Source organism: Hypanus sabinus, chromosome 15 (genome assembly GCF_030144855.1).
Source record: "Hypanus sabinus isolate sHypSab1 chromosome 15, sHypSab1.hap1, whole genome shotgun sequence".
Lineage (NCBI taxonomy): Eukaryota > Metazoa > Chordata > Chondrichthyes > Myliobatiformes > Dasyatidae > Hypanus > Hypanus sabinus.
Genome location: NC_082720.1, coordinates 8,844,412 through 9,421,127, shown reverse-complemented (window position 1 = coordinate 9,421,127; position 576,716 = coordinate 8,844,412). Strand labels below are relative to the sequence as shown.

General features: G+C 41.8%; 1 protein-coding gene across 5 annotated transcripts; it reads right to left on the bottom strand.

The window, feature by feature from the left end:
* Positions 1 to 97,291: 97,291 nt before the first annotated feature.
* On the bottom strand, positions 97,292 to 565,924 carry ebf1a (EBF transcription factor 1a). 5 transcript variants are annotated; one of them, XM_059989982.1, is made up of 17 exons: positions 565,824 to 565,924; positions 564,938 to 565,173; positions 564,180 to 564,336; positions 563,694 to 563,757; positions 563,018 to 563,073; positions 558,644 to 558,717; positions 546,093 to 546,161; positions 341,882 to 341,963; positions 325,142 to 325,283; positions 283,776 to 283,906; positions 265,269 to 265,395; positions 191,511 to 191,599; positions 131,919 to 131,984; positions 130,685 to 130,862; positions 124,888 to 125,067; positions 111,806 to 112,000; positions 97,292 to 100,369 (listed from the first exon to the last, which is right to left on the bottom strand). In XM_059989982.1, exons 2-17 carry the CDS (start codon positions 565,069 to 565,071, stop codon positions 100,338 to 100,340), a joined length of 1,776 nt encoding a protein of 591 aa, XP_059845965.1. In that variant the 5' UTR covers positions 565,072 to 565,173; positions 565,824 to 565,924; the 3' UTR covers positions 97,292 to 100,337. The 5 variants fall into 5 exon arrangements, with proteins under 5 accessions (XP_059845965.1, XP_059845966.1, XP_059845967.1 ...); XM_059989983.1 differs by lacking the exon at positions 565,824 to 565,924 and having other exon boundaries at positions 111,806 to 111,997; positions 564,938 to 565,773; XM_059989984.1 differs by lacking the exon at positions 565,824 to 565,924 and having other exon boundaries at positions 325,166 to 325,283; positions 564,938 to 565,770.
* Between the last annotated feature and the right edge of the window lie 10,792 nt (positions 565,925 to 576,716).

Genomic DNA, 576,716 nt, shown 5'->3' with positions numbered 1-576,716 from the left:
GTGTGATCTTTTACAGCTGCCTCAGAGGGCAAGTGAGGTTATAGAACATTACAGCACAGGAATAGGCACTTTAGCCATGTTGCACTGGGCTAATTATAAACTCATGGCTCCTCTGACAATGTAGCACTTCTGCAAGACTGTTATCTACCAAAACTCCATGGATTCTGTGGAGGTCCAGAGAACTGGAAAATTAGAAATGTAAAGGCACTATTCAAGAAAAAAGGGAGTGGAATAGCAGTAAAGAAAAGGCTCCTGCCTAATGCCTATCATTTGGAAAATGTGGGAATCTATTAGGAAGAACTTTTTCTGAAAAAACACTGATAATCCACAAGGTGAACAAGATAGTACAACTGGGACACAAGAGACTGCAGATGGTGGAATCTGTAGCAAGAAGTAATCTAATGGAGGAATCCAAAAGGGCATGCAGTATCTGTAAGAAGAAAGATATTGTCAACACTTTGTCAAAACTCTGCATTAGGACTGAGAGAGGAGAGCTGAAATGGCCACAGTCCGATACAATCATTCAGCAATTAGTGCAGCTGACACACAGCCCCAGAAATCAGGGTCAAATCTGACCTCCAGAGTTGTTTGTGTGGCGATTGAATCTATGAGCTACAGCTGGGTACTCTGCATTCCTCCCACATCATAAAGTTGTGCTGGTTGGTAGGTTACTTGGCTACTGTGAACTATTCCAAGGGTAAGAGTTTGGTAGCTTAAGGAGAGGGAATTGATAGGTGTGTGTGTGTGAGTGAGAGAGTAATAAGTGGTCAAATGGAATTGATAGGTGTGTGTGTGTGAGTGAGAGAGTAATAAGTGGTCAAATGGAATTGATAGGTGTGTGTGTGTGAGTGAGAGAGTAATAAGTGGTCAAATGGAATTGATGGGAGTGCACTGAAAGCCAGTGCAAATTTGATGGTCTAAATGGCCTTTTCTGTATTATGAGGAAACATAAAATAAGTCGCATGGTTTTATGTAAGAAAGAATGTGTTCGACAACTTTTCAAAAGTTCTTTGTAGATGGCGTAAAGATGGTAGATAAACATATGCCAATTGAGTAGATGTAACATATGCCAATTTCCAAGAGGCATTCCATAAGATGTTACAGTAAGCGATAAAATGCATAGTTCTGTGCAAAATAAACAGACATGCTATTTGACTGCTAGAGAGAAAAATTGCAATGTGTAGATCATTTGCAAATTAGCTGAGTTGTGGGAGAACTCAAAGAGTCTGCAGAGGGTATATGCAAATTAAATAAGTGAGCTAGAAGTCAGCACATGTAACACAATGTCGAAAAATGTGAGGTTACCCACTTTGTAAAGGAGAATGAAGACCATTATTACTTAAGTAGAATGAAACAACAAAATTTGCAAAATAACGGGTTTGGGAGTCCTGATGTGCAAAGCATGAAGATACATGCAGTTACAGCAGATCATTAGGAAGGTGAATGGAATTTATTGTAAGGGGTATGAATTACTGAATAACACAATATCCTTGCAACTTTACAGGAAAGTGCTGGGAGAAACATCAAAGTTATAGGTACAGTTTACATCTTCATACTTAAAGAATGACGTATAAGGGTGGTTATGTTTTTGAAACATTCTTCCACAATGTGAAGCCATGCAATATATGCATCTGTCAAGAAAGAAAGTAAATATTGTATTTAATAATTTATCATTTTCTACTTAAAGTCAATAAGATATAATTTATTCTGTACCTTAAAATTTTGGGTGATAAATGCTAAAACAGTGATTTCCTGTCACCTGAACAGCTGCAATAAGGGGAGTCAGGGATGGCCATCTGTATTTTACAGGAGTCCGATGGAGGGGGAAGGGTAAGGTACTCGGCTGAACTTCACTAAAGGCCACAGGGCGAAGTTGAATGTCAGAGATCTTGGGATGGAAATATTAACATGCACAGAGAGATTGAGAGGATTAGACCTATACTTACTTGAGTATAGAAGAATGAAGGATGATCATATTGAAACATATAAGGTTCTAGGAGGAATGCAAAGGCAGTGTTTCCCCAAGTGGGGTTACCTAAAACTTGGGGATAGCTTCAGAATAAGAGTCCATCCATCTTAGATGGAGCTGGTGAAGAATTTCTTCTCTCTGAATCTTTAAAATTAGAACATAAAACACAGAACACTGTAGCATGAGGAACAGGCCATTCTGCCCATTATGTTGTGCTAAAGCAATTAAGCTGGGAATTAAAAATCTACGAATATACTCTGTTCTACCTAAGCAATTTCATGTCCCTCTGTTTTCTGTATGTTCATGTGCCTAACTAAGACGTTCATAAAAGCTTCTATTTTTATTTACCTCCACCACCACCCTGGCAGTACATTCCAGGCACCCACCACTTGTCCCACACATCTCTTTTAAATCTATCTCCTCTCACTTTAAACACATGTCCTCTGGTATTAGACTTCTCAACACTTGTACGAAAAAAATCTGATTGTCCACTCCATCGATGCCTCTCTTAACCTCTATCAGATCTTCTGTTGGCCTCTGCTGCTCCAGAGAAAACAACCAAAGTTTTTTTCCAACATCTTCTTATAGAACATCTCCTATAATCTTGGCAGCATCCTAGTATACTTCTTCTGAACCCTCCCCAAATCCTCCTTTCTCTAATTGGCTCAACTAAAACAGCCTTCCGTTGTGATAGATATTCACTCTCCACCCGAAAGGCTTATTGTTAACCTTGGCTTCCTAGCACAGCTACATGAGCTTTCCAAAAGGTCAGAGTTGTTCGTGACAAAGTTAAACTTCTCACCAATATTCCTTGCTCAGCTTATTGTTTAAACAAGAACCAGTCTTCCATTCTTAATGTAAATTGCAAGCAATAATCAGCCTAAAGTTAAAAGGATGTTCCACAAACAAACAGCATTGTTTATAGAGCACAGTAGGTGACTGGCTGTCAAGTGTTATGGTAACCATAAGACATTCTGATCTGCATTAGCTTAGTGCAAGACAATGGGGGTTATCTTACAACAACACACACAAAATGCTGATGGAACACAGCAGGCCAGGCAGCATCTATAGGGAGAAGCGCTGTCGACGTTTCAGACCGAGACCCTTCGTCAGGGGGTTATCTTAACTGGCTTACATCAAACCGGACAACTACAGCTAAGTTACTTGCATCATTATGATTGAGATCAAGGAAGGTTCCAGACCCAACTTATGTTGTGACTTAGCACATCAATCATTGGGATAATTGTGTAATCAAGAGATTCCACCCTCGTCATACTTGGGTGTCTGTTTCTGTCCCCAGAAGCTTTTAGACCATCTGTGTGAATCACTTTGTCCCAGCAAAGGTATCTGAAAAACATCACATGCAGATAACGTCAACGAGAAGCAAAATGGTATAAATGATAGAAAGTATTGGGGATTGTTAGGAGTGATGAGAAGAATGACTGAAAGACAGAGCAACGTCAAGAAGAACTAGAATTCATTCCTCAACCTTCGATTTCTGTGATGAATGACTAGTTTGTCTGCAAATCGTTGTTACATTCTTTTAGTTCATAAAAATCTGGTAAGAATTTGAAAATCCTTTTTAGTTTATAGCTCTTTTGGATTTCAGAAATCTTTTATAAATCAGAAACTCTGTGAATTTTAAATGTGTGTTAAGAAGTAGTTGTCTAAATGTTGAAGTACATCATTAAAAATAAAACAAACTGTGCTTAAGCTACTTCATTATCTCCTCTTTGGTGGGGACCCACCACTGAAGCCATGAGTATTGGAAGTTAGACATCACCACAGAGACTAGATGGGGAAGTAAGCTAGACTTTGGAGAGTAAGTGGATGCAGTGTAACCTCTCTATTGTGAAGACTACCCGTAGGTATCTATGTCAGATAGGATTTAAGGTCTCTTTTGAGCTTAGGCCTTTTACAGATGGTGAGCCCAATACCATCATACAATGAAAAGTTGCCTAAGAATAGTTTCCTAGCCCCATCATCTTATTTTCACTATGCATGTCCAGTCCCTATACACCTCCACCCCTGCCAGGAACACCTCAAAGCTTTCCATTTTTTTCTGGACATCAGACCCAACCAGTTCCCCTCCACCACCACGCTCCACCTGGCAGAACTTGTCCTCACTCTCAAAAATTTCTTCTTTGGCTCTTCCAATTCCTTCAAACAAAAAGAGTAGCCATGGGTACTTGCATAGGTCCCAGCTATGCCTGCCTATTTGTCAACTACGTTGAACGGTCTATGTTCCAAGCCCACACTGGTGACCGTCCCGCACTTTTCCTACACTACATCGACGACTGCATTAGTGATGCTTCCTGCACCCATGTGGAGCTCGTCAACTTTATCAACTTTGCCTCCATCTTTCACTCTGTCCTCAAATTTGCCTGGTCGAGTTCTGGCACCTCCTTCCCCTTCCTCAATCTCACTGTCTATCTCCAGAGACAGTTTATCCTCTGATGTTTATTATAGACCCACTGACTCTCACAGCTACCTGGACTATGCCTCTTCCCACCCTGTTACCTGTAAAAACGCCAACCCTTTGCTCAATTCCTCTGTCTCCACCACATCTGCTCTCAGGATGAGGCTTTTTATTCTAGAACAAAGAAAGTATCTTCCCTTTTCAAAGGAAGGGCTTCCCTTCCTCCACCATCAATGCTGCCCATAACCGCATCTCTTCCATTTCACACATGTCTGCTCTTACCCCATTGTCCCATCACTCTATCAGGGACAGGGTTCTTCTTGTTCTCACCTACCACCTCACCAGAAAATAATTCTCTGAAACTCCTGTTGTCTCCAACATGATCTCACCACCAGGTATATCCTCCCCTCCCCTCATCCCCACTTTCTGTTTTCTGCAGGGATCTCCCTTGTCCATTCGTCCCCCTCCACTGATCTCCCTCCTGGCACTTACCCTTGCAAGCAGAACCAGTGCCACACCTCCTCCCTCACTACCAAATCAGGAGCCCTAAACAGTCCTTCCAGATGAGTTGACACTTCACCTGTGAGTCTGTTGGTGTCGTCTACTGTATCTGATGCTCCCGGTGTGGCCTCCTGTATATCAGTAAGACCTAACATAGATTGGGAGACCGCTTCTCTGAGCACCTACACTCTACCTACCAGAAAACGTGGGATCTCCCAGAGGCCACCCATTTTAATTCCACTTCCCATTCCCATTCAGATATGTCCATCTATGGCCTTGTTGACTGTTGTGATGAGGCCACCTTCAGGTTGGAGGAGCAACACCTTATATTCAGCTTAAGTGGCCTCCAGCCTGATGGCATGAACATATATTTCTCAAACTTCTGGTGTTGCCTCCACCCCTCTTCTCCTTCACCATTCCCTTCACCTTTTACCTCTCTCGCCTTAGCCCCCTCTAGTGCTGCTCCCTCCTTTTCTTTCTTCCATGGCCTTCTGTCTCTTTCACCAATCAACTTCCCAGCTCTATACTTCATTCCACCTCCTTCAGTTTTCACCTCTCCCCACCTTTAAAGTCTTCTCCTTAGCTTTTTTCTCCAGTCCTGCCAAAGAGTTTCGGCCCAAAACGTCAATTTACTCTTTTCTATAGATGCTGCCTAGCCTGCTGAGTACCTCCAACATTTTGTGTGTGTTGCTAAAAAAGGTTTGACACTTTGTTAATCTTGTTGCAACCTTGTTTTTCTTGTGCACTGATTGTGTGAGCAGAAGACTTAAACTAAAAAGATCTGAGGAAAGAAGATTGCATTATGGAATGGATTAAAATAATGAGTGGTTAGCTATTTGCCTTTTGCTCAGATAATTATGGGTCCAAATTCTTCACTGCCCTTTATGGCAAGTTGCATGGAAGTGATTGTTTGTGCATTTGATTAATAATTTCCCTTCTGGATTGAATGGCCAAGATTCAGATTGTGTGAAATACAATAATGCAACTTAATTCCTTTATATTTATGAATAAGGGAAACTTAAACCACTGTCCTTTGAAGAGTGAATAATGGGAGGGCTGCAGTATATTGGGTGGGTGAAATACTGTAATGAGGATAATAAAAAATAGAGTCATGTGCAGCCAAAGTGACATTGAAATCCTGTGTCTGCAGTAAATTTGAAAACGGGTGATATCAGTGTCCAGTGAAATGTTTTCCATAAGAATATTGGCTGGCTAAACTTCAACAAGATCATATGGATGAACTTTCATTTTTTCCAAAGTTTAGAAGATCAATGGATTTTGGAATTGTGTAATTAAAATTAATCCTTGCAAGACAGTTCAAAACTCATGACATATTCAGAATGTTGTAATCTACCTCAGCAATTCGTGTCAACCGAATGAGTTTCAGAGGCATAGAAAATGTGCAGACATGGTATGCTTAGGGCAATTGACAGGGGAAGAATTTCGAGGCAAAAGCAAAACTGCAGAAGCGTCCTTGATCTAAAACATTAACTTTGTTTTTCCTTCCACAGATACTGCCTTACCCTTTGAGAGCTTCCAACATTTTCTGTTTGTGTTTCTCATATCCAGAGTCTGCATACTTCTTTTGATTTTCATGGATTTTAACAAAATATTTTAACTCTCTGGTTTGACACTCACCCCAGATTTGGGTCAGTCCTTGCCAGGTAAATAAAAAGGTGTTTGAAGTGATGAAGATGTTTTGAGAGGTTGATTGTGACTAGTAGTCTTGTAGCCTTGTAGCTCCCTGCCAGAACAAGGAACTGGCCCTGCTACAATTTTCCTACTGCCACAACAGACCTGCAGCGGACAAAGTCTCACTGGCCCTTCACTCTGCTTCCAAGCATCTAGAGAACATGGAAAACCTATATCTGGCTGCTATTTATTGATTACAACTCAGCATTCAACACAATCCTTTCCTCAACATTAATCACCAAGCTTCAAAACCTAGGCTGCTATATCTCCCTCTGCAATTGCACCTCAGTTTCTTTATTGGGAGAGGCAGTCAATGTGGATCTGTAAAAACATCTCATAATAATCATCACAGATGCACTACAAGGCTACGTGCTTAGCCCATTGCTCTATTCTCTTTCTAAACTCATGACAACTTAAATGCCATCCGTAAATTCACAGGTGACACCACTTTTGATGGTAAATGCTCAGATGGCAAAGAGGAGCTGTACAGAAGTAAGATAGGTGTACCGATGGTTAAGTGGTGTCACAAGAACAATGTCAGCAAGACCAAAGATGTCGGGAGAACACATATCAGTCCTCATTGAGGAGTCAATCATGGAAAAGGTGCACAGCTTCAAGTTCCTGGGTGGCAACATCCCAGAATATCTTTTCTGGCCCCAACACTTCGATGCATTCATGAAGAAGGCACACCAGTGGCTCTAATTCATCAGGAGTTTGAGCTGATTTGGCCGGTCATCAAACACTCTTGCAAATTTCAATAAATGGATGCCAGAGAGCATTTGGAGAGTTTGTCTCATTACCTGCTCCACAGAACAGGATCGTAACGTGCAGGGAGTGGAAGTGTAGGGACATTATGTTGCCAGAATGAATTAGGTTTGATGAGTATTTGATTATTAACTAGTTTGGCACAATATGATGGTAGAAGGGCCTGTTCCTGTGTTGTGCTGCTCTATGGTATATGTACAATGTTTTAGCCACAGATGTTGTTTGATCTGCTGAGTATTTCCAGATCTGGCTGTATTTTATTAAATAATAATATATTTACTCCTGTTAAGTCCTTCAGAGCACCTCTTTGTCCTTTGCACTCAGCCTCTTTATTGATGTTGTTGAGGGTAATTTCCATATCCTCACAATAAGTCTTCTTCATTTTTAACTAAAGATATCAAACCATAATTATGATGGCAACACAACTAATTTCTTCCAGATGTGAACACAAAAGAAGGGTCAAATCTGACACCAATATGGTAAATCAATTAATGTGGCTGAAATTAAAAATGATCATCTGGATACTTAAGGATTCTAGAGGTCATCTGAAGTCAGATATATAACATTTAGGGGCCTGTTTAAAGCAGAAAGCAAAGGAATAACAGGATCCATGTTCCGGGAGTCACTCCAACACAATTCATTTAATGAGTGATGGCATTTTGTCGGTGACATATGTTTTTATGTCTCACCAGAGATTAGAAATGACAAGCAAACCTTGTTCCAGTCATCGCTGCAGAATGATCACTGGTTTGCTGGCAAAATAACTAAGTGAACATTTCATGATTTAGCCTCTGATCATCAAGGAGTCTGCAAATCCCTGCAAAGGATATTCCAAATAACACAACAGCCACTGTGTTTCTGTGTGTGTGTGTGTGTGTGTGTGTGTGTGTGTGTGTGTGAGTGAGTGTGAGTGTGTGTGTGTGATAAATCAGCTGAGGTTCTAGTGTGTGTGAGTATCTGTGTGTGAGTGAGTGAGTGTGTATGTGTGTGTGAGTGTGTGTATGATAAATCAGTAGGGGTTCTAGTGTGCGTGTGTGTGTCCATTTGTATGAGTATGTGAGTGTGTGTGTGATAGATCAGATGAGGTTCTAGTTTGTGTGTGTGTAACTGTATGTGTGTGTATGTGTGTGTGCATGTGTGTGTGATAGATCAGATGAGGTTCCAGTTTGTGTGTGTAACTGTATGTGTGTGTGTGATAGATTAGCTAAGTTTCTAGTGTGAATGTGTGTATGTGTGTGAGTGTGTTTGTGAGAGTGTATGTATCTGTGTGTAAGTAGGAGTGTGTGTTTAAGTGTGTGTGTGAGTATGTGTGTGAATATGTGTGTGTTGGAGAGAATGTGTGAGTGTGTATGTAGGGGTGTATGAGATAGATGAGATGAGGTTCTAGTGTCTGTATGTAACTGTGCAAGTGAATGTGTGTGGTGTGTGTGTGGTTACGCACATATTTATGTGTTGTGAGAAAGTGTGCATGCATGTGTTTGTGTTTGTGCTGTGAAAGTGTGCACGCATGAGTTTGCATGGATGAATGCACGTGCTGTGTCTGCATGAGTTTGAGGGTCTGTGTTATACATGTATGTGCATGCAAGTGTACATGTATGTTGTTCAACTGTGTTTCTGTACTGTATATTGTTGTGACTGTAAATCAACTCACCAAGCTGGTGATATAGAAGTCTTTATTCATTATAACGAGCTGGCATTCTTTAGCTACATATTGCTTATTTATTGAGATACTCACGAAAAGGCCCTTTCAGTCCTTCAAACTGCACCACTAACAATCCCCCATTTTAATGTTAGCCAGATCATGGGTCAAGTTACAATGACCAATCAACCTACCAACCAGTAGGTCTTTGGACTGCGGGATAAAACTGAAGCGATCATTGGGAGAACGTAAAAATTCCTCACAGGCAGCGGCGGGAATTGAATCAATCTCGTTAATACGGTAATGTTTTGTGCTGTCCTCTGTACTACCATGTCGGCCTCATGGAGATACTCTTAGTAGCAGCTCACAAGCACAAATTATATCACATTTTGACCTTTTACCCTTAAGATCAAAGGTAACAGCAGGTGAATCAATAGTTACAAAGGTGTGATGAGTGTGTGTATATGTGTGAGTGTGAGTGTGTGGGCATGTTTGTGCTTATGTGAGTGCATGCATGTGTATGTGTGTGTGTAAGCCTGTGTGTGTTTATTTCTTGTGTATGCTTACACATGTACACAAATGAATGTGCACGACATAATATTAATGGTGTTGCAGTTCACTGTAACAATGCTTAGATATTGAGTTCATATCCTGGTGCACAAGTTCCTCTTGTGTCTCAACCTTCCTTGTGCACAGAGGTTTCTTCTGTGAAGATTTATACGATCCTTCCTGTGTGTGCATGGGTTTCGTGCAAGTGCTCCAGTTTCCTCCCACAGTCCGAAGATGTACAGTTAGGAGGTTAATCGGTCATTGTAAATTATCCCATGATTAGGCTCAGGTTAAATTGGTAGGTTGCTAGGAGGCTCGGCTGGAAGGGCCAGAAGGGCTTTCTCCGTACTATATCTCTAAATAAAGAAATAAATACAATTTAGTGAAATCACTGCCTCTGTCGCTTAGATGGTGTCAATAACAATTTGCAAACTCTAGCTAAAGAGTTGGTAATTTATTTGCAGAGCACCAAGACCACAGGGTTTGGAGTTATTGAAAGCATTTCCACCCTGTTTCTGTTGTTTGTTGACAGACTGATTTCCCTATGGGCTGCTTCCATCTGTGTTCATCCCGTTCAATATCCTGTGTCTCTTTCTTCTTCCCTCATTTTTTTTCCTCAGACTCCCATTAGCTGCTGCTCTATACTGGCTGTAAAGATGTTGGTGCTGCTGTCAATCACTCAGCAGCTTATAGAAACCCTTGGCTTCTGATCCTCCCCTTGGGAATCCCCAATAAGTAATTCTAGGGGTTCTCTTCAAAGGATTATTTATTTTCCTTGTCTCTGAGGCAAGTCCTTTGGCATATTATCTTCCGAAGTCTCCCAGGACTACATCCAGTCAACATTAAACAACAGTCAGCAAAGGAAGTGAACTGCCTCGATAATGTACACCTTAGAATAATATTCAAAGGTCATTCTTTTAAAGGAGAGACTTCCCAAAACAGGCACTGGGATTAATCTTACCTTGTGGGCTTTGTAGGAAAGTGAGGAGAAATAAGAACAGGTAGAGTTACACTGGAGTTCTTCAGTTGGAATATTGAGAACTTCTCAGGGAGATGTATTTGCAATCAGAAGTCTTAGGGGCTGTGTTTCAACCAAATTGCTTGCGGGTTTTGACCCCAAGATTTCTGGTGTCTGAGTAGCTGATTTTTTGGGGGTGGGGCAGCAAGAAGGTGGAAGTATGTACTGCAGGGAAGCCAGCGGGTGAATCTTGTTCAAGCCTCTCAGGTATTAAATACCCTTCGAACACTCATTCCTGTCCTCATTGAACCAAGTCCACATGAAAAGCTCAGCTTCCAAGCAGCTCCAGCAGACCACATCTTGACCCATTCTGAGTAGATTTCATGATGTGAAAGATGATGAGACTAGCTAACGGCCCAGGTGGGGACCCAAACTGGGTGTATTATCTACTCCAAGATATCTACTTACTTTATAGAAAGTAAAATTATTCCTTTTGCCATCACAGTCTCCTCAGCACATTAGTACCATGTTTATGGAACAAACATCTTTAAAAACAAATCATAGTCATAGAATTAAACAGCACAGAAACAAACTGATGAACCCAACTTGTCCATGCCAACCAAGATGCTCATTGAAACTCATCCCAATTTACCCATATCCCTCTGAACATTTCCTGTCAGATATTTTTAAAATGTTGTTATTGTACCTGCCTCAACAACATCCTCTCACAACTCATTCCACATTCTCTGGGTGAAAAAGTTACCCCTCAGGTCTCTTTTATATCTTTCCTCTCTCACCTTAATTTTATTCCTTCTGTTTTTTTTTGTTTTGTTTTGTTTCCTTTTGGAAAAAGACGATGTGCATTCAGCCTGTCTACTACCTTCATGATTTTATACACTTCTATATGGTCATCTTTCATCTCTTATGTTCCAAAGAATAAAATGCTAGCTTAACCAACCTCATGACTCCAGCCCCTGAGTACTGGCGACATTCTCAAAAATGTTGTACAAGTGTGCATTTGGTCTGATCTTGATTTGGAGCACACTCTATCTTGTATAGTTTAGAGTGAGTGCCATCAACACAAAGAAGCCCACAGGCTTGACAATTGCACATTCCTCCCACGTTCTCACCCCATAGATTCAAGTGATTCCACTTGTGGAATTTGGCAATTTTTGCCTAAGTCCTCCTCCTCCAGAAACTCTCCCCCCGGGCCTAACTTGGGGATAAGGAAAAAAGAGGAGTGAAGGAGTGATCATTTTGAACTTACCGTGCCTTTCAGATAGATAGTACCTGATCACCAGGTTAGCCCTATCAATAACCTTTAATACCTTTGACTAGCAAACATCTTTTTCTTGTTTAAATGCAACTGCACTTTTGGGGGAAGAGAGATCTATCCTTCCTCCATTCTTTGGACAAATGAATGCCCGTTGAAACTTTTTGTAATAAGCCCTGGCTCATAAACTATTCACATCACCAAAACCTGGTCTCCCACCCCTACATAAATGCCTTATATTTAACTGTTTCATAGTTCTGTATTGTACTTCTTAGCCCAAAGGTAGCTCTTTCCTTAATCAGTCTTCTCCACCATGACCCAGCTCTCTTTTGTGTACATCCAGTCCTATCAGCCAATCACCATCAATGACCTTTCTTCCCGTGAATGTGCAGTTTTCTCTGGTATCTTCCTGTGACCAATGATGGACCTCTTCAATTTATCACCATTCTCCAAAGGCTATCACCTGGCATCACCATCAGAAAACACAGTGTCAGTCTCAATATGAGTGCTGATAACAGCAGTCTCTGCATTACTGCCCTTTTACACCTCTTCCCTAAAAGACTAACTTGTCAGAGAGAATGTCCAGTGTCCATTGCATCTATTTCCTCTTACTAGTAATTAGAAAGTGAAGCTATCATCCCTGTTTCCCTGATCATTGACTCCATTCCACACTCCAACAATGCAATGGATTGGAATTTGAATGCAATAACCTTGATACTGTGTCAGTAGCCGTGCCTTTAGCTACCTCAGTCCCAAGACCCAACTTCTTACCATCATTAAGACTTTCCATCAAACTTTGCTTTTTTCATTATCTCTAGAGCATCTCAATGTATCTTTCCTCTATTTGTCAATGCTCCTGTTAGGTACACGTGGAGGTTATGGCTGCATTTAAGGTACAGAGTAAATGTGTCTGGTGGTTGACATTGCAGCACGCTAACAAATCTGCAGCTTAAATTTTGGGCTTGCATCTCTGACGTGTGACTTGAGACTGCTGGCTCTAAAAGAACATACAGGTGGAACAAATAAAAATAACGAAAAACTGAATCCAACTTCAGTAAAAGCAGGTGACAGACTGGAGATAGCTTGCAGAATCTAGGTTACATTAATTGATATTTTCAATTCATTTATCTCTGGTTCAAGTGCTCCGTGTATAAGAGTGTGGGACAGTTTTAAATTGCATGCTTCTCCATACAGGCAGAAAGCGATCCACACATTTCTCATTCTGCAGGCATTCGCAAAGGTCTGCTTGACCTTGGCTATGTGTGAGGATAAAACTTTGTCTGCTTGCCCTCCTTTCGAACATGGCTGCTAGAAACATTCTCCTTCTCTATTAAGGCAAGACTTGACAAAAGCCACAGTGCCAAACGTTTCAAATGAGCTGACTGGTCCTACTTGGGTGGAGTTTGTACCTATCAACAGACATCATCCCTGTACTCAGCACCTTCAGAACTAAATAACTGCTGTCCCGTGGCCCTAAGAAGTGCTTTGGATGGCTAATAATGGCACATATCAAAAACTCCATTCCTGCCACATTGGACACTCACCAATATGCTTAACAACAGAACCACTCTACAACAGATGGCATAGGATGGGAACCAGGATGATAAAGCTGAGGATGAGCCAGCAGGTTTACAAGTTAATGATGGGTGTAATATGAATGTAAGGATCCACAAGCCAATGACTGGGTACAAATGCAGACAGAGCAAAGAGTTAAATTGCACCACAGAGGTAAAATTCAAAAGGATGAAGAATACAGGACTGAAGGTGCTGTATTTAAGTAAGCACAGCATTTGGAATAAAGTGGACAGTGTTGCATGCATCACAGAGTTGAGGCTGAAAGAAGGCCATAGTTGGGAGCTTATATCAAAGGATATACTTTGTATTGAAAGGACAGGCAGGAAGGCATAGGTGGTGGTGTGGCTTTGTTGGTAAGAGATGGAATTAGATCTTTAGAAAGAGGTGACGTAGGCTCAGAGAATATCAAATCTTTGTGGGTGCAGTTAAGAAAATGCAAGGGTATAAAAACCATTTTGGGAATCATATATAGGCCCCCAAATAGTAACCAAGATGTGAAGTAGAGATAGCAAAGGGAGCTGGAAAAGGCATGTAATAAGTATAATATCACAATTCTAATGGGGGACTTCAATGTGTGGGGGATGGAAAAATCTGGTTGTTCTTGAATCACAATACAGGGAATTGTTGAATGCCTATGAGATGGCTTTTTAGAGTTGCTTGTGCTTAAGCCTACTCAGGGAAAGGCTTTCTTAGATTTTGTGTTGTGTAATAACCCAGATCTTATTAGAAAGCTGAATGTGAACGAACCCTTAGGAGGCAGTGATCATAATATGATTGAATTTATACTGCAATTTGAGAGGGAGAAGAATAAGTCACATGTATCAGTATGCAACGGAGTAAAGGAAATTACAGAAGCATGAGAGAGGACCTTGCCCAGGTGGATTGAAGAAGGAAATTGGCAGAGATGATGGCAGAGCAGAGATGGCTGAGGTTTCTGGGAATAGTTTGCAAGGTGCAAGATAACAACAGCAGAAAGCCGTTGATTAGACAATCAAGATTTGAATAGCTCAGGCTCAGCAGAAAGCAGCTGATTGGGCAATCGAGGTCAGGTGACCAAGCAGTTTGAAAAGCTCAAACAAATAAATAGAGGGGTAGCTCAAGCAGAGCGGCCTGTGGGAAGCGGCCAGTGAGTGAGTGGGCCAGTGAAGGAGTGGAGATTTGAGGCTTTGACTTAAGAGGTGGAGAATGAGTTTGTTCGCAATTAGTCTTTGCAATGCCTCCTGAGACGGTGATGTGCCTCTCCTGTGAGATGTGGCAATCTTGGGGGAACTCCCCTCTCCCGCAGAGTCACATCTGCCAGAAGTGCTTGCGGCTGGGCGATCTGGAAGACCATGTGAGGTATCTGGAGCAGCAGCTGGATGACCTTCGACTCATAAGGGAGAATGAGGCAGTCAAAGATGAGAGCTACAGGGAGGTAGTCACACCTAGGCTGCCGGAAGCAGGTCGTGGGTGACAGTCCGGGGGGGGAGGAGTGAAGGTGAATAGACGGGTAGTGCAGAGCACCCTTGTAGCCATTCCCCAGAATAATAAGTTCACTGTCCTGGATGCTGTTGGCGAGGATGACCGACCAGGTGTGAGCCATGGTGACAGGGCCTCTGGCACTGAGTCTGACCCTGTGGTGCAGAAGGATGGGATGGAGAAGAGGAGAGCTGTCGTCATTGGAGACTCTATAGTCAGGGGAGCAGACAGGAGATTTTGTGGACGTGAGAAGGAGACCTGCATGGTTTGTTGCCTCCCGGGTGCCAGGGTCCGGGATGTCTCTGACCGGGTGCATGACATACTGCTATGAGAAGGAAAGCGACCAGAAGTCATGATACATGTTGTTACCAACGACATCGGCAGGAAGAGGGATGAGGTCCTGAAGTGTGAGTTTCGGGAACTAGGCAGAAAGCTGAAGAACAGGACCTCAAGGATGGCGTTCTCAGGATTGCTGCCAGTGCTACGTTTACGATTTACATCAACGATTTAGATGAAGGCATTGAGAATAACATCAGTAAATTTGCTGATGAAACTAAGCTGGATGGCAGTGTGACATGTGATGAGGATGTTAGGAGAATTCAGGATGACTTGGATAGGCTGAGTGAGTGGGCAGATACTTGGCAGATGACGTTTAATGTGAATAAGTGTGAGGTTATCCACTTTGGGAGTAAGAACAGGAAGGCAGATTATTATCTGAATGGTGTAAAGTTAGGTAAGGGAGAAATACAAAGAGATCTAGGACTCCTTGTTCATCAGTCACTGAAGGTGAATGAGCAAGTGCAGCAGGCAGTGAAGAAGGCTAATGGAATGTTGGCCTTTATTACAAAGGGAATTGAGTACAAAAGCAAGGAAATCCTCTTGCATTTGTACAGGGCCCTGGTGAGACCACACCTGGAGTATTGTGTACAGTTTTGGTCTCCAGGGTTAAGGAAGGACATCCTGGCTGTAGAGGAAGTGCAGCGTAGATTCACAAGGTTAATTCCTGGGATGTCAGGACTGTCTTACACAGAGAGGTTAGAGAGACTGGGCTTGTACATGCTGGAATTAAGGAGATAGAGAGGGAATCTGATTGCAACATATAAGATTATTAAGGGATTGGACAAGGTAGAGGCAGGAAATATGTTCCAGACGCTGGGAGAGTCCAGTACCAGAGGGCATGGTTTGAGAATAAGGGGTAGGTCATTTAGGACAGAGTTAAGGAAAAACTTCTTCTCCCAGAGAGTTGTGGGGGTCTGGAATGCACTGCCTCAGAAGGCAGTGGAGGCCAATTCTCTGGATGCTTTCAAGAAGGAGCTAGATAGGTATCTTATGGATAGGGGAATCAAGGGATATGGGGACAAGTCAGGAACCGGGTATTGATAGTAGATGATCAGCCATGATCTCAAAATGGTGGTGCAGGCTCGAAGGGCCGAATGGTCTACTTCTGCACCTATTGTCTGGTCTATTGTCTATGTGATAGTGATGGTAAGAATTGGAGGAGATGGCAGTTGAATGCGTGGCTGAGGAGTTGGTGCAGGAGGCAGGGTTTTAGATTTTTTAACTTCCCTAATTGATGCACCATCAATAACTCACACTGAGACGTAAGGCGAGATATCGGCTTTTATTGACTGGAAGAAGGAACCAGGAGTGAGTGTCTATCATACAATGTCTTGGAGACTGAGGCCGAGCGTCAGGCCGCAGATCTCCTTTATACAGGGGCCTGTGAGAGGAGCCACAGGAGCAGTCAGCAGGGGCGTGTCCCGACAGGCACATAGTTCACCACACTAATATTGATTGTCACTTGTTTAGTTCCAAGGGTTTAGATGGGGCAGAGTTTGTTAAGTGTGTCCAGGATGGATTCCTGTCACAATAGTTGACAAGCCGACTAGGGGGAATGCTATACTAGATCTAGTATTAGGTAACGAACCAGGTCAGGTCACAGATCTGTCAGTGGGTGAGCATCTGGGGGACAGTGATCACCGCTCCCTGGCTTTTAGCATTATCATGGAAAAGGAGAGGACAGGAACATTTTTAATTGGGGAAGGGCAAATTATGAGGCTATAAGGCTGGAACTTGTGGGTGTGTATTGGGATGATGTTTTCGCAGGGAAATATACTATAGACATGTGGTCAATGTTTAAGGATCTTTTGCAAGATGTTAGGGATAAATTTGTCCCGGTGAAGAAGATAAAGAATGGTAGGATGAAGGAACCATGGGTGACAAGTGAAGTGGAAAATCTAGTCAGGTGGAAGAAGGCAGCATACATGAGGTTTAGGAAGCAAGGATCAGATGGGTCTATTGAGGAATATAAGGTAGCAAGAAAGGAGCTTATGAAGGGCCTGAGAAGAGCAAAAAGGAAGCATGAGAAGGACTTGGTGAGTAGAGTAAAGGAAAACCCCAAGGCATTCTTCAAAGATGTGAAGAACAAAAGGATGACAGGAGTAAAGGTAGGACCGATTAGAGATAAATGTGGGAAGATGTGCCTGGAGACTGTGGAAGTGAGCAAGGTCCTCAATGAATACTTCTCTTCAGTATTCACCAATGAGCGGGAACTTGATGATGGTGAGGACAATATGAGTGAGGTTGATGTTCTGGAGCACGTTGATATTAAGGGAGAGGAGGTGTTGGAGTTGTTAAAATACATTAGGACGGATAAGTCCCCGGGGCCTGATGGAATATTCCCCAGGCTGCTCCACGAGGTGAGAGAAGAGATTGCTGAGCCTCTGACTAGGATCTTTATGTCCCCATTGTCCACAGGAATGGTACCAGAGGATTGGAGAGAGGCGAATGTTGTCCCCTTGTTCAAAAAAGGTAGTAGGGATAGTCCGGGTAATTATAGACCAGTGAGCCTTATGTCTGTGGTGGGAAAGCTGTTGGAAAAGATTCTTAGAGATAGGATCTATGGGCATTTAGAGAATCATGGTCTGATCAGGCACATTCTGCATGGCTTTGTGAAGGATAGATCGTGCCTAACAAGCCTGATAGAGTTCTTTGAGGAGGTGACCAGGCATATAGATGAGGGTAGTGCAATGGATGTGATCTACATGGATTTTAGTAAGGCATTTGACAAGGTTCCATGTGGTAGGCTTATTCAGAAAGTCAGAAGGCATAGGATCCAGGGAAGTTTGGCCAGGTGGATTCAGAATTGGCTTGCGTGCAGAAGGCAAGAGGGTCATGGTGAAGGGAGTACATTCAGATTGAAGGGTTTTGACTAGTGGTGTCCCACAAGGATCTGTTCTGGGACCTCTACTTTTTGTGATTTTTATTAACAACCTGGATGTGGGGGTAGAAGGGTGGGTTGGCCAGTTTGCAGACGACACAAAGGTTAGTGGTGTTGTAGGTAGTGGAGAGGATTGTCGAAGATTGCAGAGAGACATTGATAGGATGCAGAAGTGGGCTGAGCAGTAGTAGATGGAGTTCAACCCAGAGAAGTGTGAGGTGGTACACTTTGGAATGACAAACTCCAAGGCAGAGTACAAAGTAAATGGCAGGATACTTGGTAGTGTGGAGGAGCAGAGGGATCTGGGGGTACATGTCCACAGATTCCTGAAAATTGCCTCACAGGTAGATAGGGTAGTTAAGAAAGCTTATGGGGTGTTAGCTTTAATAAGTCAAGGGATAGAGTTTAAGAGATGCAATGTAATGATGCAGCTCTATAAAACTCTAGTTAGGCCACACTTAGAGTACTGTGTCCAGTTCTGGTTGCCTCACCATAGGAAGGATGTGGAAGCATTGGAAAGGGCACAGAGGAGATTTACCAGGATGCTGCCTGGTTTAGAGAGCATGGATTATGATCAGAGATTAAGGGAGCTAGGGCTTTACTCTTTGGAGAGAAGGAGGATGAGAGGAGACATGATAGAGGTGTACAAGATAGTAAGAGAAATAGACAGAGTGGACAGCCAGCGCCTCTTCCCCAGGGCACCACTGCTCAGTATAAGAGGACATGGCTTTAGGTTAAGGGGAGGAAAGTTCAAGGGGGATTTTAGAGGAAGGTTTCTCACTCAGAGAGTGGTTGTTGCATGGAATGCACTGCCTGAGTCTGTGGTGGAGGCCGACACACTAGTGATGTTTAAGAGACTACTAGACAGGTATATGGAGGAATTTAAGGTGGGGGGGGGGGTTATATGGGAGGGTCAGCACAACATTGTGGGCTGAAGGGCCTGTAATGTGCTGTACTATTCTATGTTCTATATGTCCCACAGAAGAAGAAGTTCTCATATGACAGGGGTAGGCAACCATGGCTGACACAGGAAGTTAAGGACTGCATAAAAGTCAAGGCAAGGGCGTTTAAGATAGAAAAACAGAGTGAGAAGTTGGATGATTGGGAAGCTTTTAAAATCCAACAAAAGGCAACTAAAAAAACTATTAGAAGGGAAAAGATGAAATATGAGGGCAAACTAGCCAATCATATAAAGCAGGATATTAAAAAAATTTAGTTATATAAAGAATAAAAGGGAAGTAAGGGATGATACTGGTGAGGTAGTAATGGAAGATAAAGAATGGGTACTTTGCATCAATCTTCACTGTGGAAGATAATAGCACTATGCCAGAGGTTCAGGGAGTAGGAGTGAGTGCCATTGCTATTACAAAAGGAAAAGTGCAAGACAAATTGAAAGGTCTTAAGGTGGATAAGTCACATGGGCTAGAGGGACTACATCCCAGAATTCTGAGAGAGGCTGCTGAAGAGATGACGGATGCATTGGTCATGATCTTTCAAGAATCACTTGATTCTGGCATGGTCCCAGAGGATTGGAAGATAGCAAATGTCACTCCTTAAGAGAGAGGAAGGCAAAAGAAAGGAAACTATCGGTCAGTTAGCCGAACCTCAGTGGTTGCATAAGTGTTGGAGTCTATTATTAAGGAGGAGGTTTCAAGGTACATGGAGACTAAAGATAAATTAAGTCGAAGTCAGCATAGTTTCTGCAAAGGGAAATCTTGCCTGACAGATCTGTTAAAACCCTTCGAGAAAGTAACAAGCAAAGTGGACAAAGGAGAGGCAGTGGATGTCATTAAGTTGGGTTTTCAGAAGGCATTTGATAAGGTGCCACACATGAGGTGTTGCTTAACAAGATAATATCCTATGGCATTACAGAAAAGATACTGACATGGATAGAGAAAGTGCACACAGACAGGAGGTCGTGAGGTAGAATAGAGGGTACTTTTTATGGTTGGCTACCAATGTCTAGTGGTATTCCTCAGAGGTCAGTATTGGGACCATTACTTTTCACATTGTTTGTCAATAATTTGGATACTGGAATTGATGGCTTTGTGGCAAATCCAAAGATAGGTGTAGAGGTAGGTAGTACTGAGAAAGCAATAAAATGGCAGCAGGACTTAGGCAAACTGGAAGAATGAGCAAAAAAGTGGCAGATGGAATACAGTGTTTAGAAATGTATGGTAATGCATTTTGCTAAAAAGGAACAATAGTGTGGACTATTAACTAAATGCAGAGAAGGTTCAAACATCAGAGGTGCAGAGGAGCTTAGGAGTCCTCATGCAAGTCTCCCAGGAGGTTAACTTACAAGTTGAGTCTGTGGTGAAGAAGGCAAATGCAATGTTGGCATTTACTTAAAGGGGAATAGAATATAAACACAAGCAGATAATTCTGAGGCTTTATAAGATACTAGTCAGGCAACACTTGGAGTATTGTCAACAGTTTTTGGCCCCATATCTCAGAAAGGATGCGTTGTCATTGGAGAGAGTCCAGAGGAGGTTCACGAGGATGATTCTGGGAATAAAGGGGTTAACATATGAGGAGCATTTGACAGCTTTGAGCCTATGCTCACTGAAATTTAGAAGAATTTGGAGGGATCTCATTGAAACCTACTGAATGTTGAAAGGACTAGCTAGGGTAGATGTGGAGGGGATATTTCCTGTGGTCGGGCTACCCAGAACTACAGGGCACAGCCTCAAAATTGAGGGGCAACACTTTAGAGATATAGGGAGAATTTTTTTTAACCAGAGAGTAGTGAATCTGTGAAATGCCTGCCCCCCCAAAGACTGCGGTGGAGGTATATTTAAGGGAACAGTTGCTAGTTTCCTGATCGATCAGGGCATCAAAGGATATGGCGAGAAGGCAAGTGTATAGGGTTAAGTGGCCGAGATCAGCCATGATGGAATGACAGAGCAGACTCGATGGGCTGAATAGCCTATTTCTGCTCCTATGTCGTGAGGTCTTATTGTATCTGTCATCTGCCTGGCCCTGACACACCTAGAAAACAAGGACATGTGTCAGAATACTGTTTCTGGATTTCAGTTTGGCATTCAACACTATTGTCTCACGGACCTTGATGAAAAGAATCCTACTCCTTGGTCTAAATACACCACTGTCAGGTTGGACTTCCTAACGAACAGACCTCAGATAGTCAGGAAGCACAAACAGCTCCTCCTTCTCCATCACCTTCAACGTGGGTCCCCCACCCCATCCAGGGGTAATGTGCTGAGCCCACTCACACATGACCACATGGCCAAACACCCTAGCGATCAAATTGTCAAGTTTGCTATTGACACAACAGTGACGGGGCTCATCATCAACAATGATGAGATGGGCTACAGAGAGGAAGTGGAAGAGTTCAAAGCCTGGTGCCGGGGAAATAACCTCTTGCTTGATATTAGCAAGACAAAGGAGGTGGGTAGCTACCTCAGGAGAACTTGCAGCAGTCACAACACTCTTCACATCGGCGGCACCGCAGTGAAAACTGCAAGCAGTTTCACACTCCTGCGAGTGCATATCACACACAACATCTCATGGTCCAAGAACACTCACCAATGCCTCTACTTTCTGAGTAGGCTGAAGAGAGCTGGACATTGCATATCTATACTCTCGTCATTCTACAGATGTGCGATAGAATTCATCCTGACAAGCTGCGTCACTGCTTGGTATGGAAACTGCATTGTGATGGGCAGGAAGGCTCTACAGTAGGTCATCAAAGCTGCCTAATGCAGCACTGGCACCAGACTCCCTGTCATCAGGGATATACACCTCCACCCATTAACTCCACCACTACTTTGTGACTTCCTGTCAGTCACCTTATGTACAGCCCAGTGTCATGTTATGGACATAGAATCAATCTATGTATACAAGCTATGTTATATAGTTATTTTTATATCATTTTTGCATTCTTCATCTTATTGTGTTTTATTTTGTGCTGTATTGGATCTGGAGTAATAATTATTTCATTCTCCTTTACACTTGTGTACTGGAAATGACAAGCAACCTTAAAGCTTGAATGTTGAATCTTGGTCTTGAAGAACAAGTTAAGTCTCGAGGTAGAGGAGGGTGGCCTGGGATTGCTTTGCTGATTCTACCAAGCAAATAGCATGATTTTCTGCAGGCAGCATTGATGGTCTGATGCAGTTCAAGCTGTCTGTAATTGGGAGCCCTTGATCACAAGTACACAGTAAAGTGGATTAGCTGAGCAGCCTGATAGGGCCCAAGTTTAAGTGGTCTTGATTTTCAACACCACTTTGCCCAGACACTCAAAGACTATGCTGGTGCGCTGAAAACAATGACGACTTTCTTCATCAATCCCTATGTTCACTGAGGTGTGACTTCCAAGATGGAAGATCTTGATTGCTTTGTGGTGTTTCAGCCGTCAGCCCAGCCCACCGGGATTAAGTGTTGGCTTTGGGGCCCGACCCAACCAAAGCCTGGGCCCCCGGCAGTTGGAAGTGGCAGCGGAGCCTCCCCCGTCACTCGGCCCGACCTGGAGCACCAGAAGACGCGACTTGCCGATCAATCCCCGCGGGATGTGTCCACCAACCTCAAAGAGCTGCCAACAACACACTGCATCGATGGAAACCTGGAAAGATGCGCTATTTACCGAGGAAGCGTGGGAAAAGAGCTGGGCTGCTGGTCAGATTGAAGCGGAAGGGCTTTAGGATCCCTCTGCCCACCATCCTACCAGCTAATGTGCAAGCCATAGAGAACAAAGTGGATGATCTTAAAGGGAGACTCACCTACTGCAGGGAGATGCAGAACTGCTGTGTATTCTGTTTCACAGAGACCTGGCTCTTCCCTGCCACCCCCAACTGTGCCATCCAACCAGAGGGATTTTCCATCCATCGGATGGACCGCACGGCGTCTTCAGGCAAGACGAAGGGAGGTGATGTCAGCCTACTGATCAACACTGCGTGGTGCTCGGACACACTGGCACTGACAAGCTCCTGCAGTCCAGACCTGGAACATCTGTCGGTGAAGTGTCGTCCCTATTATCTGCCACGGGAATTCACCTCAGTCATACTGACAGCGGTCTACATTTCCCCCCCAGGCGGACGTGGAGTGTGCTGTGAATACACTGTATGCCAACATCAGTGAACTTGAGACCAGGTATCCAGAGGCTTTGCTCATTACAGCCGGGGACCTTAACCAGGCCAACCTCAGAAAAGTGGTGCCAAAGTTATACCAACATGTCTCCTGCTCCACTAGAAGCCCAAATATACTTGACCACTGCTACACAGCAGTCAAGGATGCCGACCGTTCCGTCCAATGACTTCACTTTGGAAAATCGGACCATCAGGCCGTCCTCCTCCTCCCGGCTTACAAACAGAAACTGAAGCGGGAGGTCATGGTGTCAAAAGTGGTGTTGCATTGGACAGAGGAAACGGATGAGGTCCTCCGTGACTGCTTTGAATCGGTGGACTGGTTAGTATTCAAGGACTCGACAGCTAACCTCGATGAATATGCCTCAGCTGTCACGGACTTTATCTGGAAATGCACAGAGGACTGTGTGTCTTGCAAAATTTTACGGGTATTCCCTAACCAGAAACCTTGGATGAATTATGACGTCCAGTCCCTTTTGAAGGCTAGAGCTGCGGCTTTTAGGTCCTGGCATACCAGTCGCTACACGGAATCCAGGCATGACCTCCGGAATGCCACTAAGGGCACCAAGAGGCAATATCGAGCCAAGTTGGAAGCCCAGGCTAACCAGAGGGATGCCAGTAGACTATGGCAGGGTCTAAATGAGATCACTGGGCGCAAAGAAAAGGCTGGGAATATCAATAACTGTAGCACTTCTCTTCCTGATGAACTTAACATATTCTATGCAAGAGTCGAACAGAAGAGGTACATCCAGCCCCCTCCGGATAAACTGGACCTAGTGGCATTGAGATTCATCGTCACCGAGGAAGATGTTAGAAGAGCCTTCCTGAAGCTAAGTCCAAGGAAGGCGATGGGCCAAGATGTCATCCCCGGATGGGTTCTCCGGGCCTGTGCAAGCGAGCTAGCTGGAGTGTTTGCTGATATCTTCAATTGCTCCCTGCTTCAGGCTAAGATCCCCTCGTGTTTTAAGAAGGCAACAATATTCCTGGTGCTGAAGAAAAGCAAGGTGGTATGCCTGAATGACTATCAACCTGTGGCTCTGACATCGATTGCTATGAAGTGCTTCGAGCGATTGGTTATGGCACACATCAACCATAACCTGCCGGTCAACCTCGATGCTTTGCAATTCGCCAACCGGAGCAACAGGTCAATGGCAGACGCCATCTCTCTGGCACTACATTCCTCCTTAGAACACCTGGAGAATAAAGACGCATATGTAAGGCCCCTTTTCATTGTCTACAGCTCTGCCTTTAATGCCATCATTCCAAATAAACTGATTCTTAAGCTCCAGAACCTGGGTCTTAGCACTCAGATCTGCAGCTGGACCTTCAACTTCCTCACAGACAGGACCCAGGCTGTAAAAATAGGGGACAAGCTCTCCTCTACAATCACTCTGAGCACCGGTGCCCCACAAGGCTGTGTACTCAGCCCCCTGCTGTACTCACTGAACACTCATGATTGTGTTGCCGAGTTTCCATCAAATTCAATATATAAGTTTGCTGATGACACTACAATTGTAGGCCTTATCTTGTGTAATGACGAGTCAGAGTATAGAGAGGAAATTAAGAACCTGGTGGCATGGTGCGAAGACAATAATCTATTCCTCAATGTCAGCAAGACAAAGGAATTTGTTGTTGACTTCAGAAGGAGTAGCGGACCACATGACCCCATCTACATCGGTGGTGCACAGGTGGAACAGGTCAAAAGCTTTAAGTTCCTCGGGGTGAATATCACGAATGACCTGACTTCGTCTAACCAAGCAGAGTCCACTGCGAAGAAGGCCCACCAGTGCCTTTATTTACTGAGAAAGCCGAAGAAATTTGGCCTGTCTCCTAAAACCCTCACTAATTTTTATACTTGCACCGTAGAAAGCATTCTTCTCAGGTGCATCACAACCTGGTATGGAAGTTGTCCTGTCCAAGACTAGAAGAAGCTGCAGAAGATCGTGAACATAGCCCAGCACATCATACAAACCAATCTTCCATTCTTGGACTCACTTTACACCACATGCTGTCTGAGTAGCGCTGCCAGGATAATAAAAGTAAGGTGACATTGTGCAACTGTGGCAGGTTGGTAGTACACCTTTGCTTTCACAACAGCAGGTGTAAAGTCCACACAGTGAATGAGTCAATAACCACTTGGAGCTCAGTCTCAAAGTGTGCACACAGACAAAGATCATTAGAGATTGCCAAGCAGAATGGTGGATCCTGCTGCTGGAGTAGAGATAATGAAGGATGAAAGACTGACTACAATCCTGTTGACTCAAAGAAGATTTGGAAGATATTAAATAAGTATAATCATTGCTTTTCTGCTGCCACACTCTCCAAACCTATCCAAGTCCATCCTACAAACAGCCAGGATATCAAGTCTTAACCAATCCCAAGCTTGCATTGACCATACCCACACAAAATGCTGCTCACCACATTTCAGGGAGGGCTGGAGTACAACTGGGAGGAACTAGTCCTGAATGCTCAGACCACGTAGGAATCTGAAGGTTTATGTTATAGAAACAGTAACTAAGGAATCAGATTCATCCACACTAATACAATTCACTTACATTATGTCATAATTATCTATATATACTGTATCCTCTCTGCATCTGTCAAAAAAAAAACGGCTTAGCTGCCTTTGAAAGCCATTCATCTCTGACTGAAGAGCCCAAACAATCACTGGGGACCTGAGTCACCCCAACCACAATCTATCCCAGCTGGGAAACAGTACCGCAGCATAAAAGCCAGGACCAACAGACTCCAGGACAGCTTCTTCCATCAGGCCATCAGACTGATTGACTCATGCTGATCTGAGTGTAATTCTATGTTACATTGACTGTTCTATTTATTATAAATTACTATGATTGTACATTGCGCATTTAGGCAGAGGCATAACGTAAAGATTTTTACTCCTCATGTATGTGAAGGATGTAAGAAAGAAAGTCAATTCAACTCAATTCACAGCCGCCCATGACACATTCTGGTGATTCCCTATTCTCTGATAATCAATGGATCAGCATCCAGTGTCAGAGCAACACCCTAGCATTCAATATGAAGGAATGGTTCAGTTGTATTTCTGCTGTTGATATTATTTTTTGCTCCTGCCAACAGCAGTAAGCTATTAAGTGAGACCAAGCCTTTGTTTCCATAGCTTCCATATTTCCTTCTTCTCAGTCCTGGGAAAAATCTAATTACCCCTCTACCCCACCCCAACCTCGAGGAAAACAGCAACAGGCACAAATGTGCCAGTCAGTCTGACTCATCCTTTAACAGAAGCCATTGCTGAGTAGGTAAATAGTTTCCAAGACACATGAGCGCAAGACGATGGAGCCAATTAGTCATTTGTCTATTTTTCTGTTCCATTAGAAGCCAGCCTGTGAGCTGAGCTAGCTCCCTTGGGTTGGTGTCTTAGATTCTCCGGCTTAACCTAAAGCCTTTCCCTTTGAAACGTTCAGCTGATGCAGTAAAGTCGACTTGGGATTCTGTGATCCCCTACTATTCCATTAGCTAATTGAAACCTTAAATCCCCACTATCCCTATGTTTGTTCTATTTGAGGCTGTCAGATGCACCTGCTATGTAACTGAATTGAGCTCTAGACCTCCAGAATAGCATGAAGTGCTTAATGCTTTTGAGAATCCACGTTGCCCATGGAAAACTAGCATCTTTCCGGCCCAGAGGGAGGTGCTGGAGTTTCACAAGTAACTATCAAGGATGACAAGTGATCTGAGTTCATGTTTAGTCAAGTTCTCCACAGTCATAGCATCAGGCTGGGAGTATTTTTACTATATACATTTTTCAGGTTCATACAGGGATTTATTCCCCCTTTCCAATTACCCTCAAACTGGACAGCTTGTTGAACCACTTATTCCTCTCAAAGTTCAATGGTGAACTAGATTGGCTTTTAGAAAAATCCAGTCCTTTTATAATCACTGATACCAAAACCTGTTGTCCCTGCTGTCAAGGTCCAGGTTACAAACTGAGTTTCAATTCCACATTTAGTATACAGTTAAAGTCAGGATCCTTAACTGTATTGATGTACAGCAGGATATCTGGGTCCAAGTACATATTTTCATGCAGTCGATAAGCTATTAAAGCCACAAGGCCTTTATTGATTGAAGCACTCAGCAGACGAGGGGAGATCTCATTGAAACCAAGGCCTCGATAGAGTAGATTTGGAGAGGATGTTTCCTTAGGCGGGGGAGTCTGACCAGAGGCGATGGTCTCATTTAGAATGGAAATGATGAGGAACTTTGTTAGCCAGAGAGTGGTGAATCTGTGGAAATCATTGCCACAGGTGGCTGTGGAGGCCAGATCATTGGAATATTTAAGGCAGAGGTTGATAGTCAGGGCATGAAAGGATATCAAGTCAGTCACTTTTTATTGTCATTTTGACCATAACTGCTGGTACAGTACACAGCAAAAACGAGACATTTTTCAGGACCATGGTGTTACATGAAACAGTACGAAATTATGTAAAAAACAACACAGAAAAAAATACACTAACTACAGACCTACCTAGGACTGCATAAAGTGCACAGAGCAGTGCAGGCATTATAATAAATAATAAACCAGACAATAGGGCAGTAAGTTGGTGTCAGTCCAGGCTCTGGGTATTCAGGAGTCTGATAGCTTGGGGGAAGAAACTGTTACTTAGTCTGGTCGTGAGAGCCCAACTGCTACAGTGCCTTTTCCCAGATGGCAGGAGGGAGAAGAGTTTGTATGAGGGGTGTGTGGGGCCCTTCATAATGCTGTTTGATATGAGGAGAAGGCAGGAGATTGGGGCTAAGGGAATGAATCAGCCATGATGAAATGATTGGATAGACCCGATGGGCCAAATGGCCCAATTCTGCTCCTATATTTTGTGGTCTTATGATCTAAGAATCAGGAAGTCACGTTGTAGCTACATTCTGGTCAGGGAGAGTAGACAATAAGAATCTTTCTCCCAGGATAGAAACGTCAAATACTGAAGGACATTCAGCTAAGGTGTGAGAGTTTTTAAAGGAGGTAGTTGGGGCACGTTTTTACACAGTGGTAGTTGGGGACCTGGAACGGGCTTCCAGAGATAGTGGTGGTTGTAGATACAAGAGTGGCATTTAAGAGGCTGTCAGATAAACATGTGAATATCCAGAGAGTAAAGAGGTAGGGATCATATGGAGACAAAAGCATATTATCTTAATTCAGCATTGTGTCCAGCACAGACATTATGGGCCAAAGAGCCTATCCATATGCTGTATTGTTCTATGTTTTATATTCTATGTTTTATTTCCAAATCTCTAGAAAGAATTGGCTTCTGAATTATAAACCTAACAGATCAAATGCTTCACTGTCATGCCTCCCCTTTAATCTGCTAGTTGTGAAGCCTGGTAACAGAGTAACTGTGGCAGTGCCAATCTTCATGTTGTGGATCCTTGTCAGTGCCATTGATTAAACTTGATGGAGGGTCTTTAATATTATTGACCCAATCATACCCAATCATGCATTATGCTTAAAATAGATCAATCCTCCTGCCTCCCCACCCCATTGCACCCCACCCACACTTTAATTGAAAATTAACACCTCTAACAGCCCCACTTCTGATGAAAGAACATCAAGCTGAATTGTTCATCTGTTTCACTCTTCGCAGCTACTGCCTGATTTGCTGAGTGTTTAAATAAGGCTGACCTGCTTTCCATGATCCACTCCTGGCAGCAATGACCCAGCAATACAGGCAACTGGTAACAGGGACCATGCAGGCCTGAATGCAGCAGTCAAAAAAAACACCTTTTTATTACTGTAGAAACAATGCTGGAAGCTTATTGGAAGCTACAGCTTTGTGTGGCTGTCAACAGCAGTCCTCACTGAGGGAGGCCTTCTCTAAAGCAAAATTTACCCAATGAAAATTGTTATTAAAAGGCTCATTTTCTGATGTTCCTATTTTGATCACCTTGAGCACTTGGCATGAAAATGGACTTTGTAATTTTTCTTCTAATTGTGTTCTTTCTTGTAAATGTTGTGCTCAAATTACATTTAATTTATGTTGTACTTGTGAATGCTACTTATAAGACTTTACGTGCCTGTAATGCTGCTGCAAGGTTTTCATTACCCCCTTTGCATACATGAACTTGTGCATATAACAATAAACTCAACTTTTCTACTTGGATTGTCCTCATCAACACAAAGTATTGGCAACTAATGGCAAATCTTGGACAATGTTGCGTTTTTCAATGTTATGCTGTAGAGTTGGAGTGATTTATATTGTCCAATACATCAGCAGAAATAGGGTCATTATGGTGGGCCTTTCTTCCCAGTCCCACTGATGATTTGTTTCTCTTACCTGCTTATTGCCCTAAAAGAGTTGAAGGAGCTGGGAGCACATATCAGGATCATAGCACCCAAAACAAGAAAGGATAATAATCTCAATAAATTCTATCCTGTGCTGCTACCTTTTGAGTTTATTCATTCCATTTCTTTATTTAGAGATACTGTCTGGAACAGGCCCTTCCTGCCCAATGAACTCTACAGCCCCCGATTTAACCCTGGCCTAATCACAGGACAATTTACAATGACCAACCAACCTATTAATTGGTATGCCTTTTGAATGTGGGAGGAAACTGGAGCACCCAGAGGAAATCCACATGTTCACAGGAGGATCCACAATCTCCATGCAAAATTGAACTATGAACTCCGATGCCCCGAGCTGTAATAGCATCTCACTAGCTGCTACGCTAATATTTGCATATGATTATCTTCTGCAGACAGTCAGGTCATTTTAATGACATGTACACATGTGCAACAATATCTCTTATGCTGTAATAATTTCTTAGCAGATCGTTGTCTGGGTGACTAGACTATAATTCCCTAGTTTCACCCTCTTGCCTTTCTTAAATAGTGAAGTGACATTTGTAATCACCTACTGTAATACATTTTGTCAATGGATTTTTAGACATTCCAAGGCACTCAATCTGCTCCTTGATCACTGTGAGTTTTTACAGGATAATACAGTTTATTTGCGCCATTACTATATCCTTTTCTCCCTCCTACTTTACAGTATATCACTGTTTTCTCTTTACCTATCACATAAAACGTTCCTTCCCATTATCAGCCTGCTCTTCTATCCGGATGCAACATTTTGGTCTGGGGACTATTCTGCCTAAAACCAGAAATATAGCTGAAAGTTGTAAATACAGCAGACAAACTAGCCTCTTTTCCATTTACTCTGCCTGTGCTTCCTGCGGCCTTGGGAAAACTGCCAGCAGAATCAAAGACCCCTCCCACCCTGGTCATTCTCTCCTCTCCACTCATCCATATGGGTAGATGATACATAAACCTGAAACCATGCACTTTCAGGCTCAAGGATTGCCTCTATCTCCTGTTATAAGTCCCTCAGTGGAACTTCTTGTTTGATAAACATAAGCTCTTGAAGTTCCTTGCACCTCATGGTCTGCCTACACTGCACTTTCTCTGTAACTGTACCACTATAATCTCCATTCTTTTCTTGTTTTTTCCTTAGCATGACCTTAAGTACTTATTTTTTGAAATGCCTGAATGGCATGCATAACAATGCTTTTCCCTATGCCTCAATACATGTGCCAATAATATGTCAAATACTGTAGCTATTACTTACATTGCCTCTTCATTTATTTCAAACACCCTGAACAAAGCAAGTTGCAAGCTCTGGTTAAGTCCTGCTTCAATATGCAAGTAGGCAATGTTTCCAAGCTTTGTATGCAGAGGTGGATTGTGCAGAACCAGTGTTAAAGTATACATTGCTGTTGTCTAACATTACTGCTGGTGGCCTCAGTACAAATGTGCATGGGGAACCAGAGCAAATTCCATGGAGTGTTGTGCCAGTATCAGCCTTCTTATTCATATGTTTAGTTGTGTAGAACAAATTCATTGAGCTGGAATAGGTTTTCTAAGTTATGAAGTTTGACAGAAGCAATCTTCTTTAAAAAAGAACCATTGTCTTGGGTTAAAATCACTCTAGTTGTTGCATTACGTTTGTACGGTCATGCATTATATGTCACTTCTGTGTGTCCCCAGGGCTGAAGAGGCTAGCACGAGAAGGAATAATTTTAAGGTGCTTGGAAGTAGGTATCGAGGAGATTTCAGGGGTAAGTTTTTTACGCAGAGTGGTGAGTGCTCGGAATGGGCTGCCGGTGGTGATGGTGGAGTCAGATACGATAGGGTCTTTTAAGAAACTCCTGGATGGATACATGGAGCTTAGAAAAATAGAGGGCTATGGCTAAAGCCGAGGTAATATCTAAGGTAAGGACATGTTTAGCACAGCATTGTGGGCCAAAGGGCCTGTATTGTGCTGTACGTTTTCTGTGTTACTAAGTTTCTATTGTACACAGTTCACCTATTGGTGGATTAGCGTTGTCACGCAGTATCTGGTCAACTGGGAAAGATCTTGGGTGCCTCTCGGTTTCACCTTAGATCCATTGCTCATTGAGGAGTTCCATCAGACCCATTTGGATCATCCTGGGCCATTAATTGTTGGCTGTAGTTTGGGGGGAGGGGTGGCACGTCCTGTCAGACCTGTACAGACAGGCACCTCCCAGCCTCCACTCAACCAAAAGGAGTCACCGATTATTCATTTCCAACTCACCACCTGCAGCCTGCTTAAACCCAGCTCTCACACATAATCCTTGTTCACTCATCAAAACAGCCAGCCTCAGCCAGTTGTTTGTAGCCTTCAGTTACCTTGTTCCCTGTGGTGTTTAGTATTGGTTCTCTTGTGTTTTGTGGCCCCATAGCTTGATATTTTGCAGCTTATCATTAAAGGTATCTCTGTCCACTAAATCACCTCTGTATCTCTGCTTTTAGGTCAAGCCTCCTCTACATTATCTGACACTGATGTTACCAAGATAGTTCCACTATGACTGCATTGTGGCACTTTAAACTCCAATTTACACCAACAAGATTCTAAATGAAGGTTGCAGGAATAGGACTACTGAACATATGTTCAGTACATATTCGGCACAGCATTGTGGGCCGAAGGGCTTGTATTGTGCTGTAGGTTTTCTATGTACCTCTGATACCATGCCAAGATCTGTACTCTAATGTGGAATACAAATCAAAATGCCCAGTCCATTTTGCAAAGGAAGAAATTTAATCTCGAACTCATAGACTCACATAATATTTTCAGTACAATACAATGCCATTTAACTCATTGTGTATGGATTGGCTCTCAGTCAGAGCAATTCACCTGATCATTTCTGCAAACTATCCTAGAAACTTAAAACCACACAGTACCTATCTAATTTGTTGATCATGGTAATTATGATTAATAAGGAAAACCATTTATTGTGTACATCAAACATATGTTGTTTTTACATGAGGTAGTTGTAAGTAGTTAAAAAATATGCATAAATATATATATATATTTAACTAAATATAACACGGTAGGTTTTATTGGGTTTTTTTTGCTGTGGTCTCAGCAATGTAAAGTGGATCAAAGCATTATAAAAATAGGATCTCATACACAGCATCTGTACTCATGCACATGAAAGATACAGAAAAAAAGATGAACATTGGATTAATCACAAACAATGGAATTGCTATTTTTTTTTGGAATCACATTTAGTTTCAGTGCTGCTTTACCCATCTACACAATGTGCACTGTCAAGCTACTGAGCTATGTTATTTTGGTGTCAATGTCTTTGTGCCAGAAAGCCAGTTATAATCCAATTAATAAAATGCCCTTTGTGGGGTACTTTTAACTCTGGGTCATTTTCCTCTCTCACCAAGGAGAGGAGACCATTGGTGGGTTTATTGTGAGTGTGAATACCTCTTGAACACAACACAGGAAGCTTCAGAGATCTTTTGCTGCAAGCTTCTTCTGGACAAATGGGAAGAAGGGGTGTGTTCCAAGACCCAATCAATGGGATATGCCAGCCATCGGGCATAAATTTAAAGCAATTTGCTAAAGCATCATTGAGGAACTGAGAAGAATTAATTCTGCTCTGGAATTTACTGCTTTCTACAATGCTGCAAACAGATTACCAGTAACTTTCTAAAGGGAACCAGGAATACATTTGAAAGGGAAAGAATTTTGGATGAATTGGAATCAGAATCAGAATTGGATCATATTTGTTACTGCTGACTTACATGATGTGAATTTTGCTGCTTTGTGATAGCATTGCAGTGCAAAGGCATACAGAATACTATAAATTACATCGCAACTAAATCGTGCAAAATGAAAGGAGTATTCAAGGGCTCAAGGAGCATTCAGAAATCTGATAGTGGAGGGGAAGAAGCTGTTCCTAAGTAATTGATTGTTGGTCTTCCAGCTCCTGCACCTTCTTGCCAATGGTAGTAACAAGAACAGGATCTGCCCCAGGTGTTGATGGATGCAGCTTTCTTGAGACACCACATCTTGATGTCTCTTGAAGGTGTCTTGATGGGGGAGAAGATTGTGCTCTTGCAGATGCTTGTTGTGTGAAATGTGCTTCTGATGTATTTGACTTTGTCCACTAGTCTCCGCAGCTTCTTCTGCAGAGAATAAGTAGGAAATTAAAGTCTTGTGATGGTCAAACTTCACAGGTGATCCACCCTTCGATGTGACAAATCGAGAGATGTTGCAGTAAGTGCCACTCTTACCCGCCACAGTGAGACAGGGCACGAGAGCGCACCTTATTTGTAACTGAATGCAAGTTGAAGGTTTGTTGAAAGTTTAGCGTCTGCTTTGTCTATAAATAAATAAACCACCCTGAGGTGACAACCCAATACACATCCTTCGAGTGTCATCTGTTGGCCTGCTACTAGGCTCTGAGTCAGTTGTGCTGCGGCCACACCTCCTTCTCATGCGCCGAGTACAATCTGACAATGTGACTACAGTGTGGGCTGTGCCCAGCAGTCTTCTATTGTCAAGTGGAAGTGGTACATGGCAGACCAAGCAGAGAAGGGTTCTGATAGGGTGAGCCACTCCATAATCAGATCAAGACTCTCCCTGATAACAACCACTGATGATGGTCCCACCATTGACCCCTCGCCCATGCAGTGGCCACATCATACATTTGCTCTGCACTAATGCTTTGGACTGTTGGATCTGCACGAGGGCCCCAGGGGTGTTGCCATTACTGATTCCTTTAATGAAGAAGAACAGGACTGTCAATGTAGCTTGTCCATCTGCTTCAGTTTTGGCATTCTGTTTTGGGGGAAGCTGGGATGGAGTAGTCCATTCCAGCCAATCTCACCTCATCGTTTGAGAATGGCCTTGAAGAATGAGTCTTCAAGCAGCAAGTCTGGTTTACTGAAGGCTCCAGCCATTTGCAGAGCAGTAAACAGCAGTGGAGGGCTGTTGCACCCCACTCTGTGTAAGGGAGGGCCAATTGACCCAAGACCCTCTGGGAGGTGACAGTGCCTGTAAGGATGTACACCAATGCCTTGGCTGTGGTGTGGGTGCCTCATTACCAGGTGCAGAACTAGGAGGTGCACAGCTGACCCCTCTGGGGGCACTTTATTAGGAACACATCAAAGACTACCATGTAGATGCTACAATTCTCAGGATACTGAGGAGCCCATACATAATGCTGCTGTCAATTGAACAGCACAGATTATGATAGCCACAGGGTTTCCACAGGAGGATTGCAGGTGCCCGGTGATATGAGCACACAGAAGAGCAGGCATCTTGAGAGATGGAGCAAGGAAATGGACTGAAGCTCGAGGGTGGCATTGGAATTTGACGAGGTTAGGGCGGCAGGTGTGAGCTGCCCTACCTGACAGCAGGTTAAACCCAGGGGTGGCCAGCAGGTCTTTCAGGACACATCTGAAGGGGTAGGGTGGCTGGTCAAATATGGCGCATCGATTATGCCACCAGAGAACAAGAAACAGTATGTGCTCACAATGCTGGATATTTCACAATTCTGGGATCCTGATGGTGACACCATGCAGACCAGGAAAGCACAATAAAAAGTCTCTAGCACTTGTCATCCCTGGGAGATCCAATCAGACAATGGCTGGCTCACACCTTGCAGGAGTGAGTTGCATATCACCAACCATGCCGATAGTTACGAGACAACAGAACTCAGAGGAAGGCAGAGAGACAGCAAGAGGAAAGAGTGAACAAATACAGTTGTCCCTGATGACCACACCTGCAAAAGGTGCGTCCAGCTGCAGCTCCTATCAGACCGAGTTAGGGAGTTGGAGCAGGAGCTGGATGAACTACGGATCATTCGGGAGGTGGAGGCAGAGATAGATAGGAGTTATCAGGAGGTAGTCACACCAAAAAACCAAGAAGTAGGCAGATGGGTGACGGTCCAGAGAGGCAGGGGGAGCAGGCAGAGAGAGCAGAGCACCCCTGCGGCCATTCCCATTAACAATAAGTATACCGTACTGGATACTGTTGATGGGGATGAGTTGTAGTGGTCCTGCCTCTGGCACAGAGGTTGAACCCTCAACTAGAAAGGGGAGGAGGGAAGAGAAGAGAGCGATAGTTTTAGGGGACTCTATAGTTAGGGGGGCAGATAGGAGATTTTGTGGGGCAGATCGGGAGTCTCGGATGGTATGTTGCCTCCCTGGTGCCAGGGTCCGGGACATCTCAGATCGGGTGCAGGCTATTCTTGAGAGTGAGGGCATGAACCCAGATGTAGTGGTCCATGAAGGGACCAATGATGTAGGTAAGGTGAGTGAGGGGGTCCTGCTTAGAGAGTTCAGGGAGTTAGGAGTGAAGCTGAAAGGCAGGACCTCCAGGGTGACAATCTCGGGATTGCTACCTGTGCCACGTGCGAGTGAGGCGAAGAATAGAATGATTATGCACATTAATACGAGGCTGAGAGCATGGTGCAGGAAGGAAGGGTTCAGGTTTTTGGATAATTGGTCTTTGTTCCAGGGACATTGGGATCTGTTTCGAAGGGATGGTCTACATCTGAACCGGAGGGGTACTAACATTCTTGCAGGAGTATTTGCCAGTGCTGCTCAGGGGGGTTTAAACTAGATGTGCAGGGGGCAGGGATCCAGATCCAGAGGGTTGGTCAGAAGGTGCATGGGGTTAAATGTGTACAAGGTTTGGGTGATCTTGAGAAGGTCATCAAAATTCAGGGTGCAATTTGCCTGATGGAAGTTCAAGGAGCTGGGTTAGGTACAGTAGGCAGTGTTTTAAGCAAAGAGAGGAGGAATGGGCTAAGAATTCTATACTTGAATGCGCGTAGTGTCAGAAATAAGACAGATGAGCTTGAAGCTCAGATGAAAATGGGGAACTACGATATTGTTGGGATAACGGAGACATGGCTGCAAGGGGATCAGGCCTGGGAATTGAGTGTACCAGGGTATACGTGCTATCGTAGAGACAGAAATATGGGAAGAGGGGGTGGGGTGGCCCTGTTGGTGAGGAATGAGATTCAGTCCTTAGCAAGAGGTGACTTGGGAACAGGGGAAGTAGAGTCTGTGTGGATTGAGCTGAGGAACAGTAAGGGTAAAAAGACCCTAATGGGTGTTGTGTACAGGCCCCCAAACAGTAGCGTGGATATTGGGTACAAGTTGATTAGGGAGTTAACATTGGCATGTGCTAAAGGTAATGCAATCGTTATGGGAGATTTCAACATGCAGGTGGACTGGGAGAATCAGGTAGGTGCTGGACCCCAGGATAGGGAGTTTGTGGAGTGTCTAAGGGATGTATTTTTGTAACAGCTTGTGCTTGAGCCAACCAGGAACGAGGCTATTTTGGACTTGGTGATGTGTAATGAACAGGAATTGATAAGTGATCTTGAAGTAAAGGAGCCATTAGGAAGTAGTGATCATAACATGATAAGTTTTTATCTACAATTTGAGAGGGATAGGGGCAGATCAGAGGTGTCAGTGTTGCAATTAAATAAAGGAGACTACGGAGCCATGAGGGATGAGCTGGCCAAAGTTAAATGGGCGGATGCCCTGGCAGGAAAGACAGTGGATCAGCAGTGGCAGATATTCTTGGGCATAATACAAAAGATGCAAATGCAGTTCATTCCAATGAGAAGGAAGGATTCAAAGAGGGGGAAGGGGCCACAGTGGTTGACAAAGGAAGTCAGAGATTGTATAGCATTAAAGAAAAAGAAGTATGACAGGGCTAAGATGAGTGGGAATACAGATGATTGGGAAAGTTTTAAGGAACAGCAGATCTTAACTAAAAAAGCAATACGCAGAGAAAAAATCAGGTATGAGCTCAGTCTAGCCAGGAATATAAAAGGGGATAGCAAAAGCTTTTTTAGCTATGTGAAGAGAAAGAAGATAGTTAAGAACAATGTTGGCCCCTTGAAGAATGAATTGGGAGAAATTGTTATGGGAAACAGGGAAATGGCAACAGAATTTAATGCATACTTTAGATCTGTCTTCACCAGGGAGGGCACAAGCAATCTCCCAGATGTATGGATGGGCCAGGGTCATAAGATATCAGAGGAATTGAGACAGATTGACATTAGGAAAGAAACTGTGATGAGTAGACTGGTAGGACTGAAGGTTAATAAATCCCCGGGTCCAGATGGTCTGCATCCGAGGGTTCTAAAAGAGGTGGCTCAGGAAATTGCGGATGCATTGGTAATCATTTTCCAATGTTCCTTAGATTCAGGATCAGTTCCTGAAGATTGGAGAGTGGCTAATGTTGTCCCACTTTTCAAGAAGGGAGGGAAGGAGAAAACGGAGAACTATCGCCCTGTTAGCCTAACGTCAGTCGTGGGGAAGATGTTTGAGTCCATTATTAAGGACGAAATAGTGGCACATCTAGATGGCAGAAATAGGATTAGGCCGAGCCAGCATGGATTTACCAAGGGCAAATCATGCTTGACTAATCTGTTGGAGTTTTTTGAGGGTGTAACAAGGATGTTAGATGAGGGTAAGCCAGTAGATGTTGTGTACCTAGATTTTCAGAAGGCATTCGATAAGGTGCCACATAGGAGATTGGTGAGTAAAATCAGAGCTCATGGCATTGGGGCAGGGTTTCAACATGGATAGAAAACTGGTTGGCAGATAGAAAGCAAAGGGTAGCAGTGAATGGGTGTTTCTCGGACTGGCTGGAGGTGACTAGTGGGGTACCACAGGGCTCTGTATTGGGACCGCAGCTCTTTATGATTTATGTCAATGATTTAGATGAGGGCATTGAAAACTATATCAGCAAGTTTGCTGATGATACTAAACTGGGTGGCAGTGTGACATGCGAAGAGGACATTAGGAGAATACAGGGAGACTTGGATAGGCTGAGTGAGTGGGCAGATACTTGGCAGATGTCATTCAATGTGAATAAATGTGAAGTTATCCACTTTGGAAGCTGGAACAAGAGGGCAGAGTATTGTCTGAACGGTGTCGAGTTAGGTAAGGGAGAAATGCAAAGAGACCTAGGAGTCCTAGTTCACCAGTCAATGAACGTGAATGAGCAAGTGCAACAGGCAGTGAAGAGGGCAAATGGAATGTTGGCCTTTGTTACAAGGGGAATTGAATACAAGAGCACGGATGTTCTTTTGCATTTGTACAGGGCCCTGGTGAGACCACACCTGGAATATTGTGTACAGTTTTGGTCTCCAGGTTTAAGGAAGGACATTCTGGCAATTGAGGAAGTGCAGCGTAGATTCACTAGGTTGATTCCTGGGATGGCAGGGCTGTCTTACGCAGAGAGATTGGAGAGATTGGGCTTGTACATGCTGGAATTGAGGAGATTGAGAGGGGATCTGATTGAAATGTTTAAGATAATTAAAGGATTTGATAGGATTGAGGCAGGAAATATGTTCCAGATGTTGGGAGAGTCCAGTACCAGAGGGCATGGATTAAGAATAAAAGGTCAGTTATTTAAAACAGAGTTGAGGAAGAGCTTCTTCTCCCAGAGAGTTGTGGAGGTGTGGAATGCACTGCCTCGGAAGACGGTGGAGGCCAATTCTCTGGATGCTTTCAAGAAGGAGCTGGATAGATATCTGATGGATAGGGGAATCAAGGGATATGGGGACAAGGCAGGGACTGGGTATTGATAGTGAATGATCAGCCATGATCTCAGTATGGCGGTGCAGACTCGAGGGGCCGAATGGTCTACTTCTGCACCTATTGTCTATTGTCTATTGTCTAAATACAAAGAAGGCAGTTGCAGATGCTATTAAAGGATGCATGAGTTACAGTGCACAATACACAGTGAGAGATGCACAACTAGCAAAACTAAAGTAAAAATAACATGACAACAGCCTGAGTCGGGAAAGTTGACAAATTTGATAGTGCTAATGAGGACTGGGAATTGTATATCAAGAGGGTAGAGAACTATATTGTAAGGCTTTTGGGGTGGATGAGGTACAGAAAGTCTCCACACTTCTTAGTTTAATGGATGCTAGAACATAGTCCCTTATGCAACTTAGTAACTCCTGAAAAGCCAGGAAGCAAGACATTTAAAGAAAGTGTTGCAATTTTGCAAAATCACAAGTCCAAAACTGAGAGACTTAGATTTCACAAAAGGAACCAGTCAAAGGATGAAAGCATTTCTGAATATATTACAGAACTAAGCAAACTTTCCCAATACAGTGATTTTAGAGATGGACTTTCTGATGCATTAAGGGGCAGGTCTGTTGTGGCATGTATAGTCACAGCATTCAAAAGGGACTACCATATATTTCGGAGTATAAGCCGACCCAGAGTATAAGAGAACCCCCCATTTTCAAAGTTAAAAAAGTGACTTTTTCATGCTACCTTTGTATAAACCAACCCTTTTTCTAGAGATTTTTGATTTAACCAGAAAAGATCACAAGATCTCACATGCCAGTACTTAGCTTTGCCAGGTCCGGACCCTGGAAATTTCGTGAACCAGTACCTGCTAAGAAAACAGGCCTACATGCATTATAAATGAATTCTTAATAAATAAATCAGAGAGGGAAATTTTGGATTAGGTCTCAAATGGTTAAAAAAAATCCTCTGAAATGTAACCCTCGTGAAACCATTTAGCACTCATTGTAATCTCGTTAAGACATAACACGGGGTGGCGGGATCAGTATGTGTACTCAGTACTGAGTTTGCGACCACCATGTACAAAAGATTAAAACAAATGCGATATGATGCTAGCTTCAAGCTGAAGGTTGTTGATTTTGCTAAAGGAATGAATAATCCTGCAGCTGCTAAGAAGTTTAGTGTAAATGAGAAACAAGTGAGAGAGTGGAGAAAAGCAGAGGACACGCTGAGGGAAATGCCAAAGACAAAATGTGCAAACCACGGGAAAGCATGCCAGTGGCCGGAACTGGAAGAAAAAGTTTTAGAGTGGGTGAATCACCAGTGAATGTCTGGATACATCGTTACCAGAGAAATGATTCGAATTCAAGCGTTGAAATTGGCCAAAAAACACCATGAGGTCAGCGAAAATTTCAAAGTTACGTAAAGTTGGAGCACCGATTAATGACTAGACGTGATCCTGTGTTGAGACAAAAAACAAAGATTGCTCAGAAAATCCCCGCGGGATGTTGTTGTTTACGTTCAAGAATGCTGCTGGATGGACGAAGCGGGTTGCTTGAAGAGGGTTAAAGAGGTGTGGCATCGACGTCACGAAGGTTTTGGGAAGAAAACGTCACTATTTGTCTGGGACATGTTCAAAGCGCACTTGTCAAGTGAGACAAAAGCAGCATTGAAAGCTGAAGATACGGACATTGAAGTCATCCCCAGTGGTTTGACATCCATGCTCCAGCCACGAGATGTGAGTTTAAACAAACCATTCAAAGAATTCATGTGTCGACAGTGGAACGAATTTGACTCAAAAACAGCCAATAAATACAATCTGTCTTCCATGTATTCGTTTTTCCGAAGTTGGCACCCTCTGTATAAGCTGACCCCCTAATTTTAGGACCAAAATTTAGGGCCAGATTCTCAGCTTATACACAGGAATTTACGGTATTCATAAGCAGGAGAAAATCTTCAGATGCTGGAAATCCAAACAACACACACCAAATGCTAAAGGAACTCAGCAGGCTGGGCAACATCTATGAAAAAGAGTAAAAAGTTGACGTTTTGGACTGAGACCCTTCATCAGAACAAAAAAGCGGCTACTGTCAGAAAGAGACCTAACCTTGGAATGGGCAGTGACCATTCCAAAATCTGTAGCAAAGGATATGGCAGAACCACAGAAAAAGAGTTTAGAATGTGAAACGCACAAAATGTCCCTAAATGGTGCAAAAAAACAAAAATGTTATGGATGTATCAGATTTTCTCATGGTGCAAATAACTGTTGGTTCAAATATGCTAATGAGAAGGTTTTTGAGAATGGTATTGGTAAACTCAAAGGCATGATGGCCAGAATTGAACTGGATGAAGCAGCAACACCAAAATTCCATAAAACGCATTCAGTTCCTTACACATTACGTTCTAATGTGGATGCTGAACTTCGAGCTTGGAGGTCTCTGATATTCTGTCTGGAGTTGAGTGGAGTTATTGGACTATGCCCATTGTCCCAGTGATCAAGAGCAGGCCGAATGGTTTGCATATGCAAGGACTTCAAAGTGAGCATCAACCTTGTTCTGTGTACTGTGCAGTATCCTCTGCTGCGTATAGAAGACATTTTTGCATTTTTGGCAAGTGGGGAAAGGTTTTCAAAGATTGACTTGTCACAAGCCTATCTGTAAATGGAGAATGAGGAGTTAAACAGGAAGTTCCTCACTATCAACACTCACATGAGTCTGTTACAGTATAATTGTCCTGTCTTTGGCATCAAATCAGCTCCAGCAATTTAGCAAAGAGCAATGGGCCAATTGCTCCAAGATATTCCAGGAACAAAATGTTACCTTGCTGACATCATTGTGACTGACAAGAATGATGAAGAGACCCTCCAGAACCTTGGTAAAGTAGCTACCAGGCTGAGAGTACGAGGGGTGATTAATATGTTCGAGGCCTAAGGTTGTAGGAGTCAATTTTAGAAAACCTTGCACATTTATTTTTCAACGTAGTCCCCTCCTACATTTACACACTTAGTCCAGTGGTCATGGAGCATATGGATATTGGACCTCCAGAAAGTGTCCACAGCAGGGGTGTTTGATAAGTTCGTGGCCTAAGGGAGAAGGAGATGAGTTATACAGCTCTCGCTACGTGCACATGCAGGTCAACTCTTTGAATGATTATGCAGAAAGTTTGAAGTTAGTAACTCATCTCCTTCTAACTTAGGCCACAAATTTATCAATCACCCCTGATGAGTTATTAACTGATGAGTTATTAACTTCAAACTTTCTGCATAATCACTGAAAGAGTTGAACTGCATGTGTGTGTAAAGAGAGCTGTATAATTCATCTCCTTATACCTTAGGCCATGAACTTATCAATCACCTCGTTGTGGACTCTTCCTGGAGGTCCAAGATCTGTCTGCTCCACAACCACTGGACTAAGTGTGTAAAAGTAGGAGGGGACTATGTTGAAAAATAAATGTGCTAGGTTTTTTAAAACTGACTCCTCCTAACTTGGACCTCGAGCTTTTCAACCAGCCCTCGCATGTGGTCTGTGTGCAAAGAGAGAGGAATGTGAGTTTTTTCAAGGAAGAAATCTCATGTTGTGGACATGTCATTGACAAGCCTGGCTTACACAAGTCACAAGAGCAGACTGAAGCAGAGCTACAGGCACCCAAGCTGGAAAATGTGACACAACTCAGGTCATTTTTTGACCTTGTAAACTACCACCACTAGTTTCTCCCAAACATTGCTACAGTGCTGCACCCACAGGAGCAAAGTGAAAATGGTCAGAATGATAGAAACATAGAAAACCTACAGCACAATACAAGCCCTTTCGCCCACAAAGCTGTGCTGAACATGCCCTAGAACTACCTAGGCTTACCCATAGCCCTCCATTTTTCTAAGCTTCTCCATCCAGAAGTCTCTTAAAAGACCCTATCATTTCCGCCTCCACCAGCACCGCAGGCAGCCCATTCCACGCACATGTGAAAGAGCATACAAGGAAAGAGACTAATAACATCAGATGAACTGTTTTCCCATTATGACCCATCTCTACCTCTCGGATTGGTGTTCCCTTATAGCATTGATGCTGTTTTGTCGCACACTATGAATGATGGATCTGAACGTCCAGTTGCATTTGCTTCAAGATCACTGACCAGCACAGAATGCAACTGCGCCCAGATCAACCAGGAGGCCCTTCATCTAATATGAGGAGTAAAGAAATTCCACCACTACCTCTATGGACAAAAGTATACCCTAATGACAGACCACCAGCTCCTTGTGTCCAGCTTCAATCCCAGAAAGGGAATCCCAGTGATGTCTGCTACCAGGGTGCAATGTTGGGCCCTTTTCTTAGGAGCCCATTCTGTGACATAGAGTTCAAGGGCACGAAACAACACAGCGGTGCTAAATGGCTTGCCACACCTCCACTGTTGACTACTGAAGAAAAAAAAAGACTTCATTCTGTGACTCAGCAGAAGTGTTCCACATCGTATTAGTGACCAGCTACCAGTAACAAATTCTGAAATACAGATAGAAATAAGGAATGACCGGATGTTGTCAGTAGTTGAGGACATCATGATGCAAGACTGACCAGCTCATGGTAATCCTAGCTTCCAGAGTTCTCAATGAGATGAGACCAACTGTCTGTGTGTCAAAGAATGCTGATGTGTGAATCTCAGGTTGTGGTTCCCTCTAAACTGTGTACTAGAGTGTTAGAGAAACTGCATGAAGGACCCCTGGGTACAGTCAAGATGAAGAGTCTCTCCCAGAGCTACGTGTGGTAGTCAGGAATAGATAAACAGATTGAATACTTGGCCAAAAGCTTTTCAGAATGCCACAAAGTTCAAAATACACCCCCACAGGCACCGTAACACCTGTGGGAGCGGCCATCTTCACCATGGCAAAGAGTGCGTATTGACTTTGCTGGGCCATTCATGGACTCCATGTTCCTGATTGCTGTGGATGCTCATTTGAAGTGGCCAGAGGTTATACCAATGAAGTCAACCACATCAGAAAATATTATTTCCACTCAGAGGACTATCTTCTCTATAAATAGCTTACTAGAATAAATTGTGAGTGACCATGGACCACAATACACATCAGTAGAATTTCAACTGTTCATGAAGGAAAATGGTATCAGGCATTTCAAGTGAACTCCTCACCACCCAGTATCGAATGAGTTAGCTGAAAGGTTTATGGAAATCTTCAAGAAGTCCATTAAAGTGATGGACAAGGAGGACATCTCTCTGCAGCACAAGGTGGACAACTTCCTTGTTGTGTATTAGAACTCTGTTTATGCAACAACAAATCAAACACCTGCAATACTGTTCATGAACAGGAATCTGAGATTCACATAGAACTCCTGAAACCAGACTTCTGGAGGGAAGTGCAGAATAAACAGTTTTGCCAGTTGCCAAGTAAATCAGCAAGGTGCTTCAAGGTTGGACAGGAAGTCCTAGAATGTGATTACAGAAAAGGCAAATGGACACCAGGTAGGATAGCCACAAGAACTAGACCACTGATAAACACAGTGGATGTTGGAGATCAGACATGGAGACATCATGTGAACCAGATACTGGATGTTCAATTGAAGAACACACCTGAGTCAACTGCATCCAACAAGATGGACATATTATAATCATCAGACTTACCTCTCAGTGAAGATCATGTCACTAACTGCAACGTGACACCTGCAACGGAGAAAGTTGTCTTTGATAAAACACCAGCCAAACCTGATGCCACTCCACATGTCCAGAGGTGCTATCCTGAAAGAAACAGAGCGCCACTCAAAAGACTGAATTTTTAGTATAGCATCATTATGGACTGTTATTTAAAAAGAGAAAAATCAAGAAAACAGTATTATTGTGAAAGCATGTTTCTTTGAATATGGTCTGTTAAAGGGAAATTGAATGTTTAGTTACATATACAGTTTTGTGTTACATTAATCTAAAGGAGGAGGAAGTGTAATGTATGGATCTATTTCTTTTAGCACAATGACTCCCTTTAGCACTAATTATTGACTGAGAACTGAAATCATTGCAATGATGTGCAATGATTTGTTGCTCCCTCTGAAAAGTGAATACACGTGTTAACTTCTCCTCCAAGTGCATGCCTTTACTTATTTGATATGTAGTGGTACAGGTGCAGCAAGAGTGTCAGTTGTGGAACCACATTCTGGGCTATTCAGATGCTTGCCTTGCAAAATCAGATGGCCTTGAACTACTTCTGGAGAAAGATGGTACCTGCACTGTGATTGGCCAGGAGTGCTAAACCTACATCCCCGACAAGTCTGACAACACTACTCATCAGGCTGGGTATATCCAGCAGCCAATAAGTAAGATCAGGAAAGTCAGGGTCCAGATCCTTAACTAATATGACCTGATATAAGTTGGTGGCCTTGCGTGGCTTTGGAGTGTTAGTGGGTCACTGCAGTATACTGGGTAACAATTGGTGAGCTGATAATCTGGGGTATCATAGTGTTAAGTGGGGCATCTGTGGGGGCTATACAAGCCCATGGGCTGAGTGTCACATCATTGCATGATTCAGGGAGTAGAATGTTTCAGGAAATGTTAATCTTATCTGTTCTTTGAAAGCTGCTGCTCCATGCTAGCTAGGGATTGGCCTGTTTAAGGTGCTTGGCGGCCCTTCCACTGGCTGTCATATGACTAAATATGATACAGTGCCGGTAAAGTATAAACCTAGCACACAGAAAGCACCTGCCTGATCTCTTATCTCTCTGTGTCACTTCGGAATGGGACACAACCAGTGCTGCGGGAACAGTGCAAGTGTAGTGCAGTGAGCGAGTGTGCAAGTGCACACTTCTGATATGTATTTGTAGGTGTGACTTGAAGGGTGTATTCAATGTTCAGTGTCTGTCTTTTCCTGTAAATAAATAGTTAACTACCTAGCAGTAGTGAGTGTTCTGTCCCTACTCACTGAACCCATGAACTTGATTTCACACAACAAGGGGGTTATTCACATACATACCCTTCACTCTATCTAGACAAATTGTTTCATCCTGCACTACATTACAGAATACACAAGAAACTATGTGCTGGACTTGACCTCTCAAGCCAGCTCTGCCATTCAATATGGCCATGGCATTCAGTTCCTCTTCTGCCCCAAGACCACATAGTCCTCAATTCCTTGATCTTTCAAAGCTTATCAACTTCTTTAAAATCCCCCAGTGATCTCATGTCCACAATCCTCAATGAGAAGAAATTCCTATGTACCACAGTTATAAATAACTGCTCCTTTTTCTCATCAGCATGTTCTTTCAATTAACTTATGGAAACATCTCAGCATCTACACAGTCACATCCCCTTTGGATTTTGTATATTTCAAAGTTCACTCCCACCCCCCTCAAATTCTTCTAAGTTGCGAAGAATGCAGATGAAACTTTGTAATAGGAGAATGCTCTCATCTCGAGAGTAAAGGAAGAGGAAGCACAGAAAATCCTTTTAGACAGACATTTCACTCTCTAATTAGTCACTAATGCAGCAAGCAGATTTCAAAGCCTTGACTGGAGGTTTCAGTCTAAACACTGCCCTTGGCATGTGGATTATTGCCATATCTCAGGAGCCATATCTAAATGAGAGCAGATATAATTGATATCATGATGAATATACCAATGCTTTCATTGTATCTTTGGGTGTCTGAGGAAAAGAATGTACATTCTAAGTTTACTCGGCACTCAAGATACATTTCATTAATTCAATGGGTCTATTCTATGCATGTTCTATTGTATAGAGTCATAGAGAGGTACAACATGGAAACATTCTTTCAGCCCACTGGCTCTATGCTAACTATTTATTATTGAGATACAGTGTGGAATAGGCCTTTCTGGCTCTTTGAGCTGTGCCACCCAGCGATCCTCCAATTTAATCTGAGCCTAATCATGGGGACACTTTACGATGACCAGTTGGGACGTCTTTGGACTGTGGGAGGAAACCCGAGCACCCGGAGGAAACCCATACAGTCACAGGGAGAACATACAAACTCCTTACAGACAGTGGCAAGAATTGAACCTGGGTTGCCTGTACTGTAAAGCATTGTACTAGCCATCGCGCTACTGTGCCACCCCATCAACTATCAATCACCCATTTCCACTGATATAGCTGTTTTTTAATTCTCTGCACATTTTCATATAACAACTACAGCATGGAAACAGGCCATCTTGGCCCTTCTGGTCCGTGCCGAACGCTTACTCTCACCTAGTCCCACTGACCCGCACTGAGCCCATAACCCTCCATTCCTTTCCTGTCCATATACCTATCCAATTTTACTTTATATGACAATATCAAACTTGCCTCTACCACTTCTACTGGAAGGTCATTCCACACAGCTACCACTCTCTGAGTAAAGAAGTTCCCCCTCGTGTTACCCCTAAACTTTTGCCCCCAACTCTCAACTCATGTCCTCTTGTTTGAATCTCCCCTACTTTCAATGGAAAAAGCCTATCCACGTCAACTCTATCTATCCCCCTCATAATTTTAAATACCTCTATCAAGTCCCCCCTCAACCTTCTACTCTCCGAGGAGTAAAGACCTAACTTGTTCAACCTTTCCTATCAACTCCCTTTCAGATACTCCACCACTCCCCTCTCCACCAGGAACAATATGCACTGGCAGTTTAGTCTACAAGCCCATACATCTTTGGAATACTGAGGAAACCATAAGACCACAAAGCATCGGTGTAGAATTACACCACATGGCCCATTGAGTCTCCTCCATCATTGATGATTTGTTACCTTTCTGAACCCCATTCTCCTGCCTTCTCACCATAACCTTTGATTCCCTGACTAATCCAGAAACTATCAACCTCCACTTTAAATATTATCAGTGACTTGGCCTGCACAGCCATCTGTGGCAATGAATTCCACAGGTTCACCAGCCTCTGGCTAAAGAACTCTCTCTTCATCTCTGTACTAAATGGACATCCCTCTATTTAAGTTTGTAGACTCACTCATTATTAAGAAACATCCTCTCCATATCCACACTGTCTAGAACTTTCACTATTCCTCTAAACACCAGTAAGTACAGACCCAAAGCTATCAAATGCTACTCAAACATTAACCCTTTCATTCCCGGAAACATTCTTGTGAACCTCAGCTGGACTCTCTCCAGTACCAGCACATCTTTTCTTAGATAAGGGGCCCAAAGCTGCTCACAGTTCTCCAAGTCCAGTTTGACCAATGCCACATGGTTACAGGGAGAATAAGCAAATACCACACACTGCACCTGTGAGGCAGTAGCTGGCCAACAAGTCACCTGTTCTGTGTATATTCGGGATACAAAATTGTCTTGGTCTGCTGAAAGGAAGCAGGCATTGTTCATAAGACTGGTGACTTTTGGCTAGTGGTGTTTCATAGGGATCAGTGCTGGACCCCCCCCCCCCATTGTTTAGCATATGTATTAATAACTTGGATGAGAATGTAGACATGATTAGTAAATTTGCAAATATTGGTGTCTAGTGGACTGCCTGAGGTTACAACAGAATATTGATCAACTGAGTAGGTACACAAAGGGATTGCATGGAATGCAACTCTGACAAGTGCTCGGTGGCACAGTTTAGGAAGTTAAACTAGGGCAGGACGTACACAGTGAATGTCAGCGTCCTGATGTTGAAGAGACAGACCCAGCAGTACAAGTAAATAGCTCTAGGTAGTAGGCAGGGTGATGAAGAAGGTTTATGACATGCTTGCCCAACAGCCCTGGCATTGTGTACAAGAGTAAGGATATCACATTCGAGTTGTACAAAACATTGCTGGAAACATATTGAGTGTATTGTAGCTAGGTTTAGATGTCACAAAATAGGAAGTTTATGATTAAGCAAGTAAAGATTCACAAGTACTGGACTCCATCAGGACTGGAGTGTTTAAGTTTTAAAGAGAGACTGGACAAGGCTGTGCTGGCTTTTCCTGGAGCATAGGAATTTTTCTGGAGTGGTGACTCGATAGAGGTTTAACAATTATGAGGGACGTAGGTAAGGTATTTGGTCAGTCTTTATCCCAATATAGAGGGCTATAAAACTAGAAAGCATAGGTATAAGATGAGATGCTACAGCAGATCTGAGCAGTTAGGATTAGGGCTTTTCATACAGAGGATGGAGAGTATGTAATATGGGCTACCAGAGGAGTTGACAGAGGAAAGTAGAATAAAAGATTTTAAAAAGCATTTCATTAGATAAAAAAGCTTTAGAGGGATGTGGGCCAAATGAAGGAAATGGGACCAAGAGGCTACACAGTTGAATAAAGTGGATAAGAAGGGCTACGGAATGCCTGGTTTTATTAGTCAAGCCATTGACTTCCAACATCAAGAGGATATGCTGCAACTTTATAAAACTCTGGTTATGTCATATCTGGGATATTGTATATAGTTGTGGACAACCCACAATAGGAAGTATGTTGAGTCTTTGGAGAGGGTGCAGAGAAGATTTACCTGGATGCTGCCTGGTTTAGAAGGCATGTGTTATCATGAGAGGCAGGATAAACTTGGCTTTCTCTAGAGCAGTGGAGGCTGAGGGGAGATCTGATAGAGGTTTACAAGATTTTGAGAGGTATTGATAGAGTGCACAGAGAGTATCTGTTTCCCAAGGTTGAAATGTCTAATACCAGAAGGCATTCATTGAAGGTGAGAGGGGTAGGATCAAGGGGGTTGGGAGGAGTAGGTTTTTTACTCAGAGAGTCACGGATGCCTGGAATGCACTGCCTGGAATGGTGGTAGAGGCAAATACATTTAAGGCTTCTAAGAAATGTTTGGATAAACACATAGATATAAGAAGGATGGAGATTTAAGTCAGTTAGAAGAGTGGGCTGAAAGATGGCAGATGGAGTTTAATGCTGATAAGTGTGAGATGCTACATTTTGGTAGGAATAATACAAATAGGACATACATGGTAAATGGTAGACATTGAAGAAGCAGTAGAACAGAGTGACTAGGAATAATGGTGCATAGTTCCCTGAAGGTGGAATCTCATGTGGATAGGGTGGTGAAGAAAGCTTTTGGTATGCTGGCCTTTATAAATCAGAGCATTGAGTATAGGAGTTGGGATGTAATGTTAAAATTGTACAAGGCATTGGTAAGGCCGAATTTGGAGTATTCTGTACAGTTCTGGTCACCGAATTATAGGAAAGATATCAACAAAATAGAGAGAGTACAGAGAAGATTTACTAGAACGTTACCTGGGTTTCAGCACCTAAATTACAGGGAAAGGTTGAACAAGTTAGGTCTTCATTCTTAGGAGCGTAGAAGGTTGAGGGGGGACTTGATAGAGATATTTAAAATTATGAGGGGGATAGATAGAGTTGACATGGATAGGCTTTTTCAATTGAGAGTAGGGGAGATTCAAACAAGAGGACATGAGTTGAGAGTTAGGGGGCAAAAGTTTAAGGGTAACATGAGGGGGAATTTCTTTACTCAGAGAGTGATAGCTGTGTGGAATGAGCTTCCAGTAGAAGTGGTAGAGGCAGGTTCGGTATTGTCATTTAAAGTAAAATTGGATAGGTATATGGACAGGAAAGGAATGAAGGGTTATGGGCTGAGTGCGGGTCAGTGGGACTAGGTGAGAGTAAGTGTTCGGCACGGACCAGAAGGGCCAAGATGGCCTGTTTCCGTGCTGTAATTGTTATATGTTTATATAGAAGGATATGGGCCTGGTGTAGGTAGGAGGGATTAGTGTTTGGGTGTTTTTGATGCGTTTTTTAGATTGCTCAGCACAACATTGTGGGCTGAATGGCCTGTTCCTGTGCGCTACTGTCCTATCTTCTAAATAGACACTTTGGTCAGCATGCACAAAATTGCATTGAAAGACCTCTTTCCATGCCATGTAACTCTATGAATGTGTTTCTGTAGAACATCCCAGAAACATTGAAGACAGAATTTCAAAGAGTTTTTAAATTTGGAAAATACAAATGGACAGGTGATACGGAGACAACTGAGTGTCTAGCTCTTTAAGAGACTGGATGTGTAACTCTTTCTCAGAAGGACCTGTTACACCACAGTAGGGACCACACAGTGCATCATGGGCAGACTGACATTCAATGCCTTAATCAGACTTGCACTTACCTACTTTAATGCATGGATGTGAATAATGAAAAACTAGATAGACACATTAAGAAGAAAATACAAGAAGAGTGTGCTGATAGGACTAAACTGAGGATATGTTGATAAGATTATATTCAGGAATTGCTGAGAGGACTAAAAAGAGCTTATACTGATAGGGTTAAGGATAGTTTGATAATATTATATCAAGGATCAGTCGATAGGGTTACATCAGGGCTAAATGATAGGATTACTCTGAGGATATGCTGATTGAATTACATTATGAATGCACCGATAGGATTACACTGAGGATATGCAGTTAGAGATACATTAAGGAAAGCCTGATAAAATTACACTAAAGTTATGATAACGTGATTACACTGAGGATTAGCTGATAGAGATACTGAGAATATGGTGACAGCGTAATGGGGCATAGGTTGAAGGCCTTGTGGATCTCAGACTGATAACACCAGAGGTCAGGATTGAACCTGGGTTTCTGGTGCTGTAAACTGTGCAGCTCCATTTTGGTAGATGATAATAGTGGGAGCTTAAAATCTACAGCCTTAATGTTTCTGGATGGAAATTTGTCAGGCCACATGCTACAGAAGTTCCAAGATTATATTCTTCCAGGGTTGCTGGTTCATCATTAATACAATTTTGACATATAAATATTGAATGCAATAAATTGAAATGCTTTAGCTTGTTTGGAAAGAAATCACAAGGTACCCCAGTCTCTTTAAGAAGAACAATATTTGTGTGAATGCAAGTTTATTTTTCCTTTCTTAGAAACACTGAGAAACACAAAGAGGGCAGTTTGCCATGTTGAACGTATAGGGTGCAGGCTAATGCAGGAACTCCAAGTGTGTTCAAGATAAATGAGGTGGTGGGGTCAAACCCCCAAAGCTGAAATAATAGGATGTGGAGATTTCACGGAACATAGGAGGAGAAACATGCAAAACTTTATGTGATCCAGTTATAGGCAACACTTTTGCATGAAAGTGTGTTTTTTGCATTGATATTTGCATATCTAAAGGAGCCATTTATGAAATTATATGATGACATGCTTTATGTGATTGTGGTGAACTACATATACCTGTCTGGACACCTACACATATACCCTGCTGACTGCTCCTGTGGCTCCTCCCACAGACCCCGGTATAAAGGCGATTGGAGGCACAGCCCCTTCCACATGTTGTGTGGTGGTCACTTGCTACTTGTTCTTTCTTCCAGCCAATAAAAGCCTATATCTCACCTCACGTCTCCGAGAGTTATTGATGGTGCATCAGTGATCAATGTAAGTTTTAGCAGACCAGGATTCATTCTTCCAATGTGTTCATATTCCCAAGGATAGAAGATAAAAATGAGAGCCTGGCTCCAAGCATCCTACTAAATGCTGAAAAAACATCTGAAACAAGATGGTATTCCCTACTTGCCCTCTTTTTTAAAATATTATTTATTTATTAAATTTTAGAAATTACAAAGAATAAATGTGGTAATAATATAGTAAGAAAAATAATATTAACTCTCCCCCCTCCCCTTAACCCTCCCCCCTTAACCCTTATCTAAAGAAAGAAAAAAAAAAGGAAAGAAGAGAAAGATTGCCTGGATATCGGAGGATCCCCACATGCTCCATGGAGTTCAAAATAATTTTAATATTTATTTTTACTTTCCCCAATTACTATAATTTTATCTTCAAAGGACCTATGTATTTAATCCTATTTTTTGTAAGTATGGGAACCAAAATTTCAAAAATATATCATATTCATTTCTTAGATTATACGTAATTTTTTCAAGTGGAATACAACTATGTATTTCATTATTCCAACGATCCATAGTTAAATATAAATCAGATTTCCAAGTAACTGCGATAACTTTTTTGGCTACTGCCAATGCAATTTTTATAAATTTTTTTCTGATACTTATTCAATTTAAATTTCATTATTGTCCCTTCAATATCTCCTAATAAAAATAATAGTGGACTATGTGGGAGTTGTACTCCAATAATTTGTTCCAATAAAAGTCTTAAATTTATCCAAAATGGTTGAATTTTAAAATAAGACCAAGTAGAATGTAAAAAAGTACCAATTTCTTGATTACATCGAAAACATTGGTCAGACATATTTGAATTTAATCTATTTATTTTCTGGGGTGATATATAATTGATGTAAAAATTATATTGTATTAATCTAAGTCGAACATTTATTGTATTTCTCATACTATCAGAACATAATCTTGACCAGTTTTTTCCATCAAATTTAACATTCAGATCAGATTCCCATTTTTGTCTTGATTTATGAATTCCTAATTTAATTGTCTGCTTTTGAATCAAATTATACATACAAGATATAATTTTTTTAATTTTTCCTTTCTGAATTAATATTTCTATTTCACTAGGTTTTGGCATCAACATTGTTTGTCCCAACTTTTCTCATAAATAGGCTTTTAATTGAAAATAACAGAAAAGAGTGTTATTTGATATTTTATATTTATTTTATAATTGATCAAACGACATCAATATACCTCCTTCAAAACAATCAGCTATATATTTAATCCCCTTTTGAAACCAATTATGTAAAAGTTTATTATCCATTGTAAAAGGAATAAGCCTATTTTGAATTAAAGTTCTGTTTGCTAATAAAGATTTCTTTATCTCATCGTCCATATTTACCTTATTCCATAAATCGATCAAGTGTCTTAATATAGGAGATACTTTTTTTTCCCGTATCCATTGGATTCCCATTTATATATAAAATCTTCTGGTATATTTTCTCCTATCTTATCTAATTCTATTCTAATCCATGCTGGTTTTTCTTCATCAAAAAAAGACACAATAAATCTAAGTTGATTTGCTTTATAATAATTCTTAAAATTTGGAAGTTGTAACCCTCCTAAATCAAATTTACATGTCAATTTTTCCAATGATATTCTTGACATCTTTCCTTTCCAAAGAAATTTCCTTACATATTTATTCAGTTCTTGAAAAAACTTCTGAGGTAATTGTATTGGTAAAGTTACTTGCCCTCTAAGCTAAAAAATAGACTTAGCATTTTATAGTCCCAAAGAAGGACATTCAGAAGAAGAAATTATCTGAAAGATCTCTCCAATTAATCTCATCATCACCCATCGCAATCCCATAATCCCGTCATGCTGAAGATATCACTTAGTGAGCCATATCTCAAATAACGATGAGTCGAACTACAGATAGGAAATAGAGAATTTAGTCACATCCTGTCATGGCAACAGCCTTTTCTTCAATGTCAACAATGCCTATTTCCTCGTGATGAAATAGAAGTTTAGCATCTCCTATTAGTCCCATATGAAATGTATGGCCAAATTCTGCTTGTAACTCCATCTACAAGTTTGCAGAAGATATCACTGTAGTGGGACGTATCTCATATAATTGACACTTAGGAAACATTTTATCTTGATTGCAGGCAATTGCTTTGCATGTGACTGAGAGAAATTGTAAACAATTGTAGGCTCAGTTCAGCACTCATGGGAGCTAGTTTCCCCTGTCTGGACTCAGTCTATATTTCTCACTGCCTCAATAAAGCACCCCTTGAGTTCTTTTTACAACCCTAGCTACCAGTGATGCCACTACCATGGAATTACGGATATATATTCCCAGATCTCTTTGTTCTACTGCACTCCTCAAAGCCAAATCATTCACAGTGTAACTTCTACCTTGGTTTGATCTCCCAAAGTGCAACACCCCATATTTGCCTGCATTAAATACCATTTACCATTTTTCAGTCCATTTGTCCAGTTGGTCCATATTCCACTATAAGCTTTAATAGCATTCCTTGCTGTTTACCATGCCCCCCAGTCTTGGTATCATTCATAAATTTGCTGATACAACTGACAACATTATCATCCAGATCATTGAAACAGATGACAAACAACAATGGACCCAGCACTGATCCTTGCAGCACACCACTAGTCAACAGGCCACTATTTAGAAAGCCATCTACTACCACTCTCTGGTTTCTTCCACAAAGCTAATGTCAAATCCAATTTACTATTTCAGCTTGAATGCTAAGCGACTAAAACTTCTGGAGCAGCTTTCCATGTGGGACTTTGTCAAAGGCCTTGCTAAAATCCACAAGAACAACATCCACTGCCTTTCTTCAAAAAATTCTACAAGATTGGTTATACACAACCTACCATGCACAAAGCTATGTTGACTATCCCTAACCAAACCTGTCTATCCAAATTATCATATATCATGTCCCTTGAAATACTTTTCTATAATTCACCCAGTTCTGAAATAAACCTCACTGGCCGATAATTTCCCAGCTTATTCTTAGAGGCTTTCTTGAACAATGGAACAATATGCTTCAGTTCTCTGGTGTCTCACCCATGACTAAGAACATTTTATGTACCTCTGCCAGGAGCCCCTGAAATTTCTTTGCTGGCCTCTGCAAGGTTCAAGGGAACACTTTGTCAGCTCCTGTGGACTAATCCATCATAATTTGCCTCAAAAGAGTAAGCACCTCCTCTTCTGTAGTCTGTATAGAGTCCATGTTCTCAGTACTGTTTTACCTCAGCTCCCTGACTCAGTGTCCTTTTCCAAGGTGAATACAGATGCAAGAAATCCATTTAAGATCCCCCCCCCCCCAACATCTCTTTTGGCTCCTCACGTAGATGACCACGCTGATATCCAAATAGGCCAATTTTGTCCCTTGCTATTCTTTTGCTGTTAATATTTCTACAGAAGCCCTTGGAATTCTCCTTCTCCTAGTATGCATCAGAATGGGGGAAAAATAATCAAATTTACTTTGATCGTGGAATAATATCTGACTGTCTCTCAGAAAAGACTGTTCTCCTGGGATTTTCACGCAAAACAGTCTCCAAGTTTTACAGGGAATAGTGTGAGTAACAAAAAAAAATCCAATGAATAGCAATTCTACGGGTGAAACGCCTTGTTAATGAGAAAGGTCACAGGAGAATGGCCAGACTGGTTCAAGCTAACAGGAAGGTGACAGTAACTCAAGTAATCATGCCTTACAACAATGGTGTGCAGAAGGGCATCTCTGAATGCACAACACATTGAAACTTGAAGTAGATGGGCTTTAGCCCCTCCTTCAAACTTAATCCTTCCTGCCTTACAGACTTTTTTCTTCTTTAGTAGAGATGTAATCATTTTTGAAAGTTACTGTTCAATCTCCTTCCAGCATTCCTCTCAGGCAGCGGAGTTATAGCTTGTTCAAACATTCTGGCTAATATCCATTTGGCAAGAATACTGAAAATATTGTATCAAAGGGGATTTTGTGCTTTTAGCATAATTTATTAGCAATTGATGATTCAAAGGCTCATTCTGAGTTTAGGTAATTCATAAGGAGGGTTTCTTCTGGCATATTATCCATGGTCTCAAATTCAGTTACCAATATGAATAGAGGGATATTGGGGTCCAGGTACATGGACAGATTGTCCCAGTCCCATCAGGAAGGTGGTTAAATAGCATCCGAGCCAGACTCAAAAACAATTACTTTCCTCGGCTGTAAGGCTGTTTGACACCTTCACCCACTAACACAGCCCTCCACACCCCCCACAACACTACTTTATCATTTCTTGTCAGTCACCGTGGTACAGACGTTCTTGTGCATAGTGTCACTTTATAGACATACAATCAAACATAAGCAATCTAAAGTATTAGTATTTGTATTTGTTCTGCTTTTTTATTGTTGTGTTCTTTATCTTTTTGTGTTTTTTGGTGCTGTATCAGATCCAGAGTAACAACTAAGGTGTATGGTGAGGGGTGAAAGTTAAAAAGGAGACATGTGAAACAAGTCTTTCATACAGAGACTAGAATGCGTTGCCAGTGATGGTAATAAAGACAGAGAACACAGGATCTTTTAGGAGACTCTTAGATACCACTGCACATGAAGACTAGGGAAGGATATGGCCAATGTACAGTGTAGAGGGATTAGAAGAATTGGGAGTCAATGGTTTAATAAGTTCAACACAACACTGTGGACAGAAAAGCATGTGCTGTAGTGTTATATGTTCTGTGTTCTATTTCCAGTTAGAATGAATATAGAACAACAAAGTTTGCTGAAACGTTAGTCCTTACACCTCAAGCCTTCCTGTTTCCTATTCCAAACCCTGAATTCTGTCTCACATATTCCATCTTCAAACTTGAGCAGGGAGTATTGAATTATTTATTACATGGATGAAGGCATAAATTTTTCCACAAGTATTGCTGTACATATTACAAGTAAAGAACACCTTTGGAAAAAGGAATGTGCACTGGAGATTGGAACAAGTTTGGCCGCAATACATTTCTTATTTGGTAAAGGTCTTCTCACAAATAAACTGACAAGGTGTCTAGATGTTCATACTGATGAGCTAAAGAGCAAGTGTCAGAGCATCCAGGCTGAACACGAAAAACTAAAGCACCAGACACCCACCAAATGCAGAAAACTAAACTAAAGGGCTCCCACTGAAGCTAATAAGTTTTGTTTAATGGATCAATGTAAAATATCTTCTATGAAACTCTGCAATGTGACATTTTATAATAGTTATTTCAGCTGCATTCATTTTGCTTTAGATCATAAAACCTTAAGACATAGGAGCAGAGCTAGGCCATTTGGTTCATTGAGTCTGTTTCATCATTCAATCATGGCCAATAGTCTTTTCAAATCCCCTCTCCTGCCTCTTCTCCATTATTCTTAAGCCCCTTACCAATCACAAATCTATCAATCTCTGCCTTAAGGACACTCAATGACCTGGCAATGGATTCCACAGATTTCTCACTCTCTGTATGAAGAACTTGTCAGATATACAGAAGCAAAGTGAAAAACATTGTTTTACATGACATCCATGGAGATCACCTCATTACAACATGTATTGAGGTAATGAAAGGAAAAACAATAATAGAATGCAGAATAAAGAGTCACAGATATAGAATGAGTTCAGTGCAGTCAGACAATCTCACAACCAGGTAGTTCGTGAGGTCAAGAGTCCACCTTATTGCATTTAGGGACCATTTATTGTAGCAGGATAGAAGATGCCCTTGAGCCTGGTGGTAGGTACTTTCGGCTGTTGTACCCTATGATTGACAGAAAGGAGAAGAATTTAGAATATCTGTAATGTGTGGAGTCTTTCATGATATCACTTGGGCTATAGACTGTCCCATTAATTAAAACATCCTCCCCACTTCATCCAGTTACTTGTAAGAGTCATACAGCTATAGAACACTAGAGCGCAGAAACAAGCCCTTTGCCCCGTCTAGTCCATGCCAAACTAGTCCCATCGACCTGCACCCAGAACATAGTCCTCCATAGCCCTTTCATCCATGTACCTATCCAACTTTCATTTGAATATTGACAATGAACCAGCATCCACTGCTTCTGCTGCCAGCTCATTCCACAGTCCCACCACACTCTGAGTGAAGAAGTTCTCCCTCTTGTTCTCCTTAAACATTTCTCTTTCGACCCTTCACCTAGCCTCAGTGCAAAACACCTGCTTGCATTTACCTTATCTATACTCCTCATCATTTTGTGTCCCTCTGTCAAATCTCCCCTCATATGCTCTCCAGGGAATAAAGCCCTAACCTATTCAACCTTTCCCTATAACTTGGGTCTTCAGGTACTGGCACTGTCCTTGCAAATTTTTTCTGCACTATTTCTGTTTTCTTTACATTCTTCCTGTAGGTAGGTGACCAAAATGACAACAATACTCCTAATTAGGTCTCATCAATGTCTTATACAATTTCAACATAACATCCTAACTCCTGTACACAGTACTTTGCTTTATGAAGGACAATATGCTGAAAGCTTTCTTTATGATCCTATCTATCTGTGATGCAACTTTGAAGGAATATTGGATCTATTTAACCGGATCCCTTTGTTCTACTGCACTCCTCAGTGTCCTACTGCTCACCGTACACTGTAGATCCTACCCTGGTTGGTCTTCTCAAAGCACAACACTTCACATTTATCTGCATTGAATACCATCTGATGTATCTTCTCCAAATGGTCCAGATCCTGTTACATGCTTTGATAATCTTTCTTGCTGTCCACTAAGCTCCATATCTTGGTGTCATCCACAAATTTACTGATCCAGTTAACCACATTATCATCTAGATCATTGATATAGATGACAAACAATAATGGATCCAGCACTGATCTCTGTGGCACACCATGAGCCACAAGCCTCCAGTCAGAGAGACAACTCTATTAACACTCTTTGGCTTCTCCCATAAAGCCAATATCTAATTCTATTTACTACCTCAGCCCGAATGCCATGTGACTGAACCTTCTTGGCCAACCTCCCAGAGGGATCTTGTCAAAGGCCTTGTCAAAGTCCATATAGACACACCTATAGTCTGCTATGATAAAGAAAATTTAGAAAAGCAATTAATAAAAACAGTAATGATGGTAGGGTTCTCTATGAATAAAAAGCAAAGTTGAGCATGTTATTTCAGCAGAACTCTTCAGTGAGATTTGGAAACACTTTCCCATCCAGGTATTCTGATCAAGATGCTTGTCTGAAAGATCCTTCAGAGAATTGTTATAGAAATACATTAAAAATTATTTTGCCAGAAGTTTGAATCATTTTCTTACATTTCTATATTTTGTCATATGATACAAGTTTGCAGTTTTTAAAAACTTATATAAAGAAAGCCTAGAATGTTCCACAAAGTAAAAATTAAAGAGATTCAGGATTATGAATGGCTTTACAAAGCAATTCAGTGGAAGATTTAAAGGCTAATAGATGAGGATTTAAGATAGTTATCTGAAGAACCAATGAGATAAGTGGAAATGTTTATTCAGACACTGCTAACATAGAGATAATAGGCCAAATGGCCTCTGCTCTGCTCTGCTCTGGTGCAGTCGGAACAATCTGGAGCTGAACACGTTCAAGACAAAGGAGATAATAGTGGATTTCAGGAGACATCCCCCCGTTATGTCCCCCCTCACAGTCCGCGGCAGCCCTGTGTCCACCGTGGAGAACTTCAGGTTCCTGGGAACCACCATCTCTCAGGATCTGAAATGGGAGCAGAATATCAGCTCCATCCTGAAGAAGGCCCAGCAGTGGATGTACTTCCTGCGGCTCTTGAGGAAATATGGTCTGCCTCAGGAATTGCTGCTGCAGTTCTACACTGCAGTCATTGAGTCTGTCCTGTGCACCTCCATCACTGTGTGGTTTGGAGCCGCCACCAAGCAGGATAGAACCAGACTACAGCACACAGTGAGGACTGCCGAGCGCGTCATTGGAGCCTCCCTGCCCTCTATTGTGGACCTGTACTCTTCCAGGTTGAAGAAGGGGGTGGGGAACATCATAAAGGATTCCTTCCATCCTGCGCACAGACTGTTTGAACTGCTTCCATCTGGTAGGCGCTTCAGATCCCTCCAGACTAAGACTAATAGGCACTGGAGAAGTTTTTCCCCTACTGCGGTCACTTTGCTGAACAGTTAACTGCCGGTTAACTGTCGGCTAACTATTACTTGGATTGCACTACTTGTATGTATAATCTATATTTTCATTTATATTTATCATTATTATTGTTATGAGCAGAGAGACAACATCTGCCGGAAGTAAATTCCTTGTATGTGCACAGGTACTTGGCGATTAAAGTCTGATTCTGATTCTGATTACCTCATGATGGAAGTGATTTGCAGTGCTGAAAAGAAATATGTGGTTTTAAACACCTCTGCTATGAGGAAAAGTTTCATGCTACCTACTCTGTCTATGTCCCACATAATGCTGCATCCTTCAGGGTTTGAGAAGCCAAGAACTGCATAATCCAACCAGCCTCTGAGTTGCCCTCATATCCATGGTACTTCAAGGAGTATTCCTATTCAACTTCTAGCCAATGATGGGCTGATCCATTCCCCCCTCCCAAAATGTCAGTAATAAGGCAACTGATGAACATGATGTAATTGAATATTAGACTGGATAAAAAGCTTGCAGCAATCTGTTGAAGAGCTCAGCTGGTTGAGTGTCACCTTTGAGAAGAAAGGGGTTGATGATGTATCAGGACTGAGACTGCAAACCAGAATCTGAAGCAAGTTTAATATCACTGGCATATGTCATGAAATTTCTTGTTTTCAATACATAGTAATAAAAACTATAAATTACAATAAGTATGTATATTAAATAAGTAGTGCAAAGAGAGAGCATGCAAAATACGGAGGAAGAGTTCATGGATGGTGGAAGGGAGGAAGCTGCTCCTGAGACATTGAGTGTGTATCTTCAGACTCCTGTACATCCTCCTTGAAGGTAGCATTGAGAAGAGAACATGTTCTGGATGAGGGATGTCCTTAATGATAGAGGCAATCAATTTGAGACATTGCCTTTTGAATGTGTCCTGGATGTTGCGGACGCTAGAGCCCATGATGGAACTGGCTAAGTTAGCAGCTTTCTGCAGCATTTTCTGATCCTGTGCTGTGGCCCCTCCATGCCAAACAGTGATGCAATCAGTTAGAATGCACTCCACAGTGCATCTGTAGAAATCTGTGAGTGTCTTTGGTGACATACCAATTCTGCTCAAGTTCTTAATGTAATATAGCTGTTTTTATGCCTTCTTTGTAATTGCATCAATATGTTGAGCCCAGGATAGATCTTCAGAGATAATAACTTTCAGGAACTTGAAACTGCTCACCCTTTCCACTTCTGATCTCTTGATTAAAGGTGAGTTGGTCAGTGTAAAGAAGGGAAGGGGAGAGAAGGTGACTGATGATGCAGGAGGAGTGTAACATAACAGACAAATAGGAGAGGCAAACTGAGATGGAGAGTTTTGTGAGATCCTTGCTCACTGCTCCTCCTCTTGGTATCTCTAGCTCTTCAACCACATTCTTACCAGCGCTGGCAGTGCTATGTGTTCCAGAAATGGTTCGATCTCCAGCCATGCTTACAGTTAATGAGACCCAGAAGGTAGAAGAAAGAAAAGGAAATGGCCAGGTTGACAGGTTGGCAGGTATTCTTCATGATACTACTAGCCTTCCTGAAGACGGGCAGGATGGAAGGAAGTGACAAGCCTGTGATAGACTGTTCACTGAAACTGATTGAAGACTTACTCCATTTACTTTTTAAACATACTCTGCTCCACACGAGAGGGTAATGAGAGGTTGCTTCGATTAGTCAACAACTTTCTGTCCTGTGGCCACCAGGATTAGAACTTCTGGCTAAATACTAATCTTTCTTATTCTCCAGGTATTTTCATTTTCCTGTGTTCCCAGTGTTAACAGAGACCATAAAACAAAGAACATTACAGCATATCACAGACCACAATGTTGTACTGTCCTTTTAACCTACTTTAAGATCAATCTAACCCTTCCCTGTGACATAGCCCTCCATTTTTCTATCATCCATGTGCCTCTATCTAAGAGTTTCTTAAATGCCCCTAATGGATCTGCCTCTACCACCAGCCCTGGTATTTATTTTTGGCATGTTTGGTTTTCATTAAATATTTTCACCAATTTCACTTGGATTTTTCATTTTCTCCCCAAACAACCCCCTCCCATACACTTTATGTTCCACTGTTTCCCCAAGGGATAATTTTAAAATATTACTCAGCTTAGCCCTTTGGTTTTACCTTTCAAATGGTCGCCTTCTGAAAGACAATTCACATGTGTGCTGCATTACTTAATTTTGAGTATACCACATTGATTATTTATTTTTGATTTATATTGATGGATAAAGCTAGATTTTTTTGGCATGCAAAGCGAGGCCTCATTATGTTAATACGGTTCATTGAGCCTGGGCAATGAAGTAAGCCACAACTCTACCTCCCTCAGGGACTGTTGCACAGGGCAATGCTTACAGTGTTGGGAATGGACTCTTGCTCATACAACACATCAGCACATTTTCCAATTCGCCTCTCACTCACCACAAACCATATGAAGAACCATAAAAAGTAGTCAGTTTTAAAAATAGAGATAAATTATACACTTTTATTCTTTTGCACTAAAGACACAATACTTTTGTTTAATTTATTCAGTACCCAAGATCTGGACATAACTGGCAAAGCCATCATAGATTTTCCATCCACATTTAAAAGTCAATGTCATTGATTCAGGGGTAAGGAGAGCAGATTGTCTCTCTTGGATTAGATTTGTGAATCTGACGGGTTTGATGACTTTGGTGCTCAACTGGTCAAACAGGAAAGAGAAGCAGAGCTTATGTTAAACACAAGATATATTGATGAGATTAGAGCAGTGGATGTTGACTACATGGATTTTAGAAAGGTGTTTGACAAAGTCCTTCATGGGAGGCAAATCCTGAAGATTAATACGCATGGAGTCTGTGGCAAATTGGTTGTTTGGATTCAGAACTATCTTGCACATAGAAGACAGGGGGTAGTGGTTGAAGGGACTTAGTTGAGCTGGAGGTGTGTAATTAGTGATGTTCCACGGGGATCTGTGGTGGGATCTGCTGTTTGTGATGTGTGTAAATGACCCGGCTGAAAATGTAGATGGGTTGGTAAGTTTATGGATCATACCAAGATAAGTAGAGTTGTGGATCATGTAGAAGACTGGCAAAGAATACAGCGCAATATACTGCAGGCCAGTTGCAGATATAGGCAGAGAAGTGCCTGATGGAGTTTATCCCAGATAAATGTGAGGTGTTGCACCTTGGTAGGAAAAATGCAAAGAGCTTTACCAAGATGCTGCCATATGCTACCATGAGAGGCTGGATAAACTTGGGTTGTTTTCTCTGGAGCGTCGGATGCTGAGGGAAGATCTGATAGAGATTTACAAGATTTTAAGAGGCAGAGATAGTGTGGACAGAGAGTATCAGTTTCCCAGGGCTGAAATGTCTAATACCAGAGGGCATGCTTTAGAGGTGAGATGGGATAGGTTCAAGGGGGATGCGAGGGGTAAGGTTTTTACTCATAGAGTCATTGGTGCCTGGAATGTGCTGCCTGGTGTGGTGGTAGATGCAAATACATTAGAGGCTTTTAAGAGACGTTTGGATAGGCCCAAGGACATAAGGAAGATTGAAGGATATGGACATGGTGTAGGTAGGAGGGATTGGTGCTTGGGTTTTTTTGATTTGCTTTATAGTTAGTTTAGCACAACATTATATGTTGAATGGCCTGTTCCTGTGCTGTACTGTCTATGTTCTATGTTCTGAGAAATCCTGCAGATGCTGGACATCCACGGCTACACACACAAAATGCTGGAGGAGCTCAGCAGATCAAGCAGCATCGATGGGAATGAATAAATGGGCAGTGTTTTGGGCAGAAACCTTCATCAGAACTGGAAAGGAAGTGGAACAATGTCAGAATAAAAAGGTGGGGGGAGGGGAAGGAGGACAATCCAAAAGATGATAGGTGAATCCAGGTGAAGGGAGGTGAAGAAAGAGTCTGGGAGTTGATGGGTGAATAAGGCAAATGGCTGTAGAAGAAGGAATCTGATAGGAGAGGAGAGTGGACCAAGTGAGAAAGAGAAGGAGGAAGGACAGCAGAGGTAGGTAATAGACAGGTGAGTAGAAGAGGTAAGAGGTCAGAGTGAGGAATAGAAGAAGAGGGAAGAGGAAAGGTAAAAAAACTGAATTTTACCAGAAGGAGAAATTGATATTCATGCCATCAGGTTGGAGGCTACCTATGCAAAATATGAAGTGCTGCTCCTTCACCCTGAGAGTGACCTCAACACGACAGAAGAGGAGGTCATGGACTGACATACTTGAACAGGAATGGGGATAGGAATTAAAATCGGTGGCCACCGGAAAATTCTGCTTTTTGAGGTTGGAGCTAAGGTGGTCCACAAAACCATCCCTCAATTTATGTTAGACAATAGACAATAGGTGCAGAAGTAGACCATTCGGCCCTTTGAACCTGCACCGCCATTTTGAGATCATGGCTGATCAACTACTATCAATACCCAGTTCCTGCCTTGTCCCCATATCCCCTGATTCCACTATCCATAAGATACCTATCTAGCTCCTTCTTGAAAGCATCCAGAGAATTGGCCTCCACTACCTTCTGAGGCAGAGCATTCCAGACCCCCACAACTCTCTGGGAGAAGAAGTTTTTCCTTAACTCTGTCCTAAATGACCTACCCCTTATTCACAAACCATGCCCTCTGGTACTGGACTCTCACAGCATCTGGAACATATTTCCTGCCTCTATCTTGTCCAATCCCTTAATAATCTTATATGTTTCAATCAGATCCCCTCTCAATCTCCTTAATTCCAGCGCGTACAAGCCCAGTCTCTCTAACCTCTCTGCGTAAGACAGTCCAGACATCCCAGGAATTAACCTCGTGAATCTACGCTGCACTTCCTCTACAGCCAGGAAGTCCTTCCTTAACCCTGGAGACCAAAACTGTACACAATACTCCAGGTGCGGTCTCACCAGGGCCCTGTACAAATGCAAGAGGATTTCCTTGCTCTTGTACTCAATTCCCTTTGTAACAAAGGCCAACATTCCATTAGCCTTCTTCATTGCCTGCTGCACTTGCTATTTCACCTTCAGTGACTGATGAACAAGGACTCCTAGATCTCTTTGTATTTCTCCCTTACCTAACTCTACACCATTCAGATAATAATCTGCCTTCCTGTTCTTACTCCCAAAGTGGATAACCTCACACTTATTCACATTAAACGTCATCTGCCAAGTATCTGCCCACTCACTCAGCCTATCCAAGTCACCCTGAATTCTCCTAACATCCTCATCACATGTCACACTGCCACCCAGCTTAGTATCATCAGCAAATTTGCTGATGTTATTTTCAATGCCTTCATCCAAATCGTTGACGTAAATTGTAAACAGCTGTGGTCCCAATACCAAGCACTGTGGCACCCCGCTAGTCACCACCTGAAACACCCATTCACCACTACCCTTTGCTTTCTATCTGCCAACCAGTTTTCTATCCATGCCAATGTCTTCACCCCGATGCCCTGAGCTTTGATTTTACCCACCAATCTCCTATGTGGGACCTTATCAAATGCCTTCTGAAAATCGAGGTACACTACATCCACTGGATCTCCCCCATCTAACTTCCTGGTTACATCCTCGAAAAACTCCAACAGGTTAGTCAAGCATGATTTACCCTTGGTAAATCCATGCTGGCTTGGCCCGATCCTATCACTGCTATCTAGATATGCCACTATTTCATCTTTAATAATGGACTCTAGCATCTTCCCCACCACCGATGTTAGGCTGACAGGTCGATAGTTCTGTTTTCTCCCTCCCTCCTTCCTCAAAAAGTGGGATAACATTAGCCATTCTCCAATCCTCAGGAACTGATCCTGAATCTAAGGAACATTGCAAAATGATTACCAATGCATCCGCAATTTCCAGGGCCACCTCCTTTAGTACCCTAGGATGCAGACTATCTGGGCCTGGGGATTTGTTAGCCTTCAGTCCCATCAGTCTTCTCATCACTGTTTCCTTCCTAATGTCAATCTGTTTCATTTCCTCTGTTACCCTATGTCCTTGGCCCATCCATACATCTGGGAGATTACTTGTGTCTTCCTTAGTGAAAACAGATCTAAAGTACTCATTAAATTCTTCTGCCATTTCTCTGTTTCCCATAACAATTTCACCCAATTCATTCTTCAAGGGCCCAACATTGTTCTTAACTATCTTCTTTCTCTTCACATACCTAAAAAAGCTTTTGCTATCTTCCTTTATATTCCTGGCCAGCTTGCGTTCGTACCTCATTTTTTCTCCCCGTATTGTCTTTTTAGTTAAGTTCTGTTGTTCCTTAAAAACTTCCCAATCATCTTTTCTCTCACTCACCTTACCTCTGTCATACTTCCTTTTTTTTAATGCTATGCAATCTCTGACTTCCTTTGTCAACCACTGTGGCTCCTTTCCCCCCTTTGAACCCTTCCTTCTCTGGGGGATGAACTGATTTTGCACCTTGTGCATTATTCCCAAGAATACCTGCCATTGCTGTCCCACTGTCTTTTCTGCTAGGGCAGGCTATCCTTCCAGTCAACTTTGGCCAGCTCCTCCCTCATGGCTCCATAGTTTCTCCTGTTCAACTGCAACACTGACACCTCCGAGCTGCCCTTATCCTTCTCAAATTGCAGATAAAAACATCATATTATGATCACTACCTCCCAATGGCTCCTTTACTGCAAGATCGCTTATCAAATCCTGTTCATTACATAACACTAAATCCAGAATAGTCTTGTCCCTGGTCGGCTCTCGTACAAGCTGTTCCAAGAATGCATCCTGTAGGCACTCTACAAACTCCCTATCCTGTGGTCCAGCACCAACCTGATTCTCCCAGTTCACCTGCATGTTGAAATCCCCCATAACTACTGTGACATTACCCCTGCCACATGCCAATGTTAACTCCCTATTCAACTTGCACCCAATATCCTTGCTACTGTTTGGTGGCCTGTAGACAATACCCATTTGGGTCCTTTTGCCCTTACTGTTCCTCAGTTCTATCCACACAGACTCTACTTCTTCTGACCCTATGTCCCCCCTTGCAAAGGACTGAATATCATTCCTCACCAACAAGGCCACCCCACCCCCTCTGCCCACATTTCTGTCCCTACGATAGCTCGTATACCCTTGTACATTCATTTCCCGGGTCTTATCTCCCTGCAGCCATGTCTCCGTTATCCCAACAACATCATAGGTGTTACTGCTGTAGAGGAAGCCACCTCAGGAGCATTGGATACTGTAGACCATCCCAAAAGATTTGGAGGTGAAGTATTGCCTCACCCCTGAAGGACTATTTGAGGCGTTGCGGTGAGCGAGGAGGTGAATGGGTAGGTTTAGCATTTCTGTCACTTGCAAGCATACAAGCTAGGAGAGAATCACAGAGGGAGCGATTCCCGAGGAAAATGGAGAGTGGAGCAAAGATAAAGATGTGTCTGGTTGTCAAATCACATTGAAGATGGCGCAAGTTGTGTAAAATGATGTGTTGGATGCAAAGGCTCATGGGATGGTAGGTGAGGACCAGAAGAACTCAATCCTTGATAAAGCAGTGTGAAGATGGGGTGAGCATTGATGTCTGGAAAATGGAGGAGATGCAGGTGAGGGCAACATCAATGATTGAGGAAGAAGGAGGACATCTCTGAAGTTCTGGAAAGGAAAACCTCAATGGAGACAAAGGAACTGAGAAAAGGGAATGGCATTTTTACACAAGACAGGATTGGAAGAGGTGTAGTTAAGTTACCTGTGGGAAATGGTAGGCTTATTAAAGATATCGGTAGATAGCTTGGCTTCAGAGATGGAGACAGAGAGATCAAGAAAGTGAATAGAGTTGTCAGAAATGAATCAAAGCCAGGATGGAATTTGGAGTTGCGGATTTCAGGCTGAAGATCCTTCACAGACTTGCAAGCAATCAGGCTTTGCAGAAATTTGAGGGTTCATTGAGAATCGTGGTGTCTAATGTCAACATTAGGATTACTCCTGGATACCTGATTTAGCAGAGCTTTGTATTAACATTAGTTGCCACTCATGGCTATTTGATGAGTAATCCAGGAAGGCTGAGATCTAATCCCACCATGATACTTCGAGAATTTGAATTCCAGTTTGTAAAATAACATGAAAACATAGTACTGTAGTGAAGAGGGAGACCAAATTGTTGTCAGATTGCTGTAAAATGATTTATTAATTCTGCTTCAAAAGGAATAGTATCATTCCTTTCTGACTTTCCATGTGGGTACCCCTAATTCTTCACTCACATAGCTGGTATTTAGTAGCCTAACAAAGTGCCTTAGCAGAGGATTTGGATGTATGCTGATCACCATAGTACCCTCGTGGGCAACATCCACTCTAGCAAATCAAGCTCCTCCTTCAACACTGCTTAATGTTACACCTATGACTCAAAAACCGGTTGAACATAGTTAATTTCAACAAAGTTGATTTCTGATTGCTTTGGGATTATATATACATGAACAGGAACATATAAAATAGAAGCAGAGGTGGTTATTTAGTCCTGTGCCAATCAATGGAATAAACAATGATCGTTAACTTCAGAGACACTTTCTGTAAGCCCATTCCCTCGAATCCACTGAAGTCCAAAAATCTAACTTCGAGGGGTGATTGATATGTTTGTGGCCTAAGGTAGAAGGAGTCAATTTTAGAAAGCCTAGCACATTTATTTTTCAACATAGTCCCCTCCTACATTTACACACTTAGTCCAGCGGTCATGGAGCATACGGATCTTGGAAGTTTAGAAAGTGTACACAGACGGGTAATTGATAAAGTCATGGCCTAAGGTAGAAAGAGATGAGTTATACAGCTCTTGTTATATGCACATGCAGGTCAACTCTTTGAGTGATTATGCAGAAAGTTTGAAGTTAATAACTCATCTCCTACCTTAGGCCATGGACTTATCAATCATCCCTGTTGAGTTATTAGCTTCAAACTTTCAAACAGTTGAACTGCGTGTGCATGTAAAGAGAGCTGTATATCTCATCTCCTTCTTCCCTAGGCCACAAACATATAAATCACCCCTGCTGTGGACACTTTCTAGAGGTCCAAGATCAGCATGCTCCATGACCGCTGGACTAAGTGTGTAAATGTAGGAGGGGACTATGTTGAAAAATAAGCATGCTAGGTTTTCTAAAACTGACTACTTCTACCTTAAGCCATGAACTTATCAATCACCTCGCATATAACTATCTTGTATTCAGTAACTGAGTATATCCAACCCGCATGGGTAGAGAATTCCAAAGATTATCATTGTTTGGGTGAAAAAAATCATCTCATCCTTTTCCTTTTATAAGGCTGTAACCATTGGATTTAGATACGTCATGGAACAAAATGTCAGCTCTGTATTTACACTGCCATGAACGTTTTAGATACATACTCATCTGTGCAGGTGCAAAAGTACCCACCTCTCAATCAGGACAACTGTTTGTAGCACAATTAAGCAAATGAGCAGAGAAGTAGAGAATTGAGAATAAACCAAGAGGCTAGATTCACTCATTAATATCTACAGAAGCCATGCACCAAACACTGCTAATGGAAACTGGAAGAAGGTATAGTAAAATGACAGCATTGTTCTCTGTTATTGAAAAGCATTTAGACATGATTCGTAACTCTCCATGGTGTAAAATTACATTGTACTTCATCTAAAATCTGCCATTCACCCACTTGCTTGCTTTTTTAGGAAGGCAAGATTATACAGTCTGAACTCCTTGCTGAGGGTTCAAAAAGACAGGAGAAATACCTTTATATTTTGGAGCAACACACAAAATGCCAGAGGAAATCAGCAAGAAAGGCAGTATCTATGGAAAAGAGTAAACAGTCGACGTTCCAGGCTGAGAGTCTTCATGAAACATCGACTGTTTGTTCACTTCCATGGATGCTGCCTAACCTTTTCCCCAGCATTTTGTGTGAGTTACTTTTGATTTCCAGTGTCTGCAGACTTTCTCATGTTTTTAATATTGTGGGTTTGTTAGAGAGGCACTCAACATCATGTAACTTAATGATGTACATGAAAATTCTTTTGACTTTATTTGATCAAACATCTTTTATTGCACCTATGCATTTATGTACTTGTACATACGACAATAAACTGGATATCGTCTTTTGACTTTAACTCAGTCGATATTTGCACCCTGGGGAAACATCTCAAGATGTCTGACTCACATTTCTGACAAATTGCTTGTTCACTAGGCCCATGAGGAACTTTTGCATTTTGCCACATTGAGCTAGATTGACAAACAAAATCAATGATCAATCATTGCAGGAATTCTGCAATTGGGTTAGTAGCCTAAAGTCCAGCATAGTTTCTCTGGATTGGTTGCTGGGTAAAGTTGAACAAAGTTTAGAACAACTTGAATTTTATTTCACACAAGAATCTAGAATACATGGAGGGATGATAAGTGGATAGTGAGAAGCTGGAGAGAGTGGAAGTAGCACTTGAAAATGGTTTGACCAATCAGAATGAGGGTGAGGCGAAATGCATTTCTGACGCTCAGGCAATGAAGAGTTTTGGGGATTGAGCAGAAAATGGAAGTGATAAAGGATTAATGGTGATGGAGCAGGCTTCAGTGGTCACATGGTCCACTCCTATACATTTGCTCACAATAATTAATTCACATCTTTTCTGGTGTTTGAGTAAATAAGAAGAATAGCACTGTTAATTTTGATATAAGGGTTAACATGTATTTGACAGTGATTAATAATTTAACATAATCTTATCTGTGTCACATGTACATAACTAGCACTTGTTAGGAGATATAGGACAGTGATTAATGGCAGATCGCCCCAGAAAAGGGCTCACAACTTGTGCAGAAGTACTTTCAGGCATATGAGTTCCTCTTTCCCTAGTTCACAATATTAGGAAATTTCTTCAAACACCAAGGCATCATTTTCTGTTACAAAATTGAACGTCAACTTGTGTTCAGGGTAGATTAGTGATGGGCTGTCACTATATGGACACTAGAAAATGCCTGACCCAATATAACCCACATCTCTCTCCTTTCTTTCCAGTATTGTCTTGTTGTTAGATGAGGAAATGATGGAAATGAAATGAAAACCAAAACTGCTAGAGGTAGTTATCAGGTCAATAACATTTGTGTAGAGAAACACAATTTGCATTTCAAGCCAGGGACACTTCATGTGAACTGACAAAGAGACAGACTTGGGAAGAGGGAAGTGCCTAAATGCAGTGACACTTTGGTTCTGAGAAAAGTAGCAATGTCGATATACATTTCAAAGGCTGGTACATTTAATTTTAATTAGCTTCAGGGAGATTGAAAATCTAGTTGAATGGTGCCACAACAATCTCTCACTCAACATCAACAAAACTAAAGAATTGATTATTAACTTCAGGAGGAAGAAACAGGAGGTCCATGAGCCTGTCCATATTAGAGGATGAGAGAGAAGAGGGACTTTACATTCCTTAGCATTATCATTTCAGAGGATCTCTCCTGTGATCAGCATGTAAGTGCCATTACGAAGAAGGCACAGCAGTGCCTCTACTTCCTTAGAAGTTTGCTCAGATTCAGGATGTCACCTAAAACTTTGACAAACTTCAACTGAAGCACAATGGAGAGTATCCTGACTGAATGCATCGTGGTCTGGTATGGAAACACCAATACCCAAGAACAGAAAAGGCTAAAGAAAATGGTGGATACAGACCAGCCTCTTCCTACAAAAAGCGCTGCCGCAAGAAAGCAGCATCCATCATCAAGGATTTCCACCATCCAGCCATGCTCTCTTCTTGCTGCTGTCATCAGGAAGGACGTACAGGAGTGTTAGGTCACATGCCACGAGGTTCAGGAAGTTATTACCCTTCAATCATCAGGCTCCTGTACCACCGTGGATAACTTCACTTACCTCAACAATGCACTATTCCACAACCTATGGACTTCTTTTCAAGGATTCTATAACTCATATTCTTAGTTTTATTTATTTGCTAATTGATTTATTACAATTGTTATTTGTTTTCTGTGCACTTGCGCAGTTTGCCTTCTTTTGCACATTAGCTGTGCACAGTTTTTCATTAATTCTGTTGTATTTCTTTGTTTTACTGTGAATGCCTGCAAGAAAATCCATCTCTGTGCACCTCTTAAAGATACCTTGACAGTAAATTTACTTCGAACTTTAATTCATTTTTGGTAATAAAGCCTAATTGAACTTTAATTCTGGTTTGATGAATTAGAAAGAAAGAATTTACATTTTCAATGTGTCTCAAAGAAATTGACAGAAGGAAGTACAAATGTGGTTACTGTTCAGCATAGGGAAAGCTACATCCACGGTGCAGAGCAAGGGAAATATCACCATTGTCTCCTTTATTTGTGAAGGCCATTCTGGAAGCATCCCAAAGCAGAAAATTGTGGCTGTGTGTCTAGGACAAACTTTCCAAGGCTTTACACCAAAAGGCAGAGAAACTGCTCTAATAGCAGGTGAATTCTGCACCCATTTCCATAGATTAATAGAGTTATACAGCACACAAACTGGCCCTTCAGCCCAACTTGTCCATGCTAAGCAAAATGCTTATCTAAGCTGCAGGCATTTGGTCCAAATCGCTCTAATCCTTTCCTGTTCATGTACCTCTTAAAATGTTTCTTTAAAATGTGGTAATTCTACCAAAATCTACCATTTCCTCTGCCAGCTTGTTCCATGTACCCACCACTCCCCATGTGAAAATGCTGGCCCTCAGGTCCTCTTTAAATCTTCCCCTCTCACCTTAAACCTATGCCCTTTAGCTTTAGCCTTGCCTACCTTGGGAAAAGACTGTGGCCATTTATTTTATCGATGCTCCTCATGATTTTGTATACTTCTTTAAGGTCACACCTCACCCTCCTGCTCTCTGGGGAGAAACTATCACCAGCCAATCTAGTCCCTTCTGATAACTCAGGCCCTCCAGTCCCAAAAACATCCTGGTAAAACTTTTCTGCACCCTTTTCCCGCAACATCCTTTTTATTGCTCATTGACTATGTTCCAAGTGCACTCACATTGGTGTCTTCTGCTGATGTACTTAATACTCTGATTAATGAAGATAAGTGTCCCAACGGCTTTCCTTATCACTCTGCATTGCCCCTTTCAGGAAACTTGTACCCATGCACTGTGCTCTCTGTTCTACAATGTGCTTCAGCAACCAATCCATTTATTGTATCAGACTTGTCCTGGTTTGACTTCCCTAAGAGTAACACGTCACGCTATCCAAGTTAAATTCCACTCCTGATTTCCCAGTGGATCTAGATATTTTTGAAATGTTAGGTAACATTCTTCGCAGAATCAAAGTAAAAGGTCAGCTGTTCAGGGTTGAGCTGAAAAGAAATATCTTCATCCAGAAGAGAAAGACTATTTGGTGCTTTCCATTATGGAGGGCTGTAAGTGCTTTGGTACCAGCTGAACTCATTGGAAGGTTCAATAGGATATACATTGCAAAGGGAATAAGGTAAAATGGATCACTGAGTGTTGAGGTGAAAGGTCATTCTGAACGGTGACTTAGATGTGAGGAGCCACATATCCTTTCCTTGCCACTATTCTTATGTGCTTTATGTTCTAACCTCTTCTACAAAGGAGGGCACATCGGACGCTCATCAATACTCCCCCAAGTATCGCATTAAGTATGGGAAAAGACCTCAATCTCCTCCTCTAGGGAAATAGAACATCACCAGTTTATTCATAGAACTGTCAGGGTCCGGTCCGGAATCCGCGTTCTGGGTCTCGATCCGGTCCGAGGGCTCCGGACTCCGGGACCTGCAGTTGTCCCTCCCGTCACCCATGAACTAGTTAGGACCCTCCTGGCTCAAGGAGGCAATCCTGTGACTCATTGAGCTGCAGGTGCTTATAAGGGGCCTTGGGACTGGGACCAGGTGGGTGGTCGTTTTGTTCTGTTTCCTGTTCACCGCCAGCTCCGAACTCTTCTCTGCATTCTGTTATCCTGCCCGGGCTCAGATCCACTCCTCATCATGCTTCTCTGGCCCGTACCAGTACTGCCAGGTTGGTCCTCTCCCCCACCTTTCTTCCCATGCGCTGGTCCCGCTTCTCCGCTCGTTTGTTTTGTTCGTGTGGTCGTACTGTCTGCCGGCCTTTCCCGATTTTCCTGTGTTACGAATGTGCCACAACTCTGAGGGGCCGAAGGGTACAAAGCAGCCCCCTCCTTTTTGAGAATCGCAAGATCACTATTAATTCGGGTCTGGGACCCAGGAAATGAGAGAGAGAGACACCCAGAATCCTCAAGGTTTGGAATGTGTCCTGGGCCTCCGAAAGACAAAGCCACGGTTAAAGGCCATTATCTCTTGGATACAGAATTGTGTATTGAGTACTGTACTATTCATTGAAGCCCGCAGGCAACGACCAGAGTGGGCTGGTTGAGGGATTGCATCATCCCAACCTGATTGACATCTGAGATCCCGTGAGTAAGGATAACAGAGGGTCTGGGGAACAACTCCTTCAGACCAGGAGAAACGCTAGAAATCCCGTGACAGCGTTTAATAGCGACAGCCGGTGGGGACTCGTGTGTGTGTCCATCCTTGCCCGGATGACGAGTTTTCCACGGAACGGCTTAGCTAAAGGACCGACTACAAAAACGGAACTCTCGAAGGATCGAAATCATAAAAAGGAAAAGCTGGCAAGTTTAAAACATCTGTCTCTCTCCAACAAAAGGCTGCAGCCTGAATGAACTAGTGACTTTTATATTTCCATCGGACAATACATTATCCCCTAGACAACGATAGAGCTTATTTCTTATTGATTATTATTATACCCACACTTTTAGAGTTAGTATTGATGACATGTATTATCTGTATGTTTGCATTGATATTATTTTTGTGTATTTTTACCAATAAATACTGTTGAAAATAGTACCATCAGACTTCAACGGACCTCTCTATCTTTGCTGGTAAGTGGCCCAGTTACGGGGTACGTAACACCTGCTATCATGACTGTTGTTTTGGTCACCCTATACCTATGTCCGTTCCTGCCCAGTGGTGGTTCTGCCCATTCCTATCCCTTGCCTCCATCAGGCAGACACAGCTGGTCTGCCGCTGCCCGGCGGTGGTTCTGCCCGTTCCTATCCCTTCCCTCTGTCAGGCAGACCCAGCCGGTCTGCTGCTGCCCGGCGGGGGTTCTGCCCCGACCTCCTCTTCTGCCCGAACCCTGGGATTGTGCCCCACACACACCTAGAGGTTTGCGTCGTGCCCAGGCCTCCGGTGTTTCCACCTGGGAGGCGGCCCTACCCGGGATATATGCGGCCTGCCCAGGGAGGGCTCTCCGTCAGCCTATCTAGCCACCTACACCTGCCTGCCTCCTTACCTGAACCCCGGGGACCTGCCTGCCTGCCTGAACCCCCGGGAGCCTGTCTACCTGAACTCGAACTCCAGGAGCCCACTCCACTCTGCCTGCCTGGACTCAGGAGCCCGCTCCACTCTACAGGCCTGGACTCCAGGAGCCCACTCCGTTCTGCGGGCCTGGACTCCAGGAGCCCACTCCGCTCTGTCTGCCTGGACTCCAGGAGCCCACTCCACTCTGCAGGCCTGGACTCCAGGAGCCCACTCCACTCTGCAGGCCTGGACTCCAGGAGCCCACTCCACTCTGCAGGCCTGGACTCCAGGAGCCCACTCCACTCTGCAGGCCTGGACTCCAGGAGCCCACTCTGCTCTGCCTGCCTGGACTCCAGGAGCCCGCTCCGCTCTGCAGGCCTGGACTCCAGGAGCCCGCTCCACTCTGCAGGCCTGGACTCCAGGAGCCCGCTCCGCTCTGCCTGCCTGGACTCCAGGAGCCCGCTCCGCTCTGCCTGCCTGGACTCCAGGAGCCCACTCCGTTCTGCGGGCCCGGACTCCAGGAGCCCACTCCGCTCTGTCTGCCTGGACTCCAGGAGCCCACTCCACTCTGCAGCCCTGGACTCCAGGAGCCCGCTCCGCTCTGCAGGCCTGGACTCCAGGAGCCCGCTCCGCTCTGCAGGCCTGGACTCCAGGAGCCCACTCCGCTCTGCAGGCCTGGACTCCAGGAGCCCGCTCCGCTCTGCAGGCCTGGACTCCAGGAGCCCGCTCCGCTCTGCAGGCCTGGACTCCAGGAGCCCGCTCCGCTCTGCCTGCCTGGACTCCAGGAGCCCGCTCCGTTCTGCCTGCCTGGACTCCAGGAGCCCGCTCCGCTCTGCCTGCCTGGACTCCAGGAGCCCACTCCGTTCTGCAGGCCTGGACTCCAGGAGCCCACTCCGCTCTGTCTGCCTGGACTCCAGAAGCCCGCTCCGCTTTGCGGGCCTGAACTCCGGGAGCCCGCTCCGCTCTGCCTGCCTGGACTCCAGGAGCCCACTCTATTCTGCGGGCCTGGACTCCAGGAGCCCACTCCGCTCTGTCTGCCTGGACTCCAGGAGCCCACTCCACTCTGCAGCCCTGGACTCCAGGAGCCCGCTCCGCTCTGCAGGCCTGGACTCCAGGAGCCCGCTCCGCTCTGCAGGCCTGGACTCCAGGAGCCCGCTCCGCTCTGCAGGCCTGGACTCCAGGAGCCCACTCCGCTCTGCAGGCCTGGACTCCAGGAGCCCGCTCCGCTCTGCAGGCCTGGACTACAGGAGCCCGCTCCGCTCTGCAGGCCTGGACTCCAGGAGCCCGCTCCGCTCTGCAGGCCTGGACTCCAGGAGCCCGCTCCGCTCTGCCTGCCTGGACTCCAGGAGCCCGCTCCGTTCTGCCTGCCTGGACTCCAGGAGCCCGCTCCGCTCTGCCTGCCTGGACTCCAGGAGCCCACTCCGTTCTGCGGGCCTGGACTCCAGGAGCCCACTCCGCTCTGTCTGCCTGGACTCCAGGAGCCCGCTCCGCTTTGCGGGCCTGAACTCCGGGAGCCCGCTCCACTCTGCCTGCCTGACACTCTATCGACCTGAACTCCAGCTCTACCCTTAAATGCCATGGCATCCCCATCCTGTCCTCCCCCTAGTACTTCAGTGTCTGCGTCCTGCGTTTGGGTCCATCCGGCCACATTCCTGACAAGAACATAGAATAGAACAGCCCTTCAGCCCACAATGTTGTGGCGACCCTCAAACACTGCTTCCCATATAACCCCCCACCTTAAATTCCTCCAGATACCTGTCCAGTAGTCTCTTAAACTTCACTAGTGTGTCTGCCTCCACCACTGACTCAGTCAATGCATTCCACGCAACAATCACTCTCTGAGTGAAAAAACTTCCCTCTACTATCCCCCTTGAACTTCCCTCCCCTTACCTTAAAGCCATGTCCTCTTGTACTGAGCAGTGGTGCCCTGGGGAAGAGGCGCTGGCTGTCCACTCAGTCTATTCCTCTTAATAACTTGTACACCTCGATCAGGTCTCCTCTCATCCTCCTTCTCTCCAAAGAGTAAAGCCCTAGCTCCCTTAATATCTGATCGTAATCCATAATCTTTAAACCAGGCAGCATCCTAGTAAATCTGCTCTGTACCCTTTCCAATGCTTCCACATCCTTCTTATAGTGAGGCAACCAGAACTGGAAAGATTGGTTTCCAGTTCATCTAAACACTCACCCAATTCAAACACCATAAAATGAACTGTATTGCAGGAAGGCCCAGAACTGTTACTGTTTTTTTTCAGTAATGAACCAGCAACATAAAATGAGACATTTTGGAACTTTCCAGCTAGGTCAATTGTTAATGGAAGCTGTATAAATTAGTTATTGAATATCCTTCAATCAAAATGGTTTAACTTGAAATTTCAACTTGGCAATTGAATCAGCAGAGAAGCCATTTCATTGTTCATGACACACAACTGAGAAATTAAGATTAATATTTAGATAAATAAGTTCTTGAAGAGTTATACTGTATGTGGATAGTTTTCACTGAAAAGAGGTTCATAAGGCTGATTCTGGGAATGAAAGAGTTATCATATAGGTTCCCTGTAGCTTGATAGCTCTGGATCTGTACTCGCGGGTATTTAGAAGGATGAGAAGGGATCTCACTGAAACCTTCCAAATGTTGAAAGGCCTAGACAGAGTAGATGTGGAAAGGGTTGTTCCCATGGTGGGGGAGTCCAGGACAAGAGGGCACTGCTACAGGATAGAGGGTGTCCCTTTAAAACAGAGATGCAGAGAAATTTCTTTAGCCAAAGGGTGGTGAATTTATGGAATTTGTTACTACAGGCAGCTGTGGAGGCCAGGCTGTTGGGCAATAAGGCAGTGCTTGATATGTTTATGACTGGACACAGCATCAAAAGTTATGGGGAGAAGGCCGGGGAGTGGGGCTGAGGAAGGGAAGAAAGGATCAGCTATGACTGAATGGTGGAGCAGACTTGATGGGCCAAAATGTCCTAACTCTGGCCCTATTTCTTATGGTCTTATAAAACACTGCTTACTAGTCACAGGAAATGTGAAGATTTTAGGAAGAGAAATGATCGATGATTTGCACCCTACTTCCCTCTGCCTTGTGGCATTGGCGATATCATGAGCACTACAGCAAGATATTATTCTGTCTTTCTAGAAAAACTCCTTTTCTGTGCTTTTACAAGAAGCTGCAGAAAGAGCAAATTTTGAAAGCTTTCCCTCTACAAACAGTCGTTTACACCCTCCCTTCTCAAAACATAATTTGACCCTATCAAACTGTTTGCTTGATTTGTTTAATGTCTGTCACTCTGAACCATTTCATTTGGAGGAATTTCAGCAAATTCCATTTCTTAATTTTGATAACTTCCTTTTGATCCAATGGGAACAGGACCAACTTCATCCAGTTACCAGAACTTGCGCCATCCATACTTGCCTCAAGGACATTAATCTGATACAGTGGATGTATTATTTCATATAAGGATAACTGGAAAAGTTTGCAACATTTCCTTCAGCTATATTAATGATTTGAACATAAATACTTTTCTTATATAATATAAACTGATTTGAAATCTCTGGTTGGTACAGAGTGGTGTTGCATAGACTGAGGTAATAATTTGGGCCTTGATTAGAATCAATGAGTCTATAGCACAAATACAAACCCTTTGGCCAATAATGTCAATGCCAACCATCAAGTATCTATCTATACTAAGCTAAAATATTAGCACTTGATCTATAGACCTCTATGCATTGGTGACTCAAATGTTGAAAGTGTTTATCATTGCTGTATTCTCAGAGAAAGTGTTCCTGATTGCAAACACCTGCTGGATGATAAAAAGGTTTTTCCTCAGCATCCCTCTAATCCTTCCGCTCCCCTATTTAATACCATCCACTTACATTGTTGTGATATGACAACAATGAATTTAAGAATTGAGACAGGTTTTTTTATGAACAAATAAAACTTTTATTAAATACTGCTCAATAAGAAATGAAAAGTAAACAGATGACTAACTTAAACTGGAAGTTAACTGCTATATGGTAACTTGAACAGTTCTTAAAGCGATAAATGCAAACACAGTTCTTAAAAGTGGTAAATGCAAAAGTCCAAAGGATATACACAGTCAATTAGGAGAGACTTTCCTGAAGTAACAAATTCCTCGACGACGTGATGTTACTGCTGAACCCAGCTGAAATATTCCTTACCCGAAGGATTTACGATGATTTCCTTGGTGAATAACCCTGCTCCAGCCCTTTCTGCTCTTATAGCAGGGACCATTTCGGATGCAGGTTACTAATACTTTCTGAATGAGGATTCAATAAGTTCGATCCTGTATTACCAATGACAACACCAACTTTACTCGATCCTTTAGGTCTCCGTACTTCAATAAATTCTTCACTCTCCGACTAGATGAAACTGGCAGCATTTGGCGTGACTGCTGGCCATAACCTTTAAAACTTAAGACAGAAAGTAAAACTCCACTTTAAAACAAAACTGCGTCATGACACGAATACACAGCATAACGGAATCACTGACGAATTAAACCACGAACTGACCTGCACCACCGCAGGGCTTTCCCCTTTTATACCTGTTGAAACAGGCCATCACATGAACTATCACTGGCGGGAAAATTACATCACCCCACCATCACAAGACCATTACATCATGCTCAGCAGAGACTCAATTACATCATGGTCATGTGACAGTCGCAAGATACCCACAGGGTATGTAACAACAGATATCTTCATTATGTGCAAAAGTTCTTCAAATCCACTATTTCTATACCACACACAATTAAATACACCCAATATACATTCCCAACATCCTCCTCTTCTCAAACTCCACACCCCATCAAACTTCCAAGTCATCAGACACCCTCACCAAATCCAAAAATCACAATAATGGTTGTAGCGTGAAGAGGATCCAGGTTTCTTAATTATTCAACAAACAACTACCACTGTGGAATGAGAATTTTAACACATTTTAAGCAAGTTTCATCTTTGCAAAATTATTAATAGAATGGGTTTCAGTTGTGCATTCCCCTCTCCATTACCACTACCAATGGAACAGGCTCAACCTGTGTATATCCCCCTTTCCCATACCCACCACCAAAGAAAAACATTCCACTTGTGCATACTCTCTCCCATTTCCTCCAACAATGGAGCAGGTTCCACCTATGGAATGTTCTCACCCATTTCCAACACCAATGGAACAGGTTCAATTTGTGCATTTCTCTCTCCCATTTCCTCCACCAATGGAATATGTTCCATTTGTGCATTCCCCTGTCACATTTCCAGCAGCAATGTAACATGCTCCCCCTGTGCATTCCTCTCTCCCATTTCCAATACCAATGCAACACGTTCCACTTGTGCATTCCTCTCTCCCAGTTCCCAACAACAATGGGAAAGGTTTCACTAGTGCATTCCACTCTCCCGTATCCAAACACTAATGGAATGGGTTCCACTGGGGGAATCTCACCAATATCTCAATATTCAATAGTCTCAATATCACCAAGACCAAGGAGATGGTGGTGGAATTTAGGAGACCTAGGCCTCATATGGAGCCAGTGATCATTAATGGAGAACGTGTGGAGCAGGTTATGACCTACAAGTATCTGGGAGTGCAGTTAGACGAGAAGCTAGACTGGACTGCCAACACAGATGCCCTGTGCAGGACAGCACAGAGTCGACTGTACTTCGTCAGAAGGCTGGCGTCATTCAATGTTTGTAGTGAGATGCTGAAGATGTTCTATTGGTCAGTTGTGGAGAGCGCCCTCTTCTTTGCGGTGGCGTGCTGGGGAGGCAGCGTTAAGAAGAGGGATGCCTCACGTCTTAATAAGCTGGTAAGGAAGGCGAGCTCTGTTGCGGGCACAGAATTGGAGACTATGACATCGGCGGCAGAGCGGAGGGTGCTGAGTAGGCTACCGTCAATCATGGAAAACCCTGAACATCCTCTGCACAGCACCATCCAGAGACAGAGAAGCAGCTTCAGCGGCAGGTTGCTGTCAATGCAATGCTCCTCAGACAGGATGAAGAGATCATTACTCCCCAACGCCATTCGGCTCTACAATTCAACCACCAGGGGCAAGTCATGTTAAAGTGCCGGGGTTAGGACTGAGCTTAAGTTACCACTCAATGCACTTTAGTAAACAATTTAAGAACTTTTTAAAAGCTATTTATTAATGCTTTTTGGGAGGGTGATTTTAGATGCATATCATATTTATACTGAGTTAATACTGTAGGTAATTAGTTTTGCTACAATAAGTGTATGGGACCCTGGAAAAATGTTTGAATTTCCCCTTGGGGATGAATAAAGTATCTATCTATCTATCTATCTTCTCCAGCATTTCCAACACCGCTGAAACATGTTCCACTTGTGCATTCCTCTCTCCCATTTCCAACACCAATGGAACAGGTTCCACATGTGCATTGCGCACTCCCATTTTCAATGTCATTTGAACATTTTCCACTAGTGCATTCTCTCTCCCAATTCCAGCACCAGTGGAACAGATTTTAGTAGTGCATTCCTCGCTCCCGTTTCCAACACCAATGGAAAACATCTCACCTGTGCATTCCCCTCTTCCATTTCTCACCACCAATGCAACAGGTTCCATTTCTGCATTCCTCTCTCCCATTTCAGATACCAATTGAAAACTCTCCACTTGTGCATTCCACTCCCCCATTTCCAATCCCAATGGAATAGGTTCCACTCGTGCATTCCTCTCCCCATTTCCACTACCAATGGAACACCGTCCATTTGTGTGCACCACTCTCCCATTTCCACCATGACCAGAACAGTTTCCACTTGTGCATTCTCTCTCCCAATTTCACCACCAATGGAACACATTCCACCTGTGCATTCCTCTCCCCATTTCCAATACCAATGGAACACATTCCATTTGTGTGTACCACTCTCCCATTTCCAACACAATCGGAATAGGTTCCACCTGTGCAATCCCCTCTCACATTTCAAACAACATTGGAACAGTTTCCAGTTGTGCATTCCTCTCTCCCATTTCCACCAACAATGGAACAGGTTAAACTTTTACATTCTCTCTCCCATTTCCAACACCAAGGGAACATGTTCCACTTCTACATTCCTCTCTCCCATTTCTATCACCAATGGAAAAGGTTCCACTTGTGCGTTCCTCTCTCCCATTTCCCAACACTAATGGAATAGGTTCCACTGGGGCAATTTTCTTCCCCATTTCAACCACCACTGAAACATGTTCCACTCGTGAATTTTCTCTCCCATTTACAACACTAATAAAACAGGTTTCAGTGCAATCCCCTCTCCCATTTCCAACACCAGTGGAAAACGTTTCACCTGTGCATTCCATCTTCCATTTACACTCCCAATGGAACAGGTTCCACTTGTGCATTCTTCTCCCCATTTCCTCTACCAATGGAACATATTCCATTTGTGTGAACCACTCTCCCATTTCCACCATGACCAGAATAGGTTCCACGTGTGCATTTTCTCTCCCATTTACAACACCAATACAATAGGTTTCCACTTGTGCATTCCACACTCCCATTTCCAATCCCACAGGAACAAGTTCCACTTCTGCAGACTCTCTCCCAATTCCAACACCAATGGAACACATTCCAGTTGTGCATTGTTCTCTCGCATTTTAGATACCAACTGAAAACTCTCCACTTGTGCATTCCACTCTCCCATTTCCAATCCCAATAGAACAGGTTCCAATTCTGCCTTCCTCTCTACCATTTCCAACACCAATGGAACATGTTCCACTTGTATATTCCCCTCTCCCATTTCCAACAACATTGGAGCATTTTTCACTTGTGCATTCCCCTCTACCATTTACAATACCATTGGAATACATTCCACCTGTGCATTCAACTCTCACATTTCAGACACCAGTGAAATAGGTTCCAGTTGTGCATTTTCTCTCCCGTTTCCAACACCAATGGAAAACATTTCACCTGTACATTCTGCTCTCTCATTTCCAATTCCAATGGAACAGGTTCCACTTGTGCATTCCTCTCTCCCATTTCCCAACATCAACGTAAAAGGATCCACATTTGCAATCCACTCTCACATTTCCCAACACTAATTTAACACATTCCTTTTGTGCATTTCTCTCTCCTATTTACAACACAGATGAAACACAATTCACTTGTTTTCTTTTCTCCCATTTCCAACAACAATGAAAAATTTCCCGCTTGCGCATTCCCCTCTACCATTTCCAATACCATTGGAACACGTACTACCTGTGCATTCTACTCTCACACTTCAGACACCATTGGAACAGATTCCTGGTGTGCATTCCTATCTGCCAATTCCCAACAGCAATGGAACAGGTTCCACTTGTGCATTCTCTCTCTCATTTCCAATACCAATGGAACAAATACCATGGGAACACGTACCACCTTTGCGTTCCACTCTCACTTCTCAGACGCCATTGGAACAAGTTCCTCTTATGCAATCCCCTCTCCCATTTCCCAACAGCAATGCAAAAGGATCCACATGTGTATTTCAGTCTTCCGTTTCCAACACTAATTGACAGTTTCCTCTCTGCGGCTACCAGTCCAATGGAACAGGTGCCACTAGAGTATTCCCCTCTCCTATTTCCCACCACAAATGCAACAGATTCCATTTGTGCATTGCTCATCCCCATTTCCAACACTAATGCAACAGGTTACACTTGTACGTTCCTCTCTCCCATTTCCAACAAAAAGAGAAAAGGATCCACATGTTCATTCCAATCTCCCATTTCCCAAGATTAACTGAACACCATCTAGTTCTTCATGCCTCTCACTCATTTCCAACACCAATGAAACAGGCTCCACTAGAGTATTCCCCTCTCCCATTTCCACCACCAATGCAACAGCTTCCGCATCTGCATTCCCCTCTCCCATTTAAAACACCAGTGGCACAGGTTCCACTTCTGCATTCCACTCTCCCATTTCCCAACATCAATGGAATAGGATCCACATTTACTTTCCACTCTCCCATTTCCCAACACTAATTTAACACATTCCTTTTGTGCATTCCTCTCTCCTATTTACAACACCAATGGAACACGTTTCACTTATGTTTTCCGCTCTCCCATTTCCAACAACAATGGAACATTTTCCACTTGTGCATTCCCCTCTCCCATTTCTAATCATTGGAACAGGTTCCTGTTGTGCATTCCACTCTCCCATTTCCAACAATATTGTAGCATTTTTCACTTGTGCATTTCCCTCTACCATTTACAATACCATTGGAACATGGACCACCTGGGCATTCCACTCTCACATTTCAGACACCATTAGAACAAGTTCCTCTTGTGCATTCCTCTGTCCCATTTCCAACACCAATGCAAAAGGTTCCACTTGGCCATTTCTCTCCCCGAGTTCCCAAAAACAAAGGAAAATGATCCACATGTGTATTCCACTATCCCATTTTCCAAGACTAACTGAACACCTTCCAGTTGTACATTCCTCTCATTCACTTCCAACACCAAAGGAACAGGTTCCACATGTGTATTCCACTCTCCCGTTTCCAACACTAATTGAACAGTTTCCACTTGCACATTCTTCTCTCCCGCTACAAACTCCAATGGAACAAGTTCCGCTAGAGTATTACCCTCTCCCATTTTCACCACCAATGCAACAGCTTCCACATCTGCATTCCCCTCTCCCAATTCCAATACCATTGGAACACATCAACATCTGCATTCCCCTCTCCCATTTAAAACACCAGTGGAACAGGTTCCACGTGCATTCCCCTCTCCCATTTCCCACCACAAATGCAACAGGTACCACATCTGCATTCCTCTCTCCCATTTCCTAACACCAATGGAAAAGGATCCTCAAGTGCTTTCCACTCTTCCATTTCCCAATACTAATAGAACACGTTCCACTTGTGCATTCCCCTCTCCCATTTCCAATACCATCGGAACACATCAACAATGGACAAGGATCGACATGTGGATTCCATTCTCCCATTTCCCAAGACTAACTGAACATCTTCCAGTTATGCATTCCACTCATTCATTTCCAACACCAAAGGAACATGTTCCACTTGTGCAATTCTTTCTCCCATTTCCCGGCATCAATGGAACAGGTTCCAACTGTGCATTTCTCTCTTCAATTTCCACCATCAATCGCACATATTCTACCTGTGCATTCGTGTCCCATTTCCCAACACAAATGGAAAAGATCCACATGTGCATTCCACTCTCCCGTTTCCAACACTAATTGAACAGTTTCCACTTGTGCATTCCTCTCTGCCGCTACAAACTCCAATGCAACAACTTCCACATCTGCACTCACCACTCCCACTTCCAATATCATTGGAACACATCCACCTCTGCATTTCCCATCACTAATAGAACATGTTCCACTTGTGCATTCCCCTCTGCCATTTCCCACCACAAATGCAACAGATTCCACTAGTGCATTCCTCTCTCCCATTTCCCAACAATACAAAGGAGATGCAGCTCCAGGTGAAGCACAGACAAAATAAATAAAAAACAAAAACAGAAAGGCTGCCAGACAATTTACCAGATTACACAAATATACTTTCAAAAAAAAGTTGAAACAATAGTGATATCACGGATGCAATGTAAAATAAAATGAATTAAGGAATCCGGTTAGGCACCACACCCGCTCATGAGACTAGACAGCTCAAGATCACTATGTTATGTATGTGAGGTAATATGACACTGAGCCAAGAATGGTCACCATATTCTTCCAAACACATTCTGTGTATTGGGTTTGTGCAGACGCAGTCTTTCCATTTTATAATAGCCAACCTCTCCTTGAGCCAGTGTGCAAAGGTAGGTCGAGTAGTAGACTTCCAGGTCAGAAGAATACGTTTCTTACCCACCACCATTCCTAGATGCAGAGCAATCTGCATGTCGTGCGGCAGCTCAAGAATCACTGCAGAACAACCAAAGATGGCGAGGTCAGGATTGGGCTGAATGACTCTAGAATAGGCTTTTGAGAGCCACTCAAAAATTGCAGTCCAAAAGTTGTATAATGTAGGGCAAAACCAGAGATGTGCTAGTGAGCCCTCAGCAGAGCGGCACCTGTCGCAATCAGGAGACACAGATGGGAAGATGCGATTCAGTTTTGTTTTTGAATAATGCAATCTATGCATCACCTTGTACTGGATTAACCTGTAGCATGAATTAATAGAACAACAGTGAACCCAGGACATTGCCTCCTCCCAACGCTCCGCTGATATCTCTGAGTTCAAGACCCTAGACCAGGCTTCCCTAATAAAATCTGTAGAAGCCAAAGGAGTAAAACAACTCACAAATTTTGATATTAACTGTTTGGAGTCTGGAGGGAGCAAGAGGTTTTCAAGAAAAAAAGTTGTCCCCGACCAAACGTGACAAGTGGTGGAAATAGCCTCGAAGTGTGGGCATTTTTCGTTAACGTAGAGTCTAACTTGGAGATAGCGAAAAAAATGTGAATTTGGAAGGTTGAACTTAGTGCTTAATTGTGTGAATGATGCAAATTGGTCATCAATGTACAGATCTGAGAAAGTTTTGATACCCCTCTCTCTCCAGACTGCAAACACCCCATCTAATTGTCCAGGCTTAAATGAGTGATTTTGACAAATGGGAGCGTGTATGGAAACACTGGGAATTTGGTGAGCCACTTTTATCTGATTTAACATTCATAAAGAACTCTTTAAGGTAAAGTTTTGTTGGATTGGCTTGTCTGTTGAGGCATAAGTGGAAAGCAGAAGAGCAGGAAGTGAAGAATATTTAACAACAGATGCTTCCAGCTGTAGCCTTGAAGGTTTTTCTTTGGTCACAGCACCTCCATATTTCCAGTGTGCAACAGCCCTGGAGTTAGCTGCCCAATAGTAATGTTTGAAAATTGGCAGACCAAGACCGCCCTTCTTAAGAGGTTTGTGTAGGTGAGCCTTAGGTATCCTGTGTGATTTATAGCCCCACACAAAGGGTAATATGATAGAGTCAAGTTTCTTAAAAAAGGATGCATTTAAGTATATAGGCAGGTTTTGGAAAAGATATAGAAATCTGTCCAATCATGGATAAGGGCAGTATCAAACCAGGACTCGATGTTTGTTCTGAGTTTTTCTAAGGATTCTGTAAAGTTAAATTTGAAAAGATTCTTTGGGTTCTTAGTCAGTTTAATCCCCAAATAGGTGAAACAGTCCTTCTCTACTCTAAAAGACAGCTTTTTCAGGAAGTCTTCAGTAAATTGATCCACTAAGCGCATGAATTCACTCTTTCCCCAATTTACGGTATAGCCAGAAATACTCCCGAAGGAATTTATATTTTCTAGTAGGATGGGGATAGAGATTGCTGGGTCGGCTAGACAAACAAGGAGGTCGTCTGCGTACAGGGTCACACGGGTCTCAATATTCCCCAACTTAATATCTATAATGTATGGGTGGCCCCTAATGCCAATTGCCAGGGGCTCCAGCGCTATGTTAAACAGCAGGGGGGGGACAATGGGTCTCCTTGGCGAACACCACATTGCAGGGAGAACGGATTGGATTTATCCCCATTTGTGCGAATGAAGGATTTTGGATTGGTATATAATATTATAACCCATTCTATAAAAGCGTCACCGAAACCAAACTTCTTGAGTGTTGCAATTAGATAAGGCCACTCTATCATATCGAATGCCTTGTGGGCATCTAGAGGCAGTATAGCAGCTCTATCATCTTTCCCAAAATCAGCATACAAAATATTGAGAATTTTGCGGACATTACAAAAGGAGTACCTGCCCGGGATAAATCCCGTTTGGTCCGGGTGAATGATATTTACTATATGCTTACCGAGCTGATTCGTTAGCACTTCTGTAATTATTTTCAGATCATAATTTAGTAGTGCAATGGGCCTATAGCTTCCAGGGTCTGTTTCGTCTTTATCTTTTTTTAATAAAACACAGATATTTGCTTCATTGAGAGAGGGTGGGAGCCTCTTGCTTTTAACAGTATCCCAAACCATTATCAGCAAAGTTGGTGTAAGGACATCTCGGAAGGCCTTGTAAAACTCTGGCCCGAACCCGTCCAGACCAGCTGCCTTACCAGTGGGAAATGCTTTGATGACATCCTGTAACTCTGATACCAAAAAATCCAAATCCTCCCTGAAAGCTGCATCTAATTGTGGGAAGTAAAGCGGATCAAAAAACTTATCAGAATCTTCCTGTGTAGCTGTTGATTTGGAAGTGTAAATTTCTGAATAGAACTCACTAAATCGTTTGTTAATATCCTTTAAGTCCGTGAGCATCAGGCCGGATTTGGACTTTATTTTGTAAATGGCTCATTTTGCTTGTTCTCCTTTTAACTGCCTTGCCAATAAATTCTGTGGTTTGTCACCCAACTCAAAATGTCGCTCTTTAAGTTTAAGTAGTATGTTTTCAATTTGTTCCCCTAGAATGGAGTTGTATTCGTATTTTAATTTGAGAATGTTATTATAATCTGACTGGAGCAAAGGGTTTTTGCAAGCCTGTTCAGCCACTAGTAATTCTTTCTCAATCACTTCCAATCCACCTTGTTTAGCCCTTTTCAGTGTTGCTTCATAAGAAATAAATTGTCCTCTGATATACGCTTTAAGTGTTTCCCAGGGTGTTGAGTCATTCACCTCGCCATTGTCGTTGATCTCAAGGAACTGCAAGATGTGCATCGTAATATATTCTTTAAATACCTCTGGCTTTGGAAGTAAAAGGTGCCCTGAGTTTCCTATGCTGAGTGGCTTTAACGTGAGTTTCCTGTAAGAATATAATGTCAGATTTCAGTGACATCAAATGTTCAAAAACTTTACCTCACTTTATTGAGTGACCATTGCACTCTCCCATTTCCCAAGACTAACTGAACACCTTCTACTTGTGCATTCCTCTCTCAAATTTCCAACACCAAAGGAACAAGTTACCCTTGTGCATTCTCTCTCCCATTTCCAACACCAATGAAACAGGTTCCTCTTGTGCATTCCTCTCTCCCATTACCCAACATCAACAGAACAGGTTCCACCTGTACATTCCTCTCTTCCATTTCCACCACCCATTGAGCAAATTCCACTTGTGCATTCGTCTCCCATTTCACAACAACAATGGAAAATAATTCACTAGTGCATCCAACTCTCCTGTTTCCCAAAACTAATGGAATGGGTTCCACTGGGGCAATCTTCTCCTCCATCTCCAACACCACTGAAACATGTTCCACTTGTGGTTTCCCCTCTCCCATTTCCAACAACAAAGGGACAGGTTCCACCAGTGCTTTCCTCTCTCCCATTTCCAACATCAATGGAACATATTCCACTTGTGCATTCCTCTCCCCATTTCCACTACCAATAGAACTCATTTCATTTGTGTGTACCAGTCTCCCATTTCTACCACAACCAGAACAGGTTCCACTTACCCATTTTCTCTCCCATTTACAACACCAATAAAACAGGTTTCCACTTGTGCATTCCTCTCCCCATTTCCACTACCAATGGAACACATTCCATTTGTGTGATCCACTCTCCCATTTCCACCATGACCAGAAGAGGTTCCACTTGCCCATTACACCGCCAATTACTCCCACTTACACCACCAATAAAACAGGTTTCCACTTGTGCATTCCCTTCTCCCATTTCAGGCACCAGTAGAACAGGTTCTGGTTGTGCATTCCTCTCTCTCGATTCCAACACCAAGGGAAAACGTTTCACCTTTGCATTCCCTTTTCCCATTTCCAACAACAATAGAACATGTTCCAGTTGTGCATTCCTCTCTCCCATTTTTCATCACCAATGGAACAGGTTCCACTTGTGCATTCCTCTCTACCATTTCCAACACTAGTGGAAAAGATTCCACTATTGCAAATCTCTCTCCCATTTCCAACACTAATGGAACAGGTTCCACTCGTGCATTCCACTTTCCCATTTCCCAACACTAATTTAACTCATTCCACTTGTGTTTTCCCCCTCCCATTTCCACCACCAATGGAACAGCTTCCACATCTGCATTCCCCTCTCCCAATTCCAACACCAGTGGAACAGGTTCCAGTTGTGCATTCCCCTCTCCGATTTCCAACACCAATGAAACAGCTTTCCACTTGTGTATTTGTCTCCCATTTCATGACACCAATGGAAAAGGATTCACTAGTGCATTCAACTCTCCCGTTTCCCAACACTAATGAAGTAGGTTCCACTGGGGCAATCTTCTCCCCCCCCCGTTTCCAACACCACTGAAACATGTTCCACTTGTGCATTCCTCTCTCCCATTTCCAATGCCAATGAAATAGGTTCTACTTGTGGTTTCCCCTCTCCCATTTCCAACAACAAAGGGACAGGTTCCACCAGTGCTTTCCTCTCTCCCATTTCCAACACCAATGGAACATATTCCACTTGTGCATTCCTCTCCCCATTTCCACTACCAATAGAACTCATTTCATTTGTGTGTACCACTCTCCCATTTCTACCACAACCAGAACAGGTTCCACTTACCCATTTTCTCTCCCATTTACAACACCAATAAAACAGGTTTCCACTTGTGCATTCCCCTCTCCCAATTCCAACACCAGTGGAACAGGTTCCATTTGATCATTCCTCTCTCCTGTTTCCAATACCAATAGAACAGGTTCCATTTGTGCATTCCTCTCTCCCATTTCCAACACCCATTGAACACAATCTATGTATGCATTCATCTCCCATTTCCCAACACCAGTGGAGAAGGATCCACTTGTGCACTCCACTCTCCCATTTCCCAACACGAATGGAATAGGTTCTACTGGGGCAATCCTCTCTTCCATTTCCAACATCACTGGACATATTCCACTTGTGCAATCTTCACTCCCATTTCCAACACCAATAGAAAAGTTTCCACTTGTGCATTCCGCTCTTTCATTTTCACCATACATTGAACACGTTCCACTCATGCATTCCTCTGTCCCATTTCCCAACATCAATTGAACAAATTCCACTTATGCATTCCTCTCTCCCATTTCCACTACCAACGGAACACATTCCATTTGTGCGTTCCCCTCTCCCATTTGTACCACCACTGGAACAGGTTCCACATGCGCATTTTCTCTCCTATTTACAACATCAATGAAACACGTTTCCAGTTGTGCATTTCCCTTTCCTATTTCCAACACTAGTGGGACAGGCTCCAGTTGTGCATTCCTCTGTCCTATTTCCAACATCAATGTAATATGTTCCACTTGTGCATTCTTCTCTCCCATTTCTAACACCAATGGAACATATTCCACATGTGCATTCCTCTCTTCCATTTCCACCACCAAAGGAGCAGGTTCCATTTCTAGAATCCTCATCCCATTTCCAACACCAATGTAACAGGTTCCACTTGTGCAATACTATCTCTCATTTTCAACACCAGTGGAACAGTCCCCACTTTGCTTTCCTCTCTCCCATTTCCAATACCTATAGAACATGTTCCAATTGGGCATTCCTCTCTCACGTTTCCACCAGCAATGGAACACAACCCACTGTTGCATTCCTCCCTTCCATTTCCACCACCTAAGGATCAGGTTCCTCTTGTACAATACTCTCTCCCATTTCCAACACCAATGGAGCAGGTTCTACTTGTACATTCCCCTCTCCCATTTCGAACACCAATGGAACAAGCTCCACTTTGCTTTCCTCTCTCTCATTTCCAACACCGATGTAACATGTTCCAATTGGGCATTCCTCTCTCACATTTCCACCAGCATTGGAAAAGGTACCACTTATGCATCACTCTCTCTCATTTCCAACACCAATGGAAGAGATTCGACTAGTGTATTTCTCTCTCCCATTTCCGACACCAATAGAACAGTTTCCACTTGTGCATTCCACTCTCCCATTTCCAATGAAAATACAGCAGGTTCGAATTGTAAATGCCACTCCCTCATTTCCAGCACTGATGTAGCATGTTCCACTTCTGCATTCTGCTCACCCATTTCCACCAGCAATGGAAGAGATTCAACTTATGCATTTCTCTCTCCTATTTCCAACACCAGTGGAACAGTTTCCACTTGTCCATTCTTCCCTTACATTTCAACCACCACTGGAAAAGGTTCCCCTTCTGCATTCCTCTGTCCCATTTCCACCACCAAAGGATCAGGTTCCACTTTTACAATCTTATTTCCCATTTCCAGCACCAATGCAATAGGTTCCACTTGTGCATTCCTATCTCCGATTTCCACACCAGTGGAACAGGTTCCACTTATGCATCCCTCTCTTCCATTTGCACCACCAATGGAATAGGTTCCACATGTGCATTCCCCCCTAACATTTCCAATACCAATGTAACATATTCCACTTGTACATTCCTCTCCCATTTTCCAACCCCTAGGGAACAGGATCCATGTGTGCATTCTTCTCTCCCAATTCGCAACACCAATGGAAAAGGATGCACTTGTGCACTCCACTCTCCTAAAACCCAACACTAATGGAAAAGGTTCCACTTGTGGATTTCTCTCTCTAATTTCCACCACCAGCAGTAGCTTACATTTGTGCCTTCTCTCTCCCATTTCCAATGAAACATGATCCACTTATGCAATCCTCTCTCCCATTTCCAATGCCAATGGTGCAGTTTCCACTTGTGAATTCCTCTCTTCAATTTCACAATACTAATGGAACAGGTTCCACTTATTCATTCCTGTCTTCCATTTCCTCCACCAATGGAATAGGTTCCATGCGTACATTCCCCCCTCCCATTCCAATACCAATGGAACATGTTCCACTTTTGCATTCCTCTCTCCCTTTTCCAACACTAATGGAACAGGATCAACTTCTGCATTCCTCTCTCCCAATTTTTAACACCAATAGAAAAGGATGCACTTGTGCATTCCATTCTCCAATTTCCCAACACTAATGGAACCGGTTCTACTTGTGCATTCCTCTCTTCCATTTCCACCACCAATGTAATAGATTCCACTTGTGTAATCCTCTCTCCCATTTCCAACACCAATAGCTCAGTTTCCCCGGGTATTCTCACTCCCATTTATAACACCAAATGTACAGGTTCCACTTCTCCATTCATCTCTCCCATTTCCACACTAATGGAACAGGTTACACTTGAGCATTGCACTATTCCATTTCCTCCATCAAAGGAAGAGTTCCCATATGTACAATCCCCTCTCCCATTCCAACACCAATGGAACACATTCCACTTGTGCATTCCTCTCTTACATTTCCACCACCAATGGAACGGGTTGAGTTGTGCATCCCCCCTACATTTTGATCTCCAATGTAACATGTTCAACTTGTGCAGTCCATTCTTCAGTTTCCACCAGCAATGGAACCTGTTCTAATGCTGAACTCCTGTCTCCCATTTCCTACATCCATGGAAAATGTTGCACTTGTTCACTTCCTCTCCTAATTCCAACACCAATGGAACAGGGTGCACTTGTGCATGCTCTCTCCCCTTTCCAACACCAATGGAAGGGGTTCGAATTATGTATTTCTCTCTCCAATTTCCAACACCAATGGAACAATTTCCACTTCTGCATTGTTGTTTTCCATTTCCACCACCAACTAAACACATTACACTTTTGCATTCCTCTCCCATTTCCAACACCAAGGGAACAGGATCCACTTGTGCATTCCTCTCTCCTATTTCCCAACACTAAAGGAACAGGTTCCACTTGTGGATATCTCTCTCCAATTTTTTCACCACCAAAGGAGTATGTTACACTTGTGCATTCCCCTCTTCAATTTCCCACTACTAATAGAACAGATTAAACTTGTTCATTCCTCTCTCTCCTTTCCAAAACCAATGGAAGAGGTTCAACTTGTGCATTTCTCTCTCCCATTTCCACCACCAATGGAACAGTTTCCAGTTGTGCATCCCTTCTCACATTTCGATCACCAATATAACATGTTCGACTGGTGCAGTCCACTCTTCCTTTTCCACCAGCAATGGAATCCGTTCTACAGCTGAATTCCTCTCTCGCATTTCCTACATCGATGGAACATGTTGCACTGGTTCACTCCCTCTTCCATTTCCACCACCAATTAAACAGGTTCCACTTGTGCAATCCCCTCTCACATTTCCAATATCAATTGAACAGGGTCCACTTGTGCATTCCTCTCCCATTTCCACACCAATGGAAAAGAGTCCACTTGTGCATTGCTCTCTCCCCTTTCCAACACCAAAGGAATAGGTTCCACTTGTTCATTCCTCCCTTCCATTTCTACCATCAATTGAACACATTCCACTTGTGCCTTCCTCTCTCATTTCCCAAAACTAATTGAACAGGATCCACTTCTGCATTGCTCTCTCCCAATTCCCAACGTCAATGGAAAAGGATGCACTTGTGAATTCCATTCTCCCATTTCCCAACAATAATGGAACAGTTTCTACTTGTGCATTCCTCACTTCCATTTCCACCACCAATGTAACAGATTCCACATGTGGAATCCTCTCTCCCATTTCCAACACCAATGGATCAGTTTCCCCTGTGCACTCTCACTCCCATTTCCAACACAAAATGTACAGGTTCCATTTAAGCGTTCCAGTCTCCCATTTTTCAGCACCAATGAAACAGTTTCCACTTTTGCATTCCTCTCTCCCATTTTGAACACTAACACAACAGATTCAACTTGTGCATCCCTCTCTCCCCTTTCCAACACCAATAGAAGAGTCTTGACTTGTGCATTTCTCTCTCCCATTTCCAACAGCGATGGAAGAGGTTCTACTTTTGCATTTCTCTCTTTTATTTCCATCGTCAATTGAACGCATTCCACTTGTGCATTCCTCTCCCATTTCACAACACTAATGGAACACATTCCACGTGCATTCCTCTCTCCCATTTCCCAACACCAGTGGAGCAGCTTCCACTTGTGTATTCCCCTCTCTGATTTCCAACACCAGTGGAAGAGGTTCCACTTGTGCATTCCACTGTCCCATTTCCAACACCAATGGAACAGTTTTTACTTTTGCATTCCTCGCTCCCATTTACAGCATCAATGGAACAGGTTACACTTGTGCATTCCCCTCTCCCATTTCCAACACCAATTGTCATATACAGGGCCAGAAATTGAAATTTGGCAGTTGAATTTCCTGCCAAAATATTTTTTGTTTCCACATATCCTTTAAGATGCAGTTTACATCCATTTCTTTGAGCATGTTTTTCCTCTGCCCATCCATTTTGGCCTATAAAATGGGTGGCATCATTGACAGTGAAGGTTTTCAGAAATTTCTGGGGAATCTCAATCAGTTGGGTAATTGTGCCAAGGAACGGGAGGCAGAATTTAATTCAGGTAAGAATGACGTGTTGCGTTTTAGAAAGTCAAATCAAAATAGGAGTTTCAAAGTGAAAGGTTGAGCCTCAGTGAGTGTTGTTGAGCAGCTGGCCTTTTGAGGAGAGGTTCATGATACCTTGATAGCAGAGTCACAGGGAAACTGGTTGCCAGCAGAGGCTTTTCATCATTCGATGCACTGTGTAGAAGTTGAGATTTTATGCTGCTGAGGCCACATATGGCATTTTATAGTTCCATTTTGGTCTCATTTTGGATTTATTTTATGGGAAAGAGAGCAGGAAAGATTTACACAGATGTTACTAGGACTCAAGGGTCTTAATAATATGGAGTTGTTGGAAAGACTTGTAATTTTTTCCTGGAATCCTAGGAGAATGAAAGGTGATCTTATGAAGGTGTATAAAATTGTGAAAGACATAGATAAGGTGAATGCTCTGTTTCTTTTCCCCAGGATTGTGCAAACAAAAACTAGGGGGCACAAGTTTAATATGTGAGTAGAAAGATAGGATGAGGTGAGACAGCTACATTGGCAATTTCTAACTGAAAGTTGAACAGGTACAGGGATAGGAAAAATTCAATGGGCTATGGGCCAAATATGGACAAATAGGACTAGCATCAATGAGTAACTTGGTTGACATAGACTAATTGGGCTGAGGTCTGTTTCTTTGTTGAATGACTTTATGACTCAGTTGAACTTATTTGCCACACTCAGTTTTGGAACAATGAGTGTGGCATTTGTCCTGTATCAAATGAGCATGTGTTGTAGCAGTGGCTGCGGACCAGAGGAATGTCAACTAGGTAGAGATTAATACTGATTAAATCTACAGGAATGGGCTGCCGACAAACGGTGGTGGAGACGGATACGATAGGGTCTTTTAAGAGACTTTTGGATAGGTACATGGAGCTTAGTAAAATAGAGGGCTATAGGTAAGCCTAGTAATTTCTAAGGTAGGGACATGTTCGGCTCAACTTTGTGGGCCGAAGGGCCTGTATTGTGCTGTTGGTTTTCTATGTTTCTAGTAATAAACATCTCCTGTCACATAAAGATTTGTTGATAATGCAAAAATCAAGATATTAAGTTGTAAGCAGCTTTTGACTATTGACATTGTGTTGGGGGAGAAGAAGCTTAACTCTACATCTATACAAAGAGCATTGACCTGAGACTACCCTCAGAAAGCTGCTCATCTTGGCCATTTCTTCAGCCAGGGAACGGTGAACATGGAATGTTCTAATATAGAACATATATTATGCTGAAAGCTGAAACAGGCCAGAAGGGCTGAACTTTTTTTTCTGCTATTTTCTATGCTTCTAATGATCTAACACTTATGAATGCAAGAGCCAATCAGTTGTGGAACCATTCCACTTGATCACAGCTGCTCTGCTCTTTAAACTCATTCAGATATAACAAGGGTTTCTGAAGTGCGAAAACCTCTCCTATCTTTTCCAAGTTATAGTCTTGATGCAAGAAAATAATAAAAAACTGAAGACAGACACCAGGTTCACAGACAAGAAGTAACTTTAATTAAATATTATGTAAGTTGAAAAGTTTTTTTACAGCTCAAATTTCTGCAAAAAATTTATAACAATCTCTACAGTAGTTTGTCTAACCATTTATCTGTACAGTGTGTCCAACAGTTCACATAAACGAAGTGGAAGGCAATCAGTTCAAATGAGATACAGCTGATGTTGGCATCTGGGAGGCATTGCTTCACATTTCAATCACGAGAATTTTTTCTCGTTTCAATATTCAAGTCTTAAGTCTATCATCGACTGTTTTGTGTATAGTCCATCGCCAGCATGCCACCTACTAGTTGATATCAAGCACCCATGTACTGGTTCAGCCTAGGAGGCTGAAGAAAAGCTAGGACAAGGACTTGGTCAAAAAAATGACAAATCTTTTCCATATCCCAAGCATCAGCTTTTGTTTCTTTCTCATTCCTCCCTATGAAAATCATCAAATTTCTTCTCTTTTTTGTTTTTATTTTTCACGTTGGAAGTGAGACTCAAAATGTCCTTGTAAAGCCACTGAAATATTAGACTGGGAGCATTGCAGCACTGTCACATCATGTGTGCATCATATGGCAACGAAAGAGGTACATCTTATAAGATAACAGAACACTTAACATTGTGCTTTTTTAAGTATATGATTTCACCTTGTTTATGGACAATTTAGGTACAGGGTACAATGTTTGACTGAAATGAATATGCTTTGCATTGTTAAGGCATCCAAACTGCTGGTTTATAAATTTTGCTTAATGTCAAGATAAAAGGATCGAGAGAGAAAGAGAGAGAGATATAGACAGAGAGAGAAAGAGAGATAGAAAGGGAGAAAGCAAAAACTAGCAAGTGATATAAGAATGTATTTCACTAAATTTATTTTAAATGATTTTTATGTCTTCCCTATTTTAATACAATAAAGAAGTGACCATCGCCCAATGTGGAGAGGGTACCCCATGCATAATAATAAATTTAATTTCTAAAACTTCTATAAGCTGTGGAAAAACAAAATTTACCTTCTTAAATCTACAGAACTAAATGCTATTGAATAAGATGCTGCTTTTTGCAACACTTTTTAAAATTCTTGACAATTCAGTTCAACTGACAAAAAAAATATAAAAATAGACGATGGCTTTTTTTCACTTGACACTTGAAACAAAAAAGGGAAGCATGATTCAAACCAATACTTAGCACAATATCGACTTAATTGGAAAATGTAATAATGATATATTATATATATTGCAAACAAAAGCTTTAAAATTACATTTAAACAATTTCTTACTCTGGTACAATTTTAAATGGCTTGCTGTGTTGACACCTCCCATGTATTAGCATACTTACATGTTAAAATGAGTCCAGAGTATAAACAAATAGGAAAAAAGAATACAACCCAAACAAAGCAATGTACAAATTTCCAAAGATAAATACATTATTTATAAGCATATTTTACAAAACAAAACACAAATGTCATCTTTAAACTGATGCATGTTTAATTTTGCAAGGATGTGCAAGCAAAATAAAATGGATAGTAGTGAACTCCTTGCAATAACAAAAAATAGGCCGCAAAAAATAAGTTTATGCAATAAAATTCCTTGTTAATATTGAAAATTGCATTTAAGACATTGAAATGTATAAATATTTAAACAACAATTTTGGCAAAGGAAAAAATACACAAAAAATCTACAATATTTATAACTACATACAAACACAATACAGTGGAAAATTATTGGATAATGCATTATCAGAACTCTGATGGTTCCTTGATAAAGTCCATTAAGAGCATTCTCAATACCGTGCTAATAAAATTGTAATTTAAAAAAAAAATCTACCCCTTTGCGTTTGTCCCCACGCAGCACTGGTATTTAATTCTGTCTACTTTCCACTCCTGTAAATACAGCAGCCAAAACTATATTGTGTTTTGCAAAGTCCTTCACAATGTACAAACACTTGTTAGTGAATTGCTGGTTGTAAAATATGTAGTCCTGATATATTTATTTATCTTCTGAGACAAGGCCATTGGACCGGGCTGATTGGACATTGGCTTGGGACTGCAGCGACCAGCTGGCACTATCATTGGCGACACAAAGAGGAAAGCACTAAAATTGTTTTAAGGTACCAGCTGGTGTCATTCCTCCAACCTCCCTAACCCTGCAGAGTCAGACGTGAATGACCACAGCCATTCTGCCCTGCCACTACGTCCTTTACAAAATAAGCCACGGTCCCAAGTATATATCATAGCAGCTCACTGCTTTATACATGATTCCTGCTTCTATTTGATTCTGCACAGTCCACTAAGCAGTTCATCACTTCAAACATCATTGCTAGTATCTGTAGGGTTGCTGCATGTTAGTCCTATGTCTTGTTCTGTTTTTTATACATCTACAATCTCAACCAGCCTACAAGCAGAGTATAGTCTCCTATGAAACAGTTTTAGCACTGTGACAGCTGATGGTGAAACTGGATACAGCAACATCCAGATTCAATCGAGTTACAGTTTAAAAACCCCACTGTCAAATCTACAGGTTGGAACCAACTACCACACTCTAAACTCTCTACATTTCCCCACCTAATCATTACCACTACTCATTTCATCTCTCTTCACACACTTTTTTGTTTCTCTCAGTCAAATTTGATTTTCTTTATAAATTAAACATCACATTCTGTTACAGAGTTCCTTCCAGATATTCCAAAACTGACTCTAAAAGCAATTAATGTTCTGTTAAAATGAATAAATTGGGTTTTAGGTGTTTGGAAAAAGTTAACATTTACCAAAGTAGAACAAACAATTTTGCTTTGTTTACATCACTCAAATGTCGGGGACCGGTGTAAATAATGTGTAAGTTGTCACCGTGCATTCAATTCATCACAATTGGCAAGGTTGAAGGTTTAAAGAGTGTTATTTGAGATCGTTTAACTCTACACAATCGTTCTCTGAAAGGCCTGAGTTAAATGTTCCATTCATCTGTGGGACTTGCATCTCCTTACGAAACACAATATTCATTGTAATTGTCAGCATATAGATGCAGTCTTCAAGGCATGGGATTTACCTACATTGGAGGGACTATCATACCGGAAATAGCTGTAAAACAGAAATGAGAAAAGGAAACTTTTATTGGAAAGAGTAACACATTGATGGAAATAGAAGCTAGCTTTCTCACATTGATTCACTTTTTTTTGCTGCTTCTGTGCCTCCCACACTCTCTGAAATTCTTGGGCACTTCACTTAAACAGAGCATATTGGAAATATCTGGCAGGTCAGGTAACATTCATGAAGATAAAAACAAAGATAATATTTTAAGTTGATAGCCTTTTATCAAATTTTTCATTTATCCTATTCCTCTTCCCCACCGGTGCTATTGAGTATTTCCAACGTTTGTCAAATTTATTTTGGACTTCCAGCCTTTGCAATATTTTGCTTTTAGACACCAGGTTCACAAGTAGTTGTTCCAATTCCACAAAACAAAGTAAAGGTTTACTGCCAGCCCATTCAACTGTGGGGCCCTGTTTCAGGAGTTCAAACCTGCTGCACTCAGGTGTCCAAATCTGTGAATTATTTCAAAAACAATATTAGGTTAATGTCAGGCATAAATGTCGTAGCAATATTCCACAAACAGCAATAATACAAAGTGAGCTTCCACTTTGCTATTCTATTATGATGGTTATATCCGACCGAGAGAGGGTTAGCTAGGGTACCAGGAGAGAGAGCTCTGTGCAGTTGAAGTGATAGCATATATATATGCTGCTCATTTCACAGTGGAACTAAATGGAAAGTTGATATATTCATACACAACAGGTTTAAACACAAAGCACTTAAATTCCTATTGGGGATTCAACTCCACAAACAAAAGAAAACTCGCATGAATTGGCGAGAATGTTTATAAATTAATTTTAATGCAAACTATCGCAAAGATATTACCCTGAGTTTTAAAGGCAGAAAAGTTTTGCAAACTCTGCAACATCAAAAGATCAGTTTTACACATACCAATTACAATCCAGTCATGCAAAATTTTCAGAAGATACAGAATAGAAATGTATTCATTTCTACACCTGATAAATCTGTGATATTGTGACATGGACACATTTTAGCACTGATACTCAACATGCATATGTTTCAATGTGATGTGATCAGCTCATTCCACAGAGAATGAATTTCTACCCCAACAGATTATTAAACAATTATATTTTCCTCATTTATTTATAATGTTTGAATTTTTCCCTTATTCGTGTGAGAACACTTCAATCTTTGATTCACAATTCATAAGGGTTGATTAAAAGTTATGATCCAGAAATTCAATGCTGTATTGGGTCCCCAAACTTGGCATTGCTTATGCAGTTACCATGTAAACTCTCAGGAGTGTCAAACTCCATTCATTCCTTACCATTCTGCATCATTAACAAAAACAAAAAAAGGAGGATGGATTCCAATGGGGCTGATTGGGAGAAAGGCCCATTGATTAGTGCTGGAGAGTTTTGGTTGTGATGCCTAATTGTTAGAGTAGTTGTCAAACTGGGCCACAGTGAGATCCAAGGGGGGCTGACAGCTGTGGACTGTGAGATGCAGAGGAGCATGTCAGTGCAAATAGTTAATAAATGATAAAGAAAATTCCTGTGTCAGGGGTATTTAAAGAGGAGACAGATAAATATTTGGGATAGAATCTAGGGCAGATCAACCATAAACATAATGAATGACAGGGACAGGTTTGTAGGGTTGAATGGACTAAGCTTTCTCATAACTTACTGTGCTTTTTGCACTTTTGTGACTCAGTCTGATGTGAGGATAAATCTTTTTTGCAAAGCTTAAGGTGTGAATAGTCCCCTGGTCCCTTTCCCAATAGCCTACCTGCTTGTGAGCTCAATTCAAAATGAAGCGCAAGTGAACTTATTTACATAAATACTTTTTTTTGCCTATAATTCAATATCACCTCAGAAGTTCCCTGATGAAATAACACACACACACACAATGGTTCACTACTCAGTTTGCTGCATCAATTGGCTTCAATCGAAGCATCTGCTGCAACAGCTTATTATCATAGAACATAGAAAGTTACAAAATAGGAACAGGCCCTTCAGCCCACAATGTCTGTGCTAATCATGATGTTGAACTAAATTAAATCTCTTCTGCTAGTCCATGATCCATATCCTTCCATCATCTGTAAATTCAGGTACCTATCTATAATCTTAAATGTTACTATCATATCTACCTGACAGCCCATTCTAGACACCCACCACTCACTGCATGAAAAAACTTATTCTGCACATCTCATTTAAACTCTTTCCATCTCACCTTCTTTACGTGTTCTCTAGTACCTAATATTTCAACCCTTGGACAAAGACTCTGACTCTCTACCCTACCTACGCCTCTCAGAATGTCATGAACTTTTGTCAGTCCCCCTCAGCCTTTGCCATTCCTGCACAAGTTTGTCCAACTTTTTCTTATAGCACATGTCCTCAAATCCAGCTACTGCACCCTCCCCAAAGGCTCTGCATCCTTTCTGTATCATGGTGACCAGAATTCCACACAGAGAGAGGAAATGAGTGGCACGCTTACGATGGGAAACTTGGAGAGAAAAAGTGACACAAAGTGATCAGCATCACAACTGGAAACAAAAGCATATAGACCTGCCAATGTATGACAAATCATGACAGCTTCTCATTCCCACTCTTTAATCTTTCTTAAGTCCAAATGAGCAACAGAATGTTTGCCACAGCTAATCAGATCCAATGATTAATCGAGTGAAAGATTTTATCCCCTCCCTGAAGAGAAGAGGATGGAGTGTGTGTGTGTGTGTTTGTGTGTGTTCACAAGGGAGTGTGTGTGGGAAATGAACCCAATAATAATCTCCAATCCAGACTCCTGAGGGATTTGAGCCCAGTTTTTGCTGAGGAACTGAGTGCAAAGCTAGGGCTTCTAAAGGCTTCTAAAGTTCCACAGGTGGCTTCCAGCGGCCTCCTCTACTTTGTGTGTGGCTGCAGTTCCTTCCTCCTCCCTTCCCTTCTGGCATCTGATTACTGTTTATCAGCACAGCACTATCAGAACCTGCCATCTCACTGCACTGGTGGCCCTCAATGCAGAAAGACCACCCTCTCTCACTTCTTACTTAGTAAAACAAAATCCAGAAATGGCAGCAGAATGATTCTGAGAAGGCCAGTATACACTTGCCTTCTTAATCATAAAATTATTAAAATTGCAAAAGGATGTTGGGGAAGTTTAAAAAATATTTCTGGGTTCCCCAGGTGTAATTACTAACAGCTCTGGGAGGTGCAAATTGATAGAATGTCACAGAGTCACAGAGGCACACAGTATTAGAGACAAGCCATTCAGCCCAACTTCCTTCTCACCTTAAACCCTATGCTCTTTAGTTCTTGATTCCCTAACCCTGTGAAAAAAGACTGCGCACATTCACTGTCATAATTTTATTCTCCTGCATTCCAGTGGTAACAACATCCCACCATGCTCATGCTCTCTCCATAACAGTCTGACTAGTCCCAGCGACATCCTCACAGATCTCCTGGACATGCTTTCCAGCTTATTGGCACCTTTCCTATAAAAGATGACCAAAACTGAACACAATATTCCAAATGTGACCTTACCGCTGCCTTGTACAACCACAATGGAATATTTGAATACAATACCCTGCCTAATGAAGGCGAACATGCCAAAAACCTTCTTCACTACTCCATCTACCTGTGATGCCATGTTCAGACAACCAAGTACTTATACACCTTGGCCACTCTGTTTGCCAGGGCCCTACTGCTCACTGTGAATGTCCTTACCTTCCCATAATGCAATAGTCACACTTACCTAAATTAAACTCTATTTGCCATTCCTTTTTTTTCAATATTTTTATTAGTTCCTACATAGAAGAATGCAGAGTACAAGAAAGTGTACATAAAAGGTCAAAAAAGATTTTTTAAAACTATCAATTACATCTTATCTCTTCATAATAACAATCTCATTACTCTGTATTCATGTAGACCACATCTATTGTTCTTATCAAAGACCTTACTGAAGTCCTGATAGACCACATCTATTACTCTGCCAGCATTTACCTTCTGGATTACTTCTTCAAAAAATATGGTTAAATTTGTGAGTCATGATCACCCACACACAAAGCAACGCTGACCGTCCCTATTCAAGCTCTGTCTTTTCAAAAGCTTGTGTATGCTATTCTTCATAATCCCCTTCAGTAACTTACCTCTCATAGATGCAAGGCTTACTGGTGTATAGTTCCCAGGATTTTCTTTACAAACCTTCTGAAATAAATGCACATTACCCTACATCCAGTCTTCAACCATTTGTTGCCCAGATTGTTTTTAGGTTTAGGATTTGTATCTGGGTTCATTTTGTTTGGCTTCTCTGTATTCCCTTTCCTGGGAAAAATACTCTATCTGTCCTGTCTATGATGCTCATGATTTTATAAATCTCTATAAGATCACCCCTCATCCCAGGGAAAACAGTCCCAGCCCACTCAGTTTCTTCTACTCATCTAAGGCTTCCAGTCCTCCCAACATCCTTCCGAATCCTTAATATTTTTATGATTAAAAAAAACAATTTGTAGAAGATTTAAGAATCAAAGCAAAACTGTCTTACAAGTCTTCAGGTATGGTGAAATCACACTTTGAGTACAGTGAGTGATTTTGGTCCCCCTGTCTGAGACAGGATGTTTTTACTATGAAAGGGGCTTAGTGACGATTCAGCAGACTGATTCCTGGCTTGGCAGGATTAGCATGTGAGGAGAGACTGAGTCATTTAGGCTAATATTCATTGCAGTGTAAGAATAAGAGTGGATCTCTGACTGGACAGGTAGGGTCGGGGTCCAGGGCAGGGGCCACAGCATAAGGATGAACAGTAAGCCAGTTAAGACTAAGATGAGTATAAAGGTCTACTTCTATGGATTGTAACTTGTAGAATTCTCCGCTAAAAAAGTTTGAAGCCAAATCATTAAATATATTAAAGAAGGGATTTTTTTTTCCTTGGGCTTAGAGTGATGGATAGATATGGGGAGAAAGGAGAAACTGGTGACTGAAACTAGATGATCAGCCACGAACATCTTGAATGATGGAAGATGTTGTAAGGGCCAAAAGGTGTACTCCTGCTTCTCTTGAACAAGGTGTTGGAGAGTTAGTGCACTGTGTGCAGGTCTGGTTACTCAATGATAGGACGAATTTCAAGAAGTTGGAAAAGGTTTCGGAAGGCTTTTCAAAGGATGGAGCTGGTACTGAAGGGCTGGAGTTACGAGGAGAGACTGGATAGGCTGGGATTCGTTTCCCTGGAGTATGGGAGGCTGATGGCTGACTTTACGGAGGTATGTATGAGGAACATTGATAGGGTCACAGTCTCTTTCCCAAGGTAGAGAGCATATATTCACGGACAGAGGGGATTTACAAAAGACTTGAGGGGCAACTTTTCGACAGCAGAAATGATAGACATGAGGAACGAACTGGCAGAGGAAGTACACAAGTACAATTACAACATTTAAAGAAATTTAGATAGGTACAGGAACAGAAAGGGTTTTCAGGAATATTGGCCAAACAATAATGTATGGCTTTCTATAATGTAAAATTTCCTTTCTTCTCTATCCATGCTCCAAAGAATGTTTGCTCTGTCATGGCAGAGACTTGACAGAATCAGCAGTAAGTCTTGTTACATAATTGTTTTTAAAATCCAAACTCTCATTGCTGCAACACAAGTGAATGAATGCGTGGTCAATGCATTATTGAATAGCAATGGGAAATCCCATTAATCTCCTAAGTAAAACTTATCCCTCAGGCAGCAACAAAAGTAAATATAATCTGGGCGATTGTTGTGTCCTCAGCACTAACATGAGTTTTGCATGGGACTAATCGACTGTCAGTATGTGTCCTAAAGGAAGATAAGTGATTCTGTAACTTGTGAAGTGGGAATGAAGAATCCATAAATCTCCGAAGGTAGGATGAGAGATTCCCTATCTTTGGAAGGAGGGTGAGGGATTCTTGTTCCTTCCTTATGATATGAAATGCTGGGACAGAGCTAAATAAAGTTCAACAATTGCAACAAATATAATGTAGTAACATATGGTTGAAGAGATCTAAAGTCCTATTTTTGGAAAATTAATGATACGGTGAAGGAAATTTACTAGTTTTGTAAGATTGTATTGAACTCTCTTGTTGGGTGTCAAAGGCAAACTACAAATTGCAAAGTAATTTATTAACCACAGAACTGAAAAAATGCAACGGGAAAACTGGGGGCAAGAATGTCTTAATTACTGACAACAGACAAGGAGGGGGGAAGGCTAGACTGCATGTAGTCTGTGGGTTAATTAATGAGTGTTGCCACCCAGTTTCGCTCTCATGGAGCTCGTGTTACCACTGCTCCTGGTCAGGTCGCACACTGAGTTCTCCCAGCCTGACAGTGATGTCCCACAGATGGACAGCATCAGTAAAATTCCTGACAATATTCTTCTTCTGCTTTATCCTAAATGACCCACTCTCCACCCCTCCCACTTCCACACATCCGGTTCTGTGTGGTATCTTTGATCTGGGATTATTAGAGGGAAAGTTAGCAAGGAGATTTTTATCAGAGAATTCCTGTGGGCTTTCCTTGGTTGAGAGGAAAATAATTTCAATTCCCATCAAGATCTCTCCTGGCCCACACGCAAAGGTGGCCTGAACAAAGCTTTCACGCTCTTTTGTTTTGCCTGCATGCTGACAATTTTTAATGTAATTGTTTCCGACTATCGGATGCTAATTTGGCCAGGAGTTCATTAAAAAGAACAATTTTGTTTTATTAGTTCAACATTCTGCCCATGTAGTCCTCAGCAGTCACTCCCACCCCATCTACTCTGGCAAATCTGCTTTCTCCATCTGGATGTCCATAGCTTTTGGTGCCACTAACAAATCTGTTATATGGGAGCTTCGACATTCTCTGACAACCCCCCACCCCCAGCAATACTGTAGACATTAAAACTATCTGCAATCCTACCTTCATCCATTACTGTTGCCTACCAATTATAGAGGCCAACTTGGTTGCTTTTGATTTCCACCTTGACTATGAAAGCTGAAGGTCGTTGTAGTTGAAGAGTGCTGGGGTTTTAGGGATGCCACCTTTCAGACATTGTGTTAAACACTGATAGTGCTCACAGTTTCAGGGGAGAAACAAATCCCTGGCACTACTAGTAGACAAGCAGGAGGGTATCCCCACAGTCCTGTTTCTCTGTTCCTGTTGGATGACTCATGCCTGCCTATTCTCAGGATCGGGTATGGTTTGCTTCCACTCTGGTCCTGCTCATTCTGAGGGGGCTGATGGGGAAACTGCTGAACTGGGCTGTGTTGCTTGACAGGATGGGACGGTAGACAATTTGTAAAGTGGAGTACTCCTTCTGTCATTTACACTGGGACTAGGTGTGCTTCCATTGTCTGGTCTTAAGGTTCTCTGTACCAACTTGAAGCCTCTTCCTCACCTCGAGTGGGTCATGTGCCAGTCAGTGGGAATGCCACACTGCTCTGAGCCAGACTTCAGAACTTCCCCCTCTGAGTCCGGTATTCTTTCCCATGGCAGAGCCAGGAAGAATATGTCTGGTTTTGAAGACTGCTGTCAAGCATGTGATCAATGTGGCCTGTTCCAATCACTGACTGAATGAGATGAGCCGATGGAAATTTTGGACAAGGAGATTTTTTTTAATGAGGTGCAGGAGACTTAAACAAGGATGTCAATATTAGTGTGTTCATTGTGCCAATGGATTTGTAAGATTTTACAGAGACAGGTTTGCTGGTATGAAGAGGTTCACCAGAAAGCATGCCAACTGGTTTGAGGAGAGTTACCAGGAGACTACTACCATCCCTCGAGGGAAAAGAAGCAGCTTTACAAGTTTGTGAAGGCAGAGAACCAGCATAAGGTCTGTGATCTAAATAAACGGTGGATGGACAAAGGATAGGAAGTCCAATAACTTGGTGATAGCCAGTGACAAGTACAGACTCTTCATCACTGACAGGGATATCAATAGCCAAACACTCAATGGTGCACCTCAATAAGAGCCAAGAGTGGAGGTAACCCATTGAGGTCAGCACCACCTAGAAAGCATTCAAATCTTCTTAAACGGAATGCATTTCTGATTCCATTTCACTGCAAATACTCCAGCCTGGCTTGGCCAACACCCCACCAACAAGAAGCCTTAACAAAGTCACAAGAGCAGATCAGATTGACCCTAAAGAAGCACTTCACAAATTCACAATCTCATTCTCCCTTCCAGGAAAAGAATGAAGTGGCAGTGAGCCTCTGAGACACTGTGAAACAGCTCCATTTCTATTGTTGATAGTTTTTTCCCTTTTCAAGGTTCTTTTAAAAACCCTGACCTGGAGTTACACACTGACTTTGATTCTTTGCGGAAATAGGACCAGTTCTTTGGGCCTCACAACCATCCGCTTTTCAATATGCCAAGGACATGGCCTGGAAGACTAGTGCATCTTCACGGTGCCAGATTTCCGTGGCTCTGGAGGCAGGCAGATTCAGGACTGGTGCCGCCACCTAATGTGTCGTGGGAGATGGAAGATCAAAAGCAGTGAACTGCTTGCTGGTTGTGTGCCCAGAGACTTGAGTTCTTTGGACACAAAGCCTGAAAGAAGCGATGCAACAGACTTTTAACACCATAAATCAACAAGTTGTTTGTTATATCTCACCTCTCGCTGTGAAACGGGGACACCCCTTTTTCCCTTTCTAAGGAGAGAGAGAGCCTGTGGTATGTCAAATACCAGGTGAATGAGTAGTCTTTGTGATTCTGCAAGTGAATAAAGATGCCTTACTGCATGATTGAGAGCTCAGTGGGGGGGTGCTGATGCTTTTTGTTGGTGGGGAGGGTCGTTGCTTTGCTGCTGCTTGTTCGTGGGAGGGGCGGAGCTGGGGGAGGCTCTAGGGTTCTAACATTTAACTGTCAACCTTCAGAGTACTCCTCTGTTTATGTGGATGTTTCTGAAGAATTATATTGCATACATTTCTCTGACATTAAATGTACCTATTGATTTTGACCATATTCAAGAAGGGGGACAAATCTGATTTCAGTAAGTACAGGAGGATTTCCCTGCTGCTGTCACAGGGAAATACACTGCTAGGATCCTCCTCAACTATCTCCTCCCAGTCATGCTCCCCAGATCATTAAGCGAGTTCTGCCCATTCAGAAGCTTAGCAGATATGATCTTCACAACGCATCAATTCCAGAAGAAGTGCACACAACCATTATGTAGGTCTTTCTGATCTTACAAAGCTTTTGGATTCATCAGTCAATGGGAAATGTGGAACAGCCTTCTTCATCCTCATGTTTGCTTCATGGTGGAATCATTTTGACCTTAACCAATGTGTTCACTGCAAATCTATTTTCAGTGCAGGCTGCTCTCTAGCAAGACTGCAAAATCACCTTGCACCACAGGTAATATAAATGGTGCACCATTATACCTTTTTAAAGCAACCATTATTAGTATTTGGCATCAATCAGGTTTGGATAGACCTCAACACCACCAACTCATGGAAGCAGCAAACCAGTTCTCCAGTTTTTGCCCCAAGATCATTTACTTAGGACCTACAACATAGAGCAGTACACACAGGAACAGACCCTTTGTGCCAACTAGGATATTGATCATATCCCATCTGTTTGCACACAGTCTGTATTTCTCTATTCCTTGCCTGTTCACGTGCTGTCCTACTGCCTCTTATATCAGCTTCCACCACTTCCCCTGACAGTGTATTCCACCTATGTAAATCTTCTTTATACATTCTTCTCCTCTCATCTTCTATGCATGCTCTCTAATATCTGACATTTCCACCGTAGGAAAAAATCTCTTTATTGTCTATATGATCTGTGCCTTTTAAAATTTTATATACTTCTATCAGGTAGAATACCTGATATACTTCTATATATACTTCTTTTACTTCTCTTCAACCTCTACAGCTCCAGGGAAAAAAAAAGTTCAGCTTGCTCTGGAATAAACTGGCAGACCCATTCACAACCTCATAAGTCCTCAGCAAACTGATAATTAATCAAGCCTTGGGGGAAGGGTGCTATCCAATCATGAAGTACAGTGTGCATTTAAGTCTGAAACTCCTGTCATCTGACTTGTACACAATTTTATAACAGGATAGGGCTAACAGAGAGCAGCAATCAATGAACAATTCCAAGATGACATGAGCCTTAGCATTCTGGTTTGTAACTCTGTATTGCTGATCCAATTGTTGGAAATGCTCACAAAGGTCGTTCTGAGACATCACCAGAAGAAAACTCATTGGTGCAAAGAGGGCCCTGGTGGGGAGAGGTGGGAGCTTTGAAGTGAAGATAAGGTGTTTAGTTCTGCTGGTCACCTTAACTCCCACCAGGAGAGTCTTGGTAGAGAGGCAAAGCTTTGCTGCAATTGGCTTTATTTTCCAAAAATTGCTCATAAAATTATACAAATCCTGTTTGAAAAGAGCATGGATAGAGTTTAGCAAAGAGCATCATTTAGCAAAATATGCTACATGCAATTGCAAAATAATATACCGTCATGAAATGAGGTCATTACTCAGTTCCAGGTGTGATGGAAAACAGAGGGTGATTGGCAATGACTCTGCAGTAGAGCATTTAATATAGTCCACAAGAGATTGGTCTAATAGTGGGGAGGGAGGTAGGAGAAAGGTGGGGGGGAGCTCGGGAACTTGGGAGGAAGTAGAGATAGAGATTATGTTAGAGACATCTAATGAAAAGAGATACAGTTTATTCATTAATTTGATTGAAACAAGTAAAACAACTGAGAGTGTACACATTGACAAGACACTAGTTTGGTTTTACTGCACTGTGTTAGTTTTTATGTTCAGGGTGCAAGTTTTTCTCCTTCCTTAGATCACTTTTTAAAGATTCTCTTTGCAAAATGTCTTGGAAGGGATAGTGTCAGTAACAAAATGATGGCATATGGACCATTCCAATCAACAGTTTTGGTCAAACTTCAAGGAAGAGCTGGAGACCTGAAGATCTGCATTTAACTCTTACGCTGCTAAACAAATAGGAGCTCTACAAAATTGGCAATACAATGCAACAAATAATCTCGCAGGGTCAGCATGATAATTAGACTAAACCAGATTTGCCTTCATCTGAATGATCAGTTAGTTAACCTTTGCCTTTGAAACTTAATCCGCACTGGCTGACATTGGAGAAACATTCTTCAGTAACACACTGAAAAAACAACTTGATGGCTCAGTGCATTTAGAAAGAGAATAGCCAGTGAGTAAGACACTTCAAATGATTTCTAACACTACAGTTAGTTGCAGTGAAGCCCATTGTGGATCCAAACTACAATAGTGGGCAGTTTAATCGAACGATGAGAGAGCTCCAATATCATATGACGGGGCAATCATAACATCAATTTATACGTATATAATGACTTTCAATAGAATTTAAAGTCTCCAGTAATTGTTTCTTTCTGTGTACTATAATTTATCAATTTTCAGCCTAAGTGCAGTGAATGCAACCAGCCTAAGCCTGTTATGTGTGTGTGTGTGTGTGTGTGTGTGTGTGCTCACCTTGGAGACTGTTAGCGTTGGCGCTGGTGCAGGTCGGGGGAGGGGAGGTCTGTGGCCTCACCACCGGAGCGAAGGCGCTTTTTTGTTTCACGGCAGACACCATATTGGCTGGCGAGAAGGAGAATATGCCAGAGGTACTGCTACAATTTGAAGGAAGGCTGGTGGAGGAGGCCATAGTAGGACTGGACGGTACTACTGCAACAAGAAAGGAGGAAATATGTCAACCATTTTGGGTGCCATATATATATGTATATACATATATATTCTCAAATAATATATATATATATTTGTACAATTCATCAACCATTTTCAGGATGGTTAATCAATGATGGTGCAAGACGTTTTAAGAATCATTTTAAGATGTTAAGAAAGAAAAAAATTGTGAGCACAGCTGGGTAGCAGTAATGATACAATTGAGTGGCTTGCTTGGCTGTATAGTGTCAACCACATTATGGGGTCTCGAATCACATATTGGCCAGATTGGGTAAGGATAGGCATGTATATTCATGAAGAATATGGGATTTTCAAACATCCTGTAGTTATTTTTATTATTCCTGTGGTTATCATTATAAATCGATGTTGCTTCCAAATTAAAGAATATTAAGTGGATCTTAAATCCTGTGATGGGACTTGAGCTCAGAGTTCCAGAGTGGTAGCTCAGCCCTCTAGATTAGATTGCTAGCCCAGTAACTTAACCACAGTGCCACTATTGTACCCTGATATCCCTATCTATCCGTTGGGCCACTTACCTGACAACATTGGCACAAACCTTAACTTTGAACAGTGCCATCTTTTAAAGGAGTGTATTTGTGTCAGAGCCATGGCAAATTTAGGGTTCTGCAACTCAAAAGAAGCAGAAAACAAAAGTAAAGGATGAATCTTGTCACAAGGTAAGGGGCCAGTCATTTAACACTGAGGTGCAGAATCATTTCTTGCCAGAGAATGGTGAATCTTTGCTATGCTCTCCACCAAAGGGTTGTGGAAGCTGAGTTGTTAGAAGTACTTAAGGTGAAAGTAGGCAGATTTTTAAAAGACGGAGGGATTATTGATGAGGGGGAACTTGTACAGAGGAGGAGTTGCGACAAGTATTGATTAGCCATGATCATACTGAACTGAGGGGCAAACTTGAGAGATATAGTGCCCTACTCCTGCTCCTGCTTTCTTCTGTTCTAAGTTTACTTTACAGATCTGTCATGAAACTTGGGAGAATAACTGGAGAAGTCTGGGGAATGGGTGGGCAGGGCTGGTCAAAGTCACTTGTGGTTGAATAATTTCATCTCACATCATGGTGTCGTTACCTCAGGTGAATCAGCTACTTAGTTTGTCTTTGTTTCCACAGTAACAGTGTAGATCTTTTCCTTTAAGGACCAAGGGACTGCTTCATCCTGCTCCTTATGCCCCTTCTACTCCCTTGTACAAATGCCCAATGCAAGTACTTGGTATTCAGGCTAAACATCAGGGCAAGAATAAAAGCAATCAACTGATGAAAATTAGAGGTACGCAACCACTGAGAGGTAAATATCTTTAGCTAAGGTCACTTCATCTCCTTGTAATGCAAACTGAGAACAAGTTGTTTCATCATTACTCATGCAATTAGATTATTGATTTAATTAAGAATGACACCTTTAAATTACAGAACCAGATTGAAACAATGTCTGATGGAATAAGTCCACTATTAGTGGCCCTGGTCTCTCACCAACTCGCCTTTTGTTTAAAGAAACATAGTTTCCTTTCAGGCATCTTATGAGAGAGCGGTTTCTGGATTTCCAACAACTGACTGCAGATCCTATTGTAAAGTACAATCGAGCCCATGTAAAAATAGAAGTAAGGTTTGTATGATAGAAATCAGCTGCTGTTTTGATGTTTGGTCATTATAGGCTCATTGTGAAACTGAAGCCTCGAGACACACCAAGCTGATTCATGAAGGATTAAAGAAGTATTAGGTTCCATATTGGCCTTCATCTATGGTACTTTACATTTCCTTTGAGATTAATTAACAATGGTGTCAAGATGTTCAGAATGAAGCAGAATCTTTGTTTCATAAATTTGAAAGAACACAAGCGGAAGAACTAGAATAATTGTGCCTGTTTTTGAACTAAACTAGCTCATGTGTTTTTTTTAAAGTAAAGTCATTAACTATTTCTTTGAAATGGGAAATTGGGGGTTAACAGAGTTCTACACACAGTGCAGTATGCTGGAAAGACAAGACACAAAATAAGGAAACATCAAAGCTAACAATGAAATTAAACAACAACAGTATCTGTGTGTTAGGTTAACAATGAGCTACATTCCTGTACAATGAGGAATCCCACCCTCAAGACAGCTGTTCCTCAAATGGAGCACAAGGGGTTTTCTTTGATCACCATCCCCAAAGTACCGACTTAAGAGTCGTCTGGGAAAGTAACTCCATTTAAAACAAAGCCTCAGCATGCTTTAGAGGCTATAATGATAAGCTGGCATTTGCTGCCTCTCTCAGGATAACTATGTGTGTTTCATTATGTTGTTTCAGTCTTTATTGGTAAACCACTTATTATTTTCCTCTCAATCTTTTTCAAGCAAGCATCCATACTATACTAAGTTATTTGATGATGTCCTTCTATCTCAACTACTTCTGCATCCTTCTTTTCTGTCTTAGAGACATTATGCTTTGGCTGTCCAATATCTCATGCCAGTCTATACAGTCTTCAGGTGATATTTATTCTTGTAATTATCAGCGAAGAGAGGGAACACTGATCATTCACTGGGGCACTGAAGCTAATTGTCACAGCCCACTCACTGCCTTGTCTGAGATGAACAAGCTCACCCTGGAATGGGAACTGAATATCTTCACTGACCTATCATTCCATTACTACAGAATCCAGCTTAATCTTCCTCATGTTTGCCCTTGATTTCCAAATTATTTGAGTTAATATTGATATCAAACATTAATAGAAACAAAGAAAAAGTGGAACAGCAGTAGGATATTCAGCTCTTCAATCCTGCTCTGCTATTCAACGCAATCAATCCTGATCTTGTATCTCAATACTATATTCTTGTTCCCTTTGATGTCTTCTTTGCCTAAAAATCTATTTATCTCCTTCTTAGACATATTCAGCAAGTTGGCTTCTTTTGTAGACATTAACATAGGTCTACAACACTCTGATTAAAGAAATTTCTTCTCATCTTAGCCCTAAACATGCTCCTGTTTATATCAACAGTGCTGAGATGGTGAGGGTTAAGAACTTCAAGTTCCTGGAAGTAAACATTACCCATAGCATGTATTGGTCCAACCAAATTGATGCCACTGCTAAGAAGACTCACCAGTGCCTCTAATTCTTCAGGAGACTGAAGAGATTTGGTATGTTCCCTTTGACCTTCACCAATTTTTATTGGTGCATCAAAGAAAGTATCCTGTCCGGATGTATCACAGTTTGGTAGGGCAACTGCTGTGCCCATGACCACAAGAAATTGCAGAGAGTCATGGACATGGTTCAACACATCACAGAAACCAGCCTCTCCTCCATGGACTCTGCCTAGAATTCTTGCCGTCACAATACAGCAGGTGGCATAATTGAGGACCCCATCCACCTTGGGGATTCTCTCTTTCCCTCCTCCCAAAAGTCAAAGGATTCAAAAGCTTGAAAGGGCATGCCACCAGGTTCAAGGGCAGCCCCTCTCCTATTATTGTACTACAGTTAGAGTGGACAATCAAAATCCCAATCTACATTGTTATGGCTTTGCATCTTACGGTCTACCTGCTCTACACATTCTCTATACCTATAACACTTTATGCTGCATTCTGTTATTGTTTTGCCTCAATGCATTATGGTAATGAAATGATCTGGAATGACTGTATGCACTGTATCCTAGTACAGTAATAAACTAATTTGCCAATTTACCAAATGTCTTAGCCCTGCCATGTAAGCTAAGCTACAATCCTGGTTTTAGATAGACACCTAGGGGTAGAATCTTCCCTACAGCCAGTCATCTGAGCCTGTCACACTGGAGCTATATTCCACATCTGGAAGTGAGTCACTTGATCACAAATCACAACAAGAAGCACAAATGCTGATAGAAAGGCTGACAGAAAGATCAATGATAAAGAAATGGATCTAAGAAAAAGTCTTTTCTGGCCTTTTACATGAGAAGAGTTGCTTTGCATCTACTACATTAGATGTTCTCCGGGGTTAGCCTGCAGTAACATAACCTTGAAGCTCAATGAGCTTCACCTCATACAGGAGAATGAGGAGGTGATAGACAAGAACTACAGGGAGATTGTCACCCCTAAGTTGCAAGAATTGGCATCTGGGTGACTGTTGGTAGAGGGAAAAGAAATAGGTGGCCAGTGCGGAGTACACCTGCGGCCATTCCATGTAATGATAAGTATACTGCTTTGGATACTGTTGGAGGGGGTCAACCTACTGGGGAGGAGACTCAGCAAACAGGTCTCTGACACTGAGTTTGGCTCCGTGACTCAGAAGGGAAGAAGGGAAAACAGACAAGGTAGTGATTGGGGATTAATTGGTTAGGGGAACAGAAAGGAAGTTCTGTGGACAAGAACAAGATTCACGGAGATGGTTTGTTATCTCCCGGGTGCCAGGGTGAGGGACATCTCATATCATGTCCACAGCGTTCCTAAGTAGGAGGGTGAGCAACCAGAGGTCATGGTCCATGTCAGTACCAATGACATGGGTAGAATGGGTGACGAGGTCCTGCAGTTCAGGGAGTTAGGTGCTAAGTTAAATGGAAAGGCCTTCGGGGTTCTGATCTCAGGATTGCTACCCGTGTGATGTGCTAGTGAGACCAAAAATAGGAAGATTATACAGCTTTAACATGCATCCAAGGACCTGGTGTAGGAGAAAGGGCTTCAGATTTTTGGATGATTGTTCTCTCTTCCAGGGAAGGAGCGACCGGTACAGAATGGGCAGTTTGCACCTGAACTGGAGAGGTACTAATATCCCAGTGGAAAGGTTTTCTAATGCTGCACGGTGGGGTTTACAGGATTAACCAGAGCAGACAGTGGAGTGGTTGTGGAGAAAGATGCTGTTAAACCTCCATACAAGGTCAGGAATGAAAAGGTTGAACATGGTGGGACAAATATTCTGAGCTGCATGTACTTCAATACAAGGAGTATTGTAGGAAAGATTGGATGAGCTTAGGGTATAGATCAGCATGTGGAATTATGACATTGTAGCCATTAGGGAGACTTGGTTGCACAAAGGACAGGACTGGCAGCTCAATGTTCAGGGATTCTGTTGTTTTAGATGCAACAGAGTGGGGGAGGATTAAAGGGGGAGGGTCAGCATTACTAGTCAGGGAAAATGTTATGCAAGTGATTAGTCAGGACAGACTGAAGAGTCCATCTAGTGAGGCTTTATGGGTAGAACTGAGGAAGAAGAAAGATATGACCATATCAAAGGGATTATATTATAGACCATCCAACAATCCACAGGATTTAGAGGAGTTAATTTGTAGAGAGATCGCAGACTGTTGCACGAAACATAAGATTGTGATAGTAGGTGATAACTTTCCACATATTGATTAGAACTCCCATATTATAAAAGGGCTGGATGGGAAAGAGTTTGTCAAATGTTTTCAGTACATATGTCCCAAACAGAGAGAGTGCAATACTAGATTTCCAGCTAGGGAATGGAACAGGGCAGGTTTATGTAGGGTAATACTTTGTGTCAAGTGATCATAATTCCATTAGTTTCAAGGAAATTGTGGAAAAGATAGGTCTGTTCTTCGGGTTGAGATTCTAAATTGGAGAACGGTCAGTTTTGGTGGTATCAGAAATGATCTGGCAAGTGTGGGTTGGAATAGGTTGTTTTCTGGCAAAGACTTAGTAAATGGGAGTACTTCAAAAGTGAAATTTTGAGAGAACAGCATTTACATGTTCCTGTCAGAATAAAAGGCCCTGGTTAAGAGAAAGGAGGTGCATAGTAGGTATTGGCAAGCAGGCACAAATGAGGTACTTGAGGAGTACAAGAAATGCCAAGAGAACTCTTAAGAAGGAAATCAGAAGGGCTAAAAGAAGGCATGAATATGAAGGAGAAGACAAGGATAGCAAGAGCCAACATTGATCCTGTGGAAGATCAGAAAGGTAATCTATGCATGGAGCTAAAAGGGAAGGGAGAAATCTTTGAATGGATTTATTTGAATATGTATTTACTTAGGAGATGGATACAGAGTCTATTGATATGAAGAAATGTAGCAATAAGGTCATGGACCCTATACAGATTAGAGGAAGAAATCATGGCTCTCTTGAGGAAAATTAGTATGGATAAATCCCCAGGGCCTGACAAGGTATTCCCTTGGAACTTGTGGGAGGCTACTCCAGAAATTGCAGGCATCCTAGCAGAGATATTTAAAACACCCTTAGCCACGGGTGAGGTGCCACAGGATTGTAAGAGAGCTAGTATTGTCTCTTTGTTTATTAAAGACTCTAAGAATAAGCCAGAAAATTATAGGCCAGTAAGTCTGACATCAGTAGTGGGAAAGTTATTGGAAGGTATTCTAAGAAACTGGATATATAACTATTTGGATGGACAGAGACTGAATAGGGACAGTTAACTTGGCTTTATCTGCTGCAAGTCATGTCTAACCAATCTTATAGAGATTCTCAAGGAAGTTTTCAGGAAAACTGATGAAGGCAAGGCCGTGGATGTGATCTACATGGACTTTAGCAAGGTCTTTGACAAGATCCCACATGGTAGGTTGGTCAAGAAGGTTCAGTCACTTGGCATTCAAGATGAGATAGCAAATTGGATGAGACATCAGTTTTGCAGAGGAAGGCAGAGAGTGGTAGTAAATGGTTCATTCTCTGAGGGAGGCCTGTGACCAGTGGTGTGCCACAGGGATTTGACCATAAGTCCATAATACCATAAGGAATAGGAGAGGAATTAGGCCATTTGGCCCAAAGATTCTACTCTACCATTTCTTCAGGGCTAATCTAGTTTTCCTCTCAACCCCAATCTCTTGTTTTTTCCAAATCCCTTCATGCCCTGACCAATTAAGAACCTATCAACCTCTGCCTTAAATATAAACATAAATACTTGGCCTCTACACCTACCTGTGACATATTTATTCTACAGATACACTACTCTCTGGCTGAAGAAATTCCTCCTAATCACCATTCTAAAAGGACACTCCTCTATTCTGAGAATGTATCCTCTGGACTTAGACTCTCCCATCATAGGAAACATCTTCTCCACATCCACTCTATCAAGGCCTTTCACCATTTCATTGGTTTCAATTAGGTCACACTTCATTCTTCTGAATTCTTGTGAATATACACCCATAGCCATCAAATACTCTTTATATGACAAGCCATTCAATCCTAGAATCGTGAGCGTTCCTTGAATTCTCTCCAGTTTCAGCACATCCTTTCTAAGATAACGGGCCCAAAACTGCTCACAATAGTCCTCATGAGGCCTCACCAGTGCTTTATAAAGTCTCAACATTACATCTTTGCTTTTATATTCTAGTCCTCTTGAAATCAATGCTAACATTGCATTTGCCTTCCTCACCACAGTCTCAATCTGCAAATTAACCTTTAGGGAATCTTGCACAAGGACTCCCAAGTCCCTTTGTGCCTCAGTTTTTTGTATTTTCTCTCCATTTATAAAACAGACAATCCTTTTATATCTTCCACCGAAGTGTGTGACCGTACACTTCCCAACACTGTATTCCATTTGCCATTTCTTTGCCCACCCTCCTAACCTATCTAAGTCCTTCTGAAGCCTCTCTACTTCCTCAAAACTACTTGCCCCTCCACCTATCTTCATATCGTCTGCAAACTTTGCAACAAAGCCTTCAATTCCATCATCCAAATCATATAGTCATATTATATATAACGTAAAACGAATCAGTCCCAACAGAGACCCCCGAGGAATACCACTAGTCACCGGCAGCCAACCAGAAAAGGTTCCTTTTATTCACACATTTTCCCTCCAGCTAATCAGCCACTGCTTCGTCCATGCTAGAATTTTTCCTGCAATAACATGGGCTCACAGCTTGTTAAGCAATCTCATGTGTGGTACCTTGTCAAAGGCCTTCTGAAAATCCAAGTTCACAACATCAACCAATTCTCCTATGTCTATCCTGCTTGTTATTTCTTGAAAGAATTCCAACAGATTTGTCCCTTAAAGGAACCATGCTGACTACGGCCTATTTTATCATGTGCCTCCAAGCATCCTGAGACCTCATCCTTAATAATCAACTCCAGCATCTTCCCAACTAATGGCCTATAGCTTCCATCCTTCTGCCACTCTCCCTTCTTGAAGAGTGGAGTGACATTTGCAATTTTACAGTCTTCTGGAACCTGTCTGGAGTCTAGCAATTCTTGAAAGATTGTTACTAATGCCTCCACAAAGCTTCACCACCTCCCCTTTCAGAACGCTGGTGTGTATACCTTCTGGTCCAGGTGACTTATCTACCTCCAGACCTTTCCATTTCCCAGGAACCTTCTCTCTAGTAATGGTAAGTTCACACATTTCAAGACCACTGACACCTGGAACTTCCACCATACTGCCAGTGCCGTCCACAGTGAAGACTGATGCAAAATACTGCCTTTTCCTTCTTCCTCATTACTAAATCTCCAGCATCATTTTTCAGTGGCCTGATATCCACAGTCACCTCTCTTTTATACTTCATGTATCTGTAGAAACTTTTGGTATCCTCTCTTATATCATTTTAATATCAGGACCCTGGTCAGACCCCACTTGGAATACTGTGCTCAGTTCTGGTCGCCTCACTCCAGGAAGGATGTGGAAACCATAGAAAGGGTGCAGAGGAGATTTACAAGGATGTTGCCTGGATTGGGGAGCATGCCTTATGAGAATAGGTTGAGCGAACTCTACCTTTTCTTACAGTGACGGAGGATGAGAGGTGACCTGATAGAGGTGTATAAAATGATGAGAGGCATTGATTGTGTGGATAGTCAGAGGCTTTTTCCCAGGGCTGAAATGGTTGCCACAAGAGGGCACAGGTTTAAGGTGCTGGGGAGTAGGTATGGAAGAGATGTCAGGAGTAAGTTTTTTATTCAGAGAGTGGTGAGTGCGTGGAATGGGCTGCCGGCCACGTTGGTGGAGGCGGATACAATAGGGTCTTTTAAGAGACTTTTAGGTAGGTACATGGAGCTTAGTAAAATAGAGGGCTATGGGTAACCCTAGTAATTTCTAAGGTAGGGACATGTTCGGCACAACATTGTGGGCCAAAGGGCCTTATTGTGTTGTAGGTTTTCTATGTTTCTATGTAATATTATTGGCTAGCTTACTTTTGTATCCATCTTTACCTTCTTAATGACTTTTTTTAGTTGCCTTCTGTTGGATTTTAAAAGCTTCCCAATCCTCTAACTTCCCACTAATCTTTGCTCTATTATATGCCCTCTTTTTGGCTTTTATGTTGGCTTTGATTTCTCTTGTTAGCCATGGCTGTGTCATCTTTTCTTTAGAAAACTTCTTCCTCTTTGGGATTATACATCCTGTGCCTTCCAAATTGCTTCCAGAAATTCCATTCATTGCTGCTCCTCCATCATCCCTGCCAATGTTCTTTTCCAATCAACTCTGAACAATTCCTCTCTCATGCCTCTGTAATTCCCTTTACTCCACTGTAATACTGATACATCTGACTTCAGCTTCTCCTTCTCAAATATCAGGCTGAAATAAATCACATTATGATCACTGTCCCCTAAGGTCTCTCTTACCTTAAGCTCTCAAATCAATTCCAGTCATTGCACAACACATAATCCCAGAATAGCTGAACCTCCAGTGGGCTCAACCGGAAGCTGCTCAAAAAAGCCATCTCATAGATACTTTAGAAATTCCCTTTCCTGGAATCCAGCACCAACCTCATTTTCCCAATCCATCCGCATATTGAAATCCCCCATGACTATTGTAACATTGCCCTTTTGGCATGCATTTTCTATCTCCCATTGTAATTTGTAGAGCACATCCTTACTACTCTTTGGAGTCTGTATAGAACTCCCATTAGGGTCTTTTTACCCTTGCAATTCCTTAGCTCTATCCACAATAATTCAACTCCTTCCAACCATATGTCACCTCTTTCTAATGATTTGATCTCATTTTTTACCAACAGAGCAATGTGGCCCCCTCTACCTTCCTGCCTGTCCTTTGATACAACATGTAACCTTAGACATAAAGCTCCCAGCTGTAATCTTCCTTCAGCCATGATTCAGTGATGCCTACAATATACCTGCCAATCTTCAACTGTGCTAAAGTTCATCTACCTTCCATATACTGTGTGCATTCAAATATAATACCTTCAGTCCTGTATTCACTCTTTTTGATTCTGTCTGCCTTTTACATTGCAACATCCTACTGACTGCAGTTTTGCACTGTCAACAGCATCTCCTCAATACACATTACCTCTGTATGTAAACCAGCTACCTCATCTTCAGCACAATCATCCACCTTTCCTATGATATTTTTTGCATTGAAATATAAGCAGTTCAGGACACAAGTCACACCATGCTCAACCTTTTCATTCCTAACTTTGTCTGAGGTCTGAGCAGCTGAGGGTTGGTGCTGGGTCTGTTTTTGTTTGTCATCTATGTTAATGATCTTTTCCGCTGAGGTTGGATGACACTACAACTAGAGGTCATGGATTAAGGATGAAAGGTTCAATATTTATGGGGAACATGAGGGGTAACTTCTTCACTCAGGTGCAGTGAGAATCTGCAACGAGCTGCCAGCACGTGGTGGATGCAGGGTTGATTTTACCATTTAAGAGAAATTTCAGTAGGTACATGGATAAGATGGGTATGGGGGGTAATGGTCCAGGTGCAGGTCAATGGAACCACGCAGATTAATGGTTCAGCGGAGACCAGACAGACCAAAGGGCCTGTATCTCTGCTGAATTGTTCCATGACTCAATGATGTTTTCCATCAGAAATCCCATGTGTAACAGTTAGCTTTATATTATTTCTTACCAAACCCAAACCTTTGAGCAGCATAACAAGTTTAATTGTCATTCAACCATGCAGGATACAGCTATACCCATGAAGACAACCAAACAAAACACTTTTCCTCTGGGGTCAAGGAGTAGAACACAATAACAATAGTCATACCTAGCACAAGGTACATATAATGCATATAAAATAAAACTGAATACACAATCACACAGAAGACTATAATATAGCCAAAGTCCCTGAGCCCCTGAATGTGTCAGCAAGAGCAAGCTCTCAGCAGTCTGCAATTGAACACAATCCACCTTCTCTTCCACAGAGCAAACACACTGACTCTGATGCCTTTCTCCTGGGCAGCTGTAAACAGGCAACACCATGACGTGAAGTCTAGACCTCACTACAGCCAAGGTCATGCAGTCCCCCGCCATCCATCCTACCAATAAACTAGGGAACCAGACTTGCAGCATTCAACATTACCAATGCCCAACAGAGTCCTGCAATCACAAGAAAAACGTTTAAGACAAGTACTCGCTGTTGACTGTGCACTGCTTTCAAACGCTGACTCCGACACCTCTCTGAAGCAGGCCACAACGCGGTCCACACCATGTCCAGCACCTCCGCTAACTACCAACTTGCTGATGAGGTGGACCTGCAGTATTTGAAGTTCTTAATGTCCAGTGGTGTCTTGTGATTGTAAAAAAAAGAATTCTTAAAAAGGCAGTAACATCTCTGGTTGGCCCCGGAGAGGCTGCAGCATCTGAGTGTGTTGCCATCTTACCAGAAGTTCTTAAAAGAATGTATTAGGAGAGGATGATTCCTTGGCATGTCTTTTGCCATTGCTTCTAACATTACTTAACAAAATCGCCCTGGGAAATCCCTAGGGATCATAATACAGCATTACTCCAGGAACAACCCTGTTCCTGCTGCTCAGATTTTACCCGCTAGGGATTATACAATTGAACCAGGGATCACATTAGTGACTTCCTTTGTCTAAACAGCTTATTCCACATCAGGCTGTTACCATCTGAGCCACTGAAGATGGTGAGGTGGAAATTCCTGTGAGAAATTAAAACCAAAGCCTTAATTACACTTGATAATTCATTAAAGAACGGTGGATTTCTGAGTCATATACTTAATTCTTTTCAAAACTCTTCAGAAAATTGTTCTTAACATAGAAAATTTAATTATCAGCCTTGCAAGATATAAACACTGCCTTGACAAATATTCCTCTATTCCCTTAATTTACATGCGCTGCTGAACTACACTCCACAAATCAACTTTTAGATCTAACAAGCCCTACCTAAATTGAAGATGGTCAGAGCTGAAAAGAGAAAGCCATTTTGTTTGATAAACATCTGGGCGGGAGTCTAAAAATTTGCACCCAACTCCATAATTATATAAGAATCAAGATTTTCTTCTAAAATATGTTCATAAATATTTTATTAGATTTAATAAAAGTAATTTTATTCTCTTTTGTGGAACATTATCTGCTTTGTTGTAAATTCTTTCCAATGTGCATTTATATTTATTGTGAGTTTCCTAGACTTTCCTGCCGATCATCTGACGAAGTTATACTGTCCAATTGAGAGAACTCCCCAAGGAACATCTCAGAGATTTCCCTGGCATATGATTATTTTGGGAATAATCTGAATGTAACTTCCAATGAAGTGTGAATGTTAGTCCGGTCCTGAAAGCAATTAAAGCTTAATTGCCTCCTCCCTGGAGTTAGATAAATACACCAGGAAATATCTGTCTTCCTCTCTCTGTAACAAAGCACGATGTCTAGAATGTGACAGGCTCAAAACCAATGGGCTTTCCAATAGGTAATCTTACACTGAGAACTCAGCTCATTCTGGAGACCACTTGACCTTTCTCAACAGTACAAATATTTAATCTATCACCATCTTAACTGTAAATGAATCCTAGATCTAACTATTTGGTAAATTATAATTCTCAAAATGTAAGAATAACTTTGCTTTAACAGTTGAGAACAATCATACATTAAATTGTCTCAGATCAAATGGAATACTGTTTAAGAACTGAACAAAGACGTGAAGCGTGTGAGTTGCATTCAACAGCTTCTAATGTCAATATTCCTAAGGAATTAGTGAGATATGATAGTGTACCAGCATGAGACTATTAATAAGCAGAAGGTCTAATGCATTTTTTTACTCACTGGCATATGGCGAATTGGCAGCAGACCCATTGAGAAAACCAGGAGAACTTCCTAGGTTGGACATCCCTGCATTGCCATATCCATTCATACTCGTTGTCACAGAATTGTAGTTTGTCTGCTGTGGAGTGGAACTCGGCACATATCCATGAGGAGACACGCTGCTTGTGTTGCGAGTAAAACCTATATTGAATGAAGGACAATTTTGAACATATTTACTCAAAGTGTCTCTTTCTCTTGTGCCTGCAATGGTCTGTGACCTAAATCTCCACATTCCCATTGCCAATCACAAGAGCTCACTTCAAAGACCTAGCAGCTAAAACGCAAATGAATTGATAAATTAACTGGCCGATGCTTGATATATCACATCTGTTAATGTTTGTTAAAATAAAATTGTGCTCAATTAACTTTGCTGAGTTTTTTGATGAGGTAGCTGTGTGGGTTAATGAGGGCAACTCTGCTGATGAGGAGCTCCTGCTCTTATTTCTCATACCCTTGCAAAGAGCAAGTTTGAAGACAGGAACACCATAACTCACACTGAATTGAAAAGGATGATATCAAAGTTCCTAAACCACTGCAGCCCACTCCTAATCAATAGTCTTGCACGAAGTTAGCACAATGCTTAACAATACAGGCGACTAGGGTTCAATTCCCACCATTGCCTGTAAAGAGCTTGTACGTCCTCCTTGTGACCACGTTGGTTTTCTCCTACAGTGCTAAGATATATAGGTTGGCAGGTTAACTGCTCACTGTATATTGTCTGGGTGGTGTAGCTCAAAGGCTGAAAAAGGCCCATTCCATGCAGTATCAGTAAATAAACGGCCACTGTGAGAAGGTATTGGAGAGCAGCAGTTAGCTTGTGTTCTCCCTCCTCTGTAAGAGTCAACATTTGTATTGAAGAAATAAAGTTGTAAATGACTGTGTAAAAAAGTACAGTTCCTCTCAGGCTCATTCCCTTAATCAGGAATGGGAGAAATACGCTAAGAATTGTATTAAATAAACAATGTGCAATAAACTGGGAGATTAAAAAATTACATTTATGTTCCAATTCCAAAATCAGCTGTGTTTATTAAAGAAAAATAGGAAGGAAGCAACATTTCAGAGTTAATAGAGGTACAAGCTGTGAAGGAGTCTGGGGGAAGGGCAGCAAAGGTGTGCTTCCTGGGGATTTAGTTGCAAGGACGATTTTCCACCTGTCTGTGCTTTGTGCTTGAAATCCATCATTTGTTCATTTACATCACGGAAAATGTCAAGAATGGAAGAGGTAGGGGGAAGAGCAGTTAAAATAAACCACAGTGTAGTCACATTGGGTAATTACAGAGTGATGGCAATACTTCAGAGGCAAGAAGGGAGTAATTTCTCAGTGCTTAGCTACAGCAGACGTGCGAAGTATCATTTAATATACCAGGTTAGGTACTGATCAATCTCCCCTTTGGTTTTCAGTGAATCTTGATTATTTCCCAATCTACAATATCAACATTTCACAAGCATCCTGAAATCTGCCTTAGAATTTGTTCTCTGTGTTGATCTCACAATTTTCAACAATCCAGTTATAACTCTGGGTTGATGATAATGGTAGAAAATTACAATCATTATTGTCTAAAACAAATATTTAATTCTGAATGAATTTTGAACTGGAAAATAATTTGTACTTTTCATTGAATTTACAGCACAGAAATAGGCCCTTCAGCCCACAATGCTCAGTGCTGAACTTTCACCCATCTACACTAATCTTACTTGTTCACAAGTGGTCTGCATCCTCCTATGCCTTACCTGTTCACATTCCTGTCTGAATGCCACTTAAACAGAGCACATATCTGACCACTACCTCCTCATGTTCCAAATATCAACCACACTCTGTGTAATCACCGACAAGAGCAAATCTGCAGATGCTGGAAATTCAAACACACACAAATGCTGGAGGAACTCAGCTGGTCAGACAGTATCTATGGAAAAGAGTAAACAGTCGACATTTCAGGCCTCACTCTGTGTAAAAAAAAACTTCCCTCCACTCACCTTAAACTTAAGTCTTTTTGATTTTGATACCCCTAGCATGGGGGGAAAAGCGTCCTGATTATCTCCTGGCTATCTATGCCCCTTATAATTGTATATTCCTCTATCAGATCACCTCTTCAGTACCTTCAGGGAAAGTAAGCCCAGTCGCACTAATCTTTTTCCATAAGTGAGATCCTCCAATCATTTCCTATGTTAATTTCTCATCAAGCCAGAACCAATGCTTTTGAATAATTAATCATTCCATTCTTGCTTTGTTAAGGAACCATAAGCATGGACACTACCAAAATAACGAGCACCTACAAAGTCATCACAAATAGTCCTGCAAGGATTTTCCTAATTGCAACAGAGCTAAAGCCATAGGTTGAGCTAAGCTGTAGTGCTGCTCTTTTCTTATCTGTTTTTAGAATAAATAGACAAAGAAATTATGCAAGTAGGTGTCAGATTTATTGATCAAATGATGAGAGGTGAACCAGCCCCCGGAATTCTATTTTTTTTCTTTCCAAAGATGCTGCCTGACAAACTGAGTGTTCCCAGCATTTTCTGTTTCAGGGTTGTTGTATCAGTTTCTCTTTGAGATATTGTCGCATGCTTGAACTCTAATCCTCTACTGAGAACACAGTAGAAGAAGGAGGTCATCTCACAGAGGTGCACTTCAACTTTAATTAGGCAATCAATAGATCAATAGCTTTGTTTAACCACTGTTTTTCATTCACAATCCGCACAAACTCCTTTTCAAGCTAAAATACAGAAATCAGGCTCAGGCTCTGTACCTGTTTTGGGCACGTTCGCCGGCTATGAACTGAGACCCAGTGGCTTACCAGTATCTGTGCTTGGAGGGTTAAATACGTCTGGGAATGATGTCACTGTCACAGGGAATGATGAAAAGCCTTTGCTGTTAGCTTCTATGCTGATTTTAAAACTATATTTGAGAATGGATATCCTAGAGATTTTTTTAAGAAACATAAACAGTGGTGGGGATATAGGGAACTCATAAAAATTGAATAGCAGAATCCCAACACATTACATAGCATCCTCAAATTACAACCGGTCCCACTCCTGACAACTATTCATAACCCACAATGTTCAAAAGTAGAAAATAAATGACAGCAAATGAGACAGGATCACAGAAAGGAGAACTAACAGAGAAGATGGGCCGCCAGTTAGCCTCACTGACTCTGCTCAGCACTCTGAGCTCTGCTTGGCTTAACTCAGCCCCTGATGGTTGGGACTTAGTGGGGTGGGGTGGGGAGAGAACCCATGCGGAAAAGTTTTAGTTCACTCCCACTCAGCAGAAGTTGCATGCAGCCTCACAGCAGCCAGCAGCTCATCCATCTGTCTCTGAAACATTCAATAGGTCTGTAGGTCAGGCTCTCGTAAACTGGAGGGGAATTATATTGTGAGCACCAGTAAATGTGGGGAAAATAATCAGGAATCTAAAGAGATGTTAAACTTAATAACAACCCATAATTATTTACATGGTTCATTGGCACCATGATTAAGACCTTCAACAGAACTTCCAAAATTAACGTACATTTTCATAAAAGCTTGTAAAGCAGCTTTAGCAAGAAATTTACACCTAGAATTTATCAATACATAGTGTATTATGAAATGTTAACCACTAACAATATATAATGTCAACAAACATAAGTGTGTAATATTATGGAATGAAATTTGCACTATGCTTGATTTACAGTGATTTAGGAATGTTAAATGTATGAATTTTCACCCCAACACATATTTTGTTGAAACAAACATCAGAGGATGCCTTTTGCTCAGTCTTTTCCATTTCTGAAATTCTAATTCATAAAAGATTTTTCATGAATATATCGCTTTCACAGATTGAGGAATCCTGTATTACAAACAATGTATGCTATTCATAAGTATGCGAGTCGTATATTGTAATCACCGTGTGAAATAGATCATTTTAGTGATATATTCATTCAAAGGACGTGGGCTTCGTAGGCTAAGCCAGCCATTTAATTGCCCATTCCTCGCTTCCTTTGAGTTTATGAAGCACTGCAATACTTGAGGTGTGGGTATAACCAAAATTACTGATAGCCTGTCCTGATTCAGCCTCATAGACATCTCACAAGGACACCACATAGCATAGTGGCTTTACTGTGACAGTGATTACTGATTGGGTTCGATTCTTGCCACTGTCTGTATGAAGTTTGTACATTCTGCCCATCACCACCTGGGCTTCCTTTGGGTGCTCCAGTTTCTTCCAAGGTTCCAAAGATATATGGTTAGATTTAGTGAGTTGTAGGCATGCTATGTTGAGCCCAGAAGCATGGAATCACTTACAAGCTGCCCCCAGCACAGTCCTCAGATTATACGGTGATTGACACAAAACTATACATTTCATTAAATGTTTTGATGTTCCAATGCACACCTGACAAACAAAGCAACCTTCAATATTTAATCACAGCCAGGAAAGTGCACCATGCCTCTACTTCCTCAAAGGCTAATGAAACTTAACGTTGACCTTCACCAATTTTTAATGATGTACCGTAGAGAGCGTCCTATGCAACACCACGTGGTATGGCAACTATTCTGTCCAATATTACCATACACTGCTCAGCCCATCATAGAAACCAGTCTCCAGACTCTGTCCATTTTGCTTGCTGCCTCAGTAAGCACAGAACATATAACAATACAATGCAGTGCAGGCCCTATTGCCCGCAAATTTTTCACCTACTCTAAGCTCAATCTAACCATTCCCTCCCATACAATCCTCTATTTTTCTTTCATTTAGGTACCTACTTAAGAGACTCTTAAATGTCCCTAATGTATCTGCCTCTACCACCACCCCTGGCCGCACGTTCTTTGTGTAAGAAACCTACTTCTGACATCTCCCCCTGAACTTACCTCCAAGCATCTCTAATTATGCCTATTTGTCTTAGACATTTCCACCCTGGGAAATAGTCTCTGGCTATCCACTCAGACTATTCCTCTTACCATCTTATAGGACCTCTGTCAAGTCACTTCTCATCCTCCTTCACTCTAATGAGGGAAACCCAAGCTCATTCAACCTTTCCTCATACGATATGCTCTCTAATCCAGGCAGAATCCTGATAAAACTCCTCTGCACACTCTCTAAAGCTTACACATCTTTCATATAGTGAGACAACCACTCCGTGCGGTTAAACGAGAGCTTTACAGAGCTGCAACATTAAAAGAGCCAAATAATCAAAGCAGCCTCTCCTCTGTCCTATCAGTCAGAAAATTCAAAAAACCTGAAAGCATGCATCGTCAGACTCAAGAACAGTTTCTACTGTTCTTATAAGATAATTGAACAGTCCCATAGTATGAGATGGACTCTTGACCTCACAATCTACCTCACAGCAGTCTTGCACTTTCTCTGTAAATAAAACACTTCATTCTCAATTCTGTTATTGTTTTCCCTTGTACTGCCTCAATGCACTTCACTTAAATGGTCAGTATGGACATCATGCAAAACAAAGTCTTTCACTGTTCTTCCATACACGTGACAATAATAACCTAATTTATGAATTTTACTGATACTGTTAGGATACCCTTCATGTCCTCCAAAGAGTGCTATGTCACAATGTGTGTATATTGAAGGCTTATGTTAGCACTTTGAGTGATATATTGTGATGATACACTATAACCATTCTACTGCATGTGTCTTAGGGCTTAGTTCATGGAACTGCTCATGTGTTAACCTGCAAATTGTTATTTGGGAGTGATGTGATAGAGGTAAGGGCAAGATAGCAAGCTGTTCAACACCAAGAATAATTACATTCCATGAGTTAAACCTTACCCTGATTGGCTGCTTGCGAAGATTCAGACACATTGACAGCCAACTGCCCACTGAAGGAATTGACACCCATCATCCCTGCGTGGACAGATGTGTTGCTGAGAGCTGGAAGTTGGTTGTGGTTCCGGGGAACACTGTACAGGGCCTCTGCAATGTCAGCTGCTCGCTTCAGGATGATTTCCTAGTAGGGATTTTAAAGAAAATGAAAGTTACGACTAAAAATCCAATAAAAATGTTGACTGTAATGATAAAGACATGTTTAAGGTAGTAATATAATGTGGCTTGAGAGAATATAAAAGTAGTTCTTTCTTATAAACACTTCTGCTTCTTTCTGTGTTTTGAGTCTAGTTTATGGAGGCCAGAGTGATTTTCAGCAACCTATTTCCCCTCCCAAACCTTCCCCAGGACAGGGGAGGAAGGCACAGAAGGATCTAAATATGGACAAACTGCCACCTTCCATTTTAATGAATCATATAAACAATTATTTCACCAGATGTATCACTTAGGACTCGTTGGAACTTAAAGTGCACTTTAACCCCTGACACTTCCCACATGAGAACACCAGGGACGAACTCTGTAAGTAGGTCCTCCATTCGATTCAACTGGACCCTTAAACAAGCACATTCATCTTCACTCTTCTGTCTCTTTTGACTGGCTCCATTTTCCCATTATTCTGCACTTCTCTACTGTCCAAGAAGCACCCACTAACTCCTTCCTCAACACCTGGCCTCTCCTCTTTAATTTGCATTGCTTCTCCACTGATGCGGGGTTTTGACCCGAAACATCAATGATTCTTTAACCTTCTGAGTTCCTCCAGCAAAGTTCTTTGTTGCTCCAGTTTCTTCCAGAGTCACTTGCATCTCCTGTGAGGCCACGCTTTTTGTTTCCCATCACAAACCTTGCCTCCTACTTCCTACCAGTCTTGAAGTAACCACTGTGTTGAGAGACTCAGTCATTGCTTGGAAATTGCCTGTGAATGGAAATTCCACAACATGAAGTGGCTGGGAGTGGAGTACAGAGAGATCTCCCTTGGCCTACTCCATCAGGCTGGAAATGTTGGACGTTTTTTTCCTATTCAGCTCAGGAGCATTGGAGCTTGAAGAGGAAGCAACATTAAGGTTTGCTAACTCAGGTCAGGACTGGGAGTGGAATACAGAGTGCAGAATTCTCCCTCCAGCATCCAATTCTCAGTATCAGCTCTCACCTGCATAGCATCCAAGAGTGAAGCAGTTATTACCTGATTATTATGTGGCATGCCATAAAGTGCCTCCACCAAGTCTGCCGCCCTCTTCAGTATAACTTCCTGTAGAAATAAAAGAGATTTCTTTCTTAGATCCACAATAGATTATTTACATTCATTCATTTTAAGCAAATCCACATGATGCAAGTGAGTGGTATGGGGTAGTTAAGTGTGGGAAGGTAATGGGATTTTCTTGACTTTATGTGAATGGCTGACCCAAACTTACCAATCCGGCAGTGTTTGAGTTAACTTAACTCACAGCATTGGCTGAAGCTGTCAACAGCTACCATTCATGAACTTATATCAACAGGTGCTGTGAAAGATCCATCAGACATTGGAATACCGGATAACTTCATTTATTCAATCAGGACTACTAGGGCTGTTTATCACTTAGAGGAGCACTGCTAAGATTAGTTAACTTGGCAAAAGGCTGGACTTTGGAACTTCTTGGCCATTCAGCTCATTGTTGACCTCTTTTACCCATTGGTGTTTGAATTCTAAGTTCAAGCCTTAATGAATGACTTCAACACAAAAGCTACGGTGGTGTCTCAGTCCTTTTCTAAGGGACAACAAGGGTTCCGCTTGTGATATGCAGAAAGTCATTCCTATCTGTTCCCTACATATGTTACACTGGACCTTACAGCACAGAGCTGTGGCAATTTGCTACTGAATCCTTTTAGCAATGTACTTACTGTACTTTTCAGTTAAATACACAAGTGCTTTAATCATACTCTTCTTCATGCAGTATTATATGTGCCTTTTTTTTTATTTGGAGCAAGAAGGCTGCGAGTGGAATGGCTAAGGATTTTCACAGCGAAGGTATTTTTCTACTCGGGGTAAAAGAGAGACAAGAATGCACAGGCGCATGACGTCAGCCAGTAGAGTGGGAAAAGTTTAAAAAGAAGACCACCATATCCAGCGGGCAGAGTTCGGAGCGGGCAGCGGGGTGAGAGGCAGCAGAGTGGTAGGGCTTTGGCAGTAATGAGATGAGGTAGGTTTACTTGTGTTAATTGCGGAAAGGAAATAGTATGTGTGTGAGGCCGGTTTTCTGTGCTCAGTGCAGATGTGGGAGGTCCTGGAGTCGCCCAGCCTCCCGGTTGGCCATATCTGCACCCAGTGTGTCGGGCTGCAGCTCCCAAGGGACTGCGTTAGGGAACTGGAGATGCAGCTTGATGACCTTTGGCTGGTCAGGGAGAGCGAGAAGGTGATAGAGAGGAGTTATAGACAGGTAGTCACACTGGGGCCACAGGAGACAGACAAGTGGGTCACAGTCAGGAGGGGGAAGGGGAAGAGTCAGGTATTAGTGGCTGCACCCCTTGACAATAAGTACTCCTGTTAGAGTACTGTTGGGGGGGGACAGCCTTCCTGGGGGGAAGCAACAGTGGCCGTGCCTCTGGCACAGAGTCCGGCCCTATGGCTCAGAAGGGTAGGGAAAGGAAAAGGAAGGCAGTAGTGATAGGGGACACTATAGTTAGGGGGTCAGACACGCAATTCTGTGGACACAGGAAAGAAACTCGGATGGTAGTTTGCCTCCCACGTGCCAGGGTCTGGGATGTTTCAGATCATGTCCAAGATCTCCTGCAGTGGTGGGGGGGGGGGGGAAGAACAGCCAGAGGTTGTGGTACATATTGGTACCAATGACATAGGTAGGAAAAGGGAAGAGTCCTGAAAAAAGTCTACAGGGAGTTAGGAAGGAAGTTGAGAAGCAGGACTACAAAGGTAGTCATCTCGGGAATTATGAGGCTATCAGGCAGGAAATTGGAAGCTTAAATTGGGTACAGTATGGAAGAAGTGTGGCAAATGTTCAGGGGATATTTGTGTGGAGTTCTGCATAGGTACGTTCTAATGAGACAGAGAAGTTATGGTAGGGTACAGGAGCAGTGGTGTACAAAGGCTGTAATAAATCTAGTCAAAAAGAAAATAAAGCTTACAAAAGGTTCAGAGAGCTAGGTAATGTTAGAGATCTAGAAGATTATAAGGCTAATGGGAAGGAGCTTAAAAAGGAAATCAGGAGAGCCAGAAGGGGCCACGAGAAGGCCTTGGAGGGCAAGATTAAGGAAAACCTCAAGGCATTCTACAAGTATTCGAAGAGCAAGAAGATAAGTTGTGAAAGAATAGGACCTAACAAATGTGACAGTGGGAAAGTGTGTATGGAACTGGAGGAAATAGCAGAGGTACTTAATGAATACTTTTCTTCAGTATTTACTATGGAAAAGGATCTTGGTGACTGTAGCGATGACTTGCAGCAGACTGAAATGGTTGAGCATGTAGATATTAAGAAAGAGGATGTGCTGGAGCTTTTGGAAAGCATCAATTTGGATAAGTCACGGGGACCAGATGAGATGTACCCCAGGCTACTGTCGGTAGCGAGGGAGGAAATTGCTGAGCCTCTGGCGATGAACTTTGCATCATCAATGGGGACGGGAGAGGTTCCGGAGGATTGGAGGATTGCAGATGTTGTTCCTTTATTCAAGAAAGGGAGTAGAGATAGCCCAGGAAATTATTGACCAGTGAGTCTTACCTCAGTGGCTGGTAAGTTGATGGAGAAAATCCTGAGAGGCAGGATTTATGAACATTTGGAGAGGCATATTATGATTAGGAATAGTCAGCATGGCTTTGTCAAGGGCAGGTCATGCCTTACGAGCTTGATTGAATTTTTTGAGGATGTGACTAAACACACTGATGAAGGAAGAGCAGTAGATGTAGTGTATATGAATTTCAGCAAGGAATTAGATAAGGTACCCCATGCAAGGCTTATTGAGAAAGTAAGGAGGGATAGGATCCGAGGCGATATTGCTTTGTGGATCCAGAACTGGCTTGCCCACAGAAGGCAAAGAGTGGTTGTAGATGGGTCATATTCTGCATGGAGGTGGGTAACCAGTAATGTGCCTCAGGGATCTGTTCAGGGACCCCTTCTCTTCGTGATTTTTATAAATGACTTGGATGATGATGTGAAGGGATGGGTTAGTAAGTTTGCTGATGACACATATGTTGGGGGTGTTGTGGATACTGTGGAGGGCTGTCAGAGGTTACAGCAAGACATTGATAAGATGCAAAACTGGGCTGAGAAGTGGCAGATGGAATTCGACACAGATAAGTGTGAAGTGGTTCATTTTGATAAGTCAAATATGATGGCAGAATATAGTATTAATGGTAAGACTCCTGGCAGTGTGGAGGATCAGAGAGATCATGGGGTCTGAATCCATAGGACTCTCAAAGCAGCTGCGCAGGTTGACTCTGTGGTTAAGAAGGCATACGGTGTATTGGCTGTCATCAATCGTGGAATTGAATTTAGGAGCTGTAAGGTAGTTGCAGCTATATAGGACCCTGGTCAGATCCCACTTGGAGTACTGTGCTCAGTTCTGGTCACCTCACTGCAGGAAGGATGTGGAAGCCATAGAAAGGGTGCAAAGGAGATTTACAAGGATGTTGCCTGGATTTGGGAGCATGCCTTATGAAAACAGGTTGAGTGAACTCGGCCTTTTCTCCTTGGAACGATGGAGGATGACAGGTGAACTGATAGAGGTGTATAAGATGTTGAGAGGCATTGATCGTGTGGATAGTCAGAGGCTTTTTCCCAGGGCTGAAAAGTTTGCCACAAGAGGGCACAGGTTTAAGGTGCTGGGGAGTAGGTATGGTAGAGATGTCAGGAGTAAGATTTTTATTCAGAGAGTGGTGAGTGCGTGGAATGGGCTGCCGGCAACGGTGCTGGAGGAGGATACAATAGGGTCTTTTAAGAGACTTTTAGATAGGTACATGGAGCTTAGTGAAATAGAGGACTATAGGTAAGCCTAGTAATTTCTAAGGTAGGGACATGTTCAGCACAACTCTGTGAGCCTAAGGGCCTGTATTGTGCCTTAGGTTTTCTATGTTTCTATGTTTGTAATTTCATTTTTGCATTAATTGCAATCATTTTCTCTAATTCATTTAATTTGCTGATATGTCCTTTCAGTGTAAATGCTCTCACATATAACCACTTGGTATATTCAGTGATCAACTTTTACAGATTTACAGCTGCCACATGGTCACATAAATAACACAAGCACATTAAGATCCCAATAAAAGTGAAGTAAGTGACCTCAATCAAGTTGCTGCTAGTTCAGGGAGAACTCCACTGAAGCAAAAGAAAACTCATTGAATTTTCTTATTTGAATTTTGGTTAAAATCCAGCAGAAACTCTTGATTTATTGAAATATTACATGCAAGCATGCCAGAACAATAGAATCTGAAAGCATTATGAATAAAAGTACAATCAAATGCCTGCACTACATTCGCATATATCAGTTATCCAGCTCTGATGAAAAATTGAAATGTTTTATTGCTGCATATAACTGATAGAACTTTACAGAACATTACAAATATTATCACTGACAAATTATGGGCCTTTAAAGTTTAAACTGAATCCTCAACATTTTTTTAAAATACGAGACTGCACAACAAACATGAAATAAGAGCCTACCCTACTCCTGGCCTTATCTTCTTTTCTGTGCCAGATCCCCATGGCCCTCTATCCTCAGATATTTCAGAAATTTATCAACCTCTTCTTTAAATATCCCCAATGATCTAGCCATCACAATCCTTCTGGAAGAGAATTCTAGCGATTCAGCACCCTCGGTGAGAAGAAATTCATATACACTTCAGTTTTATATCGTTGATACTTCATTTTATAATGATGTTCCTTAGTTTGAGTTTCTCCTAGTAATGGAACATTGAACATAGAAATCTCCAGCACATAACGAGCCCTTCAGCTCATAATGTTGTGTCGACCATGTAGTCTACTCTAGAAACAGCCGCGAATTTCCCAACTGCATAACTCTCTATTTTTCTGAGCTCTGTGTACCTAGCCAGGAGTCTCTTAAAAGACCCTATCATATCCACCTCCAGCACAGTCACCAGCAGTGCATTCCACACATCCCCTACTCTCTGTGTGGAAAAACTTATCCCTGACATCCCCTCTGTACCTACTTCCAAACATCTTAAAACTATGACCCCTCTTGTTAGCCATTTCAGGCTATCCACACAATCAATGCCTCTGATCATCTTATACATCTCTGTCAGGTCACCTCTCATTCTCCATCGCTCCAAGGAGAAAAGGCAAAACTCAATCAACCCATTCTCATAAGGTGCGCCTCCAATCCAGGCAACATCTTTGTAAATCTCCCCTGCACTCTTTCTATAGTATCCACATCCTTCCTGTAATGAGGTGACCAGAACTGAGCACAGTACTCCAAGTGGGGTCTAACCAAAGTCTTATATAGCTGTAACATTACCTCACAGCTCCTGAACTCAATCCCATGGTTGATGAATGCCAATACACCATAAACCTTCTTACACCATATGCCTTCTTAACAACACTGTCAACTTGTGCAGCAGCTTTGGGTGTCCTATGGACACGAACCACAAGATTTCTCTGATCCTCCACGTGGTCAAGAGTCTTCCCATTAATACTATATTCTGTATTCAAATTTGACCTACCAAAATGAACCACTTCACACTTATCTGGGTTAAACTTTATCTGCCACTTCTCAGCCCAGTTCTGCATCCTATCAATTTCCCACTGTAAACTCTGACAACCCTCCAGATTATCCACAGCACCCCGGACCTTTGTGTCATCAGCAAACTTACTAATCCACCTTTCTACTTCTTCATCCAGGTCATTTATAAAGATCATAAAGAGTATTGGATTCCAGAACATATCCCTGCAGAACACCACTGGTCACCAATCTCCATGCAGAATGCAAACCATCTATAACCACCCTTTGCCTTCTGTAGGCAAGCAATTTCTGGATCCACAAAACAAGATCTCCTTGGCTCCGATGCCTCTTTACTTTCTGAATGAGCCTTGCATGGGGAACCTTATCAAATGCCTTACTGAAATCCATAAACACTACATCTACTGCTCTACCTTCACCAATGTGTTTTGTTAAATCCTCAAAGAATTCAATCAGCCTCATAAGGCTTAACCTGCCCTTGACAAAACCATGATGATTATCCCTAATCAGATTGTGTCTCTCCAAATGCTCATAAATCCTGCCCCTCATGATCTTCTCCAACAAATTACCTACCACTGAAGTAAGACTCACTGGTCTATAATTCCCTGGGTTGTCTTTAATCCCTTTCTTGAACAAGGGAACAACACTTGCAAACCTCCAATCCTCTGGAACCTCTCCCATCCCCATTGATGATGCAAAGATCATTGCCAGAGGTCCTGCAATATCCTCCCTCGCCTCTCTCAGTAGCCTGGTATATATCTCAACCGGTCCCGGTGACTTACTCAACTTAATGCTTGTCAAATGTTCGGCACATCCTCTTTCTTAATGTCTATATGTTCAAGCGTTTCGGTCCACTGTAAATCATCCCCACAATTGCTAAGGTCCTTTTCCCTGGTAAATACTGAAGCGAAGTATTCATTAAGTACCCCCACTGCCTCCACTGATTTCATGCACACATTTCCACTATCACACCTGATTGGTCCTGTTCTCACATGGCTCATACTTTTGCTCTTCACTTACTTTTAGAATGCCTTAGGGTTTTCCTTAATCCTGTTTGCCAAGGCCTTTTCATTGCTCCTTCTAGCTCTCCTAATTTCATTCTTAGGCTCCTTTCTGGCAAACTTGTAATTTTCTAGAACTCTATCAATACCTAGTTTCTTGAACCTTGATCCTTTCCCTTCTCCAGCTCTGTATCCCTTTTACCTTTCCAGCTCTTAGCTTCACCTCAGTCCCTCCAGTCTTCTCCCATCATTTCACATTTTCCCTTCCCCCTCCTACTTTCAAATCTCTTACTATCTTTCCTTTCAGTTAGTCCTGACAAAGGGTCTCAGCCCGAAACGTCCACAGCGCTTCTCCATATAAATGCTGCCTGACCTGCTGCATTCCACCAGCATTTTGTGTGTGTCTCTTGAACCTTTCATAAGCTTTTCTTTTCTTCTTAAGTAGATTTTCTACATCCTTTGTACACCATGTTTCTTAGACTTTCCCTGCATCAATGGAATATATCAATGCAGAACACATGCAAATGTTCCCTACACATTTGCCACATTTCTGCTGTGCATTTCCCTGAGAACATCTGCTCCCAATTTCCTGTCTAATAGCATGATATTTCCCCCTACCCCAATTGAATGCTTTCCAAATTGTCTGCTCCTACCTGCTTCCAGCACTACAGTAAAGGAGATAGAGGGATCACTACCTCCAACATGCTCTCCGACCGAGAGATCTGACACCTGACCAGGTTCACTTCCCAATACCAGATCAAGTACAGCCTCTCCTCTAGTCGACTTATCCACGTGTTGTGTAAGGAACCCTCCTAAGTACACCTAACAAACTCCACCCCATCTAAAGCTCTTGTTTTAAGGAGATGCCAGTCAATATTAGGAAAGTTAAAATCTCCCATCACAACAACTCTATTATTATTGCACCAATCCAGAATCTGTCTCCCTATCTGCTCTTCAGTGTCCCTATTACTACTGGGGATTCTGTAAAAAACACCCAGTAGAGTTATTGCCCCCTTCCTGTTTCTGACTTCCACCCACACTGACTCAGTAGATAATCCCTCCATTACTTCCTCCTTTACTGCAGCCGTGGCACTATCCCTGATTGGCAATGCCATGCACCCACCTCTTTTGCCTTCCTCGCTGTCTTTTTCAAAACATCTAAAGCTTGGCACACTCAGCAGCCATTCCTGACCGAGACATCCAAGTCTCTGTAATGGCCATAATGTCACAGTTCCACGTATCGATTCACACACTAAGTTCATCCACCGCTTATGATGCTCATTGCATTAAAACAGACACATCTCAAACCATCAGGCTGAGTGTATCTTTGCTCTAACATCTGCCTACCCTTCCTCACAAACTCCCTACAACCTGTCTCTACTTGTGCTCCAACCTCCCCAGACTCTGCCTCTTCAGTTTGGTTCCCACCCACTTGCAAATCTAGTTTAAACCCTCCACAGTAACATTAGCAAACCTCCCTGCCAGGATATTGGTCCCCCTCTGATTCAAGTGCAGCCCGTCCTTTTTGTAGAGGTCACACCTACTCCAGAAGAGGTCTGAATGATCCAGAAATCTGAATCCCTGCCCCCAGCTCCAATCCTTCAGCCACACTTCCATCCACCACCTCATCCAAGTTATTATTTTAACCTTTGCTTACTTTAATCTTTCCTGTATACATAAGAGCTTGATTGGTAAGGATAATGAAAGAAATGGAGCATTTGCTGGTTATTTTGGAGGACATACAGAAAGCAAAGCTGAAACTACCAGGAAGTGGGAAAATGGGGAGCAGCTCCTCCCTTCACTTTGTCAATGAGCATTCCAAGAAGCCAGTTGCCATCACAGCAGAGGTTCAGGTTACAACTGGAAAATACAGTTGAATAAAAATGTGAATTCTGAAACTGGGTAACAAGGACTGATTAGGAAATGTTAATAATTTCATATAAATATATAGTATATACTGTGTAAATACACAATTACTGGCATCTCCTAAAATATGTTGATTCTATAATGTCCTCAGGATAGGAAGAATTCAACAATATATCCTACACATTTTCAACCCAATAAGATATTCCAATCCAAAAAGCTTCTTGCTTTGGAAGGTTTTTATTAATCTTTTTCTTCCTGCTATTAATAACTTCCTGACCCAAATTTCTCCATGTTGCAGTGGAAAGATGTTTCCAGGGTTTCTCTTCCTTGTTCAATAGCCTTTGGGCGGCAGAACCTCAGAGCAGCTCATTATTCATAACTAAGATCTCAGCTATTGTGGTATGTCTGTGGAAACTCTTCCTCCATTGTCTACTATGCTTCTGCCATAGAATTTGTACATGACAGAATATTAAAGCATCTTCTCTGAGACACAAAGCTAAATGCAGCAGGTTAAAACATACATTTTGTTCTGGTTAAAATTGTGGTGCCTTTTCAACTTACATAGAGTAATATGGAAGTTGCAAATGGACTCTTTGATACTTAAGTCTGCACCAAACATCAAGCATCTATTTAGATTTACAGATCTACAACTCCCCACATCATTCCCCCTCACAGATTCTATCATTTAGCTACATGTTCATTGCCAGTTACCATGGTTAATGAACTTAGCAACTTGTAAATCTTTGGGATGTAGTAGGAAACAGGAGCACCCGGATAAACTGACCTGGTCAGAACCTCCACACAGACAGCACCAGAGCACAAGATTGAACCTCAGCCAGTGGTGCTGTGAAGCATCAGCTAGATTTGCTGTGTCACTGTTCCATCCAGGAGTGGGCTAATGATACCTCACATTTATGGGGCAACTATGTCCACTCTACTAAGCGAGAGGGATACAATATGGTAAATACGGAGAACCAATTTTCTTTTAGGAGAATCTAAACCAGAGGGGCAATGTTAACATTCAAGCCTTTTCATTTCTTGAGTGAAATCAGCAAATGTATTTTCACATAAAGGGCAGAAGAATTTGAAGCATTTTCTCCTAAAAAGGCGCAAGGGCTTCAAAATTAATTTGTATTTTGTAGACTGAGACTGGTAGATTTTTTCTTGATCGGGATACAGAGGAAAGAAAGTATGTTGAGGAGCAGACTCAACAGGCTGCAAGGCTCACTGCAATCTGTGGAAGAGAGATCATGAAGAGGACTAAGGCATGAAGAGGAAGAGTGAGGAGAGCAAGCATATGGGAGAGACACAAGGCTGATGGAGCTTGTAGGAGACAACAAAGTGAAAAACAGGACAGAGACAAAAGACATGGAGTGCATGCTCAGATCTACATATAACAGAGACTGTGATTAAATAGCAGGAGAATCAAAATATAGACATTAAATCAAGGTGCATTATTATTGGAGAGAATAAAAAGATTTACATATGACCTTTACTACATATTAACTTTCATTAATATGTCCAAGCAACACACACAGAATGGTGGAGGAATTCAGCAGGTCAGGCAGCACTGGGCTGAGCCCCTTCATCACCTACCGGAAGTTAGAGAAATCAATTTCATGTCATCAGGTTGGAGGCTACCTAGGAATATTATGAGGTGTTGTTCCTCCCCATCATGGCAGTAGAGGAGGCTTCAGACCAACATTTTGGAATGGGGATGGGAAGTCGCTTTGAAATATGTGGCCACCAGAAATTCCACCTTTTACAGCAGACAGAGTGAAGGTGCGTGACCAAGTGGTCCCCCACGTTCAACTAACGTACAGCAGGCCACAATGCCGTTTGACTTGCTGAGATCCTCCAGCACTTTGTCTTGCTCATGATTTCTAGCATCTGCTGCATTTCTTCTGTTTATTATCTTTCATTGCCCTATTTGTGACGCCACTTCCAACAAACTATACACTTGTACTCTTCAGGCCCCCTGTTCCATTACACACCCAAGTGCCCTACCATTCGTAGTGTTAGTCCTTCACTGATTCTAAAATGCAACACCTCACACCTGTCTGTATAGGAATCCATATACCACTCCTCAGCCATTTCCCTAACTAATAAAGATCTCTTGTAATCTACAATAAGCTTTCTCACTATCAAATACCTTAAGTTGTGCATAATCTGTCAACTTACTGATCAAGCCTTGTGCATTTGTATCTATATTATTTATATAAATACTGATTAACAAGGGTCCCAACACAGGTGCTCGTGGCACACCACTAATTATTGGTCCTCCATTCTGATAAACAAGCTTCAACTACCAACCTATCTCTGAGCCAGTTTTGAATGATTTGCTCTAAATTCTGTGGGACCCAAACTTCTAGACCAATTGCACCATTCTCTGTGTTTATTTCAGATAGTTCAAATGAAGGGTCTTTGAGCCAAAATGTTACCTCTGTCTCTCTTCCCACAGATAAGGCCTGACCTGCTGAGTATTTTCATCTTCTTCTGTGTTTCTTTTAGATGTCTATCGTCTGTTTTTTTTTATTTTCAGTGTAAAAGTGAAGTTGTTTACACTAAAATTGACTCCATGAGAAGAAAGGAGGAAGAGCGCAATTCTTTTTGTAGAAATGTTCCCAAGTTGGCGGCACTAAATGCATTAGCAGTGCATTGGGTTTTGAAGTGTAAAATCTGTTTCCTGCATTCCAGAAGAATGCAAGCACATTTAAATGTAATCACCTTTGTTCAGGTACTTCAGACAGATGCGTTTATACACACACCAGGTATCATTATTATGCATAAGGATGCTTAAGGTCTGAGTCCCTATTGCTCCCCCTTCTCCTTTAAACATACCAACAGATCACATACTCACAGACACAATGGCACAACAGTTCAAGACTAGAATTCAGTCCTGACAAGTGGATGTTTTCTCCATGTGGATTTTGCAAGTTCTTCATCTGACTGTATGAGTTTCATCCAGGTGCTCTGGTTCCCTCCCACTTCCTAAGTCAGGTGTTCCCAGCCTTTTTTATGCCATGGATCCCTATCATTAACTGAGGAGTCCACGGAAGCCCAGTCCTAAGGTCACCGTGGCTTGCCCCAAGTGTGTTGGTGAACAGTAAGAGAATTGGATAGGCAGTGGATAAAAGAATGGGAGGAAAGATGGGATGAGGGCTGATGTTAGCATGACTGTGGTGGATCAGAGGGCCTGTTAGCATGACTGTGGTAGATCAGAGGGCCTGTTTTCATGATGTATGACTCTACTGCAAAGCAAAGACCATAAGACAAAAGAGCAGAAGTCAGCCATTCAGCCCATCAAGTCTGCTCCGCCATTTTATCATGAGCTGATCCATTCTCCCATTTAGTCCCACTCCCCCGCCTTCTCACCATAACCTTTGATGCCCTGGCTACTCAGATACCTATCAATCTCTGCCTTAAAGAGACCCAATGACTTGACCTCCACTATCGCCCATGGCAACAAATTCCACAGATTCACCACCCTCCGGCTAAAAATAATTTCTTCGCATCTCTGTTCTGAATGTGTGCCCTCCAATCCTTAAGTCATGCCCTCTCGTACTAGACTCCCCCACCCTGTCTGTGCCTTTCAACATTCAAAATGTTTCTATGAGGTCCCCCCTCATTCTTCTAAACTCCAAGGAGTACAGTCCAAGAGCACTCAAACGTTCCTCATATGTTAACCCTCTCATTCCCAGAATCATTCTAGTGAATCTTCTCTAAATCCTCTCCAACGTCAGCACATCCTTTCTTAAATAAGGAGCCCAAAACGGCACACTGCAAATGGTAAGTGAGGTCTTACCAGTGCCTTATACAGCCTCAACATCACATCCCTGTTCCTATACTCTATTCCTCTAGAAATGAATGCCAACATTGCATTCGCCTTCTTCACCACCGACTCAGCCTGGAGGCTAACCTTAAGGGTATCCTGCACGAGGACTTCCAAATCCCATTGCATCTCAGAACTTTGAATTCTCTCCCTATTTAAATAATAGTCTTTGCTATAATAATAGCAAAGTGGTACAGATATGAAGGCTCCTGCCGTAATATTTAATTTCAGCAGCTTTTTGGTGCTAATCCTCAGTCTTTCACCCTTTTTGTTCCACAGATGGAAAGACAAGGCAGAAGCAGGTGCCTGCACTTTTACAAGTGATAGTATGCATGAGAAGTGTATTCAAATCTGAGGAAGACTGGCCCGCCAAGTGCTTTGAATGTTACAAATAACACTCTTCGCTGGCTGTGTGCAAGCAATATATCAAACCATGCAGGTAGCAGTAAGAGACTTATAGGATTTATTCTATATTCTAACAACAGGAACTTTAATTATAGTTAAAATTCACCTCATATAAAATAATGTAGACACTATAGGCAACTTAGTAGTTATGGCCAATTTCTAGACACTATTTAAGTGTTTGTATATATAAAGGCCCCTGGAAAGAAGGTAAAACACTTTAGTAACATAATTACATTCATTTAGCTGTCAACGTCAACATTTTCAAAAATCATTCAGTCTATTTTCTGATGACAAGCTACTAGATTTTTAAATTCTCCACAGTACACAGTAAAATTGTTCCTACTAACAGCCACTTACAATTCAAAGAGTTCTTTATGCATATAGAAAGGCTGCTGCTTCAGGCCTTTTTAGTTCTGCACAGAGATAATTCTTTCTGATTTGAGATCTCTCCACGTCACTGATGCTAACAATGTGAAGAGGTCTCCATTTCCCTGCATACACTATTGATATAGACCTGAGAAGGGTCAACGGACGCCACTTACCCAGTAAGAATGCTCCAAGGACAAGTTGAGCAGCTGGCTCTTCAATAAAATTGGTTTGGGGAGCAAGACTGATCTCACCTTCAGCCAGATATCTACTCTTCCACTTACCAATAGGATGGGGAATCAATGGATAATGTCAAGGCCATAAAATATAGGCTGTGACAGTATTCTGATACCCGACCGTGTCACACAATTTGGGACCTAGTCATTATGTGTGGTCATCACTGTATGATGAGTAACTATAATGCATTGTGGACCATCTGAGATATATTACCAGAAGACCCTTTGAAGAATGAATAAATCTTCTATCCCACTGTTATAGAACTTTTGAATGGACCCCTTGCATGATAAACTGGACCCTTGACTTCATACTCTACCTCATTATGTCCTTGCACCTTATTACCTGCCTGCATTGTAACTGTTACTGATTTTCCTTTTACTGTCTTGATGTAACACATGATGAACTGACCTGTATGAATGACATGCAAAACAAAGCTTTTCACATGCGACAAAAATAACCTGATTCGCCAGTTTACTGATTTAAGGACACTTGCTGTGGACTACTTCAGTCGGAACACCTGTGGGTAAGTAGAAGCAAAGTGACAATGGATCAATGTACCAATTTTGATATGATGCCTTTGGACCAACTAGCGCACACTAACCGTTAAACAACAAAGACCTACAACCCACAGACCAATCAGGAGGAATTTCATGAAGCGCAACCAGGAAATCCTAACTATGGACCAGTCAGGAGACACCACCTGTGGACCAACTGGAGCTTGCAGTCTAGGACATACTATTTGTGGATCAACCACATCACACTACCTGTTGACTGATAATTATAGTACCCATGGAACTAACTGAGCACATGACCAGACACTAGAGTGTATTTAAGGGTCATTCACTTCATTGTGGAGTGACATAAGAGGTGGTTTAAGTCTGTTTCTACTGACAGCAATGCTCAATAGACTCTGAAATGTAATACATACAAGTTTTGCTGCAAACTAACATGTAACACATGTAACTTTGTTTCTTAAAGTAACAACAGCCTTGGATAACATTTACTCTTTATACTACCACTCTATGGTTCTTTCCCTTTTAAATGAAATTGAACAGAACTATAGCTCAAAGATGAACCATATTCACATATAGGAACACAGCAAGCAACAGATAAACATATTTGTATGCACGATAGGTTAGCTCATTCCCAGTTATGTATTTACAAGCCCATCTTCTATTCCTGAACCACTTTAGAGGAAGCAATCCACTTGCGTTGCCTGAGGGTAGGAGCAATAGGAACCTGCTCCCATGCCTTCCTTCCAAACCCCTGACTACAGAAGACACTAGACAGGATATTCCAGCTTTAGTACTTTTAAGCTGATCATGTACTGTATGATGATGATGTTGTTGATGCCCTGCATTATTCCAGCAATTCATCAGGGTCGACTCCACCTGATTGTCCTCAGTGTTGATTGTTTCTCTCTCCGCAGATGCTGCCTGACCTGCTGAGTTTCACCAGTATTTTTTGTTTCTCTTCCTACTTTATCTAATTCTTTTCGAACAAGACATACTCTATTAGATTGCTTTGAAAGGTATCACTCAGGCACATCTAATTAATTATCCCTTTTCACAACTCAAACAGTGGCTCTTTAAATGATGGTCTCATGATTAAAGCAATCAAGGTATCAGTGCAGGAAAGTGGCACTGAGGCAGAAGATCAACTGGGATTGTACTGTCTGGTGAAGTAGACGTAGGGCAGAATGGCCTACTCCTGGTAGGGAAATTAAACAAATATTTCCTGCCTGCCTTAATGAAAGAAGATATGAGTATGTATATAAAAAAAGCAAAATGCTTTTTATTGGGAAAAAAACTCACTGTAATTGTATATAGGCTTTCAATGAGACAATATCCAGAAGCTCATGTAGAGGTGGACTTCCAATGCTTGCAATACAAGTCACTGGATTGATTCTTGGGATGGTCAGTTTTCATAGTTCATATGAAAAACTCTGGCACAGAACTCTCCGAATGGAAATGTTGAATGGAAGCCAGAGGGGAAGGTGTGGGGGGGTGCGGGTGGTTACAGGCATATTCTTTGTAGAGCAATTGCTAACTTGCTAAATCTAGAAATGGGAATCATGAACAAAATATTGCAGATGCTGGAAATCTGAAATAATCTTTGAGCAGCCACTCAGCCTGAAACGCCAGCCCTATCTGTCCAGATAAGCTGCTTTAGCAACAATTTTGTTTCTCTTCATTCAGATTAGTCCACCACAATGTCACAATAAACCAAATTACCTTTTGAGTTTGGGTCCATCAGTCAGCTCAAGTCCAGGGCTAATTCACAGGATAAAGACCAGATGAGAATGGTTTAAGTCTGTGCTTTTCTTTCCTAGCAATGAGAGCTCATTTTCTAAATTACTGCAGAAGGATAATACGATAGCTGATCAACTTTGCTGCTCATGTCTGCAGAACTGAGATTATTCACTATGCCACAGCAATATTGATTTAATCTTTGAGTCTGATTGTGGCTTTGAGCCTTGTGTCAAAGTTGTAACTCTGAACACAGAGGCTGTCACTTCCACAGAATACCTTTCTGTCTGTCAATGATGCTACATTTGGTGGTAGGGGTGAACCCACAGCGCCAGAGGAAGAACAGGGAATTTTAATCTTAAAGTCAGTTTATGAAAGAGTTTCTGGCACCTACTTGCTAGAGTGGAGAATAGTGACTGGATTCAACGATATCATTTGAGATACTCTTGAATAAATGCAAATATTGCTCATGCTCTTATCACCAAGCCCTCTAGTCATACAATTAAATATCAAATAAATAGGAATGTAAATGAGCCCAGACCTATAGGTATCATTTCCTACAAACTATCTTTTCTATGACAATAACTAAGAAAGCCCAACAACCTCAGCCCATTTAATTGTGTTTGAACTACCAATGGGCTACTTAATAAATCAGGGAGGGGTGGAGGTTAATGCGATCATGAAAGATAAATTGTGTTTTGTTTAAAACTGAAGGAGACAAGGGATAAGGGGTTGATCAGGGGTTGCCAAACTGGGGTCCATGTTCCCTTTGGTTAATGGTAAGGGTCCATGGCATAAAAAAGGTTGGGACCCCTGGGTTAGAGTAAAAATGGTGGAAGGCATTGTTAAATACCAGAACAGGTGTGAGGGGCAGAGTGGTCTAATACTGCTACTTCTCATGTTTACCATTATTATCTGAGCTTGGAAGGCTGGAATCCGGAGTCGTGCTGACAAACCATAACCACTTCTAAAAACAGTGAAAAGTTCAGGCATTTTAAAACACTCCTGGCAACACCATTTATGGTACAGAACCTGGACCTGTTATTCAGGGAAGGGAAAAAATCCCATAAGAGATTGCAGCACAGGAGAGCTGCTTCTATTATGCATTGTGTCAAAAGCACAAGCTCCAGGCCTCCTTATAGCCATAATATTATGTGACACAGAGTAATAGAGGCGAGCTTCATGCAGTAGAATTGGCACAAAAATGGGAAAAAAAATATCTTTCATGTCACAGCCATTTGGGTGACATCACTAGGTCAATGGCAAACACAATTACAGCTGGGCACAGTGCACTTAATTTGGGTCAGGGAATTTTATCATCTATTTTAAATATGGATTTCAGATAATCACAGCACTTAAGCCAAAAGAATATTCTGTGCATTATTTATTACCGAATTTTAAACTGCAGCTGAAAGGATAATTTTCCATAAATTTATAACACCGGTTGACATTTAAATACGTTTTCATAACTTTTCAAATGTATTTTAAAGACCAGTTATATTTAGATGACAGGGTAATACAGGGACAGATGATGGTGCTTTATTGCCTGACTTTAATGAGCATGTGAAGCCTGTCATTGTCCTTGGCAATGCAGCCCTCACATAGTAAAGTTAATATGCTAAATTCTAGCCATATTCCATCTAATTTAGGATTCACATCAGCAAGAAATTCAAAGGTGAGATACAGAATCAAGTAGAACTCATGTGAACAAAATGTGGACAGTCTTTCTCATCTCTGACCCTACCCTAAATTTGTTCTTTCTCCTTAGTACTTTATTGTACTTGGTGTATATATCCATGGATAAGAGAAAACACTTAGGTACATTTTTATATATATATATCGGACTACGAACAGGGAATATTAAAAGTCTTTTTAGACATTTTAACCGCTGAACTCGATTTCTTCCCCACCCTCCCCCCAAACCAATGTCTTTACGGTTGCACTCACTCACACACACATATACACACAGTGTCACCATCACTACACAACACACACATGCAAACACAAGCACCCACCTCACAAGCTTACACACTCACATGAATATGCACACAGATGTCTATGCTCTCAAGCTTGCACACATACCCTAACCAACATATTACATGTGTGCACACACACACACACACACACACACACACACACAGAATCACCCTCACAACACACACATATACAAACACATGCACCCACACGCTCAACTTCATAGCAAGCACATAGACAAAGTTAAAACAGTGCCTACACAAACCTTCATGATATGCATATAAACATGCACTCATTTTTAATTTTATCTGCTCTGTTAATCTGGGAAGTGGCTCTTTAATTTTTTGGCCTGCGTGAGGTAATTTTCCTCTTGGACGATCTGCACATCGATAATAGTTCAAGGGCCATCAAAAACTCTCCGAGAAGCAAAGAGTAAAATCGTTTTATAATTGGGTAGTTAAAACTATTGTGGAAAAAAAAACAATTGGGAAGTAAGTATAAACCTTTTAGTGAACATTTCAACTCTTAGATTCTTAGCTACATAATACCAGATCATGTGACTACATCATTTTACTCAGCTCTTGTTAAGTGAATAAAATACTTTATCTGTTTCATTACCGTCTATAAGATGGGATATTACAATTATCAGCAATCATTCTCTTTTACATATCCAAGACTTGTCATCTTTTCAGAATATTTTAAGTAAATTTACTCAAGGCAGATGACAGTAGTTCTGTAGAAATCAACTGCCATTTATTCATTTATGAGCTCTTAAAAATTACACACTGGTACTCAAGATAGAACTACTTGGAACTTGTTCAGTAGGCAAAAGGATTCTTAAACAGCGAGGCTGAGAGGCAACTGACAGTTTGACGGTGTAACCAAGTTGAGTCAAAGCCAAAGAAAGGGCAGCTAGTAAAGAATCTTAACTATGTTCATAAAAGAACATTGCTTTCATGAGACATTCTGCTATCTGCTGCTTAAGCTGTGGTGTTTACCTTTATAAAACGCATATAAACGGAATGCCTCTGTTTAATTGGCAGTTTGTAAATTGTCATAAATGATTACTTGTACAATAAACAGCCAAGCGTACGTAACTTGAAAGTCTTTATAAAAAGTTATTTGCTATTACTCTTCTTTTCCTTCTTCTAAAACAGATGAAAGGGTTGATTGTACCGAAAAGGGTAGCGAGGAGAATTTTCATTGCATTGGCTGAACTTGAGGACTTCAGTTATAGAAAGAAATTAGATGGGTTGGGTATGCTTTCCCTGGAACTACGGAAGCTGTAAAATTATTAGAGAATCGTCAGAATCTTTTTTCCAAAGTTAGAGATATCAAAAACAAGGGGTTTAGAGGTTTAAGTGTTTTGAAAGAGATCTGAGAGGAAGTAGTTGATATCTCAAAGAGATCTGAGAGGGTGGTTGATAACTGAAGTTCACTACCAGAGCAAGTGGTGGGGTAAATAACAAATATAATGTTTACTTCTATTCAGAAAGGCACTTGAATAAGCAAAGGCAAAGAAGGATACGGTCCTAATGCTAGCAAAATGGGATTTGCACAGATGGGTAAAAAAAAGTCATCAGGTACATTGTGGGCCAAGGGGGCTGTTTCTGTGATGTACAATACTCAGATGAAGATCTGTCATGTAGAACACTACTAAGTATGAAGAGAACTGGTAAGATAAAGAGCAGTGCTTTGAAGCATTGTCTGAAGAGGAGAGGTTGAGAGGTTAGAAATGTTGAGAGTTACTATTAAAGAGTGAGCTGGAGGAGAATGCAGGGTATCAAACCACAATTTCAACATTAAGGTGCGATTAGGAATCCACAAGGCTGGCTTTCCAGATCTTAATGTGTTGCAACCAGTTCTAAATTATGTGGTTTAACAGTTAATCATAAAAAGAAATTAAGAGAAAAATACTAATTGATCAAAATGGAAGGTCTAAAAAACGAGTTGTAGGGGGTGCTTGAAATTATCTGTGATTTTAAAAAGGTGAGATTAAGGAAGAAAGGTCCAGTCATTCAGCCCATTAATACTATCTCACAAAACAATTTGATTAGCTATACACCACTAATCCATATCTTTTGATATCCTTGTCATGAAAGAATGTGTCAATACAAATCCTGAAACTTTCAAGCAGTCCAAATTTGAACAGACCTTTGTGAAAAAGACATTACCTGATTTTGCTTCTGAAAGGTCTCGTGCTAATTTTAATAAATTTTGTTTTCTTCCCTTCTCTAAGGAATCCTTCTAGCATTTGAAGGACTGCAGTTCGATTACTGGGAAATTAAACCTCACCTTGAAATCTTTCCCTACTATCTTAATTCTATTTTGATATGTCACTGACAATTAGGACCAAAGTATCATTCAAGAGATATACTGGCCAAAATTAATATGGATATTGTCAGACTGCAGCTCTATATGGCTACAGCATCACTTAGGATACAAATACACTGCGTTTCTACTTGTTAACAGTTTTGGCTATTGGACTCCCAAATCCCCTCACTACACCACAGAAAATAGACTCCAGCATTTAAAAATCCCTGACCTGTCTTCATTCTTTAGGGCTGACTTCCCCTCACTGAACTGCATCAGTGGGCAAAGTTTAGTCCATTTGCTAAATGTCTACGTTCCGTGCAACACAATCTGCTTCACAGACTACCGTGTGTTTGAACCCAAGTGGCATCTGATACAAACACTAGGCAGGGAAACAGCTCTGCAATATTCCTCCATCTGCTCTACAGCTCGGTTATTTTAAACAGAGCTGGCAGCAGAAGAGGTGCCTGTGTGGGCTAAATCTCAGGGCCGAGATGTAGCCATTGTTTTCAACTCTAGCAAAAATGAATGAACTGTGAAGACAGAAATCTGTGGTGATAATATATCTGGAGTAATTGGTTGCTGGGCAACAAATTCATTTCTTTTTGTTGGTTTGGGAACTGCGACAGATGGGAACACTGTACCTTATGTTGAAAACTATGGTCGGGACAACTTGAATGCCCCAAGCAATTCATCAAGGCAGCGATACAGTGAGAAAGCAGGAAAGAGGATGAGAGTGAGGATGGAAAATCTGTGGGACATTGGAGAGGAGGCATTGAATCAATTGTATAATTGAAAGAGAATGTCTTCATGCCCTAACTGTCTTTTATTTGCAAAGTAATCATTTGTCAGGCTTTGTAGAAAACTCATGACAATAGAATCATATGGTTAGCTCTTTCAGAAAGTTAGTCACACATGATGGGCTGAACAGGCCCCTTCTATTCCATGGAGTTCTATGATTCTTTAAACTGGAAAGCCTGGAGGAATATCTACCATAACAATAGAACTAAAACAGAGATAGGCATGGAAGGTTATAATTCTGAGAGGCAAGACGGAGGTGGTAGTTCAGGTTTCATTGCCATGAAGAATCATCTACTCACCTGTTGCTGCTCAGGAGTGTAATAGTGATGTTAAAAAAATGTATTAAGCAGGAATACTGTTGTATTAACATGTAGGCCTAAAGGACATAAAAGGCCTAAAATCATAAAAGAAATAGCTTCTTTTCCTATGCCAGCATACCCAGAGTGTGGAGAGTAGAAATGTGACACAGCTGTGAGGATAGCCACCAATTTTTCTTTTCGGTTTGTTATATTTAAAGAAGTTTTTAAAGTTTAAACATTCAAGTTGAAACAGCATTGTACTTGGGCAGCATAGGCTGGAAAGATCTGAGGTTACTGTAAATTTGACTTGTGACCAAATTTGATTTCTGCAGCACAACAAACTAACCTTTCTCCTGAAGGGTTTCGGCCCGAAATGTCATCACTACCTCCTCCCATAGATGCTGTCTGGCCTGCTGAGTTCTGTCAGCATTTTGTGTTTTTATTTATTTCCAGCATCTGCAGATTCACTCGTGTAACCTGTCTCCTATATGGGTAACTATCTCTTCAACCATTTCTTTTAAGGGGAACACCAAGAGAGGTTGATATAAGTATGAGTGGAAGAGGGAGGCTGCACACAAGCTATCAAGGCTGAGAACCTCTGATGCAATTTGTAATAGTTCAGGGTTAATGCATTTTCCTTTCTGAGGCAGAAGAAGGAAATTGTTATAAACTTACACAATGTGCAGCAGTGGAGTTGTTTAACTAAAAGCGAACACCATACAGTTGTCCACCACCTTAAAGACAATCTGCTTCAAGCCTCAACGAGCGTGCTGATCCACAATGACCTCGTTCTGTGACAGACTGGTCGGACACCCGACAGAAGCACAGGGTAGAGTCATTCATGTGTCAAGCTATAGGTAATCTGCATTATAGATTCTGATGCTGTGCCCCACACCAGTGAAAGAAACATCATGTGAGTGTTGTTATATGATAAACATGGTACTGCTGAGAGGTGAAGTAGAATATTGTCTGTATAATGGACAAGGCACTCCCAAAGTGCTGACTTATGGAGGAAAGGTTGCAGGGTGTCAGTATTGCTATGGAACAGTGCTTGTAAAATATGATGGATTCTTTGTGCAGGTTGTGTTCATTAGCAGCTTTATCATCATATAATATTCTGTTTAAGCTCTAACTCAAGAGCAATGAGACAACCTTTTGTCTTTTGAGAAATGAGAGGATTGCAAATGATGTCATGTTTCCTGTACGGCAACCTCTGTTTCAGCAACTGAATTAATTTATAGGAGCTTTTTCAGAAAAACGTTAAAGGTTAGGTTTTTTTTATTTTCACTTTGAAGATTACTGAGTTTAACCCATTTGACAGATAGACTCAGGATAAGGAGAAGAGCTTCCTTTTAGCAGCATTCGTTATATGAGCCAGTTACAGTTTTATCTTTAAAGAGCCTTTCTGGAATCCTATCGAACATTCCCCCTCCGAAGTCACTTTATTATGCTTGCTTCTCCTTCTTGGGAGGTTAAGGATGAGCTGGTTCCCCTTACTTTCTGTGGGGAATGTGGAGCCTCCAGACTTTACCACAGGAGGGGCAGGAAGAACCTGCAGGACGAGTGCAAAGCTCAAGAGACAGTGAGATTCCACTGCCATCTACTGTGTGCTCCTTGAGGTTTTAGCACTGGCCTGAATGTTACTTCTCCTCTTTTAGTGGCCATGGGCCAAAGTTATCAGAGGGGATGCTGGAAAGTTTTCCAAGCAAATTTTGTTCATGTTTTTGAATCTTTTTCTCTCTCTGCCTGGTAACTCTTTCTATAACAGAGCTCAGGATCCTGTTAATTCAGAAGTTTGGGATGAGACATGCAAGTGATATGGCCTGCCTAATGGGGCAGACCAAGGGTAATGGGAGCCTGTACACTGAGGGTGCTGGCTTTATCATCACCACCAGAAGGTTAGATCTCAGTCCAAGTTATTGCCACACAGACTGCAAATGGCTGTTTACCTCCATCACAAAAAGACACTGCGCCTTTCTGTAGGATGTTTGGCAACGCTTAAGATAAATCCTTGCCTAACTACATATTTTTCCTTTTTTACATCATTGCAAACTGTCAATAACACTGGAGAGAAAACTCTGGGTAGAGACCTGATAGAAGTTTATAAAGATACGAGAGGCATCAAGAGGAATGACAGCCAGAATCTTTCCTTCGGTTGGAATATTGAAAACTTGAGGGCATAGCTTTAAGGTTGAGGGGGAACTTGATAGAGGTATTTAAAATTATGAGGGGGATAGATAGAGTTGACGTGGATAGGCTTTTTCCATTGAGAGAAGGGGAGATTCAAACAAGAGGACATGAGTTGAGAGTTAAGGGGCAAAAGTTTAGGGGTAACACGATAGGGAATTTCTTTATTCAGAGAGTGGTAGCTGTGTGGAACGAGCTTCCAGTAGAAGTGGTAGAGGCAGGTTCGATTTCGTCATTTAAAAAAAAATTGGATAGGTATACGGACAAGAAAGGAATGGAAGGTTATGGGCTGAGTGCAGGTAGGTAGGGCTAGGTGAGAGTAAGCATTCGGCACGGACTAGAAGGGCCTTGATGGCCTGTTTCCGTGCTGTAATTGTTATATAAGGTGAGAGGGGTAAAGTTTAAGGTGATGTGTTCTCTTTCACACAGTGGTAGGTGAGGTGGTAGATATGACACTGGCTTCCAGATAGGCCCTGGAATATCTAGGGAATGGAGGGATGTGGATCACGTGCAGGCAGAATGGATTTGTTTAAATTGACATCATGCTCAGCACAGACACTGGGAGCCAAAGGGCCTAATCCCATTCCGTGCAGTTCTACATTCTGCAGTACTCCTCCCTGTTCCATGAACATATTCTTGCCTCTACTTGTATCAGCCTGTATTCTCAAGCTTAGGGAGGTGATGAAATACAGTATAAACATGACCTAGACTTGTACAGTACAACCCTGGATCAGACCCAGATCCTGTGCACTGCATCTACCTGCCAAGCCACAAACGATTACTTACCGATGGTTTTAACTGAAGGGAACAAAATTACAAAGAGCGATGTGTGACTTTAAGTATAAGGGTAGGTGTTTGTAATGATAGATATGCATGGCTGGGCAGTGTGCTGCTGAGCGTACTGATTAAGGTGGAGCCGAAGTGCAGGCAAGGAGTCATCTGTCAGGCAAGCAGCTGTGAAGCCTGAATGACATCATTAAGGTCCATTATGACAATGACATCATTCAAAGCCCCATCAAGTTCCCATCATTTTCTCTTCTGTCGGAGTGACCCTAGAGTCAAATCTTACTGCTCCATGGCAAGACCGAGCTGTCAAGCCCAGTAGAGTTTGTGATCCGTTCTTTGACGTAAGTGCTGAGACCTGTTCACTACTGGATGCACAGACACTCTCTTTAACTGTTACCATTCCACTGCTTCAAGTTTGAGTAGTCCGGTGACAATGACACTGAGTGATACTTCTCCTTGTCAGGAATAAACAGATTGAAACAAAGATAGTGTATCTCCACATGTCACTGTTCCCTTTTCCAACAATCAGAGGCTTTGAATACAGTGGATCACCATCCCATTGTTACTCTCTGTTACAATCATTAAGGAGGAGGTAGAGCAGGCTGAAGACCCACACATAATTCAGGAACAGCTTCTTCCTCTCCACCGGTAGACTTCTGAATGGTCCATGAACCCACGAACACTGGCTCGTTAGACCTTTATTGCACTATTTCTTGCAATTTATAATAATTTTATGTCTTTGCATTGTACTGCTGCCACCGAGCACCGGTAAGTCAGAGATGATAAATCTGAGTCTGATTCTAAAACTAGCACCATCAGTGATTATCATCACAAATTATTAGCTCTGCTCATTGGATTCTATGGAGCTTCCTGCCAAGCTGCAGCCCCATGAGCAGAAGAACTGGACATCTCAATTCTGTCACAGCCATCCTTAAAGAGCCACTACCTAACCATCTTGTTTTTTTTTACAATATCTTGTATAATTTATATATGACTTTAAGTATAAGTTACATTCTTTATGTTGTTTGAATCTATGTAGTTGTGTTGCTGCTGCAAACTTGTTTTTATATTGTACCTATATCGCCCCATACAGATGCACCTGAAAGTGAACTCATCTTGGGTTACGAGAGGAGCAAGTCATGCTGATCGCCACATAAAACTGATTGACATTTAAACAAGCAACAGGCATCCAATGCCTTTGAACTAGCTTGTGGATTAAGAGGGTGCAAAGAATATTTATACGTTAACACCAATTAAAGAATTATGCCATTTTTGCAAGATGAATAAAGATATTAAGCGTTATTTTACTCTTGATAAGCTTACTCTACCATATCCCCTTAATCTTCTAGTTGCACAGCTAATTTTTACTCCAGTATTTTACCCAAAGGACAATTTCATGGCTTTGTGCACTTTGCGTGAATCAAACTTTTTAAATTGTAAGTTAGAACGGTGTACTGATTGTGGATGATTAGCCATAATCACATTGAATGGCGGTGCTGGCTCGAAGGGCCGAATTGCCTACTCCTGCACCTATTATCTATTGTCTATAGAATACATCAACATTCACCTTAGTTTGTGCCATTCAATGACCTGCTCTAAACTTTAGTCAAGTTTATTGTCATTTCAACCATAAACTGCTGGTACAAGTACACAGTAAAAATGAAACAATGTTCCTTCAGGACCCTGGTACTACATGAAACAACACAAAACTACACTAGACTATGTGAGACAGCACTGGGCTACACTAGACTACGTAAACCAACATAAAAACTGCACTAGACTTGTGTAATCTGTAGCCACCTTTTCAAAACATGTTACTCCAGTATTTCCTCATAACTTAGTCATTGCTGACTTGGTTTAAGCAGATCATTTTTAAACCTGATATATAATCGTAGAGATAACTTTGTGAGGGAGTACAGTGGTGTAGTTCAATGAGCACCTGCAGCTCAGGGTCAGTCTTGACCTTTGGTGCTGTTTGTGTGGACTTTGCAGGTTTTCCCTGTGATTGTAGATTTCCTTCAGCTTCATCCAAAAGCATGTGGGTTTGCTAGGTTAATTGTCCATTATAAATTGCCACCAGTTTGTAGGTTCATGGTAATGAGAATATGGGGAATGGAGTCACTGTAAATTGGTGCTTGGCATTCGGTACAGACTTGAGGGCCTTTCTCTGTGCCCTGTAACTCTACAAATCCATAGCTTTTATACAATCTAAATGGTTTTCAATCAGTGAATCTTTAACCATTGATAGGCCATTGAGTGTATAAGTTGAAAAGTCATTGTGTCTTTGTAGAAGATGCAGGTGAGGCTGTACTTGGGAGCATTTGTTTAGTTTGGGTCACTAAACTGGGAAAGATGTAATTGAACTGGAAAGAGTGCAGAAAGTACTTACAAGAATGTTGTCAAGACCTGAGGTACTGCATTACAGAGAAGTGCTGAACAGGCTAGGAATTTATTACTTGGAGCATAGGAGAGGAAGAGGTGTATAAATCATGAAGAGCATAGACAGGGTGAACACACTCAGTCCTTTACTGAGGAGGGGAGACGGGGCCGAGGAGGAGAAGGGGAGAGTGGTTGTTGTAAGGTGGGAATCATTTGAAAAGAACAAGCTTCATCAGGGGTCAACACCCTCAGCGTTTTACCAAGAATTTGGAAATCAAGAACAAGTGGACATGTGTTTAAGATGAGAGTGGAATGACTTCAGAGGAAATAAAGGGACAACATGTTTTGCACAGAGACTGCTACCTAGAGTATGTGGAATGAATTGATGCAGCAGGTACAACTTGCAGAAAGTAACTGGATTGGAAAGGCATAGAAGGTTATAGGGCAGATACTGCCAGATGAGGCATTATCGGTCAGAGGGCAAAGGACCTGTCTCTGTGCTCTGTAGCTGATTGACTCTACAAAAGTGACTCATTTTCCAAAACAAAGTTAAGTTTTGCCAGTATCAGGTGAAGTAGAAGTGGGTTAAATTATTTACCAGATCTATTTTCTATTTGTTTCCATATCACATTGCAAATCAAAACGATAAGGATGTGTCATGTCTACTTTTCTCACTTATGCAGGGAAGAACAAGTTCATGCCTTCATTTCCTCTAATGTGACAGGTCACTGGTCATGCACATTGAACAGTGTCAAATCATCATCCTCCACATCTCCAGGCTCGAATAAGGACCTGCAGCCAAGATTAGTTCAGAATTTTGCCAGCTAAATTTATCTCTGTCGAAAAGTTTTCCCAATTAGTGAAATTTTAGTTGAAGTGTCATGTTACAGAAGAGTTTTTCCACAATCAAACAGGTCAAAGGTTGTTTCCATTTATCATATGGTGACCTCAATGTTTCTATTTATCGTAACACCATAACATATTGAAGCAGAATTAGGCCATTTGGCCCTTTGAGTCTGCTCCACCTTTTGATCATGGCTGATCCAGTTCCCTTTCAACCCTGTACTCCTGTCGTCTCCATATAACTTTTCATGCCCTGACTAATCAAGAACTTATAAATTCCCGATTTAAATGCATTTAATGACTTGTCCTCCACAACCGCCTGAATGGGTTCCATTGATTCACCACCCTTTAGCCAAAAAAAAACTCCTCCTCATTTCCATTCTAAATGGACATTCCTCTATTCTGAGCTTGTGCCCTCTGGTCCTTGACTCCCCCACTATAGAAAACATTCTCTCCAAATCTAGTCTATCTTAGCCTTTCAGTGAAATCCCCTGTCATTCTTCTAAATTTGAGAAATGGAGTGAAGTGATGAGGGTGCTAATCAGTGACTCCTTTGCTGGCATCTTCGGAAACTGCTCTAGTTCTATCTTTGATGTCTCGTTTTTTCCTTTTCAAGGTTCTTTTGAAGGCCCTGACCTGGAATTACACCCTGACTTCGGTTCTTTGCAGGAATAGGACCCACTCTGGCTGCTTTTTGATATCCCAAGGATGTGATCAAGACGAATAGTGCACCTTCAGGATGCCAAATTCTCATGGCTCTGGAGACGGGCTGATTCAAGGCTGGTGCCCCTGACTGAGGCGTCAGAGGAGAACACGGAACATTGGGTTAGCTGCCATGGGTTGTGAGTCCAGAGACCTGAGCCTTCATGGGGCCGACTCTCTGGGTGTAGAGCTTGGAAAAAGCAATGTAACAGACTTTTAACATCATAAATCAGTGAGTTGTTTGTTATGTCTCCCCTCTCATTGTGAAACAGGAATACCTCTTTTCCCTTATTATGGAGAGAGAGAGAGAGAGAGCGTCTGCCGTATGTCAAATTACCGAGTACACGGGTAGTCTGGGGTACTGCAAGTCTGTGTCTTTACTGATGCTTTGCTACACGCTTGAGTGCTCGGTGGCGGGCACTGATGCATTTTATTGGTGGGGGGGCCGTTGCTTTGCTGCTGCTTATGCATGGGAGGGGGAGCTGAGGGGGCTTTGGGGTTCTAACATTTAACTGTCATTCATTCTTTCGGACACTCCTCTGTTTTCATGGATGTTTGCGAAGAAAAAGAATTTCAGGATGTATATTGTATACATTTCTCTGACATTCAGTGTATCTACTGAAACCTAAATTCTAGTGATCACATGCCCAGAGCCATCAAAAGCTCTTCATATACCAGAATCATTTTTGTGAACTTCCTTTGAACTCTCTCCAATGTCAGCATATCCTTTCTTAGATAACGGGTTCAAAATTGCTCACAATACTCCAAGTGGGGCCTCACCAATGCCTTCTAAAGCCTCAGCACTACATCCTTGCTTTTATATTCTAGTCTTCTCAAAATGGATGCTGTCTTCTTCACCACCAACTCAACCTTAAAATTAACCTTTCGGGAATCCTGCTCGAGGACTCCTTCTTGGCCATAAAGCACTTTAAACATCTTACCCGCACCTTCTAACCCACCATCTATTTTCCAAAGCTGGAAAGTTAGATACTTCAAAGCAATGTGAGCTCTGTGATGTGTCTAATGTAGTCAATCTGACCCATTTCCTAATTTCACTGAAGCCAATAAAACACCATCTCCAGCAATATTATTACACATGTTGTCCCAAAGTACTCATACTCAGAGAACCTGAGAAATTCTACTATCACTGTCTATTTTGTAAGATCCTGTTAATCTGGGCTTGTTCAGAGCACTGAAGAGGTTATTTGCTTTTGAATTACATTATGAGATCTTTGAAATGTGTCTTTGCCAGCTGGAGAGGCAATAGGCAGTTTCCTATTAAAAGGATAATATCTCTTACAGTGATGGATCTTCTCAGTACTGCATGATATGTTTTAAGGTTCTGGAGCACCCCATGACCTCTTTCTCAGCGGGAAAGATACTAAATTAACCATTAGATTATGACCAACAGTAACTGGGCCTCAGAATCCCAGGATTTTTATACAGACCTTAACTTAGGGCTAAGAGAAGTAACTTGCCCGGAAGCAAGTACCCAACTGAATACCAACCGAATAAAATTCTATTCTGAATTCCACTAGAGTTTAAATGGAATTAATGTAGGACTTGTATAAATAGATGCTTGATGTTCCACATGGACTCTATATGTCAAAGGAACAGTTTCTCCTTATAGATGCTGCCTGGCCTGCTGTGTTCCACCAGCATTTTGTGTTTGTTGTTTGAGTTTCCACTATATCTCGATGATAAAATGAGGTAGGGCTTATGTAGCTCACTGAATTTTAAGGCAAAGTGCAACAATTAAAACACTAAATACTCCTTGTGTCTCCCTCTCTCTCTCTTCTCGCTCTGTATTAGAAGGATGCCTACCTGCTGAAATGTTCATGTAATAACTGCTTTGAGAAAGGAGGAAGAAAATGACAATGATAGGAAAGGCCCTTACTTATATCATGTCGACTCTATTGCCAGAGTTCTAAGCAGCCAATGAAATACCTCAAAGCTCTGAAGCCTTTTATTTGAACACTGTGGTTTCTGATCCTCATTGTGACCATTGCAGTGTACATAGAACGTGGCTGGTGGCCACACTTTTAGATTGTATGACACAGGGAAAAAAAATCATCAGAGACACAAAATAATAAAGAGCAACACTTGTTTCTTTTATTGACGCTGATAAAGGGGTGAGCCTCCTGCACTGGCCTCCATAAATTGAGTATTTCCCGATAACCACAGCTCATAAAGCCGTTTAACTCATCTCGCCACATGCATTGTCAATTTAAATATTAATAACTACCTGATATATAATCCTGATAAATTATTGCTCACTAATGGCTTGCTGAGATGTACTTGCTGCAGACTTCATCAGTAATTATTTAACAGACCCTCCATTACAAAGCTATGAGTGACCCAGTCCCTTTTTCAATTAAATACTCTGATTACCAGCAAACAACCAGGAGGCAAGCTGGCTGGCTACAGGTCAAGAGGACTCAGCCTTCTTTTCCATTTACAATGCTATCCCGTCACAGCATAATGTACAAATCATTCATCTGTCTCTCTTGTAACATACTGTCTTTAAGTCAATTTGCCCCACTGTAATCAACAAGGCACAAATCTCACTAAATAACTCAATTGAGTTACATCAGCAGAATTGAAACTGCGCAATGGTATTTCAATACCTAAAAACATGCTTGAAGCAACACTTCCTTTCAATGTTATTGATTTTTATTTCAAATGAAAGAGGATTCTTTTTGAATGTTCCTCTTTGCTGGTTGTCAGCTTTAACACCTCTACTCAGTTAGTACTGATGTTCCACTACTACAAATTAACTTAAGCAACCTTTAAGTTTGCCATTACTACTATATTATCATTTAATTTTGCTTGTGCTTTGGAAACTAAATGATTGTTAAAGCAGCAAGTGCCTTTTTTCACTGTTTTACTGATAATGTATACATGTGATTTCATTTAATTCCTGTCATGTTGACACTCTGGCAAAGCATGAGCAATTGCTGCACTGTTCAGATGAGCATGAGACCGAGGCCTCAATTGCCCAGTCAGTTAGACTCGGCTATCCTCCCATCCTGTGCCTCTTGTAGACTTGAGTTGATCAAGACACTGCTGTCCCCATCCTGTGTTCTTAACCAGCACTTAGTCTTCTCGATGCTGATTTTGATTAACTCACTGTGAAAACCTGTCCTTACATGGATTTCTTCTGTACGCACTGAACATTCGTGAGTACATCTCTGGAGCAGGCCCTTCAGCCCATGATATTGTGATAAATTAGTAATGAGATGCCTTAGTAAACTAATCCTTTCTGTCTGCACAACGTCCACATCTCTCCGTTCTCTGCACTCTCATATGCCCACCTCTGAACCTTTTAGAACCTCTATCATAATTGCCTCCATGACCACACCAGACAGCATATTCCAGACAGCCAGCACTCTGCAAAAAAGGATATTCCAGACATCTCCTTTGAACTTATCTGTCTCCTTAATACATGATCCCTTATATTAGACATTTTGACCCTGGGAGAAAGACACAAGTTGTCCACTTTATCTATGCCTCTCATAATCTTATAAACTACTTCAGATCTCCCCTCAGACATAGCCACACCAAAGAAAACAACACAAGTTTGTCCAAGAGCAACACCAAGTTTTGCTAAGTCCATCCACCTTGTTCTTATAGCATATGCCCTCTCATCCAGGCATTTCCTGGTAAACCTCTTCTGCACCCTCACCAAAGACTCCTATAAAGGAAGGATATGGTATACCGAAATGAACACAATACTCCAGATGAGGCCTAGCCTAAGGTTACAAAGCTGCAACATAACTTCCCAACTCTTGCTCTCAGTAACTCAACTAATAAAGGCAACCATCCCAAAAGCCTTTCTTTCTACCACCCTATCAACCTATACAGCCACTCTCCTGAACCTGTACATTCCATAACCACAAGCCTGCCCACACTATATGTAATCCTTTTACTCTGGATTATTATACATTGTTTCCTTCTCCTCAACACATTCCTTTGAGGATCCAAATAACCTGCAAGCTGTAAGACTCGAGCAATGAGTGAAATATTCTGCTTTATAGCCTTCAGACAATGTTTTTGCAGCTGTATTTGCTTGCTGCCTTCCCCCATCTGTTTTTAATCAATACTCTCTCAATAATGTTAAGTGCTGCAATGTCGACACTCAAAGTCTTCCAAGCCGTGATTTGTTAAATATAGGTCACAGAGTGCTTTGCTTTTTGGTCATTGGGTTTCTCCAGGAGCCCTTGCAAATGTATTTAATAAAAGTCAATAGAAAATCTTTTTTTCTATTTGAAAAACCCAGCATATTAATGAAGTTATTGAACAATAGGCTTGTTGGTGACTGGTACACCATATACAACAGTACAAAGCAATGAATGAACTATCTAAATTCTTGGAAGTGGTTGAACCCTTTTAAGTAAAAAAAGTGGCAGGCACATTACCAATAAGGGTAAATAATGTGCGAGGTAATAGTCAGGGCAAGTGGTGCTTGAGCAGGTCAAATGATGGGGAAAATATTGATTAATCATGATAGAAGCAGAAAATGGCAAAAGTACTCTACTGTTCAGGCAGCATCTGTGCAGAGAGAAACAGCTAATGTACCAGGTCTGGGCTTCTGATGAAGGTCCAAGAGCTGAAGTGCTCCCTGTTACAGATTGTTTTTGGCAGATGGGTGTTTGTAAGATTTTTGCTTTTTATTTCAGATTTCGAGCATCTGCAATGTTTTTTTTTATTTTTGAATGGTGTTAGCCCTGAGCATTGTTGCAAAATATCACAGTATACCGCATGGAAGCATGCTCTTCAGCTGGCCTGACTTCCTCAAAAATTTCTGTATGCTTAAAATTGGAATTGTTTTTTATTGTCACGTGTGCCGTGTACAGTGAAAACCTTTGTTCTGCATGCCATCCATGCAGAACATTTCACAACACAAGTACATCAAATTGCACCTTCCTCAACAGCTCATTCCATATACCAAAAATCCTGTATAGAAATAAGTTGTTCCCCTTCCCCCTCCAGGTCTCTTTTAACTTTTTCACCTCTCACCTTAAGAATCTGCCTCTAGTTTTTAGGTTTCCTTTTCCTGTGAAAAAGTCTGGGTGCCTATCTGCACTGCTCATGATATTATACGGCTCAATATGGTCACCTTTCAGTCTCCCATGCTCCAAGGAATCATGCCCTAGCCTGCCCAACTTTTCCCTGTAACTCGGGCCTTTAAGTCCTAGCAATATTTGGATAAATCTTCTTTGAATTAATTCCAGATTAATGATGTCTTTCCTATAACAGGGTGGCTAAAACTGTACACAATACTCCAAGTGTGGCCTCTCCAATATCTTGTATAACTACAGTTCCACGTCTCAGCTCTTACGTTCATTGCCCTGACTGATGAAGACCCACGTGTTAAATGTCTTCTTCACCATCATGTCCACTCATGTCGCCACTTACAGAGAACTATGAACTTGTACAGAAAGGTCCCTCTCTATTCCACAACACTCCCAGCTTATCAGATATCAACATTGTGCACTAAACAAGCTGGTACACATAGGGCAGAGGTGAAAAATCCATCTTCTGCCCTGGACAATACATGAGGGATTGGCTCTTGCATGCAGCATCAGATTGTGCAATTGTGCTAATGAACAGTGCATAAAGAGCTAAAAGAGCTCCCCTTTCAGCAAAAATGAGCAACTAACCACTAACCAGGGCCAATTTATTATAACAGCATTGTATTATTCCTGCATACTCTTCATGATACATTGGGACCACAACAGTGTGTTGTTATGCAAGGTGTGTGTGGGATAAGAAAGGACTGTAGCTTGGGGAAATAAGAAACAAGTAAATAGCTGAATATATAATCTAAAAAGAGAAATTAATGGTGGACTTAAATAACTTTTAACTCATTTCATTTTCTTTGAATTTATGGCTACAGAAGCAAGAAAAGTCCGTTCATCTGGTTAGAGGTGTGAAGTCATATGATGAATCTTCTCGGAACACATCCAGCTAGAATTGGAGACTGACTGTATCTGGAACATATGGCTTGAATGTCCTTTTTAAGTGTGTTGCTGTGAAACAGACCCAATATCTTAACACCCACTTTACAATACAAGGAGACCACTTTCAGTGGAACAATAAATAGATATATATGTTACCTGGCCCATTGTATCAGGATATAAATCCTACACTAACAAGTAAATCCTGACGGTGGAACAGCCAGTGTTAAACTAACAGCACTGTCCTTCATAAAGAAAAGGAGGTCACCTATCCTACTTTGATGAGATTTCCTGTTTTAGAAGACTTATAATAACTTCAAATAAAGCTTAGGTCTTTTCACCTCCATGCTCTTGTTTAAAGTACGTTTGACAGGGAGAAACATCGATCAGACATGCATATGTGAGTCTTGAGGTAAAGTTAGCAATTCTCCACCAGTTGAAGCTTAAAATCTGTGACCAGGTGGGGATTGCTTTAATAGGGTAAAGAAAGTACCAATCATGATGCATAGCTGAAGTTTGCCACTGCTGCCACACTATTAGTTGATAAGGTACTTTAACCAATAACACAATCATACAGAGCAGATATTTCTTAAAGCTAATTTGCTCTGCTGCATCGTGTCATTTAGGATGACAGCAAGATTTCCAGGTTCCTTTGCAGATTTTAGTTAGTAAGATAGTTGAGAAGATAGGGAGCTTCAAGTTCCTTGGAGAGAACGTTTCCAGTGGCTTGTCCAGGTCAAACAAGAAAGGTCAGCAATATCTCTACTTCCTCAGCAGGCCAAAGGAATTTGTCAACCCATCCAGCATCAAGGTTATTCATGCACCATAGAAAGCAGCCAATCAGGATGCATTAAGGCTTGGTATGACATCTGCTCTGCCGATGACTGCAAGAAACTGCAGAGGGTTATGAACACAGCTCAGCACATCACAGAAACTAGCCTTCCCTCCATGGATTCTACATGTACTTTTCATTACTTAGTAAAGCAGCCAACATAATCAAAGATCCCACTCTCCCCAGACATTCTCACTTCTCCCCCTCCCATCAGGCAGAAGATACAAAAGCCTAAAAGTATGTACCGTCAGGTTCAACGACAACATGTCCCACTGTTACGGGACTATTGAATGATGCCCTAGTAGATAAGATGGACTCTTAGCCTCTCAATCTACCTCCTTACGGCACTTCCAGCTTAATGTCTAGCTGCACAGCATTTACTCTGTAATTAACACATTATTCTGGATTATGTAATGTTGTAATGCACTGATGTAATGAAATTACCTATCAGCATGGCATAAAGAACTCCAAGATTTTCACTGTACATCAGTATGCAGTATAACAATAAAAAATTAATTTAATTTCGATTTCCCTGAGCAAGGATTTATTCTTCAAGGAAAGATCAAGATCCTTACACTTAAATATACATCTTCTTGGGAGCTATGGACTACTCAAAGCAATCAATTGCTGTCACTGACTTAAAGCATTCCCTGCCAAGAAGCAGAGAAAAAGCTCTCAAAGTGGCACAATTTTCCAAAGCCTGCTACTTTTGGCAAAAATGAAACTGCTTATATTTGTGCAAAATACAAGCAATGCAGGGTAGCACAGCTTGTGGCTCGCACCTCTATCTGAGTAACTCTGCACTGCAGAAAGACCCAATCAGAAAACAAACAATTCAATTGAGAGCCTGAAATTAACTGTTATATCTCTCGTACATTTTACTCCAGTCAGCTCTTACTAAAGCAACACCCACAAAATGCTGGAGGAACTCAGCAGGTCAGGAGCAACTATGGAAAAGAGTAAATAATCAGTGTTTTGGGCAGAGAGCCTTCTAAATCTTTCTTTTAGTTATTTGAATGCATATGCCAACCCACCGATTTCCAGATAACATGAGTAGGAATTTTTTGGTTGCCTTGATGGAATACATGAAGCTCCAAGTTATTTTGAATACAACAGCAGCCAAGACATTCCACCATCCATTGCATCTCAATTCACTTTTTGGAAACCTAAGGAAAACAGATCTTACATGCATTAATAACAAGGCCTTCTGTGAAGTGTTTGTCTTAAGTGAAGACAGATTTTGCCCCTACCTCACTTTCCTGTTAGAGGCCACTTCTCACACTGCACTGCTGGATCCCTAAGCATCAACAACATCGAACTTGCCCGGGCTCATAGAGGTGATCTCAGCCTGTCAGTCTTGGACAGCTGCCTCCACAGAGATGGATCAGCAGCTCTGTGCCAAGTTCACTATGGTACATTGAAAACATAGAAAATACAGAAAACCTACAGCGCAATACAGGCCCTTAAGCCCACAAAGTTGTGCCAAACATGTCCCTACCTTAGAAATTACTAGGCTTACCCATAGCCCTCTATTTTTCTTAGCTCCATGTACCTATCCAAAAGCCTCTTAAAAGACCCTATCGCATCTGCCTCCACCACCGTTGACGGCAGCCCATTCCACGAGCTCATCACTCTTTGAGTAAAAAACCTTACCCCGACATCTCCTCTGTACCTACTCCCCAGCACCTTAAACCTGTGTCGTCTTGTGGCAACAATTTCAGCCCTGAGAAAAAGCCTCTGACTATCCACATGATCAATGCCTCTCATCGTCTTATACATCTCTATCAGGTCACCTCTCATCCTCTGTCGCTCCAAGGAGAAAAGGCTGAGTTCACTCAACCTATTCTCATAAGACATGCTTCCCAATCCAGGCAATATTCTTGTAAATCTCCTCTGCACCCTTTCTATGGCTTCCACACCCTTCCTGTAGTGAGGTGACCAGAACAGAGCACAGCACTCCAAGTGGGGTCTGACCAGGGTCCTACATAGCTGCAACATTACCTCTCAGCTCTTAAATTCAATTTCACAAGTAATGAAGGCCAATACACTGTATGCCTTCTTAACCACAGAGTCAACCTGCGCAGCTGCTTTGAGCGTCTTATGGACTCAGACCCCATGATCTCTCTGATCCTCCACACTGCCAAGAGTCTTACCATTAATACTATATTCTGCCATCATACTTGACCTGCCAAAATGAACCACTTCTCAACCTCTGACAGCCCTCCACAGTATTCACAACACCCCCAACATATGTGTCATCAGCAAACTTACTAACCCATCCCTTCACGTCGTCATCCAAGTCATTTATAAAAATCACAAAGAGTAAGGGTCCCAGAACAGATCCCTGAGGCACACCACTAGTCACTGACCTCCATACAGAATATGACCCATCTACAACCACTCTTTGCCGTCTGTGGGCAAGCCAGTTCTGGATCCACAAAGCAATGTCCCCTTGGATCCCATGCCTCCTTACTTTCTCAATATGCCTTGCATGGGGTACCTTATCAAATTCCTTGCTGAAATCCATATACACTACATCTACTGCTCTTCCTTCATCAGTGTGTTTAGTCACATCCTCAAAAAATTCAATCAGGCTCGTAAGGCACGACCTGCCCTTGACAAAGCCATGCTGACTATTCCTAATCTTATTATACCTCTCCAAATGTTCATAAATCCTGTCTCTCAGGATCTTCTCCATCAACTTACCAATCACTGACATGAGACTTACTGGTCTATAACTTCCTGGGATATCTCTACTCCATTTCTTGAATAAAGGAACAACATCCGCAAACCTCCAATCCTCCAGAACCTCTCCCGTCCCCATTGATGATTCAAAGTTCATCGCCAGAGGCTCAACGACCTCCTCCCTCACCTCCCACAGTAGCCTGGGGTACATCTCATCCGGTCCTGGCAACTTATCCAACTTGATGCTTTCCAAAAGCTCGAGCACATCCTCTTTCTTAATATCTACATGCTCAAGCTTTTCAGTCTGCTGCAAGTCATCACTACAATCACCAAGATCCTTTTTCATAGTGAATACTGAAGTAAAGTATTCATTAAGTACCTCTGCTATTTCCTCCAATTCCATGCACACTTTCCCACTGTCACACTTGATAGGTCCCATTCTTTCACATCTTATCCCCTTGTTCTTCACATACTTCTAGAATGCCTTGAGGTTTTCCTTGATCCTGCCCTCCAAGGCTTTCTCATGGTCCCTTCTGGCTCTCCTGATTTCCTTTTTAAGCTCCTTCCTGTTAGCCTTATAATCTTCTAGATCTCAAAGATTACCTAGCTCTCTGAACCTTTTGTAAGCTTTTCTCATTGGAATGTACCTGTGCAGAACTCCACACATTTATCCCCTCAACATTTGCCACATTTCTTCTGTACTTTTCCCTGAGAACTTCTGTTCCCAATGTAAGCTTCCAATTTCCCGCCTTATAGCCTCATAATTCCCATACTCCAATTGAACGCTTTTCTATCTTGTCTATTCCTATCTCTCTCCAATGCTATGGTAAAGGAGATAGAATTATGATCGCTATCTCCAAAATGCTCTCCCACTGAGAGATCTGACACCTGACCAGGTTCATTTCCCAAAACCAAATCAAGTACAGTCTCTCTGGAGGAAACACAGGGTAAACCCTGCCTTCAACCGTTAACAGTTTACTATTCAAACTGAAAAAAATAGACTTCAAAACCTACGTTTGTTTATTTTTAATATTTTAAGACAATCGGCCCATTGAGGCTATTCTGGCTCCAAGACCAATTATATCAACCTGTCCGTCCATGTATTTCCCTGTAATCCATCAACTCTTCCAGTTTCTCCCACTCATTTGTACTTAATTACAGTGGCTAATTAATCAGCCAATCAGCATGGTTTTGAGATGTGGGAGAAAACCAGAGTACCTGGAGAAATCTGAGCAATCAGAGAGCTCCACACCCTACAATGACAACATTGGAGATCAGCAATACAGTGCATGCACTGCAGCCGGGCAGTAGAGACGGAAAGACTGGAGCCCCATTTCTCTTTAGACAAGCTGATGAGCTTAATGATAAATGGTTCCTCTTACTGAGTGAACCATTATTTCCAAAGTGAAATTTCTAATGAGCAAATATTTCCTTTAAGCAACATTTTATGTGGAGCAAAATTGCTAGACTGACCTACTTTTGTATCTATGCACCTATAGACACTGGCTGAACAAAGTTTGGAATTAGTCATTAGGCTTGTCTCGAAGGATGCTCAAATAGCTCACTGTATTTAAGCAATAGAACTAAACTTCACGGCAAGATCATTTGCTGTTGAACATACTCTAATAAACACTGGCGCTGGTTCACTAATACAATCTTCCATCTGACACTCAGAACTGAACAGTGAACACTGTTTTTCAAGCATTGAAAAGCTAAGAAATCAAACCAAACGGTATCACAGTTGATGTCAAACAAATCTCAAGGTAACATTGAAAGAAGAACAGAAGAATTCCCTATGGTCTTCCGGCAATGCTTATACCCCAACTTGAAACAACTTGATGAATAGATGTCCTACATTAATATACTGACTACACTTTTACAAGTTCTTTACTGGCCTGTTTTCCCCACCCCTCTGTAACTTTAGTTCTCTCATCAAATACTTCCTAGTATCCAAGACATCTTCAAGGAGCAGTGCCTTAGAAAGGCGGTGTCCATTGTTAAGTATCCACTCCACCCAGAACATGGCTGTTCTCATTGTTACCATCAGAAGCCTGAAGGCACCCACTCAGTGATTCAGGAACAGCTTCTTCCCCTTTGTCATCCAATTACTAAATGGACATTGAACCCATGAACACTACCTCACTACTTTTTTGCTATTTCTGTATTTTGCATTACTTACTTCAACTTAACTATTTAATAGACATATATATACTTAAGGTATCTCTGTTTTTTGTTCTCCATATTTATTTATCATGTATTTCCTTTACAGCTGCTGTAAAGTTAATAAGTTTCATGATGAATCCTGGAGATATTACACTTGATTCTGTTTCTGAAATATGACTATGATTGGCAGACACTACCATGTGCTTTTATTCACTGAGAAATCCAAAGCTTGGAGGTTTGGATGTCCACGTGGATAAACAGCAACACCAGACTGAGTTTTCAGAGAGTCTCAGCTATCTGCATGCTTGCTAAGGGCCTCATCTACTACTATTGCTGTAAATGGTGCTTTCAGACCAGGCTGCCTGGCAACAGTGCGGAAATTACTTTTAACGTACTGGGTCACAGAACTTCATAAATCAAGACAAGCAAAGGAGAAGTAATGTGGCAAAGTAGGTTAGCTGGAGTTTGTAGAGCTCTGAGAAGTAAGAAATGTGGCCAGTATCCTCGGTATATATTAAACCATTGATTAATGCATTTCATATCTAATACAGGCCATAGATCTTCCCCCACATAATTAGCTCCCTCCAAAAATATATTTCAAATTAAATTTTTGAACGTTAAAAAGGACAGTAAGGAGTGCAGAAGCAAAGGTGCATTTCAATTAACTCTCTCCTCTCTGAGCTGTAACTTGCTTCTCTTTGCAATACTGTATCGTGTCTCCCTGTTGGTCAGTACTTTTGCTGTGCTCTAAACAACTGGCATTCCTTCTCTGGTGTATCCCAGAGATCCTGGCTGGTAAAAGCAGGACCCGTGCTGCAGAGCGGATGGTCACTGGAAGCATGAGGAGGAGCTGTCGAGACAGTAGGACAATTTGAATTAAAAATGGAAATTGTGGAAAGGTCAGACAGATACAGTGGAGGGAAAAACAGAGTCACTGATCTTTCATGGAGTTTAACTCCATCCCTCTCCTATACACATAGTGACCAATTCAGGTGCTTTTGGAATGCGGGAGGAAACTGGAGCACGTCGAGCAAACCATTCCCAGGGAGAATGTGCACACAGTCAGCACCCAGGGTCAGGATTGTGCCTGGATCTCAAAGTGCTTGAGCAACAGTTTGACTACTTCCTGCATCTCAACAATGAGTACATCTTAAAAGGGACTTAACTGTCTTTGAAGTTCTTTGGAACAACGAGAGAATATAAACATTGGAAATAAATTACAAGATCAGAAGGTCAATCAGTCACTTCATTCAAAAATGTCATCACTGATTTCTAATTCAGCATCATTTTCTACCTATTCCCCATTTTTCTTTGATTTCCCTCATATCCACAAATCTGCTGCTTGGTTTTGAATGAATCTGAACCTTTGCAGTCTCTGGAACAGAAACTTACAAATCCTCACCACCATCTGAAATTTCCCCTCTCTTCATTCCTCACCACCCTTAATCAGAAACCAATGTTTTGTTATGTAAGATGGTTAAAAATGCACGTTTTTATTGTGCTGTCAGTGTAGAACAAACTTCAGAGCAAGATCATCAGTGAAGTATCATACACCCAAGAAGCCCACCCATATTAACAAGGCTGGGAACTGCAAGCAGATGGTAGTTTGAACAACATGAATGCAATCCTCCTCCTTCCATACATTCTCCATTTCATGCTGTTTTGCTTTGCCTTTCTTCATTGGCCTTCTGAGCTCTTGCTGAAGTCTCTTAGCTGTCTGGAGTAGTGGGACAACCAGACTCCAAAGAAGGGTCTTACTATTGCCACCAAAGACTGAAAGGAAAACCTGTGCCATACACACAAAATGCTAGAAGAACTCAAAAGGCCAGACAGCACCTATGGTATATTTGAGCTGAATGGCATTGAGATAACGGAGTTATTCTGTGTCAGCCCTAAGGTGCTCAACTAACATCATCCTATGGCACCACCCTTCTATGCAGCCATTCCTGCAGCTGCTTTATCAAACTAAGTAATTCTCCATCACAGGTCGATTGTTGGCCTTGCTTCTCAAAGATAAGACTTTAACCTTTGCAACTTCAGCACAAAATCACCCAGCTTAGTGTAGAGTCATCCATAATCTTTTCCTACAGTATGAATCACTACGTAACTGGAGAGAAGCTCTGTCAGTCACATTGAGGAATGATGAGTATCCATACTTGACAGATTTGTATTAAGAACAAGTTGTAAAGGTCACAGGGTTGATGTTCAGTTTCGAGTTAGCTCGTCGTAGTTGAAGAATATTGGGTTAGGAGGCTGAACGCCAATTACTCTCATTGTTAATGATCGCAATTACAATGGCCTTGACTACCATTTCTGATCAGAGCCCAGCAGAAAGCAAACATTAGGAAGAAGGTGAAATATGTTTGCCTTTAGCAACCAATAATGCTGAGTTCAATCATAAAAGAGAGCCACCACCAACATAAGTTCAAGGATAGGTTCACAACCAAGAGTTGTCATGATATTCCTTTAATATGTTACACATGTCTCTGTTTTCTAAGCTTCTAAGCCCAGCTACAACTGGATTTGCTCATAATACTTATATAATTTGCCCCCACAGCATTTTCCCCAATAGTAAATAATCAGTACTAAGCAGCCAAGCATTATATTGGAATATCATCCCTTTTTTACCTTTAGGGTACAATAAAAACAATAGAAGCTAATGCGTCTCCATCAATTTCAATTTAAATTTAGCAAATGCATACCAGTTGTGGTAAATAAGTAGGTGACAACCTCAACAACAACCATAACATACATTGAAAATATCTCTGTCATGTGGGCAGGTTAGTATGATATATATTCCAAGAGTAACTATACATTGTGCCCTCAATGATCCACTTACAGACATCGTGGCTGTTTACATTAGTGACGTGTTTGAATCATTATCATTCTAAAACATTCCACATCCGAATAGCAATCTGCTGGAATAAAAGTTCAATCATTTCAGCTGAAGCAGGAATGAGATTTAATTGCATCAGATCTCGTCACTTACAGAACGACACAATGCTGGTGGAGTTACTGTCATGCTGATGTTTAAGTGTTTATGACACAGAAATTAGGAAGGCTAGAATATTTACAGGAGCACAGTTGCCATAACTACACTGCACCAGCAGCTGATGCTCCCAAATTAAGCTTCAGCTATAAAACAAGTTTCTCATCCATCTATCAAATAGATATAGGTCACATCATAGAGACCCCATTTGGAACCCCAGCTCATTTCACTAGGTCCCATGTGGTCAAGTGGGTGGGTGGGGGTATGTTGGGTAGAGGAAGGGAGGGGAGTGAGCCAGTGGTAGTATGGGACATTATTATTGAATAACAAAGTTTGAGGCATGACCAAGGGTAAATGTAAGTTTTTTCGCAAATACATCTACTTGCTGGCAATACCACAGAATGTAACTTTGTTCAGAAATATACTTAGCAAGTGAAACTAAATGGTTCAATATTGGTGCTCCAATACACCATTGGGACACATTCTGAATTACACATCCCAGCATTTAAAATGGAAATACATTGTCACTAACCACAGTTGCATCTTTCAATAAGCTGATTCAGCCCCTCTATCCCCCTGAGACATTCACTTTGATCACAGCTGATCTTTACTTCAGCTCCATTTAACTGCTCCAGCATTCTATCTTGGGATATTGCCTCCAAACAAAAACTCATTGCTCTTAGATGGCTGTTTAACATCCTCGTGGTCACAGTCTTTCAAACGGACTATGTGCATCTCTTTCTGTGGTAAAATTGAACCAGACAAGGCATTAATTATTAGCTCCTGTTTGACAAGCAGACATTTACTTCCCCATCTTCACTGGTACCTTCTACCTGCTACCATCACGAAAACCCGTCTCTCTTCCAAAGACTGTGAGCACGACTCCAAGTACACTTGAGTCTGGCTTGGTAATCCAAGACCCCACCCATCTTTGACATTCTCTGTTCTCCTCACTCCCCCAACCTTTTGGTTGGCAGATGCAAAGTCTTGAGGGCACGTACCACCAGCCTCCAAGGACAGCTTCTATTTCACAGTTAGAATACGATATGAATGGCCCCATACATTGTTAAAATGGACTCTTGACCTTTCAATCTACTTCATTATGGTCCAGCACCTTATTGTTTGCTTGCACTGCACTTCCTGTATTTGTATCTATGACATTTGTATCTGGAACAAAAATGGCAGGTATTTCTGGGAATAATGCAGAAGGTGCAGGATCGGTTCATTCCAAAGAGGAAGAAAGATCCTAAGGGGAATAAGGGGCAGCCGTGGCTGATGAGGGAAGTAAGGGGCAGTATAAAAATAAAAGAGAAGAAGTATAACATAGCAAAGATGAGCAGGAAGCCGGAGGACTGGGAAGCTTTTAAAGAGCAACAGAAGATAACAAAAAAGGCAATACGCCAAGAAAAAATTAGGTACGAAGGTAAACTAGCCAAGAATATAAAGGAGGATAGTAAAAGCTTCTCTAGGTATGTGAATAGCAAAAAAGTAGTTTCGACCAAAATTGGGCCATTGAAGACAGAAACGGGTGAATTTATTATGAGGAACAAGGAAATGGCAAATGGGTTGAACAGGTACTTTGGATCTGTCTTCACTAGGGAAGACATAAACAATCTCCCAGATGTAATAGTGGCCAAAGGAACTAGAGTAAAGGATGAACTGAAGGAAATTTATATTAGGCAAGAAACGGTGTTTCTGTTGAGTCTGAAGGCTGATAAGTCCCCGGGACCTGATGGTCTGCATCCCAGGGTACTTAAAGAGGTGGCTCTAGAAATCGTGGACGCATTGGTAATCATTTTCCAATGCTCTATAGATTCAGGAACAGTTCCTGCTGATTGGAGGGTGGCTAATGTTGACCCACTTTTCAAGAAAGGAGGGAGAGAGAAAGCAGGGAATTATAGACCGGTTAGCCTGACGTCAGTGGTGGGAAAGATACTGGAGTCAATTATAAACGAGGAAATTATGACACATTTGGATAGCAGTAGAAGGATCAGTCCGAGTCAGCATGGATTTATGAAGGGAAAATCATGCTTGACTAATCTTCTGGAGTTTTTTGAGGATGTAACTATGAAAATGGACAAGGGAGAGCCAGTGAATGTAGTGTACCTGGACTTCCAGAAAGCTTTTGATAAAGTCCCACATAGGAGATTAGTGGGCAAAATTAGGGCACATGGTATTGGGGGCAGAGTACTGACATGGATTGAAAATTGGCTGGCTGACAGGAAGCAAAGAGTAGTGACTAACCGGTCCCTTTCGGAATGGCAGGCTGTGACCAGTGGGGTACCGCAAGGTTCAGCGCTGGGACTGCAGCTGTTTACAATATATATTAATGATTTAGATGAAGGGATTAAAAGTAACATTTGCAAATTTGCTGATGACACAAAGCTGGGTGGCAGTGTGAAATGTCAGGAGGATGTTATGAGAATGCAGGGTGACTTGGACAGGTTGGGTGAGTGGGCAAATGTATGGCAGATGCAGTTTAATGTGGATAAATGTGAGGTTATCCACTTCGGTGGCAAGAACAGGAAGGCAGGTTATTATCTAAATGGAGTCAAGTTAGGAAAAGGGGAAGTACAACGAGATCTAGGTGTTCTTGTACATCAGTCAATGAAAGCAAGCATGCAGGTACAGCAGGCAGTGAAAAAAGCTAATGGCATGCTGGCTTTTATAACGAGGAATTGAGTATAGGAGTAAAGAGGTCCTTCTGCAGCTGTACAGGGCCCTGGTGAGACCCCACCTGGAGTATTGTGTGCAGTTTTGGTCTCCAAATTTGAGGAAGGACATTCTTGCTATTGAGGGAGCGCAGCTTAGGTTCACAAGGTTAATTCCTGGAATGGTGGGACTGTGATTTGTTGAAAGATTGGAGCGACTGGGCTTGTATACCCTGGAGTTTAGAAGGATGAGAGGGGATCTGATTGAAACATATAAGATTATTAAGGGATAGGACACACTGGAGGCAGGAAACATGTTCCCGCTGATGGGTGAGTCCAGAACTAGAGACCACAGTTTAAGAATAAGGGGTAGGCCATTTAGAACAGAGATGCGGAAAAACTTTTTCACCCAGAGAGTGGTAGATATGTGGAATGCTCTGCCCCAGAAGGCAGTGGAGGCCAAGTATCTGGATGCATTCAAGAGAGAGTTAGATAGAGCTCTTTTAGATAGCGGGGTCAAGGGATATGGTTAGAGGGCAGGAATGGGGTACTGGTTGTGTATGATCAGCTATGATCACAGTGAATGGCGGTGCTGGCTAGAAGGGCCAAATGGCCTACTCCAGCACCTACTGTCTATTGTCTATTCCGTTCTGCATTATTGTTGTTTTCCCTTGTACCACTCAATGCTCTTACATGATGAAATGACCTGTACGGATGGCATGCAAAACAAAGTTTTTCACTGTACCTTGGTACATGTGACAATATTCAACCAGTTTACCAAGTCAAGTGGCATCAGTGGAGGGATATAACTAGTAGATGTTTTCGGCTGAGATCCTTCATCATGAGTCCTGATAAATTGCCTCAGTTCAAAGAAAATTTATTATCAAAGAACATATCTGTCACCATATACAACCCTGAGGTTCATTTTCTATCGGGCATATTCAATAAATTAGAAAACCATTAAGAATCAATGAAAGACCGCACCATCAGGTTGAACAACCAGTGTGCAAAAGACAACAAACTGTGCAAGTACAAAAAGAAAGAAATAATAATAAATAATATATTGCAATAATTATTAGAACATGAGATGAAGAATCCTTGAAAGTAAGTCAATAGGTTGTGTCGCAAGTGAAGTTGAGTGAAGTATCCCATCTGTTTCAGAAGTCTGATGGTTGAGGTATAACAAATGACTTCGGATGTGGTGGTGTGAGTCCTGAGGCTCCTGTACCTTTTTCTGGAAGCTGTCTCATTATCTCTAGAAATAAGGTCGATCAATGTCATGTCGTCTGTGAATTCGATCAGCAGATTAGAGCTGTGTGTGGCCAGAGGGCAGAGATGAGGGAGCCCATCCTTACCACCTGTCGGTGATTCAATAGGAAGTCTGGCATCCAGCTGCACAAGATGGGGTGCAGGCCGAGGTCTCTGAGATTCCTGTCAAGTCTGAAGGGAATTATGGTGCTGAATGCTGAACTGTAGTACAGGAACAGCACTCTAACATATGTATCCCTCTTCTCCAGGTGAGTGAGGACAGTGGGTAGTGCTGTGGCTGTGGTGTCATGGGTAGACCAGTTCCATCAGTAGGCAAGTTGCAGGGTGTCCAATGTGGATGGTAGCATGCTGCAGATGTAGTCTTTAACCAGCCTCTTGCATTTGCTTATAATTGAGGTGAGTGCAACAGGATGCCAATCGTCCAGGCATGCTACCTTGGTTTTCTTAGGTACAGGTACAATTAATGGACAATTTGAAACAGGAAGTAACTACACATTGGGAGAGAGAGAGGTTAAAAATATCCGTAAAATACACCATCCAGTTGTCCCACACACACTTTAAGGATGCACCTTGGGATGCCACCTGGCCCTGGAGCCTTGTAGCTGTTGACACATTGGATTGTTCTAAGTACCTCAGCCTTGGAGATGACCACGGAGCAGGTCTCATTGGCAGCTCTCCTTGGGGATTCAGTCTTTTCAACCTCGAATCGAGCATAAAAAACATTAAGCTCATCTGGGATCGAGGCGGCAATGTTGTCTGTACTGCTATGTTCCCTCTTGAAGTTTGCGATGGTGAGCGGTCCTTGCCATGCACTGCGTGTGTTATTGTCACAGAGTTGTGACTGGATTACAGCATTGAGTATGAGAGTTGCAAACTCATTTTCACTGTATTGGTGCAAAACACTCCAAACAGTTGGTCAGCTGGTCTTTAGTACTTGACCAGGTATCTACTTAGGCCAGATACTTTTCGTGGGTTCACCCTCCTGAAGACTACTCACATTTCGATCTCAGAAAGTGAAATCACAGGACAATCATGGACTGTGGAGTTCATGATGGTTCTTCCATGTTTTGATGGTCAAAGCAAGCATAGAAGGCATTGATAGTATCAGGGAGTGAAGCCCTGTTGTTGCTTATGTTGCTTGATTTAACTTTGTAAGAGGTGATAGTATACAGTTTCTGCCACAACTATCAAACATCCCTTGTTGATTCAAGTTTAGTCCGGAATTGCCACTTCACCTGTGAGGGGGCATTCTGGAGAGACCTCTTGTATCTTTCTTGGTTATCAGACTTGAATGCCTCTGATCTGCCCCTCAGCAGACTGCAGATCTTATCTTTCATCCACTGGGGAAGACTCTGAATGATTTTGTGAGGACACACTCATCTGCAACTGCTTTTATCAAGTCTTTTGTGACCATGTTGTATTCATTCAGATCCACAGATGAGTCCTTGAACATGGCCCAGTCCACCAATTCAAAGCAATCCAGTAGCCACTCCACCTCTTTGTTGTCCTAATCTCTGGAGCCTTGTTTTTTAGCCTCTGCCTGTACGCAGGTAGCAGAAGGGCAGCCAAGTAATCAGATTTACAGAAACATGGAATGTTTCTGGGCATGGAATGGTAGATATTCTTTATCTTCGTTTAGCAATGGTCTAGTGTGTTGGGATCTCTGGTGCTGCAGGTTATATGCTGATAGTAACTGACAGGGATTTCTTCAAATAAGCCTGATTGAAATCCCTGACTATGATTTGCTTCATGTTTGGTGACAGCACCATACAGCATCGCCAGTGCCTGATAATAGTCAATGGTGGCATGTAAACTGTGGTCAGGATTACGGAGGAGAACTTTCTGATAAATAGAATGGTCATCATTTACCTGTTTTGTGTTCAAGGTCAGGGGAATGAGAGTACAACAAAACCACCATATCCGAGCACCACAGAAGGATTATCATGAAACACACACCTCCTCCTCTTAGCCCTCTCCAAATCAGCAGTTTGGTCCATCCTGTGTATCGAGAAGCCTTCAGGTCTGATCATCATATCTGGTGTACTTTAAGGCAGCTAGGTCTTGGTGAAACACAAAGCAGAACACTTCAAACCATTGGCCATTCCTCTACAGAGATGCTGACTGACTTGTTGAGTTTCTCCAGCATTCATGAGTGTTGCTCAGGGTTTCCAACATCTGAACCGCTTGCGTTTACAATTTACCAAGTTGACTGTTTATCTCTCTACAAATGCTACATTATTTTTTGTTTTCATTTCAGATTTTCAGCACCTGCAGGTACTTTTCTTTGGAACAGAATATGCTGAAAACCCTCAGCAGGTCAGGCAGCATCTGTGCAAAAGGTCAATGCTTTGGGGCGGTGACCCTGGCAATTAACCAGATGCAAGTAGGTTTTCAGCAAGAAGGAGTGGGGGGGTGTGGGGGGGAACTTCTAACTGACTTGGTTAGCTTTCCCAGCATTTGCTATTTCATATCAGATTTCTGGCATCTGCAGTTTTAATTTAAATTTTCACTTCCTGTTTTTTTCCCATTTGCTAGCTGGAACATTTATTTTGCTCACTTGTCCCTGTAGTTCACTATATAACCTCTCACTCCCTTAACCATCAGAATTTTTGCTTTCTTTGCAGCTATAAAAAGAAACACAAGAGCTGAAGAACACCAACTCTTGTGTCATCAGGGGAAAAAAAACAATGCATTAGAACCAAAGTAAACTGAAAAGTCTCACACAAAGTTTTTGTGAAATGTGAATTTCAATCACAAAACAACTGACCATCATCAAAATTGCCTCACCAGGAATGGTAGAATGCTGAGGTAAGTAAGGAAATTGGGGCAAGCTGATTGGATAAGAGGGTTCACAAGGAGTATAAAGACCATCACATATCAGATTGGACAAATGTTATTTTTCTGAAATGCAAATAAGAATGTGAACATAAGAAATAGGAGCAGGAGTAAACCATCCGGCCCATCCAGCCCACCCTGCCATTCAATAAGATAATGGCTGATCTGTCCATAAACTCAGCTCCATTTTCCTGCCTTTTCCCCATAACCCTTAATTCCCTTATTATGTAAAAACCTAGCTAGCTGTTTCTTAAACATATTTAGTGAGGAAGCCTAAACTGCTTCCCTGGGCAGAGAATTCCACAGATTCACCACTCTCTGGGGAAAACAGTTTCTCCTCATCTCCGTCCTAAATCTTCTCCCGTAGGGCAATGTCCCCTAGTTCTAATCTTACCTACCAATGGAAACAACTTTCCTACTTCTATCTTATCTATCCCGTTCAAAATTTTGTATGTTTCTATAAGATCCCCTCTCATTCTTCTGAACTTCAGAGAGTATAGTCCCAGGCGACCCAATCGTTCCTCATATGTTAACCCCTTCATCCCTGGAATGTCAAAATTTTTGGTATTGCGATATGTTAACATTCTTGCCTGCAATTGCAGAGCCCCATCACATACTGGACAAGTTCATAACTCAAAGGTATCATGATCAGAGCAGATTACAAACGTCTTTCAGAAAAGCAATTCCACTCAATGTTAATATACACGTTATTAGATACAGGAGTGGAACCCAGTGTAGTCTTCTGCTATGGTAGCCCATCCACTTCAAAGATCGACGCTTGTGTGTTCAGAGAGACTGTTCTGTGGTAACATATGGTTATTTGTCATCTTGCTGTCTGTTTGAATCAGACTGACCATTCTCATCTGACCTCTCTCATTAACAAGTTGTTTTCACCTACAGCACTGACACTCACTGGGTGTTTTTGCACCATTCTCAGTAAACTCTAGAGACATAAAAATCCCAGGAGATGAGCAGTTTCTGAGGTACTCAAACCACCCCATCTGGTGCCAACAACCATTCCATGCTCAAAATAATTTAGAACACATTTTCCCCTTTTTGATGTTTGATATGACAATAACTGAACCTCTTGACCATGTCTGCATGCTTTTAAACTTTGAGTTGCTGTCACGTAATAGGCTCATTAGATATTGACATTAATCAGCAGATGGACAGGTGTACCTAATAGGGTGCCACTGAGTTGATATTTTATGCTTTTTCCTTTTTACCAGCAATATATTTAGTCACGGGGTTCAAGAGCAATTACTTTACTCCAACCATTTTCTGTTTTGAAATCAACCTGCAGAACTCTATTCATGGTCTCTTCGGGCACTGCAAAGGGCTTTGTTTTATTTTATTCTGTTTGTGTTCTTTCGTGTATAATTTAGGATAAGTTATATTTATTTTAGGTTTTTCTTGTGAATGTACATCTCTAATGATATGTGTCTGTGATTCCACTGCTAGATTTTTCATTGCAATCTGTGCATACATGTACTTCTACATATGACAATAAACACTGTAAACTACCTTCTCAGTGAATTCATAATTGGGCAAGTTACATATTCTGAATAGTTTAATAACTCAAAATTTAGGGTTATAAAGCATCTGAACTCCTTGAAATGCTATGAACCCTAGGGTATTTTCATGTAAAAGCTACTGTAATGACAACATATTAAAAAGCTTCGGACAAAATTTCAAAGCCTAAAGTTAAAGTGGAAGTATTAGAAATTAACTTGAAAATCCTTGTTAATGAGTATATTGACATTCTTGTCCTATCACAAATTGGACAAGCAGTGTCCTATCACGTATTGGACAAACAGTACCCTATCACATATTAGACAAGCAGCTCCCCATTACATCTTGTACAGTATCCTATCACATATTGGACACATATCTCCTATCACATATTGGACAAGCAGCGTCCAATCACATTTTAGACAAGCAGTCCCCTAGAACATATTGGACAAACAGTGCCCTATTGCATATTGGACAAGGTCATCGAACTGCATCTCCAGTTCCCTAATGCAGTCCCTAAAGAGCTGCAGTTCGACGCACCTGGCCATCTCGGAGGCTGTGAGTCTCCAGGACCTCCCACAAGAGACACCAAGCACAGAACACTGGCCTCACACACATACTTTCTATCTGTATTCTAAACAGATAACCTACCTTGCCTCGACCCTTTATCGCCGAAGCCATGTTGAGCCAAAGCCTTTCTACTCTGTCTACCACTACTCTGTCGCCCACTCTTCCAACGCTCGGTAAAGCTGTCTTCTTTTTAAACTCTTCTCGCTGTTCTCACTGGCCAAGCTCCACACACTTGTGCAGTCATGCACCGTTCAAACCACTGAAGAAATAACCCTGTATGTGTCCTATCACGTAATGGACTAGCAGTCCCCTATCACATTTTGGACAAGCAGTATCCTATCACACATTGGACACACATCCCCTATTGCATATTGGACAAGCAGAGTCCTATCACATATCGGACAAACAGTATCCTATTACATACTGGACAAACAGTGCCCTGTCTTATATTGGACAAGCCATCCCCTATCACATACTGGCCAAGCAGCTCCCTATCACATATTGGACAAGCAGTGCTCTATCACATACTGGATAAGCAGTCCTCTATCAGATACTGGACAAGCAGATCCCTATCGCACATTGGACAAGCAGTCCCCTATCACATACTGGATAAGCCATCCACTATCACATATTGGACAAGCAGCTCCCTATCGCACATTGGACAAGCAGTCCTCTATCAGATACTGGACAAGCAGATCCCTATCGCACATTGGACAAGCAGTCCTCTATCAGATACTGGACAAGCAGATCCCTATCGCACATTGGACAAGCAGTCCTCTATCAGATACTGGACAAGGAGATCCCTATCGCACATTGGACAAGCAGTCCCCTATCACATACTGGATAAGCCATCCACTATCACATATTGGACAAGCAGCTCCCTATCACATATTGGACAAGCAGTCCCCTATCAGATACTGGACAAGCAGATCCCTATCGCACATTGGACAAGCAGTCCCCTATCACATACTGGATAAGCCATCCACTATCACATATTGGACAAGCAGCTCCCTATCACATATTGGATAAGCAGTCCCCTATCAGATACTGGACAAGGAGATCCCTATCACACATTGGACAAGCAGTCCCCTATCACATACTGGACAAGCAGATCCCTATCGCACATTGGACAAGCAGTCCCCTATCACATACTGGACAAGCCAACCACTATCACATATTGGACAAGCAGCTCCCTATCGCACATTGGACACGCGTCCCCCATCACAAGTTGGACAAGCAGTGCCCTATCACATGTTGGAAAAGTACGCAATGTAAAAATATCACAATCTGGACACGTTATAACTATCTTTCAGAAAAGTAATTTCTTCTTCTACAAACTCAACAATAATATATATTTAGCTCTTTTCCCTTTTAACCACCAATATATCTTGTTTAATCAATTGGCACTAATGACAACACCAAAGGAGTTGGTTTGTAAATGTGACTAGTAGTGAGGAGAAGAGAGAAGATTAACATTTCATGATGTAAAACAGTCAAGATTTTTGCATTCACAATCAACTCTGCTGATGTTTGACCAAATCCTTTTGCTCAGTAACTTCTCATACTCAGTTCCGAAAACCAAAGACATTGTATGTGGCGAGAATGAAAACTCTCCCTTCAGATAAATGACAGACGTATATATTAACAAATATTCCACAGGGTCACACACAGGGTCCTGTGGAGGAGGAACCAGAGTTAGCCTCTAAGATTGGTGGGTGGTTTTCCAGAATTAACTTGTTAAGCCTTTTCAGATGTTGCCTGACATGGTGAAAGAGTCCAATATTTCCTCACTTTATTTCAGATTTATAGCAACATTTCTTTAATTGGTACATGTAAATCTGGAAGTGGAACATTTATCAAACATCAAAGATGAAGAAAAAGTCAACATTGCAACGCTGGAGCTTCTGGTTAACATCAGTTCTACCAGTCATTGATGTATTGACCAACTCAACCTTTTTAGTAATTCACACTGTCTCAGTTTCCCCTTCATTCACTCTATGAGATACTGGGAATAGTCAATTATTCATGAAGAACTTCACAAAGCCTACAAGTCACTCTTACAGTTGCCTTCTTTCCAACCACCCTCCTTCTGAATCTTTCTCTCTTAGCACAGTTGTAACACAGGCCAACGATAGTCACATTAAAGAGCTGCACCACTGAAACAGCAAACATTGCCCATAGATCAACATTATATATCACCCCTGTACTGCACATATGAGGAGCAAGCAGGATATGAGCCACACTCAGATGTGAGATTTGAGCAAGATTTGAGCAAGGAAGATTTTTGGTACTTCTATAAATCATGCTCCTCAGTTTTTATCTAATTTTCCATTCAAGAATAAGACAATGTTTAAATAGTACTTTCATCCAAACATACCTCTAAATTTACAAGCATTGGATATAGCCTACTCTCGAAGGGTCAGGCATCTTTGGCTAACTATTCATTTATTTAAAATGAAGTTAATTGGATTTAACAAGACTGGAGGGAATGGAAAGTGGCAGCTCCATGTCAGAATAACTTATAAACCTCTTCACCTGAAAGATCCATCTTCCTGAATGGAAAACTAAGGCCCAATGCCATGGGATGGACTTGGCCCTGAGGTAACAAGCCTGGCATGAAAACCTGGAATCAAGTTAACCCACTCTGGCAGAATTGAAAACCTATATTAGAGCCAAATGACTGTGCAATTCCCCAAGGAACTGTGGAAAAATGTAAGCCAGTTACTAAAAAAACTCTGAGATGCAGGGGTTAGTTTTGGGGGCTGAAATTATAGCTGGGCTTTTCAAGAATGATATCAGGAAATGTTTCTTCATATTAAGGGTGGGAGAAATCTGAAACTTGCTTTCTCAGTAAGCTGTTGGGGCCAAATGAAAATTCCAAAAACTTGGAAGTAAATCTAAATTAATTTCAAATACACTCAACAAGGAATTCAGAAAAGATCATTGCCCAGAGAACATCAAGAGAATGGAATTTGATACCATAAGAGAACTGTGTTGAAATGCACAGATGCTTTTAAGGAAAATTAAGATATACATAAAGCAAGTTAAAAGTCAGATATTAAGGGATATAGAGCAAAGACCAAGTTAGGAGCAGACAACCTTGTTCTAGATAAAGGACGAAATATGGTAAGAGATTAAATAGCTCCCTCCTGTTCCAAATCAACTACAGACGAGCTTGCAAGCCAAGTGGTTAAAGCAGTTCCAGTGGGTGAAGTTATAGAAACCACTTCATCCTCTGTGCTGGGTCAAACTCCAACAGAACTGTACACACTTAAATACCCTCCAACACCTCATTCAATCCTTTACCTGGACTTTGGTCTCAATGTCCTGCACCTATACTCAGAAAACCGTTCCTCTCTGGGTTGCCGCTTAAAAATTGTCCCAGCACAAACTCTTCAGCTTTCTCCCTGTTTTCCATCTTCATGGCTCCCCCTTGTTTCCCATCCTCTGTTCCTTGTCACTATCCCTCTGAAATGTTGATTCACTTTGTAAGCTGCCATTAGCCTATGGCTCCTGTTTATCTGGTTTTGATTCTTTAATGGGATTTTTTTTAACGACACTGGTGTAAAATTCTTTGACAGGTGACATTAACTAAAGGTCATGTATTACTATACACTACATAGGCTATGCAAATTGAATCAAAAACATAGCAGCCAGATTAGCTGAGGTAAAAATTATAAGGTCAGACAAAGTCAGTCAAGCTGATAGTGCTGAAAAGATGCTTGTAATTACTCTTTTTAGTCTATTAACTATTGTTGTTCTATCAGGGCTCAGGGGTATATGAAAGCCATGGACATGAAGTACAAGATAAAGTAATGTGTATTTACTACTCCCAAAGGATCAATTTGGCTGGTATTTTACAGATCGAAGAAGCAAAATACAAACGCTGTTCTCCTTTTTCTCCACTGAATTTTGTCTTTTATCAAACTCTGCTCGGAAGGCAGCCATGACACTGGGTGCAATCTAACCACTCTGAACAGAATCTCTCTGTGATACCCCTGTCATGTAAAGATCAAATCCATGTCTTCTGGCATAATGTACAAGAGTCCCTGTACCTTCTTGATAAAACCCAGGGACATGCTGGGATCAAGGCTTTGACTGCCAACTGATTTTTAAAGAAGGGAAGCGCAATGCAAATCTGTCGATGGGATGTGAAGGAAACCTCTCCAGCCCTGCCCCCGTACCGTCACTGCATGAACTGCCTTGACAAGTAGAATATGTTTGTCAGCTTGATATGAACTGACCTCTTTTTTCTCTATCTATTCATCGTGTTTGCTTCCTGTCAAACGAATCTTGCCAACTTCAGCTTAGGCGATAATTCACTCGTAATTCATCATGGGCACACCAGGGAGTAGAACTTTGGACAGAGGTTCAGCTCAGCCTTACAACAGACCCTGATGTGTTTAGGCCCACATAATCAGAGGCCTTCCAGTGCATTGCTGGCAATTGGGTCAGTTTGTTTTTAAATTAAAACATTTAAATATTTATTTCCCCATGGCACTCTGCACACAGCCAGGCAAGGTTTTGAAGGCAAACATATTAATCCATTTAAAATGTATATGTATATCCTACCAACTGGCTCATGTACATCTAATTACACTCTGTCCTTTGGGGGGGGGGGGGGGTCCATGCAGAGGGAGAGAGGTGCAACCATTCAAAAGAAACATTTTCCATGTGTCCTGTTGAGTGTTCCACAAAGAGTCTATGGCCTTATTTGTAGAATGGCAGATACCCTGATCGATATTTATGCCTCCATCAGATTCACGAAAATGTAACAGTTTGGTTGTTATCCCTACAACCTGTGTGATCTTCACATCAGTAATTCAGTATCAGCAGCGAAGGTCTTTATAATCTTTTGAGGCTTCACGTAAATGCAGGCCGACCTGCATCTAGGACCCATAAACATTGTCTCACTGCTTCTTTATTCCCTATTTTTTGCACTACTTTATTAACCTATTATATACATACACTTACTGTAATTCACAGTTTTCTTCTTCTCTCATATTGCATGGTACTGTTGCTGCAAAGTTAATGAATTTCAAGACATACGCCAGTGATATTAAACCTGATTCTGAATACTGGCACGATGTTGTGAGTGGCTGTCCCACACTCCTGTGGGGAGCATGGGGGTAAGTTCATTTCAGATTGTCACATGGGGGTAGGGAATGGACTGGACCTCCCTCTCATAAGTCATCAAATGTACTAAGCTGAGGGAACTGGACAAATGGACCCATTTTGAATCACTGTGCTTAACTATTGACATTGGGGAGTTGTCATACCACAGACCTTTACATGTGTGTAATCATTAATAAGTTAAGTGCTGTTAATTGATTTTATTTAATCTTCATCGATCTTAATGTACTTAGTTAAATAGAACATGATTTCTTAAGAAAATGTATTCTTTTTTATTTGTTTGAGTCTATTTCAAGTTATCTTAACTATTTCTGATTTTCAGTAAAGGACCTTGAATTGGTTATCAGATGGGGATCCACCACCTGAGGCCTAGCTGGCCACAATGCTTCCCAGTACAGTCACAACAGTGAATCTGAGAGGGGTTATGGTGGTTCCTGCATAATTTTTTCATTTTATTTTGTTGATATACAATGTGGAATAGGCCTTTCCAGCCCTTGGAGCCACACCACCCAGTATTCCCTGATTTAATTCCACCAAATCAGGGGACAATTTGCTGTATGATGACCAATTAACCTACCAACTGGTACATCTTTGGACTGTGCAAGGAAACCCACAGGGTCACAGGGAGGACGTGCAAAATCCTTACAGGCAGCTGGGGGAATGGAACCCCGGTCGCCTGTACTGTGAAGCACTGTACTACCATGCCATCCCAATCTGCCTACTGTTTTGAAGGCAGCAGGTTGGGATGCAGTTGAGTGACAATTAAGTACATCACCGTGACCAGGTGGCAGAGATCTGGCATTAAGTGGGCAATGATCACAACAGCTGGGTGGTGGTCTGAATGAAATCTGCCCACTTTTCAGCCCAGTGGGACAGAGGGTGGCAGCTTCTGTAAAAATGGGGTGAAAGTGTAGATCTGCTGCTTCACAGCTCAAGTGCCTCAGATTGGAACCTGACTCTAGTGGAGTAGTGTTCAGTGTGGATCACATTTTCCCTGTGATCAGGTGGACTTCCCCCCAGATGCTTCGGTTTCCTTCCTTAGCCCAAAGACATGCAGGTTGGTAGGCTAATTGTCAACTATGTGTTTCCCCTAATGTCTGTTTGAATTTGGAGAACAGTGATGGTAATGTAGAGAGAGTAAAATGTTATTAGTCTGGGATTGGTACAAATGGGTTGCTAATGGTCTACGCAGATTTGGTGGGCCAAAGCACCTGTGGTTTTGCTATTTGATTCTACCAGTCTATGTGGGCAATCTCCTCCACCCAGGTACGAAGGTAAAACAAAGTCCCAGTGCTCCCTATTGTTACTTGCAATCCAGTTTCTAGTGACTCAGCGTAACCAGTGGGTATCATCACTGTAGCAGAGTATCAGTGCAGATTAACTATTATCGATTAACCAATATTTCATACAAAGATTATCTGGGCAGTGAGGGATTACTGATGTGCATTTTACTTCACCAATTGTTAGCATCAATATTCTTCAAACATACACCAATAACCCGGTTCTCTCTCTCTTTTACTGCACTCAGCAGCTGTATAGGGTAAAAAGGGGCCCAGTTACCATGGAGAAAGATGGGGTGCAGTGAGGTTGCTCCGTCAACAGATGTCACCCTCAAGTTAAGTTCCTCCTTATAATTTGCAACACATCTAAATGCAAATGTCACCTTGTTCATTCACCTTGGAGCAAAAGCTTCCAAGTTCAGGCAAAGCCTTTACAGAACAAGGAAAGGCTTGGGGCAAACAGTGGAAAAGCTTTAAAGGGGCGGTTGGACAAAGAAATGAGGAAGAGAAAATGGGATTTTATATTTAGATAAAGAGGGTAAGGAGAATCCCAAAGAGCACAACTACCATCTCAAGACAATTGACCTCCCACTGTACTGCACGTTCTATATAAGTCAAGGGAACAAGAATACTTGATCACATATATTGTTAAGGGTTGCAGAAGTTTACCACTTCCATATATCAAATTTCAAACAGACCTCTTTGAATTTGTTCTGAACAAGGTATGTTGCCATCTCTTTCTACTGTTGCTGACTGATCAGTCACACGATTCCACATCCTTCACTTTTCACTTGACCAAACAGTAGGTGTCTGCAGCAGATTTCTATACATTTATTAATTACCCAAGCAGAATCCTTAATGAACATGTGATGCTAATTTACTTTTTAATCACTAAGATCATCCAATTACTAAGAAAATGTTCTGAAACTTTTGTATATTCATGAAAATCAGTTGTCACAATGTATCATGAAAGCTGCATCTGCCATTCACTTCCCTTCCTTGCCCTTCAGGTGTTGGTCATGCTCAGGTGGTATGGAAGCCCAGTGGGTGTTTTAGCCAATTATACCACCAGGAGCTGAGTCCAGGCACATGTTAAGTGGTGAACATGGGCACATATGGACAGGAGGCCTGCCTGCTGGATGGCAGACTGACATCTCTCCTGGTGACCCAGTGTAGCCCTGGTATATTATGCCAGTCTATGCTGAGGAAGCCAATGCAGCAGTTAGCAACAATTGGCCTTGGTGTCATATTCTTGACTACCATCTACCTATGTAAGGCTGCATAAATGAGATGGGAGAGTCTGGAGCAAGCTTGGTGCTGAAGCTCACAACTGATGAGAGATTCCGCCTACACATTCTCACTTGAAGAATAGAAGGAGACAAGTCAGTTCTTAGGATCCATGTGGGCTCCCAGCACAGTATTCCCATGAACTTTCTATGAGTCTTTATTCTGTTGCACAGATCTTGCTTGTTTTGTGCCATTTAGCTACATACCTACACTAGGAGAAAAGCAGCAGTAACAGTAGCTAATTGCCTGTCCAGATGTGGACAGAAACCAGAATCCACACAGTCACAGATTAAACATACAAACTCTGCACGGACAGCACTGGAGTTCGGGATTGAACCCGTGACTCTGAAGCTGTGAGCCAGCAATGCTCACCTCACCACGGTGCTGAAGCCTCATCCCTCAGGGTAGAATGCTGGACACATGTCAAACAATTGGGCCTGCACTACCAGACCCTGTCTGTCGTTGGGGTGAACATTCAAAGACCCCACAGCATTATTTTGGAGAAGTGTAGGTTATGTTTCCAGTGACTGGGACTCTCAACCAAATCGACAATTATCACAGTTCCATATGTTTTCAAATGACAGTTTCATTTCTACCAGCATTGGTTTATGCTTATTGAAAGTAATGTGTTAACCCAGCCTTGCAGCATTATTTTGCAGCAGTTGCTCAATTGGCAAAGTTGTGTACTGACCTTTGGCAATCGTTCTGGATCACCCGGATGTCTGGGAATAACTTTCTGCAACCGCTGGAAGCCATAGTCAATGGTGGGTTCATTCAGTGCTGGAACAAGGAAGAATAATGCAGATCAATAAGAGGAAGGAATCGCTGGGTCAGCACCAAAACACAAGAGGTAAGACCTACAACTGAGGATGTGATAGAGTAAATCATAAGTAACAAGCCTAAATGCCTGTGAGTTAACAAATGGGGCCTGGTAGCCCATTGACTTCATTCACCATTTAACTGTAATATATTCTACCTTTGTCTGAGGGAGGGCGATAACCCTATAACCATTCTCCAGAAAGGGAAAATGGGGATAATGGTTGTGTTAGAGATGATAGGAGGAAACGTTAGGAGGAAATAAAGGTAGAAATGGATGGACACATTGGACGGCAACATATAGATGAGGAATGCTGTAATGCATTCCTATATACAGTAAGTGAGGGGTTATTACATTAACCAAATAAATATATTTTAATAGAAAATGTGTATGGATTAACTTCTTCCACAGTCTTTACAATAACACTACCAATCCTGCAAACTACTTTTTCCAAAAGCTCCCTTCTCAAAAGCACTATAGGGCTATTAAAACTAAATCATCACACCATCTTAAAAGTTTTTTCCCCCAAGCAGTTAATCTGATCAACCCTTCTGGTTAGCCCTCACCCCCTCTATCTATCACCTCAGTCACTGCACTACACTGTAAAAACTTTAAGCCATTTTTTGTAATACTGTTTACATTGTAAATGATGAAATTCATGTACTTATACACAATTTATTCCTTATCCACATTTTACTCTCCAAATTCAATTTTCTGTAATTGTTAAATGTTGTTGTTTCTTACTGCATGTTGCCCCCTGACCAGCACACCACAGCAAATTCCTAAATACATGTAAATTGCGAGTAAAGCTGATCCCTGATAATATTCCTTCCAAGTACAATCAATGTTAAGCATTAAATGATCTGCATACAATCACCTTCAAAATGCACATTGCAAAATGAAAACTTACAAGACTGCAGGAAATGAGGTCTTAAATTATTTCCTATAATCTTGTGGTCTATAAACAACAACAAACACAGCAACTTTGTTGAAGGAAAACGTCATTTTATTTGGCAATGGAGATATTCAAGCAGATCACTGATGAAGACAGGATATGAGGGTTTCAGGAGTTAAAACACATTTGCTAATGCTGCAGCAACTGAAACTGGAGATGGAGAAAAGGCCACACTTTCAGAAGATAGAAGCTTGTTAGGGCAGGTAAAAAATTAGGGTGAGATGAGGCTATGAAGTGATTTAAAAATCAAACAGAAAGATAAAATTGAGTCATTGCTTAACCAAGTGCCAGTGTAAACCAGTGAAGACAGAAGTGAAGCCAGAGTCCTCAGGTCAAGGTTAAGGCAGCGGATAATTAGAAACCGTGTATGTATGGATGATGGACATTGGGATGCTGGTCTGGAGAGCATTAAAATGGTCATGTCTGGACATAAGAAACACATTGTTGAGTCCTCCAGCAACAGAAAAGCTGAGACAGAGTCAGACAAATGACGTTGTGTTGTGGTTTCCAGCAGTCATTTTGATATGTGGTCAGAAGCTCACTTTTGAATCTAGTATGACACCAAGATTACAAACAATTTGTGTCAGGTTTATGCAGTAATTTGGCAGAAGGACTGTGTCAGTAGAAAGGAACAACATTATACCACAAAAACAAGTTCCCAGTAATTAATGGCAGGAAATTGATTTAAGGCTTTACTTTCCTGCAATCTTAAAATTTCTCCTTTTGCACCATGCCTTTGAAAGTGGTGAAAAATTGCACTGTTAGCAACTCCATTGACTCACATCCCAAGCTGTATGAATAGAGGCAGTGTGAATCAGCTGACTAGCACAGACTGAGACCCTTGATGAAGGGATCCTCACCCGATCTCCTTACACAAACCCATGTACAACAGAAGTTAAAAGGCAAACACGAGGAAATCTGCAGATGCTGGAGATTCAAGTAACACACACAAAATGCTGGTGGAACGCAGCAGGCCAAGCAGCATCTATAGGACGAAGCGCTGTCAATGTTTCGGGCTGAGACCCTTCATCAGGACTAACTAAAAGGAAAGTTAGTCCTGACAAAGACCAGGACGCATCTCGGGAAAAGAGTACAGTTGACGTTTCAAGCCGAGACCCTTCAGCAGGACCCATCAAATTGCAAAGGGAACTTCAGATATTCTCCACTACTTTACATAAAAACTGACCTTTGGTACTGACCAAAAGCAATAATCCATCTTGATATTATATTAGATGTGGAGCCAAATAAAGTTCTCAAACATGGTGTTGTGTTCAATCCCACAGTTGACTTTTGAATGTGCAAGACATTTTTATTTCATCTTAAGTGTGAATTATTTAATTACTTAAAGTATTCTAAATAACACAGCAACAAGGCAAGGGCTTTAGTGCATTAAAGAAAATGAGTGATCTGAAAATTAGGAGTCACCGTTCTAAACTAAAAATTAAAACATCATAAGTACAGGACATAATATTACACATAAGGACTCTGAATAACTCAACTACCAGCTCTTTCCTATTGCTAATCAGAATCAAGTTTATTATCACCGGCATGTGTTATTAAATATGTTAATTTAGCAGCAGCAGTTCAATGCAATACTAATACTACAGAAAAATAAATAGATAGATAGATAGATAAATAAATAATTAACAGTATATGTGGAACAGGTAGATCTCAGTGTCACAGGGGTCTGTTCAGGAGTCTAACAGTGGGAAGGATGCTCCCAGTGATATGTGCACTCAAACTTTGGTATAATTTGCTGGACGGCAGAGGATGGAGAGGAGAGAGAATGAGCAAGGTGCTTGGGGAGGGGGTAATCTTTGATTATTTTGGCTGTTCACCCATGCAGTAGGAAGTGCAGACAAAGTCTATGGAAGGGAGGCTGGTCTGCACAATGGATTAGTCTCTGTTCACAGTACTCTGCAATCCCAGACTGCATGTCAGTCCATGGTCATGATGAGGCTAGACACAGGTTAGAGGAGCAACACCTCATATTCCACTTTGGTCGACTCTAAACTGATAGCATGGACATTCACTTCTCTAACTTCTGGTAACCTCTCTCTTCTTTGTCTCAATCTCCTTTCTGCTGACCGTCTCACTCCTTCCCTTCACCTCTCCTGTTCTCATAACCTGCCCATCACTTCCCTCTGGTTCCTCATTTACTTCCCTTTATTCCATGGTCCATTGTCTGACTCTGTCTCAGCTCTTCTGTTGCTGGAGGACTCAACAATGTGTTTCTTATGTCCAGACATGACCATTTTAATGCTCTCCAGACCAGCATCCCAATGTCCATCATCCATACATACACAGTTTCTAATTATCCGCTGCCTTAACCTTGACCTGAGGACTCTGGCTTCACTTCTGTCTTCACTGGTTTACACTGGCACTTGGTTAAGCAATGACTCAATTTTATCTTTCTGTTTGATTTTTAAATCACTTCATAGCCTCATCTCACCCTAATTTTTTACCTGCCCTAACAAGCTTCTATCTTCTGAAGGTGTGGCCTTTTCTCCATCTCCAGTTTCAGTTGCTGCAGCGTTAGCAATCTCTTCAATTTCCAGCATCTCTTCAATATCTTGTGGTCTGGAGAAGAGTGGGTGGATCAAGTTGTAATGCATCCAGATAGGATGCTTTCTATGCTGCATTGGTGACAGTGACAGGAGACATGCCAAATTTTCTTAGCCTGCATCAGAATGGAATCAGGCTAAACTGCAATATCCCCCACCTGCCCGGCCACTCACCATCATGTATGTTGTAATGTGAGTATTATTAAAAGTAAGTTAATACTAATCAGGAAGCTGTGGTAGCAAGAGGTGGGATCCGGGGTTGGCGGGGTCTTTACTTCCGCTCTTTTTACTCCCAGTATACATTGTATATAGTTCCTCCACCCAGGCCACACGGGGTACCTGGAAGCCCCTGTATTGTAAATATCATTTGCCGTCCCAGATAAAGATGCTCTTTTGGCCATCAAATTGTGAGTGGTCTTTTTGTAAAGTAGAAGTTACCACATATTTTTGGCGATGAGGTAAACTGGTTTTGTGGACTGTTTGGCCGTATTTTCGATCAGGAGCTGTGAGCGGGCGAGGAGTCAAGTGTTCGGATGGCCGCGTTCGGAACGGTCGGTGTGTTCAACGAGCAAATCGAGGAGTGGCCAGAGTACGAGGAAAGGTTGGGCCACTTCTGTGCTAATAGAATTACTGAGGAGGCTAAGAAGCACTCTATTCTCCTGAGTGTGTGTGGGGCAAAGACGTACAAGCTGAACTTAGCAACACTGTGGAAACTGGGAGAAATTCCATATGATGAACCTTTCAAGCTCGTGGGGAACCACCACAATCCGAAGCCTTCGGTGATAGTTCAACGGTTCAAGTTTCACAGCCACTTCCAGAAGCCAGGTCAGTCTGTGGGCGATTTTGTGGCCGAGCTTCAGCAGCTTTCGGAGCATTGCGATTTCGGAGCTGAGTTGGATGACATGCTCTGTGATAGATTAGTATGTGGCATTAATAATGACGCTGTACAACGCCGCTTGTTGGGGGAAACCCCACTGTTGACTTTCAAGAAAGCCCTAGAGATTCCTCAAGGCATGGAGTTGGCTGCTAATAATGCCAAGGATATACAGAAAGGACATGGGCAGTGCTCCAAGTCAGGAGGGAGACTGGTAGACAGGAAAAGTGGATGGTATGTTTTCGGTGTGGAGGAACGCACTATGCAAATGTTTGTAAATTCAAAGATACTGTCTGCCATGCTTGTAGCAAAAAGGGACATTTAGCTAAAAAGTTTAAATGGTAAGGTTAAGCCTGGGCAGGGGAAAGCTCAGCAGACTCGGGCAGCCACACACCACCTAGGAGAAGCAGACGGAGAGGCAGAGTGTGCCCACAACATGTCTGGGGTGGAAACGGATGAGGGACCACCTGAACCATATTATGCCACAGTCACTGTCAAGGGAAAGGACATTAAGTTCTAGATTGATTCAGGGGCTACTGCATCGGTCATTAGTGAAGAGACCTACAGGAGGACCTGGGGGTCCAACCTGCCTCCCATCAGACCATCTAAGCTCCAACTCAGGACCTATACGGGGCAGCCCGTACCTCATTTAGGGGTGTTATCTGTGGATATTTCGGCCGGGGGCCAGAAGGCTGAAGCCAGGTTGTTGATAGCTAACGACAGTGGGCTCAGTTTTTTGGGCCGTGATTGGCTTCACAAAATCCGGCTCAACTGGCATGAAATTAAGTATGCACGCACGACGGAGGACATTCTGCAGCGGTATAGAGACGTTTTCAGGGACGAGCTGGGCACACTGAAGGGCGTGACTGTAAAACTCCATGTCGACCCTGAGGCCACACCACGTTTTTAAAGCCCAGGTTGGTGCCCTATGCCATGAAAGGCAAAGTCGAGGAGGAGCTGGACCGTTTACAGGGGCTGGGCATCATTGAGCCCGTCCAGTTTTCAAGGTGGGCGGCTCCTGTTGTTCCAGTTTTGAAGGCAGATAAAACGGTGAGGATATGTGGGGACTACAAGCTTACGGTGAATCAGGTCTCTAAGCTGGAGAAGTACCCATTGCCATGGGTGGATGACCTGTTTGCGACCTTGTCAGGGGGTAATCTGTTCACAAAGCTGGACATGAGCCACGCCTACCAACAGCTGCTGCTCGACGAGGATTCAAAGGAGTATGTCACCATCCATACGCACAAGGGATTATTTGAATGCAATCGCCTGGTATTTGGAGTGGCATCTAGCCCTGCCATTTTCCAAAGGACAATGGACTCTTTGCTGCAGGGGATTCCACATGTAGCAGTGTATCTTGATGATATTTTGATCACGGGAGCCACGGAGGGGGAGAATCTGGCTAACTTACAACAGGTGCTGAAGAGGCTCTCAGATGCAGGGCTGCGATTGAAACGTGGAAAATGTGTGTTCCTGGCTCCGAGTGTGACCTACCTGGGACACAAGATTACAGCTGAGGGACTTTGCCCAGTGGAGGACAAAGTGAGAGCTATCAAGGAGGCTCCAAGAGCGTCACTGAACTCAGATCATTTTTGGGCATGGTGAATTATTGTGGCAAGTTTCTTCTGGACCTCTCAAAGGTTTTGGCCCCACTGTATGAGCTGCTTCACAATGACACTAAGTGGCAGTGGGGTGAAGAGCAGGAGGAAGCTTTCGAGGAAGTGACAGAACTCCTCCACTCAGCGAAGCTGCTCATTCACTATGACCCAGTCAAGGAGATCACCCTTTCATGCGACGCTTCACCCTATGGAGTCAGGGCAGTTCTCTCACACATAATGGAGGACCGTTCAGAGAATCCTATTGGTTTTGCTTCACATACCCTGACGGCTGCTGAGAAGGGATATTCACAGCTAGACAAAGAAGGTCTGGCCATTATTTTTGCGGTCAAACGTTTTCATCAGTACCTCTATGGACGTGCATTCACAATTTCTATGGACCATAAACCACTGATGAGCCTTTTTAGGGAGACCAGATGCATCCCACCACTAGCCTCAGCCAGAATACAGTATTGGGCTCTCACATTGTCAGCCTACCAGTATACTATCGTGTACAGAGTGGGTGGGGATAATGCAAACGCCGATGCGCTGAGTCGACTACCTTTACCTGAGATGCCTATTACTACGTGTGCCTCCAGAGACAGTGTTTTCATTGGAGAGGCTGTCTGCGACTCCTATAAAGGCGTCCCAGATCAAGCAATGGACAGACAGGGTCCCAGTCCTGTCTCAAGTCAAGACTTTTCTTTTACAAGGTTGGCCCAGAGTCGTGGAAGGAGAGGAACTGAGACCTTATGCCAAACGCAAGACCAAACTGAGTCTGCAGGATGGCTACATTTTCTGGAGGGTGAGGGTCATCGTGCCTCCCCCCGGCCATTCACAGATTGTGGAGGAAATTCATGAGACTCATCCAGGGGTGTCTCGAATGAAAAGCCTTGCAAGATCCTACGTCTGGTGGCCAAGAATGGATCAGGATCTGGAGAACAAGGTAAAATCATGCACGCAATGTCAGACCAATCAGAACATGCCACCGCCAGCTCCTTTGCACCCATGGGAGTGGCCAGTCCACCCCTGGTCTAGGCTACATTTGGACTTTGCTGGCCCCTTTATGGGGCAGATGTTTCTTATAATGGTAGATGCGCATTCCAAATGGATCGAAGCTCACATCATGAGCAACATCACAGCCCCCTCAACCATAGACAAACTCAGGCAAGTGTTTGCAGTCCACGGGTTGCCTGACACTCTGGTCACTGATAATGGCCCAACGTTCACCAGTGAGCTGTTCAGTGAGTTCATGCTGCAGAATGGCATTCGTCACATTCAGACGGCCCCTTTCCAACCAGCCTCAAATGGTTTGGCTGAGCGGGCTGTTCAGACAGTGAAGGAAGGCCTGAAGTGGATGACAGGGGACTCTCTTAGTACCCGGCTTTCACGTTTCCTGTTTAAATACCGCCTCATGCCACAGACTACGACTGCACGCACTCCAGCAGAGATGCTGATGGGGTGTAGGCCTAAGTCAAGATTGGACCTGCTGCGTCTGGACATGAAGGTAAAAGTGGAGAGAAAGCAGGAAAAGCAGAAGGAGGGACATGATCAACATGTGCGAGAGAGACAGTTAAAAACGGATGACAATGCCTATGTGAGAAACAATCAGCAATGGCTACCTGGTGTTATTCTTAAGCAGAGCGGTCCAGTCTCCTACGTTGTTAAGCTGACTGATGGGCGTGTTTTCCGCAGACATCAGGACCATGTGCGCCTGTGTCATGATTCCAGCTCAGAGGTCGATAGTTCCATGGAGTTTCCAATGGTGAGACAGACTACTGGGGAAGCATGTCCACCAGTGACTTTGCCAGAGGGAGAGACACTGGCAGAGGGGGCAGAGTCCCCTGAAGAGGATGGACATTCTCACGCGGACACACAGACCCCTCTCGTCCCCAACACTAGATCCACCCAAAACATCCTCACCAGCGGTGCCTGCTGGGTCACTGGGGTAGTGCGTAGATCACAGTACCCTCGCAAACCTCCTGACAGACTGAATCTTTGATTGGATAGTTTCTTTTGTTGTTAGATTGAACGTTGAATTTGCCATGTTTTTTTAGGCGTTTTTGTAATGGTAACCTGTTGCTAATGATACCACTGTTTTTATTTCCCAGTTCTTCTATATTTGGGGAATGTTAGATTTTAAAGGGGGAGAAGTGTTGTAATGTGAGTATTTTTAAAAGTAAATTAATACTAATCAGGGAGTTGTTGGTAGCAAGAGGCGGGATCCGGGGTTGGCGGGGTCTTTACTTCCGCTCTTTTTACTCCCAGTATGCATTGTATATAATTCCTCCTCCCAGGCCACACGAGGTACCTGGAAGCCTCTGTATTATAAATATCATTTGCCGTCCCAGATAAAGATACTCTTTTGGCCATCAAGTTGTCAAGTGCTCTTTTTGTAAAGTAGAAGTTACCACAATGTGTGAGCAGAATGCCCCCTAATTCCAGTTGCATGCAGATGAAGAGGCAGCACAGAGCCAAAAGCTAGAGACATGGACTTCAGTGTCAAAGCTTCCAAGAGACAGGAGCGATAATGTGTAAAGTACAGTAACTAGTGTCAGGTCTTTTCCATTTAATTTACAATTCAGACATTAAATGCTATATACTATTCACATATCATTTACTGCTACTTCTTTTAAATATTTTTTTCATAAAATAAAGTGAATTGACAGTCTCCATCATGTGAACTGTCAGCGCCTGAGCCCTAACCCCTCCCAGAGAGGCGAGAGGTGGGGGTTTGTAAGTGAAGGCGTGTAATAAGCCTGGCAAGACAGAGTGCTTAGACGACATTTACATCTGAGCACCTTGAATTTAGTGCATAATTGCACCACTAAAACCCTTAACTTGTCATCCACCAAAAGAAAATCCCAAATTGTTGTCAGTCATCCAGCACACGGTGCACATGCAGGCAAGCTCTTGAGTGACAGCACTTCACCCGCCGGCACTGGGTATGAAGCTTTATCAGAACACTCTATGCACGAGTGGTAAATGCTTGCAACCTACTCAAATCAGCAGAATGATTAACGTTCTGTTCAATGTCAGGAAAGAAACAGCAATTTGAATATAAACATGTCTTCATGACATGTAAATCACACAAGTTGAATATAGAGAAAAAAGCAACATCGGAAGCCCTTGCCCCTTTTAATCTTATTTTGATTTCTCCTTAATCTTGCCGAGTTGGTGAGCAGGAGAAGACAGTTTCCAAGGGACAACAGTTAGCAAGACGTTTGCGTTTAGGGGTTGGCTGGGAGAGCAGAGAGATATGAGACTGGCTGCAAAACGGCTTAGAAAGTAAAGCACCAAGTTTGCAGTTTTTTTTATGGCCTCTGACAAGTGCAGAGACTCAAAAACTGGTGTGGTTTAACTTCCAATCAGCTTTTGACAGAACAGAGCGAGTGGGTTATTACACTAGCCTTTCACCACACAGGTCAAGGCATGAAGGGAACACAAAAAACTGCAAATTCTGGAACCAGGAGCAACAAAGACCCCTCTGGAGAAACTCAGTGGGTCAAGCAGTATCTGTGAGGGGTGGGGTGAGGGAATTGTTGACATGTCAGGTCAAGATCCTACATTGGGACTTGCCCTGTATGTATAGCTGAGGGAGCTTTTAAATGTCTGTTTGATCAGATTATTTAGCCCTTCCCTGGGCAGGCACATTTTTAAAAAATCAAACTTTAGCAGCAGCAATAATTTAAAATCCTGAGGAGATGCCCTGTGATAACTTGTAAATGTTAACTGCTTGTAAAAGCCCTCTATATGCGTCACTAACGTGACACTTTGTTCTCTTCCCTTTGATGCAGCCTGACCTGCTGAGCATTTCCAACTGCTACTGTTTTTTATATTTGTATTAATTTTCTATAACTGGTGTAAAATTTTTAAAATTGGGTAACGAAGTGAGCCAAAGCAATATGAAGAACCCTGGTTATAACCCTAGGATCAACTCATTACAGGATCAAGATGGGCGGCAGCAATACTGGAAGTTTGAGAAATCGATGTTCATGCCATCAGGTTGGAGGCTACACAGATAGAATACAAGGTGTTGCTCCTCCAACCTGAATGTGGCCTCATCACAACAGTAGAGGTGGCCATGGACTGACATGTCAGAATGGGAATGGGAAGTGGAATTAAGATAGGTGGCCACTGGGAGAGCCTGCTTTTTCTGGTGATTCACCATTCCCCATTCCTATTTCCTTTTCACCTTATCTCCTTACCAGACTATCACCTCCATCCCTGTGGTGCTCCTCCCCCTTATCTTTCTTTCTTTGCTTCTGTCTTCTCTTATCAGACTCCCCCTTCTCTAGCCCTGTATCTCTTTCACCAATCAACTTCCCAGCTCTTTACTTCACCCCTCCTCCCTCCAGTTTCACCTATCACCTTGTGGTTCTTCCTGCCCTCCCCCCATTGTCTTATTCCTGACTCCTCATCTTTTTTCCAGTCCTGATGAAGGGTCTCGGCCTGAAACGTCGACTGTACTCTTTTCCATAGATGCTGCCTGGTCTGCTGAGTTCCTCCAGCATTTTGTGTGAGTTACTATTTAAATGTTAATTTGCCTGCCTCAACTACTTCCTCTGGTGACTCGTTCCATCATCTGACCACCCTCTGAATGAAAAGGTTCCCTCTCATGTTCCTATTAAATTTCTCCCTCTCACGTTAAAACTATGGAACCTCTAGTTCTTGATTCCAACTCTGGGAAAAAGACTGTGAATCTATGCCCCTCGTGATTTTACGCACCTCTATAAGTGCTCCCCTCATTCTCCTATGCCGTAGTGTAAACAATCTCAATCTGCTCAACCCACTCTCCATACCACAGTCCCTCAGCTCCGGAACATCTTCTCCTTTCCAGCTGAATGACATTTTACTAATGGCAGGATGACTAAACCAGAACGTAATATTCCAGATGCAGCCTCACCAACATCTCGTATAAAAGTCATTCTTTGCTCAGTGCCAGATCCAAGTGGAGGAGAGTGTGGGGAAATATTGAACACCTCATGTCTCTGACATAGGAGTGCAAACAGCTGAAGGCACAAATAAATCCCAAACAAACTGACCCTGCCCTGCCTGTAGTACAGTCCAAGACAGGCCTCATCAGCCATTTTAGAACCGCTAAAACCCTCTATCCATTGAGACAAGCTCAGGAGAAGACAACAGTGAACACAGTTCAGAAAAGGACATTGAACACTTTGCAAAGTCACGTCTTTCTGTAGCCCATTTATTTACCACATTGAGCAACTAAAACTCTCTCTTTGCCCTCAGCTGCGTGGTCCTCTGCATGAACCAATTTTTATAATTTCACAATAATAAATCCTGAACATATCAACGCTGCCTCAGTTCTTAATCAAAAGATTGTCTGATTTGACTTGGAAAGGAATTTGTTTTCTTGAGTTGTGCTGCCAAGAGTGGCAGAATGATCGACACTTCATATAAGCAATTAAAATAACTTGTTTAAAAACTCCACCGATCTGGTAGCCCAGGGGCATTAAGCTGTACACAGCACTGCAGAGAAAGATGTAATAAAGTACTGCACACATGGAGCATCTACCCTGTGACACATATTAATGCCACTCTTAAAAAAAATAAATACAGAGTTGGGAGGGTAACTGGGCTGAGGAATTGTTTGAGCTTTTTTATTTCACTGTGTTCCAGGATCAGTACATAACAGAAGTGATCGAAAGCAACACAAGAAGAGTATCAGAAATTCCAAAAGCTGTACTTTCTCTAATTTCCTCCTTTATTTGGCCTGGTATGGAAACACCAATGCCTTTGAACAGAAGATCATACAAAGGGTAGTGGATATGGCCCAGTACATCACAGGCAAAGCCCTCCCAACTATTGTGAACATCTACATAAAACGCTGAGGCACGAAAACAGCATCCACCATCAGGATTCCTCACCACTCAGGCCATGCTCTCTTCTTGCTATTGTCATCAGGTAGAAGATACAAGAGACTCAGGTACTTGTACCGCCAGGTTCAAGAACAGTTACCCCTCAACCATCAGGCTCTTGAACAAAGTTAGCTACACTCACTTGCCCACCTATTGAGATGTTCCCACAACCAATGGTCTCACTTTAAGGACTCTTTATCTTGTTATTTCACGTTTTCATTATTTATTGCTATTTATTTATATTTGCATTCATTCAGCTTGTTGTCTTCTGCACTCTAGTTAAACTTTCATTGATACTGTAATAATTATTATTTTATACATTTGCTGAAAATGCCCACAAGAAAATGAATATATGTGATATATATGTACTTCGATAATAAAATTTACTTTGAACTTTATACTTTGAATTTGCAAGGAGAACCTCTTGATTCCTGAGCTATACTTTGGTTGAGATTTGAAAAGAGGCAGTGGAATTCCAACTCAATTTGGAAATTAGTCATATTACTTATTTTTGTCGGTGCTGAATATTGAGAGTTAACATATCTTAAGGGAATTATTCTAGTTGGAAGTCTGTGACCAACGGTGTTCTATAGTATGTCCTCTGCTGTTTGTGATATACAATATATATAAGTGATTTGGATGAAAATGTGGATGGGTGGGTGAGTAAATTTGCAGTGATTTATGGTATGGTGATATAGTGTAGAAGGTTGCCAGCAGATACAATGAAATATGGGCAGAGAAATGGCCAGTGGAGGTTAATCCAGCTAAATATAAAGTGTTACACTTTGGGAGATCAAATGTAAAGGAACAGTACACAATGCCAAGACCATTAACAATGTTAATACACAGAGGGATCGTGAAGTTCAAGTCCCTAGCTCCCTCAAAGGAAGGCACAAAAGTGCTGGAGGAACTCAACAGATCAGGCAGCATCAATGGAGGGGAATGAACAGTTGACATTTCAGGCCAAGAACCTTCAGCAAGAATGGAGAGGAAGGGGGAAGAAATCAGAGTAAAAAGGTGGGGGAGGGGAAGAAGTACAAGTTGGCAGGTGATAGGTGCAGCCAGGTGATGAAGTGGGAATCTGGGAAGAGATACGTGGAAAAGGTAAAATGCTGAAGAAGAAGTAATCTGATAAGACAGGGCAGTGAACCTTACAAAGAGGAGGGGCAGCAGAAAGAGTTGATGGGCAGGTGAGGAGAAAGGAAGGGGTAAGCTAGAATGGGGAATGGGAAAAGGGAGAAGGGGGGGAGGGAGAAATTGCTGGAAGTTAGAGAAATCGATGTTCATGCCAATAGGTTGCAGGCTGCCCAGATGGAATATGAGGTGATTTTCCTCCAATATGAGTGTGGCTTCATAACAGTAGATGAGGCCATGGACCAACATGTCAGATTGGGAATGGGAAGTGGAAGCTAAATGTCTGGCCACTGTGAAATCTCGTCTCCTATGTGGACAGATCAAAGGTGCTCAGCAAAGCGTCCTCCCTGTCTGCGGCCAGTCTCACCATTATCGAGAAAGCCAAATCAGGAGCACCAGATACTGTAGGTAACTCCAACAGACTCCTGTGAAATTTTGCTTCACCTGAAAGGATTGCTTGGAGCCCTGAAAGGTGGTGGTGTAGGGACAGGTGCAGCACATCATGCTTGCTGGGAGAAATGCAGGAGGGAGATAGGGGAATGAGTGGACATGGGACTCAAATAGAGAACGATTCCTGTGAAAAGTGGAAAGTGGAGGGCGGGAAGGGAAAGATGTGATTAGTGGTAGGAACCTGTAGTAGATGGTGGAACCTATGGATACAGATGCCAGTGGGGTAGTATGTAGAAACACGGAAACATAGAAAACCTACAGCACAATACAGGCCCTTTGGCCCACAAAGTTGTGCCGAACATGGCTACTAGGCTTACCCATAGCCACCTATTTTTCTAAGCTCCATGTAACTATCCAAAAGTCTCTTAAAAGACCCTATCGTATCCGCCTCCACCGCCATTGCCGACAGCCCATTCCACGCACTCACCACTCTCTGAGTTAAAACTTACCCCTGACATCTCCTCTGTACCTACTTCCCAGCACCTTAAACCTGTGCCCTCTTGTGGCAACCATTTCAGCCCTGGGAAAACGCCTCTGACTATCCACACGATCAAAGCCTCTCATCATCTTATACACCTCTATCATGTCACCTCTCATCCTCCGTCGCTCCAAGGAGAAAAGGCCGAGTTCACTCAACCTATTCTCATAAGGCATACTCCCCAATCCAGGCAACATCCTTGTAAATCTCCTCTGCACCCTTTCTATAGTTTCCACATCCTTTCTGTAGTGAGGCGACCAGAACTGAGCACAGTACTCCAAGTGGGGTCTGACCAGGGTCCTATATAGCTGCAACATTACCTTTCTGCTCCTAAATTCAATTCCATGATTGATGTAAGATCAAGGTTAACACTGTCCCTGGGGTTATGATGGTGGGTGGATAGGTAATGTGTGGGAAATAGAGGAGATGAGGTCGAGAGCAACATTCCTGGTGCTGGAAGTGAAATCCCATTCTTTGAAGGAGGACATCTCAGATGTTAGAATGGAAAGTCAAATCCTGGGAACAGATACTGTGGAGATGAAAGAAAGGGGAAAAGGGTTGGTCAAGATAGCTGCGGAAGTCCGTAGGTATATAAAAGATATCAGTAGATAGTCTGACTCAAGAGATAGAAATAGAGAGATCAAGAAGGGGGAGAAAAGTGTCAGAAATGGACCAAGTAAATTTGAGGGCTGGAGGGCAAAGTTGATAAAATAGACAGGCTCAGCATGGGTGTAGGAAACAGCACCAATGCAGTCATCAATATAGCAGACAAAGGGTTGGGAAGCCAGGAATAATAAACGGTTTCACATTGACGATTAAAAGGCAGGCATAGCTGAGCCCCAAGCTGATGCCCATGGCTACAGCTTGGATTTGGAGAAAGTGGGAGGAACAGATGAGAAATTGTTGAGGGTGAGAACCAATTCAACCAGATGGAGGAGGGAGAAAGTTGAGGGGAACTGGTTAGGTCTGTTGTCCAGAAAGAATCACAGAGTTTTAAGACCTTCCTGATGGGGGTAAATATGTATAGAGTCTGGAAATCCATGGTAAAAGTGAGGAGAACAGGGCCAGGGATCTCAAAGTGACTGAAGTGATTGAGAGTCGGTAATGCAGGTGACTGAACCAAGGGAGACAAAATGGAATCAGGGTGTGTATATACAAGTCAGTGGGCAGGAGAGGCAGAAATAATGGGCCTACCTGCATAGTCAGGTTGGAGCTGGGCAGGGATGCAATTATGGGATATACTAAACTATGAAGTTCAGGGATATGGCCATGTGGGTTGATGGAGTGGTAAGAAGACTCGGGGCATACTTGCCTTTATTAATTGAGTCACAGAGTTCAAGAGTTGGGAAATTATGGAGAAATTGCAGCTTTATAAAGCCCTATCCTATCTAAGAAAGCATGTACTGGTATTGGAGAGAGTCTGGAAGAGGTTCATGAGAATGATTCTGGAAATGAAAGGATTAACATACTGATGGTTTTGGGCCTGTTCTCACTAGAGTTTAGAATAATACAGGGGAGGAGGGCTCTCATTGAAATCTATCCAATATTGAAAGGCCTAGATAGGATGATGTGGAGGGGATGTTTCCTATAGTGGGTGAGTCCAGGACCAGAAGGACTATGCTCAGAATAGAGGAACATCAATTTAGAACAGAGATGAAGAATTTCTTTAACCAGAGGGTGGTAAATCTGTGGAATTCATTGCCATAGATGACTGTGAAGGCCAAGTCATTGAGTATATTTAAAGCAGAGGTTGATAGATTCATGATCAGTAAGAGTGTCAAAGGTTACAGAGAGAAGTCAGGAGAATGAGGTTGAGACGGATAATAAATCAGCCATGTTGGAATAGGGGAGCAGACTCAATGGGCTGAATGGCCTAATTTTACTCCTATGTCTTGTGGTCTTATAAATAGTTTGCTGAATGAACCTGCAGTTTGGTTAGACCCCACAACTACTGTACAACCCAAAGAACCCAAGGTGATGTCCCAGTTTCTTAAAGTCTCTCTTTCAAAACATTCCAGTTATCACTCAGAAAGGACAAGATCCAAAGGGAATGATCAGGGAAAGCGGTGAAATCAGAGTAATTATTGATTATCATGGTACTGAGCAGGAGAGTCATTTCACAGGGTTGAATATCTGACTAGAGTTCCCATGTTCAGAACACAAAGGAGAACTTCTGGAATAAAAATTAATTTTTAAAAGAATGATCTGGGTGTATATTGCATCAGGCTGCCAATGTTGAAATGTAACTTACTTTAGCCAATAAGACAGATATTTTGTTTGACAGAGTTCAATAATTTTTCATCCCTGATAGCTATACCATACAGTGAACACTGTCTAAAAGCACTAACAATTTGGCCAAGCTAGTGACAGTCTGTCTCAAGATACAATAGTGACTTGTTAGCTTGGCATTTGTTAATTCAATACATGTGATCATCTGGCACATTCCCTGAACATCTGCATTATTTCCAAACTAGAAAGAAACAGAATGCCTTTCTCTTCCCAGAGCCCCAACCCCTTTTTAGATTTTGGCTGGTCTACCTCAACAGTGCCAAAACAACACCATTTTTTTAACATCCATTGTTGTTGGGAAGTCCCACTGCTTCAGAGAAGAAATTAATGAAAATAAAAAGAAATGAGAAAACCAGATCCTTGTACAATTTTGTGGAGAGATCAAGCACAGAACTGGGATGTGATTTATGTTATTTGGCTGTGATGTGCTGTAAATGATATTACATCAGAATTTTCGATTGCTTGAGGTTCAGTGTGATGTAATGGAGAATTTATCCTGGCATGAGACGGAATTAGGGTTGCCAATACTGACTGGATAGATCGCAGCAGGTGTTGTCACATGACCTGCTGCCAATATCAATGGAGTAGATTTGAAGACTGGAATACAGCAAAGAATAAATGTCTAATGTTTCTATCTTGCTCAAGCATTATGTTTCCACTCTACTCTTCTCAACCATTTTCCTTTGTTGTACTTAATTACAGACAGAACCATCCAATATCCTGCCTGTTAGTAAAGGTTCTTGTTTCTGATGGTCACGTCTCTCCACAACTCTGTAACAGTCTTTCCACTGTCTCTGAAACCGCCACCCAACTTCTTGTCTGTAATTATTTGCCATTCCACCAATCACCGACAAACTTTCAGCTGCCTGGTCCTGTTGTTCTCAGTTTTCCTCCTCAAAATACTTCTGCTTCACTCGGGTTCTTTCTTCCCATAAAGCATCCATCATATACCAGGCTTCTGGACACCTATTCTGATACCTTATTACTCAGCCTGGCACCAAATGATGTCTGATAACATTCTACTGGAGCACCTTCAAACATTTCATAATGTTAACAATGTTATATAATTCCAAGTTTTGATGATATAATATGGAATCCAACTGAGATCTAAACATTTACTGTTTATATTCTGCATCTCATGACCCAAAACATACTCTTCATTTGAATATTTTCATGACGTTATTCTCCTGATATGCTGACTTATTCCACATCAACCTAAGTCTCTCTACAGTCTAACGCTACCAAATTGTCCTTAATTCATATTTAATTGAAGCTGGTCATTTTTGATCAAAAACACCATTCCTTATGCTTGCAGTATGCAGGAGAGTGAGAGACTTGTAACTCACATTCCATTCTATTGGTAACAAGATAGAAGTAGACCAGAAATAAATTCACTGTCACTTACAGGATCTTGATTCCCGTGGGAGTAGTTCAGTATTTCCATCCCAGGAGGTTCAGCATGTCACAAACCACTTCGACAAACTTCTACAGATGTACTGCAAAAATCATCCTGACTGGTTGCATCAGATTGGTACAACAACTCCAATGTGCCGAAGCATAAGAAGTTGCAGAGTAATAGACTCAGCCAAATACATCATGGGCACATCCCCCTGACCTCAGGAAGGCAATAACTATCATCAATGGCTCCCATCATCGGAGCCATACCATCTTCTGGAAGCCACCATCAGGAGGAAGTACAGAACTCCGAAGCACCACACTACCAGGCTCAAGAAGAGATGTTTCTCTTCGATCATTCAGTTCTTAAAACATTACCCTAATTACTACCTCAGTATATCAACATGTGACCACTTTGTCCTACAATGAACTTTTTTGTTATAATTGAGTTCTTCATTGTAAAAATTGTCTACCATTTATGTTTATTTTATGTTTTTTCCTGTGAATATGGTGCCTTGTATTTGTGATGTTGCACAAGTGAGTTTTTCATTGTACCTGCGTACTTTTGTAAATTTAGGTGGTCATAGAATAGGTCATACATTGTTTTGAAGAGCTGGCTGTTCTACTTGATGTCATGATAATGACTAATATTTATCCTCCAACATATCATTTAAACAGATTATTGGCATCATTTTCAGTCCATAAGATCGTGCCTTCTGCAAGTTGGGTGCTAAGAGCTTACCACACCGCCACAGAAAATACTTTAATAAAAGTAATTAATTTGCTATAGGCCCATTTGGATGTCCAGAATCTTGAAACACGCTATACAAATGCAAGCCTCTCATTGCTCTTCTCAGTCACACCTGAGTGAATAGCAACAATGTTTCAGTGGTGTCAGCAAGCTATTTCATTTTAGAAAGCCTGATGTTTGGTGTCTAGCATCTAGTTCATAAGTGGTATTGAACCGTAACATCCGGGGCATTGTGATTGTAAGCTGACATCTCACCAAATTAATAGCAGGCTGCATGACACTAGCAAAAACTCTAAAGCACTCACTGAAAGAAATTATGAATGCTTATCTTTTCTGAGCACAAGTATTCATATTCAGGAGCACTGCTTGGATAAAAGGGAAAGGTGTGGTGGCACTTGGCTGTGCTTAGAAAATGTCTTTCCTTTACTCCAACTACCCTCTTGGAAATGCCAGAGCAGGGCACTGACTGAATAACTGAAGGAATTGACAGCTTGGCTCCACATATCTGAATGGTCTCGTCCCATATGACTTCCCTGAAAACATTCCTATTGATATTTGGCAAGCTGAAATATAGGGAGAGGAAGTCTGGGTGGGGTGCAGACCAATAAAGAGAATACAAAATATTGAATAAGCAAGGAAAAAAGAGCGCTTGAAATGAATAATGACTGTGTTCATTACTCTGTGGGAAAGAAGAAAAGTATTTGTTATTTTTATTATAGAGGAATTAGTTCTTATACATCAAAGAATAGTACAGCTAATGAAATGGGAGTAAAGCAATCCAATTTTTAATTTCAAATTCTAGAATCCTTTGGTTTGTTTCCTTGACTTAATTAGCAGAGTTGCTGCTTTGATCTACAAGCCCAGTACAGAGTTTGCTCTATGCAGAAAGCTAGTGTGTTCAATGTGGACATGTTCACATCTCCCTCCAAATGGCCTGCATAGTCATCAATGTCTTTGTGGCATCTGTTTTCTATTGTTGATTGGATATATCTACGAAGGAAATTGTTCTTTTTTGTCTGGAAACCTCTCTACATTAAGAACAGAATGTGTCGGTTCTAAAACGTAAAATGTAGAAAGAGCCTGCTCTGCTCTGGGACTGCTTTTAAATACAAGAGTTGGTTAAGAGACAAATACTGATGAAAATGAACAAGTCCTAAAAGAATTGCACAAGAGAGAATTTAATACTCACAAATAACTGACTTACAGAACAGCATTTCTTAATTCCAAACCTAATATATCTATACAAAGATTAAAATTGGTAAATTGGTTGATTATTGTCACATGTACGAAGGTACAGTGAAAAACTTTGTTTTGCATGCCACCTATACAGATCATTTCATCACATCAATAAAGCACAAGGGAAAGAAATAACAGCGGAATATAATGTTACATTACAGAGAAGGTGCAGGGCAGACAGGCAAGAAGGTGTAAGATTGATTGAGAGGTCAAGAGTCTATCTTTTTATACTAAGGGACCGTTTGATAGTCTTATATCAATCTGTACTAGATTGTGACCAGGACAAACAGACTAGTGGAATAGGATGAGGGTGACTATGTTTCTTTGTGTTTTGTGTTGGTGACAGGAATATTGACAGATACATGTACAGCAAAGTTTTAAACTGGTAAATTTATCATTTGGTTTATTATTGTCACATACACTGAGGTACAGTGAAAGTCTTCGTTTTGCATGTCACCCGTACAGATTATTTCATCAGATTACAGCGAAGAAAAAGTGTTAGTTAAAGAGAAAGTGCACTGCAGGCAGACAATAAGATTGAAGCCATATCAAGGTTGATTGTGAGATCAGAGTCCATCACGTCATACTAGAAAACCATTGAATCGTCTTCTACTAGAAGCTGTCTTTGAGACTGATGGTGCATGCTTTCAGCCTTTTGTATCTCCTGCCCAAAGGGACAAGAGGGAAGAGAGAATATCTGAAGCGGGTGTGGATTTTGGTTATGCTGGCTGCATTACTGAGGCAGCGAGAGGTGCAACTAGCATCTATGGAGTGAGGCTGGTTTCCATGAAGTGCCAAAATGTGTTCACAGCTCTCCAGGCCCAAATGTTGTCAAATATGACTGGCTGAGATGGGAACTTTGGTCAGCATGGATCAGATGGGCTGAGGGGCCCATTCCCACGCTGTATGACTCTATGGCTATTTGTCAGTTGTTTCTGTTTGCACTCTTTAGGGACCTCATCCAATAAGAGTCTGCGGAAGTGGACTCTGCACAGTGATACTGTGTGAGGAAAGGCCTAGACAAAAATGCATTTAACCAAATAACTTGCCTTCAAGTATGCTCTGAGATCCACGCATTAAAGTTCAGGACATTTGAATCAGAGAACCTTATTATATCAACAAATTTGTACCAGAGTGCAAATCTATGTCACATCTGAAGAGGGACAAAAGTCAGATTTAACACATCTGAGGGATCTGGTTTTACCTCCATTTTGTGCAGTTTGGAATAGTGTCTTGGGATTAGAAAATAACCATGTGGACGATAGGATAGGGTTCACCTGCATTATTCCACTTAGCTGACTATCGGGCGCTCCGTGCACATGGCAAGCAAATACACATTTTTCTGTCATCAGAACCAATCTAGTGCAAAATTGCTACTGTCATTTTAAATTGACCATGTTTCAATCGGGAGTTTGTAACCCAACCATCCTCTAGTGTGTTCTCTCTGAGAGTTTTTGAAGCACTGATCACCACTCCCCCTGTCCTCATTAACCCACCACAATCTCCAACATTTCATATACCTTTAACACCAACAGGGGCAGCAAGTTGTACACCACTGGTAATGTGCTCTATAAAGAAAGATATGCAAGTTCCAGGATAATCTCTCTCTCTCTCTCTCTCTCTCTCTCTCTCTCTTTCTCTCACCTGCACTCTCCCTCTATTCCTTCCTACCTCTCTCTCTCTCTTTCCCTCCCCCTTCCTACCTCTCTCTCGCTGCTTTCTCTTTCCCTCCCTCCTCTCTCACTACTCCCTCCATCCCTCTCTCTCTCCCCCCCCCCTTTTTTTTCTAGGCTACTTGTGCACTTCAGGTGACAGGAAACCCCAAAAGTTCAGGTATGTAGGGCACTCAGATTGAATCAGAATCAAATCGAACCAATTTGAAAAAGATAAAATAAGCCAGCGTGATTTAGTTTAGCTGTGTGTTCAAGCTAAGAGGCACGCTTTGGCAGAGCATCATTGGAGAGGTAAAAGTGATTCAGTTTAGCTGTGTGTTCAAGCTAAGAGGCACGCTTTGGCAGAGCATCATTGGAGAGGTAAAAGTGATTCAGTTTAGCTGTGTGTTCAAGGGAAGAGGCACGCTTTGGCAGAGCACCATTGGAGAGGTTGACCAGGGGTCAAAGCATCTTTCTGTGTAGCTAAGAGCTGGGGCGAAGAAGCACTTTATTATTTTTCAAATGAAAACATGCCCTGCACTATTATTTAACATGATCGTTCTGTGCTCAATGTCCAGCAGAGACACTACCTGTAATAACTTCATCAAAAATTAGATATAAAGGGACAACTTAAGAACACTTGGTTCAGTGCTCTCACACACTACTGAACATTGCGATAATACACTTATATCAGCTACCTTGTCTCTAAATGAGCCCAGCGCTAGCTTTATTGGGGCAAGGCAGAAGATGAATGGCATTGATTTAAAGCATCTTGTTCCCTGCATGCTTGGATTTTCAAAGCATGAATTTTCCCTGTATCCTTCCTTGTAGCTCACTCGATTACATTCAAAGAACTGATCTCTCTTTTTCGGTAGAAAATGAAAAGGTCAGACAATAAGACACGGTTTACTGGAACTCACACACTGCAAAGAAGCAGATCAGATAAACACTGTCAGACATAATGGGTCTGAAATTTCTACAACCAGCTGCTATACGATAATGCAAATTGAGACAAGACATTATTCTTTGATGAGCCCTTATTATTACCCTGAGAGCAAAATGTAAGATTTCTACCAGGCACACCCTCCACCCCTGCCTACAACAGCCTAACACAAAGTATGAATGGAAAGGATATAAACTCATCGTAAAGCTCAGGCCAAGTAGATTTACATATGTTTAAGTTGCCTGCTCCTGATACCAGTGCACCGTGACACTGGGGTTCTCCGAACAATATTTAAAGAAAGAATAAAATGATATTGTAATGTTTTTAATGACCTCAGTAAATCCCAAAGTCCTGCAGTGTCAATGAAGTCTTTGATAACATAAACACAGTTGCAAGCTTGGAAACACAGCAGCCAATTTATACAGCAAAAGCTCCCATGAACAATAAAGAGGGAATTACATTTTTTTTAGAGATAGGACACCTTATCCAATGCCTTTGTTAAAATCTAACTCTTAGTGCCCCATTAAAACGTAGAACACTACCGCACAGAACAGGCCTTTTAACCATCATGTCTGCGCTGACTGTGACGCTGACCAGAAGTTAATCCTATCTGCCTGCACGTGGTGTATATCTGTTCATGTTTCTATTGAAATGCCACCTAAACTTTGCTATGGTATCTGCTTCTGCTACCTTCCCTTAACATTTCTCATGGTAACCAACATCTTCACCCTGTGGCCCCATCCATTCCTTTGATGAATTAAACTCCTGGAAGGGACAGATTACTGGCTGAGTTGTACCTGGTTCTTTGGGACCGGATGGGCCAAGACCTACTATGCTTCTAACTGGTAGCATATCGGACTTCATCAGGAAAGGCTTCATTGCCTTCATCTACAAGCAGAAGGGGGAAAGGGATGACTTCAGGAATTGGAGACCCACTCCACTGTTGAACAGACTATAAGATCCTGTCCAAGACCATCCCCAGACCAAACCTGTGCTGTACCTGGCAGGAAGATCTTAGACAGCCTTGTGCTGCAGAAGGACACTACTGCCTACGTGCAGGTCAGAGGGGTGAATGCCTGCATGGTCAGTTTGGACCAGGAGAAAGCCTTTGACAGGATATCATGCACATATGTGATGGACATACTCTGCAAAATTGAATTTGGGGAGGGAATCAGGAATTGGATTCAACTGCTCTGCACAGGCATCTGCAGTACAATCCAAATCCATGGGTGGGAAACAGATAGCCTCCCCATTAAGTCTAGAGTCAGGTGTGGTTGCCCAATTTTCATCTTGATCATGTGCTGTATAGAACCCTTTCTTGAAGCCATCAGGAAGGACAAGAGCATAAGAGGGGTGACACTGCCAGGCTGTGGAGGGACCCAGGTGAAAATCTCCCTGTGCATGGATGACATCACCGTCCTCTGCTCTGATCCAAGGACAGTTTACTGATTGATCAATATCTGCAACCAGTTTGAGTTGGCATCAGGGACCAGGGCTAACCGCACAAAGAGTGAGGCCAAGTTCTTCAGCAGCTGGGTGACTGATCTAGTGTCCCCTTCAATATCAGATCTGATTAGATGATGGTGCTGGGGATCTGGTTCAGTAGGGCTGAGGCGTGCAACAAGGGGGTGGAGAGGACTGGGAAGGATAAACAGAAATTGGGGCTGTGAGAAAGATGCTGCCTACAGATAACTGGGATCAACCTGGTCATCAGGCATGAGGTGCTCTCAGAGCTACAGTACAGTGCTAACCATCTGGCACTGATTTGGCACTGAGGGCCTTATCACTAGCCCTCACCAACAGGCACTGACCTTGACTGGCTGGTGGTGAGAGGGGCCCTTCTGGTCAGATCCTTCCTGCATGCCTATACCAGGGTAGGGATGACTATACCAGGGTAGGGACAGTGGTCACCTCTGTGGGTTTGTGAAGAGGGTGTGGAGGAAGATGAAAGGGCCAGTGTAGTGGTGTGTCCCAAGCAGCTGTGTGACAGAGGACTCGCTGGTCTACAGGCTGTTCCTAGGGACACACACAGAGAAAACCATCAAGTGCTGCTGACGGATTATCAAGTTGGTGAAAGACACTCTTCGGTCTACCCAAGATTTGTTAGCACATCGAGATGTTTGTGGAGGAATGGTACTGATTAACACACTCCTGGCTGCAGGAGTACGCGCTGAGGGACACACTGGATCTTGAGCAGCCATCGTAAGGGCACAGTAGGGAAGGAGCACAGTGTTGGGTTCTTCCCCTGCTGGAGAGGGGAGGGCTGGGTGGGGGGAGGAAGACCCTCAATTATTATTGTAACAGTATACTACCCTAGAATGTCACGGGAGTAGCAGCAATGTTAGCAATGTGTGTGAATGCAATATAACACTATGGGAAGCATTGATTAGCAACATAATTTAAAGCTAGTGAACAGTTTATTCTTGTAAATAATTTTTTTTATTATGAATAAAGTTTATTTTGTTTAAAAAAGTTCAATCAGGTGCCCCCTCAGCCTCTGGCATTCCAGAGAAAAACACCTAAGTCTGTCCAACTTTGCTAATTGCTCATATCCCCTGTGCAGACTGCACTGAACAGTAAATGAAACTGGTTGAAGAGTAATCCACACACTCGTGGGTCAGTGTCAATCTGTGAGCCAAAGTGCCAGTTCCATGTTATGACTCTCTTCCACTAAGGGAAAATTGTAGCTTAGATCTGGCTACAGCCACCAAATTCAGAAAATAACAATTCAACTCAGCAGGTCAGGCAGCGTCTATGCAAATAATTAAACAGTCGATGTTTTGTGCCAAATCCCTTCCTTCAGGACTGAGAAGGAAGGAGGAAGATGCCAGAATAAAAAGCTGGGGGAAGGGAAAGGAGGAAAGTCAGAGGTGATAGGTGTCTTGGAAAGATATAAGACTGGAGAAGAAGGAAACTGATAGGAGAGGAGAGTGGACCAGAGGAGAAAGGGAAGAAGGAGAGGACCCAGGGGGAGGTAAGAGACCAAAGTGGGGAATAGAAGAAGAGTGAAGGGAGAGGGAACTTTTTTTAATGGAAGGAGAAATCAAAATTCATGCCTTTTGGGTTGAAGGCTACCCAGACAGAATACAAGTTGTTGCTCAACCACCCTGAGGGTGGCCTCATCTTGGCACAGGTGGTGGCCATGAACTGACATGTTGGAACAGGAATGGGAATCAGAATTAAAGTGTTTGGCCACCGTGAATTGAATTCAATTAATTCAATTCAGTTCCATTGCTCCAATTTGGCAAGCTGAATGAAGTCAGATAAATTTCCAGGCAGCAACAAAGTGGAATTAATGGAACGTAAGCAGAAGATGGAACAAGGAAACTGGACTCTGGACAAGGGTTAATGCTAAAGGAGAAGAGCAAGGGATGCAGAACACTGAGAGTGAGAAAGCAGGAATCAGTGCAGAGGAGGCAGAAAGAGGGAGGAGAGGGGAGGGAGGATCGGGAGGGGGAGAGTACACAGAGACTGGAGACCATCAGAGATGAGGGGAAGAAAGTGCAGAAGGAGCAGAGAGAGTAAAAATGGAAGGGAGGATGTGCAGAGGAAACAAAGGATTCTTAGGATGTGCAGAGGAAACAAAGGGAGCACTAGACATTGATTAGTGGGAAAGAGCAAGAACCCTTGCACAGAGGTTAGAGGCAGGAGCCAGTGAATAGAGATGGGGTACAGATGGCGATCAGGTGCAGCATGAATCTTGTTTATTTTCACTTCCTGGAGTACAAATACCAGTTAACCCTTTGTAACTAGGGCCTGCTTAACTCAGCACAGGTCAGTAGCTGAACCTAGATGCCACGTCCTTTAAATGAAACTATTCATTTATGAACATCATTATGATTTCGAGAAGCATGTTGATCTCTTTTCTAATGGGTGACCACTGCCTATTTTCATCGGATGTAGAGGAAGTCCTGTGATATCCACTGTTTCCAAGGTTTCATTCACTCATTCTAAAGGAAGGCTCCTTATGACTGATTTCTAATCATTATGACTTCAGAAAGAACTTTGAAACACTAAAGGAGTCGGAAGCCATTTCTTATCTGCAACACTTCAATAATAAATGAGTTGCCTTCTACTTCATATGTTGTTTTGTGTGAGTCTGTTGTGTGTAGAAGCCTTCTCACTCACAAGCAGATAACAGGGAGTGTACAGACTTTGGTAAGGTTAGCATTAGCCTCCAAAGGCTAAGTTTTTCTTAGGTAGGAACTCTACCAACTTCACCACTGGGCCACCCTCACATTCATTCACCAAATTTCTTTAAGCAAGAGTTGGACCTGTTTGGCTTGTCTCCTGGACATGTGCTGTATGGGAACGCAGCAGCAGTAGCCTGGTGACACAAGACAACGTAGATGCTGGAATCTGCAGTTACAGACATTACAAGAAAAGAAATCAGGAATATAAAGCTGAAGCAGTCTGGGGGCTTGGCATGACTATAGAACCAGAATTGCAACCAAAACATTGGAAAAATGGAAGTCACGATTAGTATGGCATGTCTAACTGTGTACAGCAAATGCAACATTGAAATGCTGCCAAGATCTCCTCACTGGCAAGTAATGCAGGACATTCATAGTTCAATAAGAGCTTTCCTGTCCAGTAACAAGGGCGATTACAAGACAAGTGTCTGGGCAGCCCAGACAACCACTCTGCTGTCCCCAGCTGATATTAAGATGGATAAGGTTGGCTCTGGGTAAACATGTGCTGCAGTTTTGTGCTGTCACTGTCTGTTTGCTCAGTTTATTGCTATTGATTTTCAGCTTCTTTGCAATTTGGTCACTAGCCAAGCAGATAATTAAAAAAAAAGCAGCAGTGCTAAAGGACTTGCGTGTGAATTTGATCAAATTTTAAATTTCTAACAAAAATATTGATATCATTATATAGCCTTGGTTAATATTAAACAAATTGACAGTAAATGTTACAGGATTTCCCCAGCTCCCAGAGCTCTCTCGTCATCAATTCACAAGTCTAATTTCAGAAATGATCCTCCACAACTTCCCCACATCTTCATTCTTCATACTTGCACCCACACTAAACAGTGAAACTGCCCATTTTGTGTCAGCTAAGCATTCTGTGTATGCACTAACTCTGGAAGAACCAGCTGGGCGTGGGTTTATGGAATGGACCACTAGCTAATGTTCTCCTTCACCCTCTGTCATTATCCATATGAGGCAAGTGGGCTGCTTTACTCCCTGAGGCCAACACCTCAACTGTTCCTCCTGCAGATCAAGTTCCTCAGCACAGCAGGTAATTGGAGAGGATGCATCCATTAGTTGGAGCGCCTAAGATCTGAAGTGCTGCCTCATAATAAAGGGTGGTTCTTGATTGGTGGAGTGGGGGGGCTAAGCATTATAGAAAGGAGGCAGGAGAATGGGTTGAGAGAAAAAAAAAGTTCACCATGATTGAATAGCGGAGCAGATTCAGTGGGCTGAATTGCCTAATTATGCTTCTATATGTATCTTACGGTCTTATAATTGCTAACAGCAACATAATGAAGGTAATTGTGCCCCATATTCAGTATCTGGCTATCCAAGGCTCATTCAAGTTGTAATGCAAGGCCTCGACCCAAAACACCAGCAAATTCCTTTCCAACCATAGATGCTGCAGGTTATTCAAGCACCACAGCACACAGCTTAGCCCAATGCCAAATGAACTGACAATTAGAACCCTATTTGCCCACAGAGGTGAGTCTAAAAGATCCTGGGCAAGTCTCGCTACTATTACAGACAATATTTACCTTCAACTAGTGCCTAATGCCAGCCATCTGGTCTGCTGCTTTCCTCTCCATTACAATTAAAACTCCTGATTGTCCAGAAAGGGCTTTGCCACAGTCTGGGGGTATAAAAGCTGCTGAACTAAATGCAACAACACACACAAAATGCTGGTGGAACACAGCAGGCCAGGCAGCATCTATAGTGAGAAGCGCCGTCGACGTTTCAGGCTGAGACCCTTCGTCAGGACTTTTCACGCTTCTAGCGCTTCTCACTATAGATGCTGCCTGGCCTGCTGTGTTCCACCAGCATTTTGTGTGTGTTGTTGTTTTAATCTCCAGCATCTGCAGATTTCCTCATGTTTGAACTAAATGCAATCTCCTTAGTTAATAGCTTCCTTTAAAAAGTACCTGAAAATGGTTAAAAATACAAAGTATGGCAATAGTGCGTTATACTGGCTCCCAGAGGAGTCTATACCTGCAATGAATGAATTACAGTCACTTGTCACATCATGGGCTCTCCAGCAAACCTGTATGCTTACAACAGGCAGGAAATGAATGACCTAGTAATTTTACCATTGATGGAGGATGAACAATTAACAGCCCCAATGCCAGCAGCACCACAGTGGAATCCAGCTTGGCATTATTGTATTTGAATAACTCAATGCCATACAGAGCAGTACATTCTGTGTGCAGTATGCTTCAAAGTTAAAATTATTCACACAGCTTCGAGGGGTAAATTTATTCTAGCTGCAGACAGCATTTTAATCTGGGTCATTCATAAACTATGACCTAACCATAAGTTTCCATTCATAAAGTGCCGACAGACACTTTCACTTCTCTGCTTGGCCCACCATTCCTCCCAGTTTTGGGTGAATGGTTAAAAATATTTTTGCAATATTAATAACTTCCATGTTACCTTAAGCAATATCCTGTAATAATATTTAGAATGTCTAACATTTTAGTCTGGAGTGTTTGATCAAAATGTTTGAGTTTTCAAAGCAGTGGCCAATTAATTAGGGCATTTCTAAGGCTTGTTTTCACCTCTTACATTGGCCTAGCAAATCCATATCAGTTCATATCCATGGAAGATGAAATGGAAGGCTCTGCAAGATACTCAGCAGGTCAGGCAGTATCTGTAGAGAAAAGAGCTAACAAACCTGTTTTAGGTGGACAACCTGATCTGTTGAGTATTTATTGTTTGTATTTTAGATTTTCAGTATCTTCCCTGCTTTGGTTTTGAAGATTTATTGATGTGTAATTACCATTAAATAGAAAGTGCCACAGTTGATGTATATACAGCAAATTTTACAACAGCAATTAAATAATCAGATAATCATTTTTCTTTAAGTTATGCTAAGACTAAAGGTTGGATGGTACACTGGTAAAACTCCTACACTGGGAAAGTTTGTGACTACCATTATATCTATGCTCTTCATAATGTTATAAATAAAATGTGATTTGATAATTCAATAAGGTCTGCCCTCAATCTCCTTCATTCCAGGGAAAACAGTCTAAACCTGTCCAGTTTCTCCTTATTACTCTAGCTCTCTAGAATTCCTTGAATATTTTCTGCAGCCTCTCAGGCTTAATTGCATTCTTCCTATAGTTGGGGAAATGCAAACTCGAAGTGCAGCCAAACTAACGATTTGTACAACTGTAACGTGACTTCCAAAATCTCATACTCAGTGCCTTAGCCAATCAAGGCAAGGAAACCATGCCACTCTCACCACCATGTCTATTTGTGAGCAACTAACAACCTGCTGTGCACTAATCTAAGAAGGACACTCTTTACTGGCAATTAGAGCAGCAACACATATATTGGCTGCCACCAAGGGGAAAGGGAGGACAGGGAAACAGTCACAGGTTTACTGGCTGGTTCCTGGAAATTCTCATGAATGCCTAGGAGAGGATCTATGATCCAAGGCAGCCAAGGGGTGCTCCAGCCTTCTCTCCTGATATAAGAATCCCCACTCAGTCAAGAAATCGGAAACTTGCAACTCCTCGCAAGTTACGGTATGTCAGTAAGCTGGTCATTGATGAGAAGAGTTTAGTGATGTGTTGTGATCTGTGCAGATAATCCTGTTGACTCTATAGTGTAGAGGAAGGAGTGAGGTATTACTATGGGTCTTTTCAGCTTTCTGGGCTGATTGCTGGTAAACTCTGTTGATATTACAGACTGGAGTGCAGAAAGGGCCATGTTGTCTGCATTGTGGTGCGTGACCCAGCAAGCTCCTTATGTAGAGGGCCTATAAGGGAGTTCCTAAGTGTACCAGAGAAAGCTGTACATATTTAGAGGTCAACTGCGCATATGTTGTAGTCTGTGTCTATATGTGATGGATGTTAGTGAATATTAGGACATCCAAGTGCATATGCTTGTTACAGCAAAGTGTATTCAGTGCCTTATTTGCTATGTGCACTGTTTGCTTGATTCTCACTGTTCAGGCTCCTAATGTGACATGAGTAGGTGAGAATCAGAGGAAAGTGGCACTTGTGGGATGTGAAAAGAACAAGAGCTCAAATGTGCACTTTTAGGACTGGCATCAAAACAGGTAGGCAGTGCACAGAATGAGCTTCCAGAGTCAGTAGTGGGAACAACAATCCAAGAATTATCTCTGAATAAAGACAATTTTGCAATGGATTGACCACAGGACTAATTCTGGAGCAAAAACGGTGAACACTATCCAAAATTCGAAATACAACTTCCGTCACAACACAATATTTTATTTTTACCAAGCTTGTTATTAATCTCCTTCTCATCACTGAGAGCAGCAGCCAGGAGATGAATGCTCAATCCCTAAAGGCCAACATTGGAAACACTGCCTTCTGCCATGACTTGTATGCTGAGCTCACTGGAGTGAAGAAGACAATGGAGAGTTGCTGACCACAACTTGTCTGTGGTCGAGGGTTTTTGTTTAAATTAGCAGTCTATTTAAGTTTACCTTCTGCAGAGGATGGCTTTTTCTGTCCCCATGTCTCCAACATAGGCAAACATTTAGGCTCTGTTAAGTCAAAGAGGAAGTGAAATTCTTGACGGCCACTTGAGCTGCAAGATTTTCAACACCGAGTTTTTCAAATGCGGAACTGTTAAAACCGCACATATATTTATAGTTGGCCAGATTTGTTATTTCAACTGTTTTTTTTTATTGCTGCCTCTTCCCTCATAAATTAAAATTTCAAAAAACAAAGTATCGTATGTGGCTTAGAGGCTTCTGTATGGTTTGTTGTTATTTTTGATGTCTTGGATGGAATTAAAATTAGAAGTTTTGAAATATGAATGGGCCGTGATTAAAATAATCTGTCAGCTTGGCTCAAAGTACAAGCCTCATAAGTATATCTGTACGCCTCAGGGAAAGGCTCCACTGGGAACGTTCATTGTAAATTTATTCTGTTGCCTTACGATGGTGTTGTGAACTCTGGATGAGCATAATCCTGGAGCTTGGTCATATGGCTTCCACTTTTCAATCATCTCACCTCGCCTACTAGACATTATTTCCTCAAGTATGCTCAAGATATTACAATAAATTATTTCTTTTCTTTATTGGCCCGATTATTTTTCTTATCTGAGTAACCAGAAGAGCTATGTTTGTTCTAGTATTCTTGCACACAATTCTGTCGTGAGCTGAACCCAAGCCAATATGTTGGGAAAAACGTTACATCCTGTAAAGTACTTCTGAAGTGTAACCAATACATGAAATGCGTCTCCCAAATTGTACACAGAATTCTCTTCAAAGCAGTAGAGTGATGTTCCCAGCGATCTGATTTTTGTTTTAGTAATATTGGCCTTTCATCCCTTTATGCTCGTCCCACCTTTCAACAAGATCATGGTTCAGCTCACGACAGAGAGTTGTGTGGAAGAATGCAGAAGACACATAACATGAGAAAAATAATAGGGCCAATAAAGAAGAGAAATAATTTAATGTAATATCTTGAACACACTTGAGGAAATAATGTCTGCTAGACTAGGTCATAACCCCCTAAATTTGCTTAATGTAAAAATTTCTGCCAATTTCTTACTATGCCAATGTTATGAGCATCTAGGCTGCTATTCCCTTCAGTAATATGGGCTTGCAGGTGGAAAGTTTCTCTGCGTTGATTTTTTCTACATTAGTACACTACTACTGCTCTCCACTATAAAGAGGCACTGAGTGATGAGACATGTTGAGATAAGGGTGGCAAGATGATAACAGTCTCTCAGCTGTCAGTGGACATGTTCTTTGAAATGGCTACAGGATTGGAAATGTTGAGTATCTTCACTGCCACTTCCAAGTTATTCTTCAATCACATCAGCACCAGCTCAACAACACAGAAACCTACAACCTTTCCTCCTTGACATGCTTCTTGCAGAAAAGGATAACTGTGCAGACAATGGGACTGGAACAATTGAATGTTTTGTCAGTATAAAAAATCTAGGAGGCAATTCATTTGTGTCCCAGCTCTGATTAGTCTTTGACTGTTCCCCTTTCTATAGATGCTGCCTGACCTGCTCAGTGTTTCTATTATTTGTGTTTTTATTTTTGAGAAAAGTTTTGTTTAATATATTGCTTAGAGTACAGAATGTAGAGGGACTAATATGCTAGATGTGAAAATATATTTTTCTTTCCTACAACCATATCAAGATGCTGTCTGGTATGTATTTTTATGAGAAGTTCTCAAACTTTGATTTCTCTGGAGCGGCAGAGATTTGAGAGGCATAGATAGAATAGCTAGCATCTTTTTTCTCGGGATCTAATACTAAAGGGCATGCATTTAAGGTGAGAAGGTGAAAAGGAGATGGGTGGGGCAACCCTCTATTGCACAGACAGTGGTGGGTGCCTGGAATGCATTATTACCAAGGGTGCCAGTGAGGCAAATATGACAGAGCCTTTTAAGAGGCTCTTAGATAGGCACATGAATGTGCAAAGAATGGGGGGGATATAGACTTCGTGTAGGCAGATGGGATTAGTTTAGTTAGGCGTTTAATTACTACTTTCATCAGGACCTGCTCCTGTGATGTACTGTTCAATGTTCACCTGAGCAGGCAGACAAGGCCTCAGATTAACAGATCAGAGAAAAGGTCCAATATGCTTCCTATAACACACCAAAGGATCAACATGTACTTTACATGAATTGTCAAGAATATCATCCACTGATTCAGAGCTGCTGGCAGATCACGAGAATGCCCTTTGATGAGATATTAGAAGTGAGAAGGCTCAGAATAAATAAGCATGACTGGAAAACTGAGTGAGACTGAATAAGAGATCTCTACAGCGTCAATGATCAATGTAAGATAGTTATTGGATCTTTGGTTACTTTAAAGTTATAGTCAGTCACAATAAATACAGTCAATTCAGCCCATTGGGTCTGTATCAACCAGCATGCATCTGCCTAACTAATCCTACATTTCATTTTCCCTACATTCCCATCAGCTTCCCCCAGATTCTGCTACTCACCAGCATACTTACAGTGGACAATTAACCAAACAACAATTTGGGGTATGGTATTAAAGTTACAGAGAAAGTGTTGTGCATGTAGTCAATAAGTAACAATGCCCATGATAAGGTAGATCATAAGTTCTTTGTTGTGCAAGAGGTCTGAATAAAATCTTATTATGGTGAGACAGATTCTGTCCTTGAGCCCGGTGCATGTGTGATTTGGCTTCAAATGATTTTTGTGGTAGAAAATTCCAGAGGTTCACCACTTTCTGGGAGAAGGAATTTCTCCTCTTCTCAGTCTCAAATGGCTAACTTTGCTCTGTGACCCCCTAGTCCTTCACTCCTTGGCCATTGGGAATATCCTTCCCACCTCTACTCTGTCCAGTCCCAGAATTTTGCAGGTTTCTGTGAGATCCTTTCTCATTCTTCCAAACTCTTGTGGATGCAAGTCCAATTCACCCAATTTCTTCTTATCAGCAAGTCTTGCTATCCCAGACATCAAAGCCACAGTAGCTGCTTCAGTCTAAGAAAATTGGCAAAGATGAGGTTCACATTAGAAGAATATAGGTTTTGAGCTTCAAACCTGCCAAGACTGTTAGAAAAGTCAAATTCTGAGAAGCAGAAACACTTTTAGTGGTTGTAGTTACAGCTCAGTTGAGCTTATCTAACCTGCTACAGAAAAATAGATGAGCCTTTGTCTGTGTGGGTCAGTTTTACATTGGGTAGTCTATTTAGCAGTGAAATTGTCAGCAAGGAGAGTGCCCTGTCCTTTAGTCAACACATTATGTTGGTGCATTTGTACCCGGCAGGCAGACTGGGAAATTTTACTTTGAACTTTGAGCTTTACCATTTCATTGAGAAGAGTGTGAACAGCACAAACTCCATTATTGACTGTCAGTGCCTATCGATTGTATTCCACTAGTGGGTGGGGGGGGGGAATATACAGGCAAACTTTGCAGAAATTACAATTTCAAAGATCCACGGAAGGGCAATGCAATCACACGGATCAATGCTCATAGAAATTTCATGAACACTGATCCTCTAAGAACACTGTCAGCTCGCTCTAGCTCATATTTCAAGATAATGACCGCAAGGAAGCAGTTTTGGCCTCGGGGCAGACACAGAATAGAGTCCTCAAAGGCACCACCATTCGACAAGACCCAAGGAGAAATTTTAATCATTTTTATTATTTATCATTATTATATTTTTGGAGATCGTGAGTGTCACAGATGGTAAATATTTTGGTTTGGCAAGCTCTGCCTTTCTTACGCTGGGCATTGCTCTACAGTAACTGATGGGAGATGGAAATAAAAAGGGGCTCGATAGTGGCCTGCCGTTAGCTAGTTCTGATCCAATCTCGGGTGCGATCTCATACACTAAAGCACTGGATCAATACACAAAGAGGCAAACCTGATCAATAAGGCTTGAATTATTGCTTCATTTTTCTTCTTATTATAGATGAGTTGTGTTATTTTCTCCCGATCAATATTTTACAACCTTTTTTTATCAATTTCTCCATAAATTTTGTGATTAGTTTTAACTGTGAATTCCGACAGGACAAATAAGTCCTGCTGAGTTTTTTTTCCCTCCCTTAAGACATCAGTTAGGCCTTTATAATTCCACTGAAATTCCAGTTGTTTAGCAACTCAATCTCCTCACTTGCAGACCCCAGTCAGTTCAGATTAGCAACAGCATCTCCTCCAATTTTCCATCAGCACAGGAGCAACACCTGTGTGCTTAGCCCCCTGCTCTACTCACTTTTTACTTGACCGTGTAACACCTCAAATACCATACATTAGTTTGCTGATGACTCCACTGTCATAGGCTGAATCTAAGGTGGTGATGAATCAGCATATCAAAGAGAGATTGAAAATCTGGCTGAGTAGTGCCATAACAACAACCTCTCATTCAATGTCAGCAAGACCATAGAGCTGATTATTAACTTCAGGAGGAGAAAACCAAAGGTCTATGAGCCAATCTTCATTGGGGATCAGAGGTGAAGAGGGTCAGCAACTTTAAATGCTCAGTGTTAACATTTCAGAAGATCCCAGTCAGTTCAGATTGGCAACAACATCTCCTCCATGAGCCCCATTAGCATAGATGCACCACGAGGCTGTGTGCTTACCTCTCTGCTCTACTCACTTTATACTTACGACAGTGAGGCTAAGCACAGCACCGCTGTCGCAGGCCGAATCAAAGGAGGTGATGAATCAGCAAAAAGGAGGGAGACTGAAAAATCTGGCTGAGTGGTGCCACAACAGCAACCTCTCACTCAACGTCAGCAAGACCAAGGAGATGGTTATTGACTTCAGGAGGAGGAAGCCAGAGGTCCATGACCCAGTCCTCATTGGAGAATCAGAGGTGGAGTGGGTCAGCAACCTCAAATTCCTCAGTGTTATCTTTTCAGAAGACCTGTTCTGAGGCGAGCATGCAAGTTCAATTATGAAGAAAACAGAACAGTGCCTTTACTTCCTCAGGAGTTTACAACATAACATCTAAAAATTTAACAAGTTTCTATAGATGTGTACTGGAGAATACATTGACTGGCTGCATCGCAGCTTCTAACGGAAGCACCAAAGCTCTTGAATGGAAAACCCTACAAAAAAGAGTGGATACGGCCCAGTCCATCACAGGTAAAGAGCTCCCCACCATCGTGCACATCTATATGAAGTGCTGTCACAGGAAAGTAGCATCCATCATCAGGGACTCCTACCACCCAGGACATGCACACTTCTCACTGCTGCCATCAGGAAAAAGGTACAACAGCCTCAGGACTCACACCACCAGGTTCATGAACAGTTATTACCCATCAACTATTAAGCTCCTAAACCAAAGGTAATAACTAGCCCTGTCATTGAAATGTTCCCACAACCCATGGACTCACTTTCAAGGACTCATCACCTCATGTTCTCGGTATTTATTGCTTATTTATTTATTATTATTATTCCTTTCTTTTTGTATTTATACAGTCTGCTGTCTTTAGCACAGTGGCTGGATGTCCAAGTTGGTGTGGTCTTTCATTGACTCCATTATGGTTATTGTTCTATTATGGAGTTACTGAGTATGCCCACAAGAAAATGAATATCTGGGTGACTTATATGTACTTTGATGCTAAATTTACTTTGAAACTTTGACTTTGAGCACATGATAGGAACCGGGATTTTTCCTGTTAGCTTTCCTCCTGCCCTGCTCAGGTAGCCAGTAGCTCAGGCACCAAGTACAAACCAGCTCTCCACCACAGCAAATGCTGTTGTGTGAGGATGTCAGGTATACAGGTAAGTTCAGCCATCAGATAAAGCTGAACTGCGCAGAAAAGTTTTACTTTTATTGTGCATATGAAATTCCTTTGCTTGCTGTTACTTTGAGGCAATTTCAATCTATTTCCAACAGCACAAACCTATCCCTGAGTCAAACATTTTGGGGGAAATCACCAAAGAGGAAGCATCTGAGTTACCCTGGTGCAGTAAGTCCAAGTTTCCATGAGCTGCTTTCCTCTTCAATTTAATATAGGAAGTATCTCAGAAGCCAAATACAGCAAAAGATCAATGAAGTAGGATAGACAGTGGTGAAGTACAAAGAGCAATATACAGGTAGTCCCTGAGTTATGAACGGCCGACTTACGGACAACTCGTATTTACGAACCAAGAAAGGAGAATGCCGTCCACCATTTTAAGTCAGATCGCAATGCCGTCCGCCATTTTAAGTCACTGTTGACACTGTGTTGAGTGTTTAACTTTGTATTTGGCTTGAATTTGTCTTAGTAAGATTCACCCTGACCCCAGCCCCCCCATTCTGGTCGGCTGGTGGCACAGTCAGATCAGCACCGGGCTAGAGAACGGAGGTTCCCGAGTTCGATTTAGTGACAGAACGCTCCCGTGCCGGGTTGATGTCGATCCAGTGACTCCCGTACCATCTGTGCCGGGTTGATGTCAAGCTCGCAACTCGACCTCGCAAAAAAAAAAACACTGCCACCTGCAGTTTAAATTCCCACGCAGAATATTGTGGAGGATCAAATACCCAAGCCCAGCACAACCCTCACTTGTTCCATTTAACCTGTCTCAGTGTGGTGCAGTTTAGGATCCAGGCAATTCAGTGCTGTGGTTTTTAGGACCCAGCGGACCTCGGGAGTCAGTGCAGGTTGGGACCCACCGCCTGCAGTGTTTCTGTTCCATTGACAGGAAGCGATCGCATTTGAAAATAAAGTGGAAATAATAAAGTGTTTGGAAAGAGGTGAAACGCCATCGTTCACTGGAAAAGCGTTAGACTACAATCGGTCAACGATTGGAACAATTTTAAAGGATAATGGATAAAGTGAGAATAATGGAGCATGTGAAAGACCCTGCCCCAATGAAAGCTACAAATATTACTAAGCAACACCAGTGGTTTAATTATTGATATACATACGTTTCTTAAGTGTGTTATATGCATAGAAAGGTAAAATATATACTATATACTAAGACAAACGTTTGACTAACTGACACTAAATCATACCGGATGTACTTGTTCCGACTTACGTACAAATCCGACTTAAAGACTGACTCAGGAACAGAACTCGTACGTAACCCGGAGACTACCTGCAATGACAAAGCTTAAAATACAGACATATTAATTCTGGGATTAGTGTTGGGCAGGTCAGCAAAAAGAACTTCCACTTATTCTTTAAGTAGTACCTTGGAACGATATACATCAATGCTCCCTCAGAATGTCCTGAAGCCACAGTTTTTTGACTCAGTGATGAGGCTGTTACTACAGAGGGCATGCTTGGAGCATTTGGTTTCAACTGATTCTACATCCAGCAAGCACTGTGATTCCTACACACTCTCGTGGCTATGGGCATCCAAGCTTATCAGATGACCTACTCCCAACTTGTGGGCTGAAACTAGCAGCAGCAGAGACATTTCATGTGTCTCCTTATTGCTTGCTCACTCTCTTTCTCCTGTGATTTCAATCTCCCTAACAAATTGGCCTTCTCTTCTCCACATTCTTTCTTTGCATTCCTTCTCTTTCCCCTTCCTTCCCTTCACCTCTCTTTCTTTCTTCTCTTCTTACCTTCTCTTCTTCACCTCTTCTCTCTTTCTCCTTTCCCCACTCAGCCACCTTTCTGCCTTCAACTTCACAAAGCCAAAAGTCAGCAGACGAACATTGTTTTGATTAATTCAAACTGGCCTTCAATATTTGATAAGTTACAGCCCATCTCCTGTTTTTAAATGATGAGTGCACAGTTCAAAATCCATCTCCTCTTCACCCCCTCCTCAAGTGATAGTCTACTGTGTTAGAATCAGTTGCAAGGGGGTATTTTGTGGGGTGTGAACATGGAAGAATTTGATTACAGCTACAGTTCCTAGTAGTGTCTCATCTATTAATGATAAATAGCACAGAAGAAAAGGTGCATGAATTGGTTTGCCTGATTCTGACTGCACATGCTGGTGGTTTGACTTCATTTATGTCAGTCTAATATACCTACTGAATACAGGATTAAAAATCTACATGCACAGACTCTGCTGTCGGTTCAGCACAAAAAAAGTAATTTCAGCGTTGGAATGGGACCAATAAATCAGCAACCTTTAGCACAAGGTGGCTGTTCTAACCAGTTGCACAGAAAAGTGATGTCCACTGTTTTTATTCCTTTTACTTTGTTTGTCAATGCTTCTCCACTAAAGGCATTTGTGACTTGTTGGAATGTGTATGCAAATTATTTGAATGAAGGTCATACAGTCATACACTCCAAAAACAGGCCATTCTCCCAGCATATCCATGCCAATTATCGAGTACTTCTCTATACTAACTCGACGTATCAACGCTTGGTCCATAGCTTTATATGTTTTGATGATTCAAGTGCTTTTTGAGATACTTCTTAAATGTGGGAGTCTCAGTATCCACCATCATCTCAAGCAGTGCAATATAGACTGTAATGACACTCTGAGTGAAAACAATCCTCTTTAATCTTTGCTGGAGAGAAATGGACAGTTGACATTTCAGGTGGAGAACTAATATCTGGATCAGACCAGATTGAAGACACCCACCCAAAACTTTGACTGTCCATTTCACTCCACGGATCCTGCCTGATGTTTTTTTGTTACTCCAAATTCCACCATCTGCAGTCTTTTATGTTTCTCTCTATGTATCCTGCCCTTTACTCTGAAATTATATCCCAAATTTTGTACACCTCTTCTATAGAATAATGATTCCCACCATCTATGCCTCTCAGATATTAGATACCACCATCAGGTCTCCTCTCAGCTCTCTCCTCCACTCCAAGGTAAACTAACTCAGTTTCTCCCACTGACCATATATTAACCAGTAGCATTTTCACCTGTGGATTGTGACTTCAAGTCGCACTGTGGAAACATGAACACAAACATCTCATTGAGGAAGAGCTGCACTGCTAATGATGACATCTTCTGGAGGGGACATTGAATCAAGGCCCCCTCTGCATTCTCTGATGGCTTAAAATATTCTATGGTACTGCTTCAAAGAAGAGCAGAGGAGATTACCCTGATGAGCTGGACAATATCACGGAACAGCAGATGATTATGCCATTATTGTACTGCTGATTGTGGACAGTTGCTGTGTAGATTTCTGCAACAGGAATGATTCTGCTGCATAAATGTTTTATCAATTCTAAAATGGGGTCATGAAAAGTGTTCCTTAAATGCTAATAAACTCTTCTCCAAGCCTCAGGCTACAAGGTCAGCAGGCATTTTTGGCAACAATTTGCACCTAATTCTGTGTGCTATGCATCATGCAGAACCACACTGGTACAGAGTGTGTCTGGTGTTCTCTCAGCCTGAATCATATGTTACAAGGTGAATTTTCATTGAAACACCTCATCAAACTCTTCAAATCAAAGCAAGAATCTCTGATAATCCCTGTATAAACTGAAGCAATGGGGGATCAAAGCTCAGATCCAGAGGGGTAGTTTAACCCCTCCCTCAAAGTCAAAGTGACATGGGAGATCGAATGTATTGCAGACCATTCTTAAAGTCAAATGATGAATTAAGGTGTTGGTGCAGGCTGTTATCTGCTTGGCTGCAGTCAATATGTTCTCCTTGACAAGGAGATGAGTGATTTACCACCTGACTGTGCTTTGCTTTATTAACTCCCTGACTAGTGAGGGAACAGCAGTGGACACACAAGCTTTCCAAGGCCGTCACTCCCTCAGGACAGAGGCTCATATCTCACTAATGGCAATCAGCTAAAGGTAAAACTAATTCTTGCTAATTACTCAAAACAATTATCAATGTTTCAGGTGGACGAGTGAAGATCTCTTCATGGCTCAAGCAACTGAATGACAAATAATACATTCCAACACCTTGCAATATGTAAACCACTGGGCTGACAATTTCCTTCCTTAACTTCCCTTTGTTCATGCATCATTCCAAACATTTCTTAATTTCACTCTCTTATAATACACATACTTCCAAAGTAAATATACCAGTGATCCAAAGACAACTTTAACTTGTGACTTTCACTGTACAAAATTCCTGTCGTATCCAAGTTTGCCAATTCATTTCCTTAATTCTCAAGGTTTCTGACCCTCACTTGTTGAATGTTGTTGAGTCACTTTACTTGCCCTGTCATCTTTTATTCCTTCTGGTTAAGTTTTGCCTGAGGTTTACAGATGAGGCAGGGGAAGTGTTTAATGAGAGGAAGAGGCAATGCTTCTCCCATATTCAATGGTAATTGGTCTGTATATCTGCTTTAGCGAGCATGATCTTCTCACCATATTCCCACCCTTCCCCTCTCCTCCAACTTCCCACCCACTTTCAGAGTCACCAATTGACAGTCAGGGATGGGACAACCAGGAGATTACTGAAAGCAGCTTCCTGGAACAACTGACCAGTACAAACAAACTCATTGCATTTTTACTCCTTCGAAATAACTAAGAAACTGCAGAGTTGTGGACACATCAGCACATCATGCAAACCAGATTCCCTCCATGGACCCTGTCTACATTTCTCCCCACCTTGGTAAATCAGCCAACATCACCAAAGACCCCACTCACCATGGATATTCCCTCTTCCCCCACCCCCCCTCCCCGCACACACATTTGGCAGGAGATACAAAAGCCTGAAAGCACCCACCACTAGGTTCAAGGACAGCATCTATCCCACTGTTTTGAAACTATTGAACTGTGCCCTAGTACAATAACGTAGACTTAGAGTCATAGATTAGTACAGCACCGAAACAGGCCCTTTGGCCCATCTAGTCCATTCTGAGCCATTCAAACTGCCTACTCCCATCAACCTGCACTGGGACCATAATACTCTGTTCCCCCACTATCCATGTATCTATCCAAACTTCTTTTAAATGTTGAAATCAAAATCACATCCACCACTTGCACTGACAGCTCATTCCACACTCTCACAAATCTCTGAGTGAAGAACTTTTCCCTCATGTTCCCCTTAAGCTTTTCACCTTTCACACTTAACCCATAACCTCTTGTTGCAGTTCCACACAACCTCAGTGGAAAATGCCTGCCTGCATTTACCTTATCTATACCCCTCATAATTTTCTACACCCCTATCAAATCTTCTCTCAACCTTCTACATTCCAAGGAATAAAGTCGAAACCTATTCAATTTTTCCTTATAACTCATGTTCTCGAAACCAGGCAACATCCTTGTAAATTTTTCCTGCATACTTTCAACCTTATTTAGATCATTCCTGTAGGCAGATGACCAAAACTGCACACAGCACTCCAAATTAGACCTCAGCAATGTCTTATACAACTTCAGTATAACATCCTATATCTGTACTCAGTACTTTGATCTACCTTACTGTTGATCTGCACTGCACTCTCTCTGTAACTCTAACACTATGTTCGTCATTCAGTTATTTCCCCTGTACTACCTTGATGTACTGCTAGGATAAAATAGCATGCAAAACCGAAGTTTTTCAATGTACATCTGACAATAACTAACCAATTTACAACTTATCCTTGACACTTGAGTACAACAAATAACATATAAATTTTGTTAAAGCACCCCTAACTATACAGTTACAGTAGTGAATGCAATGCCCTGCAGGACACTGAAATGTAGAGACTAGGAAAGACCTAGATACCATCAGCTTTAGGGTTATCATTTTTTGTCACCTTATATGATCTAGCTATATGATAGCAGGACATAATGAACTCAGGACCCACTCGACCCATACCCAAGTGACAGTCTGCCAACTCCACTTTCTAGCAGGTAGCATGTCTAATTTGTTCCTCAGCAAACCAACAGCACTAGTCCCAAGTGTAAGAGTCTCACTGCCAGTCTGTCAGCGGGCAAAGCTGTTGATTCTGCAAGTGTTCATGAATCACAGCCTTAACCATTAAAAGATCTCCCCTGGAGCCCCAAATGTGACTTGTGCACGTCAACATTGACCACATATTTGCACAATACCAGTCTCTCTGTCAGCAGTCTCCTTTGACTGACATCTGTATCATAGCCGGGAACCTCTAACCCAAATGGTCTAGATTTGCATTGGGATTCTAAACATCAGCGCAAATTTCTCAGAATGTCAATGATTGACAGTGACACATCCATAGTCTGGTCTAGTTAATGGATGGAGAATCCATCTCTATAATACTGATGCTGATCAGCTCATTCCTTTACTTTCTAGCTAATCAGCTAATAACTTTCTAGAAAATTCTCCATGTGTTTCATCCATCACTGTAAAATTTGGGCCCCGCCACAAATACAATACTTGGAGGAATTTCCATTTAAAAATTGACAGAAAGATATTGCAAACAGGAAGAGGTTTGGCCTGCCATGTACTTGGTTGACCTGTCCAGCCGTTATTGCTTCCCTGTTGATTTCCAAATACAGTGCCAAGATTTTCCAGAAGTATTAATTCAATTCACTTTTAAAATATGCACTTAAACTCAAAGAAAATTCACAGCTGAAAACTCCACTGCACAATTCTTCACTTCTGCACATTCTTCTCCACGTGTGGAGGCAAGGGGAAGGATCAAATAATGAGCAAACATTGATATTTCCACCATTCGTCTCCTCAGATATTTTCAAGTTCAGCAACTCGCTCAGGTTGCATACTTCCCAGATTTTGACCCTCAGTCTGTTGCCACATGCCTGCAGAGACTCACAAATAACAGCACACATTCTGACCTGAACCTTAACTGGACCAGTAACATAAATGTCGCAGTGGTACAGAAGTTCGTGCAGCTGCCCTACAGCTGCAGGGTCCTGGGTTCCATCATGATGTCTGTGTGGAGTTTGTATATTCTCTCTCTGCTCTCTGGTTCTGTCCCACACCCCAAAAATGCAGAGTTCTTTAGTTAGACACACAAATTACCCCAAGTGTAGACAGACACAGGGAAAAAAGAATCAAAGATAAGTTGATGGGTTTGTGAGAGAGCATAAAGTGCAGGGCTACAGCAGAGAGAGAATGGAATAAAGAGAGTGCTCCATTGCAAGCTGGAAGAGCCTAATAGCCTCTTTCTGCATGACAGTAAGTAACGGCTACAAGAGAAGGCCAGAAGCTGGATACATAGTGGTGACTAACTCACCTCCTAAAGCCTTTCCAAACGTGTGTAACGGAAATCAGACTGCACTTGTCTGGATGAGGACAACACAAGAGAATTGACACCCATCAGGGTGAACTAACCTGCTTAAGTAAAACCCACATGCACAGTGTGGCATCAGTACTTGTCTCTACAAAAGGACTGCAAAGATTCAAGAGGATAACTCACCCCCACCTCCCCAAGGACATTTCTGGATGGCAATAAATGATGTTTTGCCAACAATGTTTGCAAAAGGAGTATACAGAAAGATAATGCATGTATTATCACAGATTCCCACGTGGTCAAAATTCAGCAAATAATTTTACACAATGAGAGATTTCTACAAATACCACTGCTCACTGAGTGATTAATGCTACAAACACTCAGTAACCCCACAAATACAAGTAGTATCACTGTGTGACTCTCTTTCACTTCTGTGCTGGAGCAACAGCCCAGACATTTGTTTAAAGGACAGTTTCTTTCCTGCTGTTATAAGACCCATTGCACAATAAGATGGATTCTTAACTTCACAACCTACCTCAATCGTGTGCACCTACACCTACACCTTATCGTGTGCCTGCACTGTACTTTCTCTGTAGTTGTAGCATGCTACTCTGAATTCTGTTATTGTTTTCCCTTGTTCGATCCCCATACACTGATGTGACGAACTAATTTGCATGGATGGCATGCAAAATAAAATTTTCCACTATACCTCCAACAAATGACAATAATAAGCCAACTATTCTCTCCAAACAGCAAAGTGCAAACAAACAACTGATTTGGGCAAATTATACCATTTAGCATCAATGGTCTATCAATTATTTATCTTCCTGATGAAGTTATTTCAAGTGATAGCACAAGTTGTATTTATTTGCTACTCTTATGCATTTGCAGGTGGAAACTCTTTGGTGAAGGAAGAAACCTTAATACTCTCGATGTTCAGCCTCATCCCCAGGGGTTTTATGTACATACACCATCAGGTTATGAATCCTGTCTCTTGATTTCCTACTGAGAATTCATAAGCACTCTCACCATCAAGCTCTGCTTTGCAAGTCACTTTCTCTGCCCTACTTGCCTTTCTTTGACTTCTGGTTCTATAGAAGTATGCACCTCAATGGAACAGCACTTTAGTCTGATGGATCTGCTGTCAACTAAAGAGGAACTCTTGTAACATTCAAGAACCAGCACTTCTTAAACAGGAAATGATGCTTTCAAAACTCAAGAAGAATTAACTATATTCAGGATTCTAAAAATTGTAAGGAAGTGCCTTCCTCAGTGAATTTATGCAAGTCAAGAAAATCCTAGTTTAAGCCCTGATACATACTACATCATTAAAATTAATCTCACAGTTTCTTTGTAATTTCAAAAATCAGGATATGTAACTTTAAAATTAAAAGTTAAGCCATTACTGTTAATAAAGATGTCATTTTCTAAAGACATGAAATCAACTGAAATTTCAAAATTGGGGTTATGTTAGGTGGTAAAAGAAAAATTGTCTTACACTACCCTGGTTTTATATATATAGTCTCTCACTATCTCCATGCTCTTCAGAAACAATAACAGTTGTCCTCCTATCTCCACCTCCAGTCTCTCCTCCCCCAACTCACTTCATTTCTTTTCTCTGCCTCTATCTGCCGCTTCCTCACAAATCCACCCTTTACCTCCTGGTTCAACTCTCTTCAGTCACCTCAGACTCCTGTCGCACTACTTCTCTCCTCTCCTCTCTATATTGTCTCTCTCCCCTCACTACTCTCAATTAGAATGCAGGATCATGACTGAAAACACTGACGATTTCTTTCCCCATCACAGATCTGCTCAATGTACTGATCTGGAGCAACGTCCAGCAGACTGAATGTTGCTGCAGATTTCAGCTGTCACTTAAAGAAACTGCTTCTCCCCTCTGCCATCCGATTCCTAAATGGACTTCGAAGCTACCTCACTTCTTTTAATATACAGTATTTCTGTTTTTGCATATTTTTAATAATCTATTCAATATACATAATTGATTTACTCATTTATTTATTATGTTTTATTTTATTTTCTCTCTCTCTGCTAGATTATGTATTGCTGCTGCTGCTAAGTTAACAAACCTCATGTCACATGCCGGTGATAATAAACCTGATTCCAATTCTGATTCTGAGATTAGTTTTATTTGAGACATGTACATCCTAACATCGAAACATACAGTGAAATCTGTGGCTTGCGTGAACAACCAACACAGTCCATAGAACACCAACTTAACATGCCCACAATTCACTAACTCGTATGCGTTCAGAACATGGAAGGAAACTCGAACACCTGGAGGAAACCCACATGGTCACGAGAAGGAAGTACAAACTCCTTTCAGACAGCAGCAGTTGTAGTAGGAAAGCTCCTATAAACACCAATTTATAATCATTTCTTAGTGATGGAAACTGGAGGGTAAATACAGCCAGGAAAGGCCATGATGGATTGGGAACCAAAATGGACTTCAAGCACGGATTTTCCGTGATCCAAAGAAATGGAAGAAAGTTCTTGAACTAACTGGCATAATGCTAACACTTCCTCAACACCAGGACCATGGACTTGTCTTTGATTGTATCTGTTTTTTCTCTTTGCACTAAGCTCTTGCTTTTGTGGTGTTTTATTCAATTATGGTATTAATATATGTAAATGTGAGTTGTCTAGACATATATGCCTGTGATACCACTGCAAACAAGTTTTACGTTATACCTTCACCTCACCGTACTTCTGCACATGTTAGTAAACTCATCTTGCCTTGATTTGGTTATAGCTGAAAGGTGAGCAGTTTGTATAAAGGTATTTCAGCCAATGAATTCTCATTACACCACCAGAGTAGCCTCACTCAAACTTTATATTTCCATTGCCCTACACTGTTCTCCCTCAATTCAGTTTACACCAAAATAACCATCAATTGATGTAGGATCTCTAGACTTCACTACTAGAGCTCTATATCTCCTTTGTTCTATTCCCCATAAATCTGAGGTCATTCAAGTGTCTCCTGCCTAAGTTCTAACATGCACTAAGTTCTATTCTCCTGCAATGCCTTTCCTAGCTGCTAATTAAACAGTTCTTCAATTTTCAAATGCCCCAACATACTGCTGTAATCCTACCCAGCCTAGTAACTCTCTAAGAAGCTGAGTTATTTTTAACCTTCCCTGAATGCAGCACAGCATCAGCTGCCGAGAACTCAGCTCTGAAAAGCCCTCCCTATATGGCTCAATTCTTCCTCCCTCTATCAGAATCAGGTTTATTATCACTGGCATGTGATGTGAAATTTGTTAACTTAGCAGCAGCAGGTCAATGCGATACATAATCTAGCTGAGAAAAAAAAATAATAAATAAACAAGTAAATCAGTTACAAATATTGAACAGATTTTTTTTAAACATACCAAAACAGAAATACTGTATATTTTAAAAAGTGACGTAGTGTCCAAAGCTTCAATGTCCATTTAGGAATCACATGGCAGAGGGGAAGATGCTGTTCCTGAATTGCTGAGTGTGTGCCTTCAGGCTTCTGTACCTCCTACCTGATGGTAACAGTGAGAAAAGGACTATAAAATACTTTAAAACCTACATCTTGGACCAATTTTATTTATCTTTTCCTGTAGCTTTTGATGTGCACTTCTGTTTAATAATACCCCTGTGACATATTTATGGAACAAAATATTAATGTTGCAGGGTCATTGTTGACAACATGCATTATTAAGAATGAATCCTTTGCCCACGGTACATGAGTATGCATTTCAGTAATTAGGAGAATCGAGCCTAACCTGGTCTTAATGACAAATGTCACAAGTTCATTAAAAGGGATCATTACACTGGGTGGATTCAGGTTTATTGTCCCTCTCATTTTGATCATCATGGTACCTGAGATGTGGCCAACTCTGCTAAATCCAAGGATCAGAGGATTAAGGCACCTCTATGCTTTTTGCAATGGAGAAAGATACTCCTGTGATAAGAATTGAAGATCTCCAAGTAAAATACAGTGTGATTTAGGCAGTGAATCAAGATGAGTCCACATTGCACCGTCAAGGATCTCCATATCAACTAGCAATTGGATGACATGATTTCTTGACACTTTCATAGGGAAAACATCTACACACTTTGGACTGAGCTGCCTTTTGCTTCTGAGTTGCTCATCCTGAGGTTCTGTGGTTTACTGTCAATAAAATGCATGGTCAGTTGATTACCATCAATATTGAATTGGTTTCTGAAAGATTGTGTAACCTGGACTTTATCACAACATATTTTCATCTCTGGCACCGGGGACCGAGAGGATGAAATGCCCTCTCCCCTTCCTGGCTGCAAGGTTTACATGTGGGACAAAACTATTTAAGAATTATACTCCATTTGCCCTGTACAAAAGGGATGGGTTACACCTGAACCTGACGGGGGCCAATATCCTTGTGAACAGGTTTGCTAAAGCTGTTGGGGAGAGTTTAAACTAAATTGGAAGGGGGATGGGAACCGGAGTGGTAGGGATGGTATACAACTGCAATGTAGAGTGAGACAGTCAGGAAAGAGAGGCAGCTGATCTTGTAGTGCATTAAGAGACTAGTAGGAATGATGTTGTGGGCATCACTGAGTCGTGGCTGAAAGAAGATCATAATTGGGAGTTTAACATCCAATATATCCACATTGTTTTGAAAGGAAGGGCAGGTAGGCAGAGCAGGTGGTGTGGCTCTGTTGATAAAAAGTGAAATCGAATCCTTTGAAAGAGGTGACATAGGGTTGAGGATGCAAGATTCTTGTGGGTAGAGTTAGGGAACTGGAAGAGCAAAAAGGCACAGATAAGAGTTGTATACAGGCCTCCAAAAAGTAGCTATGATATCAGATATAAATTTCAATGGGAAATAGAAAACTCATGCGATAAGGGTAATATTATGGTAGTCAGGGGAGATTTAAACATGCAGGTAGATTTGGAAAATCAGTTTGGTGCTGGATCGCAACATAGAGAATTGCAGAACAGCTACAAGATGGGTTTTTAAAGCAGCTTATGGTTGAGCCCACCAGGGGAAAGGTGTTGTGTAATGAACCAGATTTGATTAGGGAGCTTAAGGTAAAGGAAATCTTAAGAGACAGTGTTCATAATATGATAGACTTCACCTTGTAATTTCAGAGGGAGGAACTGAAGTTAGGTGTATCAGTATTATAGTGGAATAAAGGGAATTATAGAGGCATGAGGCATGAGGCTGGCCAAAGTTTATTGGAAGGGGATACTAGTGCCAATGATGGTTAGAGTTTCTGGGAGAAATCCAGAAGGCTCAGGATAGCTACATCCCAAAGAAGAAGAAATAATATAAGGCAGGATGATGAAACCATGGCTGACAAGAGAAGTCAAAGCCAACATAAAAGCAAAAAAAGAGGGCATATAATTGAGCAAAAAATGATGGGAAGTTATAGCATTGGGAAGCTTTTTAAAACCAAAAGATGGAAATCAAAAAGCCATAAGGGAAAAGATGAAATATGAAAGTAAGCTTATCAATAATATAAAAGAGGATACAAAAAGTTTTTTTCAGATATATAAAGAGTAAAAGAGAGGCAAGTGTAGACACTGGAAAGATAGTAATTGGGACAAGGAAATAACGGATGAACTAAATAAGTATTTTTCATTTGCTTTCACTGTGGAAGACACTAACAGTATGCAGGAAGTTCGAGAGTGTCGGTGGGAGAAGTGAGTATTATTGCTACGCCTAGGCAGATAGTGCTTGGGAAGCTACAAGATCTGAAGGTAGATAAGTCACCTGGACCAGATGGGCTACATCCCGGAGTTGTGAAAGACAGGCCTAGGGAGATTGGGGAGGCATTAGTTATGATCTTTCAAGAATCACTAGATTCTGGCATGGTTCCCGAGGACTGAAAAATTGCAAATGTCACTGCACTCTTCAAAAAGGCAGGGAGTCAAAAGAAATTATAGGCCAGTGAGCCTGAACTCAGTGGTTGGGAAGATGGAATCAATTGTTAAAGATGAGGTCTCAGGGTTGGTGCGTGGCCTAGTGGATAATGCATCAGGTCTAGTGATCTGAAGGTCACTGGTTCGAGCCTCAGCTGAGGTAGCGTGTTTGTGTCCTTGAGCAAGGCACTTAACAACACATTGCTCTGCGATGTCACCGGTGCCAAGCTGCTTGGGTCCTAGTGCCCTTCCCTTGGACAGCATTGGTGGTGTGGAGAGGGGAAGGCTTACAGCTTGGGCAACTGCTGGCCTCCCAAACAACCCTGCCCAAGGTGCAAATCCATGGTCTCACGAGACTAACGGATGCCTATAGGTCTCAGGGTACTTGCAGGCACGTGATAAAGTAGGCTAAAGTCAGCATGGTCTCCTTAAGGGAAACTCTTGCCTGACAAATCTGGTGAATTCCTTGAGGAAAGAATGGGCCAGATGGGTGAAGGAAAATCAGTGCCACTCGTGAGGCTTCTTAACGAGATAAGAGCCTGTGGTATTACAGGAAATATACTAGCGTCGATAGAGGATTAGCCTATTGACAGGGGGCAAAGAGTGGGAGTAAAGGGAGACTTCTTTGGCTGGCTGCCGGTGACTAGTGGTTTTCCACAGTGGTCAGTGTTGGGACTTCTTTTTACGTTATATGTCAGAATTGATGGCTTGCAGATGATACGAAGATAGGTGGAGGAGCAGCTAGTGTTGAGGAAGCAGGAAAGCTGCAGAATGTTTTAGACAGATTAGGCGACTGGACGAAGCAATGGCAAATGGAATATGATGTCAGGAAGTGTACAGTCATGCACTTTGTAAAAGGGAAAAAAGTGCAGATTAGTTTCTAAACAGGCAGAAAATTAAAAAATCTGAGGTGGAAAGGGTCTTGTGTGTCCTCATTCGGGAGGTTAATCTCGTAAAGGTTAACTTGCAAGTAGAGTCAATGGCAGGGAAGGCAAATGCAACATTAGCATTCATTTCTGTTTTGGTAGCCTCACTATAGGAAGGATGTGGAAGCATTGGAAAGAGTACAGAGGAGATTTACCAGGATGCTGCCTGATTTAGAGAGTATGGATTATGATCAGAGATTAAGGGAGCTAGGGCTTTACTCTTTGGAGAGAAGGAGGATGAAAGGGGACATGACAGAGGTGTACAAGATATTAAGAGAAATAGATAGTGGATAGCCAGCACCTCTTCCCCAGGGCACCTCTGCTCAATACAAGAGGGCATGGCTTTAAGGTAAGGGGAGGGAAGTTCAAGGAGGATATTAGAGGAAGGTTTTTCACTCAGAGAGTGGTTGGTACGTGGAATGCATTGCCTGAGTCAGTGGTGGAGGCAGATACACTAGTGAAGTTTAAGAGACTACTAGAGGAATTTAAGGTGGGGGGGGTTATGTGGGAGGCAGGGTTTGAGGGTCGGCATAACATTGTGGGCCGAAGGGCTTGTAATATGCTGTACTATTCTATGTTCTATTACAAGAGGACTAGAATATAAAGGCAAGGGTGTAATGCCAAGGATTTATAAGGCACTGGTGTGGCCTCACTTGGAGTATTGCGAGCAGTTTGGGGCCACTTATCTAGGAAATGATATGCTAACATTGGAGAGGGTCCAGAGGAGGCTCGTGAGAATAATTCTGAGAATGAAAGGGTGATCGTATGAAGAGCATTTGATGGCTCTAGGCCTGTACTCACTGGAATTTAGAAGAATGGAAGGGTTGCAGATCTCATTGAAACCAATGGAATGTTGAAAGGCCTGGATAAAATGGATGTGGAGAGGATGTTTCTTATAGTGCAGGAGTCTAGGCCCAGAAGGCACAACCTCAGAATAGAGGGATACCCATTTAGTACAGAGGTAAGGAGGTATTTTTTTTTAGCTGGAGGCTAAAAGTCATTGCCCCAGTGACTGTGGAAGCCAGATCATTGGCTAAAGGCAGAGCTTGATAGGTTCTTGATTAGTAAGGTTGTGAAAGTTTAATGAGATTGGGAGAGAAAGGTTAGCCATGATGAAATGTTAGAGCAGACACAATGGGCTGAATGTCTTAATTCTGTTTTATCTCTTGTGGCCTTTTGTTCTTATGGATCAAAGGTGAGGCTTTCTACAATACTTGAAGCAACTTTCTTCCCCAAAGAATAAGATATAATCCAGACAATAATTCAAGCTATGAAACTAAATTGTGATTGTTAAAATAGTTACAGAAATCAAGACTAAAACAAAACTTTAGTGATGTATTTAACAAGGTCCCAGATGGAAAACTGATCCTTGTGATCCAAGGTACATTGATAAAGTGGACCCAATGTTGCCTTAGTAATATGAGACAATAGTATTAGATGATGGTGATGGATGATTTTAATGATTGGAATGGTGTACTACAAAGATTGGTGTTTCGACCCTTACTGTTTGTTATGTACATTAATAACTTGGATATGAATATCTGAGTTAAGATTAGTAAATTCGTGGAAAACAGCCATTGACTGTATTATGGTTTGTAAGAAGGGTAGTCTTAGGGTACAGATTGATATTGATTAGCTGGTAAGTTGGGCAGAGCAATGTCACATGGAATGTAGTCACCAGTAAGCGTGAAGTGGCGTAATTTGGGAAGTTCACTAAGGGTAAACAAACTCAAGGAATAGTAGATCTTTAAGGAGTTTGGCATATTCGACACAGTATTGTGGGCCAAAGGGCTTTTATTGTGCTGTAGGTTTTCTATGTTTCTATGAGTATTGAGGAACAGACAAAATACAAATACATGGTTCGCTAAAGGTGACAGCACAGGTAGATTAGGTGGTGATATCGGCAAGATATTGGTTAACATTAGCTGGAGCACAACATATAAGAGAAGTGAGGTTATAAAACATTGTTTAGGTTACATCAGGAATATTGTGTGCAACTCCTCTGACAACATTATAGGAAGGATGTGGTTGCACTGAACAAGAAGCAGAGGAGATTTGCCAGGATATTGCCTTAGATGGAAGATTACAGTTATGAGGAGAAATTGGATTTGGTTTCCTTGGTGTGTAAGAGGCTGAAGGGGATCCTGATGCAGGTAAACAAAATTACAAGCGGCATCAATGAGGTCGATAGGACAAAACTATTTTCTCATAACAGAGACCATCTGATACCAGAAGGTGTAAATTTAAGGTGTGGATGAAGATGGTTACAGTGGTTCTGAGGAAAGCAAGTCTCACCCAAAGGATGGTAGATGCACTGCCTCAGAAGCTACTGGTGTTCTCATGACATTTAAAGAACGCCTGGAAGAGCACTTGGCATTAGACCAAGAGTTGATAAATAGAATTAGTGCAGAAAGGTACTTGTTTGTCAACATGGACAGAGGACCATTCTGCCTCATGGCTCTGAAGCTTATCACTACACTATTTATGGTTATGGACAGTAATGGTATTGAGAACTTTTTTCTTGATTACATCATTAAGATACAAGGTAAATGCATTTTTGCACAAATTCTGAGACTTACATTGCAATGTTATTAGTTACAAATGGTTCCACAACTTGTCATTATATCAGCCATCCTCAGAGTCAGAAGAATCTGGTCCTACTCTAGTGCACAAAATGTTAGCCAAAACACTCACAGAGCAATCTAATAGTGGACACATGGAACAGGAAGTGGTGCCTTCTTTCAGATAAGGCATTAAGAATCAAAACCACAAGTACTTCCCAAGTTAATGTAACTTTTGAAGCACTGCAAGGAAGTTCTTAATTTGTGTCAGCTCATATATATCCTCAACCAATGTCATTGAAAGAAAGAATTATCTTGTCATTTTCATGCTGCTCTTAAGAGGAGCATTGCTGTATGTAAATAGCCTTTGCATTTCTTACAATGCAGAAGTAACTGTAATTCAACAGTACTTCATCTGTTGTAAAATCCTTCGGGATTTGTCAAACACAATGTAAATCCAAGTACTTGAATGGATACCAACCTAGCTAGTTCAACCTTTCCTCAGATGACATCCCATCCAAACCACAAATTCACTGAACTGTTTCCAGCACACTAAAATTATTCATTTAATAAGGAAGCCAGTACTTTACGTACTACTGCACTTTTGCCCTCTGCAATTCCCTACATGACTGAAGCAAAACCTTCTTTCCTTTGTATTCAACTCCCTGAACAACACATAACATTCATTTTCCTTTCCTAATTACTTGTTCTACCTGCATTCTAACCTTTCGTGAATCAAACACAAGGGCACCCTGACATCTCAGAGTCCTGTGTGGCTCGGCATAGCTCAAACAGCATCTATAGGTTTGCTAATGATAGAACCATGGTTGGCAAAATTTCAGATGGAGACACAGGGCATACAGGAGCAAGATATACCAGTTAGCTGTGTGGCATTGCAGCAACAACCTTGCACTCCATGTCAGCTAGACCAAAGAGCTGATTGTGGACTTCAGGAAGGGAAAGGCAAGAGAATACAAATCAGTCCTCATAGATGGACCAGAGGTGGAGAGAGTGAGTAGTTTCAAGTTCCTGTGTGTCAAAATCTCTGAGTACGTAACCCGGATGCCACATTTTGATGCAGCTATAAATGCAAGACAGTGGCTATATTTCATTGGGAGTTTGAGGAGATTTGGTTTGTGAAATAAAGCATTCAAAAACTTCAAGAAATATAGCATGGAGAGCATTCTGACTGGCTGCATCACTGTCTGATATGGGGGGTGGACTACTACATAACATAAAATAAGTTTCAGAAACTTGTAAAATTAGTCAGTTCTATCATGGGTACCCCCCTTAGTATCCACGACATCATCAAGGAGTGGTGCCTTAGGAAGGTGGCGTCCATTATTAAAGATCCCCCCCCCCCAAACAGAACATGCCCTTGTCACGCAGTTACTGCCAGGAAGGAGGTATAGAAGCCTAAAGGCACACAGTCAGCAATTCAGAAACAGCTTCTTCCCCTCTGCCAACCTATTTCTAATTGGATATTGAACCCATGAGCACCACCTCACTACTTTTTTATTTCTGGTATTTTGCGCTACTTATATTAACTTGACTATTTAGTAGATACACACATACACATACTTAATGTAACTCAGGTTTTTTTCTCCATATTTATCTTATATTTCATTGTACTGCTCCTGGAAAGTTAACAAGTTCCATGATGTTTGCTAGTGATATTAAATCTGATTCTGCTTTTGTCCCTTCGTCCTATTTTCCCCTTTCACATTTCTCCCATTTCTACTCTATTTGCAAGTCTTTGCCTATTCACTTAAGCTATCTATATTTTTATTCTGATCAGAATGCTTGATAAACTATTGTCGCTTTTACAATAACAATGATCGATAAATGAAAATATTTCCTTTTTAATAATCTTGAGAAATTATTACTACTTAACGTAAAATGTGCTGGAGGGAATGCAGAGGAGATTCATCAGGAAATTCCTGGAACAGAGGACTTCAGTTATGGGGTGAGATTGGACAGGGACAGGCTGGTCTAATTTTCCCCAGCATGAAGGAGGCTGAAGGATAACTTGAATTGGAATCAGAATCAGGTTTATTATCATTAACTTCCAGTATGGCAAGAAATTTGTGTTTTACGGCAACTGTACAGGGCAATACTCTAAAACAACTACTATAAGTTATAATAGGAAATCTAAAAGCTAAATAAGTTGTGCAAAAAGAGAGCAAAAAGGGGGCCAAATGTTCATGGGTCCATGGACTACACAGAAATCTGATGGTGGAGGAGAAGAACCTGTTCCTTAAACATAAATGCGTGTCTTCAGGCTCCTGCACCTCCTCTCTGATTGCAATGAGAAGAGGGCATGTCCTGGGTGATGAGGTGCCTTAATGATGGATGCTACTTCCTTGAGGCATTGCCTTTTGAAGATGTCCTCAATGGTGGGGAGGCTATTGCCTATGATGCTTCTGGATGAGTTTATGATCCTCTGCAAGATAGATCTGGTCTTCGGGTTGAAGTTCTAAGCTGGATAAAGACCAAATTTGAAGAAATGAGAAAGGATCTAAAAAGCATGGATTAGGACAGGTTGTTCTCTGGCAAGGATGTGATCGGTAAGTGGGAGGCCTTCAAAGGAGAAACTTTGAGAGTGCAGAGTTTGTATGTTCCTGTCAGGGTTAAAGGCAAAATGAATAAGAATAAGGAACCTTGGTTCTCGAGGGATATTGGAACTCTGATAAAAAAGAAGAGAGAGATGTATAACATGTATAGGCAACAGGGAGGAAATAAGATGCTTGAGGAGTATAAAAAGAATAAGAAAATACTTAAGAAAGAAATCAGGAGGGCTAAAAGAAGACATGAGGTTGCTTTGGCAGTCAGGGTGAAGGATAATCCTAAGAGCTTCTACAGATATGTTAAGAGCAAAAGGATAGTAAGGGATAAAATTGGGCCTCTTGAAGATCAGGGTGTTCGGCTATGTATGGAACCAAAAGAAATGGGAGAGAGATTAAATGGGTTTTTTGCATCTGTATTTACTAAGGAAACTGAAATGGAGTCTATGGAAACAAGGCAAATAAGTAGAGAGATCATGAAACTTATACAGATTAAAGAGGAGGAGGTGCTTGCTGTCTTGAGGCAAATCAGAGTAGATAAATCCCCAGGACCTGACAGGGTATTCCCTCGGACCTTGAAGGAGACTTGTGTTGAAATTGCAGGGGCCCTGGCAGAAATATTTAAAATGTCGATATCCACAGGTCAGGTGCCGGAGGATTGGAGGATAGCTCAAAAAGTAAGCCGGGAAATTATAGGAAATTATAAGTTTGACATCGGTACTATGTAAATTACTGGAAGGAATACTAAGAGATAGGATCTACAAGTATTTGGATAGACAAGGACTTAATAGAAAAAGTCAGCATGGCTTTGTGCATGGTAGGTCATGTTTAACCAATCTATTAGAGTTTTTCGAGGAATTTACCAGGAAAGTGAATGAAGGGAAGGCAGTGGATGTTGCCTACATGGACTTCAGTAAGGCCTTTGACAAGGTCCCGCATGGGAGGTTAGTTAGGAAGATTCAGTTGCTAGGTATACATGATGAGGTAGTAAATTGGATTAGACTTTGGCTCAATGGAAGAAGTCAGAGAGTGGTAGTGGAGGATTGCTTCTCTGAGTGGAGGCCTGTGACTAGTGGTGTGCCACAGGGATCAGTGCTGGCTCCATCGTTATTTGTCATCTATATCAATGATCTGGATGATAATATGGCAAATTGGATCAGCAAATTTGCTGATGATACAAAGATTGGAGGTGTAGTGGACAGTGAGGAAGGTTTTCAAACCTTGCAGAGGGAGTTGGACCTGTTGGAGGAATGGGCTGATAAAATGGCAGATGGAGTTTAATGCGGACAAGTGTGAGGTATTGCATTTCGGAAGGTCAAACCAAGGTAGAACATACAAGGTAAATGGTAGGATACTGAGGAGTGCAGTAGAACAGTGGGATCTGGGAGAACAGATACATAATTCCCTAAAAGTAGCGTCACAAGTAGATAGGGTCATAAAGAGAGCTTTTGGTGCATTGGCCTTTATAAATCAAAATATTAAGTATAAGAGCTAGAATGTAATGGTGAGGTTGTATAAGACATTGGTGAGACCAAATTTGGAGTATTGTGTGCAGTTTTGGTCACCTAATTACAGGAAGGATATTAATAAGGTTAAAAGAGTGCAGAGAAGGTTTACAAGGATGTTGCCGGGTCTTGAGAAACTGAGTTACAGAGAAAGGTTGAAGAGGTTAGGACTTTATTCCCTGGACCGTAGGAGAATGAGGGGTGATTTGATAGAGGTGTATAAAATTATGATGGGTATAGATAGAGTGAATGCAAGCAGGCTTTTTTCAACTCAGGCTAGGGGAAAAAAAAACAGACATCATGGGTTAAGGGTGAAGGGGAAAAGTTTAAAGGGAACATTAGTGGGGGCTTCTTCGCGCAGAGAATGGTGGGAGTGTGGAATGAGCTGCCAGATGAAGTGATGAATGCGGGCTCACTTTTGACATTTAAGAAAAACTTGGACAGGTACATGGATGAGAGGGGTTTGGAAGGATATGGCCCAGGTGCAGGTCAGTGGGACTAGGCAGAAAAATGGTTCGGCACAGCCAAGAAGGGCCAAAAGGCCTGTTTCTGTGCTGTAATGTTCTATGGTTCTATAAATGGACAAAAAGGTTGACAAGAACATGGGGAGTGGGGAGGTGAAGCCTGTTCTGTGCTGTACAATTCTATAACTCCATTGAGTTACATTGATGTGGCCCTGACTGATTCTGTCCCTGTCCAGCTTTAATCCAGGGAGCTTTCCACAACCTCAGAGGATATCCTTTTCATTATTTTCCAAGCCTATTTTGTTCCATCAGTCTCTGCTTAGAGGTTGGGATGAGATCACCCAGATGCGAGGGATGTGCCAGATAGCCTCATTGCATGCTCTATCGTCCTTGCAGAATCTAGTCCATGGTGTATAACTCCATTATTATTTTGTCTTCTTGTCTCTCCTTCCCTCTATAACTCTTCAACAGTTTCAAATCAGATGAAAACTTTCCACCAGCAAGGGGAAGATGGACTTTCTCCAGAGTGACGTGGATTTACTCCATGATGTCAAACATATAACGTACCCACATTGGAAAACATTCAACATGGAGGACAAGTCATTAGCTAATATTTAAGGCAGAAGCTGATAGATTCTTGATTAGTCAGGGCATGAAGGAATATGAGGGGAAGGTAGGAGATCGGAGCTGAGAGGGAAAATGGACCAGCCATGATGAAATGGCGGAGCAGACTCGATGAGCCAAATGGTCTAATTCTGCTCCAATATCTTATGGTCTATGCAAAATAAAGAGCCAAGTGGCAACATTTTAACAAGCATATGTATAAAATAATTTCAGGATCAGAATCTGGTTTAATCTCAGTCTTATATGACATGAAATTTATTGTTTTGCAGCAGCTGTACAGTGCGAAACATAAAATTGCTATAAATTACAAAATAAACGATAGTGCAAAAGAAGTAATAATTAGGTAGTGTAAATGGTTTCAAGGACTATTCAGAACTGTGATGGCAGAGGGGAGGAAGGTTTCCGTAAATCATCAAGAGTGAGTCTTCAGTCTGCCGAGTGATGGATGTCGCTTTCTTGAGGCACTGATGGTGGGTATAACTGTGCCTGTGATGAAGCTGCATTCTCTTGTGATTCTGTGCTTTGCAGCCAGTTGTAATGCAACCAGAATGCTCTCCACTTCACATCCATAGAAATTTGCAAGAGTCTTTGGTGACATACCAAAGCTTCTCAAACTCCTAATGATGTAGAGCCACTGGCATGCCTGCTCGTGATTTTATCAATGCATTATGATTCTATGGTTCATTAGGTCCAAGAACATAATGCTGCTCAGCCTTTCCATTCCTGGCTCCTCTACAAGGATTTTTCTTCCTGAGCTGTACAGCACAAAAAAACCTTCAGCCACCATATCCCCTTCCTAAGGTCCACAATCAATGCCTTGGTCTTGATTACACTAATTGCAAGGTTATTGTTGCGATACCACTCAAACAGCCGATCTGTCTCACTCCTGTGTATCTCTTCACCATCTGAGACTTTACCAACAGCAGTGGTGTCATCTGCAAATTTGCCGGTGGCATTTGAACTATGTTTAGCCACATGGTCATGAGTGCAGAGAGTAGAGCAGTGGGCTAAGCACACATCCTTGAGGTGTGCACGTGTTGACTGTCAGCAAGGAGAACATGTCATTACCGATCTGTACTGTTTATAGTATAAACACTGTTTTACAGAATATCCGTGAATTTCTCAAATTTAGTCACAGTAAGCACATGGATGCCACTGACTTATTTAAGAAAATGTTGTTTTATGTTTACAGCAGAGTTTTAACAAGCACACATGTGCAATTTGCAATAGGGAGACTGCAGTCAGCTGTGAGTAATGAGGTGCTAACCTGACCTGCAGAGGGGACAATAACAGGTGAGAACTGGGCCATTAATCTGCTGCTTAATTGTGCATGGAAAAAAGTACACTTAAAACAAGCATTGCCCTTATCATTACACAATTAACAGAAGTCTCTCCCACAGGAGTCAATAAGGAAAATTTGTTTATGTTTGAAAGGAGATTTGAATTTCGAGGTTTTCATTATTAAAACTCATTTAAAAAAAAGCTTTTCTTTCAATGTTTTCCTCTTCCTCAGGTAAAGTTCCCAAACAACAATTCTTCCCACCCAAACCATGATTCAAGCAGCACACAAAAAGCAAAAGGAATTTGGCAGATGAGGCTGTATCCAGGGAGAGAAATGGACTGTCAGTGTTTTGGGTCGAGGCAATTTGGACTGAAAGACTGAGGAGAGATGGTCAGTATAAAGACGTGGAGCCCAAGCTTGTAAGTGATAGATGGATCCAGATGAGAAGAGGATGAGGAGGGGAGAGTGGGAGTGGTTCCAAAGACTAGAAGGGACATAGGCCTGCAGGAACTATGCTGGTAGAACATTGAATCAAGGAAGGGCAGATGGGGAGGGAAATCAGTGGGAGGAGTGTCTGGGTGATGAACAGATGGGAGGATGGAGAACAGGAAACAGCAAGGAGATCTGGCATAGGAAGAAGTGGGTAGATCAAGAGGAGATAGAAAATGGACAGAGGGGGAGCAGGTTTCCAGATGCTGGAAAATCCAATCAAGTTGCAGATCACCCAGTTGGAATATGAGGTCCTGTTCCTCTAATTTATGTTTAGCCTCACTTTGACAGTCAAGGAAGTCAAAGACACGCATGTCAATGTGGGAATGGGGAGGAAAGTTAAAACGCCTGACAAGTGGGAGCTCCAGATGACCACAGCAGACAGAGTGCAACTGCTTGTAAATTAAATCACTCAGTCTGTGTCCATTTGTGCAGGATTAGAAGTAGGGAGGGAAAAATCATCATCAAGCCTCCTCATGTGATTTATGAACACTGATTGGAGAGTGAACAGGAGCTCAGAATTCATGCTGAATTCCTACACAAATGTTGAAACTGATGTGTTTAGAGAGTGGAATTTAATAATAAAGTTTCTGGTCTTTATGGTTTGGTGCTACAACATGTGGCATTTCACTAAGGATTTTGTGAAGCTAACAATGATAAAAACACGGAAAAGTAGGAGCAGGAGTGGGCTACCTAACCCTACAAACCTGCCCTGCCATTGAATGAGATCATCACAGAACTGCCCCCAGGCCTCAACTCCCCTCCAAATGGCTTCATGCATATGAGCCAGCTGGACTTCCTGCTGGATATACAGGTTTGGTATTGCAACTGCTCTGCCTGTGACCACAACAAATTGTGGAGAGTTGAAAATACAGCCCATTCCATCATGAAAACCAGCTTCCTATCTATTTGTTCCACTTAGACTTCTTGCTACCTTGGAAAAACAACTAAACTAATCAAAGTCCTTCCTAGCCCAGTCAATCTCTCATCTCTCCCCTCCAATACAGAAGCTTGAGCATACTACCTCAGAATGCAGAAATGTTTTACAAATGGTTTGCAGAACTAATTTTTTCATTGCATTTCAGTATACATGGCAATAATAAAGCAATACCAATATCAATTATCCTACTCTCCCACATGACACATACCTTTCAGTCAGATCTTTTGAAGAAACTACCCAATTCATTACACTTATTGAATCACTAGACCACCAGAGGAATTGACAAAGAGAAACGTTTGTGAATCATCTATGACCAACACAATCTGAGAGCGAGGTAGGGGCAGCCCCCACGTGTCACCATGCTCCCAGCACCAACATAGAGCACCCACAAATTACTAACCCTAACTTGTAAGTGTTTGGAATGTGGGAGGAAACTGGAGCACCCAGAAGAAACCCACATAGAACATAATACTTCCTTACAGACAGTTGCTAAATTGAGCCTGGATCGCTGGCATTTTAATTGTGTTATGCTAACCACAACTTTACTGTGCCACCCAGAAGCTCAATTCAATTCAATTTGTTATAAAGGTATATATTGTTACTTATGTAACTATGGTTAAACTCCAAAATGATGAATTGGCATTTAGCCATGACAATGGAATATGCAGCAAGTCCAATTTTCACTCCACTCTGGCAACTTCCTGCTGAAATTAAGACTGTTTAAGACCTTTAAAAGAAGCAGTAAGGCAATGAGCTGGTTGGTAAGCCAAAGAGTTTCTCAAGTCTGTTAACCATTCACTGAGGTCATGGCTGATCTTCCAACAGCACTCCACTTTCCAGCACAACATCTATCTCCTTTAATTCTTCTAAAATCCAACACTACTCAGTGGTAGAAAAATCATGCCATCCACTATTTTTATAGTTTTACTTTACATTAGAAACTGAAGGGCTGAGGAGTTGGCCATTGAGCAAGTTTTGAAGGTGCTCAATGGCAGAGCTTCCTCAGCCAACTGGGTAGAGAATCCCAAACCCTCATTACCCTTTCATCATTGTGCATTATGCAACAGGTCGCGTTGGTAGATCTGTCTTCTCACATAGAGGTGATGATTTGGAGCTCAACCATACTGGGATTCAATGACTGAGGCCGGAGTGACGTTGTTTGTGAAATGGAGGTGATGTAGGTTGACTAGTATCCAGTAGACAAGTTCAGTCAAGTGGGAAGCTTGTTTTGGGTGAGACTCAGCATTGTAATAGGAGATTGAGAAGTTGGACCATGACGTTGTCTTGCTTGACACCAATCAGCATTGACTTAAATTGTCACAAGAATGCATTTCCAGCTTGATACTTGAAGAACCTTTAGAAAAAGGCAAACCCGATAATGGCCAACTCCTTGTCTCTGTAATTTGTAAAGTAAACTAAAACATTTAGAAACTGGTGCATAGCATGACTTTTGTACTATTTCTTAATTTAGTTGGTTTCTTAAGGTTGCTATAGACTATATAAAGAGAAAAGAAGTGGTAAGAAAGGAGTCGGAGGCATTTTTTTTCCTCGCAGGCTTTCTACTAATTCTGTAAAGATCGAAACTGTCAGGGCAATGTTGTAACAGATGCCGGAAGCAGCTAAGATGTATGAATAATAGGAGCAGAACCTTTCAAGATTAGCTATGCTTATAATTATTTTCTTACCTAAAAGTAGCAACAATCAAAAGGAAACTTACAGCATAGGAAGCCACAAAACTATCAGTATGCTGCCCAGTGTTGTGAGACACAGAAGGTGTTCAAGTTAAACAGATAACAGAACGTCAGAGCTAACCACACACACATCTGTAATGGATGTTATTTTTGCATTTTGTCTCTTTACTTCTGAGCTGGTCCCTGAGACACAAAATAACCTTCAAAGTGAATATGTCAACCCCATGCCCTTCCGTAGCTGTTGATCTCCAAACTTCCATCCATTCTGTCGAGATCCATTCAGGCCCTGTTTGCCACATCGTAACTCACCCTCACAGCACTCACCTTGATCCTCTCCCCTTCAAGCCAACCATTTACCATCAGGACTTGGCCATTTCACATTTCATTCTATTGCATCTGCCACTCATCCAGGAGCAATTTACAGTGGCCAGTTAACCTTCCAACCTGTAACCCTTGCAAAGTAGGAGGAAACTGGAGCACCCAGGAGAAACCCATGTGGTCTCAAGAATATGTGAATGACTTTCCAGAGTTCATGATCAAAATAATGTAATGAAACTGTGAGGCAGCAGCTCTTTTAGCACCACTATCCTTCATCTATATCATCCTGCTCTACAGTTCTACAACTCCTGTCCCTTTATCCCATATGCTCCGCAATCTCCTGAAGTCTGCCTACAAAGGAGCCCATGCAATTTCACCAATGCCAGCAACCATCCAATAGTTTACCAACTATAGGAAGCATCTTTCAAAAACTCAAGAATGTCTTCATCTGCTCTCCAGAGTTCCAGCAGAGATTCATGGACAGGAATTCAGAGAGGGATCCCTAGATAACTCCTGCTTCTCCTGTTCTGGATGCCTTGTAGCATTGCAAACACTGCCCAATAAATGACCAGCAGAAATGGTGAACCATGCCAATGAAGCAAGAATCCTGCAGGTTATCATGGCTCAGTCCAAGATGGGATAGCATAACCTATAATTGAGCCATCCATGCACACATCATTGAAAATAACTTACAGAACTCCAGATCACCTGTGCTTTCAGAACCTCTCTTTTGCTAGGATTGCCAACACCAGTTAGAAATACTTTCTTAACAGGATTGTTCTCTGAACTGTCCCTCCATTCAAATGCCTTGTAAAGAACACTTCCACTATTTTTGGTTTCCTACTCTACTCGAACTTCTTTGCTTCCTTCCTAGTGTTCCAGCAGCAGGAATATTAGTTTTCAAAGATTTGAACTATTCCTACCTAGCCCATGAGAGGTTAATCTAGCTCAGCTCTTACCATGGTAATGGTACCTTGACCTGCAGTAGTGCTTCTCAGATGGGAAGGGTGTGGGGTGTGAAGAAACAAGTAGTCTGGATTAATGCCCAGCAGCCCCTGATGGAAACTGCCAGTAGCTGGCAAAATTGGGTTCTGCATTGACCTCACACTTAGCAGAGTCAGGCAAAGTACAATGCAAGTGTGCCATTGCCCAGCAGCTGAAGAAATGGACCTTTAGGTTACACAGAACAGAACAGAAAGGGACCATGTGAGTGAAATGGTCTTTATTGCTGGTTACACTCCTCACAAGACTCTATGCATTGTTTCTCCTGTTCTGTTGAAAGATCACTGGCCCAAAGCCCTATCTCTGTTCCCTGCTCCACAGATCCTGCCTGGTCTAATCAATGTTTCCAATACTCTCTCTTCTTAAACAACAGTCTGCTGGAGGAACTAGCAGGCCAAGCAGCATCTGTAAGAAGAAAGGAACTGAAAGGAATTGTTGAAATGCTAACAATTTTTTCTTCCCACAGATGCTGCTCCACCCATTAAATTCCTCCAGCAGATCACTTCCTGCTCCAGATTCTAGTGTCAGCAGTTATATCTTTTTCTATTGCAGTTCTCCCCAAATCCCTCTATTCCATTTCCCTTCATCAACATCCCTGGCCCCAAAATCTATGATTCAAATCAAAACAGCTCCAACTTATGAATTCATTTTAAAGAGATACAGGGTTTTGACTGAAACATCGATGCTGCTCAACTCACTGATTTCCTCCAGCAGATTGTATGTTGCTCCAGATTCCAGTATATCCACTCTCTAGTGCCTCCATATGAAAAAGTGTTGAGTGGATATGTTAGGCTAGTGGTCACCAACCTGTCGATCATGATCGACTGGTCAATCTTTGAGACTTTCCCAGTAGATCCCGAATAAATAAATAAATACACAAATACTGTTGAGACGATTGTTTCCGGGTTGCGGGATTTTAGTTCCGTACTTTCTGTCCAATGCGCATGTTTGTAGCTCCCCCACCACGCACGACACAGTGTACTTCAGTGGTCCCCAACAACCGGGCGGTGAGGAAACAACATGATTTGGCGATATGAAACGATATGAGTCAGCTGAACCTTTCCTCATTCCCTGCCACGCCCACTGTTGAACTTGAACACACACGAGGTCATCAGTCATCTAAACGCAGTGATACCCTCGCACCAGGGATCACTGGTTGGCCTCAGGTAACTGGCCACCTCACGCGCTGGTGAGAAGTGCTGTTGCTACTGGCCTGGAGCGCGGACAGATGGGCGCCGCCTCTAAACCTGTTTAGCACACCAAATGTTCGTGGGGAACCCGGTGCTAAAATATTTGCAGGCAACCTAATTGGGGCTCAGGGTTTCGTAAGTAGCAGAGCAGCTACCTCGATGCAATCTACTGAAAGTCAACCCTCGAGACAAACTTTTGTCGGCCGATAGATCCTACACGGGGGACAGATACACGCACTGTCCCCTTCTCGCTTGGTCGGTCGCTCTCTCTGGACTGCGACCTCCGTGGCCCCGGCACAGGGACCTCCGGCCCTGACCTTGTCCTCTCACCCACCCACAACCAGCTGCACCTGGCCAAAATGTCTGGTGGCGGGTGGGCAGGAGGCTGGAGTTCGGGCCCAGAGGTTGTCTAATGAGGCAATGAAGCCCTCAAAACTGCTTCGGTACCTTGAGTCCAAGCACCCTGCACTTAAAGACAAACTCGTTAAGTTTTTTCTGCAAGAAAAAAACGTGAGCAAGCGGGACAGAAGCTAACTGCTGAGAGCCACGGAAACTGAATTGTGGAATAGTAGATTGGGTATAAGGAACGTGCTTCGAGTATCGCTGTATTCTGGTCTTGATTAACGTCCGCTCCCCCCCGTCGGCAGGTCCGCAAGAATATTGTCAATATTAAACCAGTCCATGGTGCAAAAAAGGTTGGTGACCCCTGGTGTACATACATTATTTCTACTTCTGGGTTGCGGAGTTTTACTTCCGGTCTTTTCTGCACATGCGTGGGACTAATCGATTTAATAGGTCGATCTTACCTTTCACTAAGGCTGAGATAGGGGATCATGGGCTTAAAGAGGTTGGTGACCACTACTTTAGGCCTTGTACTTGAGTGTGCAAGTCTCTAGAGTTATACAGGCGTCTTCTATCATAAATACTTAAACTGTCACTGTCACTCTTTAAGATACAGGAGATGGGCAGGTTGGTTATGGTGATAAAACCCCTAGTAATACATCCCAGCAGTGCAGGCAGCCCCACTTCAGGCTGGTCTGGGAGTTCATTTGGCAAAATGGACACATACTTAGGAGCTCCAATATGATCAAATATTGGAATGAAAGGACTGAAACAAGATAAAGTGGGACACCAAGTATTGCAAAGAGGACAAAACGTTAACCCAACTACATTGGTGATTTGAACCCAACTACATTGGTGATTTGAGATATAACTGAGGTAGTAACTACAACAAACAAAATTCTGGAAGAATTCAATGGACCAGGCAACAAGACAATTGACAGCCAATGCTTTGGGATGAAAACCTTTACCTAGACCCAAAGTGTCGACTGTCCATTTTCCTCCATCGATGCTACCTGACCTACTGATTTCCTCCTTGTTAGTCCAGGCTCCAACATCTCTCATGTTTCCTGAAAAGTTAACAATTGGCTGACTTCATGGCAATGAATGGGAAACAGGTCATGGTTATATCCGTGACACTAAAGTGTAATGTCTCAGCCATTAATATCAACTAACTACATCTCCCCACCCATTGAAGCTTAGAGACCAAAGCTATTATTAAGTACCATCACTCATCCTCCCTACCTCTCCTGACCAGAGACTGATATTTGCAGTATTTAACACTATCTTTTGATTAAAAACAACCCCCTAGCTTTGGCTCCATTCTAACAGAGCTGCAGGTCTGCCTTGTGAAGCTCTGGAGCAAAAGTGCAAAGTTGTTCATAGTGAGGGAAGTTAAGACCATCTGGTTGGTATCTAAGACAGAACCCTGTCTCCACTTCACTAGTTGGTAAGGGCACAGGGTGCATGACCCTGAATGCAGTAAGTTAACTGGTGGGATCAGGTCATGTGTATGTATATATAAAAAAATCAGGGGAATGTCATTCAGGTCAGCTTAAGAGGCAGTTTTCAGACAGATAGATAGCTGAAGGCCATATTTTGGCTAGCAACAATTAAAAATAATTTCTTCTAAATGAGACCTGGCCACAAGCAATGAAGCAACAGAAGTGGGCAGTTCCTACAGCCCAGGAAAGCATAGCTGATGGTGCATTGAATCACTGTCTAAATAAAAAAAAAACTGCCTTGTAGTTTTGTCCATTTCCCTCAATCATCTCCATTACTTCCCCACCCCACCCCCATAAGGTCAAACGAACAAGCAATATTAAGCACTTAGTTGAAGGACTAAGGTTTATCCACTCTGAGAAAATACATGGCCACTGTGGTTTTATAATATGTTCCAGAACATTGCGTTCACTGTGGAACATTACAGAGGGAGAGAAGAAAAATAAAACACTCCAGTTTTTTGGAATGTTTCATGGAATGTGTTAGGTTCAGAACTTCCAATTGCTCTATTTCCTGCAGAACTATAATGAGGCTTGTTAAAAAAAATCAGAGTACAAACTGTGTGGGAGTTAAAACAAGTTCACATGGGAAATATGAATGACCTACACACAGACGTTGGATGGGTTTACTAAACAGCTAGTTAGTTTGTTATTCAAAACTTACAAGAGACCAATAAAGGCAATTAAAAAACAGCAGTCCATTGGGTCCAGATTACGACAGGATTTATGCTTCGTGTACTTCAGAGGCTAAAGATTTTACCATTAAATGGTACTCTTTCCACTACAGAAAAAGAGAAAAAAATTGTTTCTCAATTTTCCTTTTGCAAAAATGCTGACTATCTTCATTAAATGAATCAAAAATTGTTTGGGGATTTCTTGAACTCAGTGTGAAACCCCAGCTAAATGGCTTGTAACCATTTTCTCTAATTTGATGTTAGAATGATTGTACTACAAACAAATTTTTCTTCCACGGTCATGCTTATGATTTTTAATTAGGTACAACAACAATGTCGACACACAACAGTCTGCCAGTGTTCACTGGCCCTATTAGAGTGGGGTAAATTGTATGACCAATGCACTTCCCCTGCACCCATCGCCACACAGTGCACATACTGTTGACAGTTCCGTATTTGACATTCTTCAGGATGCCAGAAGAAACCAGAAACAAACAAATTAGGCAAATCTGTTCCATACACAGCTATTATGGGGCACAATTAAGAAAGCTGCCTACACTTGTATTGACTGTCTCTGGGATTTCTTTTTAAGTGATGAAATTGAAATTATGCTGGAGAAGATGTAAGGTTTTGATAAATTTAAGATTTGTAGTTAGTTGCACCCCTCCTTTCAAAGGGTGACCTTCTCCCTGGCTCTAGGAATAACAGTGCATAGTTCCCTGAAGGTGGAGTCTCATGTAGATAGGGTGGTGAAGAAGGCTTTTGGAACGCTGGCCTTTATAAATCAAAGCATTGAGTACAGAAGTTGGAATGTAATGTTAAAATTGTACAAGATTCAAATGAGAGGACATGATTTGAGAGTTAGGGTGCAAAAGTTTAAGGGAAACACGAGGGGGTATTTCTTTACTCAGAGAGTGATAGCTGTGTGGAATGAGCTTCCTGTAGAAGTAGTAGAGGCCAGTTCAGTTGTGTCATTTAAGGTAAAATTGAATAGGTATATGGACAGGAAAGGAGTGGAGGGTTATGGGCTGAGTGCGGGTAGGTGGGACTAGGTGAGATTAAGAGTTCGGCACGGACTAGGAGGGCCGAGATGGCCTGTTTCCATGCTGTGATTGTTATATGGTTATATGGTTAATTGAAGTACCTTGCAGAGCATTCACTGAATGTACATTGAAGTTGCTTTTGTAGGCTATTGCATTACAGTAGGAATCTAGGCTGTGTTCATCTTTAGCAACACACACAAAATGCTGGAGAATCTTCATCAGAACTGAAGGGTCTCGACCTGAAACGTCAGCTGTACTCTTTTCCACTGATGCTGCCTGGCCTGCTGAGTTCCGCCAACATTTTCTGTGTGTTGCTTGGATTTCCAGCAACTGCAGGTTTTCTCTTGTTTGCGATTGAGTTCATCTTTAGTCCTGTCTTACATTCCAAACTGGGACCCTGCAGAAATTCTTAGGTTCAGCATCTCTCTGTCCTGGGAAAGCTGAGACGGTCTGCAGTACTGGCCAGACCCCTATAGATTCTGAGTCTGATGGTTTAGATTCAAGTGAGGTAGATGGATTTCCATTCAGTCACCATGGGAAATCAGTGAGCAATCTAACCTCAGTGAATAGTGATATTTTCTTAATGACTCTTGGTTTGGAAAAATACTGTATAAATGATATTAGCATTCATAATAACATTTCTATCTGGGACTTTTATATAATTAACTTCAATTATTTTTATTTCTTTACTCACAGACATGGAAGTAGAAGGCTATTCAGCCCTTCGAGTCAGCTCTGTCATTCTATACAATCATGCCTGATCCAGTATCTTAGTGCCATACGCCTGCTCCTTTATGCTCCCATGCCTTTTGTATATGAAAAACTACTTACTTCTTTCATAAGCATATTCAGGAACCACATCTTCATATCGCTCCATGGTAATGAATTCCAAATATTCATTATTCTCTTTAGTGAATGAATTTCTCCTTATCTCAGTGCTAAAGGTCTTGCCCCTAACCCATCCTGAGATTGTAACCCTTGGCCCAAGAATCCCCAGAGAAGGGAAACATCATCCCTGCATCCACCCTGCCAAAACCTGCCGGGGTTTTGTACATTTCAATGAGATCCTCTTTGTTCCTCCATTTTAAGTGCACATTGGCCTCATCAGCCAGATAGATTGGGTGGTAAAGAAGCACATGGCACACTTGCCTTTGTTGGTCGGATATTGGGTACAAGAGTAAGTCATGCTGCAGCTATATAAAACTTTGCTTAGGCCACATTTGAGAGTGTTGTGTGAAGTTTGGGCCACCCCATTACAAGAATGATATGAAGCTTTGAAGATGGCCCAGAAGTTTACAGGACCATATGTATAGATTAGAAGATATGATCTATATTGGGTAGACTTGGGTTGTTTTCACTGGAGCAGAAGAGGGTGAAAGGAAATCTAATAAAAGTTTATAAAGTTAAGAGCGGTATGGATAGAGCAAACAGCCAGAATCTTTCCCCAAGTAGATATGTCTACCAGAGAGCATAGCTTTAAGGTAAGAAGGGGAATGATTACAGGGCTGTGCAAGAGAAGTGTTTTACACAAAGAGTGATAGGTGCCAAAGCTAGTGGTGGAAGCAAATCCAACAGCGATGTTAAGAGACTTCTACAAAGACACATGAATATGCAGTAACTGGAGGGATATGGACCAGTTACAGGCAGTACAGATTAGTGGCACTGTTTCTATCCCTGTAAGTGGATGGCAGCACTGTCACATGAAGAGAGATTTAGAATATAGAACCTCTGTTGCAACTGCCTCCATTACCAATATATCCTTCTATTGATAAAGGTTAATTATTATAGGTTTATTTGTCACATGTACATCAAAACAGCAAAACATATAGAACAAACTAGAGAAAATTTGCAAATGCTGGCGATCCAAGCAACACACACAAAATGCTGGAGCAGCTCAACAGGCCAGGCAGCATCTATGCAAAAAAGTACAGTCGACATTTCAGGCCGAGATACTTCGGCATGAGACATGTAGTACAATGCGTTGTTTATGTTAATGAAACACAGACAAGGATGTGCTGGGGGCAACCAACAAGCAATACCATGCTTCCCGTGCCAATGTAGCATGCTCACAACTTACTAACCCTAACCCTTTAGGTAAGAAGACCATCAACCTGAAATGTTGACTCCATGTCTCTATTCACAGATGCTGCCTGATCTGCTAGGTATTTCCAGAATTTTCTGTTTTCATTACAGATTACACATGAAAGAGTCTTCCTGTAGACATTAGACAAGACTGATGAACTCCAAAGCATTATGAGGTCAGTAAAGGTTGAGTGTTGATGATATAGTTTTCTTCCTTTGTCCATTGTGCTTCAACACGGAACCAAAGCCTCACTGCAATCTAAGGAGCAGCCTCTCAGACAAGATAAGACAAATAAAAAGGCAATCGTGGAGACAAAATGATAATGTATTTGACTATTACTTCCTGCAGTTGCACTGCTGACAGAATTCAACCAAATGTCAGAACGATTTAACTTCGGGCATAAGTATAAAGGTGTCATTTAAATGTATTGAGAAATGGAAAATACGTTTTGAAATTTCTTTTAAAATGAATAAAATATATCAGAAGTCATTCAAACAGGCAAACAAAATGCGTTTGTTTAATTATAGACGGACAGGTAGAATGCAAGGCACTGTGGGAAGGTTTCAGCAATACTGTGGCTGCATTTAAAGATGTGAAAGACATAGACTGTGAATACTAGAAATGTTTGGGTGGAAATATAGTTCTCTCATTATCCATTGAAGAACAGCTTTCCTCTGGGCACTTTTAAAATGTATTTTATATTGCATTAGAGAGATCATCCTTCTCCAGGACCTTACTAATTCACCTTGGCTCAGTGTACTGAAGAGGCACTTCACGTTCCAGAAAGCTGAGAAGGTAACCGCTCATGTGTTGGTTTCACCTTCTCCTTAACAACATTCCAGTTTCATTCAGCATCCCATAAACTATAGCAGGCTCCCTATATATCTGATGACACTAACACCCACTATGACCAGGGCCAGCATGAAGAGTCCGTGGTGTGGGGGTCAGTTGCAGCATGGGATGATGAGTGGAGTGAACAGTAGCTGCACGTACTGAGTCCACTTGGTGTCTCCTCCCCTGGACTTTCCTTCAGCTCGCTCACGACCATTCCTGCAGCTTCTTTGTGAGATTGTGTGAAGGTTCATCAAGGCTCTAGCACTCATTGCCTGTGTCACAGGATGACTGCCTTCCCTGAAGTAAAGTTGTTGGGGAACTTTCAACTTTTTTTTCTAAAAAATTTCCTGGTTATTTTTGTGTGCCACTTGAGTGAGTGAGGGCCTGAGATACAGCATGCATGGAGGCCAATTTTAGGAACATCACATAATTAGTTAATCAGAATCACACACCGAGAACATAAATGACTTAGATGAAGACCAGCCAAGCCACTAATGGGAAATCCCCAGGCTGATTCAAAAATGATGCAGAAAAGGTTATGGGGCAGTCACTTTCCTATGTGACCCAGGAAAGTGAAAACTTATATCTTCAGATCTGACAAATTTACTGCTTAAAAACAAGTTTTGAATCATTTCTACAATGCCGCGTGAGAAGAACTCTCTGCAGAACAAGTGTCTTTGCTTCATTTCTTCTCCTATATATAGTTTCTTTGTATACATCATAAATAAAGTTCTGTCTGTCCAGGCCACCAAGCAGATTGCAAATGGCAAAAGTAGTACATTTGATAAGACTCCCAAACTTCAATTACACCAACAATTTAAAGTTGCTTGCTCTGAAAACTTCAAAGATAATTAGGACACTGCATCAAGCACCTTACAAAGTCCAATCAGAGACCATAATATAGGAGGACTTTCCTGTTTTCCAGCCTACAGTGTAAAGGTGGAGGAGATGAAGTACCCAAGACCACTCAGAGCATTATCACTCAGTTAACTAGATCTTTTCTTCACAGGTTTGCCTCATGTATTTTCAGAGATACCCAAAAATAAAAATGGAGTTGCACTTGAATGCAAATGGAATGCAGTAAGTCAATTATGGAGGTCAATATAGTGGCTGTGTCACTGTTGATTTCAAACCCAGACTGTGACTTGAGTGAGGGTGAGTGTGGGCATTGGGAGCAGATGGGAAGGGTGGTAACATATAGCTTAGGTGAAACCCATCAATTCCAAGCACCTCTGAGTGTAAAACTGAGAGAGTCAGAGGAAGGATTACATCCATAGAGAAAAAAAGCTGAGACATTGGCTAAGCAATGTGTTTAGTTGACACTATTCAGAATGGTTACTGGAAAGGTAAAGTGGAACAAGACAAGGCTAACTACATCAGACAGGCCAACTAGTAGAGCAGCTCTCTTTTAATGTTATCTACTCTTCACCCTCCCAGCATCCCTTAATCCAAGCAACTGACATTTCTACTAATGCCGAGATTTTTGCCAAACATTTTCCACTCTCATTTCTAACCCCTGAAGATATACTGCTGGGACTGGGCTTTGCCAGACTATTTACATGTACGGTGGCACCCAAGGACAAGTTTATCTTTATCAATGTCCAAACAAGCACACATTCCAGTACGGGGTTTGGGAAAGAGTGGGGAAGGGGGCAAATCTAAGCTGTCCAGAGGGTGGAATAACTCTGTCTCTCTGGCTGAAATAGCATGAACCCAACAAGGACAAAATCATACAATGGAGCAATTGAAATGTTAAAGGAAAAAACACTGGAAAATCTACCAAAGCCTACAGATGACTCCTAAAACCACAAAAGAAAGGAAGAAGTATCAGCCCTTCTACAGTCCCAATGAGCTTCAAAAAAATCCAAGAGTTGGTTGCTTACCTGTGTAGATGAACCGGCCCGGGGTTCCTTTACAGAACTGTTTCGACTTGTAAGACAATGTGACTTCCACCACACCAGGGATGTGACGGGGAGGGGTCTGCACTCTAATTGCATGCGGGGTGATTAGCTGCAATAAAGCACAGTAAAAATGCCATCAAGCTATCAAGTGATGTTCTTTAGCAGCACTTGACTGCCAAGTTTCAGTAAACAGGGTTTTTTCAAACCTGCAATAAACGTGTCACTGCCCTAATACTCTGCTGATAGAATGCACATTAAAATGTACCGACAAAGAGTATTAAAAGTGTTTTACAACACAGTTGTAAAGCAATTAACTTTGTATTTCCCTGATCTGGCATGGCTTGGCTGATTTCCTACCTTGAACATAGCGAGCAACAGAAGTAAAGTTCATAAAAGTGTTTTATTGTAACCAGATAGTTATTTTAATATACATTTCTCAGATAACAAAAGGGGATGGAAAGGCATTTCCTTTCAGAGCAAAAGATGGTATTAACTTCACCCGTTTGTCTCTGACAGTGAATATTTGCTATTGAAGATTTCCATTAACCTTTCTGGCAGATTATTCCAAACTCTGATTACAACATAATTGACACAATAGAATTAAGTAGAAGGTTCAGACATTCATTTTGCACCTTGCCTGAGTGTAAATTTATGTGCAAAATGGACAAGAAATTCAAACCCATACTGTTTGAAAAGGAGGATTAGGATAAAATAAAGACCAAAGCTTTACTATGTGTTGGTTATGTTCTGCCATTCTGTCAAGGCAATATTAATATAATAATAAAGGCCAGTTATAGTTGTGTTTAATATGTATCTTTGACTCACTGATCTCTCATGAACAAAAACAAAAATTGCAGATATTGGAAATTGGAAGTATAATCAGAATGCTGGAAATACTCAGCAGATTGGGCAGTATCCATAGAGAGAGACAATGCTATGTTTCAGGTAAATAGCCTGCTGAAATCTTTCTGATGAAAAGTTATTTGTCAGAAACAATCATGACTTCCCAATCTTCCTGCCCTCTCTCCTGTAAAATTGCCATTCCATTTTCTCAGTAATTTTGTCTCCAGTGCATCTGTTTCCAGGATATTCAGGACATCAGAGATGTCTTCTTTCTTCAAAGGTTTCCCTTCCTCCAACATCGATGTTGCCCTTACCTGCATCTCCTCTATTTCCCAGACATCTGTCTTCACCCCATCTTCCTACTACCTTAAGAGAAGAGAGTTCTTGTCCTCACCTATCACCCCATGAGACTCTGCATCCAACATATCATTCTCCACAACATCCGCCAACTTCAATGTAATCCTACCACCAAATATATCTTTGCCTCCCCTTGCCCCACTCTTTACTTTCCACAGGGATTGCTCCATCCATGAGTCCCTTGTCCATTTGTCTCTCCCTGCTAATATTGCTTCTGGCACTTATTCCTGCAAGCAAAAAAAAAAGAGAGCTACACCTGCCCACTCCCCTCCTCCCTCTTCTCCATTCAAGACCACAAACAGTCCTTCCGGGTGTGCCACATTTCACCTGTGAATCTGTTGGGGTCTACTGTATCTGGTGCTCCTAATGAGGCCTCCTCTACATTGGTCAAACCCAACGTAGACTGAGGGACTGCTTTGTCAGGCACTTTTGCTCCATTCACAAAAAGCAGGATTTCGCTTGGCCGATCATTTTAATTCCAATCCCCATTCCCATTCTGACATGTTGGTCCATGGCCTCATCTACTGCCACAATGAGGCCATTCTCAGATTGGATGAGCAACACTTCATATTCTGTCTGGGTAGCCTCCAACTTGATGGAATGAACATCCATTTCTCCAGCCTCTGGTAATTTTCCCCTCCCTCTCCCCTCTTCTTCAATTCCCCACTCTGGACACCCTTACCTTTTCTCTTCCCCTCACATACCTGTCAACTCTCCCCTGGTGCCCCTCCTTCTTCCCTTTTTCCCATGGTCCATTCTTCTCTTCTGTCAGATTCCTTCTTCACAATTGCATCAATTAACAAGGGGTCAGCAATAGAAAGGATGAACAGTTTCAAATTCATGTGTGTCAACATCGTTGAAAATCTATCCTGGGCTCAACATATTGATGCAATTGCGAAGAAAGCACACCAGTGGCTATATTTCATTTGGAGCTTGAGGAGATTTTGTATGTCACCAAAGCCTCTGACAGATTTCTACAGATGTACTGTGAAGAGCATTCTGACTGGTTGCATCACCGTCTGGTACGGAAGCACCCATGTGCTTAAGAGTTTGATTAGAAGATTACTGCTGTTATAAGCGCAATGCAGGAACATTTAGAATGGCAGCATTGTTGATTGCAAAATGTTTTAGGTTTCATAAGCGGAATCAAAAGGAAGGGGAGTCCATTTCAGCTTACGTGGCTGAATTAAAGAAATTGTTTTAGCATTGTCAGTTCAATGATGGGCTTAATAATTCACTAAAAGTTCATTTAATTTGGAATCTTACAAGAAAGTGTTCAAAAAGACTCCTAACTGAAGCACAACTCACATTTAAAAGAGTTGTTGAAATTGCTGTACCAATAGAAACAGTAGAGAGGAATGCTAGTGAGTTGCAGTCAGGAATGAGATGAACCATGAACAAAATTGCAACATTTGCCTGGCTGAACAAATTGTGTTACCATTGCGGCACGGTTCACAGACACCAGAGCAATGAAGGTTTAAAGGCAAAACTTGCAGAAAATGCAACGAAGTAGGACACATACAAATGCACAACAGCCAATAAGTGAATCCAATAAGTGAATAAGCACAGGGAAGAGAAAAAGATAAAAGTTGTTGCAGTTTCAAAAAGAAAACTAAGCTGCATGCTGTTGATGAAAATTCTGATAATGATGAGAGTGACACAGGACTGAGCAGCCTAGAGATTTACAATGTGGAAACTAACAAGAGGCAAGTAATATAGATTACACCAGAAGTGAATGGCAAATTAATTAAGATAGAATTTGACAATGACTCCACTGTTTCAGTCATTCCACAAAATGAGTTTGAATGACATTTCAAAGATACTGAACTGAAGCCTACAGGTATCCAACTAACAACATATACTGGAGAAAAAAAACTCCTGTGGGAATGACACTTGTAATAGTGAAATACAACAACCAACATTAGGCTTGTAAGTGGCAAAAACAGGAGGGCCAGTATTGTGGGTACTTGACTGTCAAGACAACTACAACTTGACTGCAGATCGATCCACCACTTGTATGCCATTTCCCCTGCAATCAAGAAAACTGAAGGCAAAATAGGATAAACACTGGATGATAATACAGCTGTGTTCAAGAATGGCATTGGAAAACTCAAACACATCAAGGGTAAAATACAGTTAAATGAAAATGCCACATCCAAGTTTTACAAAGCCTATCTGGTTCTTATAACATCCATAATAAAGTAGTCAGTGAGCTAATTCACATGGAGGCTGAGGGAATTCTTTCCAAAGTTGTTCGGAGCACATGGGCAACACCAATGGTCCCAGCAGCCAAAAAGACTGGGTCTGTCATGATCTGTAATGACCTTAAAGTCATCATAAACCCAGTACTGAAAGTAGATCAATACTCTCTGCCCAGAATAGAGGATATCTTTGCAAACCTTTCTGGAGAGAAACACCTCAGCTAGGTGGACTTAATACAGGCTTACCTACAGATGGAAGTAGAAGATGTTTTCTCACCAGAAGCTTTCACAAAGGGTTTTATCGCTATAATAGGCTTATTCTTGGAGTAGCGCCTGAACTCTGGCAGAAAGCTCTGGACCAGGTGCTACAAGGCAATCCAGATGTCAATTTTACTGGTGGGGACGAAGAGGTTTTAAAAAGATTAGAATAATATGGCCTCAGAACATAACGTGACAAGTGTGAATTCTTTAAACCAAGCATCAGTTACTGAGTCACATCATCGATGCTCAAAAATTACACAAGTGTGCTGAGAAAATTCAAGCAGTGGTGGGTTCCCCAAGACCAAAGGACATATCACAGTTGCCATCCTTTTTAGGATTTGTCAATTACTATAACAGGTTCCTGCCAAACCTGGCTAATGTGCTAACTTCTTGAACTCATTACTACAGATCAGGAAGAAATGGCAATGGGCAAAGCAGCGTGAGGTGGTTTTCCAAAAGACAAAGGAAAAGGTGACGTCAGACACTGTAGTCACACAATATGAACCACATTGTCCAGTGATGCTTGCCTGTGATGCTTTCCTTATGGTATAGTTGCAGTCATGTAACGTGTTATGAGTAATTGAAGTGAACACCCCAAAGCCTTTCCAGCACATTCCCATGCCACTGTAGAGAAAAAATGACACACAGATTGACAGTGAGGCCTTGAGTCCGGTTTGGGGTGTAAAATGCTTCAACCAGAACTTGGATTGGAGAGTTTACCCTGGTTATTGATCATCAAATACCAGTGTCCATTTTCCATCCACAGGAAGATGTTCCACTGACAGCAGCAGCATGAATGCAGAGATGGGGTCTGTTTCCTGGAGAACACAATTACAAGATCGAATTCAAGAGGATGATTAATCATGTTAATGTCGATGGATTGTCCCGTTACCCTTCGAAAAGGAAGTATCTGAAAAATTCACAAAAGGGGATGCTTCTCCCTATTATAGCGGAAATCATCCAAAGGGAAACAAAAAGAGACACCTTTAGGTGGTCAGCATGGCCACCTAAAATGGCTGGAATGAGCAGCAGAAACTCCAGTTCCCCCAATTTTACCAGTATCGGGATGATGACAGTGGTTGCCTTCCGTGTGGACTGAGAGTTGTACCACCCAAGCTGAGAGCGAACGTGTTGGAGGAGATACATGCTGTTCATCTAGGCATGGTCAAAATGAATGTGTTGGCTCGAAGCTTTATCTGTTGTCTTGGGATAGATCAGTGGACTGAGCAGCTTGTCATGTACTGTTCAGATGCCAAAATCCAGAGGAAAAGAGCCCAGAGCTGTTAGAACCACGTCCTGCAGTCCCAGAGTCAACCCCCATGGAGGAGGCCCCAGAACCTGAGATTGATTCACAGTACCGTCTCACCTCCCCACCCCCTCTTGCTCAGGAAAGACATTATCCTACAAGCGTCAGAAATGCTACACAGATTTTAAATCTTTAGCATGAATAGGACAATATAAAATTTACTATGCTTTAGATGTCTATATAGTAGTTATATGGTATACAGTATGTATAAGATGACTAGAGAGCAATATGTTACATACTTGAGCTGAGATGCATTCTATATTGAGTTGGAGTTTATAGCTAAGGAGAGAGGGGTGTTGTGTATTTACTGTTTCAGTAATATTTGAGTAATATTATAAATATATTGTTTCATTAAGCAATCTTTGTTTACATAATTGATTATATGTATAAAGTGTTTGAATGGCATTCGTCATTAGACACCCCCCCCCCCCCCCCATCATGTACGAGTGTCTTACCTTATAACCCAAGACCTCCTGTCTTTGAAAGATACTTCTTTGCATCCTCTCTGGCTTAATCCCAGCTTTCCTATGGTGCAGGACCAGAACTGGACACAATACTCCAACTGTGACCTAACCAATGGTTTCTGCAAATCTCACATGATGTCACAACTTTTACACTCAATGCCTCGGTGATGAAGGCAAGCATATCTACTTCCTTCTTCATCAGTCTATCTACCTGTGTCACCACTTTCAGGAAACTATCAGAAGAAGGCACATTTTCCCTATTTTTAGTTCAGTTTGAGGTTTAACATCCTGCTTGTTTTACTTCAGTCTGCATGCACACACCAAGTAAACAAATATGTTTACTCTTCTGCTCTTTATATATTCTTTGTTCCTCATCTCTCAAACTCTTTCACCAAATCTATCCTCCTGGTTACTTCATCCCACTGTCTTTCCGTAAAGGTTCTCTAAGAACTCTGCTAGATTTTTTAGCAATGTGCACATCCCACACCTGCTGTTACGACTCCTTGGGACTTTATATTAATAGATGTTTGAATAGAAGAAACTATGACAATGTATGACAATGGAATCAGAATCAGGTTTATTATCACTGACGTATGATGTAAAAGTATTTCACAGCAGCAGTACAGTGCAAAGTCATAAATTACAAAATACATAAATAATGCAAATAAAATGAATAATGAGGCACAGTTCATAGGTTTATACTCCATTCAAAGATTGATGGCAAAGGGGAAGAAGCTGTTCCTAAACATTGAGTGTAGGTCTTCAGTCTCCTGCACCTCATCTCTGATGGTAAAGGAGAAGAGGGCATGTCCTGGATGGCGTGGGTCTTTAGTGATGGAGACTGCCTTCTCAAGGCACCACCTCTTGAAGATGACCTCGATGGTGTGATAGAGCTGGCAAAGTCTACAGTCCTCTGCAGCCTCTTGTGATCCTATGCATTGAAGTCCTCATACCAGGCTGTGATGCAATCAGTTAGGATGCTCTTCACTGAACATCTACCGAAACTTGTAAATCTTTGGTGACATAACAAATCTCCTCAAAATTCTTACTGAGGCATAGCCTCCAGTGTGCCTGCTTCATGATAGTGTCCATATGTTAGCCCAGGATAGATCCTCTGAGATGTTGACCCTCATAATTTTGAAACTGCTCATCCTTTCTGCCACTGATCCTCCATGTGGTCTGGTGTGTACTCGCCTGGCTTCCTCTCTCTGAAGCCCACAATTTTATCCTTGGTCTTGCTGATGTTGTTCCACATCACTCAACCAGCCAATCTATCTGGAAACATAGAAAACCTGCAGCATAATACAAGCCCTTTGGCCCACAAAGCTGTGTCAAACATATATCACCTCTGTATGCATCTTCATCGCCACTTGTTTTACCAACAAAAGTGGTGTCATCACTGAATTTACAGACGCAACCATGAGGAAATCTGCAGATGCTGAAATCTGCAATCTGAATTTACAGATGCCTTACTTAGCCACATGATTATGGAGATAGAGAGAGTAGGGCAGTAGGCTAAGCACATATCCTTGAGTTGTGTCTGCTTTGAGTACCAGCAAGGTGGGGATGCTATCACCAACTGTAATATCTGTAGTCTCCCAATAAACTGAGGATCCAGTTCCTGAAGGAGGTACAGAGACCCAGGTTTGAAGCTTGCTTATTAATATTGTGGATAATGGTGTTTACCATCCAGCTGCAATCGATAAACAGGTAGGCTGAAGCATGTTTTGCTGTTTCTCATGTTCCAAAGCAGAGTGGAGAGCAGGTGAGACTGTATCCATTGTAAACATGTTGCGGTAGTAGACAAAATTCTTTGGGTCCAGGTCTTTGCTCACACAAGAATTATTCCTACTCAATACGTGAGTGCTACTGGGCAATAACTGTTGAGGAAGCTCACCCTGATCTGCTTGGGCACCAGTAAAATTGCTGCTTTATTGAAGCAGAATAGAACTTGTCTTCATCTGATGGATGTGGATGGCTGCTGGTTTTTGAAGCTGCTTAAATTCAACAACTGGCTGCAATTTGTAGTTTTGACTGAGACACTGTACTGATAAACTACCTGCTTCCTTATGCCAATGATTCCTTTTCCTTTTCTTGGATTTTATTGAGTAGGGCACACTGCCTACACTGCTGTCATATGTTGTCCTCAATTAATGTTTCATGCATACCCCTGAAGCAGAACCTGTTGACTTCAGCAGCCCTACGTAACAACATCTGAACATAGGAAAAAGGAGCAGATGTAGGCCATCTGGCCCATTGACCCTGCTCCTCCATTCAATAAGATCACAACTGACAAATAAAAAAATCTGCAGATACTGAAAATCAAAGCAACACAGTTGGAGGAACTCAGCAGGTCCGGCAGGATCTATGGAAAAGCGTAACCAGTCAATGTTTCGGCTGAGACCCTGCACCACGACTGATCTGGCTCCACCTACCTGTCTCTTCCCCATAACCCTTAATTCCCCTGCTATGCAAAAATCTATCCAGCTGTGTCTTAAAAACATTTAATGATGTAACTTCAACTGCTTCCCTGGGCAAAGAATTCCACAGATTTATTACTCTGCTGTTTCAGCTCATCTCCATCCTAAATCTATTCCCCCAGTCCTGAGGCTTTGTCCCCAGTTCTAGTCTCACTCACCAGTGGAATCAACTTACCTCCCTTTCTCTTACCTACCTTTTTCATAATTTTATATGCTTCAACAAGATCCCTTCTCATTCATCTGAATTGCAGTGTTTATAGTCCCTTGAACTCATTACTACAGATAAGGAAGAAATAGCAATGGACAGTGTGAGGTGATCATAGCCTTTGCAGAGAAGAAACTATGCACAGATTGATAGAGAGGCCTTGAGTCTGGTTTAGCGTGTAAAACGTTTTGACTAGTTTATCTTCATTACTGATCAACCACTAATGTTCATTTTCAATTCAGAGGAGGATGTTCCACTAACTGCAGGCACACAAATGCAGAGATGGGCTCTGCTTCATGGAGGACACAATTGCAAGATAGAACTCAAGAGGACAACTAATCATGGAAATACTGATGGAAAAGGAAATACCTGAAAAATGTACAAATTGACATATTCTCCTTAATATGAATTGATAGTCTTCCTGTTACAGCAGACATGATCTAAAGGGAAACCAGAAAAGTTCCCAGATCTACATGCAGACCTAATGGTTGGAATGTGCTGCAGAAATTCTAGTTCTCCCATTTTTACCAGTGCCAGGATGAACTTGCCCTTGATGGAGGCTGCCTTTTGTGAGGATTGAGAGTTGTTGTACCATCCAAGCTAAAAGGTAAAATGTTGGAGGAGCTTCAGACTTTCAATCTACAGTAGGCATGGTCAAAATGAATGCGTTGGCTCAAAGCTTTGTCTGGTGACCTGAGATAGATCAGCAGACCGAACTCTTGCCATGCACTTTTCAGGATGCCGACACATCCAGAAGATGCCTGGAGCAGCACCTCTCCATCCCTGGATTGTCCTGGTGGAGGATTCATGTGGATTTTGCTGGACCATTCATGGGCACAAATTTCTAGGTTGTAGTGGATGCAGCTACAAACTGGCCAGCAGTGCTCCCAATAGCCTTGCACACTGCTGATACGTTGAGAATTGTTCTGGAGTTTCAGAGCAATTAGTCAGTAACAATGGGCCACATTCATAGGGTTAACAGTTTCAATCATTCTTGAAAATGAATGAAATAAGACATATTATATCTGCACCGTACCTCCCAGCTACAAATGGTTTGGCATAAAGGTTTGCGCAGAGTCTAACAAATGCAAGTAATGTCAGCAGAACAGCTGAAACAGATGTTCACTATGCATCTTTGCATATGGCAATTCAGCACACTCCACAACCAACAAGTCACCAGCTGTGCTGTTCCTGGCTCATCCCTCGCACTCATGCTCGGATTTCCTCAAACCCAATCTCAGAATGAGGATGCAGGACAAACAGCTGAGGCAGATTGAGGGCTCCACAAACAAGGAGGTTCGATGTTTCACTCCTGAACAAGCACTTATGGCAAGGGACTACAGAGGTTATCAAAAGTGGGTACTTGGAAAAATTAAGAACAGAATTGGACCACTCTCTTACACAGAGGAGATTCTGTCTAATATCATCTGGAGATAACACACCTATCAGTTGAGGAGATCAGTGTCAGACGTTAGAGAAAAGGGTGTCCGGAGCAGTCAGAACCACTTTGTGGAGTCCCAGAATCAACTCCTACAACCACCACAATGGAGGCCCCAGAACCTGAGATTGTTTCACAGCCATAAGTCTCAGCTGCCAAACAGATTGATCACCTTTGTCAGGAAAGGCATTATTCTACAACAGTAAGAAATCCTCCACAATGATTAAATCTTTAGGCCTGTATTTAAAATTTACTGTGCTGTGTATGTCTATATAGTAGTTGTAGTATATAGTATACTATATACAGAGATGACAAGAGAGCAATACATTACATATTTGAATTAAGATATGTTCCATGTCGAATTGGAGTTTATAGCTAAGCAGGGAGGAGTGTTATGTTATTTAATATTTCAGTACTATTTGAGTAATATTGTAAATATATTGTTTGGTTCTTTGTTTATTTATATAATCCGTTATGGGTTATATGTAAGAAGTACATGAATGACATCTGTCATTATGCCAGCACATCATGTGTGAGCACCACACTAAAGGAAAAGAACTAAGTAGACCATTATCCTGGCTCCTGTATTTCTCTTTTTTAAATTTATTTTATTGAGATACAATGCAGAACAGGCCATTCTGGCCCTTTAAGCCATACTGTCCAGTAATTCCCCGATTTAAACTATCCTAATCATGGGACATTCTACAATAACCAATTTATCTATCAAACTGTACATCTTTGGACTGTAGGAGGAAACATCAGCACCCAGAGGAAATTCACACAGTTACAGGGAAAACATGCAAACTTGTTACAGGCAGAGGCGGGAATTGAACCCTGGTCGTCTCTATTGTGAAGCATTGTGCCACTTTGCCACTGTACTGCCCTACCATGATTAGTTTCTAGAGTAACAAAGGCTTATCTGTGTGTATGAGAGGGTGAGTGGGTGCAAAAAGGCCTCGTTTTGCCCGGTATTGTTCTGCTGAACCTTGTGGGCATGCTATGTTGACAATGGAATGTGTGCCAACATTTGTGGACTGCCCACAGCACATCCTTGGGTGTATCAATTGTTAATGTCAATGACACATTTCATTGTACAGTACGTTTCGATATACGTGATAAATACATCTAAATCTGAATGTGAAACTTTTCTCAGAAAACAAACTGCAAACGTTTATTAATCAATCTGTGACTCCCAACTGCACTACATCTTTCTTTATAGAGGAAAACAGAACCATAAACCAATCCGGTATCCATACCCATGTCTTACTCCAGTGTCCTGGGCTCCAATTTTACTGATTACTTCTGTGGCACCTTCTCAATGCTCTTCCAAACAATCAAATTTACCATATCCAATGGGTACCCTAGTAACAATCTTAAAAATTTCAAGCAGATATGTCACGCATCATTTTCCTTTCATAAACCCCTTGTTGACTTTTCCCAGTACGACTATATTTTCAGTGCTCTGTTCCCATTGCTTTAGTAATTGTGCCCTAAAACTTTTAATGCAGATGTTTGACCAACTGGTATACAAATTTGCATTTTCTCTCTCTTTTTCTTTCCCTCTCTCCTCATTGGGTTCTAATTGAATTTCAATAACATTAATTACTGCAACATTTCTTTTGTTTTTAATGTTTATTTTTTTGGTTCCACAGTCAAACCAGAATTGCTCCAGTCTTTCTGGGAGGTTTCCTGTATTTTCTTCCATGAAGACACACCCAAAATACTTGCTAAATGCCTCCTCTATTTCCTTATTAACCAAAACATGGAATGAGCTGCCAGCAATAGTGGTGGATGTAGGTTTGATTTCAGCCTTTAGGAGAAATTTGGGTAAGTACGTGGATGGGAGGGCTATGGTTCAAGTGAGGTCAATGGGACTAGACAGGGTAATAAATTGACATGGACTAGATGGGCTGAAGGGTCAGTTTGTGTGCTCCGTGAATCTAAAATGATTTCTTCTATCTGAGTCCCAAAGAATCATACATTAACATTTGTTATTTTTACATTAACTACTGTGTATTTTATGTTTCTCGCATTCTGCTCTCCTTTATTCTATGGTTCTACCCTTTCCAGTCCTGTACCCTCACAACATCAGTACTGTCCTTTCCAGTGTCAGATATGCAGCACAATTATTGTTCTAAGTACTGAGGTTGATGAGGTAGATATTTCTCACAGTTCTAATGGACAAACTTCGTATTCCCACACTGCAGACTTTATCAATCCTAGGCACAACACCAACAAAATGGTTTTGCAAGAGGAGAAATATGAAATTTCACACCAGTATGAAGAACCTTTACTGAAGTTAATTTGTATATTCACTTGAGGTGATCTGTCACAGTTCCACAGAGTGCTGTGGAACTTCTGGGTGCTGTAATCAGTAAGTGATCAGTACCAGAGAACCCCATGATCAATATCAACAAGGCAAAGACACTCATTATCAGTCTCCAGACAGCTTGCACTGCCAGATAAACAACCCCTTATCGCGTACAAATTTTTGCATAATTAAATATAAATTGAAAACTTGCCTGCTGTTTAACCTTTCCAATCCCACCTCTTGTCCATTTTAACCCTGCAGGAGCAATTCTTTTTGCACTTGCCATCCTGAAGATCCTGAAGTGACTGAGTCAGCACGGAAACCAAGTTGTCCATGCCAATAGCATTGCCCAGTCAGCCAGACCCATCTGCCTGTGCTTGGCCCATAGCCCTCTAAACCTTTCCTATTATTTTACTGATCTAGATGCCTTTTAAATGCTGCTAATGTGCCCACCTCAGCCATTATTTCTGGCTGCTCCTTCTAAATGCACACCATCCTTTGCAAGAAGAAGCTGCCTTCGATGCTTCAATTAAATCTCTTGCCTCTGATGTTAAGCCTAAATCCTGCTGTTTTTAGCACCCCTTTCAGGGATAAGAAGACTATGTTTTCACACTATCTATACCCCTCAGTTTTTTAGGTTCCAGGGAATAACATTCTAGTCTATGCAATCTCTCCATATTATCCGGGCTTTCAATCCAGGCAATCCTAGTAAATCATTACTGTGCTCTTTCAAGTTTAATAATATTTTTCCTACAACAGAGTGGCCAAAGCTGTACACAGGTGCAGCCTCACCAATGTTTTAAGCAACTGTAACATAACTTCCCATCTCCTATACTCAATGCCCTGACTGATGAAGGCCAGAATGCCAAATGTCTTCTTCATCAACCATCTACTTGTGATGCTATGTTCAGCAAACTATCTACTTGCTAGGTCCTTCTGCCTCCTCCTCTCCTCCCTAGGTCTATTTTCACCAGGGAAAGAATCATTAGGAGTCATGCCCGGTGCTCAGTGTTTTACATTCTAGTCTGGAGAGTGAGTTATTTCTATCCAACTAAGCAGAGTATTACAGTTAAGGATATAACACCAATCTCACTGGGGCATTGACTATTTACAAAGTGAGAGTTTATGTCTGTGTGTATATGTTCATATGTAGAAGAATATGAACACATGTTTTGTGTACTTATGTATGTCTGTGCTCATACGTAGCACTTTGAGCCCTAGCATCATTAATGCTGTTTTATTCACATTGAACTGTGTGTTACATACAATCAACTGACCCCTATAGACTAGATACAGAAGATACAAGACAGGGTGCTGCTGGATTTGAAATAGGATGTCCTATTAGCTCCCATTGTCACTTACTGTGCAACCTTAACAAAATCCAAAACATTATTAACACCCAATGGGTTACACAACATCTGCAGATCTGCAGATAGACAACAAACTTAATATATCCAGACAGGGACCCATTCACACAAAGGATCTCTGGAAAGAATCATCAACTCTGTTTCATTTTCCAGTTGTCTCAGGTTGGATCCTTGGAACACACCAAAAATGCTGGAGGAACTCACCAGGCTAGGCATTTTGGTGTTTTGATGAAGGGTCTCAGCCCAAAACGTCGACTGTTTACTCTTTTCCATAGATGCTGCCTGCCTGGCCTGCTCAGTTCCTCCAGTATTTTGTGTATGTTGCTTGGATTTCCAGCATCTGCAGAATTTCTCTTGTTTGTGATTGGATCCTTGGATTTATTTTCAAGAAATCGATGTTTATGCCATCAGGTTGGAAGCTACCGAGAAGGAACATGAAGTATTGCTTCTCCAACCTGAGTGTGGCCTCATCGTGATCATACAGGAGGCATGGACTGGCATGCCAGTATGGGAATGGGAAACTGAACTGAAATTGGTGGTCACTGGGAGATCCTGCCTTTTGTAACCGACGGAACTGAAGTTGGTGTTAAATTGACAACAAAACAATTCAGTTCTTCCCTTGGTGACACATGTGCGAAAATGTCATTTGAATTATAATAGTTTACCAGCTGAACAATACTTATTAACAGGGACAATTAAGGGAATGTGTAAATAATCAGCACTCATGCCTGATTTAATGAAAAACAAGCTCTGCTTTGCATAAATCTCATATCTGAGTCAAGGCCAATAAAGGCTTGCCAGTACTTAGAGGCTCCAGTTGCAGGGCGTTATAATCTGAAACCCTTCCAGAATCCGAGGGGTTAAGGAGGTCACCTTTAAAATAAATAATACAAAATCCAATCTATCCCTCACTGCTTACGCTGAGGATATTAAGCCATTCAGGTTTCTCTTTTGTTAACATATGGCACTGAGTGGGCCCCAGGCTTAGGAACGAGAGGTGAATTTTGCCAGTCTGAGATTTACAAGAACGGCCAGAGGGTGTCATTCAAATGGAAATTGTTGCCATATGTCCACCTCTCTCAGCCCAGGGGGTGGTCAGCAGGATACAGAGTCTGAAACAGAAATCTGGGGAGAGTGAAGAAAAGAGGTGAGACAGAAGTACTGAGAGAAAGAGAGAGGGACAGACAGAGAGAGAAAGACCAACAGAGAGACGGGCAGGCTGACTGAGACAGAGGCATAAAGGAAGAATGAAAGAGAATGCCAACAAAGAGAATGCAACAAAGAGAAAGAACAGGAGATAGTGAAACAGAGGGAGACGGAGAGATAGCATAAGAGAGACATTGGGGACAGACAGAGAGGTGGAGAGAGCAAGCTGGGGAGAGACAGAAAGGGAGCAATAGAAATCAAACTCTGAATGGGGACAGACATTTAGAGCAAGGGACTGATAGACAAACAAACAGAAAGATAGATTGCAAAGGTATGTCTGATTCAGTCTCTGAAAAATGATACTGAAAAACTAATCCATGCCTTTATATCGAAGAGACTAGATTACTGCAATGCATTTTTTTACTGGCCTTCCAAAGCAATATATTTACAAACTTCAACTCATTCAGAACATCACTGCTAGACTTTTAATTAAAACCAGGATGAGGGAACATATCACTCCTATCCTAACTACTCTGCATTGACTTCCTAGATCTTTAAGAAATGATTTTAAATTTCTCTTTCTTGTTTTTAAAGCTCTCAATGGTCTGTGACCGAAGTGCACAATTCAATTGCCTGCATTTTATATTCCTGCTCGAGCTTTCAAGTCTTACGCTGGTCTCAAACTTAAACAATTTCCCTCAAAAGGTAATTGGTAGGTCAGCTTTTTTGAACTACTCTCCTAAACTGTGGAACTCAATATCTAAAACTATAACGGATGCAGACTCAGTTGACACTTTTAAACACCAGTTCAAAACCTGTTTATTTAACCTTGCTTTTAACTAACTTCATTTTGTCTTTTATTTCATGTTTGCAGTTTATCCCTTTGTAAAGCACTTTGAACAACTTTATCTGTATGAAAAGTGCTCTATAAGTAAGATATCATCATTATTATTATTGTATTTTTATTTTTTCTCTGCTCACGCTGGTAAAATCTGAGGTACAGGCATAGCTAAGCACACTCATTTCTGAATTGCTAGGAACTTTCAAACTATTCCAGTGGTGTTTAGTATTGTAGCTTTCTAGAGATTTACATAAATATTGCTGTGTGGCCTAATTGTGTAATGCTATTGTGTAGTGACTTGGGATGACATCAATTGTAGGTATTACTATTGGGACAATGTATACTTTCTGCATGTTGCAGAGCCTTTCAATTTCCCCTTTCAATTCAATACATTTCTGGTGATTTTTGCTTACTGATTTCTGTATGTTATGCATGTTTGGAGTGGCCATATCTATTAAGCACGTTGTTCTTGCTTGTTTATCCTGTAATATTGTATCCAGATTGTTATTAAGGATTGCCCTATCCATAATAATGGATTGGTTGTAATGTAAACTAAAACTGGATCAGGCTTGTAGTTATAGTAAGGTATGGTTGTTACTATTATTATTACTAATAATATAGGGACAGAAGTGAAGGGATATAGCAAACGGAAGAGTAGGTCAGAAATACTGGGAGAGAGTAGGGAGAGGGAGAGGGAGAGAGAGAGAGAGAGAGAGAGAGAGAAATGAAACCAAGAGAGAGAGAGAGCTAAGGGAGGTTGGTATATGGTCAGGACAATAGCAGGAAAAGGGCTCTGCCTTCAGATTTCTGAACTATCCATGAACCCTTAAACATTACATTGTAATTCTTTTTTTTTCCTTTTTTTCTGCGCTATTTATTTATTTTACTAATTTATAGAATTTTATGTTTTTGCTGCAAAAAAAACACAAAACAAATTTCACATCATACTGTATGTCAGTGATAGTAAATATGGTTCTGACTCTGGTCCCCAGATGGCCAGGAGACAGCGCGATTGGTCTCATGTGTCAGATAACAAAGGTAAAAATGTAAAAAGTGAAAGAGTTAACTGGAAGAAGAAAGAAAACAGAAGAGAGGAAAAATGGAGAGTGACAACAAGAAACATGGTCTAGACTGCATGCAAATGATCAAATGGAACTGTTGCCTGATCCCAAAAGTCAGAAATAGGGTATAGGAAACAGTGTTGTTGTGATACTGACCCAGTATGGCAACTGTATTTTCTCAAGGAAGTTCAGGTTGGTATTATCAGAGCTGTGAAATTGGTGAGACCATCTGCAGAAATGTTCCCTCGCTGATTTGCAGAAGTACATCTGGCAACTGCACTCTCTGGAACCCTTGTCACTTGAATGAAACCCACAAACAATGCTGTCTTGCTGTCTATAAGTTGACTCACTCTATGAATGGCTAAAGCTCACCGTGTCAACTAATCAGAGTTCTGGGGCTCACCAATAGACAGCCACAAAGATTAAAGTCCACATGTAAAAAGAGTTTCAGGATTACATGCCCAATGGCAACATTTATTTACTAATCCAAAATGCATACAGCTACATCAGGAATAGCAACCAATGGAGAATGCTAATGCAATTAATTTGTATTCCAATATCAATACTAATGTTGTTCCACTCTTCAGACACTACCACATCTTTGGCATTTCTGCTCCTCATGTACAGTACAGGGGTGCAAGGACACCTCTCAGCCACACTGTGAGAACATGTCATGAGAAACACAATGGCAGAGTATCCAGTACCTTAGCCCCCTACACTTCATAGGACCAAACCTAAAAACCTGCCTAGATTATCTAGCCCAACACTTCAACAGGAAGATGGATACCCTGCAATTAAATCCATTGTTCATATCTGGCTGACTCCACTGCGTTCTATGACCCAAAGCAACGAAGTTGGATGTTATGGTCAAAACTCATTTGTACATCCATTCTTGTATTGTGAATCACAAATTTGCTCATTACACATAAGATGTTAGGACAATTGCTAACAGTTGAGCTGTCTGATATTCTTCCTCCATTTCAAGGAGAGAATCATTCCTCCAATAAATTTTGGCTTTGTTTGCCCGTCTGCTATTATGGTAACTAAGAATATTATGAAGTTTAATCCAACTGGCTTCCAAGTGTTTTGTGTTACTGTTATGCTGGTAATGGTTTCTGAATGCATTCATATCTTAAATTAAGCTCTCCCAAAGGCTCAGTTTGAAAATAAATTCTCCAGTGTCTGTGCTAAATCAGTTCATCTAAACTGGCATAAGGCAGGGGAATTAAAATTAACAGTGGGATGGTGTAAGTGAGGAGGAGTGGTAAAAGTAAACAACCATCTTTCCATTTGATTGCTGTGATCTCTGCTGACAGACAAAGGCAGGATCAGTATTAGTTATGATATCAACTAGTTTTACTGACATTCAAACCTATGCTCACGTTTGAAGGTTATGAGCTGTCACATGTGACTTTAAAAGTGGGAAAATTTGTATGGTGTATATGTGTAAGTTTCTTCAGGGTAGAAATTTAAACTCTGTCATGACCACTGTGTGCATCTACTTCCAAGGGTCAATTCCACAGTTAACCTGAAGTATTCACCCGTCTATGACTATATCACTCGTTTAGAGCTTGCAGCCACGGATACCATGCCTGTCAAGCACTCATGGCAAACATGTCAAGTGAAATACTTCATCCAGCTCTGAAAATAACTCCATCTGGTAGATATTGGAGGTTTGGACTAATTGGATCGCTGTCCCTGACAGGCAACAAAGTCACGAAGGGCCACGTAAGCTCCTGCTCGAATGCGTCTTTCAATCACTTAAAAATAATCCTTGGAACATACGGAGAGCGAATGGAATGATCGGCTCTGGTACATTCCTCTGTGTGCATAACCCTTTCAACACCCGAGATAGTCTGCTCTAACCATGTTGTTTTACTTCCATGCCAGTATCCACCTGACCTTTCTGCTAATTTCCAGAAAATATTTGACAAGGCTCAGGAGGTTAACAAAAAGCACAGTGTGGAAACAACTACGAAGCAGGGAGGGTGAGAGAAAGTGAGGGAGGGTGAGGGAGTGTGCTGAGCTAGAAAGGATGAGTGTAAGGGAGAAAGAGAAACAGAGTGAGGCAGCGAGAAAAAGAGAAAAGAGAAAGGGAGAAGCAAATGGGAAGAGAGAAAGGGAGAGTGGAAAATGGAAACAAATAATCTGTATATCAAGATCAATGATTATTGTTAAATTATCAGTGCATGCACTTCCTTCACGTACCTCACTCCAGACCAGCATGGTGCCAAATATGACTTGTAATCCATCAAAGAAATTATCTCCGATAATGATAACGGTAGCCCCTCCAGTGGTCCAACCTTCACTGGGACTGATGGCTTTGATGCAAGGTGTGGCTGTTGAAAGCAGAAGAAAATGGAAAGAAATAAAGTCAAGAATTAAGGGAAAAAATGTCTGAGAGTTTTCACCAATTTGTAAACCAATGTTCATGAAAATGTGCAACACTCTAATGATGTAAGGAATCCTACTGGGTTCAGTTCTGGTGCTTTAGTAACTCTCTGTATTTGAGGCAGAAGATTTAAATGCTTAAACCTTACCAAACAATAGTCATGAATTAACATTCATTCCATAATCAGTGGAAGGAAATTCCGTCAGAAAGCTGAGATAAAATTCTGCCCTTCATTGCAAATCAAATAAATCATACATATCTATTAATGCAAATATACAATTTCATTCTTAAGGATGTTTGCTTTATTGGACGTAAAACCAATCTGAAATATGATTCAGAAAAGCTTCCTTAATTTTCGAAGGGGTAAAATGTATCAGTCTGCAGTCAAACACAGGGAAGACGACAGTATGGAAAGCTGTTAAACACTATGGTTGGGGAGGTGGGAGTGGGGGGCTTTGAGCAATAATTAGAAGGGAGCCTGGAGTGGGAGGGGAAAGTGGTGTGAAAAGTGAGTGAGAAGTTTTGGCTTTCAGTTTTAGCACTCTCTATGCAGTCTTGCAGTGGTATTTGAGGCTACTCAGATGGATGGAAATTGCGATGGGATTTAGAATTCGTTTGGTAGCAAGTCAGGTAATGAGACACAAGAATGGTCTTGTCCTGAAATATTCCTTCCATGGATGCCACCTGACCTGCTGAATTCCTTCTGATTGCAATACAGCACTTCTCACTGGAGAGATGGCACACACAGGGACATGGTCTATTCCAGCATCTACAGATGCTCATGACTCCTGAGAGCAATTGTACCCTGGCAAGGGACAAGTGATCAAGGGTGGCCAAAACAAACACTTCAGATCAAAAAGGAAGTGCTAAACCAGCTTTCTGTTCACAGTTATATTCCAGTTTTATTCCACAGACTATTGTGTTCACTCTACTATAATAAAACATAAAATAGTGGAAACATTCAGCAGGCCACGTAGCATCTGTGCAGGAAGAAACAGTCAACACTTCCAGTCTGAGATCATTTGTTAGAAGTTCAGATTAGATGAAATGTCCCTGACCTGAAATCTTCACTCTATTTCTCTTTCTACTGATGCTGCCTGACCTGCTGAGTGTTTCCAACATTTTCTCTTTTATTTCAGATTTCAATCATCTGGATTTCTTTGTGTGTTTGCTCTTCCATCTGGATTGCAAGCCTTGATCTTTCCAATATGCCAGCCTTTACACTTCTGAGTCTTCAAATCATTTGCTCACATCACATCCACTCCCCACCAGCTCTCTTGTTCCAATGATTGGATCAGAGTCACACACCCATATGGATCTACAGATTGTTTACTTCCTGGAACAAGGGCTTGTTTACACAGTAAGTTAGTGCAGTGAACCGAAGACCATAATTCTAACTTAACTATGCCACAACATCACCTCACAAAGGGTTGAGGAAACTTACATGTGAATAGACTGATTTTCAATAAACGTGAACACTGCAAAAATGCACAGATGACAATCAGCTATTTCTGAGAAGCACAAACTTTGGAGTGGACATGATATACAGTAGATAAACCTAAGCTAGTTGTGAAAGCTGACACCATTGATCAGCCACCTGCTTTTCATGCCACTTTGATTTTGATTTCTTACAACTTCATATTTGGGCAATGTGCCAAGATGGTGGCCAATTTTATCACATCCGGTGAAGCCATTTATCTAATGGAGACACCATACTCTTTCCAGTTAATTAAATTCAAATATCTAACATATAAATTATTGAATACAGTGAAATGGTAATTCAAAGGCAAATGTCTTTGTTCATTGGAAAAACCTTTTTCTCTTTGCAGCTAATGTACTGGGAGTGTCATTGGAATTAGCATAGTATCCTTTTAGATTTGTTTTACGGGAACTTAAAAAGAATCATTGGCAAAACTATCATCCCCTACCAACCTTCCCTCTAATATATTTTACAGCTGAGTGAACCAACCATTGCTCTGAGAAGGAAATTTTTACACTGTCTGAAAACAGTGCAGCACTTTATATTAACATATAAAAGACAATTCCAGCTGCACAGCAACAAAAGCTATGTCCACGGGAACATTTCAGTTGCTGCACAGCCATACAGCTTGGAGGGAACAGTGTCCCAACTGCTGTTAACTCTTCAGACCAATGCAGGGCATCAGAGAGTATCAGGCCACTGTGTTTTGACTCACTAACTCATTCACTTGTTTAACTAGAACTTGTTAAGTGACTAGTTCCGTCGTTGTTTTCATTGCATTTTTTGTGCCATTTATTTATTTGAATGTGGGTTTCTCATGCATCCTGTTATGAGTTTATTAAATCTTGATTTTGATACGCACGAGGTTCCCATACTATATGCACTACTGAAGTTTGTCAAGACTAGCATTCATCGCCGAGTCCTGAATTTGCATTCTGATTGAATTAATGCTCTGTGTACTCTGGCCCTCTCGAGTGAGTACACTCTGAGTCATTTATTACTCATCTGTTACATTCTTCAAATAAATCCTCAATGTTACTTTCTACCTTCAACTCTCAAGTTTACTCCATACCTGGGTTAATTTGCCTGAAGAGCACGTTACACTCAACTGTCCTTAAGAAGGTGCTGACAAGTGACTTTCTTGATCCACTGCAGTCCTTCTAGTTTTTGGGTAGGGAATTCCAGGATTTTAGACCCAGTAAGGAAGATGGAGAAGATATATTTCCAAGTCAGAAAGAAGTGCATCTAGGAAATGAAACCGCAAGTGGTGGTGTCCCTTTGAAAATGCTGCCCTTCTTTAAGCAGAGTTTAGGCAGTAAGGTGGTGAAAGAAATGAATGTTTAGGGCGGTTGATTAGATGTCAGCCAAGTGGTGCTACTTTGTTCTGGCTCATGTTGAGTTTCTTTAGAAACGTTGAAGCTGCATTCATCTGGCATGCAAAAGAAGAAATCTCCAGCCTCCTAACTTGAGACTTAAAGATGATGGAGGGTAGAGTTAGGAGGGAGTCGCTCATCATAGGATACCTTGCCTCTAGTCTACATTTGTAACCATATGTAGCCGGTCCAGCTGAGTTTTGGGTGAATTGTGACACCAGGATATTGGAACGGACCATGGCACTCCTTCACCGTTACTGGGTCAAAATATTAGAACTCTGTCCTTAACAGCATTGTGGGTGCACCCACACCTCAAGAAGGCAGCTCCCCACTATCTTGTCAAAGGCAAAACAAGGAAACTAAATGCAGGCTCAATCTCAAAGCCCACACTCCTTCAGTGAGTATATATATATAATCCTGCATCAGGACAGACAACAATACCGCAGCTGTGATTCCTGAGCCCTTGCTACATCTTGTGGTCTCAGTCACTTCTCTTGATATAAGTCGGCACTTCTGCACCAGGTTATTGAAAGAACCAATGGAAACTAAACAGTACAGCACAGGAACATGATCTTTATTCCACAATGTTGTGCTGAATTAAAATGATTAAACTATTAGTTAAGTGCCTAACTAATCTCTTTTGCCTACACAAGCCTATATCCTTCTATTCTCTGTATATTCATGTCCTAATCTAAGAGCTTTTTAAATGTCTCTGTTGTGTTTGAATCCACAGCCACTCCCGGTACTCATTCCAGGCACTGTGTGTTAAAAAACAGCTACTTTGAACTTAACCCTTCTCACCTAACTTTTATTAGAAATTTCAAACCTGGGAAAAATATAGCAGCTATTTATTCTATCTTTGCCTCTCGTAACCTTACATGCTTCTAACTGGCCCTCACCTCAGGCTCCATCACTCCAGATAACACAGCCCAAGCTTGTCCAACCTTTCCTTAGAGCACATGTCCTTTAACCCAGGCACCCTCCTACACTCTTTCAAAGACTCCATATCCTTCCTATAATGGGGTGGCCCTAAGTGATGCAAAATCGGTTAAAATGTTCTGACCAATCACGTTTTACATGTAAAGGCTGTGATTGCCATGAAAGATGAAATATATTTGAGGCTGGATTGTTCATATAGAAATGGAACAATTATATTGATTTCATTTCATGTGAAGTATTCCAGAAACAGAAGGGTTAACCAGCAGACAGTCAGTATATAATCCTACCTATTGGAAAGATGGGCTCAACAATACATGACTCCATAAAATCCTGCATTCTCAGAGGTATTACATGGCATAAAATGCTAATTCAGGTTATTATAGACAGGCTTTTATTAAATATAACTATGCCCCAGTTGTTTAAAAGCTTTGCAAATTTGATTGTTTTATGAGTGTGGTGTAAATGTCATCTCAAGGTTTGAAGCACTGGGCAGACAATCAGAACTCTTGCAAAACTGATCTGAATCAATCAAAGGCCAGGCACTGAGGGAATTGCTGGGAAAACATGGAGCAGTGATAAAAATCTAACGGATTAATTGGTTTAAATTTTATTTTGGGGTATTGAACTTTGGCCTCATATCCTCATGCCATTTCTGTAAATCAGAGTCTAATTACTACAATCCCAATGTTCCTGCACAAGGAACGGAAATGACGGAGGAGGTGGGTGAGGGGAAGGGATGATACAATGGATGGACCACCACTGCCCAGAGAACACACTATATATCCAATATCATGCATCAGCATGGATCAATTATTGGAAACTTGTTAACCTCATGCTGTCCATAGATAGGAATACACCTGCACCAAACATTAACTGGAAACAGATGTTGTAAAGGAGCAAGGTAGCTGTGAGAGGAGAAGTGATTCACTGCCAATGTCGGGATGAAGGCAACTATATCAAATTAGAGACTCTAGCATTGAGCTAGTCAGCACATTTTCCAGGAATCTGAGACTTCTGTTGCATTAATCGGGCTTTATTATTCTGGTTGCCAGTTTGCCCTGCCCTACCTCACTGACACTGGTGCTCTCTGGGAAGTAGTTCTACAGATATCGGCTGTGTTAAGTGCCTCAGTAAAGATACAACTCTTCATGGGAAAGCACCTCTAAAATGAATACCCTGAACTGTTTTATAAATGCTCAAGATGAGATGAGATCGCACCCCAAAATGGCCAGAAGTCAGGACTAGAGGACCTGAGTTATAGGCAGAGATTGGAATGTAGGAGAATGAAGGGCAGTCTTATAGAAGCATTTGAAATAATGACAGGCATAGAGAAGGTGGATGATAACAGTCTTTTCCCCAGGGGAGGGGAATCCTAAACCAGGGGACATGGGTTCAGGGTGAGAGATGAAATATTTAAAAGGGACCTGAGAAGCAACTCTTTCATGCACAAGGTGGTGAGTATATGGGATGAGTTGCCAAAGGAAGAGGTGAGGACATAGGCAATAATATCATTTAAGAAACATCTGGGTGATTTCATGGAAGGAGTGGGACTTGGGCAGATACAAGCCAAATGCTGAAAATTGGGGCTAACTGGTTGGGCAATATGGATGGCACGGAATGGTTGTACTGAAGGCTCTTTATCCAAGTCATACTGCACTAGGACTCTGTAAGTCCTTTCACAAGAAGAAAACTTAACCTTTGGACAGGGTGCACAGATTATACTATTACACATTTAGACATAAGAGCAAAATTAGGCCATTCAGCCAATTGGGTTTCCTTTACCATTCAGATATGGATAATTTATTTTTCCTCAATCCCATTCTCTTGACTTCTCTCCATAATATTGACACCCTGACCAATCAAGAATCTATCAACCTCCACTTTATATGTGCCCAATAACTTAGCCTCCACAGCCATCTGGGACAATGAATTCATCACCCTCTGGCTAAAGAAATTCCCTCCTCATTCTGTTCTAAAGGGATATCCTTGTACTCTGAGGCTGTGCCCTCTGTTGGAAATATCCTTTCCACATCCACTGTTTCTAGGACTTTCAATGTTTAAAAGGTTTCCATTAGATCTCCCCTCATTAATCTAAAGTCCAGTGAGTAACAGCCCAGAGCTAAAAAATAGTCCTCATACATTAACCCTTTCATTCCTGGGATCAATTACAAGAATGCTTTAAGAGATCTCAGGATACAGGTGGAGGATAGTTATTTGTAGAGTAGGCAGGTTGAGGAGTTCAGTCTGTTTGCAGTAGAAAATGTCAAGGATAGTTTAAAGAACTGGTGAGTATTCCATACACAATATATTCAGAACTTGCTTGAAAGAATACATAAGTCAGTCAACACCTGAAACAGCTTGGTCACTGGCTCAGCTGAACCTCTTGAAAAGAGTTCTCACTTCCCTGACTGCCGTGGTGCAGACTTCCAGTGCTTTCTGTATTTGACTGCAATGTCTTCAAGGTGAGGAATGCAGTTGAGGAAGAGGGAAAATAGTTTAAGTCCAGGATTTGTTGGTGATCCTCTTGCCTCTGAATCATAAGAACTATGCATTTAAATTACATTTCAGACACTAAGGCTGAAATTCCTATGCATGACTGAGGAAAGCTCCGATGTTGGAGATGTTCTCTTTATGATGAAGTGACTTGGATACGAAAAAATTTCTTACCCCAAAGTGTGACATGTTTTTGGCATTTTCTACCCCAGAAACTGATGGCGTTTCAGCGACTTTGTCAAAAGAGACACTGAATGTCAAAGGAATCAAAGGATAGGATAGTGCAAGAAAATGGTGCTGAGGCAGACGATCAGGCATGATCAGGATGAATAGTGGAACAGGCTTAAAGGACCAAGTCCTAATTCTTTTCTTCATATGTCAAAGCCAAGAAGGTACATGTTTCTCAGATAAACATAAAAAGAGCCCATGGACAAGATTTTAAAGAACAAAAGTAATAAATCTTTCTGGTGGTTGTTACGGCACTGCTGTTTATGAAGCTTGTTGTGTACAAATACATTGATACACGAGCTATATTGAAATAGTGACCGCACTAGTGACCGTACTCTATTGGCTGCATGACTCTGTAGAGCATTGCAAAAGGCTTTTGCCAAAATGCAGGTCCTTTTGCAGATTGATCGGTCCAGCAATCATATTAACAGCTTGCCTGAAATATTAGAAGCTGTTGCAGATGGAACAGTGAGGGACAGAGCAAAAAAAAATCACCAAAGTACTGTACACTTCTTCATAATTTTGCTGAAAGACTCCATTTAAGTGTGCTCTCCGATCCAGTCACCCATAAAAAAACCTTGACACACATTCAATAATTTAAAATATTACATTGATGAATATAAAAACTCAATTTAGTGCTGTTCGCAGGTGAGAGAGGAAGACTTGGCTCAGAATATAGCCATTAAAAGGACAGGGGAAAGCACTGGGTAAGAGAGTGAACTTTTGACCTGTTCAGCACTGAAAGATGGCTTGAAAACTAACTGTACCTCTTTGGTTGGGAGTGTACAGGCCATCTCCACACAGAGATAAAGACTTATACCATGAAACAATTTAGGTAAAATTGCGAAGAACGAGTGATGGGGTGGGGGGGGGGGAAGTGAAACAGGCAAGAATACTCTGAGATTGGACTGGAGTTGAGAAAGCTGCAATGCCCGTGTGTTAAAGACTAAGCAGGTGGTAAAAACAGTGTGAACTACCACCCTTGGCCACAGCTGCTGACAGTTTAACAACAATTCTGTCAAAAGCTGGGCAACTCAGGAGAGGTACACACCCTGTAACTGGCCTTCCAATTTTCTACGTGTTGGCTCTTACAAATTTCTACAGATACACAGTGGAGAACATTCTCTGTAGAGTCCTGTTTGGAGGCTCCAATGCACATCATCACGAGAAGATGCAGCAGGTTGTAGGCTCAGCCAGCTCCATCATGGGCACAACCCTCCCCACCTCCGGTGACATCTTCAAGAGGGGCATCCATCACTGAAGTTCCTCACCATCCTGGACTTGTCTTCTTTTTGTACTACCATTGGGAATGAGGTATAGGAGCCAGAAGACTAACACTTAGCAGTTCAGAAATAACTCTGTCCCCTCTGTCATCATTCCTTTATTTGCACTATTTTAAATAGTTTGGTAATTTATGGTAATTTTATGTCTGTACTGTACTGCTGCTGCAAAACAACAAATTTTCCGTGATGTAAGTTGATGATAATCTTATTCTGATTCCCAGCCTTTGCATGTGTGGTTGATTTCTACCACTCAGACAGCTGGGACATGGGTCAGCAATTGTGGAGTGAATTGCCTCTGCGCTCAGTGAAATTCCAGGTAGGTTGGAGTCTCCACTGACAGACTACATCACTGTCTGGTATGGAGGGACTACTGCACAGGACCAGAAGAAGCTGCAGAGGTTGTAAATCTAGTCAGCTCCATCTTGGGCACTAGCCTACAAAGTACCCAGGACATCTTCAGGGAGCAGTGTCTCAGAAAGGCAGCATCCATTATTAAGGACTACCAGCACCCAGGGCATGCTCTTTTCTCACTGTTATCATCAAGTCGGAGGTACAGAAGCCTGAAGGCATACACTTAGTGATTCAGGAACAGCTTTTTCCCCTCTGCCATCCGATTCCTAAATGGACATTGAAGCTTTGGACACTATCTCACTTTTTTTTCCAAATATACAGTGTTTCTGTTCTTGCACTTTTTTAAAATCTATTCAGTATCCGTAATTGATTTACTTGTTAATTTATTATTATTATGTTTTATTTTATTTATGTTTTTTCTCTCTCTCTCTCTCTCTCTGCTAGATTATGTACTGCATTGAACTGCTGCTGCTAAGTTAACAAATTTCATGTCACATGCCGGTGATAGTAAACCTGATTCTGATATTGTTACTGAGGGCTGTGGGAGAGAGAAATATGAAAGTACCCATGCATGTGCCTCATCCCGAGATCTCTCTTTATATAACCCCACACCCCTCACTGTCTCTCTCACCTACTCAGCCCCATTCTCTGATAAGTTTTCTGCAGCTCTCTATATTAGATATTTTAATAAAATACTTCAAACTCTCGAAAATATGTTTCTGTTTTATTGTATCTCTCCTCACATGACAACCACCAGTAAATTTAGCAACCCTTTGCTACACCCCCTCCCCACTTCACTAATGGAAAGTATAGTTCTCTTTAGGTAAAGTAAGCACAAGTGAATGTGTTTCTCCAGATATGCTCTCACCAATAGGAGAGTTAGATAAATCAAGGCTTCCTTACGTTCTTACTTCAATGTCCTTTCAATGAAACTTAACCTGCCATACACTTTTCTGACAATAGTTAACACAGCCAACAATCAACTCCCTATTGCATTGTATCAAAGGATTTTCAGGATGGTGGAAGATTGGCTTTATTTATCATGTGATGTGTCCATTGGAACATATAATGAAATGTGTCATGTTTCCTCAATGAGCAATATAGCCCAAAGTTATGCTGGAGGCATCTCACAAGTGTCGCCAAACTTTCAGTGCCAACATAGCATGCCCACAACTTACTAACCCGTTACAAACCCAAGGTTAATAAATAGTCTTAGACAGATTGAATGTTTATAGTCACAGTCACTCAATATGACTATGGAGTCATGAGATGTAGGGCAAAGAAAGAGGCCATTCAACCCATATTTTAACCCTCTCCAAAAGGATATTGACTGTGATGACCATACTGAAATGTCCTTCCTTCTCAGTACAGTTCAACTAATCACCGCCTCTGGTCCTCCTGATGCAGCCTCCTCTACATTGGTGAGACCCGACATAAATCAGGGAACTGCTTCATCAAGCAACTCTGCTCCATTCACCACATGCATGACTTCCCAGTGGCCAGACATTTTAATTTCCATTGCCATTCCTGTTCTAACACATCAATCTGTGGCCTTCTCTTGTGTCAAGATGTGATCACCCCCAGAGTGAAGGAGCAGCACCTTACAGTCCCACTGGGTACCCTCCAACCTGATGGCACGAATATCGATTTCTCCTTCCAGTGAACAAATTCTCCTTCCTTACCTCCCATTCCCCACTCTGACTTTCCGCTTCTTCTCCCCTGCTTGTTACTGGCCTCTGTGTCCCCTCCTCCTTCCTTTTCTCCTATTGTCTACTCTCTCCTATCAGATTCTTCCTTCTCCTGCCCTTAACCATTCCCACCCACCGTGCTTCACATATCACCTTCGACTAGCCTCTTTCCCCTCCCCCCACCAACTTTTTACTCAGGCACCTTCCCTCTTCCTTCCCAGTCCTGAAGAAAAATCTCAACCTGAAACGTTGACTATCAACTCTTCTCCACAGGTGCTGCTTGGCCTGCCGAGTTCCTCCAGCATTTTGTGTGTGTTGCTTTGGATTTCCAGGATCTGCAGATTTTCTTATGTTTGTGATTTGCTACAAGTTGAGTGATTGAGGTCTTTTGTTTCAAGAAAGAAAGAAAGATTTGGATTTGCATCAAGCTTTAGAGGAAGGTGAGTACAGAAGGAGTTGATGCCAAATAGGGTGGTGCTTGCTTGGTTGACATTTAGTGTGACAAAGCACAGAGCTGGGAGAGGTGAGGGATTTGATCATGTGGAGTGAGCAGGGGGAGAAGGGATGAGATGGCATGGAATAGACCAGGGTGGAATGGTATGGCATTCTGTGGTGTAGAATGATGCGGATAACGTGGGATGGAATAAAGAGGCTAGCTGAGAAGTGACAGAAGTGACCACTGACCAATGGAGACCGAAGCTGACAGCTGCAGCTCTTCGACCTACATCTAGTCCTAATCAGGAAGGATCAGCTGTGTACATATTAATTATTCTATTTTATTAGGGGCCTTTTTTAAATTAGTAAATGTAAGGCTAATTGTTATACTTGATATTAATGGTTTTAAACACACTCAAACCAACCAATAATCCTTCAACAGAATGGAGCAATTCAACTATTGGACCACATTAAACTGAATAACTAATATGAGGTGAGACTCCCTCAGGGGATAATAATACCCATGCTTCAATCTGTCATTTTTCTCCTAATACTCTTCTCCATCTGGTGCTAATGCTTTTTCTTACTGAGGTGTGGTCCCAGGTATGGTGCCCTATCCTCTGAACATTCTTCATGCACCTCCTTCATGGGCTGTCAACTGCAAGTGCATCTCTGGTGCAACCAGACCTCCAGGCACAAAAGACTTCCACCACAATGGGGAGGTGAATGAAGAATACTCACAGGCTGGGGTACTATATCTGGAACTGACAATCATGGGCAATACCCCAGGCTAAGATCAATACAATCATCACACAGCACTGAGACAGTTCCGCCCTACGTACATCCTGGAAGCAAAGACTTCTGGAAATATTCAGCAAGTCAAGCAGCACCTCTGAAGATACAAAGAGTTATCATTACAGGTGCTAATGCAGAATCTCTGACCTGAAAAGTTAATCCTGTTTCTCTCCTGCTGAACCTAGCTGGCAGAAATCTCATGGGAAACTCATGCTCTTTCTCAATGTGGAAATTGGTTTATTATTGTCACGTATATCAGCATACAGTACTTGTTTGTATTGTCATCCAGTAACATCAGTCCATACATCGAGGTAGCACAAAAGCAAAACCAATAACAGAACACAGAATATAATGTTACACTTTCAGAAGAAGTGCCTTAACAAGATAGATTGGGATCAAAAGTATAAGAGGTCCCTCCAAGACTCTCATAACAATGGGGTAGAATCTGTCCCCGAGCCTGGTGGGTAGGTGTTTTCAAACTTGTATATCTTCTCCCCAATGGAAAGGGGGAGAAGAGGGAATAACTGGAGTAGGAGTGGTTGTTGATTATGTTGCCGCTTTCCCAAGGCAATGGAAATGTAGACTATACAACTACAAGGAACAAGCAAGGAGGCTGCATTCATTCTCTACAAGGAACTGCATGGGTGATGATGGGCCAATTTGGCACCTTGTTCTGGCTTCTTATGCCCTGAATCTGTCGAGATTTTGATACTATTCTAGTTAAAGCCTAAATGCCAACAATGCACACTTAATCCATTATACTCCATCAAGCTAGCTCCAGTTGCAGTTTCAATACACAAGCATCAACTCCTGATTCATCCCCACACATAAAGGTGGCACAAATAAATGTTGACTCTTTGCGTGTAGCTGCAATATGAATCGTCAAGTATTCCCATTTAGGACTACCACAGCTGAAATCCAGACACAGCCATGTGTGCTTCAGAAACATAATTTTAAGCCATTTAAAAAAAATCTATCAATACTTAAATCTAGTGATATCAGCAGCCACTGGATGGTGAGTACAGAGCCTCTTTATGAAAACAGAAGCTAATTTCATAAAGGTACAATTGAAACACAGTTTTAGACCCACACTTCCAACTATCTGGCTAGTGAATGTACAGTCTCTGGAAAATAAAACTGAAGACCTCAGAGTAAGATTGCAGTACTAGAGGGACATCAGGGAGTGCTGTGTACTCTGCTTTATGGAAACGTGGCTCATGCCCACCATTTTGAACCTCCATTTTACCTGCTGAGGGTATTTTCTGTCATTATCATCGATGCAGTCCACCTCAGGGCAATGTGTCCCAGGCCCTGGAGGAGCTGAGCTCCATAATCAGCAGGCACAAAATAGCACTCCTTGTAGGGGATTTCAACCAGGCCAGCTTGAAGAATCTCTGAACAACTACCACCTTTGGAACCAGAGAAGCCAACACACTTGACCACTGTAATATCACTATCAAGAACATTTACCATGCCATCACATGCCCATACTTTGCAAAGTCCAATCACCTGGCTCTACTTCTACTCCCAGCAGATAGTCAGAGACTGAAGACCATAACTCCAGTGGTGAAGACCAAGACAGCACGGTCAATGAGATGGAGGAATACTTACAGAACTGCTTTGAGTTGGTAGACTGGACAATATTCAGGGATTCTTCTTCCGAATATGAATGAATATGTTACAGCTGACATTGATACTGCAGTCATTGAGTCTGTCCTGTGCACCTCCATCACTGTGTGGTTTGGAGCCGCCACCAAGCAGGATAGAACCAGACTACAGCGCACAGTGAGGACTGCCGAGCGCATCATTGGAGCTTCCCTGCCCTCTATTGTGGACCTGTACTCTTCCAGGTTGAAGAAGAGGGCGGGGAACATCATAAAGGACTCCTTCCATCCTGCGCACGGACTGTTTGAACTGCTTCCGTCTGGTAGGCGCTTCAGATCCCTCCAGACTAAGACTAATAGGCACTGGAGAAGTTTTTTCCCTACTGCGGTCACTTTGCTGAACAGTTAACTGCCGGTTAACTGTTGGCTAACTATTACTTGGATTGCACTACTTGTATGTATAATCTATATTTTCATTTATATTTATCATTATTATTGTTATGAGCAGAGAGACAACATCTGGCGGAAGTAAATTCCTTGTATGTGCACAGGTACTTGGCAATTAAAGTCTGATCCTGATTCTGATCAAAGCCAGTGTAGATGAGTGTGTGCCTTTGAGAACATACTGGAATACCCAAACCAAAAGCTGTGGAGATTCATACTCTACTGAGGGCTAGATCTGTGGCATTCAAGACCAGAACTTTTCAACAAGTCCAGATTCAATCTATGGAAGGCTACTTTAAGGGTGGAAAAAAACAATTCCAATTGAAGTTAGAGACAGAATCAAATGTGCATCAGTTCTGGCAGGATTTACAGGCCATTACTTCCTACAAGTTGAAACCTAACATCCTGAATAGTTGTGATATTTCACTCCCAGATGAGCTCAGTGCCTTTTATACACACGTTGAAAGGGAAAATAAAACTACACCTGTGCAAATCTCTGCAGCATCTGGTGACCCTGTGACCTCTGGCTCAGAGGCTGACATCAGAACATCTCTCAAGATCGAGAATCCTCAAAAGGCATCTAGTAGAGCATTAAAAATGAACTGGCAGGAATGTTCAAGTACATCTTCAATCTGAAATTGGAGGTTCCTAGCTGCTTCAAATGGGTGATAATCATACCACCTTCAAAAGATGATGCCTTGAAAATTTTTTGGCAGTATCCTTCATTAAGGACCCTCATCAGCCAAGAGGCTCGTCATTGCTACCATCAAGGAGGAGGTACAGGAGCCTGAAGACACACATTCAATATTTCAAGAACAGCTTCTTTCTCCTCCACCATCAGATTTCTGAATAGACAAGGAACCCATGAACACTACCTCACTATCAGCCAATGATAAACCTGATTTTGACATAACTGAGAAAAAGGATCAGGAATAGGCCTGGTGGCTCCTGAAGCCTGGCCCATTATTCAATGTGCTCCTTACCACCTGATTCCAAGATCTTTCTACTTTCTGTCCAAAAATCTACTTCAGCCTTGAATATAATGATTCTGGGTCCAGAGCTCTCTGTGACAGAGAATTCCAAGGATTCATAATCCTTTAAAAAAAGAAATTCCTCCTCAGTTCAGGTTTCAGAAAACATACCTCCTTCCCTTACTGAGCCAAGGACTCTTATCTCTAAACTTCTTACCAGAAGAAACATGCTCACAGCATCAAACCTGTGCTGTGCCCATGATTCAATGGGCAATTGTCCCTGAATAGCACAGTTGTGAGGGGCTTTTACAGAAAAGGAACACATCGTGGTGTAATCTCCCTACCAGGGATTAACAACACACCCTTCAGCACTAGCACAATAGGCCCCTGAGTCAGCTGCTGGGTCAAATATTTTTGACCAATCTATGCAAATTAGAAATCACATTCAATGAGTTCAGCATATCCATTGATAAGTCTAATCATTCCAGGAGTTTGGAATGGTTGCTGGATGCTATCTGTCTTGTCTGTAAGTTATGACCTAATCCAGGAGTTTAACTAGTTGTTGGCAGTAAACACGTAACTGCTGTAATAAACCCTTTATTTATCTATTGCAAGGTGGAAATTTCATGTGCAGAAAGTATTTAGGAAGTTGCTATCTGGCCAGGAAAGTATGGCAGTAAGAGGATTGGAGATGCCCTGCCATGTTTCAGTGGACTGTCAACACTTCCTGCCCAAACTTTCATATGGAGAGTAACCCACTCACTTGAGAACCAAGAATCAGTGTCTTCCTCAGCAAAGAAGACAAAGTAAAGACTCGGGAGAATGTGGGTAAAATGACAGCATTATTGTGCCATTGGTGTAAGTAGGCTTAATGTGGGGAGAATAACACAAATAGGAGTAATGTATTATTATTGCCATAGTGATGGGCTGAATGGCCTATTCCCAAGCTGTATGGCTCAGTAACTTCAAGTTTCATCCAAAGCAGAAAGCAAAAATAAAATGCAAATTGATCAACCAAGATATGATCAATTTGCCTCAGAATATTCATGTCCACTTTTGTTGAGGAGCATAACAATTTTTATCAAACCCTCCGATCTTTCCTTTCACTTTTCTCTCATTTAAGTAACTTGATGTCCTAATACCAATTTATGAAAGGCTAATCTGTGTTTATAAAATATTAAACAGGAAGATGAAAAAAATGAAGTGGAAAATTTCCAACACTAATCTTGGCCTAAGTGGAATCTGTTATATGGCTTGAAACATGCACAGATTATCCAGATGGTGGAAGGAGAATCCGTCTGATAAGATTAGACCTTTGTGGCTCTCTCTGTTCCATCTGTTATTCCCAAAATGTAACCACATCCCCTAAAATGTAGCTCTTGACTCTGCTCTCCACACATAATTACAGGCAAGGCTCCACTTTAGCATTTTCCTTATTGTTATTTTAAAATTAATTGTCATTTAAAATCACAATATGTAACAACATCATTAAAATCAGCTTAAGTTTTAACAAGAATATCACAAAATTTTTGTTTTACCATGAATGTCAAAGCACTCTCATATTTTTCTAACAAAATCAACTATTTATAATGAAAGTATTTTCAATAGATCTTTCAATGCTTTTTCATTCTTTACTTTCACAGTCATAGTCAATGTTCTATTACGTTCATACACATCACTAACACTGCTGACACTTGTGTGGCTCTCTGCAGTGGTATACTATTAGAATAGTGAGGGGCTTCCTCCCCCCACCTAGCCCCTCGATCTCCAATGGGAAAAGAATCCTACACTGTGGTCCTTTGCCTCCGAGCCCTTCCGGTGGCTGCACCAAGCTTCAGTGCATCCCTCAGCACGTACTCCTGCAGTCTGGGATGTGCCACTCAGCAGCATTCCTCCACAGTCACCTCAATGACCTTGCTTAAGTTTTGGGGTGACCAGTGGGCTGAATTGATAAGCACTCCCATATACCTCAAAAAGCCATGGAAGGGATCACAGTTGTATATTGAATTACACATACAGGTTGGAACACTGCTGCATGCATTGTTGAAATTGCATGCTGCTCCTTTACAAAATATGGAAATTGCATCCCATAAAAGCCATTCTGAAACAAATACAAGCATGCATAAACCTTTGTATTATCCCTCTATTTTGCTTAATTACCTTGTCTCCACTTTCACCCAGACTGCAATGGAAACCAACCACTCCCAACCCAAAAAATGGCCAAGGATTGGCATACATAATGCAGCACAGCTATAAAAATGACACAATTACTTTACTTTCTTCGACTGAAGTTCCAAGATAATTATTCAAAAAGTGGGAACAGCGTAGAAAAGAAGGTGAGGAAAACTGAGAAGGTAACAATATGGAACAATCTTCAAAGCCAATATGGTTACAGAAGGAAGGGTGAGAACTAAGAGGGATCATGTGAATAAGCAATGGCATGATGGGTTTAATTTTGGGGTGCAGGCATTGAGAGACTCCCCTAACAGAAGACAGTACAAAATTGCTCCACAATCTCACAAAGACCCTGATAAAGTCAAGTCAACTTTTATTGTCTTTTCGACCATAACTGCTGGTACAGTGCATAGTAAAAATGAGGCAATGTTTTTCAGGACCATGTTGTTACATAACACAATACAAAAAACTAGACTGAACTACATAATAAAAAAAAACACAGAGAAAGCTACACTAGACTACAGACCTACACCGGACTGCATGAAGTGCACAAAAACAGTGCAGGCATTACAATAAATAATAAACAGGACAGTAGGGCAAGGTGTTAGTCCAGGCTTTGGGTATTGAGGAGTCTGATAGCTTGGGGGAAGAAAGTGTTACATAAAGTATTCCAAATCAGGGAGTGATCTCCATTTTGGTATATCTATTCACACAGTGCCTCACAGTTTCAAGTCTCACAACCATAGGGACTGATATAGAGGTTTCTGTGGTTCCTGCACACAGACTGTGCACAGAATAATATTATGCTCCATTGGGAGAAAGCTAGATGTGGTAATGAGAATGAATCCCACAGTATCCCTCTTTGCTGCTTTTTGAGGTGGCCGTGCCAAAACTAATAAAACTGAAATCTCTATAACGTCCTGTTTAACATACTTACAGCTACTTTCCAATCTTCAGCCTGTATATATTATTACTACACCAACACTGAGGCTACATTATGTGCTGCCTTTATATGTTAACTTTTTACCCGCTGAATGTCCATCAGTATTTTTGATGATTGCCCTCCCTCTTTTTCTCCCTCTTCCGCCTTCTGCAGGAATTGACTTGTACTGGATTGTAGATCCACTGACTCCTACCACTACCATTCCTTCATGGGTGAGCTGAGGCAACGCTTCATTCTCCAAGCAAGCCCTCCAAGGAACATGCACACATTACCACAGTTTCAGAAAGTCAGCAATCAGAACCACCAATGCAATAGAGTATGTATCAGAAATAAGACCAGCTGACTGCAAGGAACTTTCCAAGAAGCCATGAATGGTATTGAAACATCTTTATGGTCACAAGGCAATAAATATCAAGAAACTTGGTTGTGTTACATTAAGCAAGCACCTCACTACCAATGGCTTATAGCTGAAAGCTGAATTCACTCAGTATAAATATTTCACAGATTTCATGAGTACTGCAACTTGTTTCCTTTTCTCATCTCTCCTCCATGGACACGGACCCTCTGACTAAACAAGCCCCTCCCGAGTATTCAATCTCATTCCATTTTCATGTTATTATCAACTCCCCCAATTACAGACTGACCTCCCCCCCCCCCCAAAATATTGCCACTCAACTACACTAGGGGAAATTTACAGGGCTGAGTGTACCTCTCAGCTTACACATCTCTGGTATTTTGGAAAATAGGAGAAAATGGAAATACAGTGGGAAACCCACATAGTTACAGGGAGATTGTGCAAACTCCACACAGACAGCATCCAAAATCAGCATTGAAGCTGGGTCATTGGCACTGTGAGAAAGTAATTAACCATACCACTTGCTCTCTGTTGTATGTAGGAGTTTAGCACCCCTGTAACAAAGCCCTCAGTAGCGGTATATACACTGCAACGAGTTCAATTGGGCCAGTTGCCTTTTTTTAATTCCAGCAGCTTAAAATACCATCGTCCTGCTTCAGCATCAGTAAGATCACACAGCAGGAGCTCTGCACCACTCGAGCTGGTACTTGATGAGCCACACATGATCAGAAGGTCTTCATTCCTGGATCCATTACTGAATCAACAACAATTGACCTCAATGTTCCAGGGTTAACAAGGGGAAATAAATCAGCCCAAGTAACTCATTACTGAGGGTGGAATGCTTTTCAGCTGAGAGGGGCTGTCAAATGGTAGAGGACATGCAGTTAAGGTAAGAGGGGGAAAGTTTAAGAGATAAATGAAAGTCAAATTTTTTTAAATAAAAGGAATAGGCTGACAAGGATAGTGGTGGAATTAGACCTGATTGTGGTGTTTAAAACACTTTTAGACCCATGTACTTGGAGGGATATAGATCAAGTGTGGTAGAAGAGATTTGGTTAAATTATCATGTTAGCTCAGACATCATGGGCTGAAGGGCCTGTTCCTGTGTTGTACTGTTTACATTTCTATCCTGATGTTCCTTGTTCTATGTTCAGCTGAAAAAATAGGTAAAAGCTGGACTAAAAGCTTATTCTGATATAGGTTTGAAAGTAATGGTCAGCTTAGGAGCTTCTCTTGTGCATGAACAGTTAAGTAAATGCAGAATTTACACTAAGTTCTATATTCTTTCATCAATCTTCTGCTTGTTGGTCTGTAGTGGATTCTAATTGAGCAATATATCAAGTTCAAATTCCTCATCCTTGTATCCATTATCATATCTGGGCCTCAGCCCTTCCTACTTGCATTATCTTCTATTCTAACATCTCTAGCCTCTGCACCTGTTCATTCCCAGTTTTATCATTTCACCAGCACCAGTCCTTCTTAAGCTCCCCTTAAACTCTCTGTCTCTCAGGCTCACTGACCAGGCTTTTAATCACAGTCCTTGGTGTCATATTTGGTATGATAACACACCTATCAAGTGCCTTGTGATATTTTACTGTATTGAGCATGTAATTCAGTTACAAAGCTGTTCCTGTTAAGAGATGATGAGTATGTGGAAATATAAAGGAAAGAATAAGTTAGTTGTCCATTTCACCATTCTAGGGGTAGAATTATTCTCAGCTGTGAAGTTATTAAATGCATGACCCCATAAGGGGTATTAACATTTGAAGAGGCTAATTGGTGATCCACTATTGAGGAGCCCAGAGTATGTTTCTTCCTCACAATCATATTGATAATTTCACCAGGAGTTATGAATTTCTGCTTTATTATGCCACAGACAAACTTCACAAATAACATTCATCCATCTCCAAAAGGAAGCAGTATTTGGATTTTCAGTTGGAACTCAGCGTTTGGTAGGTGGGATGGGAGTAGTGGCATACAGGACAGCCACTAGGAGCAGAGGGAGTTGAGCTGTTCTTGTCTGAGTTAGCCATGGGGCAGTCAAAGTCAAAATCAAAGATGAGTATATTGTCGTATCCAAAAATGCAATGAAAAATTCACTTGCAGCAGCATCATAAACACCTAAACTCATAAGGAGCATTCACAAGAAAAACATTAACATAAATATTTATAATTAGAACAGTTAAAAGTCAATTTTAGTTCAAAGTGGTCTGCATATTAATGTTTTGCCAATTGGTTCAAGAACCAAATGGCTGAAGGAAAGTAGCTGTTCTTGAACCTGGGCAAAATTGTGCATTCAACCTATCAACTGTACCCATTCTGTCTCTGTAAGTTACCCAAAGGATCCAACTCTCCAGATCCCACCTACCATCCTGGGCTGTGTTGCCTCAAACACACGTGATAGAGGATCCCACTGTAGTGATGTGTGGGTTGCTATCATGACTGCCAGTAAATAGCACTGACACTGTACAAGTGTGAAGGTACTCTGTGGCTTGATTTCTTCCTGACCTTAAAGAGGGTGGGCTAACATCATGTGAAAGTGCAGAGTCTGAAATGGGAGCTCAACCTTTACTATCCTGGTCTAAAAGGAGACAGAGTGAGGGATAGGTGACCAAACCCCTTGTAGCAAGTGGGCTGCTATTGAAATACTATAATAAGGCTCCTTCCTTTTACTGTGCCTCAGGTTAGCTGTGTTAACTGGGCAGCTGAGAGAGAACAAGCAATACAGAATCCAAGAGCTGCTAGCCTTAACCATACTCCCTGCTGGATCATCGCCTTCCTAGCCAATATGGTGGCATTTTGGGGCAGCTGGATGAACTGCAGCCTTGAAGCTCCAGTGATCCCAGTTCAATTCTGACCTTGGGTGGAGTTTGTATGTTCTTCCTGTGACCGTATCCTCTGACATCAAAAGGACAAGTGGGGATTAATTGTGCACTGTAAATTTCCTCTATTAGGAATAAAAGAATCTGGGGGATTTGATAAGAATGTGGACAGAGTAAAATAAAATGGGATTTATGTAGATTAAGTGTAAATGGGTGGTTGATGGTTGGCATGGGCCCTCCATCAAATACCCCTTCCAATCTCGCCCATTCTCCAGTGTACCCATCTGCTTTCATAGGCTGCTGAAACATCCTATAAGCTGAAGTGTGTATGAGCAGGGGATGCCTACATTGAAGGAAAACTCAAAGAATCTCTGCTTAGTTCTAAAGGTCTGTACAGGAAATCTCCACGCCCCCCATCACCACATCTGTATCATTTCCTGTCAGTCATCCTTACAGGCAGACACTCCTGTGCCTGGCGTCACTTTATGGACATACGATCAATCTATGTATCTGACCTATCTTATGTATTTATATTTATAGAGTCTTTTAGAATTATTGTGTTCTTTATCTGATTGTGATATTTTGTGCTGCATCAGATCCGGAGTAACATTTATTTCATTCTCCTTTACACTTATGCACTGGAAATGACATTAAACAATCTTGATCTTGGCAACTTCCAGGTCACCCAAACTCACACTGAGACCACAAACCCCCAAGTACCACCCAAACACTATTGCCTAAGTAACATTTACTGAGCAATTTGAAGGGAATCCACGGTCTATAGGAATGCATTAAGAGGCAGATAAGGACAGTAAAAATGTCTGCAAGTAACTAGGTGGATATACAGACTCCAGGTCTTAAATCTGCTTGTACAACACTGGAAGAGGCAACCATATGCAGTCAATTGCATTAACATAGAAAAACATAGGAACATTGAAATGTAGAGGGCATTACAGGCCCTTGTGCCGACCATGTAACCCACTCTAGAATCTACCTAGAATTTCCCTACAGAATAACCCTCTATTTTTCTAAGCTCCATGTACCTATCTAAGAGTCTCTTAAAAGACCCTATTGTACCTGCCTCTACCACCGTCACTGGCAGTGCATTCCTCACACCCACCACTCTCTGTGTGAAAAACTTAACTCTGACATATCCTGTGTATCTACTTCCAAGCACCTTAAAACTATGCATCATGTTAGCTATTTTAGCCCTAGAAAAAAAGCCTCTGGCTATCCACACAGTCAATGCCTCTCATCATCTTATACACCTAAATATCATTTGTATGGCATTAACCAATTTCCCAGTTTTCTGGGAAGATATTACAAAAATTTGGTGGTATGAGATTTTCATGCACACAAACACAATTTTCTCAAGCATCTGCTTATCCAAATTATGTAAATTGTGGTGTCATAAATATGATTCTGGTGTGATCCTGAACCTGCTTGGTTTTAATAGCTACAGGCACTGTTCAGTCACTGACGAATAACCATTCAGTAGCAAGGAAAGCTTAGGCTGTACTTGGCTACAATACATTTCTCCTATCATCACAGTGAGGAAAAATTCACTGTTTTCTGGTTGTAAATAAGCCTCAAGTAGACCATCCCAGACATCGTGAACATCCTAGTCATCTGAACCTCTAATTCCTCAGAAAGCTAAGGAAATTCAGCATGTTCTCAATGACTCTTACCAACTTTTACAAATGCACCATTAAAAAGCCTCTTCTCTGGATGCTTCACCACTTGATACAGCAACTGCACTACCCAAGACTCCAAAAAAAATTTCAGAGAGTTCTGAGAGCTGCCTAGTCCATGACACAAACCAGTCTTGCCTCCATTGACTCCGTCTACACTTCTGGAAAGCAGCTAACATAGTCAGATGGGTTCTGCATTATTGATGTCAGTTTTTTGAATGATGTCTCGTACATTAAAGTTGAATTCTTGATCTCCTAGTTTACCTCACTGTGGCCCCTGCATTTTATTTGGCTCCATGCACTGCTCTTTCTCTGTAGCTGCTACACTGTATTCTGCAAGTTGAAGTATGTCAACTTGACATGATCTGGATAGCATGCAAACAAAACTGACAATAATAAACAATACCAATACACGTCCACCCCATATTACCCAGCCAGGTGGAGTAGGCAGCCCTCCCTCACAACTAAACAGGCAGAAATATCAGAATAAATCTTCCAAAAAGACATTTGGTTACATGTTCCTCAGAAAATAAATGAGTGAAAAAAGAAATAGAAGGGCAACATCTGACCAAGGAGTTGAAAGTAAAAACTTTTCCCTTCCCAGTCCGGATTCACATCAATAACTACTACAGGAACAATGTCTGCGGGAGCCACCTTGCTACGGGACAGTTCTCCCTCACATCAGTGATCTCTGACAACCTCATACACTACACAGTCTAATTCAGAGCGACCCATACCCTCAAGAACCACACAGTCTACTTCTGACTTAAGCTACATGTGACTACGCTGGACATCAACAGATGGGGCATTCACTGCCTGGTATTTCTGGGAGATAAGGTGTGCTGGGACAAGTTTGTTGGGTGTACTTTCTGTCATCTCCCTGCTCTCACTGAACACTTGGCCTCTTTCCAACATAAAAAAATGCTAAAATGTGCCCTATAATTTTAAAGCCATACTGATGGAACTACTCATTGACAACATTCATCTCTTCACAAGACTCTACCCCCTGGCACAACATTCTCCTGTAGGTGTTATCTGCATAAGGAAGCTTCCTCAATGGTGCAGCATTCTCCTAAACTCTGTGCGTATTTCTCTGTCACCCACTGTAACATCCTTGCCTGTCCAAGAGGACTACAAACTTCTTGTGGGTTTGGAGGTTTGTGTGCCTCAATGACCCAGAGAGCGATGTTGGCTGAAGTCAAGGCTTTATGCTTTGGTTTTTGGTAGCTCAAAGGGTAGAGATCAGACTAAGAATGGTCCACAGGACCTCCTGGTTTGGGAGTTCAGCTCAGGGTTAACAACCCTGACTGGTAAAATAAAACTGTTATGGAAACAGCAATGCAGAATCCTTTGATATCTGAATGTGATAGTATTACTGGGTCACTACCTGAAACTTGCATGACTGACAGTAGTGAAAGCCAAGCTACAGATATGATGAAGGAAACCCTGAACAATGCCAGAGGTGGAGGACCTTCACTGCTGCCCTAAATGCCAGCAGGGTAATGGACAGTAGGAAGGAGTTTCCTTGCCAAAACTTCCAAATGGCTACAAAGTGTTGGCTGTATAGTGAGCTAATCCTTTAAGTCCAATTTCCTGAGAATAGGCCTGTGAGAAAAAGTCCTTACAAACAACTGAAATTTAACTATTAAAGTTCACGCTTCCTTAAACAAGAGGGTGTTACATAAAATATTCCCTCAGTACTATTTTGGAACCAGCAGCAAAAAATTTCAGGATTTTTAAGAGCTTTTTAAAAGAGCATTAGGCAAATTTCTTACACCTTTTTAAAGTTGGAAAAAAGGTCCTGATGAATTCTGAGCCCGGGTGTTCAGTGAGAGCAAAGAGTTGACAGAAACTAACCACTTCCCAACAAATCATATCCCAACACAACTTCTCTTTCTATAGATAACACAAGGCAGTGCACACAACCCTGTAGTATTTACTAAATAAAAACACTTCTCATTATTTATTTTTGATCACGAGCAGCCAAACTATCTGCTACGATGTAAAGGTCATACTGTTACACAGATTATTCCACATTATAAATAAAATCAACCCATTTCAGTTTTGACATTGGAATGTGCACAGGCTGTGCTACTCAGGATACAGCCTCTGAACGTCGGAGAGCAGCCTGGGTGGCAGGTTTTTTTGGATTATCTCTTCTCACAGCAAAGATCTGACTAAGCTGTTAGGCTGACACAGGGAGGGAAATTAGGGAGCCCTTTTTGTGCTCTAACTTTACTGTAGATACCCTAGATATGGAAATAGGATTTCAGATAATACTAAGGTGGCAGAATGGACAACCCACAAGGAAATGTGGCTTGGTTTACACATTCTCATCTGTTCCTCTCACATACACACTAGGGCAATTTACAGATCCCAATTAACCAAACAACCCATAGGTCTTTCAGCTGTTGGAGGACACTGAAGCACTCAGACAAGACCTACGTAGTCACAGGGAGAATGTGCAAATTCCACACAGCAGTGCCTGACCTCAGGACTGAATCAGAGTTGCTGACGTGAGGGAACAGCTCCACTAGCTGCATCACTGGGTCATCTTCTGAACTGAGCACCATAGATTGCGGCTTGATAATGATTCATCAAACTAGCTGAACCAATTGCTCTCCAAAATACTGTAAGCACAAAATGAAACAGAAAAGCCATTGATATACCTGTACATTGTTAGGAAAGTGGATTGGAATCACTGTCTTCTGATTTTATAAACTTTCCCTTTTGATATTAAAGTACTCAAATGCTATAAAGAAGCTTGACCACCAGCAGAGTTAAACAATTGAGTATTTTTGGTCTTTTTAAAGATAGCTTCAATTTAACTATTTGCATTTATATATAGTAATGCCCTCAACATTATGTCTCATGGACACTTTATAGGGATGCTATCTGAATTGAACACTGCCAGTGCACCTCACAAGTAAGTATAAGTAAAATTGATTTAAAAGCAGTGAATTGTAAGTGGTATCTTAGGGAAGAGAGAGGAACAAGAAGAGAAAGCTCCGGGAAGACACTTCACAGCTCAGAATCTGGGCAGTTATTGGAATGGTTTTCAGAGAGGAATCTCCAGTTTCATGGAGGCCAGAAAGGGTAGAATTGGTGAGTGCAATATTTTTAGCAAAAGGCCAAAATCATTGAATTTTCTTCTTAATATAAATGTTTATAAAACAGGAGCACATCAGCAACTGAGCCACTGAGGTTATTGTGTTCTGTTTGATTTCCCTTCCATTAACTTTCTTCTTCAAAACCTACCCACTGTACTTCATGGAGGTTGACATAAAAAGCACCCAGCTCTCCTCAGCCCTTTGCTGCACAAGCCCGCTTGAGAGTGAGACAGATTTGCATACGGCTGGCACTGCACTTGTTGCTTGTAGCAGTAATGATACGTAAACTGATGGAGATGTTTCTCCCAGGCAGCCTGTCAGAGCAATGCCCTGGCCTTGTCTGCATGTGCATCAGATCATTAGATAATAAACAGTTAAATCAGATCAGACTGACAGGGTCTGTGACTATCATTTTCTGACTGAAAGCTCAGTTTGCCATATGGAAAGGACAACATAAGATTCTTAATCTGCTCCCTATGTAACATAGGCTAAAGCTATCTTATCACTTTACTATGATTTATTCACCATTAATTCTTGAACTTACCGGTCATTGACTTGAAAAAGGGGTGGGGGGCAGATACACAAGTCCCTGTTGTATCAATGGCACTGAGATCCAGAGGGTTGAAAACTTAAAGTTCTGATGAAAATTACCAATAGCCTCTCCGGTCCAACCACACCTACAGCCTCAGGAGGCTAAAGAAATTTGGCATGTCCTCTTTGACCCTCATTAATTTTTATCAATGCATTGTAGGAAGCACGCTACCTGGCTGCATCACAGCTTGGTATGGCAGCTGCTCTGCCAGTGACCACAAAAAAAACCTGCAGAAGTTTGTGGACTCAGCACATCATGGAATCCAGCCTCCCCTCCTAAGACTCTGTCTACACTTCTCGCTATCTCAGTGAAGCCGTAAGTCACAGCAATGTTTAGTGTGGGTGTTTCCTGGCAGTAGAGGAGGCCATGAACTGTTATGCTACAATGAGAATGGGAAGTAGAACTGAAATGGGTGGCCACTGGGAAGTAGTCTTCAACCTGATGTCATGAACATCAATTTCTTGAACTTCTGGTAATTGCCCCCGCTCTCTTTCACCATTCCCCATTCCTGTTTCCCTCTCACACTTTTTCTTCTTACCTACCCATCACCTCCCTCCGGTGCTCCTCCTGCCTCCCTTTCTTCCATGGCCTTCTGTCCTCTCCTATCAGAATCCCCCTTCTCCGGTTCTTTATCTCTTTCACCAATCAACCTCCCAGCTCTTTACCTCACCCCTCCCCTCTCCTGATATCACCTGTCACCTTGTACTTCTTCCTCCCCTCTTCACACCTTCTTATTTTGACTCTCCCATTCCTTTCCAGTCCTGATGAAAGGTCTCAGATCAAACTGTCGATAGTTCACTCTTTGTCTGCCTGCAAAGTTCCTCCAGCATTTGTGTGTGTGGTGTTGTATCCATTGTCGTGACTGGTGAAGGCAAACATGCCAGCCATCTCCTTCACCATCCTGTCTCCCTGTGACTCCACTTTCAGAAAATAATCTTATATTTCTGCAAAGTTACCAACCATGTCACCTACACTCTCATCCAACTCATTAATATAAATGACAAACAACAGGAAACAGCGTCACACCATCAATCACAGGCCTCCAATCTGAAAAACAGCTCTCCAATACCACTCTCTGATTCCTACAACCAAACCCAACAAAATATCTTATTTCAAAATTCTCTATTTTGTTTGAATACCTTCATTAAATCTCCCTAACCCCACAGCCTCACCTTTTCTTGTCGTTCAATGCAACTGAAGTTCTGCAGACTGGTGGATCTCCTCAGCCTCATCTCTAGATGTCCTTCCTAACGACAAGTGACTTTAATACACATTCCAAAGCCCTGCTTGTATATTAAACAGATTTACCATAATAACTTCATATTTTTAACAGAGCACTTTTTTAAAATAAATCCCTCTGCATGAAATCCAATTTGCCTTACACCAACTACTTCCTTGTTTCTTGCTGTACACAGCTTACCTATTTTACATCAATAAGTAGACTGCAAAAGTACTTCCTCACTTGCAAAGGATGTTAGGCAATGGAGTGTGTTTTATGAATGCACAATTCCCTCATTATAATATTTAGAACAATTTCTCTTTACAACAACATCCTCTACTCTCCATCCAAATGCAGATGGTTGTACTGAACAAGTTCAAATCAAATCAAACCAAATCAAATCAAGTTTAATTATCATTCAAACCATACATGGGTGCAGTTGAATGAGGCAGCATTCCTCTGGGGCCAAGATGCATAACATATATTCAAAATTGTGAGAGAGAGGAAAAAACAAACATCGTTACACTAGAAAATACATGTATAGTCCAAGATCCTGAGTGACTTGCAAATTGATGGTACAGTTGCGGGCAGTCCAGCCTGTCAGTACCCCAGTTAAACAGTGGTGGGCAGCACTGATGGGACAGGCCAGCCCCCAACCGAGCAAAGAAACCACACTACACTGCCTCCAGCATTTCCTCACATGGACTGAAGCGGCAGGCAAGCCCATGGCTTGAGGCCTGATCCTCACTACAACCAAGGCCACACTGCTGCCTCAACGCCTGTCTCACCACTAGACAAGGGAAACAGGCTGTAACATCTCACATTATGAATGTCCAACAGGGTCTTGTGATCGCAAGAGAAACATCCAAGAAACATCACAGTAACCCAGAACGCTGCTTTTGTGCACCAGCTCCGATGGCTTCAAGTAACTGGCAGCATCACGGTCTGCACCCAAGTCAGCTCTTCCAGACCTTCTGTGACCTGAGTACCCACATCTCCTGACCAACTGTCGGCTTCCCCTTCTCCTGGCTGAGTGCTGGCTTTTCCTTCTCCTGGCCGACTGCTGGCTTCCTCTTCTCCAACCCACCCTCCAGCTTCTCCTTCTCCAACCCACCCTCCAGCTTCTCCTTCTCTGACTCATCTATCGGCTCCTTCTATAGCCCAACCGGCTGCTCAAAACAACAAGCAGATCACTGATGTGGTAGACCTGCTGACCCAATAGACAGTAGACAATAGGTGCAGGAGTAGGCCATCCGGCCCTTCGAGCCAGCACCGCCATTCAATGTGATCTTGGTTGATCATCCACAATCAGTACCCCGTTCCTGCCTTCTCCCCATATCCCTTGACTCCGCTATCTTTAAGTGTTCTATCTAACTCTTTCTTGAAAGCATCCAGAGAATTGGCCTCCACTGCCTTCTGAGGCAGAGCATTCCATAGATCCACAACTCTCTGGGTGAAGAAGTTTTTCCTGAACTCCATTCTAAATAGCCTACTCCTTATTCTTAAACTGTGGCCTCTGGTTCTGGACTCCCCCAACATCGGGAACATGTTTCCTGCCTCTAGCGTGTCCAATCCCTTAATAATCTTGTATGTTTCAATCAGATCCCCCCTCATCCTTCTAAATTCCAGTGTATACAAGCCCAGTCGCTCCAATCTTTCAACATATGACAGTCCCGCCATCTCAGGAATCAACCTCGTGAACCTACACTGCACTCCCTCAATAGAAAGAATGTCCTTCCTCAGATTTGGAGACCAAAACTGAACACAATACTCCAGGTGTGGTCTCACCAGGGCCCTGTACAACTGCAGAAGGACCTCTTTGTTCCTATACTCAACTTCCCTTGTTATGAAGGCCAACATGCCATTAGCTTTCTTCACTGCCTGCTGTACCTGCATGCTTACTTTCAGTGACTGATGAACAAGGACACCTAGATCTCGTTGTACTTCCCCTTTTCCTAACTTGATACCATTCAGATAGTAATCTGCCTTCCTGTTCTTGCCACCAAAGTGGATAACCTCACATTTATCCACATTAAACTGCATCTGCCATGCATCTGCCCACTCAGCCAACCTGTCCACGTCCGCCTCATAGTTCACAGTGCCACCCAGCTTTGTGCCATCTGCAAATTTGCTAAGGTTACTTTTAATCTCTTCATCTAAATCATTAATGTATATTGTAAATAGCTGCGGTCCCAGCACCGAGCCTTGCGGTACCCCACTAGTCACTGCCTGCCATTCTGAAAAGGACCCGTTAATCCCTACTCTTCGTTTCCTGTCTGCCAACCAATTTTCTATCCATGTTAGTACCCTATCCCCAATACCATGTGCTCTAATTCTGCCACTAATCTCGTATGTGGGACCTTATCAAAGGCTTTCTGAAAGTCCAGGTACACTACATCTAGTTTCTCCTTCTCCAACCCACCCTCCAGCTTCTTTTATTGTTGATTGTCTATAGTGCTTCCTCGGTACTACATAAACAATCATCCCAGAAACTTTGGGCTCTGGGTTAGACCCAGAACCTATAAACTACTAACTCTAGCATGATGGGGAACTCCAAGCAGGAATATATAATTTCAGACCACTCATTTTACGTAAACCCAGTTTCTTTTGGCATTCCATTCAACAATATCACTGCCTCTTAATCCACAGGTTGCACCTTTTCCCACCAGTAGACAAAAAAAGAAATTTTGGGTTGACTTTCTCTCCTGCAACCAAAGTACAGAAATCTAGTGTCGGTGCCTGGATTAGTCTGATTCCTATCAGTTATCCTGATTCTAACCAGGACGCTATTAAAGGATGAGTTTCTGCATAGTCCTCATACTGTTTAAATGTCAGAGAATTCAGGGATTAAAGGAAGGTTCCGGAATTTCTTTTACTTGGAATAAGCCTTCAGCCATTGTAAATTAGATTCATTTTTTTTCCCGCAGAGTTTGCCAACATATCTTTGAATAAATATTATATCATATTTCACAGTAATAATAGTGAAAATCAGTGCTCTAATTGTGGATTACAGACAGCAATTAAATACAAGGATACATCACACTAATTGGTTCCACCAATGAATGTCTACAAGGCAAAGAAATATTGTTTCCCCAAATTATTCAAAAATTATATAATGCTGTTAAATAGAAAGGAATTTGGAGATATGCATTAAAACCTAATAAATACCTGAAATCATTCGACAAAGAAACCAGGCTGCACTGATTATCCATCCTCCCCATGTTCATTATCAGCTTTTTGTCTCTGAAGCAAGTCACATTTAGTGCTCAGTATAAATGTGTACCAGTTTGGGAAATCTTGTCATTGAGTGTATGCTCTAACAACTGGGTACATTGCTATGAATGCCTGGGAGAAATCTTTATAAAAGATCTGCTTTGAAAATTCTTACTTTTTAGACAATTTATATAGGTTTAAATTCTTTCCTCCCACATTCTGTGCTCCAGCAACACCTATTGGGCTGAGTTATGGGCTGAGTGCAGGGATTAGGTGAGAGTAAGCATTCGGCACAGACTAGAAGGGCCGAGATGGTCTGTTTCTGTGCTATAATTGTTATAGGGTTATTGTCCAGTATGTTTTGAAACTTAAGAATAGATCTCTACTAATTAACTAATTTTAATTAAGGTCTAACTAAAATCTATATTGACATGTAGGTAATTAACCTACCAGTGCAACTTTTGCAATCTCAGCTGCCAACATTTCCAACACATGCAAACTTTGGGTTACAGAGAGTTCTCAGAACCCTAATGTGAACGGGGAAGAACCCACACATAAAAGAACAGTCCTGCTCAGAGGAAGATAATAGGGAGTAAGGGGAGGGGTTAAGTTCCATACTCTGGGTTTTCTATGATCCAGCACAACTCAGGTCCTCAAGATGTTGAACTAGTGAGAATTTCCACTTACAAGTATTATTGTCATTTGATCTGCAAGCCTACAGTCCTGAAAAACTGACATTTGCAGCAAGTATATCTCCAATTTGTGTTCAGTTTTTGCACTAACATCTTGTTTTCAAGTCTTTTTTCACTAATTTATATAATTTCTGTTCTGTGTTTTGTCTGAATCTACATGTTGTGATACAAACAAGCTTTTCAATGTACCTGTAACTCACTGTATTTGTGCATATGGCAATAACCTCATATGACTTGACTTGAGCAATAGCCAAGATTGCCTACTATCACTAAGTATGATTTCTTATGTAATCTCCTCAGGATCTCTACCTTGTTTGCAATGTATTCTCCTCCTCTCTGCCTAACAGCCCGCATTCTACACACCTGTCTCATTCAGGTCAGATTTTCCTTCCAATTTTTTTGTTCTGTTTGTTGCATTAATGAGAATTTTTTCTTTGCTCACTGTGACAGGGCAAGTTTTAGAAGCACAAAACAGCAACAATAACTGGAGAAGAGCTGCAAGCTGGGCAGCTGTGCAAAATCGGAAGCAGCAAGCTCAAATTTCTTCCTGATTTTCTTCTCCAATGTGATGGGAAGCAAAATTAGACTGAGTATAAAATGGGTTTCCCAATCACAGATTCCTACTTCGGCAACGTCAATCTGCAACTGGAATGAATGCAGAAACACGAATAACACTGAATTTTATTGAGTAATATTTTCAACAAGGATCATGTGGAAAACAAAAGGACTTCTGCACATTAAATCAATGCAGTTGGAGTGGAGCCTGCTTACAATGACAGAGTGTAGAGGAACTGAGTTACTAATCCAGTTTGGCACTGCTGTCTGGTTAAGGAGAGGGTGGATCTCTGTATGAATGGGCATGGCACCATTCAATGCCAACCAAAGACCTTTCAATGTTAACAAACAGCTGGCTCATTTGCTGCACACTCATAATTTTTTGCACTCTTGAGAATTAGCATGCAGTTATATTTTTCGTAATCAGATGTTGACAAGGACTCTTCCTTCACATCAGGAAGCCTGGCTTGTTTCTAAATTTCTACGGTCCCACTGTGTTACTGTGCTGTAAATACGATTGGTACTCCAATGACAAGCATGTTACAACTATTCTGGGCAGCTCATGGAAACCCCAGAGGTGGCCTCAGGTCACAAGCAACCATAGGAGCATTTAAAAGAAGTTGTTTCCATTAAAAAAAAAATCTCATTTTTACTAGCTGCGGCAAACTAAGGGGCACCACAAAGTGAAAATTCAGCCAGTGGAAAACCATGGAGTTAATTTGCCTTCCTACTGGCTATAATACTCAAAAGGAATGCCTTGGCAACCAGAGGTGAGAGGGTGAGGGTAGGGTAGCAGTTTGTGTGATGACATCTCCAAGGACATGTCCAACCACAGTTGTCAAACCCATACATAATCATTGAATTGCCAAAAGCTTTTCTGTTAATTGGCTTGTATTTAGAGGAATTGGTGTTAAGAACATTTGGCCCACTTTTGTTTTAGTTTAAAACTTTCCTGTCCTGACAAGTGACACTGTTCTTTTATTCTTTCTGCTGGTGACTTAAAATAACTTCCAACAACTTCAAGGTTAACGGCAACACAATACACTCCGGAAGATGTTGGGAATAATTTCAACAAGTCAGATAGGAGGCAACCAGGAAATGATGGTGTTTCCATACATGGCTACATAGATTATCATTATTTAAAGAAACAAGATCCTTTCTATGTCAGGAAGCTACATACCAACAACGCATTAGACTTTTGGTGCTGTTGGCTCGTCAGTATGTTCTAGTGTTAGCCCTGGGACTTGGCATACACAATGGGCATATTATGTACTCTCCAGCAGATGAAAATCGACCTCAGAGGTCATGGTAATAACAAAGTAACTTGGTTTGCACTCACCAGCGGATTCAGAGGAGCTAAAGGGACTGACAATTTGCAATCACTCATTTAATCCTACCGTTAAAGACAAATTTGCATTGTAGTAATGCTTTGCTACCACTAATAATATACTCCCAGTGTATTTGTAGTAGCGGCTCAGTACAAACCACGGCAATCCAAGCTTAACAATGAACAGGATTTCAAAAGTAGCCTGCAGGGAGATCAGATTGCCTCCACTGCTGATACCTGCAGTGCTCAGTGATCTTGTAATCTCTGTCTCGGTGGCCGATGCCAGATCGTCATTCTAGAAGGTGAACCCTCACAAGCCATCAGGCCCCAATGGCTGCCAACTCAGTTACAGTAACTCCATCAATGGCACCAACCTCCCCACCATTCTCGACATCTTCAAGGAACGATGCCTCAAAAAGGCATCATCCACCATAAGGATCCCCATCACCCAGGACATACCCCCCTCTCATTGCTTCCATCAGAGAAGAGGAACAGGGGCCTAAAGGCACGCACTCAGTGATTCAAGAACAGCTTCTTCTCCTCTGCCATCAGATTTCTGAACATTGAACCTGTGAATACTACCTCACTTTTTTTTTTGCTCTTCTTATTTAACTTTTTTAATACAAATCAATTTATTTAGTGAGATACAGCACAGAATAGGCCCTTCCAGCCCTCTGAGGCATGCCAACCAGCAATCCTATGATTTAACCCTAGCCTAATCACGGGACAATTTACAATTGCCAATTAACCTACCAACCGATATATCTTTGAACTGTTATGTATATATGTTTATTCCATCCAAATAACAGCACAATTTTATTATTATTTATTACAATGTACTGCTGCCACATAACAACAAATTTCACAATATATGCCAGTGATAGTAAACCTGATTTTGATTCTGATTCTGAAAATTAAAGTCCATTCCAATGTAGAGGTCTCCGATGATCACATGTATTATGCTGGTTGTTTGGATTTTTACAATTTTTCAATTGTGAAATGCGGCATTTTAACCACACACACTTTTTGCTGTGTTGGATGCTCATCCTTACAAAGGTTGGGCACAGGAGTTCTGACTGAAATTTCCATCCCCACTCTCAGAGGCCCAGACACTAACTATGCTAACCAACGTGAAGGTTGGTCTTAATTTTCTTCATTTCATTCAACTTCCAAACACGAGTTAACAATATTTTCACTGCTGCTTCATCAAGCTGTTTTGCAACATTGATGGGTTCACAGTTAATCCAAATAGATTTCAAAAGTTCAGTTCCTACCAACAGAAGTTACCAAACTTAATAGTGAACACAAATTAAGTAAATGGATTTTCTTTGGCTTCCTCTAACAATGCAGACAGTGGGGGCAAAAGTTATTTCAAGCCCTGCAACCAGCTTTCAAACTTTGTCACAGTTTCATGTAGAACTCAGAAAATGAAATCTCTAACTTATGAAACTAGGAGGGTATAATCGTTTGGCTAATTTGGATAACATATCAGTGCATTATGCTAATCCAATCTCATTTGCTTATGCCAATTAAGTTAATTAGAAAATAGACTTTGCTCCATAACAGCAAATCCATAAGAACAATCTTTATAAAAATTAAGAGAGTGTAATTGTTACGCTATTATGGATAACTTATGAAGAAATTATGCTAATTGTATCTAATTTACATAGGAAATTGAACCAATTAGAACATAATTTTCCCTTGCAACTCAACTTGATTGTAGAGGTCCTTAAACATTTCCCTAACTTTAGTGATGTTTTATTGTATCACATAAAGCAGCTGATTCAATTAAAACTTACTTTTATTACTCTGAAATAATCTGCTTTACCCACTGGTTACACAAGCTAGAACTTTGGGTATATGTATTAAATAGTAGATCAGAGACATGATCATATTGTGCACTAGATGGACATTGAGTGTATGGCGTTGTATATTGGTTAACATTCAAGTGAAACTCCAATCCATATTCATGGAAACATGATTAAGTCTGGTGCTCCTGTACAGAAGTCAGGGATCATAGCAAAAAAGGGGAGAGTATCTTTAGGACAGAGACCTCCCTGTCAGGAGGACTTCAAATATTTTTCGACAGTATTTTTAAAAAAACACAGAAAATCTCCATAGTATGTGACTCAATATTTAACTCTCAACATTCATCACACTATCACTTATATTAATTGTTTTTTCAAGACCTTTTTGTGCATTAATTGGCAATGCATTTCACTGAAGGATAATTACAAAGTGTTTTACAAAACATAGATTTCTAAAGTATCCATAAGGCTCTGATGTGATCCAGGAAAGATGAAGGTTTGAAAAGTACTATCAAAATCCAAATTATTTAACTTACTTATTAGTTATTTATTTATTTATTGAGAAACAGCGCAGAATAGGCTCTTCTGTAGTGCCCAGCAACCCCCAATTAACCCTAACATCATCACGGGACAATTTACAATGGCTAACTAACCTACTAACCAGTGTGTCTTTGGATTGTGGGAGGAAACTGGGGCACCTGGAGAAATCTCACACATTGCTCCTTGCTCCTGACGTCAGAACAGAACTCCAAACTCCATCACCCATTTTTTTTTCCATTAATATATGTGATGTTTGGTTCCACTGCATTTTTAGATGGCTTGGTTTGCAAAACAGTAAAAAGTTGGACCTTAACATTTTTTGAAGGTGGAATCAGCCGTAAGCATATCCATAGGTTAGATCAACTGTATTTTGGATAGTTGTGTTTAGAAAGATACCCCTCCCAACTTCTCCCCCACCCAGTTCATCTATCACCTTGTTTATTTCTCCTGTGCCCCCTCCTTTTAACTCAGACTCATCTTTTTTCTCCAGTCCTGATCAAGGGTCTCAGCCCAAAACTTAGACTGTACTCTCTTCCATAGATGCTACCTGACCTGCTTAGCTCCTTCAGCATTTTGTGTGGATGTTGCTTGCTTTACATTTCCAGCATCTGCAAATTCTCTGTTGTCTGCAATATATATTGCTTGGTGTATCTTGTGTTGTCTGTAGTAGAGTGCTTGTTTGGGTCTAGAGGGTGGTAGAAGGCTGGGTCTATACTATATTGGATTATTTGTTCATTTTTGCCTTGAATACGGTTTTGTTGAATATCTGGCTTGATAGAACATTTATTGTTTAGGTCAACACTACACTGGATTGATAAACTGGGAATATGTTGAATAGCTGAATGTATACTACTTTGGATGACTTATTCTACCTTACCTGGGGTGACTGGAAGTACATTGCATAGTTAGATTGGTGGATCAACAGTATATCGCATGGCTTTGTCTCTGATGTTATTGGATTGTTGAGTCAGCTTTATAATGAACGATTTGGTCTGTGAGATGTTGGATGACTAAGTTTATTAAATATTGGATGACTAGGACTGTAGCTATTGAATTAATAGTTCTAAGCATATTAGACAGTTTGGTCTATATGAGGCAATGCAAGAAGTGTCGAGAGACAATCAGTGCAAGGCTAAACTTCAAGAACAAAATATGGTGAAAACAATTACTCTTCTCAGAAGAGGTTAATTTTATTTAGGGTAAGTGATTGTATTTTCATGTAAAGAGCTAACACCCCTAATGAGATATTACAATTTCAATGAAGGAATGGAAGGATGCATGGAGTGGTATTAGAACCGATTGAGTTTGCCTTCTGACTTTGTAATGCAGAAGAATTTGCTGTGTTAGGTGATAGTGCAAGTCACTGTGAGTGTGCTATTAACAAATGGTCAGTCCGAACCAAAAATAAATATTAATGAAGAGGGCAAATGTTTTGGAATGAGGTGATCTCATTTAACAAATTTAGCATATTACAGCTTACTCCAGTAACATGATTCATAGACTGTGTGCAACCATTTTGCATACGTCTCACTAGCACTCAATAGCACTGCTCATGTGAAAAATGATTTAAATATTAGCAAATCACTTGCCTTATTGATGTGTAATCATGAAGTCACTTCTAAACATCAGTTCTTAATTTGCTGCAGGCTTGTAATTAATTAATTTAGGTCTTTTCCACAAAGATATTAGCAGAACTTGGAGATCATGCTTATCAAGAAGGATTGAGCAAATCTTGTATCATAAAAGCAGAAGATAAAGCTGAGGGAGTCTTTAAGAAATCAAAGGGTTTGAGAGCTTGCCATAACAAAAGTTCTTACACTGCTTGGAATATCCAAAGCTATTGTTACTAGTGCAATGTAACAAATCCAAATGGGGATTTCTGGAGACTCACCTCACTTAGAGTTATTGTGATGTGGAACTTGGTACCATAAAGATTAGATAAAGTGAATAGTTTAGATATATTTAAAAAGAAACTAGATACGACTAATAGAAAAAATATAATGATGAGTTTGCGGGCTTAGATGAAGTAGGACTGAAAGAAGCTTAGATGGAAGCTTCAGCAAGGAAGCTCGTGTGAGTAGCAGGTAAGAACAAAATGTTTTTTATCTACACTGGTAAATTTAAAAGGTACGAAATTACAACAAATTAAATGACATAAGAATGCAGGATCAGGTGATGCGCTGTAGCTGCATGTTGTGGGAGCTGGTGGACCCAAAGATTCCTGGTGTCCGCATCTGTAGCAAGTGTTGGTTGCTTGAGGAACTTGGGCTCAAAGTTGATGATCTGGAATCTCAGCTTCAAACACTACAATATATCAGGGAGAATAACAGCTAACTGGGCACCGTGTTTCAGGAGCAAGTCACACCCATTAGATTAACTAGTTTAAATTCAATCTGTTTCCAGGGTCAAGAAGGTGTGACTGTGAATGAAGCAGGCAGAGAGATCCAAGTAGTGTTGGAGGAGACTCAGACTTTGAGTTATTGAGACTATTGCTCCCTGTGAGAATTAAAGTGGTGCTGTAAGAAGGAAGAGCAACCAAACCATGGCACTGTGGATCGGGGGAGGGAAGAGAAATGTAGTTATAATTATGGACAGTACAGTCAGCAGAATAGACAACTTTCTCTACAGTTAGGATCAAGAGTCCCAAAGGCTGTGTTGTCTGCCTGGTGTCCAGGCTCAGGGCATTCTATCTGATCTGCAGAGGAATTTGGAGTGGGAGGGAAAAGATCCAGTTGTCACAGTCCATGTGGGTACCAAAAACTTAAGAAGAACGAGGAAAGGATTTCTGCTGAGGGAATTTAAGTCGTTAGGGATATAGAACCTTAGAAGTAATTATCTCTGGATTTTTACCTAAGCTACATACAAATTGGCACAGGGTAACTAACATCTGAGAGCTAAATGTGTGGCTCAAGGATTGGTGTGGAAGATGTGGGTTTAAATTTGTGGAAGATCAGTACTAGTATTGGGGGAGGTGGAAGCTGTTCTGATGGGACAGGCTACACCTGAACCATGCTGAGACCAGATTCCTAGGGAATTACATAAGTGTGACTGTGGATAGGACTTTAAACTAAATAGTAGTTTACGGTGTCACGGCAGCATAGTGGTCAGCTTTACGCTTTACCTTACCAGTAACGGGGGTTCGATTCCCACTGTCACCTGTAAGGAATTTGTATGTTCACCAGAGAAACCGCCTGGGTTTCCTCCCACATCTCTGAAATGTACCTGTTGGTAGGTTAGTTGGTTATTTTAAACTGTCCTGTGATTAGGCTAGGATTAACTTGGGGGATTGCTGGGTGGCACAACTCAAAGGACTGGAAGTATTCAATCAATCAAAGTAGGGGGATAGGTTCAACAGCTTGGAAAAGCATGGATAAAGTGAAAGGGAAAGGCAGATGTTAAGGAGTTCTCCAGAATGCAAGATAAGACAAAAAGTCTAGAAAGGCTGATGAATACAGCATCAGAAGTATTATATTTGAAAGTATGCAACATACATAAAAATGTAGATGCTTGTAACAAAGTTAGAAATTGGCAGATATGCCACTGTGGGTATCATTGCATCGCAGTTGAAAGAAGATCACAGCTGAGGCTTCATACCCCTTGTATGAAAAAGATAAGCAGGTGGTAGAGAGGCTGGGGTGTCTTTGTTGGTAAAAATAAAATCAAACACTTTGGAAGAAGTGACATATGATCAGATATTGTGGAATCCTAGTGGGTAGAGTTAAGAAACACCAAGGGTTAAAAGACCCTGATAGGTGTTATATACAGCCCTCAGAACACTAGCCAGGATGTGGAATACAATTTACAATAGGAGATAGAACAGCAATGTTATGATGGTCATAGGATATTTCAACATGCAGGTAGATTGGAAAAATCACGTTGGTGCTGGATCCCAAGAGAAGGAATTTGTAAATGGTTGCAAAATGGCTTTTTACAGCAGATTGTCATTGTAGTCCTCCATTAGTCTCGATAGACTATGGATTTGCACCTTGGAAAGTTTCCAGGGTGCAAGCCTGGACAAGGATTTTTTAATGGAAGACCAGCAGTTGCCCAAGCTGCAAGTCTCCCCTGTCCACGCCACTGATGTTGTCTAAGGGAAGGGCATTAGGACCCATACAACTTGGCACCGGCGTCGTCGCAGAGCAATGTGTGGTTAAGTGCCTTGCTCAAGGACTCACACGCATCCTCAGCCAAGGCTCGAACTAGTGACTTTCAGATCACCAGATTGTGATTGTGCCCTGCAGGGGAAAGCAAGTCTGGATTGGGTGTTGTGTAATGGAGCCAATTTGATTAGGGAGCTTAAGGTAAAGGAGCCCTTAGGAAACAGTAATCATAATATGACAGAATTCTCCCTACAGTTTGAGAGGGAGAAAATAAAATTGGATGCATCTGTATTACAATGGAGCAAAGTGAAATACAGATGCATGAGAAAGGAGCTGGCCAAAGTTGGTTGGAAGGGGAAACTAGCAGAGCTGCCAGTAGAGGAGCATTGGCTGAAGTTTCCAGAAGAAATTTCAAATATGCAGGATCGATGCAGCATAAAATAGAGGAAGAATTCTAAAGGGAGGATGAGACAATCATGGCTAGCAAGAAGTCAAAAACAGCATAAAAGTAAAAGAGAGGGCATGCAATATAACCTGGAAGCTAGAGGACTGGGAAGCTTTTGAAAACCAACATAAGGTAACTAAAAAAGCAAAAGGGAGAGAAAAAATAAAATATGAAGGTAAGTTAGCCAATAATATAAAAGAGGATAACAAAAGTATTTTTCAGATATATAAAGGGTAAAAGAGAGGTGAGAGTACATATCAGACCACTGGGAAATGATACTGGAGAGGTAGTAATGGGGCACAAAGAAATGGTGTATGATCTAAGTGTTCTCTATCTGTCTTCACTGTGGAAGACACCAGCAGTCTGCCAGAAACTCAAGAGTGTCAGGAGCAGAAGCGAGTGTAGTCACTATACTAAGGAGATGGTGCTTGAGAAGCTGAAAGGTCTGAAGATAGATAAGTCATCTGGACCATATGGACTGCACCCCAGGTTTCTGAAAAAGGTAGCTGAAGAGATTGTGAAGGCATTAGTAATGATCTTTCAAGGATCACTAGGTTCTGGAATGGTTCCAGAGGATGGGAAAATTGCATACGTCACTGCACTCTTCAAGAAGAGAGAGAGGAAAAAGACAGGAAATGATAGACCAGCTAAACTGACTTCAGTGTGTTTGGTAAGATGGTAGAGTCCATTATTGAGGATGAGGTTTTGGAGTCCTTGGAGGCATATGATAAAAGAAGCAAAAATCAGCAATATTTCCTTAAGGAGAAATCTAACAAATCGTTTGGAAATATTTGGGGAAATACCAGGCAGGATAGAGAAAGGGAAGTAGGTGGATGGTTTTTACTTGGATTTTCAGAAGGCCTTTCACAAGTTACCACACATGAGGCTGCTAAACAAGATAAGACCCCATAGTGTGACAGGAAAGATATGAACATGGATAGAAGATTGGCTGACTGGAATAAACCAAAGAATGGGAATAAAGAGGGACTTTTCTGGTTAGTTGCTGGTGACTAGTGATGTTCTGCAGGGGTGGACGTTGAGTCCACCATCTTTCACGTTAAGTGTTAATTATCTAGACCAAGGAATTGATGGCTTTGTGGCCAGGTTTGCAAACAATGCAAAGATAAGTGGAGGACCAGGCTGGGTTGAGGAAATAGGGGATCTACAGAAGGACTTGGACAGATTTTAAAAATGGGCAAAAAGGAGGCAATTGGAATACGTCGTAGGGAGAAGTGTGGTCATACATAGTGGTGGAAGAAATAAAGGTATAGACTGTTTTCGAAATGACGAGCAAATTCAGAAATTTGGATCAGATGGTGCCAATGTAGTGCATGGCATGCGATTCTCTCAGTCACCTCAGTAAATCTTGCCTCATTTAACCCACAAAAATCTACTAGAAATGAGAAATGAGGCATTGACTTTGGTATACTGAAATTCACAAGCATTCACAATCAGATGGCGAGGGTGGGGTGTTGGGGGATAGCTTTAATCAATGAAAGTGATGTGCCTACCATGTTCCAGATAAGAGGGCGTACCTTCAGAGGGATCGAGCCTTCGAGCCCTCCGACCATGTTTGGAGTTGTTGTGGACGAACATGTTGTCAGAAACAGCCAGAACGTGGCCATCCACATTCACCGTTGTGGAAACGACCACCTGCAGAGAGAAAGGCAAGGGAGCGTTGAAGGAATGTCTCGACATTTAAATTGCAGTATCAATATCAGAGGGTCTTTGGACCAAACTTACTAAGTTCTCGAGAAAGACAAAAGTTAAGTAAAATCTATTGGAAAACAGTGCTAGTTCCTAAGGCAATGAAACAGAAATAAAAAGGAATTGCTGGGAACTCTCCAGAGAAGAATTAATGTTTCAAGACAATGTCTTCTGCTTTTCTCTCCATAGACACTGCTTGACCTGCTATATATTTCTAGAATGCTGTTTATGATGTTAATAAGAGTTCATTAAGGCAAAGGAAGCACACCTAAAGCACAAGCTGCAGAGCTGGCAAGAGGTTTGGCCTCAAAGCACAAAAAAATGGAGACTCAAGAGACTTCAGATGCTGGAATCTGTAGCAACGACCAGAAGCTATAGGAACTAAGCAGGTCAGGCAGCATCTACTGAAATGAATAACAGTCGTTGTTTTGGGCCAAGACACTTCTTCAGCATTGACAATTTATTCATTTCTATAGATGCTGCCTGGCCTGCTGAGTTCCTTCAGCATTTTGTGTGTGCTGCAGTATTACAAAGCCCAAGGCTGAGAATGAACATTACTTAAATCCTGAAACACAAGAGGCTGTATATGTTGGAATATGGAGCAAGAACAAATCAAACTGCTGAAGAAACTCAGTGGATCAGACAGCATCTGCGGGGGGAGGGGGAGTGGGATGGTCAGTTGATGGTGTGAGTCGAGATCTGAACTGCTGGAATATTTGTATTCCTCCTGCTGTCATAGATAGAGTGTTGCATAGCTCTCTGCTAAACAATTTCCAAGTGGACTCATTCATTCTGGGATCCCAGGCAAGAGAGAGTTCGGAACAGTTTGATAGGATGACCCTTTTCCTTGTACCTGTGAGAGAACTTTGTATTCTGCTTTGCAAGTGGGACTGAGTCAGAATTAGAAGATAGTTTCAGTAACACGAATTATAGATCTTATCTCACAGGCAGCCTCAAGTAGGACAAAACTAAATTAAGGATTGGGGCAATTACAGTTTGCTGTCGAACATTTGGGTCCCTGATTTGGCTCTTTCATTGTACCATGAACTTCAGTGGGGCAGAACAGGATGCAACTGTACACAGCACAAGCGCTACTTGTAAAGTGCAGGCCTGTGTTTATTTAGTAATCCTCATCAATTTAGTTTTAAAGACATGTGTTTTGTGTGCGATGCGGCCAATAAAGCAGTGTCCTGGGTCAATGCTAGAGAGGTCAAAGTACATCAAGCGCACGATTTAAAAAAAACTGATTGTGAAGACTCTGTGCGTCAAAAGTGCCAGACTTCATACATAAACCCACTGTGATCCTCAATCAGCACTCAATCCGTTAATCCAAGTGTAAAGTGAGACTGGCCTCAACAGAGATGATCCATCAACATATCAGCAGAACACAATCAGAATTTTAAAAATCAACTGTGTTGAAAGTAAATCCAGCTTTTCCCCTTTTACCAGATTGGCATATTTTATGATCAACCTCTGAGTTTTTCTCCCCAGCTTCTGCGCCCTAACTGGTAACATAATATCTTGGTACAGCTAACTTCATTCTAAAAGCTATAAACACAAGAGATTCTGCAGATTCTGGAAATCTAGAGCAATGTACACAAAATGCTGGAGGAACTCAGCAGGCCAGGCAGCATCTATGGAAATGAATCAATTGTCGATGCTGAGGAAGTGTCTCAGCCCAAAACAATGACTGTTTATTCATTTCCATAGATACTGCCTGACCTGCTGAGTTCCTCCAGCATTGTGTGTGAGTTGCTTCATAGCAAATTATGATCAATTTATTTGTTAACTAAAGTTATGACTTTAATAAACATCAGAAAGGCACTTTAATGTGGATTGTTATGGTGAATATTTACTCCTTCAATATTACTCCTTACTGCTGAGTCTCTCATCCAAGTGCCACCTACAGACTATTTCCATCAAGGGAAAATGTGATACCATAGTCACAGGGTCATAAAGAAATCCAACACACAAACAGGCCCTTCAGCCCATCAAGTGCACACCTAACATCAGTCACCCATTTACACTAATCCTACATGAATCCTATTTTTTTTATTCTTCCCACATTCCCCTTCGGATTCTACAACTCACCTACATACTTGGGCCAATTAACGTGCATGCCTTTGGGATGCGAGAGGAATATGGAGTAACTGAAGGAAACTTACATGATCAACATAATAACCACTGTGAATCAGGAGTGACCCTTGGACTCTAGACATGCGGCAGCAGGTCTTCCACCTGTGCCATTGTGTCCCTGCACTTTGACCACTCATTTTCCAGGGGCTTCCATAGACAAGTTTATTTATTTCACCAAAGGGGACCCCGTCAAGGTAGCTTTCTCTTGAAGGGAAAAGATTTCAGTCAAAGATGACATGACTTCGGCTTTGAAAAGAATCCTGTTAGTTCACTTCTCCCATCGAACAATCTAGATCATGTATCTCTCCCTTGAAAAAGATATGTTTGGATGAAATTTGATCAAGATTTTTGGCCGGTGCCAGATGTGGAGGAAGTTCTACAGGTTCCCTTCCTGTGAGATTTACTTTGGACCAAACATAATATGCAGATCCAAACATGAGAGAAATATTACGAGATTTATCCTTTGATGTAATTTTTGTCAATTCTACAATGTTATGAAATCTAAAAGTGGGATGGTCATTTACACCAGGAAATCATGATCAGTACAACCTTTATAATTTCAAATAGTTAGAAGGCCTATATAATCAAGAGTTGGATGATTGATTGAGTCAGCTCAAAACATAGCAATTCTGTTCCCTTAGCTTGTAGCACTGACACATTCCTCAGGGAAGGTGACAAGATTAATTACTAACCTCACACCAGCCTGGCCCTGCTGTCTTTTAAGGCGAGATGTAAAATCAAGGATTCCCTCAGCCTTCTTCACAAAATATCCTGCAATACTGTCCCCAAGATCATCTGGTCTTTTATAATATTTGATTCTGCAAATTAGTCACCATGTTTACAATATTTCAGGTTCAAAATATTGGGCAAGAAGCACATGTTGAAGTAAAGAGTTAAAAGGTGGGACCCTAAACAGCATTGGTGTACAGAGGAATCTTGAGAACCAAGGCTACACCTCTGTGAAAGTAGCAACACAAGTATATAGAGTGGTAATGAAGGTATATGGTATGCTTGCCTTCATCACTGGGGGTAGGAAGTCATGTTGCCATTGTATAAAACTACACTTGGAGTATTGTTTGCATTTCTGGTTACACCATAACAGAGTTCAAGCACAAATTTGCAATAGTTGGACCCTCTGCTCATCCTGTCATGACCTTCCATCAGGGTTACAGCCTCATGAAGAATCCAGGCTGCGTTGTTGAAAAGGTGGTATCTCTGCATTTGTCTATTGCATGACCACAAAAACGTGAACATGTCCCACTTGCAATCTCGACTCACTAGCATAACAGAAGCAAACCCAGAACAGGAAGCAATAAAGTTTATGATGTTGGAGTATCAAACCCATAGGCTGACCCCTACTCCCCTCTGATTGTGTGACCAGGCTAAAAGTAGATCTCATCAAACATATGAAGAGATCAGTTGGCCCCACCACCACTCTAGAATGGATTTTTTCAACTTGTGTTCCGAGTCCACTCTTTCAGCCTCATGTATTTTATTTCTTCTAATTCTTTTAAAAAAGTTATTATTCAATCTGGTGCTGTCACTGTTATTGTTAGCACAGCAACTTATTTGCCAGCTTCTCCTCACATCGGCCTACTCAGAATACTAACGCTGTTTTCTGTAACTGTGCATGTCATTCAGTATATAATGCAGGCATCTAAATCAGTATTTCCAATATAAATAGCCACTACCAGAAGCATTCATAGTGATTTTTGTCAAAGCACACCGGGATGGGATTAGAGAAGTCCTTTGAGGCATGTTTCTGCTTGCAATCTCCCTATAAACAAATATCATAACAGCCAAGTTAATTGCTGCAGAATCTCCCAACTCACGAGCTGACATCTGAAAGTGCAATAAACTAGGTGCTGTTTAATCCACCCATTATACAGGCTAATTGACTCAATTCACAAGTATATTCCTTTTTTCATTATCGGACCTTGTCAGCCCTTTGCTAGCTGTCGCAGAAAGAGCTTCGGCATTTGTGATTGATCATTGATAGATTGGCAGTCAGATTAATTTAATTAAAATTGCCTCACTTGAGAAATGAAAGACAAAAAGTAAAGTGCTAATAGATTTGCTCTCGTAATAAATGACTCACAGAGCTTTGCCCCACTTATTTTGCCTGAAATTCCCAAGCCACTAAGCAGGCTCTTGTTTTAATTGCATCGAGCTTTGCAAAGGCTTTTCGTTTCATAAGCAGCAGAATCTGCCTTCCAGTGATCAGCAAAATATTTACCCTGGGTCTCAAGCAAGCTAAGCTCCTCCCTGAGATTGGCCAAGTGAGGACATTTCCTCATTGGTGCCAGCCAAATGAAGACTTCCCTCCCTTTCAGTGGGAGTGTTACCAACAAGTTTGAGGTCAATCAATGCTTTTTACATGGAACATCCCATGTGCCCAAGGACAACTGGTCAAAAAGAGTGGGAAAAATTAGGACAACCAAAGATATGGGAGTATCCTGGAGAAAACAGCAAGGGTTATAGAGAAAACACAGGTAGGGGGATCTGAGTCCACAGCCAAATGAGACATGACCTTCTTGACAGGCCAGATGGTCTACTCCTGTCCTGTGTTCTTATTTCTTATTGAATAGAACATAATAACTAATATTTTTTTAAAATCTTTTACCTCAAATTTGGCTTTAAATGTCACTTACACTTCTTCCAGATTTCTGATGCCAGCCCTCATCTTTTGCTATGAAACTCTGCCAGGTATGTTTTAGTCTCCATACACACCTTGCTGGTGATGGTCACCAGTCACACCTTCCTACTGGTCTAGGCACCGTTCACAACTTGCCATAGATTTAGTTACTATCTGAGCCTTGCCATTGAATGCAAATGTGTGAAAAGCCGGCAAGATACTTTAAGTATCTGTCCTGATGAAGGGTCTTGGCCCGAAACGTCAACAGCGCTTCTCCCTATAGATGCTGCCTAGCCTGCTGTGTTCCACCAGCATTTTGTGTGTGTTGTTGTTTGAAGATACTTTAAGTACTATGCTCAGACATCCTGCCCACCTACAGAAAGGATGTTATTAGGCTGGAATCGGTGCACAAAAGATTCTCAAGAATAAGCTCAAGTTATAAGAGAAGACTGGAAAGGCTGAGACATCTTTTTCCCTGGTGCATTGGAGTCTGAGAAGTATATAAAAGAGAGGTAGATGTCATCACAAGGGTCATGGATAAAGTAAATGATCACAGTCTTACTTCCAGTGTAAGGGAGTCTAACGCTGGAGAGAAAAGCTTTAAGGTGAAAGTGGAAAGATTTAAAGGTTACACCAGGGGCAACTTTTTCACACACAGGATGATATTTATTTATTCAGAGATACAACATGGTTACATGCCCAACAAGCCCAATGAACCTGCACCACCTAATTATAGCCATGTGACCAATCAGCCTTCTTACCCGTATGTCTTTGGAATGTAGGAGGAAGCCCACATGGTCACAGGGAGAACATACAAAATCCTTACAGATAGCAGAGCAATTGACTCAAGATGGCGTCAATAAGTGATGTTTCTTTGCATGCAGCTCCAATGGGAATCATCAAATATTCACAATTAGGACTACTACAGCCAAAACCCACACTCACAGCCTTGGGTACTTCAATAAGGAGCATCATCTTAAGATGATTATAAAATCTATCAATCCTCAAAATCAGTGGACACCAGATAACTGACTCAGGTCACAAGTGCATTTTCCCTTTCAGAAAACAGAAACAAGGAAGATGTGCTGGTGTACAGGCCTGATTGAAACATAAAGGCCTACCTTAGATACCAACTCCCAACTGTCCTACAGTCTCTGAAAAAAAAACTGAAGACCTCAGATCAAGAATGCAGTTCCAGAAGGACATCAGTGACTGCTGCATACTTCATTTCATAGAAATGTGGCTCATGTCTGCCATTTCATACGCAGGATTATAGCTCAATGGCTTCACCATTCTCCACAAAGACAGGTCAGTTGAGTCTTTTAAAGGTTTCTGAGGCGAGTATGTTTCATGATTAACTCATTGCGGTGCTTAGATATGACGCTTCAGTCTTAGTTTTGCTTGTCCAGCCTGAAATATCTAGCAGTCACGTGTTGTCATTTTATCTGCCGAGGGGGCTTTTCACTATCATTCTGGCAGCAGTAAGCATCCCTCCTCAGGCCAACATCAAGCAGGCACTGGGGGTAGCTGAGCACCATGAAACAGCACATCCTGATGCCTACCCAGTCATTGCAGGGGTTTTCAACCAGGCCACCTTGAGGAAGTCTCTGAACAAGTATCACCTATGGAACCAGAGGAGCCAACACACTTGACCACTTTTATATCACCATCCCACGCCCACACTTTGGAAAGTCGAATCACCTGGCAGTACTTCTACTCCCGGTGTATAGGCAGAGCCTAAAAGCCACAGAGCAGTGGTAAAGATGAAGAAGATACGGTCAAGAGAGTTTGAACAGCACTTGCAGGGATGCTTTGAGTCGGCGAACTGAACACTAATCAGGGATTCATTTCTGGATCTGAATGAATACTCCATAGTTGTCACCGACATCATCAAGACCTCTGTGGGTGAGTGTGTGCCTTTGAGAACATACCCAAACCAAAAGCCACAGATGAAGCAGGAGATTCATAGCCTGCTGAGGGCTAAATTTGTGGTATTCACAACTGGTGATCCAGAACTATACAATAAATCCAGGTAAAACCGACAGAAGGCTATCTTAAGTGCCATAAAGCAATTCTAATTGAGATTGAACTCAGAATCGGATGCACATCAGCTCTGGCAGGGTTTGTGGGCCATTGCTTCCTACAAGGCAAAACCTAACATCATAAATGGCTGTGATACTTCACTCTCAGATGAGCTCAATGCCTTTTCACTACACCTGTTTGAATCCCTGCAGCATCTGGTGACCCTGTGATCTCTGTCTCGGAGGCTGACATCAGAACATCTTTCATTAGGGAGAACCCTCATAAAGCATCAGACACTGATGGTGTACCTGGTAGGGCTCTGAAAACCTATGCCAACAACTGGAGGGAATGTTAAGGACATCTTCTATCTCTCTCTACTGCTTCAAAAGGGTGACAATCATACCAGTGCCAAGAAGAGCAAAGAGAACTGCCTCAATGACTATCACTCAGTGGTACTCATATCTACTGTAATGAAGTGCTTTGAGGGGTTGGTCATGGCCAGTATCAACTCCTGCTTAAGCAAGGACAGGGTAACACTGCAAATTACCTATTGCCATAACGGGTCTACAGCGGATACAATCTCACTGGCTCTCCACTCGGCCTTGAATCACCTGGACAATAGCAATATCTATGTCAGACTGCTATTTACTGATTACAGTTCAGCATTCAACCCAATCATACCCTTAGTTCTAATTAACATTAACAAGCTCTAGAATTTGGGCCTCTGTACCTCTCAGCAACTAGATCCTTGTCTTTCTCACTGGGAGATCATAGTCAGTGCCGGCTAGAAATAACACCTCCTCCCCACTGACAATCAACACTGCTGCACCTCAAGAATGCATGCTTAGCCCACTGCTCTATTCTCTCTACGTCCATGACTGTGTGGCTAGGCACAGCTCAATGGCCATCTATAAATTAGCCGATGACACAATCATTGTTGCCAGAATATCAGATGGTGACAAGAAGGTGTACAGGAGCAAGACAGATTTGGTGGTTGAGTGGTGTCACAACAACCTTGCACTCAATGTCAGTAAGACCGAGGAATCGATGTGGACCTCAGGAAGGGTAAGTTGAAAGAACACACACCAGTCCTCATCTAGGTATCAGCAGTTGAACAGTTTCAAGTTCCTGGATGTCAACATCTCTGAAGATGAATCTTAGGCCCACCATATTGATTGAATACAAAGGAGGTATGAGAGCAGCTATACTTTATTCAGAGTTTGAGAAGACTTGTTGTGGTCACCAAAGACTCGCAAATTTCTAAAAATGTACTATGGAGAGCATTTTAACAAGTTGCATCACCGTCTGGTATGAAGGAGCCACTACACAGGATCAGAAAAAGCTACAGTAAGTTGTAAACTCAGCCAGCTCCATCATGGACACTAGCCTCCCCAGCATCGAGGATAGCTTCAAAAGGTATCCTCAAAAAGGCAGCATCCATCACCCAAAACATGCCCTCTTCTCATTGCTACCATAAAGAAGGGGGTACAGGAGCCAGAAGACACATGCTCAAATATATACATATTTCTCATTGTAATCTATGTTTTTATTATGTATTATGTAGTAAACTATTCTTATTCTGATTCTGAACCCATGTCACCAGCTGGAACAAGCTGCCAAAGGAAGCTGTAGAGATAGGTATAACTGCAATATTGAATGGACATTTGGACAGGTTCAGGAATTAAAAGTTAATTTAGAGTTAAATGGTGGGGAGAGGGGAGGAAGAAACACAAGGTGATAGGTGAAACTGGGAATGGGAGGGGTGAAGTAAAGAGCTGCGAAGTTGATTGGTGAAAGAGAATCAGAGCTGGAGAAGGGGGAATCTGATAGAAGAGGACAGAAGGCCATGGAAGAAAGAAAAGGGGGAGGAGCACCAGAGGGAGGTGATGGACAGGGAAAAGGGGGTGGGGAATGGTGGGGGCATTATCAGAAGTTCAAGAAATATCATCAGTTTGGAGGATACCCAGACAGATTATATGGTTTTATTCCTCCAACCTGAGTGTGGCTTCATCACAACAGTAAAGGAGGCCATGGATAGACGTATTGTAATGGGAATGGAAAGGGGAATTAAAATAGGTGGCCACTGGGAGATCCCACTTTTTCTGGCAGACAGTGCATAGGTGCTTGGCAAAGCAGTCCCTCAATTTATATCAGGTTTTACTGATATCCAGGAGGCCACACCGGGAGCACTGGACATAGTGTTGCCTTACCTGGAAGGACTGTTTGGGGCCTTGAATGGTAGTGAGGGAGGAGGTAGGGGCAGGTGTAGCACTTGTTCTGCTTGCAAGGATAAGTGCCAGGAGGGAGATTAGTGGGGAGGGATGAATGGACAAGGGAGTCACATAGGGAGCAATCCCTGTGGAAAGTAAAAAGTGAGGAAGAGGGGAAGATATGCTTGATGATGGGATCCCATTGGAGATGGCGGGAATTGCAGAGAATTATGTGCTGTACATGGAGGCTGGTAGGATGGTAGGTGAGGACAAGAGGAACCCTATCCCTGGTAGGGTGACGGGAGGATGGGGTAAGAGCAGATGTGTGTGAATTGGAAGAGATATGGTTGAGGGCAGCATTGATGGTGGATGAAGGGAAGCCCCTTTCTTTAAAGAAGGAGGCCATCTCCTTCATTCAGGAATGAAAAACCTTATCCTGAGAGCAGATGCAGCGGAGACGGAGGAATTGAGAGAAGAGGATGGCACTTTTACAAATAACAGGATGGGAAGAGGTATAGTTCAAGTAGCTATGAGAGTCTGTGGGATTATAATAGACATTAGTAGATAAACTGGCTCCAGAGATAGAGACAGAGAGATTGAGAAAGAGAGGGAGGTGTCAGAAAAGGACACCTTATAGTCTGTCGGGATAGCCTCCAACCTGATGACATGAACATCGATTTCTTGAACTTCCAGTAATGCCCCCCCCCTTTCACCATTCCCCATCCCCTTTTCCCTCTCTCACCTTATCTCCTTGTCTGCCCATTGCCTCTTTCTGGTGCTCCTCCCCTTTTTCTTTCTTCCACGGCCTTCTGTCACTTTCACCAATCAACTTCCCAGCTCTTTACTTCAATCCTCCTCCTCCCAGTTTCACCTTTCATCTTGTGTTTCTCTCCCACCCCCACCTTTTAACTCTACTTTTCATCTTTTTTTCTCCAGTCCTGCTGAAGGGTCTCAGTCCAAAATGTGCCTCTACTCTTTTCCATGGATGCGGCCTGGGCTGCTAAGTTCCTCCACCATTTGTGTGTGTTGCTTGGATTTCCAGCATCTGCAGATTTTCTCTTGTTTGTACTGGGTGTCAATATCCCTTTGGCCAAAAAATCAACCATCAGAGAAGTAAAGGAACCAAAACCTGTGCCTGTCTGTCCCAATGATCCACAGCAACACTTCTCATTGGAAAGTATCCAGCAGAGCCTCAGCTCAAAGCCAATCAGCGGACGAGTAACAAATACTGGATTAAGGCCCATCGTGAAAAGAAGTGTTTGTCTGGAAGTGGACGTTTGTTTGATAATATTTCTGCAAAGGACTTTGGGACATTTTAATCTGAGTATGCATTTAAAATGTAAACTGTTACTTAAAGTTTTGTGGATCTGTGTGCTTGGACCTCTATGTTTATTTATATGTGTATACATCACGTGAGGATAGACTACACACACTCGTGATACCCTCTCCTCTAATGAATAGCCTGTTCAGACGGATAGCCACCTGAGAGTAAATGCAGTATGTCATGCTGGCCCCCAGAATGAATCAATTCCTTCAGGGGAGAAAGGAAGAACATTGTGCAGGAAAACAAAATGTAAATCAGTCTAAAATAATTAATCAATGAAACATAGAAATTAGTTTTGCATAAAAACTTATTTCAGCCCAAGGTATAATTGAACATTTGGTGCTCCAGGAAGGGATTGATTTGGTTTGGAATTGGAATTTAATAGATTGCACTTTGACAGTAAAAAAAATCCATATATAAGTTATTTCTTTCAATAACATCAAATGCTGTTTAAAATGAGAAAGCAAGAAGCCAACACACATCCCCTGTTAGAGGAATACTTGTAACCCAATGGTGGATGCTTGAAACACACTGAGACAACAAAACATCTGTTTGTTTGACAGCTTACATGTGTTACAGTACTGAGACCTGACGGCATATATTACTGCTTTAGTGTTTGTTGAAACTGACAGGCCGCAGCAATTTTGAAGCTTTAGCTAAACACTTCAATAAGGTCCAAGTATTTTTTTCTTTACTTTTTCATTTGTACAAGCCAGTCATTCTCTTTACCGCCAATTTCTAAGGTCATGCTAATTGACACAGTACAAGTAATTAAGCAGTAACTGTTCACATACTTGAAGACTCAACAACCATGGGCTTTTGCTAGTTTGACAGTAATGCTTCTTAGAGTCAACAGATCAGCAACCTTCCCTGGATCCAACCAATCACATAAGTGAAGTGCTGACTGTGGAACCAAGATAACAGTAAAAGTCATCACCATATGGAAATTAGTCTGAGTATTGAGTGGGAGTACTTATTAATTGAGCCATCGTGTATATCATCCTGTAGACTCCCTGGTGGACCCTTGCCATGTCTGCTTGTCAAGAATATTCAGCTAGACAAGTATTTCTTCACCGTAAGACCGAGGGTCCACAGTAAAAAAGACCTATTGTGTCTTACAAGTGACTTCCATTTCCTAACTACTTAAGAGCAGTCACATGCCTGCCAAGTTCCAATCTGAATGAGGCTAACATAGATTTGCTTTCATGCCTAGTTTTCTTGGAATGCTAATTAAAACCAGCACTGCATCTCTCCAGCGATTCAGCATTCGGCTTCTCTGGCTCATCCTTCTTTTCGAATCCTTCCATGAACTGGTTCCTTCCATTGTCTTTTATCACTTGCAGCCCAATGCCCACATTTTCCACCAGCCCTCGCTTCCAATACCCCATCATCAGCCCTCAGCTCTCCCGGCTCTACCACTACGGTCACCTTTCAACCTCACCATCTCACCGTCTCCTATTACATTGTAAGATTAAATCTTTTTGACAAAGTATGAAATCACTAAACTTAAAATCTCATTTATCAGATGATTACATACAAATTAGGAGCAAGTGCTTGGTCCTTCTGGTCTGTTCCATAACCTAATAAAACTATGACTGAACTGATTTAAGCTGCACTCCATATTCACTGATAACTTCTCCCCACATTCAAACCAATAATTTAACTCTGCCTTCAAATATTCTACTTCCATTGCCTTCTAAAGAAGAGGATTCCAAACCATCTGAGAAAGAAGGTTTATTGTCTCATCTCTTTTAAGTGGCAAAGCCATTATTTTTGGATGGTAACTCCCCGGGCTAGCTGCACTCCACATCTAGGATATCAAGACCCATGATGCTATTTGTTTCAAATCTCGGTGATGCTGCCGCAAGTTAAGTACTTTATTGTACCTGTAAACACATGTGCATACTTATGCATATGACAATAAACACTACCTTTTGACTTTGACTGGTCAATAATCAAACATAACTTCCCCATTTTTGTATCCAATTCTCCTCACAATAAGCAGAGACCTTCACTCCACTGTTGTGGCGTGCATGGGATATTTCATTGAAGGTGCTACGTAATTGTAAATTCAGTATTATTCAGTATTAAGCTCTGACTCACAGCAGGTATATCAATATTTCTATCATTCTTCCTATTGAAGCCTGGTCAGTGACTGTCAACAGAAAGTCCCAGCAAGATGGGATGGGATAGTGTAAGAGGAGATGTAGGAGCTGAAGCCAATGCCAATCCTGCACCTGCAACGAAGATATACATTCTTTCAGTTTGTACAGGGCTATGCCATGTCTGCTTCTTACTACTACCATGAGGCAGGAGATGCAGAAACCTGTAGTCACCAGGTTCAAGAGCAGCTATCTTCTTACAGGCTGAAGGTTCCTGAAGTGACCTGCATAACCTAAATCCAACCTCAGCAACAGAAAACTAAGGGCCACTATATGCTTAAATGGCAGGGGAAAATGTTCATAGAAACCTGAGGATTTCCAACCTCTTTTATTATGCACTAATGTTCCGTATTGCACAACTTTTTCCTTCACTGCTTTGTGTAATCCATATACAATGTATATTCTGTGTGTTATCTCTACCTATATCCATATCTCTGATGCTGTTGCATTCTACCTGTACTTCACCGTACTTGAGCGCATGACAATAAACTCAACTTGACTTGTGTTGATTAAATCTTACCTAAAACCTAACTTTTAAACAAATTCACTTCAGCCCTCCCTGGCCACCTGAGCCTTAACCTAATATCCCAAGCTGTGCACATTTTATGGCAACTGCACAAAACTCTTTTGCTTGCCTAAACCTTGCAAATGGGAGTGATCTTAATGGGAGAGTTGGAGCTGAAGGTGAGCAGTAATCCCAGGCAGCTTTTGTCTTGCAGATAGGCCCCCCATCAAGTATCTGACTTTGTGTCCATTCCCTGCACCACCCCACCCTCCAACTGCCAATAGCTTGGAGCCCCTAATCACGTGCCCACACCCCACCCTGGAAGTCAGTGGAATGCCTTCTGATGCTCAACTTCACACGTAAAACTAATTTTCCTGCTCCATCCCCAATACTTCACCCACAGGTCACAGCCGGTCATGATCGAACCCTGATGCTCCACCTTCAACGTCCAGTCTCATTGTGCCATGAGACCAATCCCCCAGTGCTCATCCGCAGCCCTAATGACCCTACAGCCAGTACCCAGTCTTAATGTGCATCCTACAAAACAAGGACAACAGTGCTTCATCTCCCACAATGCCTTCCCCCGTTGCATGATTCTCCATCTCCTGATGACCCATTCCCAAAGCTCTTCACCCATCCCAATGACCCTAATCCATCCAATCACTGTCACTCATCTCAATGCCCCTCATCCATCCCAATGCTCCTCAGCAAAATCCCATGCCGTCACCTACCACCAATGCTCCACTCCTATTATTGATAACCATCACCTTCTCTACTATTCTTCATCACTCTCCCAATGGCCCTTACCCATCCCTAACACCCCTTTCCTATAGCATTGCTCCTCAGTCATCATCCAATGCACTACCATTCCCCACCAATCCAATCCCCCACCAAGCCCTATTTCCACATTTTCTAATATCACTGCTTCTTCCCACTGTGTCTGAATGCCCACAGGTCCATTACCTGATGCCTCACTGTCAACTTCCAATGCCTTAGTTCCTGATATTCAATCTGCTGCTCCCACACAGCCAATAAATATCACACCTCCATTACCCTATTTCTAATGGCCCTTTCTCTGATGCACCATTCTCCTGCATCTCCTTCCCTCACATCCCATCTTACAAAGGCCAAACTGCTGATATTCCATTATGCCCCATGACCTGTTGTTAATGTGTTAACTCTTATAACTCTTTCCCAGATGCTTCTTTAAGCTGCTTCAGTAACTCATTCCCTGTTGACCCATTCACTAATACCCCATTCCCTGCTGAAGCTCCAAGCACCAGTGTTCCACCCCCCAATACCCCATTCCCTGTTGACCCATTCACTAATACCCCATTCCCTGCTGAAGCTCCAAGCTCCAGTGTTCCACCCCCCAATACCCCATTCCCTGTTGACTCATTCACTAATGCCCCATCTGCTGAAGCTCTATGCCCCAGTGCTTCACACCCCCAATACCTGATTCCTTATTGCTCCCAAGACCTTCCAGATCCAGATTCTACAAAGGTGAACTTGGCAGGGAAAGTCTCTCACTTGAAGTTCCCCTTTTTAATCAAGAAAGTTCATAATCTATGCCATTTATAGCAGGAATCACCAAAACACATTCAAGAAAAGCAAACCCAGATTTATGATCCAACTGCTGCTGCCATTATGATGAGAATAGTCTCTAACCCACCCTACCTACGAACATTAACACAGACTTTGTTGTCAATTGATTTTCCTTTCTGTTGCAACAGCTATATTTCTGCCCTGATTCGGAAAGGCCAGTTGATTATCACTAACATAGGAGCATTCCTACCTTAACCCTACATAATAAGCAACCAATGAGGAACCTTCTGTTATTGACTAAAGCGGGGCTGAGGAAGATTTTGTATTGATCTTATCTGCAATATGGGAACAAAGAGTGGTCTCACAGTCAGTAAAAGGCCTGATGATAGCAGACCCAATATGGGAACAAAGAGTGGTCTCTTGGTCACTGAAAGGCATTGTGATTGCAGTCCCATGCTGCAGCAGTATGATTCCAAATGTTCCTTTGCAGGTACAGGTTGCTCTTTGCTAGGTCTGAGTTGGTTGTTTTGCATGTTGCTTGGTACCTCCCATAAATACTGCAACAGACCCACTGCCCCAGGGAGTTTTATAAAATGTTGGTCAAATCTCAGCCCACCTGGAGAATTTCATCTTGGGATCAGAATACAGGTTTGTGCCATTTGCCAAGACATGTCACGGAGACTTGTCACAGAGCTGTCACAGTGAACCCTAATTCATTTATACAGTCGCAGGAGAGGAGGGGAGAGGGGTGGTATTCCATATAACCATATAACAATTACAGCACGGAAATAGGCCATCTCGACCCTTCTAGTCCGTGCCGAACACTTACTCTCACCTAGTCCTACTAGCCCGCACTCAACCCATAACCCTCCTTTCCTTTCCTATCCATATACCTATCCAATTTTACTTTAAGTGACAATACCGAACCTGCCTCTACCACTTCCTATGAGTTTTTTTTTCATGAATTAACTATAGTGCAGACTCTGGAATAGATACAAATGGTCGGCAAGGTATTCAATCTTTGTCCTGAATCTTAAGCACAATTTAAAAGAATTGGTATCAGGTGTGAGGAAAGACTGAGCAACTTGAAGCCTTATTCCAGAACAGAGATGGTGCCCTTACAGAGGCCTTCAGAGTGATGAAGAGGCTTAATCAAAGAGAGGCGTCTGCTGACGGGAGAGTCCAGAATTAGAAGTCACATGTCAATTACATTTAACACCAAGAGTATGAGGAAAATTATCAACTTTTAAAAGAGAGCAGGATGCCAACCAAGGGATGGGGGAAATCCAGGGCAAATGGGTGAATGTTGGGTGCATCCATCAAAGGTGGGACAAATGGTTTCCTTCTCTTTTTCTGTGCTTTAGGAATCGTTGCTTCCTTGCCCCTTTTCTCTTCCATTGCCATCCTTAACTTTCCAAGTCCTATCCAATCAGCCACCAGCTGTAACAGGCTCATTGGTGCGATCCACTTGAGCCCACCATTTTACTTATCAAGACCAAGCATTAAGCAATTAATTCCATTAGACACGGTGGGGATGCTGGTGTGGTGGATGGCAAGGCGTGTCATTGGAAGTGTACAAACTATTCCTGAGCAGAGGAAAAGCATGTGCATGCAGACTAGTGAAGGTGAGATGAGCCTTGAACAAGGGTCAGACAATGCAGCAACCCTTCCAACAAATATAAATTGATTTACACTTGAACTTGACAACATGCACTTGCACAGATCCTTTCCAACAACAAAGGATTCTTGTCAGGCACCAAGTCAAATAGTTAGAGGTTTTTATTGTTCATAAGCACATTAAAAACTACAGACATTTTATTTCCTTCTCCCCTGTGAGAAATGACTCAAGTGAGGATAGATTTTTTTTCTTTAACACTTTAAGCCATCTAATACATCTCTTTCCCTTGCCGTTACCACTTAAGGCGAAGTCTCCATAAACGAATCATTATTTGTTCACAAATTAGCTTTCAGAGGAGATGGCTGCAGAGATAAAAACCACACTCACCTGGAACCTTCGCATGTCCCTGGGGTTTCCTGCATTCTTCAGGCAGTTCTGATTGCATTTCAGAAAGAATTTCAAGAAGAACCTGGAGTGAGAAAGTGAGAGAGAAAAAAATAGAATTTGATTAAAACTCTTTCTCTGAATTAAAGGAAATGTTCACTCTCTGAGGGAATTTATACAATTGTATTTTCATCGATTGAGTAAAACTCATGGCAAATTAGAATCATTGCCAAGTCGTGGCTCTTCCTAAAAGCACCTCTGCTTTACTTTTGATTTAGAGTAGGAATGAAGGAGGTATAAACAAAAAACAGGTTTGCAAGTCTCCGGCAATACCTCCACCTATATATATATCAAATCTCTACACCTACATACAACACTAACATTTACATATATAAGCCACTAACATCCACCTATATACAGCATCAACCTACACCTACATACAACACTAACATCCACCTATATATAACAATTCGTATCAACCTTCATTTATACCTTTCATTTTGCAATGCATCCCAAGAAACAGAGCATCTGAGAACAAAACCTAGCCCCAAATTACATCTGGGCAGATGGCCCAAGATTTGTTCAAAAAGATAAGTTTTAAGGACTGCCTTAAAGGTGAAAAGATGCATAAAAGAGGCTTTGGTAGTATACACTGGAGTTTAGTAGTTAACAGCTTAAAAACAAAGGCTGCTTCTGTTGAAGCAATTCACCTTGGGGAAAATTTGGGATCTTTCAGTGCAAAACAGAGCCAGGGGAGGTAAACACTTACTATCCAAATGCAGGGATGTGCGTGTGTGTGTGTGTGCGTTTTTCTTGAAAACACGGTTTGTGTAGAAAGAAGTCTATGTCAGAGTCTGTTGCTTTGCTTCCCTGCCTGGTGTGGTCATGATATAACTTAAGCGGACCTCAGCTAGGCAGCACCATGGAAGGGTCTGACCATGGCTGGGTGCACCTTCTGAATTGGTAGGATTAGGTTTGATGACATGCCCTTGAGCCATGCAGGGCTCTCAGTCCATCCTAACGTGGGAAGGCCAGCCATTAACTCCTAAGGGTTGCTGGTTCAGGTGTTCATTACAGTTTACATTGGAAAAGATCCCACCAGAACACACACTTATTCGTAAGCACTGTATTTGCCCCTCCCCCACCAGCCCTATTCTGGGTGCACAGAAGAGGTATGGAACACCATGACATAAGACATTCGGAGCCGAAGGCCACTCAGTCCTTTAATCCATTCGATATCATCATGGCTGATTTTGCCCAGGCCTCTGTCCAAGATTCCCATCACCCTCAATCCACCACTTGTTCAAGGATGCATCTACCTCCACTTTAATTATCCAGCCTCACAGACTCTCTGGGATGAAGAATCCCAAAGATTCATCACACTCTCCAGCAGGAGATAATATTCAATGCGATATTCAACAAAATTATCAGAATCTCTGTTGTCCGACACTTCCTTTTTCATTTTCAGCCTCACTATAACCCCCTTCTCCCTGACAGTTTTATAATTACTACAGCAGAGAAAAGGATCTCCAATAAAGGTTGCTGGATTTATCCTGTGCTGAGGATCTTTCCCCCATTGCTCAGTTTGAGAGAGTGGTGTGCTGGCATCTTTAACAATTTTATATGCATCAATTTCCCCAATGTTGCCAAAAAGAAATGAAGCATGGGCTCATGGGCTCATACCATGCCACTGGCTTTTTTATTCCCCCCCCCTTCACTTTCTATATATATATCTCTCTCTCTCTTGCCGTCTGTCACTTAGACATTTCAACACCTCGTCAGTTAGTGCCCTGAGTTATGAAGTGCACGGACACCGGATCCCTGTTCCTGACCTACTGCTGTTGCCAGGAATGTTGGCAAAGCCAGTGGCTTGGTCCACTGTGGCCTCCAGCTATGAGTGGTCTGCTGACGTGAAGAGACGCACCATCTGTCGGGAGGGGAAGATGGCCCTGTCAACCAGCACACTGTCCCTCAAACAGGCCCTTATGTGGCAATGTCTCTTGGAAATGGCAGGTCCAGAAGAGAGCTGGGACAGGCACTGGAGACCCTTCAAAAGCCCATTGAGCCACTCTGAAGTGCACAGGCCTTTGCAGCTGCCCACTTTGGCTTCGACACCTCAAACAAATACTTTTAAACTGATGAACCAGCTGAAATAGTTAAAAATAGCAACAGCCACACGCCCCAAACTGAGCAATGGTGCACAAGAACAAGTGCTGAGACCTTTTTTTCTGAGATAAATTTGCTTGGAATTTATAAACAAGAGGAGGACATAAGGAGACTTGCTGATGCATCAAAATTTCCCAAATATAGGAAAAATATCTGTTTAGAAGGCCAGTCAGCTGTGCTGTCCATTTTCTAGCATCTATGTGTTAATATCAGATCAATTTCATATCATCAGGGCCAACCAAGTCAGTTTGTTTTCTCTCTCATTCTCTGTCTCCCTCCCCTCCGTTTTCCCTACACTGAAACTATTTTCAAAGCCAAGTCACAGGGTCATGGAAGCAACAGATATGAAACAGCTTTCAAAGCAACAGAACAGGCTGACACTCAGGGCAAAGAGCTGTAGATTTGTTTGGTCACAAAAGGCACGGTGGGAGTCTAAATTAAGTCATGGTTGCTGCTCTTAGTTGAGCTTTGAGACCACATCTGACACTGTTACAGCCAAAGTTATGCATGGTACAAAGCGAGGATTTTGCCTTCGATTAATAAGGTTATCTCAAGTTGTTGCCTCAAATCCCATATCTCCCCTCATGTTTCATTTCATTATCGATGGGGATTTGCAAAGAATCAGGCAAGGTATTTTGTGATTCCCCCATTGCACATGTAATCACACTCAGTGCTGTAACTGAAACTCCAATCAGCATTTCTCTAAGTTCTTTCTGACTGCTCAGTGTCCCTAGGTTTGTGTCTGCAATTGTCCTGAGATCCAACAAGTGTTCTGGAAGTAAACAGGAACCCATATAATCAGCTGCTGGAAATAAGTAAATCATATTGTCAGTCTGGTAAAACTGAATTGAGTCCGTCACAGGTGAATTCATTTAAGTCACACTATTATGACACCCATTTCTCAAATTCATTTGACCCGTGTGATGATCTGTGTGATGTTATAAAAGTATGGTCTTCATAACATAATGTTTCACAAGCTCTTTTATTGATGGAGTACAAGGTTAAGAGACTACAATGCACACCAGCTGCAGAGTCCAGAAGAACACTGGTTTAGATCTTCACTTTGTGATGACCTATCAAAGCAGCATTTAATTGGCCTCAATGTTCTCAGGCTTGTAAATTCAGGTTATTCGGTAGCCTCCATGTTGGTCGTCATTTGATCATACCACAAGGGTGCCTGTTAGTGATAATTTATCAATATTCTCTTACTAATTTCCAAGTACTGCTGTGCATGTCCTAATCTGCAACTATTCACCACCACCGAGTGCCTGATTCACTGATACCAGAGTTTTAAAATTCTCGTCCAATTTTCAGGTCTCTTCTTGGCTGGTAGAAGTGCTGCCTCATTGTACCAGAGACCAAAGGTTCAATTCAGACTTCCAGTATAGTGTGGGGGAAGGTTACATGTTCTTTCTGTGACTGTGTGGGTTTCCTTCAGGTGCTCTGGTTCACACCCACAACCAAGGGTTGGTGGGTAAATTGCCACTGCAATTTGACCTCTGTGTGAGTGGTAGACTCTGGGAGCAGTTGATGGTCATACAGGGTGAGTAAAGTAAATGGTTGCTTGATGATTGACGTGGACCCAGTAACCCATATGATTTGTTTAGCTGTTTATCCCTCTATGAGAATTATCTTGCTATTTATGGGAGCTTACTGTGCACAAAAAGACTTCCACCATTATAACAATGCGTATAATTCATAACCTCTAAAGTATTTTGCACATTCTGAAAGGGGAAAGACTGTTGTAATAAAACTGTCTCTTTTTTATAACTATTCCCAGGGTCATATTTTGTCTTTGTAAGTAGACTAGAAAGATTTACCCAAAGGCATGATTTTTTTAACCAAAATACATCTGTCTCTAAGCTGTCACAATTTTATAAAGCTGGTATTTATTGCTGCGTACATTTCAGAGATAGAGCCCTTGTTAGTGACGCACAGGGAGTGAAAGGAATCTCGAACATAGCAACAGACCATCTAGTGACCAAGTCAGTACCAGTCTCTTTATTTATGAAGGTGCAGGGTTAAGGCAATTGTAGATCAGCAACCATGAGCCGCATAGGGATGAGAAGGGAATAAGAGCCGCTCCTTCTAAAGATGATGCAGGAAAGAAGAAGGTTTCAACTTTAATCAGAACTTTAACTACCAACAGTTTTTTTTATCTATTGACATACAGTGCGGAGTAGACCCTCTGGTCCTTTGAGCTGTGCTGCCCAGCAATCTGCAATTTAACCCTAGACTAATCATGGGGCAATTTATAATAACCTACTAACCAGTGCATCTCTAGACTATGAGAGGAAACCCACATGGTCACGGGGAAAACGTACTAACTCCTTACAAGCAGTGGTGGGAATTGAATCCGGGTTGCTGGTACTGTAAAGCAGTACTGGTGCGTTAACCACTACACTATATGCCGCTTAGGTTTGTGTCGGCAATTATCCTGAGTTCTGACAAGTATGCGTTCTGGAAGTAAACAAGAACCCGTATGATCCTTTCCAGTTAGCTACTGGAAAGAAGTAAATCATATCGTCAGCTTGGTAAAACTATCTCAGCATAAACTACAACAACATTCATTATTAAATAACTGCCAGAAATGACACGAATATTCACTGTTACAACTTCCAAATACGTTATTTTTGGCCACTAGAATGTGATTCTCAAAGTCCTGTGTTATGTTTGGTAACTCCAAAACATGAAAACTAATTGAAAGGAGAACAAGAAAGCAGGGCATGTGAGTACAACTTCTTTACTTTTAAGTGAAGCGCACAGGGTAGCATCATGATGTATGCATTTCACGAAGTTATTTAAACAAAAAGAATGCCTTATTTAACAATATATTTACAATATTGCTCAAATATTAAATACACAGCACTCTACACAACACAGCTAGAATTATCAAGTTACTGCTATTATTCCTCCAGAAATGACACTCATTGCTTTGGATCTTTCTTCCAATCAAGCAATTTCTCTCTTCTGCCTACAAAGCATGACCAAAGCTAAAGTTTAGGCTTGGAGTTAGGCCAGTGACAGGCCTTGTCAGAATGCTCACAACTTAGTGACTTTGCACAGAATAAAGAGCCTAGTAATTATTCTGGTTCATCTTCATTTACTCCCAAACCAGTGCTTGTGCTCAGTCTACTGTCACTTTATAATTATTTGCATATATCAGTGTCATAGAGTAGTACAGCACACAAACAGGCCATTCAGCCCAACTTGCCCATGCTGACCCAGCTGCCTATCTTCACTAATTGTGCTGCAATTAGCTCATACCTCTATTTATTTCCTAACCAAGAGCCTTGCAAATACTTTAAAACACAAAGTACACTGCAGATGCTGTGGTCAAATCAACACGTACAACAAGCTGGAGGAACTCAGCAGGTCGGGCAGCATCCATGGAAACGAACAGTTCAACGTTTTGGGCTGAGACCCTTCATCAGGGTCCTCCGAGAGGAAGGGTCTCAGCACGAAACGTTGACTGCTCATTTCCACGGATGCTGCCCAACCTGCTGAGTTCCTCCAGCTTGTTGTAAATGTTTTAAAAGACTGCTATTGAACTGGACTTTGTCACCTCTTCTAATAGCCTGTTCCATACTATGTACCAAAACTATGTGTCACACTATATGTCAAAACCTTCACCCTCAGACTCCTGTAAATCGTTCCCCTTCCTCCTTAAACCAATGTCCTCTAGTTTTAGATTCCCCTACCCTTGGAAAAAGACCAACTTTATATCTTATCTATGCCCCTCATAATTTAACAGCAAACTGTTACATATATCTGCTATTGTCATTCTGCCAGATATTGTAGTCTTCTGTTCTTATTACTCATTTTGTGGTTACATTTGAATATTCACTAATATTGTTCATTCAGCTTGGCAGAACACATTTGGCAGTACACAGGCCTCTTGACCTCGCTCGTCATGGCAACCATCAAACGTTAATACAACACACAAAAAACTGGAGGAACTCAGGGGCCTGACATCACCTATGGAAGGAAATAGTCACTGATTCAGGCTGATAGCTTTCAACAGGATCTGTCCTGATGAAGGGTCTCAACCCAAAATCTCAGCTGCCCATTTCCCTCTATAGGTGCTGCCTGACCTGCCAAGTTTATTTATTTAGTTAGTTACTTATTGAGATACAGCTTCAATAGGCCCTTCCAGGTCTTGGAGTCACGCAATCCCCTGATTTAATCCTAGCTTAATCGTGGGACAATTTCCAATGACCAATTAACCTACCAACCCGTACGTCTTTGGACTGTGGGAGGAAACTGAAGGAAACCCATGCAGTCATGGAGAAAACGTACAAACTCCTTACAGGCAGCGGTGGTCGTCTGTACTGTAAAGAGTTGTGCTAACCATTATGCCGCTAGTTCCTCCTGCTCCAAATTTTCCAGATTCTGCAGTCTCCAGTAACTCATTAAACACCAAAACTATTTTATTTTGCCCACATTCCCAACCATCTCCACCGCACCCCCATCCAGATTCGACCATTCACCTGCACACTGGGTACAATTTACTGTGACCAATTAATCTACCAGCTTGCAAGTATCTGGGATACAGGAGGAAACCGAGGCATCCAGAGGAATCCTACACAGTCACAAGGAAAGTGAAAAAACTCCATATAGGCAGGGCCAAGTGAAAGGTTGAACATGTATCCTTGTAACTGGGTGGCAGAGGCTCCACGAGCTGCCATAAAGTGAGGCCAAATCTATATATTTTCAAAACAGAACATGGGCACCCTAGTGTTAACTCAATGCTCCACAGCCAAACCAAAGCAATCATTTGCAGTGGGATCTGTGGATAATCTGCAGTTGCTAATGATCCACTGAACACAACAGTTGTAATTGTTGCATGATACATTTTAAACAAAGTGACTTTCAGCAAAAAATCTTGCTCTCAATTTTATGGCGAAATTTTGTTTTAAAGTCGTCATATAAGTTGTGCCCTGGTCAAGTGCATCACTGCACCTCTGTTCATTTACATTATCCTCCATCACAATCCCTGGTTGAAGTGCTACCCCATAATGGGATGGGCACAGGCATGTGCATGGATTGAATTTAGTGCTGAACTAATGATTACATTGTATATGTACCACATTTTTACAAGCAAACTAGAAAATATTCACAGCTCATCCAGTGCTTGTGCATAATGCACTTGTTTAAAATGGTATCAGCGTCAGGAACTATGCAAATTCTAACAGCAATTTCAGACACAGGTTGCATTGAGATTGCAGCCTTGCCTGATGGCAGAGCTGGGTAGTGGACTAAGTTTAGAGCTGAGGAGCCCTGCAGGCCAAATTTGCATCAGGTGTCAAACCATGAGCCCATCTGACTTCTCAGATCGTGTAAACATTCCCTGGTCTGGTTTCACTGAAGTGCCAGTGATTATCCAGAGTGTTCTGGTCAAAGTTTATGCCAAAGCTAACGCCATTAAAAAAAGATTATCTGATCATTATCACATTGCTGTGCTCAAACCGATTACAAAATTGCAACAGCGATTCCACTTCAGGAGAGAATTGACCGTGAAACAACTTTGGAACACTGTGATTGTAAAATAACTTCTTTCTTGTATCATAATAATAGAACATACTAGAAACATTTTACAGTTCAGGCTGCATAAATGGAGGAAGGGAGTGTGGAGAAGGAGAGAGAAAGATAGAGGGAGAGTGAGGGGGACAAAGAGGGAAAGAGAGAGAGAAAGAGAAAGGGAGAGAAGATATAGAGGAAAAAGAGAGGTGGGGCAGAGAGAAAGTTAATATTTCACATCAGTGGCCTTTCAGGGTCTAATGAAACATTAATTCCATTTCTCTTTCCACAGATGCTGTCTCATCTCCTCAGTAATTCCAATATCTTCTATTTTTATTTTGGGTTTCCAACTTTGACGAATCAAGCAGCACAGAAATCCCCAAAACAGAAAAGAGAAAAATGAACACCTCATCTACTTTCAGAAGTGAGAACTGAGGGAAAAATCACCTTTTTAGAGCAAGGAAGTCTTCTGTACTTTCCACAAGATCTTTTAGATCCACCAACGAGGTCAATATCAAAACCTTAGTGTAATAACCTGATCCACACATCATCTCTTACATTACAGCATTTTGTCAGTACCAATCATCCTGAATTCTGGGGTCAAATTCTCAGCAAACCTTGATTAGGTGACTACCTGGCTCAAGAGGCAATGCTGGCAACATTGGCTCAGACTTCCAGTTGCCACAGAAATGAATTCAAACCGAGATCAGTAAGATCCCATTTTTAACATAGGGTTCATACTGAGGTAGCTATCAGACCAGTAAATAAAATTACCATTGGACTAGGTCTTTAAACCCACTCACTATCCCTCCCTCCCCTATTCCAACAGGGATAGTTCCATGTGATACTGGTCCGTGCTGTCAATATAGTGATTCCTGTTGGAAGATGCATTTGGTGTGCTTATTGAACATTGTTTATTGAACCGTCCGCTGTTAATTGACCAGCCACCTCTCAGTATCTAGGACAATCTATGAAGAATGATCCAGTTAAGGGAATTAATGGAAAAGTATTTGCCATGGTACAATTCAACTTCAAAGTGTTGGGCACCCATTTAGCGTGGGACCACGATACACGTGTGAGCCTGGGCTGTGGAGATGAATCACCGAACCCATCATGGAGTGCATCACAACCAGGGTAATCTTATTCAATGCTAAATTACCCTGATTGGAGATGTGCTGAGGTGGGTTTATTTGTCTCCTTAGCTGAGGTCGACATTTTCGACATGAAACCAGGGAGCTTTTCTTTGATGATAGAAATATTCATCAGATCAAGTAGCATCATGGAGGTGGAGTATTGCTCGGATCTCACCTTTTTTACTTCAAAGTTCCAGCAGCTGAAGTTCTTTGCTTTTCATGTTGCTGGGGCCACAAGTCTCAGACACCACTGGTTATGCTTACATACGCGGTCCCATGATCAGGGATCCAGTCAGAACCACCTCTGAATGAGAGAAGAAATCTGTCACGAGGTATCACTCCGAGTGTGTGTGCACTGGAGTACGTGTGCTTGCCCGGAGTTGCTGTCTCACACCAAGATCTGGATTTCCTTATAAACACAGATCAGTGGATCTCAGCTGTCACAGGCTATCAGTAGCAAAGGAATGTTAGAGATTCCATTAGCCACAAGGCTTAACCTTCATGCTGACACCCTCTTTTGCTTTCAGTCATGCTAAATCCCCCATAAATAATGCTTATTTGTTTATCTATTTCAGCATCCCCTCAAAACTAATCAAAATACTGCAAGACTTTGGCCTCAATACCTCCTTGTGCAGTTGGATCCTGGATTTCCTCACTTGCAGACCTCAGTCAGTTTGGATTGACAAGAACATCTCCACAATCTCCATCAGCATAGGTGCAACACAGGACTGTGTGCTTAGCCACTGTTCTACCTGCTTTGCACTTATGACTGTACGGCGAAGTAGAGCTCCAATGCCGTGTTCATAGTGAGTTTACTGACAACACCACTCTGATTGGCTGAATCAAAAGTGGTGACAAATCTGCATATGGGAGGGAGATTGAAAATCTGACTGAGTGATGCCACAACAACAACAACCTCTCACTGAATGTCAGCAAGATGAAGGAGCTGATTATTGACTTCAGGAGGAGGAATCAAGAGGTCTATGAGAGGTCTCTTTGGGAGAATCAAAGGTGGAGAGGGTCAGCAACTTTAAATTCCTCGGTGTTATCATTTCAGAGGATCTGTCTTGTGTCCAGCATGTAAAAGCAATTATAAATAAAGCACAACAGTGACTCTATTTCCTTAAAAGTTTGCAAAGATTCGGAATGGCACCTAATACTTCCACAAACTTCTACAGATGTGTAGTAGAGAGTATAATTGACTGTTTGCATCATGGCCTGGTATGGAAACCCCAATGCCTTTGAATGGAAAATCTAACTAAAAGTAATGCGCAGGGCCCACTCTATCATGGGTAATGCCCGTGTACATCTACATGGAGTGCTGTTGCAGGAAAGCAGTACCCATCATCGGGGACCCCCACCACCCAGGCTATGCTGTCTTCTTGCTACTGCCATCAGGAAAAAGGTTCAGAAGCCTCAGGACTCACATCATCAGGTTCAAGAACAGGTATTAACCCTCAAACACCGAGCTCTTGAACTAATGTGGAGGGCCTTATTCAGTTTCACTTTCCCAACAATGAACTGTTCCCACAACCTATGGACTCACTTTCAAGAACTCTTTATCTCACATGCTTGATATTTATTGCTTTATTTTTCACTTCTGTATTTGCATAGTTTGTTGCCTTTTGCACATTGGTTGTCTGCTAGCCCTGTGGGCCGCTGATTCTCTTGGATTTACTGAGTATGCCCGCAAGAAAATTAATCTTAGGGTAGTACAGTACTGTGCAAAGGTCTTAGGCGCATATATACAGCTGGGGTGCCTGGGACTTCTGCACAGTACTGGATTTGTCAATGTGGAGCAGAAAATAAGTTTGTAAACCTGGAGGGAGCAAAGGAATTTGGGAATGGCAGAAGTGGACCGCTGTGGGAGGGGTGAGGGACAAGCAACAGAGAAGAAGTATCAGGGGTGGGGAATGACACGGGTGCAGACACACTGCCCTGAGACACCGGAGCTAGGTCATTTGATTCCAAATAATTGATTTATTGATCATTATAGAATGTGTCTTTGGTTCTTCCTGCTCCATTCCATCTCGCTTCCCCTTTTCACAACTGCGGTTCCCCCCTCCCTGCCCCATTCCCATTTTCAGTCCACAATAGAGACCCATATCAGAATCAGGTTTATCATCACTCTCATCGGTCATGAAATGTGTTTTATTTTTGTGGCAGCAGTACAGTGCCTAAGACTTTTGCACGGCACTGTATAATATGGTGGCATATATGTACATTGTTAATAAATTTAGTTTGAACATTATTTAGTGATACACCATTGAGTAGGCCCTTCCAGCCCTTCGAGTCATGAGCCCACCAATCCCAGACAACCCCGATTTTAACCCTAACCTAATCACAGGGCAGTTAACACTTTCATCCTGTGGGCAGAAACAGGAACACCTGGGGAGAACGCATGTATTGCACAGGGAGAACATAGGGGCTCCTTACAGACAGTGCTGGAATTGAACTCCAAAGTCCAAGATAGCAAGCTGTAATAGTGCCGTGCTAACCATTACACTACCATGGTGCTGCACGATTCATAACCAACAGAGAGTTTTGTGCAAAAGGCATTGACTGCCTCCTCTCGCTGACAATACTTCCAAACAATTGCTTCCTGTCTGTGGTTGGTTGTATGAAATGAGGAATATCAGCATTTCATGACCTGATTTCTCATATCTTCTCTCATCATTCCTTATGATGCAGGAGGAAGTTATTCAGCCCATTGAATCTATACCAATCTTTAGAATATTTCCATTATTCCTATATCACCCTTGTTTGCCTGTTACCTACTATTTCTCGAATGCACACCAACTATCTTCCACCCCTCCAATTTTCCTGCCACCTACCTACACATTAGGAACAATGACAGAGGCAAATTAGTCTATCAACCCACACGTCTTTGGGATGTGGATGGAAACTGGGAGTAATCATGGATATATACAGATTCACAAGTAAAAGATCCAAACTCCACAAGGACAGCCCTGATGATCAGGATCAAGTCTAATCTCTGAAGACTTGAGGCAGCAGCACTACCTACTGTACATTGATTGGTGCTTCAGGGGCAGAATTTATGCCTCCCAATGGGGATACCATGTTCAATTCCAATTCCAAAGTCGGCCAATGCAGGAAATTCAGAGCTGCCAACCTCATTGGTTGGCTTGTACTTTCTTCTGTGTCTGGTTTGTATATTCACAACTATCTTGCAGGGTGCCAATTTTAACCCGGAACCCAGAGCCTCCAACACCGTGCTGGAGTGCCAGGCTGAGATGGTGCTGAGATCTTTGACACTGGACTTGAACTGACCCAGGAGGGAGAGCATCAGCCACTTGAGGCAGGTTTACAGGACCATCTTTAAGCAGTTAGCTCCAGAACATAAAACTTCACTGTCCTCTCTGTGAAGTTATACCAATCAAGTCTACCTTGAAGTTCACCAGAAAATGCATAATCCTTGTTTGGTTTAGGTGACATTGTGCTTACAGTCTCTAGTGACATTTCCTGACTCCATTGAAAACAGCATTTAAAAGAATGTGGTGATTCTTGAGGTAATGTAATTTGGGCAGTAGTACGTCAGTTTATTCTTTCTGTACTTCCCTTTCTCTAACGCCTGCTTTCTACTCCAAAAGGTTTATTTCTTGCTGGCATGCTGATCAACACTCTTGGATTTTGTACAACGCCTCTTCTTCATTTATGGGCGTGAGCCATAAGAGTCAAGAGCCTAAAGACGGCCCAGCTGAGCTCATTTCTGCCTTAAACCAGTGCTCCAAAACACTTGTGTTCCCCTCCTGCTCAGGTAGGGGCTAGTCAAGGACTGCCCGGCCCAGAGAGAAGGCATCACTGGCTCCAGGTACTGGCAATGTGCGGATGGCTCATTACATCATCAGAAATGGCCCACTGCCTTGCAGCTCCAGTGGCTTCCAATCAATTCCAACCTCCAGTGCTTTCCATGTGGAGTCTGCTCCTTCTCCCCTGTGACCTCATGTGTCTCCTCCGACATTCCGAGACATGCAGATTGGAAGATTAATCAGACTTTGTAAGTTGCTCCCACTGTGAGAGTGAATGGTAGGATGGTGAATGGTTGATGGGAGTGTGAAGACAATAATATAGATTAAGATAATCTTTATTATTAATATAGATTAAGATAATATCCATCTAGCCAGGATTAGTACAGGTTCAGATGCTCAATGACTCGCTGAATTCCAACCAAAACAAACATATTGGACATGTTGCTGTTGTCCAGATAAAATACTAATAGCACAGAGAAATATCCATTAACCACTAGGTTAAGGTAGAAAGGCAATATGACTTCCCCCTTCCACAGAAACCAACGTCATGACATTGAACTAATTATTCAGTGTGTAAAGCTTAAACTGGCCTTCACTGTTTACTCAGAACCCTTCTCCAGGCACCAAAAACAGAGAGTCAAGAAATTCACATTATTCCTGAACTATATTTACTTCCTTCTTTAAAACAGATATTACAATTCAAAAGCACTTCAATGGCTGAAGCGTGCTTCAGAAAAATCAGAGACTGTGAGAAGTTGCACATGAATGCAAGCCCCTCTTTTCTTACTCCACAAACTATCCTTTCCAATTTTATCAAGTTCTTCCCCATTTACTCTGAGTGTTTCCAATCTTTCCACAGAACAACTCACTCTAAAGAATGAAACAATTGTTAACTAACCACACTGTCCATCCCAAAAGAAAACAGCACCTGGCTTAAAGTAAATGTTTTGAGCAATTTGACAGGGTTTATTTAAAGCACACTCTCTCGCGTGATACCTATTGATTGCCGGCTAATCTGGTCAAACTCGTGCTTGTCTAATGTGTTTTATTAAATTCGCGAAACAATCAGGGCCAATTCCAATACACGAGTTCCTGAACAACCTGCTGACATCCAGGCAAAATGCTCTCAGCGGTACACAGGTCAATATGTATTGGATTTCCAAGGGAGGAAAGAAAGAGCCAGCCTGCTGATGCTGCACAAGGTTCAAGCCCTTTCCCTCGTCATTAAGCTTTGATGCAGTAAACTCACATCCTCAGTACAGAAGCTAAGAGAAGCTCCATCAGATTAGACTGATTTATTTCAGCAATAAGGCCTGACACTTCTTCTTTGTGTGGGTTTATCTGATTGTCACTGTCTTTCAAGCCCATTCTTCTGTAGTGCTGAGGGCTGATTTCCACCACCTCATAATTGCATTAGCCAGGGTCGGATGCCTTTTTATGTTACTGGTAGTGGCTCCTCGGTTTTATCTTCAAACAGCTGTATCTAGTGATTTGCTGGAAGGTGGGACGTATATTCTTTCATTGCCAGGGAACATGTAGAAGTACTCTGTTGATTTAATAATATCTATTGTAATGGGCAAGTGCACTCATCAAAGAATCTTCAGCACAGACTCTCTTTCTGCTGGTCAGGTAAATTCCTACTCAATCCTAATGTCTACTCTATTGCCAATATTATCTGTGGTTTAGGTAATTATTTTTCTTATTTCAGTAGGTTTAATTAATCTTTTAGTAGTAAGGGAATTAAGGGAAACAGGCCACCCAGAGAAACAAACACATTCCATTGCATAGATTTTTAAGTCAGATTTGACCAGAAGTAAGAAAGTACACAAAAATCAGTCAATATGGTAACTTTACCATCACACTATGCTAACGAATGGCATCAAGCGCATAAAAACTGACTTGAAAGGACAATATTAAGTGAATAGAGGGAGAAGGAATTAGTTCTGCTATTCGCAGTAACAAAGGTATATATTTACTCTAGAATTTCAAATGCCATCACGTTACAGCAGCTCGTTCAACTGTATAGTATCCATAAGTGGTGTGTTCCTCACTCAGGGTGGCCAATATAAGCAAATGGGTTTGAGTAAAAGATCAGTTATGATCTTGAATGTGGATCAGAATGGAAAAGCTACTCCTGCTCCTGCACTATTGTTTGTTCAAATGAATTGATACTGCTGCTAAAAGGTGATCCACAGGAATATCACTACAGTTAATTTAACACAAGCCATTTATTCCACTTGCTGGGAAACCTAAGGGGCATTGTTAGGTTAACTGTGTCTTTGATGAAGCATTAAACCAATGCAGAACCTCAGTTCCAAAACAGCATGAACATCCTCTCCAACTAATCTCTCCCTTCCAACAATAAAGAGGTTAAAAAATATAACATTACCTCGGCTCTTACTGTCTTTAAAGTTCTGACACATCTCCTTTATTATAACAGTGAATAAAATTCAAAGTTACCCCAGATACAGCACCTTTGGGAGTTTATGAGCCCCATGAGTTCTTTATGAACATGTTAAAGTATGACAATCTCTTCCTCTCAAAGTCCTCATTGTTTTTCCTATCTCTGCATTGATGATATAAATTGTTGGCATAAGTTGATGAAATTCCTTATAAGAACACAGACAAATAGAAGCAGAAATAAACCACTCAACTTATCAAAAAGATCATGGCTGATCTGATAGTAATCTCAGCTCAGCCTGGTAACCTTTCACCCTTTTGCTTATCATTAATTTCTCTAACTTTGCATTAAAAATATTCAAAGACTCTTGTTTCCACTGTCCTTTGAGAAGAGAATCCCTTCTGATGAAAGTACTTCATTGCATAAAGGATAGCATTACAATGTGAAATGTTACATTGATAAACCTTGAAATTGGATATCATAGCCCTTTTTCAAAAGTAATATGCAATCCAAAATCAATATATCATGGATTAAGTTGCTTTAGCAATCATTCCTGGTTGAAATCTCTCTTGTGACAAAATTGGATGGTTTGGGATCCATAACTCGTCCAATATTTTCCCAGCATCCAGTATGCACTTAGGACTTCAAGAAGTGTGCAACTCACTGTTGAACCATCCTGGCGTAAACTGGAGATCCCAGAGTGACAAAATCCCAGGGGTACAGATAAACAAGGTCCACAATTCACTGGGTTTATCACTTAAAGAAAGAGCATCAGTTCACAAGGATACATTCCAAAAAACAGGCCCCAATCTCACTGAAGTCTGCTGATTCATCTCCCAAAGAGCCTAGTGCACTCAAACTACCAAAGAGTGTTTTTTTCCAGAGACTAATTATTGAAAAATGTATTTCTGTGTGTCTCAGGGGTCCATCAATCCATGAATTCTCCCCCAGCCTGGTGAGGACACTGCCATAGATTGTTGCCTCTCCATCACAATGGCCTCTCTTCAGTTTTTCAGCCCAAGGAAGACTGGGAAAAATACATTTACTTATTATACATTCAGATACCTGATTTGTGTGGAGGGATGTGGAGCCAATGGTCATCAGGAATGGTGGATAGAGTGTAAGTGTGGTGATGTTGCAATCCCCTCCCATGCCTTGCTCACTACGTCAGCCAGAAGTCCAAGTGAATCTGACAAAATTTCCGTTATCAGACACTTTTCCTAAAGCCACAGATCGGTGGTCACAGCCACCACCTGTCCCAACCAGACTATTTGACCAGGAAAGGCATCACCAAATGGGTCCACAAGTCCTCATCAAAACCTACTCACATATGATGTTCCAGCAGGAGCAACCACCATGACTGAATCTATGTCATCCAGTGTTGCCCAGCTGACACCCTACGCGTTGAGATCAGCATTGATTTTATGTTGTCATTGCCTACATTGTGAATGGTGACTAGATGCTCCAACACATGAGGTGCTACATTTCCACAACATCACATGGCAGATCTTCAGCCCAAAATAGCACTCCGCAGACACTGCCTGACCTGCTGAGTGTTTGGATATGCAGCACCTGCAGAATTTTACCTTTCCACAACATTAGCCTTAGCTCATTGGAAGCCCTCTCAAGGAACTAACCGTATAACCTAGGCTGACACCACAGACCTTCACTGTCAAGACAGCCCCTAGCTGTCATTTAAAACTGTGCTCATATACAAAAAAGAAAACCTGAGTTCTTCCTGTAATATAACAAATATTTCTTCCTCAGCCCAACCACTGAAAACAAATGACTGAGAACCTGCAACTTAGCAACATTGGTAATATCTGGAGGAGAAGCTGCCTCAAGAAGGTAACATCGATCACCAAAGCTCTTCACCATCTTTTTGCAACTACCATCAAGCAGGAGGTCCAAAAGTCTGAAGTCCCACAACATCAAGTTAAAGAATAACTGCTTCCTTTCCACCATTTGGTTCTTGAACCAACTGACAGACCCTAATCACCAAAGTTTAACAACTCTATGACCACCTTTACCACCTTATATTACAATAAACTTCATAAATTCTGTTTTCTTGTAAAAATGTGTATAATTTTTGTTTTCCTTGTGAATGCTACTTATCTGATGCTCTGTCTGTGACAGTAAGGTTGTCATTGCATCTGTGCATACATGTACTTGTGTATATGACAATAAACTCAACTTGACTGACCACATTATTGTTCCAACACTTGTTAAGAACTCTTTTAGAACATCATAAGCACAAGAACAGTGCTGTTTTGATGGAATTTCTTTCTGTAAAGAAATCCTTTTTGCAGATTGACATGAAAGCATTCATTATTATGTATGCATTGTCCTCGGCATTTCCTGTTGTACTTGGTCTCTCTCTTTAAAATCATATATCATCTGAAGCAATATATTGAGAAAAATGTTTGTATCTGATTCTCAGGAAAGGTCACTTTGTTTTCACAGGGTCAATTATACCTGTCATAGAACTCACTCTGCCATTATACCTTTACCCCTCCTTTGCCATTTTTCTGAAAGCACAGGTGTCACAATCATATGAGATTCTGTCAGAGGCATGGCCGTGCAATATCACAATGCATCTTTCAATGCACTGCTCTCGCGAATCAAGCTGTCTGCAGAAAGCAAGCAGTTCTCTCTCCTAATGAAAATTCCTTTCCTTTGCCGACCTTACTGGGCATCTGGTTCCCTAACAGGCCCAAAGACTCCACCCAAGTATGATGTTCAATAGCTGGAGTGAACATAGAGTGCTGACAGACTCTTTAATACTGGCAGGAGGCCAGACTTTTCCAAATACAATTAAGAACTGTCTAACCCACAAACCTTAACAGCAATCAAGAGGATGTATTCTTTCCCTGAGGTAGAAAGAGTACCAATGTTGGCAGCATTAGTCCTTAAGGACCCTTATCATGCCTCTTCTCATTGCTACCATCCAGGAGGAGGTCCAGGAACCTAATGACAACCTTTAGGTACAGCTTCTCCCCCTCCACCATCAGATTTCAGAATGGACAATGAACCTCACTATTTTTTTATTTGCTTTCTTACTTAATTGACATATATATTTCTTACTGTAATTTATAGATTTTTTTGTTATTATGTATCGCTGTCACAATTAAACCTGATTCTGACCCTTTGGTTCTTGGATTAGGGCAGAGCAGTTCAGAGTCTTCCTAGTCTACATAACTTGGCAACAAAGCTTCTATTTGAATTCATTCCTTCAGGAATGCTCATCTCTTTTTATAAATAAAAGGAAATGAAGAACGGTTTATAGTTACAGATGACAATTGTATTTTTGGGCTTCTGATATTGTAAACTGAGATTTGTATCTTTAAAATGCATAGCTACAAGAGCCCACATACAAAACACAAGACAGGACTCTTTTCATGAAACCGAAATGTAGTCCAAATATTCATAAGAATATAGGAAGATCTTACTCCCTGCTTCTGACAGAGCTTCAATAATTAAGCACAATACTTTTCCAAATTGTATTTCATTCTCTTACTCTGACACAAATCTACTTGCTTTCTTTGTATTTTTGTTTAGCACCTTGGGAAATCTTAAGGCAATGAAAACTACAAGATCATGCACCATCTAATCTGAAACTTCTTCAGAATATCAAGGCAAAGAAGTAGTTACTTCATTTTAGTTTCTTTAGGCCAGAAGCCTGGAACTTTTTAAACCTTTCCATGTAAGTTGAAGCTTTACAGCAATTAGATACAGCAGTTTAGAAAGTCCCCAAGGCCAAGAAGTGTACTATAGGGTTATTGTGCATTGGAGAACAAGTGAAATGGTTGTGGGTTAACCGGGGTGCCTGGTTCCTTTGTGCAGAGTGCTTGGAAATTGTGGGTGTTTCTCAGTCAAGGGGATTTCTGTAGAGAGAGAGAGTGAAGGCCCATCACAATGGTTAAGGGTGGCAAACACCTCAGAGGATAGTGTTATTAAAGCCCTATTTCAGAATGCCAGCGACAAGAATGGCTCCGAACCATTTCCCTGTAATAATCCAAGGCAGGAACAATACCAGGAAATCATCCTGATTCACTCCAACACCTTATGGTCAAGATATCTACGACCCCACCCTTAACACCTGTCCAGGAGTTACCAATTCTCATTGGATGCTTTGACAAAACCTTGCCCCAGTGCTATCTGACAAACACTTGCCTTCTTTCTCTCTCTCCCTCTCTCTCTCTCTCTCTCTCTCTCTCTCTCTCTCTCTCTCTCTCTCTCTCTCTCTCTCTCTCTCTCTCTCTTTCTCTCTCTCTCTCTCTCTCTCTCTCTCTCTCTCTCTCTCTCTCTTTCTCTCTCTCTCTCTCTCTCTCTTTCTCTCTCTCTCTCTCTCTCTCTCTCTCTCTCTCTCTCTCTCTCTCTCTCTCTCTCTCTCTCTCTCTCTCTGGTGTAACCCTTTTGATCCAGCATCATCCCTAATCTCCCTGTTTCTTTCCTTTCCTGGCACAGCAAGGAAATGCCTCAGGCAGTCCTGGTGATGATGGAATCTTCCATGCAAAATCTAGCCCAAACACCAGTACGGTGCAATAGAACCCTGAAATGCTTGCATTCACATTCCATAGCTGAAGTCATATATGACACTGCTCTCAAACAGTGAACAAATTTCCATCACCTCATTCCTAAGCATCAAGTGAGCTTCAGTTCTGCAGCAGGATTTTACAGGGTGTAAACTGCTGTTAAAAAAACATCATCACAAGGAATCAGCCCACAATTTTTTGTTCTTCTTTCAGTCCTGTCCCCACAAAGTATTGTGGAACAGGGCCTACAATGTCTAAATAGCATCAAATAAACAAGGCCAGTGATTTGTAGCTTCACAATATGTAGAAAGGGAGATCACAGCATAATCCCCAATGTACCAGTAAACGTCCCCAAGCCGATACATTTGTCACATAAATCTGTGCTTTCCTTATTCATTTATCACAAATCATCTACAAAGCAGAAACCTTGGGTACCTGTATTTAGTTTCCTTCACACAAGCAGAATCAGAGTGCTCTTTAAATGAAGAGGCATAGAGTTTATGTATAATTGAAGACATTCATGTTCCAATATCCAGTGATCAATAGCTGGCTCCAGATTCTGTCTGAGAATGATAGAATTAACTTCTTAACTCTCCATTCTTTTGGATCCAAAAAACTGTTGAATGGGTGGAAATGGGCACTGGGACAGTTCCCATCCTCATCCATTGGGAGAAAAGTCCCCACTTACAAGCTGCACAGACTGGTGAAGTTTGGCAGCATAGATGAGATGCTGACTGAACATTTATTAAAACATTATGAATGATTAATTCATGCAATTATTACTATTAATGTATCTAATGCCGAGTAATGAGAGAGTGAGATTCATGTTCAGATCCCCCAGTCCATAACTCTAACCTGTCAACAAATCATAGGCAAATGAAAGACAAACAACAAATCATTCTTCACTCTAGCCAACATTCCCTGTTAGATTTTACTTGTCGCTTTTAATAAGTCACTCAGCAGCTATAAATTAATGCAACATGTCACAGTTTATGAGTGTGCCTTTGTCATTGTTAACAAATAAACTGGCCTCTTCCCCCAGTCTGCTGTGGTCAGGGAGAGACATAATCAATGGAAAACAGTTTTCAATACAAATTAAAGTAGGGCCAAGAAGACATAAGGAGCCATTCATTTCAATGTATCCCTTTCTTGCCTCCTATCTCCACAGAATGTAGTGAGTGTTTAGAATCAATCATTCAGCATAGAAACAAGCCCTTCAGCCAACCAAGCTCATATTGACCATCCACAACTCACTAATCCTACATCCATCTGAATGTTTTAATCTCCAACATATTCTCATCAATCCCTCACAGTTTCTACAACTCAAAATGAGCAATATGGAGTAGCCAATTAACCTACTAATTCAACCTCTTTCAATCTAGTTTCTGCCTTACAGTTGAGTCTTACTCGCATCATTAAATGTAGGTAGTAAAAACTCTTTAAACCCCTGGACCAATACCAGGATTTAATTTTTGCTTTGTATCTAATTAATGCAGAATAATGTAAATTGTGGACCTCAGACAGACCAGCACTGAACACATGATGATTTGAATGCCTGATCTCACAGTGCAAGGGGACAACAGATATGGTTAGGCAGGCTATAACTGTGTGGCTCTTCATAGTCAAGCAGACTGCTAACACTGGCAATGCAAAGCACTGTGCTCCATCAAAGGAAACCTTCTTCAAGAGGAAACAAAATTCTGGGAGGGACTAATTAAGTTCATAATGTTGCAAAGTCCTACCTGGACAAATCAAGTAGTTGGGTTAATATGGTCGGTTCTGTGCAATTTGAATTAAAGTCTCCTTTCCTGACAATCTGCAGTTAATATAAATTAAGTAACCTCAATGGTTTGAGTGAAAAATTGCAGAGACCTTGAGCAGTACAGTTCCATGGAAACAATGAGGGGGTTTCCTGCTCCCTTTCTCCCCAGCCCCTCCTTACACAGGGGGGGGGTGTTCTTGCACCCACAAAGCACACTACTTGTCTGAAATGATCCAATGTGGCACAGGGCCCTGTGTACTTGTGAATAACAAACAAGTAGGAAAGGCACTAAGAAGAAAGGTACAAGTATTAGGGGAAGAACATTCCTTGCCTATGTGACTGACTACTGCAACAGGGTCATACAAACTAGTACCGAGTAGGACTTCTAAACTGTTCAATCCTGCTGTCACCATCCATGTGAATTCTCCAACACATTTGTGCTCGACAAAAGATCGATTACTTTAGTGATGGATACATGAAAAAGATCATGCCTGGGTTTGCATCCAACTGTGCTGTGCATTTAAGCACTTAGTGTGAGCTCCTTAACATTCTAACCAAATGAAAGGGAGTTGGGGGGGGGGGGATTCTTTATTGGTCTATCCATTAGTTGAAGCTGTAAACCAAGCCTTGAATGTCCTTTCTGAGTTTAGGCATTAATTGATGGATACTAGCAAGTTCTTTCAGTTGTTTTGGCTGATTAAACAGCCTCAGCCAAGGATGTCAGATACATTTATCCTGTCTCACTGCCATTTCCATCCTTCAATAGCTACCAAGTTCAGAGGAATGATTGCTACCTATATATATGTCTGAGAAACTTTATAAAGGGCAAACACAAGGAAATCTGCAGATGCTGGAAATTCAAATAACACACACAAAATGCTGGTGGAACCCATCAGGACGAAGGGTCTCGGCCCGAAACGTCGACAGTGCTTCTCCATATAGACGCTGCCTGGCCTGCTGTGTTCCACCAGCATTTTGTGTGTATTGTAACTTTATAAAGGGGGTTATTTGAATCCACACTTATAAAAGCATAAAATATGTCCTCTGATTGTTTCTTTTTCAAAACGAAGACCAGAAGTTTGCCCTTTTGTCTTTTTAGTAGTTTTACAGATTAGCCAGTTCTAGGAAAGTATGATTCAATTGCATTTGTAATAAGGTACTAGAAAATATAGTTCCAATAATAATGACTCAGTTCTTCTGTGAAACTCCAGCTGGTTTAAAGTCAGATGATTTCTCTTAACATTGCACCATCTGAATAATTGTCTGTAACTTGTCCAGTGATGAAATAATTAAATTGTCCAGAAGGAATGAAGTAAAGTTCCAATGATGTCATGTCAAAATTCAAAACTGGCTCTCCCTAACACTCATACATTTTACAAATTGATGGTTATACTCTCATAAATACACACTTTCCCCAAAGTGCCCCCATCAATACCCTTCATCCTGACCAGTTCCACCAGCATTTTGTGTGTGTTGTTCATATTCTCCCAGTGCAGGACCTGGTCTCCATGTCATCTTGGACCCACCTATCAATGGATCAAGACCTTGCTCTATGAAACCCATGTTATGGCCGATGTGAAACAACTACTTCACATTCAGTGAAATCGCACATGGGCAATTCCCACTCCACAATCTGAGGTTCTGCACCTGGTATTTCAGGACCTTCACTGAGGAGCAAACTGAATTTTACTCTGCTGTGGCAGCTGGGGACTATCCATTCTGGTTGTACTGTGTAGTCAAATGGCTACTACAGCAAGAGTCACTGTGCAGAATGGATGCAGGTGGGGTTTCATCCTGCGAATCCCTGTCATTAGTGACCAGATACCCCTCCAAAGCCATCCCTAGTACAGATAAATATAAGCCTAGTATAGAGACTGAAACTTGAATGGCAGATTAAGGAGACACACTGGCAATAAGAACCAAAGATGAGAACAAACTCATTTTATACTGGCATGGTGTTATCTCTGCTCATGATGAGTGAAGTTTCCATAAGCTCACCTTGACTGTATCCTATTTATGTCACCATATCAGCCTGCCCCCTACTGAAGCGATGACACCAGGAGTAGGGGGGCAGAAGAATGGGTGAATGGAGTTTGGTGTGGTGAGAAAACATAATGCAATTGGACTGTAAGTCAACAGGGTTCACTTTAAGCTTTATATCTGCCTCTGTGTTATTACTACTTTCCTGTTAAAAAAAAGCTGTTTCCGCTTATACTTTATATGACTCTGATCATGCCCAGGATCATGGGTGTGATATTAAAGAAAGCAGCCATTGTTTATCCCACTGCTGAGTAGTAATTCTATCAGTAAATAGGTCATCACATTTAATGTTCCACTGTTTCTCTGCTTGTAACTCAAATATTGAACACAGGCAAACTCCCTCTGATCCAATGGCACTTGGAAGCTGGTTTTCCAGGTGCCTGCTCTACAGGCTATGAATTGCTTTTTCCTTATAGCCTGTTGGATTTTGCCAGTCTAGAGAGGGATGGGCATGCAATAGTACCTAGTTATGTCCCAAATTCCTCTCCTTTCCCACACTTCTAGCTCACAGGATTGCACTAACCCTGCACCAAAACTACCCTAGACAGTCAGTGACGATTTATAGTCAGTGACATGGGTAATAGAGAGGAGAGTACAAATGATTGAGATGCCTGGAAGCTCAAGGCAATGCAGATGTAACCTGTTATCCCACAGAGCTCCAGATTGTATGTTAAAAAGCTTCAGTGTCCTTTCCAAATGGTGCCCACTTGCATTATGAAATTGCTTGTTTAAATTCAAATATGATTTTTGAGTAAACAGCACTGTACCTGGTACTGGGTATTGCTGTATAAAAGAATTCAAATGTTACATTGGAAAGGGCTTTTGTACTTACATGCAACAATACCTAACTCCAGTGGTTGCCCATTACATCCAGAACAGGAACAGCAACATCCATCAACTGACATTGTTGACATCCACTCAAAGAATTTCACCATGGAGAACTTCAATTCAGAAAAGTCACTAGCTTGGTCACCTGGTCTAGGTGAGGTTATGGAGACTTCACTCTCAATGTGCAGAAATAACGCTTCACCAACATGAACTCGAGTTGGTCCAGGTAGACCCCATATCCTTTATTCAGGTGAATCCCACACTCTTTGTTCAGGTGAACCCCATACTCTTTGTTCAGGTGAAGCCCACACCCTTTGTTCAGGTGAACCCCACACTCTTTGTTCAGGTGAACCCCATATCCTTTGTTCAGGTGGACCCCACACCCTTTGTTCAGGTGAACCCCACACTCATTGTTCAGGTGAACCCCACACTCTTTGTTCAGGTGAACCACACACTCTTTGTTCAGGTGAACCCCACACTCTTTGTTCAGGTGGACCCCACACTCTTTGTTCAGGTGAACCCCACATTCTTTGTTCAGGTGAAGCCCACACGATTTATTCAGGTGAAACCCACATTCTTTGTTCAGGTGAACCCCATATCCTTTGTTCAGGTGGACCCCACACCCTTTGTTCAGGTGGACCCCACACCCTTTGTTCAGGTGGACCCCACACCCTTTGTTCAGGTGGACCCCATATCCTTTATTCAGGTGAACCCCATACTCTTTGTTCAGGTGGACCCCACACCCTTTGTTCAGGTGGACCCCATATCCTTTATTCAGGTGAACCCCATACTCTTTGTTCCGGTGGACCCCACACCCTTTGTTCAGGTGGACCCCACACTCATTGTTCAGGTGGACCCCACACCCTTTGTTCAGGTGGACCCCACACCCTTTGTTCAGGTGGACCCCACACTCATTGTTCAGGTGGACCCCATACTCTTTGTTCAGGTGGACCCCACACCCTTTGTTCAGGTGGACCCCACACTCATTGTTCAGGTGAACCCCACATTATTTGTTCAGGTGGAAACCACACCCTTTATTCAGGTGAACCCCATATCCTTTATTCAGGTGAACCCCATATCCTTTATTCAAGTGAACCCCATATCCTTTATTCAGGTGAACTCCATATCCTTTATACAGGTGAATCCTACATTCTTTGTTCAGGTGGACCCCATATTCTTTGTTCAGGTGAACCCCACATTCTTTGTTTCAGGTGAACCCCACACTCTTTGTTCAAGTGAACTCCATATCCTTTATACAGGTGGACCCCACACCCTTTGTTCAGGTGGACCCCACACTCTTTGTTCAGGTGGACCCCATATTCTTTGTTCAGGCAGACCCCACACTATTTATTCAGGTGGACCCCACACACTTTGTTCAGGTGAACCCCACTCTCTTTGTTCTTATCTCCAGTGAGTCACTTTAATCTGCCATTCTAGCTTCATTCTTAAATGTAGGCTGGCTCTATCTGTATTGGAGGTGGTGTTATTGCAACGTGTTCCTCAACAGCAAGGGGTTGCTGAGATGAACCCCCTCCATCCATTCTGAACTATGACTCTCGGATGCAAAGTCATTCTGCACGCCATTGTTGGGACAGTCTGTGAGGATCCTGATATTAACAGCCTTGAATGTCAGATTGTGGAATGTGAGCTGCCTATGCACAGTTTCCCTCAACAGGAATTAGTTGTTGCTCACCAACTATAACATGGGCTTGCCAGAGCAGGGACTCAATCCAATGACAAGGAGGACTAGGATGACTGGAGAGCAGATTTACACACTGGGAGAACACAGAGGCTGCCTGTGGTGGTGGGGGAAGTAGGTCACCTAACAAACTATCCTCCCCCTCAGATACTATCTGCACCACCTGTGGAAGAGTCTCACATTAACCTAATCAGCCACCTCAGAACCCACAAAATTAGAGCAGAGCAAACCGTACTCAATTCCAAGGGACTGCTTAAATAGAAGATGACTATAATTGGGAAATCTGCATGTTGAGCTTCAAGATAGATGTTAAGACCCGAAGAAGCGGACTGAGGAAAGCAGAATGGGTGGTGTGGATTAAGGAGGAATGGGTTCAGCTGTGAACAGAGCTGTCAAGCATTCATATTAGCTGACTTGTACCCCATCATGCATGTGTACGATGTGAACAATACACTGATTTGTGTTCCTGAGCAGAAAATTGGATGCAACTAGCCCAAGAAGCAAAGCGGCCAAGTGTGATAAAGAAGGCATTTTCTTCTCTCCTCTGCCCACATCTTACCCCTCAGTCAGAGATCAATACACTGAGAATAGGCATTGACCTTAGCACCCTTGCCCCTTCACCCACACACTAGCCCTCAGAATGGTCAGGGGATTAATGTCCCAATCCATAACCCGCAAACTGTAGAATATTGTTCGGCTTCTGCTTCCATCTGCATCTCTTCCATAAACCAAAACCTCCTTCTCGATATCTCCATTACCCCACCTCAGCCAATTCCTGCCATAACCCCCAACATAATCGATCATCCGTTTCTGTGTTAGAACGGCTCTTAACAAATGCAAATTGTGAGAGACTTCTCATATTTTTAAGGAAATCACCTCTAAAGTATCATTAGGATGGAGTATCTAATGATCTGTAATTATACAGTAATGGTTTTTAGTTCAAATTTTACACATGCATATAGATAAAAGGGTGAATATTTGTTTAAGTTTTATCAAATTTTTCCCCAGGTTTCTCAACACTGAGAGCCAGGGAGCAGAGGAGTGAGTCATATGCATATTACAAATACAGATATTATATCAGTTCCAAGGTGAATAACAGGCACAGAGGCCAGTGCCTCACACCTTATGTAATAGAATCCTGCTATTAAATGCAAAGTAGCAGCATTACAGTGTTTGGGATCCACTTGTTCAATGTTATCCTAGGTATCAGCAAATGAGCGTATCTGAGCGGCCCACCATATAAATAATTCAAGGCTAGAGATGGCAATTATGGAGCACGTCCACACCAGGATGAATATTTTATGAGGGCTAAAACAGCCCTCAGAATGAATCACCAATATCTGAGCCTCAGCTGCTGTTCACTGTCTTCCTGCCTTACCAGTTCTCTTTATTTTCTCTCTCGGTCTCTCAAGTTCCCTCCCCCACCACCGAACTCAACTTGAAATTCATGTTGATATCGTCTGTAGAGATTGTGTTCCCTCAGTTCTGGAGTTTACACAGACTTTTGTCAGCTATTATTGTTGCTTCCACACCCATTTATTTCCACCTCTCAGAGGAGAGTTGGCCCCCACTCCCTTGAATCCCACCCCTATTCACTCTTCAGACATGAGGCAGATGGTCAGAACCTCCTGACTATTTGACCACAAGCAGCATCACAACCAAACTGAAGTCCAGTCTGACTGATTTCCCAACTGGAATCGTTCCCTTTTCATTGTTATCTCACCTGCACAGCAGGCCTGCAGCTCAGTTTCATAGAGAGCTATACATTGTGGAAACATCCCCTTCAGCCCACTGAGTCTTGCTGGCTACCAGCCACCCACTTAAAACAATCCCAAAATAATCCCATTTCTATTCTTTCCCATTCCCCCTGATCTTACCCCTCACTTACACAGGAGGGACAATTTACAGGGACTACCAGTCTGCATAACTTGGTGATGCTTGTGAACACTGGAGCATCTAGAGCTTCCTTAAGCTGTGGGCCCCTGGGATCTGTGGAGCCCAGTCTGGGAAGCCCTGAGAGGAAACCCACACAGTCACAGGGAGAATGTGTAAACAGACAGCACCCAAGGTCAGGATTGAACCCAGACCTGGGGCGTTGTCAGGCAGCAGTTCTACCAGCTGCTCCACTCTGCCACAAAGATCTTTGAACCCAGCTGTAGAGGTGGGACAACAACTCCGTGTCATCCTGCATTATTGGCTCTAGAGAAGGGGAATCCTAGCAGAGATGTCAGGCTCACCAGCAAGTAAAGTTTGAGCATTTTCTGGAGGGTTTTATCACCACTTCCCTTCGCTCCCAACATTACTTCATCCTCCAGGCTTTGTTCCTCTTTTGGAAATTTCTCCAAACATTTACAACTAATAAAAATGACTAAAGAGAATTACTGGCTCCCCAGGAATTCACCTTCCTTTGGAGGGTTGGCCTGTCTCACAGGGAGGAGCTCCCAGTATTGAGTGCCAGTAACAAAAGAGAATGCGTCACAAATCTGGGAAAGCAAAGCTCTGTGAGTGAGGTGGCTGTTGCCAGTGACAGGAGAGCCAAAGAAAAAATTGTTTGCACAGATGGTGGGTGCAGTATTACAGCAGAGAGAGTGGGTTGCTCTCTAAACTGGAAAAGCTGATAACTATCTGAAACAGGGACTAGCACAAGCCTTAGGGGGAAAAGTGGTGCATTCGTCTAGAGGACTAAGTGGCTTCCTCCAATGCTGTAGGCATTCATAAATTTATACCTAGAACTGTCTGTGGTATGAACTGTTAAAAAAAAATCAAATGTAAAGGAAAGTACACAGTTAATGGCAGAACCAATGTTGATGTACAGAGAGAACTTGAAGACCAAGAGTGGCAAAGAAGGCAGGTGGTATGCTTTCCTGTACCAGTCAATGCACTGAGATCCGTTATATGGCAGCTTTATGAAACTCTGGCTCGGCCACATCTGGAATATTGCATTCAAACCTGGTCACCTATTTTAAAGAAGAATATGGAGAGGGTGCAGAAGATGTTTGCCAGGTTGTTGCCTGGATTAGAAGGCATGTGCTAGAGATCTTGGACAATCTAGGGTTGATCTCTGTGTGGTGGTGGAGTCTGTGGGAAGACCTGATAGTACTACAGAAAATAATGAGAGGCATAGACATAGTAGACACTCTGGTCATCTTGTTCCCAGGGTCAAACTGTCTAATACAATAGGGCATGCATTTGAGGTGAGAGAGGGTAAGTTCAAAGGAATTGTGTTCTGTTGTCTATGTTCAATGTTCACCATATTCTGTTTAGCACTACTTGTCTTAGTTGCAACCACGGTTCTGTGCAGTTTGGATTAAAGTCCCTGTACGGAGTAATTTGACACCATCCAGCCAAATGATCCTTACATCCAGCAGAAACTGAGCAGATGGGCAGAGATTTTCTTGTGAATTTCATCTTTACAGCATTCAGCCCACTGAGTTAATGCCAACAGAACAATGTCAGCAGTCCCATTGACCCTTATAACCTGTTCACGTACAACCAGCAACTGCCCCCAATTCCACCTGACCTGAAAGTTTTGTTGTACCACTTATTATGAAGGTTAGTCATGGACAATAATTCAGATTTTTACTGGAAACAAACTGATATTTTATTAAATATCTTAATAAACATGTGACATAATTTCAGTTCACACTAACAGATGCTTGTGTACAGGTACCACCCATTGTAATCCTGCCAAAAATAAGTCACATGAGTCAGCCTAAAACCAATCCTGTTGCCTGGCTTCTCCACACATTGCCAGCTGGCTGATATCTCTATTAGAAAAGTTAATCCCTGTTAAGTGATCCATTGCAGAAGGTCACCAGTCAACTACTCCATTTCTCCACAAACTTTCTTCTCTTCCTACTTAGAGGTTGTGCCAGATGATCGTGTTTCATTGCATGCTGGTGGGGAATCATGGAACGTCAAAGGCTCTTGCTTTCAACTATGGTGGTATTATGGATCTACCCTATTCCTCTGCAGTTCAGAAACAGCCTCTCCGAAAGTCAGAAGGTTTAGAGTTGAAGTCCCATTATAGTGACTTGAAGTCTAGTTCCCCATCATACACAGTATGGCACTGGGGAATGCAGCTATGACCAAGGTGTTGTCTACCAGATAAGGTGTTTAATTGCAATCTTGTGCCTTCCTCTCAGGCTGACATGAAGCAACTTGAGGAATAACTTTGGTGAGGAGAAAAGCAGGAAACTTCTAATCTAGCATCCTGGCCAATATTTATCCCATATAGGGAAAGAAAGAAAAATGTTTCTTTATAGTTTTACAAGACATGTCTATGGGTATTTTCTGTGCGTCAATTAGCCTCTAATTGTCCTTGATTGCCAGAGTGACCACACTTCAAAGAAAACTGTTTTGGCTCCAAAAGGTAGCAATCTTCCAAATGTTCTTTTACAACGGAGATGGAAACCCACTTAACAATTGAAAGAAGTCCGGTTTCCACAGACTGGCAGATGGTGGAGACAGTCCTCACCTACATGGCCACACTTAGTGATCAGGCCCTCAGTGAAGGAACAAAAGTTACTACAGTCCCAGATGCAAGTTCTGTCTTTGGGGCATTGGAGGAGAGAAATGTAGAAAAGGGTGAAAGAAATGCAGCTTCAAACTCTTCCTGCTTGCATTAAAGTGCAAAGAAAGAAAACCTGGGAATAAGCTAAGTGAAAAGTTTAAAGCTAGACTTTTACCCCTTTCTGTTCCCTTTTATCATCAGATACAAATAAGCCCACTGCGTATTTCTTGCTGTCTCAGTCTCTGTTTCAGGACAGGTGACACTGCACACAATCAAAAGCTGGCTCGTTATCATATACAAAGGGTGGAATGCCCCTCCACATTTCGAACAGTGACCAAGAAGTGCAATGATAGAATATGTGAACTCCCATCCCAGTGTCATAAGGCTGAGCCGGGCTAGAGATTTTACCCTTGAGGAACCCTGCTCCCAGCAATTCAGAGACAACATCTGAATACTGACATTGAGAAAATCTGCTGCTCACACAACTGAACAGGCTTCTGCACACAGAAATGAAGCACAAAGCCACATGCTGGCCCCAGGCTAGGAGCAGGGGTCAGCATTATTTTACATTACTGACACTCCGTGTTGCAAATTGTAACTGATAGGCACCAAAATGATAGGGAAATGGGCCAGCGTTCAGCTAGCTAAGCTGCCAATCATCCCCAGCCATTGCCTGAATGACAGACTGCTTCCTACTCGCATTATGCTGATATAGTCAGGCAGTCCTAAAGCACTGTATTTGTCAAGTTTATGTCTATACCCTGATCTGTCGGAATCTTATTCCCTTTTATTTTTTGCAAACTCTCTCGGTACGTCTGTAACTGAGAAGATTAATGGTTAATAACTTGCCAACCCTTAACTTCCTAATTAGTTCCGAGATTATTGAAGTAACGCTTTCACTGACCGAATCCATTAATCAATAATGCACATTATATTTCAGTTGGAAAGCATCATCCTTAAGGTTTCTGCTAGCTGCAAGCAGCTCAAGGGTTAAATTTCTTATCTTCAATATCAGGGGCTCCAAGCAATTACCATCGTGCAGAGACCCAAACCAGCAATAGTCGAGCATTAAATAGCAGTTCTTCACTATAATGCTCCCTTTTGGGAGCTGTAGGGAAGCCCCATTACACTGAAAGCTACATTATAATGAGGGTCTTTTGTACACTTTATTACTGTGGGAGCCATAAACAATGCACGTTATGTACAAGAGGGCATGAGGTATCAGAACACTGCAAAATGAGGGCCTTATTACTGTACTCCAACATGCACTGATTTTTTTTCTCAGCAAGCAAGCAATTAAAGGCTTACCATCCTCCTGCTTTGTATTAAGTCCTGTTCACCTATCACCTCTGTGCTGGCTGACCTATGTTTGCTCATGGTTCAGCAATAACTCAGTCTTAAAATTCTTGCAGTTGTTTACAAATCCCCTCACCGTGCGCACTTACCTTAACCACCATCAGTGTTTCAACCCACCAGGAACTCAGCTCTCCTCCGATCCTGGTCTTCCCACTCCTCGATTTTAGCTGTTCTACCACCAGGGCCTTTGAAACTCTAGCAGTAATCTTCCTGCACAACTCACCCTTGTTTTAAGAAAGTTTCCTCTCTGACCAGCTTTGATCAAAAAGGTATTATTTATCTATGTTATATATCTTGCTAAATGATGTTTTTGATGAAGTTCTGAAGACGCACGTTCAACATTTTAGGAATGGCTTCTTCCTTCTGCCATCCCGTTTCTCAATCGACAATGAACCAACCCATGAAGACTACCTCACTATTTTCCATTTAATTGGGACACACCAGGACCAAAACATTTTAGCCCAGTTAATGAGCTGGCCCAATTAGACAGCTTCTTAGAAATAGTTAAAAAGGTATAAAAAAGACAAACTGCCATTTAAGTGAGTAGCGAATTATGCATTTAAATGAAATACAGACCTAATTAGAACAATACTAATACTACTGGTGGTGGAAGTGAGAGATTTTAGAGTGGAAAAGCTGTTACATAGGGGAGTTACACTCTCTCAACCTCAGTATTCTTCCCTGGTTGTAGTGAATAACCATCACTTCTGTGCCTTGTAATGGCTCTTCATGCTCTATGTACATAGCTTTCCAGAACCACTTTCTTGGCTGGTGGATCTCACTGTAGATTTTGGATGCCCAGTTCACTGGAGCTGAATTTGTATGCTAGGACAGGCATTTTCCTGTCTACTGGAGTACGAGACCCTGCAACTACACTCATGGATTAGTCCGCCTGTTGAAGCAGTGTCTCGGTGTATGTCATAGAAACATAGAAAACCTACAGCACAATACAGGCCCTTTGCCAATAAAGTTATGCCAAACATGTCCCTACCTTAGAAATTACTAGGGTTACCCATAGCTCTCTATTTTTCTAAGCTCCGTGTACATATCCAAAAGTCTCTTAAAAGACCCTATCGTATCTGCCTCCACCACCGTTGCTGGCAGCCTATTAATGATTGTTCATTAATGATTGTCACTACCTTCAAATTCTTCATGGTTCCTGAAGTAATGGAATCATTTCATTTTCACTCCAAGCTGTTTCAGGCATTTCCAAGTCTGATGCTTGAAACCACAGTGAGCAAAACAGTTTTGAATTCTCTTACTGCTTATTTCTCATCAACTATCAGTGACAAAAGTCACTGCTTTTTGAACAGAAACACATGCAACTGACAGCATTTAAAAACTGTTCACTCTAAGTACAGTGTAGTATCTAACAGCCACGCAAGCGCACGTGATTGACTCTAGTTAGAAACTGTTCATCAGCAGTGTCCTGTCCCAATAATGGAATAGTGTCACAAATAAACAAAGGGAATACTGGCTATTTTCTCAATTAGTTTTTTCTTTAAGAGTTGTCCCAAATAAATGGCCGTCCCAATTAACTGGAATCCACTGTACACACACACACACACATACACACACACACACACACACACACACACACACATACACTCACACACACACTCACACACACGTACACACACACACATTATATATATGTGTGTGTGCATGTGTGATTGTAATCTTGCATTAATATTTTATGTATTGCAATGTACTGCTGCTGCAAAGACAACAGATTTCATGACATATGGCAGTGATATTAAACTTGATTCTGATTCTGATTCTGGAAGCTCCTTCAGAAATCTTATGAATTAAAAAGGTTTGTATAAATACAAGTTACTTTATTGTTAGGAAAGTGAGTGTATCTTTGCAACACACAATATGTTGGAGGAACTCAGCAAGTCAGACAGCATCTACGGAGCAGAATAATCAGTCAACGTTTCCGGCCGAGACCCTCCATCAGGACTGGCAATTGCTCTTTAGAACGATTCACGAAGAATAAAACAGTAAATCAATCAGAACTATTTTCTCAAATTTTCCAGAAGTTTTCTTTAATTTAGGAACAGCCCGCTTGACTAGCATCCAGTTTTCTTTCCTTCCTGGTCTACAGTCCCAAGGAATGTGCCACCCTCTGCTGCCTCATCCCATTTTGGATTTGCCTCCATAGCTTTTTCATCCGTATTATTGCTGGAGACTGCATATCATGGGTACGGATCAGTTTGGAAGCATTTCAGATGATGCTGAAAGGGGCTCTAGCAATGTGATTTCCTCTCTTAGTTACTGGAGCTGAGGGGAACAGGGACAAAAGTATAGATTCCATTTGGGGTCACTCACTAGAGATCCAGAAATCCATTCTAGAATGTTCTGAAGGCTTTCAGATCTTTGTCTTGCATGTGGTAACGGAGGACTATGATTGCATATCTGTTAACTGGGCAGGAAGCTGTTTCATCACCTTATGCTGCTTGTGTGCAATGAGAACCTCCAAGAGGACCACGATCTTATCATAGCGTTTGGAGGCTTGTGTGTCTCAATAATCTGGAGAACTATGTAGGCTGGAGTCAGGGTTTTGTGCTTTGGCACTTGGTCGGGTCACTCATGCCAAATGGATCACAGTGACAAAGAATACTCCACTGGTCCTCCAGGTTTGCGGGTTCAGCACAGGGCTAAAAACCCTGACTGGTAATGGAAACAGCACTGAAGAACCATTCCGTACCTGAATGTGTTGACATTCATGAATCTCCACCCAGGACTTGCATGACTGACAGTAGTGAAAACCAGGGAAGCCACTGACAGAACAAAGGAAGCTCTGAACACTGCCACAGATGGAGGGCTTTCGTTGCTGCCCTAAACACCAGCAGCAGAAAAAATGTAATGAGCGTTGAAAATAAGGTAACCTAAATTGCCTTAGTTCCCAGCTATTCCCTCATCTGGCTTTCACTCGAACAACCTTGACTCTCCATTTCCCTCCATCTAATTCTGCCTGTCTTGTCAATCTCCTCCTGTTCAACCTATATTGCCTTCTCATTTACATAGTCATTATTGGATTCTGAGTGAAATAGTTTTAACAACTACTCAAGATTGGCCCTGATGTCTCCAGAAGTTAAGATTGGATTCCCGGCCAATAGTGAGAGAAATCACAGGGAAAATTAAAAAAAACATTCCAGGAATTGAAAAAGTTTATAATTTTTCTAAGCAGCTATTCATGCATTTTTATAGTTGATGACAGATAAGACTTGATGGTCCAATCTTTACGATAAATATAATAAGACCAAAAAGTAATATTCCTTATATTGGCAGCTCAATAGTAAAACTTAAAATTGGGTAGGGCTAATCCACCCATCTCTTTATTTCTTTGTAAGTAAACTTTACTTAAATGAGCTTGTTCATTATTCCAAATATAAGATGTTAAAATTGAATTCAAAGAATCAAAGTAGGTCTTAGGAATAAAAATAGGTAATGCCTGAAAAAGATATAAAAATTTAGGAAGAATCTTCAGTTTAATCGAATTAATTTGGCCAATTAGGGATAAAGAAAGATTTTAGGTTTTACTATTGGGCTGCCAATATAAGGAACATTACTTTTTGGTCTTATTATATTTATCGTAAAGATTGCCCATCATGGGTCTCCTTAGAAGTTAATTCTGTAAAAAATTCCTCTATTATTTCTCTTCTTGGATCATACTCTTCTTTTTCAGCAAATAAAACAACAGATAATATAATCATTAAGCAAAGTTTAAGAATTTGGTCTCAATTCAATATCAAGAAGATATCCCCCCAGAATTAGCAAGCCCAGAGAAGATGGATAACTAGTTTAAAGTAAGAGAGAAATACCTGAATTTATATAGAACCTTTCATCTCCTAAAATGCTTTAGAGATTGAACAGCTTTGAGATTTTTCAAGCTGAAACAAAGCTTTCATCCCAGTATAGTGCACAGTTTTGATGAAGTCTTCTGAAGTAATACAGAAAGGGTGAAAAGGTTAGAAGAGATATGATAGAGGTATACAAATTTGTGTGGGGTGTGGATAGGGTAAATGTTTTTTCCACTGAGGTTGGGTGAAAACTAGAACTAGAGGTTATGGGTTAAGGATGAAAGGTGATATGTTTAGCAGAAAGTTGAGGGGGAGCTTCTTCACTCAGAGGATGGTGAGCGTATGAAACCAGCTACCAGCGCAAGTGGTGGATGCAGGTTTGATTTCAAGATCTAAGAGAAATTGTGATAGGTAAATGAATGGGAGGGGTATGGAGGGCTGTGGTTTGATCAATGCAGATCAATGGGACCAGGCAGATTAATATTCAGCATGGACGAGATGGGCTGAAGGGAGTATAACTATAATTGTGGTGGTGCTATTGTCCATAGAATCCCTGGTCCATGAAAAAGATGAAAATCTTCTGCTTCCACCATTAAAAACAGGAATTGTCTCCATATGATTCTAATGACTGCTGAACAGCCCAATGTGATTTGCTGGAGAGTGAACAGTGACTCTTCAAGGAGTCCTTGCCTTCAGGAGAAGGGCTGGAGGAGAGGAGATTGCAAGCCCAATATAACGCCACTTACCACTGCATTCTGACCCATGGCACCATCTAATAGGTAAGACGGTCTCCAGCAAGTGAAAGAGGAAAGAAAATACCAATTTGGGATGTTATGTAAGATAAATGTCTGATAAGTTTCAAGTTTTCCCTATGTAGGTCATTCATAAAACTATACTATGCAAGTAAATACAAAGATGCATGAGACAAATGTGTCGCATAGGAACAAGTGGAAGAATTTCACTAAGTCGTAGTGAAAAGGAATTTTAAAGAGTTTTGTGGTTACCTTTCCAGCACAAAAAAACTTTGCCATGTCTTTTTTATTATTTATATTGTGTAGACGCTCACTAAGACAAAATGAAATTTCCAGCTATGCTCCCTGTATATTTCAGAAGACCCACGCTAAACATCTGAATAATTCATAAGGGAATGATTGATTTTTAGGGGGGAGGGCGACTGGAAGGCCGAGGCTCCTTTGCTGCCTTCCAGCAGGAAGAATCATTAGTGATGAGATGTGGTGAGCATGGTCTTGAGAAACGAGGCTCAGTTATTCAAATACAATTTGTGCAAGCTGATTGATCAACTAACACACTGAATTCCCTGCTGGGTCAGTCAGAGAGGAGACTGTGAGGGGGAGGGAGAGAGCCTGGAGAGAATCAGAGGGGGGTTATGCACTGCAGTATCTGCACTTCTTGGTCCAAAGCCAGTTACTGGGGTTTTGCTGAATGGAGCTGGCTTGGTTTTGTAATAATGCATCCTGGAAATCAATTATTTCAGGAGGGAGTAGAATGAGTGAATTGTCAAGGCCAAGCAGTAATGACACAGTATCTGTCTGCTCACCTATTTTGGCAGCTTACTTCAACCAAACAGTCACAGAACTAGTTTACAAAAATAATACCATCTAAAGTGCATACCTTAAATCATCAACTGTGCACCCAGCCGGGATCTGTGCCACAACATAACCATCCCTTTGCAGTTCATAGCATAGTGTCTGCAGTTTAAACCACCATCATTTACACACACACACACACACACCACACACACACACACACACACACACACACACACACACACACACACACACACACACACACACACACACACACACACACACACACACACACACACACCCTCCCTCCCTCCCTCCCTCCCTGTTTAAGTGATGACAAGATGAGTGAATCTTAGTTGACTCTGGAGGAGAGCAGAGAGGTGCTGCGTCTGAGTTGGTTTCCACCGCACATACCTCACGGTTGCCTGTCCCCTTGTGGGCAGACTCTCTAAACTACAGCAGGACATCTTGAGGCTGGTCATGTGAAAAACACTACCTGGCTCTAACATAGTCAAAATTCCAAGTACAACCATTAGCAGGGAAAGCAGGAGATGTCCCCAGATGTAAAGTAGTATCAATCAACACTCCTGATCAGCACAGACAGGTTGTACCAGAGGACCTTTCTCTACGCTTTCTTGATCTATGGCTCTGAGTAACTCTGCATCTTTGGTCAGCATGGATGAGCTAGGCCAAAGGACTCGTTTCCACACTGTATTGTTCTATGGATTGATGGCCCTTCCATTTCTCTGCTGTAGTTCCACTCCAGTAGGAAGATTGCTGAAGGTGACATGCCCAACACGGAAGCCCTAGTTTTACACACAGTTAGCTCCAGAGGCCTAGAGCAGACATTCAATTCCAAGCTCCTTGAAAGGAAGAATTTATACGGGAGAACAGGATGCTCTGAAAGACTCCTTAACAAAATGCAATATTACCACTCAGTTTTGGGAATCCCTATCCCTTGACAGCCCAAAGAGGAGAAAGACTTAGAACTCCACCCATAACCCCTTCCTTCTCAGTCCTGCAGAAGGGTCTCTGCCTGGAACATCAACTATCTCTTCATTTCCATAGATGCTGCCTGACCTGTTGAGCTCTCCCAGCATTTTGGGTGTGTTGGTTTGGATATTTCTCATCTTTATGAACTCCGTTCTGTTTCGAAAGCACATGCAACTTCTGATTTGATGGTAGGGAGCACATCACCTCATAAATTACCCACCCACCTGCCCTCTCATAGCCCACCTGTAACAGAATCTGCAGGTCCTACATTGACCTTAGAACGCACAGAACTGTCAACTTCGTGAGGTTGCTTAGAAATCGGAAGAGTAAGACGCAGCAATTGGCATTCTCAGTGACAAAACTGACCCATCAAAATCTCCCCTTTGCAGTGCGGAAAAATTGTGTTTAAATAGGTGTGGATATAGCATTAGCTGTTTTCTCTTGTCATTCTGGAGAGCCACCACTAGAGGATGCTCCAAAATGCTTTGGAAGCTCAGTAAAAGGTAACCATGCTGTTGCCAGGTGATGATACATGCAAAGCCAACCAGCCCAAGAGACAACCGAGCAACCGATCTAATTGTACAACAGTTTCTTTTAAAGGCAATTCCTCATAGGAAAGTGAAACATAGTCAAAGTTTTTTTAAAAAAGCAGTTCATAGGTGGATTAAGCTAGAAAAGGAAGGGAGAAATAATAAAGAGAAGCAGACAAGTGTTCCTATAAACACCAAACTACACTGATAAGTAGGTGGGTACAACTTGGGAATAAACCAGGAAACTGAGAGTGGGGAGACAAAAATGTTGTAAACCGGTATAATACGTGGTAACTTTGATCGGAGCAAATTGGCCAGAAACTAGGAAACACGAATTAAACACCAGGGGAGTTAGAGAAGTCAGCGAAGAGAGGAGAGGTCAGCGAATTATTTTTCAGCTAAAGGGTTGTGGAACTGAAAGGGTTTTACAGTATAGCAGACAGATTAGGTAACAACTTGGTGAGTTACTCAAGAGATAGTATAGCAAGAACGTGGATGGGTGAAATGAACGATGAGAATTTGTCAGGGATACATGGGCTTTGTCTGATCCAGAGAATTTCATGTATTTTCACCTCTACTCTTTTTGATATTTTATCAACGATCTCCAGGTGCTGCTCTGCTGAGAATTGTACAGAGGTAGAAGATCGATGATTCTAACACTGAACTTCACCAAGGGCATAATGTTCTATGGAACTAGGAGAGTCTGCATATTGCATAAAGAGGGGTCGCTTTCAAAGTCCCTTTACAAATGCCTCCTCGTGACTTGTTTTCCACCCCTTCCCACCAATTCTTCTCAAAATGCTCCACTGAAAAATTAAAATAAAGCAGTTGCCACCAGTGTAGGAATCCAGAAGGAAACGTGTGACAGTTTTATGCAATCATTCAGCATTAAATGGGAAAAGTTAATAAAACCTTCTGATAGAACTTGAACTATTATTCTCTTTCCCTTTGCATTCCTTGCTGGACATTTTCAAGAATTTTCTGGGATATTTTGGATTTCCATCTTTTGTCATTGAGTTCCCAGAAGACCAAGAAATGTACTAATCATGTGTGATTAGGGCAAGTGATAGCTCTGAGAAAGAGAAATATATAACAATATATATAAAATACCATCCCAACATGAGTCCAGCCCAAAACGTTGACTGCTTTATTTCCCTCAAAGTTCCTCCAGCGCTTTGCATGTGCAACCTCCCTTGTGTCACAACATCTCAACTGGGTCAGAAGTGAAATAACTTCTATGTGTGGTGCATTGGTAACCAGAAAATCACCAAATGGGTTCCACTGTGCTTCTCGCGATGAAGATTCAGAGATACTGATTGTGTTTTTGAGTCTCTCCACAGAGACTACCAGAACTCCTTGAGTTTCTGTTTCCCATCTCCATTGCAATGCAGCGCAGGTAGCAGTCAGAATTTCACAGGAGGGTAAGACATGATCCAACTTTCCTGATTGCTCTCTAATAAAGCTGGAAAGATCGTGAGCGAAGAAAATAATGTCAAAAGAAGGAAATTCTGGAGGCAAGGGGCAACAGGAATTTAAATAGATAAGCCAGAACTGGTAAAAGACTGGAGAGAGTCATTTGTAGAAAGTGCTTCCTTGAACAGTATTGTGCCTCTATTCCTTACAAAACTGACTTGTGATTTAAATGGGTGTCTTTTGTCAAAGCTTATCCTTGAATGATGCATGACAACTGATTTATATACGATATTTAATGTTGGAAATATTAACATTAACCAATTCAGGCTTGCTGAAGAGTGTGATGTTAAAGAAAAGATACAGGGTGTGGTGGGAGATGAGTTGGTTCATCTTTGGAAATTACAGCTAAGGCACAGTTGCCAATTATTGAGGGCGTGTAAAGAGGCCAGTAATAAATAAAAGAAGATGGTTGTAAGTCTTATTCTGACTCAGATTCTGAATGATTTCTCACATGTGCATTGAACCATACAGTTGAAATGCATTGTTTTCATTAACAACCAACACACCCAAGGATGTGCTGGGTCACCACACATTCTGCCACCACTGTTTACCAGAATGACACATGCAACAACACCATCAACAGAATAAAACAAACCCTTTCCTACCTCTCACCCACCTGCCCCTGTTCACACACACTACCTCCAGTCCTCCTGTTCATGGTCCCGAAGTCTCAAAGACTCGCAGACATTGAACCTGATTCAGTTTTCAACCTCTCAGGCTTTCTACCTCTGGTCTTTAACCTTCAGCTGCCCTCTGGACTTCGCCAATCTACCCCAGGACTCACTATTCACAGTTTGACACATTGGGCCTTGATTTCCAGACTCGTGTTTCCAGATCTTGTTGGCCTGGGGGTTCACTGGCCCTCGTGACTCTTGCCAGTGAGGACCTCCTATTCCAGATTCGCTGACCTGGATATCACGGGTCTCCTCAACACCTGTTGACCCAATCTTCAAGATCACTGACCTTTTACTGAGGAGCATTCTAATCTGGACTTTGAACACAGGCTCCTGCCCCGACCATTCATTCTCCCTCATCCCTGTCCCTAAACCTTAACTTGACCCCTAAATCACTATGGTGTCCCAAAGCTATCCCTACAAGCCCAAAAAAAAAAGACAACTACTGTGTCTGACTATGGCGTCAACGGACACTGCAGCTTAGTGCCATCTTGACCTCACCACAAACGTAAGTAGTTAAAGAAAGACAGTGGAGTAGGTCTGTGGGGAAATATAACCTGGATAATAAAGTGTAATCAGAATCAAAGCAACTAATGTAACAGTATAACTGAAAGTTTCCTCAGCCAGACTCTTCTCAATTATTATCTCTGCTCTTGTTTCCGGAGAACTCCAACACAGAGCGAGAAACTGGATTCTTTAATAAAAGTAGCTTGTAGTTTTGAAGCAAGAGGAGACTTGGAATCCTGTAAACCCTTTAGCTATAATGATAAGAGCCAAAACACAAAAAAAACTATTTCCCCTCCATTCCCCTTCTTTGCTTGTAAAATGTCTTTGAGTTTATTAGCAGCAGAATCTGTTCACATAATCCTATGCCAGATCAAGGCCAACTGTCTGCTATAAAAGATATTGCAGATATAGTACAAGGCAGAAATTGTCCAAATACTTAGTAAGACATGCAAAATACCAGTGGAAAATGATTTTTTCAGTCAGATCCACACAAGAATAGAACACATCCATAGCTCTGTGGTACTAAATTACTGAATGCAAAATCCAAGCAAACTATCTCTCGGACAGTTTGTCCAGGGTGGACAGGCAATGCAGAGGCTAAGCATGCCTTCAGGGACTAAAATACTATTTCTAAATTGTTCCCAAGCTCCAGTCATACAGCAACATTATCACTCAAGAACCAAAAGAGATTACTAGCTGGAAGAGGGAAAGGAATAAAACTCAAAACAGCACAACACATGTAGCATCTCAAAAGATTCACTCTCAGAATGGATAAAGTATACGTTGAACCTTCTGGTACTTTAACCGTTTCAGGAGACTGAGCTTGACAAATTTAAATGTCATGGAATTAAATCCTGAGTCAAAGAGCATACCCAAGTAAATTCTAATAAGTACACTTATGATTTTAATATAAAATTTACTCCAGCATCATGGTTTTGCTAATTGTGAAAGCTCTCATATAGTATTCGTTATACATACAGTATATAATACTGCTTTTGACACCAAGAAAATGCACACAACAGATATGCTTATCTGGAAAAAATCAAGAACTTGCATTATTATTGCATGATTCAGGATCTAAGTCATCCCAAATCATTTGCAGCCAATGAGTTATTTTTAACCATAATCGCTGTGGCGATGCAAGAAACACATCAAGCTCCCACAAGCAGTAATGAGTTAATGATCATATCATGTGCATTTTTAATTATATATGTCAAGACATAATGGGACAACAGGTCAGACAGCCCTGCATTTTTTCAAATAGTGTCTTGGGATATACCCATCTGAGAGTTAGGTGGGGCCTCAATTTTACATTTCACCCCAAGCATCATATGCAGTTACTTACAGCAATCACAGGACATTGGTCTGTCATATTAACACACCATTAGCTTCAAGTTCTAGTTCAAGTTTAATTATCATTCAACCATATATAAATGCTAATGAATACAGACAAACAAAACGGCATTCCTCCAAGGTGCAAAACGCAGTAACAACACAGCACAAGAAACATATAAGATAGCAAGTAAACATTCAGTCACACAATATATACATCCAGTATATATCTCAAGTCCCTAGTCCCTAAGTGACCTGGCCTGTAAAATTGATGGTGCATGGGTGTCATCAGCAAGAACAAGCAGTTCTCATCAGTCTGCAGATAAATGCATGGATTCACACACGCAATCCTGCTTGTCATTCCACTGTTTGAACACTAGAGGGCAGCACCAATGGGAAGGGCCAGCCTCCAACCCAGTATCAATGCAGCACCACACCATCTCGAGTCTCTCCTCTCCTGCAACAGGCAAGCCTGTGGCTTGAGGCCTAGTCCTTACTACAACCAAGGCCACACAGCTCCCCCAATGTGCAACAGGGTCTTGCAATCACAAGAGAAACGTCTAAAACAGTCACTCGCTTTTAGACTGTACACCGCCTTTGCAATCAACTCAATGCCTTCCTGTAGCATGGTCTGCACCATCCAACTCCTCTGCCAACAAGCAGAGAAACTGTTACCCCTACCTCTATTAATAATCTCATTCGGCCACCAAAGGGCCACCCAGATCCTCAAACTCAAGTTCTGAACATTAACAAAGTTTTTCTTTATGCACAGCTGCATTGCACAGTTCCAACTTCCAGCTTTCTCTGCCCCTCCCTCTCTCTCTTTCCCTCCCTCTCTCTCTCTTTCCTTCCCCCCCTCTCTCTCCCTCCCTCTCTTTCTTTCCCTCCCTCTCTTTCTCTCTCTCTCTCTCTCTCTTTCTCACACACATTAACCAGCTGATAGATGTTCAACTATCAGTACTGATAGTGAAACAACTTTGCTCTCCACCCTATTATATACATGCCCTCTGTTCTCAATACTTCTCCTCCTCCCTCCAACTTAAAACAAGTTTGGTTCCTGGTATTATGCAAGGGTCTTTGACCCAAATTCTGAATTCTTAACTCTCCTCCCTCTCCACAGATGTTGCCTGATCTGCAGAGTATTTGCATTCTTTTCGTTTTTTGCTCAAAATCACTCTATCAAATGTTTGCGGATGCCAAATTTTGGTACAAACTTTTGAATGGCATCCTATTCACTACCCTAACCATTCATTCCTTGCACTACTGGCGTACAGTTGCCACAGCATGTGCCTTCTGCAAAAACATTCATGTAGGCTGCTCCAATAGCACATGCCATATAGGCACATAAGCAACAGCAATTTCCCTCCCATGTTGCACACTCTCCTGACTTGGAAATACATTATGGTCCTTCATAGTCCCTGGGTTTAAATCCATGAGCTCTGCTCCAAGAGCATTGTGAAAGCACCTTCACTGGTAGGACTGCCCCAGATCAATGAGGTGGCTCAACACCACTAAAGGGCAATTAGAAATGAGCAAAAAAATACTGGCCAAATCTCAGAACAGAAACAAATTTACAAAAATGTCAGAATGGTGCACAGTGCAGCACTAGTCAGATTGAAACAAGCCAGCAGGAAAACAGACATCATCCAGGGTTTACACTGCCTTTTGCCACAGTGCCTTCAGCAAGGGAATGGCTTGAGGCCAAACATCACTGGCTGCAATGTTAGAGGGTGAGCCAGCCTCCTTCTCAAGGGGGTCAACTTCTCCATTAGAGAGGAGGAAATCTCTGAAATTAAAAGGATTCCGAAAATCCAAGATTCAATCCATATGTAAGGTCAGACCCCTCTATGAATGCCTGCATTTTGTAAACACTTGATTTTTTTAAAAATCAAGGCATTACACGGAAAACAAACATATCATACAGCATATTAACTATTACATATTACTGAGCCCAGAGCTCCTCATCTTTAGATAGTAAATAGAAAAGATTAGCCACGTTGTTTGTTACACAACTTGGTCAGTGACTGCTCAAACACACTGTATAAATGGGAAAGATTAAGCCATTTCTCACCTGCCTTGGCAGTGGCTTTTATTATTTACAATATTTACTTCGGGGGAGTTGTGACTCATGTCATATTTATCTTGGTGAAAAATGAGCTCATAAATGAACATCACCTTTTGAACAAAGCAATGCATTGTGATACTAATTTGGTTCATGAAGTGTGTAATTCAGTTGAAGCACTGGGGTAGCGTTCGTCTCCTGCTTTATTAAACTAATATAAAACAATTTCTCTTCCTTGTTACTGAAGCATGCAGGCACCACAGTTCCAGGAAGAACTCACCCTGTTGGATTGCTGTACACTGGCATGTATGAATTACACACTGCCCTGACAGGGCTGAATGGTTACAAGAACCCACAATTCATTCCCATTGCACCAGCTTTACAAGCTGTTATGAATAAATCCAATGCATTACACCCAGTGCTAATGATGTCTAAAATATGGATGGTTTAAAAAAAATTTTGAAGGAAATTCTAGGATGCTGACTGTCTGTCGATAGCTTATCGTAAATCAGAGTTGTGCGCTCAGAATATTGTTGCTGAAGCAGAAGAGAGGTCAAAGGTCTGTGGTTGCTCCTGTCTGATTGACAGCTTATATTGATGGAGATTCTGCTAGTTAGCATAGGTGTGCACCACGTGTAGCTGAGACCTCCAACAATTTGGATTTGACGTTGCGGCTACAAGCAGTCTGCACAGCACCACTGAATCTTGTTAACCTTTTACCGATCAACAGCTTCAGAAAAGAAATGTTTTAACTGAAGGATTTGGTCCCTAATAGGTGCAGGCTTAGCTAATTCAGTCGTTAGGCCACCAAAACCATCCTTAGTGTACCTGGGCAGAAGTTTCTGTGAGGAGGGAACCAGATTAGACCAGATTCCCAATTGCTGAATGTTAATATGCATGTAAGATACACAGGACACACACATGTACAGGGAAAACATGCACATGCACAGCATACAGCCTGATCCAAACCCACTGCATATAATCTGACCGAGTGCACAATGCCCATACAGAAGCATGTCATTCACATACACAAAACATACTGATGCAAACACTTACTCAACATTGATGATGGGTAATGGACGCTTGGGTGCAGTTATGGACGATGTCTGTGGGATAGCAATCCAGCACCTTCAGGAAAGTAGCCTGTACTGAGTTTAAGGGATCTCATTGAGACACTTAAGGCTCTGATGTGATTTAACAAGATAATTCCCCTGGTGGGGCAGTTTAGAATACGTGGTGATGTGGTCAAGTTGTGTGGGGCAGTGCTTAATCTCGGGGTGTCGCAATTCTCAGAAGGTTGAGGATTTTTTGAATTCTCTACCCCAGGGAGCAGCGGAAGCTGAATTTTAAACCATTGAAGGCATGCAATTATTCAGGATGATCAAGGGTTAAAAAGTGTTTGGCCAGGAAAATTAAGCTGAGACCAAAGATCATGATATTATTGAGTGGTATAAATAGTTGAGTGGTGGAGAAAACCTGGGCAAAAATCCTGAAAGATAGAACAGGTGTTAAACTGTCAAGTCACCTTTCATTGTTACTGGGTCTAACTCCTGGAACTCTAAAATTATAACAGCATGTGAGACCAAGTTTACTGGAAGAGCTGCGATGGTTCAAGAAGGTGATTCACTGCGCCTGCTCTCAACAGAAATTAAGGGATGGCCAGTAAATACAGGCCTTTCCCACACCCTAAAATAAGTTTCCTACACCATCACAAAGATAGAACGCCACACCTGGGTTGGAAGGTTGCTTCCATTACTTTACACCACCATAGGTGGCACTTTACGCCAGTTGGCTGTCTACCCAAAGTTGTATCCCAAGTGCAAATTTGTGCACAGACTTGTTCCCAACTCAAGAACTGGGGGGCATAGAGTTAAAATGCAAGGGGAAATTTTTAATCTGAATCTGAGGGGCAACTTATTCACATAGAGGATGGAGCTGCCAGAAGTCATTTGGACAGGTACATGGATAAGAAAGGTTTAAAAGAATGTGGGTCATTTGGGACTAGCTTGGCACAGACAAATTAGGCCAAATGGCCTGTTACTGTGCTGTTTTACTCTATGACTAAGTGGAGTGCATCACCCTCCCCACTAATGCTAATTATCAGTGGATAATGACCGGGGTAGGGTAAAGTCACAAAGGGGGAGGGGTATTTTAGGGGAAGCTTCAACAGGAAATGCCAGAATTGTTCTTGTGGTTGCAATATTGTGATCGTATTTCTTAGCTTACAATAGTTAATTTAACATTTAAACCTAGCTGGTCTACCTGGCTCTGTTCCACACTGGGCAGTATATTTACAGGGCTCAAGATCAGTAGCTTCAACAAGCCCAAGACATAGCTGCATGTAATCCTTACCACCAAAAACCAACAGGTAACTGGATCCCAAATACTGGGCACACCCTACGGTTTCCATTCTATTACCTTCAAATCTCACAGGAATTCATTCAACATTAGTGATATCTATTTGCCATTGACGGTACATCAATGCCCACATCAAGTCCTGGATCTTGTGTTATATTGCAGCATGGAGTGGGCAAGAGGGGAGAAAACTATCATGTTATCCACTGTAGCGGAGGTAATTCTAGCTGAGTCACAACAGCTGAACAGCGACCAGTAGTTCATATTGAAAAGCAAGAAAAGCACAGAAGATTTTTGTTAGCTCACGTACATCCCTTGACTCCCTGGTGAGAGCTGGCCATTTTCCCAACCCATTCCACATCCCCCAGCTGTGATCCCTTGAGAATCCCCTCCAGTTTCAAAACATGTTGGCCCACTGACCTGCCCCTTTGGCCAAAAGCCAAACAGCATGAGAAGTCTCCAAAAGAGACTAGTTTGTTTTCCTTGCAGCGAGGGAGGCTAAAAGAGGACTTGATAAAGGGATAGAAAGTAGAAGAATTTTCCCTGCAGAAGAGATGTCTGAAAGTAGAGGGCATGTGCTTAAGGAAAGGCATAGGAGGTGTAGAGGATGATTCAAATCTGTAACCTAAGGTCTGAACATTTCAGGAGGATCTACACAAGCTGCTGGATCACTAATGTGTAGAAGATGGGCTGGTAAATGGGATTACTCGGGGTGTTGACTTGATTTTAGAATGGGCATGAAGGGACTGTTTCTGTGTTGTATGATGCCGTGATTAAGATTGCATTCAAAACAAAGAAGGTTAGCCCTTGTCCCTTCAGCATTTTAGTACTACTTCCCAGCTTAGCCACCTGCCTAGTTGTGCTATTGCATCCTCTGAGGCACTGCATGAAAAGCTGCTCTTCCAACAAAATAGGAAGATGCTGAAAACACTCAGCAGATCAGGCAGCATCTGTAGTGAGAGGAACAAACAGTCTCTGCAAATGAGCAAACAATCTAACCACACTACTTGCCCACGTTCACACCTGAATTCCTTGCGTACTTGATACAAGAGTTTATTACTGTCACATGTACTGAGATACAGTGAAAAACTATGCTTTGTATGGTATTCATGCAGATCATTCCAAAATGTAAGAACACTGAGGTATTACAAAGGGGTGAGCAATAAAGCTGAAACAATAATAGAATAAAAATACTGTACAGTGCTGCTGTTACAGAGAAAGTGCAGGGCAGATAGACAATTAGGGCCTCAAAAGGGTAGATTGTGAGATCAAAAGCCTTACAACAGTGAGACGAGGAGTCCTTGAGCCTGGTGGAAAGGAAACTATCTCCAGGGTGGGAGGAGTCCTTGATTACCTTGGCTGCTTTCCTAAGGTAGCAAGGAAAGGAAAGGCTGATTTTCATGATGGAAGTTTCTCTGCAACTTCTGTAATTTATGTTGACATTACAAGGAACACACTGGCAGTGGTGGCAGAGTGAAGGGACAAGGGTATGGTAGGGTGATTGAACGATCTGGAGCTATGAGCATTGGCCCAACAATCAGGACAGGAGACCAGTGAGGTCAGTCCATGCCCAGTGAGAAGCTGCCGGGCTGGGAGAGAGAGAAAACCCAAAGCCTCATCTAAACACAATTAACAGCACTAAAAGTCCAGTGTAAATATTTAATATCTTCCTCCTGCTGATGACAGGAGTGTTGACAAAGTGTTCATTCTAGAAATGCAGGTTGGGACATTAATGAACATGCTCATTTCAACATTTGCTGGTTTAAGGAGGGGCTGATGGGGCTAATGCCTCTGTTCAAGACAATTTTTGTGTCAACGTCAAAAAAAACAGATCACATGTTGCCCCACCAATATCATCAGCAGCAGACCCACAGTATTACATATATTATGGACATGCATCTTCTAAGTTTAACAAGCAGAAGAAGATCTGGCATGGGCAAGTAACAGATGTATGGGGAGCTAGGCTACACTTTTGAAAGCAGAGAGGAAATTGGAGCTATACAATTTTGAGAAGAAAAGCTGTTTTCTTCATGCAGCAGAATATTTAACTGATATTTGTCCAATGGCCTATAATATCTTGCTGTTACTTCTTGTGCAAATTATACCAATTTATACACAATAAGTGAAGCAAGGCCTGTAGATTGCTCCATTGACAGCCATCTCCCTGCCTATCTTGCCTCTTTTTTTTGCTAGGCGTCGATGCCTTCTCAGTCAGACTAACAGTGTGCTTCCTCTCTGACCCTCCCAGCCTGCTGTATTATTTAAGGAGATTTATAGTCACATGTCTTTCACTGAGAAACACAGCTCTGACCCTGAGGTAGGGCACCAGAAGAGAAGCACATTAATATTACAGCAGTGAAGTAGGCATGCCAGCATGATCCTAAAGGTGTAGGAAACATATGCTCCCCACCCTCTCTGTCTCTCTCTCTCTCTCGTCCCTCATCCTTACACAAACACCCACAAGCACACACTAGAACACACACACACATACATACAGACATATACAGTCAGGGTCAGGTCTGCACTCATACTACACAAACACATGCAGATATGCACACCTACATATGCAGCAGAATATACAAATACACTCATGAAATTATTCGCAAACACATTCATATACACAAACACATTCATATACACAAACACATTCATATACACAAATGCATTCATATACACAAACACATTCATATACACAAACACATTCATATACACAAACACATTCATATACACAGAAACATGAGCTATGATAGGATTCTTATTGCAATATACTAATAAACTGAACTTGGCTCTCTTACAAATCTTACAAATCTCTTACAAAACATTTAGAGAAATTGTTGCATTACTGATTAAACCACCACGAAAAGGGCAGATGGTGTTTCACAATGTGTAGACTGTGAGAACTGTCTTCCAGTAATGATGTTTCTGCATTTATTGACATACCGCATGGAATAAACTCTTCTGGCCCTGTGAACCACACTGCCCAATAGCCCCTGATTTAACCCTAGCCTAACCATGGAACAATTTACAATGACCAATTAACCTACCAACCGGTAAGTGTCTGGACTGTGGGAGGAAACCGAAGCACCCGGAGAAAACCCACGGGGTCATGGGGAAAATGTACAAACTGCTTCCGGGCAGCTGCAGGGATGGAACCCAGGTCCCCTGTACTGTAAAGTGCTGTGCAATCCACTATGTAACCATGCTGGTCTATTCCTTAGACCCAGGAAGAGTTGTTAAATCAGATGGTTTCCACTGGAAGTTTGGTCAACACATCAGCCAACAACTGAGCTGAAATACAAGATTCTGTGTTTAATTCCATACCTCTCTGCTAGTTAAAGTAGTGATTTATTAAAATATAAACTTAATCCCTTTTTCTCCTTTAATTTACTTTTGCTTCCCTTTGTCCGACTAAGTTGTCACCACCATGTTTTCCTCTCTGTGGATTGCAAGAGTTCAGGAGGATCAATTGGCACTCCCATTCACTGGCACCCATGGTGTTCAACTGACATTCCAAATCCATGCCATTTTGGTGTTCTCTGAAAGATTCTCCACTCCAGTAATATTTGAGCTGTTGATTCAATTTTGCTGTCCTTTCATTAAGAAGAATGTGGCTAATCATGTTTTCAGGAAGAGTACGTAGATAGCATGGAGCAGTTCAGTATTAAGAGTAGTCTTCTGTCAACACATAGGGTTGGCAAATCCTTATGGCTGTAAGAGATCTGTCCCAGGTTGCAAAGCAAGAGAGGAGATAGCTAGGGCCCTGATGATGATTTTTGCATCTTCATTAGCCACAGGTGAGGTGCCATAAGACTGGAGGGTAAACTCAACATGGAATGCATCTCAACATAGATACATATATACAGTACTGTGCAAAAGTTGTAGGCACATATATATATATATATATATATATATATACAGTAGCTAGGGTGCCCAAGACTTTTGCACATTGCTGCTGTTGTCAATGTAGAATGGAGAGCGAGTTTGCAAATCTGGCAGAAGCAAAGATTGTTGGGAATGGCAAAAGTGGAGTGCCTTGGGAGGGGCATGGGAAAGATGGCAGAGAAGCAGTGCCAGGGTGGGAGTGACAGACGTGCAGACACGCCCAGCTCTGAGACGCCAGGCAAGGTAATTTGATTCTAAAGACTTGACTTATTGATCATTACAGAATGTCTCTTTGGTGCTTCCCACTCTCTCCCCTCTCCCAACCATGATTCCCATCTCACTGCCCCCTTCCCACTCTCAGTTCACAATTGAGACCCATATCAGAATCAGTTTATCATCTTGCACGTATGTTATGAAATTTGTTTTTTTTTGCGGCAGCAGTACAGTGCAATACATAAAATTATCACAGTACTGTGCAGAAGTCCCAGGCACTCTGGCGCGCATCTCTCTCCCCCCTCTCCCTATATATGGAATGGGAACTGTACTTCCCATAGTCGCAGGACTCTGCAGAGAGTGATGCAGACAGCCCAGCATATCTGTGGTTGTGAACTTCTCTCTATTCAGGACATTAACAGCAACAGGAGAAAAGGGCCCGAAGGATCACCCCAACCACAGCTGCTACCATCATGGTACAACAGCCTGCATTATTAGAATGGTTACTAACAATGGGGGAAGAAAATTCCCAGCAGAATGTCTTCTGGGACAGATAGCAATTTATCCTTAAGTCAGGAAAAGTCGTGTCTCTCAGCAGGAAAAGTCATGTCTCTCAGCAAGCTGTGCGGAAGTTATCTTAAAGTGTACATGCAAATAAATTATCAAAATTATAGATTAATTTGCTTTATGATCAATCTAATTGAATAATGCTTCTTTGCATTCTTGTGATATATAATACACATATAGATTTTTAAAATTATTTTAACAATTTCCTGGAAGATGGATATCACTGGCAAGGCCCTATTTACCCAAGAGAAGGTGATGCTGATTGGCTGCAATCCTTTTGATGAAAGTTCTGCCACCGTGTTGCTGGGGAGTGAATTTCAGGATTTAGAACCAGCAACATTGATGAAACGGGAATATACTTCCAAGTTGGGAGAATGCAAATGATCTAGTCATCGTCACATTACTGTTGTTGGAATTTGTTGTATGCCAATTGGCTGCCTCTATTACCATAGTAACCACTTCAAAACATTTAAAGTCCTTTGGTAAATTCTGAAGGCAATGTGAAAGGTGCTAATGAAGTCCGAGTATGATTGTGACCCATAGGCTCCTGCCCCAGTTTCCTCCCACAGTCCAAAGATGTACCAGGAAGGTTAATTAGTCATTATATATTGCCCTGTGACAAGGTTAGGGTAAAGTCAGGGTTGTGGGGCTGCCGGGGCAGTTTGGCTCAAAGGGCCGGAAGTTTCGCCACATTGTGTTGCTAAATAAATAAACAAACAAACCTGTGGCAAAGTCTTTAGCAGCCCCTCCTGTACCTCAGTCTATTTCCTGTCATCTCACTCCCAAAGATGCTGCTGTGCACTGACTATTGTTTGAAAGCTATATTAAATAACACATTAACAGGATGAATATTTCCCATCATGACTGTTTTGAAAAGCAGCCATTCACATTTTAGCTGCTGAAGATAATTCTGATTGATGAGAAATGATTACACCGCAACTTCCTTTTGTGTCCAACCCTTTCTCTTGACTGGGATGAGAGTATCAATGAACAGGAATCAATAGTGTCTCCCTGGTCAGCTACATGGCACTAATGAGCTGTTAGCTCAGTATCACTTTGTTTCATATCTCTTAAAATGGGCACAGGAACGTAAGAAACTGCAGACTGTAGCAGACTCAGGCCAGTAGATCACCAGTGCATCCCTCCTCACCACCGGTAGCTGCTACATACGACGTTGCCTCAAGAAGGCAACTTTTATTGCCCACCATATAGCCCATGACATCTTTTCACAGCTATTGGGCAGAAAGTGCAAAAGCCTCAAGTTTCACGCCGGCAGATTTTAGAACAATTACTTCCCATCAATCATTTGCTCCTTGAATCAACCTGCACAACACTAATCATGACCACAGAATAGCAACACTTTGATCCCGGTGAGCACTTTGCACTATAATGAACTGGTCAGCTTTTGGTCTAATTGTGTTCTTTCTCATTAAAAAATTGTACAATTGATGTTTAATTTATGTCTTCCTTCTGAAGGCTGTGTATGTAATGCTGTCTGTCTGTAGTGCTGCTGCAAATGAGTCTTTTATTGGACTTATGCTTACATATTCATGCTAGGGTGTATTCTGGAGTTTTATAAATATAGCAGATATTAATTCAAACAAGAAATAGTCTTCAGTTTTTACTGTAAATTGTAAGCAGTAAATTGAAGTTATACTGGCCCACAGAAAAAAAGATTGCATATTCATCAGCCGAAAATAAGTTAGTGGGGTTGTGTTAATTGGCTTGCATCAAAACAGGCAACATGGCTAAGACAATGGGGTTGTGTTAATAGGCTTGCATCAAAACAGGCAACATGGCTAAGACAATGGGGTCGTGTTAATTGGCTTGCATCAAAACAGGTAACATGGCTAAGTTACTTGCACCATTGTGACTGAGTTTATGTTGGAAGACCAGGCTGATGGTGTCACTTAGCATTACAGACATATATGTTCAGCCTAAACTGTATATGGTCACAGGTATAGTTGCAATCAATAGCTGATCTATTATGTATTTTGGTGTCTAGCTTTCTGCCTTCAGAAGATTTTAGAGTATCTGTGTCAGCAGGGGTGCTTGAACACTCAGATATGTAATTGCAGCTATGTAATTCAAAGGAAGCATAGTCAACCCAGAGTATTGAATTAAACTATGTCATTGAAACTATTGAGGTTATATTGAATCACCCACCGTTACCTTATACTTAAGGGTATAAATATGTGATGTAATTTTGGAATTGTGAGCCTCTACCAAGTGTATCTGTTTGTCATGATGAATAAAGAAATTCATGTCCACAACTCCAGTGGCTCTCTGGCAACTTCAATAGTCACAATATTTGGTAGCTCATCCGGGGTTTATTTGTGATCCACTAATTGGCCAGCAACCTCAGCAGTCCAAGGAGGGTGAGAATTTCTGATTGTGACATCCCATGCTTAGATCCGTTTAGGCCAATGACTAAGGGCTTGGGAAGTATCAAAGAACATGGTGGAGAGCAGGAGAGGTAGATGTGAAAATGTAGTGATGAGTGTGTAAGGGAACAGCTGTCAGACATCACTGGGTAATACGTTGTGACAGGGCCACCAGTTGCAAAAGGTGGTCACTGATCATCCAGGGTGCCAGAGGAGTACATGTTTATGTGTTTAGTGTGACTACTGAAAAAACTTGGGTTGAGTGGAAATACTGTTCAGGGTGGTATATTCATTCAGGGAATTGCTTGTGTGTGTCTGAGTGCCTTACTCTGTGTAGGAAAACCAGAGAACCAAAGCCTAAGATGGGCAATAGTACAGAAATTTTCACTTTCTACATAAAATGGATACAGCAATATTATGGACTCAATTCTGAAGATGAGAGAGCTCACTGAGTATAACTCCATAAACTTAAGGAAGATTGGCAATGGTGGAAAAGCCAATCAGAGGAAGGAAAATAAAACAACAGTTATTCAATGTCATGTACAAATAGTAGGGATACAGAAGGAAAGGATGAATACAGAAAACAGCAAGACAGTGTAGAAGGAGGGCAGTACAAATTGCAGGAACAGTTAAAACATTTACAGAGTGAGAGGGACAGGTGAGATACAGGTAGAACAATCAGAACAATACAAGAATGAATTAGTCAGGCATCTGGGCAGACTGAGAGGTAAATGGGGCAACACCCAGCATGTGGATGCTCACTGGACAGCAGTCATGAAAAAGGAAGGTGATGAGGGAAATGGGAAGAGCTGGACAAAGGAGCTGACAAGTAGGAAAGTACCCTCGAACCGGAGAGGTTATACCCAGTACTGTCTGTCAGAATGGCACCTATGGTGACTGGACATCAGCAAACTCAGAACCCCGATGATCCCAGCCAGCCTCTCACACTCATCACCACTATCCACAGGAGAAAAGCACAGCATTCTCTCTGAACTACCCTCACTTAGAGTTGCTTGTAGAAATGCAGAACAATGCATAAGGTGGAAGTAATGGTTGAAGTCACCAGATGCACTCCAAATACATACACGTATTGGTTGAAGCTAAATGCCTGAGAAGTACGTGGAACAGTCTGACCCCAGGGGTGTGAGATGGAACACAAGCAGCTAATGGGAATGGCAGTAATGAGTAGAGGTATCAAAACTTTAAGGAAGAAGTGAGGTAGTGACAGGGAGGAGGAGAGAATAACTGAGGAATGATAATTTCAGTTGTTCGGGAATTAAATAGTAAACTATTTAAGAACTTTTTAAAAGCTATTTATTAATGCTTTTTGGGAGGGTGATTTTAGATGCATATCATATTTATACTGAGTTAAATACTGTATGTAATTAGTTTTGCTACAATAAGTGTATGGGACACTGGAAAAATGTTGAATTTCCCCTTGGGGACGAATAAAGTATCTATCTATCTATCTATCTATCTATCTATCAATGAACCTGCCATGGACTATATAGAGTGAAAATACCAGGCCTATGAGAAATACTCCCTAACATACTTGTGCATCTGAGAATAAACTCACTTTGACTTTTTTGTTGACTTCTACACTGTCTGGAAGGTCCACAGCCTGATACTTGGTCAGTAATGAGATCACCCAGTCTCAGGCTGTTGGACTGAAAGGACTCAGGCTCTAAAAGTGGGGATTTTCACAATGGGTGTAGGGAAGAGAAACAGAGTTAATATTTCAGGTCAATGACTCTTCTCAAAGAAACAGAGCGAATATTTCAACCTGCATGCTCACAGAGGGAACTTGCAAACTCCATACAGACAGTACAAGAGTTAAGGATTGAGCCCAGGTCTTTGGAAGGTAACTTGTCCCTGGTTGGCCATCCCCTTAATAATAGATACACTAATTTTCCACTGTTTCTGCAAGTGTTAATCCTTAGTCAACATAACTTTGAGATATAGAGTCACACAACATGGGAACAGGCCTAACTGGCCAATGCTGACCAGGATTTCCATCCAAGCTGGTCCTATTTGCCCCCATTTAGCCCAAATCCCTTGAAACCTTTCCATTCCATGGAACCGTTCTTTTAAATATAATTAGTGTGCCTACCTCAACCATTTCCTCTGGTAGCTTATTCCACATACTGGCAACTCTCCAGGTTGATATATGATAACCCTGCATTACCTAAATCCATATCCCTGCCAGATGATAGATTTCAATCTATTTTAAATTCCAAAAGACTGCAGAAACTGGGAATCAAAAATAGAAACAGAAAATGTTGGGAATACTGAACAGGTCAGGCCACATCCGTGGGAAGAGAAACACAGTTGACCTGGAATGTTAATCCTGTTTCTCTTCCCACTGGTGCAGTCTGACCTACTGAGTATTTCCCACATTTTCTGTTCCACTTGAATCCATTTATAATGCTTGACCAGTTCAACAGAACTGCAAAGAATATGAAGTAACAAGATATGGAGAAGAAAGCATATAATCTAATGGATTACATATCAATGTCCCTAAAGTCATCTGAAAGCACTATATGTACTTTAATATATGAGGAACATTTGATGCCTCTGGACCTTTTCTTGCTGGAGTTCACAAGAATGAGGGTGGGGGATCTCATTACAACCTGTAGAATATTGAAATGCCCAGCTAGATGGACATCGAGAGGATGTTTCTTATAGTGGGGAAATCTAGGATCAAAGGGCACAGGCTCAGAAATCAAGGACTTCGCTCTGCACAGAGATGAGGAAGAATTTCTTTAGCCAGAGGGTGGTGAAGCTGTGGAATTAATTGCCATGGACAGTTGTGGAGGCCAAGTTAATGGATAGTTTAAAAGCAAAGGTGGATAGGTTCTTGATTAATAAGGGTGTCAGAGGTTACAGGGAGAAGGCAAGAAAATGAGGTTGAGAGGGATAATAAAATGATGCAATAGCGAAGAAAACTCGATGGGCCAAATGGCCTAATTCTGCTCCTATGCTTTATGGTCTTATGTAATTAGCTGCATTTGAAACAAAGTGACCTAAGATCAGGTCAATAGGGCCACCATTTTGTGCTTAGCAATGATCTCCTCTGATTGGGTGGTGGTTGCTTGTGGAACATAGGAAACCTTCTTGGTCTTCCTTGAAAGATCAAGTGTGATCAGATAAGCATATGTTTGCAGAGCAACACTTAACAGAATCCAGTATCTTTGGAGTTCCTTACTGCAGCTAGAGTCTTCTATCACTTGCAATCAAGTGATTGAACCTACCACCACTGACTATGAGTTGCTGTCAGCTGCAACAACAGAGCAGGAAATCATATTTTTGCAATTGCTGCATTCTGTAAGTTGTAGATCTATTGGCTATTCTGTTTTACAAAACCAATGCTTACTGGACTAAAGGTTGAATATTGAATTCCTTCTTATGCTGCGTAGACCTCAACAGTGAGGAAGAGGGAGTCAGATAGAAGTTGCCCAACCCATCCTGCCTATCATTTAGCAAAGATGAGTCCTCAGGAGCCCTTCTTCCCTCAGAAGCACATTTTTATCAGTTCCGTGTGGCCTGTGGGAAGAGGTTGTCAGGGAACATTCCTCATAGAACAAACCTGTTCTATGGATAAGTGGGATACCCAGTCATCTGATGAATCCTTCTGCACATGGAGAGTTTCCCAGCTAATGTAATGGGTCACCCAATACAAGACTACATTTTACTGCAAACATGTTACATTAGCCATTGTAAAGCAAAAAGAAGAAAGGCTCCTGAATTCCCCAGCAATAGAGGGACTTTGTGAGTTTCCCTTTCCATAATAAAATCTAACTTTGGAAACATATCATGATATTCATCCCCAGCTTAGAGTCTTAGAGCAGTGGTCCCCAACCACTGGGCCGCCGACCAGTACCAGGCCACAAAGCATGTGCTACCAGGCCGTGAGGAAACAATATGATTTGGCGATATGAAACTATATCAGTCAGCTGCACCTTTCCTCATTCCCTGTCACACTGTCGAACTTGAAATAACCTACCAAATCATACCACATAACACATAAAACCTAAAATATCACTAACATATATATTAAAAGCCGGAATGATATGATAAATACACAGCCTATATAAAGTAGAAATAATGTATGTACAGTGTAGTTTCACTTACCAGAATTGGGAAGATTAAGGCAAAACTGATTTGTAAAGAAAAAAAAATCTGCACATACACACATAAGGGACAAAAGTAGCAGTCAAATATGGGACACTTGTGTTTACCCTGAGAAAGACGACCACGTCAGGTACCCGCGCAGAGCTTCGAGGTCACGGTCGTCTTTCTCAGGGTAAACACAAGTGTCCTATATTTGACTGCTACTTTTGTCCCTTATTTGGGAGTGAAAAAGGTGTCAACCCTATTTGAACACAACCCCCCCCCCCCCCCCACCATCGGCCAGTCCCCAGGAATATTGTCAATATTAAACCAGTCTGCGGTGCAAAAAAAGTTGGGGACCCCTGTCTTAGTACAGGGTCCATATTTCAGTAAGAGTCATCCTTCCAACTTTCTTCAGTCATGTAAACATGGAATCATACAGCACAGAAACAGGTCCTTCTGCCCATTGAGTGCATGCTAACCCCATTTACACTAATTCCATTTTCCCATTAATGCCCCCTGATTCTACCATTCAATTACAGTACATTCTAGAGGCAATTAACCTACCAAGCCACAATGTTTGGGAAGGGGGACGAAACTGAATCACCCTGGAAAAATACACATGGTGATAGGGACAACATGCAAACTTGACACAGGATTAGACCGAGGTTTCTGGATGTGAGGCAGTCTCTCTACTCGCCGCATGGTAAACGCCATGAGTGAAAGCACTGATTCCCTACTAACGTAGAATTTCAAAGGTGGTTGTGCCAATTTCTCTTCCAAAGGATGCTGTTTTTCTGTGACCTTTCTAGTAAATGCTAACAAAAATCAACTCAACAAATCAAGCCCCATCAACATGCTGTGTGAGCACATACACAGCCCCAGTGGGGTCAATGAACTGCTCCCCACTACCACACCTTGCTGTATGCATTCCCAAGCTGGGCCCAGCTGGCACTGGTGGACACAGCACACGGAGGCTGGCTTCTTCAAGGCAGCATGGTTCCAGACTGGAAGCCAGCTTTGAAGCTCAAGTGACAGGCTAAGATCTACCAATCAGAGTGTGGAGGGGAATGAGGTAGCACGGCTGTGCGATGAGTAAAATATGCTGAGTGGCATTGTAAGCAAAGCATGGATCCCGCTCTATCTTCTGTGCCTCTGAGCCTCTCATCCAGCTGCAAACTGACTCTGCGTGTCACCAGTTGCCAAAGTTCCTCATCCAATCGTTTTTGTTTTGCGATGCAGGCCCATAGTGTTTAGAGAGTACAGAAGTCATTGTGCCTGTGCTGAGACTTCTGAAAGAGCTGTTAGGTTAGTCCCAGTCCTCTCTCATCCCTGGGAAGTATCTCAACAAAAGACAAGAAGGTGCACAGGAATTAATCAGCCTGTTTACCTGCTCTTTAATGTAGCCAATTTAGGTCACAAATTAAATATTTACCTATTTGGTTAAGCAATATATTGCACTCAAGATTTTATTGGGAATGAGGCTGGTACACAAGAAAACACCACACAGCATTACTGCTAAGATATGAGTTTTCATCCAACAACATTAAAACAGGAATGTCTCGAATGAAGGGAGATGAGTAAAGATGAGCTTTTTCAGGCATGCACTAATCTCGTTTCCTTTGTCACTAAGAAATTCACACACAAAAGTGACTTTTCTGGGGAGCCGGTTTAATTAATTAATTTATTTTATGTTTAAGATAAAGCACCACTCAGCAATTTTACTATTTAATCCTAGCCTAATCACAGGACAATTTACAATGACCATTTAACCTACCAACCTATATGTCTGTGGACAGCGGGAGAAAAGCAGAGCACCCAGAGGAAACCCTTGTGGTCACAGGGAGAATGTACTAACTCCTTATAGACAGTGGCGGGAAAGGTTCTGATTTGTTGCAAAACAAAATGAATTAAGATTACAATGTACATTGCCATGAAAACTCCTAACAAAGTTGTGACTGCTATTAGCTTCCTAACACTGGGCTTTCTATATCCAGTTGCCCAGTTATAACCTTTCAATAAGCCTGGTTGGAATCACGTTCTATTGTTTCCAAGTTTAGCAGAGTGATGGGCACAGGAGACCCAAGTGAGGAGAATGCGTCATTCATGTTGACAGCTCCATTCCTCTGGGGAATAGTCCACTTTTGTTGAAACCTAACTCAGTGCTTCCAAAATAGACCAAAAACACAACTGCTGTAAGGTGTTCTCCAAAGTTGAAGCACCACCTCACTACAAAGCAAGAGCATGAATTGTCAACCACACAGACAAGAAACTAAAGCAAGATGAGGGAGAAGGTACAAAGAGATCATGATCACATCCAAGCCAAGGATAGAGAATTCGGCAACAGAAAGTTGGGCCAAAGTGATTGATGTGAAGTTTTCCAAGGTAAGAACTTATTCGCTGTCAGGGTCGGAGCTTCAGAGAGCATGAGTGATTCACATAGAGCTCTGGAACCATTGGTGGGAGTGAAGGAAGGAGGTGATCGAGGGAGGTGGTCAAAGACCAGATTTGGAATGTCCAATTGGGAAGGACAGAGGATATATGAGAGGCTGAGTGAGATAGGACAGGGTGAGTTTTCAGAGGGATTTAGGGACATTTCCGTATTTAAGGATTCCGTAACTTCGAAGAACAGAGCTGAGCCAGAACAGTCAAAGGCATGTTTAGCAGGAAGCAAAAGAAGACGTTATTACAAATAGTAACAACCCAGAAGGCCGATTACTGAGCCACAATGTTATTAATGCTCACAGTACTATTTTTTATCGAACATTTAGTGAATTATTGCTTTGTGTTAACTAACAATATCAATGAGAAGCCTTCTGAATAATACTGAGTAAACTTCACCAATTACAGTATTTGTGAAATGTTGGCACTGAGAAGTGGCCTTATTTTGGCCAAATACTTATAAAGTGTTCTCCCCTCTCATCCTTCCAGACCTGAAAATTGCTTAGTATTCCTTGACCCAGCTTCTAATTCTTTGGTCAGCAGCTCTGGTTTTGAATGCCCTGTGTTAGCAGTCCAGTCCTTGTAACACACAACAGTGAGCAACAGGATCACTCCTGCTCTCCTCCCCAGAGGCAAGAGATAGGGATAGGGACTTTCACCTGCCCATACCAGAGTGACTGAGCTCAACTAATCCAATTAGACGAGAATCAGCCTCAAACTCTTCAGTTTCTTAGGTTCAGTCACTCTATTCATTTTCTGGTGGAGGCTTTTCCATACTTATCACATTTTATATCTCTATGACTGCAAATGTAGGCTATGAAATTAATGAATTCAATCTCCTTATCAGCATCTCTAACAGTTATTTTGAAGGTGTCACCCCAGTAATCTTGTATGAGGTTGGCAGAACACTTAAGCTTCCACCTGCTGTGCATTGCCCATTAAAGAATATTAAAAAAGTAGAAAAACTAATACAAAACTTACAATTTGAACTGTAAAATCTCTGATTCAGTAGACCTGGTGCTGACAATTATGGCTGAATCAAGAGCAAGCTTACACACACACACACACACACACAACATTACATAGAAACGTGCGAAATGTGCTGGCTCAACCTGCACACTGATCAGACTCTAGCCCACTCACTAGAGAGGCGAGCTTGGTTCTCAAAGAGGAACCCAAGGGCTGACAAGCCACTGATGTAAACCTGAGCGAAACAGCCCTCTTACTATATGAGGCCATGCTAGAGAAGCTTCCCATTGGCAATAGAACACGAGTCAGATAGCGAGGGGAGTGGGCCACAGGAATTCATCCAATAGACCTCTCATCAGGCCTTCCCAGATGTGGCTTGACTGAGATGAAATTCAGTGCATCATTTCTCAGCTCACTAGGGATGGTGGTGGGGGAAGTATGTGGGTAAGCAGAGAGAGCAGACCTGAGGCACAGGGGGAGGTATAAGTGAGGCCAGTACTGATACGTGCCAAAGGATAAGCTTGAGCCCTGTGTTTGTTGAGCAAATTAAACACATTCAGGCTTTCACCTGCTGAAACAGCAGCGGTACATATGGCCCAGAAGTTAAAAATAAGGAAATATGCATATATTATCATACTTAATGTACGACCCTCTCCATTTAATATGCAAATTTCTTGAAATATTACTGAATGCCGTCTGTTCTAAATGAATAAATTTGAATTGCAATTAGAATAATCCTTTATAATTAATGAAAACTGTCAATTTCGGTTCATAAGTAATTTGATTAACAGGATGATGGGACACTTATCAAGTTCAGTGGACTGGTAGGTTATAGGGAGCTGACAGTGAATATGGGGCAGTCCTGTTGTTCAGTAGCACTAAGAAAAAGGCCGCTAAATTATTGATACCAGACACTGATGAACCTCTACAGGCATGCACTAATCTCCTATACTTTGTTGCTAACAAGTTCACACAAGAAAGCATGACCTTTCTGGGGAGGCGGGTTAATTTGAAACAGGACAAGGAGGACTTGCACAGTGCTCCCTGCCACGGATTTCTTGGGAGACTTGACATCACAGGCTTCCAGTCAAGCAACTGGTTCTACAGTACATGGATTCCTCATAACAATCACTCATCCTGTCCCCCTCTTCTGCTCTGTTTGACTCTGCAGTTGATGTACTGTCTCTAACTCTAGGGTGCTGAGCCAAATCACAGCCCAGGATCTAAGTCAACTTGCCTCCTACTCGATAAACTCTCAAGTAGTAGGATATTTGGAATGAGGGTAGGATTAAACTGCTGGTGGGAATATAGCACCATATCATTGGAGAGATCTGACAATTTATACCGCAGAGCGTGAAGACAGGATTGTGTATAACATACCAACCCGAAGGCTGGACTGTTAATACGGTATACCATCATGAGGATCAGACTATCTATATTGTAGTATCTGAAGGCTGGGCAATATAAAAAATAACAGAATGAAGACTGGGCTGTTCATGATGCACAGTGTGAAAATCTATTTGTTTACACTGTAGAATATGAGTACTCAACTATTAACACAATATACCATAGTGATTATCCGTCTGTTTGTACTAGAATATGTGAAGACAAGACTGATTACATAAAACTAAGATGAAGAGTTGCCTGCTTACTAGTGTGAAGATCAGATGTCTACATTGTTCTCTGTGATCCAATAGTTCATACAAAACACCAGGGTAAAGATCATACTGTTCATTTTGTACATGTGAACAGATTGGCTTTTATTGAGTATCAGTGTGAAGATCCAGCTGCTTAAGTGGAGCAGTTTGAAGATTCAACTGTTTAAAGCATGTAGTGTGAAGACAAAACCATTTAAACTGTAAAGTGTGATCAGTCTATTTATGTTGTGAGTCAGACTGCTGGCTGCATTGTGAATACCTCACTGTTCAGATGATACACTCATGTGATTATCTGAATGCTTAGCCTCAGATTTTCATATTCTTATATTGTCACGATGTAGAAGGAGAGATTTGTCTCGTCAAGTTGATTGCAGCTCTCAGATCATTCCTGTCAGTACCATCCCTCTTCTTCTTTCCCAGTCAACTCTTTGCCATATGCAGCCATTGACACCTCCCTGATTCCCTCACTACACTAGGGGTAATTAACCATGGCGAATTAACCTATCAACTTTGCATGTCCTTAAGCAGTGGGTGAAAAACAGAACATCAGAGAAAACCAACGTGGTCCAGGGAGGGAACTTGTAAACTCCACACAGACAGCAATACAAGTTAGGGTAGAAACTAGGTCAGTGGAGCTGAGAGTCAGCAGCACTCTGCACTTGGTTCTGTTGTATGGTGAGAAGTTCTAACCACTTCTCTTGTACAATGTTCTTACAGAGAAAAATGTCCCAAGCACCCTCGCAGGTGTTATCAACAGGATGCTGTGGTAGTCTAGTGATTAGAGTAACACTCGCCCCGAGTTCAGAGTTCAATTCCAATGTCATCTATAAGGAGTCTGTGCATCCTGTACATTGTGTGGGTTTTCTCCAGGTATTCTGGTTCCCTGCCACAGTCCAAAGGCATGCTGCTTACCAGGTTAGTTGGTCATTGTTAACTGTGCCGTGATTAGGCTGGAGTTGAACGGGTTGTTGGGGTGGTGCGTCTCTAAGAGCCAGAAGGGCCTACTCTGTGCTGAACCTCTGAGCAAATATAAACAACCAGTGAAAGATCTGGCACCAGCCCACATATCCATGAGGTCGTCTTTTACTCAGGTGCCTGGGCTGGGAGTAGAAGACGGCAGTTAGCCAGAGTTTTAGACAGACATATCAACAAGAAAGGACATGAAGGGTATGGATGATACACAGAAAAAGGACAAATTGATTCAACATTCACCATTGTTTAATGTATTTTCCAGTACACAAGTGTAAAAGAGAGCAAAATAATTGTTACCCTGGATCCAATGCAGCACAGATAAATACACATAAATACATAAGTAGCTTATAGACATACTGTACATTGATTGTATGCCCATAAAGGAGTATCTGTACATAAGGTGACCAACGGGATATGATAAAGAAGTGGTGGAGGAGTGGGTTATTGGGAGCAGCTGTAATCAGCCTTCTTGATCAACACCTTCATCAGGATCAGCACATCACGGGCAGAATTGTCTGTCCGGTGCTGTACAGTTCTATGTTTTACATTCAGTAGCCAAAAGCTAAGTCAAAGAGATATGATTGAAGATTGATGGAACGGTATAGGGAAAGGAATGAAGGGTCTGTAATATTGACAACTATGGTCAAGGCTGCCAATGGTAGAAAAGCTGAATTCAAAACAAACACGATACCTGAACTCGATGTGTGCTCCCATCTCAGAGAACAGAAGCGGTTTCAGAGTTTGGGAGACTCAAAGCCATGGGGCCAAGATGAAAATTTCACCTTACAAAGTGTCCAACAGGGATCTGTGTACGGGGGCAAGAAATGGATGATGGGAAAATGAGACCATCATATTTAGGACAAAAAGGCTTTTGAGGATAGATGAAGGTTGGAGTTGTTCTGGAATAGGTGGAACAGTGGCATGGATAAGGGCTTCAGTGGCTGATGAGCTAAAGCACAGCAGAGTTAAACAACATTATAGAAGTGGCAATAAGCATTCTTAGTGACGCTGTGGATTTGTGATTCAAAGATTATCTCGGAGTCAAATATCAGACTGTTTATTCTGCACATTAATGTTGTCACACAGAGTGCTTGTATTGGACAGTGTCACCACAGTACTTCAGTTTGATAATTGTGTGAAAATTTAACCATTTCATCATCCAATAAAACAGTATGGTGTGAGGCTTGAATATTTCATATGGACAACAATATGAAATCAGGCCTGAATATCATATAATTTATATTGTATAGAGTGAAGATCCCTTTGCTTATTTTATAAATCAGTGCAAAGGTTAAGTGCTTATACTGCAGAGTGTGAAGATTAGACTGTTTATACAGTACTGTGTGAAGATTCAAGTGTTTAAAGAGCCTTCTTCTTGGGCACTCTTGTGGGATGGAGGAAGATGTATTTCTACTCTTAGCTTTTTGGGTTCTGAGTTGGCTGATGAAGGATCCACAGACACTCCACAGATGTTTCAGGAAGTGCCTAATGGGAAAACAAATGGTAGTTTTTGGTGACTCCTCTCCATCTACTGTTTACACAAGGCTTCTCTGTGCACCTGATACATGGCCTCAAGGACGTCAACACTACCCTGAATGCACATTCTTTACAACAAGCCATGAAGGACTGGAGACTCCCAGGAGTTAGTGGGAATACTGCATACTTCATTGTGAAGATCAGGCAAAAAGCAACACTCACTCAAAAGAAGGAAGGACATGATAGCAATGTCCAGTCTTCTAAATACAATGGCCAGTTCACCAAATACATGCAAGCAGGTCACTCCACCAGCCTGCCAAGGACTGTAGAGTCATGGGCTAGCATATACAGTATCTCCTAGGTAGACCCTGAGATCAACTGCTCAGGCTGCAGCAGGCTTCAGGTACTCAAGGGAAGAGAGGGCCAGAAACTGAAAGCCAAAAAGTGGGCCTTTATAGACAAAAGACAATAGGTGCAGAAGTAGACCATTCGGCCCCTCGAGTCTCCACCGCCATTCTGAGATCATGGCTGATCATTCACTATCAATACCCAGTCCCTGCCTTGTCCCCATATCCCTTGATTCCCCTATCCATCAGATATCTATCCAGCTCCTTCTTGAAAGCATCCAGAGAATTGGCCTCCACCGTCTTCCGAGGCAGTGCATTCCACACCTCCACAACTCTCTGGGAGAAGAAGCTCTTCCTCAACTCTGTTTTAAATAACTGACCTCTTATTCTCAATCCATGCCCTCTGGTACTGGACTCTCCCAACATCTGGAACATATTTCCTGCCTCAAACCTATCAAATCCTTTAATTATCTTAAACGTTTCAATCAGATCCCCTCTCAATCTCCTCAATTCCAGCGTGTACAAGCCCAATCTTTCCAATCTCTCCGCGTAAGACAGCCCTGCCATCCCAGGAATCAACCTAGTGAATCTATGCTGCACTTCCTCAATTGCCAGAATGTCCTTCCTTAAACCTGGAGACCTGGACACTGGGAAGTCATGGTCTTGGGGAATTGGAAGGATAGGGAAAGTGGGCATCAGAGACTGGGCTTATGAGAGTCAGGGTCAAGATCTGGACCTTATCTTGGAGGACGTGGGCTTGAGTGTACTGGGAATCAGAGGATCAGGGACCAATGGGAGACTGGATAGTTGGGCGGTCAGGTAGAGTTTCAGGATTTGTTTCAAGATATCGAATCATGGACAGGCTTACAATCAAGGTCAAGGAATGTGCTTTCCAGTACAGTCGGTGAATGGCTCCTGGAATCCTGGATTCTCCCAAGGACTCTCGGTTGAACTGAAGAATTGATGTCTGAGTAAGAATGCGGGGAGTCAGCATTCTTATTTTGGAATCTTATTTGCAGTTATAGCTAATGGGTGGTATTACCAAATCTGCTTGGACATATTCTGGCAAGTTTGACATTACTGAATCTGCTCTCAGTCTGGGCTCCACAGATCTTTTTTTGTTGTCCCAAATATATCCATGTGAACAATTGAATCTTCACACTATATTGCATCAACAGTCTAATCTTCACATGGTGCAGATAAACCATCAGCTTTCCTCTGATGTAGAAGATAAGCAAAGAGATATTCACACTATACACCATCACTTCATTACTTTTTCCAGGTGACTTTATTTTAAAGAGACCATGCAGTTCCTTTTTATGATTGGCTAGACCAGATTTTATGTGGGTTTATTCTGCAGATACACTTAGAACTTAGATGGTGTTTTGAGATTGAGAATGATTTTCTTCACTCTCATTTTGTGGGTTCAGGGTTAGCCCTGTAGAATCAGGGTGGGCAGGATGTACTTGACTGGACATGAGGTAGTCAGAGACATGGTGTGCTCCTTGTATAGTTTTTACTAGACTCCTTTGGTTCCTAGCTCATAGACTCAAGATTCACAATACCATTCCAAATGCTCCTCCTCCACATGGAGTAGCTTGGGGCCTGAGCTTCCCAGGGGCTGGTGAGAATATTGCACAGGTTCAAGAAGAACATCACTGAATGCTTTCCTCTGACCACCAAAAATCTTCCTATGAGAGAGCTCAAAAATAAGGATCTGTTTCAGGAACCCAGTGTTGGACAAGCAAACAACAAGGACTACCCATTGGAAACATCTGAGTAGCAGTGCTGAAAAAGGGCCATCTCTATGTAATGCATGTCCTTGTCTGCTGCTTATGTGCTTTGTTGGATGATTGTTCACCATTCAAGCTTCAAGATTGTCTAATGTCATTTTCAGTATACAAGTGTAAAGGAGAATGAAATAATTGTTACTCCAGATCTGATGCAGCACAACAAAATACGATAAAGTACACAACAATAAAAAACACAATAAATATATGTACATAAGATAACTTATATACATAGATTAATGTACATACCAACGTCAGTGAAGAGCAACATTCAGTAATGGGAACTTTTACAATCAGATCCAAACAAAAACATCATTGGCTTAAAAGTGATTTTTATCCAATACCTTGCTCTCATGCTCCTGCATTCTATCTGCCTTAAAGTCACCCAGAACTCCTTTATCTACTGTATGTCCTAACATATCCCAAGTCCCATTCACACAGCATCCTGACCTTGCTGACCTGCATAGCACTTTTGAGTTTAAAATCCTCTGTTCGTTGGCTTTTGACTATGCTCTCTCTGAAATTTCTACCAGCTCTATCACTCTACACAATCTGAACCAGTTTGAGCAGTCTCTCTCTTCATCTTCTGTTGTCGGGTCTTCATCCTAAGTCATTAAGCCTGTTTCTCTCTCCACTGCTGCTCAACCATCTGGGCATTTCCAGCAATGCTTTTGTTTTGGATTTCTGGCATCTGCATTTGGATTTTTAATCATGAAGAAGATAGAGGAGCCTCAGAACTCATACCACCAGGTTCAAGAACAGTTATTACCCCTCAACCATCGGGCTCTTGAACCAAAAAGAGACAATTTCACTCAACCTCACTTGCCTCATCATTGAAATGTTCCCACAACCAATTGATTCACTTTCAAAAACTCTTCACATCATGTTCTTGATATTTATTGCTTATTTATTTATTATTATTATTATTATTATTATTATTTTCTTTTTGTATTTGCACAGTTTGTTGTCTTCTGCACTCTGGTTGAATGCCCAGGAAAGTGGTCATTCATTGATTCTGTTATGGCTATTATAAATCTATAAATTTATTGAGTATGCCCACAAGAAAATGAATCTCAGGGCTGTTTATGGTGACCTAGATGTACTTTGATAAGAAATTTACTTTGAACTTTGCCACTTTTAACATTTCCATTGACAATACAACCCACTTATTAAGATATAATCACTCCACTCAGGTAGCTTTAATTCTGCTAAGCTCATTAATACACAGCATCTTCACCAATCTTTTAATTTTCTGCCAAATATCTCCTTGTTTCATTATGATAACGTCTTTCTGAAGTATCATGACACTTTAGAAAGGCAGGTGATTGTTGTTTACAGTGCTTTAGCTTTCTCTACAGTTCACAAAAGGAGCACCCTTCTTCAACCTCAAGAGATGAAAACATCAGCCAGCGTAAGGAAGCACTGAAGAGTCAGTCCAACTGGCAAAATCCAGTCACATTTGTTGTTATTTGTTCCTTAATGTGTAATACTAACAAATACATAACGAATGCCTGTGAACTGTTCACTTTGGCTTGCCGTATTAACTGACTGTGAGGATTGTGATGTGATAGGGTGAGGGAAATAATACTCAGACAATCATGTAAGAAGCAGGTTTGAAGGCTTTTACTTAAGGAAAGCACACACCAGAGATTATTGAAGGGGAAAAAAAAAACAGGCTGCACTTTGCCAGTTTGCAAGCTGTGCTTTTCACAATGACCCCTCCCACTGTCTCCCAGTCAGACACCATTTGGCCTTGGTGATGATTAGCTGGCGTTGAAAATAATATTCATTTGCCTTCAATGCTCACAGCTGTTCTGGGGCTGACCAGCAAGACCTTGACTGGGTTTTAAATCGGTCCATTTAGAGGCTATCAAGACAACAGCAAGGTGACATGCCCTTCCTTTATTATCACTGGGTTGCTCCAGAAAAGATCGTGTTGAGGTCGGAGCGTGGCTGTGAAACCCCAGGATTCAGGACTGCGACCTCATTCCAAAACAAGGCTTTTCCTTGCTTGTCTGCAAATTGCACTGCAGACGTGCTGTAGTACATTAATTAGAGCTGGCTTTAACACACTGTGTTCCTCATTAATATCCACAGTCCCTGCTTGCAGACGTGGTTGGAAGCAGAGGGGTGGGGGGAGGTGTTGGTCAGATTGCATCATCCTTTTTGCCTATCATGGAGGGCTCATCGATTTCCTTTTGCAAGGAGATGGGGGAGAGGATATGAACACCGCCTGCTTGCCCATCTGTGAGGCTGACACTTATTGATTTGCACTAGTCTTCCATCTGTCCCCAGCTGTGTATGGGGGCATGAGGGTCACAAGGCAGCTGATCCTTCCCCAGGCTCAGACTCTCCTACTTCACTCAGCCCATCCCTAACCCACAGATAATTCCAACAGGACCCCACCCTAGAATTACCAACAGATTTTCCTTGAGGCACATTGCTGATCCTTGTCTTTAAAGTGCTGTTTTAATTCCTCTTCAGATCCGGTGAATTTGTTTTGCACTGAGCTCACATTTACAGAGTAAAGCTTAACGGAAATTTACAGGCAACTTCTTCAGTTCTCTCTCACAAACTGATGTACAGTATAATCGTTGTAAACTGCAAAAGGATTTCCACCTTTTCAAGGAGACTTCTGCAGTCAGAGTTGCATTCCTCAAATCCCCAGATCCCATGTTTTCATATGATTGCAGTGTTACGATACTTTAGCCAAGCTACATTGTCGGATCCATTAACAGGGCTGAGTGAATTCCTTTTATTTCTACCTAAACATTCTCAAAGCTCCTCCCTGCAGCCCTGCCTCAATACATAGAGTTGTCTCTGCTGCACAGAAAAAGTTTAATTCATTTTTTTCTCTTCGCGATTTCTTATGAAGAATCTTCAACCTGAATTATTAACCCTGCTTTTCTCTCCACTGACGCTATTAACCTGCTGACTGTTTTTGGCATTGTTTGTGTCTCAGATTTCCAGCATCTGCTGCTTTTTTAAATTTCTATTGACTGCATCAGTTATTCATTCAGGTTGGTCTTAAAATCCTATAGAGCTTCTTCAAAGGAAAGCAGGGAATTCTCCTATAGACTGGGCCTTGATACCTTCTTGTGCAGCTGGATCCTCGATTTCCTCACTGATAGATCCCAATCAGTTTAGATTGGCAACAACATCTCCTCCACACTCACTATCATTACAGGTGTAGCAAAGGGCTGTCTGCTCAGCCCTTGTTTCACTCACTTTATTCCTATGACTGTGTGACTAAGTGCAGCTCCATTTAAGTTGCTGACACACCACTGTTGTAGGCCAAGTCAAACATGGTGATGAATTAGCGTATAGGAGGGAGAATGAAAATCTGGTTGAGTGGTATCACAACAACAACCTCTCACTCAATGTCAGCAAAACCAAAGAGCTGATTATCGACTACAGGAGGAAGAGGTCGGAGGTCCATGAGCCAGTCGTCATTAGAGGATCGGGGGTGAAGAGGATCAATAGCTTTAAATTTCTTGGTGTCACCATTTCAGAAGATCTTTCCTGCACATAAGTGGCATCACAAAGAAGGCATGACAATGCCTCCACTTTAGATTCTGCATGTCACCAAAACTTTCGACAAACTTAAATCGATGCAGAGAGGAGAGTATACTAATTAGTTACATCATGGCCTGGTATCAAAACACCAATGCCCAGGAACATAAAAGACTACAGAAAGTGATGGAAACAGCTTTGTTTGAAAGTGATGCCTAGTCCATCACAGGCAAAGGCCTCCCCACCAACTAAGTATATTTGCCCATCAAAAACACACATCAAGGCCATGCTTTCTTCTCACTACTACCTTCGGGCAGGAGGTACAGAAGTTTTAGGTCCACCAGGTTCAGGAATACTTATAACCCTACAACCATCAGCCTTCTGAACTGGTGTGAATATCTGTACTCACCACCACTTTGAAGTGATTCTATGACCTTTAGACTCACTTTCAAGAACTCTTTACAACTCATGTTCTCCATGTTATCTCTTTTATTTGCAGTTTCTTCTTTTGCACTTCGATCATTTGTCAGTTTAAGTACAGTTTTTCAAAATTTCTATTGTATTCTTTAGTTTTCCTGTAAATGCCCACAGAAAAATGAATCTCAAGGTATTATATGGTAATGCAGATGTACTTTGAACTGTAGCATTGACTAACATTACTACCTCAGTCAAACCATCAATATCAAGCAAGTGTGTCTCTGATTATTGTGCAATTATTGGATTATTGGATCTTGCTGCTTATACAGTAAGTACTGTCCACATATAAATATGGAAATAGCACACTTAACAGCAATTAACTTCACATAGCAATTTAGAAACTTTCCTGACAAATAGAATGAAGCAAATAAAGACATCAATGTAAATTCTTGGTGTTGTCTCAATGGCAACAATTTATCTTAAGATAAAGCTTTTCATGGTATATTAGTTGTCTTGTTTGGAACATCGAGCAGGAAGCAGGGGAGAAGTTGACCAAAGTAACAAGACTGTTGGCTCTGGTTACACTTTGACAGGAAGTAAAAGGGTACAGGAGAGAATAGCTTGCTGCACCTTTCAATAAGATCACAGTGGGTCTATTTGCAGTTTCAACTCCATATTGCCATTCACCTACAACAACCTTCGGAGATCACACACCACCAAACTCAGAGATCACATAACACCAAGCTCAGAGATCACACACCACCAAGATAAGAGATCACGTAACACCAAACTCAGAGATCACACACCACCAAACTCAGAGATCAGACACCACCAAGCTCAGGGATCACATAACACCAAACTCAGAGATCACACACCACCAAGCTCAGAGATCAGACACCACCAAACTCAGAGATCACATAACACCAAACTCAGAGATCACATAACACCAAACTCAGAGATCACACACCACCAAACTCAGAGATCACATAACACCAAGCTCAGAGATCACATAACACCAAACTCAGAGATCACACACCACCAAACTCAGAGATCACATAACACCAAACTCAGAGATCACATAACACCAAACTCAGAGATCACATAACACCAAATTCAGAGATCACATAACACCAAACTCAGAGATCACACACCACCAAACTCAGAGATCAGACACCACCAAACTCAGAGATCACATAACACCAAGATAAGAGATCACATAACACCAAACTCAGAGATCACACACCACCAAACTCAGAGATCACATAACACCAAGATAAGAGATCACATAACACCAAACTCAGAGATCACATAACACCAAGATAAGAGATCACATAACACCAAACTCAGAGATCACATAACACCAAGATAAGAGATCACATAACACCAAACTCAGAGATCACACACCACCAAACTCAGAGATCACATAACACCAAGATAAGAGATCACATAACACCAAACTCAGAGATCACATAACACCAAGATAAGAGATCACATAACACCAAACTCAGAGATCACATAACACCAAGATAAGAGATCACATAACACCAAACTCAGAGATCACACACCACCAAACTCAGAGATCAGACACCACCAAGCTCAGGGATCACATAACACCAAACTCAGAGATCACACACCACCAAACTCAGAGATCAGACACCACCAAGCTCAGGGATCACATAACACCAAACTCAGAGATCACACACCACCAAACTCAGAGATCAGACACCACCAAACTCAGAGATCAGACACCACCAAACTCAGAGATCACATAACACCAAGCTCAGGGATCACATAACACCAAACTCAGAGATCACGTAACACCAAACTCAGAGATCACATAACACCAAACTCAGAGATCACGTAACACCAAACTCAGAGATCAGACACCACCAAACTCAGAGATCACAAAACACCAAGCTCAGGGATCACATAACACCAAACTCAGAGATCACGTAACACCAAACTCAGAGATCACATAACACCAAACTCAGAGATCACGTAACACCAAACTCAGAGATCACATAACACCAAACTCAGAGATCACATAACACCAAACTCAGAGATCAGACACCACCAAGCTCAGAGATCACGTAACACCAAACTCAGAGATCACACACCACCAAACTCAGAGATCACATAACACCAAGCTCTGAGATTGCTTCTATCCTGCTGTTGCAAGACTCCTTAGCAGAATTCTTGTGCAGTAAAGATGAACTCTTGGTTTCTGAATCTACCTCATCATAGCCCTGGCACCTCAGTGTCCACCTGCACTGCACTCTTTCTGTAACTGTAACAATTTATTTTCATTGTGTTATAGCTTCTCCCTTTGTACTACCCCTCCGTGTACTTATATGGTGGAATGAACAGTATAGGTAGATGGCAAAACCTGTTTTTACACAGTATCTTTGTACATGTGGCAACGGTATACCAATTACTATTTACCCCTTGCTCATCAGGAATACTCAAGTACTTCTTCCACCACCCTTTAAGAAAGACAGTTCAAAGGATTCATGATCCTCTTGAAAATACTTCTTCATGTCATCTCTGTCCTAAATGCACAACTCTTATATTTAAAGTGACCCCCCCCCCCAGTTTTATGTTCCCCTACAAAAGGAAACATCTCCATATCTAGGAGGAGATATAACCCTATATAACCCCTCAAGGTCTTATATTTTTCAATCAAATTGTCCCAGATTCTTCTAAAAACCAGTAAACACAAAGTGAGACCGTCTTATATTTGTTCATACAATCAGCATAGTAATTTCTCAACTGCTTCTCAAAAGAGGAAGGAGAACTAGAACATGTAGGGGTTTAGGGAAGAGACTACAGATGTTAGGTTCTGGTCATCTGAAGGTGTAGCTGTCAGTAGTGGACTAACAATAATTGGGAATGATAAAGAAGACAGATAAGGAGGGGTGTACAAACTGCAGAGACCCACACAACTGCAGGATTTAGTACAGATCAGGTGACAGTCATGGATCTGTTGAAGATAATGATGAAGAATTCAAAACTAAGGCATTGTCCAACAACCAGCTGATATCAGGGCTGGAAAGTCCTATCAACTCATTGGGGGTTTTGAGTAGCAGCATTTTGGATGAGTACAAGCTTAAAGCGGGTAAAGGAATTGAAATTAAAATTTTTCTGCTGCAAAGGGGCATTCCTAAAGTGGAATGATAGAGGCAACCCAATATGACTGCCCTTGAAATATCAGAATCTGGATGACAAAATGTGAATCTGATGCAAAATATAATTTTTGCTGGATTTTACTCAGCTATAATTACATCAAAGTCACATTGATTGAGTCATAACACTGTCAGTCACAACAGCTGAAAGGCAGTTGCACAGAAGTTGAGGAAGGTTCTATTAATTATAATCCCTCACAGCATAGCAATGAGAGCCGTCTGTGCATTTCCCAATGTGATTTACTATCATTCATGCTATTTAAACAGGAACATTTGTAATAAGATTTTCTTTAAGTGACTCTAACGCTGGACTAAAGCACATTTATTATTGGATTAAATATGCATTCCTTTCCTCCTCTCCCCTTGAAAAGAAGATTCTTTTGACTCTATAAGTAGCTTCAATGAATTATAGACAATGAAAGTCTTGGGTTCAACCCACAGTATGGCCTGTTGTCCTAGTCAGCTTGTCATTAGGGGCATAATACTTGATATCAATAGCCTGGGATGAAAAAGAACAAGAACTGTAAAGCAAACAGGAACTTAACCATTGTTACCGCATACACCAAGTGCACAATTCCTTGCATTTTCCTCACACCAGAGAAATGACGTGAGGGCAAGTTGAAGATCCAGTTTTAAGAGCTTGCATCCCACCAATTCCTAGGGCAGTCACCTTGCTGTAGAAGGGCCTGTCCCTGGGGCTCAGGCATAACTGTTCAGCTGTTTGCCCCATATGAAGGCTCCCACACTTGGACAGCTGACAAGACTGCCACTGGTTTCTGGGAGTACACATGATCCATTAAAAAGCCAAGAAAACCTGTAAAAAGTTTATAACAAGAAATGAAACCCGTGATCCCTCTTTCCCATTTCCCTGCCAAAAAAAACAATTATAAAAAAGAATTCCATCATCTCAGTTACAACTATTTTTTGACATGAGTTCAAGATTATTATTTTTCTGTCGCAATATCAAAAGAGAAAGAGGGGCAATTAACCGTTTGCAGAGGAATCGTAACGCAGGACCCCATAATGGTGTCATTTGCACTCCAGTCACAAGTGCCTAACGCTCAGTCCTCGCTGTAATTAGGGAGATACACTGTACTAGCTCAGTGACTAATTAGCAAATTATGTTGAAAATAGCATCCTCCTAATTAACCGTTATTATGGCATTTTCTGAAGTTGTGGCTTTAATTAGCGAGAACCTGATGCATGCGCTTTCAAAATTGCGTTAAAAACATGATCAATAAGCACTAGAGATTATTATGAAGCGAAAGCACGGGCAGCTGATTAATTTGCTTTATGCAAAGTTGCCATGAATTTAATAATATTTTATCTGAGTTGCAAGAAGCAGGTATAATTCGGTTCCATTAGAAATTGCTGCTATTCATTAGTACAATCAGCTTTGTGTCGGTCCAATCAGAACTCTATTTTTTGGGCTGCAACAGCATCAAAGTCAAGTGCTGAAAGTTTTAATTAACTGACACTAATGAGGTCATTGAAAATGATATATCAGCAATTCAGTACACCGTTAAATGTGTTTATCCAGGGACTTGTCAAAAACATTTCTTTACCACAAATATTGTCCATTAAAAGTTTAGTTCTTGCTTCTCTGCCATTTGCAGCTACACTGAACAGCTTTCTAATGGTATCTCTATCTGTAGGAGCACTTTCTGTACTTCTGGAAAGAATGAATTGTCCCAACTATGTAGCATCATTCTCCTGTGACGTTGGGGGTTCCTACAGTTCTACACTGTTCGGTACACTGTTGTTATGGAGAAAACCCTGTTTTTGACTTATGCTACATAACTCAGTACACTTGGAATCTTTGGCTGGAGAGAGGGCTCAATCCAAGTGCACCTGGGTGAGTACTCGTGACGTAATACAGCATGGAAATAGGCCTCTCAACCCAACCTGTCCACGCTGAGCAAGATTAGAGTACTGTGAGCTTGACATCAGGTAACAGTCAAACAGCCCAAAGTGTCCACCTGCTCCAGAAAGATACTTAGCAGTATTTAACACGGCTCCCCAACAGCAGCAACCACTGTCAGGGCAGACAGAGACATCATCAGGGGCAACACAATGTTGCTCCATTCTGATTTATTTGTGAGAAGTTTTAGGAAGATCTCAATGGCTACTTGAGATCTATTACTTCTTTCAAATGCTGTTCTAGTTTCTTGTTAAGTAAAACAGATGATAATTTACTCCCAACAGTGTGACCTCTTACACAACATTCTATGGAGTCCCTTCAGAGAGGGAGTGTCGTCATTTATCAATCGAGTGTAAAGTAGACAAGGGACAATCTTTTATATGTGGGTGACACAGGGTCAGAAGGCCAGGTAGTAACATGTGCCAGGCTTCAGAGTGGACATTAAGAAGGTATTTAACTCTCTGAACCTTTGACCAATGCTTTGTTCATCCATAGAACCCTACACAATCTCCCCCACCCCATCCGGCAAGTGGTAAAGTTTTTTTTACCTACTTAAATGAATATGTGTATCTAAAATATAATTGAGACATTACCACACTTTGTTAAAAATGGCACTTACTGGTTTAAAAGTAAAACACATAACCTCGTATCAAATGACCCATGGGCAATTAAATTGACCGTAGTTAGTAGGTAGATCCTTTTCTATTTCTCTTTTTTTAATCTTTAACAAAGGTTCTACAGTGATTGAGGCGACACTCATCTTTTGAACCTTTACTTTGCACTGAACTACTATCCTTTCCTAACACACAGTCATCCTGAATAGCTAGGAAATCCTCTACATTTGGCATGGACATTTCGGAGGTCCTGGTGCTTTATGCGGTTGTGTGTAACCATAGAACCATGGAACATTACAGCACAGAAACAGGCCTTTTGGCCCTTCTTGGCTGTGCCGAACCATTTTTCTGCCACATCCCACTGACCTGCACCTGACCCATATCCCTCCTAACACTGACAAAAAGTTCCATTGTTGATCTAGATTCTGAAAGAATCATCTGAGTTTTATGGTGTCCTCACAACTAAAAAGTTTCACTGCTGTCCAATACCAAAGCAAGTTGAACGCAATAAGTCTGCCTATTTTACTGGAAACACTAAAAAATGATCAATGAATTAACAGCTGGAATAAGTTTCCCCTTAAAGATTTAGAAATTGATAGTGTCCAGAGTGGGTTCTATGCTTATAATATTACTGACTGACACCCTGTACTGAAGATTCATGTCCTATAACTGTATTAATGATGAATCAAAACCTGCTGTTAGTAACTTACTAGGTGGACAAGTCTATAACAATTGGCTGAAACCCAGAGTAATCACATCAGATATGATGAGACAGAATGTTCCTCAGGAAGTTTGTGAAAGGATTTGGAAGAATGCTTTGAAAAGGCTTCAATTTTTCTGCACTCTTCGATAAATTGAGACAACATCTAAGCTCAAGATCACATAAACCACTCTGTGGGTCTCAGCTCAGTCATTCAATCATTAAGATTTTTAAGTAATTTCAGTTTATAGTCAGCACAATTGAGTTATAGCTGGGGAGATGAGCCAGCTATGTAGTTGAGTCCAGCCAAGCTCAGATTCCCGGCCAGAGTGTTACGATCTCTGGGCAAAATTCCTTCTATGCTTCCAAGTAGCTTCCAGACTTTATGGATCTCAAAATTTCATCATCATTTTTAAAATAATGTCCTCCAAATCATTTTGCACATGTCCTGCACATTAAATCCCAGGGAACACCTCCAGCAGTGCAAGGTGCAAATATTGTTTTTGCCAAACCACTTCAGTTCTTTATTCCCCCTTCCCCATCATCAGAGTCCAGTGCATCCCAATGCAGGAATTTGTCATGAAACAGCAACAACTGCTTTCATCCCTGGGATGTTGTGCAACCTGCTGATTCCCTCCAGCTTGTGTTGTGTTACTCCAGGTTCCACTATCTGCAGTCTCTTGATCTCCAGTATCTGGTAACTGCTTGTCAATGCACCAATGGATTGCACCCAACCTAACATCAGTTTTATCAAACCATGGGACTTTGGCGGTTAACTCTAGATCCTTTCCACTTTCCCCACCTGACTCTCATTCAATTCCTGGAGTTCTCTTGTACAGCCTGCGTGGCCTTTTCTCACTTAGTGCCCCCTTGCACATGTCATTTGGCTATTACTCCACAGCTTTGCCCTACCCCGTGATGAGTTGAAGTTCCAGCATGATGCAGAATCTGATACTATTCTGAGGGCCTGACAACACGGAAATGGTTCAGGAGTTGAGCTCTGACTGCATTCATGTGAAATCTGACCCTCTAATTACAGGCATCATCACCCAGGGGCATCATCGCACACTTCAGCCCAATTAGTTGATCTAAAATGAGGTGACAGAAGCCTACTGAAATATTTAGGGTGACTGGTTTATGGCTTTTTGACTTTTATCCAATTAGATCTAAAATAAGGTCATTAATTCTCAGAAAATCTGGAACAATAACCTTGCACTCAATACCAGTAAGACCAAGGAATTGATTGAGAACTTCTGGAAGGGGAAATTGAGAGAATGTACACCAGTCCTCATCAAGGGATCAGCAGTGGAAAGAGTGAGTGAGCAGCTTGATGTTCCTGGGTGTCAACATCTCTGAAGATCTATCTTGAGCCCAGCATTGATGTAGTAATGAAGAATGCGTGCCAGTGGCTATATTTCATTAGGAGTTTGAGGAGATTTGGCATGTCACCAAAAACTCTAGCAAATTTCTACAGATGTACTGTGGAGCGCATTCTGATTGGTTGCATCACCGTCTGGTATGAAGATTGGAAAAAGTTGCAGAGGGTTATAAATTCTGGCAGCTCCATCATGGGTATTAGCTCCTCACCATTAGGGACACCTTCAATAAGGCACCACCTATCATTAAGGGCTCTCACCACCCAGGACATGCCCTTTTCTCATTACTATCATGAAGGAGGAAATACAGGATTCTGAAGGCACACACTCAACATTCTAGGAACAGATTCCCCTCCCGACATCAAACTTCTGAATGGTCCATGAGCCCATGAACATTACCTCACTATTTGCTACCTTTTTATATTTCTTATTGTAATTTATAGTAATTTTGTTAATGTACTGCTCTGTACAGCTGCCGTAAAACAATAAACTTCACGACGTGTGATAATAAAACCAATTCTCATTCCCATTCTAATTCTACAAGGAATTGACACTTGGTTCATCAAGCTCACCACTAATGGATGGGTCCCACCACAGATCTCCTTCTGCTGCTGTAGGGAATCCATAAACACTACAAAACCCCTAAAAGAGACAACAGTACCTCAGTGGGTAACGCAACTACTCTGAATCACAAGCCATCATGGCATCAAGTCCCAAACTGACATTCGGGTACAAATGTGCCTCACACTGTGAGTCCAGCAGGTGCAGTGCAAAACAAAGGCAATATCTGTTGTCTGAGCTAACAGATTCCATGAGATTACTTCACACGTTCAAATATGTTCTTGCCAAAGTCAAGCTGAGGTTGATCCTTCATTTAACATCCTTAACAAATTGTTGGACACTCTTCACCTTCTCACTCTGGGAGTCCACAGTGCCCAAATCTGCCCTGCTTGTTCTAACATTATTATAGTCACTTTAATTCATAGGCCATTTAGCCCAATGGCTGTTCGTGGCCTTACAGAGCTCCATAAGATAAATATTAGGGCAGCAACATTTCACTGTGGGTTCCAATAATGACAAACATATAAGGACTCCAGTTTATCCTATCAAATTCGATTTAGTTTGTTTTCCAAAGCTCTACTCCAGCCCTGCCTTCTGATTTCCTGAATGAATATCTACCAGCACTCTGCACTGTTAAAGTGAAGCTGCACTCCAATTTCCCCAAATGTGTGCCTGGTAACCTTTTTGCAGCAGTCATGCAGTTTGTTAATCACTCTGCACATTCATTGAGAGAAATGATCATGTGAAAAATTCAGAAGATTTAAAAGCAAATCCTGTCATAACCGATGACCAGTGCAGCTATCAGAGGGTTAACAGCAGGCCATTGAATGGATGAATGGATGGATGAATGAATGAATGAATGAATGAATGAATGAATGAATGAATGAATGAATAAATAGATAGATAGATAGATAAATAGATAAATAAATAAATGTCAGATTTAGATGTGAGGCTTCACAATTAAATGGCAATCACTTGTCTTAAACAAATAACTCTTGCTTGTATGCCTGTGAGTAGAAGTGTTAAATTACATGCCTACAGGTATTATTTTTTAATGTTAATCAAAATGAAATCAGCTCAAACACAGAAAGGCCAGCTCTGGGTCACACTGTGCAGGAAGGAGTGGGAAAAGGAATGTCTTTTCCTCCTCAAAATAAAAATTGCCGTAGGTATTCAGAGCTGACACACATCCCGAACCGATCTACCCTGCCACTTCTAAAGAGCAACGCTTTGCAGGATTGCTTCTCAAAGGACGCTGTGAGTGCTTCCCTGAGCCTCTGTGCCTTTAGTGGTTTACACCTTAATCTCATTTGCTTGATCTGCCAAAATTGGGTTACCCCTTCAGTGATTGATATCCAGCAAGTGAAAGGCTGCTCTCTGTCATAATTATACAGCAGAAGTACACACAACAAAGCCACATGCTCTACAGCAGAAGAAAATGCCACAGAATGATGAAAAATGCAAACAGGTTTGACAGCTAAAGATGTTGAAGAACCACGATATCAAGAACCCCAGGCATGAGAAATGACTTATAGAAAACTAGGCGGCTTTGTTTATTGTTCTGCTTTTCAGTTTTGTTTTTATTTTTGGTGTCCCTGAGGGAGGAAAGAGCAGGAGGGACATTTTTAAAAAAGGACTAAGATTTGTAAAGAGGAACAGAGCTCGTGGGTGGAGTGGGTCTGGAGTGAAGTCCTTGTATCTGATACCTTTGGTCTATTCAACTGGACCACTGTGGGAAGTAAGGTGGGAGAAGAAATGTAACAAGCAATCTAAATGGCCTTTATTTTCTCTTTGATTTGCCGCCAGTTTCTGCAAACCCTCGTTTTCTCTGTCAGCTTGACTGACAGCTGACAGTCTTCTCTTCATACATGGGAACTCAGAGCAGCCGATGCTTATCACCTCAGATAAACATAGGAAGTGTCAAACCCCAAATATTTCCTCTTCCGATCACCAATGCATTTATGTCCAAGTCTATTCTAACTTTGTTCTCATTACTCCCACAAAAACTCCAAACAGCAAAAATGTAAATATTCCCCTCATGCTCCTATTGCATTGCCATATCAAAAATATGAAGGAGTTTGCAGATTTCTTGATGTAAAAGAGAAAATTAAACAATTAGCAAACAAATAGATTCTGTGTGAAGCTCGATAGTGATGTGAGGAGGTACAAAGTGAATTATCGTGTACTGGATTTTCATAAGAAAAGGCTGGATCACATACCCGGTCTAAAGGTCATATCTCCTCATTGCTGCAAGGTTCCCAGCAACATGAGAAACCTATTGAAGGAAACCCTGCATGCATAAATTGTCATACAGAAGGTGTTGCCGATTAAACTATCATATTTCAAAGGCCCTACAGTAAGTCAGAAAGGAAGAAAGGAGACCTGTGTCTTTTGTTAGTCAAAGAGCTACAGTAGGCGATAATTAACCTATTTTTTGTGTTAAGAAATCCCATGGACAAAAGTCAAAGGATTACCACCCATTCTATTGTTGCCCGAAGATAGAATGCTTTATCCCAGTATACAATAAACCCAGTCAGCGCTCTGAAGATGATGATTAGAAAACAAACTTGCTACTTTTTATAACATGATATAATAATATTATTTGAAATATAATTAAAAGGACTACATATACCCAACTTATTTCCTACTTGAGACCATTGGATGAAATATTAGCAGTAGTTTTCTGTAGCTAAAAGGCATCATTTTGTGATTTACTGCTCTCTGCATTTAGGTAAAATATTTATTGGGAAAGAAGCAATCATTATTTCATTAATTAATTTTCAAATTAATACAAGTACAGGGCATGATTTATGAGTCTAATTAGCTTGTTCAGTTGTTATTCTATGTGCAAAAACAAAATCTGAAAACACTTCAAAAATTGTAAAATAAATGACCATTTACAAGCTCACCTCTGTTCTGGGTTGAGTTACATGCTTTAGAAAACTAGTAAACATTCATTTGTAAGAACAATCCTACAATGATAATAAATTTGATTTCAAATCAAATATACTGTAAGGCATGTTTACACATCTAAAACTTTGCTTCTCTCCCTCTCATCTCTCAAATATAGAATTAATGGAATTCAGATAGCTCCCCAGAAAAGATCTTCCATCACACAAAAGGCTATAAAACTGGGAGAAGCATTTTGTACTTAAATATTATTTTTAACACAGACAGGCATCCCAGGGCATTGAAAGTGGAGTCAAATCAGACAAAATTATTCTCCAAAAATATTCTAGCCCCAAAGCAGATTTAACAAGGTAGAGCAAGAAACAAGCTGTTGGAGGAACTCAGCAGGTCATGTAAAATCTATGAAGGTAAATGAACAGTCAATGTTTCAAGTTGAGGCCCTTCATCTGGACTGGATGCAGAAGCTCAACCCAAAACATCAGCTATCCATTTCTCTCCACAGAAGCTCTCTGACTTGAGTTCCTCCAACAATCGCTTTGTGCTCCAGATTCCAGCATCTGCATTCTCATGTGGCTCCATGCTAGCAAGAACATTTGCTGAATCTGGTTTAGTGGTGAGTTATGTAACATCTGTTCTTACTGGGACTACAAGAAAATGAACCTCAATGAAAACTGGTGTCAAATAATGCTGCAAATTTGCCACAACACTTTTCACAACCTTTCTTGACACAACATTGCATCTCACAAACCTCCAACTTGAATAAAATCAATCTGCAGAACTAATGGAAAATTGTTCAGTGCAGCGTGAGTACATTGTGTACCAAGGTCACCACAATGGCCAAGTTGTGGTGTACAGGTGATACTTGTGAATAGTCACTTTTGGAGGCTGCACTGTCTACTCATCTAGAGAATTATACATGAGGATAAGCCTTACACTGAACACCTACAGGACTATCATCTTCCACCAGCCACACAAAGACCTCTGACTACAAATTTCACAGAAAGGCCATGAAAGGCCTTCTCTTGACACTGGAGGCAGGCATAGGTGATGAAATTCACTATTTTTAAACAGCACCTAGACCAGCACTTTAACACTTGAAATGGTAAAAAATAGAAAACTATGCACTATGTAAATGGGATTAGGATAGATGGGTGCTTGGTGGTCAGCATGAATATGGTAGGCAGAATAGCCTGTATCTCTGCTGTATTATTGCTTGGCTATGACCACTGTCATTTAGGAAACTTGTTGATCATGAGCTTGGACTTGAGCAGTGAAGCTATCTCCCCCCAGTTCCATATTCATTGGGCTCCCTAATCTCCTACTCTCAAAGCCACTGATAGGTTTACATGCTTCTCCTGTTGCTTCAACTGATTTGGCAAGTACCGGACTTCAGACTGGTCCCTTTCTGGAATGGACTGGTCAGAAGTACGTTGTGCAGTGCATTCACCAAAGGAAACGATGACCCATCTCCAGAAAGCCCACAAGAACTCCAGATCAAAGACAGAGATCTGCCCCAGACATTATCTTGATTTCTTTCATTCAATGCTTTACTTGTTTGAATTAAATTTTATTTGCCATTGTTTCACCCAACTTTCCATCTGATATATAGCCCTAGACAGCCTCACTTGCAATCCATAACATCACCAACTTTAAAACAGGTCAGTCTTTTACTGCTAATTCATTGTTTCACTATTACTTACTTACTTGAAACTAGTCAATCCACCAACTTTGATTGACCCCATCACCCCAGCCACCACCATCAGTGCTCTATATCATCCCACCTCCCAGATATAATGCATCACAACACCTTTGCCCTTGAGCTCTGCCAAAATGGCCATGGTCAAGACATTATTCACGCAGGGTCACCCAGGAGTACAGCCAATCTCAGGAACTGAGCGCTGGGTAATGCAATGGAATGGCTCACCCAAGATGCAGGCTGCAGTGCAGAAACTGCAGTAAGAAAACTACACTAGGGTGAGGCACCAGAGGGTTGTCCGTGTTTTTCTAACTTGTGTTTGTGTACCCTACAGTTCTATCTCCACAGATCTGCCCCCAGACATTCAGTATCTCGTAAGAGTTCAGTTCAGTCACTGAGAGTAAAGGCTGTTGACACTAAAGTGCAGGCTTTGTCTCAGTTACTGTACTCACCTTCTCAGGCATGTTTAGCCAAAACTAATTCTAATGCAATCTTTCAATTAGTAAGGTATCTATAACACATATTATCGAGGGCTGGCATCTTTTTAAGTGTTAAACCAGTAAATAGTTGAAGCTCATGGTAGCACTTAATGAATCCGACCTTTTCCTGGGGATTTGAAGAACCCAAAGAAAAAAAATAATGATTGCAGACAATTTGGTAAAATACCTACTCACTCAGCTCCCACTACTTTAAGGGTCTCTGATATGACAGAAATTGGTGGTCCTTTCCTCTCTCTTGCTTCTGTCTCTATCCATCTTTTTTGGCTTGCATCCTATTGTTGTAATGACAGATCCCTTTATAAGTAAATGAAGCTTGTTTTCCTCCCTACAGCATTTTCAACTCCTTTTTGCAGTCGGAGTCACCGCCTCATCAAAGGCCAGCAGGGATCCTCCAGCCTGCTGATGAGCACTTGTGGGGCCCCTCACAAACCTGTCTAATCCACACAAATCAGATTAGGCTAATTTTTCTGGCACTAAAGACAGTTAGCCACAGCTCATCAAGATGGCAACAGAATGATACACACACACACACACACACACACACACACACACACACACACACACAGAAACATACATATACACACATTAGTGTGCACACACATGCATACACACACAACTCCATGGAAGAATGAGCACACACATACACACACTAACAACAGGATTTTAAAAAATCATTCTGGACACATAAAAGACCGCAGATGCTGGAATCGGGAGCAACACACAAGATGCCAGAGAAACTCAATGGGTCAGGCAGCATTGGTGGAGGGAAATGGCCATTCAGTATCTTGGGTCAAAACCCTGCATCTGCACTATTTGGACCATAACTTCTGCAACTCAAATCCAACTACACTTACAAATGGCCCCTTTTCCTAGAATCCTCGGAAGAGGAAGTAGCTTCCCTTTTACTCAACCAGCTCCACCAATCATCTTAAACATCTCAACACTGCATATTAGGATCCCGCCCTCCAAGAATTAAAGATTAATCTTCAAAACCCTGCTGCAGGCAATCTCAAAAACATTATAGTAGATTTGGTTTGCTCATTTCTGCATATAAATGATAGAAATATTGGAAATGGGAAAAAGCCTGTTTAATGTGGTGGAGCGGGTTAGTTGGAGATCATGTGACTGAAGTATCTATGTGCATGTGCAATCAGATTGAGTGATTTAAATTGTGCTCTCTTCCAATACTCAAAAGCTTGCAGGACCCTCTTCTTCGAGTCCTGAAAGCAGTAGCTCACAGTCAAAAGCAGAAATTATTGGAAATGCTCAGGTCAAGCAGCACCTACAGAGATGTACAGAGTCCACATTCAAGTTGATGGCCTTCCTTCAGCTCACTCTCCACTGATGCCACAAACCTTCTGGAAATTGCCAGCTCTTTTACTTTTCTTCCAGGTTTACAATGACCATAGTTTTCTCCGTAAATCCTACACATCACATTCAAGTGCCTTCCTCCTCAGAATGGCCATGAAAACAATCCTGAAGGGAGCATTCAGTGAGGAAGAGACGATGACAAAGCCAACTCATTTTTGGAGCACGGTGCTACAGAAGCTAAATGCCATCCTGCAGAGAATCAGATATTTTAGCAGATCCCGAAACTTGAACCTGATATCGCCCTATTTCACAATCTTGTACTGTGCTATAGGGTTCACACTGAGCCATCAGGAATCTAATAGGTCCGTTTTTTTATTTATACATCATCTTGATTTTCTCTGGAGAAGGTGGTGGTGAACTGCTGCTCTGGCAGTTTATTACACATTTCACGGGGCAGCTCCCGGAGTCACATGTAAGTCAGACCAGGTCAGGATGGCACATTTCTTCCCATATGGGACATTAGTGAACCAGACAGGTCTTTACAGCAATTAACAATGGCTATCATTGGACTTTCTAATTCCAGACTTTTAATTCAAATTTACCACCATCTGCTGTGGTAGGAATTGAACTCGTGTCCCCAAGACACTGCTCTGGGTATCTAAATACTTAATCTGGTGATAATACTACTGAGACATTACAGTGTGAAGTAACTCATACATGCATTCCAGATTGATTACCTTCAACAATCAAACACTGATCTTTGATGTTCCTTCCATAAGCATCTTGCTTAGGATGCTAAAGAAATTCAGCATATTCCATTTCGACCCTTAATCATTTTTATATTTTTGATCAAACTACCTGGATCATCAGCCAGGCAAAGTGCGGCGAGGTAACCCCCAACGAGAGAAAATCTGCAGATGTGGAAATCCAAGCAACACACCCAAAATGCTGAAGGAACGAACTCAGCAGGCCCTCTCATCATCTGTGGAAAATGTCCTCCCTACCACCCCACCAGTCTCCACATCCAGCACATAATTCTCCAGAACTTCTGCCATCTCCAACAGGATCCCACCACCAAACACTTTGCTTTCCACAGGAATTCCCTGTCTATTCACCCCTCCCCACTGATCTCCTGCCTGGCACTTATCCTTATAAGCAGAACAAGTGCTGCACTGGCCCCTACACCTCCTCCCTCACTACCCAAATAGTCCTTCCAGGTGAGGCGACATTTCACCTGTGAGTATGTTGGGGTCATATACTGTGTCCGATGATCCCAGTGTGGCCTGCTGTACATCAGTGAAACCTGATGTAGATTGGGAGACAGCCTCGCCAACTACCTACACTCTGTCCACCAGAAGAAGTGGACACCTGTGGCCACCCATTTTAATTCACTTCTCATTCCCATTCCAATATGTCAATCCATGGCCTCCTCTATTGCCACTGTGAAGCCACACTCAAGTTGGAAGAACAACACCCTATATTCCATCTGGGTAGCCTCCAAACTTATGGCATGAACATTGATTTCTCACCCTGTCCCCCCTTCACCATTCCCCATCCCCTTTTCCCACTCTCACCTTAACTCCTTGCCTGCCCACCGCCTCCCATTGGTGTTCCTCCCCTTTTATCTTTCTTCCATGGCCTTCTGTTTTCTCCTGTCAGATTCTCCCTTCTCCATCCCTGTATCTTTTTCACCAGTCAACTTCCCAGCTCTTTATTTCATCCCTTCCCCTGCTGGTTTCACTTAACAGCTTTTGTTTCTCTCTCCCCTCCCCCACTATTTGAATCTACTCCTCATCTTTTTTCTCCAGTCCTGCTGAGAGGTAATCCCCAGCTGCTCCCTCCTGACTGAGCTGCCGTACGAGTCTGAGTGCAACAGTCAGCTGTGGATGCTCTTTGAGGTTGATGGGTTTGGGTGATGCATATCTTGACAGGGTAAGGGTGGAGTTTACAACAGAATAATGGCATCTCTGAGTTGATTGGATAGGAAGGGTCTAGCGGGAAACATGGACAATCATTGTGAAGAATCACTTTAACCAGAGGGTGGTGAATCTCTGGAACTCATTGCCACAGACAGCAGTACTAAGCCATTAAAGTGGAGGATGATAGCTTCTTGATTAGTCAGGGTGTCAAAAGTTACGGGGAGAAGTCAGGAAAACAGGGTTGAGAAGGAAAGTAAAACAGCCATGATGGAATGGCCGACCAGACCCAATGGGCCAAATAGCTTAATTCTTTTATGTCTTATGGTCTTATGGTTATCGTGGCTTGGAATGGCAATTACTCTGCCCAAGACTACAAGAAATTTCAGCCTGCACTTCTTGCTGCTTCATTAAAGCAAACAATATAATCAAGGACCTCACTATCCTGGACAATCTCTCTTGTCCATCCTCCCTTTGGGCAGAAGATACAAAAGCCTGAAAGTACACAGCACCAAGCTCAAAGAGAGCTTCCACCCATTTAAATATTGAACGGTTATCTGCTAGGATAAGTTAGACTCGTGTCCTCGCAATTAACCTCAGTATGGCCTTGCACCTTATTGTCTGCCTGCACTGCACTATTTCTGTAACTGTATCATTAAATTCTGCATTCTGATAATGCTTTTCCCCTGTATTACCGCAATATGCCGATTCATTAACAGAATGTATGTATGACACACTGAACAAAGTTTTCCACTCTACCTCAGTACATATGAATAATAAACTAATTTACCAATTTACCAATTCCCTCTCTTCCATTTAAGGCATCTGTAATTCTGTCTTTCTAGGTTTTGGTTCCAAGTCCTAATATCTCCCCATGTGGTGCAGGCTCTTTGCCTGATGATGTGTGAAATGCTTTGGACACTTCGCTGCACTAAAACATAAACACAAGTTATTCTGTGAAGCTTTCGTGCATTTCATGCAGCACAAACTCCCTTTATTTTGACTTGACTTATCTGTTGCTGCCAATCTCACTTCGACTTTCCCTAAATGGCACCAGTCCCTCAAGCTGCCGATCTGCAAAAACTCCCACATTACCATCAATATTGGGACACATCCAGCATAACTGGTAACATTCAGCACTTAAGTATAAAGAGATGCTAATAGCTCTGTGAAGCACAACTGTGGAAACAAGCAACAACACAACAGGCAGGAGTCCCCAGCCTTAGTTATCAGTTACTTTTAACAGTACAGTGACAAGCCAGTAGCTGGACTCACTACCTCACACAAACTGCCTGCAGGCTGGATATTACAATCAGTCAGGATTCAGACTGATTTAAAGCTCACAGATGGGCTTCCCAAAATTTTGAAATAGAGGAACATTTGCAGCAGTCTCTCATGACCTTGACTGCCTGGTCCATAAGTGGAGAGAGAAGCAACGTCTCACCACAGCTGCTTGCTGACCTGCTGAACATTTCCACCTTTCCCTGGCTTTATCCCAACATGCCCTTTCCAGTCTCTGCTAACAGAGTTTAGAGTAACTACTAATGCACAGTGTACCAACCCAATCAGCACAAATGGTTTAAAGCATTAACGTTAGCAATACGGCTACAACAGGAAGAAACTTCGGTTATGTCCATCTCCACTGACTGAGCTGTGATCTGTAAACTAATAAAAGCTGAGGGAAAATAATTTGCTCATCAACACTGAAGATATTTGCATTCAAATGTTACTGTAGTTGAATTTGTATTTTGTGTTTCAAGTGCACAGAATTAAGTTCTTACAACACACACAAAATGTTGGTGGAACACAACAGACCAGGCAGCATCTATAAGGAGAAGCACTGTTGACGTTTTGGGCCAAGACCCCGAAATGTCGACAGTGCTTCTCCTTATAGATGCTGCCTGGCCTGTTGTGTTCCACCAGCATTTTGTGTGTGTTGTTTGAATTTCCAGCATCTGCAGATTTCCTCATGTTTGAGGATTAAGTTCTTCCAGTATTGGCTCCATGCCAGCAGAATGAAGTGCTGTTTCCAGCATTAAGGTTTCTGAGAATAAGAGTAACAGGTGCAAAAGGCACAAGGTGAATTAAACTAACAATTAGAGCACAGATTCATCCAGCAGGTAACATAGTTGGCTCATTTTATACCTTCAATTATCACATCAGCAAGAGTCCTCCTATATCCTCATTAACATGACAGTCAATGGAAAGGTAGAACTTTTTTCAGTAAGACCCAAGGGTTTTTAGAATTTCTTTGTTACTGTACTTTCAAGCCCTGCCTTCTGTGTTGACTTCACATGCACCAACCCCCACCCCCAGAAAAAGGATGTCAGGTGTGATTATATTGTAGGAAAAGCAACAATCAATCTTCTCACAGCAACAACAAAGAGCAGAAAGCCGATGACTTTTGTGTTCTTGGTGAATGTTTACTAGGGAGATCTGCAGTACTTTCCTGACATATGACCATGCAATCTTAGTCACCTCCTTCTCATTACTTCCATCACAGAAGAGATACGAAAGCCTAAAGACTCAAACTCAGCAATTCAGAAACAGCTTCTTCCCCTCCACCATCAAATGTACTTGTTTATTCGGACTATTTGCTTATTTTGTAAGTTGTAGTAATTTTACATCTTTGCACAGCACTGCTGCTGCAAAACACATGGTTTTACAACATATAAGTCAGTGATATTAAATTTGATTCAGATTCTGAAAGGTTGGAGCCCATTCTTTCTTGTTGATTGGTGCAATTTGTAAGTTTTGTGTGTGAGGGAGGGGGTTGAGGGCTTGGGGTTTGCACGATTTTTTTTGCATGGGGAGGGGTAGATAAATGATTTATGTGGTTTTCTTTGTTTTATGGCTATCTGGAGAAGACAAATCTCAGAGTTGTATACTGCATCCATACTTTGATAGTAAATGAACCTTTGGACCTTTTAACTTTTTTAGGTATCCTTGGTCCAATGTCTCTTGCAAAGTGTGAGAATATTGCAATCCCTCTACGCTAGTCTGAAGTGTCACTCTAAATGCAGTCATATTTCAGAATTGGAACTTGAACCCTCCATCCAGTATCCCAAAGAGAAGAATATCACTCAGTGTACCAACAGATACAGTTGCTTGATTTGGAGTGAATCGTTGCTTCAGGTCATGATTAATCCATGAAGAACCCAAGGATGGGTAGAGTTACACATGACATAAGGTGCTTAATATCTTTGTCAACAGTCAGAAGAAAGATGCAAAGAAAAATAATGCAATAATGAAATCATAATTACTTAGTGTGTCAAGCAGAAGAAAGTTAGAAGAAAAACAAAATGGCATGAAAGCTCTTTATAATGTTCCCTACTGACTAGTGATTAAAATACATCACAAATGTTTCACTACTGATGTGAATTATTTTACCAATTAATTAACATTTTCCTCCTCATTATCACTAAATTAAAATACACCACCCATCCAGAATTGTGAAAATTTGATGACTCACTATATTCTATCAGTTCTCCAACTGAGGCCATTTTTCCGCACATTGTCCTCACCCGTGCAAGTTAGATTTTCAGAAAAGATAAAATTTCAGATTAATGACAGAAAAATGACAAGAAGAATCGTATTTTAATGGAACACAAACAAAATGTTGGAGGAACTTAGCAGGTTGCAGCATCTATGGAAATGAATAAACTGTTGACATCCTTTCTTCAGGACAGGAAAGGAAGGGAGAAGATGCCGGAATAAAAAGGTAGGAGGTGGGACAGGAGGCTAGACGGTGATAGGTGAAGCCAGATGGATAGGAAAGGTAAAAGGCCGGATAAGAGGGAATCTTATAGGAGAGGAGAGTGGACCATAAGAGAAAGGGCTGCTTACAGGGTTAAGTGCTAGGAGGGAGTTTAGTTGGGAGAAACAATGGACAAAGGAATCACAGAGGGTGTGATCCCTGTGGAAAGCAGATGGGGGGAAAGTAAATGTACGTTTTGTGGCAGGATCCCTTTGGAGATGGTGAAAGTTACAGGGGGAGATGCTTTGGGTCGGGTGCTTGGGGAGGTAGGTAATGACAAGAGGAACTCCATCACTATTAAGGCAGCAGGAAGATGAAGTGAGCGTGGATGTTTAGTAAATGGAATAGATGTGGGTGAAGGTAGCATCAGTGGTGGAGAAAGGGAAACCCTGTTCTTTGAAGAAGGAGGACGCCTCTGATGTCCTGGAAAATGAAACCACATCCTAGGAACAGATGCAGCAGTGACAAAGGGACTGAGAAAAAGGAATAGCATTATAATAGCACTATTCATTTTTATGCTTTAAATTGTGTTTTGTGTTCCTCCCTTGGAGTGGCTGAGATAAAGTGGCTCATCCAGGCTAATATTTACTGTCAGTAGAGCATGAATCATGTAAAGCAGTGATCGTAGTAGGACTATGCCATTCATTCTTTCCTCTCACACTCAGAAACACCCTCCAGTAAACTGAAGTCCACATTTTCAAAAACAATCCCACACCACAGATGCAAAATGTTTATTTTGGAGAATGAAACTTTGATTTCACTTTCACTACCCTTCATTCTACGGACTAACCAAATCCCTCGCTTTCCCGTGCCAGGTCTCCTGCCCCCTGCTGTCACTCTCCACTCTCTGCCCAGGTTCCATTGTGTTCAGAGGGAATATCTTTTCAGCAACTGCACTGAGATTTCAGTAAGCAACTTGAAATGGTAGATAGGTACTCTCCCACCTATCTACATTATGTCAAATATCTCTAAATGTATTGACATTGTGCTTTATTAGTTCAAAGCTGCATGAATAATGAAACAACCCTTTTGCTCTTTGTATTATATGTTCCTCGTGTTGGTTTCTCTCTGGGTTCAAAGGGGACATTATAAGTAGCAGAGAGAGAGAGTCTTCGTGTACCAATTATACTAACCCAAGGGCAGTATGCTAATGAGGAAATAAATCTGCAAAACACTAAAATCACTGTCATCACCAGACTTTAATATGGCCATTTGTACTATAATGCAGTTTAAACACCCTAACTCACTGTAAATAGGGCAAATAAAATTCATATTGGTCCCTTTTTTTTGGGAAGCTGGGCAGCCTGACAGTTAACCTGGAAAACGATACAAGGCAGCAACTCACACAAAAAGACTCCTTACAGTTCAGCATAAATAATTGCAGAATAGGACAGACAAATCCCACTGGTCCTCAGGAATACAAGACTGCTTCACTGCCAAAACTTTCACCTCTCTCTTGTCAGGTGGAATGTGCACTGGGGTGCTCTTAAATACATTGGCAGCAGGCCTTTGCTTAACCAGAACAGAAAGGGATAAGGAGTTCGACTTAAAAAGCTGTCTTTACATTTTATGACCAGTCTAGCATCTACCAGACAGACCAGGACATCCTCCTGCAGATGTTACAGGTCTTCCTCAGGTTAAGGCAGGGTGCAACTCTAGCAACTTCCGACAAACCCTAACCTCATCACAGGACAATTTACAATGACCAATTAAGGAAATTCGAGGTCGCAAAGAAAACCTATGCATTCCACAGGGAATGCTCTGTCAGAAGTACAGAAACTCCTTACAAAATGGTGCCAGAATTGAACTCCAGACTCTGGTACACTCCAAGGTGTATTAATGTCATGCCATTGGTTCTGGGCCAGTGAACAGTATTGCAGCTTTATAGAACTGTGCTCATGCCACATCTAGAGGTTTGCATTCTTGTGTTGTCGCCCCGTTATAGGAAGGACATGGAGGCTATGCAGAGGATACAGAGGAGGCTTACTAGGATACAAGGCCGTGTGCCCACCAGAAGGTGTTGGACATGGGCTGCCTTCTCTGGGGCAACAGAGACTGAGGGCAGACCTGAAAGGAAAATTTTGAGGGGTCTATAGTAGGCACCCAGCCTCTTTCTCCCAGGGTAGAAATGTCTAAAATGAGAAGGCATGCATTTAAGGTGAGAGAGGGTATTTCAAATGAGACGTGTGGAGCATGTTTTTATACAGAGATCTGTGTGTGTGGAATGCCCAGGAACATTAGTTATTAAGATACAGTGTGGAATAGGCCTTTCCAGCACTTTGAGCCACACTGCCCAATAACCCCCCCCCCCCATTTAACCCTAGCCTAATCATGGGCCAATTTATAATGACCAATTAACCCACCCAACAGTACATTTTTGGACTGTAGGAGGAAACCAGGGTACCCGGACAAAACCCACACAGTCACAGGGAGAACGAACAAACTACTAAGACATAATAGAGGCATTTAAGCTGTTGTTAGATAGCCAGATAGAAGTGTTAAGAATGCAAGGATAGTGACCATATGTAGTCAGAAGAGGTTAGGTGTCATTAGCTTAATTGGTGAGCCGAAGGGCCTGTTCTTCTTCTGTACTATTCTACGTTCTAACTCTTCATAATCCAGATATTTTGCAAGTTAGAAATGCAGCCACGAACCAAGTTCACAGACAGCAAAAGATGCCTGCAGCCCCACAGCAACAAGCAAATCCTCCCACTGGTCTCCCACATACTGGCTAGTGTGGATGGGCTGAAAGTAGGCTGGGCACGACTCTGGAAAATTGTACTAGCTGTCCTGGTCTACCTGTCGGCGCCTCTTCTATACTTGCAGCTAGATTGGTGGCATAATCACACCTGAATCAGGAAGGCCTGTACTGAGGCTCCTCTCAGAAGTGAACACACCATCCAGGTTCATACTGCCGTGGCAGACATGCTAAGTTGTCAGGCATCAGACAGGTGTTGAACCTTCTCCTACCAACTCAGATGTCCATAAAAATCCTACAGCACTTCTTTTAGGGGATTTGAGGGAGTTATACTGTTCAGACTCAAATACATAACCTTTAAGTAGTATCACTTGAAACAGACAATCTGCTCATAATAGCAGCACTTCTTGTGGGATCTTGCTGTGTACACATGGGCAATGGTGCTTCCTACAGGGACTATATTTTAACAGTTCTTTGTTGACCTTAAAGCATTTTGTTGAAAGGGATGCAAAAGGTGCCATATAAATGGAGGTCCTTCTTTCTTTACTCCTCATTACCAAAGACATCTGACTTATCTAGGAATAGAGTTCCTGTTAAGTGTCTTGGAATTGAAGCATTAACTCTGTTTCTTTCTCCACAACTCTGTTTCTTTCTCCACAAATGCTGCCTGAGTGTTTCCAGCATCTTTTCATTTCAGGTGGTTAAGTTTCAGTGAGAGCGGCAACTCTGCAGGACTCTTCACACAACCCCATTCCATATGTGATGTGATGGCCTGCACATGGTTTCCACAAAGCCATTCTTTCTGAAAGGAACACCTGGATTCTCCTCTCTACTATGGATGAAGTCACTGTGGAGGAAGAGCTGTCACTAACTCCTTTTCTCTCGCAAAATCCTAAAGGAGTTACCCAAATATTTCAACAGTTCATATCGGCAAACATCATGCTGGAGAGGGATGAACCTGGATACTGTTCAGAGAAACTGCGCCTTTAATCACTGTATAGCATAAATGTTCAGCCGCTTCAAGGGGCTAGCATATTAGTTCCACTGTCCCAGCTGTTTATTCACAGACACAGTCAATTTTTCATCTTTCTATGTGCATCCAAATCCTTTATTAACATGTTAACCAACATTTCTGTACTTCAGGCTGCTTGTGTCTGTAAAAATGGCTCCTTTACCCAAACAGCTGATTGCACAATCGAAAAAAAGCAATGGATTGTGAAGGTGCGTAAATCATCTTCCCCTCCTCTCCAGCACCCTGAGCAGTCCCCTACTTTGTGTCTCTTTAAATAAATAAGACGGCTCACATTTCCATTAGGCTGAGTTATGATTTCAAATGCAGCAGAACAGTGATCCTGCCAGACTTGCAACAGACTTATTAGTATTCTCAAACAGTGGTTTGTAAAATAAATAATCTCACTGATTCAAGTAAACAAGAATTCAATATTCTGTTCAAAATGAAAAAAAGTGCAGAAGATAGAACCAACAAACCTAATGCCCAGATCCTATGTAAATACTGTTCCATAAATGTCTGGGAGCCTCTACAGAAATGAATGCACTCACTTGCCCTCCTGCAATAGAGCTGCAGTCTCCTGGTATTTACTTCTATCAATATTCACAGTTTGGCAGCTGAAACCTGCTGAGATCATGGCAGGGAACAGGCCAACTCACTGAGTGGTCCAGGCAACAAAGAAAGAAGAAATTATTCACATCGTGCAAGCAATTGATGGTAGATTCACTCTGTGAACACCCACATTAATATCTCTGTGAAAGAAGCCCTTTCTCCCCATTTACTTCGGGCTGATATCCTGGTTCCATTACCCAGAGTAGTTAGGACATCAAAGCCGATTGTATCCTCATCCATAGGTAGCTTTCCTCTGGGGCAGTGAAGAGCATGACAGCCGGTCTTGTCCTTACCTATTGAGTACCTACCCCAGGGGTAGTAATGGGTATTAAAGCCAGTCCATTTGCAAATAGCCCAGAGGCAATTAGCTCCCATGGTTCAAAGCTTCTCTTTGAATGAATACAGAAGAAACAGTTCTTTTTGTTATAACTCATCAGCAAAATCGGTCTCTCAGAAACTCTGCTCTCCCGTAATTTCATTGGACAGTTGGCTAGAGACTAAAGCAGGCACTCCGCTGTTTCTTGAAAAGGAGGACTTCTGCTAGAAAGCTGTACACTGTTAAAAGGGTTGACTTACAAGGTGAAAGAGAGCAGGGCCAGTGGTTTGGGTTTGGGTATTTGATCCTCCGCGATACTCTGATGGGAATTTAAACTGGAGGTGGCAGTGTTTTTTTGCGAGGTCCAGTTGCGAGCTTGACATGAACCCGGCACAAATGGAGAGCACACTCGGGGGCGGTCTGTCACTGGATCGAACTCGGTATCCTCTGTTCTCAAACCCGGCGCTGATCTCACTGCGCACCAGCCGAAGAAGAAGAAGAATGACTGAATCTCAGGATTACTTCACACCCCTCCCTCTAAAATAGGTGATGTCACTGACAGTGAAGCCAGTTATCATTACTTACAAAGGGATATTGATCAGGGAGTAAATGGGCCGAGGAATGGCAAATGGAGTTTAACTGAGATGAGGGTTGGACTTTAAGGGTGAGCATTAAGGACCTGCGTAGAACAGAGGGACCTGGAGTCTCCTTTTCCTTAAAAATGGCATCACAGGTAGACAGGGTGGTGAAGAAAGCTTTTGGCATGCTGGCATTGAGAACAGAATTTGGGATGTTGAATTTGCAGCTGTACAAGATGTTGGCAATACTATAATTCCAACTGTAATACTGTAATATTGATGTCACAGCCAAGGAACTCACCAACACCTCTACTTCTTTAGAAAGATTTAAAAAATCATCATGTCCTCGTCGATCCTTTACCAATTTTCAATGCACCAGAGAAGCATTTTGTCAGGATGTATAGTATGACAGCTTGGTATGGCAACTAGTCTGCACGTGACCAAAAGAAACTGCAGAGACTTGTGGAATCAGCCTCCCCTCTATAGGTTCCATCTATACTTCTTGCTGCCTCGGTAAAAGAGCCAGCATAACCAAAGACCCCATGCACCTCGAACATTCTCTCTACACCCATCTCCCATTGGGCAGAAATTACAAAAGCCTGAAAGCACACAGCACCAAACACAAAGACAGTTTCTATCCCACTGTTATCGGACTCTTGAATGCACCCCCAGTATGATAAGATGGACACTTGGCCTCACAATCTAACTCAACATCATTTTACACGTAATCATTTACATACTCTGCACTCTTTCAGGAGTTTTTACACTTTATTCTGCATTGTTAGTGATTTGCCTTGTTCTAGCTCCATATGTGTAATGATTTGATCTGTATAAACAGTGAGCAAGACAAGCTTTTCACTGTACCTCTGTACACGTCACAATAACAAACCAATACCAATAACAATACTGTGTTCAGTTTTGGTCACACAGATATAGGAAAGATGCCATTGAGCTGAAAAGAGAGGTGATCAGATTTACAAGGACGTTGTCGCAACTTGAAGGATCAAGTTATGGAGACTGGTTGACTATGTTGGGATTTATTTTTTGGAACAGTGGAGAAAAAGAGCTGATTTTATAGAGGAGTATAAAATACGAGGGACATAGATAGAGTGAATGTTTTTCTCCAGGTTTGAGGGGCCAAGTGCTAGAGGGCACATGATTAAGGTGAGAGGGAATGGATTTAATAGGAACCTGAAGGGCAATTTTTTAACCCTGAGTGGCCAGTATATGGGATAATTGCCAGAGGATGTGCTTGAGGCAGTGATGGTGATTAACAACATTTAAAATGTATTTTGATAGGTTCGTGAATAGGAAAGGTTTAGAGGGATATGGGCCAAATGCTGGCAAATGCAAGTAGCTTCATTAGTCGACATACACCAGTTGGGCCAAAAGGCCTGTTTCATGTTGTTCGACTCTGTGACTACCGACACTAGGCCTTGGTTCACCAAAGCTCTCTTCTTCTCCTCGGACCTGACAAATAATCTGACTTGAACTGACTGACTCATGCCAAAGTAAAACTCAGAGAGAAAAAAAATGCCAAGGAAAGTATTTCTGCTGCTGATTGATGACAATGGAAAACCCATTGCCTGTCCAATCACTAAACAAGGAGCAGAAAGAAGCAAAAAACAATTGCAAAATCATTCACAGAATCAAATCAACAGTGAAATGAGATCCATAGGCCAGGGATGGGGAAAAGAGGCACAGAGTCCTGAGCACAAATACAGAATGTAGGGGATAAAATGTTTCAAACACAAAAGGACTCTTCATTCTATGTGATTGATGAAGGGAGCTGCTGTTATTCACTGGTCTCCATTTACAACTGGATTTGGTTTCGCAAGATCTGCATTGACTTTTCTTTTAGTCCCTGTAGACTTCGGAGCAATTTAGTCATAAAAATTGATTGGGAAATCCTTCAGTTCAGCTCTTCCGACTGCCGGTCACTTTCATAACATCCAAGAACATCTGAGGTGTTTTAAGTGTATAGCCTCCTGAGGGTCATCAGAGGTCAAGAAACAATTTATTGATTTAAAGAGAAGCATAGGAAAAAAATCGAGATAGGAATAAGGAGAAGAGGAATAAAAAGAAAGCCAAAGAGAGCAGGTAAAATAGAGAGAAACAAAGGAGGCAAATGAGAGGAAAGAGAAACAGATGGCAATAAGCAACAGAGTAGGGGAGAAAGCTGACAAAATACTGATGTAGGAAAGATACAGGAACTCAGCCATTGGGAGAATTAAATAAGATGCAAGTTAGCAAAAGAGGAATGGAGGGAGTGTCAGGGAAAATGGGAGAGACAGATATCACAGAAAGAGGAGGGAAACTGGACACAAAATTGAGCAAGAACAAAGACTAAAGGAAATTGGGGAGAATTAAGCACTGAACATGGTTGTATCAGGTTTTTCTGTCCATCATTTGCAGCCTTTTGAAATAAGCAGGCTATCACTTCTGCTATACTGACAGCGATGGGGATTTGAGAGCGTGGTGAGCATCCATACTGTGGTATCATACAGTAATAGTTACCAAACACGGGCAGAAGAGTGAAAGCACTCGGAAATACAAAAATAACTCTCTAACCTCCGCAGGTATACATACATCGCAATTTTGATATAATAATTACTGGAAAGCAATCATACACTTGCCTTTCCACTCCCTATGTACACACATTCACTCGCAAGCCTGCAGGTATATAAACAAGCATGGCTACACAGTGTGTATCTGTGCCTGCAGTGTCTCCTTGGATCAGCCAGACACTGTGCCTGCCTTCTGCTGCCAACAGTTGATCTCAATGTAATGGGGAGCAAGCTCAAGGCTCATCTCAAGCTATCGATTACCTGCTACTCTTTTGAAAGATGCTACACTTTCCGCTGCCATCTCATTCACAACGGGTAAAAATTGTCCAAACTAATTAATGTCATGAAATGTCAGTTTGATGTGGCATGACAGGCTGCCTTTCAGACTCATGTTCCCTGCCATTAAATGATATGAGCATCATACAACTTCATTCTTATGTTCTCCTCTTCATCCCTGCATTTACTAAAGAGCACTTTCAAGTGAACAACACATTTAGAATTCACATGCTCACTTTGCAGAGCTTCTGCTCTCTTTTCATCAGATAAGCACAGACAAATTATGAAACATCAATTCCTTTTCTCCGCACTTTCATTCCTGACTTCCCTTCCTGAAATGTTCAGATGTTGAGTACAAGGCATTGGAGCATTTTCTAGTTCTTCCAGAAGCCTGGAAGTGCAGACAAGGATCCCAGGCGACTAGAACTTGTCCTGTGAAAAGCGCTTCCTGCCCTTCATCACTATTGGTCATTCATGAATTTCAAGTATTCAGTAAAGGCATCTAACATTCTGCTTGTTGTCAAATCCTCCAGAAGAGGATGCAAAGAGGTGGCTAGGATATATATAAATACATCCTTTGGCAGCTTTGCACTACTGCATTAGTTATGAAATGCTGGTCCACTATCACTGTGCTTGCTGGGAAATGTTGTTGGCTGAACTATCCAGCTGTGGGATTAATTTCAATTAAGATGACATGGTCTTCACTCTGTGTGCACGTATGACTAGCGGAGACCCTGGCCAGTGATCAGGAATGGCTGATTGATCAAGTGACAGGCCCATGGAGTCCATGCCAATCATCAACCATCCACTTACACTAATCCTACATAAAGCCCTATTCTCATCAATTTCCCCAGATAGGAATGTTAACTTACCAACTCAAACATCCTAAAGAGGTGGGAGCAATTCAGAACACTCGAAGGAAACCTAGATAGTCACAGGAAGAATTTGCAAACTCCATACAGACAGCACTCACAGTTACAATTGACCAGGGTCTCTGGCACTGTGAGACAGCAGCTCCACTGGCTGTGACAGTCTACACTCTCCAATGTGAATACCCAGAGGCCAACTGAATTCTCCCCAGCCTTAGCAACACTGGGTCATGACTCAAATCCGTACTGTGTGGTGTATACAGCACACTGGCCCATTTAATGTTCCATGTAATGTGATGTCAGCAGCTTGTTACAATGGATATCGCCAAGCTAAACTAAATAATAGCCCATATATCAAAGTAAACACTGTATTTAACATGATGCATTGATTGCGAAGCACTTAAAAATAGAATGTTCAGTAGGCATTATATGATGGAATGTAAATTCAAGCTTGATCTTTTTTATTGAGAAGTGACTCAGATGATTGACTGCTTTCTTGTGGATCTACAAGTCCAACATCTTTGAATGTTAACCTATTTTTGGAGAACCCACTGCTTGTTTACCTACGTTTGTGTGTTCAACCTGTCAGATTGTCTGCAATGTTGCAGTGACTCTGTCAGATACAAGTTGTGTCAAATATCTTTGACATCAGCATTGGGAAGATCTGGTGCAGGCCAATGTGAACCACTCACAGACATTATTTAAGATCAGCTCGCTGGCTTCTAGCTGCAAACCAATTCAAGGTAGAGCATTATTCAAAGCAGGCATGTGCAATAATTTTCATTCTCTTCTTGATGGCCCTTGAACCTTTTTATCTACCTACAGTGACTTCGTCTGATACTGTAACACACGGTTATTATTTTCCTTCCATAATACCTGAATGTACTTGCATATGGAATGATCTGTCTGAAAGGCAAGTAGATGAAAGCTTTTCACTACATAAGACAATAACAAAACAACCACCAATTCTATGTGTTGGAAGATGATTTACAGAGTTGGTTTGGTAGTGATGGCATTGTTACAATGGAGATAACGATCATTGGGCTTGCCAGAAGGAAAAGATCTGCCGGCATCTGTTATATGATCCAGGAGCCCTTGCTGTAAATTGCTGCACAACAATTAGCTTTGCAGCACTCACATCTAAAAAGTGGACATCTATGCCAAACAACAAAGAGTTTTCTTTTTGCATTTTCTGAAGGGTAAGTAAGAAAGGCTAGATTTAAAAAGGTAAGAATTAAGTTTAAGGGTGAAATTTGTTCAATTACTTTCCTTGTACAACAAACTCAATGATTTGTGGGCAACCAATTTTCCAACTGATTGAATTCCTTCAGCAGAAAATCAGGGAAACTAGTAGCCTTCATATCTAATTTCTTGATCCATACTCTCCTTGAACAAGCTCCACAAGGAAGAAGAACACCTAAGCCCTACCATTGAACTGACCTTTCCACATCCATTGGAGCCTGGGAGATTCTATTCTCTCTCTAGTCTTGCAAATTGTGAAGTTGAGTCTTGGGAACTGACACCGGACAAACACTTAAATGCAGCAATAATGGAGAGGCATGCTGTGAGAGAGAACATTAAGCCAAGGTCTTCCAAGAAAATGTAAAAGCTCCCACAATATGCTTTTGATTCAGTGAAAGGGATTCTCTCAAAATTGGCTGTTAGCTTTCTTATGTTCCAGATGCTGCTGAGTACTTCCAGCATTCCATTCCTCGCATTGCCGTTATGTATGCTTTGCAACCTATTGGGAATTATGATCTTGCAAGCCCAGCGACTGGACTGGAGGCGGGAAAGAAGTGATCTGGAGATACAGGTAGTTCTGAGGCTGCCTGTATCCCTGAGGATACCCTGAGGGTCTCGGCCCGAAACGTCGACAGTGCTTCAACTTATAGATGCTGCCTGGCCTGCTGTGTTGCACCAGTATTTTGTGTGTTGTTGTTTGGATTTCCAGCATCTGCAGATTTCGTCGTGTTTGCTCTGTTCTACCATAACATGACTTTCACTAATGAGAGGTTCCTCAGGAACACCAGGATCATGTTACAGCAATGCAGTGCAGTTTCTTAATTTTACAAATTTAATAACCAGGTCCCGAGCATCACGATTTTTAGATCATTGTGGTCCTGTGTCAAAGCGGAGGAAAAAAAAATTCTGTCAAGAAGTTATAAGAATGGGAATCACTTGAGTACGACACTCACTGTAAAGGGATTTGCAATATCCTGACCTTGTGAAGGGTTATATGATGACAAGACTGTCTTTAATATTACTGCACAAACAACAAGAAAATACGACATAAAGCAAAAGGGAACATGGAACAGACAATGATCAGCCCAGATCGACCCAATGAACAGACAGTGATCGGCCCAGTTTTTAAAATCCCAGAAAGACTAGAGAGAGAAAAGGGATAGAAGTTAGCAACTCAGATGAAAGTAGAGAAAGGAACAAGTTATAGAGAATGACCGAAAACAGATAATGACAGGCAGCAGGAGAAGGGAAAAGTGTAAACGTATATACAAAAGACAAACAATGGCTGAGAGAGAATATTCTCAGCAGGGTACTTCAAAGTAGCTCAGCATAAATATAGCCAAGTAGCACAAACATAATTTCAGCAACATGCAAGTCCCTGAATTCTCAACATCGAGTGTGTGGTTGCACCATTGAAAAGACTAGCATTTAGGCAAGGTTTTCTGGAGAGAGGCAGTTAACAATTTGGGGCAATGACTGATGAAAGGTCATCAAGCTGAAACTGAACTCTTTCTCACTACTCTGATGGTGCCTGATGTTCCCAGCATTCCCTGTGTGTTCCTCCAATTTCCAGTAGTAGCACTTCTGCTTTGCAGGCTAACAGGAAGTGGGAACATGTTCCCTCAATGTCCGCACCAAGCAAGTGGAGAAGAATGGATGTGAAGAGAAAATATACAGGAAAAGATATAATTGAGTCAATGTGCTGTATTTGCTGGGCAATAGCATGCAGTTCCCCAGTTTAATAAGTTCAATAAACAAGTACCAAGCATCAAGATTTATAGATCATTGTAGTGCTGAGTGAAAGGTTGGAGTCAAAAAAATCTCTACTCAATCAAGTAGCTTGCAAGCCTGTGAGAGGATGTTCAACAGCAGACTGTGAACACATTTGTTCTTTAGAGACACAGGCGCTGATACCAGCTGCCATTGCTGTCCCCTTTAGCCTGGTTAAAATAGTCAGGCAATAACAATATAATAAAAAGAAAAGCAAATGGAGTTAAAAAAAAGAGGAATATAAACCTGGGTAAAAATTAAACATTTTTCCCACTTAAAGCCCAAACTGAACTTGGATTATGGTTCTGCAGAGTGTATGATTATTTCTGCATGAAGGTCAAAAGACATGGCTGATAAACTATTTAACTATATGAAGCATCATAGCTAGTCAATCCTGATCATCAGCTACCACATTAGGGAACCTTGGTTGTTCTTTACGTTAGCCTCATTCCAGTGACACTGCTGAATTATATAAACAGGTCATTCCCTGATTCCTGTACATTGGTTACACGCCATGTTTGCGAAAAAACAACAAAAGCAAAGCCTGCATATGATCCACCAATTGTGGTGTATTTATGAAGAAATGCCTGGTCCTCTGCTGAATATAAGAAAACCCTTTTCCTCTCCAATTTGATACAAGCATGCAGCCCTTTTTAAAGAAGTTTACAATCTATTTTCATCTTTCCATTGTTAGTTGGAACAACGACAGACCCAGAATTTCCCAGGTGAGTACAGATGTAAAACAAAACTGTGGGGGAGGGGGTTATGGACGGGACAAATCCAATCAAAGCACTGGAAACACTTTTGCAGTCATTTTCTGTCACACAGAAAGCCACTTGTGTGACCGACCAAAACACATTAAACACCCTTCAAAATATTCTTTCCAAATGTCACGGTCCAATAAGCAATATTGCAAAGCTCCGCTTATTTTCCATGAACCGCTGGTTTCCAAGGAATTAATTAGCATCACCTGTGTTAATTATACCAGCAAACCAATCAGCGAGTCTTTTGCTAATTAGGTTTCCTTCATTAAGGCCGGAAATTGCCATGGTGACACAAGTCACCTGGGGAATGTTATGAGGTAACAGATACTTGTGCCAATTTAATAAAAAATATTTTTATTTTTTTTAAAGGAGCAATGCAGCTTGTTTATCTCTAAAGGGAATAGAAACAAAAATATCTGATTACAGTGGGTTTCTTAAGACCCTGGGGTTTCCAACACATTGGACTCTTCTGGCAATTACCAGTTTTAATTTAGAAAACTTCTCATAATTTAATTTATCTCTGAATGTTTACAATACAGCAAAATGCTGTCCTCTATCCCTAACAGCCAAGATTATACATGGATGGACCAGATCCGAGGCAGAATATTCCCTGGACCAACTGTTGCTTAATGAGGCTGCATCCAAAACATTCAATATCTCCAACATTACCAAGGCAAACAATGCTGGAACTACACAGCAGGTCAGGCAACATCAGTGGGAAGATTAAGTAATTTCTCTCCTTTTTTGCTCTAACAGGGAACGTTTTAGAAGAAATAGAGAATACGCTCTTCTCCCTCGACAGGTGCTGCCTAATGTGCTAAGTATCTCCAACATTTTTTGTTTATATTTCAGCTTTACAGCACCTGCACATTTTTATGCTCTTGATTTCTGAGGATTAATAACCAACCTTCCTGTAAAATTTTCACATTATAAAATACCTGCCTCTACACCTATGATTAGACTCTATCTCTCTGTAATTTAATCTTTTGCTTATTAGAGTTATTTAGTAACACAGCATAAAATGGGATCTTCAACCAAGATTCCCGCCTAAGCTGGCTCTATTTACCCATGTTTGGCTTATACCTTCAGAAACTTTTCCTGTTCTTGTACCTGTCTGAGTGCCTTTTAAATGTTGTTAATGTATCTGCCTCAAACATTTCATTTGACAGCTTTTTCCATATACCGACCACCCACTGGGTGGAGAAAGTTACCCCTCAGCTTTCTATTAAATCTCTCCCCTCTCACTTTAAACCTATGCCCTCTAGTTATTGATTCCCTGACAGTGGGAAGAAGACCGTGTGCATTCATCCGATCTACACCAATCATAATTTTATATACCTCAGTAAGGTCACTCCTCATTCTCTTGCACTTGAGTGAGAAAGGTCCCAACCTGCACAATCTCTACCCATAGCTCAGTGCCTCTAGTCCCAGCAACATTCTCATAAATCCGCTCTGCACAATTTCCAGCTTATTGCCATCTTTCTTTTAGCAGGGTGATCAACCCAAGTACAATCATCAAAATGGGGTCCTGACGAAGGGTTTCGGCCCGAAATGTCGACTGTACTTCTTCCTATAGATGCTGCCTGGCCTGCTGTGTTCCACCAGCATTTTGTGTGTGTTGTTTGAATTTCCAGCATCTGCAGATTTCCTCGTGTTTGCATCAAAATTGGGTATTGGGGTAGTTCTGTACTAGGGTATTTTTTGTTTGCATACTAAATATGGACATTAGATTTAAATATACAATGAGGACAAAATGCATAACTACTAAATGCCAACTAACTAAAATATTTGGATCCAGTTCCATTTTTAATTTTGCTTTATCTTACAGCTGATTCTCTGATTAAATACATTTTAATATCACAAGATTTTCTAAATTTACTGTTGGAGATGGGCAAGGCTGATCCTTTAAAATTTTGACAAACTGCAGGAGATTTTGAAGGAGATACAAGAGCCTCAAGTCCCACACCACCAGGTTCAGGAACAGTTATTACCCCTCAATCATCAGGCTCTTGAACCAGAGGGGATAATTTCACTGATCTTATTCCACAACCTATGGATTTACATTCAAGGATTCTATGACTCTTGTTCTTGATATTTATTGCTTATTTATTACTATGCTTTTTTCTGTTTTTTGTATTTGCAGTTTGTTGTCTTTTGCACATTGGTTGTTTGTCCATCTCTTGTGTGCGGTTTTTCATTGTGTTTCTATCATGTTTCTTTGTATTTACTATGAATATCACAGGGAAATGAATCTCAGGGTAGTATATGGTGACGTATATGTATTCTGATAATAACTTTGCTTTGAACTTCGAACCTATTGCCCTTGCCTTGTTTCTGTTGAAATGGCATTGTTAAACAGCCCTGCTGTACTGTGGTTTTATCATCAAGGTCCTCCCATGTTAAAATGGGAGCTCAGGATGTTAATCAGGCAGCAGCATAGAACCATAGAAGCATAGAACACTACAGCACAGCACAGGCCCTTCAGCCCTCATGTTGTGCTGACCCATATAATCCTTTAAAAAAAGTACTAAACCCACACTACCCCATATCCCTCTATTTTTCTTTCATCCATGTGCCTGTCCAAGAGGCTCTTAAATACCCCTAATGTTTTAGCCTCCACCACCATCCCTGGCACGTTATTCCAGGCACTCACGACCCTCTGTGTAAAAAACTTACCCCTGATGTCTCCCCTAAACTTCCCTCCCTTAATTTTGTATATATGCCCTCTGGTGTTTGCTATTGGTGCCCTGGGAAACAGGTACTGACTATCTACCCTATCTACGCCTCTCCCAATCTTGGTTGGAAACATCCAAATCAGAAAGGTATGTAACAGGTAGATTGAATTAGTGTTCATTTTAAATATTGAAATTCTGCTCCTGGTATGGATTTAGCCACAAAAGAAAGTCAATCACTTTATCTCCAATCTCTGCTCTTGTGAAAACTCAAAAGGGAGAGGTTTAGCAGAAATTCATTGCAAGCAATAATGGCTGCTATGTTCATTCTCTCTGCTAGCTCCCAGATTTGAAATAAGAGTGCAGGACAACTAATTCTGTACTCCACTGCCAAATTTTTCATTTAGACCTTCACTGTGTAGGTTTGATTTGAGTGTAATCTCTGAAAGGCAACCTGAAGCTGAGGGTAAACATGGCACGTGCCCAGGTGAACCTGTACCATCTCTGCCAGCATTGAGAATGAAGCTCCTTCCCCCAGGTGTAACATGTTGGAAATATCAACACTCAGCAAGCAGCATGAGAGCTTTTGTTTCATTTCCTCTTTATTTTGACAGTAAAGTCTAAACATATTTGCAAAAGCAGTAGCCCATGGAGACACTAGAATAAGATTCCCAATGTGAACATGTGTGATTTAAGCTGATATTTCAGTCAGCAAGTTACTAGGGTTAAAAGATCTTACAGCTGAAAGCAATTACTTTCATGAAGATTAACAGAAAGCAAGAACACAAAAAAATAATTATGGTTTTATTTACTTTAAGGTCTGGTCCCAACGCTGCTATATAGCTTCAGGTTTACTGGTGTTTGCTACCCCATATTCTTGACAGCAGTGGCTCACAATATGAGAAAGTCTCAAATATCCCAAATAAGAGGAGGTTGGCCAGAGTCCAGGTCCAGACAGCTGGACAGCAAGGGCTCTAACTCGGCCAACTGCCTGCCCCTCCTCCCAGCTTACATTGATGCCTTGTTGTCCCTGGAGAGGGAGGGGCCAGTGTCCATGGATTCACTGGGACCTTCACGGACCGATAGTTCGTCCAAACAGTGGGAGCAATGTTTTAATTTAAGTGACAGCAAAAAATGTTGGAACATTCAGCAGTCAAGCAGTATCGTGGAAAATGATGGAGTTAATGTTTCAGGTCGGAAACCCTGATCAGCACTTTCCTATTCCTGAGGATAATGCTTTTTGACATTTCTCCTGTGACTGTGTGTTTCCCCCAGGTGGTCCAGTTTGCTCCACAGCCCAGAGGCATGCAGGTACCGCAGGTAGGCAGGTGACAAGTGAATTGAAGAGAAGTTGGCATACGAAAGAAAGTAAGTTGTATAGGGAGATAAGGGTGGTCAAGGGGGAATGATGTTGTAACAATTAACAGGCACAATTAACTTGTACATAGTAGGATGACCATTATCTCAGAGTTTCATTACCTTCAAAGATGTTGAATTGGATGGGAAGTCCTGGAGAGGCTAAAGCCCTGCTGGGAAGCAGGGAGGACAAACAGTCTGCAGAACACTTTTTCTCCCACTTGTTCTCACTTGTCGTAAAAGATCTGCCATCATCAGCTGGGAGCTTTAACATCGACTTCATCCCACCCCACTACTTGTGTTCAGAGAAGCTATCGTTCTTCCAGCTTCTGGTATGTACAGAGGAGCTTGAAACCAATCCAAATTTTACAGCAAAGTTTGTCAAATTTAACTAAAACAAAAATTACCAACATTAAAAAATATCCAGGATTCAAGTTATCCAACTCATTAAAAACTACAAATAATAAATTGTTCTTTTTGTCTCCCTAAGACAAAGAGACATAAAAAGGCCAATTTTGTAAATATTAATTAATTCAGATTGCATTATTCTGATGCATATGAAGTAACAGACCAGACAGCCATATTTTCAAATGCTTGGTCTATTGGGAAAATTAACATTGGAAATCATCATCTGCACTTAAGTTTGAAAAACATTAGTCAAATTTTATCAATTAATCATATCTTCCTCTCTACTCACATGAATGAATTGGCTGAGATGTATGAAGGAATTTGAAGTTTTAGAGGGACAGGCAAGCATAACATGGGGCAAATGCATCCACAACCCCATGTTAAACATATTTTAGTTGACAGAGCATAGAATATAAAGCAATACATCACAGGAATATTCGGCCCACAATATTATCCCGACCTAATTAAAATAGTAACTCTATACTTAGCTGATTTAATCCCTTCTGTCTACACAGTGCCCATATTCCTCCATCTCTGCACAAACATTTGCCTGAAAAGAGTTACTTAACTGCCTCTATCATATCTGCTCCCATCACCATGACTGGAAGTGCATTCTAGGCACCCCTCTCTGCAGAAAAATCCTGAGGGAATTTGGACTTTTGCTCCCTCATTCCAAAACACCTCCTGGTCCTTTGTGCAATCCTTCTGAGAACTGATGAGGAGTTCCTGAGCTGGGCAATGCGAGGGAAAAGTATTGACACATACAGAGATATGGTACGTTACCTGGGGGCTGCCTGGTTATTACTCATTGACAGTATTAAAAAGTGCTGGATTTCTATCAGGAAAAATACAGGCAAAAGGGGAAATGGCAGCTTGAGCTGGATTAACTATCTTTGGGGATACAAATTTTGTTTGTGTTCAGCTTTTTGTGATAATGGCCATAAAACTGGCCACGTTACTTCAACTCCTTGACTCAGGCAAGCTAGACAAGTCCTCTGCAGTAAGTTCCCCATAAATGTCATTAACAAGAAGTACGATTATTCAAAACAGAAGCAATGGGACTCAAAAAGCACATTGAAAGTAAAACACTCATTGGGAACAGTTTCATTTTTTTATTTTATGATAGCCTTATAAATGATGACGTTTCCTGCTCCCATTTCAAAACCTGTCCACTTTAATCAGTGTATTTACTTAAGCACTTTCTGAAACGCTGAACTTCATCTTATTGATAAATTACTGCATCTATGAATAAATAAGGCTGTACATATTCTGTCAAGATCATTGAGTGGACTCAGGAACAGTAACATGGAGAGATTTGGGAAGTTAAGTGCCTTTTGAAAGCCTTTTTGCCAAGCCTGACTTGACAGTTCTCCAGCTCTGAGTGTTAAGCCTCGATCAAGCAGCTCAGCTGGACCCTAGTCAAAGAGGAGACCCTTCCAGTGCTTGCCACTTATGACATGATTGATTTTCTCTCAGCAGCCCTTCACTCAGGTCCTGGTGGTACCTGTTCGCCTGAACCCCTAGCTTGTTCTGACCTCCACATATGGGCTCTGTGCTTCTCGGAACAGATGATGGCAGAGACTTCAGAAAATCAATAGACCTGTCAGTCAACAAGGAAACAAACTGCTTAAAAAAAACAATCACGACACAGTCTGTCGCACAGTACCTCCATGCGCTACACTTGAGAAATCAACAAATTCCCTTATTTCATTCCTGCTGTCCCTAATCTCTGCATCACTGTAATGACCATCTTATGCAAGAAGGCTGTTACTTTACAGCATCACTGAGCGTTCATTTTCTCTCTCCTCCTCTCATCTCCATTTCTCTTCCAAATTAATCAACCTTATCAGTCCAGACCTCATAAAGACTGATCAATTTCTAACCCATTCTGGAGCTAGTTTTAAGTTTAAAGTGCACTGGGTTCTTGTTTCAAATGACAGAAGGTTCAGAAATGAGAAAGGTTATGCCTCTGATAAGGTAGGGTCAGTGCTTAATTTGTTTTGTTTCTGAATCTTCTTTTTATTCTGTTCCTATTTATCCTTTTTATTGCATAAACTCTGGGCTATGACAACATGAGTCCTAAGTCAATTTGCATATTCCATGTGGTGGTGAACATTAGGAAGGTTTTGCTTGTACATAATTTTGTCCAAGGCCATAGATAATTGCACATACTCCTAGAGGGAGTCACGGATAATCTTCCACCAGGGAACTTGTCCTCAGTTTTTTCTCTCTCCACGGTCCAGGGATTCTAAGGCAACTTTGCCTTCTTTGTTTAAGCCACAAAAGAGGAGCGGCACAGTGGAACATATGTCACAATAGCATAATGGTTAGCGGGGTGTTATTACAGCTCGACACTTCAGAGTTCCAATGTCATCTGTAAACCCTTCCTGTGAACGCATGGCTTTCCTCTGGGTGCTTCGGTTTCCTCCCACAGTTCAAAGACCTACTGGTTGGTAGGTTAATTGGTCATTATAAATTGTCCTGTGATTAGGCCAGGGTTAAATCGGGGGGAGAAGGACATGTTCCATGATGTTTCTCAAAATATTAAATAAGTAATTAAATAAATAAATAAACACAATCTTTGCGAATCAAAGCCGTTGGCATAAATCTCATGGCCCACAAGGCCTAAGTGATCCCTGACTGGTGGTTACACAATGATGAAGCTGCTGCCTCAGAGCACTATAGAGCCAGGTTCCATCATGACCTGCCTGTGTGGCGTTTCCACATTCTCCTTATCACCATGAAGGTTTCCTCCAGGTGCCCCAGTCTCCCCCAACAGACATATAGGTTAATAGGTTACCTGACCAATATAATTGCGCCTACAGTGTCAGTGAATGACAGAATCTGGGGGGAGCTGATGGGAATATGGAAAGGATAACAATAAAGGGATTAATGTCAGATTAGTGTAAATGGGTGGTTGATGGTCAGCACAAACTTGATGGGCTGAAGGGTCGGTTTCCATGCTGTATCTCTCTTTGGCTCTATGACTATGACTCTAAACTCTTACACACTTCTTAGACCTGAAATATGTACAACAGGCATATCAAACAACTGGAAAATAATCAATGCTCTAAATGGAATACCTTCAAATCGTTGAAAGAATATGCAAATCAATGTCAATATCCTCTCTTAGGCCAACATCCCCAGTATTGAGGCAAGCAATATCATTCATTTGCTCAATACTAGAGTTCCAAAGCACTCAATTCTGAACTAGGTCATAAGAGGAAATTTCTAGGCAGATAGAGGTAAGGATCCAAGGACGTGCTCAGAGTCTTCCTGAAGAAATACAGCATCCCCATTGACTCTTGTGAAGTTCTGGCTCAAGATGGTCAAAGTGAAGTGAGAGCCTTAAGGGCATGGATCAGGAGGTCTGGAAGTCCTGCTTTAGCAGCACACCATCTCACAAACTAAAGCCTGCCTCATCAGCCACTTCTTGCCCCACCTGCAGAAAAATCTGTCTTCCCAACATTGGTCTCATTAGCCATCTCAGAGACCATAGAATCATCCTCAGACCCAAGTGAAGAAAGACAATATGTCAATGAGCTGGACAGATCAGGAAGCCTTCAGGGCCAACTCGTCCTTTGTATTAGACCCCAGCGGGTCAACTGCAACAACACAACAACCAGGCCCAGAGAGCTAGAAGCTTCTCAGGAAGGGGAAATGTCAGTCAGCCTTTCCCCTTCCGAATGATGGAAGGAGCTGGTGCTTTGAACAAAGGTGTGAGCCAGTATGTATAATACTTCCTTGCTTTACAAATCCCACCCAAAGACACCACAGAACAGCCAAACGTCAGCAACAAAGACCGTCATGCCAAGGACTACAGGGACATTTACATTAGTGACTTCTGAGAAAAAAGGCCATGAAAAAAATTCCATTTTATAAAAGTAACAGCAGAATAAAAAGTAACATTTCAATAGTGTGTTTCACAACCAACTGAATTGCTGAAGTATTTGCATTGGTTGAACCTTTTAGCACGGTAACAATTTATGCAAATGATCAGACTGGTTGAAGAATAAGTGTTGCTGGGAGCTGCCCAATCTCATTCTAAGGGTGGAGTAGAAGGGGGATCAGTTTATGAAACACAGTATTGCCACCAGTGAAGGACTCCCTCAGTTCTGCACCAAACCACAGGTTTTTTTTTAAGTACTTTGGATAATTAGTGAACTCCCCAATACCTAGGACAAAACCTTGACAAACAAACTGAAGATGATAGACCAAATCTTTTGTTGTTTCCCAACTTGTAAAATCCACAAGTATTTGATTTAGGAAAGATTTGTACAGTATTCAACGCAACATAATTTCATGAGGGCATCTCGGCCTCCTCCCACAATTACCCTGTGGCTCAGTGGCCCCATATAGCCTCCAGGCTGTCTCTGATTTGTATCATCCCTATTAAGCAACATCCATCAATACTAATTTAAATTCACCGGGAATCGATCTATGTTTCAGAAAGTGTTCCCATATAGGAATGCTCTCTCCCGCAAACCTTCCACCTACTGCACAGCACCTGCCAATCGTTCTGTCCACCCCCACCAAACACTCACACATTACACGCATCCCCATTAACTGTGCTTCATTTATCTCAATCTGACAAGCCTTCTTGTTCCAATCTAGACTCTGTACTGGTGGGCAATGAAATCAGAAAAAGGAACAGAAACAGTGTCAGCATCTGTACAAAGCTTACATTTTGGATATGCATCTTTTGTCTGAACAACCTGAGCTTCTGCTTGTGGTACAAGCAGACCTGTTGTGCATTTCAATATTTTATGCCTTTTCCTGTGTGAAATAACAGATACTGCACTTCCTTGCAAATGAATGCACTAATGGCTGCCAAGGTATAGGCTTGTTCACACTGCTGTTCCTCCTGTGCCTCAATCTATGTAGCCATGCAATAAAAGGGAGTCAGGAGGGCAGCCTAACTCATGAGGGGTAGGACTCACCGTCAACAGGGAGCAGGTAAGGAAGGGGACTGGGATGGTGGTGCATGAGCAAGTTATAGTGGGAATTTTAGCTAAGTACAGGATTGAACCTTACACATTGCCCTGAAACAAAGAGTTTTCACCAACACTATACCCCAACTGCTCTCCCTGGTGATGTTAATAAGCTGACTAACATTTTTCAGAGACTGGCCTGGTAATTCACTGGGTGGTGTTACTGTCAGCTGTGCTTGGTCAGTGGCGACCATCTGAGCTCTGAGTCGACAGGGTTTCACTGAGACACTTGATGACATAATCTGGCACTTCCAACACATTACAGAGGGAGAGCTGTACTATTGATTCTGCTCTTTTTCCAATGAGATGTTAAATTGCCCTCTCAGCTGGACATAAAAGATCCCATGATGAAAAAGAGCAGGGAAGTTACCCTGGTGTGTGTTTGTCTCTCAGCCGAGATTCCCAGAAAGAGAGAGCTTTGCTCTCGGAGGGAGCTTGCTGTGCAGTGACTGGCAGCCTGTTTCCTGTATTCTGCTCAGTGACAATACTTCAACAGTATTTCATGACATTGTGAAAGGCACTAAATTTTTATGCACTGTTTACATTTTTAATCTCTACTTTTGACAAAAAGATTTGCAGAGGTTCCTGTTAAGCTTGTCCACCGTATTCTTGGGATGTATGTTCTATATTCAGTAGCAGCATAACGTCACTGGTACTTGAATACACCATTCCTTTCTCCACTAAAAGTGAAACTTTCTCTTGCCAAGTAGAAAAGCTTTGTCATTATCTTTGTAAAACCCACTTTTTTCATGGTCTGGTCCGAAGTCCGCATTCCGGTTCATGATCCAGTCCATGGATTCCAGACTCCGGATCCTCCGGCTGTCCCTTGTTTCAGTTGAACTTAATCATAAGCACCTGATGCTCATCTTGGGGGCTGGGAATATGTGGCCCTGGGATTGAGTGTGGTTGGGTGGTTGTCTTGTCATGGTTCTCTGGGAGCAAATGGCTGGTGGAAGGCTAGAATGGACACTTACTATCTTTTGGCTGTGTTGGAAAACCATTGCTTCTTGGAGCCTTGCTGTCAGTAGTTGGAGCTGTTACTGTGGTATGGATTTGGCTGTTTCCTGGGCCAGCTGGGTGACTGTCAGCCACTCTGAGCGAGGTGGGGATCTGGTTGTTTCTGTAGCCAGCCAAGGTTGCTGGCTGTGACTGTGACTCAGAACAACCCTGATGCAGAGATGGAACTGTCTGTTGTTCTTTGGTGTTTGTCTCTTCCTGTCCTTGCCCTGTGGGGTAAGTCAGGCTGTTACCTGATGGATGGACCTGCCCCACCTTGGTGTAGAGTGAAAGAGGAGTCTTGGCTTGTTGAAGGATAAGTCTTGGTTCTATGTTGATGTACAGTTCCTAGTCTGCCTTGAAGCTCCAGCCTCTGAGTTATGCAAGCCTCAAGCTCCCAGAACCCAGACCTTGTCATGTCTTTGCTGGTTTGGGGTCTGAGCCTGAGTCAAGACCCAGGTTCTGGGTCCTTGTCCAGTCTTGGGATTGGAGTCCATGCCCAGGCTCCTTGCCCCTAGTCCCTTGTCCTGATCCTGCTCCCCTGTCCTGTCCTTTAGTTTTGTCCTGTGCTGTTCCTAGTACTTCAGTGCCTATGTCCTGCATTTGGGTCCATTCCCAATGCCCCCCTTATGACAATTGTGGTCATTTCTCACAGCTGTATGAAGTTATCATAGTTATAATTATTAGGATGCAGAATAAAACAGATGGTGCAATTGTCAAGGCTTTAATCAATGAGATGTATTGGTTGAATGTTTATATAACATTAGGACATTCCCAATATTAATAGCAACAAATAATTCAAAGGAGATTTTTAACTTACTGTGTCAATTGGCCATTGCTCACTGCCTGGCAGTGTCATGCTGAACTGACTGCCATTTTATCTTGTCCTGTCTATCTTGTTTGTGAAGGTGGAAAGAAGTCAGCATCTCTATTTAGTGAAATGTCACTCCATGTGAAATCATCACATTCAGAGCCAAGAACTGGGACCATCTCACCAGCCACCTCTGTGTACTAGCTTTCAATCAGTGTTGAGAAATACAGAAGTCTAATTAATTCCATAAAGGACCAGCACCCAGGATACCTCTAAGCACATTCCACTAATGAAATCTGCTGATAATGGAGTGAATTTCTTGAAGGTAATTGGACACAATTTACTGAACCAAGTAGCTTTTATTTTTCTCTTCTATCTTCTACTCCAGAAGATGCTGGCTCACAATGGAAAATCATTCTGATAAGTACTCTCTCAGCAGCTCAAGCCTAGATACAAATGTCCACAAACAATTCCACCTTGAAGGATGTCACATCCAAACTGAAATCCAACCTCAATCAACATTCAAAAGAGGACACAACTTCTGAACTGAGGGGTACCAGGACTAATGGTAACCTCCCAACACAAGTACAGAAAACACCATGTGGTAATTATCTAAATGATTCAACCATGCAATGTATGATGGATTCATCCATTCAGAAGATGTAACTGGCCTTTTCAATGGCTTCTGACTATTCCATCAGAATAAGCATATTCATCAAATTATTTCATATTCAAAACATTCCTCATGACAAAGAAAAAGGCCATTTACCTCTAAGTTTACATCAGTTCTCATGCAACCCCATCAGTCCCACTTCCCTCTTCTCTCACACACCCATTAATGCCCCCCCTTGAATATTCCACCAGACACCAACTGTAACCGATTGATCTATCGACCCACATATGAGAGGAAACAGGAATAACTCCTAGTCACTGAGAAAATGTGCAAAGTTCATACAGACAACACCCAAAAGGAGGATTGGAGTCAGGCTGCTGGAGCCATTCCTCCCAATCAAATCACTAGGTGTTAAAGAAATCATGTCCTGAGATGGCACTAATGGAGATGTAAGATGGAAAAAATTACTTTTTTATGGAACATTTCTTAATCTCTAAATGTGAAAATTCCAAGAAAGCAGTAATTAAACAAATAAACCCAGACCTATTTTCAACATACTGGTTGAGAGATAACCCCTTGTGTTCAATGGAAGTTTATCTGAGTGGTAAGTATCCAGTACTGATGAGATATATTCAATGTTTTCAACATCTCTCTTCCTTCAGTTGTCCAAATAGACCTTTTATTTTACTGACAGAGAAAGGTGTTCATATTTTTAAAAATAACTTTTTTCATGTCTCAGAATTTTTCTCTCAGCAGTGCATGCAGCAACATCCCAAAGATTAATCTTCAGTTCCTAGAAACTATAGGAAGATTCTAGAGGGTTTAAAATGCTATTGATAGGACAGATGGGGCTCTAATTTAACATCTTGTCTATTAGGAAAAAAAACTGTCAGTACCCATTGAAATGGAGGGATAGGATATGCAGGGAGGGATGGAGGGATAGGATAAACTTGATGCAACGGGATTGGAATTCACAACCTGACTTTAAGGTAAAAGTGCTAGCACCTTGCTGAGATGGATACATTTAAACTAAAAATGCTTCAGAATTTTGTCTGTATTAAGGAAGATGTCAACCTTATTCAAGCAAACAGCCCACCATCTTTATTAAAGGATTAGGAATAAAGGTATTTAAGCACTTCTACATTTTGGTTTTGAGGTAAAATCAAGGATCAACACAACTTTACATCAAACGTGTTATAAGTACTACTATGTAACTAATGATGTTTAATGATGGCCTGTGGAAAGTGGCCAGTGAGTGAATGGGCCAGTGAAGGAGTGGAGATTTGAGGCTTTGACTCGAGAGATTCTGGCAGTTTTGGCAGTTGGACCGTGCAATCAAGACAATTGAGATTCGAATAGCTCAGACTCAGCAGAAAGCAGCTGATTGGGCAATCGAGGTCAGGTGACCAAGCAGTTTGAAAAGCTCAAACAAATGGGTTTGAGCTTTGAGGGTTTCCTCAAGCGGAGTGGCCTGTGGAAAGTGGCCAGTGAGTGGGCCAGTGAAGGAGTAGAGATTTGAGGCTTTGACTCGAGAGGCTTCGGTGAGCAGAGGCTGAGGACAAGCTTCACTCTAAGTGAGGTAAGTCTGGGTAAGTTCCTTTCAAAGGAGAAAGTTTCAAAAGTTGAGGCAAGTATTGGGTAGATCATGGCAGCTGAGATCGTGGTTTGTTCATCCTGCAGCAAGTGGGAAATCAGGGATACTTCCAGTGTCCCTGACGACTATGTGTGCAGGAAGTGTGTCCAACTGCAGCTTCTGGCAGACCGCATTGAGCATCTGGAGCTGCAATTGGATTCATACTGGAGCATCTGCGATGCTGAGAAAGTCGTGAATAGTACATTCAGTGAGTTGGCCACACTACAGGTAAAGGCTACACAGGCAGAAAGGGAAGGGGTGGCACTAGACAGCGTAGCAGTAGGCAGGTAGTGCAGGAGTCCCCTGAGGTCATCTCCCTCCTAAACAGATACTGTTTTGGATAATGTTGGGGGAGATGTCTCATCAGGGGACGGCAGCAGCAGCTGAGTTCATTGCACCATGGGTGGCTCTGCGGCACAGGAGGGAAGGAAAAGGAGAGCTATAGTGATAGGGGATTCAATTGTAAGGGGAATAGATAGGTGTTTCTGCAGCCGCAAACAAGACTCCAGGATGGTATGTTGCCTCCCTGGTACAAGGCTCAAGGATGTCTCTGAGCGGCTGCAGGACATTCTGGAATGGGAGGGTGAACAGCCAGTGGTCGTGGTGCACATAGGTACCAACAATATAGGTAAAAAAACGTGATGAGGTCCTACAAGGTGAATTTAGGGAGTTAGGAGATAAACTAAAAAGTAGGACCACAAAGGTAATAATCTCTGGATTACTACCAGTGCCATGTGCTAGTCAGAGTAGAAACAGGAGGATATTTCAGATGAATACGTGGCTTGAAAAATGGTGCAAGGGGGAGGGATTCAAATTTCTGGGGCATTGGAACCAGTTCTGGGGAGGTGGGACTGGTATAAACAGGACGGTCTGCACCTGGGCTGGACTGGAATCAATGTCTTAGGACTGGGGGAAAGTCAGAGACCAGCAGAGGAGGACAAAGGGCTTAATTAGGAAAGGGAAAAAAGATTGAGAGAAAGCTGGCAGGGAACATAAAAACTGACTGTAAAAGCTTTTATAGATATGTGAAAAGAAAAAGATTGGTCAAGACAAATGTAGGTCCCTTACAGTCAGAAACAGGTGAATTGATCATAGGGAACAAAGACATGGCAGACCAATTGAATAACTACTTTGGTTCTGTCTTCACTAAGGAGGACATAAATAATCTTCCGGAAATAGTAAGGGACCGAGGGTCTAGTGAGATGGAGGAACTGAGGGAAATACATGTTAGTAGGGAAGTGGTGTTAGGTAAATTGAAGGGATCAAAGGCAGATAAATCCCCAGGGCCAGATGGTCTGCATCCCAGAGTGCTTAAGGAAGTAGCCCAAGAAATAGTGGATGCATTAGTGATAATTTTTCAAAACTCCTTAGAGGATTGGAGGGTGGCTAATGTAACCCCACTTTTTAAAAAGGAGGGAGAGAGAAACCAAGGAATTATAGACCGGTTAGTCTGACATCGGTGGTGGGGAAAACGCTAGAGTTGGTTATCAAAGATGTGATAACAGCACATTTGGAAAGAGGTGAAATCATCGGACAAAGTCAGCATGGATTTGTGAAAGGAAAATCATGTCTGACGAATCTTATAGCATTTTTTGAAGATGTAACTAGTAGAGTGGATGGGGGAGAGCCAGTAGATGTGGTATATTTAGATTTTCAAAAGGCTTTTGACAAGGTCCCACACAAGAGATTAGTGTGCAAACTTAAAGCACATGGTATTGGGGGTATGGTACTGATGTGGATAGAGAATTGGTTGGCAGACAGGAAGCAAAGAGTGGGAGTAAACGGGACCTTTTCAGAATGGCAGGCAGTAATTAGAGGGGTACTGTAAGGCTCAGTGCTGGGACCCCAGTTGTTTACAATATACATTAATGATTTAGATGAGGGAATTAAATGCAGCATCTCCAAGTTTGCGGATGACACGAAGCTGGTTGGCGGTGTTAGCTGTGAGGAGGATGCTAAGAGGATGTAGGGTGACTTGGATAGGTTAGGTGAGTGGGCAAATTTGTGGCAGATGCAACTTAATGTGGATAACTGTGAGGTTATCCACTTTGGTTGCAAGAACAGGAACAGATTATTATCTGAATGGTGGCTGATTAGGAAAAGGGGAGATGCAACAAGACCTGGGTGTCATTGTACACCAGTCATTGAAGGTGGGCATGCAGGTACAGCAGGCGGTGAAAAAGGCAAATGGTATGTTGGCATTCATAGCAAAAGGATTTGAATACAGGAGCAGTGAGGTTCAACTGCAGTTGTACAAGGCCTTGGTGAGACTGCACCAAGAATATTGTGTGCAGTTTTGGTCCCCTAATCTGAGGAAAGACATTTTTGCCATAGAGGGAGTACAGAGAAGGTTCACCAGATTGATTACTGGGAAGGCAGGACTTTCATATGAAGAAAGACTGGATCGACTAGGCTTATACTCACTGGAATTTAAAAGATTGGGGGGGGGGATCTTATTGAAATGTATAAAATTCTAAAGGGATTGGACAGGCTAGATGTAGGAAGATTGATTCCGATGTTGGGGAAGTCCAGAACGAGGGGTCACAGTTTAAGGACCAAGATGAGGAAAAACTTCTTCACACAGAGAGTGGTGAATCTGTGGAATTCTCTGCCACAGGAAACAGTTGAGGCCGGTTCATTGACTATATTTAAGAGGAAGTTAGATATGGTCCTTGTGGCTAAAGGGATCAGGGGGTATGGAGAGAAAGCAGGTACAGGGTTCTGAGTTGGATGATCAGCCATGATCATACTGAATGGTGGTGCAGGCTTGAAGGGATGAATGACCTACTCCTGCACCTATTTTCTATGTTTTTTAGGCTGTTGCTTTCCTCGGGTGCCTCCATGGAGGCAATGTCATTGGGGATCGCTTTTTAAACTATCTAATAAGTGGACCTTTTTTCTGAACCCAGTACTACTTTCATTTAATGTCCACATAGGTACATTGTACAGAACAGCTCATTACTCCTGCTCTTTTACTTACAGGGCAAAGACCAGTTGTGCAGTCCTTAACTGATGGCCAGGTTGAAATCAGCAAACACAGCAGATATCTGGGATCATCTGTTCAGAGTTGTTTTGTCTCCCACCAGAAGTGGTTTGCTATGCAGCAAATGCAATGTTAATACAAAATCTGACAGAAGCCCAACTTTATTTGCATGTTTATATGTTAATTGAGAAAACTAATTTATGATCTTTTAAAATTCATATAAACTTTTAATTCAGATAAACTTTAAAAAGGCTTTTAATTGTCAGTTAGTCCATTAAGATGAACAGATCAGTTGCATGTCACTATTTGGAATTAAATAATTGCCCTTCAAATCACACAATTTTGAGTATGACAGTATGATACACATCTGAATATAAAGAGACTGCACAAGAGAAAAGAAATTATTTTAGCAAAGCTCTTCAAGAATTCACCTGACTGGCCATTAATAATACATCTAAAGCAACGGAGCAGCCTTTGAAAAGCACTAAACTGAACCCAATTAAAGCTTACTTTGTTACGAAGGCTCAAGATGTAAAGGCAAGTCTAGCTTAAAATTTCTCCCCCTGTTGCAGTCTGTCTTAATGTAATATTAATGAGACTGGATGGAGGGGCCATAAAAACTGATAGGTTTGTGATTGTAAATTATAAATCGGTATTGATTTTTCCCAGCACTAACACAGTTGGCTTATTGTAAGCTACAACAAGCACAGTGCACTTTATCAGATTAGGCTGGAGCCTGGCATCAAATATACATGAGAAGGATGCATTTCTGACACAATGGATTCTGAAAAAACAACTATACACAGATGTGTGTATGCACGTGTGTGCACACACACATATGGAAGGTTAAATGTGCAAGATATATAATGACAGATTCCACTAATTTTGACAGAATTGTCAAAAAAAAAGAATTAAAATGTGAACTGCAATAAAAAGTATTTTCTCAGTGAGAAAGATGGAAAAGTTGTTTTATTTTGCCACATATTAAAAATCGTCAGTTTGAGCAAAATGACTAGCATATTAACTGGGAGTTGTTTATTTCATTCTCTCACTCCTTCCCCACGATATATTAAATGGGAAAAGAGAGCATGCTACATCAATGGAGTGTAGGCTGACACTTCGGGTTGAGACCCAGCATCAGGATTTGCCCACTTGAAAGAAACTTTCCTGATCTCTGCAGTAGGATTTCACAGCATAAACCTATGCATTATTCTGGAGGCCCCATGCTAACTCTGCAGTTGTTCTTAATCAACTAGGTCCACCCAGGCAATGGAGTGCTATGAAATTAATGGCACCTTTGAACCTGGTATTTCCAATAGAAACTCAGTGGAGTTTATAAAGACAATGGCTGCAAGGGAGGCCATTCTGTCTATCTAGCTTAATATACTCCTACCCACCAAAATGTAGTTGACTGCCAATTGATTCTAGTTTCATCACTTTCTTTGGTGGACCATTCCAAAAGATTACAACGAGTATGAGAAGAACCTCGAGTGTTGCCAGTAGGTTACAGTGATATTATTTCCTCAGACAATAGGGCCAATTAGGGCAATCTGCCCACACTGCCATACAGTATGTTGATTGGCAAGACACCAACAAAAATAAAATCCTTTATTTCAAGTCTCTGCTGCTTGGTGTATTATGTCTGCAGAAAATTACTGAAAAAATATAAACTTGTAAGAGAATTATTTGAACACCAAACACAACAGACTCCATGTAAAAATCCCACTCTTTGCAAACATCAAAGTACTTAAGAATAACACCAGTAAATCCCTGTCAGATGAAAGTAGGGTTGCCAACAGAGATTTCAAAAGGAAGGGACAAGTTTCCTAGCACTTCACTACATCCCTCCTCCCCTGATAGTTATTGACAAAAATAATTAGCTCCATGCACTTACTCTTGCCAGGAGTATTTCTTGTTATTTCAAGAATCAGCAAGCAACTCCTGTTCATTTTATGCAGTGGTTGAAGCAATCTTTTGTAGAGAGTTGAGTAAGTTTTCATTGAAAAACAAGACTTCCCTTCTAATAGGCATATTATCGTCTTGCCTGCTCCTTAATTTGTTGCTCCAGGCAATACTAGTCGATAACACTGGTCGAGATGCCTCTGCCCTTGCCCACAGAAGATGGACAAAGTAAGCCATTATAAGAGAAAGTCTGCAGAAACTGGAAATCCAAGCAACATGCACAAAATGCTGGAGGAACTCAGCAGGCCAAGCAGCATCTACGGAAAAAAGCACAGTCAATGTTTTGGGCCGTGTAGGCCCTTATTCCTCCTTCTGGCTCAGTTAATAACTTAGTCAACAGGAGTACATCGAATACTAAGTACAAGGCAAGGCACATAAGAGTAAAGGCCAAAAAATGGGAAACAAAGCAATACAGGAGACCACATTAATCGGGTTTGGTGAAGTGAGGAGGACCAAGAGAGGTAGCATCGTTGTTGAGCAGAAACACTAGGAGCAGGGTGGAGTACTGATTATAGAAGGGTAGATCCTTGGAGGAGGTCACAAAGGTCAAGAAGGAAACTGAAGGAAAACAAGTTCACTCAAGATACCTCTATAGGATACAGGATGTAAATGGAACAATTGCTCTCACAGGTCAGCTGTTGAGACTCATTCTGGGTAAAATGAAGATAAGCAGCAGCAAAGCCAGCCAAGGAGAATGCTACGTTGAGTCAACTGGAACTGTTTGCCAAGCTGTAATCTAGAACTTCAGGGCCTGGGCATACCCAAACAAGAAAGCTATTAAAAATTGAGCATGCCGCCAACAGGAGAATTTCTGAATAATCCGGGGAATGCAAAGAAGATCTGACGAAACACACACACACACATATATGTCATATATGTGTGTGTGTGTATATACATATATATATATAAAATGTTTACATTTAACCATTAATATTATGGCACCACACAGTAAGATATGCATCTTACATAATTGCTAAAAACCCTAAAGCAATCTACAATTATAATTCATCTTCTATACATGAGGCACAGAATGCGGTGTTCTTTGTTGTTTTGTGCTTTCAAGAATGAATCAATAAAAACATTTACATGACTTTTCATGAAGCACCACCTTATTTTTGGTAATGATTAGAATGAGGCAACAATAAATTTACTTTATGGGGCTGTTTATTTTGCATGCATTTTGAATTATAATCTTTCATGCTGATAGGTCCTTTCCTCCCTATACATTATCTAAACAGCATATGCTATGTCAAGATTCATTTCAAAAGGATGCATTGTTTAAAATGGAAATTATGCTATCAAAAGCCATTTTTAAAATATTTCTATCTTCTCCTCTACGGATTCATCCAAACACTGTGGTACAAGTTTCACACATTAGCAGTCTCTAACAGCATATCTGAGACTCCAGTTTGCACACATGAACCTAGACAGAGAGTACCTGTTGAATACCTATCCAATGGTGACTTCTGGTTAAATGCAGAAGCCTGCAATTTTCCAGCAGGTGTTGGAAGTGGATACAGGGAAATCCACTTCTTTGCCCATTTGATGAGACCAGTCATTCCACATTGATTCCCCCTCCAGTCTTGTATCAATGGAGGGTAGGTTGGTTGGGCCAGGGAAGTTTCAGATTAGGCTGGAATGGAGCCATGGAACCTTCTGCAGCATTTGTCAGGATGCGAGTAAGTTTCTAAAGTTGCGAGTAAGCTCTCACTTAGCTCTTTATCATTGCCTTCATTGTAACATGCTGTATCAAATATTCATTCCCAAACTGTATCATCTTGGATAAGTTACAGCAACAGTTTCAAGGCCAGAAAATCATTGTAATGTTGAGTGACCACTGCAATATTTGCTGTCAAAATCTATCAATGTTGACAAAGAATGGTTTTAAATTAATTTAAAAATATTCCAGTATATATGTTAATCCTATTTAATGAATATTTACTAATTATCTCTTCTCACAATCTCAGATAAACAGAACAATTCCTTTAGGCTTTACCATTCAATGTGCCACCTTTAAAGGGGATTATTTTATCTAGGCCTCCTGGCTGCCATTTTCTCAGTATCTCACTGAACTTTTGTTGCACCCTCTACTATAAAACAAGGTGATGCCAAATGGCATTTTCGGTAGAAGCAGTGATAATGCTGATTATTTGAAAGATTTCTTGCATTAGGTGAGAAAATCACCAACTTGGGCAAATGAGAATAAGGAAAAGAAGACAGACATAGCTGCCAACATGAGTTGAATTTGAATTTGAAATAATTTGATAGTTTGTTTTTCACAATGGTGATATTGATAAGAAATGTCCTTTTAGATCTCCTGCAAGTAAGAGCTTCTTCACAGATGTGTGTTAGAAATTGGCTCTTTGCTGCGTGCTGGGTGTTTTTCACTCCAAAGTTCTGTTGGATTTCCAATATCCTAGGGGATGATTAGTTGAATTAAAAACACCCTTAGGAAGTCATTGGTCCACAATCGCTGTAAGAAACATAGAATTTGCTTGGATAATGTGATAAACAAAATATTTGATTCCTTTCTCCTTACAGCGTAGAAGAGGGCTATTCAACCCATTATATTTATGCCAGCTCAGAGCATTTCCATTTCCCTGAAGCCTCTTCCTATAATCTATTCTCTGGTACATTCTCATGAAGTCTCTTCAAATTCTACCGCTCCACATATACACAGAACAGGCCACTTTCACTTTAACATGTCAACCTGCATATTTTTGGGACGTGGAAGGAAACTGAAACACCCAGAGGAAACCCAGGTGGTCACCGGGGGAACTGCAAACTCCACACAGACAGCACAGAGGTCAGGACTGAACCTGGCTATGGAGCTTGTGAGACAGTAGCTGATGATTTTGGATGAGTGTGTAAACCTAGCTCATCTACTGTGTGTCTACCACACCAGAACAGAGAATATTGGCTGAGGCTCTACTATGGGGTTTTAGGGCACTAATTAAGCATAGGTTTCAGGAGGTGCAAGGCAGGCAGTGACATTAGAAACCTGCTCTGCAATACTTCTCCACTAGTCAACTGAATGAAGTAGAACACCGTGCTCCAGCCTTCTCCTCGGTGTCATGAAGGAATGAGAATAAACAGAAAGAGAGGAGGAGAAGGAACAGATTGTAATAACTTCAACCTCCCCACCCCCAGAAACAGGTGAATATCTAAACATTGCAAAAAGGTCTGATTTATGGTTTTCACATGCAACAATCAATCACCATTAGTCCATTCAATTACTCCTAGTTAAGTTATGAAAAACAAAAAGATTCTTTAAATTGCGTGGGTTTATTCCAACCAGCAAGCCTTTGTGGGGCTGTCAGTCCTTGGAAAGAGAACCAGCAGGCATGTTTAGAAGCATTCCTCATCGCAAGCTAATGATTATTGGCACTTCTTGTGTAAACGTTTTAACACTTCACAGTCTCTCCGAGCTTGTCGTGATGTGTTGCCACTAGGCCAACCACATTCTTTTGTGAAGTGCCACTCGAGACTGGGATCTGGCAGTGAGTCTTCTCATCTTTAAAAAGAACATCTCTAGAGTCTCAGCTGGTGTGAAGAGAGACGTGGTGAGGCAAAACCTGGCAAATTCCTCCCGCTGCCATTTGTTTATTGACAGGTCATTAACAAACAAAATAATTATCATAAAAAACCCTGGCTTCAGTTCACTCACAATGGAGTAATGTGTCTGCATAAGGTGAAGGCTGCAAAGAGAAGCAGTCAAACAGCAACAGACATCAGACACCCATGTAAAAATCCCACAGTCTCTGTAAACATCAAAGTACTAGAGAATAACACCATTAACGGCTTAGATCTGAGTCAGATGAGACATCTCTCTCCACAGGTACCTTCCTCAATCAGCAGAGTCTGCTGCTATTTTATACATTTACACTTGTTCTGCAGACACAAGGAGCGAACCTTTCTTCCTGTACTCCTCAAGGTCTTGACTTCTCGATATATACTGTTGTACCAGAGACACCTTCCAACAGCAAACCAAAACTCTGGGTGTCTAGACAGTGAACACTGAATGGAGACACAAGGGACTAGAATCTGCAGGAGGAACTCATCAGGTCAGACAGCATCTATGAAAGGAAATGGGACAGTCAACATTTCAGGTCAAAATCTTTCAAACATTCCTGAAGAAAGGCCCCGACCTGAAATGTCCATTTCCACTGTAGATACCATCTGCACTGCTGCATTCGCCAGTTCTCTGGATGGCTATTTGACTTCTTGGGGCATCGTCACTAATACAACACAATCAGCCTCTATTTATTTACCACTTTCATGTGTGCAGCTTCGTGCTGCTTCACAGAAGCCTGATCAAACAAAAGCTGACACATTCACAAAAGGAGGTTTCATGACTGATGACCAAAGAACTTAGTCAAAATGCTGGAAGCACAGAAAGTTCAGAGTAGATTTATTAAGAAAGTATGTATACAACCTTGAGACTCGTCTTCTTGCAGGCAGCCACAAAATTAAAAAAACACAATTGAACCCATTAAAAATAAACCGATAGAACAAAAAACACCCAATGTGCAAAAGAATAAAACAAATTTTGCAAACAAAAAAAAACACACAGAATGTGAACAGCAGGGTCCCCGAAAGTGAGCTGACAGTCACCAAGACAGTTCAGCACTGTGGCCAGGCCAGGAGCCCGAAAACTGCAGGCCGCACCCACAGGGCCGATTCAGCACTGCAGCTGGGCCAGGAGCCCGATGGCTGCAGGCCACAGCTATGCAGCCAGTTCAGCACTGGGGTGAGTGCAGGCCACAGCTGTGTGGCTAGCCCAGCCCTGAGGCAAGTAAACATCCCGGATAAATGAGCTGAATGCCAATTTGTCCTTTGCCCTCAGCATCAATGCCTTGATCTTCTTAATCTCAATGCTTAAATCGGCCAAACATTGGTTGGTTTTTTGCTCTCGGGCCCATTCTCCCTGCTTCAATCCAGCCCCATCTTCTCCAGCAATGGCCACCACTTGCATTCTTGGGAGTCCACTCTGCTGAATCCTTCAGGATGCTACAAAAGCACCAGGTTGTACAGGTGGTTCAAAAGTACAACTCCCAAATGGAAATTAAAGCCTGTGGATTACAGTGATCATTGTCCAGAAAAAGTGTAATTAATAGAACAGCTAGTAGTTTTGTTTGCTGCCAGTAAAGCACCACTGTGTCTCGCCAGTGCTATCGTTAACAGTAAGTCAGGCAGCATCAATAGGAAACAGAGTTAGTATTTCAGGTGAAGATCTTTCATCAGATTTTGATCTGAAACATCAACTCTGTTTCTCTCTCCATAGTTGCTGACTGAGCTGCTGAGTGTTCCAACATTTTCTAATTTTATTTCTGACTTCCAGCATCTGTAGTTTTAAAAAAAAATCATCTTATTCAAACAGATGTCTTGTAAAAAAGGTCAAAGTAAGGAAGATTGATTGAAACAAAAAGCTTTTCGGAAGGAAAATCTAGCTTTGAATCTTTCCATCTGAAATTTTGGAGCAGTTAAGATGGTGAATGAGTGAGACACCAGAACTGTACAACCATGTATACCTCCGAGAGAGGGATTGTACTGGAGATTACAGATTACAGAAACATGGAGGAGTGAAACTCTGAAATGCTTTGAGAACAAAGCTGGAAATTTTAAAATCAAGTGTTACTTTGTGAGTCAGCAAAGGGTGGGTAAAAGTGAGTTGTACACATATAGATTTGGATGACTCCAGGTTTACGAAGAACAGAATGAAGGACATTAGAAATACTCAAGTCTAGAGGTGGCAAAGACAAAATTAAATCTGCAGCCAGTCAGTCTTGCTTGCTACCTAGAAGCAAAAGCAATGAGTGGATGTTATTTTACTCTATAATCTCTGGGTTGCTGAGATCAATTTCTGGAGAAATCAGGAGCTCTTTCCAAGTTGGGAATGCACACACTTCTTCTTGTAATACCTGCTCACATATTAGATTCTTATGTTGGACAGAACATAAGGAGAGCTTCACGATGTTGGTTTGCATTAAAATGCCCAGTAGTGCAGCTTACGAAGGGAATAGTTGCTTTTGCTCATTGATCCAGGACCCCCAATCTCACATTAATCACACAGAAGACCTTAAATGCCCTTCCCCCATCCCATATCTACATAATTACTGATGCTTTCTCCTATCACATTCGCACAATCCTATGGGACTCTCCAAATCTGTAAAATCCTGCAAGGCATAATTTAAAGACAGGTATTTGAAAAGTGCTGTATTAACACTTTGAGTATTGGATTTGGACATGCTAAGCAATTTGTAACATACCCGACTCCTAAGCTTTTGATATAATACTCCAGGCAAATCCTTTGCTCCTGTACTGTGGAAACTATTTAGCAAATCCTTTCTACAGCACACGCCTAGCTCCAGCTAGAATTGTCACATTGATTCAGTGCAGATCTAACACATACTTCTCCTTTCTATTAGAAAGACTATTGAAAATGCTCTCATAACAAGTGTTTTGTAACAGAATCAAGATCCAGGACAAATTTGAATTAATTTACTCTCTTCTCTATTATAGATATAAAGGAAAATTACACCATTTAGCTCTTGAACAGAAGTCAGAGATAGGGCTGGGGAACTACAGATCCAATTCTCCAGTATTTTATGCTTCCACTTCTCAACAGAAGTGCCAAATCACTCTGTTTACCTACAGTCTAATGGATAAAAACACATGCAATGTGGTCAAGAAGATGTAATTGAGCTCATTATAAAGTTACTCTTCACTTCCCTGAATTCACTGCACTCCTTTCCCCTGTTTATTCTATGTCACTGTGTTCACCTTTGGTAGGTCAACAAATCTACTGGTTTGGAAAATATGCAACTCATTCCCTACACAAAGGGTTTGTCTTTCATCATTAGCAGAGTGACAACAATTCAGGACAGGAGAAAGACATGCTTTTACAATGGGGATCTCTATCCTGTAGATATTTACAGAATAAACAGTAAACATCATTTCCAATTTTTTAAGAATCCACATAATGATAAAACAAAAAACTGCAAGTTCTCCCCAGAATATCTGTAAATTGTTTCTAACCCAAACATTTTGTAAGTCAGAAATATGACTGAGATCCCAGACAACAGAAGATGCCTCCAACTCCCCTAGCAAACAGCAAATCAACTCCAGCAGTCTCCCAAACACTAGTCTGTAAGCAAATTGTGTGTTTGTAAATTAGGGAAGATCCGTAATGTAGTCCTTTGAGAAGAGCAACATTATCAAAGATTATTAATGCCACATTCAAAAAGCAGATGAAACAGGATGAGTTTTAGAGTGTTGGTGAGGGAACTGGAGCAGAGAAAGGTCACCCAGTCCTTTGAGTGTGCTCCACCATTTATCTAAATCATCACTGATCTTCTAGCTCACTGACACCTTCCTTCACTATTCCCATATCCTTTGGTTCCCTACTATCCTACTGATCTCTCTTTTTAATAAACTAGATCACATGAGCAGAAAATTCCAAGTGTTCAGAGTGAGAAATTTTCCCTCACCTAAGTCAAAGGGCTTTAATCTCAAACCATGACAATGATCATAGACTCCTCTAACAGGGAAAAAGTATCATCCCAGCATCCAGCTTGTAAACCCATTAATACCTTGTAAGTTTCAATGAGAGCTGCATTCATTCTTTGAAGCTTAAGAGAACAGAGTCCCACTCTATTTAATCTTTTCTCATTCCCAAAGTCTATTGAATTTTCACATTACTCCTTCCACAACAGGTACATCTTTCTTAGATAAGGAGACTAAGCTCCATACACAGTAAAATTCTCCCCATCTATCTGGCTTATGTATTAAAATGCTTTGCAGCTGATTGCATTTAAGCAGATTTCCACTGTTACAATTTACTGCTGAAATCACTTTCCACCTAATAAACTAACTATGCTCAAAGAAATAAACTTCAATTAAAACCACTTGTTATATTTCCCTGCCTGACAAGATTAATGGCCAGACTTTTACATGACTGTTGATACATTTATTGCAACTATTTTTCTAAGCTTAAAGACTGTCCAGATTCTACCTCAAGGCAGTGAGATCTGTTTCTATTATTGGTTGAGGGTTCTCCAGAGTGCTATTGATTGGACTGTGATGGGACAGTTGGAGGATAAAGCAAAACTAATGAAGCAGTGAGTACAAAGAATTGTCCCTTCAATACTGTCTGAAGCTTCATTTGATTACTGTGTGGCTAAAACAACACAGAGCCAAGCATGCATTTGTTACGGTATAAATGTACTACACCATAATATTGACTGGAAACCTACAGTTTGATCTAACGCTCAAGTCTGCTGCCCTGAAGGCACCTAAAGAATGGGATGAAGCAGGCAGAGATGAGGTTTTGTGTGCTGTTTGTGTACCACTTAGCTCTCAATGCACACACATTAAAAAGAGCTTTGGACTTGAGTCCTGAATGGAAGATAAAACAACCCCAGCCTCAACACCCAAGACTGTTTAGATTTATTTCTCTCTCACTCTCTCCCCCCTCTCTCTCTCCCCCCTCTCTTTCTCTCCCTCCTCACTCTCTCTCTCTCCCCCCTCTCTCTCACTCTCTCTCTCCCCCCTCTCTCTCGCTCTCTCTCTCTCCCCCCTCTCTCTCTCTCTCTCTCCCTCTCTTGCCCAAAATTGCCCAAGCAGGGTGACCACCAATGTACAATGAAGCCAGATACACTAGCAGCTCAACAGCACACCCCACCCGTCCCAACCCCAAACGAGCTTAGAGTCAATGGAACAGATGAGTGAGTGGCTGATCAATTGTAAGCTTGTGTAAGAGCACAACGGCAAAGATATGAGTCAATGGGGGGAGGTGTTGGAGTGGATGGAGGTGAGATAGGGAGGGGAAGGTGGAACAAGGGAATAGTGAATGACATAGTAACACATCTAATCATTACACGGCCAGCTCAGTTTAACACGACTGCCACCTTTCCATTAAATACAGCGTTTTCAGCAACAACATGTCTGTTTTTACCCATACTCATCTGTAATTCCACCCAAACCAAAAAATATAGCAAATAGTTCCGAGTTATAGTATATCAAATCTGTATTTCAGTCTGTGAAATCTGTGATTCACTGTGCACAATCTGTAATATGGTTTGTGTAATATCTGTGATTTAGTGCATGTGGTTCATGGCACTGTGTGATAGCCATGATTGTGCATTGTTATCATGTATTATTTTATGATTAAGTCTGTGGTTTTGCATAAATAATGTTGGTGATTCTGAGTGTGATATCTGTCATTCAGATTGAGATATCTGTGCTTCTGTGTGATATCTGTGATTCAGATTGTCATATCCGTGATTCAGATTGTGATATCTGTGATTCTGTGTATGATATCTGTGATTCTGAGTGTGATATCTATAATTCAGATTGTGCTATTTGTGATTCAGAGTCTGATATATATGACTCAATGTGTAATATCTGTGATTCAGACTGTAATATCTTATTCAAACTATGATATCTGTGATTCAGTGTGTGTTACCAGTGATTCAGAATATGATTTCTGTGATTCATGGGCAGTATCTGTGATTCAGCAAGTAGTGCCTATGGTTTCTGTGTCATCTCTACTTTGTGGCTATTGTTAAGCATCACTGATGGGCTGGAATTTATTTAAGTGTCGAGGGTGCACTTTCTTAAGTAAATATCTGCATTTAGAGGTGTCAGCAGTTTCTTATTTTCTAAGATTGTGTTTTACACTGCTAAAAAAAAGCCAGGACCAGCATTCTTTAGCGACTGCAGGTAATAACATCAAGCTGATGTTAATGTTTTAAATCAGCCTTGTAAGCAAACTGTAACTTCATGAGGTTGTGAATGAGAAGTGACAGGCAGCAATCAAAAGTGTTTTAACTCTCCAGGATTCAGCGAAAGTCACTGGTTCTCTCTGCCACAATGTCTGTCTGACACACTGCTGGCAAGCCAAAGGCCAGTGGTACGTACGAGGGCCAACCCAAGCGTTGGCTCTGCACAGCAGCAAGGCCCAGTCCTCAGACTGGATGCAGCAGCAGCAGTAGTAGAAAGGAACATGAACCACTGACAGTGAATGTATAAAGCACTCCAGGTTGGAAGTAGCTGCTGAGGTTACATAGAAACTCCCAGGATTTGCCTTTTCTTCACTTCGTGGGATAGGGAAGGGATGCAAAATAACAAATACATATAAACACATGTCACGTATACACACACACACACACACACACACACACAGGGACACACACTCACAGACATATATACACATACTCACACACACACACACTCACACAAACACACACACATACACACACAAACACACACACACACACACTCACATTCTCACACATGTACGTGCATATATTTGTATATATGCACAACACACACACCATATAATTTCATGGACTCAAGTATGCTCCAAGCCACCTCTGTCTCATTCACAGAAAAACACAAGAGCACAGGCCTTACACACAACATCCACAGATCACACATCCACTACCAATCTGCTGCCACTATACAATTCTGCCCTCTGATAATAAAGATGCCAGATAAGACCCTTAAAAGTAGGTACTACTTCCTGGAGCTTAAATCCACTAGAGAATTCATGGTCTGCTGAACAGCATTGACCCTGCCCTCCTCTACACTTCAGAGTAATGGACTGTCTACAGCAGCTACCTTGAAGCACCAGAGAGCTACATCAGTGATAGCTCCACAAAGTTCTCCAAAGCCGCAGGGAGGATAAGCAAACTAACAATGCCAGTCCAACATCCCCAGTACTGACACTCCAGTTTACCCAATGGACAGGACACATAATGTCCAACATCCTCAGTACTGACACTCCAATAGACCCAATGGACAGGACACATAATGGACATACCTGAAGTCAGAAAACTAAAACAGAAACTCTGCACTATGCATATTTCTTCTAAGGAATAGGAAACAATTCAAGGTGATCTCTACGCCTCCAGGGAAAGTGCAGCATCCCTACAATTCACGAGAATCTGCCCATGACTGTTCTGAGTAGAGATGCAACGCTTGAGGTGGTACAGAGAACTTTGAGTCCATGCTTCAGGAGGACTCAGAAGGCCTTTGTATATTGCACCACCTCAGAACCTAACCTCCTGCCTGCCACAATATACATCTGCTGTGACAACTATGGAAGGAGTCTGCAGGTCCCGCAGTGGTCTCCTCGGTTATCCCAGGGCCCACCGAACTGTGGTGCAAAGTAATTATTCTCAACTCTGAGGAATTGACTGAGAAGTAGATTTCACATCAAAGGCCTGCATATTAAAAAGAAGTCAAACACATACAGCAGATGGGAATGTGTGAGAGTGGAAGCTGGTTAAGGACTTCAGAAGTTAGATTAATCATTGAGCTACATTGGAAATTAGACAGTAATTCTGCTACAAATAGTTTTTATGATAAAATGCAATTTTAGGATGGGACACTATCTTTTCATATCGTGGTTACCTCATTTGTGTGCATCTTACATCTTTAGCACCTTTAGAAGTCACCAATGTGCTTGGTATAGATGTCATACATGCCCATGTCATGGTGGACATGCATGTGCCATAGATGTGGATGTACACACAATCGATAAAGCATGACATAAATGTACATGGTATATCTGCACATGCTACACAGATGTACGTGTTGTAGATAAACCACTTCCAATTGCCTAATCATTTTCATGGTCTACAGACTGTGCTGCATATGCATTACTCTCTGTCAACCCACTGTAAGTGAAAAGAGAAATCACCCAGAAGATAGGTAAAGTAGATACCCTTTAAAGTACCTTTCTCCACCTCCCTGCCCACTCTGACCACAATAATGGGACAATTTGTCTTGAACTACCATCACACTGCAGACAATTCAATTCAATGGACAGGAATGTCTTCGCTTTGACAAACAAAGAACAATAGGCTCATGTGTTTTCTTAATTAAGGAAACTTTTTTGACTTTGGTTGAGTTAGTGAGTTGTTATTGACATGCCTCATGAAATCAGTCAATCACAAGTTACTGCTAATTGAAAGCACATGGTGTCTAGCAGGCGTTGTATAACTGCATGGCTAAACTTCAAGGTAGAGGCAGCAAAACACAGCACCCTGAAACCAATTACATGTTATATATTTATACAAACCAGTGCTGTGCTGAAGAGTAAAAAAATACATTCTTCAGGGCTGACAGTAAACAATGAAAACTTCAATGAAATATTTGATTTCAGGTGAGGTTGCACTATCTGACGAGCAATGTACTCAATTTCTTGTGTTCCCTGAACTTTAATTATTTTGATGTGTGCTGGCTGGGTCTCCAGGCTATTCAGGTCCCTCTACCTCCCCCCCCCCCCCCCCTTGTTGCTAAGTTCCATCCCCTCTGGTTAAGCCTTTTATTGGTTTCCTGCTATGATAACACTCACAAGTGCTTTACTGGAGCTCTCCCTTCACACCAAAGGCTGTTGATTGAATGTGAAGAAACAGTCAATTTGGATTTAAACCAATAATGGATATGCATGCAGGGTGCTTGAGTAAAGGCAAAGTGACTGATGGATGAGGTCTGAGGTCAAGTCCACCAATCTTCATATTCACCCTCACTTCAACAAGATAGCTTTACAAGGAGGTTCATTTTCACTCTTCAATCACACTTGCCAGTATCCAAACTCTTCTTAGAATGAAAACCTGTGTTATTTATTTGATAACACCTCATCTCTTACCCATGATTTGACCCCTATCACATTCAGCAATAAAACAGATACACCAGCAAGAAGGATATATAGTTTTGTTCTTCACTCTTGTCTGGCTTTAGTCACAGTTACGGCAATTTGAGTTTTAATATATTTGACTGAGGATTTTTTTGATGTTGTTTTTATGATTTCCCATCATTTTGACCAATTCTAAAATTGTTTGAAGTGACTTCTTTCAGTTCACTCTGAACAGACCTTCTTGTAAAATTGCATTGGTTTTTAAAGATTAGCTTTATTTGTCACATGCCCACAACTTACTAATGCAACCCATGTGTCTTTTTGGAATGTTGGAGGAAACCAGAGCACCCGGAGAAAATCCATGTGGTCATGGGGAGAACATACAAACTCTTTACATTCAGTAGCAGGGATTGAATCCCAGGTTTCTGATCACTGGCGCAGTAAAGCATTACACTAACTGCTACACCACTGAGCCCTTTCATTTCTGCTAAGCCAACTGGGATATCACTCTTCAATTATATATGTTCTTCACTTCTCTATCATGGCGTTGATTAAGGAAGGAATATTTGCCAGAATGCACTGCACCCTTTTGACTGACACCATGTCTCCACCTTTCATTTGATTGTTGATGCATGTAAGCCATGATCAGAGCCAAAATGCCTACAGCAGAGATAATCCTGGTGTGAACCACATCATTGCCCTAAAACTTTTCCTCTATGTCATGTTGCACATCATCTTGAACAAACTTCCCCAATGAACTGTAGCTGACCAAGAGAATTAATGGGAAACCGTTCAATACACGTAGCTTATACCCCAGGATCAACAGTCATTGCTTGTGATTGCACTCATTAGAAACCCAAAGTCTAAATCACTCTTAACTTGAGGCCTGAAACATTAGTGATATCCACAAGATAAAGGTCCCTTTACTGACTGCCCCAGAGAAACCACTCTACCCAAGAACAGCAACAGTTCATGGTGTGAGCCTGGAGATGGAGAGGCCTCTTTGCAAAAGGCAGACACTAATGGCATAAGTTATTATCTTCAGTGTTCTAGGGGAGCCCTTGGCTGACCGAGGAAAAGAGTATTTGAAGATAATTAATTCAAACCTCACATAAAACTAGCAGTATAACAGGCAACAGAGTACCATGACCCTTTATGCTATCTCAACTACTTACAGCAAGGTAATGGAAAGATACCACCAACTCTAAGTCCACAAAACTCTCCAAACCTACGAAACAAACATAAAGATCCTTTCACAGGCCAACATACCCAGCACTGGACCGCAATAACATTCAGTCTCGGCAGGCTACCTCATTCACACACCCAAAATCATACTTCTGAAACAGATAATATAATTTGAGTTCTGTTGGAGCAAAGATTACCAGGTGGGAAAAGGGAAAAAAATCAATTATGTTTCAAAGCTTGAAAAACCTCAACACTCACTCTCTCTCTCTCTCTCTCTCTCTCTCTCTCTCTCTCACCTCTGTCCGCCATCACTCGAAGTAAAGAGGCACCATTTGTGATGGTATTGAGAGTCTTCATTACAAGGAGCAGAGAGAAGACCAGTACAACCAGCAGGAGTACCTCACCTCTCAAACTCTCCACCCATCTACTTATGTGCAGGTCTATATTGCACTCATCAGCCACCAGCGAACCCACAGAATTGGACTGGAAGCACATCAGGGAGTTATAAAGTCATAGAGTCAAACAGCACTTCTAGCCCGACTGGTCCATGTTGTCCAAGATGCCCAACCAAGTTTGTCCCATTTGCCCATATTTGGCCCATAAACTTCTAAATCTTTTCTATCCACTTACTATACTGAATATCTTTTAATTGTTGTGAATATACCTGCCTCAATCTCTCTGGCCTCAATCACACTTATTCCATATCACACCAACCCATGTGAAAAAAAGTTGCCTCTCAAGCTCCTATTAAATCTTTTCCCTCTCACCTTACCTTAAACCTGGGGAAATAGAGTGTGTATTCATCCCATCTATATCCTGTATGATTTTATACAGCTCTAAAAGATCACCTCTCAGTCTTCATTTCCAAGGTGTTTAGAAACATAGTGTATAAATACAAGTCTTCTTGTTTTCCTGTGAAAAGTAGTCCTATTTAATTAGGATCAATAAGGTCAAGAAACCCTATCTTCTGCTACATGCTTGGACAATTCAGAAACTAAATTTCGTTTGAAACACCACATAAGCTGACCCTTAAGCCCAGCTCCAGCCACCAACTTCGTTCATAGTGGGTAAGGAAAGAATGATATGAAATAATATCGTTTTTTGTAAGGCCGTTGTGTAGTTTTTTAAAAAAAAATTTTAAGTACACCCAAGAGAGACAAACAAAAAGAGATTTCCCACAATTTAAAAAAAATCAAGTTCCAAGAATCAAATTGTGTCAATTTGTAAAGTGCTAACAAGTTAAGTGAAACATAATTGCATCTATCAAGGCTCTTTAATGGTGCTGGAACTTTTTAACAATGAAAATGACATTAATGTATGTACTTTTTCATATAAATTATTACCATAACAGAAAAAAAGCAGGGACTTATTTAACTATAGAGCACGTCACTTAAGGGTAATTTACGCCTAGGCACCAATTTGGGGAGAAGATCTAAGCAGACAAAAGTCCTCAAAATACCAATTTTCAGCTTAGATTAAGTTCTGCAATAGCCTAACTGTTACAAAAACAAATTACTTAAATATTAGTGAGTCTATGTGCTCTGTCTTTGAAGCTCCATAACTCAGAGAAGCTAAACTACCTTGAAATCTCCCTCTTCTTCAGCTTAATTTTTACATCTCATCTTCCTACAGAAGTGCTGTCAATCAGTACTGCCACCTCCCCCCCAACATATCTACTGCAGCAGAGTGACTGGCACAGTGAAAGATGAATGATCATAGAGTCATACAGTCCTGCAGCATGGAAGTGGGCCTTCCATGGTGACAAAGCTCCCCATCTGCCTGCACTTGGCCCAACTCCCTCTAAACCAGGGGTTCCCAACCTGGGATCCATAGACCCCTTGTTTAATGGTATTATTTGTAAAAAAAAAGGTTGGGAACAGGTATATGGAGGAATTTAAGGTGGGGGTTATATGGGAGGCAGGGTTTAAGGGTAGACACAGTACAGGCCAAAGGGCCTGTACTGTGCTGTACTGTTCTATGTTCTATGTTAACCCCTGCTCTAAACCTTTCCTATCTTTGTACCTGTCCAGATACGCTTTTAAAAGTTGTTAATGTTTTTAAGGTTATCAGCCTGAAGCATTCGCTGTCCATGTCGCTCTGTGGCTGCTGCTATACTAGCTGCGTTTTTTTTTGTGTATTGCTCACAATTCTGATGTCCACTGACTTGCCAACTTCCTAACAGGGCCTGCCAGGCACAGCTCAGGAGCAGGAATCCTGCTGCATTTCAATGTCCCCTAGCCCAGAGAACAACTAAACATCAATCCACTTCCCAGTTCCTGAGCAAAATCAGCAGAGCTTGGACAGGGGAGCTGGCTGATATCCTACAGCAGCACCACTCATCACCTGTCACCAGGTGAGAACAGTCTCCTACTGCTCACCAACAAAATCCTTCATTGTTCCTAATGACATTCACTCGCAAAGCTGGACAACATTTGCACAAGGAGATGGTGATAAATTATCCTACTTCACCAATTCTGATCCTAAACAAGGCCAATGTTTCTTTTACTTTTCAGTCTCAGGGAGCTTACAGAATGAGTAATGACATATATAATGCAGTTACTCATGTTGACTGAGCTATTCTGAGCTTGCTGTGCTTACAGGGGGCAGCAGGGATGCTACAATTTGCCTCAGCATGATTGGTTCAGGGGAGATTAACAGGATTAAAATCATCATGGTCTCCACTCTTCCAATTTCACTCATGGCAATCCTTTTAGGTATAAACATTGAACTTAATGAAAAATAGTATCTGTACGGTGCTTCCCTCACAGTTGAATAGCAAGTCAGCACACACTGCTTCAGTTTGCTTGTGAAGAATGATGACTTGGGAGAGGTCCCAGAGACTGACAGAGAGTTGTGTCAATGACAGGCAGCACACTTAGGAGCACAGAATGAAATTATCTGAGTTAAATGCTTTCCGATAGAGGACAGATTAAACCCGAATCCTGAAACTAGAGGCTGACAGCAATGTCAGGTATTATACAACTGGCCTTGAAAATATTATTCTCTTATTGTATACAGGAGCTGGCAAAGGTATGAATTGTGACTATTTACAGGTTCCAGTTAACACACAGAGAATTATTAATAAAGTGAAGAAAAGAATTAACAATTACTTTGCCCCTTCCTGTCTTGTCTTGACAAACCCCAGAGGGATCGCTATCCACCCAGACAGTCAGGTTTCACAATAGTAGCTTCTGATCCAGCATGATCACACACACACAGCTTCACTCATGGGTGCTCTTGCTGTGTATGCTTGATTTAATGTCTGTTTCTATCAGAAATACATATTTAAATCAACTCAATGTGCACAAGGGTGGGGACACCTCATTTCTTTTTATACTCCTGCCAGGAAAAAGCTGACAATTGTCTAACGTTAAATCAATGACACCATTAATCTGCAGATGACAATGAGAGGAAAAAGCATGGCATGTTGAGAGTTGTGGCCACCCATGCTTTTCTCTGTTGCTGTGTGACTGTGTGTGGTGGGCAATGTAATGCATGAAGCAGTGAGGAGTAATTGTGGCAGGAGACTAGCTATGACAGAACAATGGCTTTAATGTTAAATTTGATTTAATTTCACACTTGTTCTCATTATGTAGGCTTTAATATCAGAAGCAATGCACTGTAAATGCTGGAATTCTAAAATATAAGTAGAGCCAGACTAAAAGCCAGCTTCCATTCCACTAATATAAGACTATTGAATGGTCCCTTTATACAGTAAGATAGACCCTTGACCTGACAGACTGCCTCATTATAGTCTTACACCTGGTTAGCTGCCTACACTGCACTTTCTCTGTAGCAGTAACACTTCATTCTGCACCCTGCTATTGTTTTCCATTTTTACTGCCTCAATGCACTAAAGTGATGAAATGATCCATATGAATAGCATGCAAAACAAAATTTTTCACGGTATCTCTGTACATGTGACAATAATAAAACCAATTTACTAATTTTGGATCCAGAAGTTTTCAGCAGGTGAGGCAGCATATATGATGGGCATCCCAAAGCTAACTGTTCAGGTCATTGATGTTTTACATGCCAAAAACATGGACCATTTCTTTCATTAGATGTTTCCCAAATGTTGACAGAAGTTTAAACTCAAATGCATGGCCAACAATCATAGTTGAACAGTCTCATTTGAACCAGGACCATATCATTCTAGTCTGTTGTTTTTATTGACTATGCAAAGTGACACTCTACTGACATCAGTCTGATCCTTGACAGAACTGACTGCAAACTGCTCCAACACCTGATCCCACCAATAAACTCCAGAGACAGCAAATCCCACCAAGGATTGACTAGTGAAAAATATACAGTATTTGCAAAGTCCAGCATGGCCCCACATGCCAGAGCTAAGGATGTAACTGAAACATTCACAGTCACTTCCAATAAAGGACTTGAGTGGATGATCCATCTCAGCTCCCTCCCAAGATCCCCACTGACTCAAAATCCTGTCTTTAGCCAATTTAGCTTGCTTGAGAAAATATCCCTAAATGGCTGTGGGCTAGGAAAGTGCCAGAAAATGCTCATCAAGGGAGGGCGTCCCATCTACTGAAATTCAGTGGTATTATCATTGCCACTGGCCAGGCATACAAGGACACCAGCCACAGAACAATGTGGCTACAAGAGCAGGACCAAGGCTGTGTACCCTGTGGCAAGAGATTTATCTCCTGAAACCCAAATGCCTTTCACCATCTACATCAAATACCCTCCACGTGCTTGGATGAGCACACTCCCAACAACTCTATCCAGGGCAAAGCCCTATCTATCACCCAAACATCATTTCCCTTTACCACTAGCACAGTGGCTGCTGTGCATACATCTACAAAATGTTCAGCAGTTACAAGCCTGGGCTTCTCCAATACCATCTCCTAAATTTGGAACCTCAGCTACCAAGAAGGACAAATTGGCAAATCGGTTCATTATTGTCATCAGTACTGACGTAGAGTGAAATACTGTTTTGCTTACCACCCACACTGATCATTTCATCACATCAGTGAATTGGGAAAACAATAAATGAACGCAGAATAATGTGTTACAGTTCTAAAGAAAGTGCACTCAGACAGACAATAAGGTAAAAGGTCATAAAAATGTAGATTGTGAGATCAAGAGGTTATCTTTTGGCTCTAGGAGACCATTCAGTAGTCTTTTTAAACAAACAGGATAGAGGTTTTCCTTGAGCCGGATGGGACATACTTTCAGGCTTTTATATCTTCTGCCCAATGAGAGGAGAGAGAAGAGAGAATATCCAAGACAAGTAGGGCAACAGGCACATACAGACACTGCTTCCTGCTGATTCCCCTCGAAGTCTCTCATCATTCTTATCTGAATATATAATAATGGTTCTTAATCATCATTAAGTCTCAGAGATCTCCATCCAACTATACTGTGGGAGAACCTTCACCAGAAGAATTCTAGTAGATCAATAAGGCAGCTTATCACCAGAGAAATTAAGGATGGCCTTGCTGGTGATGCCAAGGTCCCAAAAGTTGAATATATGCAAAGAAAAGCTTTAGGTTTTCCAGGACTATCAGTACTGTATTGGTATCTTTAACATTTTGTATGAAGACCATTAATCATGGTTTTGTGTCTGAACAGAGCTTTATTTTGAAAGTCAAGGTCACCTAGTTACTTAACAGGTTCTTTGCAAGCAGTTGCCCATATTGCTGCTCTGTCACTCAGAGGTCACACAGGTGCTGCACATAGAGAGGGGTTTGCTTGAATTTCACTGAGAACCTGATGGTATGTTTGGATTTGCAGGAGAGATGGCAGTCATTCAGCACCCTCATGTGTCTTTGGCAGTTATTCACCACACTCACGTGTCTATGGAATTGCTATTAAGAACAAACTTTTCATCAACTGGAAGCATTCCACTTCCTCATTTCATAAAGCTGAGTGCCATGAGTAGAACTTCCTCTTGGCAAATGATACATTCTAGGAAGCCATGTTAACTGCTTCATTTTCAGTAACCAGCACCATCCAGAGGAAAGGACCCCAGGACTACCTTCTATTTCCCTGGCTCTTCACACTGAGACACCCTCCAACCTGTTATGTTTTGTAACTTCAAAACATTAAACTATTTAAAAAGAAAACAAGAAGAGCCTGGAATGCGAGTCTAACTCCATTTTTCACTTTAAGCAAGGCATGCACATACATTGGGGAAGCATTTTGGTGTATGAAATTCACCTCTCTTTCATATAACCCATAATTAACCATTTAAACAAACCAAGAATGTTTAATCAAACAATGTATTTACAAAATTTCTCAAATATTACTGAAATATAAAGTACACAACACTCCTCCCTTTTTCCTATAAACTCCAACTCAATAGAAAATGCGTCTTGACTTTATACACAGTATACTATATAATACAACTATTATACAGACATCCACTACAGAGTAAATTTTAAATTGCCCTATTCAGGCCTAAAGATTTAATTACTGTAGAGGATATCTTACTCTTGTGGGATAACATTTTTCCTGACAAAGGTCACTCTGCTTGGCAGGTGAGATTTGTGGCTGTGAAAACACTCTCAGATTCTGGGCCCTCCTCTGTGGGGGTTGTATGAGTTGATTGTGAAATTGCATGAATTGGTTCTGACAGCTCTGGACAACTTTCTTCTTCTAGTTTGCGCATCTTGATCTTGGGAAAGTGCATTTAGTTCACTGGAGTATTCTCTTATTAATCCTTCAATTGCTCCCTTTATGATCTGATCTCTCCTCTTGGTTTCCTTGTCCACAACATCATCCGACAAATTCCCAGTTTTCATATCTCTGTTGTCACCTTTCTTTTCGGCCTTCCATTCATCCACTTGGGCTTTGGCCAGAGTCACAGAGCACTATGGAACACAGCAGACACAAGTAACTATCCAATTAACATATCAGAAGCTTTCTCAGATATGTGGTCTATGAAAACTGCTTTAATTGGACCACTACTTTCCTCACTTTCATGTTTCTTCCGAGCAGCATGGTCCTTCCTTGGCGCAATATGCTTTCTAACCAGATATACAGAGGTTTGCACCAACACCTGTTTGCCCTCTTTGGGCAATTGTCCATGGTGTACAGCATGGAAACAGTTGTAGCATCATTCATACCTTCCTTAATTCGCTTTCAGTTGACTCTATTGCAGAGGATGTGGTATGCAAATGATAGATAGATCTCCAATCAAGTGGCAGTTGTCTCAGCCAGTCACAGCCCCACAATGCTGGTCCTTCTGTTTTTACCACACACAAGCTCAATGTGGCTTGTCGGTTGTTGTATTTCACTGTTACAAATGTCATTCCCACAGGAATTATCTCCAGTATAAGTTCTTCTTTGGCTATCTGCATGCTTCAGTTCAATATCTTTGAAATGCCATTCAAACTCATTTTGTGGAATGACTGAAGCAGCTGAGCCAGCGTCCAATTCCATTTTAATTAATTTGCTGTTCACTTCTGGTGTAAGCCATTTTGCTTGTCTACTGTTAGTTTGCACATTGAAAATCTCAGGGCTAGCCAGTCCTTTGTCACTCTCATCATTAATGGATTTTTCATGCAGCTTATTGAAACTGCAACTTGATTATTTTTTATCTTTTTCTCTTCTCTGTGCAGTGCATTTATTTTTGTCTGCCCTACATGCTCTTTATATGTGACCTACTTTGTTGCTTTTTCTGCAAGTGTCACCTTTAAACCTGCGTTTGTCTGGTGTGTAAGAGCCCCTGCCACAATAGTAACACAATTGTTCTGTTAGGCAGGCCTCCATCAATTTTGCTGACACTCACTTTCATTCCTGACTAACAACTCAATTGCGTCTCTGCCTGCTATTTCCATTGAAACAGCTATTTCAACTGCTCTTTTAAATGTAAGTTGTGCTTCAGTTAGGAGCTGTTTTTGAATGTTTTCTGTAAGATTCCACAATCACTTCAATTCAGCCACATAAAATGAAATGGACTTTCTTCCTATTGACTTCACTAATGAAATTTAAAGCATTCTGCAATCATCAGTGGTTTTGGTTCTAAATGTTCCTGCGTCACTTTTATGGTATCAGCAAATCTCATTTCTGCTGGTTTGGTTTGGGCAATCACACTCCTAAGCAAGCTTAATGCCATTAAATCAAATGCACTCAGCAAAATTGTCACTCACTTCTCATTGGCTACTCCATTTGCTTTAAAATACTGCTCAATCCGTACTGTATACAATATAGTTTTATCTGGTGTGTAATCAGATGCATCAATACTTCTGATGTAGCCAGTCATTTGTACTCTTTTTTATGAGTATTATCATGTGGTACTCACTGTTTATGAACCTGTGAATTTGACCATTTTCTGCTTTTTATAAAATCTCTATCATGTCTTCTCTTCTGAAGAACATGTGCTGCAAAGCTTTTTTAAAAAATTGGAACGTCTCACTGTACTTCCACAGGTAGCTAGTCATCTTGGGATTGTTTTAAAAATACTTTGTCACCACTGTTACGTTATGTAACATGCCAGTGGCCTCCTGGGGTTGGGATTCCATCAGTCCAGAGAAACCCTGTAGTACACACTGACCTTCCACTGTTTTCCTGCTGAAGAACAGATAGATTATCATGTCTGGATTCAAAGTGAGACAGACAGGCAACTCTATAACGGGAAATGTTTGTGAACTGACTTTATGTTTTGCTGTAATGCAAAATGACAAAATCAACTTTCTCAAATAGTCAATCTTTCAATAAAGTCCTATAAACATTCACAATGAGAGACTCATTCCTTGTCCATACCTGTATATCACAAAAAATATAACTTCAGACACAAGAAGTGCTAGTCCCAGCTGCCTGCATTTGTCCCATAACCCTCTAATTCCTTCCCCTCCATGAATGTGTCCAAATCCCTCCTAAATGTTACCAATGTACCAGCCTCAACCAGTTCCTCTGACAACTTATTCCAGGTACTCACTCACTACCCTCCACTACCTCTCAGATCTCTGAAATCTCCCCTTCTTATCTTGTATCTGTGCTATCTAATTTTAGACAGGAATCATCCACCTTATACATACCAATAATGAATTTATAAACTTTTATGAGGTCACCTCACATTCTTCTAAGTTCCAAGACATAAAAACCCAGTGTGACCAACCTTTCTCTATAACTCAGGCCCTCTAGGTCAGACAGCATTTTCACAAATCTCTACGGCACCCTCTCCAGCTTGACAATGTCTCTCCTATAACATGGTGAACAAAACTGTACTCCATGCTATGAGGCCCATATCTCCACTCTTCTTGCCTCCGCACTCCAATCTTCCAACCCTTTGGGACATCAATGCTGTGAGATTCACCCATTCTATACATAGACCAAGTGAACACTAACCCAAGAGTTCTACAGAGCTCTACAGAGCCTCTACTGCCATGATGAGGCCAAACTCAGGTTGGAGGAGCAACACCTCATCTACCGTCTGGGTAGCCTCCAGCCAAGTGGTATGAACATTGATTTCCGGTAATTCCCTACCCTCCCCCTTCCCCTATCCCAGGTCCCTCTCTACCTCTCTCCCCTTTCAATTTTCTGCTTCTTTATCTCTACAGTTCCTTCATGCTTATTCCCTCCCCTCCCCCCTTTATCCTTCCTCTGATTGGTTTTCCACCTGGCGCCTCTAGGCCCTACCCCCTCCCCAACCTCCATTACTGGGCTTTGGCCCTCTCTTCCCCCCCATTCCTGATGAAGGGTCTCAGCCCGAAACTTTGGCTACTCTTCTCACGGATGCTGCCTGACCTGCTGAGTTCTTCCAGCATTGTGTACGTATTCTTTGATCCACACCATCTACAGTTGTATTTTTGTGTTTTGAGCTCTACTGAGCAGCCTGAGCATCAGGTGATATTTGACCATCCAGCAGATCAGCTGCCTTATCTTGAATCTCCTCAATTTCCACTTCAGCTGAGGCCCCAGATCTGAATTTGGACTCCCATTCACCTCACTAATTACAAAGGATTCTGGTGCTAGGAGATCCTTCCGCCAGTGTTGGCACTGAATAACTGCAGTCGGGCTGTGTCAGTCTATCTTTGAGAATCCCAGCAGCAATGCCCTCTGTGAACACAGTAATCTGGGGGCAAACAGGAACCAGAAACGTGGCCAAGATGACCACATACCAGTGCCTCTCTTCACCCTGGGTAACATAAGTTCAGAAAGCTAGAAGCAAACTGCAGGAATGAATCTTTGCACAAATAGCTTGACAGCTTACTACCTAAAATCCTTTTGTGGTCTCCTGAGTAATAATGTAGCTGTGAGCCTAACATTACATTTCACTGCACAGGAATAACATAAAAAGTCAGTGTCTGCAAAAGATATAACACCAATGAAAGGTAGATTCATAGAAAGTAAAAGTGTGCACAGATTCAGTCTCACAGAGGCCTGCTGGCTCTCATCTGCCTTGTCTTGATGCAGCTGTTTGCAAGCAAGCCCAGCCTCCCACATTCTTTGAACCACTGACATCTCACCAGAATCCCCAAACAAAAGGAAGTAATCCAAAAAGATTAGGAAATTCATTTATCAAATCCTAAAAGTGACTGTATCTGATACAGTAACAATCTGATCACTTCAGCATTCACATACACACTCAAAAAGTATTTAGTCTTCTGGAATGCCACACTGGAGGGTTTTATCCATAACTGGACTGAAGCTCTGTGCATTCTGCCCTCGGAACACCCACCTGCCATGACAGGATTGACACTGAGCTACTCAACGAAAGGTTAAAAGATTTTAAGTGGGAGCTTAAAGTGAAAGATAACTCCTGCAGACAGGAAACTTATTTTGTTGTCAGCCGGGCTTGACTGTGACTCATGATGTCAGATCTATCTTCATCTAATGTGATCTCTTTACACAGTTACAGTGGCTCCCTCCCACTACAGCTTTCCCTGCCCCCAGACTTCTACACACACATTTGCCCCTTAAAATATTATCCAGACACTGCCTGGCATTCTCCATCAAACCATCCTCATCACTCTTCTCTATAATGGTCCAGTCACTTTTGTAGACTGCTGCTGTTACTCAAGGCAGAACTATGTAATGTCAGCTGGCTAGGAAATTCACCACTGTGATCCTGGGACCAACACCAGGTGAGGTGCTGTCCAACATCTGTTGAGAGGCTGAATCCAATGTCTGGTAAGTTCCCAAGTCCAACGTCTGGTAACTTCCCGACTCCAACATCTGGTAACTTCCCTACTCCAACATCTGGTAACTTCCTGACTCCAATGTCTGGTAACTTCCCGACTCCAATATCTGGTAACTTCCTGAGTCCAGTGTCGGGCAGGTTCCCGACTCCAACGTCTGGTAACTTCCCGACTCCAACATCTGGTAACTTCCTGACTCCAACATCTGGTAACTTCCCGACCCCAATGCTTGGTAACTTCCCGACTGCAATATCTGATAACTTCCCCAGTCCAATGTTGGGTAAGTTCCCGAGTCCAGTGTCGGGCAAGTTCCCGAGTCCAGTGTCGGGCAAGTTCCCGAGTCCAGTGTCGGGTAAGATCCCGAGTCCAGTGTCGGGTAAGTTCCCGAGTCCAGTGTCGGGTAAGATCCCGAATCCAGTGTCGGGCAAGTTCCCGAGTCCAGTGTCGGGTAAGTTCCCGAGTCCAGTGTCGGGCAAGTTCCCGAGTCCAGTGTCGGGTAAGTTCCCGAGTCCAGTGTCAGGTAAGTTCCCGAGTCCAGTGTCGGGTAAGATCCCGAGTCCAGCGTCGGGTAAGTTCCCGAGTCCAGTGTCGGGTAAGATCCCGAGTCCAGCGTCGGGTAAGTTCCCGAGTCCAGTGTCTGGCAAGTTCCCAAGTCCAGTGTCGGGTAAGATCCCGAGTCCAGTGTCTGGCAAGTTCCCAAGTCCAGTGTCTGGCAAGTTCCCGAGTCCAGTGTCGGGTAAGTTCCCGAGTCCAGTGTCGGGTAAGTTCCCGAGTCCAGTGTCTGGCAAGTTCCCAAGTCCAGTGTCCGGTAAGTTCCCGAGTCCAGTGTCTGGCAAGTTCCCGAGTCCAGTGTCGGGTAAGTTCCCGAGTCCAGTGTCGGGTAAGTTCCCGAGTCCAGTGTCGGGTAAGTTCCCAAGTCCAGTGTCTGGTAAGATCCCGAGTCCAGTGTCGGGCAAGATCCCAAGCCAAACAACCAAGGATGCAGAGACCATGCTGATTCAGTAAGCTGGATACACTTAAACTGAGGTAAAGGATGGGAGTGATGAATCTTATCTTTTGTAAAAGTGCCCACAATGTTGAATAAGGCCCATCTAGTTAAGCCAGATGAGTTAACACCATTGGAGAAAGTGAATGGTTGAAAGGCAGGAGGGTAGTCAGTCTTCAACTGGTGTGGGGTTAGCACTTAGCAAACATGGGATTAGTACTCAGCAAGTGTGGGTTCAGTTCTATCCAGGTGTGAGGTCAGTATCTCATCAGGCCTGTTAACACCAGATTCATTGTGTGAACTCTACTTGCACAGAAGCATTTTGCACATTTGAATCAAAACGTCCATTTAACATTGCAGCAAAAGCCAAAGAGATTCCAAGCTTATTTTGGAAGTGTGGATATTTTATAACCTTTGTGTCTATGTATGGCATAGTGTGACCTTCTCTGGACAGGAGAGCCTGGATTTGAAACCTTCACCACTGAGAACCCTCCATTACAATAGCATCCCTAATATCCTGTAAAGCTATTTGGGCATTTTGGGCTTGGGAACAACCCTATACAAATTCAAGCCTTTCTTTAAAGCTACTATGAATATGACTGAGAAGTGAGTGGGACTCTGACATTACAATGAGGAGCTGATACTGTATCTTCAGGCAGAGGAATTGCCAGGGCATGGTATTTGGCAATCTGCATGATAGGAGCTCCTCCTTACAAACTGCTTGGAAGAGAGGTACTTGCCATCCTCAGCAAATACAAACTTGAAAAGTTAGTGCTTGTTCTTTCTGTTGTCAGATGGCACAGATGGATGTCACAGACATGAACTGAAACACGCACATTCTCTTACAACACTGGCCTCCACCGAGACAACAGGAGCTGGTCAGATTAAGCTCACGGCTGCTCGTAAGGCAAGATGCAAGGGAAAACAACAAAGACTCGTGCCAAAGTCCCATTTTAGAAACTTTCAGTAATACAATATAATACATGTTTTTGTAAGGAAGAAGGCAGCCAGGGGTCTTTCCTGCCAGTTTTATGGATCACCCTGCAGCCTCCACTTTTAGAACATCTCAACAATAATTGCTGGAATCTGACCAGATGTAGGGTGCAGTACAGAAAACGGAAGAGAGGGTCCAAGTCTACTGCTGTGACAGCCTTGCTGCTTGCTGGCCGACATCCTCTGATTGTATATTTTCTTTAGTTACTGCCCGGAAGCCTTGCACTGCTCAATTTGTTTTTGATCCTGCGAAGACCTTCCTGAGGCTGATGACAGCAGGGCTTCAAAGCTGTGGTTTGTGTTGATTGGTTCAGGGATGGTGGGGGAGGGAAGGAGAAACTGGAGGAATTTGCTCCTGAAAATATATTGCAGAGTTGAGTTTAGGCCACCTTAGAAACATACCAGAACCAATCTACTTACAAGCATTCCCAATGATTTACATGGAACTTTCTTTCATTAATAAACTTAGCACCTTCACTGCACTGCCAAGTTGGCCTTTGTCCATATTGTAAATTCAGAATGTCATAAAACTGTTAAGATTATATCTCAAATCCCTTCCAAGGAATTTCAGAATCTTTGGTATTAATTACAGTAAGTCAACTTCCATTAAATAGTTTCTTGTAAACCTGCGGAAAACCAAAATGAAAACAAATGAAAGGTCAACAGTGTGATATTGTAAACTGTTTTACTACTAAAGCAGGTATTAGCCATTCAAAGACTATGAGTGCTTTATGTTATAAAAATCCCCAACTCCTACTCTGAAACATGCATTTATATTATAGGTGCTTCCTCAGTAGCACCTAGGAGCATCTAATGCTAGTTTTTGGATGACGTGAAGTAAAATTCACTTGCAAGTGAGAGCTTAAAGATACCAGAATATTACTTGAAGTGAAACATACAGATCTCCTGTTGTTCTGGCCTCAGCAAACACCATGAAGCACATTGAAGTCATCCATCTCATGGCTGGGTGTGTTTAAAGTTAGAGATTACTCTGCTAGCCCCCGCATCACTTCTTTTTGGTTCCTGTCATAAAAGGCCAACTAAACTACCAATCCACACACCTTTAGGATGTGTGAAGAAACCGGAGTACCATGCAATCACAGGCTGAACGGGTAAACTCCACACAGACAGCACCTGAACCCATGTTGCTGGAGCTGTGAGACAGTGGCATCAGCTACTGCACCACCATGTCAGGGCTCATCCTGGAATGAAGATCAACAAGTACTAAAGTTATTATTGCACCTCATCTAAGTGAATACTGGCAAACTGGCCAGATTGGTAGAAAGCTCTCCAATGCAGGAAACATCACAACCAAGACAGATCCTGCCCTGTCCAACATCTGTCCGGGTAAGCTTAAAGAAAAGGACAAGCAGCAGAACACATGGCTGAGTTTTATGACCACAACCATTAGGTGTTAATCACCATCATTAATCAGCTCAAAGTGCAGAACAGTGAGTCAAACTGGGATCGCATGGTCTCTGTAACTAGGTCCTACACTGAAATGAGCCAAATACCAGGCAGCTGCAATAATGGACTGAATCAGACCATGTGTGATCAGTGGTTCTGAGGAGAATATTATCATTCAGTCATTCAAAGATAAGTATGTTCCAGGCTCACAAGATTCTTGTCACCCCACTTCTATGCATCACACACAAAACGCTGGAGAAACTCAGCAGGCCAGGCAGCATCTATGGAAAAGAGTACAAGTCGACGTTTTGGGCCAAGACCCTTCAGCAGGACTCCCCACACACACCTTTGTTGGATTTACTATGGACAGGGATTCAACAACATTATGCCTGGTGACCTTACACCCGTCAGTCTGGATGAGCAATCAGAGTCTCTTTCAGGTAGAGATTAGGAAGCTAAAGCTACATCTAGATATTTATTTTCCCCTTTATTCAGTGTTTCAATGTGCTTGATGTGGTTCCATTTAAAACATTTCATTTTTATTACAGATGATATAAAAAGTTTTAAGCATCACTAAATATTGGATGTTGGAAAACTCTCACAAAGTTCCACAGCCTTTGAAAGGAAATGATTCTTTCCCCCAGAATAAGTCCTGTCCGTTCAGTCTGCCTCTGTGATAATGAGGCCCAGCCACAGCTGAGGCATAATCGCTCTTCAATGTCTGATTGTGGGTGTGGGAGGCCCAGAACACCAGGGCAATTCAGACTTGGGGAGAAATCTGAAGGAGTCCAGGTATTTGCTAAGTAATAAATACATTCTTTAGTTGGTGTTTATTGCATTAGTTGCAAATACTCCATCAGTTGGCATCTTCGTTTACACAGAGCATGAGCAATAAATTGATTAGTCAGTCACACATCTTCCAAATGTGATTTGTGGGACTCATTAACTCTGGATCTGTTAATATCATTTTCAGCAAATCAGCTGCAGCTTCAGGTGACTTGTACAGTAAGTATATGCTATGCTTCAGTCGAGAGAACCCTCATAGAGTAATACCTCAATTAAACAGGCTCAACCCATCCATGCCAACCCTGGTGCTCACCAATCTGGAACCATTTGCCCTCATTTACCCCATAGCCCTCTAAAAGCCACCTGTCCATGACCTTATCCAAATGTCTTTTAAATCTTGTTATTGATCCTGTCTTGACCACTTCCTCTGGCAGTTTGTTCAGTATACATACTCCTTGCATGAGGAAGATGCCTCTTAGGTCCCTTTTAAGTCTTCCACTTCACCTTAAACCTATGCCCTCCATTTACTAGTTCTTTATCCTGGGAAATAAACCAGGATTCACCCTATCTATCCCCCTCATCATTTTATATACCTCCATGAGGCCACCCCGCAATCTCCTACATTCCAGGGAATAACGTCCTAGCCTGTCCATTCCCTTCCTATAATTCAGGCCTTGAGTCCTGGCAAAATCCATATAAATCTTCTCTGCATTCATCCAGCTTAATGACGTCTTTGCTTAAAAGATGACCAAAACAACGCAGTCTCAGTAAGTCAAATACTGGGTCCAAGTGACTCTCTAGGAATTTGTGAACATAGCTAGGCCGGGCTTTACAAAGATTTTTTTGTGCCTTAAGAAGGATTTTTTTTAATGACTTCCTCACCTATTGGTCCCCAGTGCTCCAATCAGAAGCTATTTGCTTTTATAACCGTTCTCCCTCCTAACAAAACCATCTTTATCTCTCCCCAGCACACCCAGAGACACCCAAATCCCCGTCTGAAACCTAGGGCTGGCAGTTACCCAACTCCTGCTGATGTGAATTTAAAATCGTAGTAATGGATAAAAAAAAATCTTCCAGTAGTCTATAAAGCTGTTGAATTTGCCCTGTGTTATATCAATATTTATCCCTTTGCCAATGCCCATAACAATGGTGCAGTCATTGCTGTTTGTGGGAGTTTGCTTCAAACACATTCACCTGCCACATTTCTCACACCACAACAAATACATTTCTGAACTATTTCAACTTCAGAACTTCTTTGGGATTTCTATCGGTTATAAAAGGTATCATAATAAGAGAAAATTATTTTTTGATCTCTGTCAACAGAGACAAGGTTGTTTTGTGGTGTGATGAAACATGGAGTTTCTGACATCAGGTACTGGACCTGAAACATTAACTCCTCACTCCACAGACACCTCTTGAACTACTGGGTGATTCTAGTATTTCCTGCTATTATTTCAGATTTCCAGTATCTGCATTATTTTCTTGTTTTGTGGTGGTTCTGCCATATCAAGTGAAATTTTCTGGAATTCTAGCACCTCCACTGCAGCCTAGGTGAGCTCACTCTGGGTGAATGAACTAACAAAGCTGTTCATTCTCTTCAATTTATCTCCACCTCTATAGCCAGCATTGATTCATTGAGGGTTTAATCACATACTGGATGGTGAATGTTTCCTCATTCAATTCAAAGTTTATTTGTTTGTCTGAACATATCAATATCACTCTTTATTGGATTTTTGTTTCACAGGCTCCAAGAAATGGTTGATGGTCAGCATAGATTCAATGGGCTGAAGGCTCTCTTTCTCTTTATAATTCTATAGTACCGTACTAAAGTCTTAGGCACATATATATAGCTCAGGTGCCTAAGACTTTCGCACAGTACTGTAGTAATTTTATGTATTGCACTGTACTGCTGCTACTAGAAAAAAACAAATTTCATGACATATGTGAGTGATGATAAACCTGATTCTAGTATGGATCTCTCTCGTGGACTGAGAGTGGGAAGGGAGCAGATAGATAGGAATCACTTTTGGGAAAAGGGGAAGGGAGAGGGTAGGGAATGGGAAGCAGCAGAGAGACATTTTGTAACAATTTATAAACCAATTGTGTGGAATCAAATAACGTTGCTGGGTGTGTCTGCACCCATGAAGAGTTCTTGAAAGTGAGTCCATAGGTTATGAGAACATTTCAGTGATGGGACAAGTATAGTTAAGTGAAGTTATCCCCTTTAGTTCAAGAGCCTGATGGTTGAGGGATAATAACTGTTCCTGAACCTGGTGGCATGAGTCCTGAGGCTCCTGTACCTTCTTCCTGATGGCAGCAGTGAGGACAGAGCAGGTCCTGACTGTTTGAGGTCCCTGATAATGGATGCTGCTTTCTTGCAACAGCATTTCATGTAGATGTGCTCAATGGTGGGGAAAGGCTTTACCTATAAGGGACTGGAGCATATCCATTACTTTTTGTAGGATTTTCCATTCAAGGGCCTTGATGTTTCCATACCAAGCTGTGATGTAACCAGTCATATACTCTCCTGCACATCTGTAGAAACTTGTCAAAGTTTTAGATGTCATCTCGAACTTTCACAAACTCCTAAGGAGGTAGAGGCACTGCCGTGCTTTCTTTGTAATTGCACTTATGTGCTGGGCCCAGGACAGATTCTCTGAAATAATAACACTGAGGAATTCAAAGTTGCTGAATCCTCCCCACATCATATCCTCCAATGAGAACTGGCTTATAGACGTCTGGTCTCCTTCTCCTAAAGTCAATAATCAGCTCCTTGGTTTTGCTGACATTGAGTGAGAAGTTGTTGTTATGGTACCACTCAGCCAGATTTTCAATCTCCCTCTGATATGCTGATTCATCACCACCTTTGATTCAGCCTACAACAGTGTAGTCAGCAAAATTGAATATGGCATTGGAACTGTGCTTAGCAACACAGTCATAAGCACACAGCACACAGTCCTGTGTTGCACCTGAGTTGATGGAGATCGTAGAGATGTTGTTGCCAATCTGAACTGACTGGGGTCTGCAAGTGAGGAAATTGAGGATCCCATTACACAAGGAGGTATGGAGATCAAGGTCTTGGAGCTTATTGATTAGTTTTCGGGGGATGATGGTATTGAATGCTGAGCTGTAGTTGATAAAGAGCATCCTGATGTATACATCTTTGCTGTCCAGATGTTCCAGGGTTGAGTGAAGAGCCAGTGAGATGGCATCTGCTGTGGACCTGTTACTCTGGTAGGCAAATTGAAGCAAATCCAAGTTGCTTCTCAGGCAGGAGTTGATATGTTTCACAATCAAGCTCTCAAAACACTTCATCACTGTGGATATAAGTGCTACTGGATGAATTTTGCTCCCCACCTACCAGTGCTTTAAATGACTCCGCTCAAAGAACAACTACTGTTGGCAAATACTACTATATTAATTATTTGCACAATGGCATTTTCTGCAAAGTTGTTTACAGTAACACTGCACGTGTGCCCATTTGTTACTACCCTCTATAAAAGTTGAAATGAATGAATTTAAGCCACAGTTGCTGAATAATGAGTACAGATTATTTGAGCTAAAAAATTATTTTCTTTTGCTCTTACTTAAGTACACTGCCACCCTCCACCTTTGATTGCCAGAGGAAGCTCTCTGTTTCTGTTGTCTCAGTTATCTAATGCAATGACCAGCTGGTTCCTCAGATTCAACACCAGGCATATGGAGATGAAGCAGGCCTGGTGGCAATGCACAAGCCTGACTGAGTAATCAATTACATGTAATAGCCATGCAACCTCACGGCAACCATCCATTTCCACACAACATTACAGCAATAACACTGTGGATTCAAAGTAGTACACACCTGACTCTCAGCTTTTACACAGAAATCTATATTTATTAGCCCCAAGTTTTAAAGCAGCCTTCTGTTGCTATGGATACTACCAGCACTGTCTGTTTAACCTTATTAACCCTTGCCAGCATTTGACATTTTGACAACCTCCATTACCTTCAAATATTGAACAGTATGCTAGAAATAAAAATAATGGCTTGGCTTTTACTTTCCTCTTTTAAACTGGTAATTTTTGTGGTCAGTCTGGGATGGCCTGAGCTTCTCTCCTGGATCAATAAGCTCTCATTCCAGGGCGAGGAAAGCAGGCCTGACAACATCCAGTGTGTTTTAATTGGGAAGGGCTGCCTGATAAAGGGATACGTCAAGGCATTTATCACCACGATGATCATAAACCTGAAACAAACACTACATGCATTATCCTTCCTGATCAGGCAGGACGTTTAACAAGCAGCCAATCCATTTATGCCAGTTTTACATCCCTGTTGAGATTGAATTTCACCCCCAATGCCTCTTCAATGTGGTTCTGTGTCATCAATGTAAGAAGACGTGATTTGAACAGAGAATATCATTCAGTAATGTTTCAAGTTTAAATACAAATGTGGTGATATTCCAGGCTGGAGAAATCCAACTTTCTTTACACTAATCCTTCCAAACCACCCATCACTTTATGATAGAATTGATTATTATGTATGTGGTCTGAATAGGAATTCCTCCAATCCTATTTTAAGTTCTGTCCTTACTTCAAATACACATTTTTGTTCTGCTTTACAACTGCCCTTATAAAGTAAAATGTTGGTTAGTTTCACTTTTTTTCTGGTTTTTGGAATGTTATGCTTTGGTCCTCACACTTGGTTTTTGAATCCTTTATCAAATGCCTTTTTATCCTCATCTTCTCAAGAGTTAAGTTCAGCTCCAATCAATTTGCTTCATATGATCACCCTATTAAGTTTACAAATAAATCCCATAATTCTCCTGTCGGCTCTCTGCAATCATTTTGATTGTCGCTGTTACAGTGAAGACTAAATACCTTGTGTTTATGGAGTATTCAATGTTTTCACATTTATAAGGATATGCAAGTGCAGTATCACCATCCCCAACTATTCAACCCAATGTTTTATAAATAATCCTCTATTTATAATCATTCCATTTACAAATTTTTCTTAAGACGCCATTGGCATTTTGCCTTTGATTATAATTTTTTTCTTGCTGTAACCAGCAACAATCTCTCCATAGATATAAGAACACGCTGCAATGAAATTTCACTCAGCATTTTTGTTTTACAGAATTTCTCATAAAGCCAGAGTCGATAAAGTGACAGCCCAGAAACAGGCCCTTCAGCCCATTGAGCCCATACTGACCATCAATCAATTTACTCAATTAAATGAAAGCTATTCCAGAATAAGTTGAAAAAAACTTGTCTATGTTTCCAGCTGAGTCTGCAAATAACTTTTTAAAGTCATTCCCAGTCCTGAAGAAGGGTCTCAGCCCGAAACTACAACTCCATCAATGCTGCCTGACTTGCTGAGTTCTCCAGCATGTTGTGTCTGCAACATTTACCAAGGCCCTCTGGACCACTTTTTTTTGCTCTGACAATTAACATTGGGCAGTAGAGTGGTGCAGCCGACTTACAGCTCCACACCCAACCTGGGCCACTGTTGCATAGCGTGGGATTCTATTGGGTGTTCCGGTATCCTCCACCAATTCAAAGACGTGTGTTCAGTTGGTTAATTACCCACTGTAAGTTACCTTCTGTGTGGGCTGGTAACCAAGAGAATCAGAGGGCAGTTGCTGAGTATGTGTAAGAGACAGGAAATAGGTTACAAGGAAATAAATAGAAGAATGGGATTGATGGGATTGCTCTGCGAGCCAGTGTGTATTTGATGGGCATAATGACATAATTGAAAAATGATAATAAAAATGGGAAATGTGAATAGGTGATTGATGTTCTTGCTTCTACATAGCCTCATGACCATGTAATGATTTAAATTCCATCCACTGGTTCATGGAGTCACAGGAACAGGGCTTCTAGTCCACCATCTCCATGCCAACATTTATGCCCATTTGCATTATTCCCATCGTCCACATCATTCAATCCTTGCCTGTTTAAATGTGTCTAATATGTAGTGATTGTATTGGATTCCAACATCTCCTCTGGCAAAGTGGTCCAGACAGCACTCTCAGAGTAAAAGACTTTCCCTTTAGATCCCATTTAAATGCTTTCCTCTTCCCTTAAGCTTATAACCTTTTGGTTTTGATACCATTATACTGGGGAAAACATTCTGGCTATCTACTCTATCTATACCTCTGATAATTTCATACAGTCTTCAGCCTTCAGTCCAGGGATAACAAGCCAGGGTATCTAATCTATCTGCACAACTAAAGCCCTCCAAACCAGGCAACATCATGGTAAATCTCCTTTACACGTTTTCTGATGCAATCATATCCTTCTTGTCGGTTGTCATTCAGAACTGCACATAGTACTCCTAGTGCAGCCTAACCAGTGTTTGTAAAATTGCAACATAAAGTTACAACTTTTGAATCAATGCCCCAAACTATCAAGGGAAGAGTGCCATATGATTTCTTCATGATGGCCTTGAACTTCAAAGTCCCCTGTATACTCCTTAGTGCCCATAGGGGTATATGAATCATCCCTATTTAATGTTCAAAATGCAGCATCTCACAATTATCAGGATTAAATTCCATTTCCCAATGCTCTACCCAACTACTGTATCGATCTATATCCTACTGTAGCCTTAGACACAACACCACTAATCTTTGTAAGAAGCAATGGGAGTAGATGGTCCTGGTTAAACAACCACAGACGACAGGCAGACAATCTCTGAAGAGTATTGACAGTGGCTGGGGCCACCCGTTTTGTAAAGACACTGCCCAGAAGGAGGCAATAGCAAACCACAACAACTTCTGTAGAAAAATTTACCAAGAACAATCATGGTCATGGAAAGACTATGATCACCTACATCATATGACATGGCACATAATGAACAAATGATATATTTGTATATATCAGAAATGCCAAAGGTCCCAGTACCATTTCCCTGTGGTACACCATTGGTCAAACATCCAGACAGTAAAACATCCTTCTGCTACCATCCTCTGCCTCTTATCCCCAAGCCAGTTTTGGATCCAATTAGCCAATTCACCTTCAATCCCATATGCCTTTACCCTTTGGATCAGCCTCCCATGTGGGACTTCATCAAATCCCTGCCATTGACTTAACCTGTGCAGATCACCTGGAAAGATTGAATGCAATCATTAACTATTGTACTCAGTGCAGTAGCATTCCCAAAACTGGACACCAAAGAGAATATTCTGTTACCTGGGCCATTTGTATGTATAATGAACGATAAATGAATGGGGTTTTGAAGACCATATGTTTCCATTGTTATTCTGCAAGGACCAATCAATTACCCTCTGAAATCTGAGCAATTCGGAACTTGAGTGACCTCCAGCTTTTACTCATCTTCAAACAAGAAAAATCCATTCGGTGCACAACATAACCCAGGGTGAAAATGGACCAAATACTCAAAGCAAAATATGTAAATTTATTTGCATACTTATTAAGAAAATATTGATTGAATTATTTTGTACCTATAATTATTTCAATGCAATGCAAAGTTTGCATTTAACAGCGAAAAGCATATGCAAATTCTGTTCTAATATTGCAGATTTACTGAAATTAATATATTATCCTCCACAGAAATTTGCTGAGTACATTAGGTAATTAAAATATATATTGAGCGATATAAAATTGAAGTTTAAACAGATAAGTTTTATTAGCATTGGGGAAAAACATTAATTTGTTTTCACAATTTCAGAGGCTCTTTATGTCATTGGTCCAAAATCAGATTGCGCTGTGCTGTTTAATTCAGTGCTACAAGTTTGGAAATGTATGAACTTGAAATCAGATAACATTGAGCACTCCACACATGCCTTACAGAAGACCCTTATTTATCCCTTATTCCTATGCCTCAGACTCTCAACCACCCCTCAGCCACTGATACCCTTACAGGTCTTTCATTAGCCCAAGCTCCAGTCTCACAAACCATCAATCTCCATCCATGCTCACATCCTTCTCCTAACTTCCATCATCACATGTCCTCCTGGAAATGAATGAATAAACAAAATTCCTAAAGGACTCCATTCCTCTCCTCACCTCACCTGAAGACATTGGTTCACACTTTGATACAACTTCAGGTTATGTGTGACTCACTGAGTGGCCTTTCTTGGGTTGGGAACTCATTCACCAAATGACAGGAGACTATACCACCAATCCACCAAGTTTTCATATGCACTTAGTCTAGACAGAATAAATAGTACTCAAAACCTGAGCCCTGGTTGAACTTTGTCACCATCCAGCTGAACGGAACTGAGACCACAGTTCTAGCCAAGCTTCAGATCAGATTGGATGAGTTTCTTCACTGGCCCAATGACTCCCTGTGTGTTAGTCACAACACTAACTAAAATTAACTTCTTTGTGAGAAAGTCTTGAATTCTCTCTAAATGTTAGAATTATTTGTTCAAGTCTTATCACTATTGCATGTTATGCTTTGCTTTTAAAACTACCAAACAATTTGGGAACTTAGTTCTGCTATAAATGGCAAGCAATTTCTATGTGGCCTCCAAATTTGGGTGGGGGTGTGTGTGTGTGTGTGTGTGTGTGTGTGTGTGTGTGTGTGTGTGTGTGTGTGTGTGTGTGTGTGTGTGTGTGTGTGTGTGTGTGTGTGTGTGTGTGTGTGTGTGTGTGTGTGTGTGTGTACTCACATATGTGTGCATGTTGGTGTGTCTGAGTGTGTGTGTATGTTTTACATGTGTTTACATCTGTGTCATGTGCCGGATTCCCATCATCACTCCCACTTTTATAATTCCAAGGGTCCAATAGACCAAGATGTAATCTTTTATCTACTGGAAGTACCAAGCTTAATGCTGTTTTCTCCAAATATCCACACACAAGCACTTCTCAACCCACTTCCCTAGCCAAGGAAGCAGCAAGCAATCTGTACTTCCAACTGTATCAGCCACATCAGGCTGAGGTAAATGGAACCAAGGAAACTTGAGTCAAGTTAAAGGTTCAATTCAGCATTAGTTTGAAGGAAAACACATTCAAATCAAGTTCATTTACTCAGTGAAAAATCTGGTCCTGGATGTTCATCACAATAACTACAATGCATTGAGACAGTCTTGATGGATTTGAATTTGCATTACCAGGCTGATTCTCATACAGATCGCTAAATGTTACAGGTCACCAGTCAGCTCAGCTACACACCACCAAGCCCAAACCACTTGTCCACCAGAAGATAAAAGGTGCTATATTGGAAGTTTGGAATGTACTTCAAGAAGAGGACATTCATCCAGTGTACACTTGTATCTTCTGCACTGGACCCTCAGTGTTCTCCTGTCCATCTTTGTTCTTTTGTCATATGCATCCAGGTCTATTTGCACTAATGTTACAATATTGATCTTGCTGGCAAGTTGTGGTGAAGTAGTCACGTTGTTAATACTGTTCATGCTGTCCAGGGTGCACAATCATTTCATTCTTCTAAAACTAATCCTCAACCTGAAGTCAGCCTGCTGCTTCTGCTGGCAAATGCCATTCAGTTCAGACAAGAGTTTCAATATTCACATCATTGACCCAGGAAAGGGAAAATGATGTTCAGCCTGAGACTCAGACTACATTCTCCCTTCTCCACAGTTTTGCTTGCAGTATGGTGTGCCTATCTACCTGACCTCTTTGGACTGCAGACTCCTTTAAACCCCTCAGTATTAGAATCATACAGTCCTGAAGCATGGCTCTCCAGTCCAAATGGAGCATTCCAGCCAAGAATCCCAACCAGTCTGACCCCTTTTGCCCTTGTTTGGCATATAACATTTTCTATCCATGTAACTGTCCAAGTGTCTTTTAAATGATGTTAGCATACCATTCCCAAACATTTCCTCTGGCAACTCCATATATGTACCACCCTCTGTGTAAAAAAGTGCCCTTCAAGTTCCAAGTAAACCTCTCTCATCTCATTCTAAACCTATGCACTATAGTTCTTGACTCCCAATGGTCCTGGTTCAGGTTGGTAGGAGTAGGCAGTTTAAATGGTTTAGCCATTATTATATGGGCCAAAGGACCTGATTCTGTGCTGTACTTCTCTATGACTCTAACCCTGGGAAAAAGACTATGCATATGCACCCTATTTATGCCCCCCATGGTTTTGTACACTCTTAAACGTTACCCCTCAGTCCCTGCAACACACACAAAATGCTGGTGGAATGCAGCAGGCCAGGCAGCATCTATAGGGAGAAGCACTGTCTACGTTTCGGGCCAAGACCCTTCATCAGGACTAACTAAAAGGAAAGATAGTAAGAGATTTGAAAGTAGGATGGGGAGGGGGAAATGCAAAATGATAGGAGAAGACCGGAGAGGGTGGGGTGAAGCTGAGAGCTGGAAAGGTGATTGGCAAAAGAGATACAGAGCTAGAGAAGGGAAAGGATCATGGGATGGGAGGCCTAGGGAGAAAGAAAGGGGAGGGGAGCACCAGAGGGAGATGGAGAACAGGCAGAGTGATGGGCGGAGCGAGAGAAAAAAAGAGGGGGAGAAAGCTAAATATATCAAGTATGGGGTAAAAAGGGGAGGAGGGGCATTAACAGAAGCTAGAGAAGTCAATGTTCGTGCCATCAGGTTGGAGGCTACCCAGACGGTATATAAGGTGTTCCTCCTCCAACCTGAGTGCAGCTTCATCTTAACAGTAGAGGAGGCCATGGATAGACACCTCAGTCCCTACACTTTAAGGAAAATAGTCCTTGCCTGTCAAACCTCTCCCTATAATCCTGTTCATATAGTCCTGGCAATACCTTTGTAAGTCTTTTTTTTTGCATTCTTTCCAACCGAATAACATATTTTCTACAGCAGAGTAACCAAATCTGAATACAATACTCCAGGTCTGGACCCACCAGCATTTCATACAATTGCTTCTTGTATTGTTGTATCTTGTGGTGTTGATGCCTCTGCTGGTGCAGTATTGTGTAAAACTACTGTAAATTATTCCTCTATAGAAGGTCTCACACCTTAAACCCTGACAACAGCCTCCTTTTCTGCTCTTGTTTTCCATGCCGTGCAGCCAGCGTATTTCTGCTCTTGGCCATCCAATTATTTAAAGTGCTTAATCTCCTTTGCGAGGTGTGTACATAAATATAAGTTTTCCCTAATAAATTAGCAAGCATACTTCAGATGCTGTTCTCCTAGGGATATTTCCCAGGTGCCACATGGAAAAAAAGTACACACACACACACACACACACACACACACACACACACACACACACACACACACACACACACACACACACACACACACACACACACACACACACACACACACACACCGCCCCACCCGTAACCAGAGCTTTTGTCTCTCGGTTAATTAGAGATATTAGCCACTGCCTAATAAAGGAGATTCAAATACCAATTCAGATGGAAAACAAAGTGGGAAAAGCTTTGATGGGATTTAACATTCCCCAGGATCATCTGCGCACCACTGGGAGTTTTTGTCTGATTGATTTAATGACCACTGTCCAGTGAGCTCTGTATTTCATCAATGCCAGAGGGCTCTCCCAAGCTATCCTAAGAATCAGCTTTAATATGATATACACAAGGCAATAACTAAATCACTAGCATGCTGCCTTGTGATGAATACGTATATTAAAAGCCTGTACCATGCCTTCAGTGACATCACCCCATAAAACTCAATCAGAGTGCCAAGAATTTCATATATTTTTCGCACAAGGACTGGGTAGGTATTGTGTGCTATTTAAAACAAAAAAAAGCATTCCTGCTTTACTGCTCAGTCAGTTAATGAGATCCACAAATTCGGACAGTAGCAAAATTGTTTCTTACATAAGAAAAAATCAGCCAGGGGCTTTACAGTTGAGTGCAGTGTTCCTGAGGTGGAGAGGAGCGGAGGAAGGCAGGAAGGGGGAGAGGAATTGGGAAATGATCCATTAAGCCACTGCTGAATGGGAAGCTGAGTTAAAGGGAACTAGGATCAGCAGTTAGCTCCACTAACTTTAATGGAAAGCCATCCATCATCATTAAAGGACCCCCACTATTCAGTCCATGTTCTCTTCTCACTGTTGCCCTCAGGAAGGAGGTACAGGAGCCTCAGGACCCACTCCACCAGGTTCAGTAACAGTTATTACCCAGCAACCATCAAACTCCTGATCCAGATGGGATAATTACACTCACCCCATCACTGAACTGTTTGGACTCAGTTTCAAGGACTCTTCACCTCATGCTCGTGATATTTATGGGTTTTATCCTTTCTTTCTTTCTGTACTTGCACAGTCATTTTTTGCACATTAGTGCTTGTCCAACCTGTTGGGTGCAGACTTTCATTGATTCTACTGTGTTTCTTGTATTTACTGTGAATGCCTGCAAGAAAATGCATCTCAGGGTTGTATACAGTGACATATATGTACTTCGAAAATAAATTTACTTTGAAGTGAGGGACAATACTTTCAGGGAGGGGAAAAATCATTTAGGATGGAGGAGTTTACAAATACGTACAGGAATAATGCTTTCTACAATGTATAAGACAAAACGATTGGCCAAGCTTCTGCTAATAGGTAGTTTTGGAGTCATTCAGTCCAGCCATTGATTTCTCACTGATATGGTTGGTACCATGTGGCATTGGGTGCAAAATTTCTTTCACCCTGACCCCCTCCCAGCACCTCATCATTAGATAAATATATCATCAACACGGTGTCACCTACTGCATTAAGGTGCTGGTTCAGAAGACAGAGGAGTTGTTCCAGCAGTTCCATTGTGGGTCTCCATGAAGCTAAGTACAGGGGCTCCTTAAATACACAGTAAAATGGGTTGCATTTCAGTTCCACTGCAACTGAAATTATGAGGGGATGATGGAGGCAGAGACTCTCACAGCATTACAGAACACTTGAACCATGGATGGTTGGAAAATATCATTGTGAAATATCAGTAGAGATGGCCAGGATAAGCTGAAGGCTGTTTCTGCCATGTATGTCTCTAGGACTGCAAAAATATAAGCAATTACAGTGTAAAGGCTTGGCCATGTTCCACCAGAAAAAGTACCTGGGATTTTCTTAGTTCAGCCAAATGTTTGCTAGGGCTGAGTTGCCATCTCAGCACCATGACAGGACCTCATCTCCAGAGTTTACTTGCTCTGCATTTGAACTGTGCACTGTCAATGTTGAAGTTGGCACTTCATCCATCCCAAGTTGCAATATAAACCTTTGAAGTAAATGCTCTCTGCACTTGGATAAAAGTTGGCAATTTATTTCATAGCCAACTAGACAAAAGTTCATTCAAAGGTAGCTCATTCACCTGCAATGCTGGAGATTACATATATGAGCCCTAGCCCAGATAGCTGAGTGGTTAATTTAGGTTTGCTCTTCCATCCTGTATTAAAGGGCTTAGGCCAAAATGAGAAGGGAAAAGCTTAAAGGGACTTGAGGAAAAACTTTTTCACACAGGGTGTGGGGTTCAAGTTGCCTGAGAAAGTGGTTGGGCAGGTACAGTATTTTGTCAGGAAATGTTAAGAGTGATATGGGTCAAACATAAACAAATAGGACTAGCTTACATGGGAATCCTTGTCAGCATAGACAAGTTGGGCTGAAGGGCCTGTGTCAATGCTCCATTATTCTATGGCCCTATGATCTGCATAGACAGTGGTTTACTGGGCAAGGGTACCCTTCACTGCCCCGCCAAGTGAACACAAGCTGTTGTAGCACTGTTTAAAAGCTAGGGGCTTCCCCAAGTGTCCTGCCCACATTCTTCCTACAGCCAGTTTTACAGATATCACTTCCCAATTCTGACAAAGCATCTCTTTCTCTTTCTCTCTCCACAGATACTGCCTGAGTTCATGAGTGTTTCCATTCATTTTTATCATTATCACATCACATTTGCCATGTGGAGGATACCTGTAGTATGGCCATCAGTCATACTTCAAAAGCACCTCATTTATTGGGGATAATTTTGTGGTGTTCAGAAAATGTGAAAGGTGATAAGTGAAATCATGGGGCCATACAGTAAAGGAACAGGCCTGCTGTCTCCTGGAAACCATATTATCAACCACTCATTTACACTTTTCTCTCTACATTCCCATCATCTCCCCAGAACCTACACACAATGGACAATCTGAAAAACCAACCTGTCATCTGGGAGGGAACTGTAACATCTGGGGAAAACCTATGGAGTCAAACTCCACATGGACAGCACCTGAGATCAGGATGGGACGTGGGTCACTAGAGCAGAACCATCTTTCCACAGCAGGAATACCATATCCCACTTCCTTTCATGATCTGTTACTAATAAAGGTTTTCTGCCCATAACTGAAAATTCCTCCTACCTCATCCCTATCCATATCTGCTGGGTAGATCGGACCATATGCATCCCATTCTAACACACAGGGACAGAGTTATTCATATATCACTCTCCAAAAGAAATTATGTAAATAGTTGGAACATTTTCTCCAAAAATAATGAAAATTGAGAGAAAATTAGTCAGAAATGGAGAATGTGACAGACACATTATGTTTCAGAGACTAACTCACAAAGGCACTGACACTAGATCACCAAATCCCAGCGACACAGAACATCAGTGTGTTTCTTTTGGATAGCAGGCAACACAAGGTTCACTTCCTTGGTAAATCCAGTCATTGACTGAAAGGTGATAATTACTAGCCCCTTATGAATGACCCCAGCTTCACCTCCAATGGTCACAAGCAGTTTCAATTACCTGCCTTACCCTTTTCAAGTCATAGCCTTAAAGGGATAGACCAGGTTGGTATTTAAACAGCAGGAGGGAGCAGATTTCTCCTTTACCCTTCTGCACAAGTAGCTGATCAGAAACATGGGGGCTTGACATGGGAACCAGGGAGAACACCTTGCCCCAGATTTGCAATGAAGGCCTCTGAGGTGTCATGTTAAAGCTCCCCCGTGGATAGGACCCAGACATCAACTGTCTGGAGACAAGTGCATTGTTATAGTCAGTACCTGTGAGAGGAACTGACAGAGAGAATTACTTAGACACTATTTTTTATCATTACAAAGTTATTCCCTATGATGTGTGCCTGAAATATCTTTGAATCTGAGTGCTTGGAAACAGTGGAATTTATTTCTGTGTGATGACATCAACTGTTTTTTTGTGCTTTAAAAAGGAAGAAACTAGTTTTTTTTAAGTACAATTCAGTGGAATAACTGGGGAAAAAATCCTGTTGCGTCATTGTCACCTCTCTATTGCATTTTGCACAAGTTTCCTTCCTTGAACACTGTGCATATTAATGGAAAGTCAACTTTTCCTGCATTTTCCTCAGAGAGAGGCAGTTTCTCCCGTCCGATCATCGAGCGGCTGCCTTGCACATTGGATAACAGGAGCAACACTCACTGTCAACAAGCTAGGTACATCAATGCTGAGCACACAACGCTTTCCTTTCGGAACTCTACACTGGGCTACCAGCAACTTCCTGTCAAAGACAAAGAGAATCTCCGTATTTGAAGTTCAAGTGAAAACAATGAACTCGGGTGACTTTAATTCCAGAGATGGGTGTGTGGTTTTGGACACAGGAAAGTTAATTTTGTATTTCTTTTTTAAACTATTGGTAAGTATCAGGAGCAAGGAAGCATTGCAGGAAATGTTTTCCTTCCACAGACCCCAACAATTCCACGCCCTTTCCCCCAATGACACCATTGAAGACTTTCCCAGATTAGAGATGAGATAGTGCTTTAAGGAAGCTTTTTTCCATGTTACCGTGCCTTCTTCTCCAAAATGAATCAGCTGGCACTGGCAGCTGGTCCTCCTGCTCAGAACAGAAAGTAATGTTGGGAAGGGAATGATAACTGAGCATCAGGAAAAGGAGGGAAATCTAAACATAGCAGGAGTTGATTTTTGCTCAGTATCCACCTTAGATGGCAAAAGGTTATGCACCTATTTGGGACAAAACTTTAAGAAAATACCCATATTTTTCTATAGATCTTTCTGGAAACAGCACATTCCAAAATTTGTGCATGGTCTCATGAGCTGCAAGATACCCCAGATGTATGTGACATCAATACCCCGTTTGACAGTCATGTTTGTTTTGTTTAGAATAAGGTGGGGAAATAAGGCAGCAAACATTGTAGATACTGGATTCCATTCATATCCCACTTGAGAGACTGACACCATCCTGACTACTGATTGATTAGTGCTCTCATGAAGGCAGCCTAGAGACCTCTGAACTGCTTCCGTCTTTCATCCAACAGGGCTGAGGCTGTCTTGGTGTCATTGAATTAACCTGTACAATTTGCTTTTGTGCAGGATTTTAAGCACATTTGCAAGAGTGGAAGACAGTCTGAGTGTAATTTTTCACCTCTTTCACCGAACCCACAACTGTAAACCCACAACTAAGTCCAGCAACATACTGTGCACAGGAGCTTTATACAGATCCTCCAGTAGTTACTGTATTTTCTGGGTTTATTGTATTGGTGGAAATTCACTTTGTATGGAACAGATGGCATAATAAAACAGTAAAAGTACAAAAATGCCCTCTGTCCTTGTCGAAAAATCTGAAGCTCCATCACATACTCACAACAGTCACCAGGGTTGCAACAACACAAAAGCTGCATTGTTTCTAAAACCAATGCCATTCCTAACCTGCAGCCATCCCTTCTCCCCAGTCTAATCCCCCTTCTGACTGGACTGAAGGCTTTGTTCTACTGCATCAGTATGGTGATCAGATACAAGATAGAAGTTGAAAGTAAATATACTATCAGAGTACATATATGTCACCATATACAACCCTGAGATTCAGTTTCTTGTGGACATACTCAATAAATCCATAATAAAATAATAATCATAACAAAATCAAAGAAAGACTGCACCAACTTGGGCATTCAACCAGTATGCAAAAGGCAACAAACTGCAAATACAAAACAAAATTAATAATAAATAAATAAGCAATAAATATCACACTCATGAGATGAAGAGTCCTTGACAGTGAGTGCATAGGTTGTGGGAGTATTTCAATGATGATGCAAGTGAAATTGAGTGAAGTTATCCCCTTTGGTTCAAGATCCTGAGGATTGAGGGACAAATGGACAAGACATCAACAGAGGCAGCAGCAAGACCACCTTTTCAGTAAATTATGCACGTACCAGACAACTGAGGTACATGCTCTTGGCTATCAAAAAGATACATTGGGTAATGCCACCCTAAGCATCCCAAAACCCACCACCAGGGAGATGATACCTCTTGTCCTCACCTACCACCCTCCGCTTCCAGCACAAAATTCTCTGTAACTTCCACCATCTCCAATGGGATCCATCCACCAAACACATCTTTCCCTCCCCCCCTACTTTCTACTTTCTGCAGGGATCGCTCCCTATGCAACTCCCTTGACAATTCATCCCTCCCCACTGATCTCCCTCCTGGCTTGTATCCTTGCAAGTGGAACAAGTGCCACACCTGCCCCTACACCTCCCTCACTACCATTCAGGGTCCCAAACAGTCCTTCCAGGTGAGGCAACATTTTACCTGTGAGTCTGTTGGGGTCATCTACTGTGTCCGCTGCTCCTGGTGTGGCCTCTTGTATATCAGTGAGACCCAAAATAGTTTGGAGACCACTTCACCAAGCACCTATGACCATCCGCCAGAAAAAGTGGTATCTCCCAGTGGCCACCCATTTTAATTCCACTTCCCAGTCCCAGTCCCATTCCCATTCCAACATGGTCTGCACTATGGTCACGATGAAGCCACACTCACCTGTATGTCTATTCACCATGACTATTTTTCAACCTGAGTACAGGACTGGCTGTGCACATACCTTACAGCAGACAAGGCAGGGAACCGAGCTCTTCCAGTTCACTAAGCCATTGGAATAAGGGAACCAGCTATGGTTCTGTAACAGCAATAGCTCAAGTAATCTTATCTATATCCTAAAATAAATAGCTTTTTATTACATTCTGTGAAATTTTATTTGCAGCCAAATTTTAATGCTAATTATTAATGTAATGACACTCATGTTGATTCTGTTGAACATAACAGATGATTTTTTGAAGTGATTTAACATTTTAAAGTTCTATGCTCCAGCGTTTCCACCTCCATCCTTCACATGGTTTAAAGTGTTAAATCATCTCTCTCCCCATCCCCCACCCGATCCACCTTACTTAACTCCAAGGAACAAGGAGCACAGAACAAAGGGATGTAGTGCTTGATCAACACAATCTGCCCTTTTAGCTGTTGTGTCTGAGCCTAATGTAATTACCATATGATTGTCTAAGAGTTTGCCTCAAGAGCTGGGTTGGTGTAATTATAAGGGAAAAGTAGTGGCTTTCAAGCATTCTCATTACTACTGCTGATTCACCATGTAACTGATACGTCACACGAGCTGGAATGAAGTTGGCGGTGAGCTAACCAATTGGGCTAGCTTGGATGATTACAGCTGGTAAATAATTAGTGAAAAAAGCACGCAAAGTATAAGGCTAGTCTTTCGTACCCTGAGATAAAACTTCTGTATTGTGCTTCAGGCACCATGGTTAGAGATGACACAAGAGTAAAAGTTCCATCTGGTCTGATAAAATTCTGTATGAAATTTCGTCAACATGAAACACTTCTCTCTTCCCACAGGTGCTGTTTCACCTGCTGAGTGTTTCCAGCATTTTCTGCATTTATTTCAGTTTTTCAGCATTTGCAGGATTATTCACTCAGCAGCCACATGTACTTATCCATGGTTGGTCTTAGGACTGGGAAATCCAGGCCAATTTAAGTTAAGATGGGATGGCTGGTTGAGATTTAATTCTTGGTCTGTGCCAAGATGACTAATTTCAAGTGAGTTGGTAGATTATCGGCATCAAAGATTTTGGGCTTTTGGAAATAAAAACAAAAGTGAGAGTGTGGGGATATGCAGAGGGTTCAAAAAGGCAAAACGGTGGAAGCCAGGCAACGTGCAAGAAGTTGGAAGAATGAATCGCTTCTCAGTCTAATTCAGGCTAGAGATATATGCCTGTGGATGCTAGGTACAGGAGATTGGGGTTAGCAATGAGGGGATTGCAATCAATGAGTCGCACTCGAGTGGAAGGAGAGCCATAAGAATGAGTCAGCAAGTACCACCAATACATGGAATCCTGACCAAATATATCTTGTCAATCTTAAAGACATAGAAACATAGAAAACCTACAGTACAATACAGGCCCTTTGGACCACAAAGCTGTGCCAAACATGTCCCTACCTTAGAATTACCTAGGCTTTACCCATAGCCCACTATTTCTCTAGGTTCCAAATAGCCATCCAGGAGTCTCTTAAAAGACCCTATTGTATCCGCCTCCACCACCGCCATCGGCAGCCCATTCCACGCACTCACTACTCTCTGCGTAAAAAAACTTACCCCTGACATCCTCTGTACATACTCCCAAACACCTTAAAACTATGCCCTCTCATGCTAGCCATTTCAGCCCTGGGAAAAAGCCTCTGACAATCCACACAATCAATGCCTCTCATTATCTTGTACACATCTATCAAGTCACCTCCCATCCTCCGTTGCTCCAAGGAGAAAGGACCGAGTTCACTCAACCTATTCTCAGAAGGCATGCTCTCCAATCCAGGTAACATCCTTGTAAATCTCCTCTGCACCCTTTCTATGGTTTCCACATCCTTCCTGTAGTGAGGCAACCAGAATTGAGCACAGTACTTCAAGTGGGGTCTGACCAGAGTCCTATATAGTTGCAACATTACTTCTCGGCTCTTAAACTCAATCCCACAATTGATGAAGGCCAATGCGCCGTATGCCTTCTTAACCATAGAGTCAACCTGCGCAGCTGCTTTGAGTGTCCTATGGACTTGGACCCCAAAATCCCTCTGATCCACCACACTGCCAAGAGTCTTACCATTAACACTATATTCTGCCATCATATTTGACCTACCAAAATGAACCACCTCACACTTATCTGGGTTGAACTCCATCTGCCACTTCTCAGCCCAGTTTTGCATCCTATCAATGTCCCATTGTAACCTCTGACAGCCATCCGCACTATCCACAACACACCCAACCTTTGTGTCATCAGCAAATTTACTAACCCAACCCTCCACTTCCTCAACCAGGTCATTTATAAAAATCACAAAGAGTAGGGGTCCCAGAACAGATCCCTGAGGCACACTACTGGTCACTGGCCTTCATGCAGAATATGACCCATCTACAACCACTCTTTGCCTTCTATGGGCAAGCCAGTTCCACATCTACAAAGCAACGTCCCCTTGGATCCCATGCCTCCTTACTTTCTCAATAAGCCTTGCTTGGGGTACCTTATCAAATTCCTTGCTAAAATCCATATACACTACATCTATGGCTCTTCCTTCATCAATGTGTTTAGTCACTTCCTCAAAAAATTCAATCAGGCTCGTAAGGCATGACCTACCTTTGACAAAGCCATGCTGACTATTCCTAATCATATTATGCCTCTCCAAATGTTCATAAATCTTGCCTCTCAGGATCTTCTCCATCAACTTCCCAACCGCTGAAGTAAGAATGACTGGTCTGTAATTTCCTGGGCTATCTCTACTCCCTTTCTTGAATTAGGGAACAACATCCGCAACCCTCCAATCCTCTGGGACCTCTCCTGTCCCCATTGATGATGCAAAGATCATCGCCAGAGGCTCAGCAATCTCTTCCCTCACTTCCCACAATAGCCTGGGGTACATCCCGTCTGGTCCTGGTGACTTATCCAACCTGATGCTTTCCAAAAGCTCCAGCACATACTCTTTCTTAATATCTACATTCTCAAGCTTTTAGTCCACTGCAAGTCATCCCTACAATTGCCAAGATCCTTTTCTGTAGTGAATACTGAAGCAAAGTGTTCATTAAGTACCTCCGCTATTTCCTCCAGCTATCTTCTCCCTGTTGTGTATTTCAATCTTACCAAACCTGCTTATTCCTACTGGGTAACATTCTCCACACCTTTGTTCAAGCGAAGACTCACAATGTTTCAGTTATTGAAATGGAACAATGGCCTTAGATCTGAGAGCTGTCCGTAATATTAATCATACAGAGAATCAGTACAGAAACAGGCTCCCCAGTCCACTAAATCCATGCTAGCAACTATCCATTTAGTATTAATCCCACTTTTCATTTTCTCCACATTCCTTTCAAATTGCACAAATTCTAGCACACGCCTACATACAAATTGCACAAGTTCTAGCACACACCTACATAATCCTCAAGTCTTTTGGATGTAGGAGGATTGTTGTTAAGTAAAGCTGGAGGTTTCATCACATGACCTCACTGTTCCACATGTTTTCCCCAACTAGCCATTTCTTTTGTACAATTAAAGGGTTGAAAGAAATTTCGTCCACAATTTCATAACACCAACTATATTTCTCCTAAGCTGCTTTAAGCAGCATTTGGGAGGATTTTTATTTTGATTCCTTGGAACAAGAATAATTCCAGAGAGCCCTGTCTTGCAGGCTGGCTGATTGGCAGAAGGCTGGGGAATGCTGGAGGAGCGATGGGGAGGGTGACTTGTAGGAAGTACGAAAGAAGGATGGGGAGGAGCAAGGGGGATAAAGGAACACCACCCACATAAAGGAGGAGTTAACCAGACTGGGAATTAAAGCTGAACGGCTCTTGAAGTGAATGTTTAGTTTTAAACTAGGATGTCTGCAGTCATCGGTTAAAACTGACAAGGTCTGCATTTTATTTGGAAGCTGTTATTAATAATAGAGTGATATATGAGTGCTGCATCCTCTTTAGCTCTAATAATAATATTTATGGTGCATTTCCGAAAGATATTATGCACGGCCTACCATGTTAAAAAATTCAGTATTCCAAGGTATTGGTGCATGTGTCACAACATTGACTTTGGATCACTGTACAACAGAACAGATGCAGAGTGTCACATAGGAATGCAGCAAACTATGATCCAGGCCCTGCCGCATTACTTGCATTCAAAATGCTGAAGGTTAATCTGTTCTATAACTTACAATATTTAACTTATGCACTTTGATTCATCTGTAGATTTTATCCTTACTTTCATAAGTTATTTTGTGTTATGTGTACTACTGAGTTTTACATCCTGGGTTGGAGAAACGTCGTCTCATTTGACAGTATACGTATGTATAGTTAACTGACAATAAATTTGATTTGAAATGCAGTTCCTAAATACTTAGCAGTATTCCTATATTGCACCGGTTTACGTGAAGTTGTCTTTTCTCATTCCCTTCCCTTTCTTGTATTCTCTTCCCTCCCGCTCCACCATAAAGTTACACTCCCTAGATCCTGCAGTAACTACAGTGGCTGGTTCAACTCCCCTTGGTTAAAAAAAAAGCACTGATCTTTCTCACCACATGTGCAAGCAATGTTCCTGCTTTCAGTGGCGACAAGCTGGAGCCAGAGCCTTCCGTTCAGGAGTTGGGGGGTGGTGGGGGGGTGATCTTTGCAACGTGTCACTAAGAACAACACAAACACTGCCTTCCTCCACCCCCTTCTCCTTCTCCTTGCACCATTGCCCACACTGAACTCATCAGAGGGTCTGAGATTTATTGCAGCTGATGTCAAACTAAGGTTTAATTCACAGCTACCTACAATGACACCAGTGATAAGAAGCACAACACTGCTTTCTTATTCTGCTACCTCTTGGTCTGTCTGTGATTCTGAACCATTTTCTACAACCTTATCCCCTTCAGCTCAAGTTAAGGCCATTATACTGTAACATTCTTGCTTAGTAAACCATTAAAAAAAGATTAATTTTCAGACTCTAAATACTTTCTTTTCTCTTGTATTGAGACATGCGAATATAAGGCACTGCTTTGAATGCATTGTACACTGTATGCATCTGACCTCGGTAAGGCAACTGTAGCAACATGGAATTATGCAGCAATTTTACACATAACGAAACATCCTAAGGCGCTTCAGTACAGGAAAAATCGGACAGCCTTTCTAGAGGAAAAATTGTGGCGGTCAGCCAAAATAAACTCAGGAGAGATCATATTTGATGAGCTTTTTCAGAGAGGCTTGCAGACCAGGCTCATGGCTGTAACTAGTTGACTGTAAGCTTTTTTTCTGGGGTGCCTAGAGAGGGTGATGTGAATGAAGTAGGTGTGCTGAGGGCCAGAAAACCTTTTGCTGACCTCCAGACTTCAAGTAAATTGGACCATGGAATGCCTGTACTCTCCACAATGAAGTCCTGCTAGGCATTTCAATAAGCTTTTCATTTCTTCACCATTTATTCTCCACCAAGGCATTGGCTGACATTGGCATGCTTCCAAGGTGAAGCTTCAGATTTATATCCAGGTGGCCATTAGTGATCCTCAGTGGTGGTTCAAACCTTGGAATCTGCATAGTGGAACATACTGCCCTATAGTAGGGATTGTATTCAATGACAGAAAGGCCAGGCTGGAGAGGTCTGTAGGTAGGAAAAGACACGGAGGTAATTTAGGATATTTCAGGATCCCCAGAGCAATGTAAGTGCTGCCATCCAGACCAACAGCCCATACCAGGCATGTGAATGACAGGAGTGGGAGCAGTTGACTGCACTGCGGTGACGGCAGTCATGTGGCAGACTGCGAGGGAAATGAATCTCCATGCAACTCCAAGGGGTAGAAGAGTCGGCAACATTGGATGCAAAGTGGAAAGACAAATGAGAACAAATTACAGTAGAAACTCTAAGCACTAAGGTGATGGTTGGTGGCAATCTGAAGAGGGCAAGGGTCATGTATCTTGAATTACAATTCCCTTTTTGTCTCAATTTTTTTTTCCAAGTTACAGGGAAGAAAACTCATTTCCCTCGAACCAATCTACTTCTTCTGTCACTCCCTTGCAGATTATAAATTGACTTTTTTAAGAGGGAAATGTGAACCTATTAACCATAATGTTGAAGTTCCTCCAGCGTTTTGTGTGTGGCACACTGGTGTCAGTCAGATAATACAGGAGGCACTGTGGTTTTAATTCTTTTTCAAGGTGAAATACTTGTGTAGTGAGAAGGTCACTTAAGTCTGGTTTTTATGCCAGTGTAGTGGAAAAGGATGAGGGGAGGGGGTTGTTGGGATCTTGCCAAATGTAGGTTAAACTTTTTCACACATTTCACTTCCTGACATTGAAGCTGTCAATCAAAGTCTGGCAGCTCCCCTGAGCCATCTCTCCTGTGCTGGTTAGAGGTAAGAAAACACAGAGCGAAGGCTAGTCCCTGCATATGGGCCTTCTCTGACAGATGGTCTGACTTGCTACTGACAATCCAGTGACAGGAAAAGGTTCTCTACAGCTCCTACCTCGGCCCATTTCAGCATTTGCTGTCAAAATATTGTTTATAAAGCAGGCTTTTGTCAAAATACGTGTTTTCTTTCTTTTGAGAAAACTGGCAGCGCGTGTTGCTGGCTAAAAACAACTTTGAAAAAGCTGGTTGTATTGTGCCACCCTTAGCTCACAGCTTGCTACAACAGATCATACAGAATGTGTGCCTGTGAACACCTCTTGGTGAGATTGCCTGTTTCTGGCCCCATGGGTAAAAACATTAACACTGCGGCACTCTGACCAGCAACACCAATAGGTCTGTGTTGATTTTCAGCCTGTACAGTTTGCTGGCTCTTTCCTTACCTTACCACTGCAGGAGATTTTTTTAAACTTGTTTGTTTTCTGTTCAAATTAACATGAAGTCATTCCTCAGTAACTTTGTCTGTGAACTTTGGGTTTGACGTCATTGGAGGTACTGTATCATATCAAATCATTCCCATCAAATCATCTCACCATCCCACACAAGAGTGCACAAACTTTCCAAGAGATGTTCATCAACAGCAAATAGAGGCAGAAAGCATAAATAGATTTCTTTCTTCTCCTGAGTCCAGAGGTACGTTGAACTTTGGTGGAGTTCAGGGTGATAGATGTCTTATACTACAGCCCCAAGTGTGAAGTGTCAGATCAGAAGGATTGAAAAACGAAAATGACTTAAATTTTTCTGCAGCTGTCCTGAATCTGCTAGATATATTCACCCTGATATTTTGTCTCTAGAAACACTGTGAAGAAGGTGAGGACCAGCAAACTAGATGTTCTCTCCCAAAAAGAGCACTTAATATTCCTGAAGCTGCTAAATCTTCATAAGTAGAACTTTAAATTCCATTTACGCTGATAAATATGTCACTCATTTCCTTTCTCCGTCATTGCTTTTGTGAAGCTGGTCATTGGTGAATCAACATTTAAAAGGAAAATTTAATCAAAGCTAACCTAAATGTAACTTACACAGCTGTAAGTGCTTAGTGTTATCTCTGAAGCCTGAGATATGAAATCTGATCTATTACCAGAAGTTCTCTTTCTGGATTTTGAAATGTTTATTTAGCAAATAAAACCCTGATGCATTTTTTATTGTAAATCTCAAATCCAAGTTTTTAATCAGTGCAACACACACAAAATGCTGGAGGAACTCAGCAGGTCAAGCAACATCTATGGAAATGAATAAATAGTCGATGTTTTCAGATGAGACTGTTCTTCAGTGATTACTCTAAATGGGGAATGGAGCTTGGTTTGTAATGGTTTCATTCTTCACTCTATCCTCCACAACTAATAGAAGACTGAGTGAAAGATCAGCAAAACAAAACATGTAATCTGCTTTCATTTCTACATGAGCTTCCCAAACCCAGGCAGATTTCCCTCCTCAGGCTGGGTACAGTTCTATAGCTGTTAGTAGCCTCAGGCATCTCACTCAAGCATGGGATTGGGCAGTGGATATTGGCACATCATTCAACCATGGATATTAATACAGCCCAGCTTGATTCACTAACACACTCACATGCATATACATACAGTCAGTGGCCACTCTATTCGGTACACCTGTACATATGCTTATTAATGCAAATATCTAATCAGCCAATCATATGGCAGCAACTCAATGCATGCCGACATGGTCAAGAGGTTCATTTGTTATTCAGAATAGACATCAGAATAGGGAAGAAATGTGATCCAATTGACTTTGACTGTGGAATGATTGGTGGTGTCAGACAGGGTAGTTTGAGTATCTCAGGAACTGCTGATCCCCTGAGATTTTTATGCAGAACTGTCTCTAGAGTTTACAGAGAAGAGTGAAAGCACACAAAAAAATCCAGTGAGTGGCAGGTCTGTGTATGAAAACACCTTGTTAATGAGAGAGGTCAGAGGACAATGGCCAGAATGTTCCAAGCTGACAGTAACTCAAATGATCATGCATTACAACAGTGGTGTGCAGAAGAGCATCTCTGAACACACAACACATCAAACCTTGAAATGACAGGGCTACAACAGCAGAAGACCACACTGGGTCCACTCCTGTCCTTAATAAAGCGGCCACTGAGTGGAAACGTAGATAACAACGGTGATCAAGGATGGTTTTCTTAGTCTCCTTCTACAAGGTACACTTGGCATCACATCTTTGAAGAGAAGGAAGGAAATGGTAAGACTTGATATGATAGGTCTTTCCATCATTTTGGAAGTGGGAGAAAGACAGTGAATAAAAATCATAAACAAAACTGTGTATGTTGGTAATCTAAAGCTAAGGAGAAAGTTTTGGAAACCTTTAACACATTAGGTGGCATTTGTAGATAGGCAAATAGAGTTAATAACTCCCTTTGTCCTTCTGAGCAGTTTAAAAGCCTATTGATTAAACAGAATCAAGGGCCACCTAACAAGCTTTCAGCATACTGTGCTAACGGGTACATGGGATCTTCACATATTGGAAATTAAAATAGTTGGCAGCTGGTTCTATGAAATAATTCCTTTGGCATCTCTGTTAAACTTAAGCCAATACGTGAGCAGTCCACCCACATTATTCCCCGGTTAACACAAAATAGAACACACGTCTTTAAACACAAAAGAAACAGAGGTAGGACTAGTCTATTTCAGCCCTTCTATCCTGCCCATCCAGTCACATTTTTACAATGATTCCTAATTATCTAACCTAACCCACATTTACCAGTTCCCTAACTGCATTCACACAGAGGCAGATTTCCAATGGTAGTGGACCATTGTAGTAACAGTCCTCCCTGCTACTGACAACAACTACCAGAAGAGGCACTGCTTCATGGTGTTAAGATCTATCATTAAAGATTTCTACCATCGAGGTCATGCCCTCTTCTCACTGCTATTGTCAGACAGGAGGGACAGAAGCCTGAAGACCCAAACCACCTGGTTCAGAAACAGTTCCTTTTCTATAACCATCAGTTTTGGGAACCTTTCTGCACAACTCTAAACCTCCCTCAGCAACGGAACATTATGGACCATCTCTTGTACTATAATGGACTGTCTCTGTTTTTCTTACACCTACGTCTTATCTTGCACAGTCTCATGCTCCCTCTTCACTGTCTGATATAACTTATGCTTTGTTGTCTTAACCTACATGTTCCTACAAGCAACATTTGTATTGTACCTGTACCTCACATACTCATGCACCTGACAATAGACTTGAATTGTGAAACATTCCTCGGCACCTTTGTCCCACAATGTTGGGATGGAGGGTTGAAGATGGAGGGATGGGGATGGAGAGATGAGGATGGAGGGATGAAGGGATGGGGATGGAGGGTTGGGGATGGGGATGGAGAGATGAGGATGGAGGGATGGGATGGAGGGATGGGGATAGAGGGATGAGGATGGAGGGACGGGTTGGAAGGATGGGGATAGAGGGATGAGGATGGGGATAGAGGGATGAGGATGGAGGGATGGGATGGAAGGATGGGGATAGAGGGATGAGGATGGGGATAGAGGGATGAGGATGGAGGGACAGGATGGAAGGATGATAGAGGGATGAGGATGGAGGGATGGGAATGGAGGGATGGAGGGTTATGGAGGGATGGGGTGGAGGGATGAGGATAGAGGGATGGGATGGAGGGATGGGGATGAAGGGATGATGAGGATGGAGGGATGGAGAGATTGGGATAAGGATGATGATGGAGAGATGATTGAGGGATGAGGATGGAGGGATGGGGATGGAGGGATGAGGATGGAGAGATGATGTAGGGATGAGGATGATGGAGGGTTGAGGTTGGAGGTATGGAGGGATGAGGATGGAGAGATGAAGATGGAGAGATGAGGATAGAGGGATGAGGATGGAGAGATGGGGATGGAGGGATGAAGGGATGAGGATGGAGAGATGAGGATGGAGGGATGGGGATGGAGGGATGAGGATAGAGGGATGGGATGAAGGGATGATGAGGATGGAGGGATGGAGAGATTGGGATAGGGATGATGATGGAGAGATGAGGATTGAGGGATGAGAATGGAGGGATGAGGATGAAGGGTTGAGGATGGAGGGATGTGAATAGAGGGATGAGGATGGAGGGATGGAGGGATGAGGATGGAGAGATGAAGATGGAGAGATGAGGATGTAGGGATGAGGATGGAGGGTTGTTGGAGGGATGGAAGGATGAGGATGGAGTGATGAGGATGGAGGGATGGGATGAGGGATGAGGATGGAGCGATGGGGATGGAGGGATGAGGATGGATGGATGAGGATGGAGGGATGAGGATGGAGCGATGAGGATGGAGGGATAAGGATGGAGGGATGATGGACAGATCTCTTTTGAGTTCTTTTTTATGAGTTCAAATCCTACCTTTAATTAACATTTATTGAAATTGCACTCAGTTAAATAAAAAGTCTAGACATAAACAAAAAGCTGGCATCAATAAAAGTGGACGTGAAACAATGGGATAATCATGAAAACACAACTCATTCACTAATTCTGTTCTCACCAGGATAGAGGGTTGTGGACACAGCTCAGCCCATGATGATGACTTGTCTCTCCTCCATGGAGTCTGTCCACACTTCTCGTTGCCTCAAGTTGGCAGCCAACATGATCAAAGACCCCCACCCTCTCTGGACATTTTTTCTTCTACTCCCTCCCATTTCAAGAAGAAGATTCAAAAGCTTGAACATACAGTACATGGCAGTAAGCTCAAGAACACCTTCTCTCCTGCTGTTATAAGACTATTGAATTGTCCCTTGGTATGATAAGATGGACTCTTGACCTCACAATTTTCCTCATTATGGTCTTGTATCTTATAGTCTACATGCACTGCACTTTCCCTTTGACTGTAGCACTGTATTCTGCATTCTGTTATTGATTTTCCCTTGCACTTTCTCAATTGACTGATGTGATGAAATGATCTGTAGGGATGGCATGCAGAACTATCTTTTACAATACCTTGGCACATGTGACGATAATGAACCAATTTACCAGTTTATAAAGGCTATCCCCATTAGCTCCTGAAAAACCAGGGATGGACCACCAATCCCAACCTTGCCAAGTGACACAAGAGTGAATGAAGAAAAGGTGTCCAACAAAATCTACACAGAAAATGCCCCAAACTAGGGGCCATAAATATAAAATATTTACTGACAAATCCAAGAGAAAGTTGCTCTTTGTGGACAAAGTAGGTAAAATGTGAAGCTTGCTACTAGAGGTACTTATCAAGAGTTTGTGTGTTTTCCACGTGATCATGTGGGCTTCCTCCAGGTGCTCTGGTTTCCTCCCATAGTCCAAAGGTGTGGCAGTTGGTAGGTTAATTGGGCATTGTAAACTGTCCGTAATTAGGGTGATCAGAGGATTGTTGGGCGGCACAGCTCAAAAGGCTGGAAGGGTTTTCTCCTGCACTGTATCTCAATAAATATAATGAAGAAATATAAGAAGGAGCCAGCTGAACATTGAAGGATATGCTGACAGGGTTAGATAAAGAGGGGTGGGGAGGCCTACGTGGAGAAGAAATGCTCAGTTACACCTTTGGTCTTAAGAAAGTAACTTCAGAGCTGTATATTGCATGTAAGTTATTAGTGAAGAGGAGAACCAAAAATAATTCGATACAAGAGGGAAGCAGAGCAAGTTTAGAGGAGAATTGAACAGTACAAGGTCGCATCTTGTATGCTAAAAAACACTATTAACCAAGCTCAACAGCATTGGAAATATCTCAGGATCCGGCTGGAACCCAATGTCCCACTCTCCTTCACACACTCATGTGTAGCAGTCACCCATGTTATATGTGATAAGAATGGCCATTGTCACTACCCTATCTTAGTAACAGAACACTACGGACCACCTCATGAATTTTTTCTTTATGCCTTTGTTTCTATTTGCACTAATTCTGTTTTCTACAGTCCATTTTTGTTCAATCTTTAAAATTTATGTATAATTTATATTCTGTGTGTTGCCTAAATCTAGCATTTCTTGCAAGTATTTCATTGTACCTGCTCTATCTTCCTACTCAACACCTCTTCCCTTTTATCATTTTACACCTACCTGTCCCAGAGCACTAGGCAGGTCTCCAGCACTCACTTCTAGAAGCATCATCTCTCAGCCCTGCTCCCTCCTTATCACCGATCCCTCTGCCTCTACATACATTCTGATCAGACCTTTTTATATCCCGATAGAGAGTAATAGCTGGTTCGTTCACTCTTTAAGTACTACTTCATGGTAAAAGAGCCACTGTTTATAAATGCATCATTATCTAATCAGTAGATTTGGATCAGTCTGCACTCTGCAGAGACAACATTAACAAAAAGTTTTAAAAAAGTTTAACCTGTTGACTAGGCTGTAGCTCTTGACAAGAGACTACCACTTAACATCGGCCTGCTTCTCTGACCACTACACATTACAGCAGCAGTACTAATAGGTTAGGTAGCATATGAATAGGTAATAGCACCGCAGTCAAATCTGGGCTTTTTGGCTCAATGTTACATTGAGATAACAATTTAAGATGAAAAAAAGTTATGCAACAGGCCAAATCTACAAGAAATAGATTGTTTCATTTAATAGTGCTTTAGTAATGCCTGTGATGATCTTCTCTTGTATAAAGTCTTTCCAAGTGTCTCTTAAAGTGACTGTATAAATATAATAAATGATGCAACCATCAAAATTAATCTCATCCATATTACATGCCTGAGCAGTTCCATATTCCAATAATAAACTATCATTGCAGCCATATAGGCACTATAACATTGCATCAATCTGCAGTAATTCAAACTTCATTCCCAGAGCTGAGAACAACCACATTCATAGTCAGTAGCGTCATACACAGAAATCTCACTAAGACATTCATCTGCTCTGGTTAATCAATGAATTTATAATGCATTACAATCACTGGCAGGGACAAATTCACTCATTTTCCAGCATTGCCATACAGGGAGGTTGGGGTCAGGAATGCTAGTTATCCAAAATTGTGGGGAATTGTAAGGACTTTGAGTATGATTGCACAGTTACCAAGGATTGTACCTACTCCACTACTCAGCATCATATTAAAAGATCAGTACTGAATAAAAGTTAGATTCTTATTCAACAATCATAAGCAAATTTTCTAAAAAAAAACCCTTAAGTAACTGATTTACTGAGGACCTGAAATACTTGTCTTCACCCTTGTAACACCCAAGGCTTTGAGTCAGAAGATAAAAGGTTTGGCGCATGCACAAAGCGAAGTATTCGGTACAGAGGGATTGCTACACTGACAAAGTCATGCCTTTTATGGGTCAAAATAAACGTTATATATTTCTCCATTAAGCTCTCAGATGGAGATGAAAAATTCATGGTCAAGGGATTGTTCAAGGATTACGGGTACTTCTGGTCAATATTTGTTCTCTTACCACACTATCTAGGTGTTTGTCTTCTGGAATTTATTGTATGTTTCCATGCATCAGTACAGTGAAATAATCTGGGATGTTCTGACCAGCAGCTTGTAGAACTAGTCCTTCACACACAGCTCCAGTCACCTATGTTCAGTGCTGACATCTGCTGCCGTTTGCCTGTTTTCCTTGTGACCACGTTGTCTCCGTGGTTGGGCCCGGTTTTCTCTACCATCCCTAAGATCTGCTGGTTGTTAGGATAATTACCGCAGTATCTTGCTCCTAACGTGTCAGTGAGTGGTACCATCTGAGGACTGATGGGATTAATGCAGCATTCGTGTAAATGGGTGCTTAATGGTTAGTATGGATTTGAGCCTCTTTCCATGCTACGTTGTATGCCTCTGTGATTCAATGTACAGTGCATTCACTCGACACCTTTCCAAGCTAATTCTCCACCAGGAACTTTGATTTCAGTCATGAAATCATAGAATGGCAGTTGGCAACCAAAGGAGTAATTAATATTTGTTTAAGCTGACAAGTTGCATCTGGTATGGGAGTAGTCAAGCGTCGGACCAGAAGTCCCTATAAAGGACTGTGAGAACAGCTGAAAGGATCATAAGGGTCTCCCTACCATCCACCGGGGACATTTACCAGGAGTGCTGCATACCCAGGGTCCTTAGTATTATTAAGGATCCTGCCCATCCAGTCAGCATCCTCTTTGACTTTCTACCATCAGGCAGGAGACCACAATGCATAAAGACAAGAACGGTCAGGATGGGAAACAGTTTCTTTCCCCAGGTCATTAGGCTTCTGAACTCCCTGCCTCATCGTATTTGGAGTGTCACTGGTTAATCTGCTCCATACCTTACAATATTTAATTTATATACTTTAGTTTGTTATTTACGTGTGATTTATCAAAGGATTTCATCCTTACCTTCATAAGTTATCGTGTGTTATATGTACTACTATGCTCTATACCCTGGTTCAGAGGAACATTGTCTCATTTCTATATGCAATATATGGTTATATACGTTACATACATGTATATAGCTAAATGCGATAAACTTGACGACTTGACTAGAGGAATGCATGATCTTCTTTTGAGGCAGACCCTTGAGGATGAGGAGGAGTTGCCTCGACCTGGTTCAGTGGGTTCTGAGGTGGCTCAAGAGTCCAATGTGGGAATTACCAACTTTGCCACAAGATGGGGCAGGAGGTAACCAATAAATCATGTGATGGTATTTGAAGTGTCCATTCTTTATGCAGTTCTCTGGTGCTGTTGCATGGCCTTGAAGTTTTCAATACTGTACAGAATGCTGTCATAGGCTCGAGATACCGAGGAGTCAGTAATAATGTTGCATTTCTTCAAAGAGACTTTGAGCACCTCCATGAATTTTGCCATTTTGCCATTTTCCTGTCTGCCTGGTAATCTCCTCCCACAGCAAGCTCAGAACATAGTCTTTTTCAGGAGTTTGCTGTTGAGTATGCAAACTGACTTGGTCCAGACAACTTAGTGAGTAAGTTACATTCAATATTCTATCTAAATCACACTACTTTAATCCTATTTTACTGGTTTAAACCAACTAATTTCAACATTCTGCAATATGGACCCATCATTCACTGGATAAACCCACTCATACAACGCACACCAATATATAGCTCACACCAGACATAATGAAAGCTGCAGAATCTGTCCATTCCTATTGTGTTATCTCTCTGCTTCACACAAACTTGGAAACAGGGTTTTGCAAATTATTCCTCTCTCGTGTTAAGTTTCCAATAATTGTCTAGAAGCTACAGGTATATATGAACTTGAACATTGATACTTTCCCATGAATATCAGCCTAATCAACTTGATACCAATTCAATGTGTAGCCTTTAATTTTTCTTCAAGAAATAGAATTTGAATCATCAAAATGAACTTGTGATCTTATGATCTCCTGATGAACCTGAAGACCATGTAACAGTTTCTTCACGCAAGCTATCAGACTCCTCAATACCCAGAGACTGGACTGACACCTTGTCCTGTTTATTATTTATTGTAATGCCTGCACTGTTTTTGTGCACTTTATGCAGTCCTGGGTAGGTCTGTAGTCTAGTGTAGCTGTTTTTCCCTCTCTGTGTTGTTTTTTTATGTAGTTCAATCTAGTTTTTGTATTGTGTTGTGTAACACCACGGTCCTGAAAAGTCATTTTTACTATATACTGTACATAGCAGTTATGGTCGAATTGACAATAAAAGTGACTTGACGACTTGACTTGACTTGAAGGACTTGAGAAACCTGACTCTCAGGACACAGGTACAGCACCTGGCACCTTGAACATAACGGTCTTGTCTCACCCTTCTTCTCCTGACCTGGAACATCTGATCATTAAGTGCTGACCATTCCACTTACTGAGAGAATTTTCTGCCATGATCCTTACTGCAGTTTACACACCACCAAAGACAGATGTTAAGCTAGCACTTGATGTATTGAGTGCTATGTTTGAAAATAAAAAGTAGTAAAGACTTTCTAGTGATGGACTGGAATTGTATCTAACACTTTCTGTAGCTTTTTCATTCCCGAGCACTGGTGTTCCCATTCCTGAGCACTGGAGTTCCCATTCCCGAGCACCGGTGTTCCCATTCCCGAACACCGGTGTTCCCATTCCCGAGCACCGGAGTTCCCATTCCCGAGCACCGGTATCCCCATTCCTGAGCACCGGTGTTCCCATTCCCGAGCACCGGTGTTCCCATTCCCGAACACTGGTGTTCCCATTCCCGAGCACTGGAGTTCCCATTCCCGAACACTGGTGTTCCCATTCCTGAGCACTGGAGTTCCCATTCCCAAACACTGGAGTTCCCATTCCTGAGCACTGGAGTTCCCATTCCTGAGAACTGGTGTTTCCAAGCTAGGTTGCAATGCAACCAGTTAAGATGCCTCTCACTGTGAATTACAGAACGCTCTCAAAAAGTTTTGTGACATACTTAATCTACACCAACTTCTAAAGAAGTAGAGACATTGTCATATTTTTTTTTAAGATGACACTTCCATGCTGGTCTCAGGACACTTCCTCTGATAGGCTGATGGAAAGGAATCTAAAGCTGCTGACCCTAAGCACACAGCTCTGCCTGAAGAGTGACCTGGATCCAATGAAGTGGCATCTGCTGTTGATCAGTTGTGAGAGTAGGCAAATTGGAGCAGATCCAGGTCACTCTTTAGGCAATGCTGTGTGCCTAGCCCTCTGCTCTACTCACTTTTGATGGTGACACTATTGCTGTTGGCTGAGTCAAAGTGGTGACAAACCAGGAAAGGAGACTGAAAATCTAACCTTTCACTCTTAAGTCAGCAAAATCATAGAACTGATATTGACTACAAGAGTAAGAAACCAGAGGTCCGCAAGCCAATCGTCATTAGGGGAACAGAGGTGGAGAAAGTCTGCAGTTTTACATTCCTTGGCATCAACATATCAGGCAATCTGTCCTGAGACAAGCACGTGAGTCATCACAAAGAAGGAACAACAATGTCTCTACTTTCTTAGAAGTTTGCATAGGTTTGGAATATCACTAAAAACTTTGTCGGTCTTTGTCTTATTGATGCATCACACACAAAATGCTGGAGGGATCAGTAGGCCAGGCAGCATCTATGGAAAAGAATACAGTCGACGGTTTGGGCCAAGGCTCTTTGCTTGTTTATGCATAATTTTTCATAATATTCCATTGTAAATGTCTGCAAGGAAATGAATCACAAAGTAACAACATATATGTACCTTGATGTACTTTAAACTTTCTCAAAATCTCCTAAAAACTTCTTCACTGTCTTATGGAGATCCCTAGCATGTAATAATTGAGAAGTATCCAGGAAGTCACATCATTCTAAAGTCTCTATTCCAGCAGCAGGCGGACAGCTCTAGCAACAGTGGAAGGGTGCACACCATCCTAGCTAGCTCACCCAAGCACCTCATCCAGCGACTAAATGTCACACCTGTGGCAGAATCTCCGGCCCTGTACTGGCTTCATCTGCTGTTTCAGGATTCGCAGAAGTGGAGTACAATCAGGTCATCTTCTTTCCCGAGGGACAAGAGAAAAGGAGGAGGAAGAAGAAGAGGAAAACAGAATTCAGTGCTCTGTGTAATGAAGTCAACTTGGTATATTGGCTTGATGTTATTTTTAAATAGAGACAGCTTCATTCTGCAGGATAAAAGACATGTTACTAAGGTGAAAGTGCACATGTAAACGTGAAATACAAGTAACTAACATTCAGCTAATAAATATAACAAAAAATAAGGCAAATGTGTTGTTTACTAACTATTCTGAGAGAGTGTTGGAAAATGAAATTAAGAGGGAAATCAGTCAGATACTGTAACTAAATTAGCATCAAATGCAAATCACTGGGTACTTAGTGGTAGAACAGGTGCAGGGAAGGCCTTTAAATGAGACAAATGAATAAAACATCCCTCTGCACAAATGTGTACGCTGACACAAAGTCAATTGCATGAATAATTCAGCAACCTTGCTGAGATGCAGGGGTCACCCTGCCTCGACCTTTATGACAGGAAGTGAAATAAAAAAGTGGGGAGGGGGTGTTGGGGAGAGGGTAGAGGAATAAACTAGAAAAAGCTGCAGCTGCGGTATTGGCTGGAGGTATTGTTTGATGTGCATCTAACCCAAAAGAAGGGCCATGAGTCAGTAGGTATATACGTACTTCTCCCTTCACTGTCACCGCCTTCAAGCGGAAATATAGTTTTAATTGGTTCTGAGAGTTAATTCTGGCAGGTCTACTGGATGGATATTGAATGACATGCATAAGATCTCCAGCCAGGTGCAATTGTATTTTTCCATATCTCCAATTATTATAATCAAGAAACAACATTGTCCAGAGAAGAAAAATATCCTGACACTAACATGCCTGTAATGCTAATATTCAAATACCGGGACCCACAGAGTATTTCATGCGGGGCTAAATTATGGGTGCTGTATCCGAACCACCTTCCAAAAAAGGACCGTCGCCACACTGGGCCAAGCATCAGGTTATCAGTCTGTTACCCATGAAAGAGTCTAAGAGTTCCATGAAGGCAATCCAGATGACGAGCTGCATATATAATGCAGATGTTAATAAGCTCAAAAGCAAACCAACAACATTTGGATAAGTACGTGGATAGGAGGGTTCGGGGGATATTGGGTAAATGCAGGCAAACTGAAGCAGTTTTGTGGCCACCATGGATGAGGTGGGCCTCATGCTGTGATTCTATGTCTTTATGGGAAGCCTTATGGTCTGTAGTGGTTTGCATAAGGAATCTGCTTTCACTTCCAGGTGACTAAGGGAAATAACAAGCACAGCTCCGAGGGAAAGCTAGATATTTAGTAGATAAAGAGGAAGAGAAGGGTAGTTGGAGAAGGAGAAATGTAGTAAAGTGAGAAACCATCAAATAGCGCACAAACATAAGTGTAAAACACATGGGCCGAATGGCCTGTTAATAATCCATGTAATTAAATGTATTTAATTTATTTATAAGCCCTTGATAGTTTTCAGTCTTGTGAGATATGGTAGACCAAACATTCAAGATCCATGTCTGTTGTTAAAACCAACTAGAGCACTGGGAATTTGATCGTAGACATGCTACATTTTTTAAGTTCCCCCTTTGGTTGCCAAGGGGGAGCACAGATGGTTCCAATTTGAAAACTAACAGTTTCCCTTATCCCCAAGTGCTAAAGAAAATAATCCTGCAGCGGAACTCTTTCCTGAGAATAGCAGCAAGAGTCAGATTGCTGATACAATTTAAATCATTCATTTAAGTTTCAAAATGACACAGAGGAAATCTTGTTTAAATTAACCAACATGTAAGCTTTCTTCCTCTCAGAAGTGATCACAGAATTAACCCTCCCAGATCAGTTTTTTACTTCTCCTTTACCACACTGCATGGAATTAATCTATGTTATTCCCTTTGCCCTTATTTTAGAAAAGGAATTGCATTTATACAGCACGACATCTCCCCAAAACTGGAGGTAAATTCAAGAGAATAATTAGAACTCATGGAGTCATAGACAAGCCCTTCTGCCCACCATCCGTGCTAACCATCACCTGCCCATTTTACCTTAATCCATTTTGTTCTCACACATTCCCTTCAGCTACTTTATAGGTTCTACCCCTTTCTTACATCTAGGAGCAATTTACTGTGGTCCACGAACCCACTGACCTGCATTTCTCCGGGATGCGGGAAGAAACCTTGAGGAAACAATGCGGTCACAAGAAAACGCGAAAACTCCACACACAGATAACACCCAATGTCGGGACTGAACCCAGGTCTCTGTGCTGCCTCTATTATAAGTCATCAGTGTATTCCAGAAAAGGCAATGAAAGTGATGACTGATTAACCAGTTAGGAGGCATTGAGTAAGGAAAACTAAAGGCACTACATATTCCACTGTAGGTATATAGTACAAGCTGCCCTGACAGTACTTCCCAAACCACAGCCTCCACTTCCAAGAAGGACTGCAGCAATTCAAGAAGGCAGACAGACTCTGACCACCTGTCAGAAAAGGATTTAATGCTGGCTTCTCCCATGTTCCTTGTCCAAGTGGCTGCTCTTTTTCTATGTTGCAAAATATTAAGGTTCCTTCGCCCAGAGAACTTCATAACTCAGCCACTATCCCTGTCCCCTCTGCTCTGCATTAACAGGCCAGCTCTGCAATACTTTGTTTTGTAGGAGTTTTATTTTAAAAAACCGCAGGTATTAGAAATGTGAAGCTAACAGTGAATGCTGGAAAAACCTACCAAGTCAAACAGCATCTGTGAAAACAAAAAAAGTCAAAGTTTCTGGTCTGTGACATGGTGTCAAACCTAAATATCCACTGAAATGTCCAGTATTCTTCTGTTTTTAACTTAGTTTTATCATTCTCTTCCATTCCATAGAGTGATCCTTGCTCCAGGGAAAATAAATCTAGACTCTCTAACCTTAACCCATATTTAAAGTACTCCAATCCAGACAACATCATAGTAAATCTCCCTTGCACTCTCTTTAGCCCACCCAAATTCTTACTATGGTGTGGCGACCAGAACTGAGCACAATATTCCAAATGCAGCCTAATCAGTGTTTAGTAAAGTTGCAAAGTAGCATCCCAACTTTAATATTCTGTGCCCAACATATTAAGGCAAGCATGTCAATGCCTTGTCAACACCCTATCTAGCCATGTTGACATATTCAGGAATCTATAGACTTGTAACACAAGGGCCCTCTATTCATCAATATTACTTTGCACCCAACCATTTACAGTACGTCCAACTCCTGTATGACCTGTTGCTTCTAAATTACTCCATAGCATCTAGATATCTCCTCCATCCCTGTTTAAGGTACTAAAGCTGCACCAATATTGATCATTTCTACTTTTTGTCACTCGATTATCAGTAGTGATATTTTCAGTTGTCAATACACGAGGTTGTTAACTTCCCCAACACTTCACCTCCTTTTCTTCTTTTAACTTCTTTTCCTTGGACAGTCCGTCAGGATTGAGGAGGAGTTCCTTCCACTAAGTCCACTTTTAATCAAATTCATAAAAGCTACCCCATTTGGTCACCTATCTCATTACCTCTTTATGTGGCTTAGCCTCACATTTTCTTTGATATCTCTTCTGTGGTGTGCCCTGAGATGTCTAAAGACAGGTTGGTAACCTTATTCAATATTCTTTATTGCATGAGGAAACTGAGAGGAGAGGAAAGGATATGGGTGCCCTCATGTTCAAATATTGAGTCATTACTATGTGGATCTCATAAGGTAACAACACTGAAGCAATACAACAGGGAAATAGCGAGCAAGGTAAATTCACCCCTTTCAGAAGAGAGGGGGAAATTATGGAAGAAAAACCTCTTAAATATTCTTCATCAGACAGAGTTAGAGCAGATTCTTGCACTAATGACATTGTAGATACTTTTCATATTACACATTCAGAGAAGCAAAAAGGCCTCATGACAGCATAAACATGCATTTGAAATGTATAAACAGCCTGTTCAGACTCCAAACTCAGCTTCCTGAAGCTGAATTCAATGAACAAGTTAAGAAATGGCAATGAGATGGCAGGGTGTTGCTACCTCAAAAAAAAACATAACTCTTCAAGGTCTGTACTTCATGCCTCAGACTGGCTCCAAATCATTAAATGTACACGGTAACTATTTGGAGGCAAATCACTGCTTTAATCTGGCTGTGCTATGTCACTCAGACAACCCCTTTATCTGCAACAAAAAATGAAATCAAAATCAGACAAACTTCTTTGTATTTCCTCAGTAGAGCTGCCATCTTCTATCTTTAGATTTTTTTTTGCCCAGATCCATTAAATGATTTTTTTTCTCACTGGCCACTGCGGCACTTCATCCAAACAATTCTCTTCTAATCCACTTATTTCATTTGTAAAGAGACACTTTGGCTGACGCCGTGGATTACAATCCAGTGACTCCTCCACAGAGGCTGAGAACAGCAGTAATTCCGGCATCTACATTCCCCAGCAAACCAGCAAGGTTCACACTTCAAGATCAGCTACTGGAGTGAGCTATCATAAAGGTGCCACTTTAGTCTCTATGTAAGACAATGCTGTCCTACTACATCTTGGTATAAGTAAGTGCATTCATCAACATCCCTACTGACTCTATGTTCTATCTTGGACACTAGTCTCCCCAACATCCAGGACATATTCAAAAGGCGATGCCTCAGAAAGGTGGCATCCATCAAAAAGGACTCCCATCACCCAGGACATACCCTCTTCTCATTGCTATCATCAGGAGGGAGGTACAGGAGCCTGAAGACACACACCCAATGTTGTAGAAACATCTTCCTCCTTTTTGCCATCAGATTTCTGAATGGACAATGAACCCATGACCACTCCTGTATGTTTTCATTTATTGCACCACTTATTTAATTTTTAAAAAATATATTTCCTATTGTAATTTATAGTTCTTTTTATTATGTATTGTATTCTGCTGCTGCTGCAAAACAAAAAAATTCACGACATATGCCAGTGATATTAAACCTGATTTTGATTCTGATTCTGTTGTCATTTGCCCTCCGATTCCAAACTGCAAACAAACTAATCTCAACCTCAGCCCATCATGAAAATTACTACAGCTGTTAGTCCATTAACAGGGTCACAGTACTGCCAGTTCAATTTGCATTGAAAGCCATGCATTTTCTGCACAGTACCTTGGCTTTCTGAAGCAGGAGAAGTCAGATAATTTATCCTCATACAATGTTGATTCACATTAATTATGCAGCACAGTTGATATTCATGGGCCCATTAAAACACAGTGATACCTATAACACTTATAATCCATGTATTTATATAATCTAATTCTCTATTGGAGTATGCATGTTTACCCAAAATGGTTTTACAAATTGGAACAGGGGTAAAGGGTTTCTTTGCAGTTAATAAAGGCAGTGTCTAGCTAAACTACACAGAAGAGTAAGTCCAGAATCTGATGTGCCAGTGTATTTTGATCCAGACAAGTCAGAAAATGGGACTCTTTATCCTGACTGCTGCTCATCGTGACTCCTCCCCCAACAATGAGTGCACACTACACACAGCCTGATCAGGCTAGCAATGTCAATGCCTTCCTCATGTTTGAAAAACCTGCTCCAGTCTGTGACTGGCAAAGAATTGCAATAGCATCCAGCATCAGTCCAGATGTGTCCCTCCAGACCGGGCACAAGGAGAGAATTAATATCAAAAAAGGCTAATAGAATCCTCCCACACTTGAAGAGATTGCTATTCAAACAAAGCAACAATCAAGTGTAAATATTGCTGATTGTGAATCTTGGTTGAGTATGGTGAGAATTTAAACCAATTAGCTAAAACATCTTTGCCCTTCCCCCACCTGTTCGGTCCTGACAGGAAGGAAAGATCAGCTCATTGACTGCTGTACAGGGCTCTCAATTAACCTGATTAGTCCAACAAGTAGCTCTCATGAATGACATCTTATCTAAAAGAGAAGGAAAAGCAACTTCCTTTCTCCACATTGGCCCCACTGTTCTGCTGACTGCACTTACTGGCCTTCTGGGAGACAAGAAGCAACAAACAAGCAGTCGCTTATTGGACCTTGTGTATGCTGGGTGTGTTGTCATCTGACCTGTCCAGGTAGCATCAGATTATCTGAAAGGGGGAGAAAATTTGTGGCCTGCATGCAATTCTGAACACCTCTTTCAGGATTGCTGTAAGCAGCTCGGTCTGTTGCAAGTGCTCCCGACTATGTTTACCTTCATGATGGACTGTGCTGTCAAGTTTACCAAGCCTGACTTCTCCCTCTCTTATACCTTTTCCCAGTTTCCTTCTCACTCCATTGCAACCCATGCACTGACTCTAAGAGAGGCATTGACAATTTATAAACTTTGTAACAGATAAAGTGCAAATCATATGAACAAGAAAAGGAATAAAGATAAACTATAAAAATATCATTGGTCATGGCCTTTTGTGTCTATTTCAATAGCAGATTAAGTTAAAACATTAGTAAGGTCTAACAAGTGCCTTGCCTACTCAAATTTATGTGGATAAGACAACAGGTATAATCAATATGAAAAGGGTAAAACTAAAGACTCACACTTTTATTACAAAAGGTAACGCCCACAGAATATTAAACATTTTTAATCCCTTCACAACCACAGCTGCCTTGAAAGTTTTATGATTGGTACAGAAATCATTCACTGTTGAACTTACTGCTCCCAAAATGGAAAGATCCAGTCTTCCATACCTTCTCACTATTTCCAATTTAATTTGAGTTCCAAACATGATGTAACATTTATGAAAGCAAGATGTTTTAGGATGCATTTTAACTTCTCTTGTCATCTAGGAACAGTTGGTTTTAAAATGTGAATTAAAAGGAGGAAATAAAGACCTCGGTTCATCTGAGTGCACTAGGAGAAAATTCATTAAGTCGCTCGAGTATCTCAAAGGGCAGTTCTCTCCGTGGTTACATCTTCAACTTGCATGGTCTCAGTAAGGAGAGGAGATGTCATTGTCCCACTTGTGCTTACATTGGGGAGACATTTCTCAGTGTGTGCAAGAATTCAGGATTAATTACACCAAAAGCAAATGCACAAAAAAAAGATGATTGTTTTTTTACCATCTGTGAACGCACTGTAAAACTGATGCTCAATTTCTCTGGACTGGATTTTCTACTGGGTTTAGAATGAGAATCAGAAGCACTTTATTGGCAGTATGTGAAACATACCAGAATTGATGGTGGATCACTGGAAGTACCAAATACAGACAACACAGTCGTAAGCAACTATCTACAAACAGGCATGAGCAATCAACAGTTAGCAGAATGGTCCCATGCACAAACATCAATACTCAGCGTAAATAAATGTGAACACATGAACAGACTTAATAACTAGCAACAGAACAAGGAGAGCAGGAAAGACCATTTAACAGATGTTGTACAGGGACAGTCAGAGTGAGTTTTGTTCAGACTCTGGATAGCTACAGGAAAGAAGCTTCAGAGATTATGTGTAGTCCTGATGGTGATGGACTTGTAGTGTCTCCCTAATGCCAATTTGGTGAATAGGGTGGGTGGAGTCAGCAGTAATTTTTTTCAACTCTTTTCTTCACTCTGGCAATGGATGGGTCTTTTAACATCAGTAGCTGGCAGCCACTCTGCAACTTGAACTTGGAGAGGGAGGAAGCGGTGGTGATAGATGTGTTTGCAGCACCCTCAGTATTGGCTGAGTAAAAGTTTCTCAGGGTACGCCCTGAGATGTTGAGTTTCCTAAACTGGCATAAGCCAAACAATCTCTACTGTACTTTCCTGGTGATGAGTGTAATGCGCTTGTCCTACTTCAATGTATTGGTAATGGTAGTCCCAGGAATCTCAATGACTCAACCACAGACACAGCCTGGCCTTTTCTGACTTCTGTATTGATATTTGCAACAACAACTTTCTATTCAACATCAGTAAGACCAAAGAATTGATTGTGGACATCAGAAAAGGGAAGTCAAGAGATGGAATATCAGCAATGTCAAGCCAACACCTGTATTTACTGTCCATTCCTAATTACCTAGGGAGATGCTGCTACTTTCGTGAGCCACCTTCTTGAACTGTCACAGTCTTGCTGATAATGGCCCTCCCACAGTGCTGTTGGGTTGGTACCTCCAAGGTTGGGTCAAAGTGACAAGGAAGGAATGGAAATATTCTTCCATACCAAAGATGGTGTGTGACATTGAAGGGAACCTAATAGTTATGGGGTTTGGGTAACTGCTCACCCTGCTCAGTGTTTTGATGAGAGGTGCTGTTGGAGAAGCATTTTGTGGATGGTATGGATTGCATCCACTGTGTGGCTTTTGTAAAGGGAACGAATGTGTAACCTATAGTAAACACAAGGTACACTGCAGATGCTGTGGTCAAATCAACATGTACAAAAGTTGGATGAATTCAGCAGGTCGGGCAACATCCGTTGAAGTGAGCAGTCAACGTTTCAGGCCGACCTGCTAAGTTCATCCAGCTTTTGTACATGTTGAATGTGTAACCTATTGGATGAACTGTCAATCAGGGCTACCTTGTCCAGGTGCTCATGAGAGTTGAAGCTGAACTCATCCAGGGACATGAAGGTTATTACAAGGCACATAATGCAAAATACCCAGCCTCTGACCTGGTCTTGCAGTTACAGTAATTATATGGCTGTACCAACGGACCTTCAGGTCAATAGTAACTCTAGGATATTGATGGTGGAGGACTTGGCAAGGGTACATGGTTAGGCTCTTGCTAGTTAGAGATGACCATAGTCTTGCAATTCTATGGCATGTACATAACCTATCATTTATCAGCCCACACCTAGATTTGTCTTAGGCCTTGCTGTTTGTAGGTATGGTCTGGAATGGAAGTAACTTTATACAATGGTCAAAGAACATCATGCAATGGTTAATGACCTTTCCCACTTCTGCCCTTGGGAAGGTCAGGGATGAAACAGATGAAAGCAACAGAGTCTATGTGAATGCCCTGACGAATGCCTGGCATGAGACCCTGGGCTACGATGATTGACTTCCAACGACAATCTTCCTTTGTGGAAGATACAAATCTGACCAATGGGGTGTCTCTCACCCCCACCCCTAAACCATCTCCTTAATGCTCACTGACTTCAGTTTTATACTCAGCAAGCTATACATAATGCTGAGGCCAATCATTCTCACCTCAGCCACTGTATTTCCCATCGAGCAAGGCCTTGGTTGCCTGCAATCTCAAGGATTTGAAGATTAATATCCAAAGCTGAGAAATAATGATTGAGACATTAAGTTAACAACTGCTTTCAATGTCATTAAGTACCTTTATTTCGTGGTTACAATAAGAGTGGAAACTGGGAAAAAGATTCCCTAACAATCAAAGTTAAGAGATCATGTGTCAAAACCTTCAAGTGACCTCCTGGAATGACTCAACCCAGAGTTTGCAGCAACAGACCAGCCTATCATTTGGGGAAGATAATATATGATGACAGATTGTCCTCAACCAACCATTCTGTGGTCAAACCTCCTTACAATGGGAGCATTTTCTGCACAGGGAGCACAGAGCTAACGGAAAACCTTATTGCATTTAGTATTACAAACAATCTCAACCTTTTTCATCTGATCTGAACGATTGGAAAAGAATTACTGAAGTTTGGAAAATACTAGCAAAGATTGTTTTAATATGAGAAATAAAAGGGGACTATATGAATATGGCTCAATTAGCCTATATTTTGCTCCCAAAGCAATTCTATTAATCCTATTCTCCCAAATATTTCCCTGTTCTCTCTCACATCTCATCAACATTCGGGCCCCTCCCCCCCCACTGATTTTTTTCTCACCCACCTACTCTTGAGGAAAGTTACAGCAGCCAAATAGTCTACTAACCGGAACTTCCATGTGATGTAAGGATAGTCCAGAGTACCCAGGGAAAACCATGTGGTCGTAGGGAGAACTTGCAAACTCCACAAGTCAGATTCAAACCCAGATCTCTGGAACCATGAGACAAAAGCACTGCCTGCTGTACAACTGTGATGTCCAAGAGAAAATAAAACAAAAATGGATCTTCCTTTACCCCTTTCTAAAATCTACAAATGGTCAATAAACCACTAGCAGAGAAAGAGGCCTCTGTAACTGTTAACATGGCTATAGAAAATAAATCATTTGTGTTCCCTATGCTGGTGGCTCTTATGAGATACAATCTGGTCCTAGGCTCACCCACTATAAGAAACATCCTCTCCACATCCACTCTGTCAAGGCCTTTCAATATTCGATAGGTTTCAATGAGATAACTTCATTCTTCTAAGCTCCAGCAAGTTTAGGCCCAGAGACATCAAACGCTCCTCATGTGTATAACACTTTCATTCCTGGAATCATTCTTGTAAATCTTCTTTAGCTTAAGGAAACTTCATAACTCCCTAATCAAATATGGGTCATTACACAACACCCAATCCAGAATACGTACACAACGCTGGAAGAACTCAGCAGGTCAGGCAGCATCCGTGAGAAAAGAGTAGCCAACGTTTCGAGCCAAGATCCTACTCTTTTCTCACGGATGCTGCCTGACCTGCTGAGTTCTTCCAGCGATGTGTACGTATTCTTTGATCCACAGCATCTACAGTTGTATTTTTGTGTTTTGACCCAATCCAGAATTGCCTTTCCCTTTGTGGGCTTGACCACAAACTGCTCTAAGAAGCCATCTTGTAGGCATTCTACAAATTCCCTCTCTTGGGATCCAGCACCAGCCTAATTTTCCCAGTCTACTTGTAAATTGAAATCCCCCATCACTAACATAATATTGCACTTTTTACATGTTTTAACCCCATTAGATCACCACGTTAACAGTGTCCAAAGCATTATTCTTATTAGTGACAGGAATGGCCATGGGGGTATTCTGCACTGGCTGCCGATTTTATTTCCCTCTCCTGACAGTCATCCAGATAGTTGCCTCCTGCAACTTAGGATACCTACCTCCCTGAAGCTCCTATCTATAACCTCCTCATTCTCCTGTAGGAACTGAAGGTCATCCAGCTGCAGCTGCAGTTCCTCAACACTGTCTGTGAGGGACTGCTGCTCACTGTACTTTGTGTAGATGCAGTTACCAGGAAGACTGGAGGTCATCTAGAGATCCCACATTTCACAACAAACAGTATACACTAACTCTAAACCCAGTCTCACCTCATTAACTATGTACTAAGCCACAAAAAAGAGAAATAATCTAACTTAGAGCCTCTACCTGTTCACTCTGAAGCCTGTTGAACCAAAGCCCACATAATAAGCCCACTCATAATATGGCCACTCTATGTACATCTCCCTTATTTTTATTGGCCTTTGCCAAGTACCTAATAGATGTTCATGTTTGTAGCCCACCAAAAAGTCCTAAAAGTCCTGAAAGGCCCCAAGCTCTGTTTATACCTTGCGCTGCCTCAACAGAACAAACAATTGCTGACCATGATTGCAGCCCGCCATGTATCCCTTCCATGCATTACTTACTACAGAACCTAGTCTTGCCAAACCAGAAACAAGGTCCTCTTTTTACTCAATTTCTGGATTTCATTCACTATTTCCCAACTTCTCTAGGCTACATTACAAGGATTACACCATCCTTGCAAATATCATACACAGCTCATATTATATCCAGTTTGAACATCATTGTATTTTATTTAAATGAGTGAGCCTTTTTCAGTTCATTGCTAATTGTTTCCATTCCTGCATCACCTCCATCCGATGAAAATGAAGCCAGTGATATGAAAAAAAAATCAGCAAACTTTTTACTGCTCCTGCCATGTTATTGATACGGTGTTGTTGCAAAAATAAGTGTTAGGGAAAATATTTTTTCACTTATTTTCATCCACAATGGCCTTTGATGAAAGTGCATCTAATGTCACCAAAATAATGATATGGTAATTCTTCAATTTACACTGAATAGAAAAACTGAGCAAAGTGCATTATGGGCTTTTTGGTACAATGCTTGTGGAGAGTAAAGCAATGTTCACAAAAAGAAAACAAAATTGTGGACAGGTACACCAAAGGGTTAATGACAAATATTTGTAAATCAAGGAGGTATTGTAATGCATGGTTCGCACTCTCCTCTTTCTCCTCTACTCATTTGTTTCTTAAAATCCCATCATCTGCAGTTGATAAGTGTTCTAAGTAGACATAACAGAATTGCACCAAATATGTAGAGGAAATCAGGATGCTGTGTGCTGGAACTAACTCTCTTTACCTTGGTACATAACTTGAAGACCTACCATTCACTGAGGAATTTTACCTTAAACAATAACCACAATGTAAGTGACACGTACAGCAATTGTAATCATGGACTTCATGTGATTATTCATATTAAAACAAGGGTTTGTCCCAGCCAGACTTTTGTTGAAGTTAATGTAATAAATTAATTAACTCCTGTAACCCAGGGCAGGTCCTTCCTGCTGACTAATGAAGGTCACAATGAAGAGTGACCCAGATTCTCCAGAGCTGCAGGATTATGACATCAATACAACTGTGCAGGTTCTGGTTGGAGGCTGGCAGCTGGTACAGGGGGCCGAGTCTGCCGGCCTCTGTCAAGAAGGGCACGTCACACGTACTTTTTAAACTCCTTGATGATATACTTTAGACAAATGACAATCTGTGGAAGCAAATGAAGGTATATATTTTTGCAATACATTCTGAGCTTTGAGAATGCGGTGTCTGAAGTGGGGTAGCACCAATCAGCGGTAAACCTTTAAGGAAATTACTAATCAACAGAGTGACATAACTGTGCCTCTCGCATCCAGCAACTTAGGTTCATCTCAAAGTGTCCTTCAGGTTTGCTTCTTGCAATTTTATCATTTTATTTTTAGTGCAGGTCCAGGGCTGATATGAAGCTAACACAAAAATAACAAGACTATCTTTAGGTCTTGTACGAAGAATGCTTCGGTCAACTTGGCTTTAACAATGGATCAAAAATACCTGTGGGATGAAGTCAGCGGGTCAGGCATTATCTATGCAGGGAAATGAAAGGATAATATTTCAGAACTGAGACTCTTCATCTAGACTGAAAGAGTAGGGGAGGAAAATAGAAAGACTGCAGCCAGTTTAAAGAGATGATGGGGAGGGATGGGTCAGGAGCTGTCAGGCGATAGATGGATCCAGGTGAGGAATGATTGGCGAATGGAGGAGGGAAGAATGGAGATAGCAAAGGATGCTTGGGAGTGATAGGAGGAGACATCAAAGGACCACATCTGCCAGGAGAGGAAGAGGAGCATGGAATCCATGTAAAGGAGATGGGGTGGGTTAGGAACAATGGGTTTAATAATGGATGTGTGCAACGTATTCTTGGTGCTAACAGTGAATTTGATTCAAGCCAAAGTTCCTCCTGTTACTCCTGTACATTCTTTTCTGATGTCAAGAAAAGAGCAAGTTACTTTTTGTTAATAATCAAGATGGTTTCTTTCTCCCCATTGTAGATCTCATGCTCCATAGTGATCTAAGACCCACGCTATACTGCCAGACCTATAAAATCTCTGGCCATTACTGGCTCAACTGAGACCTGCCAGACTGCTGCTGTTTCAACTCTGTGCCAATAAATCACCCACTGGATCACAAGTTTGAATTAGGTAAGCTCCAAGACAATTCCCAAAACCTCAAACCATGTACTAGGACTTAACAGTTTACAGTTAACACTTGCCACTCAGATTTTGCCAGAATGCCTGATGGTAACAGGGAATCATCAGTTGCACAGTCTAACACACTAATTCATGTTTCTTCCTGCCCCTCACCCCTTTCTGCCTATCCCATGATGAGCCTGGTGTGCAACAGGTAGTGTCTCTTAGCTCCAGGAACATGGATTTGGATATGATCTCTGTGGAATTTGTAGATTCATCCTGAGACCATGTGGGTTATCTCTGGATGCTCCTGGTTCTTCCCACATCCCAAAGGAGTGCTGGTTAGGAAGCTAATTGCTCATTGTGAAAAGGCTGAAGTGCATAGGAAGTTGGTAAGGGAAATCAAAGGACAGTTAACAGGGAAGTGAGGTTAGAGGAAAACAAGAAGAGACTGGGACTATTGGGATTGCTCTGGAAGATGGCACGCTGTATTTTGTCTTTCTATGTCATAAGGACATATGAATTGGTTTCCTTTCTTGCACAAAATACTACAGGCCAAAGATCTAGTCTCACAGTTTTAAAAGCCAGCAATGGTATTGTTGGATGAATGACCAATTCAGAATGGCCCCATAGAACTTACTGCTGAAACAGGCTACAATGAGTTACCTTGCAGTCCCTCTCCTCTCCCTTATTCCATGTCCCATATTGCCCCATTTCCTTCTCCCTCAGCTTCCCATTAACTCAGCTGGCGTTTGGAAAACTGAGAGAGATCTGTTGCCAGGTACAGTTCCATTTGGTCCTCTACTTTCATGAGAACTTACAGAAATTCCATCTCTTGTCAGAGGTAATGGATGGGATTGGGAGTTTCAGCATCCTAGACACAACATATATACAAGAAAATGATGTTTAAACATTTCCGATGGGAGCTTGGACTGGACATCATCTATCTCAGACTTCCCTTGTAGGGATTTGCCACATTACAGGATTGTAATTAATAGAAAAACTTTAAAGATATAAAAACTTGCAGAGACTCTAAGACACTGAGGATCCAGCTAACACCATTACCCAACTACTAACTGGGCCACAGTATTAAGATGACTGTACAGTGGTGAGCTTCTCCTAAGAAGGAGAGGATGTACCCCACTGTATGTTTACCCAGCAACTTCAACCATATGCTATCATGCATCGGCTCAGTCACAACATGAATGAGATCCCAATGTTTGTTCCATAGGTACCAAGACCCCCCTTCAGAGAGAACTCTACTGTAGCCACAGTACTTTGCTGTCTCTCTTTGTTCACCATTATTGCTAATCAGAAATCAGCCAAGGTTGCAAATGAGAGATGAGGATTACCTCTCTGTACCTCAGTGTCAGGAATCACCATTCTGTGCTGTTACAAACAGTTGTTTAACCAAAGAAATGACTGAAAGAAGTCTTTCTGATACAGTAATTAACGTGTCACTAAAGTGCATACAGGCACTTCCAATAATGCTCCACTGAAACAAAATCATTGCCTGGGTTCTCCATGTTCCACAGCTCAATGCATATCATACAAATACTGCACCAAACACACAGGGTCTGATTCTGCCTTCTGCTCTTCAAAGTTACTGCAATTAAGCAACATGAAGGTGCTCTTTAAATCCTTGTTTTCTCCTGCTCTCCTGAAGGCATCAACGCGCACTGAAGTACATTGTCTTAGAGCAGCCCCAACCTCTGATACCTTAACCAAGTGTCCATTACTCACACACACAAGTGCCAACAGCCACTCTGACAAGATGCATCAACCTGGCCAACATTACACAATGTGCTCTCCATTAAAAATTACTTCATCAGCAGTCAGTAAGGAAGATGCCTGACCATCTCCCTTTATCCACTGAGCAAGAGCCTCATTACGCCGTTCTGTATTGTATCATGTTTCTGGCAAATCGGAACATTTTCTATCTTCTATATTAGTTATTAGATTAGTTTAGCTAGTTTGGCATTATATTTTTTTTTGTTTTTTTTTCTTTCTTTTTTCTGTTTTCTTTATATCATATATTATGAAATATTTAGACTTACTATGTTCATACATATATTTTATGGCTTATGTTTTGGTAAACTCATTTATATTGTAACTATTATGTATGTTTTTTTTCATATGTAATGGAATTTATATGTTGGTAATTTCTTTATCATTACAAATATATCATTTGTATTCTGTCCATATTACTAATATTAATAAAAAGATTTAGAAAGAAAGGAACATTTTCTAGTCAGACTCATCAGTGCATTTCCTAACGGCTGGCGCTGGAGTAAAAGCTGATGAAAAGTGTCCGGTAATAAAGCACAGATACACCAAATCATTTAGGAATTATTTTGAAAGTTCTTAAACTCGCCATCTTTCCACTGATACAAGTAACACAAAATCACAAACTATGGAGTTTATATTGAAATAGATATATTCACAGAAAAATATATACATACATTTGTTCATACATGTAGTTATCTACAAATTAACATCACACATCAACTATAACAATCAATTGGAAAACCAGACAGCTGGAATCTGTCACCTTGAATAATTCCATTATTAAGCCAAATTCATAAGAGATCCAATCTCTAATAATAACAAGTATAACAATTTCTATTTATTTAGCACCTTAAACATCACAAATTGTCCCAATGCACAAAACACCAGAAAACTTCCAAGCTGGTCTCATATAAAAAGGGCAATTACAACACACAAAACAGGATGAAGGAGACAGAGTAGGTACACATTCAAAATCAAACCCATGTGCAAGGACACAATAACAACCAGCCAATGAACCACTGCCACTTGCAGAGGCAGGTATCACACAATAATCAATAACAAACAATTGTTGGTACCTGTCAATTATCACTGGGTCTGACGGCGTCTCATTCCTGTTGCCACAACTTTTCTTGTCACAGCAGCGACTGCAGGAGGAAGAAAAGAGAACAAGTGGAAATCAGCATCAAACAACTGCTGCAATGTCTTAAATTACTGATGTTTTCCCTCGCTGTACTGATCAGCCATGGTAGGCATAATTTAACAACCACATAATGGCTGAGTAACTCCTGCCAAGCCTATTGCAGTGCACAACAGGTAGAAATCAGTAGGAAACCGTGGTTGCATTTGGGAAAATTACTACTTCCCACTTCCCTTGGACAGCAGGTGATAATTAAAGAGTCAAAAGATGTCTTTGTAAAGGTGTGCAGCAAATCAGGGCTCACCTGAGGCAGGTAAGCAGCCCCTTTTCAAAACAATAGATAAGAGTAAACCTCTTCAACACCGAGATGTTGGTCTCATTGTTTCTCATTTTACAACCATCACAGATGGTGAAAACTATTCAGCCAAACACCACAATCACTGGCTGACATTCTCTTGTTTAGGCGTTCCATTTCAACGCTTGCAAGGTTGCACTGAGCTTGAGAAGGGAGTGTGGAAACTCAAGATCGAAACTAGTTCATTATTTGGTTTCCACTGTTTCTGTATAACATTCCTGATTAACTCATGAGTAGGAAAGAAAAGAATCCCTATTATACATTCGACAGGTAAAATCCTTGTTCCCTATCAATAGTAATGCATGCAGTAATACTTCTGCACTGCGTATACCTATGGCTTTCAGAAGAGAGTTTACCATTAGTACCAGACGCTGAGCACATGAATATTGCGTGTTGAATGTCTGATGGCACTCGGCTAAAAAGAGGGAGAGTTTCTGGCGATTAGATAGATACTGACATTTTAATTTTATTTATGGATACAGCATGGAGCAAGTAGCCACACTGCCCAACAGCCCTGCTTTTTTCACACTAGCCTTATCACAGGACAATTTACAATGGCCAATTAATGGTACTTCCTTGGACTGTGGGAGGAAAATGGAGCATCTGGAGGAAACCCTCATGGTCATGGGGAAAACATACAAACTCCTTACAGACGGCACCAGAATTGCACTCTGAACTCTGGGATGCCCTGAGCTACAACTGTAAGACCAAAGTCCTGAAGACCTAATTAGTGGTCAGAGACAGTAGCGATAGTCGCCAGGTCTTCCAAAAACCAGTGATCCTCCATCTCCAAGGTCATCACTCTTTCTCCCCAGCGAGTCACAGCACAACAGTGGGGATTACACGAGAGCCCAACACTCACCTTTAGGCAAAGTAACTACTCTTCGTCCATATCTACTTTCCTTTAAAGTGGAGAAAATTACAGTCTTGCAGATGGAAACTTGTTGAGGTCTCCCTCAGTACTGGGTCTTCTTCATTTGTGAATAGAACATCCCCACTTCTGCCCTTTTGGCGGAAGGAAGGTCATTGATAAGAGGCTGAAGATAGTTGGACTTAGGTTACTACCCTGAGGAAGTTCCACAATGCTATCCTGATCTAGGATTATTGACCTTCAACAACCCACAACACCTTTTTCAAGGGTGACTCCAATCAACAGAGTGTTTTCTCCTTGATGGCCATTGACCTCAATTTTCCTCAACCTTCTTGGTTCCACACTCTCCTTATGTCAAGGTTAATCACATCTTTCTTTGGTTTGATTAGGGACAATATAAAGACTAATTTCTGGGGATATTTATTAGAGAGGAACCCATAATATCTAGACCAGGATTCCCAACCAGGAATTTATGGACCTCTCAGTTAATGGTAGGGGTCCATGTCATAAAAAAGATTGGGAACTCCTCCTCTGGATGGTCAACAACAACTTCCACTAGGCTGTCACATTTTTCATGCTACACTGGACACAATACCAATGTCACCAGTAATTATTAGCTGCAGTCTCTGCACAAGCCATTGGCTTTCCAGGTTGATTCCAATTTCTGCTCAGTTATCTGTGCCTACTGACTCGGTATTTAAAAAACTGCAATTACGTCAACACTCTTTAAGAACTGGAAGGGAAAAGTTGCCAGTTAATACCTACGAATCTGTAATTGCAAGGACTTGGCAAGGGTGCATGAGGGTAAACTGTTCTTATATGAAGGCGGGCCACACACTCTTGGAAAGCTACTAATGTAAGATACACAGCAAAAAAACGGGAAGACCCAGAGTTAAGTACTCTTTTAGATATAAATTTCAGCACGCTCAACCTAATTTGTTCAACAGAATAGATTTTAGAATAAAGGCCATTTAGGACAGCACTTGATGAGGCTTCTGGCTAGATCATGTCTAGTCAGGCTCTGTTTTACTCCTTTATGTCTTATGTCCACTGTTGTTCAGCCAGAATATGCAGAGCAAGCTGAAGTCAACAGAGTGGACAAAGGCATTCAGATCATACAAAGCTTTGGTTCAATTACACCATCCTACCTGTGAGTGATGTTAATGCACAGGGTATATGCATTCATGCCAAATTTGCTAGACGACTTAGAACAAGTGTTAGATATCAAAACATCTCTTAACTTCCTGCAGCCATGTATTTAACTAACTAGGCAAAGGGGAGATTTCTTATCCATAAACCTTTGCATTTTTACCTCATACTTCTCTGGTAAAACTCTCCTAAATATTTACACTTTGGTGGGGATGTTGGTGTCCTGTCCTAATGCCTTCTTCCATTGACAGCACAGTGGCCAGTGGGAAGTCACAGCTCCCGCTGCCCAGATTCAGTGTTGACTGCATAGAGTTTGCACGTTCTCCTGTGACCATATGTGCTCCCAGATCCCAAAGGCCTGCAGTTTGGTGGGTTAATTGGCCGCTGTAAATTATCCCAGTATGTAGGGAAGTGGTGGGAACTGGTGGGAATGTGGGGAGAATACAACATTATCACTGATCAATGGCCAGCACAGGCCAAAGGGCCAGTTTCTGTGCTGTATGATTCTATGATGCTGCTCAGGATAAATAACTGTGTGATCACCTTCCTTCAGACACTTAAGTTCTACATAAATGTAAATTGTTGTTGCTGTTCCCCAACTAATAGTTCTTGGATCTGCCTCTGCTGTGACTGCTGCTAGGAGTACCTCAGACAAAGATCATTCTCCATGTAAAAGCCAACAGAGCCATCACAAGAATATTCACTCAACACCAACACTTCACGAGGAAATCTGCAGATGCTGGAAATTCAAGCAACACACACAAAATGCTGGTGGAACGCAGCAGGCCAGGCAGCATCTCTCGGAAGAAGCACTGTCGACGTCTCAGCCCGAAACGTGGACAGTGCTTCTTCCTATAGATGCTGCCTGGCCTGCTGTGTTCCACCAGCATTTCATAATGGCTGAAGGACAGGCCCAATGGCCCAACTCTGTGTGGCACGTGCTATGTGCTTCTTTCTACTGTCCAGACACACTCACCAGGGGTGAACAGCTAATGACCAGCAGCAGAACCCTGGTTGTTTCGTGCCCCTCCACAGCTAGCAGGGCTCAATGAGATGAGCTGCTGCTCTCCAGCAGCTGAGACAAATAATGCACAGCCTGGGTATCGAACATGGGAGGAGGGAGCACTGGGGGGAAACATCTGTGATTTTTGCTTTGTGTCAATGTCTAAATAGAGATGGCTTTCTATGCCCAACTCCCACTTTCGAGCAGAAATTCAGACATTTACAAGTGTTTTATCTGGCTTGTAAATCTGGTAGTCATTTTGCTCTGATCATCTCAATACTAACACTTCCAGCTCATTCACTGAACCAGTTTAAAACCCTGCAGAGGAATAACAACAAGCTGAGTCAGTCCAGTTGCACTGAGAAAAAGACTCAAAATTGCTGATTAACAAGGAGGCCCCGGACTATTAACAGGAAACTGATATGATTCCTCCCTCAGCAATTGTCATTTCTCTGTGTGTTGATTACTGTCACTAATCAAGAACTGGCCTGGGGCTGATGTGGTCAATTGACCTTACTACCACAATGCATGTCATCTAACGTGGCACCCTATGCATACTATTTCTGTGTTAATGTATTGTGCATCATTGTTAAGTTTATACAAAGTGAGTTAAAATTGGGTCTCTCCTGAAACTTTAAATGGTTCTGCTCCCACAAGGAAAGCTAGTTTCACACCATACGGGTGATAGTATAGCAGAGCAATTAGCTGAGGTGATTAATGGCAAACAGACTCTCATTTTATGCTTCTAACAGAGGGCACATTTGCACCCAAGTGCAAATTCAGCATATCCAAACTTTGATAGACTATAATGCAGAGGAAGAACTCAGGCCTGCAACACTCAGAGTGGGGGAAAGGTGCAGTCCTGCTGAAGGGTCTCGGCCTGAAACGTCGACTGTACTCTTTTCCATACATGTTGCCTGGCCTGCTGAGTTCCTCCAGCACTTTGTGTGAGTTGCTTGAAAAGGTGAACGCCTGCTGCCCATGCTACAAGCGAGCAGCACTTTATTTGCAATTTAAAGCAGCATTAGTGACACAATGGGTGACAGCTTCCACATCAGCAGGTCACATCAAGTAATAAACAAACAGCACCCTCACAAAACCTTGCTTCAATAGCCAACAATGAACCTGTAATCTCCCTCATCAGCTGAGTGACCTTTCTGAAGATGCCTTTCTCATCCCTTTCTTAACACCCTCCGCACACCGAAAGATATTATCCCTCTGGTTTTCTGTTTCCTATAATCTAAACCATACAGCTGTGGGAATTCTGGGCACCTTCGATAATCAGAGCTGACCCTCACCTACAGAGCACTGCAAATACACAACACCCCACACACTAACATGTAAACAGCAGAGTCAATTGTCAATATCAGCTCAGCTATTTGTCATGCATGCTAAATTATGGTACAAAGAAAGGTTCCCACAAATAGAAAACCCAAATAGATGATTGTACCGCCCATGAAAATGTCAGCACTCTTGCCTTCTGTAAAGAAATCCATGCATGGCTAGTCCACGAGTATCAGGTCAGACTGACAATCGGCGGTCTGTTCTATCTGGTTAGGAGGGGCCTCTGCACAGGATCAGAAAAAGCTGCAGCAAGTTGTAAACTTAGTAAGCTCCATCATCAACACCAGCTTCCCCAGCAAAAGGCAATACCTCAAAAATGCAGTAGCTATCACTAAAGACCCCGATCACCCAAAACATGCCCTCTTCTCATTGCTACCATCAAGGAGGAGGTACAGGAGCCTGACACTCAACATTTCAGGATCAGCTTCTTCCCTTCCGCCTACAGATTTCTGAGTGGACAATGAACCCATGTACACTTCCTCTGTATTTTCACCCTCTCTTTTTGCACTATTTATATAATTTAATTCTTTAATACTGTAACTTATAGACTATTTTATGATTATGTATTGCAATGTACTGCTGCAGGACATATACGAGTGATAGCAAACCTGGTTCTGAACGAGCTATCCATACCTGGGATTAGTTTCTTTTATATATGGTGTGGAACAAGCCCTTCCAGTCTAACCAGCCCACCTATTTTACACAAGCCTAATGACAGGACAATGACCAATTAACATACTAACCTGTAGATCTTTGGACTGCGGAAGGAAGCTGGAGCACCTGGAGGAAACCCACACGATCACAGGGAGGACATTACAGATGGTACCAGAGTTGAACTCTGAGCTAGCCGCTTGGCCACAGCGGTGCCCTAGTTTTTGTGCCCATTCCAATCAGGCTAATGGAGGGTGCACTGGTGAGCAGGATCAGGCGCTGATATATCAGCCCACTCCCAGAATCAAATGACTTCACTCACATCCATCACATTACACCAGGAGTCAAGAGCTCCAGAAGATCAGAGGTGAATGCTCAAAGAAAGTTTCAGTGCTAGTAGTCTTCTAGACACTTGTGGTACCTGGTGAATGTATTCTTACAGTGCTTACTTCGCAATAATATTCAACACCACAGAAACTTTCTCTGCTTAACAAAATGAATGAAAAAATCAAACTGAATACTGCCCAGAGAAATGTGTGTCTGAAAATGGTTCTCACACAACTTGCATTTCAAACTGGGGGAATTAACAGCCACAAGAGACAAGACATAATTAGATGCACAGAAATAAAGGTTCTGAATTATAGACACATTCAGAGATACGAACATACAGAGACATGGGCACAAACATACAGACACAGACAGAGATACAGACACAGACAGACATATAGACACAGACAAAGATACAGACACTCAGAGACACAGAAGCAGACAGAGATATAGACACAGACAGACATACAGACACAGACAGAGATACAGACACTCAGAGATACAGAAAGAGACAGAGACATAGACACAGACAGATATACAGACACTCAGAGACACAGAGACAAAGATATAGACACAGACAGACATACAGACACAGACAGAGATACAGACACTCAGAGACACAGAGACAGAGATTTAGACACAGACAGACATACAGACACAGACATAGATACAGACACTCAGAGATGCACACTCAAAGATATAGACACAGACAGAGATACAGCAGCAAGATAAGGATCTTGTTTCTTCATACATTATGTTCCCTGTTGGGTTGCCTTCCTTATTTTCTGTATTTGTTACTAAAGCTAGCTTTCTTCAACATCCAGTTCATCACTTGTAAATCCAGGAAATAATTATTATCATTTGATGCTTTTGAATGTAAATTTTCTAGCATTTTAGCCTCCATGAGCCACTCAAGATGCTCACATTGTTGAAACTACTCCCAACTCGCGGCAGCAGACTCACAGGCACATTTGTTTCGTGAGTTCATGGATGTCAGTCTTTTGAAAATGCCATTAAAATGGTCATAAAATCATACAGCGCAAAGGAAGGTCATTAGACAGTGGTGGCTATGCTAACACTTTGAAATAGGTACTGAATTAGTCTCAACTTCCAGGTTGTGCTGATAGCTCTGTACAGCTTTTGTTTCAAGTGTCTACTAAACCTGTTTGGAAAGTGCTTCGGATTCACTCTTTCTTTCAGTCTAGGCACTCCAGATAATATCAGTAAACCACATATTTAAGTAGAAAATGTCCTTACCTCAACAGACACCCAACTCCTCTCTCTCTATCTATCTCTCTCTCTCACACACACACACACACACACACACACACACACACACACACACACACACACACACACACACACACACACACACACACACACACACGCACACACACACACACGCACACACACACACACACACACCCCTATCTCTGTGGACAAATATTCCCATCAATTGCAGGCACTCCAGTTAATTTATTTTGCTCCTCTTAATCAAGTGATACTGAGGCTAAAAGAGCCATGCCCAGCAGTCACACTGTGTAGCTGAGTACACACCAGAAAACAACATTGATCTGTACAGCTAGTCACCAGAATAACCAGATATTTATCCATCTTTCTTCAATAAATTATGCTTGCAGGAAAGCCTCAATAGGAACAGGACATTTAAAACAAAAAGAGAGACACCATTACAATGTTAAGTGCTTTCAAGCCTATAAGTTCCTGCTGTGATATGACATTCCTCTGCCAGCTATTTTAACAAAGGCATTGACCCATTTATTTTAAATGGGTTAACTTCACTTTAAAAATATTGGACAGAGATTTCCATACAAAATTCCTCCATGGCCTTACAATCTCAATCCAACTGACCTCCATATTAATCCCCTTTATCCACATTTTTCACAATGTGTCCCTAGATTCTCCCACACCAGCACCTTAAAGGATCCGCCATTTCTATCCCATTCCTGCGGAGGGGAAGCCCTCTCTCTGGAAATCCATTGCCACTCCACTCCCTGATTTAAAGAGGTTGACTTATCTTAAGTTCTCTTCTGAATTCTGCCCATCATCCCTCCTTCAATAAGCTATCGTATATCCCCCTCTGCTATGCTCAAATAGCTCCCTGTACATCCATGGCAGAGAGTAACTCACTTCCAAATTTCTCAAAGCCTATCCACCAGCTTCAAGACACAAGTCAGAAGTGTAACGGAACATTCAGCACAGTTTCAGCAACACTCAAAGAAGCTAGCAGTCCATTCACTCATCATCAGTTAACGTACAGTAACAGGGGCTTGCACTATTTACAGGATGCATTACAGAAGCTCACCAAGCTCCTTAGATAGCACCTTCCAAACCCACAGCCTCCACCAGCTGGAAGAACAAGGGCAGCCGAAGTACAGGAAGTTGCCCTCCAAACATCACACCATCCTGACTTGGAAAGGTATCCCTAATCCCTCACCATCATTGGGTCAAGATCCTACAACTCCCTCCCTAAAAGCATTGTGGGTAGATCCACAACTCAAGGTCCAAGATGGCAGCTTACTAACACCTTTTCAAGGGCAAATGGGAATAGACAATTAAATGCTGGTTCAGTCTGCAAAGCCCACATCCCAGGATTGAATATATAAAGGAAACATGAAAGTTCTAAGTCTTCAGATGTAATGTATAGACAGTAAAGCACACTGAATTTCCTGATCACAAATTACTTTACATTACAAAAAGACAACTCTCTTTCTATAAAATGCAACTTGTCACTGTAGTTTCACATTAACAATTGTTAATGCAACTTTTCCACTGTGGATTAAGGTTTGATTTATCACACCTCTTCATCTGTTTACTGGTTATCTTTACAATGAACACTTTATGCAGTATTAGTTACATGACTGCAAAGCAGCAGAAGTTAGCTGAAGAAGACAAATTTTAATCATGAAGTGTTTTAGTATCCAGCTAATTCCTTTAACTTGAACTAGGGGTGACACAAGCAGCTAGTAAGACCTGGATTTTGAGCCTTGAGAAGAATATCAAACACCGACACCTTAGTGACCATCGTGGCTTCTTCTCTGAGACTGCCAGCACCTTTCCAAATGAAGTACATTAGCCTTTTGGCCCTACTATATATTTGCTGACCATCATGTCTATAATTTTGCTCTGCATTTATTCTGGTCCTTTCAGATACAGTGAAAAGTAAATCAGAGCACACCTGTACATAGAATAATCCCCAGCAACAAAAATAAATTCCTCCATATGACGTGCAGTAACATGCAATATAATGATTCAGGGTAGGGGAGAATGCACTGATCAAGAGGTCAACATTACTTGTCCATTGAACTGTATATTCCTCATGAAGAGCCATTGATGATTTCACCAATCAAGATTACACTGTTTATCAAATATAATAAAGTACTGTGTGCATTATGATACTATGTAAGGAATTATTTGATATGATGTCCAACTTTCACCTAATGCTGAAACTTTTAAAAAGTAAGCAGGAGTTGATGCAGAGGAGTGTTTGTTGGTAGTGTCGGCTCAGTGGGACAAAGGCTCTGCCTCTATTATAACTAGCATCCATAACTTATTTACTCTCAATAATTTTTCCTTTGGCTCCTCCAACTTTCTCCAAACCGAAGGACACAGCTATGCCTGCCTTTTTGATGGCTACATGGAACAGTCTATGTTCCAAGTCTACACTGATATCACTCCCCAACTTTTCCTTCGCTACATCAACAACTGCATTAGTGCCACTTCCTGCACCCATGCTGAGCTCATCGACTTCATCAACTTTGCCTCCAACTTCCATCCTGCCCTCAAATTTACCTGGTCCATTTCTGACACTTCTGTCCCCTTTTTCATCCTTTCTGGTTCTATCTCAGGAGACAGCTTATCTACTGATATCTTTTATAAATCTACCAATTCTCACAGCTACCTGGACTATACTTCTTCCCATCCTGTCTCCCCTTCTCTCAGTTCTTTCATCATTACCACATCTGCTTTCCGGATGAGGCTTTTTATTCCAGAACTAATGAGATGTCCTCCTTCTTCAAAGGAAGGGGCTTTCCTTCCTCCACCATCGATACCGCCCTCACTCACATCTCTTCCATTTCGCACACATCTGTCCTCACCCCTATCCTCCTGTCACCCCAGCAGGGATAGGGTTCCTCTTGTCCTCACCCTCCATCCCACCCACCTCTGCATCCAGCACAATTCGCTATAACTTCCTCTGTCTTCAAAGGGATCCCACCACCAGGCACATCTTTCCTTCCTCCCCCACAACTTCCTGCTTTCCGTAGGGATCGCTCCCTACATGACACCCTTGTCCATTTGTCCCTCCCCACTGATCTCCCTCCTGGTACTTATTCTTGCAAGTAGAACAAGTGCTTGACCTGGCCCTACACTACCTCCGTCACTCCTATTCAGGACCCCAAGTAGTCCTTCTAGGTGAGACGACATTTCACCTGTGAGTCTGTTGGGGTCATCAACTGTATCCGGTGCTCCCGGTGTGGTCTCCTGTATACTGGTGAGACCTGACATAGATTGGGAGACAATTTCACCGAGCACCTATGCTCCATCCGCCAGAGAAAGCAGGATCTCCCAGCGGCCACCTATTTTAATTCCACATCCCATTCCCATTCCATCATGTCAGTCCATGGCCTCCTCTACTGTTGCAATGAGGCCACACTCAGGTTGAAGGAGCAACACCTTATATTCCATCTGGGTAGACTCCAACCTGATAGCATGAACATTGATTTCTCAAATTTCTGGTTAATTGACCCTCCCCATCCTCCCCGTCACCATTCCCTATTCTTATTTTCCTCTCTCATCTCATCTCCTTACCTGCTCATCACCTCCCTCTGCTGCTCCTACCCCTTCCCTTTCTTCTACCCTCTTTGATCAGATTCCTCCTTCTCCAGCCCTTTATCTCTTTCACTGATCAGTTTCCCAGATCTTTACTTCACCCCTCCCCCTCACCTATCACCTACCTCCTTGTTCTTATTCCTCCCCTCCCCACACCTTCTTGCCCTAACTTCTCTTTTTTTTCCAGTCCCGATGAATGATGAAGAATTTCGACTCAAAACATTGACTGCTTAGATGCTGCCTGGCCTGTTGTGTTCCTCCAGCATTTTGTGTGTGTTGCTTGCATTTCCAGCATCTGCAGATTTTCTCCTGTTTATAACTTATTTGATGTTAGGGTTTTCACCCTTCATTCCCTGAAGGTTTAGAATTTAGAATGGGACTCCAATGCAGCTAGTTCCTTATTGCAGTCAATATTAAGAACTACTGAATTAGAGAGCTTCCCTGTTCTCTTATCCAGTGGCCAAACGCAGCAGTCCCAACTGTTACACTGCACGGATAGTAACTCTGCCTAGATGATGGGTCGTAAGTGTAATCTATCCTGAAATGATGGTAAATGCTGTCGTATGGTATCGATGCCCACTCAATTATTGGAAAAGGACTTTTCCAATTATACTACTCATAACAGTTGCTGCATTTCAGCAATAAATTCACTGTGGGAACAACTTTAGGGCATTATCATGTTCTATATAAATGCAAGCATTTTTCATCTCTTCCAACTGACATACTTTGCAACTTGGAACAAGGACAATTTCTAGAACAGGCTCCATGCTGTGTTGTGACTACAGTATATCAAGATCAGTATTTCAGCATTGCAGCCAACAGATACTGGTACAGGCTCTTCCTATGAAAGGAACAAGGATTTGGGTGGAGAAGGAGGAACAGGCTTGTTACTAGGACACAGAGTTGCTTTATTAATGTTATTCCTTTAAAACAGACTGCTGTGGTTTTTCGACATTTATGTCTGTTCTGGAACCACATATAGGAATTTTTTGATGGCACTATCCACTTCCTGTGACTGCTAAAATAATTACAGCTGTCATTACACAGCTTAAAATTTAGCAAGAGTACGATGCAATGGAACCAGTTTGAAATAAATCACTTTCTCTTACAGCAAAGTTTGTTTTAACAGGGTTTGTATACCACAGTCTTTAATGCAGTCCAGCTGGGAGCTTGGGAAACATTTATTATAATGGGAGGCTTTCTAATCCCTGAATTTGTTATAATGAGATAAATGTCATTAGTCAGATGGAATAATTTGTCAAATCTCACAAATCTTCCAAACCAAACAGTAAAATCAAGAGCAGAAGGTCCCAAGTCCTACTCCTAATCTGTTCTGTGTTAGCTGGGGAGAACAACATTGATTGGCTCCAGTGCTTCAGGGTTAGATAGGAAAAATAACCGTCAGGTTTCCTGCTCCAAATCAATGTTCAGTAATTCCCAATAAAAAAAAATGTAGATGTGAATATACATATGTCTTCCCCAGCCCACCTCTACAGGCAAATCAGCCTAGGCTTACACATATGAAGAAATAGTCACTCAGTTTAAAAAAAACAGATAAGCTAACAGGGCCTATGGAAGTTTATCAGTGTCTCATTTCATACACAGGCTTTTGTGAATTTAAGGCATATCAAATATAGGTGATTTTTAAAATAAATCACAAATACTCTGAAGCTCATTTTACTGCAATTATGCTTTTGGAAGTTGCTGCTTTTACAAAAATAGCTGCTTGGATATTTTTAGAATGTAATAAAGAAAACCTCTGTGACTAAGACTAGACTAATCTGGAGCATGGAGAGGTTGGAGGTTAGTGAAATCGTGAACATAGATTATTCTTATATTATTTTCATATAAGAAGGCACAATATAGCTGACAGGTCAAAATACAAGCCCCTTAAAAATTGGACATATGTATGACAGGATACCAGCTTTACACATCTCTTACCTACACATGATCTCATGTGTCAAAAGGACTCGGCACATTTCAGGATTTTTGTCTTGTCCTTCATAAATGATAGCCTGGAACAGAAAGAGAAGAGTTAAAAACTAGAATGTGGACTTCTCTCACTCACTCCTCAGAGTTCAGTTCAGGTTTGGCCTGGGCAAAGTTATTGTTTGCCCAACACTAGTTACCCTGACTGCCAAAAGTAGGTGGCTTTGTACCTGACTGTGTAAGCAGGATAAACTTCTCCCCTGAAATGTCATTAGTGAAACAACTGAGTTTTGTCAAACAGATTTGTTTTACAAAAACGTAATTGGAATTCTCAAACTGTCACTGCACACATTACATTTCATTCCCTGCATCTCCTAGATCTTTGGCCATAATGCTGCGGCATGTCATGTAACAGCAGGATGTACAACCTCTAAAGCAATCCTTTTAATAGAGTTGACATGAATACCAGGGTACAGCTTCTCTATATCAAATCACTGTGGCAGAGAAAAGTTTGCAAAACTTTGTGTGACCAGTACATACGTACCGAGACATAATAACTAAGATAATTAGTCAGCATACAACTCACAATAACTTAATTATTAAGTATCAACCTAATGAAACATTCTAATGCCATAGGAAGAAAATTATAAAACTGAACAAAACCAGATACTTTGCTACTTTGCAATTTGCTTCCACTATATTCATTTCCTTTGCAAGGAGTTCTGCATATTTATTGTCTGTAGTAATGTTTATCCCTGCAGTTGAACTGTGTTTTTACCAGTAATCTCAGATCATGCTTAACATCAAATTTAACAGGATTTCAATCAAAGCTATGATGGCAAATTAAAATAATCTTATGAGACATTTAAATCTACACTTTTCCAGGATAGGCTCCACACATTTTAACATCTCTTTGACCAATATTAATACTGCAGCCTATTTTACGTTTGGTTAACATTTTGTTTTTAAATTAAGTGTCCATATTAAGAGCAAAGCAGAAAACAGTTCACTCTAAAACTTTCATCTACATTAGCTGAAAGGGAAAAAATTGGAATCCCAATTCTCTCCCTGGCAACGGTTTTGTGTGGAGTGTATTTACAACCCAGCAAGACCTTTTCCCTTATCATCTCAGTACTTTAGATTTTGGGATTTTGCAAAACAAGAGTGTATTTCAAAGCAAAATAAGTGCTTTACAAATGATGGCTGAAAATCTTTAGGCACTCTGGTGAAGATGTGGTTATCAATAGTTCCAAAACCTTTGCTTTAAGGTGGTATTTATTCACCTGCATTGTATGCCAATTAAAACACTCCACCTACTGACCACTACCTACAGCTCTGCAATAACTCATTGGCGAAAAAATACTCAAAACATTTCATGCAAGGTTGTTGCAGGATTTACGAAATATTGCAAGCTATAAAGGAGTTGGTCCTTTACCACTGGACAGACTGCTATTTATAAAACCAAGTTAACTGCAAAGATGCAAATTGAGAGAATTCTCTAAGCAAAAGGAAACGAAATGTAAATCATTTCCATAAACTGTTATGTCGTGTTAAGCACAACAGTTATCAAATTATGAATAATTTAGACACAATAGGTGAACTCATTGCAACTCTGCATAATTATTGCACAATTCCCCATCTTTATAGTTACCTTGTGATGCACCATCATATATATTTTTAATATTACTTACATCACCATAAATAATGGGTAAAAAGGAAATCCAGTATAGAATGCTCATTACATGGTTCGCTAATTTCATGTTAATTTCCACATTTGCAAAAAAATCCCTTGACAAAGTATGCTCTCACACGTTTCACAGTTGTCTAAATAGAATATGCGTACGTCGCCTGTGTACATGCAGTTTAGTTTCCCAATACAGGGCCGAATTAAATTCAATTTAACGTTGCAATACAACAAACAAAAATACATCTTCAGCCCATACGCGATCAGTGAGTGTCTTTCGGAAACGTGTGGAGGGGGAGGGGTGAAAGAAGAACATGTTAGACTCTGGGCCCAAGACAATGATGAAGAGAAATAGGGCGGCAGATTTGGAGAGCTTCTCGCCGACAGATGGTGAATTGCGTTCAGAATGCCACCCCAACTGCTCGCATGTGTTTACTGTTGTTTCCGCAAGCTCTGTTTTCGTGTGAAATCTTAACCCCGTTCCCTTACAGACACACAAGAGAAACCAACGACTGAGGCGAAAGAAAAATAGGAAAACGCAGAACTAACCTTCTGTGCGTTATATAACATAGAATGAAAATGGCAAAATGTAAAATAATAATATATTAATAAATGGTTTAATCAAAAATCGTATTAAATCAGGCGGTGGGAATGAAACCCCTTGAAAGTAATGCGTTTGATCAGAGGTGCGATCTGAGAGTTTTTTTTAACTTCATTCATTTTTAATGTATTCAGATAATTATTCTTCTATTACACATACCGTCAGAGCATGTGATCAAGCACTTAGAATAATTCTCGATCTGATTTAGGATGTAACGTACAAACACCTGGGGTGTTTTAAAATTGGTATAGTGAGTGTACGCTAGAGAGGAGGAAAAACAAAGCTGAACTTGAAAGCTAAGATTTATTTTAGAGAAAGGAGTATATGTGGGCATATCAGAAGTTTGATGGGTTGGGATAATCAGTCTCAGAGGTCAAACGCAGCCGCAGGACTGAACGGCCCCTCGACCTTTAGAATCGAAAAGATCGTCTCTGTGAAATCACTGCTTCAATCGGAATATATCATATCCTTCCATTTAGAGAAAAGCAGCGAAAAAATGCCCTTCCAACATTAGACTCACCATACCGCCGCTGTTAAGGAGCACTTAAGTGGGGGTAGTGTGATGAAGTGGCGCGAACTTCCTATATTTTACTTTTTATGTTAAAAATGGCCCAGAAATAGAATTACACTATCAACAGGTTATTTTAAGATTGGTGATGCCAGATTATCAAAAAGTTGATATGACATTATTTACCGACGGTTTATATCTGTGTAATATGTAGCATATTAAATTATATATATACAGGCATATTGAGAAGATATAACGCGGTTGCCACTAAGATTAATGCGTCTTCATTATTTTGAAAAAGAATCTGTGCATTATAATCTTTTGCACGCACGTGTTAAAGTTCTGTGTTAAGTAGGACTGACTTAAATGTGTATCGTGATTTCTTACTGAAATTGTACATTGTTTCTCAGATTACAGATGAGACCTTTCCTTGGCCCAAACACTCCTCAGTAGCGGAGTTAAGAAAAACAAATATCAAAAGAACAGTTGAGATATTTTCATAACAAGATTTGCCTGCTGATGTTATGGTTTGTTAAGGGACAGGAAGCGAGGCATTTCAGAAACCAAACGTGGCGGGAAGCAAAGATGGACAATTCAGACAAAGAGATTATTCTTATTTTATTACAAAATTCATCGTTGTCGCTGCAAAATAGCTCGGGTTTGTAGCTCTCTTAAAATTGACCAGAGTGTTCACAAGTTTGGAGAGCAGGGAAACGTTGCCTCAGGTAAAAATCCCGTGTCGGCCAGTTCTCTTGTATTCTTGAACTTATGGATCGTGAACAGTATTACTGGGCCTTAAACCGTGGAATCATAATTATTTTTATTATTAATAAATATTAAACATTGGAATTAAATCAACGCTAATTGAATACAACCCGGTAACTTAGGGACTCATTAACCTCACGTGAATCTGTACATTAGTTAGAGAATGAATATATTATGATATGTGCTTGGAGGCGAGTGTAATCGTTGGATTAACCCAAAAGGGAGTATCTAGTGGCGAAACTCGCCAAACTGTAAACAAACATAGCAGAGTCCTGTGTATAACGTGAAAAACTGTAGGCAGCTAGTAGGGACACCAGGCAGTTTCACGCAACTTTTAAACTACACTGCGCACCATAGATTATAAAATACAAAGATAAACTTCACAAATCACAGAAACAAAATGCATCAGAAAATGCCACAGCCACTGAAGTTTGGAGACATTAAACTTGTTCGATTTGAACATCACGTTCCAGCCTGCGCCTTTCACTCTTCCACCTTCGAAACTGCTGGTCAAAAACCCCTCTGTCCCACCCCTCCCTCCCTCCCCACCGACACACTCACAGTGTTCGCGGTGGCACTTATTGCAACTACAGCTTTACTTCGTCTCAGCAACACCCAACTTCCTCAAAACCCTTTCGTTATTTTTTTCCAAAACAATACAATAGCTTCGTCGCGCAACAATTTTCTCGGTAGTTTAATTCGTATTTCAAACCGTACAGCACAAGCATCAGAACCAGGACCCGTGTCTTCTCCCCCAACACGATTAAAATTGCTTTTTTTAACCATTCTGAAATTATTTTTATATCCTTGCATTAAAGATTGGCTTACCTGTTTTGTCATCGAGTCTATGAGTCGCACGTACAAATCTTGTTCGGTCCTGATACCTAATCATAGGAATAGAGTGAAAATTGACAGCTTCAACTTGAAGATGTTAGGACTCGCATTTAAAACAGCGACAGCAACACTTTGTGTCCCTTTCCTCGCCTGTCAGGTGTGTGAGAACCCAACTCAGAGGATGGGAAGGTGTGATTAGTGTGGAGCAGTCCTTTTAGGTGAAAACATGTGGAGGGATGATTATTTAAAAGCGGATCAAGGACCATCGTGGGTAAGTGTTGGAAACGTTTTACTAATGCAAATTGCGTTTGGTTTTATGTGATTCTACAACGAAAATTAAACAGCAAAACTCCAGCTCCTTTGGAAATACGCACTAAAGAACGGCGGGCGGCAGATGTGCGGGGCAAAGCAAACTTAAAGCCTATGTTTTGTGTGTGAGAGAGCGAAAGAGCTGAAGGCAGAGTGTGGGTTTAAAAGAAGTGAAGTTCCGAGACAGTAAGAAATTACACTTCTAATAAACGGGATGGCGTGCGCAAACGAGACGGAAGGGAAACGGGCGAGGTTCTCGGAAGCGAACTTTGAGCAGTGTCTGCCCCAGGACGGGAGAGGTGAATCCCGCAATCATTGTGGCGGATTTGCAAGTTAGCACAACTCAGAGAAAACAACTTACCATTACTGTAGAGCAGCTGTAATCTGTAATGAATCCCATTATTGGTCTTTTCTCCACTTAATTCCTGAAACGATGTTTGAAAAGAACGCGATTTTTTTTTTAAAAAAACTCCACTAAATAAAGCGAAACCTTAATTTAAAATTCCTTGTATAAAGTTTTAAGGTGAGAGATCCCGGTCTGTTCGATGCGCGCAGTAACTCGCTCGCCGAAGATCTGGGTAATTTGCTTTTGAGTTATCATTTTTAATGGAAAATTGTCAATTACTTTTTTTCTCTTTTTTAATTTAAGAAGTGAAGACAGAGTTTAAAATATCGACTTAATTCGAGTAGGGTAGTTGTTCATACTATACAATATTTTGGCAATATATTGAGAAATCACTGCGATCTCAGTGGTGGTAACTGATATCCAGTTCAATCACACTCCCGCTTGTTCCGTCTCCCAAAAGCTAGTCTCAAACTTTTATTCCAGAAACAAAATTAAACTTACTTTTTCTTTCTCCACGAAGCCCACGAATGCTGTCCGCTCTATTTCCACTGGCTGACCTTGGCGGTCATATAGGGCCAGTACAAAGTGAAAGAAGTTGGATTTGCGCAGATTAGAAGGCGGTTGTTTCTCGAAATGTGCCCGGGCTAGACCGACTCCACTGCGGGCAAATAAGAGCAGGGGGAGTCGGTGAGCGGAAAACAGACACCGAATGACAAAAGAACTCCAAAATCTATCCGTTCTCAAGACAATGTACACAATTTACATTAACTAAACTTCTTCTAAACCTAAATACAAAATAATTTTGTACTTTACGAAATTCCTGGTTAATTTGCAATGTAGTGTCAGAAACGATGAAATGTTTAACCCGCCAGTTTAGTGATTCCGGGAACCAGTCGCAGCGCTTACAACAAAACTTGCATTATTGTAGTATTAGTGGTTTTAAATCGTTTTCTTTTAAAAAAGCACGTTTTTGGAAAAGTTAGCGTCACGCTAACGGGGACAGCATAACGGGGAGAGCGTAGCGCAAAATACCGATGGTCGCAATATGACAATTTATACATTCATCCAAGAAGCGAAAAGACTCAAAAACAGGCAGACAATGAATGATCGCAAAAGAAATGTTTAAAAGATGTCAGATAAAATATACGAGCTTGGTTTGATCTCGAAACCGATTTTTACGAGATCTACCAAGCATAATAAATACGCACATTGATATTACGGAGGTGCGGGCTAATCATGAAAAGCAAAGCCATGCCTACCTCTGAGCGGCCGTGTTTGCATCCATTATCCCGGCTCCCTGCATCCAGGAGCGGACAGCATTCATTCCGCTTCCGATCGGTTCTTCCTTCATGCTGCCCCCGCTTCGTTGTATATTTTCCTGAATCCCAAACATGGGAACAAGCTAGTCTTTTCCCCCACTCTCTCCTCGCCGCCGTCAAAAGCCACCAGAACAGTTAAAGATGTTGAAACGCAGTTTACGGCCGTCAAGTATATCCTCCAAAAAAAGTGCAAAAATAATAGTGATAACTGTGCTGCGCTGGTCACCAGGGAACAAAAGTGATGGGTGAGAGAGAGGGGGGGGGGGAGAACGGGAGTGGAGGGGGGGCACTCTGATCCGTCTAAGTAAAATATTCCCAAGAAAGAGGGTCAAAAGGTGGAGAGAGCAGGTGAGATTGAAGCACACGGAAAAATCAGGCCGGACTGACAGGCTTCTGAGCACCAAGTGTCATGGTCTAATTAGAAAAACTAAGTTTATTTTCTCTCTCTCTCCCCCTCGCTCTCTCTCTCTCTCTCTCTCTCTCTATTGCTCTGTGAGTGTGTGTGTGTGTGTGTGTGTGTGTGTGTGTGTGTGCGTATGTGAGTGTGTGTGCATGAGTGTGTGTGTGAGTGTGTGTGTGTATGTGTGTGTTTGTGTGTGTGTGTGTATTCACAAACGGTCGCATCTGCGGTGTAGCGAATGAATGGAAATGCGGGACGATGAGGTTTTCCCTTGTGAACGATGCGGGGATTTCAGAGCGGGGGGGGTGGGTATTATTGGTGGGACTAATGCTTGTTCTCTGATCTCTCGGGGTGGGAGGCGGAGAGGGAGGGGGCGGGCGGGAGTCAGTGATGGGAGCCGACTGCCCTGAAGGAATTCGGATTTACCTCTCTCTCTCTCTCTCTCTCTCGCTGCCACGCTTTTTGAGCTACCCCACTCTAACCCCTGTCTCTTCCCGAGGGCAAGCAGCCTCCCGTATGGGTCGCAGCAAGTGAGAGGGTTGGAGAGCTGGTGGGGGGGGGGGGGGGGAAGAGGTTGAACGATGCATACCAAATATGGTAAAGCCCGCCTCCACCCTGAGCCAATAGCGATGCGGCGTGCTCATGATTGACAGCAAAACCTGACAATAGAGTAAAACATGTTTTGTTCTTTTCATATTTGACATAACAAAGCGGCAAAGGTAGAAGGAATTCACTCTTTAGAAATACAATCTGTCCCATTGGAATATTGGTTACATACAATATCTTTATGAAATATTTATTTTATGAACAATATATTTTTCTGCAAAAAAATTCACACGAGTTTACTTGATCTGAGTGTGTTGATCATCGCTCGCCAAGCAACCTTGCAACTTCACCCAGAGTCGCACATCCTGATCTGCCAACGCCGCTGAGGTGTGTATTTCCCACCGTCCCGCTCCACACCTGTTCAAGGGTGAGGTTGCTAAATCAACACAGACAGCTTTGCTCCTTCCCATAGGTACTCGTCTTGGAAAGTTCTTGGAGAAGCGTTGGTGGATGAAATATCTTTGGCAAGAGTTGAAGAGGATGGGCTGGCGTTAGGGCCTTTGTCAACTAGGCAAATCCGATGTGCGTCCTGAAATGACTTATAACGTCCCCGCCACTCTCACATTCATGTGCTCACACACAATGCCTAACAAAACGCACACACGACTTGCACGTATGTTAAATACATGTATAGACAATAGACACACTGATCACACACACAGCATGTACCAATACTTCCGCTCTCTCACCTTATCAATACGAACGCAGTTAGAAATTGATGCTCGCTATCAATGATAGTTTATAGCGAAAGATAAAAAGTAAATGAACTAGATGCACACGAATGGTCATCTTACAAACAAGAGATGTGATTATTTTGTTCTTATAAAGCAGAATCATGTTCACCATGACTTGTAGGTTTGAATGTTTTTATGTGAGTGTATGGGTATTAACATCATACACAGATAAGGGTTTATCTCGCATTTAATAACCGTATGTACAGCATGTAGCACCGTTCAAAATTGTTTCTTTTCGCCTGGATTTAACAGGGGGAAATTCCTGGTAAGAGAGCCTGAAACGGACAGCTCTTTTTCCGACCTCGGATCCCAGAGCTTTCCCTGTATCTGTCGCCTGAACTTTATTCTCATCCTCGCTACTTGGGAACACGTCAGAAGAACATAACTTTGCTAAAGAATCACGGTGCAGACGGCAACCTTCACTCACACCCTGACTAATGGAGAAATTGACTCTCTCCCACAAGAACTCAGGGAATTTGGGGCTGAATATTGTTTTAATCCATCTCCCGTCAAAACACAAACACGCCGCCCAGACACCCCCATCTCATCTTCCACCCAAACCCCACACTACCCCCAATCCTGACCGATCGAATGTAAATTACTTTCTGCTCAAGCCTACGTTTTGGAAGGTGAAGAAAACAGAGCCAAAGTTACATTGGCCTGCAGTGCTCTTCCAACGAGCGGGGTGTCCTGAGGGGGGGGTCCGTCCCAATTGAATGTTGATATCCAGGCCAGGAGGTGGACCTTCCACACCGTAACCACAGTAATTCTGGACAAGGAAACGAAGCGCCTCAAAAGCATTCCGGACGTGACCAGGAAAATAGGTCCCAACTCTTTAGGGAAGTGACCGCCGAGCGAGCACAGAGCGTTAATCTCGATTAATTGCGAATTTGATTGGGGGGGGTTAGGGAGAGAGATGACACAAAAATGAAAACAGTTTCAGTCAATACTTCATTCCAATTTTCCCATGTCACTTTAGACGAGGGGAGAGAATTAGGTAAAATCACATTAAATATTTAAATTTATCCATACCTTGCGCACACCGATTAAGTAAAACTCGAAATAAAGTAGTGAGCATGAAAAACTTATAGAATCCCGGCAAAATTCCGTTATACCGCAGAATAAAACTGCGGAGATAGTTATCACAGGGTTATTTCTTTCATTATTAAATATTGCTTGTTCCAATCGATCATAACCAGTGCGATAGCTACAGATCCTTCCCGGAAAAGGCGTTTTAGCGAAGGAGGCTGAAAAGTGTTACTTCGCTTTAGTACAGCTTTGTACAAAGGTTCCATCAGCTTTGAGAGATGACAGTGATCTTTTAAATATACATCAGGATTTTTACTAGCACACACGTGAATGCATGCGATAAAATATTTATTTGCTTCCTACAGTTTCTCCCCCAAGTAACAAATTGACCCAATTAAAACAATTATTTAAACGACATTGCCGTTGAATAATATTGGGAAAAGTTAATGATTTCGTCCCATCGATTAGGTAAAAAGGCGTTTTATTTTTTACATTAAATCGCTTCTACTGAACGGCATAAATGTTTTTTAATGCCTTGTAGACCCGAAATATGCGAGGGAAGAACGGAATGAACTCCAACACATACAGTCTTATTGAATTTCTGTCGTATATTCAGCCGTGACATTTTCTTCCAGGGTTTGTATTAGGCAAGATATCGTGGCTCTCAAATATTCAAATTCTTTTTTTCCTTGAGGACGGCGCACTAGGAAAAGCAAATCCTGCGACGGGATCTTGAGCATTTTTTAAAACTGCACCTTTCATTGAGTTGGTCAAAGATATGCGAACCGTTAAATCGTCGTGCCGTTAGTGCTAGTAATTTGCAAAGCCTTACATAATGCAAGTGGTCAAAGGTAGGGGTAAAAACATTCCTACGGGAAAATGGCATCCTGGGAATAGGTTTAACAGGCAGCTCCTCAAACGAAACACTGGACCACTATCTGAGAGAGACGTTTGTTAATCTGAAAAAAAAGTTCTGAGGGATCTCCCAGGCTGCTGGAGTGTTAGCGCTGGTTTTATTTTCCTGTTGCCTTTAGGGCTCAGTTATTTTTTGGAGTCAGGTACAGTGTTGACAAGGACTGAGTCCCATCGCGCAACCTAACTCCAACCTAAATCGGTGTGCAATTACACGCCCCAGTTTCTTCAAAATCTCTTCCAACTATTTACTTTCATTTTAATTTTATTGGCCGCAGTTTAATGAGCGTTTCTTTATATGTTTATACGCGCACGAGCCTTGTCTGGTTTTAGACTTATAATATAGTTTGTTTTTAAAGCCACGTAAAATCGTTCAGATTGACTCGCGATATATTAATACCTACACAATCTGCAGCTCTTTAACACTTTGCAAACCCAAATGCTCCAGTTCATTAAATGTATGTTTAACAGACCTTTTGCTTGTTTGAGAGCAGGAGCTCGGAACAATAGGTTTATTTGCAACGAAAATGTAAACTTTCAGAAAATGTCGAAGGACTTGGAATGGGGAATAACTAAGGAGCAGAATAAGAGAAGGTGACTTGTAAGAATGAGAAGTTGAGCTGGGGGGGGGGGGGGGGGGTGGTGCTGAAGGAGACAGAGAGTGAAGATAATAAGGATTGAATAAACAAGAACCGGAGAAGGTTGGGGAAGTTAGTGCGACTCATTAACAGCAGTCAGGTTGATGGGCATTCTGTGCACAAGCGCGCCATCTAACGGCGACGTGTGGCCACCGCTGCACTCGTCCAGTCAAACAGAACTAAACGTGTTTATCAGACCGCTCACACGGTAATTATCAGGATGTCATCAGATGAAAGGCTCGTGGAAGAGGAAATGTTTGATAAACATCAAACCTACACTAAACAACATAATTTTAGTTGTGGAAATGTTGCGGAAATGCGCCTTTTGAAGTTTATTCTGAATTTGCCATTAGGATATCAATACCTGAAATATGTTGTTATGAATCCAACATTTACAAGTCTAATGAAAATTATTTATTATATTCCGGGTTTAATAATAACTTTACTAGCTTCGCATTCACAAGGGCAATGAACATAGAGGTTCGCTGGGGCGGGGTTGAGTGAGGGTGACGCTGATAAACAGTTGTGTGATACGATTGCAGACTATCTTGGTTAAAAAAATTACGCAAATTAACAAACTGATTAGTCAGTTAAGAGATTAATGCAATGAGTTTCTGGGGAAAGGAGTAGGAACAGGAATGATTAAGTCTCCAGTCGTTTGCTGCGTTCGAATTTCCGGAGTTATCAGCCACATATGCACCTCTTAACTGTGTACGTACATGTAGTTGGACATTTATCAACACATACCGATATGAACAATGGGTAAGAAAAGACCTAACCTTTACAAGACATCCATAAAGAGAAAACTTTATAACTTTAACTTCCGAGCATATCCATACAACTGACAGATTGGTAAAATTAGTCCGACTCAACAGCGAGGAGGGAGTAGACCCAGTTTTGAGCCACCTGGCGAGTGGTTTTGCGACCTTCATTAAGATCAGGGATTGAGGATAGTGATAGTATTAAACGCAGGCATAAAGAGATGAGTTATGACAGGGGGCGGGAAGAATTGGCCGAAAAATGACCCATGGTCTTACCCTGCTTTGGTCAGCTCCAGACCAGAGGGTCTATTGCTATTGCATTAACAAGTGTCGACCATGGAATGCAAGAGAGCGAGGAGAGGGATTCCCAGGGTCAGCTCTGAGCAGACAGAAGAACCCAAGGTGGCGGTGAGGTGGGGTGGCAACAGGCGAGAAGGGAAGATTTTGAAAAGTGAGCCAAATGAAAGTGATAGACACATTGTTGGAGTACGGTGCCGCGTGGGTTTCCTCTTCCTATAAAAAGAATATGACTTGCTATATAAAACGTTTAATGACGAAAAATTATTTCCAAGCAGAGATGTGGTAGCACGGGATATCTCAGCACAGACTGTCAGGCTGTTTCGGGCTTTGCCCCGGAGTTACAAACTGAAAATATCTGAAAACACACACACACACAGTCGATAGCCACATATCCAGACCACGCATACAAAGAAATGTAGAAGGCGCTACGGTTAAAAAACCCACCATCCCCATGCCTCCATTCTTACTTTGCTGATTGTCTCGCCTTTAAGCGCCAAACGATTTTGGTTCAAGGGATAGAGTTAATCGCATTTAACATATCACAGATATTTGGATAAAATCGCTGCTACTCTGACTTGGCAATAAAACAGTTAAAGGGTTAACTTCGGGAAAGGATGAGGGCAAAGTTTGCGGTGCCGTTTCCTGACCCAGTTCTATCTCTGCAGCTGCATCTCCGAACCAGAGCAATATCTGCCGTTCTAATATCAACACTGACACCCAGTGGTCGAGTTCGGGTATTACAGAATGGGAGCTACGAGAGCGGACGGAAGAGGCCGGGACAAGTTAACAGCGAATGAGAATCTTAAAACCTTTCAGTAGTAGAAATATCCAGGAGATACTGCCAAGACGTCACTGAACTAAGTTGTTAATGTGTGTCCCCCCCACCCCCCCAAGCCACCTCCCGAACTATTGAACATTTCAGTGGCCAGTTTAAATGAGATTCATGAAATAACTGCTCCAAATTCGCCCGATGTATTTACATTTTACTGCCTCCTTTCTTTATGTCACCGAGATAAAATAAATTCACAGGTCTCGGAAATATAATTCTTTATCCTAGTTAACATCTGAAACTTCGCCTTTCATTTGCTGAAATATATAATATCGCAGTTGTCAGCTTTCACATTTCCTGTCAACAGTAACAATGCTCAAACAAGACCGAGTTGTTTTGGTGAAAGATAAAGCCGGAGTTTAACCCGCTTGCCCATAGGTAATTACCCTTGTAAAAAAAAGCATAAATCTTCCCCTGAAGCAGGATGGGTGACGGCAGCGCTGGCTGGTGCCGAGTGCACCGAGAGTCACGGTGAAACACCGGCCCAATGCATAGGGCACTCTTCTCCAGCTGCTGTCGTGTACAGACGGTCAATTCAACGGGTTGTAAAAGACTTTGTCATGGAATGCCGGAAAGTTTGGGAGGAAGGAATACTTTAAAACATCAGGTTCTGTATGTAACTAAGCCCCTACCAAGGGAGACCGAATTCCAATACATTTACAGGGATCCGACCACTTCTGGCGAACTGTTTTACCCTACTTGCTTTAAACAACCACCATTCTCTGTACAGCAGTTCGCGACCTTGCACATTCCAAAACATCTGGGAATTTTCGGCACGAGCGGCAAACACCGCTAAGCTCCTCGAATACAATTACTGGTCCACGTCTCGGCTGCGTAGATACTGACAAACCCTTCATGACATTATAACTATTATTGCTTAATAGAGGCGTCTGGAACCCTGTTCGTGCAGTATCTGCTATTCAGGACCCTCCTTCAGCGAGGAAGAGCCCTCTGTGCCCCAATACCCACAGCCCGGCTCTGAAATGTGGGCAAGGGAGGGAGATGGCAGCGGCCGGCGGAGCTTGAATGCTGAAGGGTGTGTCAGCCTGGTGATCGAGCAAGTGCCATCGCCATATAAAGCCCGACATAGGACAATCCTTTATCTCCAAGTTAAGCGGGCCAATTGTATCACTGCTAACTGGTTAAATCGGCGCAGTTGATGAGGAAAGCTCCCCCCTCCCCCCACGCCGCCCACGTCGCCAACACGAGTTACCAGATCACGTCAATTTGCGGGCGAACAGAAGGTCCCTGAAGATGGAGAAAGACGCTGAGTGGTTGAACGGTGGTGGATTTAATTTTAATAACTTGAATTAAGTTCATCACGAATTTGGGCATTCTTTAAAAATGCCTCAATTTTACACACCCTTCCCTCGGTCGCGGCTTTTGACAGGGCTATTTATAAAATGGGACAACTGCGTGGGTTAGAGGAAGAAAATCAGTGCCTTCTTTTACGTGGTCCATAAGTGGCCCGATAGAAAGAAAAGACACCCTAAAATACTTCATATAACCTAACCATTTGTTACCACCTCATTCAGTCTGTCCGAGACCCGATTATAAACTGCGAGAGAAATCATGTTGTCTGATCTTTAAAAGCTAACGTGATTTCCTCTGCAGATAGTCCCCATGTCAACGTGGAGACTAATTTTCCCAACAGCGTGGTGACAAAGAGTAACAGTTTAGAACAAATTGGATAAACGTTTCACTTCCTCTGTTCATTCAATTACCAACTTCACCCCACAACCCTCATACAATCATAAAAACTTACTTTGCGCTTCCGCTGATATTATTCGAATAGCGACAGCCTGTTGTCAACTGACGTGAGTAGTCTACACAAACTATCTCGCCGAAGGAAAAATAATGAACTGGCCTTTAGTAACCAGCCATATTCTGGAATTTAGCCTCATTCCAGAATTCCGTTTGCCATCCACATTTTCGAGCGCATCTAAACTCGAGCACAGCGGCTCTTTCAGTCGGGAAGAGCCCTTGTGGTTTTTGACGCCGACAGGATCCACCCGACTGAAAACAAGTTTCCAGCAATCGTTCCAACGAGCTGACGGTGTCCACCTGGGAGTCCTCGCAACCCCTCAAAGTTTCAGTGGTAGGAATCCGAAAGGGGTGGGGTGGGGTGAGAATTTCGTGACGTGTTTTAGCTGTCCGGGGTCGTACGGACACAGTAAAAAGACACATACAAAAAGGATGCTCTTTGAATTCTGATTTCTTTGCAGCGAAGATGTAGGAGCAAAACGGGAGAGCTCTCTTGGGGATAGGTGGGAATGTTACCTGGGTCGAATGTGCTACATTATAGGGGTTGCTGGCTTTGGAGGTTAACCAGGACATTAACCCAGGTTACTCATTTCCCTCTAAAAATGATACCAACTTTGGCAACTCAACAGCTTTTTAAAAACCCAGGTAGCTCCAACTAACTAACTGGCCTTTTAAAACCCAGTTAGTTCGCAGCTTCACCATTTTCTGGAATTGCTTCTACAACCACATTTTGAGCAGTCTATATGGATACCCTTACACTTTAAGCTGAAGTGTTTGAGTGGAGACTGCCGGAACACTTTGAATACCAACTTCGTGTGCAGGAGAGAGAAAAAAATGAAATCAACGACACAGTCCACATCCACATTGATCACCGACTGAGAACTCGAATCAGTTTTAACAAGAACTGGTCAATGGGTCAAGACAAGATTGCCAATTCCAACCGAACGCAGTTGTTTGGAGCCGAGCCCAGCTATACCCGCCAGCCGGGCAATGGAGGAGGGGGTGGTGCGGGGTCAATTTGAATAATAGATTGTGTTGACAAGGATGCCGAATGAGCGAGTTATGACATCGATCGATTTATCACTGGCTGAGAGATGCATATTATAGATTTGCTGGTGCAAGAAGCCGGCGATATTCGATTAATCTCTGCATATTTCTAAACTTTAGCATAGCCTGATAAGTACCGATCCAATTTCCTTTCTGTTTTTTTTCTGTTTTTGATATTGCAATAAATTTCTCAAACCGATCATTTTATTTCTTTTCCTCAACGAAAGCAAAGCAAACCTTGGTTCGAATTATTTAACTATCGAGATCTGTAGATGCCAAAAGGTTTTCTGCATTAAATAGGGTGGAAATTACAAATTTCAGAAGGAATATATTTAAAGTGGGGGGAGTTTAAAGATGTGGGGGCAAGTTTTGGTCTTACATACAGAAGTAGGTAATGGAATGCGCTACCAGGGAAGGTAGCGGAAACAACATTTAACAAGAACAGGCAGGCAAAGGAGAATATGGACCGTGTGCAGATAGGTAAGCAGTTAAAATTGGTATCATCGTGTTCTGAAGTGCCTGTTTCTGCGCTGTTCTGTGTTCGACAAAAAGTTTCAGAGTAGATCTACGATTAAGTAAGGAAGAACACTTCCCTATCTTGTATGACAAAGAGAGGTCCAAGATAGTGAAATCCTTACATACGTACCCATTCGGGGGTCCACAGTTATGAAACACACAGCCTCATTGGTGACTGAAACCACCAGGGACTTTTCCGGATCCCCGCACAAAATTAAGATGCTACAATTCCATTGAAAGAAAATCAGCCCACTCTGCACAACGTTCCTGAACCACCGACGAGGGTTATGAGCGGGGGCTAAACTGCCGATTTCTTATAATTTTAAACTGGGAAATCTGGTTTAACGTTGTAATTGCAAGATTAAAACAGGCCATGGAGACCCATTGATAAATTGAATATAGCCATTGCGAAATTGATGATAAGCATTGCTGAACTCCAAACTTCAACACATTCTTCATACTGCCTGATCTCCCTTCCCATTCACCCCACACTTCAGCGGGCACCTTAGTGTGGCTAATTATAATGAAAAGACCAGTAGTTAGTTGGAGATTTGGAGAGTTGATCCCGAGTCAGTAAGATCCAAATATTCATCCGGCAGAACTGCGATTAAGGACATAGGGGAAATATCCGCCTGCCTTTGCCTAGTTGCCTTAATGTTGATTTGAGACCTCATTAGGTCTCCTCGGCTCCTGAAGTAAGTATATGCACAAATATTTCGTGAAAGGTGTTCGGATCAGTCTAAATAATTGAGCGAAAGTAACTATCTAATTGAGTGGGTTCTAATTTAACCCACAGCCCTGCTAACTGTGCTGGGCACAACAATAATTTGATCTTCTATTTATTGGACACCCTTCTATGCAACAAGCCATCAAAACTCTAAAGGCAGGCATGGGACGGAGTTTGTGGGACGCCTGTGAGGGAGCCCCTCTACAGCAAATTCTGGAATTCTCTCACTTGTTAGGTTCTAAATAATCGGAGCGTATCCTACTCATTACCAACCTGCACCGCTTGCCTACGAATGCATAACAAAAAATAGTGGATAAATTACTCCCATTCCTGTTGTGCAGGGCTTCAGGGCTAAATTGTGCCCAAATAAAGAGCAGACCGATTCGGGAAATGCATGATTGCTTGTGTTCCAGGAGCCATACAGCTACAGCTGGTGTTAAACATTACGCTTGCCGTCATGTAGAAAGAGGTAGTGGTGTTTAACTAGGTTTTCAGTCAAGACCAGTAAGCTAAAATATCCAGCTAGTGATCTAACTTTATTTCTCAAGACCTTCGGTATCATCGTAAGATAAAGACCTAGCCACTATTTAAACACAACGCGGGACTTTCTACAGAGTCAAAGTAATGAAAGGATAGAGCAGATTCAACAGGAAGATGATGGTGAAGCCGAGGGGTGGTTAGTGGCAGGAGGTCAATAACATCATTCATTTTAAGGAGATGAACAAAGATGGGGTAGAGGTATACTGAAGAGAGCAAAAGGACATTGTTTTCTTCCTCTGCCTGGTTATGGTACGCGAAGCTCCAGTCTGGTATCAGTGGGTTCCTCACTGCATTTACAGCCATTGCTGAATAAAATACACCAGAGAGGAAAAAAACCTAATTGAATATTAACAAACAAAGTTATGTAGAGATGCTGAGACCCAGGTCAAGAGAAGCTCAAGTTTATTGTTATAGGCACACACAAGCTGGGTATAAAAGCCATGAAATTTAGCGTTCTTTGCAGCGCAGATACAAGATGTACGATACAAGAGGAGGACAAACACGAGTTACATAGGCTTAAATTAACAATTGAATGATAATGCAGTTACACAGGAGTAACTTGGCTAATTCATTATATCATTTGGTAAATCACAGTTTGCAAAACATACTGTTCATTAAATGTTGCAACAAAAGTAGAACTTTTGTTGTAAAGTAGAAAAGTAGCACATTATGAACAATACTAGACTGATAAAGCCACAGCCATTACCTCCATTCAGCCATGAAGTCAGTGATTTGATATAAATGACAAATTCACTCCTTTCATGGTGTCTGCTGTCATCAGCCACTTTAGATAAAGAACTTCAAAGCACATTTTATGACGGTGTTTTCAAGTTGAATTATCCAAGAATTTGTATTGCATCTGACGGATTTCTGCGAGGAAGATTTTGTATCTTCAAAATCCTTTATTTTCTCCTCT

Coding starts and splice junctions, on each gene's coding strand:
- ebf1a (XM_059989982.1), bottom strand. CDS start 565,071: ATGTTTGGGATTCAGGAAAATATACAACGAAGCGGGGGCAGCATGAAG. Junction 563,758..564,179: donor GCTTCGTGGAGAAAGAAAAA/GTAAGTTTAATT, acceptor ACATCGTTTCAG/GAATTAAGTGGAGAAAAGAC. Junction 283,907..325,141: donor GCCCTCTTATCTGGAACATG/GTAGGCACATCA, acceptor TGCTTTCAACAG/CCACACCTTGCATCAAAGCC.